This window comes from Pseudophryne corroboree, chromosome 1 (genome assembly GCF_028390025.1).
Source record: "Pseudophryne corroboree isolate aPseCor3 chromosome 1, aPseCor3.hap2, whole genome shotgun sequence".
Taxonomy (NCBI): domain Eukaryota; kingdom Metazoa; phylum Chordata; class Amphibia; order Anura; family Myobatrachidae; genus Pseudophryne; species Pseudophryne corroboree.
This window is the reverse complement of record NC_086444.1, coordinates 758,914,440-759,444,344: the sequence shown is the minus strand read 5'-3', so window position 1 is coordinate 759,444,344 and position 529,905 is coordinate 758,914,440. Positions and strand designations below refer to the sequence as shown.

The 529,905-nt window shown below is 44.7% G+C and overlaps 1 protein-coding gene and 1 long non-coding RNA gene across 2 annotated transcripts; one reads left to right on the top strand and one right to left on the bottom strand.

The window, feature by feature from the left end:
* The first annotated feature begins 44,761 nt into the window (after nucleotides 1-44,761).
* Nucleotides 44,762-214,534, top strand: LOC134909909 (uncharacterized). Its single transcript, XR_010176063.1, has 3 exons — nucleotides 44,762-44,829; nucleotides 123,100-123,226; nucleotides 214,448-214,534. It is a non-coding gene; the product is annotated as an uncharacterized LOC134909909 (long non-coding RNA).
* On the bottom strand, nucleotides 213,903-364,042 carry MMRN1 (multimerin 1). The gene is made up of 8 exons (XM_063917280.1): nucleotides 363,314-364,042; nucleotides 248,560-248,679; nucleotides 244,855-244,961; nucleotides 236,648-236,749; nucleotides 230,396-230,572; nucleotides 226,149-228,104; nucleotides 224,972-225,118; nucleotides 213,903-215,197 (listed from the first exon to the last, which is right to left on the bottom strand). Exons 1-8 carry the CDS (start codon nucleotides 363,796-363,798, stop codon nucleotides 214,776-214,778), a joined length of 3,516 nt encoding a protein of 1,171 aa, XP_063773350.1. The 5' UTR covers nucleotides 363,799-364,042; the 3' UTR covers nucleotides 213,903-214,775.
* Nucleotides 364,043-529,905: the final 165,863 nt, after the last annotated feature.

Genomic DNA, 529,905 nt, shown 5'->3' with positions numbered 1-529,905 from the left:
TTATTGCTATGATAAAAATGTTTCCATCCAGTTGAAACTAATCCATGGGTGCAAGATGATAAAGGATGGCCTAATTCAGGTCATTATACTTTTAATAATCAGTGTGATAACCAGGGTCTGATTAAGGGTTCCACCCTAGGCTAATACAGAAGTGCCACCCCCCAATTTTTTCGCTCATATTCAGCTAAAAATCTGTAATTATGTGTTAAAATTTACCTACAGATTCAATTACTGTTTGCTGATACAAATTGTATTTTTTTTTATTCTATAGAAACATAGACTAATGATAATATGAAATGATACATTAAATATAGTCGTCAACTCACCGTGTACATCAACAGTTTACATCAAGCTCCTTTTTCTTGCTTTAGAAGCTGCAAACTTTTCTATTATATCATCAAATTTCAAGTTCTGCCGGAAGGCACTTTCAGTGATTAACAGTACAAGAGCTGTGAGTGTGTCTTGATGTAAAGTTGACCGCAAGTAGTTTTTTACCCTTTTTAAAGCTGAAAAAAAAATTTGATGCTAAAGTTAGTGACTGCCATACTTAAAAAGAGGCACAGTACTATTTCAACGTTTGGAATACATTGATTCTGCAGTACCGTTTTTTAACAATCTCAAGAGTCTTGAGACCTCTGATTTATTTTTAACAGTTTCTTCCTTGTCGCTTTTATGACCTTTCACAAAAGAGGCTAAATCGACACACTCTTCAGGAAATGCCTTCCCCCATGATAATATTGTTCCAGATAGTCCCGAGCATATGATCCCAGATCCTCCCCCCCCCCCCCCCAACTCCCATAATTTGATGTACCAGACAGCTCACACTTTCCTAGAAATAATACAACAATATTGTCCAGCTCCCTTTTCCCTCCTTCAATAATATGCACCAGACCAGACAGCCCCCACCCTGGGTCCCCATAATAGTAAAGTGCTACCTAACGGACTGGAGTCAGGACTGTGACACAGCCACCCTCAGATAGTCTCAGGACACACACACCAGGTCCGACAGGCAGTCAGCCTATTGGTTGATGAGGCACCGCGCTCTGCTGCTGCAAATGGCACCCTTATGGCCCTCTCAGCGTCCTGGAGTGGAATGCCTACTGCGCATGTCAGATTCTCTGTCATCACGCAGCAGCATAAGCAGGACAGAGTGAGGAGAGGCCAGACGCAGAAGACACTGCAGGCCAGGCAGTGCACAGCAGCGATGATGACTGAATTAATCAGTCATCTCTGCACTGCAGACTGTCTGCAATAGTGAGTGGGTGAGTGGCACAGACAATTATGGTGCAGCCTTAGGTACAGCTGCACTGCCGCAGGATCGCACTGTAAAGAAAAAAAAAGAAAAAACAGAAACCTAAATTATCTATTGTGCCGGCTCTGCACTCCCCCAGCGCTCCATGCTGCAGCCTAATCAGCCTATTGGTTTATCAGGCCCTGGTGATAACCAGATGTTATCACCCTATGTTACAGGAAGCACAAAGTTCAGAGATAAGAGAGAAGGAAATAGATCCTGGCATCATTGAACTTTGAAATTAATAAGCCTCATTTGATAAACAGGGAATTCCTTTCTTTCAAATACTGAGGCCCTTTAGTAGTAATTGTTTGTTGCTTCCATGAGTACTGGGTCCCAGGAGTTGAGAGACAGATGAGAAGGCACTGGCTGAAGGGAATCTGTAAAGCTGCCTCAGATACTACCAGCATACTGAGGATCAAGGAGAGAGTAAATATCATCACAACCTGACAAACACAGAGTACTTGGCAGCCATAGAAGAGGTACTGTAGGCAGAGGTGTAGCTAGGCGCCATGGTGCCCGGAGCAAGGGTATGTTTTGGTGCCTCCTCTCCTATATTGAATTGGAGGCCTAGCCAACATGTGGTGGCATGTTACATTTGAAAAGATACAATCTAAAAAAAACTAAATTGGTGACTGGGCCGGTTCTAGACCTTGTAGAGTGAAAGATTCCTTTCAGTGCCCCATGTTGAAAATAGGATCATTGCGTGCCGAAGGCTTGCAACAACAATATAGGGGCATAGCTGTATGGATGGTGTAATGGTTAGCAATATTGCATCCCAGCACTGAGGTCATGAGTTCGATTCCCACCATGGTGGGAATCGAATCCCCATACTTGCATTGGTTTCCTTTGGGTACTCCAGTTTCTACCCACACACAGCTCCCATGGGGCAGGGACTGATGTGAATGGTGAAATATTCTTGGTAAAGTGCTGCGGAAAGTGTGTGTGCTATGTAAATAACTGATGGCATCACTTGGTAGGTGCATGGCCACAGAATAGTACCAATTCACATTACACCACACAGTAGTGTCTGTTATTCACATTACACCACACAGTAGTGTCCGTTATACATGTTACACTATGGTTGAGCCCCTTATACACATTATATCATGGTAGAGCTGCTATGGAAGTAGCTGTATTCAACTATTTACTTGTTTAATTCAAATAAATTAAAAACACTATACTGTATATGCCCCAACTGACCTGACCTCACAATCCCCCAATTCCTCAATGAAAATAAAGCCCCAAATGTGGCCCCCCCACTGACAGAATAACCCCCCTCATCTCTGAATAAAAATAATGTCCCAAATCTGACCCTCCCAGATCTGATAATCTCTCAATGCCTCAATTAAAACAATGCCCCAAATGTGACCCTCCCACAGACCTGAAACCCCCAAAACTCTCAATGAACATAATGTACCAAAATTGCCCCCCCCCCCCAATGCCTTACTGAAAATAATACACTAGAACTGCCATCCTAGACCTGTTAATCTCACTATTCTTTAATGTAAAGAAGAATTGCCTGAGGGGCAGAGAGAGCTGTGCTGCAACAGCCTGAGGGGCACAGAGAAGTGCTGCAGCAGCCTGAGGGGCAGAGAGAGCTGTGCCGCAACAGCCTGAGGGGCAGAGAGAGCTGTGCCGCAGAAGCCTGAGGAGCAGAGGAAGCTGTGCCACAGCAGCCTGAGGGGCAGAGAGAGCTGTGCTGCAGCAGCCTGAGTGGCAGAGAGAGCTGTGCCGCAGCAACCTGAGGGGCAGAGAGAAGTGCTGCAGCAGCCTGAGAGGCAGAGAGAGGTGCTGCTGCAGCCTGAGAGACAGAGTGAGGTGCTGCAGCTTCTAAAGCAGAGAGAGATGCTGCAGCAGCAGCTGGGACAGGGAGAGGCACTGCAGTAGCTGGGGGCAGAAAGAGGTTCTGCAGAAAAAGCTGCGGCAGGGAGAGGTGCTGCAGCATCAATGTAGAGAGAAGTGCTTGGGGCAGAGGGAGGTGCTGCAGAAGCCAGGGCAGAAAGAGGTGCTGCAGCAGCTAGTTCAGAGAGAGCTGCTGCAGCATCTGAAGTAGAGACATGTACTGCAGCTTCCAGGAAAGAGAGAGGTGCTGTAGCAACGGTAGTAGAGATGGCGATTGGTGGGCTGCCATCGATGGTTGCCATCAATGGCACCATCGGTGATAACCATCAATGGCACTTGAACCATCTATGGCGAACCATCAATGGTTTGCACCACTCAATGGCCATCACTGAAAGGCGCTGGCCAGGCCTCGGACCAATAAAAAAAATGTGGGTGTGGCTTAGCGGGTACAGGGGTGGGGCTATGCTCCGTGTCCCGGTACCTTGAAATAAAATATTCATTTAGGCTGTGCGATCGATGGATATAAACCATCTGGTTCTCTCCCATCGATGGCAAAAACATTCAATATTGGCCATAAACCATCAATGATTTGGAATCATCGATGGTCGATGGCCATCCCTAAGTGGGGGCAGAAAGTGGTGTAGCAGGACAGAGGTAACGTGTTTGCAACAACATCTGCCACATGTTGAGGAGGAGGAGGAGGAAGAAAGCAGCCAGCAAGCAGAGGAATTAGAGACATCTGGTGATACTTGGAGTACTGATGTAGGGAGGCAGGTTAGGCAAGAGATCATCAATCGCTATTTCTAAGGTAAGCTTGGTTTGCTTATTTCATTTGTTGTGTAATCATAAATAGATGTTTTGCCTTCTTTCCCAAAAAACATTACTCAGAATGTGTCACAACTGAGGGCCTGAGTTGACGGGAGGCAACCTCAGTTGTAGGGGCTGAGATGTAACGGAACCTGGGAGGTTGTATCAGACCCCTAGACATGTAAGTAACATGTAGAATAACTGCCCGAAGGCGTGACCACGACAACCAGGATAAAAGTCAATGATGTTTATTATGACAAACTCCGTAACACAGCAGAAAATAAGAAAACATAAAAGTCAGCAGGGCAATAATACAGTTCCTGGGTACTACAGGGTGGCAAGGGCCACAGGCACTGGTAGTGTGAGACAGTTCTAATAATCTTCTAGTTGGAAAGTCCTTACCAGGCCTGACTGTAGCAATGGAGAGAACCCAGGATCGTACCAGCTGGTGTTCCAGGAAAGGCTGGGCTGCTGAAGGTAAAACGGCTGCTGTGGATACTGGCTGGAACCAGACTGTTGTTGGTACGGAGTGGATACTGGCTGGAACCAGTTAAATAATAAACGAACTTGAGAGCGATGAAATAATAATACCGGTGGAGAGTGGTAAACTGCAGAAAGGACACCGGCCCTTTAAGGGAAGCTGTACACTGCTGGAAGCTGGGCTGGAAGCAGGTGATTGACTTGAGAGCGATGAAATAATAATACCGGTGGAGAGTGGTAAACTGCAGAAAGGACACCGGCCCTTTAAGAGAAGTTGTACACTGCTGGAAGCTCGGCTGGAAGCAGGTGATTGCTGTAGCTGGAAACAGGTGAGTCCAGAATGGATCGGAGAGTCAGGCTACACCGCAGATGGAATGCTGGTGCGGGTCTCTATAGCAGAAGTCTGGAGACAGGAGCTGGAACCTGGAAGACAACCACAGGAGAGAGACAAACTGGAACTAGGTTAGACAACCAAAGCACTGACGCCTTCCTTGTTCAGGCACAGCTTACTTATACCTGCAGCAAGGAAGGGGTTGGCTAGGCAATTATGCAAATCAACAATACAGACAGCAGATTGGTGGAAATGATCAGATGACAAAAACCAAGATGGCTGCGCCCATGCAGACACTTGGAGGGAAGTTTGGTTTGTAATCCATGTGAGAATTGAAACAGTAATGGCGACGCCGGCCACAGGAGACAGGAGACGCCAGACTGACAAGCGCACATTTAACCACGCGGGCACAGCGGAGGCCGCGGCTGATGAAATCACCACTCTGACATTCTGCATGTGGAAACTCAGAAACAGCGGGATCCGGTCCTGGAATGCTGAGCCAGCCTTAGGAGGCATCTGAAGGGTAAGTAATGGCGTCCAGATACCCGGATCGTGACAGCACCCCCCCCTTTAGGAGTGGCCCCAGGACACTTCTTAGGCTTTAAAGGAAACTTTGCGTGGAAATTTCGGACCAAGGCAGGAGCATGGACGTCTGAGGCATTGGTCCAAGAGCGTTCTTCAGGACCATAGCCCTTCCAGTCAATGAGGTATTGTAACTGACCGTAGCGGAAACGTGAGTCCAAAATCTTGGCCACCTCGTACTCGACTCCCCGTTGAGTCTGAACTTTGGGAGCTGGAGGAAGTGCGGAATGAAACCGATTCAGGATCAGCGGTTTCAACAAAGAAACATGAAATGTCCTGGGTATTTTCAAGAAGGATGGTAACTGTAACCTGTAGGCAACAGGATTGATGACTTGTTCAATCTTGAAGGGTCCGATGTAGCGAGGTGCAAATTTCATGCTGGGAACTCTCAACCTCAAATTCTTCGTGGACAACCACACACGATCACCCACCTTGAGAGCAGGAACCGCTCTACGCTTCCTATCGGCAAACTTTTTATACCTGAATGAGGCTTTAAGCAGGGCTGCGCGGACGTTCTTCCAGTTATTTGAAAACTGACGCAAGGTGACATCCACTGCTGGAACAGAAGTTGCGGGAAGCGGTTGGAATTCTGGGACTTTAGGGTGGAATCCCTAATTAATGAAGAATGGTGTAGAAGAAGATGAGGAATGGTATTGATTGTTGTGGCTGAACTCGGCCCAAGGAAGGAGTTGAACCCAGTCATCTTGAGAGGAAGACACATATATACGGAGGAAGGCCTCCAAGTCCTGATTCACCCTCTCGGTTTGACCATTGGTCTGAGGATGGTAAGCCGTGGAAAACTTTAACTTGACTTGGAGGGCTTGACACAAACTTCGCCAAAATTTGGCTACAAATTGTACTCCACGATCCGAGATGATCTCTTCAGGAAGACCGTGAAGTCGGAAGATCTCTTGTATAAACACTTGAGCCAACTTGGAAGCTGACGGAAGACCGGTGAGAGGGATGAAATGTGCCATCTTGGTGAACCGGTCAACTACCACCCAGATGGTATTAAACTTGTTGCAGATAGGTAGATCGGAAACAAAGTCCATCGACAAATGGGTCCATGGTCGACGGGGAACAGATAATGGAACCAGTTGCCCCGCAGGCGACTGGCGGGAGACTTTGTGTTGGGCACACTTTGGGCAGGAGGCAATAAATTCCATAACGTCCTTTTTCAGAGTTGGCCACCAGTAGGACCTAGAAATAAATTCAAGGGTTTTCTGAATGCCTGTATGTCCAGCAAAACGGGAAGCATGGGCCCAATGCATGAGCTTCTTCCTTAGAACTGGCTTAACAAAACTTTTCCCTGGTGGAGGCGTAGAGTCCATCCCTACCGTGGAGAATGCCAACGGATTAATAATAGGATGCTTGTCTGCAGACTCGGACTCATTTTCTTGCTCCCATGAGCGGGAAAGGGCATCGGCCTTACGATTCTGAGAACCCGGACAGAACTGGAGTTTAAAGTCAAATCTGGAAAAGAAAAGTGCCCATCTGGCCTGACGAGGGTTGAGACATTGTGCGCCTTTGAGATATAAAAGATTTTTGTGGTCGGTAAGTATGGTGATTGAGTGGGAAGCTCCCTCCAACAGGTATCTCCACTCCTCCAGAGCGAGCTTGATGGCTAGCAACTCCTGATCGCCAATGGCATAGTTGCGCTCAGCTGGGGAGAACTTCCGGGAGAAGAAACTGCAAGGATGTAGATGTCCATCTTTGGCCTTCTGGGATAACACTGCTCCTACTCCAACGGAGGAGGCATCTACCTCTAAGATAAAAGGAGAGTCGGTGTCAGGCTGTTTCAGAACTGGTGCAGAGATGAACCGTTGCTTCAGAAGGTGAAAGGCCTGTGTAGCTTCCTCGGACCACTTGGACGGATTAGCACCTTTCTTGGTTAATGCAGTGATAGGCGCCACAATGGTGGAAAAGTCTCGTATAAATTTTCTATAATAATTGGCGAACCCTAAGAACCTCTGGACCCCTTTGAGGCTTAAGGGTATAGGCCAATTCTGGATTGCTTGGAGTTTCTCAGGATCCATCTCTAGTCCGGAACCGGACACAATGTAACCTAGAAACGGAATGGTTTTAACTTCAAACACACACTTCTCCAATTTACAATAGAGGTGATTGACACGGAGACGGGAAAGAACCTCTTTTACCCAGAAACGATGATCTTCGAGATTATTAGCAAAGATGAGGATGTCGTCTAGATAAACCACGACATGGCGGTACAAGATGTCCCTGAAGATCTCATTCACGAAGTGCTGGAAGACTGCTGGAGCGTTGCTCAATCCGAAGGGCATGACGAGGTACTCATAATGTCCGTCACGGGTGTTAAAGGCGGTCTTCCACTCGTCACCCTCACGGATTCGGATGAGATTGTAGGCACCCCTCAAGTCCAGCTTTGTGAAAATGGTTGCACCACTAACTCTATCAAAGAGCTCAGTAATCAGGGGTAAAGGGTATCGGTTCTTGACGGTAATGTCGTTCAGACCCCTGTAGTCGATGCACGGACGCAGACCACCGTCTTTCTTCTTAACGAAGAAGAAGCCTGCGCCGGCTGGAGAAGAAGATGGTCGGATGAAACCCTTCGCCAGGTTCTCTTTGATGTACTCTTCCATGGAGTGTGTCTCGGGCAGAGACAACGGATAAGTTCGGCCTCGCGGTGGAACCTTCCCTGGAATGAGGTCGATTGGGCAGTCCCATTCTCTATGAGGAGGAAGGATATCAGCAGAGGCTTTACTGAACACATCCGTGAAGTCTTGATATGGAGGAGGCGGAACATCAGTTGACCTGGGGAAGGAAGAACAAACAGGAAGAACTTTGGCTAAACAAGTCCCAGCACAGGAGGGACCCCATGCCAGTATTTGCGTAGTCGTCCAGTCAATTGATGGGTTGTGGAGACGGAGCCATGGAAGGCCTAAAACCACTGGATGTGTGGCTCTTGGAATCACTAAAAAAGAAATATACTCAGAATGAAGAACTCCCACTCTCAGACGAACTGGAAGAGTCCTTAAGGAAATGACTGCGTCAAAAATCTTGCTGCCATCCACGGCAGTCAAAGAGATGGACGAGGACAGTCTCTCGGTGGGTAGGGACCACCGTTTAACATAAGCTTCGGTTATGAAATTCCCAGCTGCTCCGGAATCAAGGAGGGCAATGACGTTCCTGTAACGTTGAGCAATTTGGAGCGACACTGGGAGGTTACAGTCATGAGGAGATGGAGAGGAGATCATCACTCCTAGCCGGCCCTCTCCTTGGCGAACTAGGATCTGGAGTCCCGGACGTTTGGGACAGGCATTGATAGTGTGCGACGGAGCTGCACAGTAGAGACAGAGAGACTCAGAGAGACGTTTTCGGCGCTCAGCAGGAGATAGACGGGAACGACTAATTTGCATAGGCTCATCCTTGGATGGAGATGGTTGACGAGAAGGAGGAGCAGAAGATTTAGGAGTAGATGATCTTCCTCGCTCGGTTGCTCTCTCTCTAAAACGTAGATCAACCTTCGTGCAAAGAGAAATTAGCTCATCCAACTTAGAGGGCAAGTCTCTGGTAGCTAACTCATCCTTGATGCGTTCTGATAAGCCATGCCAGAATGCAGCATACAGGGCCTCGTCGTTCCATGCCAGTTCGGATGCCAGGATTTTAAACTGTATAAGATACTGTCCCACGGTACGTGTTCCCTGGCGTAAACGAAGAATCTCAGATGAAGCAGATGTTATCCGGCCTGGCTCGTCGAAGATGCGCCTGAATGTAGCTACAAAGTCAGTATAGGAGGATAGCAGGGGATCAGACTTCTCCCATAAAGGTGATGCCCAGTCAAGGGCTGAGCCACTGAGAAGGGAGATGATATAGGCAATTTTGGTACGGTCACTGAAGAAATTGCCAGGTAGAAGCTCAAAGTGGATTTCACATTGATTGAGAAATCCCCTGCAGAACCTTGGAGATCCATCAAATTTTGCTGGCGTTGGAAGATGAAGATGTGGACTGGAAATGGGTAAGGTGGGTGGGGTTACAGCTGGTGTCACTGTAGTGGACGCACCGGACGTGCCAGGTCCACGGAGGGTCGTTTGAATCCCATCCAGCCGTGTGGAGAGATCCTGGAGACAGCGGATGATGTGGCCCTGTGCAGCCTCCTGATGTTCAAGTCGGGCTGCCAGTTCTTGCATCGGCCTGGCCGCTTGATCCTGGTCTCCGGCTGGATTCATTAGGTCAGTGCTTACTGTCACAACTGAGGGCCTGAGTTGACGGGAGGCAACCTCAGTTGTAGGGGCTGAGATGTAACGGAACCTGGGAGGTTGTATCAGACCCCTAGACATGTAAGTAACATGTAGAATAACTGCCCGAAGGCGTGACCACGACAACCAGGATAAAAGTCAATGATGTTTATTATGACAAACTCCGTAACACAGCAGAAAATAAGAAAACATAAAAGTCAGCAGGGCAATAATACAGTTCCTGGGTACTACAGGGTGGCAAGGGCCACAGGCACTGGTAGTGTGAGACAGTTCTAATAATCTTCTAGTTGGAAAGTCCTTACCAGGCCTGACTGTAGCAATGGAGAGAACCCAGGATCGTACCAGCTGGTGTTCCAGGAAAGGCTGGGCTGCTGAAGGTAAAACGGCTGCTGTGGATACTGGCTGGAACCAGACTGTTGTTGGTACGGAGTGGATACTGGCTGGAACCAGTTAAATAATAAACGAACTTGAGAGCGATGAAATAATAATACCGGTGGAGAGTGGTAAACTGCAGAAAGGACACCGGCCCTTTAAGGGAAGCTGTACACTGCTGGAAGCTGGGCTGGAAGCAGGTGATTGACTTGAGAGCGATGAAATAATAATACCGGTGGAGAGTGGTAAACTGCAGAAAGGACACCGGCCCTTTAAGAGAAGTTGTACACTGCTGGAAGCTCGGCTGGAAGCAGGTGATTGCTGTAGCTGGAAACAGGTGAGTCCAGAATGGATCGGAGAGTCAGGCTACACCGCAGATGGAATGCTGGTGCGGGTCTCTATAGCAGAAGTCTGGAGACAGGAGCTGGAACCTGGAAGACAACCACAGGAGAGAGACAAACTGGAACTAGGTTAGACAACCAAAGCACTGACGCCTTCCTTGTTCAGGCACAGCTTACTTATACCTGCAGCAAGGAAGGGGTTGGCTAGGCAATTATGCAAATCAACAATACAGACAGCAGATTGGTGGAAATGATCAGATGACAAAAACCAAGATGGCTGCGCCCATGCAGACACTTGGAGGGAAGTTTGGTTTGTAATCCATGTGAGAATTGAAACAGTAATGGCGACGCCGGCCACAGGAGACAGGAGACGCCAGACTGACAAGCGCACATTTAACCACGCGGGCACAGCGGAGGCCGCGGCTGATGAAATCACCACTCTGACATTCTGCATGTGGAAACTCAGAAACAGCGGGATCCGGTCCTGGAATGCTGAGCCAGCCTTAGGAGGCATCTGAAGGGTAAGTAATGGCGTCCAGATACCCGGATCGTGACAGCATGTGTCTGTCTCCTTGACACATACAAACATACCCTCGCTATATGAAAAACAAATGTCGCATGTGTATTGTGTGTATTTTTATTCTCAAAACAACAGATTATGAGTGGCATGCATTAAGTCTGGATAAGTGAACGTAAACTTGCAGTGCTAATTTCTTACAAGCCCACATCATCCATTTAGTATTTCACTTTATCATTGTGTGTAACGTCCTAATGCACAGGTTCACAAACTCGGCCCTAAGGACCACACACAGTGCATATTTTTCACGTAACCCAGTAGAAGCACAGGTGTATGAATTACTCACAGACATATGTTAAAAGGTTCACTGGTGGAGCTAATTATGTCACTTGTGATTCTGTGAGGAGACCTGCAAAACATGCACTGTGTGGGTTCCTGAGGGCCGAGTTTGAGAACCTGTGTTCCCAAAAAACACTCCTCAACATATAATATGTTAGCCTTGAGGAATACATATGTCCCTATGTGTGATGCACCATCATATTTAAGACACACAAATTTACTGTAATCAGGAATAATTTATTTCCTAATGTTTGATGCTGTAAACTTGATGATGTGTAAGTAAATACACAGTTTGGCACATATATACATTATTATACACATTTTTAGTTTTTTGTTGTAAAAGTACATATTTGTTTGTTTCAGCATCATGTGTAAAAACATTCTTACTAATTTTTAACACACACAAACATGTCCCAACAATACTGACATTCATTTGGACAATGTTTTTCAAACAAAACAAAGCCAACATATTACAAGCTTTTTAAGCAACTCAATTGTGTTCTTCTTGTAATGTTGTATAGATAAGAAAGCTAAGATATGTATCAATAACATTGTAATTTGGATTGTCTGCAGGAAAAGAGAATGATTGGAATCTAGAAAGAGTAATGATTAGAAAAAAATCAAGTGGTCAGTTTACTTCCTGCTAAAGACATTCTGCCTGGCTGGCAAATATTGTATCTGCAGGAAAAGAGAATGATTGGAATCTAGAAAGAGTAATGATTAGAAAAAAATCAAGTGGTCAGTTTACTTCCTGCTAAAGACATTCTGCCTGGCTGGCAATTATTGTATCTGCAGGAAAAGAGAATGATTGGAATCTAGAAAGAGTAATGATTAGAAAAAAATCAAGTGGTCAGTTTACTTCCTGCTAACATGTATGTGTGGCTCCATCAAAATTTCCCTCCTCCAATATAAAAAAAAAATGGTAATGAATAAATGTGCGTACAAATTTTATGTTTTTGTTTGTACCACTTATAATTAATGATTTTGAAAAAAAGTGTCAAGGAGCTAAGTGTTATATTTTTTTAGCCAAAAAAAACACTTGCTAACTATTTTGAGTTACTTATCACAAATGTCTAACTTGTTTTTTTTCACGTTTTTTTGGGTGGCTGCTTGTCCTGCCCTTTGCCTTTAGCACTGTCATGTTGTCATGCTCTGGTGGAGCGTCTTGGTGGTGATGAGACTGGCGTGATATTTGGAGTAGTCGTACCAGAACTGCTGCATGTTTGCTGTTGGTGCATGCATCTGAGTGTTTCATTCAGGTTAGTGAGGGTGGCATTGAGTTCACGTGTAGCAGCATTTTGATTGTCTACTATTCGGAATAAACTTTCATTAATCTTTTGATTGTTTTGAAAAATGCTCATATAACTTTGCTGTTGTCTGTGCTGTTGTTCCATTATGCGCTATAAGTTGCCCATGACCTGTGTAATGTCTGTACGCATGAGTTCCATGGTATTGCCTATTCTGGTTGTTTGTTCATTTTGTCTACTCAGATTTCTTGATATTCTTCTGAGGTGAGATGGTAGGCTTGCAAACATTTGTGTCTGCTTACGCAGGCAATCTTCATTAGTGGCCTGCTGTCTAGCCCAAATAGTCCAAAACACCTGATCAGGGCCTTGTGTTCCTGGTGTTGTTGGGCTGTGTTGTGGTGGTGGTGGTGGTGTGCTTTGCTGTGGTGGTGTACTCACAGGTGCTGGGGGGCTCATTCCTTGCATTAATGGCTGCATTTCTAAGATGTTTGTCTCCTCCATGTCACTGTGTTGGTGTTGTTGCGGAGGGATGCTGTTCCCAGGACTCGAAGCTGAAATGTTAAACAAATCTCCGTTAGCTATCCATATGTTTGTGAAATGAAAACAAAACACTACACATGGAACACGTGCCATTCACTGTTGCTTTCAACTATTCTGCCTAGCAACATCATCACTCATAGCTTAAATACATACATATGCCTGTTTGAGGCAAATGTGTCTGGTTACTTAATTGTGAAAGCAAATACTTTAGTTTTATTGTAGCTCACACATACTCCACCATAAAAACACATTGGAATACATAATGTGTTACCTTTTAGCTTTGTTCAAACAAACATAGTAATGTTTTTATATGTATTTGGCAATGTTACCTCAAGCACACATGTTAAATTTGGAAAAACAACCTTACTTTTTGCAAACAAACCAACATGCTTTTTTGTTGCAGCATCTTACACACAATGTCATACTGTATGACTCAAGTGGACATACATATCTTTACTGGATGTGGACAAGACCATTTAGCTTGGATTCCATTTCAGCTTTTACTTACTGCGGTAAGTATTTTAGTTTTTGATGTGTTTTGACTTAATGCGGTTATGAATGATTTTGATTATGTTCTGACATTTTACACATTTTTTTCAGTTTGATACTCACAATCAAGATGAGGGGAGTGTGGATGACGTCTTGGAGGTGTGTCCAAAATTTGGAGTGGGGGTACAGAACATATGGACGATAATCTTCGTGGCGGGGTAGCCTGCTGTGTTTGTGCCGGGACATACGACCTTGCTTTCTTTTCGGCCACAGGTTTTTTGTGGTGATGTCTTACAGAAGTGCCACTTCTGCTGCTCCATACTTCTTTTGATGGACCTTTTAATGAAAGTGCAATTTTGTTATGGCCATTCCTTTACAAGCATACCCTATACTACAATGGACACTTTACCTGCTTCCGCAGCGTCATCATCATCAGATGTGATAGGAGTTACTGGCCGACGAGTAGTACTGCTTTTTTTAAGCACTGTATAAAATAAATTTAAATAAAAAATTCATGCTATTGTGTATACATCCACCCATTATGCTTATAAACATTTATTCTTTTAGAAATGCTTGGTTTTTATTTAAAACAAACATAAGGACCAGAAATATTTAAAAAAATAAAAACATTGACCAAAACACATATGCACTAAGGCAACATCAACACAGGAAAACATGTACAGGACACTGACATAGGCCACAAGTTCAAGAAAAAAACAAAACACACACAACTTCATTTTGTATTGAAAGGAAAAATATTACAGATGCAATATATAAATTGCTCTGTGATGTGGCACTCCAAAGACACATTACCACTATATGAGCAAAAACAAAATGCAGCAATTTATATAAAAATTACACTGCAGTGTGGTGTCACGGTACAAATACAAGCAAAAATAAATAAAAAATAAATATTTAAAATAAAATAATTAACATTATCTAAAGATGACATTACACATGTAAGTGGTTTCCAAACCACTTTCCAGTACTCCAGCCTCTAACATGACAACCACTGTTTTTAAAACATTGCACATGGATCACTTAAATATAAAACATAGTCACAATTTTTTTTTTAAAAACTCCCAAAAGGAAAACATTATTGCAGGACAATTCAGAGACACACCAAGTCCAAACTACACATGCAAAATATCTGTCTGAAAAACACATGACATACAATAAAGTAAGATGTTACATTGGCTTTTGTATAAAACATTAACCAAAACAATGTATTTGCTGACACACACTTGAAGATGGGAGTAATATGCAACGTCACATGACACACATTTAAAAAACCCCCCCAAAAAAAACCAATAGAATGTAAATGCAAATACACATGCTCACCATTCTTCCTGGGCCTATCTGAATCCCGGACATGGGTTGCAGAGACAACTTCTGGAGGGATTACACTCCGCATGGGCTCCTCATACTCCAGATAACTTGCAATATAGGGCTGCCCACCACCGGTTTTCCAAGCCGACTTGGCCTCCTTGGCCATTTTGGACTTGACACGTCGCTTTATGTCATAGTACCATTTGCGGCACGTGTCCTCCGTCCGCTTGACCACCCCCTCACTATTGACAGCAGCAACAACTTTCGCCCACAACACCGTCTTCCTCCGTGTTGGCACCTTGGCGGACTCAGGGCCAAATAGCTGCCTCTGATACTTCATAAGCTCACGCACCAATGCCACATTTTCAGCAAAACTAAACTTTACATTCCGCCCAGTCTTATTAGTGGTGCGTGGCTGCGGAGCACTCTGACTGTCACTATCACTTGAGGCTGCTGCAGTAACCTCACCCACCTCCTCCACCTCACTAACCTCACTAACACTCACCTCCTCCACCTGACCAACCTCCTCCCCCTCACTCACACCCTCCACCTCTGAGTCACACATAATTGTGTGTCTAAACAGTTAACACAGGAAAAAAAAAGACAAACAACACACTCCTCCACTACCACTACACAACTCAAACACACACACACACACACACACACACACACACACACACACACACACACTGACAAGGGACTATAAAGAAAAATAACTTGGACTAAAAATGAGACAAAACCACAAAATACAAGACAACAACAATGACAAGACGACTTCCAAACACAATACCACACTCAGAAATCGCTACTAACACTCCTCACCAAACCACAAATTCACCTACCTCCACAGCACAACCTCCCTCCTCCTCACCACTAACTAAACCCACGAGGTGCGGACGGTTTGGGGAGTATTTATATGGTTGCGCACAGACACTCCTACCATCTGAAACACAACCAATCACGGACGGGGATGAAAATCGAAACTGAAAGTGAAAATGCGGCCGCGGAAAAAAAAACCCTGCCGCGTTTAACTTAGGGAAAAAAACAGCAAATACAACAAAAACACGTACGCAAACGACAATGACGGCCGAAAATGTGCCAAAAAAAACACGACTGCCATCGACATCGGAAAACACGACAACCATAAAGTCGACTGCTTCGTAACTTTGCGTATATGGATTCAAAAAGTTGCATGAAAATGCACCCGATACAAAACGAGTTTAAACACTACACAATCCGACTCAAACACGAATATTAGTAAATATTGCCCCATGTTGCGTAAGCTGAGAGCCACAAATACTGACCCTACATGTAAGAAAAAAAGTCATTATGGGGCCAAGTACAGAGTTGAACACATATTTGTGGACAGATCTTGCGTTGTGCATGCTCCATAGTCGAGTGCATGCATCTACAGGTGACTCCAAATGGCATATCTACGTGCATCTGTATGGTTATACTGTAACTGGGTTGCAACAGAGCATTTGCATGTATTAAAAGTTCAGTGTGGAGGTGTCAAGTGCATGAAGATGGACCTACAGTATAGTGATGGGGAACCTTTGGCACTCCAGCTGTTGTTGAACTACACATCCCATCATGCCCTGCTACGGTTTTGCTATTTGGCCATGCTAAAACTGTAGCAGGGCATGCTGGGATGTGTAGTTTGTGACTCCAGATGTTGTTAAACTACATATCCCTGCATGCCCTGCTACAGTTTTAGCATGGCCAAACAGTAAAACTGTAGCAGGGCATGCTGGGATGTGTAGTTTAACAACAGCTGGAGTGCCAAAGGTTCCCCGTCACTGGTATAGACTACAGAGTTGTGTATGCAGATACATTTTTTCAGATATATCTCTTGCACCTGGGATAGGGCTATTATTAGTTTGGACAGATGATGGTTACATCTATGAAACCAAGCATTCAGATAGGAGCAGTGCAGTTGCATAGACGCATAAAACTGAACGTAAAGAAGAATATCTATTTTTAATTCCATGAACACAATGTAACTATAAATGCAGCTGACTTGCATGAAACACTGCAACAGCCCCTATAAGAGTGCATACAAAGAGAGCTGCATGTTTGACTGAAGGACTTGCCAGTTGCCACTATTACAAAGCTGCCAGAATGATCAAAACAGTTTTACCTTTAATGGGGAAAGTTGCCAGGTTACTAGAGAAAGCTATCAAGAAGGGAATCTGTCATTGTCACATATTACGTTTCCAATGATCCAGTACAAGTTCCCTGAGTTACCAAGTGAATCCAAGTACTTTCTAGAGGTCCAGGGTACCTGGGGGTAAGAGCTTAGACTGTGGAAGAATCAGGGCCGGCTCTTCCACTAGGCAGCTTTAGGCAATTGCCTAGGGGCGACAGGACCTGAGGGGGCGGCCTGCTGAGGCTGCCTGGAAAAGGCGGTGGACACCTTGTTGTCACACCGGTAACAGCCGCCGCAACCCTCCCAGGACCCTATCTTACAATAACCACGGCCGCCAAGTGATCCCATATTGCAATCACCAGCTACGGCTCCACCCGGCACAGGCCGTAACTTTGACAGTTGCTGGAGTCCTAGCCGGGGGTGAAGTGCGGCGCTGCCCTTCATTCCAGGCTCCTTCCCAGGCTACTCAGTCCCAACTCTGCATTGCGGCCCGCAGGTGAGGTGGCTGCAGAGTGCACTGTCTGCATTTGATAACTAAAGCAGAGGAGAGCAGCAGCCTGGGGTGGGGGTGGGGGGTAAATGAGCTGCAGGCATGCACACAAATGGGGGGAGGGTGAGCAACAGCTTGCACACTGACAGCGAGGAGAGGGGATAGAACTGCAGCCGTTTAACAGTGTGTGTGTGTGTGTGTGTGGGGGGGGAGCAGCAGGCACACAGACAGCGAGGGGGAGGGGTACAACTGCAGCCATTTAACAGTGTGTTTGTGTGGGGGTGGGGGGGAAGCAGCAGGCCCTCAGACAGGGAGAGGGGGGATAGAACTGTAGCCATTTAACAGAGTGTGTGTGTGTGTGGGGGGAGAATCAGCAGGCACCCACACAGACATGGGAGGTGGGGCGAAGAGAGCAGCCATGCAACTGAATGGGGGTGGGGAACAGCAGCAGTATGCACATTGGATGAGGGGGGGAGGGGGAAATAGAGCAGCTGCCATGCAACAAACTTGTGGGGTGGTTAGGGGGGAAGGGGTAGTAGGAAGAAGTTTTGCCTAGGGTGCCGAGCAACCTTGCACCGGCCCTGGGAAGAATACCTATTGACTTATTTTTTGAGTGAATACAGAGTACAGTACTTTGGAGGTGTAAATGGCTGGCTTGTGGTATGTTAGATGGACTAGACTTAGGTCGACAATGTCTAGGTCGACCACTATTGGTCGACAGCAAGTAGATCGACATGGTTTCTAGGTCGACAGGAACTCTAGGTCGACATGTACTAGGTCAACATGAAAAAAGGTCGACATGAGTTTTTTTATATTTTTGGTGTCGTTTTCTTCGTAGAGTGACCGGGAACCCAAATTAGTACACCGTGTCCCCATGCGTTACCGTTTCCAATTGTAGTCCACGTGGATTGTAAAATATGAAAAAGTTAAAAAAATTTAAAAAAGTTTAGAAAAACTCATGTCGACCTTGTGTCCCTGTCAACCTAAAAACCATGTCGACCTACTTACTGTCGACCAATAGTGGTCGACCTAGACATTGTCGATCTAAGTCTTGTCGAACTAGAGACTGGATCCCAAATGGCTGCATGCAAGGGGCCCCAAATGGAGCAGTTTTCCCAGCAATGCCCTAGAGCAGTGGTTCCCAAACCGTGTGCCGTGGCTCCCTGGGGTGCCTCGGGACACTAGCAGGGGTGCCCTGGGTTGGTGGTCCAGGACCAATTCAAATTATCCATGGTCAATATAATAGGCAAAACCAGTGCTTGTGGCTGCCAGTCATAAAATATGTGGCCAAACAGAAGCAAACCTTGTCCCTCACCACACAACTGACCCTACAAATGACATATAAACGCAATCTACTTAATGTAATATTTCTTTTTAAATTTCTCAATAAGGAATTTTTGGCCTAGGGGTGCCGTGAAAAAAATTCTGATATTCTGGGGTGCCGTGATTCAAAAAAGTTTGGAAAGCACTGGCCTAGAGACTAGGAAGTGTACAGTAGCAGAACACTGCTTACAAAAAATGACAGGTGATGCCCTCACGCTGTGACTGTGAGCTCATGTCACTTACGCATGATAGACTGAGAGCTGCACCACAGGGAAACAGTATTTCTAGTGCAAATTATGAAACCTCTCACTGGGTGGTGTCTCTACCTGGTTTAAATGGCAGAACTCTGTAGGTGAGAAGTCTTTCTTCACAGTTTAAACCAGACAGAGAAACTAAATAAGGAAAATGTAGTAATACTTCAAGACATAAACAGAAATATTAGATGAAAATATGTTTAGTTGATCCAATAAATTGTGAATATTTCAGTAGTTTTCCATTGTCCAGACATGCTTTGCTAGTCACATTCAAGGATATTTGTAGCAGAGGATTTCTGGAAATGGTGAGGGTCAAGGTATTCAAAGCAAATGTTGCTTGCTTGTGATACTCTGCTCTGGAGCATCTAGAACATAAAGTGAAAGTTTCATTAAAATATTTAGCCTAAATATCCATTATGAATGTGTAAATGGTTAACTTGCATTTTTAAAGTGATTTGTTTTTTTTTGGCATTTATAGTTTTGGATTTAGCATGTAAGCATATTCAAAAACCTGCATTTCACTGTTTGTGCACCGGACATTTTTCGGGTTTTGTGTTTTGGTTTTGGATTTGGTTCCGTGGCCGTGTTTTGGATTCGGACGCGTTTTGGCAAAACCTCCCTGAAATTTTTTTGTCGGATTCAGGTGTTGTTTTTTTTTCAAAAAACCCTCAAAAACGGCTTAAATCATAGAATTTGGGGGTCATTTTGATCCCATAGTATTATTAACCTCAATAACCATAATTTCCACTCATTTCCAGTCTATTCTGAACACATCACACCTCACAATATTATTTTTAGTCCTAAAATTTGTACCGAGGTCGCTGGATAACTAAGCTAAGTGACCCAAGTTGCCGGCACAAACACCTGGCCCATCTAGGAGTGGCACTGCAGCGTCAGACAGGATGGCACTTAAAAAAATTAACCCCAAACATCACATGATGCAGAGATAAAAAAAAAAGGGGTGCAAGATGGAATTGTCCTTGGGCCCTCCCACCCACCCTTATGTTGTGTAAACAGGACATGCACACTTTAACAAACCCATCATTTCAGTGACAGAGTCTTCCACACGACTGTGGCTGAAATGACTGGTTGGTTTGGGCCCCCACCAAAAAAGAAGCAATCAATCTCTCCTTGCACAAACTGGCTCTACAGAGGCAAGATGTCCACCTCCTCCTCCTCATCCGATTCCTCACCCCTTTCACTGTGTACATCCCCCTCCTCACAGATTATTAATTCGTCCCCACTGGAATCCACCATCTCAGGTCCCTGTGTACTTTCTGGAGGCAATTGCTGGTGAATGTCTCGATGGAGGAATTGATTATAATTAATTTTGATGAACATCATCTTCTCCACATTTTCTGGAAGTAACCTCGTACGCCGATTGCTGACAAGGTGACCGGCTGCACTAAACACTCTTTTGGAATACACACTGGAGGGGGGGCAACTTAGGTAAAATAAAGCCAGTTTGTGCAAGGGCCTCCAAATTGCCTCTCTTTCCTGCCAGTATACGTACGGACTGTCTGACGTGCCTACTTGGATGCGGTCACTCATATAATCCTCCACCATTCTTTCAATGGTGACAGAATCATATGCAGTGACAGTAGACAACATGTCAGTAATCGTTGGCAGGTCCTTCAGTCCGGACCAGATGTCAGCACTTGCTCCCGACTGCCCTGCATCACCGCCAGCGGGTGGGCTCGGAATTCTTAGCCTTTTCCTCGCTGCCCCAGTTGCGGGAGAATGTGAAGGAGGAGCTGTTGACGGGTCACGTTTGGCTTGACTTGACAAGTGTCTCACCAGCAGGTCTTTGCACCTCTGCACACTTGTGTCTGCCGGAAAGAGAGATACAATGTAGGCTTTAAACCTAGGATCGAGCAAGGTGGCCAAAATGTAGTGCTCTGATTTCAACAGATTGACCACCCGTGAATCCTGGTTAAGCAAATTAAGGGCTCCATCCACAAGTCCAACATGCCTAGCGGAATCGCTCCATTTTAGCTCCTCCTTCAATCTCTCCAGCTTCTTCTGCAAAAGCCTGATGAGGGGAATGACCTGACTCAGGCTGGCAGTGTCTGAACTGACTTCACGTGTGGCATGTTCAAAGGGTTGCAGAAACTTGCACAATGTTGAAATCATTCTCCACTGCGCTTGAGTCTGGTGCATTCCCCCTCCTTTGCCTATATTGTAGGCAGATGTATAGGCTTGAATGGCCTTTTGCTGCTCCTCCATCCTCTGAAGCATATAGAGGGTTGAATTCCACCTCGTTACCACCTCTTGCTTCTGATGATGGCGGGGCAGGTTCAGGAGTGTTTGCTGGTGCTCCAGTCTTCGGCACGCGGTGGCTGAATGCCGAAAGTGGCCTGCAATTCTTTGGGCCACCGACAGCATCTCTTGCACGCCCCTGTCGTTTTTTTTTTAAATTCTGCTCCACCAAATTCAATGTATGTGCAAAACATGGGACGTGCTGGAATTTGCCAACATGTAATGCACGCACAATATTGGTGGCGTTATCCGATGTCACAAATCCCCAGGAGAGTCCAATTGGGGTAAGCCATTCTGCGATGATGTTCCTCAGTTTCCGTAAGAGGTTGTCAGCTGTGTGCCTATTCTGGAAAGCGGTGATACAAAGCGTAGCCTGCCTAGGAACGAGTTGGCATTTGCGAGATGCTGCTACTGGTGCTGCCCCTGCTGTTCTTGCTGCGGGAGGCAATACATCTACCCAGTGGGCTGTCACAGTCATATAGTCCTGAGTCTGCCCTGCTCCACTTGTCCACATGTCCGTGGTTAAGTGGACATTGGGTACAACTGCATTTTTTAGGACACTGGTGACTCTTTTTCTGATGTCTGTGTACATTCTCGGTATCGCCTGCCTAGAGAAATGGAACCTACATGGTGTTTGGTACCGGGGACACAGTACCTCAAGCAATTCTCTAATTCCCTGTGAATTAACGGTGGATACCGGACACACGTTTAAAACCACAGCAGCTGCCAAGACCTGAGTTATCCGCTTTGCAGCAGGATGACTGCTGTGATATTTCATCTTCCTCGCAAAGGACTGTTGGACAGTCAATTGCTTACTGGAAGTAGTACAAGTGGTCTTCCGACTTCCCCTCTGGGATGACGATCGACTCCCAGCAGCAATAACAGCAGCGCCAGCAGCAGTAGGCGTTACACTCAAGGATCCATCGGAGGAATCCCAGTTAGGAGAGGACTCATCAGACTTGCCAGTGACATGGCCTGCAGGACTATTGGCGTTCCTGTCTAAGGAGGAAATTGACACTGAGGGAGTTGGTGGTGTGGTTTGCAGGAGCTTGGGTACAAGAGGAAGGGATTTAGTTGTCAGTGGACTGCTTCCGCTGTCACCCAAAGTTTTTAAACTTGTCAATGACTTCTGATGAATGCGCTCCAGGTATAAGGGAGGATGTTCCTAGGTGGTTAACGTCCTTACCCCTACTTAATACAGCTTGACAAAGGCAACACATGACTTGAAACCTGTTGTCCGCATTTCTGTTAAAATAATTCCACACCGAAGAGGTGATTTTTTTTGTATTTTGACCAGGCATGTTGATGGCCATATTCGTCCCACGGACAACAGGTGTCTCCCCGGGTGCCTGACTTAAACAAACCACCTCACCATCAGAATCCTCCTTGTCAATTTCCTACTCAGCGCCAGCAACACCCATATCCTCATCCTGGTGTACTTCAACAGTGACATCTTCAATTTGACTATCAGGAACTGGACTGTGGGTGCTCCTTCCAGCACTTGCAGGGGGTGTGCAAATGGTGGAAGGCGCCACCTCTTCCCATCCAGTGTTGGGAAGGTCAGGCATCGCAACCGACACAATTGGACTCTCCTTGGGGATTTGTGATTCAGAAGAACGTACAGTTCTTTGCTGTGCTTTTGCCAGCTTAAGTCTTTTCATTTTTCTAGCGGGAGGATGAGTGCTTCCATCCTCATGTGAAGCTGACTCACTAGTCATGAGGAACATAGGAGAGGGCCTCAGCTCCGTGTCGTAAATGGCATATTGGCAAGTTTACGCTTCTCATCAGATGCTTTTAATTTAGATTTTTGGGTCATTTTACTGAACTTTTGTTTTTTTGATTTTACATGCTCTCTACTATGACATTGGGCATCGGCCTTGGCAGACGATGTTGATTTCATTTCATCGTCTCGGCCATGACTAGTGGCAGCACCTTCAGCACGAGGTGTAAGTGGATCTTGTTCTTTCCCTATTTTACATTTTTGTTCTCCATTTTTTAATGTGTGGAATTATATGCCAGTAATATATCAATAGCAATCGCCTACTGTACTGTACTATATATGTATACTGTTGGTCACCAAAATGCTGCACTGTAATACTAGAAGCTATAGAAAAGTATATATATTATTGTATATATCAGTACAGAGCGGTGTAACTGTGACCCATGTGTCCTGACAGGCAGTATAGAAGCTATAGAAAAGTATATAGATTATTGTATATATCAGTACAGAGCAGTGTAACTGTGACACATGTGTCCTGACAAGCAGTATAGAAGCTATAGAAAATAAGAAAAGTATATATATTACTGTATATCAGTACAGAGCGGTGTAACTGTGACCCATGTGTCCTGACAAGCAGTATAGACGTTATAGAATAGTATATATATTATTGTATATATCAGTACAGAGCAGTATAACTGTGACACATGTGTCCTGACAAGCAGTATAGCAGCTATAGAAAATAAGAAAAGTATATATATAATTGTATATATCAGTACAGAGCAGTGTAACTGTGACCCATGTGTCCTGACAAGCAGTATAGAAGCTATATAAAAATATATATATTATTGTATATATCAGTACAGAGCGGTGTAACTATGACCAATGTGTCCTGACAAGCAGTATAGAAGCTATAGAAAAGTATATATATTATTGTATATATCAGTACAGAGCAGTGTAACTGTGACACGTGTGTCCTAACAAGCAGTATAGAAGCTATAGAAAATAAGAAAAGTATATATATTATTATATATATCAGTACAGAGCGGTGTAACTGTGACCCATGTGTCCTGACAAGCAGTATAGAAGCTATAGAAAAGTATATATATATTACTGTATATTAGTACAGAGCGGTGTAACTGTGACACATGTGTCCTGACAAGCAGTATAGAAGCTATAGAAAAGTATATATATTATTGTATATATCAGTACAGAGCGGTGTAACTGTGACTCATGTGTGTCCTGACAAGCAGTATAGAAGCTATAGAAAAGTATATATATTATTGTATATATCAGTACAGAGCGGTGTAACTGTGACACATGTGTCCTGACAAGCAGTATAGAAGCTATAGAAAAGTATATATATTATTGTATATATCATGTTGCAAAATGATACAGCGCCACTTGTGGGGTATGATCTCAGTAATAAAAAGTTGCTAAATTCCTAAAAACACACAAAACCTTGTTAGAGGTGTCTGCCACCCCTTAAGATTGCAATACTGGTCCAGTGCTGCCGAAGGAGTATATAGTGGGGGGATAAGGGTACCGGCGACTAGTGTTGTGTGAAAGTACAAATACTAATACTAAAATTTATAATTTATAAGCCAAAAAATATAAAATTGAACAAACAGTTTTAATAGCAAATGTAAAATAGGATAAAACATAATTTTTTTTCCAAATAATAATAAAAATTCAAGGTCAGGTAAAAAGGTAAGGACTTAACTTGAAAATAGGCAAGGGGGTCACTGCAGGGAACCCAACGCGTTTCGTCACACCAGACTTCTTCAAGGGGAAATAAGAAAAGTATATATATAATTGTATATATCAGTACAGAGCGGTGTAACTGTGACCCATGTGTCCTGACAAGCAGTATAGAAGCTATAGAAAAGTATATATATTATTGTATATATCAGTACAGAGCGGTGTAACTGTGACCATGTGTCCTGACAAGCAGTATAGAAGCTATAGAAAAGTATATATTATATACTGGTGGTCCCCAGTCCCCACAATGCAGCACACTGATCAGATATTTGCAGCACACTGAGCACAGATATGGAGCGTTTTCAGGCAGAGAACGTAGATATTTTCAGCACACTGAGCACAGATTATTTGCAGCACACTGAGCACAGATATTTTCAGCACACTGAGCACAGATTACGGAGCTTTTCAGGGAGAGAACGCAGCCACGTCCTCTCCGTTCAATCTCCAAAGCATGAGTGAAAATGGCGGCGACGCGCGGCCCCTTATATAGAATACGAATCTCACGAGAATCCGACAGTGGGATGATGACGTTCGGGCGCGTTCTGGTTAACCGAGCAAGGCGGGAAGATCCGAGGCTGCCTCGGAACCGTATAAAATAGGTGAATTTCGGGGGGGTTCTGATCTTGGAGAACCGAACCCGCTCATCTCTACTTTCACTTTGCATCATCTGATACTTATTATAGTGCAGATATCTAAAGCTGGGTGCACACAATATGATATGTCGTCAGTTCTGGCGAATTGAATCGACATATCGGTACATTGTTTAGTGTGTACCTGCTATGTTGCTAACGATGCCTGCTCCTGCATGTCCTGACTGCTGCTGCAGGCTGCCTTAGCTGCTGCCTGTCACAGTGTATTACAGGCAACGGTGCTGGCACCATGAATAGTGGCTCCCACTTCCCCCATCTCTGGCCCTCTGTCTGCTGCTGTCAGCTGACTCAGCCGCTGCCTGTCACATTATATGACAGGCAGCGGCACCAGCAGCATGAACAGGCCATCTCTGCCTGTCACAGACGCATGACCCCCCGCAGCCACCCCCTGACATCTCTTTACTTCATTACTCCTCCCTGCTGCCCTGTCAAGCTGGTTGACAGACGGGCAGCAGCAACCCCCACCCCCTCCTCCCTCTTATCTGAAGACACTGCAGTCTTCAGCTCTGACCCCCCTTTCTCCCCTCCCATCTTCTTCTTCTGTCCCCTCACAGGAGTGAAGAGTAATGGCGTCCAGCAGAAGAGGAGCCTACACAGAGAGAGGAGGGCTATCAAGAAAAGGAGTGGAAAAGACAGAAGAAGCACACTGCTACATAAAAAAGGTAAGTTTTTTTTATTGCAAATGTTTATACAGTAGCTGTTTAATAAGGGAATATTTAAAACAATTTTGGTTATAGAAAATAGTAAGGGGTGGGGTGAGGTGAAGTTGGGTACAGATGTAACCACCCACGTTGTGGTTATATCTAGGTGCATTTGCGCCTCATTTGCCGCGACCACATGCGCCTCTTGGATTTAGATGTTCACTCGCCCCAATCACAGTGAATGGGGCAGCAAAAGATGCAGTCCGGGTTGGCTAGCGTGGCTACATCTGTATATGTGTAGATTTAATTTAAAATATGAATTATGATATTATATTAATTATGATTAATGCAATCCTTAATTATAATATAAACATATGATTTTGTCCACTGTAGGTATTGTCGCACGGTGAGGACCTTCTCTGGCTGTCCGATTGGAGTGAAGTGAGGTAAGCTTAAATTTTTTAATGCTGTTTCCACTGCCTGTCACCCACTGCCTCTCCGCAGCGTCACCCTCTGCCTGTCATCTTCCGCTGCCTCTCCCCGGTCATCACCCTCTCCCCATCACCTCTCTTCTGTCACCTGCTGACTTTCACCCTCTCCCTGTCACCATTTCCCTGTCACCCACTGACTCTTATCCTCTCGCTGTCACCCACTAACTCTTACCCTCTCCCTGTCACCCACTGACTCTCCCCCTCTCCCCGTCACCTCCTGACTGACACCATCTCTCCGTCACCCTCTACCTGTCAACCCACTGACTCTTACCATCTCCCTGTCACCTCTCTCTCCTGTCACCATTTCCCTGTCACCCACTGATTCATACCCTCTCCCTGTCACCCACTGACTTTCACCATCTCCCCATCATCTCTCTCTCCTATCACCCAATGACTCTCACCCTCTCCCCGTCACCTCTCTCTCCTGTATCCCACTGACTGTCACCATGTCCCCATCACCTTTCGATCCTGTCACCCTTTCCCTGTCACTCCCTGACTCTTACCCTCTCACTGTCACCCACTGACTCTCACCATCTCCCTGTCACCTCTTGCACCTGTCACCCTTTCCATTACGCACTGACTTTCACCATCTCCCTGTCACCTTTCTCTCCTGTCACCCACTGACTCTGACTCTCTCCGTCACCCACTGACTCTCACACTCTCCCCGTCACCTCTTACTCCTGTCACCCTTTTTCTGTCACCCACTGACTCATACCCTCTCACTGTCACCTACTGACTCCCACCATCTCCCTGTCACCTCTCGCTCCAGTCACCCTTTCGGTTACCCACTGACTTTCACCATCTCCCCATCACACTCTACCTGTCATTCACTGACTCTCATCATCTCCCCATCACCTCTCTTCTGTCACCCTTTTCCTGTCACCCACTTACTCTCACTATCGCCCCATCACCTCACTTCTGTAACCCTCTCCCTGTCACCCGCTGACTCTCACCCTTTACCAGCCACCCTCTCCCTGTCACCCACTGACTCTCACCATCTCCCCGTCACCTCTAACTCTTGTCCCCCTTTTCCTTTTACCCACTGAGTGTTACTATCTCCCCATCACCTCACTCCTGTCACCCTTTTCCTGTCACCCACTGACTCTTACCCTCTCACTGTCACCCACTGACTCTCCCCATCTCCCCATCACCTCTCGCTCCTGTTATCCTTTCCGTCACACACTGACTCTCACCATTCCCCATCACCTCTCTCTCCTGTCACCCACTGACTCTCACCATCTCCCCGTCACACTCTACCTGCCAGCTGACTGTGTATGCATGACCTGAGGTCACACATACACCTGAGGTCACTCAGTGTGGGGGCAGTGGAAGGATCCACTTTCTTCCCTATAAAAAAACCACAGACCTCCTTTCCATAGGAAGGAGCAGGGCTACAGGAACCATCGCCATCTGAAGATGAAGTTGGTTCTTGCAAGCAAACTCCAAAAACTTTCAGTATGATGAATACTAGGCGGTCATATCAGGTCCCATAATGAATGGGCCAATTACATAAAACATGTGAAAAATAGCATTTCAGCATGTGTAACTGGCTTATTATTGGTGATGAATAGGCTCCTTTATGACTTTTTTTTTTATATGTGATATGTTTGTAGAAATTGTCAGGAACATACTGTATCTCCATTTTACAGTATCATGACCATATGTCCATAATAGGAAACTAAAATAATGTTCAAACATTTTCCTTTAGTTGAGCCACTTAAAAATTCATGTTAAATCTATACATTGCTATACAAATGAATCAGATTAAGCAGAATTTTGCTTGAATTACTTAAATAATTGTGTTTTTATTTCCAGTTTCTGCAATTTTTACACTGATTACTGAGAAGTCACACAGCTGTATAGCACAGTACTTGGCTCCATATGGTTATTAGCATTCTTTTATTTCATCTGGGATGCTTGCTAAAGGGATTTGATGTGGTTTTTCTCTGTCTAGATTTTTTTTAATAGTTTGTGTTCCAATTTACATAATTCTTTGTGCTTTTGAATTTAATTGTATACTTACCAGTGATGAATCTACGCAGTGTAAATGTGGTGTAGGGAAAATGAGAGACCGTTTATATCATGAGAAATCAAACTTCAGATTACACCTTGGAACCAAACAAGAGGATTGCTCCTAGTTCTCAAATTAAATAGGACTTTTAATGCAGTGCTGTGACACAACAGACAGTATATTATAGCAAGTGGTAAGAGAAATGATCTGCTGCAATCCATAGCACCAGATTTTCTGCAGTGCAGTCAGACAAATGAAACTTGGTATCTCATTGGCTGCTGTGGGTCATTGCTCTTGGCTCCATTTTTTTTACATTGTTTCTCTTTTAGGTACATGTATTGAAAATGATCTCTGATTTCTGCGAGTTTGTTTAGATGCTCAGTAGAAACCTAATAAATCTAGGCCTTTTGCATATACCTGTGAATACACAAGTTACATACAAATAAAAATGACTCCATCTGATACGGTCATGGTGGAGGATTCTTTTCATAACACCATACAAGTAGGCATGTCACAGAGTCCCTTTGTCTACTGGAAAGAAAAAAACAATTTAGATGCCCTTGTACAAACTGGCTTTGCATTACTTATGCTGCCCACCCTCCAGTATGTACTCAGGCAGGAAACTTGTGAGCGAATGGTATAGGAAGCTACTGCCTCGAAATGTGTGAAAGATTATGTTCATCAAAATGAATACAAATTCCACAAGGAAGACCTTTACTGGCAATTACGTCAAAGTACAGAAACTTCTGTTGATTCCAGCGGGGATGAATTGATATTGGTATTTACAGTGTATTACTATAATAAGCAGGAGTCAATGTTTCTTTCAATAAAACATTAATGCAAAAAAACTGGTTTAAACCCAAAAAATCCAGTTTAAACAAACTTTTTGAAATGTTTTTTTTTCAACCCTACTGCAGACTAACCTATCCTTAACATGAACATGGACTGTTCACATTATGACAACATTGACATACTGTAATGATTGCATACCACTGAACTAGAAGTTTGTTTTAATAAACTAACATCCTAAGCTTTTTTGTATAAGTCATTGGGGGTAATCCAGAGGGGTGGTATTCATGTGACTGGCGGTCGGGAGGCCGACGGTCACATGACCTCCATCAACATCCCGCCCCCTCACTATCCCGACGGTCGGCATGCCGACCAACAGGGACTATTTCCACTTGAGAGTGTCCACGACACCCATAGAGTGGGAATAGAACCCATGGCAACCGCAGGTCACCACCGAGCCTGCAGCGTGGCGAGTGCACAGTGAGCCTGCAAGGGGCTTGCTTCACTCGCCCCTCCCCTGCCAGGATCCTGCCGTTGATATGTTGCCGGGATCCCGGCATCAGTATGCTGACCGGTAGTCTCCTGACCGCCGGTCAGCCATACTACACCCATTCAGAGTTGATTGCAGCAGCAAATGTGTTAGCAGTTGGGCAAAACCATGTGCACTGCAGGGGAGGCAGATATAACATGTGTAGAGAGAGTAAGATTTGAGTGGGTTATATTGTTTCTGTGCATGGTAAATACTGGCTGCTTTATTTTTACACTGCAATTTAGATTTCAGTTTGAACACACCCCACCCAAATCTAACTCTCTCTACACATGTTATATCTGCCTCCCCTGCACTGCACATGGTTTTGCCCAAATGCTAACAAATTTGCTGCTGCGATGAACTCTAAATTAGGCCCATTGTCCATATCTTTTGCTGTTTACATGAATTATGAATGTTGTATTATAGGGGTCCTTTTAATTTGTTTCCTATGGATGCCTCTCCGTAACTGTATGCATTTTGAGTAAATTGTTCACATAATTAAATGTAAAACTTGGTCATTTGTTTGAATTTAATGTGTACATTCTAAGGTTATAAAAAAAAGTTGCATTTCTTGTGTATATTACAAAATGTTCAACCAAAGCACTCAGTTTTGTTTTGTGAGGTAACGTGTTAGCTGTAGTAGCTGATGCACTGCTTACTGCAAGCTAGAAGTTTTTTTTACAAAGGTCAAATAGTCAATTGAGGCTTTCACTTTGTACTGTTTTCCAGTGACTACTTACAATATTAGCCAAAATTTTAGTTATAGCCTGTATAGGTGTCCTTACTTTTCTGAAATAATAAAGTCAACCTTATAAATACTTGCCTCCTCTCACGCAATGGCTGAGACTGAGAGGCTCCCAGTGGCACTCCCGGCATCCCAGAAAAGTGAGCAAGATTCTGGCTGCTGCCGCTAGTTAACCACTCGCTTACCCAGTGAAGTGGCTGGCTCCAGGAGCTGATGATTCGATTTCAGCTGAATCTCATCATCATAGTCATGCCTCCTGCTGTACAATGCAGGTAATCTCTTACCATCTCTTATGCCTTGCCCTGCCCCCTATGATTTGACACGCTGCCATGTTTCCCTTCCCCCCTCTGTGCCAACCTAGCTGCCCTCGCCCAGAGGCAATACCGGAACTGGGGCACTTCTTCCAAGTTGGGGAGTTGCCCACAGAGATTTCATTGGCCCTGATTATACAGTATATCTTTCACATTCACAAAATTTGTATTGTCAGTTGCTCTGTGCCTGGCAAAGCCATCTAGAGTTGACTTTCTGAAGTGGATGTAAGAGGTGTTGAATCATGGCTGCATACTTCTTCCCATTAAAATATATTCAAACACTTTGCTCACCATTACATTACAGCAACACACGTCTGAAACACCAGAGACTGGAATGCATTACATATAGCTATCAGCCAACTGCTAGGCCCCATTACATACATCATTAAACATACAATTTGCAAAGTATAAGAATCGTTATTCCAAAATGAAACAAGATTACCCAAAACTATGTGGAAGACTCACTCCATTTCATCTGCTTTTTTATGTGAATACTTGCTATAAACTTGTGTGAAACAACATGTAACATACATTTAAATAGCAATTTAATATAGATTATTTGTTTAACTTGTTTGGCCTAGAATAATTACAAAAGAATCATGGCTCTTTTAGAAACTAGGGGGGTAATTCCAAGTTGATCGCAGCAGGAATTTTGTTAGCAGTTGGGCAAAACCATGGGGGTAATTCTGAGTTGATCGCAGCAGGATTTTTGTTAGCAGTTGGGCAAAACCATGTGCACTGCAGGGGAGGCAGATATAACATGTGCAGAGAGAGTTAGATTTGGGTGTGGTGAGTTCAATCTGCAATCTAAATTGCAGTGTAAAAGTAAAGCAGCCAGTATTTACCCTGCACAGAAACAAAATAACCCACCTAAATCTAACTCTCTCTGCAAATGTTATATCTGTCCCCCCCTTCAGTGCACATGGTTTTGCCCAACTGCTAAACAATTTCCTGCTGCGATCAACTTGGAATTACCCCCAATGTGCACTGCAGGGGAGGCAGATATAACATGTGCAGAAAGAGTTAGATTTGGGTGGGTTATATTGTTTCTGTGCAGGGTAAATACTGGCTGCTTTATTTTTACACTGCAAATTAGATTGCAGATTGAACACACCACACCCAAATCTAACTCTCTCTGCACATGTTAAATCTGCCTCCCCTGCAGTGAACATGGGCCCTCATTCCGAGTTGTTCGCTCGCAAGCTGCTTTTAGCAGCTTTGCACACGCTAAGCCGCCGCCTACTGGGAATGAATCTTAGCATAGTAAAATTGCGAACGAAAGATTCTCAAAATTGCGATCACACACCTCTTAGCAGTTTCTGAGTAGCTTCAAACTTACTCGGCATCTGCGATCAGTTCAGTGCTTGTCGTTCCTGGTTTGACGTCACAAACACACCCAGCCGTTCGCCCAGACACTCCTCCGTTTCTTCAGCCACTCCCGCGTTTTCCCCAGAAATGGTAGCGTTTTTTCGCACACACCCATAAAACGGCCTGTTTCCGCCCAGAAACACCCACTTCCTGTCAATCACATTACGATCACCAGAACGAAGAAAAAACCGTGAGTAAAATTCCTAACTGCATAGCAAATTTACTTGGCGCAGTCACACTGCGGACATTGCGCATGCGCATTCGCGACTAATCGTTCCGTTGCGAAAAAAAAATAACAACGAGAGAACAACTCGGAATGACCCCCATGGTTTTTCCCAACTGCTAACAAAATTCCTGCTGCGATCAACTTGGAATTACCCCCTAGGTGAGCAGTTTTAAAAACATGACTTTGGATAGGAAGTTAGTGCCTATTAAATATGTTTTCACGCTGGTGATGTATCTATAATTGTGAAGGCCTCTGATTCAGGGGTGACTGTACCCAGGGGTAGTGCCAGATAAAAGTTTAAACAGGCCTGGAGCTGAAATGTATGAAGGGCCTATTGCGTTCTACTGCAGGGGGTGTTAGTAGGGATGTGAGGAGTGTGACCACTGCTGTAGCAATGTGGTCTGTACAGGGGCTGTGGCCTGTGTCAGGCATTTTGGCCAGCGCCATAGATGGCATAGCGTAAACATTCCTAATTGGCCTTGGTGATTAGGTATGTGTAAGAAAACTGAGGCACCAATAGCATGTTCCTCTCTCTCTCATGGCATGTGCATGTAAAATTTAGCGAGCACAATGTGGGCCCCAGCTCCCACTGTGCACAGTGTGCATGTTAGGTGTGACGTGCACACGTGTATGTAGTGATGGGAGAGAAGAAGACTGGGAGGAATAAGTATAAGGGAGTGAGCTGCTGAAGGCATGGATGGCTGAAGTCCATGTATTTACAGTACCAGTGTACCATAAAACCCTGAACCAGGAAAAATGGGAATCGCCAGCTGTGGTGGAACTACATGTCCCAGCTTACAAGTCTGGCATGAAATGCTGGGACATTAGAGTCACACGACAGTTGACATACAGAACATGAGCAGTCTGATAGTGTAACTACAGGGAGGTACCATAGACAATGGATAATACATGAACCCAGCAGCACATACCTACTGGCTGTAGGGCTGCAATCAGAAATTGTGATACCCAGGATTGACAAAATGGGCAGCCCCCCCCCCCCCTGAAAAAAAATTATTAAATATATACACAACTAGCCCCCACAGTAATTCCCCTGATACCATATTACGCCCCCATAGTTATGCCCTGTCACAATATTATGTCCCACACAGTAATGCCCCTGACACCATATTATGCCCCATTGTCAGGGGTTCTGCTCATTGTCAGGGGAATGGCCACGACCGCGAGTCTGCTGTTCCGGCGGGTGTCGCCCACCCCTTTCAACCTTTTGAAAATGTCTCTCTCAAAATGGCCACCACTTCCTCTAGCATTTATAATAATTGTCTCCTCTGAGGTAGCAGCCATTTTGGAAGGGACATTTTCAATACTATGGGGTTTATTTACTAAGCTTTGGATGGAGATAAAGTTGCTGGAGATAAAGTACCAGCCAATCGGCTCCTAACTGTAATTTTTCAAAACACAGCCTGTGGCATGGCAGTTAGGAGTTGATTGGCTGGTACTTTATCGCCAGTGACTTTATCTCCATCCAAGGCTTAGTAAATAGCCCTGTAAGAGCGGGAGCCCTCTCAGTAGCGAGTAGCGTCGGCGGTTGGCAGCGGGTGGTGGGCAGCATGCGTCCCGGGCCCTCCACTCTATGTCAAAGCGGCCGGACCCAGGATAGATGTGCCCCCAGCACCCCTCGATGGCGGTCCTGACTAACTGTACCGAGTCTTTACCAGCCAAGTGATATTCATGGCTCCACAGTGTCTGAGTCTGCCAGGTATCGTCAGTTCCACTACCACCACCAACAATAGTGCTTGTTCATTCTCAGGCATGGCAGACATTGAGAAGCTTCCAAACATCACAAGCCCTGCCCCCTGTCAGTCAGCCAGCAGGTTGTAGCCAAGTGGCAGAAGCGGCCATGCAGTGGTGAAACTCAGGTGCGACGGAAGAGCTGAGGTACAAGGCAGGGCAGTGAGCGCTTGTGAAGCTTTCCACTGCACCATCTTTTATATTATGACCGGAGCAAGGACTTACGTATAAATATAGAATGTGAAGGGCAGATATGAACAACTTGGTCTATCTATTCTGCCCATGTACATTCACACACACTTATATACTACAGTTAATTTCTGTGGGGAGCCAATTAACCTACCAGTATATAAAACAACCTATAGATAGTGGGGTGGGCTCAGCCCCTACACCAGAACAACCTATAGATAGTGGGGTGAGCTCAGCACCCAGCCACCAGAGCAACAAAATCATCATTAAATATTCCCTTCATCCACCACACTGAGTGCCAACCAGCACCTACTGGAACTAACTGTAAATGTGGAATAGCAACAGAACTTAGAAGAGTGCTATGAGAACAGCTGCAGACACTATTAGATTGATTGGGATGGATACAGAATAACGACAGCTACTACTGTGGGGCATCACTGTAAGGCTACACACAGGCTGTAACCATCTCACATTATGCCCGTGCCGTGCAGCCAGAAACTCTAGCTAATCCCCCACAGCAGCCCATAGCGCTCAGGTAAAAGGGATAATATGGTCACTCTAGCTCAGTCCTGCATGACACTGATGGATCAGACACCAATCCCAACACATTCAGCATGACAGGATCTACGGGAGTCTGTGAATCGCGTACAACTCTCCTCTTACACCGTGCGCGCAGCGGGACAGGATCCTGGCATCTCAACTCACCTTGCTCACCACTACCGCCAATCACTGCTGGGGATGAGAGACTTCCTGGTACATCACCAGCAGTGACTTGACCCCAAGGCAAGCAGGGAGATGTGTGATGTCAGCCCAGCTCGATGGGGACCATGGGTGGCCGCTACAGACTTTGGCAGGGAGGTTTTTTTCCCAGCCTCTGTCGGATACAGAAGGATGTGGGCCTATTTTCATGTAGGGCCGGGAGCTGCAGCTCCATCCGCCCCAATGTTAATCCGGTCCTGAACACATAGCAATAATCTCGTAGTAATGGACGTTGCGAAGAGATACGTACGATTTACTTGCAGACAGGATGTCATCCGCCAGAATGCCGGCAGCGGGGTGAGCCCTAGAAAGCTCTCTGCGCTCGCCACAGATTATATTCTCCCTCTATGGGTGTCGTGGACACCCACAGTGGGAGAATAGACTGTGTCACCGGTATTCCGGCGGCGGCATTTCACCACATGTCGGTATTGTGACCGCCGGGATCCTGACTAGCGTTTTTTTTAACCGATTCCAGTCATGAATGCATTTTGTGACACCATTTATATTTACTAATTTTATAGAATTAGGATCATACAATATTATGATTATTATTAAAATTTTAATGTCTTAGACTAGAATAGAAAAAAGTAAATTGCCAAGTCTTGAATCCCCCAGTGATGGGTCCATTCTGCTTTCGATTGCCAAATGTGCTTTTCCATCTGGCTAGTCTATTTTAAGAAAGAAAGTAAAAACAAACAACCCAAGTAAGCACAAAAATAGCATATTGGGAAACCAACTTCCTTCTGCTGTAGTCCTTCTAGAATCTCTTTAATATTCTGTACTCTCATGAATATTATTGCACTTTAGTTCTGTTATAGAGGATTTGAAGTGTTTTTGTTTTTAATAATGATCTGACCTTTTTTTTATATAATGACAAACAAAGCACATGATATGTAATAACAAAATAGTGATGTGCACCGTAAATTTTTCGGGTTTTGTGTTTTGGTTTTGGGTTCGGTTCCGCGGCCGTGTTTTGGATTCGGACGCGTTTTGGCAAAACCTCACCGAAATTTTTTTGTAGGATTCGGGTGTGTTTTGGATTCGGGTGTTTTTTTCAAAAAACCCTATAAAACAGCTTAAATCATAGAATTTGGGGGTCATTTTGATCCCATAGTATTATTAACCTCAATAACCATAATTTCCACTCATTTCCAGTCTATTCTGAACACCTCACACCTCACAATATTATTTTTAGTCCTAAAATTTGCACCGAGGTTGCTGGATGGCTAAGCTAAGCGACACAAGTGGCCGACACAAACACCTGGCCCATCTAGGAGTGGCACTGCAGTGTCAGGCAGGATGGCACTTCAATAAAATAGTCCCCAAACAGCACATGATGCAAAGAAAAAAAGAGGCGCAATGAGGTAGCTGTGTGACTAAGCTAAGCGACCCAAGTGGCCGACACAAACACCTGGCCCATCTAGGAGTGGCACTGCAGTGTCAGACAGGATGGCACTTGAAAAAAATACTCCCAAACAGCACATGACGCAAAGAAAAAAAGAGGTGCACCAAGGTCGCTGTGTGACTAAGCTAAGTGACACAAGTGGCCGACACAAACACCGGGCCCATCTAGGAGTGGCACTGCAGTGTCACGCAGGATGGCCCTTCAAAAAAATACTCCCCAAACAGCACATGATGCAAAGAAAAAAAGAGGCGCAATGAGGTAGCTGTGTGACTAAGCTAAGCGACCCTAGTGGCCGACACAAACACCTGGCCCATCTAGGAGTGGCACTGCAGTGTCACGCAGGATGGCCCTTCAATAAAATACTCCCCAAACAGCACATGACGCAAAGAAAAAAAGAGGTGCACCAAGGTCGCTGTGTGACTAAGCTAAGTGACACAAGTGGCCGACACAAACACCTGGCCCATCTAGGAGTGGCACTGCAGTGTCACGCAGGATGGCCCTTCAATAAAATACTCCCCAAACAGCACATGACGCAAAGAAAAAAAGAGGCGCAATGAGGTAGCTGTGTGACTAAGATAAGCGACCCAAGTGGCTGACACAAACACCTGGCCCATCTAGGAGTGGCACTGCAGTGTCAGACAGGATGGCACTTCAAAAAAATTGTCCCCAAACAGCACATGATGCAAAGAAAAATGAAAGAAAAAAGAGGTGCAAGATGGAATTGTCCTTGGGCCCTCCCACCCACCCTTATGTTGTATAAACAGGACATGCACACTTTAACGAACCCATCATTTCAGCGACAGGGTCTGCCACACGACTGTGACTGAAATGACTGGTTGGTTTGGGCCCCCACCAAAAAAGAAGCAATCAATATCTCCTTGCACAAACTGGCTCTACAGAGGCAAGATGTCCACCTCATCATCATCCTCCGATTCATCACCCCTTTCACTGTGTACATCCCCCTCCTCACAGATTATTAATTCCTCCCCACTGAAATCCACCATCTCAGGTCCCCGTGCACTTTCTGGAGGCAATTGCTGCTGGTGAATGTCTCCACGGAGGAATTGATTATAATTCATTTTAATGAACATCATCTTCTCCACATTTTCTGGAAGTAACCTCGTACGTCGATTGCTGACAAGGTGAGCGGCGGCACTAAACACTCTTTCGGAGTACACACTGGAGGGAGGGCAACTTAGGTAGAATAAAGCCAGTTTCTGCAAGGGCCTCCAAATTGCCTCTTTTTCCTGCCAGTATACGTACGGACTGTCTGACGTGCCTACTTGGATGCGGTCACTCATAATCCTCCACCATTCTTTCAATGGTGAGAGAATCATATGCAGTGACAGTAGATGACATGTCAGTAATCGTTGGCAGGTCCTTCAGTCCGGACCAGATGTCAGCACTCGCTCCAGACTGCCCTGCATCACAGCCAGCGGGTGGGCTCGGAATTCTTAGCCTTTTCCTCGCACCCCCAGTTGCGGGAAAATGTGAAGGAGGAGATGTTGACGGGTCACGTTCCGCTTGACTTCACAATTTTCTCCCCAGCAGGTCTTTGAACCCCTGCAGACTTGTGTCTGCCGGAAAGAGAGATACAACGTAGGTTTTAAATCTAGGATCGAGCAAGGTGGCCAAAATGTAGTGCTCTGATTTCAACAGATTGACCACCCGTGAATCCTGGTTAAGCGAATGAAGGGCTCCATCCACAAGTCCCACATGCCTAGCGGAATCGCTCTGTTTTAGCTCCTCCTTCAATGTCTCCAGCTTCTTCTGCAAAAGCCTGATGAGGGGAATGACCTGACTCAACACACACCACAACGTTGAAATCATTCTCCACTGCGCTTGAGACAGGTGCATTCCACCTCCTTTGCCTATATCGTGGCCAGATGTATAGGCTTGAATGGCCTTTTGCTGCTCCTCCATCCTCTGAAGCATATAGAGGGTTGAATTCCACCTCGTTACCACCTCCTGCTTCAGATGATGGCAGGGTAGGTTCAGGTGTGTTTGGTGGTGCTCCAGTCTTCTGTACGCGGTGCCTGAACGCCGAAAGTGGCCCGCAATTCTTCGGGCCACCGACAGCATCTCTTGCACGCCCCTGTCGTTTTTTAAATAATTCTGCACCACCAAATTCAAGATATGTGCAAAACATGGGACGTGCTGGAATTTGCCCAGATGTAATGCATGCAAAATATTGCTGGCGTTGTCCGATGTCACAAATCCCCAGGAGAGTCCAATTGGGGTAAGCCATTCTGCGATGATCTTCCTCAGTTGCCGTAAGAGGTTTTCAGCTGTGTGCGTATTCTGGAAAGCGGTGATACAAAGCGTAGCCTGCCTAGGAACGATTTGGCGTTTGCGAGATGCTGCTACTGGTGCCGCCGCTGCTGTTCTTGCAGCGGGAGGCAATACATCTACCCAGTAGTCTGTCACAGTCATATAGTCCTGAGTCTGCCCTGCTCCACTTGTCCACATGTCCGTGGTTAAGTGGACATTGGGTACAACTGCATTTTTTAGGACACTGGTGACTCTTTTTCTGAGGTCTGTGTACATTTTCGGTATCGCCTGCCTAGAGTAATGGAACCTAGATGGTATTTGGTACCGGGGACACAGTACCTCAATCAAGTCTATAGTTGGCTCTGAAGTAACGATGGATACCGGAACCACGTTTCTCACCGCCCAGGCTGCCAAGGCCTCAGTTATCCGCTTTGCAGCAGGATGACTGCTGTGATATTTCATCTTCCTCGCAAAGGACTGTTGGACAGTCAATTGCTTACTGGAAGTAGTACAAGTGGTCTTCCGACTTCCCCTCTGGGATGCCGATCGACTCCCAGCAGCAACAACAGCAGCGCCAGCAGCAGTAGGCGTTACACTCAAGGATGCATCGGAGGAATCCCAGGCAGGAGAGGACTCGTCAGACTTGCCAGTGACATGGCCTGCAGGACTATTGGCTTTCCTGGGTAAGGAGGAAATTGACACTGAGGGAGTTGGTGGTGTGGTTTGCGGGAGCTTGGTTACAAGAGGAAGGGATTTAGTGGTCAGTGGACTGCTTCCGCTGTCGCCCAAAGTTTTTGAACTTGTCACTGACTTATGATGAATGCGCTGCAGGTGACGTATAAGTGAGGATGTTCCGAGGTGGTTAACGTCCTTACCCCTACTTGTTACAGCTTGACAAAGGCAACACACGGCTTGACACCTGTTGTCCGCATTTGTGTTGAAATAATTCCACACCGAAGAGCTGATTTTTTTTGTATTTTGACCAGGCATGTCAATGGCCATATTCGTCCCACGGACAACAGGCGTCTCCCCGGGTGCCTGACTTAAACAAACCACCTCACCATCAGAATCCTCCTTGTCAATTTCCTCCCCAGCGCCAGCAACACCCATATCCTCATCCTGGTGTACTTCAACACTGACATCTTCAATTTGACTATCAGGAACTGGACTGCGGGTGCTCCTTCCAGCACTTTCAGGGGGCGTGCAAATGGTGGAAGGCGCAAGCTCTTCCCGTCCAGTGTTGGGAAGGTCAGGCATCGCAACCGACACAATTGGACTCTCCTTGGGGATTTGTGATTTCGAAGAACGCACAGTTCTTTGCTGTGCTTTTGCCAGCTTAAGTCTTTTCTTTTTTCTAGCAAGAGGATGAGTGCTTCCATCCTCATGTGAAGCTGAACCACTAGCCATGAACATAGGCCAGGGCCTCAGCCGTTCCTTGCCACTCCGTGTCGTAAATGGCATATTGGCAAGTTTACGCTTCTCCTCAGACGCTTTTAATTTTGATTTTTGGGTCATTTTACTGATCTTTTGTGTTTTGGATTTTACATGCTCTGTACTATAACATTGGGCATCGGCCTTGGCAGACGACGTTGATGGCATTTCATCGTCTCGGCCATGACTAGTGGCAGCAGCTTCAGCACGAGGTGGAAGTGGATCTTGATCTTTCCCTATTTTTTTAACCTCCACATTTTTGTTCTCCATATTTTAAAGCGCACAACTAAAAGGCACCACAGGTATACAATGTAGATGGATGGATAGTATACTTTATGGACGACGAGTGACGACACAGAGGTAGGTACAGCAGTGGCCTACCGTACTGCTATATACAGTATAATGGACCTGGTGGACACTGTCAGCAGACTGCGTTTATAGTATAAAGAAAAAAAGACACCACAGATATACAATGTAGATGGATGGATAGTATACTTATGGACGACGAGTGACGACACAGAGGCAGGTACAGCAGTGGCCTACCGTACTGCTATATACAGTATAATGGACCTGGTGGATACTGTCAGCAGACTGCGTTTATAGTATTAAAAAAAAAGACACCACAGGTATACAATGTAGATGGATGGATAGTATACTTATGGACGACGAGTGACGACACAGAGGTAGGTACAGCAGTGGCCTACCGTACTGCTATATACAGTATAATGGACCTGGTGGACACTGTCAGCAGACTGCGTTTATAGTTAAATAAAAAAAAGACACCACAGGTATACAATGTAGATGGATGGATAGTATACTTATGGATGACGAGTGACGACACAGAGGTAGGTACAGCAGTGGCCTACCGTACTGCTATATACAGTATAATGGACCTGGTGGACACTGTCAGCAGACTGCGTTTATAGTATAAAAAAAAAAGACACCACAGGAGTGTTTTTCAGGCAGACAAACGTATACTGGTGGTCACTGTCAGCAAAACTGTGCACTGTTCTCCTGCTATAGCTGCTCCCCAGTCCCCACAATTAAGCAGTGTGAGCACTCAGCACAGATATATCATGCAGCACACTGAGCACAGATATGGTATGGAGCGTTTTTTTCAGGCAGAGAACGGATAAAAAACTGGTGGTCACTATTAGCAAAACTCTGCACTGTACTCCTCCTAACAGCTGCTCCCCAATCCTACCCACAATAAGCTAAGCAATCAGATCAACTGTGTAGTATATAACTATATAAACGGAGAGGACGCCAGCCACGTCCTCTCCCTATCAATCTCAATGCACGAGTGAAAATGGCGGCGACGCGCGGCTGCTTATATAGAATCCGAATCTCGCGAGAATCCGACAGCGGGATGATGACGTTCGGGCGCGCTCGGGTTAACCGAGCCATACTGGAGAATCCGAGTATGGCTCGGACCCGTCTAAAAAGGATGAAGTTCGGGGGGGTTCGGTTTCTCGGAAACCGAACCCGCTCATCACTATAACAAAATACTGTATAATAGACCTCAGGTGACAAAGTGTATCACAAACGATAAAATAAAATGCAGTTATGTGCACATGTAAATTAATTCTGCCCAAACAAAAGAATTAGTGGGGCAAAGGGTCTGATATCGCAGCTTGTGTGACCTGGTAAAACAAACCCAAAGCCTGATAGTGGTCCTGAGAATTCCACAGGATCATTACCATGATAAATTAGTCAGAAGATTAAAGTGATGGCCACATAAGATCAACTTCCAACTGCAATAACTAATACCCCTTTCACACTGCCAATGCCGGATCCCACCCGGGAACTGGAAACGGGTCCTTCCCGGGTGGGATCCGGCATTGGCAGCTGCTGCAGGCTTCCCCGACCCGGCAATATGCCAGGCAGGTTGCCATAGCAGCGGGGGAGAGGGGGGGGCGGAGCCGGCGGTGGGGGCGGAGGCAGCGCTGGGAGATGAGATCATCTCCGCGCCGCCTCTCCCTGCTGTAGTAAATGGGTCCCGGCACGCTTCGACCCGGGAGCCCATTTACGCAGCCACTGACCCGGTATTCAACCCGGGTATAACACTGCTTTATTCCCGGGTTGAATTGCACCCGGGAGCCCATTTACGCAGCCACTGACCCGGTATTCAACCCGGGTATAACACTGCTTTATTCCCGGGTTGAATTGCCGGGTCAGGCGACCCGTGATTTCGGCTGTGCCCCATTCACACTGCACGCCGACCCGTGTCAACCCGGCAATATGCAGTCGATACAGTGTTACTTGTGCGGTGTGAAAGGGGCAATACTGAACTGTCTTCTCCAATTGGAGGGCGGACCTAAAATACCCTTTTCAGACAGGAATCCCGGCAATTACCCGGCATTTCAGTGCCGGGACGTTTTACCAGTCTCTGCCTGACATCTCCCAGGGTCAAGAATTTCTACCCGGTAGTTTACGGATCAAAACGGGTATTTCATCTGTGTGAAAGGGTCAACCCCAATCGAAATTCCAGGGTAAATTCCTTTGTCGAAGTCCCGGGAATTTCAATCTGGTTTGACCCCTTCACACAGAAAAAGGACCTGTGTTTTTCGGCAAATTACCGGGTAGAACTTCTTCACCCAGGAATTTCATTTTCTGTGTGAAAGGGGTATAAGTTAGCAGACAGCACAGACAGGTGACTGATGCCAAGAAAGGAATAGTGCGCTTGATTGCTTAATTAAATTACTATTTGGAGCGAGCTGGTCTTTTAATAGGGTCTGCACCTATTACAATTGCAATTAAAACAGAAAACAGATAAAAGCTTTTACATCCGACAAACAGTAAGATAGTCAATATCCCATTACAAACAAAAATATGTGCATTGTGTATGTGTAATACTGTAAATATTTTATTTGTAATGGGATATTGAACTTCTCTCTTACTCTATGTCAGATGTAATGCTTTTATCTGGTTTATGTGTTATAGTCGACTAATACATTGTATAACTTGTACCACAACTAGGGATTTTTCATTTAATCCCAGCCAGGCAGCAATTGTACTCCAGCAAAGGAACATTGGGGCAGATGTATTAACCTGGAGAAGGCATAAGGAAGTGATAAACCAGTGATATGTGCAAGGTGATAAAGGCACCAGCCAATCAGCTCCAATATGTAAATTAACAGGATCTGATTGGCTGGTGCCTTTATCACCTTGCACATATCACTGGTTTATCACTTCCTTATGCCTTCTCCAGGTTAATACATCTGCCCCAATATCTGTTTAACAATTTCCTACAAAGCATCACAGATGATCTCTGTGTTCCAAGCAGCTGTCTCTAGTCTCAGAGATCAGAAAACACTTAAAGCCTGTTATTTCTTAATCTCATTAGCAGAACAATACACCCATGCTTCTGGCATGTTACCTGCATGGCTACAGATGTATTCACCATTAAATCCTAAAAATGTATATTTCACGTGTCACGATTTTTATGACTAATCTGCTGTTCCCAATATATTGTACCTGCCAAGGTGATCATTATACCTTGAACATACTTCCCAATATAAGCCTCTCCAGGAGAAACAAAATGCTCTGCTTTTGGACATTTCTGTTAAGCTAGGTACACACTATACAGTTATTGGGCCGATTTGCCAATAATTGGAAGAACGACCAAAGTTATTGTATAGTTTGTACGAGCAATCGTGTCGGCGTTTCACCAATAATTCGGGAAAATCTTGCCCCCACACACAATCTATTTTCCGGTCTATTGTCCCAAATCAAAAATATCTGCCACAATCTCAAGATATTGAGCAGTGTGTGCATTCTCAATAATCTGCCCATATTTTTTATGTGTTCCTATCACTACATCATCATAGCTCCCAACATGACCCTCTCCAGGAGGGACAGAATGCTCTGCTCCTGGACTTCCCTATTAATTTATGATTGCCATCACCTGTGCTGAAACACCTTTCTTATCCATTACCTGTTCAAAACAGGTGCCGGCAATCATAAATTAAGAAAAAAGTCCAGAAGCAGAGCATTGTGTCCCTCCTGGAGAGGGTCATGTTGGGAGGTATGCATCATCCTACTTCATACTTGCCTACCTGACCCTCTCCACTAGGGAGAAAATGCTCTGTTCCTGGACGTTCCTGGTAATGTATGATTGCCATCACCTGTGGTGAGCTAGTTAATTGATAAGAAAGGTGTTTCACCACAGGTGATGGCAATTATACATTACCAGGAAAGTCCAGGAACAGAGCATTTTCTCCCTCATGGAGAGGGTCAGGTAGGCAAGTATGTCCTACTTGTGGGCAGACATATGCAAATGCAGTGTGATGTGGCAGAAAATTGGTAATTTCTAAAAATAAATCTTTTAGTGTGTAGCTCAGATATTGGTGCCTACAATTTCCTGAAAAATTGTCTGATTGTAGGGCCGACCAAAAAAAATCTGACAGTGTGTACCTAGCTTAAAATTTATGATTGCCGGAACCTGTGTTGAACAGTTAATGGATAAGAAAGGTGTTTCAGCACAGGTGATGGCAATCATACACATTGAAAGGGAAGTCCAAGAGCAGAGCATTCTGTCCCTCCTGGGGAGGGTCATATTGGGAGGTATGCCTTGTACACAGCGCTCTTCTGCAACACACGTACAGTAGTAGTCAATTTATTTTTACAACCCACATAACGGCAATAAATTTAACAAAGTTTCTTGTTAGCACTTTGGGCTTCAGTACCACTAATAAAAAAAAAGTATATTAATAAACAAATGTAATTATTTAAAAATAAGATTACATCTTTTTTTTCTAAAAAAAAATGCATTATTCTAAGAATTTTTTAATATTATTTTGATCTGTTACAGCCATTTAAAGTTGGAAGAAATGAAAAATAACAAATATATTAATACTGATTCATCACATTTCTAAGCAGAATGTCATTGCAGTATTGGACTGCAACTGTGTATAGCTGTATAGGACAAGGAATACTGCTGCCCACAGTATATAACTATATATACATAGGGCAGTTGTTAAGAGGTTAACATCAACTGCTTTATACAGCATAGTAATGCAACAACGATTATTGTGAAAGTAAATAGTTATTTTGCAGCTTTGTCCCACGGAAGGCTGTTTGTTATATTTGTGCCTTTGTTCCTTATTGAAAGACTCTAGTATTGAATTGAGAATTAGAAGGCAATAATGTTTCACAATGATTTTAGTTCTTGCTTTGTATACTACAAACCACGTGATTCCTTCTGTAATTGTGTACAGCTGGTAAACAAGTCTCACATAATACTCCTTCACCATGGCTTGTGATTATGACTACTTAACTCCTACAACCTTGAAAGACATTCAGCTTGAATTCTGCATGATCTGTAATTACAACCCCTAAGGTTTTTATGAGCTTTTCTGCTGGTGACATGTGGCCAAATGCAAATCAGGCCCTGCAGATGTTAATTGCAAAACTCAACACCATTATGTTCTTTGACCTTGTCAAAACTCAGATTTTTTTCATAATAGACTTCAAGATGAGAAGCAGTAGTTTCTGTAATCTTGTTGACGTGTTAAATTTCTTCACTGACAAAATTAGTGATACATAAAGACCATTGTTAGTAATTATGAATTGACATTAAATGGAAGATGTCACATTTAAGCATTCTTTTCTGTTAATATCCTTACCCTAGTCTACATCCCTGTCCCTATTCCTACATCTCCTTTCCACACACCTCCTTTGGCAGCAAGCTTTCCCTGCTGCACTTGCAGTAACTGGATCTATGCTTCCCAGTGTTGGCTTTCATCTACTGACACTGAGAACAAAGAAGAGCAGGATTCTAAAGAGAATGAAAGCTATGTACAAATATCATTCCGAGCATAAAATACAGTGTAACAGTAGTCACAAATTCCAATATACAAAACATAATGGGGGTGGCATTCATGTGACCGGCGTTCGGGAGACCGATGGTCACATGACCTCCGACAACATCCCGCCCCCTCACTATCCCGACGGTCGGCATGCCTACCAACAGGGACTATTTCCACTCGTGGGTGTCCACCAACGAGCCCGCAGCGCGGTGAGCTTCACTCGCCCCTCCCCGCCGGGATCCCGGCATGATATGCTGCTGGGATCCCGGCGTCACTATGCTGACCGGCGGACTTCTAACCGCCAGTCAGCCATACCACACCCCATATAATGGTCTCCTTCTATCTTTCATACTAAAGTAACCTGGATTAATAATAATAATAATAATTCATTTAAAATCAATGAATTTAGATATATATCAATGCATTGTGCACCCCTTGTAGAGGAGGTGGTGCTGATAGTTGTGCTGATGGATAGTGTGTGTTGAGTGCATGTGATACGGTTTACCACACTATCCCTATAAACCGCGACACGCATGAATTACACATGTTCTATGGCTGATTAATAGCAGTTGAAAGGCAGGTTTGAATTAAGCCAACCACAGAATCTGTGCAATTCATGAGTGTCCAGGTTTAAAGGGATAGTATGGTAAGCCTGCCTATGGGGAGGACTGAGTGTTTGTAGCTAAGCAAGCGTGTGTATTATATCCATAAACAAAGCTAAACATATATAACATCATATACAGCTAGGCTGAAGCTTAGATGATATAGTAAATATCTAGCTTGCAGGCAGGGACGCAGTGAATGCATGGTGGTATGGAACAACTGAGCAGTTTGCTGAATGACCCTTATGATAGTGACAAATTTTTCTAAACATGTCACCAGTATAATCAAAGTGAAGTGTGAATAAGTACTCTTGGTTAGTTGATTAAAGAAACTAGAATCATGAAAGCTTCCACTCATGGGTAGAGTGTATTAGTTTTGTTTTTCACTTTTGTGGCATAAATTAGATCCTGACAAAGGGAAAAGTGAGACAGGTTTGCTTGGTCTTGTGGTTAATTGCTTTTATCAGTTGACACATGGAATATTCGTTAATGCTACTGCCACAGTTGGGGTAATTCTGAGTTGATCGCAGCAGCAAGTTTGTTAGCAATTGGGCAAAACCAGGGGGGTCATTCCGAGTTGTTCGCTCGTTGCCGATTTTCGCTATATTGCGATTAGTCGCTTACCGCGCATGCGTTTACTTATTTTACACAAAAGTTAGGTATTTTACTCACGGCATAACGAGGATTTTTCATCGTTCTGGTCATAGGCGGATCCAGGGGGGGGGGCACTCGGGCCCGTGCCCCCACTGTCATTTCTGACGACTTCTCTTTTTTTTCAAAAGGAGAACAGCAGCAGTACTACTGCTATTTCCGTCAGTCAGATTTAATAAAAGAGCCGGCAGGCACTAGGACCCACTGCAGCTCTAACAGCCCGTCCGTGTGGTAACCAATGGGAAGGCTGGATCTGCAGCTCCAGCCTCCCCCTGCTCACACCGCAACCTACCTCCCCCACTGCCAGCCGACCAGAGTCCAGCCCAGGCGCGTGGTTCAAATGCCAGCATCGAGTAAGACTGTTACTTATGACTGTGCAGAAGGCTTCATCAGCCCTCACTGCTCCGCCCAATAATCCCAGCGCCTCCTCCTCCACTTCCTTTACCACCATGCTAGGTGCAGTCAAACTCAGCCTCAGCTTTGAGAAGGCGGCCTGCAGTGGCGGATCCAGGGGGGGGGGGCACCTAGGCACGTGCCCCCCTTGTCATTTAGGATCACTATAGCTGCAAGGGCTGTGGGGCCGCAGGTTGCATGAACGTACCCCGGGTCCCCTGCCACACCACAGATCGGATCTCTCTTCAGATCTGATCTGCGGTGCTGCGCTCCCCGGCTCCCGTCCACACTACTGCTCAGGGAGCCGGCTAGGCACACATTGTACAGATGGGGTGCAGGTGAGCTTTGGGCATCTCTGGCTGTGGTGCCACCACTGTGCCCTCATTATCCTTCACTGCCAATAGCATGAAGCACACCTGCAATGTCACTCAGATAGCAGCAGCTAGGAATAAGTGGGAAAGCAGAGGAACGCTATGGTGTACACGCCGGCAGGCGGCTCAGCAGGGCTACACTAGCAGCGCGTTACGTCCGTCTCTCCCCGCAGCAGCGAGATCAGTAGGCGGTCACTGTGGAGACAGGACACTGCTGGGCAGCGCTATAGTTACCGGCATCACACCCGTCAGCTCCCTGTGCCGGGCACGCCCCGGAGCCTGCGAGAGGAAAGCAGCGGACCCTGCTGTTACTGCTGCCGGGACGGCCGGACTCAGCTTCCCCGCCTCCGGGGATTGTTCCTGGTGTTATCACCGCCCCCTGCTCTGTGCTGCACACGCGGTCACTCCCCGCTCACATCCTCCCAGTCTGTGGCTGCTGCACACGGGGAGCCGGGGTGACTGCTTGCCCCATGCCGGCCACTGGAGTCCGGGGCATGACAGGAGGCTGCGGCAATGGCCAATGTCAGGGTAGCTCTGCGGGTGCGACCGCTCTGCAAACGGTGAGTGCCGGGAACAGGAGGACCAGCAGTACATGTACATGCCACTTACCTACATGATACATGCCACTACTGCCCTACATGCCACATGCCACTTACTACTGCCCTACATGCCACTTACTACTGCCCTACATGCCACTTACCTACATGCTACATGCCACTTACTACTGCCCTACATGCCACTTACCTACATGCTACTTACTACTGCCCTACATGCCACTTACCTACATGCTACATGCCACTACTGCCCTACATGCCACGTGCCACTTACTACTGCCCTACATGCCACTTACTACTGCCCTACATGCCACTTACCTACATGCTACATGCCACTTACTACTGCCATACATGCCGTTTACCATTTACCTACATGCCACTTACCACATCCCTACATGCCACTTATCGCTATACCTGCCAACTTTTTGCAACATATCTACATGACACTTACCACTTCCCTAAAGGGTACATGACGCCACACTTGCATACTAAATAATATTTATCACATACTTACTGTACATGCTACATGACACTTACCACATCCCTAAAGGGTACATGAGCGGGGCCTTATCACATACCCACATCAATGGTAGTGCATATACTAATTTGTATCCGCTGTTCTTCTATCAGGACACCTACAGTACAGTAGGTTTTGTGGCACTACATTGCATTTACAAAGGAGCAGAAGTGTATACAGGTAGAGGGGAGGAGTTGGGCACATTTGACTACAGTGAAGGTGTTTTTAGATGCACATATTGTGGGTCCCTTTTTATTAGAAATTTGCTCAGACTGGATCTTTGGTAATATGGGGAGAAATGTCACAGGGGGAGGGGGGGTCTTCTGTGCTTGGGGAAGATGCTCTATCTGGGGGTAGGGGGGGGGGGGTCTTCTGTCCTTTGAGGTATATAATGGTGTTGGAGAAGCTGTGATGTGATATAGTGCATTGAAGTGGGGGAGTGATGTTAGGTAGGCATTGATGGGCGGTTAGGGGTGCTATGCCCAGTCCTGGTTACAGACTCTCACCCTGTCACCCACAACATCTGCCCCACAGACACTCACCCCGTCCCCCACCAGAACAGTCCCCGCACACTCACCCCGTCCCCCACACCTGTCCCTGTCCCCCACCACACCTTTACCTGTCCCCCACCAAACCTGTCATTGCACACTCACCCTGTCACCCACCAGACCTGTACTCCATACCCCCAGCGTGATGAAACAAGGTTGTGGCTTGTGAGTACGGAATTCCCTGTGAGGCCACACCCACCATCCCAGGAGTTCGCACAAAGACCAACCCCCCCCCCATGCCCGCCCGCCTGCCTTTCCCTATCGTGGCCCCCCCCCCCTGTCATTTTGTTCTGGATCCGCCCCTGGCAACCTGTGATTGTGACAGGACTGTCCTGCAGATGTCTTATGCTGCTTGTTGGAGATCCAGCTGGCTGCGTCTGCTACTCAAAGATGGGCAGTTCGTGTCCTGCTGTCTGAGTCTCAGTGCAGTGCCCAAAACAAGGTATGCTGCACCTGCCACCACCAAATAAAAACTATAATAATTATATTGTGCTGGGGTCCCTTCCAGGCTCCCATACCTAATGGAACAGGTGACCAACATTTCAAGGCCCAATCAGCCTTTTCATCAGGGTGAAACATTGGCAATAAACCAGGATGCGCTCCTACAGCCAATCATTACCTGATGGCGTATTCTGTCAGGCCACGCCCCGTGTGATACCACACCCCTTATTTGGGAGCACGCGTGCCTTAGGTGCATGTAAATATAACTATTAACGTTCCCCTATCATGGTGCCCCCCCTTTCATTTTCTTCTGGATCCACCCCTGGTTCTGGTGATCGTACTGTGATTGACATGCCATTTTCTGGGCGTGTGCGAAAAAACGCTGGCGTATCTGGGAAAACGTGGGAGTGTCTGGGCGAACGCTGGGTGTGTTTGTGTACGTTCAAACCAGGAACGAAACTGACTGAACTGATCGCAATGGCTGAGTAAGTCTGGAGCTACTCAGAAACTGCTAAGAAATTTCTATTCGCAATTCTGCTAATCTTTCGTTCGCAATTCTGCTAAGCTAAGATACACTCCCAGAGGGCGGCGGCCTAGCGTGTGCAATGCTGCTAAAATCTGCTAGCGAGCGAACAACTCGGAATGAGGGCCCATGTGCACTGCAGGGGGGGGGGGGCAGATATAACATGTGCAGAGAGAGTTAGATTTGGGTGGGTTATTTTGTTTCTGTGCAGGGTAAATACTGGCTGCTTTATTTTTACACTGCAATTTAGATTTTAGTTTCAACACACCACACTCAAATCTAACTCTCTCTGCACATGTTATATCTGCCCCTCCTGCAGTGCACATGGTTTTGCCCAACTGCTGACAAATTTGCTGCTGCGATCAACTCAGAATTACCCCCACTGTCTCTTAATAAAAGAAAGTGAGTGCAGCACTTGCTATGAGGACTATTAGGACAAGTACACACTTAGCTCTTATTTGGTATTTGGTAATAATTTGCCTTATATATCTGTGCCCTTTATTTTAATAATATCTGTTACAAGGACCATACAGAGCTGGCCCAGGCACTTTTGGGGGTAGGTGGCCTAACGGCAGGCAAAGTAAGTTAACTCTTCCGATAGTCGCCCGCTTATCGATGTGACAGGTAGCACCAGATTTTTATGGTGTTACCCTATAGAAGGCTATAAACTTCTTACAGCATCCCACCACTGCATCCCGCTGCCCTACTCACTCCTGTCCTCTCACCTGTGTGCTGGCAGCCTCCCGTCGCGGTCCTGGATCCCAACTCCTCCTCCCCCAGCAACACAGCCAGCTGTCCTTCCGGCTGCAGGGAGGAGGAAGAGTCTGGGACTGTCTGCAGATGTCACCTCCAGGGGCTAGGAGGTGACGTAGACCCACGCACACCCTTTCACCCTGTACAGAAATCTTCACAAGGGGCCTCACTTATCACATTGCAACATTAATTGCATATGTACCAGCTAATAGATTGCACTGATAGGTGAAATTCTGTTCCTGCGATAAGTGATAAAGAAACCAGCCTTATAGCTGCACCTTAATAAGTTGGCCCATTAGTTGCCATACAAACAGTATAGCACCACCTCTCATACTTTTCTCTGATGGTTACTCTGTTAATAATGTAAATATTAGGATTTTAATACCTACCGGTAAATCCTTTTCTCTTAGTCCGTAGAGGATGCTGGGGATGCTTCAAGAACCATGGGGTATAGACGGGATCCGCAGGAGACATGGGCACTTTGAGACTTTAAAAGAGGTGTGAACTGGCTCCTCCCTCTATGCCCCTCCTCCAGACTCCAGTTATAGGAACTGTGCCCAGGGAGACGGACATTTCAAGGAAAGAATTTATTGTTAAACTATGGTGAGCATTTTACCAGCTCACACCACCAGTATGCCGCAGAACGTGGCATTCAATATAGTGTTCACTCTAGGCTGTTTTAGCAGGGCGCCGCGCCCTGCCCGTTTTTTAACAGCAAAACCCGCCCTGCCCCTTTTGCGGCGCCCTGCTAGAACAGCCGCCCGCTCCCTGCCCTCCCGGCGTGTATAGATGCCGTGCGGATGCGCGCGGCATCCATTCACGCATTGGGAGAGGGCTGGGGGGGAGCCCAGCACCGACGGAGGTGCTGGGCACGCCCCCAACAGTGACGTCGCCGGCCACAGACGCTCTCTATAGTAGCGTCTGTGGGCCGCACCGCCCCCTAAAATGACGTAGGCGTGGCCACGCCCCCTAATTTGCGTGACCGCGCCCCCATTTTGGCCGCGCGCCGCGCGCGCGCACATGTGCCCCCGGAGTCCGGCGCCCTGCCCCTTTTCACTCCTAGAGTGAACACTACAATAGAACACCAGCCGACGGCATGAAGAATATGCAGCAATACGCTGACATAAAACGTAACACAATCTATGTGTGTAAACACAACCAGTAACACCATAACGCATGTTCTGGCCTGAATAATGTCAGCAAACAGGCCGACTTAACCACAACACACCATGTGTGTAAACATACCCAATGACTGCAGATACAGTACGCACTGGGACGGGCGCCCAGCATCCTCTACAGACTAAGAGAAAAGGATTTACCGGTAGGCATTAAAATCCTATTTTCTTATACATCCTAGAGGATGCTGGGGATGCTTCAAGAACCATTGGGTTTATACCAAAGCTCTAGAACGGGCGGGTGAGTGTGGATGACTCTGCAGCACCGATTGACCAAACAAGAGGTCCTCAACAGCCAGGGTATCAAACTTATAAAACTTTGCACAGGTGTTTGAACCCGGCCAAGTAGCTACTCGGCAGAGTTGTAATGCCGGGCAGCCGCTCAGGATGAGCCCACCTTTCTGGTGGAATGGGCCTTCACCGATTTTGGCAACGGCAAACCTGCCATAAAATGAGCCTGCTGAATCGTATTACAGATCCAGCGTGCAATAGTCTGCTTGGAAGCAGGAGCCCCAATCTTGTTGGGAGCCCACAGGACAAACAGAGGCTCTGTTTTCCTAATCTGAGCCGTTCTGGCGACATAGATTTTCAAAGCTCTGACCACATCGAGAGACTTCGATTCCACCCAGGCTTCAGTAGCCACTGGCACCACAACAGGATGGGTTACGTGAAACGATGAAACCACTTTTGGCAGAAAATGCTGACGAGTTCTCAACTCCGCTCTATCTGCATGGAAGATTGAATAGGGGCTTTTGTGAGACAAGGCCGCCAATTCAGACACCCGCCTTGCGGATGCCAAGGCCAACAGCATGACCACTTTCCAAGTAAGGAATTTCAACTCAACCTTATGTAAAGGTTCGAACCAATGAGAATTGCAGGAACTGCAACACCACATTAAGATCCCATGGTGCCACCGGGGTCACAGAAAGGGAAGTTGGATGTGCAGCACGCCCTTCACGAAGGTCTGAACTTCTGGTAGGGAGGCCAATTCTTTCTGAAAGAAAATAGATAAGGCCGAAATTTGTACTTTAATGGAGCCTAACTTTAGGCCCGCATCCACACCTGCTTGCAAAAAATGGAGCAAACGCCCCAGCTGAAATTCTTCCATAGGAGCCTTCTTGGATTCACATCAAGACACATACTTCCTCCAAATACGGTGGTAAAGCGTCGCCGTTACTTCTTTCCTAGCCTGAAGCAGTGTAGGAATGACTTCACTGGGAATACCCTTTCGGGCTAGGATATGGCGTTCAACCGCCATGCCATCAAACGCAGCCGCGGTAAGTCTTGATACATGCACGGTCCTTGCTGTAACAGGTCCTCTCGTAGAGGAAGAGGCCAAGGATCTTCTATGAATAATTCTTGAAGATCTGGATACCAAGCCCTCCTTGGCTAGACTGGAACAATGAGGATCGCCTGAACCTTTATTCTTCTAATGACCTTTATCATCTTCGGAAAGAGTGGAAGTGGAGGGAACACATAAACCGACTGAAACACCCACGGTGTCACGAGGGCGTCCACCGCTATTGCTTGAGGGTCCCTCGACCTGGAACAATATCCCTGAAGGTTCTTGTTGAGGTGAGACGCCATCATGTCTATTTGAGGAATTCCCCAAAGACTTGTCATTTCTGTGAAAACCTCTTGATGAAGACCCCACTCTCCTGGATGGAGATCGTGTCTGCTGAGGAAGTCTGTTTCCCAGTTGTCTACACCCGGAATGAAGACCGCTAACCGAACGTTTACATGCCTTTCCGCCCAGCGGAAAACCTTTGTGGATTCTGCCATTGCCGCTTTGCTCTTCGTTCCACCCTAGCGGTTTACTTATGCGACTGCTGTTAAGTTGTCCGACTGAATTAAGGCGGGCAGATCGCGAAGAAGATGTTCCGTTGTAAATAGCTCTTGATTCCAGAATGCTTATTGCAGACAAGCTTCCCGGCTTGACCTTTGTTCCCTGGAAATTCTTCCCCTAGAAAGACTGCTCCCCAGCCTTGGAGACTAGTATCCATGGACACCAGGATCTAATCCTGGATCCCGAACCTTCGTCCCTCTAGGAGGTGAGAACTGTGAAGCCACCACAGGAGAGATATCCTGGTCCTGGAAAATTGGATTATTTTCCGGTGCATGTGCAGGTGAGACCCGGACCACATGTCCAACTGGTCCCGCTAAAACCACTCTGGCATTTAACCTGCTCCCCGAATGGCTTCGTAGGCCGCAACCATCTTCTTTATCAACGGATCGTATTGATGGGTTTACACTGTTGCAAATCTGATCCGACTCTGGATCCTCAGATCTCTTTCCACTGGAAAAAACAAACTCTCAACAGTTCTGTATCTAACCTTATTCCCAACTCCGACATCTGCGTCGTTGGGATCAACAGTGATTCTGGCAAGTTCAGGAGCCAACCACTGTGTTGAAGAACTGTCAGAGAGAAACAACGACTTGCACCACTTGTTTCTTGACCTCGCCGTAGTCAACTACAAAATTATAATGGCTTTTACTATCGAAGGAAAACCATCATACTGCCATCACTCCGGTGAACTAGCAATGACAATCCTGAATAGCAAACGCAGGTAAGCCTAACGCGGAAGAAACCGCACTTAAAAACTCTTTCTCCTTTAGCAGATTGGAGATCCCTGCCCTGAGAGATTCCATCTTGTAGTTCAACTTCTTAAGTAGAAATTTTTGGAATTGTTCTGACCGAGCTGTCCAAGCTCAGAAGCACGATAAAGCTTGAATAACAGCTTTTTTTTTTTGTGTGACAGGGACAGCAGGCTAATGTCCTGATCCTGACCCAACTCTTGTATGACGTCATATACTACCTCCCCGTCCAGAGCAGAATCGGTAAGATCTATTTGAAAAATCAGTGAGGGGAATTATCTGGACACTCCAGTATGTTCCCCTTGGGACTCTATTCTTAACTCACTGGTCCATGTCCATTCCAGGACTGACTGAAGAATATTAGACGTGGTCCCACCGGTGTGGGCTCCCGCAAGATAGACCCAGCGTCATGCAATGGATGTGGTAGAAACAGAGAGATGATTTCTGCTTCTGCGAACTTGAAAAGGCTGCTGACCTTTTACCTTTTCACCTTCCTCTACCTGCAAAGAAGGGGAAAAACTGTATCCATCCGGTCGAAATGACTGCATCCTACAAAAATGCGTCACCAACCGTTGTGAGGGAACATAGCTCAAGAAGGTAGTCTTACCAGTGGCATCTGCCGAGATCAACATAACAAAGCCATCCCCAAACCAGGTTTCACCTTCATAGGGAAGATACTACAGTACTTCTCAGAGTCACCCTCAGCATTCCACCCTCAGCATTCCAATGCCCTCCTAGCCGAGACCGCCATGGAATTGGCCCGCGAACCCAAGAGTCCCATACCTCTTGTAGTCGCACGGCAGCATGCTGCAATGTTTTAGATATGACCCAACTTAAGGAGTATCCCCATCTCTCCCCAGGGTAATTATATCGGATGACAAGGTAACCGACCATTTCTGAATACAAGCACTACCCCATGCGCATGTAATGCAAATATAATCAAAGCATATGATTAAAATATCACTTAGCTTCCTGTATACGATCCTTTGTGACAGGGCCCCGTGCAGACCAGGGGTTGACTCTCACTTTATTCTATCCATGGCGGGAAAAGAATAAACACTCGGACTCCTCGTGTGGATTCAAAACCATCTCGTCACGGCTGACCTAGACTTTTTCAACAGAGCGACCAGCACACGAGAAGGAATAACTTTACTTCAGCATTCATTATAAATTTTAATATGAATATACACATTTAAATACACATATACACACACACATATATATCTATCTATATATATATATATATATATAAAATTTTATTTTTTTGTCAAGAACAGCAGGGTCTCTAGTGATGTTAATACGTTCTTAATGTGTATGAAACATGTACTGAATGCCGATGTTGAGGATCTAATCAGGAAACATCATGGTCGACATAAGAAATAGTATTCGTGTCGATATCAGGGAGTAGTAACTGGGCCAAATAAAATTTTTGCGACCCCGAGGGGTCTGAGGGAGATATATTATTAATATTACTACCTCCACAAAATTACTACGTCTGTGTTCGAGCCACAGATCTATGCAATCGTACCATACATATATATATATATACATACAGGTATAGCTTTCTGAAATGCATCACATTAGCATGTCAATATTTTTACCCAGTCAGATTAGTTGCTGCCGACAGGGTCACCCACACACATCTGTGTCTCCCCTATAGTTTTCTCATTGGAAAAGCATACATCTACTGACATTATTTACATGAACCAAGTACCCTCAGGAGTCGGCAGTGGCGACAGAGACATTCCTATAGCCGTTTGTGGCAGAGCCCTCAGCCTCAGACATGCCGACTGTAAGGAATAGACCCAGTACTTTCTGTCAGGGAAACATAGCAGACGTTTACCAGCTCTATTTACACCATACTCATTATACATTGTGCTTTATTTCTAACATATATTGCACTAAACAACTGTGCCCCCCCCGTTTTTCACTGTGATCTGCTCAGTAGTTCTGTTTGGCAGGGCCAGCGTTTTTGAGAAGAAAATGGCGCTGATTAGAGCTGTGAGGGCTAAGCCATGCCCCCTTAATGGCGCGCTTCAGCCCTGCTATTTTCTAGATATTTATACTGGCGGGGGTCTGTATTAAGTGCCCAGGCACTTATTATTTCTCTTGCCAGTCTATCTCTGAGGTATACATGCTGCCCAGGGCGCCCCCCCTGCGCCCTGCACCCTTGTAGTACCGCTTGTGTGTGGGAGCAATGGCGCGCAGCGCGGCCGCTGCGCGGTACCTCAGAGCCACGAAGTCTTCTGCCGTCACTGAAGTCTTCTGTTCTTCATTTACTCACCTGGCTTCTTTCTTCTAGCTCTGCAAGGGGGTTGACGGCACGGCTCCGGAAACGAGCAGCTAGGCGCACCAAGTGATCGGACCCTCTGGAGCTAATGGTGTCCAGTAGCCTAAGAAGCAGAGCCTTTGAACTCAGAGAAGTAGGTCTGCTTCTCTCCCCTCAGTCCCACGATGCAGGGAGACTGTTGCCAGCAGTGCTCCCTGAAAATAATAAACCTAACGTAAAGTCTTTTCCAAGAAACTCAGTAGAGCTCCTCAGTGTGTGACCAGTCTCTCTGGGCACAGAATCTAACTGGAGTCTGGAGGAGGGGCATAGAGGGAGGAGCGAGTTCACACCCATTTAAAGTCTTATAGTGTGCCCATGTCTCCAGCGGATCCCGTCTATACCCCACGGTTCTTGAAGCATCCCCAGCATCCTCTAGGACGTATGAGAAAAGCAAATTTTGCTTTTCATGAAACCATGGACCCAAGTGTTACATTTATTTGTAAGGATAATCTTAGTATAAAAAAATAAAATAAAATTCCAATGACATTTTGTGATCTTTTAATATATGTATATCATTTATTACAGGCATGTTGTTAGTATTTTATTCATTTAATGACATGTAATTATTTAGTCACATTGGGTTTCTCATTTTAATGAAAAATTAATATTTTTTTATTACAGAAATTTTGTAAATAATTCAGCTGTCCGGTGGTTAATTTCTTTATCGGCAGTTGTGAAATTGATTTCAATTTTAAATATTTTATCATTGTGCTATAGCAGTCACACATACTAACTCCACAGCTATGTCCTTTCTGTGACCCTAAATTTCACCACAGTGTGTTAAGTCGATTATCAGTCTGTAATCCAGTGCTACGATTGTTTACAACTGTCGTCTTATTCTATTTCTGAATAGTAAAGCTTCTTCAGTAATGAGAGGAAGACCTCAATGTATCATATGAAATTAGTATATATTTAAAGGTATAATACAATATGTATATACCTTCCACCATTATTATTGTTTAATATCTGTCTTCTGTTTTCTTCTATATCATTAGTTTTTATATCACAATTTATTTCTGTCAATGTTTTATATTCTATCAATCTATTTAATTTCACTTTCGTCTGACATGGACCCAACAACTGCCCACAGATCACTCCCACATAAACTCCTGACTAATCAGCCCCACCACATGCAGCAATGTCAACAAGGAGGTTGCCATGACAATCACTTTGTGTGTGTGCCCCTGTTTCAGCTGGAAGTGCACGCAGTCTAGGCTGAGCTTTGTGACATATACAATACATATCACATAATGGGGGTTATTCAGAGATGGACGCTATTTACAGATTTTTGTCTGTCTGCACATGCGCAGAGGTCGCATTGCGCGTGCTCAACCCTTCACATTGCAATTGCATCCCGGAAGGATGCGATCGCATTGTTATTGACAGGTGGCAGGCTCTTGGGGGCGGCAACGTGGCATTGCTGGGGGTTGGTGCAGGAAACGCAGGTGTGTCAGGCCCGTTTTCAGGGCGGCTGGATGACGTCGCCTACATTTCCTGCAACGGGAAACATGGCGTCGGGCCCCCTGCACATGCAGCTTGGCTGCGTATGCAGGGGGTCTTTCTCTATTGCATGCTTTGTATGATGTATCGCTGGGTGGCGCTACACATGCTGGGCCACCTTGCCCTGTACTGGACAGCCCCCAGCATGTGATTTTATCAGTAACAGTTTTTGCTATTTTAGCAAAACTGCTACTGACTCTGTATAACCACCAATATGCACAACTGAATTTCCAAAGACTGCATATCTGAATGTATATTTCCACAATAAGAGAACAAGTGCCCACATCACACTCACCCAGAGCTGGCGGAACCATCTCAGCAAAGGGATTTAAAGCAGGTAGGCGCCAAGGCTGGAAAGGCGCTCTCCCTGCTCTGCTTCCCTGCTGCTGTGCGCTGCTGCTGCCGGCTTCCACTGTGCCTCTCATCTTCTAGCCCTGTCCCGCCGCTGATGTGATCTCCTGTGCCGCCGGGGGGGGGGCAGGACGGAACGGACGGATACAGACTAAAAGCTGGCTGCAGGAGAAGAGAGCGAGCTGCAGTTACTGCTGACTGCAGTACTGCCAGGAGCCACTAGATGCCCCCATCTCCACTGAGTCATCTCACCTGCCAGGACCCTGATCATCAGAGAGACTGCCCGGGACCCTACAGAGGAATTAAGTGAGTTTTCTTTCTATGTGTTTTCGATTATCTATCTGTCTGTCTCTATCATCGACCTCTCGATCTATCGATCTATCTATCTATCTATCTATCTATCTATCTATCTATCTATCTATCTATCTATAGATAAGAGAGCGCATACATTTGAAACACTTTTATTACACAATAAAAAATGTTTTCCCTTACAAAAGATAAAATTTACCCATTGGTCAATCACATGTATACATATTAGTACTGGAGGCTATAGAAACACTTCAGTTCATTAGTATCTGATATACAGTATTGCTCCAATGTAGTTGATAAATTCATTTATATATAAGCATATCAGTCCGTAGCTGAGGATACCTTCGTTAAATACAAAGACTTGTGAGCACAGGGACATACCTTCTAATGAAACTGTTAGAAAGAAACACGTTAAGGACTTTCTGTACTGTGATTGGAAAACACCTGCTTGCTCCGTTGCTGTTTCCTATGCTCCCCTTCTGTAGACGGCTAATTCAGCTTTGACTGTAATAAGGAGAGATCATACGGTATGTTGCTACAGCCGGTCTCCGCTTTCCATCTGCAAACAGCACAGACTATTCTGCCCGTGGGGGTGTAGTATTGTATGCCGGCGGCCGGGCTCCCGGCGACCAGCATACCGGCGCTGGAAGCCCGACCGCCGGCATACCGACAGCGTGGCGAGTGCAAATGAGCCCCTTGCGGCTACGCGCGCCACGCTATTTATTCTCCCTCCAGGGGTGTCATGGACCCCCAAGAGGGAGATAAAGTGTCGGTATGCCGGCTGTCGGAATTCCGGCACTGGTATACTGTGCGCCGGGATCCCGACAGCCGGCAAACTGAAGACCACCTGGCCGTGGAGAGGTGAAGCTAAGCTGTACTGCGCTACAGCAGGCCTCCGCTCTCAACCTGATACTGCAATCCCTACTGTAGCAGCGGACGGGAGAAGCTAAGCCGCTCATTAGCAAAGTGGGTCCCCGGTGAATACATTTCTCAGGCTTTGCCACTGTACAATAAACACCGGATGCAGGGACCTCACTGCCGCTATACACAGCATTTACCTCCGGACCCAGCCACCACGATTTCCATACAGGCGGTTTGCCCATACCTTCAGCCCCTGCACGGATAGAGATCCAGGGCTTCTAACAGCTGGACATTACCAATACCGGCCACCTAGGCTGAGTGAAGGTATAGGGAGATTGAGAACAATACAGGGAAAGGGCAGCGGATGGTAAGAGCGAAACAGCTACGGACTGATATGCTTATATATAAATGAATTTATCAACTACATTGGAGCAATATATCAGATACTAATGAACTGAAGTGTTTCTATAGCCTCCAGTACTAATATGTATTAGAGATGAGCGGGTTCGGTTTCTCTGAATCCGAACCCGCCAGAACTTCATGTTTTTTTTCACGGGTCCGAGCGACTCGGATCTTCCCGCCTTGCTCGGTTAACCCGAGCGCGCCCGAATGTCATCATGACGCTGTCGGATTCTCGCGAGGCTCGGATTCTATCGCGAGACTCGGATTCTATATAAGGAGCCGCGCGTCGCCGCCATTTTCACACGTGCATTGAGATTGATAGGGAGAGGACGTGGCTGGCGTCCTCTCCGTTTAGAATAGATTAGAGAGACACTTGATTTACTAATTTTGGGGAGCATTAGGAGTACTCAGTACAGTGCAGAGTTTTGCTGATAGTGACCAGTGACCACCAGTTTTATTTATAATCCGTTCTCTGCCTGAAAAAAGCGATACACAGCACACAGTGACTCAGTCACATACCATATCTGTGTGCACTGCTCAGGCTCAGGCCAGTGTGCTGCATCATCTATTATCTATATATAATATTATATATATCTGTCTGACTGCTCAGCTCACACAGCTTATAATTGTGGGGGAGACTGGGGAGCACTACTGCAGTGCCAGTTATAGGTTATAGCAGGAGCCAGGAGTACATAATATATTATATAGTGAGTGACCACCAGACACACAGTGCAGTTTATTTAATATATCCGTTCTCTGCCTGAAAAAAGCGATACACACAGTGACTCAGTCAGTCACATACCATATCTGTGTGCACTGCTCAGGCTCAGGCCAGTGTGCTGCATCATCTATATATATTATATATCTGTCTGACTGCTCAGCTCACACAGCTTATAATTGTGGGGGAGACTGGGGAGCACTACTGCAGTGCCAGTTATAGGTTATAGCAGGAGCCAGGAGTACATAATATTATATTAAAATTAAACAGTGCACACTTTTGCTGCAGGAGTGCCACTGCCAGTGTGACTAGTGACCAGTGACCTGACCACCAGTATATATAATATTAGTAGTATACTATCTCTTTATCAACCAGTCTATATTAGCAGCAGACACAGTACAGTGCGGTAGTTCACGGCTGTGGCTACCTCTGTGTCGGCACTCGGCAGCCCGTCCATAATTGTATATACCACCTAACCGTGGTTTTTTTTTCTTTCTTTATACATACATACTAGTTACGAGTATACTATCTCTTTATCAACCAGTCTATATATTAGCAGCAGACACAGTACAGTGCGGTAGTTCACGGCTGTGGCTACCTCTGTGTCGGCACTCGGCAGCCCGTCCATAATTGTATATACCACCTAACCGTGGTTTTTTTTTCTTTCTTTATACATACATACTAGTTACGAGTATACTATCTCTTTATCAACCAGTCTATATATTAGCAGCAGACACAGTACAGTGCGGTAGTTCACGGCTGTGGCTACCTCTGTGTCGGCACTCGGCAGCCCGTCCATAATTGTATATACCACCTAACCGTGGTTTTTTTTTCTTTCTTTATACATACATACTAGTTACGAGTATACTATCTCTTTATCAACCAGTCTATATATTAGCAGCAGACACAGTACAGTGCGGTAGTTCACGGCTGTGGCTACCTCTGTGTCGGCACTCGGCAGCCCGTCCATAATTGTATATACCACCTAACCGTGGTTTTTTTTTCTTTCTTTATACATACATACTAGTTACGAGTATACTATCTCTTTATCAACCAGTCTATATATTAGCAGCAGACACAGTACAGTGCGGTAGTTCACGGCTGTGGCTACCTCTGTGTCGGCACTCGGCAGCCCGTCCATAATTGTATATACCACCTAACCGTGGTTTTTTTTTCTTTCTTTATACATACATACTAGTTACGAGTATACTATCTCTTTATCAACCAGTCTATATTAGCAGCAGACACAGTACAGTGCGGTAGTTCACGGCTGTGGCTACCTCTGTGTCGGCACTCGGCAGCCCGTCCATAATTGTATATACCACCTAACCGTGGTTTTTTTTTCTTTCTTTATACATACATACTAGTTACGAGTATACTATCTCTTTATCAACCAGTCTATATATTAGCAGCAGACACAGTACAGTGCGGTAGTTCACGGCTGTGGCTACCTCTGTGTCGGCACTCGGCAGCCCGTCCATAATTGTATATACCACCTAACCGTGGTTTTTTTTTCTTTCTTTATACATACATACTAGTTACGAGTATACTATCTCTTTATCAACCAGTCTATATTAGCAGCAGACACAGTACAGTGCGGTAGTTCACGGCTGTGGCTACCTCTGTGTCGGCACTCGGCAGCCCGTCCATAATTGTATATACCACCTAACCGTGGTTTTTTTTTCTTTCTTTATACATACATACTAGTTACGAGTATACTATCTCTTTATCAACCAGTCTATATATTAGCAGCAGACACAGTACAGTGCGGTAGTTCACGGCTGTGGCTACCTCTGTGTCGGCACTCGGCAGCCCGTCCATAATTGTATATACCACCTAACCGTGGTTTTTTTTTCTTTCTTTATACATACATACTAGTTACGAGTATACTATCTCTTTATCAACCAGTCTATATATTAGCAGCAGACACAGTACAGTGCGGTAGTTCACGGCTGTGGCTACCTCTGTGTCGGCACTCGGCAGCCCGTCCATAATTGTATATACCACCTAACCGTGGTTTTTTTTTCTTTCTTTATACATACATACTAGTTACGAGTATACTATCTCTTTATCAACCAGTCTATATTAGCAGCAGACACAGTACAGTGCGGTAGTTCACGGCTGTGGCTACCTCTGTGTCGGCACTCGGCAGCCCGTCCATAATTGTATATACCACCTAACCGTGGTTTTTTTTTCTTTCTTTATACATACATACATACTAGTTACGAGTATACTATCTCTTTATCAACCAGTCTATATATTAGCAGCAGACACAGTACAGTGCGGTAGTTCACGGCTGTGGCTACCTCTGTGTCGGCACTCGGCAGCCCGTCCATAATTGTATATACCACCTAACCGTGGTTTTTTTTTCTTTCTTTATACATACATACTAGTTACGAGTATACTATCTCTTTATCAACCAGTCTATATATTAGCAGCAGACACAGTACAGTGCGGTAGTTCACGGCTGTGGCTACCTCTGTGTCGGCACTCGGCAGCCCGTCCATAATTGTATACTAGTATCCAATCCATCCATCTCCATTGTTTACCTGAGGTGCCTTTTAGTTGTGCCTATTAAAATATGGAGATCAAAAATGTTGAGGTTCCAAAATTAGGGAAAGATCAAGATCCACTTCCACCTCGTGCTGAAGCTGCTGCCACTAGTCATGGCCGAGACGATGAAATGCCAGCAACGTCGTCTGCCAAGGCCGATGCCCAATGTCATAGTACAGAGCATGTCAAATCCAAAACACCAAATATCAGTAAAAAAAGGACTCCAAAACCTAAAATAAAATTGTCGGAGGAGAAGCGTAAACTTGCCAATATGCCATTTACCACACGGAGTGGCAAGGAACGGCTGAGGCCCTGGCCTATGTTCATGGCTAGTGGTTCAGCTTCACATGAGGATGGAAGCACTCAGCCTCTCGCTAGAAAAATGAAAAGACTCAAGCTGGCAAAAGCAGCACAGCAAAGAACTGTGCATTCTTCGAAATCCCAAATCCACAAGGAGAGTCCAATTGTGTCGGTTGCGATGCCTGACCTTCCCAACACTGGACGTGAAGAGCATGCGCCTTCCACCATTTGCACGCCCCCTGCAAGTGCTGGAAGGAGCACCCGCAGTCCAGTTCCTGATAGTCAGATTGAAGATGTCAGTGTTGAAGTACACCAGGATGAGGAGGATATGGGTGTTGCTGGCGCTGGGGAGGAAATTGACCAGGAGGATTCTGATGGTGAGGTGGTTTGTTTAAGTCAGGCACCCGGGGAGACACCTGTTGTCCGTGGGAGGAATATGGCCGTTGACATGCCAGGTGAAAATACCAAAAAAATCAGCTCTTCGGTGTGGAGGTATTTCACCAGAAATGCGGACAACAGGTGTCAAGCCGTGTGTTCCCTTTGTCAAGCTGTAATAAGTAGGGGTAAGGACGTTAACCACCTCGGAACATCCTCCCTTATACGTCACCTGCAGCGCATTCATAATAAGTCAGTGACAAGTTCAAAAACTTTGGGTGACAGCGGAAGCAGTCCACTGACCAGTAAATCCCTTCCTCTTGTAACCAAGCTCACGCAAACCACCCCACCAACTCCCTCAGTGTCAATTTCCTCCTTCCCCAGGAATGCCAATAGTCCTGCAGGCCATGTCACTGGCAATTCTGACGAGTCCTCTCCTGCCTGGGATTCCTCCGATGCATCCTTGCGTGTAACGCCTACTGCTGCTGGCGCTGCTGTTGTTGCCGCTGGGAGTCGATGGTCATCCCAGAGGGGAAGTCGTAAGCCCACTTGTACTACTTCCAGTAAGCAATTGACTGTTCAACAGTCCTTTGCGAGGAAGATGAAATATCACAGCAGTCATCCTACTGCAAAGCGGATAACTGAGTCCTTGACAACTATGTTGGTGTTAGACGTGCGTCCGGTATCCGCCGTTAGTTCACAGGGAACTAGACAATTTATTGAGGCAGTGTGCCCCCGTTACCAAATACCATCTAGGTTCCACTTCTCTAGGCAGGCGATACCGAGAATGTACACGGACGTCAGAAAAAGACTCACCAGTGTCCTAAAAAATGCAGTTGTACCCAATGTCCACTTAACCACGGACATGTGGACAAGTGGAGCAGGGCAGGGTCAGGACTATATGACTGTGACAGCCCACTGGGTAGATGTATGGACTCCCGCCGCAAGAACAGCAGCGGCGGCACCAGTAGCAGCATCTCGCAAACGCCAACTCTTTCCTAGGCAGGCTACGCTTTGTATCACCGCTTTCCAGAATACGCACACAGCTGAAAACCTCTTACGGCAACTGAGGAAGATCATCGCGGAATGGCTTACCCCAATTGGACTCTCCTGTGGATTTGTGGCATCGGACAACGCCAGCAATATTGTGTGTGCATTAAATATGGGCAAATTCCAGCACGTCCCATGTTTTGCACATACCTTGAATTTGGTGGTGCAGAATTTTTTAAAAAACGACAGGGGCGTGCAAGAGATGCTGTCGGTGGCCAGAAAAATTGCGGGACACTTTCGGCGTACAGGCACCACGTACAGAAGACTGGAGCACCACCAAAAACTACTGAACCTGCCCTGCCATCATCTGAAGCAAGAAGTGGTAACGAGGTGGAATTCAACCCTCTATATGCTTCAGAGGTTGGAGGAGCAGCAAAAGGCCATTCAAGCCTATACAATTGAGCACGATATAGTAGGTGGAATGCACCTGTCTCAAGTGCAGTGGAGAATGATTTCAACGTTGTGCAAGGTTCTGATGCCCTTTGAACTTGCCACACGTGAAGTCAGTTCAGACACTGCCAGCCTGAGTCAGGTCATTCCCCTCATCAGGCTTTTGCAGAAGAAGCTGGAGGCATTGAAGAAGGAGCTAAAAGGGAGCGATTCCGCTAGGCATGTGGGACTTGTGGATGCAGCCCTTAATTCGCTTAACAAGGATTCACGGGTGGTCAATCTGTTGAAATCAGAGCACTACATTTTGGCCACCGTGCTCGATCCTAGATTTAAAGCCTACCTTGGATCTCTCTTTCCGGCAGACACAGGTCTGCTGGGGTTGAAAGACCTGCTGGTGACAAAATTGTCAAGTCAAGCGGAACGCGACCTGTCAACATCTCCTCCTTCACATTCTCCCGCAACTGGGGGTGCGAGGAAAAGGCTCAGAATTCCGAGCCCACCCGCTGGCGGTGATGCAGGGCAGTCTGGAGCGACTGCTGATGCTGACATCTGGTCCGGACTGAAGGACCTGACAACGATTACGGACATGTCGTCTACTGTCACTGCATATGATTCTCTCAACATTGATAGAATGGTGGAGGATTATATGAGTGACCGCATCCAAGTAGGCACGTCACACAGTCCGTACTTATACTGGCAGGAAAAAGAGGCAATTTGGAGGCCCTTGCACAAACTGGCTTTATTCTACCTAAGTTGCCCTCCCACAAGTGTGTACTCCGAAAGAGTGTTTAGTGCCGCCGCTCACCTTGTCAGCAATCGGCGTACGAGGTTACATCCAGAAAATGTGGAGAAGATGATGTTCATTAAAATGAATTATAATCAATTCCTCCGCGGAGACATTGACCAGCAGCAATTGCCTCCACAAAGTACACAGGGAGCTGAGATGGTGGATTCCAGTGGGGACGAATTGATAATCTGTGAGGAGGGGGATGTACACGGTGATATATCGGAGGGTGAAGATGAGGTGGACATCTTGCCTCTGTAGAGCCAGTTTGTGCAAGGAGAGATTAATTGCTTCTTTTTTGGGGGAGGTCCAAACCAACCCGTCATATCAGTCACAGTCGTGTGGCAGACCCTGTCACTGAAATGATGGGTTGGTTAAAGTGTGCATGTCCTGTTTTGTTTATACAACATAAGGGTGGGTGGGAGGGCCCAAGGACAATTCCATCTTGCACCTCTTTTTTTCTTTTCTTTTTCTTTGCATCATGTGCTGATTGGGGAGGGTTTTTTGGAAGGGACATCCTGCGTGACACTGCAGTGCCACTCCTAGATGGGCCCGGTGTTTGTGTCGGCCACTAGGGTCGCTAATCTTACTCACACAGTCAGCTACCTCATTGCGCCTCTTTTTTTCTTTGCGTCATGTGCTGTTTGGGGAGGGTTTTTTGGAAGGGACATCCTGCGTGACACTGCAGTGCCACTCCTAGATGGGCCCGGTGTTTGTGTCGGCCACTAGGGTCGCTAATCTTACTCACACAGCTACCTCATTGCGCCTCTTTTTTTCTTTGCGTCATGTGCTGTTTGGGGAGGGTTTTTTGGAAGGGACATCCTGCGTGACACTGCAGTGCCACTCCTAGATGGGCCCGGTGTTTGTGTCGGGCACTAGGGTCGCTAATCTTACTCACACAGCTACCTCATTGCGCCTCTTTTTTTCTTTGCGTCATGTGCTGTTTGGGGAGGGTTTTTTGGAAGGGCCATCCTGCGTGACACTGCAGTGCCACTCCTAGATGGGCCCGGTGTTTGTGTCGGCCACTAGGGTCGCTAATCTTACTCACACAGCTACCTCATTGCGCCTCTTTTTTTCTTTGCGTCATGTGCTGTTTGGGGAGGGTTTTTTGGAAGGGACATCCAGCGTGACACTGCAGTGCCACTCCTAGATGGGCCCGGTGTTTGTGTCGGCCACTAGGGTCGCTTATCTTACTCACACAGCGACCTCGGTGCAAATTTTAGGACTAAAAATAATATTGTGAGGTGTGAGGTATTCAGAATAGACTGAAAATGAGTGTAAATTATGGTTTTTGAGGTTAATAATACTTTGGGATCAAAATGACCCCCAAATTCTATGATTTAAGCTGTTTTTTAGTGTTTTTTGAAAAAAACACCCGAATCCAAAACACACCCGAATCCGACAAAAAAAATTCGGTGAGGTTTTGCCAAAACGCGTTCGAACCCAAAACACGGCTGCGGAACCGAACCCAAAACCAAAACACAAAACCCGAAAAATTTCAGGCGCTCATCTCTAATATGTATACATGTGAATGACCAATGGGTAAAATGTATCTTTTATAAGGCAATTTTTTTATTTTATTGTGTAATAAATGTGTTTAAAATGTATGCGCTCTCTTATCTATACATACTGGTGAAATCTATATAGTGTAACTTCAGGCTATAAAGTGGGAGCAGCAAATGATAATTTAACTGTCGGCTGACCAGCTCATTTAGCCAGGTTATATTGTTTTATTTTGGTATAAATTTTAATTTCTTTTGCGCCTGAAACTCTGTGCATTCTGTGCGTCTGTGTGTGTCCAATTTTAATCTATCTATCTATCTATCTATCTATCTATCTGTCTGTCTGTCTGTCTGTCTGTCTGTCTGTCTGTCTGTCTGTCTGTCACATCTGTCTCCTCTATCTCATTTATCTAACTATCTTCCATCTGTATCTGTCCATAGACTCTATACAAATCTATCTCTACATATGTGGGAGTGGATTTCCATTTTATATATATATATATATATATATATAATAGCAATGTAGCTTGGCACTCCGGACTCACAAAGTTCAAATTAGGGGTGCCATCCTAATAAATTTCATAGTTACCAATGTCTTTACTTGAAAGAACGAGGCGGCACTCCCATATACTTCCAGAAAACGTGATATATTCAATGAAAACAGCATCACAATTTGTCAACGTTTCAAAGCCCGCAGGCTTTTTCGTCAGGACGTGAACAGTGTATAGGAAGAAGCATAATACTGCTCGTGACCACATCTTACCTTTATATGCTGAGTACAGCTCCGTGATCAGACGCCCGCCGCTCCGTCCGGCCGCTTCCGCCCAGCTGCAGGTGCAACAGGATATCCGTTCTGGCATAGCTCAAGTCAGTCGGTCTCCATGGACACCAGCAAACTTGCCGCGTCACTTCCGGTTACCATGGAAACGGCGACGCTCACGCTCTCCGAAGCTGCACACCGTTCCAGTGCACAAAAGCTTCTATAATATGTAAACACATAAGCAAATACATAAACATATGTGAAATACGTGATAAACATAGTGCATTATCTATCTACAGTATATATCTATATCAAACCAAACAGTCCCGGCACTCACGCTGCCTTGGCAGGCTGTCTTGCTCTTGTGCCATCCACTGGGGACAAGCACAGACATACACGTGCTGTTCCAGTAACCGGTATCGGTTCTGTGTGTCTGTGTGTGTCCAATTTTAATCTGTCTGTCTGTCTGTCTATCTATCTGTCTGTCTGTCTGTCTCATCTATCTCATTTATCTAATTATCTTCCATCTGTATCTGTCTATAGACTCTATACCAATCTATCTCTATATATGTGTGAGTGGATTTCCATTATATATATATAATATATATATATATATATATATGTTGAAATGGTAGAAGTATGGCGCCACAGGTCTAGGTGAGTAGGCCGAGTATAAAGTTTAAAAAATAACCAGAGGTGTAGACACTCCTTTAGGGGCAATAGGCGTCAGCTGACCCCAGATAAAAAGGCAGGGATAAGCTGCCTATTAAAAAAATGTAAGAGGGGGGGTAGGGGTACTAGCGACTATCAATGTCTACACTTAAAGGATATGTATATGAAGGACGATTGCATACGTATTTATAAAAACGAATTTGATATTTGTTATATAGCAGATAATTTGTAAAAATTATTTTTATGAATAAAAAAAGGGGGGTTATATAAAAGGGTGGATTCAATCAATTTAAGACATAAATTATAGCTGACTAGCATATAAAATCACAGCTGGAACTATAAAAACATAAAAGTGCTTGAGATAAGAGAAAGGTGCTTATCTTAAAAATGGAAGGTCACTGGAGGTACACCCAACGCGTTTCATCTGTCTGACTTCATCAAGGGGTAAAGGACTACTGAGCAGTGATTCTATTTATAGCCAAGGTAATTAGCAGGCTAGCTATGACATCACTTCCTTCTGCATGATATTACAGTTGTATAAGACATAGTAAAACTCAATTACAAACAAGTGTCAGGGGTGGAAGATGCATTACTAGTTTCACAGGTCTTGGTCTGACGTAAAAACGAGTAGAAGAACTTGCAATAAAGGTAAAATAAGTCCGGGGACGCATTTAGCGTCATTTACGCCCCGCTTCCTGTGTCCGCGTGTGCACACCGTGCATGCGCACTGTGCCCCGCTTTCGGGATTAGCATCCATGTTCTGGCGCGATGATGCCGCACTTGACACTTTACGTATTTGTATAACTACAGTCAAAGTACTTAGCACGTTGTAGTATGTCAATATGCCTGTCATTTCAATAAACCCAGATTGCTGTGTGATCAAGTCATTTGTCCACGAGATACAGTCACACCACACTGGCGGACGCTCAATCTCGCCCGATCTTGGAAGCTAAGCAGTGTAGGGCCCAACCAGTACCAAGTGGGACACCACTTGGGAAGATTGGGTACTGTACAATGTGGGATACGGCAGACTTATGGCATGTCTGCGATGTACAATATTGACACACGGATAGGTTAACTGTCCACCGTCTATCTCTTTTTTAAATTAAAGATCCAATTACATACACTGCATAGATACACTATTTCTCTATCGTCCTAGTGGATGCTGGGGTTCCTGAAAGGACCATGGGGAATAGCGGCTCCGCAGGAGACAGGGCACAAAAAGTAAAGCTTTAGGATCAGGTGGTGTGCACTGGCTCCTCCCCCTATGACCCTCCTCCAAGCCAGTTAGATTTTGTGCCCGGCCGAGAAGGGTGCAATCTAGGTGGCTCTCCTAAAGAGCTGCTTAGGAAAGTTTAGCTTAGGTTTTTTATTTTACAGTGAGTCCTGCTGGCAACAGGATCACTGCAACGAGGGACTTAGGGGAGAAGAAGTGAACTCACCTGCGTGCAGGATGGATTGGCTTCTTGGCTACTGGACATCAGCTCCAGAGGGACGATCACAGGTACAGCCTGGATGGTCACCGGAGCCTTGCCGCCGGCCCCCTTGCAGATGCTGAAGTAAGAAGAGGTCCAGAATCGGCGGCAGAAGACTCCTCAGTCTTCTAAAGGTAGCGCACAGCACTGCAGCTGTGCGCCATTTTCCTCTCAGCACACTTCACACGGCAGTCACTGAGGGTGCAGGGCGCTGGGAGGGGGGCGCCCTGGGAGGCAAATGAATACCTATTTTGGCTAAAAATACCTCACATATAGCCTCCGGAGGCTATATGGAGATATTTAACCCCTGCCAGAATCCGTTAAGAGCGGGAGACGAGGCCGCCGAAAAAGGGGCGGGGCCTATCTCCTCAGCACACAGCGCCATTTTCCCTCACAGAAAGGCTGGAGGGAAGGCTCCCAGGCTCTCCCCTGCACTGCACTACAGAAACAGGGTTAAAACAGAGAGGGGGGGCACTAATTTGGCGATATGCTTATATATATATTAAGATGCTATAAGGGAAAACACTTATATAAGGTTGTCCCTATATAATTATAGCGTTTTTGGTGTGTGCTGGCAAACTCTCCCTCTGTCTCTCCAAAGGGCTAGTGGGTCCTGTCCTCTATCAGAGCATTCCCTGTGTGTGTGCTGTGTGTCGGTACGTGTGTGTCGACAGGTAGGAGGACGATGTTGGTGAGGAGGCGGAGCAATTGCCTGTAATGGTGATGTCACTCTCTAGGGAGTCGACACCGGAATGGATGGCTTATTTAGGAAATTACGTGATAATGTCAACACGCTGCAAGGTCGGTTGACGACATGAGACGGCCGACAAACAATTAGTACGGTCCAGACGTCTCAAAAACACCGTCAAGGGTTTTAAAACGCCCGTTTACTTTAGTCGGTCGACACAGACACAGACAGGGACACTGAATCCAGTGTCGACGGTGAATAAACAAACGTATTCCTTATTAGGGCCACACGTTAAAGGCAATGAAGGAGGTGTTACGTATTTCTGATACTACAAGTACCACAAAAGAGGGTATTATGTGGGATGTGAAAAAACTACCATAGTTTTTCCTGAATCAGATAAATTAAATAAAGTGTGTGATGATGCGTGGGTTCCCCCCGATAGAAAATTATGGGCGGTATACCCTTTCCCGCCAGAAGTTAGGGCGCGTTGGGAAACACCCCTTAAGGTGGATAAGGCGCTCACACGCTTATCAAAACAAGTGGCGGTACCGTCTATAGATAGGGCCGTCCTCAAGGACCAGCTGACAAGGCTGGAAAATATAATAAAAAGTATATACACACATACTGGTGTTATACTGCGGCCAGCGATCGCCTCAGCCTGGATGTGCAGAGCTAGGGTGGCTTGGTCGGATTCCCTGACTAAAAATATTGATACCCTTGACAGGGACAGTATTTTATTGACTATAGAGCATTTCTATATATGCGAGATGCACAGAGGGATATTTGCACTCTGGCATCATGAATAAACGCGATGTCCATAACTGCCAGAAGATGTTATGGACACGACAGTGGTCAGGTGATGCAGATTCCAAACGGCACAGTATGGCCGTATAAAGGAAGAGGACTTGTTTGGGGTCGGTCCATCGGACCTGGTGGTCACGGCAACTGCTGGAAAATCCACCGTTTTTTACCCTAAGTCACATCTCTGCAGAAAAAGACACCGTCTTTTCAGCCTCAGTCCTCTCGTCCCTATAAGATCATATCTGCCCAGGGATAGAGGAAAGGGAAGAAGACTGCAACAGGCAGCCTATTCCCAGGAACAGAAGCGTTCCACCGCGTCTGACAAGTTCTCAGCATGGCGCTGAGACCGTACAGGACCCCTGGATCCTACAAGTAGTATCCCGGGGGTACAGATGGGAATGTCGAGACGTTTCCCCTTCGCAGGCTCCTGAAGTCTGCTTTACCAAGTCTCCCTCCGACAAGGAGGTAGTATGGGAAAAAATTCACAAGCTGTGTTCCCAGCAGGTGACAATTAAATTACCCCTCCTACTACAGAAAAGGGGTATTATTCCACACTATATTGTGGTACTGAAGCCAGAAGGCTAGGTGAGACTTATTCTAAAAAATTTTTTTTGAACACTTACAAAGGTTCAAATTAAGATGAAGTCACTCAGAGCAGTGATAACGAACCAAGGGGACTATATAGTGTCCCGGGACATCAGGGATGCTTACCTCTATGTCCCAAATTTGCCCTTCTCACTAAGGGTACCTCAGGTTCGTGGTGCAGAACTGTCACTATCAGTTTCAGACGCTGCCGTTTGGATTGTCCACGGCACCCCGGGGTCTTTACCAAGGTAATGGCCGAATTGATGATTCTTCTTCGAAGAATAGGCGTCTTAATTATCCCTTACTTGGACGATCTCCTGATAGGGGCATAGTCCAGGGAACAGTTGGAGGTCGGAGTAGCACTATCTCGGATATTGCTACAATCAGCACGGGTGGATTCTAAATATTCCAAAATCGCAGCTGATCCCGACGACACGTCTGCTGTGCCTAGGGATGATTCTGGACACAGTCCAGAAAAAGGTGTTTCTCCCGGAAGAGAAAGCCAGGGAGTTATCCGAGCAAGTCAGGAACCTCCTAAAAACAGTGCATCATTGCACAAGGGTCCTGGTAAAAATGGTGGCTTCCTACGAAGCAATTCCATTCGGCAGATTTCACGTAAGAACTTTTCAGTGGGATCTGCTGGACAAATGGTCCGGATCGCATCTTCAGATGCATCAGCGGATAACCCAATATCCAAGGACAAGGGTGTCTCTCCTGTGGTGGTTATAGAGTGCTCATCTTCTAGAGGGCCGCAGATTCGGCATTCAGGATTGGATGCTGGTAACCACGGAGCCCAGCCTGAGAGGCTGGGGAGCAGTCACACAAGGGAAAAATTTCCAGGGAGTGTGATCAAGTATGGAGACTTTTCTCCACATAAATATACTGGAGCTAAGGGTAAATTTATAATGCTCTAAGCTTAGCAAGACCTCTGCTTCAAGGTCAGCCGGTATTGATCCAGTGGGAAAAACATCACGGCAGTCGCCCACGTAAACAGACAGGGCGACACAAGAAGCAGGAGGGCAATGGCAGAAACTGCAAGGACTTTTCGCTGGGCGGAAAATCATGTGATAACACTGTCAGCAGTTTTTCATCCCGGGAATGGAAACTGGGAAGCAGACTTCCTCAGCACGACCTCCACCCGGGAGAGTGGAAACTTCATTGAGAAGTTTTTTCCACATGATTGTAAACCGTTGGGAAATACCAAAGGTGGACATGATGGCGTCCCGTCTGAACAAAAAACGGGACAGGTATTGCGCCAGGTCAAGGGACCCTCAGGCAATAGATGTGGACGTTCTGGTAACACCGTGGGTGTACCAGTCGGTGTATGTGTTCCCTCCTCTGCTTCTCATACCTAAGGTGCTGAGAATTATAAGACGTAGAGGAGTAAGAACTATACTCATGGCTCCGGATTGGCCAAGAAGGACTTGGTACCCGGAACTTCAAGAGATGCTTACAGAGGTCTTATGGCCTCTGCCGCTAAGAAGGGACTTGCTTCAGCAAGTACCATGTCTGTTCCAAGACTTACCGCAGCTGCGTTTGTCGGCATGGCGATGGAAAGCCGGATCCTAAGGGAAAAAAGGCATTCCGGAAGAGGTCATTCCTACCCTGGTCAAAGCCAGAAAGGAGGTGACCGCACAACATTATCACCACGTGTGGCGAAAATTTGTTGCGTGGTGTGAGGCCAGGAAGGCCCCACAAAGAAATTTCAACTCGGTCGTTTCCTGCATTTCCTGCAAACAGGAGTGTCTATGGGCCTCAAATTGGGGTCCATTAAGGTTCAAATTCGGCCCTGTAAATTTTCTTCCAGAAAGAATTGGCTTCAGTTCCTGAAGTCCAGAAGTTTGTCAAGGGAGTATTGCATATACAAACCCCTTTTTTGTGCCTCCAGTGGCACTGTGGGATCTCAACGTAGTTCTGGGATTTCTCAAATCACATTGGTTTAAAACTAGAGATGAGCGCCGGAAATTTTTCGGGTTTTGTGTTTTGGTTTTGGGTTCGGTTCCGCGGCCGTGTTTTGGGTTCGACCGCGTTTTGGCAAAACCTCACCGAATTTTTTTTGTCGGATTCGGGTGTGTTTTGGATTCGGGTGTTTTTTTAAAAAAACCCTAAAAAACAGCTTAAATCATAGAATTTGGGGGTAATTTTGATCCCAAAGTATTATTAACCTCAAAAAACATAATTTACACTCATTTTCAGCCTATTCTGAACACATCACACCTCACAATATTATTTTTAGTCCTAAAATTTGCACCGAGGTCGCTGTGTGAGTAAGATAAGCGACCCTAGTGGCCGACACAAACACCGGGCCCATCTAGGAGTGGCACTGCAGTGTCACGCAGGATGGCCCTTCCAAAAAACCCTCCCCAAACAGCACATGACGCAAAGAAAAAAAGAGGCGCAATGAGGTAGCTGACTGTGTGAGTAAGATTAGCGACCCTAGTGGCCGACACAAACACCGGGCACATCTAGGAGTGGCACTGCAGTGTCACGCAGGATGTCCCTTCCAAAAAACCCTCCCCAAACAGCACATGACGCAAAGAAAAAAAGAGGCGCAATGAGGTAGCTGTGTGAGTAAGATTAGCGACCCTAGTGGCCGACACAAACACCGGGCCCATCTAGGAGTGGCACTGCAGTGTCACGCAGGATGTCCCTTCCAAAAAACCCTCCCCAATCAGCACATGATGCAAAGAAAAAGAAAAGAAAAAAGAGGTGCAAGATGGAATTATCCTTGGGCCCTCCCACCCACCCTTATGTTGTATAAACAAAACAGGACATGCACACTTTAACCAACCCATCATTTCAGTGACAGGGTCTGCCACACGACTGTGACTGATATGACGGGTTGGTTTGGACCCCCCCCAAAAAAGAAGCAATTAATCTCTCCTTGCACAAACTGGCTCTACAGAGGCAAGATGTCCACCTCATCTTCACCCTCCGATATATCACCGTGTACATCCCCCTCCTCACAGATTATCAATTCGTCCCCACTGGAATCCACCATCTCAGCTCCCTGTGTACTTTGTGGAGGCAATTGCTGCTGGTCAATGTCTCCGCGGAGGAATTGATTATAATTCATTTTAATGAACATCATCTTCTCCACATTTTCTGGATGTAACCTCGTACGCCGATTGCTGACAAGGTGAGCGGCGGCACTAAACACTCTTTCGGAGTACACACTTGTGGGAGGGCAACTTAGGTAGAATAAAGCCAGTTTGTGCAAGGGCCTCCAAATTGCCTCTTTTTCCTGCCAGTATAAGTACGGACTGTGTGACGTGCCTACTTGGATGCGGTCACTCATATAATCCTCCACCATTCTATCAATGTTGAGAGAATCATATGCAGTGACAGTAGACGACATGTCCGTAATCGTTGTCAGGTCCTTCAGTCCGGACCAGATGTCAGCATCAGCAGTCGCTCCAGACTGCCCTGCATCACCGCCAGCGGGTGGGCTCGGAATTCTGAGCCTTTTCCTCGCACCCCCAGTTGCGGGAGAATGTGAAGGAGGAGATGTTGACAGGTCGCGTTCCGCTTGACTTGACAATTTTGTCACCAGCAGGTCTTTCAACCCCAGCAGACCTGTGTCTGCCGGAAAGAGAGATCCAAGGTAGGCTTTAAATCTAGGATCGAGCACGGTGGCCAAAATGTAGTGCTCTGATTTCAACAGATTGACCACCCGTGAATCCTTGTTAAGCGAATTAAGGGCTGCATCCACAAGTCCCACATGCCTAGCGGAATCGCTCCGTGTTAGCTCCTTCTTCAATGCCTCCAGCTTCTTCTGCAAAAGCCTGATGAGGGGAATGACCTGACTCAGGCTGGCAGTGTCTGAACTGACTTCACGTGTGGCAAGTTCAAAGGGCATCAGAACCTTGCACAACGTTGAAATCATTCTCCACTGCACTTGAGACAGGTGCATTCCATCTCCTATATCGTGCTCAATTGTATAGGCTTGAATGGCCTTTTGCTGCTCCTCCAACCTCTGAAGCATATAGAGGGTTGAATTCCACCTCGTTACCACTTCTTGCTTCAGATGATGGCAGGGCAGGTTCAGTAGTTTTTGGTGGTGCTCCAGTCTTCTGTACGTGGTGCCTGTACGCCGAAAGTGTCCCGCAATTTTTCTGGCCACCGACAGCATCTCTTGCACGCCCCTGTCGTTTTTTTAAAAATTCTGCACCACCAAATTCAAGGTATGTGCAAAACATGGGACGTGCTGGAATTTGCCCATATTTAATGCACACACAATATTGCTGGCGTTGTCCGATGCCACAAATCCACAGGAGAGTCCAATTGGGGTAAGCCATTCCGCGATGATCTTCCTCAGTTGCCGTAAGAGGTTTTCAGCTGTGTGCGTATTCTGGAAAGCGGTGATACAAAGCGTAGCCTGCCTAGGAAAGAGTTGGCGTTTGCGAGATGCTGCTACTGGTGCCGCCGCTGCTGTTCTTGCGGCGGGAGTCCATACATCTACCCAGTGGGCTGTCACAGTCATATAGTCCTGACCCTGCCCTGCTCCACTTGTCCACATGTCCGTGGTTAAGTGGACATTGGGTACAACTGCATTTTTTAGGAGACTGGTGAGTCTTTTTCTGACGTCCGTGTACATTCTCGGTATCGCCTGCCTAGAGAAGTGGAACCTAGATGGTATTTGGTAACGGGGGCACACTGCCTCAATAAATTGTCTAGTTCCCTGTGAACTAACGGCGGATACCGGACGCACGTCTAACACCAACATAGTTGTCAAGGACTCAGTTATCCGCTTTGCAGTAGGATGACTGCTGTGATATTTCATCTTCCTCGCAAAGGACTGTTGAACAGTCAATTGCTTACTGGAAGTAGTACAAGTGGGCTTACGACTTCCCCTCTGGGATGACCATCGACTCCCAGCGGCAACAACAGCAGCGCCAGCAGCAGTAGGCGTTACACGCAAGGATGCATCGGAGGAATCCCAGGCAGGAAAGGACTCGTCAGACTTGCCAGTGACATGGCCTGCAGGACTATTGGCATTCCTGGGGAAGGAGGAAATTGACACTGAGGGAGTTGGTGGGGTGGTTTGCGTGAGCTTGGTTACAAGAGGAAGGGATTTACTGGTCAGTGGACTGCTTCCGCTGTCACCCAAAGTTTTTGAACTTGTCACTGACTTATTATGAATGCGCTGCAGGTGACGTATAAGGGAGGATGTTCCGAGGTGGTTAACGTCCTTACCCCTACTTATTACAGCTTGACAAAGGGAACACACGGCTTGACACCTGTTGTCCGCATTTCTGGTGAAATACCTCCACACCGAAGAGCTGATTTTTTTGGTATTTTCACCTGGCATGTCAACGGCCATATTCCTCCCACGGACAACAGGTGTCTCCCCGGGTGCCTGACTTAAACAAACCACCTCACCATCAGAATCCTCCTGGTCAATTTCCTCCCCAGCGCCAGCAACACCCATATCCTCCTCATCCTGGTGTACTTCAACACTGACATCTTCAATCTGACTATCAGGAACTGGACTGCGGGTGCTCCTTCCAGCACTTGCAGGGGGCATGCAAATAGTGGAAGGCGCATGCTCTTCACGTCCAGTGTTGGGAAGGTCAGGCATCGCAAACGACACAATTGGACTCTCCTTGTGGATTTGGGATTTCAAAGAACGCACAGTTCTTTGCGGTGCTTTTGCCAGCTTGAGTCTTTTCAGTTTTCTAGCGAGAGGCTGAGTGCTTCCATCCTCATGTGAAGCTGAACCACTAGCCATGAACATAGGCCAGGGCCTCAGCCGTTCCTTGCCACTCCGTGTGGTAAATGGCATATTGGCAAGTTTACGCTTCTCCTCCGACAATTTTATTTTAGGTTTTGGAGTCCTTTTTTTTCTGATATTTGGTGTTTTGGATTTGACATGCTCTGTACTATGACATTGGGCATCGGCCTTGGCAGACGACGTTGCTGGCATTTCATCGTCTCGGCCATGACTAGTGGCAGCAGCTTCAGCACGAGGTGGAAGTGGATCTTGATCTTTCCCTAATTTTGGAACCTCAACTTTTTTGTTCTCCATATTTTATAGGCAGAACTAAAAGGCACCTCAGGTAAACAATGGAGATGGATGGATTGGATACTAGTATACAATTATGGACGGACTGCCACGGTTAGGTGGTATAAAAAAACCACGGTTAGGTGGTATATATTATAATAATAATACAATTATGGATGGACGGACTGCCTGCCGACTGCCGACACAGAGGTAGCCACAGCCGTGAACTACCGCACTGTACACTGGTTGATAAAGAGATAGTAGTATACTCGTAACAACTAGTATGACACTATGACGACGGTATAAAGAATGCAAAAAAAACCACAGTTAGGTGGTATATATTATAATAATAATACAATTATGGATGGACGGACTGCCTGCCGACTGCCGACACAGAGGTAGCCACAGCCGTGAACTACCGCACTGTACACTGGTTGATAAAGAGATAGTAGTATACTCGTAACAATTAGGATGACACTATGACGGTATAAAGAATGAAAAAAAAACCACGGTTAGGTGGTAGGTATATAATAATAAATAATACAATTCTGGTCGGACGGACTGCCTGCCGTGTGCCGACACAGAGGTAGCCACAGCCGTGAACTACCGCACTGTACACTGGTTGATAAAGAGATAGTAGTATACTCGTAACAATTAGGATGACACTATGACGGTATAAAGAATGAAAAAAAAACCACGGTTAGGTGGTAGGTATATAATAATAAATAATACAATTCTGGTCGGACGGACTGCCTGCCGTGTGCCGACACAGAGGTAGCCACAGCCGTGAACTACCGCACTGTACACTGGTTGATAAAGAGATAGTAGTATACTCGTAACAATTAGGATGACACTATGACGGTATAAAGAATGAAAAAAAAACCACGGTTAGGTGGTAGGTATATAATAATAAATAATACAATTCTGGTCGGACGGACTGCCTGCCGTGTGCCGACACAGAGGTAGCCACAGCCGTGAACTACCGCACTGTACACTGGTTGATAAAGAGATAGTAGTATACTCGTAACAATTAGGATGACACTATGACGGTATAAAGAATGAAAAAAAAACCACGGTTAGGTGGTAGGTATATAATAATAAATAATACAATTCTGGTCGGACGGACTGCCTGCCGTGTGCCGACACAGAGGTAGCCACAGCCGTGAACTACCGCACTGTACACTGGTTGATAAAGAGATAGTAGTATACTCGTAACAATTAGGATGACACTATGACGGTATAAAGAATGAAAAAAAAACCACGGTTAGGTGGTAGGTATATAATAATAAATAATACAATTCTGGTCGGACGGACTGCCTGCCGTGTGCCGACACAGAGGTAGCCACAGCCGTGAACTACCGCACTGTACACTGGTTGATAAAGAGATAGTAGTATACTCGTAACAATTAGGATGACACTATGACGGTATAAAGAATGAAAAAAAAACCACGGTTAGGTGGTAGGTATATAATAATAAATAATACAATTCTGGTCGGACGGACTGCCTGCCGTGTGCCGACACAGAGGTAGCCACAGCCGTGAACTACCGCACTGTACTGTGTCTGCTGCTAATATAGACTGGTTGATATTTAAAGAGATATTAGTAGTATACAACAATACTATACTGGTGGTCAGGCACTGGTCACCACTCCTGCAGCAAAAGTGTGCACTGTTAATTAATATAATTGTACTCCTGGCTCCTGCTAACAACCTGCAGTGCTCCCCAGTCTCCCCCACAATTAATTATAAGCTTTTAATTTATACATTGATGACTGTGCAGCACACTGGGCTGAGCTGAGTGCACACAGACTGAGTCACACTGTGTGACTGACTGTGCTGTGTATCGTTTTTTTTTTCAGGCAGAGAACGGATATAGCAGAGAGAAGTGAACGGATATATTATATTAAATAAAAGTTAACTAGCAACTGCACTGGTCACTGACTGTGGTAAACTAACTCTGTCTGCGACTCTGCACAATCTCTCTCTATCTAATCTATCTATCTCTATTCTAATGGAGAGGACGCCAGACACGTCCTCTCCCTATCAATCTCAATGCACGAGTGAAAATGGCGGCGACGCGCGGCTCCTTATATAGAATCCGAGTCTCGCGATAGAATCCGAGCCTCGCGAGAATCCGACAGCGTCATGATGACGTTCGGGCGCGCTCGGGTTAACCGAGCAAGGCGGGAAGATCCGAGTCGCTCGGACCCGTGGAAAAAAAAGTGACGTTCGTGCGGGTTCGGATTCAAAGAAACCGAACCCGCTCATCTCTATTTAAAACCAGTCAAATATGTGGATTTGCAGCATCTCACATAAAAAGTGACCATGCTCTTGGCCCTGGCCTGGACCAGGCGAGTGTCAAATTGGTGGTTTTTTCTCAAAAAAGCCCATATCTGTTTGTCCATTCGGACAGGGCAGAGCTGCGGACTCGTCCCCAGTTCTCTCCCTAAGGTGGTGTCAGTGTTTCACCTGAACCAGCTTATTGTGGTGCCTTGCACCTACTAGGGACTTGGAGGACTCCAAGTTGCTAGAAGTTGTCAGGGCCCTGAAAATATATTCCAGGACAGCTGGAGTCAGAAAATCTGACTCGCTGTTTATACTGTATGCACCCAACAAGTTGGGTGCGCCTGCTTCTAAGCAGTCGATTGCTCGTTGGATTTGTAACACAATTCAACTTGCACATTCTGAGGCAGGCCTGCCACAGTCTAAATCGGTTAAGGCCCATTCCACAAGGAAGGTGGGCTCATCTTGGGCGGCTGCCCGAGAGGTCTCGGCATTACAACTCTGCCGAGCAGCTACGTGGTCAGGGGAGAACACGTTTGTAAAATTCTACAAATTTGATATCCTGGCAAAAGAGGACCTGGAGTTCTCTCATTCGGTGCTGCAGAGTCATCCGCACTCTCCCGCCCGTTTGGGAGCTTTGGTATAATCCCCATGGTCCTTTCAGGAACCCCAGCATCCACTAGGACGATAGAGAAAATAAGAATTTACTTACCGATAATTCTATTTCTCGGAGTCCGTAGTGGATGCTGGGCGCCCATCCCAAGTGCGGATTATCTGCAATACTTGTACATAGTTACAAAAATCGGGTTATTATTGTTGTGAGCCATCTTTTCAGAGGCTCCGCTGTTATCATACTGTTAACTGGGTTTAGATCACAAGTTGTACGGTGTGATTGGTGTGGCTGGTATGAGTCTTACCCGGGATTCAAAATTCCTCCCTTATTGTGTACGCTCGTCCGGGCACAGTACCTAACTGGCTTGGAGGAGGGTCATAGGGGGAGGAGCCAGTGCACACCACCTGATCCTAAAGCTTTACTTTTTGTGCCCTGTCTCCTGCGGAGCCGCTATTCCCCATGGTCCTTTCAGGAACCCCAGCATCCACTACGGACTCCGAGAAATAGAATTATCGGTAAGTAAATTCTTATTATTACTGTTTTTATAGTTCCAGCTGTGATTTTATATGCTAGTCAGCTATAATTTATGTCTTAAATTGATTGAATCCACCCTTTTATATAACCCCCCCTTTTTTATTCATAAAAATAATTTTTAAAAATGATCTGCTTTATAATAAATATCATAGTCGTTTTTATAAATACGTATCCAATCGTTCTTCATATACATATCCTTTAAGTGTAAACATTGATAGTCGCTAGTACCCCTACCACCCCTCTTACATATATATATATAAAAATGTCATTATCCGGCACTCCGGATGAAATGAAGGTGAATGCCGGGGTGCCCTCCCACTGTTTGAATATAGAAAAGATTCCTTCCAGGGTCCTGAATAAGGCCTTATGGAAGAAAACACAGGCGGCACTCCACGGTCTTATGAAGAAAAAACTGTATTTAGGTGGTTACATCATTGTGCAAATACGACGTTTCAAGACCATTACGGTCTTTTCATCAGGTTGTGCAGCATGAAATATAAAGCAACAAAAAACTAAACAGTGATTATGTGTGCTTACCTTTGTTAAATACCGTGTGTGTGTCAGCGTGCGGTCTCGCTCGGCGTCCCAGGCCGTCGGCTTCCGGGTGCGTCAGCTGGTCGCTCCATTCATGACATCATGGTTGCTTGGCAACCCAATCAAGCCTCGGGTCCCGTGGCGCCAGGGAGTCCTGGATGTAAACAAAAAAGTGTGCTTTAAAGATCAAATGTGTTTTTTGACGATCAAGTGCTAAAATGTGACCTAGGCACTTGAATAAAAACGTGAATAAATGAATTAAAAACAAATGGTGAGTAGATAAAGACAACCTTTCTGTCAAACTGACAGGTGGCAACACCCCCTTTCTCCTAGGCTCCACCCCCTTTAATATTAAATGATAGTGTTTGATATCGCTTTAATATAAAATTTAATATAAAATTTTATATTAAATTTATAGTGTTCGATATTAAACCGTATTAAAAGATAATGACTTTGAAAAGAGTGTCACGCAACACCAGTCGCAGAATGTCACGCAACGCAGCACGTCAAATCAAGCGGATGAAAGATGCATATTACACAGTGTTAAAACCAGGTAGTTTTAGCGGCATTGATAAATATTATGGGTCGGTTAAAAATAAATTTAAAAGATCCGACGTAAGAAAGTGGTTACAAGAACAAGACGCCTACACGCTGCACAAGCCAGCAAGAAAAAACTATAAAAGGAACATGATTTGTGTATCGGGTATAAACCAACAGTGGCAATGCGATTTGGTCTCGCTGATAGACCTGTCAAAATACAACGATGGCGTTAAATACATATTAACAATCATCGATATATTCAGTAAGAGGGTGTGGGGTGAAAGTCTGACCGCTAAGAATGCAGCTACGGTCGCTAATGCTTTTGAAAAAATATTACAGCACGGTGATGTGCCGATGAAGCTACAAACCGATAATGGTAAAGAGTTTCTAAACAAAAACCTAAAAAAGGTGTTAGAAAAATACGGTATAAAGCATTTCACGACCAATAACGATGTGAAAGCGGCTGTTATAGAGCGCTTCAATAGGACTTTAAAAACACGCATGTGGCGCTATTTCACGGCAAAGAATACCTACAGATATATAGACGTTTTACAAGACTTCATACGCAGCTATAATAACACATACCATAGAACGATTAAGTGCGCTCCAAACGATGTGAATGACTCTAACGCATTGAGTGTCTTCAAAACGACCTACGGTGATTACTTTAGAAGTAAGAAAGCCCCCGTTTGTTTAGGAATCGGTGACCACGTCCGTATTTCTAAATATAAGGACATATTTCAGAAAGGTTACGAACAGAGCTTTTCTGAGGAGATTTTTGTTGTACATAGTGTGAACACTAAAGGGCTTAAACCGCTTTATAAGTTGGCACATCTGTACGGTGAAGTTATAACAGGTAGTTTTTATACCGAAGAGCTTCAAAGCATACCAAAAAACTATAACAGAGTTTACAAAGTGGAAAAGATTTTAAAAAATAAGACGGTCAGAGGCCGTAAATACGCGTTAGTCAAGTGGCGCGGGTACCCCGCAAAATTTAACAGTTGGGTCGCAGCATCGGTGATAAAAGACATATAAAGCTCATCAGTATCTAAACAAGACGAGCGATGGATGACAAGGCGTTCTACATAACCTTACCCAGCAACGCATCGGCTGTTACTTTCCCGCAAAATAAGATTTCTAACTATACGACAAAGTTGGCTAAACCGATAGACTTAAATGGCGAATGGGAAGTAGCACTTACTGAGATACAATACCCGCATACGTGGAATACATTGGATTTACAAGATTGTAGACTGCAATTATCATGGGAGGGAACGGCGGACCAGCCGGTGGCGAGAGTCGCGAGTTTGTGCATTAAACACGGTTTTTATGAAACAATCGAAGCGTTACTGAACGTAATCAACGCTGAAATTGTACAACTGAAACTGGACGTTGGATTAAGACTAACGTATGATCCATTTGTACGCGTTGTAACATGCGACAGTAAACTGTTGTATCAAATCCACGCCGGTTCTAAGCTGACATGGATACTGGGTTTACAGCCTAAAACTAATATTTCTAAACCATGCGCCGACATCAAAGGCGGCCAATATACGATGTACGTGTACACAGACATTATCGAGCACCAACGGGTCGGGGATAGTTATGTACCGCTACTTCGCACTGTTGAAATGAAGGGTTATAACAATGAGGTTGTCACAATACGATACGAGAAACCCGATTACGTACCATTGTGCAAAACACATTTTGACACGATAGCCATAGAGATAAAGAACGACCAAAACGGAACATGGCATTTAAGTTTGGGAAAGCGATCGTGAAGCTACACTACACTTCAGACGCCGCAAAACTGAATTTTATTAACTAAGCAGAATGGTCGCTGTTAAAAATTATGGCGATCCGGGCCTCTATGCGCAATATTATAAATTTCAAGCCGGTAATGGATTACCAGGTTTTCACGGCAGCGCATACATGTACGGCTGCGGTTTAGGCGGTATTTTTCGAAGTCTTTTCAGAAAAGCTATTCCTCTTTTCCGGAGAGGTTTAGAGTTCGCTAAACCGCATATGAAGACAGCTGTTCGTAATATAGCGAAAGATGTTATCGGGCAAGCCACAACGGCCGTGGTGAATAAGATACACGAGGCGAACCAAGCAAGGCAAGACGGTTCAGGACTAATATATACAAGAAAAGGCGTGTCTAAAAGAAAACGGAAGCGTATGATAACGCTTCCACCTTGGGACATACCCTTTTTAAATAAAAAACAGAGACGACGCAACTCAAAGAAGAAGAGAAAGCCGAAGAGCGCCGTTGGTGATATTTTTTAAACATGTCTTTCATACATCACGAATCCGTTGAATGTGCAAAAACAGAGCTGGATCTTTTTGACGTGCCCCCAACACAAACTAGCATAGAGAAAAGTCTATACGTCGAAGTTCAACCTTTAGCGGCGTTCTCCGACACAGCTCCGCTTGAATTTTATATAGCAGCCAGCGGTGAACACTACTACGATCTGAACAACACGCTGTTGTACGTGACATGCAAGATAGTACGAACCGACAACACGCCGATACCGCAAGGTGCGCGGGTCGCACTTATTAATCACCCAATAGCGACTTTATTCAACCAAGTGGATGTAACTTTGGGCGACAGGCTCATATCACAATCCAACAATCTTTACGCATACCGCGCGTACATTGAGACTATATTGAATTATAGCTCGGATGCATTGTCAACAAAACACACAACAGGATTATTTTACAAAGATGCGGATGGTGAATTTAACAACACGGCGCTGGACGGGCCGAATACGGGTTTCAAAAAATGAGCAGGAGCAACAGCGCAGAGTCGCACTGTTGAACTGCTAGGACCGCTTCACTGCGACCTTTTCCATCAACATAAACTAATTTTAAACGCCGTTGATCTGAAGATTAAACTAACCAGAAACAAAGACGCATTCTGCTTAATATCGTTAAAATACAGATCACAGCTGCATCCCTGTTCGTGAAAAGAGTTCAGGTCTCACCGGCCATGCGGATTGGGCACGCGCAGGCCCTGTTAAACGGTAACGCGAAATACGCGATTGACCGCGTTGGGATGAAAATATACAGCGTATCAACAGGCAGTAGAGTATTTAATCTAGAAAATTTATTTTTAGGACAAGTGCCGAAAACAGTTATAGCCGGTTTTGTGGATAACGAATCATTTTCAGGAATCCATAACCGGAACCCCCTTTGCTTTGAACATAAAAATGTAAGTTTTGCGTCCCTTTATCTGGATGGAACGCCGCACCCCGCCAAGCCATTTCAACCCGACTTTGAACGCGGTAATGCTGTAAGAGAGTATATGTCACTCATACAGATCACAAATAAGCAGAAATCTGACAATGGTATACTGATTGACCGCGAAGAGTACCTCAGGGGCTACACGCTATTTGCTTTTGACCTTTCACCAGAACAGGAGTGTGGAGAACACCTTTCCCTGATAAGAACAGGCAATCTACGTGCCGAATTCCGCTTTGCAGAAGCGTTGGACCAGACAGTCAATGTGATAATATACGCTCTATTTGATAACATCATCGAGATTAATCAAAGGCGCGATGTGCTGTACGATTATCTATAAATGAAATTAACACTACGCTGCTGAAAAAATGAACACATTACAGATAAACTGTATTCTGTACGCCGTGCAAAGCACAAGGCATATTTTTAAAGGAACGTATCCGTGCGATATGTTACCGGTCAGTAAACTGTCGCAATATCCCTGCGCGTTTGTAATCAATACGCATAGCAGCGGGCAGCCGGGTGAGCACTGGTTGGCCGCTTATTTTAACGAACAGCGTGAATGTTACTTTTTTGATTCTTACGGGTTAGCCCCTGACAGCCCCATATTCCCAAAAGCAATAATACATTTTTTAAACTTGAATTCAAAAAGTGTTTATCACCAAAATAAGCAGTTGCAAAATTTTAACAACACCGTTTGCGGTCAATATTGCATATACTTTATATTTTACATGTGTAAAAAATACAAATATGTGGATGTACTGGCCCGTTTTAGTGATGACACAAAACGTAATGATTGTTTTGTTTCAAATTTTGTAAGACGACTCCCAAGAAGCCATTGTCTGAGTCATTATGCATATAGATATATACAGAATTGTGTAACTTGTAACCAACGCTGTGCGTGAAGCGTTTTATGTACAACGCATCATATCTATGATGTTTTTCTAATAAACAACGTTGTTTATTAAACTTTATATCGCGTGCTTGAAATTTCTTCCGTTTACAGCAATAGAAACAAAGAACAAAACGTTGTTTTATAAAGCATAAGCATATTTTATTGAGATATATATATATATATATATATATATATATATATATATATATAACACGGTAAAGAAGCATTTAAAACATTACATAAAATATTATTGACATAAGTTAAACATTGTGGCGCAAAATACCAACACAAAATACAGTGTATAAAAATATTATAAATTAGTTATATGTTATAGTTTCAGCCACTGTGAATCCTGAAATAGATTTACAGATCTTTTCCTAGGCAGTAAGTAACCGTGCGGTGTTGTTAAACCTGGGGGACTTAAAACATTTATTCGACCTTTGTTAAGGGTTTGTAACGACATGGGCGATGTCACAGCGCCATCAGAGTCATCCTGCTTCTCAGCTTTTAAGCGTTCTAAACACATTCTATTTGCCGCATTGGCTATAACGGTTGAGGGAATATTTAATTCAGACATTGCCCGCATAAATTCAGGCCACCCGTTCGGTATATTACGGATCGACACACCGTTACTTTGCGTGATGCTTCTTATTAAATCTAACATGTTGGAACCAGGCACAGTGACGCCTTTGTACAGAAACTCCCCTTTACTGTTCCAGTCTGTGATGTGTTTAGAGCGTGTCATTTTACTCAATAGTATTTCACAGTTTTTCTTATACCGGTCATTAACACCGCTCAAAAGCTCATGATAAACAGCATCGGGTGCAATAGGTTGTGTCGTATTATTTGATTCATCGACAGATTTTGCAACGGGTGATAAAAGAGCTAAAGTTGACATTTCACTATCAGCCTGTTTACTCAACACCAGGTATCTCTGCAACAACATTGTATATCGCTTTGCTTTTTCATATTCTGATAAATCATTATTCTGTAGTATTTTCACGATCTCTACATCTAGACCATGCGTTGCTGTTTTACGTATGTCGTCGCTGTTCGGTTTATTATGTAAACGGTCTATCTGATTCTGAGGTAGCAGATACATTTTCTCAGCGTACTCCATCAGCGATTAGACAATAGTCCTGTAATTAGCGGTATAGCAAAACCAAGCAGCGAACCGATAAAACCACCCGACTGTTTAACCAACCTCTTCTTTTTTCCAATGGCACATTTCTTATTACAAAGTGATTTTATAAGCGCTCGCTTCTTTTTAAGGTAGTTCAACTGTCGTTGAGACAGCGGTATTTTACCTTTAAGCGTGTTGAGCGCTATCTCACAAATAGCCGTGACTAAATCGTTTGAAGCGTTGGATAAAATAGCATTTCTTTGGATTGGCATTGCTTTAATTAACGTTTTTAAAAGCACCCAATTACGTCTTATCCGCCCCGACATGTTCACCGTTGTTAGAATGACAACAAATGACTAAAGGTTGTACGGTTATAGCTTTATAGAACCACGCTTCTTAATGACAAAAGCGACAGGCGTGTCTGGTGGGAATAAGCCGCTTCGTAAACGATAATCGTCAAGAACGTTGTTTCTTAAATCAACCAGTAAATAACCATAAGGGGCAGCCGTCGCGGATTCATAGGATTCGAGAAAAAAACGATGTTTCGATGGGTACATTTGTCTAGCCAGAATGCCCACCTGCATTTTATCCCTGGGGTTTTTGAACAGGACCATATATTTTGTGTTTAAATGTATAGTTCTGCTCTTTTTACCTTGACAAAATATGTTTTGGACAAGGTACAGGATACTGAGATTACGATGGTGTACATACTTTGTGAAAGCTTTCTCAACCTCAGAATTATTACTTGCTGCATCCATCAAATCATCAATCACTGTTAAATTAATCTTATCAGGGGGAAAAAGTTGATCATCGCTAAAAGACTCTGGTAAGCCCTCTATAAAACGCGTACCGGGGTAATCACACAGAAGTTGGTCGTATATAGGTTGCCAACAGGTGTAAAACCAAACAACATTATCAGGTACATGAGTCATATGTGTTGCAGCGTGTTGCAACAGCGTTTTCACAAAATAACTTTTACCCGAATTGGACGGCCCCGCTAAAATACATGAGAAAGGGTGCTGAAATCTGGTGTCCATCTTAATAGCCGAACGGCAGTGTTGTGAAGTTGTCCGTAAGAGACCGTTTAGTATAAACACACCTTTGCGTCTTCTGCAAAGTACGCGTCTCTATCTGCCAGCACTTTTTCACGCGTACTATACCGGGTTGACGGATCACAATCTTTTTCTGGTCATCGCCTTCGGGATTTAAAGGATAATCTAAGACCAGTTCTTTCAGGCTGTCAAAGTTAACGTGCTGCGCATTATCAACATTGAGCGTTATACCTTTAACTTTTAAACAGGTCTTTCCGTTGTTTAGTCGATAGCCGTATGACTTGGGACCGGCTGAGACAAATTCTGTTATATGGGTGCCTGTGGGTAGTTCGCTGGTCAACTCGCCTAAATAATCACCCAATGGCGGGCACCAGTCACCGGGTCTACTGACAAAAATTACAGAATCTGTGTCGTGATAAAGACATCTATCTTGTAATCTATACAGTAGTTTGTACAGTTCAACACGTGCATAAGCCGTTGTAAAGATGGCTATAGTTACATTTGAAATTGCGCCCCTGGTGTAATGATCTTTGGCATACTTCCAATTTACCATAACTGTATCATCGTCAACAAAGTCCAAAGCGGACACGTCATAGTACGGTAAGAACGCGTATTCAAAAAGTTTGTCGGGATCGGTCACTAGACACGTATTGGGCATGTTGCTACGTTGACCAAATTTACCCCATAAGGAATTTAAAAACAATTTTGAAATTTGTCTTTTAGCGGGATTGATTTCTATGTGATCGGGTCATAAAGACACGCTTTCATTTTTTTGATAGGCGTCTATATACTCTTGGCGTTTCTCGGCGTCTGTACACCATTCGGGATAACCAGAGGCCTCTTGTTTATCCCTGAGGTGCGTTTTAATGTAGCCTGAAAACAATTTGTCAGAGCTCTCATCAAAATGCCACACCTCATAGATTTTACACACCATGTACCCCATTTCTACAGCCAAGTTTAGTTCCACGGTACACCATGTACCGATGAGTGCACGTTTTTCTGAATCATGAACGCACAGCTCAGTCTGTCCAGACTCAGCGCATGTGCGACATAATGGAAACATTAACTTGCCTCCCATTTTAACCGGCAGAACCGGAAAGAATAGGCCACGAGGCGGGTAAACTTTAACCCTGGCAAAACCGAAATACTTTGTGACATCACCAAAGTCCTTATAAATAATACGTGGGTGCTGTATAGGATACGTTTTGGTTTTGTTAACATATGGGTACAGGCTGGTGAAATCAAAATAGTGAATTTTTTCATCACAGCCTGTTTTGTGATACAGCTTTATGGCGTTTGTGCGCCCGCCATAAAGAGCATCACGCGGCTCCAAGGGTTCGGGTAATTCTTTACCCTTCAGAAAAGCCTGTAGATCCGCATCAGAATCTAGCATAGACTTCCATTCACAACCCCAGATTTCACGTATCTGAAATCCACAACGTTTAAGGTAGTGCAACTTTACCTGCGTCTTGTGGTGTAATTGACCGTAGGTCATTTTAGTCAGTTTGTTTTTATCATCGGCGTTGTAACAAGCTCCACAGCCGTGATAAAAACAACCTTGGAATTCAAATGCAGTGGGTGTTCCGTTAATCACGGCGTAACCATCCAGGCTGTATTTACCAACTTTCTTCTCACCCCCTTGTAAAGCGTGTCTTATACTCACACCTTCTTTGTGCTCTATGTACATTAACCACTGTATGGCTGGCGTTGAGTAACGCTTCTGAGTCTTGTGATAGTTATCACCCGGTACAAGGGCCAGTGTCTTTTCCTGTAAAAGTTTACAACGGTACATGCCCATGCATACGGAAGCCAACGTGACTAATTGAAAAGCCTCGATGTGACGTTTAACCACAACCTTTTTTTTTTTCTTTGTTATTAGAAATTCCTGTTCTGTCATGGCTATAACAGCCGATCTGAAACCATCACAAGCTTTTTGTAATATTTTCACATCTTCTTTACAATATCGTACGAGCTCTTTTTGAAAGTTAAACGGTTTGTGTACATGCTGTTTATACCAGGCTGTAAACTCAGATAATTCATCAGGCATCATGTATTGTGGACCAAAATACTCTATTGACGGCATAGCGCCTATGTAATTTTGGTTATCAGCTGTGTTAAAAAAATGTGGGAAATAACCTTTGGTACCGTCAAACCCCATCGCCTTTGGTAACTTGCTAAGCCGCATGGGTAAAAAATTTAAAGAGTCGATAAATCTTATCTTCAAATCTTTTACCATGATGCACATTATGTTGCCGCCTCTAGATAATAATTCCATCTTTAATTTCTCCTTAGTCAGCTGGCGCAGCACAAAATACGCATCATAGCGACCTGCATTATGGGCTATGAATGTGTAATGCTCAAATTTTGGTTTCATGAACGTCTTTACAAAGTCTTCGATACACGCAACACCCTTAAACTCCCAGTCTTTCTCCCCCGTTAATGTTAAAGCGTAACAGTAGTTTGGTATGTGCACACCCGTCTCCTGCATACACTCAAAATCATAAAAGATGTATTTCTTTGTGGGGTCTTCCGGCTTGATGGTTTGTATATAGCACAAATGGTTCGAAAACCCATCAACGAACACCTTACAAATGGGACACTTTAGGCCTCGGCAGTTATGATCTGTTCGCCTGTAGAGACAACACTTGTCACAATATACATGTTCAAGACAGGATATTTAGTGATCAAGAGCTAAAGCTTTGTGTAGCTCTAAACACTTGTTTGATCGACAAAATACCCTACACACCGAACACCTTAACGCAGTCACACCGTCGTCAATACAATCCGGCCTGTGACAAGCCTTACAAAAGAAAAGACAATCGTGATTATTTCTATGATGGTAAGCGCTATGACAACGAATGCAATAATACCGGGCACCAAGAAACGCTTTGATATCGAGTATCCCATAAAAGTGACAATCGTGATATAGCACAAACAGCGTGTCTTTGTAACGGCTGTCCGTACAGTAGTATTTCCAATCCCCTTGATTGTAATAGAGGAGATTGATCGAAACATTTAAATAATTTTCAAAAATTGCAACATCGCTAAAGCTGACCGCTTTATCAAGCGGCAGATTCAAAGCTTTATGTAGTTGGATCGCTCTCTCCTGTATTACATGATCATTGGCATTGTTACCTTTATCCAGAAGTTTACAGACGCTAGTGGACAAACACAGGTTATTACCTATGCGTCTGAAGTCATAGAGATATCTCTTTCTTTTATTTATTATTAAACTTTGGGGCAGGTGGTGTAAACTTCTACCAGTCAAACCACGTCCTGATCTGTTACTAAAAATACTGATCACAAATCTTAAGCCTGTGGATAATAAGAATTCAGCGTTACTTTGAAGCGCGTTTGTAATCTGGTTCAAAAAACTGGCAGCGTCTAATGTTTCTTGCGGCTTACGATGCGAATAGATGGCGTTGTGTAACCCACCCCCCTCCAATCTAAGCTGAACGCGGTCGGCAGGATCCACACCCGCAAGGACGCCATTGAGCATGGCCTGTATAGCAGTATGAACGGCTCGAACTCCCTCTACAAATGATGTAACCCTGTCCAAATTAACAAACCGATAGTGATTGTGGTACTCAACGGCTCTGAAATGCGGTCGTTGTCGTTCATAACTGTTAATTGCCTCTAAGTATACATGTTGCCGACCTTCGTCATTACCGGGTGACTTAACACCGACTGCATCAACATATATGGGGCTTGCAATGCGCTCAATATTGTCAGTCTGTGATTCGTCAATCGGTAATGCTTGGGGTGGCGATTGATCTATATCTACATACATCGCACTCTGCTTCCCGCCTACCACATGTTCCCTGTGCCGCTTGCGCTTTCTCAATCTGGTTAATGTTGTTACAGCCTGTTTCACCTTTGCACGTCGGAATAACTGTGAGAGCTTGTATGTTAAACAAGGTTTAATTCGTGGTTTTTTTTTTACAGGCATTTAAATTTAAAACACGTTTCAAACCATTGCCTAACATGCCTAGTCACGGCTCAGTTTCATTTATTTCTGCAAAATGATGTATGTTGGCTTTAATAAATTCAGTTGTCTTAACTGACCGATCTATGTATTTTGACATGACATTCATATACGTCTCAACAACTTCTTTAAAATGTCTTGTTTACATTTACTACCGTGGCTCACACCTTTAATGTGTTTTAACAAATATCCGGCTTTTACGCCCATGTTCTCAACATCTTCCCGTATCTTACCCAACAACGCGTAAAATTGTATTTCAGCGTCTTGGCCTAATTGTTCTGAATTTTGACATTCATCAACTATATCGGGCGCTATCCCTCGCGCCGGTGCACAAGCATCAGCCGATGCGTGTACCATGGCTGTCGTTGTAAAAATATTGGGCATTGATGTTACACAATCAACCGTTGTAGTATTACCAGGTATTCCTGCAACGGCTGATAATACTTCATCAGAACTATTCTGCGGATCTTGTGTCGTTGACTCTACACAGTTTGTAATAAGCTCTTGCCCATTTATGTCATCAATATCTGATATCACAGGATTATCAGCTATGTGTCTTGTTTCTGTTTCAGAGCAATCCTGTGTATCGGGAATAGTGATGACATCGGATTGCGACAATTGCTTAACATTACTTCTTGAGTCAACATTTGATAACAAACCAATGCCTGCTATGTGCCTTGTTTCTGTTTCAGAACAAACCTGTGTATCTGGAATTGTGATTACAGCTGATTGCGGCAATTGCTTAACATTACTTCTTGAGAGACGCGATGCCCTCTTAACATTTACAGTCTTTGTATTACCAGCGACATCCCGGTCTGCAGTGTTAAACGCTGTGTGTTTTGATGTTACAGCAACATCGTTACTTACGCTTGATACAGTTTGTAACACGATCCTTCTCCGTTGCGGCTTATCATTTTCGGAATAGGACAATTTTCTTTTAAGATCTGTAAATGCTGAATTATGACTTCTCTCATTCGTTCTTGGTCGAGTCGGCCTTCGTTTGTTCGGGTTGATACAACCGTTATGCACCACCATAACCGATGACCTAGCAACATCCTTTAGGCTGTTATGTACAATCGACGGCGTTACGAATTGATGGTTCTCCGTTTCAGCGGTGGTTGTGCGTTTTGATATTTTCCTGCTTGTACTAGGCCTGTGTATTTGCGCGACTGTATCACGGCCTGTTGGTATCGTAGGATCATATCGCCTTGCTACAGCGTCATCTGTAATACATATATTATAAAATAAATATAAACGCCGATGCACGTAAATCAGCATTTAAATCACAGCATAACAATATACCATATAACAGTGTTTGATTACACACCTGCTGCTGCGAATTGATTGTTCTCCGTTTCAGCGGCGGTTGTGCGTTTTGATGTTTTCCCGCTTGTACTAGGCCTGTGTATTTGCGCGACTGTATCACGGCCTGTTGGTATCGTAGGATCATATCGCCTTGCTACAGCGTCATCTGTAATACATATATTATAAAATAAATATAAACGCCGGTGCACGTAAATCAGCATTTAAATCACAGCATAACAATATACCATATAACAGTGCTTGATTACACACCTGCTTTATATTCGAATGTTTTAGCCCGACCCCCTGTCGCGTGGGGGAAAAACGGTCGCTCATCAACAACATTGCTGGTCTGTATAGCGGCGTTGTGACAATATTCAGGTTTGTTCAATATGTCCCGTAGAATACCGTCAGCCGTCGCATCATCCATTTTTGTGGAATCTTTAGCAGTTGAAAAAATGAAAAAAAAAAATATTACATACGGTATAAAATTAGAATAACATGAAAAAGAGATGTATTATTGAGAATATAAAGTGTGTACAGTTGACAACAAATCAGCACAATTGTACAAGGTTTATTTTTAATTCTTTAGCTGTGGAAAAATAAATAAATAAATAAATAAAAATAATAATAATAAATAAATAAATAAATAAAAAATAAATAAAAATATCATGTTACTCACAGGCTGGAGCCAATTCCAAAATATAAGTAAAATCGGGTATAACGCTGATATCTAAGCCAAATGGGCTATCACCAACCGAATCGAAATTCTCTATTAAATTGGGAGAAATAAATAGGGATAAATAAAAATGAGAAAATAATAATTATTTAATAATTACTATTTAATAATTACTTATCAATGTATCCAGACTGTTGTACGTTCATACTATTTAAACTTTAAAAAATAAGTAAAAATGAACAAATTGTAGACCTTGACTATAATTTCATACTATTTAAACTTTAAATATAAATAAAAACGTGTCAATGGTATTTCTCTGATGTCCTAGTGGATGCTGGGGACTCCGAAAGGACCATAGGGAACAGCGGCTCCGCAGGAGACTGGGCACAAAAGTAAAAGCTTTAGGACTACCTGGTGTGCACTGGCTCCTCCCCCTATGACCCTCCTCCAAGCCTCAGTTAGATTTTTGTGCCCGAACGAGAAGGGTGCTCACTAGGTGGCTCTCCTGAGCTGCTTAGTAAAAAAGTTTAAGTATAGGTTTTTTATTTTCAGTGAATCCTGCTGGCAACAGGTTCACTGCACCGAGGGACTAAGGGGAGAAGAAGCGAACTCACCTGCGTGCAGAGTGGATTGGGCTTCTTAGGCTACTGGACATTAGCTCCAGAGGGACGATCACAGGCCCAGCCATGGATGGGTCCCAGAGCCGCGCCGCCGGCCCCCTTACAGAGCCAGAAGACTGAAGAGGTCCGGAAAATCGGCGGCAGAAGACGTCCTGTCTTCAATAAGGTAGCGCACAGCACCGCAGCTGTGCGCCATTGCTCTCAGCACACTTCACACTCCGGTCACTGAGGGTGCAGGGCGCTGGGGGGGGGCGCCCTGAGACGCAATAAAAACACCTTATATGGCAAAAAATACATCACATATAGCTCCTGGGCTATATGGATGCATTTAACCCCTGCCAATTTTTCCTTAAAAAAGCGGGAGAAAGGCCGCCGAGAAGGGGGCGGAGCCTATCTCCTCAGCACACTGGCGCCATTTTTCCTCACAGCTCCGTTGGAGGGAAGCTCCCTGACTCTCCCCTGCAGTCATGCACTACAGAAACAGGGTAAAACAAGAGAGGGGGGCACTAATTTGGCAGATAAATCTATACAGCAGCTATATAAGGGAAAAACACTTATATAAGGTTATCCCTGTATATATATAGCGCTCTGGTGTGTGCTGGCAAACTCTCCCTCTGTCTCCCCAAAGGGCTAGTGGAGTCCTGTCCTCTATCAGAGCATTCCCTGTGTGTGTGCTGTGTGTCAGTACGTTGTGTCGACATGTATGAGGAGGAAAATGGTATGGAGGTGGAGCAATTGCCTGTAATAGTGATGTCACCCCCTAGGGAGTCGACACCTGACTGGATGGTCTTATGGAAGGAATTACGTGATAGTGTCAGCACTTTACAAAAGACTGTTGACGACATGAGACAGCCGGCAAATCAGTTATTACCTGTACAGGCGTCTCAAACACCGTCAGGGGCTCTAAAGCGCCCGTTACCTCAGATGGTCGACACAGACCCAGACACGGACACTGACTCCAGTGTCGACGGTAAGGAAACAAACGTATTTTCCAGTAGGGCCACACGTTACATGATTACGGCAATGAAGGCGGTTTTGAACATTTCTGATACTACAAGTACCAAAAAAAAGGGTATTATGTGGGGTGTGAAAAAACTACCCGTAGTTTTTCCTGAATCAGATGAATTAAATGAGGTGTGTGATGAAGCGTGGGTTTCCCCCGATAAAAAACTGCTAATTTCTAAAAAATTATTGGCATTATACCCTTTCCCGCCAGAGGTTAGGGCGCGTTGGGAAACACCCCCTAGGGTAGATAAGGCGCTCACACGCTTATCAAAACAAGTGGCGTTACCGTCTCCTGATACGGCCGCCCTCAAGGAACCAGCTGATAGGAAGCTGGAAAATATCCTAAAAAGTATATACACACATACTGGTATTATACTGCGACCAGCAATCGCCTCAGCCTGGATGTGCAGTGCTGGGGTGGCTTGGTCGGATTCCCTGACTGAAAATATTGATACCCTGGACAGGGACAGTATATTATTGACTATAGAGAATTTAAAGGATGCATTTCTATATATGCGAGATGCACAGAGGGATATTTGCACTCTGGCATCAAGAGTAAGTGCGCTGTCCATTTCTGCCAGAAGAGGGTTATGGACGCGACAGTGGTCAGGTGATGCAGATTCCAAACGGCATATGGAAGTATTGCCGTATAAAGGGGAGGAGTTATTTGGGGTCGGTCTATCGGACCTGGTGGCCACGGCAACGGCGGGGAAATCCACCTTTTTACCCCAGGTCACCTCTCAGCAGAAAAAGACACCGTCTTTTCAGGCTCAGTCCTTTCGTCCCCATAAGGGCAAGCGGGCAAAAGGCCACTCATATCTGCCCCGGGGCAGAGGAAGGGGAAAAAGACTGCAGCAGGCAGCCTCTTCCCAGGAACAGAAGCCCTCCCCCGCTTCTGCTAAGTCCTCAGCATGACGCTGGGGCCTTACAAGCGGACTCAGGCACGGTGGGGGCCCGTCTCAAGAATTTCAGCGCGCAGTGGGCTCACTCGCAAGTGGACCCCTGGATCCTGCAGGTAGTATCTCAGGGGTACAAATTGGAATTCGAGACGTCTCCCCCTTGCCGGTTCCTGAAGTCTGCTTTACCAACGTCTCCCTCCGACAGGGAGGCAGTATTGGAAGCCATTCACAAGCTGTATTCCCAGCAGGTGATAATCAAGGTACCCCTCCTACAACAGGGAAAGGGGTATTATTCCACGCTGTTTGTGGTACCGAAGCCGGACGGCTCGGTGAGACCTATTTTAAATCTGAAATCCTTGAACACTTACATACAAAGGTTCAAATTCAAGATGGAGTCATTTAGAGCAGTGATAGCGAACCTGGAAGAAGGGGACTATATGGTGTCTCTGGACATCAAGGATGCTTACCTCCATGTCCCAATTTGCCCTTCTCACCAAGGGTACCTCAGGTTTGTGGTACAGAACTGTCACTATCAGTTTCAGACGCTGCCGTTTGGATTGTCCACGGCACCCCGGGTCTTTACCAAGGTAATGGCCGAAATGATGATTCTTCTTCGAAGAAAAGGCGTCTTAATTATCCCTTACTTGGACGATCTCCTGATAAGGGCAAGGTCCAGAGAACAGTTAGAGGTCGGAGTAGCACTATCTCAAGTAGTACTACGACAGCACGGGTGGATTCTAAATATTCCAAAATCGCAGCTGATTCCGACGACACGTCTGCTGTTCCTAGGGATGATTCTGGACACAATCCAGAAAAAGGTGTTTCTCCCGGAGGAGAAAGCCAGGGAGTTATCCGACCTAGTCAGGAACCTCCTAAAACCAGGCCAAGTGTCAGTGCATCAATGCACAAGGGTCCTGGGAAAAATGGTGGCTTCTTACGAAGCGATTCCATTAGGCAGATTCCACGCAAGAACTTTTCAGTGGGATCTGCTGGACAAATGGTCCGGATCGCATCTTCAAATGCATCAGCGGATAACCCTGTCTCCAAGGACAAGGGTGTCTCTCCTGTGGTGGTTACAGAGTGCTCATCTTCTAGAGGGCCGCAGATTCGGCATTCAGGACTGGGTCCTGGTGACCACGGATGCCAGCCTGAGAGGCTGGGGAGCAGTCACACAGGGAAGAAATTTCCAGGGCTTGTGGTCAAGCATGGAAACGTCACTTCACATAAATATCCTGGAACTAAGGGACATTTACAATGCCCTAAGTCAGGCAAGGCCTCTGCTTCAGGGTCAGCCGGTGTTGATCCAGTCGGACAACATCACGGCAGTCGCCCACATAAACAGACAGGGCGGCACAAGAAGCAGGAGGGCAATGACGGAAGTTGCAAGGATTCTTCGCTGGGCGGAAAATCATGTGATAGCACTGTCAGCAGTGTTCATTCCGGGAGTGGACAACTGGGAAGCAGACTTCCTCAGCAGACACGACCTTCACCCGGGGGAGTGGGGACTTCACCCAGAAGTCTTCCACATGATTGTGAACCATTGGGAAAAACCAAAGGTGGACATGATGGCGTCCCGCCTCAACAAAAAACTGGACAGATATTGCGCCAGGTCAAGGGACCCTCAGGCAATAGCTGTGGACGCTCTGGTAACACCGTGGGTGTACCAGTCAGTGTATGTGTTCCCTCCTCTGCCTCTCATACCCAAGGTACTGAGAATCATAAGAAGGAGAGGAGTAAGGACTATACTCGTGGCTCCGGATTGGCCAAGAAGGACTTGGTACCCGGAACTTCAAGAGATGCTCACGGAAGACCCGTGGCCTCTACCTCTAAGAAAGGACCTGCTCCAGCAGGGACCCTGTCTGTTCCAAGACTTACCGCGGCTGCGTTTGACGGCATGGCGGTTGAACGCCGGATCCTGAAGGAAAAAGGCATTCCGGATGAAGTCATCCCTAAACTGATCAAAGCCAGGAAGGATGTAACTGTGCAACATTATCACCGTATTTGGCGTAAATATGTTGCGTGGTGTGAGGCCAGGAAGGACCCTACAGAGGAATTTCAACTGGGTCGTTTCCTGCATTTCCTGCAAACAGGACTGTCTATGGGCCTAAAATTAGGGTCCATTAAGGTTCAAATTTCGGCCCTGTTGATATTCTTCCAAAAAGAACTAGCTTCAGTTCCTGAAGTTCAGACATTTGTCAAGGGGGTACTGCATATACAGCCTCCTTTTGTGCCTCCAGTGGCACCTTGGGATCTCAATGTAGTTTTGGGGTTCCTAAAATCACATTGGTTTGAACCACTCACCACTGTGGACTTAAAATATCTCACATGGAAAGTGGTAATGCTGTTAGCCCTGGCTTCAGCCAGGCGTGTCTCAGAATTGGCGGCTTTATCCTATAAAAGCCCTTACCTAATTTTTCATACGGACAGGGCAGAATTGAGGACTCGTCCTCAATTTCTCCCTAAGGTGGTTTCAGCGTTTCACTTAAACCAGCCTATTGTGGTACCTGCGGCTACTAGGGACTTGGAGGATTCCAAGTTGCTGGACGTAGTCAGGGCCCTGAAAATATATGTTTCCAGGACGGCTGGAGTCAGAAAATCTGACTCGCTGTTTATCCTGTATGCACCCAACAAGCTGGGTGCTCCTGCTTCTAAGCAGACTATTGCTCGTTGGATTTGTAGTACAATTCAGCTTGCACATTCTGTGGCAGGCCTGCCACAGCCAAAATCTGTAAAAGCCCATTCCACACGGAAAGTGGGCTCATCTTGGGCGGCTGCCCGAGGGGTCTCGGCTTTACAACTTTGCCGAGCAGCTACTTGGTCAGGGGCAAACACGTTTGCTAAATTCTACAAATTTGATACCCTGGCTGAGGAGGACCTGGAGTTCTCTCATTCGGTGCTGCAGAGTCATCCGCACTCTCCCGCCCGTTTGGGAGCTTTGGTATAATCCCCATGGTCCTTTTGGAGTCCCCAGCATCCACTAGGACGTCAGAGAAAATAAGAATTTACTTACCGATAATTCTATTTCTCATAGTCCGTAGTGGATGCTGGGCGCCCATCCCAAGTGCGGATTGTCTGCAATACTTGTACATAGTTATTGTTACAAAAATCGGGTTATTGCTGTAGTGAGCCATCTTTTCTAGAGGCTCCTCTGTTATCATGCTGTTAACTGGGTTCAGATCACAAGTTGTACGGTGTGATTGGTGTGGCTGGTATGAGTCTTACCCGGGATTCAAAATCCTTCCTTATTGTGTACGCTCGTCCGGGCACAGTATCCTAACTGAGGCTTGGAGGAGGGTCATAGGGGGAGGAGCCAGTGCACACCAGGTAGTCCTAAAGCTTTTACTTTTGTGCCCAGTCTCCTGCGGAGCCGCTATTCCCCATGGTCCTTTCGGAGTCCTCAGCATCCACTACGGACTATGAGAAATAGAATTATCGGTAAGTAAATTCTTATTTTACAGACATAGCTTACCATGGGTCGTTTGATAACTTGGCAAATCATCATCATCAGAACCGGATCTACACATGAAATCATCTTTGCTGTTGATGTTCTGCATTGTCTGTCTCTGAACCAATAATGAAAATGAGATACGATTAATATCTGTCAAACGATTTACATGAAATACTGTGTCGGTGCATTCCCAAAATGAACCACTAGATATCACTATTACCACATATTTAAACAACCTACAGGCAGTCACATTAATTAAAAACCAAAAGAAATGCCTGGTGCTCGTATGATCAACTAGCCTGCGCGTTTTATCATACACAAAATGTATTAATTTAATCAATACTAAGCGGCTCCCAATGGTACTTACTAACAATACTAAGCGGCTCCCAATGGTACTTACTAAATACCAATTGTAGATTAAAGTGCAAAAATGGAATATGAAATGTTAGGAAGCGCTTCCTAACATTTTATACAACTTGTTTACACTTTACTCACATTAATTCACAGCTATATTTGTAAAATAAAAAATATGCAATTTGTATAAACATGAGATTAGTCAAACGATTTACATGAAATACTGTGTCGGTGCATTCCCAAAATGATTACCACATATTTAAACAGCCTTCAGTGTGTGACAATTATACTTATTTCACAGCCATATTTGTAAAATAAAAAAAATATAACATGCTAGATCCATAATGATAATAATAATAAATAATAATAATAATAATAATAATAATAATAATAATAATAATAACAACACTTACCATAATGTCTTCACGTGTGTATAGCGATGCAAGTTCGTTTGAAATTCCTTCTCAGTGCTCTGTCCCACTTCAGTGCTGTGTCCTATTCTTATAGCCATGGATGTGAGCCATATGGCCCCCACCAACCTGTGGTATGCCGTCCCACATTTCCAAGATGCTGGGGCGGGGTTTTTAAACATATAATCTTTGGTTTATACATTAGTAAATGTAATAATTCTTTTCAGTTACAATAAAGATATAATCTGTTAGCGGTACCTTACACGTCATACTCAACGCTTCAAAAACATACCAAATACTTATATATACATATATATATACAGAAAAAACAATTCCTGAGTGCTCTAAAGTTCTTGTATAGATTGAATGGCTGTCCTTCCAAATGGGTATATCTTATACTGTAGAAGATGAGGTTTTCTGGATTCCTACAGCGGATAACCAATCACCAAAAAATAAAATAAAATAAAAAGTCACCCAAACAAACAATTAGAATAAAATTATTTAATAACAAAAATAATTCATAAAAACCCCATAAAATTATTTAATAACAAAATTAATTCATAAAAAGCATTATACAGAAGTACTTATGAACTAATGTACATGAAAACAAATTATTTTATGATTCCATAAATATCCACTGGCTTACTGATTTGTAGCTAAAATTACTTTCAGGCTGTGTGTATAATGTGTACATGTAACATAAATGCAATAACAAAATCATAAAAAGCCCATAAAATTATTTAATAACAAAATTAATTCATAAAAAGCATTATACAGAAGTTCTTATGAACTAATGTACATGAATACAAATTATTTTATGATTCCATAAATATCCACTGGCTTACTGATTTGTAGCTAAAATTACTTTCAGGCTGTGTGTATAATGTGTACATGTAACATAAATGCATTCTGTGCTTAGATTTAGGACTCATCACCATGATATCTCATTATGATATCTAATTAATCCAAAATACGGAAAAATCCGATTTGAGTCAACACATAAACCTGTAGGTGGCGCTAATGTTCTTCTACAGAGATAACAAGCTGCTTTTTTTAAAATGTGCTGTCATCATTTATCACTCATGGCCATTAAAATCAATATGTTTTTAAATTAGTGCCATGTGTGATGCTTCCGTACATCTAAGAAAATGGACATGGTCATATTGTAGTCCGTAGATCTGTGGATTTTTAAAATGTGCTGTCATCATTTATCACTCATGGCCATTAAAATCAATATGTTTTTAAATTAGTGCCATGTGTGATGCTTCCGTACATCTAAGAAAATGGACATGGTCCTATTGTAGTCCGTAGATCTGTGGATTTTTAAAATGTGCTGTCATCATTTATCACTCATGGCCATTAAAATCAATATGTTTTTAAATTAGTGCCATGTGTGATGCTTCCGTGCATCTAAGAATATGGACATGGTCATTAGTCGTTATGCTTTTTTAAAGCTGTACTGTGTGTACCAAGCGTGACTTTTAAATTGTTGGAATGTGTGACCTATAACATGTGAACTATAACAAAGTCATGTTTGAAAGTGTACAGACTAATCAAAATAGTGAATTTTTTCATCACAAGCTGGTTTGTGATACAGATTTATTGCGCATTCTGCGGCTGATGTTACGTTACAATCTTTTCAAAGTCATTATCTTTTAATACGGTTTAATATCGAACACTATAAATTTAATATAAAATTTTATATTAAAGCGATATAAAACACTATCATTTAATATTAAAGGGGGTGGAGCCTAGGAGAAAGGGGTGTTACCACCTGTCAGTTTGACAGAAAGGTTGTCTTTATCTACTATGGTGATTTAAAAACAACTGTAGTAAACTCTATCCATTATAGTTGATTGTCAATGCTAATTGTTACATATAGTATAACTTTAAGTTGCAGATTATACAAAATAATCTATATGTTACTAAATAGCTAAAGTGTAATGTAGAAACATTAAACTATAATTATATGATAAGCAATTCTATCACGATAAAAAGGTGTTCCAGGCGATTTTTGGATTTTGGATTTTTTTGTTAGGAGCATTGGCCCCTAATGGTTCGAACGAAAAATTCAAGCCCTGGTAATAATGCTGAAATAAAGAGGTGGCACTCGGAGACTGATAATGAAGCATTATATATATATATATATATATATATATACAATTGTTCCCAATGTTTTACCCAAGGGGGTTAGACAAGAGGAGACCAGCACACCACCAAATGAAAAAATATGAAAACATTTAATGAGTAAATAGCATTATCAGGCCTTTTGAAAAAAGATTCTTAGTACTCATCATAAGTCACTGAGCAGTATTCATAGTACAGAACAGCCATCCCAACGGCCCGTTTCGGTTGTCACACCTTCATCATGGGGTCAGCTACAACATAATGTTCAAACAGAGGTCCTTATAAAGCTACACCATTAGAGTGAATCAAGTACACCTGCTTCTCCCAATCACCAGTGATTCAAAAAACCTTCCAAAGGTATGTGAGCAGACCAGAGTGGAACCACAGAAGCAGGACAAAGTCACCAAAACCACTAACGCTGGTTCCGTCATGCCGGAAGTGACAACACACGACCGCGTTTGTCAACATCCGCCAGTAGGCGGAACCCGAGCGCCGGGATACGTTTCCAAGGCACTACCAAAGGTGCCGCTGTGCCGGAAGTGATGTCGCGTCATCGCGAGAATCAACATCCGCCAGGCCGTGAACCAGCCTCAGATCTCGGGCAATGTCACTGCCTATGGGCTCAAACACACAGCTCGTCACATACAGTAATATAATCAAAAAACCAAAATAAGTCATACAACACGAAAAAATAAATAATAATAAAAAATAAGTAAGAAACAGCAATCATAATAAGGCAGCCTGAATGTCGACACTATTCAAACAAAAAACAAAAAACAAAGGGTCTCATTGTATGACAGAGATCAACCCTAGGTCAAAAAGAACATAATAAACAAACATGCAAAACCGTTTATGTTGGAGAGTGTCGACATAGAGGCATGTCAACAATACAAAATAATTTATGCAAAAAACAAAAAAAATATCAATAGTGACACTGTCATGGACAGTCCCAAATGAGGAAAATTAGACATAAAGTATGTTAACTTAGTCAATCTACTGAAAAACAGTAATAACAGTAGAAGAGCTCAAATAAATGAAGTCAAAATTAGTTCTTCATTCAAACCACTGGGGGCAGTTGAATTTAGCTTGTAGATCCATTCACATTCACGTTGTAGAAGTATGCGATGTCTATCACCTCCCCTACGTAGTGGTGGGATATGGTCTATTGGCATACATCTAAAGTCCGCCATAGTATGGCCACTAGTAACAAAGTGCCTGGCTACTGGTGGTGTGCTGGAATCTAAAGCATTAAAGGCCTTCTTGATTGAACTCCTGTGCATGGATATACGTTCTTTTAGCATACGGATAGTTTTACCCACATAAAGTTTGTTGCAAGGACAAAGAATAATGTATACCACATAGCGTGAATCACACGTCAATCGATGTCTTAAAGTATAGCTACTGTTGGTAATTGGATGTGTAAAGGTTTTTCCTAATAGGAGGAATCTGCAATTGGCACAGCCCGCACACTTGTAGGCTCCTTTTTGCAGGGAAAGCCAATGCGTATTAGTGTGTATACCTGGACTAATATCCGAAAAAGTAATACGTTCCTTTAAGTTGCGACTTCTCTTATAGCTGAAGAGAGGTAGATTCTTGCAACTTGGTCCAAGGATCGGGTCAGCTTGCAGTATGTGCCAGTGCTTGGTAATAGTCTTCCTAATTAACCCAGAGGAAATGCAATATGTAGTGGGAAAAACCAATCTAAGAGAAGTAGCATCGACACGTTGTGTAAGTAAAAGGTCTTCCTGTTTTAGTAGCAAACATCGATCAATTGCTTCTTCAACTTCATCTTTATTGTATCCCCGCTGGATAAAGTTATCACCCATTTTTTGTAGGGCTATTGGAAGTTTGGAAGGATCTGATGTCGTTCTGACAACTCTAACGAGTTGTGAGTATGGAAGTCCTTTTTTCAAGGGCCGTGGGTGGAAGCTGTCTGACAAAAGTAATGTGTTTTTGTCCGTGGGTTTCTTAAAAAGTTCAGTATGGAAGGTATTGTTGTCAATAGATACCAAAACGTCCAGAAATTCAATACTGGCGGCACTACTCCTACATGTAAAGGTGATGTTATCGACTTTATGGTTTAATTGCTCCACAAACAATTCTAAATCTACTGATGTCCCTGACCAAACAAAAAACAAATCATCAATATATCGAAAATAACAGCTAATAAATCTGGAAAAAAGTGGATCTGATATAATGTACGTGGTTTCAAAATCATACATAAAAATGTTAGCATATGAGGGTGCCATGTTTGAACCCATGGCGGTTCCTTGAAGCTGTAAAAAAAAATGCATTATTAAACAAAAAATAATTTTTGTGTAAGATAATCTCCATAAGCAAAATCAAATAATCAACAGGTGGACCTTTGTAACTAGAGTTGGACATCACTACGCGGCGTACCGCATTGATGCCTGCAGTATGTGTAATATTTGTATATAGGCTAGTTACATCTAAGGAGACCAAAAGACAGTTATCTGGTGGAGCCCCAAACTGTTTCAATTTCAACAAAAAATCTGTAGTATCTTTTAGATGGTAAGGATTTTGTAGTACCACGGGTTGCAGAAAGTAGTCGCAATATTGCGAAAGAGTTTGACACAGAGAGCCACGTGCCGAAATTATAGGTCTGCCGGGTGGCAAACTAAGAGACTTATGTATCTTCGGCAAAATATACAGAAGAGGGATTCTGGGAAAATCCTGTATCAAAAAGTTTTTTGTATGTTCATCTATCCACCCATTAGTAAAACCAAGTTCAATGATGGAATCAATTTCTCTTTTATAAAGACCAGTGGGATCAAAGGATAGTTTTTTGTAACAGCTTTGAATAGAGAGTTGCCTGTCCACCTCCCTGATGTAATCATCCCTGTTAAGGATAACAATACCACCGCCTTTATCGGCGGGACGTATTATGATTTGTTGGTTATTTTTTAGGGCCTGTATCGCTTTAATTTCATTGGCGTGTAAATTTTGAAAATATTTCTTTTTACGTCTGATCTTGGGTATTGTGTCCCTTTTTACTAGACGTATGAAGGTTTCTATAGCAGAATTATTACTTGGTGGATCAAATGTACTTTTTGCTGAAAAAGGTAAATGTCTAGCAATAGTAGTGGTGTTTCCTTGTCTAGAAAAAAAATCTTTTAATCTAAGTTGTCTATGAAATCTATATAATTCAGTCTCCCATTGGAAGTCTGTTTGTTGAAAAGTCTGGACAAAAGTTAGTCCTTTAGATAGCACCGTGTATTCCGGCTCACTAAGAGTATAATCTGAAAGATTAAAGACAACTATTTCTTCAGTGTTTTTGGTAATCTGTCTGGGCTTCTTCTTATGTTTGACCCCCCCTCGTCTGCAGGGTCTCTTTCTGTATGGTTTTTGTTGCGAGTGAGTGTCTGCTCCCTTAAAAAAGACTTTTTAGAAGAGGAGGACTGATCTGAGTCACTTTGTGATGTATGTGACTCTATGTCTGTAAATGTCCGATTCTGTCTATATCTATTTGATTGCGCACCTCTCCAAACCCTTCTGGTACTTTGATTCAAAAGCCAGTGATAGACTAGTGAATCTTTATAGTCATCCTTGACTTTTCTATATTTGATTTTTTTAAAAGCTATTAGTTCATTTTTGAACTTTAATACATTGTCATTCAGTTTGGTGAACCAATCAGTATTACTGTCCTTTTTCAATGTATCAGATCCACTTTCCTCACAAGCACTAATGTCCAATTTAAGACTATCCATTTCTGTGTTCACTTGTTGTATGACTAATATCATAAGATCAAAACTGCATTGGTTTAAGATCAGGCACCACTGTCGGCAAAATTCTTTATTGTTGCGACCAATAGTAGGCTGGTTTTTGATGCGGAAGCCACGTGGAATCAATTTGTCTTTATGATATTGTGAAAGTGTCAAACCGTGGAGTTCTAATTCCACAAGACGTTTGTTTAATTTAAGCAGATCAGAATAAATATCATTAGGGCTATCCGCATCAAAAGCCAGTTGGTCTGTGTCTTTGAAAAGAATTTTAGATATATCCTTTTCTAGGAAACGCTTAGTGCCGGTGAGGTCGCCAAAATCTGAATCCATGGCAGCTTATGAATGGACAAAGTAGTGTATCAACCACTAAAAAATTTAAAGACAAAAAAAGCTACTAGCTAAACAGAAAATAAATGTTTGTGGTGCAATTCACAAAACCAAATCATATGGTAAAAAATAAAGTCCAGAAATGAAGCGCACACACTTAAATAGAAATAGAAGGGTGCCGTGTCGATTCTTAATAATACAATTGTTCCCAATGTTTTACCCAAGGGGGTTAGACAAGAGGAGACCAGCACACCACCAAATGAAAAAATATGAAAACATTTAATGAGTAAATAGCATTATCAGGCCTTTTGAAAAAAGATTCTTAGTACTCATCATAAGTCACTGAGCAGTATTCATAGTACAGAACAGCCATCCCAACGGCCCGTTTCGGTTGTCACACCTTCATCATGGGGTCAGCTACAACATAATGTTCAAACAGAGGTCCTTATAAAGCTACACCATTAGAGTGAATCAAGTACACCTGCTTCTCCCAATCACCAGTGATTCAAAAAACCTTCCAAAGGTATGTGAGCAGACCAGAGTGGAACCACAGAAGCAGGACAAAGTCACCAAAACCACTAACGCTGGTTCCGTGGTTCCACTCTGGTTCCACTCTGGTCTGCTCACATACCTTTGGAAGGTTTTTTGAATCACTGGTGATTGGGAGAAGCAGGTGTACTTGATTCACTCTAATGGTGTAGCTTTATAAGGACCTCTGTTTGAACATTATGTTGTAGCTGACCCCATGATGAAGGTGTGACAACCGAAACGGGCCGTTGGGATGGCTGTTCTGTACTATGAATACTGCTCAGTGACTTATGATGAGTACTAAGAATCTTTTTTCAAAAGGCCTGATAATGCTATTTACTCATTAAATGTTTTCATATTTTTTCATTTGGTGGTGTGCTGGTCTCCTCTTGTATAACCCCCTTGGGTAAAACATTGGGAACAATTGTATTATTAAGAATCGACACGGCACCCTTCTATTTCTATTTAAGTGTGTGCGCTTCATTTCTGGACTTTATTTTTTACCATATGATTTGGTTTTGTGAATTGCACCACAAACATTTATTTTCTGTTTAGCTAGTAGCTTTTTTTGTCTTTAAATTTTTTAGTGGTTGATACACTACTTTGTCCATTCATAAGCTGCCATGGATTCAGATTTTGGCGACCTCACCGGCACTAAGCGTTTCCTAGAAAAGGATATATCTAAAATTCTTTTCAAAGACACAGACCAACTGGCTTTTGATGCGGATAGCCCTAATGATATTTATTCTGATCTGCTTAAATTAAACAAACGTCTTGTGGAATTAGAACTCCACGGTTTGACACTTTCACAATATCATAAAGACAAATTGATTCCACGTGGCTTCCGCATCAAAAACCAGCCTACTATTGGTCGCAACAATAAAGAATTTTGCCGACAGTGGTGCCTGATCTTAAACCAATGCAGTTTTGATCTTATGATATTAGTCATACAACAAGTGAACACAGAAATGGATAGTCTTAAATTGGACATTAGTGCTTGTGAGGAAAGTGGATCTGATACATTGAAAAAGGACAGTAATACTGATTGGTTCACCAAACTGAATGACAATGTATTAAAGTTCAAAAATGAACTAATAGCTTTTAAAAAAATCAAATAGATATAGACAGAATCTGACATTTACAGACATAGAGTCACATACATCACAAAGTGACTCAGATCAGTCCTCCTCTTCTAAAAAGTCTTTTTTAAGGGAGCAGACACTCACTCGCAACAAAAACCATACAGAAAGAGACCCTGCAGACGAGGGGGGGTCAAACATAAGAAGGGGCCCAGACAGATTACCAAAAACACTGAAGAAATAGTTGTCTTTAATCTTTCAGATTATACTCTTAGTGAGCCGGAATACACGGTGCTATCTAAAGGACTAACTTTTGTCCAGACTTTTCAACAAACAGACTTCCAATGGGAGACTGAATTATATAGATTTCATAGACAACTTAGATTAAAAGATTTTTTTTCTAGACAAGGAAACACCACTACTATTGCTAGACATTTACCTTTTTCAGCAAAAAGTACATTTGATCCACCAAGTAATAATTCTGCTATAGAAACCTTCATACGTCTAGTAAAAAGGGACACAATACCCAAGATCAGACGTAAAAAGAAATATTTTCAAAATTTACACGCCAATGAAATTAAAGCGATACAGGCCCTAAAAAATAACCAACAAATCATAATACGTCCCGCCGATAAAGGCGGTGGTATTGTTATCCTTAACAGGGATGATTACATCAGGGAGGTGGACAGGCAACTCTCTATTCAAAGCTGTTACAAAAAACTATCCTTTGATCCCACTGGTCTTTATAAAAGAGAAATTGATTCCATCATTGAACTTGGTTTTACTAATGGGTGGATAGATGAACATACAAAAAACTTTTTGATACAGGATTTTCCCAGAATCCCTCTTCTGTATATTTTGCCGAAGATACATAAGTCTCTTAGTTTGCCACCCGGCAGACCTATAATTTCGGCACGTGGCTCTCTGTGTCAAACTCTTTCGCAATATTGCGACTACTTTCTGCAACCCGTGGTACTACAAAATTCTTACCATCTAAAAGATACTACAGATTTTTTGTTGAAATTGAAACAGTTTGGGGCTCCACCAGATAACTGTCTTTTGGTCTCCTTAGATGTAACTAGCCTATATACAAATATTACACATACTGCAGGCATCAATGCGGTACGCCGCGTAGTGATGTCCAACTCTAGTTACAAAGGTCCACCTGTTGATTATTTGATTTTGCTTATGGAGATTATCTTACACAAAAATTATTTTTTGTTTAATAATGCATTTTTTTTTACAGCTTCAAGGAACCGCCATGGGTTCAAACATGGCACCCTCATATGCTAACATTTTTATGTATGATTTTGAAACCACGTACATTATATCAGATCCACTTTTTTCCAGATTTATTAGCTGTTATTTTCGATATATTGATGATTTGTTTTTTGTTTGGTCAGGGACATCAGTAGATTTAGAATTGTTTGTGGAGCAATTAAACCATAAAGTCGATAACATCACCTTTACATGTAGGAGTAGTGCCGCCAGTATTGAATTTCTGGACGTTTTGGTATCTATTGACAACAATACCTTCCATACTGAACTTTTTAAGAAACCCACGGACAAAAACACATTACTTTTGTCAGACAGCTTCCACCCACGGCCCTTGAAAAAAGGACTTCCATACTCACAACTCGTTAGAGTTGTCAGAACGACATCAGATCCTTCCAAACTTCCAATAGCCCTACAAAAAATGGGTGATAACTTTATCCAGCGGGGATACAATAAAGATGAAGTTGAAGAAGCAATTGATCGATGTTTGCTACTAAAACAGGAAGACCTTTTACTTACACAACGTGTCGATGCTACTTCTCTTAGATTGGTTTTTCCCACTACATATTGCATTTCCTCTGGGTTAATTAGGAAGACTATTACCAAGCACTGGCACATACTGCAAGCTGACCCGATCCTTGGACCAAGTTGCAAGAATCTACCTCTCTTCAGCTATAAGAGAAGTCGCAACTTAAAGGAACGTATTACTTTTTCGGATATTAGTCCAGGTATACACACTAATACGCATTGGCTTTCCCTGCAAAAAGGAGCCTACAAGTGTGCGGGCTGTGCCAATTGCAGATTCCTCCTATTAGGAAAAACCTTTACACATCCAATTACCAACAGTAGCTATACTTTAAGACATCGATTGACGTGTGATTCACGCTATGTGGTATACATTATTCTTTGTCCTTGCAACAAACTTTATGTGGGTAAAACTATCCGTATGCTAAAAGAACGTATATCCATGCACAGGAGTTCAATCAAGAAGGCCTTTAATGCTTTAGATTCCAGCACACCACCAGTAGCCAGGCACTTTGTTACTAGTGGCCATACTATGGCGGACTTTAGATGTATGCCAATAGACCATATCCCACCACTACGTAGGGGAGGTGATAGACATCGCATACTTCTACAACGTGAATGTGAATGGATCTACAAGCTAAATTCAACTGCCCCCAGTGGTTTGAATGAAGAACTAATTTTGACTCCATTTATTTGAGCTCTTCTACTGTTATTACTGTTTTTCAGTAGATTGACTAAGTTAACATACTTTATGTCTAATTTTCCTCATTTAGGACTGTCCATGACAGTGTCACTATTGATATTTTTTTTGTTTTTTGCATAAATTATTTTGTATTGTTGACATGCCTCTATGTCGACACTCTCCAACATAAACGGTTTTGCATGTTTGTTTATTATGTTCTTTTTGACCTAGGGTTGTTCTCTGTCATACAATGAGACCCTTTGTTTTTAGTTTTTTGTTTGAATAGTGTCGACATTCAGGCTGCCTTATTATGATTGCTGTTTCTTACTTATTTTTTATTATTATTTATTTTTTCGTGTTGTATGACTTATTTTGGTTTTTTGATTATATTACTGTATGTGACGAGCTGTGTGTTTGAGCCCATAGGCAGTGACATTGCCCGAGATCTGAGGCTGGTTCACGGCCTGGCGGATGTTGATTCTCGCGATGACGCGACATCACTTCCGGCACAGCGGCACCTTTGGTAGTGCCTTGGAAACGTATCCCGGCGCTCGGGTTCCGCCTACTGGCGGATGTTGACAAACGCGGTCGTGTGTTGTCACTTCCGGCATGACGGAACCAGCGTTAGTGGTTTTGGTGACTTTGTCCTGCTTCTGTGGTTCCACTCTGGTCTGCTCACATACCTTTGGAAGGTTTTTTGAATCACTGGTGATTGGGAGAAGCAGGTGTACTTGATTCACTCTAATGGTGTAGCTTTATAAGGACCTCTGTTTGAACATTATGTTGTAGCTGACCCCATGATGAAGGTGTGACAACCGAAACGGGCCGTTGGGATGGCTGTTCTGTACTATGAATACTGCTCAGTGACTTATGATGAGTACTAAGAATCTTTTTTCAAAAGGCCTGATAATGCTATTTACTCATTAAATGTTTTCATATTTTTTCATTTGGTGGTGTGCTGGTCTCCTCTTGTCTAACCCCCTTGGGTAAAACATTGGGAACAATTGTATTATTAAGAATCGACACGGCACCCTTCTATTTCTATTTAAGTGTGTGCGCTTCATTTCTGGACTTTATATATATATATATATATGTTCCCCACGGACCGGCACTCCCTCCTCCGCTTGCTGGAATAGCTCCGGTGCCCTCCAGGAAGATCCACATAAACAGTAAACAAGAGGCGGCACTCGGAGGGTTTAAGGTGCAAATAGTATATTCAGCAAATAAACCAACGTTTCGGGGTCAGATGTACCCCGTTATTCACCTTGACAAAGGGGTGCATCTGACCCCGAAACGTTGGTTTATTTGCTGAATATACTATTTGCACCTTAAAGCCTCCGAGTGCCGCCTCTTGTTTACTGTTTATATATATATATATATATATATACAGGTTGAGTATCCCATATCCAAATATTCCGAAATACGGAATATTCCGAAATACGGACTTTTTTGAGTGAGATAGTGAAACCTTTGTTTTCTGATCGCGCAATGTACACAAACTTTGTTAATACACAAAGTGATTAAAAATATTGTATTAAATGACCTTCAGGCTGTGTGTATAAGGTGTATATGAAACATAAATGAATTGTGTGAATGTAGACACACTTTGTTTAATGCACAAAGTTATAAAAAATTATTGGCTAAAATTACCCTCAGGCTGTGTGTATAAGGTGTATATGAAACATAAATGCATTCTGTGCTTAGATTTAGGTCCCATCACCATGATATCTCATTATGGTATGCAATTATTCCAAAATACGGAAAAATCCCATATCCAAAATACCTCTGGTCCCAAGCATTTTGGATAAGGGATACTCAACCTGTATATATATATATATATATATATATATATATATATATAATATGAACTAGACAGATAATTGTGAGTGGGCACCCACTGTTGTTGGAAATTAATGCCACGGTGCCTTCCTTATGGATAATGTAGTCATGCAATGGTTCCCTGGGATGGGACCGACATGTTGCCATAAGAAAAACGCCCTGCTCGGTGTTGAATTTTCGGCGCACAATGCCTTCTTTTGTATCATAATACACAAAAAAAAATATTTTATCAAGTCCGCTGAGTGCTGCCTGGTTTCTTCTACAAGGATATGCCAGTCCCATTATAGGGAACCATCGCATGACTACATCTCATATATATGCTTTCTGTGTAATTGTGCATGTTCTTATATATATATAAAATAAGATTTTACACTTACCGGTAAATCTATTTCTCGTAGTCCGTAGAGGATGCTGGGACTCCGTAAGGACCATGGGGAATAGACGGGCTCCGCAGGATACATGGGCACTTTAAGAAAGACTTTAGACTCTGGGTGTGCACTGGCTCCTCCCTCTATGCCCCTCCTCCAGACCTCAGTTAGAGAAACTGTGCCCAGAGGAGATGGACAGTACGAGGAAAGGATTTTTGTTAATCCAAGGGCAAAATTCATACCAGCCACACCAATCACACCGTATAACTTGTGATAAACTACCCAGTTAACAGTATGAACAAACAACATAGTCTCGGTCCAAACCGATGAACTATAATATAACCCTTATGTAAGCAATAACTATATACAAGTCTTGCAGAAGAAGTCCGCACTTGGGACGGGCGCCCAGCATCCTCTACGGACTACGAGAAATAGATTTACCGGTAAGTGTAAAATCTTATTTTCGCTAACGTCCTAGAGGATGCTGGGACTCCGTAAGGACCAGGGGGATTATACCAAAGCTCCCAAACGGGCGGGAGAAAGCGGATGACTCTGCAGCACCGATTGAGCAAACAGAAGGTACTCCTCAGCTAGGGTATCAAACTTATAGAACCTTGCAAAGGTGTTTGATCCCGACCAAGTAGCTGCTCGGCACAACTGTAATGCCGAGACCCCTCGGGCAGCCGCCCAAGAAGAGCCCAGCTTCCTAGTGGAATGGGCCTTAACCGATTTTGGCAATGGCAATCCTGCCAAAGAATGTGCTTGCTGAATCGTGTTACAGATCCAGCGAGCAATAGTCTGCTTTGAAGCAGGTGCGCCAACCTTATGGGCTGCATACAGGATAAACAGCGCCTCTGTCTTCCTGACCCTAGCTGTTCTGGCCACATAAATCTTCAAAGCCCTGACAACATCAAGTGACTCGGAATCCTCCAAGTCTCGCGTAGCCACAGGCACGACAATAGGTTGGTTCATATGAAAAGATGAGACCACTTTAGGCAGGAATTGAGGACAAGTTCTCAATTCTGCCCTATCCACGTGAAAAACCAGATAGGGACTTTTATATGACAAAGCCGCTAATTCTGAAACCCGCCTTGCAGAAGCTAAGGCCAACAACATGACCACCTTCCAAGTGAGATATTTCAACTCCACTGTTTTGAGTGGTTCAAACCAAGGTGACTTGAGGAAACTTAATACCACGTTAAGATCCCAAGGCGCCACCGGAGGTATAAAAGGAGGCTGAATGTGCAGCATTCCCTTCACAAATGTCTGTACTTCAGGAAGAGAAGCCAATTCTTTTTGAAAGAAAATGGACAAGGCCGAAATTTGAACCTCTATGGATCCTAATTTTAGGCCCAAATTCACTCCTGTTTGAAGGAAGTGAAGTAAACGGCCCAAATGGAACTCCTCCGTAGGAGCAGTCCTGGCCTCACAACAAGAAACTTATTTTCGCCATATGCGGTGATAATGTTTCGATGTCACGTCCTTCCTAGCCTTAATCAGGGTAGGAATGACCTCCTCCGGAATACCTTTTTCCGCTAGGATCCGGCGTTCAACCGCCATGCCGTCAAACGCAGCCGCGGTAAGTCTGGGAACAGACAGGGCCCCTGTTGCAGCAGGTCCTGCCTTAGAGGAAGAGGCCACGGATCTTCTGTGAGCAACTCTTGCAGATGCGGATACCAAGTCCTTCGTGGCCAATCTGGAACAATGAGGATTGTTCTCACTCTTCTTTGCCTTATTATTCTCAACACCTTGGGTATGAGAGGCAAAGGAGGGAACAAATAGACCGATTTGAACACCCATGGTGTCACCAGAGCGTCTACAGCTACAGCCTGAGGGTCTCTTGACCTGGCGCAATATCGCTTTAGCTTTTTGTTGAGACGGGACGCCATCATGTCTATCTGAGGCAGTCCCCACCGACCCGCGATCTGTGCGAAGACTTCATGATGAAGTCCCCACTCTCCCGGATGCAGGTCATGTCTGCTGAGGAAGTCCGCTTCCCAGTTGTCCACCCCCGGGATGAACACTGCCGACAGTGCGCTTACATGATTCTCCGCCCAGCGAAGAATCCTGGTTGCTTCTGCCATGGCCACTCTGCTCCTTGTGCCGCCTTGGCGGTTTACATGAGCCACTGCTGTGACATTGTCCAACTGAATCAGAACCGGTTTGTCCCGAAGTAATGCCTCCGCTTGACGTAGGCCGTTGTATATGGCCCTCAACTCCAGGACGTTGATGTGGAGACAAGTCTCTAGAGTTGACCAGAGACCTTGGAAATTTCTTCCCAGTGTGACTGCTCCCCAACCTCGGAGGCTTGCGTCCGTGGTCACCAGGATCCAGTCCTGAATGCCGAACCTGCGGCCTTCCAGGAGGTGAGCACTGTGCAGCCACCACAGGAGAGATATCCTGGCTCTGGGAGACAGGGTGATCCTTTGATGCATTTGTAAATGAGACCCGGACCATTTGTCCAGTAGGTCCCATTGAAAAGTCCTCGCATGGAACCTGCCGAAGGGGATGGCCTCGTACGATGCCACCATCTTCCCCAGGACACGTGTGCAGTGAAGCACTGAAACCTTTTTTGGCTTTAATAGGTTCCTGACCAGAGCTATGAACTCCAGAGCCTTTTCCATCGGAAGAAAAACCCTTTTCTGTTCTGTGTCCAGAATCAGGCCCAAAAAGGTCACACGCGTTGTAGGAACCAGCTGGGACTTCGGAATATTGAGAATCCAGCCGTGCTGTTGCAACGTCCTCACAGACAGTGACACGCTGTCCAGTAACTTCTCTCGAGATCTCGCCTTTATGAGGAGATCGTCCAAGTATGGGATAATTGTGACACCCTGCTTGCGCAGGAGCACCATCATTTCCGCCATTACCTTGGTGAAAATTCTCAGGGCCATGGAAAGCCCAAACGGCAACGTCTGAAATTGCTAATAACAGTCCTGTACCGCAAATCTCAGGAACGCCTGGTGAGGAAGAAAAATCGGAACATGAAGGTAAGCATCCTTTATGTCCAGGGAAACCATCCAACCCCCCCCCCTCTAGGCTGGCGATGACCGCTCTGAGCGATTCCATCTTGAACTTGAACTTTTTCAAGTACAGGTTCAGGGATTTCAGATTCAAAATGGGTCTGACCGAACCGTCCGGTTTTGGAACCACAAACAGGGTTGAGTAATACCCCTTTCCTTGCTGGAGAAGAGGAACCTTGACTATCACCTGTTGCAGATAAAATTTTTGAATTGCAGTTAACACTAACTCCCTTTCTGACGGAGAAGCTGGCAGAGCCGATTTGAAAAACCGGCGAGGAGGCATCACTTCGAATTCCAGCCTGTATCCCTGAGAAACAATCTCTATTGCCCAGGGATCCACCTGTGAGTGAACCCAGACGTGGCTGAAAAATCGAAGACGTGCCCCCACTTGAGCTGACCCCACCAGGGAAGCCCCAGCGTCATGCGGTGGATTTTGCAGACGTAGGGGGGGGGGGGGGAACTTCTGCTCCTGGGAACTAGCTGTGTGCAGCTTTTTTCCCTTGCCTTTACCTCTGGCAAGAAAGGACGATCCCCGTACCTTTTTGCTTTTATTTGAACGAAAGGACTGCATTTGGTAATGAGGTGTCTTCTTAGTATGTTGTGGGGGAACATAAGGTAAAAAATGCGATTTACCAGCCGTAGCAGTAGAGACAAGGTCCGAGAGGCCTTCTCCAAACAACTCCTCCCCCTTGTAAGGCAACGACTCCATATGCCGCTTTGAGTCGGCATCCCCCGTCCACTGTCGGGTCCACAAGAGTCGCCTAGCAGAAATAGACATAGCATTTATTCTGGAGCTTAGTAAACAAATGTCTCTTTGAGCATCCCTCATATATAACGCAGCATCCTTGATATGCTCTAAGGTCATTAGAATGGTATCCTTATCTAGGGTCTCAATCTCCGTAGACAAGGAATCTGTCCATGCTGCGACAGCACTACAAACCCAGGCCGATGCCATAGCCGGCCTAACAATAGTACCAGAATGTGTGTAAATGTACTTCATGGTAACTTCCTGCTTACGATCCGCAGGATCCTTGAGGGTAGCAGTATCCTGGGAAGGCAGTGCCACCTTCTTGGATAAGCGTGTCAACGCCTTGTCTACTTTAGGCGAAGATTCCTATCGTATCCTGTCCTTTTGTGGGAAGGGATACGCCATAAGAATCCTTTTGGGAACTTGTAGTCTCCTGTCTGGAGATTCCCAAGCCTTTTCGCACAATTCGCTTAGCTCAAATGAGGACGGAAAGGTGATCTCAGGCCTTTTCTCTTTATACATGTGTACCCTCGTGTCAGGGACAGGGGGGGTTCCTCAGTGATATGCAAAACCTCTTTAATAGCAAATGATCATGTAACGAATACCTTTAGCCACTTTTGGCTGTAATTTTGCATCCTCATAGTCGACACTGGAATCTGAATCCGTGTCGGTATCTGTGTCAGTGATCTGGGATAATGTGCGTTTCTGAGACCCAGAAGGTCCCGGTGCCACTGGGACAGGCATGGTCTGACTACCTGACTGATCCCTAGCCTCAGTCTTGTCTAATCTCTTATGCAATAAATTTACATTAGCATTCAAGACATTCCACATATCCATCTAGACCGGTGTCGGCGTTGCCGACGGCGACCTGACATTCATGCACTCCCCCTCCTCCTTAGGCGAGCCTTCATCGTCAAACATGTCGACACACGCGTACCGACACACTCCAAACACACAGGGAAACTCTTTTCTGAAGACAGGTTCCCCTTTAGGCCCTTTGGAGAGACAGAGAGAGAGTATGCCAGCACACACCCCAGCGCTATATGACCCCGGAGAAAAACACAGAATGTTTACCCAGTAGCGCTGCTGTAATGTATAATCGCCAATTATGTGCCCCCCCCTCTACTTTAAAACCCTCTTTCACCGTGTGTCAAGCAGGGGAGAGTCCGGGGAGCTTCCTCTCAGCGGTGCTGTGGAGAGAAAATGGCGCCGGTGAGTGCTGAGGGAGAAGCCTCGCCCCCTCGGCGGCGGGCTTCTGTCCCGCTCAAACTTTGTAAAACATGGTGGGGGCTCTTTTATATACATGTACAGTGCACACCTGTACATGTATATAGGTAATTTTGCCATAGGAGAGGTATTTATTGCTGCCCAGGGCGCCCCCCCCTGCGCCCTGCATCCTTACAGTGACCGGAGTGTGTGAGGTGTATGGGAGCAATGGCGTACAGCTGCAGTGCTGTGCGTTATCTCAGTGAAGCACCCGAAAGGCTTCTGCCGCCTCAGAGTCTTCTTTCTTCTTTTCTTCCGGCTCTGTGAGGAGAACGGCGGCGCGGCTCTGGGATGAACGCCCAGGACGAACCTGTGTTCCACTCCCTCTGGAGCTAATGGTGTCCAGTAGCCGAGAAGCAGAGCCTATCATTTAAGTAGGTCTGCTCCTCTCTCCTCAGTCCCTCGATGCAGGGAGTCTGTTGCCAGCAGTGCTCCCTGAAAATAAGAAAAAACCTAACAAATATGCTTTCTTAGCAGGAAACTCAGGAGAGCTCCCTGCAGTGCACCCATCTCTTCTGGGCACAGTCTAAAAACTGAGGTCTGGAGGAGGGGCATAGAGGGAGGAGCCAGTGCACACCCAGAGTCTAAAGTCTTTCTTAAAGTGCCCATGTCTCCTGCGGAGCCCGTCTATTCCCCATGGTCCTTACGGAGTCCCAGCATCCTCTAGGACGTTAGAGATATATATACACTGCTCAAAAAAATAAAGGGAACACTTAAACAACACAATGTAACTCCAAGTCAATCACACTTCTGTGAAATCAAACTGTCCACTTAGGAAGCACCACTGATTGACAATCAATTTCACTTGCTGTTGTGCAAATGGAATAGACAACAGGTGGAAATTATAGGCAATTAGCAAGACACCCCCAATAAAGGAGTTGTTCTGCAGGTGGTGACCACAGACCACTTCTCAGCTCCTATGCTTTCTGGCTCATGTTTTGGTCACTTTTGAAAGCTGGCGGTGCTTTCACTCTAGTGGTAGCATGAGACGGAGTCTACAACCCACACAAGTGGCTCAGGTAGTGCAGCTCATCCAGGATGGCACATCAATGCGAGCTGTGGCAAGAAGGTTTGCTGTGTCTGTCAGCGTAGTGTCCAGAGCATGGAGGCGCTACCAGGAGACAGGCCAGTACATCAGGAGACGTGGAGGAGGCCGTAGGAGGGCAACAACCCAGCAGCAGGACCGCTACCTCTGCCTTTGTGCAAGGAGGAACAGGAGAAGCACTGCCAGAGCCCTGCAAAATGACCTCTAGCAAGCCACAAATGTGCATGTGTCTACTCAAACGATCAGAAACAGACTCCATGAGGGTGGCATGAGGGCCCGACATCCACAGGTGGGGGTTGTGCTTACAGCCCAACACCGTGCAGGGCGTTTGGCATTTGCCAGAAAACACCAAGATTGGCAAATTCGCCACTGGCACCCTGTGCTCTTCACAGATGAAAGCAGGTTCTCACTGAGCACATGTGACAGACGTGACAGAGTCTGGAGATGCCAAGGAGAACGTTCTGCTGTCTGCAACATCCTCCAGCATGACCGGTTTGGCAGTTGGTCAGTAATGGTGTTGGTTGGCATTTCTTTGGGGGGGCCGCACAGCCCTCCATGTGCTCGCCAGAGGTAGCCTGACTGCCATTAGGTACCGAGATGAGATCCTCAGACCCCTTGTGAGATCATATGCTGGTGCGGTTGGCCCTGGGTACCTCCTAATGCAAGACAATGCTAGACCTCATGTGGCTGGAGTGTGTCAGCAGTTCCTGCAAGACTAAGGCATTGATGCTATGGACTGGCCCGCCCGTTCCACAGATCTGAATCCAGTTGAGCACATCTGGGACATCATGTCTCGCTCCATCCACCAGCGCCACGTTGCACCACAGACTATCCAGGAGTTGGCGGATGCTTTAATCCAGGTCTGGGAGGAGATCCCTCAGGAGACCATCCGCCACCTCATCAGGAGCAAGCCCAGGTGTTGTAGGGAGGTCATACAGGCACGTGGAGGCCACACACATTACTGAGCCTCATTTTTTTGACTTGTTTTAAGGACATTACATCAAAGTTGGATCAGCCTGTAGTGTGTTTTTGCACTTTAATTTTGAGTGTGACTCCAAATCCAGACCTCCATGGGTTAATAAATTTGATTTACATTGATAATTTTTGTGTGATTTTGTTGTCAGCACATTCAACTATGTAAAGAACAAAGTATTTAATAAGAACATTTCATTCATTCAGATCTAGGATGTGTTATTTTAGTGTTCCCTTTATTTTTTTGAGCAGTGTATATGTATATGTGTGTATGTATGTATATATATATTAGTGCTCAGAGTGGGACGGTATACAGCAGCCACTTCGAGCACTGGCAGGTCACCTATAGCGGGAAGATTTTCTGTGGGACCACTTGTCATCTGTAGCCCTATCCCCCTATGCATGTTACCCATCACAGCATTCTTGCATTACAGGCAGCCTACTGGCACAGCTATTAGGGCGGTCCATCTATATTGCGAGAAGAGGCTCCAAGCCCCTACCCAGCAGAAAGGGAGCTCCAGCACACATACCAGTGATGCCGCACACATCGGAGGCAGAAAGGTAAATTAAGTTAAGCACTGCACTCCCAGCTGCCACCTGCCACATTTGTTTTATTGTAGAGGGGATGGAGTGGAGACAATCGAGGTTGGCCGGGAGACAATCGGGGCTAGCCGGGGGGACAAGGCAAGGCAACTGAGGGGGTATTCAGTAGCAGTCGCTACTGAGATGTGATCGCATCTCCCCTATTCCCCCCGCAGTGCACACACACAAGTTATCTCAGTTATGCAAATGCCTCTGCCTGATTGACAGGCAGAGGCATTTGCGGGGTGGTATGGGGCAGCAACGTGGTGTTGCAGGGGAGGTGGCGCGCGTTTGATCGGGTGTCGGAAATGGAGCCGTGTTCGGGGCAGCTCTGCGTCTGCCTTTGCTGCCTGGCTGCAGAGGCAGGGGGGCATTAACAAATCAGCCCTGTTCTGGGCAGCACCCTGCATGCGATTTTATCATTAGCAATTTTGCAATTGGTTCTATTGTGTGGCATTGCACCACCCATTTGCGGCGTACGACTTTGGCGCGCACTGTCCCTTTATTGAGTATGGTAGGGAGGGCACAAATTTATAGTTTGCCAGGGGGCACCGAACACCCTTGCACCGGCCCTGCACTCACCCCGCCAATCTGCATTGTGCCAGAGCCTACCGCACCGTGGAGAGGAGGGGGCCCTCCTGGAGGATGCACACGGGCAACCTCCTCTGTTAAACTGCCCCTGTAAATCACACATCACCTTAGTAGTAGTTGGGACACTATGGTGCCTACAACAGCACAAAATTCTAATCTACTGTCAACGCTGGCAGGCTGAAGGCCAAGAAAACCTTTTAGTATATGTTGAAAAGCGACATGGACAGGGATTTTATCTGCCTTTTATTTTTGGCTCCCTTATCTCCACTTAGTACATGTACCCCAAACTGTTATAGTTATTAATAAAAGTACTAATTGTGAGGTTCTTACAAGCTTTTTCTTCTTTCTCTCCTAAAAAAACTGTTGGGATTAAAGCATGTATTATTGAGTTGAATACTTTCCATGGACTTACTGAAGTGTACAGCATATACTAAATATGTCCACCAAGCTCTAGTTTGTTCCTCAGCAGCACAATGCCATGGTGGAGAAGCGGAGCTTCTATAACACAGCAGACACACAGTTAATGTGCCGCTATAGCTCTTCATGCTTCGCCTCTTATCGAGGTGAAGCATACTTGCCTACTCTCCTGGAATGGCCGCGAGGCTCGTGAAAACCGAGTGGCGCTCCCGGCCTCCTGGAAGGCTGGATGCCACCACCCCTCCACACTGCCGCAAATTGGCATAGACAGGCTGACTAGGGGGTAATTCGGCATTTCACTAAAGGGCATGTTTGAGGAAGGGGGACCCAAAATCGGTGTCTTGTTTAGGGTCCCATGAGGTCTAAATCTGCCTCTGCCCAGAACATCACCATGTCTTACCTCCCGGCCAGGCCCACTGTGCATGCACAAGAGCTCACAAACCTCCAGAAGCAGCCACAGGTTAGCACACATATTGTTTGGTAATCCTGTCGATATGTGAAAAAAAAGTGCGCTTATTGTTTTTTTTAATAACAACTGATTGTTTGTATGGCAAAATCATTAGATGTTTACAGGTAACTTAGAGAAAAGTGATTTTTTTTCTCTACATACAGTAATCTGCTGTCATACATACCGAGGTTCCCTGGTTATAGTGCACTGTGCATTTGACACTTACTACATCTTCTGGTATCCGGTCTCTAGGTCGCTCTATGTCGACCACACTTGGGTCAACAGTAATTAGATCAACAACTATTGGTCAACAAGTATTAGGTCGACATGGGGTATATGTCGACATGGTCACTAGGTCAACATGGAAGAAGGTTGACATGAGTGTTTCACATTTTTTTTATTTTTTGAACTTTTTCATATTTTCGATCCACGTGGACTACAATTGGAAAGAGTAACCTGCCCAAAGCATGGCAAGCGACACGAGTCATGCGAGGGGACATGGTGCACTAATTGGGGTTCCCGGTCACTTTACGAAGAAAACGACACCAAAAATGTAAAAACACCCTCAAGGTTGACCTTTTCCATGGCCTTGTTCATGTCGACCTAATGACTGTGTCAACCCATTTCAGGTGTTGACCTAGTCACTGTCGACCAATAGTGGTCAACCGAATGGCTGTCGACCTAAGTGTGGTCAACCCTATGATCGACACCCCCTCTTCTTATATCTCCCCAGAAGTGTGCGACTTCTAATCACAGGAACAGGGTGATATCATAGAAATGCACACATTTACATTGAATAATTGAATAAGGCTAAAATGGATGGTGGCAAAGCTTGATCTTGGCTTGGTTGCAATAAAAAGTTTAGGGTCTCCTTGTGAATGTTGTGTAACAGTGAAATAATGTAACTTACTCCCAGTTGTCTCTGCCATTTGTTTAAATCTCATAGCCTGTTGGTGTCATACCACTAGGTTTCCTATGCATCTCTCTGTTTAGAAGCAAATGTCAATGATTCATCAGCCCAACGCTCTTTATACAGTTTGAACAATTCTCCGTGATGTTTGGAGGGGCAGGACATCAAATTGTAGTTTACAGTACACCTCTCTGTGGCGGTAATTCAGACTGGATCACTGCAGCGGCAGCGATCGCAGTCTGAGGCCCACTGAGGTGCTAACAACATCTCAGGGATGCGATCGCCTCTGACTGATTGACAGGCAGAAGCGCTCGCAGGGCGGGAGGGGGCGTGCGTTGGTGGGGCGCGGCCCGGACAATACAGGGAGCTACTCAGCGGGTGCAAAAGCATTGCCACTGTGCAATGCTGTTGTACTTGTGCGAGTGGGGGGTACGGCCTGTAAATACCAAATTGCTTTCTCACAAATATTTAAAATGCCCGCTCTAATATATATTGTAAACGCCTGCACCTCTTATTACCATGTGCCATGAATGTGCGCTATACATAGCAAAACACTGCATCCCATAAGAGAAAACTATACACCCACACATTATCTGAGTTCCAAAGCTCATTGATGTATATATTTGTTATTAAAAGGATATGCATTCAATATATTACAATGTACAGTATACCTATAGTTACATGGTTACAACTCATACAGTAAGCAATTAATACAGTTACATACAGTTACATACAGTTACATACAGTTATAGTTACAGCATACAATACCATTCCTTTCTCATATAAATTCGTCTCTCCATATCACTCTCTCTTTCTCTGTAAAATCATGCAGGAATTGGGCAGACAGCATCTCCATCATCGTCTGAGACAAAACAGCAACCGAGAACTGTGTCTCTGCAATGTGTTATCTATTTTTTGGGGGAGGGCACTTTCTCATTCATGATGAGTCACTGGTTTGTTCGTGTGCCGAACAGGTTCAGCCTTGGGGACGTCCAAAGGGCTGGCCTGAGTTTCCTGTCCATTACCTGTTTGGAATATCTATTGTTCTAATAAAAGTGATTTTAGGTTTCATACATTTAATCATAACTCCTTGTTGCAATGTCCTACAACTTAATAACAAGTATCAAATGAATCTACACATTAATCTGGTTGCTTTAATAGTAAATATGACAGGTGTATCTTGCTTCGTTCAAATAATACACATACATGACATTACTTCATTATATAATTTTAAATCATTATGATGTCTGGCGCTTGATATTATTATAATTATGTACTGTATGAAATAAGTGTTGAATCCATCTCTGTGGCATGTCCGTGTAAATGCGTGTGTTACCATATATTGCTGTGCTCGCTGCGCGTATTTGCAAGTATAGCGACTTATATGTGTGTAGAGTTTGTATGTTCTTTCTATGTAATATTTTTGACTTCGACAGGCCTAACATGTGGGGCGGACTAGCCCCGTGTCGTGCGTCCCCCCACATGTCAGAGTAAATGATCGTAGATGTGCTAAATTTAGCACATCTACGATCAACTCTGAAGTACCCCCTATGTACATGGTGGTGTTCATACATGTGGACAGGGCTGTAATCATTTACCCGGGGGCGGTGGTGGTGGTGGATGTTCATACATGTGGGCAGGGCTGTAACTATGTGCAGGGGGGTGTAGTGTACATACATGTGGGCACGGCTGTAACTATGTGCAGGGGGGCAGAGGCATATTTAGATTTCATGGGGCCCTAAGAAAGACACCGATTTTGGGCCCCCCTTCCTCAAACACTTTCCCCCAGTCAGTGTATGCCAAATCCCCCCCACCCCTCCCAGTCAGTCACTTTATGTTAAATCCACCCCAGTCAGCCAAATCGACATATCCAGTAGCCATTCCACACTACGGTGATCAAACTCACGGGCCATGCTTCGTGTGGTGCATACTACTAAAAGGGTTTACAATGCTCCACCCAAAGGGTGTGCCTGGCTTCACCGATAGGTATATCTATGGGTGTGTTCTACAGTGGCAGTCCATCAGGATTTGCACTAGCCCTACGCTATGTGCATTACTTCTTCCTCTGGCACCACCATTCACATATATAGATATTTTATATATATGAAAGTGACTGCTCCTGTTTCAGGACCTGACTTGATGTGTAACAATTTACAAAACAATATAGGATCTACATATTCTTAGGTCCTACATATTCTTTATTGAGTCCTTAATTCAGGACTGCCAAAACAGTGGCGTGACGCCCCCGTTTTCCAGTAGTGGCAAGGCCAAGGACTGCTTTGCGAGACTGTTTGGTCGCGATGGTCACAATGTTCATCTCGGACTGCAATGGCATAGATCGCAGGATTGCTGTTGCAAATGCAGGAAGGAGGTGCTACTCACCTGATCCTGCATTTGCTTTGCTAAGGATTGCAATTGAAATCCTTACTAAATGAGGGCCTTGGGGCCTAATTCACTCTGGATTGCAACTGCAAAGCTGTGGGCAGCAGCTTTACAATTGCAATCCTTAGCAATGCAAATACACGAGGAGCTGTATACCACCTACCGCCTACTTTTGCGATGCGATTGCATCTGAGATGACCATCGCTACCATAGGCCTAAGTGTACTCCCTGAGTATACTTGTGTAGTCGTATGTACGGTTACTTACTGGGGATGTATGTGGGTTGAAATGTTCCTCCTTTCTTTTCTTCTTGGGTGATGGGTTCACTTTGGAGCTTTTGGAGATAACCATCCTCCGTAGCACAGAGCAATCGGGATTACTGAAGGACTCAGTATTGGTTAGTGTAATATAGCCGATCAGATAAGAGCCACTTGGTAAAATAAACAACAGACCACAGGGGCTCATTTGCGCTCGCCACACTGTCGGTAAGCCGGCGCTTGGGCTCCCGACGCCGGTATGCTGGTCGCTGGGAGCCCGACCGCCGGCATACCATACCACACCCATCCTAATCACATCTGATTGTACAGCTAGGGGACTTATATTACAATGAATTGTTTACCCTGTTAAATAACACTCTTATTCCTGTTAATAATTACACACATTGAACACAGTATAACCAAATAAAATACATGTTTCCATTATAACAGAGAAATATAACTGTCCAATATAATAACACAATACAATATTGCCTAGCATATAATTAATAACATATCGGCAATTAGTGGAGTCCATGGGTAGGACCAGGGCTAGGAAAGTAACCGCGTATATTTTACGACTGTGCGACATGACGCGGCGGCTGTGTCGTTACAACTATGACACAGTCAATAGTCTATTTTCCCCTCCAGAATGTAATTAAGTCAGTATGAGAAGAGAGCGACAATCCTAGTTGAACCACAAGATGGCACGAGACGCCCACTGAGTCCCTTTAGACAGTAAGGCAATGTCCTTCTTATGATGAACAGGTAACTTTTGATTACTGTGAACTGTGACTTTAAACTATACTTCTCTGTTCTAGGTGCCAGTCACACTACCTGAATATCCTATGTGGCCCACAAAAACTGCCTTTTCTTCTTACACTCCTTCTCCTTCTCTCTCCATGAGGCAACTCCCTCCTCCTCTTCCTGCAGGTCTCTTCCTCCTGTATCATCTGATAGGAAGCATCAGCCAATCCCTGTCCTCTGCTCACATGTTCCTCTCATGCTCAGTCTCACTTGTTAATCCCCTGTGATCCAGATGAAGCAGGAGGCTGTATTACTTGCTTATGCTCCGGATGGAGCATCAAGTCCTATTAACCCCTTTCCAGTCTCTGGGGGTATTCCTGGGGGGTTACATCCCTCCGTACTGTAAAAATGCGTGTCCTCGCACAGGGTATACAGTGCTGTAAGAAAGTCTGTACCTAACTATGTCGCAGAAATGGTAAAGTCCCTTACATATAACATACTTGACCAATTAATATGCATGGAAAATAGGCAAACATGAAACATCAAATCTGATAACTTGTATGAGTACTTAACAATCAACAGAGGAGTGCAATAAGGAATCACCTTTATAAAGCATAATGGGCTGGCAGCAATCCCTGAGTGCTCCGAACTGAACACCTTAGTGGAGGAGACTCGGGTGATTCTGCCACTTCTAACGGCTGAGGTTCTGCCATTGGGAGTTCATTTTGCGAGGGAATAGGCACAGCTGAAATGGTTGGCCAACATATCTGTAACAGCAAGTCTATGGGATTGTCGGGGAGTCTGTGTGCAAGTAGAGGATTGTCTTCTGGGTTTGGGGCATCACCCTCGGAAGTCCCATCAGCTCCTTTATGATTTTGCAACTTGAGTAGATCTCTGTGGATTAGTTGTGACTGACTACCATCTTCTCTTGTGATCTGATATACCGCTACTTCAGACCAGGGTGCCGTGGTGATGATATATGGTTCAGGTTCCCACTTGGGGTCCAACTTGCTCCTTGGGCAATTATTTAGTTTGAAAACATGGCATCCTATGGGTAGTGAATCAGCATTGGCATTCTTGTTGTAATTTTGCTTTTGGCATTCTCGCACTGCATCCATGCGTTGATTGACAATTAGTGATGTGCACCGGAAATTTTTCGGGTTTTGGTTTTGGATTCGGTTCCGCGGCCGTGTTTTGGATTCGGACGCGTTTTGGCAAAACCTCCCTGAAATTTTTTTGTCGGATTCGGGTGTGTTTTGGATTTGGGTGTTTTTTTACAAAAACCCCTCAAAAACAGCTTAAATCATAGTATTTGGGGGTCATTTTGATCCCATAGTATTATTAACCTCAATAACCATAATTTCCACTAATTTTCAGTCTATTCTGAACACCTCACACCTCACAATATTATTTTTAGTCCTAAAATTTGCACCGAGGTCGCTGGATGGCTAAGCTAAGCGACACAAGTGGCCAAAACAAACACCTGGCCCATCTAGGAGTGGCACTGCAGTGTCAGGCAGGATGGCACTTCAAAAAAATAGTCCCCAAACAGCACATGATGCAATGAAAAAAAGAGGTGCACCAAGGTCGCTGTGTGACTAAGCTAAGCGACACAAGTGGCCGACACAAACACCTGGCCCATCTAGGAGTGGCACTGCAGTGTCAGACAGGATGGCACTTCAAAAAATAGTCCCCAAACAGCACATGATGCAAAGAAAAAAAGAGGCGCACCAAGGTCGCTGTGTGACTAAGCTGAGCGACACAAGTGGCTGACACAAACACCTGGCCCATCTAGGAGTGGCACTGCAGTGTCAGGCAGGATGGCACTTCAAAAAAATTGTCCCCAAACAGCACATGATGCAAAGAAAAAAAGAGGCGCACCAAGGTCGCTGTGTGACTAAGCTAAGCGACACAAGTGGCCGACACAAACACATGGCCCATCTAGGAGTGGCACTGCAGTGTCAGACAGGATGGCACTTAAAAAAAATAGTCCCCAAAGAGCACATGATGCAAAGAAAAAAAGAGGTGCAATGAGGTCGCTGTGTGACTAAGCTAAGCGACCCAAGTGGCCGACACAAACACCTGGCCCATCTAGGAGTGGCACTGCAGTTTTCTAGCGAGAGGATGAGTGCTTCCATCCTCATGTGAAGCTGAACCACTAGCCATGAACATAGGCCAAGGTCTCAGCCGTTCCTTGCCACTCCGTGTCGTAAATGGCATATTGGCAAGTTTACGCTTCTCATCAGACGCTTTTAATTTTTATTTTTGGGTCATTCGACTGAACTTTTGTGGCACTGCAGTGTCAGGCAGGATGGCACTTCAAAAAAATTGTCCCCAAACAGCACATGATGCAAAGAAAAATGAAAGAAAAAAGAGGTGCAAGATGGAATTGTCCTTGGGCCCTCCCACCCACCCTTATGTTGTATAAACAGGACATGCACACTTTAACCAACCCATCATTTCAGCGACAGGGTCTGCCACACGACTGTGACTGAAAATGACTGGTTGGTTTGGGCCCCCACCAAAAAAGTAGCAATCAATCTCTCCTTGCACAAACTGGCTCTACAGAGGCAAGATGTCCACCTCATCATCATCCTCCGATTCCTCACCCCTTTCACTGTGTACATCCCCCTCCTCACAGATTATTAATTCGTCCCCACTGGAATCCACCATCTCAGGTCCCTGTGTATTTTCTGGAGGCAATTGCTGGTGAATGTCTCCACGGAGGAATTGATTAAAATTCATTTTGATGAACATCATCTTCTCCACATTTTCTGGAAGTAACCTCGTACGCCGATTGCTGACAAGGTGAGCGGCTGCACTAAACTCTCTTTCGGAGTACACACTGGAGGGGGCATCTTAGGTAAAATAAAGCCAGTTTGTGCAAGGGCCTCCAAATTGCCTCTTTTTCCTGCCAGTATACGTACGGACTGTCTGACGTGCCTACTTGGATGCGGTCACTCATATAATCCTCCACCATTCTTTCAATGGTGAGAGAATCATATGCAGTGACAGTAGACGACATGTCAGTAATCGTTGGCAGGTCCTTCAGTCCGGACCAGATGTCAGCACTCGCTCCAGACTGCCCTGCATCACCGCCAGCGGGTGGGCTCGGAATTCTTAGGCTTTTCCTCGCACCCCCAGTTGCGGGAGAATGTGAAGGAGGAGCTGTTGATGGGTCATGTTCCGCTTGACTTGACAATTTTCTCACCAGCAGGTCTTTGAACCTCTGCAGACTTGTGTCTGCCGGAAAGAGAGATACAACGTAGGTTTTAAATCTAGGATCGAGCACGGTGGCCAAAATGTAGTGCTCTGATTTCAACAGATTGACCACCCGTGAATCCTGGTTAAGCGAATTAAGGGCTCCATCCACAAATCCCACATGCCTAGCGGAATCGCTCTGTTTTAGCTCCTCCTTCAATGTCTCCAGCTTCTTCTGCAAAAGCCTGATGAGGGGAATGACCTGACTCAGGCTGGCAGTGTCTGAACTGACTTCACGCGTGGCAAGTTCAAAGGGTTGCAGAACCTTGCACAACGTTGAAATCATTCTCCACTGCACTTGAGTCAGGTGCATTCCCCCTCCTTTGCCTATATCGTGGGCAGATGTTTAGGCTTGAATGGCCTTTTGCTGCTCCTCCATCCTCTGAAGCATATAGAGGGTTGAATTCTACCTCGTTACCACCTCTTGCTTCAGATGATGGCAGGGCAGGTTCAGGACTGTTTGCTGGTGCTCCAGTCTTCGGCACGCGGTGGCTGAATGCCGAAAGTGGCCCGCAATTCTTCGGGCCACCGACAGCATCTCTTGCACGCCGCTGTCGTTTTTTGAAATAATTCTGCACCACCAAATTCAATGTATGTGCAAAACATGGGACGTGCTGGAATTTGCCCAGATGTATTGCACGTACAATATTGCTGGCGTTGTCCGATGTCACAAATCCCCAGGAGAGTCCAATTGGGGTAAGCCATTCTGCGATGATGTTCCTCAGTTTCCGTAAGAGGTTGTCAGCTGTGTGCCTCTTATGGAAAGCGGTGATACAAAGCGTAGCCTGCCTAGGAACGAGTTGGCGTTTGTGAGATGCTGCTACTGGTGCCGCCGCTGCTGTTCTTGCTGCGGGAGGTAATACATCTACCCAGTGGGCTGTCACAGTCATATAGTCCTGAGTCTGCCCTGCTCCACTTGTCCACATGTCCGTGGTTAAGTGGACATTGGGTACAACTGCATTTTTTAGGACACTGGTGACTCTTTTTCTGAGGTCTGTGTACATTTTCGGTATCGCCTGCCTAGAGAAATGGAACCTAGATGGTATTTGGTACCGGGGACACAGTACCTCAATCAAGTCTCTAGTTGCCTGTGAATTAACGGTGGATACCGGAACCACATTTCTCGCCACCGAGGCTGATAAGACATGAGTTATCCGCTTTGCAGCAGGATGACTGCTGTGATATTTCATCTTCCTCGCAAAGGACTGTTGGACAGTCAATTGCTTACTGGAAGTAGTACAAGTGTCCTTCCACCTTCCCCTCTGGGATGCCGATCGACTCCCAGCAGCAACAACAGCAGCACCAGCAGCAGTAGGCGTTACACTCAAGGATGCATCGGAGGAATCCCAGGCAGGAGAGGACTCGTCAGACTTGCCAGTGACATGGCCTGCAGGACTATTGGCTTTCCTGTGTAAGGTGGAAATTGACACTGAGGGAGTTGGTGGTGTGGTTTGCAGGAGCTTGGTTACAAGAGGAAGGGATTTAGTGGTCAGTGGACTGCTTCCTCTGTCATCCAAAGTTTTTGAACTTGTCACTGACTTATGATGAATGCGCTGCAGGTGACGTATAAGGGAGGATGTTCCGAGGTGGTTAACGTCCTTACCCCTACTTATTACAGCTTGACAAAGGCAACACACGGCTTGACACCTGTTGTCCGCATTTGTGTTGAAATAATTCCACACCGAAGAGGTGATTTTTTTTGTATTTTGACCAGGCATGTCAATGGCCATATTCGTCCCACGGACAACAGGTGTCTCCCCGGGTGCCTGACTTAAACAAACCACCTCACCATCAGAATCCTCCTTGTCAATTTCCTCCCCAGCACCAGCAACACCCATATCCTCATCCTGGTGTACTTCAACAGTGACATCTTCAATTTGACTATCAGGAACAGGACTGCAGGTGCTCCTTCCAGCACTTGCAGGGGGCGTTCAAATGGTGGAAGGCGCAAGCTCTTCCCGTCCAGTGTTGGGAAGGTCAGGCATCGCAACCGACACAATTGGACTCTCCTTGGGGATTTGTGATTTCGAAGAACGCACAGTTCTTTGCTGTGCTTTTGCCAGCTTAAGTCTATTCATTTTTCTAGCGAGAGGATGAGTGCTTCCATCCTCATGTGAAGCTGAACCACTAGCCATGAACATAGGCCAGGGCCTCAGCCGTTCCTTGCCACTCCGTGTCGTAAATGGCATATTGGCAAGTTTACGCTTCTCATCAGACGCTTTCAATTTTGATTTTTGGGTCATTTTACTGAACTTTTGTTTTTTGGATTTTACATGCTCTCTACTATGACATTGGGCATCGGCCTTGGCAGACGACGTTGATGGCATTTCATCGTCTCGGCCATGACTAGTGGCAGCAGCTTCAGCACGAGGTGGAAGTGGATCTTGATCTTTCCCTATTTTAACCTCCACATTTTTGTTCTCCATTTTTTAATGTGTGGAATTATATGCCAGTATCAATAGCAATGGCCTACTACTATATATACTGCGCACAACTGAAATGCACCACAGGTATGGATGGATAGTATACTTGACGACACAGAGGTAGGTAGAGCAGTGGCCTTCCGTACCGTACTGCTATATATATTGGTGGTCACTGTCAGCAAAACTCTGCACTGTACTCCTCCTATATAATACAGCTGCTCCCCAGTCCCCACAATTAAGCAGTGTGAGCACAGATATATGCAGCACACTGAGCACAGATATGGAGTGTTTTTCAGGCAGACAACGTATACTGGTGGTCACTGGTCAGCAAAACTCTGCACTGTACTCCTCCTATATAATACAGCTGCTCCCCAGTCCCCACAATTAAGCAGTGTGAGCACAGATATATGCAGCACACTGAGCACAGATATGGAGTGTTTTTCAGGCAGACAACGTATACTGGTGGTCACTGGTCAGCAAAACTCTGCACTGTACTCCTATATAATACAGCTGCTCCCCAGTCCCCACAATTAAGCAGTGTGAGCACAGATATATGCAGCACACTGAGCACAGATATGGAGTGTTTTTCAGGCAGACAACGTATACTGGTAGTCACTGGTCAGCAAAACTCTGCACTGTACTCCTCCTATATAATACAGCTGCTCCCCAGTCCCCACAATTAAGCAGTGTGAGCACAGATATATGCAGCACACTGAGCACAGATTTGGAGTGTTTTTCAGGCAGACAACGTATACTGGTGGTCACTGGTCAGCAAAACTCTGCACTGTACTCCTCCTATATAATACAGCTGCTCCCCAGTCCCCACAATTAAGCAGTGTGAGCACAGATATATGCAGCACACTGAGCACAGATATGGAGTGTTTTTCAGGCAGACAACGTATACTGGTGGTCACTGGTCAGCAAAACTCTGCACTGTACTCCTCCTATATAATACAGCTGCTCCCCAGTCCCCACAATTAAGCAATAAGCACTGCAGTAGCACAAATATTATTAATAAACGGAGAGGACGCCAGCCACGTCCTCTCCCTAACATTTCCAATGCACGAGTGAAAATGGCGGCGACGTGCGACTGCTTATATAGAATCCGAATCTCGCGAGAATCCGACAGCGGGATGATGTTCGGGCGCGCTCGGATTAACCGAGCCATACGGGAGAATCCGAGTATGCCTCAGACCCGTGTAAAATGGGTGAAGTTCGGGGGGTTCGGTTTCCGAGGAACCGAACCCGCTCATCACTATTGACAATCTCTTTGGCTTCTTTCAATCTTGCATGATGCTCGCGCACCCAAGATGTTTCTGGACCCTGGGTATGTGGGTCATCCACAGAAATGTCAAATTGGAGGTTAGCCGGAAGTACCCCCTTTCGCCAAAATAGCAGATAATACGGAGAGTAGCCAGTCGACCAATGGCACTTGTTGTTATAGATGAAGATTAATTCTGCCAGCAGGGTAGGCCAGTCCAGAATCTTGACCTGCGGTATGGCTCGCAGCATATTAATTAGTCTTCTTCATGCATTCGTAGACTCCATTACTTTTTGGGTGGTAGGTGGTTGTTCGTAGTTTTTTACACCCATACTGGTCACATAATTCTCTGAAAAGTTGTGCTTCAAAAGATGGTCGTTGGTCTGTGAGCACGCTGAGCGGGTACCCGTAGGGCCGGACAAACGCCCGCCAAAAGACGTCAGCTGTGGTCTTTGCTGAAAGGTCCCGGATGGTTAATGCCACCGCAAATTTTGTATAGTGGTCAGTGATGGTGAGAGCGTATTTATACCCGGTGCAGCAAAATTCCAACTTTACATGGTCTATTGATACAATTTCTAGTGGTTGTGCACTAACAATTGGATGAAGGGGGGCTTTCTGCCCGGGCTTTGGTGGTTGTCGTGTTTCGCAATTCACACAAGCTTTGCACCATCTCTCCACATCCTGTCGTAGGTTGTGCCAATAGAAGCGTTTTCGGAGATTGATTCCAGTCTTTTGTCCACCAAAATGGCCAGATTGGTTGTGATAAGCTTCCAAGATCAGTTCGACCTTCTGTCGGGGCACTACAATCTGTTGTGTTGGAGAATGGGTTCTCGGATCAATACTACATCAGATAAGCAGGCTGTCATATAGGTCCAGTCGATCCTTCTGCCTCCACTGGAGCAGCTCTACTGGGGCTCTATCTCTTTCTGTTCTTGACAGTCCTAGGTGGGTATCCACGTAGCTGTTCATTCTTCATAGGTGAGGGCAATTGTCCTTCCACAGGATCCACTCACTTGTCTTTCCTGGCCTCAGGGTCTCTACGGTAGCTGTTACACTAGTATGGGGAAAGTGATTCAGAGAAGAATGCAAACCTCAGCGTTCCATTTCTCTTCTAAAAAAAAAGAAAATCGCCCATTTATTGATGGTGTCATAAGCCGTTTGACAGGAGAAAAGCAGTGAAAAGTAATTTCTTACTGCCTCCTCTCAATTCTTTCTGCCTCTTTCTACAGTATGTACAATTACCAGTCAGAGGTGCCTAGGCTACTCAGCTACAGCCCAGATGGGGAGAGATAACTGCATACACCGGAGGCTGAGAGATGTAATGTGCAGGAGTGTATCTGGGGGTCCAAGCGCCCCTGGCAAAGTAAAGGACTGGCACCCCCATCCATATTTGAAATATTGAAGGCACATGTGCCAAAAAAAGGGCATGGCCACTCAATAGAACCCCAATTCAAAATACACTACACAGAAGTGTTTCTTAGTCACATTACACAGCATGGTAATGTCTGTTATTCACATTATGCTACACAGTAATACCCCTTATGCACATTATGCCACACAGTAGTGCCCATATATATGGGAAGGTGTGTACGCTCCTGGGAAAGTGAGCATGTCCCCGCAATTTTATATTATGATATTAAACTATAAATATAAATCACACTCCCCTACACACGCACACACACAATTAGCAGCCTTACACACAATGCCCACAGTAGTGCTCCTTACAGATAATGTCCACAGTATAGTGCCAGATACACACAATGCCCCCAGTATAGTGCCAGATACATGTAATGTCCCCAGTATACTGTAGTGCCAAATGCACATAATGTCCCCAGCATAGTGCCAGATGTACATAATGACCTCAGTTGTGCAGTGTCACTATGCTTCCCACTATAGTGACAGATACACATACTGTATGCCCCCACAGTGCCAGATACACATATGCCTCAACAGTGCCAGACACACATATGCCCCCATAGTGCCAGACACACATATGTCTCCACAGTGCCAGATACACATATGCCCCCACAGTGCCAGATACACGTACTGCCCCCATAGTGCCAGACACATATATGCCCCCACAGTGCCAGACACACATATGCCCCTACAGTTCCAGATACACATATGCCCCATAGTGCGATACACATATACCCCCACAGTGCCAGATACACATATGTCCCCATAGTGCCAGATACACATATGCCCCACAGTGCCAGATACACATATGCCCCCACAGTGCCAGATACACATATGCCTCCACAGTGCCAGATACACATATACCCCACAGTGCCAGATACACATATGCCCCCATAGTGCCAGATACACATATGACCTCATAGTGACAAATATACAGATGCCCCAGCAGTGCCAGATATACATATGGCCCATAGTGCCAGATATACATATGACCCCATAGTACCAGATACACATATGCCTCCATAGTGCCATATACACATATGCCCTTATAGTGCCAGATACGCATACTGCCCTCACAGTCCCAGGTACATATATGCCCCCACAGTGTCAGGTACACATATGCCCCCATATTGATTTCAGTATTAGAGGCAGCACTTTTAGGTAGATTCTCTTATAAGAAGGAGCTACTCCCCTACCCTCGTGTAGTTCTTCACTGGCAGGGAAGCCAGTAACAATCACATCATGCAGCAGTGGTAGCCACTGTAATAGGTGCCAGGGTCCAGCACTACACTGGCAGGAACTCACTGCAACAAGGGCTGCTGGGAGGTGTAGTTTATGTAGAGTTTCTTGATTGTAGTGTGGTGCGGTGCTGGACCCCAGCGCCAATTACAGTGGCTGTCATTGTTGCATGCTGTGTTCGTTACTGGGCTTCTCTGCTGGTGAGGAAGTACACGGTGGTGGGGGGGATAGCTGCTGCCTCTAAAAGTGAATCTACCTACTGGCCAATAGGTAGATACGCCCCTGGTAATGTGTACCTGTCGGAGGGGTGCACACACAGCAGCACAATAGCCATGCACAGCAGCCTGCAGTGCAGACAGTGAGTGGCTGACCTTTGCACATTGCGGTCTCCTACTGATTCCATCCTGCTTGCAGAGCACGGTGCTATATGGAAGCTGGGAAAGGCATCTACCTTCCCCCACCTCCTCCCTGCTGCTAGTGGGCATCAGGGCCAGTCCTCATTGCTTGGCCAACAGCAGCTAGAACATATTGGAAGCAGAGTCATTGGGGAGTCAGTAATCTGAAGTGACCTGGGACATGCTGGGTGACTTCATTAACACATATGCTTTCTGGGAACCTCTCTGTTCCGGTCACACAGGGAGCATGCAGAGCTCTGCCATTCTCTCCCTGATTAGCCAGAATCCAAAAAAAGTGGTGGGGTGACGGGGGAGGAGGTGGGGAGACAGCAGTCTCTCTATGGCATCCAGAGAAGGTGAATGGATTTTGCACTCACCATACTACAGTACGGGCACGGAGCAGGAGTGCTGCCAATTATTTGGTGTGTGCTGTTACTATTGGATATATATATAGCAGCCTGAATTCTGGCTTTCATTGCCAAAAGGGCTGCTGGAGTGAAAGGACCAAGAGAGAGATCTGCTATAAGGTTAGTTGATATATTTATTGGGTTAAATTAAATTATGTTATATTCACAAAAATTATTGGGCAATTATTATTACACAGAATGAAATTAGAAAATTAACTATCACTTGTTTAAAGTTTTCTAACTGGAAAATGGAAAGTCATATTAAGGTGCTTTCCAACACTATGGGCCAGATGCATCATCGCTTGGAAAGTGATAAAATGGAGAGTGAAAAAGTACCAGCCAATCAGCTCCTAACTGGCATTTTTCAAACACAGCCTGTGGCATGGTAGTTAGGACCTGATTGGCTGGTACTTTTTCACTTTCCATTTTATCACTTTCCAAGTGATGATGCATCTAGCCCTATGTATTCCAATGGGGATTATTGGTGACATATGTAAATGTATGTGCACATGTATATGTGTATATACGAGTATGTATGAGTATACATGTGTGTATGTGTATATATATATATATATATATATATATATATATATATATATATATATATATAAATTTCCACAAAAAGAGCCGCAAAACACACTTCTAAATCAAAATGTATGTGCCAGGTCAGATAATTAATGTAGTACTGTCCAAAACCAGAAGATCCAACAGGACCCAAGCTCAGGATAGACCAGCACACTATTCAACCATATATGAAAAATATTTTAATCTCCATAAAGTGCAATATTCAATGCAAACATGCAGCACAAGAGATCTAGCAGCAAAATACATGAGGCAATAATATACTCAACATCCTGTTTCGTATGCCTTCGTCAGGGGAATAATAGATCCAGCATATTGCAAAAGCATTGCTCGTCCTGCAGTGCAAAAAGCTAAAGTGCCATGTGCCCAAAATGAATTACAAACCAAAACTTATTTATACCTAGTACAGTGATTACCTGATTGCCAACTGCTCCCGCCGGCCACACGTGTGGAGAAGACTAACATCACTCGGATGCGCCACTGTATGCCGCGCTCCAGAAATGACTTCAAAGGACTGGTGTGCCCGCACTTCCCTGCACATCAAGCGCCGGGCCGCGTCACCACACCACTCCCCCCTGGAGAGATCAACCTCACAGAGTCCTCCCATGACTGACACCGTCCCCCATGCGCATCAAATGACACACAGGAGGCGGCGCCCCTCATAGACAGGCTAGATTGTCCCGAAGCTGACGGGACCCGAGAGCCCGTCTCACAGTGGCCGAAAAGGAACAATAAATGGCGCACAGACATAAACAATACCAATACTTGCTAATAAATAAATAAATAGATAAATTCATATGTAAATAATACAGAATCCGAGCCAGTGATACCTCTATCTGAAAAAAGGCCCTGAAAATCGTTATATGCTAACCATTTAGCACATTGATATTTATACTAAGATCCTACTGTATTTAAATCAGAAACAGTGGCTCAGTTAACTGTAGTATCACTGACTAAGATATCTGCAAAAAATGTGCAAATATACAAACCAATGCTAATATATACAGAAGAATCAATCAAACATTATTATGCTCCGTCAGGTAATGGATCCAGACACAAACCAAAGGTCCACGCCCACATGTACATAGTCAAGACCAAAAAAAGACCGAAAAAGGAAAAAAAGAAAAAGTTTACAGAAATGGAGTAAAGGAGAATTCTTCATTGAGTCCTGTTGTTGGTTGCCACCTAATTTAAGCGGAGGTACATGATCAATGGGCATAAACTGTAGATATTTAATATTATGTCCATCTGACACAAAGTGTTTAGCGACTGCTTTCTTAATGGACGAACAATGTAGAGCTATACGTTCTTTCAGCATCCTCATAGTTTTCCCTACGTACAACTTGTTACAAGGACAGAAAAATCACATAAGTATTTCACATGTCATATGATGACATAGATGGTATGTTTTGCCATTAGTAGTAGGGTGAGAAAAGCTGCTACCTGTGTGCGTACGTTTGCAATTGACACAAGACCCACATTTTAAAGCTCCCTGTTTGAGTTGCAGCCAAACTCTTCTTTCGTGGGCTACAGGAACAATATCAGAATATATAATCTGATCTTCAGATTAGAGCTCCGTTTATAGCAAAACAGGGGCAGGCTTTCACAATATTTCCCCATAGTCGGGTCAAACTGTAAAATGTGCCAATACTTCGAGATTGCTTGTGTCGTCACATTTGAAGACACAGAATAGGTGCTGGAAAAAAACATTCGTCCAAGTTCATCAGTAACGGTCTTAGGTTCTAATGGCTGTTTGCTGTCAAGTTTTAAACATCTTGAAATTGCCACTTGTACTTCTTTTGGATCATATCCCATCTCTATAAATTTCTGGCCCATCTCAGTCAGGGCCTTTGGTAATGCTCTGCTGTCAGAGGTTATCCTGACAACCCGTACTAACTGTGAGAACGGCAGACCTCTTTTCAGAGGTTGTGGGTGGAAACTTGATGCCAACAGTAATGTGTTTTTATACGTCGGTTTTGTAAAAATCTCCATACAAAACAACCCGTTCTGTAATTTAACTGAAACATCCAAAAAATTAATGCTGGTCAGGTCATAAGTACATGTGAACTTGATTGACCCTGGCAAAAGATGTAATTGTTCAACAAATGCAAGAAGCTTAGATTCACCCCCAGTCCACAGCATGAAAAGGTCGTCAATAAAACGAACGTAAAATCTAATGTATGATGAGAATACTGGATCTGCCATGATATAGGTTTTCTCATACTGAAACATAAACAAGTTTGCGTACGATGGGGCTACATTGGACCCCATCACTGTCCCTTGTAATTGGAAATAAAACGAATTTTCAAACAAAAAATTATTTTTATGCAAAATGAAATCCAGCAAAAGAATCAAAAATTCACATGGTGGACCCCACATACTGTGGACTGGAGGCAATTGCCTCTCTTGTGGCCTCTATGCCCTCAACGTGATTAATACTAGTGTATAAACTGGTGACATCAAGAGTCACCAGAATACAATCATCAGGCAGTGGACCGATGGAATTCAACTTATTCAGGAAATCTGAAGTATCCTTAATAAAATAAGGTGTGGCTTGTACAACAGGCTGCAAATAAAAATCTACAAACTGTGATAATGTTTGAAATAAAGAACCCCTGGAAGAGATGATAGGTCACCCAGGGGGTTTACTCATGCATTTATGCACTTTCGGCAAAATGTAGATCAAAGGAGTGAGAGGAAATTCTTGTGTAAGAAAGCCCACTGTTTGTTCGCCTACCCAATTATTGGCAAGACCCAGTCCAATAATGGAATCAACCTCACGTTTGAAGTTGTCCGTTGGATTAAAACGAAGTTGTTTGTAACACTGGCTGTCTGCCAATTGTCTATTAATTTCACTGACATAGTCATTTCTATTCAATATTACCCCCCCCCCCCGCCCTTATCGGCGGGGCGTATGATGATATTAATATTGTCCCGTAGAGATTTAATAGCAAGTCTCTCAGGTCTGGTCGTATGGAAATTCCTAATCCTAGTGTTCTGGACACTAGGTAGGACCTCTTTTTTGACCAGGTGTATAAACACCTCGATCTCAGAATTAGAAGACGGTGGGTCAAAATTGCTGGGAACTTTAAAACGATTTGGTGCCCAACCCACGTCATTCTTTTTAGAAAAGAAGACTTTAAGTTTAAGTTGGCGAAAAAATTTATACAATTCAACTTCACAGTCAAACACGCTCTGCTTGTGAGTTTGTACAAATGTAAGCCCCTTAGAAAGTACAGCCATTTCTGCAGCTGACGGACAATAACTAAACAAATTAAAAATCGTTATTCCTGAGCTTGGGTCCTGTTGGATCTTCTGGTTTTGGACAGTACTATATATATATATATATATATATATATAGCAATAGAAATACAGGTGAGTGTGAATAAACTGAAATAAATGGTCACTGTTGACACATTACAAACACTCCCTTATTCTTATAGGGTGTCGGATAGCCCCTAAGTATTTGGCATAGGTAAGATGCCTTTAAAAAGTAGATAGGAATGGGGGGATAGGGGTATCAGCGACCAACAGTGTCTGAATAAATATAAATATCTATAAAGAAATGGCATAAAAATATACGTAATAATGGGATAAAAATGTTAACAATTAATTTATTTCCACATATAATAATAACATAAAAGGATACAAGTATAAAATGAGATGGACTAAAATAGAGGGAAGGGAATTGCAAGACACTGAATATTAATAGAGGGCTAAAACCATAGATTTAAAAAAAGAAATAAAAAAGAAATAAAAAATTAGAGATTCCTGCTTATCTTAGTATGGAGAGTCACCTGAGGTACAGCCAACGCGTTTCGTCTGTCTGACTTCATGAAGGGGTCCATCTAATTTTATAGCTGTATACTTTTATGTTATTGTTATATGTGGAAATAAATTAACAATAACATAAATTAAATAAATCAAATAAAATTACCCCCCCCCCCTTCCCTCTGTGCATAGGAGCTCAGTTTGTAAGTTGGTGCCGTGCAGTAAGCAGGCATACAACATGGGGGCTGGTCAGGCAGCCCTAAGAAAGCTATTTTCAATAGAAAAGAAGACTTCAAGGGCTGCAGCAGTGTTAGATGTCAGTCAGACATCCCCTGCTGCAGCTCCATCACTCCCCCAACGGCGCTGTATACTCCCACGCCCTGGTGGCCGGGTAACTACAGCGGAGGCTCCGGTGTTCTTCTATGTCAGTCACACACTCGCCGATGTCTCTTGGATCGTGTGACCGCATAGGGGTCTCTTTGGCCCGCTGTAATCGCGATCCGGCGCGACACTGTAAGGGGCAGCCGCTCCACTAGTCATCGGGACACTGGACACAGGTTGGTTTTCTCTCTAAAACCATTTATTTACAGCCCGCAGAGCCCGGTGGGGAAGCCAGCAAGGGGAGTAAGGCCTGACCTGTAGCCCCTCCCCCAGCCCTAGGGCGCCATTTAGGGAAATGTTACCGCCCTGGAGCAGCATATCTCTATCCCTCACTCCCTGTCAGCTGCCATTACACAGAGTTGCGCTGTTCTTGGGACTGCTTGGGCAAATCCTCTTCTGTAAAGCCGCCTGCACGTCAGCGCTGTTCATTTTACAGGACACTTAAGTATTCTACCTGTCATTGGACAGTGTGTTAGGGTCTCCTGCCCTGTGCTGCCACGTCGTCATGGCAACCGGGAGACAAGTGCTAGCGGAGTAACCTGAGCGCAGCTGATACTCCGGTTCGGGTCTTTTGCTGTGCAGTGGTTACAGGCTCTGTGCACGGCAGGGGATCCGGTGCTGGTTTTTGTGCTCAGTCTGTGAGGTCTGAGTGGGGCGTGGACAGCACCTGCTTTATAAGGCCTCTTCTCAGGTTAAGCAGATGCTGCTGAATCTTTGTTGGTTAGTCAGTTCCTGAAAGTTAGCCAGTACTGTGTAGCTTTGTATTTGTTGTTGCTTACTGCAAATAGGCCTGGGGATTTGGTACTACACTCTGCCAATCCTGACCTAGCAGTAAGACTGGAGTCAGTCGTTTAACTTGCTGGGGTTCTTTTACTACTCTGTGAACTTAGCAAGTTTGCGGCTGTATTCTAAGACTTGCCTGCCTAAATCCTGTCTCACTGTGCAAGGTGTCAGGTGTCAGTTTAGTGGCAGTAAGCTGAACCTGTGCACTGCAAGTGAGAATTAGGATTGTGGAGACTCTCCTTGTGTCTATCATTCCATCTCTGACCAAGGAGTTTACTGCCACACCCGTTGGTAACCCTTTAGGGTTTTGCTGTTGCCCTTAGCAACAGCATTTCGGGTTCTCTACGTATTAAAACACAACATCTTGCTTTTCCCATCTGAGCATTACTAATACTAGGGAGACACCCAGTTCCTTAGCCTCTGGGCTTCTCTGTTCACTTTGTGTGTATTTTGTTACCCTATCACCTTCTGTGTACGTAATGTCATATTCCCCAGTCTGTCTGTGAGTTCATTTGTTTTGCATACCTATCCGTTCAGACACCAGTACATTCCTGCAGGCACTGGTGTGCATAACAGTTCAAACACCAGTACATTCCTGCAGGCACTGGAGTGCATAACAGTTCTGACACCAGTACATTCCTGCAGGCACTGGTGTGCATAACATATTCAGCAGCCTAATACTCCTGTTGAAATTTTGTGGGAATATGGAGCATACCCCTCAAAATACGTTGCAACAGGTGGTCGATCAGGTGCAGGTCCTGACTCGACAATTTAATGATTTGTCCATTAAAATGCACACCTCCCAGGCCGCTGGCGGAGCTCCCGCAGTAGCAGCACCTTCAGGGGTTAAGGAGCCGAAAGTAAATCTCCCGGATCGTTTTTCTGGAGATCGCTCGCAGTTCTTTTGTTTCAAGGAGAGCTGCAAGCTATACTTCCGGCTTAGGCCTCAGTCTTCTGGGTCGGAGATTCAGCGGGTGGGCATAGTGATTTCCTTACTACAAGGAGACCCACAGGTCTGGGCATATGGGTTGCAGCCTGACTGTCCGTCGCTTAAAAGTGTTGATGCTTTTTTTACGGCACTGGGCATGTTGTATGATGACCCTGACAAGACGGCCTCAGCCGAGGCTCAGATTTCGATCCTTAAGCAAGGGCGAAGGCCAGTTGAGGTTTACTGTACGGAGTTTCGGAGGTTGGCCCATGATACCCAGTGGAATGACCCAGCCCTGAGACACCAGTACCGAAGAGGTCTTTCTAACCAGATAAAGGACCAACTGGTACAATATCCCTTGCCTGATAGCTTGGATCAGCTCATGCAGTTATCCATCCGGGTGGATAGACGGCTGAGAGAGCGTAGGCTTGAAAGGGAGACTGAGGTTTCCTTCTTTCCCAAGGGAACCTCAGACTCTGAGGAATTTTCCGAGGAGCCTATGCAGATTGGGGCTACCCGCCTCTCCTCGCGTGAGAAGACGCGGAGGAGACAGCAGGGGTTGTGTTTGTACTGTGGGAATAAAGGTCATGTGGTAGTATCATGCCCAGAAAAGCCGGAAAACTTCAGGGCCTGAGGGTGATGGGAAATATCCTGTCAGGCCAGAAGTCAGAATTTCCCAAGAAGACTTTTATCATTCCGGTGACCTTGAAGATCCTCGGTCAAACTGTCAAGACTGAGGCCTTTGTGGACACTCAGTGGGGCCGACGGGGTTTTTATGGACTGCCAATTCGCCCTGAAACACTCTGTTCCCTTAGTACCCTTGGCATCGGAAATTGAGATCTGTGGGTTAAATGGGGAACCATTATCCCAAGGTAAAATTACCTCTTGCACTAGCCAGATTTCTTTGTTTATTGGAGCCACACACTCTGAAAAATTGTCCTTTTATGTGACTGTCTGTACTTTTGCCCCATTGGTGTTGGGGTTACCCTGGTTAAGGGCCCACAATCCTCAATTTGACTGGGTCTCTGGGGAGATTCTTAGTTGGGGTACTGATTGTTTCAGGAGTTGCTTGAGCCTTCCAGTCAGGCTCTCGCAGCTAAGTTTGCCAGGATTGCCAGGGTGTTATGCAGATTTTGCGGACGTGTTCTCCAAAAAAGTTGCAGAGGTACTACCTCCCCATCGCCCCTATGACTGTGCCATTGATTTGTTGCCAAATGCTAAGCTTCCCAAGAGCAGGTTGTACTCCCTGTCACGTCCTCAGACTCAGGCTATGGCAGAGTACATTCAGGAGAACTTGGCTAAGGGATTTATCAGACCTTCACAGTCTCCAGTTGGGTCGGGGTTCTTCTTCGTGGGTAAAAAGGACGGTTCGTTGCGACCCTGCATCGACTTCAGGGAATTGAACCGTATCACGATTAAAAACTCATACCCACTGCCCCTCATTTCGGTCTTGTTTGACCAGCTTCGTACTGCCACCATTTTTTCTAAGATTGACCTACGCGGTGCGTACAATCTAATCCGAATAAGAGAGGGGGATGAATGGAAGACTGCCTTTAATACCCACTCAGGGCATTATGAATATTTGGTGATGCCTTTTGGGCTCTGTAATGCCCCGGCAGTCTTCCAGGATTTCATGAATGATGTGCTCAGGGAATATTTGGATAGATTCTTAGTTGTATACTTAGATGACATCCTAATCTTCTCCCATTCCCTGGAGGAACATCGGAAGCATGTACGCTTAGTCCTCCAGAAACTCAGAGACCACCGGCTTGGGGCGAAGCTGGAGAAGTGCGAATTTGAAGTTCAGCAAATCGCATTTCTAGGATATATTATCTCCCCAGAAGGTTTCCAAATGGAGGGTTCCAAGGTACAGGCCGTCCTGGATTGGGTGCAGCCCACTAGTTTGAAGGCGCTTCAGCGTTTCCTGGGCTTTGCGAATTTTTATAGACGATTTATCGCTGGATTTTCGTCTATAGTGGCGCCCTTGGTGGCACTCACTAAGAAAGGGGCGGATGTTGCTCACTGGTCTTGTGAGGCTAAAGCGGCTTTTGCCCGTCTCAAAAGGGCATTTGTATCGGCCAAGGTGCTGCGACACCCAGATCCAGAGCGTCCTTTTGTGGTGGAGGTGGATGCCTCTGAGATGGGAATTGGGGCAGTGCTTTCTCAGATGGGAGTGTCTGATAATCGCCTTCATCCCTGTGCTTACTTTTCCCGTAAATTTTCACCTGCCGAGATGAATTATGACGTGGGTAACCGGGAATTGTTGGCTATTAAGGATGCACTCGAGGAGTGGAGACACTGGCTTGAGGGGGCTAAGTTTGTGGTCTCAATTCTCACCGACCATAAGAATCTGGCATATTTAGAGTCAGCGAAGCGTCTCAATGCCAGGCAGGCACGATGGGCTTTGTTTTTTGCTCGCTTTAATTTTTTGATAACATATCGCCCTGGGTCAAAAAACATCAAGGCTGATGCGCTCTCGCAGAGTTTTGCTCCAATCCAGGAGACCACCGAGGAGCCGTTGCCCATTGTGTCCCCATCATGTATTAAAGTGGGCATTACCCAGGACCTCTTATCATTAGTCCTTAGAGCACAGGAGCAGGCTCCTCCAGACCTTCCGGTAGGTCTTTTGTTTGTGCCTCCTAGGTTAAGACAGCGAGTGTTCCTGGAATTCCATGCCAAGAAGTCGGCAGGTCACCCGGGTATTGCCAGAACTCGGGAGTTGCTATCTAGGGCGGTGTGGTGGCCCTCGGTGGCTAAGGATGTGGATCAGTGGGTTCGGGCATGTGACATCTGTGCCCGAAATAAGACTCCTAGAGGGGTTCCTGTTGGCCCATTACATCCACTCTCTATCCCATCTAAGCCATGGACCCACATTTCAATGGATTTTGTGGTGGACTTGCCCAAATCCTCGGGGATGACAGCCATCTGGGTTGTCGTTGACAGGTTTTCGAAGATAGCGCATTTCGTTCCACTGGTTGGGCTGCCATCGGCCAGACGCCTGTCTGAATTATTTATGCTGCATGTTGTGCGTCTCCATGGGTTGCCACTTGATGTGGTCTCTGACCGCGGATCCCAGTTTGTGGCCAAACTCTGGAGGGCATTTTGTTCCGATCTCCAGATTTCTGTCAGCTTGTCGTCAGGCTACCATCCGCAGTCTAATGGGCAGACTGAAAGGGTGAACCAGTCCTTGGAGCAGTTCCTCAGGTGTTATGTCTCCAAGTGTCAGACTGACTGGGTTGCTCATCTGTCCATGGCGGAGTTTGCCTATAACAACGCAGCTCACTCTGCTACAGGGATCTCTCCCTTCCTTTGTGTGTATGGGCATCATCCTAAGGCCAATTCTTTTGACCCCCTGGACTCCACGCCTGGTGGTTCCTCTGTGGTTTCGGTCCTTAGAGGTATTTGGCGGAAAGTGATGAAAGCCCTTGTGTCTGTGTCATTAGTGACCAAAAGGGTTTTTGATAAGCGGAAAAGACCCTGCAGCTTCAAATTAGGAGACTTCGTCTGGTTGTCTACCAAGAATTTGAAGTTGAGACAGCCATCTCATAAGTTAGGCCCCCGGTTCATCGGCCCTTATAAGATCACCAGGGTTATCAATCCGGTGGCATTTCAGTTAGATCTGCCCCGTTCTTTGGGTATCAATAAAACATTTCATTGTTCCCTTTTAAAACGGGCGATTAGTAATCCTTCTTCCAGTGGAAGACCTTCCCCTCTTCTGATACGTGGCCAGAGGGAGTTTGTTGTTGAAAGGATTCTTGACTCCAAGATGGTTCGGGGTCGGCTGTCATTTTTGGTGCACTGGAAGGGGTATGGCCCGGAGGAGCGGTCGTGGGTGCGCAGTTGTGATCTTCATGCCCCCAGACTGATACGTTCTTTCTTCTCGCTGTTCCCCGATAAACCCGGTGGTAGGGGTTCTTTGACCCCTCGTCAGAGGGGGGGTACTGTTAGGGTCTCCTGCCCTGTGCTGCCACGTCGTCATGGCAACCGGGAGACAAGTGCTAGCGGAGTAACCTGAGCGCAGCTGATACTCCGGTTCGGGTCTTTTGCTGTGCAGTGGTTACAGGCTCTGTGCACGGCAGGGGATCCGGTGCTGGTTTTTGTGCTCACAGTCTGTGAGGTCTGAGTGGGGCGTGGACAGCACCTGCTTTATAAGGCCTCTTCTCAGGTTAAGCAGATGCTGCTGAATCTTTGTTGGTTAGTCAGTTCCTGAAAGTTAGCCAGTACTGTGTAGCTTTGTATTTGTTGTTGCTTACTGCAAATAGGCCTGGGGATTTGGTACTACACTCTGCCAATCCAGACCTAGCAGTAAGACTGGAGTCAGTCGTTTAACTTGCTGGGGTTCTTTTACTACTCTGTGAACTTAGCAAGTTTGCGGCTGTATTCTAAGACTTGCCTGCCTAAATCCTGTCTCACTGTGCAAGGTGTCAGGTGTCAGTTTAGTGGCAGTAAGCTGAACCTGTGCACTGCAAGTGAGAATTAGGATTGTGGAGACTCTCCTTGTGTCTATCATTCCATCTCTGACCAAGGAGTTTACTGCCACACCCGTTGGTAACCCTTTAGGGTTTTGCTGTTGCCCTTAGCAACAGCATTTCGGGTTCTCTACGTATTAAAACACAACATCTTGCTTTTCCCATCTGAGCATTACTAATACTAGGGAGACACCCAGTTCCTTAGCCTCTGGGCTTCTCTGTTCACTTTGTGTGTATTTTGTTACCCTATCACCTTCTGTGTACGTTAAGTCATATTCCCCAGTCTGTCTGTGAGTTCATTTGTTTTGCATACCTATCCGTTCAAACACCAGTACATTCCTGCAGGCACTGGAGTGCATAACAGTTCTGACACCAGTACATTCCTGCAGGCACTGGTGTGCATAACACAGTGTTAGTTAAGAAAGAGTGCATATAGTCAGGGTTGTGTGGTACTATTACCCTGTGATATACATCCAGTTTAACTGTGTTTTGCTATATCTCCTGTTTATATATATATATATATATATATATATATAGCTATACTGAGTATTACTTTGTATTGCTAGTCCAGTGCAGTCTTATTGTGCTATATAACTTCTGCATTGTATATTGTGACTTTATGTGTGTGTACAAGTAGCTGCTGCGCGGTTGCCATTTTGTGTATTTCACTCAGCCTGCTACACCTTTATTCTGTAACCTGAGGGGGCTAATTGCGTCAGGTTTATTAACTAATATAGGTGTTTCACAAGATATACTTACTGTGTATTTTTCTATGTGATTTATAGTCACCATATATCTCTTGGATTCCCGGTTTGTGCTGATACATTACACTGGGAGTTCTTGCTAGATATAGTGCTGCTAATATTGTACCAGGTTGCCTGATATTGAGCTTATCATTATGTCAGCTACAAGGGGCAATGGAACTGGGGCTGATCCCACATTGTGTGGAGGTAACGCTGCAGACACTTTTGAGGAAAACATGGCAGCAGAGAGTTCAGGTTCAGGGGGTTTCTTACTCCCCAGTGGAGTTGTGGCTGCTGGGGTCCACAATGACTCACCATGGGCTACCTTCTCCACGTTATTAAATACGCTGGTAACTAAACTTACGCCCCCTATGGGACCTCCCATGCCAGTGCAGCAATTTATGGTCCCTACATTTAATCCGCCATGGGCAGATCAGATATCATCTCAGTTACAGCACTTGAACCAATCACTGTCTAAAAAGAAGTCTCACTCACGCCCTCCTAAGACTAAGACGTCTTCCAAATGGACCGCTACTTCCTCACAATCCACCACTGTTCCTGACACCTCCTCTGATGAGGATGGTGCATATACTGACTCCGTGGGGGACACTTACTCAGATGTTTCAGATGGGTAAGGATGGTCGCAGGTGGATGTCCCTGATTTGATTGAGGCTATCAGGCTGATTCTTCAAGTTTCCGATGAACCCGAGCCTGAGGTTGTTTCAAAAAATCCGGACAGATTTAAACGTAAGAAAGTGGTTAAACAAGTTTTACCTTATTCTCAACACCAGGCTGACATACGTCAGGAATCCTGGAAAATTCAGGAACAAAGTTCACACCGCATAAGAGACTGTTGGCTCGCTATCCTCTCTCTGCGGAGCTATGTAAAAATTGGGAAACTCCTCCATCTGTGGATTCTCAGGTGGCGAGGCAAGTGGTTTCCTCAGCTCTGCCAGTGACTACCGTCACCTCTGAAGGAACCGATGGATAGACGTGTGGAGGGTTGTTTAAAGGCGATTTACACCCTAACAGGGGCTGTGCATAGGTCAACCATTGCAGCAACATGGGCTGCTGAAGCTGTTGAAGCATGGGCTCAGGAGCTGGAGGCGGAGCTACCTTCTAATGCTTCTGATCATGTTAGACAATGTCTCTCATATATCGCCACAACTTCTCATTACCTTAAGGAGGCGGCTTCTGATGCCGGCGGCCATGGCTGCTACTACGTACATCTTGGCTCGGCGTATCCTTTGGTTGAAATCCTGGTCTGTGGACATGGATTCTAAGAAAACCCTGGAGGTGCTCCCTTTTAAGGGAGACATTCTTTTCGGAGAAGACCGCAATAAGATTGTGGCTGACTTGGCATCTGCTAAAACAGCTTGCCTACCAAGTACGGCACCTTCTGCGCACTCCAGGAAAGCAAAAGGTCAGGTGTACCCGAAACAAGCTCGTGCTTCCAAACCTGCCAAGCCCAGACCTAAGAGGGTCTGGGCTGCCTGTAAGCCTGCTTCAAAAACAGACAAGCCTGCCGCATGACTGGGCGGGCCTTCCTCTTGGGGATCCCAGGGTGGGGTGCCAACTTCTAGGGTTTGCCCAGGAATGGTTGAAGACCACTTCAGATGCCTGGGTGCGGGAAGTCGTCACTCGAGGTTACGCCGAATCCTTCAAGAATCATCCCCCTCATCGATTTTGCCTGACAGACGTCCCTTCAGATCTGGTGAAGGCAACAATGCTTCATTCGGTGGTACAGTCCCTCCTGGACACAGGAGTAGTAGTACAGGTGCCTCTAGCTCAGGGAGGCAAGGGGTATTATTCACCGCTGTTTCTAGTCCCGGAACCAAACGGATCCTCGCGGCCCATTCTCAATCTCAATTCCTTGAACAAGTATGTGAGGGTCTCCAAGTTTCATATGGAAACTCTACGCTCTTTTGTTCTGGCCTTGGAGCCTGGGGACTATATGGTCTCCCTGGACATACAGGATGCCTACCTGCATATTCCTATTGCAACGTCACATCAGTATCTGAGGTTTGCAGTGGGCAACCTTCATTACCAATTTCAGGTGTTACCTTTTGGTTTGACAACGGCTCAGCGAGTTTTCACCAAAGTAATGGCGGTAATGATGGCTGTACTCCGCAGTCAAGGGGTCAGGATCCTACTGTAACTGGACGGTTTGCTGATCCTGGTGAATTCCTCAGAAGCTCTCCTGCAACATCTGGATCTGACTATCCAGTTTCTGCAAGCCCACGGGTGGCTAGTCAACTGGAAGAAATCTTTCCTGGTCCCTGCTCGGAGCATGCTGCACCTGGGAGCGTTGTTGGACACTCACACCCAGAAGTTGTTCTTGTCTCAGGAGAAAATCCTGAAACTACAGGACAGGATTCGATGCTTCCTATCTCGTCTGCGTGTGTCGATTCATTCGGCGATGCAAGTGCTAGGTCTCATGGTGTTGGCTTTCGACATAGTGGAGTACGCTCAATTTTATTCTCGCCTTCTACAGAAGCTAATTCTTGCCAAATGGAACGGCCTGCCTCACCGGATCAGATCTCAAATGGTCTCCTTGTCTCCGGAGGTCCGACTGTCACTGAGCTGGTGGCTTCAGGACCAACGTTTAAGCAGCGGTCATCCTTTCTGGATCTCCAACTGATGACGGATGCCAGTCTGAGAGGTTGGGGTGCGGTGTTGGAGCAACACCCCCTTCAGGGTCGGTGGACCAAGGCAGAGTCTCTCCTCCCGATAAACATTCTGGAATTGCAGGCGGTGTTCAATGCACTGAACTTGGCCCAGCATTTGATACAGAACAGACCTGTTCAAGTACAATCGGACAACACCACCATGGTGGCTTACGTAAATCATCAAGGCGGCACTCGAAGCCGCATGGCAATGAGGGAAGTATCACAAATTCTTCAGTGGGCAGAACGCAATCTGACAGCCTATTCGGCAGTATTCATTCCGGGGGTCCTAAACTGGGAAGCGGGCTTTCTCAGTCATCAGGACATAGACGCTGGAGAATGGAGCCTCCATCCAGAGGTGTTTCAACTTCTCGTGGACAAGTGGGGCCTTCCAGATGTGGACCTGATGGCGTCCCGACACAATCACAAGGTTACGGTCTTCGGAGCAAGGACAAGGGTTCCACAAGCAGCGTTCGTGGACGCACTGGCAAGTCCATGGGACTTTCGGCAGCCGTACATGTTCCCTCCGGTGTCACTCCTGCCCAGGGTAATACGGAAGTTCAAGAAGGTAGGAGGAATCCTACTTCTGATCGCTCTGGCATGGCCCAGATGGCACTGGTTCTCCGATCTACAGGGCCTCTCGCTGGTTCATCCCTTTCTACTCCCACAATGACCAGACCTCCTCTTTCAGGGTCCTTGTGTTTACCAGGACTTGGCCCGCCTGGCTTTGACGGCGTGGCTCTTGAAGCTTCCGTCTTGAAGGCCAAGGGTTTTTCTGAGGCGGTCATTCAAACTATGTTGAAGGCCCGTAAGCCGGCTTCTGCTCGGATTTACTATAGGGTCTGGAATTCTTACTTTGCTTGGTGTGCGTCTCATAATCATGACGTTTTCAAGTTTAGTACGGCTAAACTTTTGGCCTTCCTACAGCAAGGCCTGGACTTAGGCCTTCGTCTGGCCACCCTCAAGGTTCACATTTCTGCCTTGTCGGTTTGGTTTCAGAGAAAGATTGCTACCCTACCTGATGTTCATACTTTCACTCGGGGTGTATTGCAGATTCAGCCTCCTTATGTACCGCCTGTGGCCCCTTGGGATTTGTCGGTAGTTCTATAGGCCTTGCAAGAGTATCTGTTTGAACCTCTTGAGTCTGTAGACTTTAAGTGGCTTTCCCTTAAGGTTTTGTTTTTGCTGGCCATTGCCTCAGCTAGAAGGGTCTCGGACTTGGGTGCCTTATCCTGTAAGTCCCCCTACCTGATTTTTTACCGTGAACGGGCGGTTCTTAGAATGCGCCCGGGTTATTTACCCAAGGTGGTATCTTCCTTCCACCTTATCCAGGAGATTGTGGTTCCAGCCTTTAATTCTCCTGAGTTGTCCTCCAAAGAGCATTCTTTGGATATGGTACGGGCTCTCCGTATCTATGCAAAGAGAACTGCCTCCATTAGGAAGTCTGATTCTCTCTTTGTACTGTTTGGATTTCACAAACGTGGCTGACCTGCTAACAAGCAGACCTTGGCCATATGGATTAGAATGGTGATTGCACATGCTTATGTACAGGCTGGTCCTCCAGCTCCTGCTACCATCAAAGCCCATTCTACTTGGTCGGTTGGACTTTCTTGGGCGGCCCGCCGTGGTGCGACCCTTGTACAATTGTGCATGGCGGCTCCGTTGACCTCAGGGAACATGTTCATAAGGTTCTATGCCTTCGATACTTCCGCCTCCCAGGATGCTTCCTTTGGATGCCGGGTTCTTGTGCCCACTACAGTTTGTCCCCTCCCATAAGGAACTGCTTTAGGACATCCCCGATGTTATTCCTTGTGTAGCCCCAGTGTACCCCGCAGCAGAATACGAGATTTATGGTAAGAACTTACCGTTGTTAAAGCTCCACAAGGCGCCCACCCTGACGCACTTAGCTTCTTTGGGTTGGTATGGCATTATCCGCTGACACCCTCTCCTGTAGTGAGTGTGTGGTGAGTGTGGCTACTAACGATTGTCGTCTCTGTTACCTGCTACTGCATTGGACTGGTTAACTAAACTGAGCTCCTGTGCATGGAGGCAGGGTTATAGAGGAGGTGGCACTGTGCATCTTGGGAACAGTCAAAGCTTTGAGCCTGTTGGTGCCTCGGATCAAGATCCTACTCTACACCCCCGATGTTATTCCTTGTGGAGCCTAGTGTACCTCGCAGAAAGATATTTAACAACGTTAAGTTCTTACCATAAATCTTGTTATGTACAGCTTTATTTATAGTTTATTTTATTTTATGTATAGTAGTCTTACTGGCTTACCTTGTTTTAACTTACTGTTTTAACTTACAGTGTTTTAGCAGATGCTTATACTATAAATGTTATTATGTGAACTTCCCAACCTTTTCTTGCCCAAGACATTGAATGAGTGTTTGTTTAATGAGCCTACCTTTAGTTATTGCATGCATTACTATTTGCAAAATTACACACAGAATGATTTGTGCATTAGTTGGCATTGACTCCAATGATTGCTTAATTAAGTCGAAGAGAACGGAAGAATTTACACACAGCAGGAGAGTCTGGATCAAATCAGGTAAAAAACAGAAGAAATTGCATTTTAAGTGCTTTATTATCATAGAAACTGCAGAGCTGTAATTACATTGTAATTAGATGTACAACATACTATATAGCAAATGAAGTAGATATATTGTACAGAGCAAACTCGGTATCCACTGTTTAATCTTTACTATGTTGTATACCAATTGAAAAGGAAAGAATCCATAATATCCAGGCTTCTTTAATAAATACAGTAGCGTATTAAATCATTACCAGTACTATATTGTAACTTGTCTTTGTTAGTGTGAATTCAGGGTGGACTAGTTTCACCTGCAGAGTTCTAGTAAGAATGTGGGTGCTCAGAACAAATGTTACCACCCAATGGGGGAGATCAGTGCCGGATTATCAAATAAACAGAGTAGGCAGCGACCTATGGGCCGTGCGCCTTTTAGGGGCCCCACGACAATGGATCACAATAATATTGATTTGATCTTGAAAGAAAATTACAATCAAGCTTTCTTAAATTGTTTCCAAAAGATAGAAAAAAAGAATAAACTCAAACATCGAGTTAGATTGAAGACTTTATAGAGAAAATTCTGTATTAATGTAATATTATTATTATTAATCAGGATTATTGGTTTATTCAGATAACAGAGATAGCTTGTAGTATATAGAAGATGTTCTGCAGCAGCAGGAACTCACAGTACACATGTGAAGCAGTACAGCGGTGACACAGCGACTTAACACACACAGGATGAGGTGTATGCCTTAGGGGACAAAGTTAAGTGCCTGTAAGGACAGGAATGATTATATTGATAAAATACCTGCAAATGTTATATCTGCCCCCCCTGCAGTGCACATGGTTTTGCCCAATTGCTAAAAAAAATCCTGCTGCGATCAACTTGGAATTACCCCCAATATTCTTATTTTTACACAAAAGGCTATCAGCCTCCGATCCGCCACCCTTGGATGGGGGGGACAGCCTCGGGCTTCACCCCTGGCCCTTGGGTGGCTGGAGGGGTGGGACCCCTTGATTTAAGGGGTTCCCACTCCTCCAGGGTACCCCGGCCAGGGGTGACTAGTTGGTTATTTAATGCCAGGGCCGCAGGGACCAATAAAAAAGTGTCCCCCGGCTGTGGCATTATATATCTGACTAGTGGAGCCCGGTGCTGGTGTTAAAAATACGGGGGACCCCTGCGTCTTTTGTTCCCTGTATTTTTTGCACCAGGACCAGGCGCAGAGCCCGGTGCTGGTTGTTAAAATATGGGAGAACCCCTGTCAATTTTTCCCCTGTATTTTTACAACCAGGACCGGCTCAAATAGCCCGAGGCTGGTTATGCTCAGGAGGGGGGACCCCACGCAATTTTTTTCAGAATTTTGAACACTTTAAACTAGTGATGAGCGAACCCCACCGAACTTCACCCATTTTACACGGTTCCAAGGCAGACTCGGATCCTCCCGCCTTGCTCGGTTAACCCGAGCGCGCCAGAACGTCATCATCCCGCTGTCGGATTCTTGCGAGATTCGTATTCTATATAAGGAGCCGCGCGTCGCCGCCATTTTCACTCGTGCATTGGAGATGATAGGGAGAGGACGTGCAGCGTTCTCTCAGTTGTGTTCAGTGTGCTGCAAATATCTGTGCTCAGTGTGCTTGCAAATATCTGTGCTCAGTGTGCTGAAAATATCTACGTTCTCTGCCTGAAAAATGCTCCATATCTGTGCTCAGTGTGCTGCAAATATCTGTGCTCAGTGTGCTTTATTGTGGGGACTGAGGAGCACCAGTATTATATAGTAGGAGGACAGTGCAGAGTTTTGCTGACCAGTGACCACCAGTATTATACGTTCTCTGCCTGAAAAATGCTCCATATCTGTGCTGCATTGTAGTATATAGTAGGAGGACAGTGCAGAATTTTGCTGTGACCACCAGTATATATATAGCAGTACGGTACAGTAGTCCACTGCTCTACCTCTGTGTCGGCAAGTATGCTATGCATCCATACCTGTGGTGCATTTTAGTTGTGCGCAGTATATATAGTAGGAGGACAGTGTATAATTTTGCTGACCACCAGTATATAATATATAGCAGTACGGTACAGTAGTCCACTGCTCTAACTACCTCTGTGTCATCAAGTATACTATACATCCATACCTGTGGTGCATTTAAGTTGTGCGCAGTATATATAGTAGGAGGACAGTGCATAATTTTGCTGACCACCAGTATATAATATATAGCAGTACGGTACAGTAGTCCACTGCTCTACCTACCTCTATGTCGTCAAGTATACTATCCATCCATACCTGTGGTGCATTTTAGTTGTGCGCAGTATATATAGTAGGAGGACAGTGCATAATTTTGCTGACCACCAGTATATAATATCTAGCAATACGGTACAGTAGGCCATTGCTATTGATATATTACTGGCATATAATTCCACACATTAAAAAATGGAGAACAAAAATGTGGAGGGTAAAACAGGGAAAGATCAAAATCCACTTCCACCTCGTGCTGAAGCTGCTGCCACTAGTCATGGCCGAGACGATGAAATGCCATCAACGTCGTCTGCCAAGGCCGATGCCCAATGTCATAGTAGAGAGCATGTAAAATCCAAAACACAAAAATTCAGTAAAATGACCCAAAAAGCAAAATTAAAAGCGTAATGATGAGAAGCGTAAACTTGCCAATATGCCATTTACGACACGGAGTGGCAAGGAACGGCTGAGGCCCTGGCTTATGTTCATGGCTAGTGGTTCAGATTCACATGAGGATGGAAGCACTCATCCTCTCGCTAGAAAAATGAAAAGACTTAAGCTGGCAAAAGCACAGCAAAGAACTGTGCGTTCTTCTAAATCACAAATCCCCAAGGAGAGTCCAATTGTGTCGGTTGCGATGCCTGACCTTCCCAACACTGCTCCTTCCAGCACTTGCACGCCCCCTGCAAGTGCTGGAAGGAGCACCCGCAGTCCAGTTCCTGATAGTCAAATTGAAGATGTCACTGTTGAAGTACACCAGGATGAGTATGTGGGTGTTGCTGGTGCTGAGGAGGAAATTTACAAGGAGGATTCTGATGGTGAGGTGGTTTGTTTAAGTTAGGCACCCGGTGAGACACCTGTTGTCCATGGGACGAATATGGCCATTGACATGCCTGGTCAAATTACAAAAAAAATCACCTCTTCTGTGTTGAATTCTTTTAACAGAAATGCGGACAACAGGTGTCAACCCGTGTGTTGCCTTTGTCAAGCTGTAATAAGTAGGGGTAAGGACGTTAACCACCTAGGAACATCCTCCCTTGTACGTCACCTGGAGCGCATTCATCAGAAGTCATTGACAAGTTCAAAAACTTTGGGTGACAGCGGAAGCAGTCCACTGACAACTAAATCCCTTCCTCTTGTAACCAAGCTCTTGCAAACCACACCACCAACTCCCTCAGTGTCAATTTCCTCCGTAGACAGGAAAGCCAATAGTCCTGCAGGCCATGTCACTGTCAAGTCTGACGAGTCCTCTCCTGCCTGGGATTCCTCCGATGCATCCTTGAGTGTAACGCCTACTGCTGCTGGCGCTGCTGTTGTTGCAGCTGGGAGTCGATCGTCATCCCAGAGTGGAAGTCGGAAGACCACTTGTACTACTTCCAGTAAGCAATTGACTGTCCAACAGTCCTTTGCGAGGAAGATGAAATATCACAGCAGTCATCCTGCTGCAAAGCAGATAACTCAGGCCTTGGCAGCCTGGGCGGTGTTAAACGTGTTTCCGGTATCCACCATTAATTCACAGGGAACTAGAGTATTGCTTGAGGTACTGTGTCCCCGGTACCAAATACCATCTAGGTTCCACTTCTCTAGGCAGGCGATACCGAGAATGTACACAGACGTCAGAAAAAGAATCACCAGTGTCCTAAAAAATGCAGTTGTACCCAATGTCCACTTAACCACGGACATGTGGACAAGTGGAGCCGGGCAGACTCAGGACTATATGACTGTGACAGCCCACTGGGTAGATGTATTGCCTCCCGCAGCAAGAACAACAGCGGCAGCACCAGTAGCAGCATCTCGCAAACGCCAACTCATTCCTAGGCAGGCTATGCTTTGTATCACCGCTTTTCAGAAGAGGCACACAGCTGACAACCTCTTACGGAAACTGAGGAACATCATCGCAGAATGGCTTACCCCAACTGGACTCTCCTGGGGATTTGTGACATCAGACAACGCCACCAATATTGTGCGTGCATTACATGTGGGTAAATTCCAACACGTCCCATGTTTTGCACATACATTGAATTTGGTGGTGCAGAATTATTTAAAAAAACGACAGGGGCGTGCAAGAGATGCTGTCGGTGGCCGAAGAATTGCGGGCCACTTTTGGCATTCAGCCACCGCGTGCTGAAGACTGGAGCAACAGCAAACACTCCTGAACCTGCCCTGCCATCATCTGAAGCAAGAGGTGGTAACGAGGTGGAATTCAACCCTCTATATGCTTCAGAGGATGGATGAGCAGCAAAAGGCCATTCAAGCATATACAGCTACCTATGATATTGGCAAAGGAGGGGGAATGCACTTGACTCAAGCGCAGTGGAGAATGATTTCAACGTTGTGCAAGGATCTGCAACCCTTTGAACTTGCCACACATGAAGTCAGTTCAGACACTGCCAGCCTGAGTCAGGTCATTCCCCTCATCAGGCTTTTGCAGAAGAGGCTGGAGGGATTGAAGGAGGAGCTAAAATGGAGTGATTCTGCTAGGCATGTAGGACTTGTGGATGGAGCCCTTAATTCACTTAACCAGGATTCACGGGTGGTCAATCTGTTGAAATCAGAGCACTACATTTTGGCCACCGTGCTCGATCCTAGGTTTAAAGCCTACGTTAGATCTCTCTTTCCGGCAGACACAAGTCTGCAGAGGTTCAAAGACCTGCTGGTGAGACACTTGTCAAGTCAAGCGGAACGTGACCCGTCAACAGCTCCTCCTTCACATTCTCCCGCAACTGGTGCTGCGTGGAAAAGGCTATGAATTCCGAGCCCATCCGCTGGCGGTGATGCAGGGCAGTCTGGAGCGAGTGCTGACATCTGGTCCGGACTGAAGGACCTGCCAACGATTACTGACATGTCGTCTACTGTCACTGCATATGATTCTGTCACCATTGAAAGAATGGTGGAGGATTATATGAGTGACCGCATCCAAGTAGGCACGTCATACAGTCCGTACGTATACTGGCAAGAAAAAGAGGCAATTTGGAGGCCCTTGCACAAACTGGCTTTATTCTACCTAAGTTGCCCCCCCCCTCTAGTGTATACTCCAAAAGAGTGTTTAGTGCAGCCGCTCACCTTGTCAGCAATCCGTGTACGAGGTTACTTCCAGAAAATGTGGAGAAGATGATGTTCATCAAAATGAATTATAATCAATTCCTCCGTGGAGACATTCATCAGCAATTGCCTCCAGAAAGTACACAGGGACCTGAGATGGTGGATTCCAGTGGGGACGAATTAATAATCTGTGAGGAGAGGGATGTACACAGTGAAAGGGGTGAGGAATCGGACGATGAGGAGGATGTGGACATCTTGCCTCTGTAGAGCCAGTTTGTGCAAGGAGAGATTGATTGCTTCTTTTTTGGTGGGGGCCCAAACCAACCAGTCATTTCAGTCACAGTCGTGTGGCAGATCCTGTCGCTGAAATGATGGGTTTGTTAAAGTGTGCATGTCCTGTTTATACAACATAAGGGTGGGTGGGAGGGCCCAAGGACAATTCCATCTTGCACCTCTTTTTTCTTTCATTTTTCTTTGCATCATGTGCTGTTTGGGGACTATTTTTTAAATCTGCCATCCTTTCTGACACTGCAGTGCCACTCCTAGATGGGCCAGGTGTTTGTGTCGGCCACTTGGGTCACTTAGCTTAGCCATCCAGCGACCTTGGTGCACCTTTTTTTTTCTTTGCATCATGTGCTGTTTGGGGACTATTTTTTGAAGTGCCATCCTGTCTGACATTGCTGTGCCACTCCTAGATGGGCCAGGTGTTTGTGTCGGCCACTTGGGTCGCTTAGCTTAGCCATCCAGCGACCTTGGTGCACCTCTTTTTTTCTTTGCATCATGTGCTGTTTGGGGACTATTTTTTTTTTTGAAGTGCCATCTTGTCTGACACTGCAGTGCCACTCCTAGATGGGCCAGGTGTTTGTGTCGGCCACTTGGGTCGCTTACCTTAGTCTTCCAACGACCTCGGTGCAAATTTTAGGACTAAAAATAATATTGTGAGGTGTGAGGTGTTCAGAATAGACTGGAAATGAGTGGAAATTATGGTTATTGAGGTTAATAATACTATGGGATCAAAATGACCCCCAAATTCTGTGATTTAAGCTGTTTTTGAGGGTTTTTTTTGTAAAAAAACACCAGAATCCAAAACACACCCAAATATGACAAAACATTTTCAGGGAGGTTTTGCCAAAATGCGTCCGAATCCAAAACACGGCCGCAGAACCGAATCCAAAACCAAAACACAAAACTCGAAAAACGTCCGGTGCACATCACTACTTTAAACACTTTTTTTAAGGTACACAATGAATCCCTGCACGGATCACACAGATCCGGCTGGGATTCATTGTGTTAAGTTCGGCAGTGTTTTACTAATCACTCCCGTAAAACACTGGCCGAAAATACGAATGACATCGACATCGGAAAACACGAAAATGCAGAATAAGACAGCATAGTAAATGAGGCGTAAAAAATTAAAAAAGTTGCAAATTCACACATTCTATGTCATTTGTGTTTAATCTCCCTCCAAATCCCGACAATTGCAAATCTTAGTAAATATACCCCTAGAAGGGAAACACTAGAGCAGGGAAGCTGCCTCTAGTGCTGGGAATGGAGACAGACAGCAGAGTGATCCACTGTCTAACAAGATCTTAGGATGAGAGACAGCTGGGTTTGGTGAAGAAGTGGGTCTTTAACAACTTAAAGTACATAAACCATAGACATCAGATTCACATTACAGTTTTCAAATCGTAGACTTTTGGTTGGTAAAATTAAAAACGTATTAGGATATGTTTGCTAGGGGGCCACAAATATTTTTACTGACTAGGGGCCCCCACAGGGTTTAATCTGGCACTGGGTTGAGATGTTTCAAAGCTTAGAGAGAGATAAAATACCAACCAAACAGCTTCTAACTGTCATTTTTCGAACCCAGCCTGTACAATGATAGGTAGAAGCTGACTGGCACTTTATTTCTCCCCAAGCTTTGATACATCTCCCTCTAAGATTTGTGAGGAGGCAGAATGTCAGCGATGGCATGAGTAATGTTTCATGTGCCTGTACAGAGTTTCTAAAATAACACCTAATCATCCAATCTACTAACACTTCAAATGTTTACAGTTTTATCATTAACTGCTTGGATTAGCCTAGTTTATATAATAAATCATGACAGTGAGGGGACATAATACCAGTGTGTTAATGACATACTCTATTCTTCTTAAGTGTTATTCATGTGTTTTGCCAGTTTTTATTGCATTGCTTGAGTGCACTCAGAAATGCAGTTTTGTGCAAAAGTTCAACTGAAATGTGACCTACCAAATGTCCTTCTGAGGGATAAAATAGTTCCACTCCTCCTGGAAAAAAAGCAACATTTCCTTAAATGACCCTACTCCAGCTCCTAATACCCCTCTCACACCGCTGCTTCCACCCAGAATATTGCCATTGGGCCTAATTCAGAGCTGATCGCAGCTACAACAGAAATCGCACCCTGAAGCCATTTCTGGAGTGCGCACATGCAGCGGGCACACTGCCCGTGCACACCCAGTGAGATGCAAAAGCATCTCACTGGGTGTCTGTCAATCAGGCACTGATGCGATCGCCTCTGCCTGATTTACAGGCAGAGGCGGTCGCAGGACGGGAGGGGGCATGCCACGGCGTTAGAACGCCGTTGGGAGGGCAAACATGCGTGTCCGGACCATTGCTGGGGTGGGCCATGGTGGCTGCGTAACATCACACACAGCCGCTGCGACCCAGAACATGGCCGGTAGCCGTCTGCCAGTGCAGCTAGTCTGCGCAGGCAGGGAGCTACTTGGCAGGCACAAAAGCATCGCCGCCATGCAATGATTTCGCACCTGTGCGGGGAGAGGGGGTAGGGTCTGACATGTGGGGCGGGCTACCCCTGTGCTGGGCGTCCCCCTATATGTCAGTGAATCTGATCGTACATGTGCTAATTTTAGCACATATATACGATCAGCTCTGAATCACCCCCATTGTACAGTAGCTTGGTATAAAAAATTGCCCGGATCCAGTGAGCAGGGTTGCTCCCGGGAAGGACCTGGGTTAAGGGGCAGTGGGGGTCATTCCGAGTTGATCGCTAGCAGCCGTTGTTCGCAGCGCAGCGATCAGGCTAAAAATCGGCATTTCTGCGCATGCGTATGGGCCGCAGTGCGCACGCGCAACGTACTTTCACACAAAACTATGCAGTTTCACACAAGGCCGACGCTTTTCTGTCACACTGCTGATCGGTGAGTGATTGACAGGAATGGGGCGTTTCTGGGAGGTAACTGACCGTTTTCCGGGAATGTGCTAAATAACGCAGGTGTGCCTGGGGAAACGGGGGAGTGGCTGGCCGAACGCAGGGCGTGTTTGTGACGTCAAAACAGGAACTAAACCGACTGAAGTGATCGAAAGGAAGTAGTAAGTCTGCAGCTACTCTGAAACTGCTTGAAAAAATTTCAGCACTATCTGCTAACCTTTCATTCGCACTTCTACTAAGCTAAGATACACTCCCACAGGGCGACGGCTTAGCGTTTGCACTGCTGCTAAAAGCAGCTAGTGAGCGAACAACTCGGAATGAGGGCCAGTGTGAACACATAACCCAGGTCATCTGACCCAGGTCCCATTTACAGCATAGGGAGAGATGACATTATCTCCAAGTGCTGGAATAATAGTTAACACTGCACCCATGTATAGTGTTACTGGTGCCGACCCAGGAATAACCTGTGTCAGAGCTGCGGTGTGAACAGGGCCGGCGCTACCACTAGGCAGCTTTAGGCAGCTGCCTATGGGCGGCGACCACTGGAGGGCGGCACCGCACAAGTGAATGAAAGAGAGAACGCCCCAGCTTAGCCAAACTCCTCCTATTCTGTAAGAGAGGAGGAGCAGCTCATGGACACCCACCAAGTCACAACCCTGCCGCCCCCCTCCCTCCCTCCCCCCCCCCCTCTGTGATAGCAGCACTCTGCATTATATACGTACCGCCGCGGTGCCGCCCCGCAGAGTGGAATGTTCAATCAGGCTGCTGTGCTGGGCGGCGCATGTGCTCCCGAGTGGTCCCACTCCACATTATCCTTACGAGCTGGCACTGGCGCTCCCCCCACAACTGTCTCCCGCGTCATGATGCCCGTTCCGGCGTACCCCCGGGCCCCACCCCCACTTTGGCTCAGTAAGCAGTTAACTGCTGAGCCGCTCCGCTGCCGCATCTAAAGACCCCCCCCCCGAGTTTGGGCTTACGGAGATGAGTCACCCGCTCAGACGCTCTCCCCCCCGCCTCCCCACGATCGGCTCCTGCAGCTGCAACTTGTCCGCGCTCCCCCTCTCCATGAGATCCCGCATCTGATAACCATACCTGCTGCCTCCTCCTCCTGCATCTTGTCACCTGCTCCCCCCAACGGCTATTCGGCTACCGCTGCCTCCCCCCCTCCTGTATCCCGTCACCTGCCCCCCCCCCCACGGCAATTGGGCTCCTGCTGCCTCCCCCCCCCCAGCAATTCGGCTCCCGCATGTTGCATCCCCCCCTCCTGCATCTTGTTACTAGATTAGATTCCCCACCACCCCCAATTGGGCTCCCACATGTTTCCCCCCCCCCCCCTCATCCTCCTTTATCTTGTTGCCAGTCCCCCCCCTCGATCAGTATCCCGCATGACAGGAGCACCCACATAATTTTTCCCTCTTCCCCCTGGTGCGTTTTATTTCCCAACATGTTACCCGATCCCCCTGTAGCTGGGCTTGGCTCCCGCGTCTAATTACCTGATCCCCCCCTACCCCCACGATTGGCCCCCCGCTTGTTTCCCACCCTCCCACCCACGATTGGGCTCCAGCAAGATTGTTACCCACTCCTCCCCACCCACGATTAGGCTCCTGCATGTTACCCGGGGCCGGCGCTACCATTAGGCAGCTGCCTATGAGTGCTGAGTGTACCCAAAAAAAAAGTGAGGCACCCGTGGCGCTCTCTGCTCATCCGGGTTGGAGCCACATGTCCGGCGTTGATCCCTCCTCCCTCTGCTGCATCACTCACACCCCCCTAAAGACAGGGGTGTGCCGTGAGTCGGGGGGGGGGGTGGACTTGCGGCATGCCTCCATTTACATGGTGATGGGCGGGGGTACGCGACAGGCACACAGGGAAAGCGGAGGCGTGGACTCGCGCACTCCTCCATTTCTATTGAGATGAGAGGGGAGGCTGGGGAGCAGCTAGACCAGAGAGCGGCCGCTCCTGATTGGCTGCCGGTCCACGGCAGATTTTAAATAGTAGCGTCACGGTCATCATAGGAGCCAGTGCCGCACCAAAGGCCGCCGACCACAGCCTCCTCCTACGTTGCACCACCGCTGCCCTCAGTCCTCCTCTGCCGCCCTCAGTCCTTCTCTGCACCTCCGCAACATCTCCAAAGACCCCAGCCTCCTCCGCCCCGTGCCGACCACAGCCTCCTCCGCCCCGCGCCGACCACAGCCTCCTCATGCACCGTAGCTGCTAAATAGGTAATCTTACCCTGCTGCCTTTCTCTCTCCCTAGTCCCTACTGTATGCTCGTGCTGTCCCTCTCTCTGTCCCTCTCCCTGTCCCTATGTCTCTGCTGTCACTTTCCCTGTCCCTCTGTCACTCTTCCTGTCCCTATGTCCCTGCTGTCACTTTCCCTGTCCCTCTGTCAATCTCCCTGTCCCTATGTCCGTGCTGTCGCTTTCCCTGTCCCTCTGTCACTCTTCCTGTCCCTATGTCCCTGCTGTCACTTTCCCTGTCCCTCTGTCACTCTCCCTGTCCCTATGTCCCTGCTGTCACTTTCCCTGTCCCTCTGTCAATCTCCCTGTCCCTATGTCCCTGCTGTCACTTTCCCTGTCCCTCTGTCAATCTCCCTGTCCCTATGTCCCTGCTGTCACTTTCCCTGTCACTCTCACTGTCCCTGCTGTCACTTTCTCTGTCCCTCTGTCAATCTCTCTGTCCCTATGTCCCTGCTGTCACTTTCCCTGTCACTCTCACTGTCCCTGCTGTCACTTTCCCTGTCTCTTAGTCACTCTCCCTGTCCTTGTGTCCCTGCTGTCACTTTCCCTGTCTCTCTGTCACTTTCCCTGTCCCTGCTGTCACTCTCCCTGAATTTTGTCTCATTGCATGTGGCATAATGTGAATTTCGGCTCATTCTGTGTGCTACAATGTGCATTTCGGCTCATACCGGGTGCTATAATGTGAATTTCGGCTCATACCGTGTGCTATAATGTGAATTTTGGGTCATACTATGTGCTATAATGTGAATTTCGGCTCATACTGTGTGCTATAATGTGAATTTTGTGTCATACTGTGTGCTATAATGTGAATTTTGGGTCATTCAGTGCGCTTTAATGTGAATTTCGGCTCTTCAGTGTGCTACAATATGAATTTTGGCTCATTCAGTGTGCTACAATGTGAATTTCGGCTCATACCGGGTGCTATAATGTGAATTTCGGTTCATACTGTGTGCTACAATGTGAATTTAGGCTCATTCAGTGTGCTACAATGTGAATTTCGACTCATATCGGGTGCTATAATGTGAATTTCAGCTCATTCAGTGTGCTACAATATGAATTTCGGCTCATACCGGGTGCTATAATGTGAATTTCAGCTCATTCAGTGTGCTACAATGTGAATTTCGGCTCATACCGGGTGCTATAATGTGAATTTCAGCTCATTCAGTGTGCTACAATGTGAATTTCGGCTCATACCGGGTGCTATAATGTGAATTTTGGTTCATACTGTGTGCTATAATGTGCATTTTGGGTCATTCAGTGTGCTATAATGTGAAAGGGGCACCAGTACTAGAGAGTATAAGGGGTCCTACTATTGTGGTGCAAAATGTGCATAAGGGGTAGTAAACTACACTGAAGACACACCCCTTTTGCGTGTCCATGCCCCCTTTTTCCAGAGCACACGCATCTCTTCGGCGCGTGCATAGTTACAGCCTTAACTTTTCCATACCCCCACCTCAAAATTTCCACTTCGACCACTGTATATATATATATATATATATATATATAATATTTATACACACACAGATGTGTCCTCCCTCATCTAACGTGCGAACAGGCCATGCGTGCATACTAGCTGCGACCACCATCAGGCGGTGGCTGTGGAACTTATTACATGCTGTGTCTGCACCAGTGGCGTGCGGTGAGGTCAGTGGCTGATGAGGCACTACAGCCATAATGTCCACTGAATCCTGCCGATGACCCCTAGCCAATGCCCGCTACTGCCTCTGAGCCGATGCCCGCTGCCACCGCCAATGGCTTACAAACTCGCCCACCATCAACTGACCCAGCCATCCACCACTAATTTGCATCTCAGTCCGATGCCGCCAATGCCCGCTGCCTGCCTGCTCATCATACTTGTGATATATTGTACATTTTTATAGAAAAAAACAACAATTAGTGTTTGGGACTGGGAAGGGAGTGGGAGGAGGACATGAATGAAATTTTGTTGTCCAGGGCTTCCATTAACTTAATGGAGAAGGGTCTGAATGGGTTAAAAAAATAAAAATAAAAAAATGCCTGAGGTCCTGAGGGCATGGTATGTGGAACGGCACACATTCACATACCATGCCCACTGCATCCTGGTCAAACGCATTCCACTCCACGTTTTCGGGGTACCGTGCCAGGACCTTTGACTTAAATGTGCGCCTCAGCGGCGTCTGCTCAAAGTTCTCTCCTTCAGCGTGAACAAACACATAAAAAACGGCAGCATATTAATAGGCAGAACTCATGAACCGACCTCATATAATAGAGAGGTATATTACCAGTTAGAGGCAGTTAGAGAGCAGCAGTCCCTCTTTTCTGAGCTGCAAAATGTGATTTTCAAAACCAAAGACCTAGCTTACTGCCGCAAAGGGTGGCATCATAATACAGCACCTGCGGCCGGATTGCATGGTGGAACCGGTCACTACACACTGGAAGATGATTAGCCTCAGTCAATCTCTCTGCTCCTGACACTGATAAGTGTCCTGTGCAGCTGTAGCTATACATGTATTAAAGTACACAGACAAATATGCAATGTAAGACTTTTTGCTTACAAGGATGATCAGAAAATCTGTCCGTGACCTCATACAGCTGGCGGAACATTCATGGCACAAGGGCACCTTTGTAGATTTCCTTTATTCTATATATTCAGCTGGTGTGTATGCTGCCAATAATAAAATGTTAGCTAAAACTAATTTAAAGTAGACTAATAGTGCCATAAGTCAGACTGTAGTCCCACAGTTCTAAGAATAAGGCAATCACATTCACAGCCCAGTATAAGATAAAACTGCTGCCTTACAGGGCACTACAAAGACAGCTAATAAAAGCACAAATTAGGGCAAATGTGCACACAGGAAAGTGCAGAAGACTGCGAAGGTCCTGCATCCGAAGACGCAGCGTGAAATCCTAGACAGCTGTTAAACCGAGAGCTCAGCGTCGGTGAGAAACCTAGAAAGCAGATGACAGGTCAGGTAGACGTCTCTCGTTAGCAGCAGACTGGCCGCGTACAGCTTGGGGGGGAGAGAGAGAGACGAACTAACCTGCTGGAGCCGGCGGAGGAGGTCGGGGGAGAGCCGCTGCTGGCTGTCAGGAGGACGGAGCCGGCGGGGGGAGAGCTGTCACCACTGCTGACTATGAGGTGAGCGGGAGCCGGCGGAGGAGGACGGGGGGAGAGCCGCACACACTGCAGGCCCACCGCTGCCTCCAACACCAATCATCGCCGGGACCCGGCGCCTCCAGCGCTGCGTGTTGGTGATTGGACAAGCGGATCCAGCCATGGATCCGCTGTCCAATCACAGGTGCCTCGCTGACATGGGGGTGGTGTCCCGGTCAGCGAGGCACTTGGATTAGTGCCGCTTTCCTGATCTGTTTTCATGGGCTTTTACAGCCCAGTGCTAGGCTCCGCCCCCCGCACTGTCCCCGTTCCCATTATCCACGGGAGGCACTGCTATCAGTGCCTCCCAAAGTAATTTAAAGCGGAAAAATTATTAGAATTCAATAAAGAAGATACTTATGACACAGAATATGTGTCATAAGTATCTTCTTTTTATTATTTTAATAATTAATCACAGGGGAGGCACTGCCTCCCCTGCCTCCCCTGACTGCACATCCCTGGTCTGCACTTTTTCACTTTAGGGGGCTCAATATCTTTATTTATTTATTTTTATTTGGGGGGGGGGGCCTTAAGGATTTGCCTAGGGCGCTGAGGCACCTTGCACCGGCCCTTGGTGTGAATGGGGTCTGTCCTGGGTCTGATTCAGATGGGAACCATGTTCTAAATCCCAGGTTGGATATGAGATTTTGGTGTGAAAGGGATATTATTAATGAGCGGAGGTGTTTGTATTTCAATGACTATTCCATTTTCCTGTAGTTTTTATATGTAAAGCTTTCTGGAAATACCAAAGCAAATTTTATATTTGTGAGGCAATTGAAACTTTTATTGCTAGCATCTTGGAACAATGGTAAGAAGGCAAAAATCAGGGGGGGGCGGAGTATTAAAAACCATAAAGGTGTCTGCTAAAGATCTAGGACCTGTGTTGTACACAAGCTAGCTGTAATTGCTTCTGCATTGCATCTATGACACTAGATGCCTTTATTTGCCAACAAACAGAGGGCCTGATTCAGAGATGAACACAAATGCATTCACAGCTGGGTATGTGTACAAAGCAGCTGTACAAAACTATAGTATGCACAGGGCCGGTTCTAGCCCTTGAGGCGCCCCGGGGCGAAAAATAGGGGCGTGGCTTCATACAGGGGCATGGTCAGTTACGCCCTCTGTAGAGTTGTGCCCCCATTTGTGCCCCCTGTACAGTAGCGCTGCTTACAAAATAAAAAAATGAATACTTACTATCCCTGCTCCTGATTCCCGACTGCTGCAGACCTCCGCCGGCGCAGCTCCACTCCTCGGATCTATGGGAGAGACATCATGACGTCTCTCCCATAGCACAGCATAGATAGACACTGGAGGTCAATTATGACCCCCATAGGCGTGCGCAGCACATTTTATTAGGGGGTGCACCGTCGGAGGGGTGTGTCTAGCACCACCTTTTGGGCGTGTCTAGCACCATCTATTGATGGTCATCGCAATATAAAATATCCACCCTTGTACCAATCCATTGTCATTGTCAGATGTTGTGGTGTGCACCAAACAAACACCCAGATGGCACTCACTGCAATTACACTGCTCCTCCTCAGCCTGGTCTGGCTCCCCCTCTCTTTCTCCTGCAAGCTGCAGCAGCTTACTTACTAGTCAGTCACTCACTGACACTGACAGTCGCAAACTAGTACTGCTGCTGCCGGAAAAACAAGTGACGTGTCAATGCTGCTGCCGACCACCTGCCAGTATTGAATTTGTCTTCCTAAGAGGAATGCTGGCTGCATGCTGCTCCTCATCGGTGGCTGGCATTGTCATAGCATAGAAGGAGAGAAGTGGGCATGTGGCGGGTGGCCGTGCGAGCAGCACGACGTAATCACATCACATCACACTGATTTTGTACATGAAGGTGGAGGCGGGAGTTTGAAAGCCGGTGGCAGTGGCACCCTTGATTAACCCAGGCGTCGGTTCAGTAATGCAGTCCTGACAGGGTGCAGCGCAGAGGGGACAGTAATCAGCCTGCTCAGCTGCATCAGGTATGTGAGATCGGGGAGCCGGACATTAGGGGGTGCCTGTGCGCACCAGGCACCCCCCCTGCGCACACCTATGATGACCCCTAGCGTCTGTGCCAGTCCCACAATGCTGTGTGATGCGCGATGACGTCATTGCGTACCGCACAGCAAAGGTCCTCTCCACGAAGGGAAACTAGATGGGTAGCGTCTAGTTCCCTTCACAGCGGAGGACACAGCGGGGGGTACTGCTAAACAGTAGCAGATCTTGCCATGGTGCGGCGCCTTCCGGATGGCGCCGGCGCCCTTCAGAAGGCGGCACCCCGGGCAAAAGTCCTGCTTGCCCGTGGCAAGATCCACTACGGAGTATGCAAGCAACAACGCCCTCTGGCAGCTCTGCAGATCTCAGTGGTGCAAAGATGCAGTGTTGCTCACTGATCAGTAGATTATTGGTCTCCTAAGTAGCCATTTCTCTAACGTCCTAAGTGGATGCTGGGACTCCGTAAGGACCATGGGGATTAGCGGCTCCGCAGGAGACTGGGCACAACTAAAGAAAGCTTTAGGACTACCTGGTGTGCACTGGCTCCTCCCACTAAGACCCTCCTCCAGACCTCAGTTAGATTTCTGTGCCCGGCTGAGCTGGATGCACACTAGGGGCTCTCCTGAGCACCTAGAAAGAAAGTATATTTAGGTTTTTTATTTTCAGTGAGATCTGCTGGCAACAGACTCACTGCAGCGAGGGACTAAGGGGAGAAGAAGCGAACCTACCCAACAGGTGGTAGTTTGGGCTTCTTAGGCTACTGGACACCATTAGCTCCAGAGGGATCGACCGCAGGACCCGACCTTGGTGTTCGGATCCCGGAGCCGCGCCGCCGTCCCCCTTACAGAGCCAGAAGCACGAAGAAGGTCCGGAAAATCGGCGGCAGAAGACTTCGGTCATCACCAAGGTAGCGCACAGCACTGCAGCTGTGCGCCATTGCTCCTCATGTACACCTCACACTTCGGTCACTGATGGGTGCAGGGCGCTGGGGGGGGGGCGCCCTGAGGGCAATAAATAACACCTTGGCTGGCAAAATGTACATCATATATAGTCCCAGAGGCTATATAGATGTAAAATTACCCCTGCCAGTATCACAGAAAAAGCGTGAGAAAGTCAGCCGAAAAGGGGGCGGGGCTTCTCCCTCAGCACACTGGCGCCATTTTCTCTTCACAGTGCAGCTGGAAGACAGCTCCCCAGGCTCTCCCCTGTAGTTTTCAGGCTCAAAGGGTTAAAAAGAGAGGGGGGGCACTAAATTTAGGCGCAATATATGTATACAAGCAGCTATTTGGGGAAAAATCACTCAGTTATAGTGTTAATCCCTGCATTATATAGCGCTCTGGTGTGTGCTGGCATACTCTCTCTCGGTCTCCCCAAAGGACTTTGTGGGGTCCTGTCCTCAGCCAGAGCATTCCCTGTGTGTGTGCGGTGTGTCGGTACGGCTGTGTCGACATGTTGGATGAGGAAGGTTACGTGGAGGCGGAGCAGAGGCCGATAAATGGGATGTCGCCCCCTGTGGGGCCGACACCAGAGTGGATGGATAGGTGGAAGGTATTAACCGACAGTGTCAACTCCTTACATAAAAGGCTGGATGACGTAACAGCTGTGGGACAGCCGGCTTCTCAGCCCGCGTCTGCCCAGGCGTCTCAAAGGCCATCAGGGGCTCAAAACAACGCCCGTTACCTCAGATGGCAGACACAGATGTCGACACGGAATCTGACTCCACTGTTGACGAGGTTGAGACATATACACAATCCACTAGGAACATCCGTTACATGATCTCGGCAATAAAAAATGTGTTACGCATTTTCTGACATAAACCCAAGTACCACATAAAAGGGGTTTTATTTTTGGGGAGAAAAAACAGCCACTGTTTTGTTCCCCCATCAGATGAATGAATGAAGTGTGTAAAGAAGCGTGGTTTCCCCCGATAAGAAACTGGTTATTTCTAAAAAGTTACTGATGGCTTACCCTTTCCCGCCAGAGGATAGGTCACGTTGGGAGATTTCCCTTATGGTGGATAAGGCGCTCACACGTTTGTCAAAAGGTGGCACTGCCGTCTTAGGATACGGCCACCTTGAAGGAACCTGCTGATAAAAAGCAGGAGGCGATCCTGAAGTCTGTATTTACACACTCAGGTTATATACTGAAACCTGCAATTGCCTCAGCATAAATAGTGCTGCTGCAGCGTGGTCTGACACCCTGTCAGATAATATTAATACGCTAAGACAGGGATAATAATATTTGCTAACATTGAGCATATTTAAGACGTTGTCTTATAAATAAAGGATGCACAGAGGGATATTTGCCGGCTGGCATCCAGAATTAATGCAATGTCCATTCTGCCAGGAGGGTAGTAGAAACAAGGCAGTGGACAGGTGATGCTGCATTTAAAAGGCACATGGAGATTCTGCCTTATAAGGGTGAGGAATTGTTTGGGGATGGTCTCTGGGACCTCGTATCCACAGCAACAGCTGGGAAGAAAAATTTTTACCTCAGGTTTCCTCACAAAAGCCTAAAGAAAGCACCGTATTTTCAGGTACAGTCCTTTCGGCTTCAGAAAAGCAAGCGGGTCAAAAGCGCTTCCTTTCTGCACAGAGACAAGGGAAGAAGTAAAAAGCTGCACCAGTCAGCCAGTTCCAGGATCAAATATCTTCCCTCGCTTCCTCTGAGTCCACCGCATGACGCTGGGGCTCCACAGGTGGAGACAGGGGGCGCGTCTCGGGAACTGCAGGGATCAGTGGGCTTGCCCACAGGTGGATCCCTAGGTTCTGCAAGTAGTATCACAGGGATACAGGCTGGAGTTCGAGACGACTCCCCCTCGCCGTTGCCTCACATCAGCCTTGCCTGCTGCCCTCGGAGAAAGGTAGTACTGGCGGCAATTCACAAGCTGTACTTCCAGCAGGTGAAATCAAGGTACCCCTCTTTCAACAAGGCCGGGGTTACTATTCCAAAATGTTGTGGTACCGAAACCAGACGGTTCGGTGAGACCCATTCTAAAATTGAAATCCTTGAACACTTATATACGAAGCTTCAAGTTCAAAATGGAATCGCTCAGGGCGATTATTGCAAGCCTGGAAAATTTCAGGGTATCACTGGACATCAAGGATACTTACCTGCATGTCCCTATTTACCCTCGTCACCAGGTGTACCTCAAAATTGTGGTACAGGATTGTCATTACCAATTCCAGACGTTGCCGTTGGTCTGTCCCCGGCACCGAGGGTATTTACCAAGGTAATGGCCGAAGTACTTATCCCGTACTTGGACGATCTCCTTATAAAGGCGAGGTCCAGGGAGCAGTTGTTCGTCGGAGTAGCACTATCTCGGGAAGTGCTACAACAGCACGGCTGGATTCTGAATATTCCAAAGTCACAGCTGGTTCCTACGACGCGTCTACTGTTCCTGGGTATGGTTCTGGACACAGAACAGGATAAAAAGGGTTTCTCCCGGAGGAGAAGTCCAAGGAGTTGGCGTCTCTAGACGGAGACCTCCTAATACAAATACAGGTATCGGTGCATCTATGCACGCGAGCCTTGGGAAAGATGGTAGCTTCTTACGAAGAATTTCCATTCGCCAAGTCCCATGCAAGGATCTTCCAGTGGGATCTGTTGGACAAGTGGTCCGGGTCGCATTCTCAGATGCATCGGCGGATAACCCTGTCTCCAAGGGCCAGGGTGTTGCTGTGGTGGTGACTGCACATCTTCTAGGGGGCCGCAGTTTCGGCATACAGGACTGGGTCGTGGTGACCACGGATGCCAGCCTTCGAGGCTGGGGGGCAGTCACACAGGAAGAAACTTCCAAGGCCTATGAAAAGTCAGGAGACTTCCCTACGCATAAATGTTCAGGAACTTTGGGCCATTTACAATGCCCTAAGTCAGGCTAGACCCCTGCTTCAACACCGGCCGGGGCTGATCCAGTCAGACAACATCACGGCGGTCGCTCATGTAAACCGACAGGGCGGCACAAGAAGCAGGATGGCGATGGCAGAAGCCACAAGGATTCTCCGATGGGCGGAAAATCATGGGTTAGCACTGTCAGCAGTGTTCATTCCCGGAGTGGACAACTGAGAACTTTCTCAGCAGACACGACCTCCACCCGAGAGAGTGGGGACTTCATCCAGAAGTCTTCCAAATGATTGTACACCGTGGGGAAAGGCTACAGGTGGACAGGATGGCGTCCCGCCTCAACAAAAAGCTACAAAGATATTGCGCCAGGTCAAGGGACCCTCAGGCGATAGCTGTAGACGCTCTGGTAACACCGTGGGTGTACCAGTCGGTGTATGTGTTCCCTCCTCTGCCTCTCATACACAGGGTAATGAGAATAATAAGAAGGAGAGGAGTAAGAACTATACTCATTGTTCCGGGTGGCCAAGAAGAGCTTGGTACCCAGAACTCCAAGAAATGATCTCAGAGGACCCATGGCCTCTGCCGCTCAGACAGGACCTGCTGCAGCAGGGGGCCTGTCTGTTCCAAGACGTACCGCGGCTGCGTTTGACGGCATGGCGGTTGAACGCCGGATCCTGAAGGAAAAGGGCATTCTGGAGGAAGTTATCCCTACGCTATTTAAAGCTAGGAAAGAAGTGAACGCAAACCATTATCACCGCATATGGCGGAAATATGTTGCGTGCTGTGAGGCCAGTAAGGCCCCAAAGGAGGAATTTCAGCTAGGTCGTTTTCTGCACTTCCTACAAGTCAGAGGTGACTATGGGCCTAAAATTCGGTTCCATTAAGGTTCAGATTTCGGCTCTATCGATTTTCTTCCAAAATAGAACTGGCTTCACTGCCTGAAGTTCAGACTTTTGTCAAGGGAGTGCTGCATAGTCAACCACCGTTTGTGCCTCCAGTGGCACCGTGGGATCTCAACGTTGTGTTGGATTTCCTGAAGTCGCATTGAGTTGAGCCACTTAAATCCGTGGAGCTACAATACCTCACGTGGAAAGTGGTCATGCTGTGGGCCGTGGCGTCGGCCAGGCGTGTATCAGAATTGGCGGCTTTGTCATACAAATGCCCTTATCTGTATTCTATATGGATAAGGCGGAATTGAGGACTCGTTCCCAATTCCTTCCTAAGGTGGTATCAGTTTTTCATGTGAACCAACCTATTGTGGTGCCTGCGGCTACTTGGGACTTGGAGGATTCCAAGTTTTCTGGATGTAGTCAGGGCCCTGAAAAGTATATGTTTCCAGGACGGCTGGAGTCAGGAAAACTGACTCGCTATTTATCCTGTATGCACCCAACAAGCTGGGTGCTCCTGCTTCTAAGCAGACTATTGCTCGCTGGATCTGTAGCACGATTCAACTTGCACATTCTGCGGCTGGAATGCCGCACCCTAAATCTGTAAAAGCCCATTCCACGAGGAAAGTGGGCTCTTCTTGGGCGGCTGCCCGAGGGGTCTCGGCTTTACAAATTTGCTGAGCTGTTACTTGGTCGGGTTAAAACACTCTTGCAAGAGTCTACAAGTTTGATACCGTGGCTGAGGAGGACCTAGAGTTTGCTCATTCAGTGCTGCAGAGTCATCCGCACTCTCCCGCCCGTTTGGGAGCTTTGGTATAATCCCCATGGTCCTTACGGAGTCCCAGCATCCACTTAGGACGTTAGAGAAAATAAGATTTTACTCACCGGTAAATCTATTTCTCGTAGTCCGTAGTGGATGCTGGGCGCCCATCCCAAGTGCGGATTGTCTGCAATACTTGTATATAGTTATTGCCTAACTAAAGGGTTATTGTTGAGCCATCTGTTGAGAGGCTCAGTTGTTATCATACTGTTAACTGGGTATAGTATCACGAGTTATACGGTGTGATTGGTGTGGCTGGTATGAGTCTTACCCGGGATTCAAAATCCTTCCTTATTGTGTCAGCTCTTCCGGGCACAGTATCCTAACTGAAGTCTGGAGGAGGGTCTTAGTGGGAGGAGCCAGTGCACACCAGGTAGTCCTAAAGCTTTCTTTAGTTGTGCCCAGTCTCCTGCGGAGCCGCTAATCCCCATGGTCCTTACGGAGTCCCAGCATCCACTACGGACTACGAGAAATAGATTTACCGGTGAGTAAAATCTTATTTTTGCTGCGCAGCACGGAGGTTAAATGCTCGAGTCTCTGTAATCAGGACCTTGAGCACGTCAAAGGCGCTGTGTGCCTGAAAAATGGGTGGAACTTTGGGTAAAGGGGGCAGAGCCTCACTGCACCACCATTCATGTCACTGTGGGGGAGTGCCTAGCAAGCTGCCCCCAGGCTCTCCCTGCACTGTGAATAGATGATGTGTGCATGCGCACAGCATCTATTCACCTGCTACTTACTCTGCTCTGCAATCCCAGGAAAATGGTACTGTCCTGCTGAACAGTTGGAGGATGAGTGTATGGGATTGCATGAAAGCTGAGACAGCCACCTAAATGGTCATGACAATCACTGTGCGAATAAATCCCCTATTCGCCGCCATCCTTGGACCATCATAGCACATCGCAGCCAGTAATTTCTCAACCTCAACAAAATCAGGTTTGCGTACGACTATAACCCAGGTCCAGTGTTGCCTGACCTTCTGCTGCTGGACCACTACTATCCGTATGCTTGGCTTCATACTTATCACTATTATCAGTGCCCTATCGCTGGTACACAAGATTTTGGCTGAGGAAAAAGGTGTATTTACGTGTACACTACACACAACATTAAATAGCTCACGTTTCTGTCAACACAATCTCAGTTAAAATTGCTTACATGAGAACACCCCATTGCTGCTCAGGTACTCCCTTTCAGTCACAAGTAGAAATGTGTTTTGCCTGTGTACAGCCTCGTAGTTACATATGCTTGGATCTGGCACATGCATATTGCAAAATCACATAAGATTGGGGAGGTCATTCCGAGTTGATCGTAGCTGTGCTAAATTTAGCACAGCTACGATCATATTCTCTGACATGCGAGGGGACGCCCAGCACAGGGCTAGAACGCCCTGCATCCCCCCAACGGTCTGGCCACGCCTGCGTTGGCCGGACCGCGCCTCCTAAACGGCGGCTTAACGCTGCCATCCAGCCCCCTCCCGCCCAGCAACCGCCTTTGTCTCAGAGGCGATCGCTAAGCAGCGACGACTGACATGCGCCGGCACACTGCGGCGCCGGCGCATGCGCGGAACCGACCTGATCGCTGCGCTGCAACAAACTGCAGCAAGTGATCGGGTCGGAATGATCCCCATGGACTGCAAATGGACATGCGTTTCAGCATCAGTCCTTTATTCCCAAAATTAGACCAACCACATTGTTTTACTCCAGAGTGTAATGAATTAGTTTTCCAGTTAACCCTAAAAGTTCTGCAAACCTAAGATTAGCTGAGTGCGGACTAAGAACAAGGCCATATAAAAGCCCCATTTTTTTGTGATTGGTTGTTTATGATAAAGCAGTTGCTAGGTGGTTTTTCCAAGGAACCATCGAAATTTTCCTTAGGTTGTTTCCCTTGTCCATCAGTATTTGTGGGTATAGGCTTCAGTGCACATAAAAGCTTGGGTCATGTGCTTCATAATTTCTCTTGCCATTTGGACAGCTAAGTAACACAGTTTCTGTGATTGCTGCATTTAGTGTGCATTTTGTTCCATTTTCCATCCCTTTTCTTTTTCTTCCATTGTATCTCTTTGTTTGTAATCCCCCTCTCACAGCCTCTGCTCCCCCACCCTATCCTTTCTCGTTGCTCTAACTGCCAGCCCCGCTGTTCCACATGCCCTGTCCTCGGAGGTCCGCTTACCCCCTTGCTTCTGCGGGCTGTCAGGAGACTCGGGTACGTCATTTGGCTCGGGTACGTCATTTGGCCTCGGAGGCCGGGACCCCCGCGACGTTAGGTGCCTCCCTCCCAGAGTCTCCCTCAGTCTGAGGGGCTACAGTCACAGGTGCTGATTCCTCCGAATGCCGTGCCACGTGGCGAGGGTCCCGACGTTCCCCATACGGGAGGCTCTGTGCTGGCGCCACAACCACATGTGAGCCTGGTGCCCAGTTTTGTGGTAGGTCTTTCTGGGGGGCGTCCTGCGGCTGATGTAGGGGATATTGTGGCTGTGGGGCCCCCCTAATCCACCCAATTACCCATTGGTGCATCTCCCTGTCATACGGCAGCAACAGGAGGTGATATTAGGCGCAACGTTGGGGTCTCTGGGGCCTGGGCCTGCGGTGGGGCCCCTCAGTGGGTGCATTAGCGTGCTTGCTGTTGTGGTCTCTGATATCTTTCAGATGGTTTCGGAGCAGAATTCCCTATCACCTTCCTTCCTGCTTCCAGGTCACCCCCCTTCTTGGCTTCCAGGGGCCTGGTGGCTTATCATACATTTGCAAACTGTATATAACTAAGACCTCTGGATTTATATTATATGTATATATATATATATATATATATATATATAGTCTTTCATGTCTTGGTACAGCTCGGTGTGCTGGGGGACACCAGGGGTTAATCCCCAATGTATTTCTACCTTTTCAGTTTTCTGCCTGCTATGCTGATTCTAAGTCGGCTGACTATCCTAATGTAGTGGGGTACTTGTTCTTAGTGCACGGGATAGGGTTGCCCAGCTGGGCTAGCCCCCCGGTGAGGTGCCGGGAAAAGTAAGCAGGTGGTCGCTGGTGTTACGGGCTCTCGCCCTGGGGCTGAGGGTAAGTGTTTGCTTATGATGACGGCACGTGCAGCAGGGGCGTAAAATGACGTTTACGCCACTCCTGCATGGCTTGCGGGGCGGTCACCCAGTTGAAGAATGCACTTCTGTCACGAGCGGAAAACCTTCCGCTCCTGCAGAGGCCAGTGGAGGTAACAAGTGAGGCCTCTTACCCGGTTAATGTAGGTGTGATTAGAACATGGCTTTGTTTTATACCCGACTGGGCTGATTCTCGGTTGTTGTTGTACGCTTTTAAATTTGTTCTTTTGCCTCCCCATTTCGAATTCCGTGCACGTGGTCGTACTTTGTAAATCAGCTCGCAATTTCCCTCAGGTGGTTGGCAGACATTTTAGGCGGTGATACGTCTGGGCATGTGCGGCCCTTTCGCCGCCCCCCCCCCCCCCCTCCTTTTCCCCCATTTTCTGGGTTTGTGTGTCTTCCCGGTTGGGGTGGTGCCCAGGAAGGTCCCAGGTAGGTTCCACCTTATACAACATTTGTCTCACCCACATGGGGGTTTCGGTTAATAATGCCATTCCGGATGCTTCCTGCAGGGTGCGTTATTAGTCTTTTGAAGAGGCCCTGCGTTTTGGTTCGGAATTGCGGTCGTAATTCCCTGCTGGCTAAAGCTGGATGTTGCGTCCGCTTTTCGCCTTCTCCCCTTGCACCTGTATTCTTTAAGGTTTCTGGGTTTTCAGTTGGGGAGGGATTTCTACGTAGATTGCTTGCCAAGGGCTGTTCGGTCTCCTGTGCCTGTTTTGTGAAATTCAGCACTTTTTTGCATTGGTGTGTGCAGACTGCTTCCGCGACCTCTTCTCCAACCGCCCCCGTGGTGGCTCACTACCTTGATGACTTTCTCTTTGTAGGCCCGGGCGGCTGCTCGGTTTGCGGTGACATCTTAGTTTCGGCTATGTCTTTGTTTTAGGTACTAGGTTCCCGTTGCTTCGGGTAAAACTGGGGACCTGGCGTGCTGCCTCAGTTGTTTGGGGATAGAGAGAGGTTCGGCTGCTGGCTACCGTCACCTTCCCACTGGCAAGGTCCAGTGGCGTCTAGGTATTATAACGGATTCGTAGGTTAGCGCAAGGGCGGCTCAAGCAGCTGCATACTAGCTGGGTTCTTTAAATTCTGTTTTTTAATTTCTTTCAACCTTGCGGTATTGTGGCCATTGCCACGCAGTCTCAACAGTTGTCTCCAGTTTTTCACTGATGCCGTGGGCAATTGCGGTTCGGCACCTTTTTTAACAATGAATGGTATGCTGCCCTCTTGCCAGCCTCTTGGTTTTCCCGTGGTTTCACCAAAAACCTCCTGTTGTTGGAATCGTTCCCAATCGTCGTTGCATCGGTATTGTGGGCTCTGCAGTTTTCGGATCGGAATATTGTTTTCTGGTGCGATTACATGGGGTGGTTCACGCTATTCATGATTAGCGTTCTTCCTCCCCCTAGGCCCTACACATGTTACGTCGTTTGGTTCTCAAATGTCTGCGACACAATGTACGTTTCCCGGTCTACACGTCCCTGGCATGGCCAATAGGGTGGCGGATAAATTGTCGCGCTTCAAATTTGCTATATTTTGTGTGTTGGTGCCTGGGCGTCGGTTGATGGTTTTTATCATGCCTGACTTGTGTCTGGCAGATGGCCGAGCTGGTCTAGCTGACTTGGCCGGGACAGTATTAGCTCCTTCCATGCTCAGGATGATGACTCGGGTTGGTGTGATTCAATAGCTTTCTTGAGTGAATATGGTCACTCCGGTAGGTCCCCTTAGGGACGTTTGATGGCCTTTGTCTGGGGCCGTTCTCGGGAGGGCAGTTCTAGGGCGGCCATGGCGTCTGCCCTTGCGGGCATTTTCTTTCACTCCAAACTACTACAGCAGGCGGACCCCACCAGGTCTTTCGTACTATCCAAGGCCCTTAATAGATGGGCAAAGGAGCACCCTGCGCCAGTAGATTCGCATAGGCCCATTGATTTGAAGCTATTGATGGTCCTGTTAGGTGTTCTACCCAGCGTGGCGGGGTTGCGCTGTTCAAGTTAGCTTTTGCGCTGGTTTTCTTTGGGGCGTTCCGGATCAGTGGGTTCGTGGCCAGTATCGAGTCGTCTTCGGACTCCGGCCTGCCCTTCAGTGATGTTTTATTGCAGTATGACCAGATGCTGTGCAACATTGCACATACTAGAGCGAATCTGGCTGGCCAGTGTCATGGGTTGTCCCTTAGAGCGCAGGCAAATAAGGCTTGTTGCCCATTGCACTTGGCGAGGGAGTGTTTCAAGTGCGGCCGTTAGGGGGTGGCCATTTTCTTTTGCGTGCCCTCAGGGGTCCTCTTCCCCAGTTTTCAGTTTTCCGCAGTGTTACGGCGATGTGTGGTTGCCATAGGTTGGCAGTGGGAGGACCATGGTACCCATTTATTGCTGATTGGGGCAGCTACACATGCTGTGGCGGCAGGTTCTTCAGCGGCAGCAATTCAGGTGCTGGGCCACTGGGAATCTGTCTTGTATGAGTCTTATGTACTTTTGGATAAGGTTTAGTTGCGCCTGTTGCGCGACCCCAAAAACTATGTTTATCTGTCAGTTTTTGAACGGATAGCATTCAGGAATTGAGGGTGTGAAGCAAATTTTTTAATTTTCCTCCGAGGGGGCCTAATTACAATTGGCGTATCAAAGCTCCATGGGAGGTTTTTTTAGCTTTCTCCTTCACTTGGGTTTTTTCTAGTACTGTTTATTGTGTTTTTATTTTTCTGTTTCAGTCAAAGATGTTAGGGATCTTTTCTTTTTCAGCTGCTAACGACACTCCGGAGCACGTGTAGCTTGTTGGCCACTCTTATAATTTTTGGGTGGCTTTGCATCCCATGGCAAGTAGGACGGCTGTAGTTTTTGGTCAAGGGGTGGTCGGTTGGTTTGGTGTTCGTGGTTTGCGATGGCGGTGATTTGCTCCGGCTTCTTTTCTACCAGGTACATATGTGGGGTCGCCCGATTGTATTGTCATGCCCCCAGGCAGTACTGCTTTGGGTCGTGTTAAAGGTTTCTACCTTATATTTACATCTAGACTTATTTAGTGGCTTTATGCAGTCATTGGCTGGAGTGAAATAGTACCTTGTGTTTTTCTCTGCTATTGTTAAGGCTTCAGGTTCATTGTTTGTTGCAGCTTTGGGCGTATTGGTAGTTAGGCATTCTTTCATTCCCTAGGCGGTAATGCCTTGGGTCATGTAAAAGGCATTAACCTCATATTTACTATCAAGGCAGATTTAGTGGTTTCTGCAGTCATTGGTCAGGGTGAAATAATGCCTCGTTTTCATTGTAGAGGTGCAGTGCGTTTCTCTGCTGTTTGTTAAGGCCCGTAAGACAGAAATTCTGCAGGTTTGTTGTTTGTTGCGGCTTTGGGCGGATTGATAGTGAGGCATCCTTTGCTGGTTCTCCGTGCTAGCAGTTTTGCAAGGATGAGCGTGTTCGGCTTACACCCGCGGGGGTCAGTGTTTTTTTCTTGATTGACTTTTTGGGTTTTGCATTAGCTTACAGGGTTGTTTTTCTGTTTTTTCTTGGGGTAGCGGTTGTGGTTTGGTAAACCTCTTTGTGGCGGGAAAGTCGCTACCAGCCAGCAGTCATTAAGGCCTAAGTGGTCATTGTGGGGCACCCTCTTTTGTAATGATGGTGAGTGTGTCCTTACCCTGCGGGTGGACAATCTGACGTTCCTCTGTGGTAGCATCCATATTTGCCAGAGGGAAGAGTGGTAAGTCCTGCACAATGCGGGTTAGGCATGTTAGAGGTGGTTGTTTGGTAGTCCCCTCCTCAGTTTTGGTGGTATAGTTAGATGACTGGAGCTGGCATTGGTAGCGACTTTCCTTTGCCATCCTCCAAAATAAAATCTAGTTTAAAGCTCAGGTCAGCTATCAATAAATACTGTCTGACCTTTTAAATCTAGCTATTGGTGTCCGTGTCTTTATTTGTAGTATTAAGCTAGCTTAAAGTTAAAGTATAAATTATCACAATAAAATTATGGGCGCCTTAGATTAGCTGAGGGCTGACTATGCACAAGGCCATATAAGAGCCCCATTTTTTGTGATTGGTTGTTTATGACAAAGCAGTTGCTAGTTGTAGGTGTAGGCTTCAGTGCATATAAAAGCTTGGGTTATGTGCTTCATACTTCCTCTTGCCAGTTGGACAGCCCCTCCCGCCCTCCCTCACGTTTTTTCTGTGATGTCCCTTTTTGTGTTCTGTTTTTTTTTTCTTTTGACAGCTATTAAAAGCCAGATAGGCGGGAAAGTCACTACCAGCCAGCAGTCATTAAGACCTAAGTGGTCAATGTGGGGCAACCTCTTTTGTAAAGACAGCGAGTGTGTCCTTACCCTACGGGTGGACAATAGGATGCTCCCCTGAGGGAGCATCCATATTTGCAAGAGGGAAGAGTGGTGAGTCCTGCACAATGCAGGTTAGGCATGTTGGAGGTGGTTTAAAAGAGAGTGGTGAAATCCTTAATGGCGCTTCACACGAACCGATTGCTGCCTTCTGAATCCAACAATGGACTTATCCCGGATAGTCCAAAAAGTAAAACAATGGAAATAGTGGTGGCGTGGACTAGATGGCGCTAACGTTCAAGCAGTGATGGTGAATATGAGAGTGCTAGGGAAAATACTTAGCTGGGTTGTCTCCAGACGAAAGATCAGGTACAATTTAGGTCCAGTTGCTGATGGAGAGCTCAGCCATATTAAGAAAAAAACAGAAAGAAAAAAAAAAATATATGTGGCGGTATCGTTTGCAAAATGTAAAAATGTTTTAACAAGGATTATTTCGTCAGTGAGGACTGGGGATTTTCACTAGGTGATATGAATAGTCAGAAAATAGATAGTCTTTTAAATCCCAACATTCAGAGACAGTATCCTCATATGAACACACCTGACTTACTCAAAGACAGGTGGTGACAGGTCCATAAAGGTATCTTTTTAGAGATGTAATGTGCTCTTTATCAATAGGTCGCCTTGAAAAAGAGTCTCCTGACTCGAAACGCGTTGGCTCTGAGGAGGCTTCTCTGCGGCGGACTTGTCCCTTTTTTTCTGGACTCTGAAGGAAGGTAGGACCTTGTCATAATTATACAATTATCTTCTTTTTTTGGAACCCCAAAGTTGGCCCCTTATGGTTCCAAGACGGTTCTTACTTCCATCAGAGCCGGACTCGTGCGCTGAGTTTAGCCGGTTTTATGTTATTTTATGCTGTATACCTGGAATAAAAATTTTTTTTTCACCTTCTTAATACCTTTGGAGCGAGGTTCTTTAAAGATACCACTATATGAGGACATCGACCGTTCCACATGTGAGTGTGAGGTACGCCTCTCCTACCATTATAAAATTGGTTACTGACTAGCGACTGATAGAGAACCGCATATTTTTTGAAAGATACCGTTATGGGCATCCAGACACTTGTCTTTATGTAAGTCAGGTGTGTTTATAAGAATCTCATGTTTGCATTTGTAACCTAGAAAGATACCTAGGTACGCCTATATATAGCTTCTAGGATATCTTACGTATCTTGAACATACTACATATTGTGTGTCTATGTTTCACATTCCATATATGATCGAGCACTCCATCATTGAACATTGAACTATCACGGCAATCTCTGCGGAATGACGTCATAGAAAGAAACCGCTATATGAGGATATCTACTGTCCTTCACGTGAGTGTTAGGTACGCTCACTTAAACCACCTATTGATAAAGAGCACATTACATCTCTAAAAAGATAAACAATTTGGAAGCTGCTCAATCATACCTGGAGATAATTATATATCAGGTGCTGGAAGGGGGAGGGGTCATAGACAGACAAACAAAGAGGAGGAAGGGGGGTGCAAATCCCCACCCCCAAATTCCCTTCCGCACACTGAAAATTACCTGTAACCATCCCTGAATCTATCTGGTAATAAAATTCAGAGAATTTGTCACAAATGTTTGCAAACACATGTTTAAGCTGCTGGCCACTTCACGGCTTCTCTGATACAGCAGTCCTAACTACTTAATAGCAGTGCCCACATTGGGCCATGTAATTTGTCACAGTACGCCTCATGATAAAGGTCAATACTAAAACATTTCCAGACAGAGAGCTAACTTACCAGGGAGCCACCCCCAGGATCTCCCATTGGCACTACAAGGAACAGCATGCCTTCCAAATGCTGCTCCCATTCAATGCCTCATGCTCACAAGCAGACAAACAATTTGGAAGCTGCTCAATCATACCTGGAGATAATTATATATCAGGTGCTGGAAGGGGGAGGGGTCATAGACAGACTGGTAAGTTAGCTCTCTGTCTGGAAATGTTTTAGTATTGACCTTTATCATGAGGCGTACTGTGACAAATTACATGGCCCAATGTGGGCACTGCTATTAAGTAGTTAGGACTGCTGTATCAGAGAAGCCGTGAAGTGGCCAGCAGCTTAAACATGTGTTTGCAAACATTTGTGACAAATTCTCTGAATTTTATTACCAGATAGATTCAGGGATGGTTACAGGTAATTTTCAGTGTGCGGAAGGGAATTTGGGGGTGGGGATTTGCACCCCCCTTCCTCCTCTTTGTTTGTCTGTCTATGACCCCTCCCCCTTCCAGCACCTGATATATAATTATCTCCAGGTATGATTGAGCAGCTTCCAAATTGTTTGTCTGCTTGTGAGCATGAGGCATTGAATGGGAGCAGCATTTGGAAGGCATGCTGTTCCTTGTAGTGCCAATGGGAGATCCTGGGGGTGGCTCCCTGGTAAGTTAGCTCTCTGTCTGGAAATGTTTTAGTATTGACCTTTATCATGAGGCGTACTGTGACAAATTACATGGCCCAATGTGGGCACTGCTATTAAGTAGTTAGGACTGCTGTATCAGAGAAGCCGTGAAGTGGCCAGCAGCTTAAACATGTGTTTGCAAACATTTGTGACAAATTCTCTGAATTTTATTACCAGATAGATTCAGGGATGGTTACAGGTAATTTTCAGTGTGCGGAAGGGAATTTGGGGGTGGGGATTTGCACCCCCCTTCCTCCTCTTTGTTTGTCTGTCTATGACCCCTCCCCCTTCCAGCACCTGATATATAATTATCTCCAGGTATGATTGAGCAGCTTCCAAATTGTTTGCCTGCTTGTGAGCATGAGGCATTGAATGGGAGCAGCATTTGGAAGGCATGCTGTTCCTTGTAGTGCCAATGGGAGATCCTGGGGGTGGCTCCCTGGTAAGTTAGCTCTCTGTCTGGAAATGTTTTAGTATTGACCTTTATCATGAGGCGTACTGTGACAAATTACATGGCCCAATGTGGGCACTGCTATTAAGTAGTTAGGACTGCTGTATCAGAGAAGCCGTGAAGTGGCCAGCAGCTTAAACATGTGTTTGCAAACATTTGTGACAAATTCTCTGAATTTTATTACCAGATAGATTCAGGGATGGTTACAGGTAATTTTCAGTGTGCGGAAGGGAATTTGGGGGTGGGGATTTGCACCCCCCTTCCTCCTCTTTGTTTGTCTGTCTATGACCCCTCCCCCTTCCAGCACCTGATATATAATTATCTCCAGGTATGATTGAGCAGCTTCCAAATTGTTTGTCTGCTTGTGAGCATGAGGCATTGAATGGGAGCAGCATTTGGAAGGCATGCTGTTCCTTGTAGTGCCAATGGGAGATCCTGGGGGTGGCTCCCTGGTAAGTTAGCTCTCTGTCTGGAAATGTTTTAGTATTGACCTTTATCATGAGGCGTACTGTGACAAATTACATGGCCCAATGTGGGCACTGCTATTAAGTAGTTAGGACTGCTGTATCAGAGAAGCCGTGAAGTGGCCAGCAGCTTAAACATGTGTTTGCAAACATTTGTGACAAATTCTCTGAATTTTATTACCAGATAGATTCAGGGATGGTTACAGGTAATTTTCAGTGTGCGGAAGGGAATTTGGGGGTGGGGATTTGCACCCCCCTTCCCATCTTTGTTTGTCTGTCTATGACCCCTCCCCCTTCCAGCACCTGATATATAATTATCTCCAGGTATGATTGAGCAGCTTCCAAATTGTTTGTCTGCTTGTGAGCATGAGGCATTGAATGGGAGCAGCATTTGGAAGGCATGCTGTTCCTTGTAGTGCCAATGGGAGACCCTGGGGGTGGCTCCCTGGTAAGTTAGCTCTCTGTCTGGAAATGTTTTAGTATTGACCTTTATCATGAGGCGTACTGTGACAAATTACATGGCCCAATGTGGGCACTGCTATTAAGTAGTTAGGACTGCTGTATCAGACAAGCCGTGAAGTGGCCAGCAGCTTAAACATGTGTTTGCAAACATTTGTGACAAATTCTCTGAATTTTATTACCAGATAGATTCAGGGATGGTTACAGGTAATTTTCAGTGTGCGGAAGGGAATTTGGGGGTGGGGATTTGCACCCCCCTTCCTCCTCTTTGTTTGTCTGTCTATGACCCCTCCCCCTTCCAGCACCTGATATATAATTATCTCCAGGTATGATTGAGCAGCTTCCAAATTGTTTGTCTGCTTGTGAGCATGAGGCATTGAATGGGAGCAGCATTTGGAAGGCATGCTGTTCCTTGTAGTGCCAATGGGAGATCCTGGGGGTGGCTCCCTGGTAAGTTAGCTCTCTGTCTGGAAATGTTTTAGTATTGACCTTTATCATGAGGCGTACTGTGACAAATTACATGGCCCAATGTGGGCACTGCTATTAAGTAGTTAGGACTGCTGTATCAGATAAGCCGTGAAGTGGCCAGCAGCTTAAACATGTGTTTGCAAACATTTGTGACAAATTCTCTGAATTTTATTACCAGATAGATTCAGGGATGGTTACAGGTAATTTTCAGTGTGCGGAAGGGAATTTGGGGGTGGGGATTTGCACCCCCCTTCCTCCTCTTTGTTTGTCTGTCTATGACCCCTCCCCCTTCCAGCACCTGATATATAATTATCTCCAGGTATGATTGAGCAGCTTCCAAATTGTTTGTCTGCTTGTGAGCATGAGGCATTGAATGGGAGCAGCATTTGGAAGGCATGCTGTTCCTTGTAGTGCCAATGGGAGATCCTGGGGGTGGCTCCCTGGTAAGTTAGCTCTCTGTCTGGAAATGTTTTAGTATTGACCTTTATCATGAGGCGTACTGTGACAAATTACATGGCCCAATGTGGGCACTGCTATTAAGTAGTTAGGACTGCTGTATCAGAGAAGCCGTGAAGTGGCCAGCAGCTTAAACATGTGTTTGCAAACATTTGTGACAAATTCTCTGAATTTTATTACCAGATAGATTCAGGGATGGTTACAGGTAATTTTCAGTGTGCGGAAGGGAATTTGGGGGTGGGGATTTGCACCCCCCTTCCTCCTCTTTGTTTGTATCTCTAAAAAGATACCTTTATGGACCTGTCACCACCTGTATTTGAGTAAGTCAGGTGTGTTCATATGAGGATACTGTCTCTGAATGTTGGGATTTAAAAGACTATCTATTTTCTGACTATTCATATCACCTAGTGAAAATCCCCAGTCCTCACTGACGAAATAATCCTTGTTAAAACATTTTTACATTTTGCAAACGATACCGCCACATATATATTTTTTTTTCTTTCTGTTTTTTTCTTAATATGGCTGAGCTCTCCATCAGCAACTGGACCTAAATTGTACCTGATCTTTCGTCTGGAGACAACCCAGCTAAGTATTTTCCCTAGCACTCTCATATTCACCATCACTGCTTGAACGTTAGCGCCATCTAGTCCACGCCACCACTATTTCCAATGTTGGAGGTGGTTGTTTGGTAGTCCCCTCCTCAGTTTTGGTGGTATTATTCAATGTTATACCACCTGATCACAGAGGTAGTGTGGCTAGTGAATTTGGCAAGCAGCTAGTGTTTGTAGGTGATCTCTCCTACTGAACGAATTACAGAAACAAAAGTAACACTGCGCTCAGCTCCTAATGTATGCTCTAAGCAATACCACTGTATAAGTTGCTGTCGAAGTAAAAAAAAATATTACATAAAGAGAACATACAAAGTACACACATTTAAGTCGCTATACTTGCAAATATGCGCAGCGAGCACAGCAATATATGGTAACACACGCATTTACACGGACATGCCACAGAGATGGATTCGACACTTATTTCATACAGTACATAATTATAATAATATCAAGCGCCAGACATCATGCTGATTTAAAATTATCTAATGAATTAATGTCATGAATGTGTATTATTTGAACAAAGCAAGATAGACCTGTCATATTTACTATTAAAACAACCAGCTTAATGTGTAGATTAATTTGAAACTTGTTATGAAGTTGTGGGACATTGCAGCGAATAGTTATGATTACATGTATAAAAGCTAAAATCACTTTTGTTAGAACAATGGATGTTACAGTGGACAGGAAACTCAGGCCAGACCTTTGGATGTCTTCAAGGCTGAACCTGATCAGCATATACAAAGAGAATAGTGACTCATCATGAACCCCTCCCCAGAAACTAGTTAACACATTTTGCTGGTCACACAGAAAAGTAGTTTTTGTTTTGGTCTGAGAGTGGCTGTAAGGTCTGAGACGATGATGGAGGTCTTGCATGATTTTACAGAGAGAGAGAGAGAGAGTCATATGGAGGGACAAATTTATATGAGAAAGATATGGTAATTGTATCGCTGGCATGTAACTGAAACTGTATGAAACTGTATGTAATTGTATGTTTTAACTGCTTACTGTGTGAGTGTAACCATGTAACTATACGTATACTGTACTTCGTAATATATATTGAATCCATATCCTTTTAATAGCAAATATATACTTCAATGAGCTTTGGAACTCAGATAATGTGTGGGTGTATTGTTTTCTCTTATGGGATGCAGTGTTTTGCGATGTTTAGCGCACATTCATGGGATATGGCAATAAGAGGTGCAGGCGTTTACAATATATATTAGAGCGGGCATTTTAAATATTTGTGAGAAATCAATTTGGCATTCTTAGATGGGGCTGGTCCGCGATATCACGTTCTTAATGATGCACTGTACATTACAAACACGGCTGTAATTGACCAGCTCCAATGGACGCATTGAGAAGCTGATGAAAATAACATCCACGTTAATGTATTGTTGTGTTATTAGTAAGACGCTGATATGAAATTCAAGGGACAATGCGTTTCTCATAATATTTAAGATGCTAAAATGTATTTTTATTGTTGCAAAACAAGGTTCAAATCAGTCATATTGTGTTTGATTCAGATTGGATTGTTTATCTGTTAAGTAGGGTTGAAAGTACATTTAAAAGTTGCTGCATAGCCTTGATATAGTTTTTATTTTGATCTCAGGCCTAAAATAACTTCTGGTGCTTGTATGATGTGTGATTTCTTTGTGACAAAGGAAGCCGCATGGTCTGTCCTCCATTTTGGACTAACCACATGGCATGTCCACCATTTTGTGTAACCCTCATGGATGTGGAAGGGGGAGGAGCAGCGGCCATTTTGGGAAGGTCCTTTTTCTAAATGGCTGGTTTTCACTGATCAGAATAATCAGCTTTCCTTGGTCACATCAAACACCATTTATGAGTTACCAATGCATTTATTTAACCCATGCCATAGTCAATTACAAATAGTTTCAGCTGGGCCTAGTGAGAGTTAATAGATGAATACTTAGTGTAAGAATTACACACAGATGTAAAAAAGTTTTTTTTTTCTTTTACCTCTAGGATTCAGTTAACTCTGCTTGCTAGTTTAGGATAGCCATTGAAATGTTAATTAACCTGTCCCACTACCCTCTTGAACAGGCATATGAACCTCTGTTGATATGCAAATTAGAAGCACTGAATGGGTAAATGCTATCCAATCTGAATCATATAATTTAAATTATTGATTATTGCTAGAGTCATTATAGATCTGTGTGAAATAGGATACATTTGTTGCTATACAGTTAAAACTAAAATAAATGTCTAAGGAAGTAAGTATAAAGACACAAACGCAGGTCTGCATAAAAGTTTATACAGAACAAGTTGTGTCTAGTGGGCAATAGTAATTAGTATTGTTCACATTTATAGAGCTGTGTGATTTATTGCGGACGCAGGGTTTTGTACACGTGTCTCGGACAAAGTACAGGACTGTGCACACAGCGTAAGAGACACGCATGGTCGCGTGTTTGCGCAAAGTGCGTAAGAATGCGGGCGCTAAGTACAAATTATACAATAGTGTCGTTTAGTTCAAAGGTGGGATAGTAGACATTTAATACAATAGCACATAACTATCAGATTTCAAAAGCAGGTTACTCTAAATTTAGTTTAAAAAACTGTATTGCCTCTGGGGTAAAGCTGCCTATCTGAATGAAAATAGTTTTCTGCACAGAAAAAACAAAGTGTATTTGTGTGAGTGAAAGCGGACAGAGTGGAACTGAACCCAGAAACTGAAGTGGTCTGAAGTGGTAACACCGGGTTAGTAGAGGCCCGGTGGCGTAGGGTTCGCTACCCTGCGTTATTAGGAACTGAAGTGGTCTGAAGTGGTATCCCATACAACTAAAGTGGTCTGGAGTGGTCTAGGCTAGGTGGTCTACAGCAATCGTAGGGCATATAGATAACTAGTAACTGTAGGCTGTGCTATTGCATCGCATGTCCGTGTGTTCTGCACAGCACAACGTGATACCATTGTGTCATATGCGCTGTGGGAGAGCATACGCAGATGTGATTGCATAGACAAAAGGGGTTTTTCTTTGACAACGTCGGGAAATCTCCGTGGTGGGCTTCACTGGAAAGGGTGAAGGATGGTTATCTAATTTCTCTGTTTTTCACCCTGCAAACAATTCCAGTTGAAAGATACCGAAAAGGAATTTTTCGCTGCCTCTCTCAGGAAAATATTCTAAACAGAACTTCCACCGAAATAAATTACGGTGTTGTAAGGTCTGATAGGGGCCCTAGGTTGGATACATTGCCTTCGCTATCGACAGTGTATGGTAGTACTGGCCAACGTGGGCGGTGAGCGGGTAGAAGCGCTCGGAGAACTTTCACCGTCGCCTTATATTGAGAATTTTGGTGTTTGTGGGAAAAGGCCCACAATTATGGGAGCCAGTTGCTCAAGTAAGGGACGTTTAACCAGGGTTCAGGTTGAAGAGCCGCGGCCCAGGGGATCAGCGAAGTTTAAAGGAAAAAGTATTATGTGTGAAAAATATGGTCCACACGCTGAAGACTTTTTGTCTGAATGGGAATGTATGACTGACAAAGATAGGGTACCATTCCCTAAGGTGAGCAGCTTTGAACCAGAGGTATTGCAGAACTTAAGGATAAGAATAATTCTGATAAAATCCCAAAAACAAAGGGTCAGACATACAAATTGTTTAAACCCGTGACAGCAAGAGGGGTTGGTGAGTTTGATCCTAAGGTATTGCAGGTGGTATGTCTAACCAAAGTCATATAAGACAAGAATGGAAATATAAGAACTGTTTGAACTTGTAGCAACAATAAATAAGTAGGAAGAAAAAAAAAAAAGAGAATGCAAGTACACCGCCTTATGTAGATGTGGAAGCAGTTACGGCCAGCATACAAACTATAGAAAATAATAAAAATATGAAAAATATGACTGTAACCTATATATGTACTAATGAATGTTGAAGTTTTATTTAGGAGGAGAAGGTGACCTGATCGTTTTCAGCCATTTCTCATGCACCCAGAGGAGTATCCAACCGGTAAAAGAAGAGCAGTTACCTGTGGGGGAAGTGGCTGAGACCAGTGGAACAGGTAAGTATGGTATCATTCGTGTACATATATAGTAAAAATAATAATAATAAATAAATAAAACTAAAAAAAAATCAAGAAAGTAACGTCCGGAATGGAGAAAAACCTGTCCGCACATTAGTATTTGCCAGTAGGAAAGCGGACAGAGACAAGGTAACCCCTGGGTATTTCTTTCAGTTACCACATAAGAAGTATTCATTCCTAGTAATGCCCCTAGTAAAGATGAGCTTGGAAATGTTTGTTGGAACATGTACAGACCCTTAGTACGGGATGAGAAGGATTGAATGAAATACTTCGCATGACCTAGAAGCTTGTTAAACTTTTTTTTTTGTTCTTGTCTCTTGCAGAAATAGAAAACTCTCCATCTGGATAAGATCACTGGTAAACACTACTTTGGCAAATGGGAGGTGGCTGTCTCTGTCAAATGGACGGGCTCAATAACGCATTGAGTGTCAGGGTGCAGACTTCTTTGCAAAGTTGGAAAGTGGTCATAGTAGCTAATCTTAGATAGTGTGCTATTGAACATCACAAGAATAGTGCTAGGCGCAGAGAACAACAGGTAGAGAGGTTGAGGATGGTAAGTATACTGGCACATACAGGAAAGACCCATCAGTCCAAACCCCAGATCCCAAATGGTCAATAATATGTTACACTTGTAGGAAGGAAGGGCATTTTGCCAGAGATTGTAGGAGTAGTAGGACACATAGTCAATATAGATCCCCTAGACAGAAAACACAAGCCACATTATTAAACACATAGACGGGACTAAGGGACATATAGTAAGGAATCATAAGCCATATAGAAAACACAGATTCGGTTAATGGGAAGAACAGAATAAATGCAACTTACTAATGTTACATTTCGCTGTTCTAGATGCATGTCCATCACAGGTAGAGAAAATTAACTCACAGATACCGGGTTCCCTATGAACTTAGGATGGACAGGACACTGGATTGATGGCTGGGATAGTCCCAGTAGAGATAAGACACACAGAAATTTTTTTAAGGAGTAGACCAAGTAGAGAATCACTTCCCCTTAGTGCCCAATCCAGTTGTCAAATTTTTATAAAATCTTCTCCACCTCTACAAACTCATCTGTCACCAACCTCTATTCTGTTTCTCTACAGTTTTCCTCTTCATCTTTTGCGTTCACACAGGGTGGTACAATGCATGGACCCAAGTACAGTTCAAACTCCACATGCCTAGGACCTTCAAAGTTCTGCCCAAACCCAGTATATCTCAACAGCACGATGACACCAGTATTACTGCAGTGTGCCTTGTCAAGCACAAAGGGTGGAGAATGGGAATACTGGTGAAGGGAAATGTTGTATAGACACTGATATGTCTGTTGGTGAATGGCAAACCTGACATTTTCTTTTTCATTTTTTTCTTCCTTCTCTCCTTTAGAGATGTTTCTTTTTTCTTTTTTCTTTTTTGAGTTATGCTCATGGTACTCTACATTGCAAACACACGATAGTTAAATTAAGAAACAAAAATTTGTGTTCCCTGCAGGAAGAGGCAGTCTGGAGGACAAAGGGGTATGGCCAGGAGTCCTCAGGACTGTGGGCAGGTGGACACGGTAAGCCAGTAGCCCCCAGAGCATACCTTCCAAGTCTAGCTGAGGTGGCACACGGTCTGACTCATCTAGGCAAAGAGGGTAGGTGCAGGCTGATGAGAGCCTACTGGTGTGCGCCAGGATTCTATTCTCATGCAGGTAAAGAGAGCAATGACCTGTCTTACTTGCTTGAAGAAGAATATTGGTAAAGCAATACCAACAGAGCCATCCCATATCCCTCCTGCAGACGGATCTTTTCAGGAAATACAAATTGACTTCGTACAGTTAACACCCTTTAAGAATTATTGTAATGTATTGGTGTGCACTGATGTTTTCTCAAACTTGGTAGAGGCATTTCCTGCCGCCACGGATGCTGCTGTGTTTACCGCAAAGAAAAATTCCGCAGAAATTTGTGTGTAGATAATAGTACCCCTAGAAGTAGGAGCAAAGCCTGAAATTGTACTATTGTGATCATAGATACTGCCACTAGTATTATGTAGCTTCGGAACCACTCCCAGATCTTCACTCAACGAATCACCCTCTTCGAAATTTGTTTTTATTTTGGTTTTGGTATTTGTGTCTTTTTGGTTGTTTTTGGAAGACAACCTCATGTCATGATTGATCCGCACAATGATCAGAAATACACCAATGAGGTGACAGTACAGTACCTTGTTGAGATGAGCCAGCATTTGAGAACTTGACAAAGAACTTGAAACTGCTGATTGCTGGTATGCCAAATGCTAACTGTATTGATTATGAACCAAGAGACTGTGTGATTGCCCTTACGCTCAGGTTGCCTAATAGACAGGTGGGAAGGACAATACCAAGATTTGTTGACAGCACTAAAGGTCGCTGAAAGAGAGACTTGGGTCCACTCGTCCCACTGCAAGAAGGTCGCTGATCCGGAGAGAACTCGTGACAAAGTAGTTTATTGCTCACATTCATCGAGTTTGTGAACTGTGTGTTCAAAGTGAACTGTGTGTTCCACGTGAACTGTGTGTTCAAAGAGCAAGGTGGAGAGCAAAGTGAACTGTGTGTTCCAAGTGAACTGTGTATTCAAAGTGCAAGGCAAAGAGATCGCAAAAGTATCACCAGAGACTCTGTTCCGTGAAGACTGAGAGGCGGCACTGTTGAGCGTACTAAAGGATTGCCGAAAGACCAGTCATTGTAATTGATTTGTTATGAACAAGAGTTGTTTTGTTCTATTTCTCTTTTCTCTCTTTCCCGCTGACAAACATTTTCTTTCAGGATATTCTATTTTTGCGAGGTTTTTTTTATGAGGAGTCGAGTGTGGGACTGGAACTGGTTCTGTAGGAAGGAGTGATTTCCTTATAGGATCCCAGGATTAGCCGATCAGTTTGTTAAAGTCAGAGAAAAATCAAAGGTCTAGTAGTTATGGAGTTCAGAGATAATCAGGAACAATCAGACAATGGCTATTCACACATTGCAGATAAAGAGCTCATTAATATATGTGGAAGAAAGGTTTATGAGTGGCTCTCCCCGAACTCCGAAGGTTTACGTTATTTAGGAAGGACACTACTTATAACCCTTGTTCAATAAATAAACAGACCTAGCATACGTTCCAGAAATGGAAACAGAGAAAATGATAGGAATATGTAGATCATGAAAATTTTATATTTCACTGTCACGATTTGTTTGTGTCTTCTTCATCTACCCAGCAGAACCTCAGTCGAATCCAAACATCAGTGTACAAAGACGTAGGTACATGTATGTGTGAAATGTTCGTCGCAAATCAGACATTATAGGCCAAAGCACTGTCCCAGCATACTCTATAGGTTGAATGTTGTCCCACACCCAACCAGTGGTCCCGTGACCGCCGAGTGCATATAGAGGATGTCTCCTCCTCCCTGTCTTCCCCAAATATAGTCAAGCGTCTGATTTGCGAAATGCATACATACTTGTGTCTAGGTCACCGATTATTGTATGAAATATTTTTTCTTATGTTAATAATTGATGGCAGTTATTGTTTACTGCCAAAGGGTGGACTGTCGAAGTCAAAAAAAATATTACATAAAGAGAACATACAAACTACACACATTTAAGTCACTATACTTGCAAATATGCGCAGCGAGCACAGCAATATATGGTAACACACGCATTTACACGGACATGCCACAGAGATGGATTCGACACTTATTTCATACAGTACATAATTATAATAATATCAAGCGCCAGACATCATGCTGATTTAAAATTATCTAATGAATTAATGTCATGAATGTGTATTTTTTGAACGAAGCAAGATAGACCTGTCATATTTACTATTAAAACAACCAGCTTAATGTGTAGATTAATTTGATACTTGTTATGAAGTTGTGGGATATTGCAGCGAATAGTTATGATTACATGTATAAAAGCTAAAATCACTTTTGTTAGAACAATGGGTGTTACAGTGGACAGGAAACTCAGGCCAGACCTTTGGATGTCTTCAAGGCTGAACCTGATCAGCATATACAAAGAGAATAGTGACTCATCATGAACCCCTCCCCTAGAAACTAGTTATCACATTTTGCTGGTCACATAGAAAAGTAGTTTTTGTTTTGGTCTGAGAGTCTGAGACGATGATGGAGGTCTTGTATGATTTTACAGAGAGAGAGAGAGAGAGTCATATGGAGGGACAAATTTATATGAGAAAGATATGGTAATTGTATCGCTGGCATGTAACTGAAACTGTATGAAACTGTATGTAATTGTATGTAATTGTATGTTTTAACTGCTTACTGTGTGAGTGTAACCATGTAACTATAGGTATACTGTACTTTGTAATATATATTGAATCCATATCCTTTTAATAGCAAATATATACTTCAATGAGCTTTGGAACTCAGATAATGTGTGGGTGTATTGTTTTCTCTTATGGGATGCAGTGTTTTGCGATGTTTAGCGCACATTCATGGGATATGGCAATAAGAGGTGCAGGTGTTTACAATATACATTAGAGCGGGCATTTTAAATATTTGTGAGAAATCAATTTGGCATTCTTAATGCGGTATATGTGTTTACTGACTCTTTTGAGATGACTGCACACAGTGTAACAGTCTGGATCAGGTGTTTTGTCTCAACAGTGAGTTAGATACTAAATGACAAGGTTTGTTTGTTATTGGGACACAATGCTTTTTGGTCAATTAATCAGTTTTACCGATACCCCTATATGAGATAATTTAGCGTGATTGGTGCCTCTATTGAGATGACTGCACACAATGTGACAGACTGAATGAGGTTTTCCTCTGACAATAAAATTATACTAAATAACAAATGGGTTTTATTAAGGAGACACAATGCTCCTGGCTAAATAATCTATTGATACACACAAATAGCTGTTGCACTGAATGAACTTGTTAAAACTATGGGGGTCATTCCGAGTTGATTGCTAGTTGAAATTGTTCGCTGTGCAGCGATGATGCCAAAAAAGGCACTTCTGCGCATGCGGCGCAGTGTGCACGCGCGACGTACTTTCACAACGGCCAATGTATTTTTACACAAGGTCTAGCGAACTTTTCAGTCGCAATGGCCACCGCAGAGTGATTGACATGAAGTGGGCATTTCTGGCTGTCAACTGACCGTTTTCAGGTAGTGTTTGCAAAAACACAGGAGTGCCAGGAAAAACGCAGGCGTGGCAGGGAGAACGCAGGATATGTTTGTAACGTCAAATCTGGAACTGAACAGTCTGAAGTGATCGCAAGCGCTGAGTAGTACTCTAAAACTGCACAACTTTTTTTTGTAGTTGCTCTGCGATCCTTTCGTTCACACTTCTGCTAAGCTAAAATACACTAAAACCTGATAGCAAGCGAACAACTCGGAATGACCCCCTATGTCCATATTGATTTGTCCCAAAACAGTGTATGGCAATCACTGAGGGGTAAAGTCTCTTAACCACCGGTGGAATTAATACACTGCTAATATGGATAATGCTAAAAAACTTTAAGTGAACAAGAATCCATATTTTATTGCTGACCGCAACAAGTCCAAATGAAAACTCTTCTATAATGTACGGTGGGGGATATATGTTCTAGAGGTGCGGCGTTCCGTTAAACACAGGTACATATACTTACCTTTCTTCCTTCACAATTTCCAAAACGTCTGCTGGTCACCACGTCCCTGTTTCTCCCCATTCCGGTCTCAGGTGAATGTTTTGGCGATGTGTGCAAGCCTGCACACCGATGCCTGGATCCGCTGGGACCACCTGCGGCTGCAGCACTTCCGGGTGCCAGCAACCTTGTGAGAGTGCACGGTCTCCGGCGCGCTGCAGCGCTGCTGGTCGCTCTACATCACTAGCCTCTGAAGGAGACTGGGGGTACGGTGCAGGAAAGGCTGTCAGCATCTCTCTGTAAGTCGTCTGTGTATCCGTGTATACTCTTTCCCCCAACGCGTTTCAGTCTTGATCGGCCTCTGGGAGTAATAATTAGATGACTGGAGCTGGCATTGGTAGCGCCTTTCTTTTGCCATCCCCCAACATAAAATCAAGTTTAAAGTTCAGGTCAGCTATCAATAAATACCGTCTGACCTTTTAAATCTAGCTATTGGTGTCCGCGTCTTTATTTGTAGTGTTAAGCTAGCTTAAAGTTAAAGTATAAGTTATCATAATAAAATTATGGGCGCCTTATCCAAAACCATGTAGAGTTCACCCTCTTGGATCACAAATCCACCTATTGCTAATAAAAGCCAGGGTCTTCTTAAAAGCATTATAGGCCCGCGGTCCCTTGCCATCTCTTCACATGCTTGCATACAGTGAATGGCTGTCAGCACTCTGATTGATGAATAGCTCCATTCACTGTCTGGATGCAAGCTGTGAGGCAGGTAAAAATGCTGTCCGGCCACTCTGTGTATAATGTACAATCAGAGCAGCTGGGTAGCATTCTCTGCTTATCTATCAAGAAGCTCCGGAGGTACCAGCAGTGACGCAGAGTAAGGGGGATGGGGGGTACTAATTACCTGCCTGTGCTTGTTGAAGGAGCTTGGGTCCACACCTTACCTGTCTCCCCTGCTGTGTGCTGGGCTTCAGTGAGTGCAGCAGTCTCCTCTGCCTACAAGGGAGGTTAGCAATTGCACTGGTCGTACCTTCCCCCCCAGAATCTGTGCCTGGCACCCACCTATGCTAACCATGTCCACACCTCCATGATTAGCCACACCCCCTGCTTTATCAGGGCCAAGCCAATCTCTCTACCTCCCTAGGCACCAGCCCAGGGAGCAGATGCTCTGTGGCCTGCCGTTCTCTGCTCGTGGGTATCTAGGATTGTGGGGCCCTGGGCAGCTTGTCCAGTGTGTCCACACATTAAGATGACCCTGATAAAAACCTAGTGCATTTTTGCCTCCTAATAAATGATCCTTCCTGTTGCAGTACTGTATTCATTTTGTTAAATGTGTAAGAAAAAACTCTGAAGTCCCCCTGCTTCCAGCATTGTCATCTACCAAAGAATTGAAATCTCTTTCAAACTACAGTAACTGTATTTTTTTTTTTTTTTGCAATAACAGTTTCACATTTACTTTGGTCTTTGTTAAGAATGTACAAAGCAATTTAACAGCAATCATTGGGTTTTGAGTTCTACTGAGATTTCATATATTACTACTTGATGGTTTTAGTTTTTTCAGCAAACACAATATCTTTGGAAAGGCTGCAAATAGCACCACCTACTGCCAGACCTGTAGAATAAACACTCAGTATGTAATATACTCAATAAGCAAAATCAATTATATAACAGAAAAATTAATTTATTACATACTTTCCTGAATATGTTCTACATATTTTTTACAGAAATCTGGAGAAATATAATAAGTTGTTGAACAATTATGTTTCTAAGCAAATTCTTAAAATGTAACAAAAGCTATAATGATTTAACACTTTGGTGTTTTATAAGAACCCTTACTATGAAAAATAGGTGAAAATGTACCGCACAATGTAAATAATAAGCAATGTCTCAAGCAATTATTTTAGCGTATGAAAGTGCAGGTAACTTCTAATATCCGCAACCATTTGCAGTAGGAAGTGTCTTATTTTTTTCCATTGAAATGTTTTTTTCTAGTAACCAATAAACTGATTACTCCAGAAGTCACTGATTACAAGTGATGACATCATCACCCAAGGTATTTATTGCCAGTTTTACAGCACGCAACACATTTATAATAGGTCAGTGGTACAAATGACACTACTACCTTGTAAGCATATACAGTGTATCTGGAAAGTATTCACAGCGCTTCACTTTTTAGACATTTTGATATGCTACAGCCTTATTCCAAAATGGAATAAATTTATTTTCCCCCTGAATATTCTACACACAATACCCCATAATAACAACGTTAAAAAAGTTATTTTGAGATTTTTGCAAATTTATTAAAAATAAACAAATAGGAAATCACATGTACATAAGTATTCACAGCCTTTGCCATGAAGCTCAAAATTGAGCTCAGCTGCATACTGTTTCCACTGATCATCCTTGATATGTTCCTACAGCTTAATTGGAGTCCACCTGTGGTAAATTCAGTTGATTGGACATGATTTGGAAAGGCACACACCTGTCTATATAAGGTCCCACACTTGACAGTGCATGTCTGAGCACAAACCAAGCATGAAGTCAAAGCAATTGTCTGTAGACCTCTGAGACAGGATTGTCTCGCAGCACAAATCTGGGGAAGGGTACAGAAAAATATCTGCTTCTTTGAAGGTCCCAGTGAGCACAGTGGCCTCCATCATCCGTATATGGAAGAGGTTCAGAACCACCAGGACTCTTCCTATAGCTAGCCGGCAATCTAAATTGAGCGATCAGGGGAGAAGGGCCCTAGTCAGGGAGGTGACCAAGAACCTGATGGTCACTCTGTCAGAGCTACAGCATTCCTCTGTGGAGAAAGGAGAACTTTCCAGAAGGACAACCATCTCTGCAGCAATCCACCAATCAGGCATGTATAATAGAGTGGCCAGATGGAAGCCACTCCTTAGTAAAAAGCACATGGCAGCCTGCCTGGAGTTTGCCAAAATGCACCTGAAGGACTCTCAGATCATGAGAAACAAATTTCTCTGGTCTGATGAGACAAAGATTGAACTCTTTGGCGTGAATGCCAGGCGCCATGTTTGGAGGAAACCAGGCACCGCACATCACGTATGGTGGTGGCAGCGTCATGCTGTGGGGATATTTTTCAGCTGCAGGAACTGGGCGACTAGTCAGGATAGAGGGAAAGATGAATGCAGCAATGTACAGCGACATCCTGGATGAAAACCTGCTCCAGAGCGCTCTTGACCTCAGACTGGGGCGATGGTTCATCTTTCAGCAGGACAACGACCCAAAGCACACAGCCAATATATCAAAGGAGTGGCTTCAGGACAACTCTGTGAATGTCCTTGAGTGGCCCAGCCAGAGCCCAGACTTGAAACCGATTGAACATCTTTGGAGAGATCTGAAAATGGCTGTGCACCGACGCTTCCCATCCAACCTGATGGAGCTTGAGAGGTGCTGCAAAGAGGAATGGGTGAAACTGCCCAAAGATAGGTGTGGCATCATATTCAAAAATAGTTGAGGCTGTAATTGCTGACAAAAGTGCATCAACAAAGTATTGAGCAAAGGTTGTGAATACTTATGTACATGTGATTCCTTAGATTTTTATTTTTAATAAATTTGCAAGACTCTCAAAAAAACTTTTTTCACATTGTTATTATGGGGTATTGTGTGTAGAATATTATGAGGGAAAAATGAATTTATTCCAGTTTGGAACAAGGCTGTAACATAACAAAATGTGGAAAAAGTGAAGCACTGTGAATATTTTCCAGATGCACTGTACTTCGCAGAGTTTCAACACCAGTGTGTTCTAAAATGAGTCATATCTTCAATGTACTTTTGTATATTGTGTTAACAGGACTTAATTATAGAATTTGTGCAAGAATACACTTACACACTAGGGTTAATTTTTTTGGGGAGCCAATTAACCTACCAGTATATTTTTGGATTCCGGAAAGAAACCGGAGCACCCGGAGGAAACCCACGCAAGTACGGGGAGAATATACAAACTCCGCACAGTTAGGTCCATGGTGGGAATCGATTCCATGACCATAGTGCTGTGAGGCAGTAATGCAAAGCATTACACCATTCATTGAGCGTTGGCTATGAATGCAAGTTGCAGCTTTTTTTCCCTCAACTTGCTCTCTTTTTAAGTGCACAGGTATCTGAACATTTAATGCACATCTTTTGCCCTGGAAACTCGGCTGCTGCACCAAGGGGTCCAGGATCCAATATAGGTGTTGGAGAGGGTATGTAAATGCTGCCAAATATAAGGTGCAGTCAATATATCGGGTGTCGGGATCCCGGCATTGAGGAGACTGACTTTGGAATCCTGACAACCGGTGAAATACCGGCGCCCGGAATCCTGAGAAACACTGGGTTTTCCCACTGGTTGGTGGATCCACGTCACTAACCGAGTGGGAATAGAACCTGTGGCTCAAGGGGATCCCGTCTGCCAGGATATCATATGTATTCTGCCAAATACAGTATATATGTGTCAACACAATGCATCCCAAAATAGTGAACTAACAGGTTCAAATGCTCCTGTTTGGAGGGGGATGTACTCAACCCCTAAAACACAACCAATTATGCAAATATAATATCATGTCTGTGGCTGCAATCTAATAGAATGATTACAGTGTAAGATAAGCTGAAGGCTGCATAAGCCTGAGGCCATATAAGCGATCAACTTTTTGTGATTGGTTGTTAAATGACTAAGCAGTTGCTAGGCAGATCAGTTTTCCCGGTTGGTTTTTTCCTATTGGTTTAAGGGGTTGTGTATCAGGATGAAGAGGAGGGTCTTAGGTTAGTATATAGGGGGTGGCCATCTTGCTAGACTCCCTCTTGCCTTTCAGTTTATGCCCCAGGAAGGATAAGTACTATTGCTTATTTTCACTGCCTGTAAATTGTTTTTGTTTTGTTTTTTTTTTATTTCATTTGCCTTCTCTAGGGCATTATACAGTGCTGTGCCCCCTCTCTGCGTGTCATTGTATACTTTTGCAGATTCTCCCCCCTCTGCCATGCCTCGTCCAAAACGTGCAGCTCCCCCCCCCCGGCGCCTCGTGGATGCGGGGAGCGCCTTCCGCTCCCGCTCCCCGAGCGTTGCACCACAGAGAGGACTTCCCCCTGTTTCAGACAGGCGGCGGGGACGGGCAGTTACAGCCCGCTCCCCTGCCGCACGGAGACGGGCGGCCAGCGGCCGCTCGTCACGTGGTGCCGATGCGCGCGGCTCGGCCGGGCCGCGCGTCCCGGCGCTCGCAGCGGGACGGGCCTCTCCTCTCCCTCCTGCCTCGGGCGTCTGCAGCACTTCCCCTCCGGCGGCCGGCGGCCGCTCTGCACGTGGCACGGGTGCGCGCGGTCTGGCTGGGCCGCGCTCCCCGGCGTCTCCCGCGGGCGAAACGACTTCCCTCCCTCCTTCCATAAGTGCCTCCGGCCCTCCTCCTCCATCCCCGCGGTCGGCTCTCGGCGGCGTCCTGGGGGCACAAGCTGTGCCGGACGGCCGCGGCAGAGCTGCGGGGGGCGAGGGGGGGGTCAATATGCAGCTGGGGGATATGAGCCCAGGGCAGCGGGTAGCGGCTCCCGCTGTCCCCGGGACAATACAGGGCCCCATACTACCCCCCTCCAGCGGGGGGTTTAGCACACCGCACCTCAATTTAAATAATATTGGGCCATTTGGGCCTAGCGTCGCCGGGGCGGGGGACGTGGCAGCGGCGGCCGCCAAACCCGCCCCGGCGGCAGTCACATGGCAGGGTTTTCCCCCGGCCTCGGTGGCCTGCTCGGGCTCCTCCTGGGTGTCAGACGCCCCGACGCCATTAACGGCGCCCCCGCTCGTCGTTTTCAAACCCCTCTCCACGCCCTTCCCGGTCCTTTTCAGTTTGGGTCCACACAGACATCCGTCTCGGCGGCTTATATGACGCCCGGCGGGGCGCTTTCGGTAGCAGCGCAGCAAGGCTTCGCGGGGAGCCAGTCCTTCCCCGGGGGTTTTGCGTGGCCTCCGGCTCCAGCATTCCCCTTAGCCGCCAGCATGCCTTCCATGGGCTTCATGACGGTGTCCGGCACACAGTTTTCCCCGCACGGGGCCAGCGCGGGCGCCGGCGTGCAGTCCACGTGGTCGGTCGGTGGCCCCCGAGTCGCGGTGCCCTTGCCGGCCTTTGCGGGCCTGCAGTCAGGGCAAGCACCGGGCGGTGGGTATCAGGTGGCACAGAGTTGGCCCCCTCTCGCGGCGCCCCCTCAGTTCCTTCCGGCGTCATACGGATGGGAGGGGGCGGGCGGCTGCCCGCCGCATACGGCGTGGCGGCCGTCTTACCCCGCGAGTTTCGGTGCAGTGAGCGGGTCAGCCTTTACGCAGTCGATCGGGTACACCTCGGCGGGGGCCCCCTCCCTGCAGCTGCCGGGCGGCCATCCGCCACGGAACGGGGGGACGGGCTCTCCGCCTCCGCATTTGCGGACAAGTGTTAATGATGTTCTGGTTCCCCCGGTGCCGGTTGTCCCCTCTTTTTCTCCCTTGCAGGTTCCGTCTAATTCAGGGGCTACGCCCGTCACGAGGCGAAGGTCACGGACAAGCGCGACTGCGAACGTGGAGGTACGGCCATCAGCGGAGGCGGGTGCAGCGGACGACGCGGTTCCGGGTCCTTCAAACTCCGGTGAGCTAAATATTCCTTTACACGTTTCAACTTGTAGTTCCTCGTCTTCTAGCAGCGTATCATCCGGCTCTCCGCGGCGCCCGCGTAAATTAGCTAGGCTCATCGCGCGGCGAATGGCCAAGGAGGCGCACAAGGTGGCCGCTCCTGCGCAGGTGGTCCCCTCCGACCCTCCCCGTTACGGCGAGATGGTACATTGCGCCAACACGGCAGTGACAAGAGGGGTTCGTAAGCGCATGCGGGAAAAAATACGTAAGGGGAAGTATGTAGACATATTCACCCTTACAGAGGAAATGCGGCAGGGTTTTGACGCGGCCAAGAAACCGGGTGGTATTGGGGAAAATGCGTTTCGCAATTTTCACCAGTGGCTGCGTGGGTTTTTGGTGTTCATGGCTTGCTACACGGAATCGCGTCCCGCGGAGTATGCCAACTTGGTGAAATATTTGTTTTTAGTACACGATATGTACTTAAAATCCAAGGGTTCCGTGTGGCGGGATTACGACGAGAAGTTTCGTCGCAATCAGGATGGCAACCCCACCCTGCCCGCGGGTTTTAAGGATGTTGAGGTGTGGTTGGAGGTCACGCAGCAGGTCAAACCCACCCCGGACGTCACGGCCAAGAAGCCCGGGGCGGCCGGGGCGGTGGCTTCTCGATTGACGGGAAAAGGCAAGTGCTTTGCCTACAACGACGGCAAATGCGGCAAAGGAACGGGCTGTCGTTTTCGCCACTCATGCAGGTTGTGCGGAGCCAGTCACCCGGCCAAGGAATGCACCGCGGCGACAGGCGGTAAGCCTGCCGCTTCAACGAGGCCGGTGGAATTGGCAAGTAAGGCCTTCTCCCCGATTATAGTTCCCGAGTTGCAGCGCTGGCTTACCTTGTACCCCGATGAGTCGGCGGCATCGTTTCTCTTGCAGGGCTTTCAGCACGGTTTTCGTTTGCCAATCCCGGATTCGGTGTATGTGGTTGCACGCCAGAATTTGAGATCGGCTCGGGAATTCCCGCAGGAAGTCCGGCGGAAGGTTGACGGGGAGATTGGGCTGGGGCGCATGGCTGGGCCCTACGCCCTTTCCCCGTTGCCCTCCTTGTGCATTTCCCCAGTAGGGGTAGTGCCCAAGAAGGCCATAGGTAAGTTTCGTTTGATACAGCACTTGTCGCACCCGCCGGGGCTGTCGGTCAACGACGCTATCCCGGAAGCCCAATGCAGAGTTCGATATCAGTCGTTTGACGACGCGCTGCGATTAGTGCGGGATTGTGGTCCGGGGAGTCTGTTGGCAAAATTGGACGTGGAGTCGGCCTTTCGGCTACTCCCGCTACACCCAGATTCCCTGCGGTTTCTGGGTTTCAAAATAGGGGGCGAATTCTACGTCGATCGGTGTCTCCCCATGGGTTGCTCTGTCTCCTGCGCCTACTTTGAGTGCTTTAGCACGTTTTTGCACTGGTGCGTCCAGACCGCCTCCGGGCAGATGGGGGTGGCTCACTACCTGGATGACTTTCTTTTTGTAGGCCCCGGAGACAGTTCGGTCTGTGGGGACATTCTCTCGGTGGCCAGGTCGTTATTCTGCGCTTTAGGGGTACCGGTTGCGCAGGATAAGTGCGAGGGTCCTTGCACTTGTCTTAGCTATTTAGGTATCGAGATTGACACGGTAGGGGGGTGCTGTCGCTTGCCCGAGGATAAGGTGCGGAAACTATTGGGTTTGATTACAGACTGTTTAGGAAAACGCAGGGTTCGGCTTAAACAGGTGCAGTCCTTGCTTGGTTCTCTCAATTTTGCGTGTCGGATTATCCCCATGGGTAGGATTTTCTGTCGCAAACTTGAGCGGGCCACCGCGGGGACGGTTCGACAGAATCACTCCTTTCCCGCGAGATCAAGGATGATTTGCGGATTTGGGTCTCGTTCCTGGTGTCCTTCAACAGGGAAGTGTTGTGGCCCGCTCCTTGTTGTTCCAGTAAGCAGCTGCAGTTGTTCACGGATGCTTCAGGCAGTCGAGGTTTCGGCGCGTTCATCGCTGGCTCATGGTGCGCTGCGGCCTGGCCGGCATCTTGGGTAACGCGTGGGTTTACCAAGAACCTGCTTCTGCTGGAATTGTTCCCGATCTTAGTGGCGCTTGAGTTATGGGCCGGACGGTTCGCAAATAGGGACATTTTGTTTCTTTGCGACAACTTAGGGGTAGTGCATGCGATTAATAACCAGCGTTCCTCATCTCCGCAGGCGCTGCGATTGCTAAGGCATTTAGTGTTGGTTTGTTTGCAGCGCAATATTAATTTTAGGGCTCGCCACGTACCTGGAGTTGACAATGGAATTGCGGATGCATTGTCCCGGTTCCAGTTTGACAAATTCAGGACGTTGGTTCCGGGAGCGGAGGCAGAGGGGTTACAGTGCCCACCTTCTGTCTGGCAGATGGTCGAAGCGGTCTAACGGCGTTGGCCAGGTGTGCACTGGCTCCCTCTACGCTACGAGCGTATGATGCTGCATGGCGGGATTGGTCAGCCTTTCAGAGTAGGTACGGGGTAGCAGGTGAGTCCTCGGCCGACGCCCTGTTGACCTTTGTTTGGGAGCATTACCAAAACGGTAGGTCAAAAGCGGCCATGGCTACTGCCCTTGCGGGCATCGCCTTTCACTCGCGACTCCACGGGACAACGGACCCCACGGGGTCGTTTGTCCTTTCCAGAGCGCTGAAAGGTTGGGCTAGGTTGCACCCGGCGCCTGCGGATTCACGTAGGCCTATAACGTTGCAGCTGCTAGCGGAATTGCTGCGTGTGCTACCTCGGATTGCGTCCTCGGAATTTGAGGTGGCATTGTTTAGTAGCGCGTATGCCCTGGCCTTTTTCGGGGCTTTTCGGGTGAGCGAGCTAGTGGCGAGCAGCAAGGCGTCCCGGGAATCGGGTCTGCTCTACGAGAATGTGCGCTTGCAGGAGGGCCTGTTGCTCTGTAGGATTGTGCGGTCCAAGACAGATCAAACAGGTCGGGGTCGCTGGTTGTCCTTGGAGGCTCAGGGAGGTATGGGCGTTTGCCCGCTGCGGTTGACGCAAGAGTATGTGCGGTTAAGACCTCCGGGGGGCAACCAGTTGCTGGTGCACGCGCAGTTGGACCCTCTGACAAAGTTTCAGTTCTCATCGGTGTTCAAGAAATGTTTGACGGCGTTGGGCTTGCAGGAGGCGGACTTCGGTACTCATTCCTTTCGGATTGGGGCGGCTACCCATGCGGCGGCCGCTGGTTCATCACCAGCGGCTATTCGGGAGTTGGGTCGCTGGAAGTCGGCCTCCTATAAGTCCTATGTCCGTATAGATAAGTTATAAGTGCGCCTGTTGCGCTAACCCAAAAACGTGTTTACTCGTCGGTTTTTGAACGCTTACCGTTCAGGAATCGAGGGTGTGAAGCGAATTTTTAAAATTTTTCCTCCGAGGGGGCCTAATTTCAATTGGCTGTTCTACCAAGGTCCACGGGAGGTTTTTTGAGTTTTCTCCTTCACTTGGGTTTTATTGGTTACGTTGTGTTTAAGTTACAGATTATGTGCATAATCTGACATTAGGATATTTTCTTTTACAGCTGTCAGCAATTTTGGAGACCACATATGGATGGTTGGTCATTCATATGTTTTTTGGGCGGAGAAACATCCCATGGCATCTAGGGCGACTGAGATTTTTGGGTCCCGGCAATTTAGATGGTTAGGTGTTAGGGGCATGTTATGGGGTGATTTGTTGCGCGTCCTTTTTTCTAGGGAGCGCCGCTGGGGTCGCCCCAGTTGTATTATCATTCATCTGGGTGGTAATGATCTGGGCCGAGTTAAAGGCATAGACTTGATTTTGTCTATAAAGGCGGATGTGGTGGCGATACGTTGTCACTGGCCTGGGGTATGCATTGTCTGGTCGGAAATGGTGCCCCGTTTCCATTGGCGTGGTGCGGTGCGTTTCTCGGCGCTGGAGAAAGCACGCAAAAAGGTGAACTCGACGGTGTCTCTGTTTGTCAAGGCCATAGGCGGAGTGGCAATTAAGCATCCTCTGCTGGTGCTGCGGAACAGGCAGTTCTATAGAGACGATGGGGTTCACCTTTCTCCGGAAGGAGTGCAGTTTTTTCTGGAAGATATTTTCGGTCTTTTTCGTTAGAGCTAGTTAGTTTCTGGTTGGTTAAGGTTCTGTTTGCGGATGGCGGTGGCGGTTTGGAAAACCTTGGTGGCGGGAAATCGCTGCCAACCAGCTGTCACACAGGCATAAGTGGTCATTGTGGGGCTCCCTCTTTAAATGGACGGCAGGTGTGTCCTTTTCTTGCGGTTGGACATTTAGACGTTCCCCTGCGGGAACCGAACGTTTGCCAGAGAAAGAGGGGTAAGGCCAGCACAATGCGGGTTATGCGGGAAGGAGGCGGGGTATGTGTACTCCCCTCCTTGGTTTGGTGGTTTGTCATCTAGGTGACGGGTGCTGGTGTTTGGCAGCGGTTTTCTGTTTGCCATCCTCCAAACTAAAGTTAATATATATTCAATTCAATTCTAATTCGGCCTCAATTATTAGTTTAAAGAGTTGGTCAGCGATTAATAAACATCGTCTGACCTTTAACTCCAGCTACTGTGTCCGTGTCTTTATTTCAGTGTGTGGTGTGGTTTTATTTAGTGATAAGCTAGCTTAAGTAAAAGGTTTATGTAATCACAATAAAGTTATGAGCGGCTTAGATAAGCTGAAGGCTGCATAAGCCTGAGGCCATATAAGCGATCAACTTTTTGTGATTGGTTGTTAAATGACTAAGCAGTTGCTAGGCAGATCAGTTTTCCCGGTTGGTTTTTTCCTATTGGTTTAAGGGGTTGTGCATCAGGATGAAGAGGAGGGTCTTAGGTTAGTATATAGGGGGTGGCCATCTTGCTAGACTCCCTCTTGCCTTTCAGTTTATGCCCGCCCGCCCTCCCAGAATGCGTCTACGTTTTTTGTTCTTGCTGTGGGCTATTGAAAGCCAGATTGGCGGGAAATCGCTGCCAACCAGCTGTCACACAGGCATAAGTGGTCATTGTGGGGCTCCCTCTTTAAATGGACGGCAGGTGTGTCCTTTTCTTGCGGTTGGACATTTAGACGTTCCCCTGCGGGAACCGAACGTTTGCCAGAGAAAGAGGGGTAAGGCCAGCACAATGCGGGTTATGCGGGAAGGAGGCGGGGTATGTGTACTCCCCTCCTTGGTTTGGTGGTTTGTCATCTAGGTGACGGGTGCTGGTGTTTGGCAGCGGTTTTCTGTTTGCCATCCTCCAAACTAAAGTTAATATATATTCAATTAAATTCTAATTCGGCCTCAATTATTAGTTTAAAGAGTTGGTCAGCGATTAATAAACATCGTCTGACCTTTAACTCCAGCTACTGTGTCCGTGTCTTTATTTCAGTGTGTGGTGTGGTTTTATTTAGTGATAAGCTAGCTTAAGTAAAAGGTTTATGTAATCACAATAAAGTTATGAGCGGCTTATGAACTTTCAATTGTAAAAAAATAAAGCAAGAAACCTACTCAGTTTGGGAAGGGGAAGACTGCTGATATCTTCATTAGTAAGGATTTGAAAAAAGGTTAAAAAACATTTTTGTGTCTTCTTTGATATGAACTTCCAACCATTTACTGCAAAGTGTATGAATTGTGGGCCTAATTCAGTATGGATTGTTAATCGTTGCAGTTGTCTGCAAGTAGAAAGGTGCATCACAGATCGCAATGCGCTCGCAGATGCATATGCATGGTGCTCCAGCCTATCAGCTACCAACTGTCATTTGACACATGACAGTTAGGAGCCTAACACATGACAATTAGGAGCTGATTGGCTGGAACACCATTTATCATACACAACATGTTTTATCACTCACAACTCCCCAATGGAAGTATAATAATAAATTATCATTATAAACTCTGTGCTATCAATGGTTAACCCTATGCAGTTGCCTTAGACAGCTAAAAGACTGAATGAGTGATAAAATGTGTTTTTAATGTCTTTGTAGTACAGGTTGAATATGTAGTTATTATATTATAATAATTCACCTCACTTTCCTAGTGTTATGCACATTTCTCCAAGCTAATTGCAATTATTTAAAACCGTACATACAGCAGCGGATCTTGCCACGGGCAAGCAGGACTTCTGCCCGGGGCGCCGCCTTCTGGATGGCACCGGCGCCATCCGGAGGGTGCCGCACCATGGCAAGATCCGCTGCTGCTGTGCCGTGTGCCCCCCGCTGCCGCTGCCCCCTGCCGTGAAGGGAACTTGACACGTAGCGTCTAGTTTCCCTTCGTGGAGAGGACCTTTACTGTGCGGTGTGCGATGACGTCATCGCGCACCGCACATCATTTCATCGGCGCTACTACTGTACAGGGGGCATAACTGACCACGTCCCCTGTATGAAGCCATGCCCCTATTGCCTGCCCGGGGCGCTCAAAACCCTTGAGCCGGCCCTGCGTACATAGACAAAATCTCAAGCACAGATAGTGAAAATCTGTACTATCTGTGCTATCTGGGCTCTGGGGGAGTTCAAGGGAAATCTCATAGTCAAAATCGAACATAGCAAGGATCTCACCGTGTGTACACACCTTTAGGTCCCATTGCCATGATATCTCATTATGGTATGCAATTATTCCAAACTACGGAAAAATCTGATATCCAAAATAGTTCTGGTCCCAAGCATTTTGGATAAGGGATACTCAACCTGTATCACCAAACCCAGTCGTTTACATACTTATCTGATTGTTGCATGCCCAAGACCTGTTTTGTGTGTGTGTGCAGAGTAATACCACTTTTACACCAAAAACCCAGGTCTGACCCAGGCTTCAGGACATGGTGACAACCCAGGTCAAACCCAGGTCAGACCCTGTTTACACTGCATCTTGGAAAGAGGTTATTCCCAGGTCAGCACTGTTTACACTGAACCTGGGTCTGCCCTTCATGTCACTCACAGACCCTCCCCCGAGGCGGACCTCTGCATACACAACCAATCAGCAGCTTTTAAGCATAACCTGAGTTGGATAACGCTGGTAGTGATGTTTACAGTGCACTGTTACCTGGGTCCAACCTTAGTAGCTACTAGGGTCAAATTCCCAGATCACTTGACCTGGGTTATTTTTTAAGGACCCTTTTACACCATGCTGTCACCCGGGTAGACCCGGCAATCACCTAGGTTATTGCGGCAGAGTAAAAGGGGTATAAGCTATGGATGACCGATGCTCGCAATGATGATCTGAAAAAGCAGCACTCAGATCACAGATGCTACATTTGCATTTCATTTGTATGGTATTGCATAGCCATAGGAAATCGAGTTGCACCTCTGCCACCTGGAAAGGGTGGAGGGGAAGAGGTGGGGAGCTAAACTTTAGTCTGTCAATTTTAACTCTGGCTTCTACAGAACAGGAGAACTGCAAACTGTTGACAAGAAGTATTATTTTACTTATTTTGCTACATTAAGAACACACATACTTTATTATGACATTATGACACTGCACAGGAATAAGGTAGACCACAGGTTCTCAAACTCTGTCCTCAGGACCCCACACGGTTCATGTTTTGCAGGTCACCTGTAGATTTTTAAAATGTGACAGTTGGCGATACACAGTGCACCTGCTGGGTGACATGGAAAACGTGAACCGTGTGGGGTCCGAGGACCGAGTTTGAGAACCACTGCTGTAGACAATTAGCTGGAATGTCTCAGAGACAAACATAAAAACATAAATAAATCACCAATTTAAATCCCATAGCAAAAATGGCAGAAAATCTGTGTGGCATTTACCCCCTGGGCACTGAATATGTAGTTATTATATTATAATAATTCACCTCACTTTCCTAGTGTTATACACAATTCTCCACGCTAATTGCAATTATTTAAAACCATAGCAATAAAAGTTATTTTTTAATATACTATTTCAATTACTGCAGCATTCATAAGTAATCTCTCCTTTTTCTTTTTGTCTCAGGCGTATACCCTCTTCTGGTCTCATAGGGGCACGGAACATATGAACTGATTTATGACTCAGAGGACCTGCTGTTTGTCTATGTCAGAGAGGACTTTCCTTCATACGATCCCTCTGAGGAACTGAGATGTTCTGTTTCTCCTACTCTGTGCTGTTATACATAAAATTGAGGGTGCACAGTGGAATGTTTTGCGCTGGAGCCCTAAAAGTTCCATCGTAATCACAGTATACATATATACATTTATAATGCATACAATGAAGATGTCAAAATCATTTTGATTTTAGCATTTTAAGCAAAAAGATTAACTGTGTAGATGTTAGAAAATAAACCTTATGTGCGGTACAATAAGTAGCCACTAAAAGTTGTGACAGGTGGGTACTGTGCTGGAATGGTGCCTGCTGTTAATCTGAGCCAGACTTCTTGCCCATAGTTTAACTCTAACAAGGCATCGCCAGTCACCATCCTATCACTGTACATGCTGCTGTTAATATTTTCAGACTGAAATGCAAATTTATCAACTCCATCAACCACAAAATAGCCAGAGATTCGATGACTATATGATTCTATAGTAAATTTAAAGATATACACTCCAAGATACGGCACATGAAACTTTCCAGTGGAGGGTGCATATGAAGAGCCATAATTTACATATAGATTGTTGAATCTTATTGGTCCAGGACTTGTCATCCCATATGTGTGAGAGACTGAAAAAGCCACCATTGGTGCATAGCGGTAAGATCCCTTGGAGAAATCTGTATAAATAAACACATAAGAAATGAATCAGTTATACTGTATGGTATATGTTACTTAGAGCAGGTCTATAACCACACTTTCTGCACAGTACCACTTCCCACTCCATGTAGCTGTCTGAGGCAGTGATCACCTTGCCTCATGGTGATAACACGCAGAGGATGTTTGCTGCTGCCAAGGAGATCACAGGCAGCACTTCTTAGGACATGAGAATTGCAGAGGGTGGGATGTACTAAGCGGAAAATGCGGTAAACCTTCTAATGCACTATCCCCCAGCCGCCAGGTCAGCACCGCGAAGGGGCTCGCCAACTTTTGCTGGCGATACCCCATAGAAGCCTATGGGCTTCTTTCCACAGCGCTGTATGAGGGATCGGATCCCTCCAAGCATGCCCCACGACCGCCCCCCGTCACCCTGCACATATGCAGAATGACACAGGTGGCTGAAACCCAAAAGTCAGGGTGATGCCGGGGATTGTGAAGGACAGCTTTTATCGGAAGAGCTGTCCTTCACAATGCTAAGCACATATGTAAGTACATATGCACTTAGCATAGAGACGATGGGCGGCAATGTCACATAGTACATCCCACCCAGAGATTGCACAGTGCATTCAGACAATTTAACCGCATACCACATTAATTTGTCACTCAGGGGCAGATGTATTAAGCCTGGAGAAGTGATAAAGCCGTGATAAGTGGAAGGTGATAACGCACCAGGCAATGAGCTTCTAACTATAAATTCACATATTGGAGCTAACTGGCTGGTGCGTTATCACCTTGCACTTATCACTGCTTTATTATTGCTTTATCACTTCTCTAGGCTTAATACATCTGCCACTGTATGTGGTGAGTAGCATGGTTTTTAGTAGCTGGAATGTGGACATTAGGCACCACATTCACACTGGTTGCTCCACCGGGGGCCAATCTAGATTCTTGGTCTGCAGTAGATCTAACACACAGCTAACTGGATATGTCAGCGCTTCATTCATTGCTTGACAGAGGGGAAGGGACTATATAATAATTTCAAAAGCAGGCAGCATACAAAGGATGAATACCCTGGGTGTGATAACTAGTGGTGCTGGAAATCCAGGGAAGGATTGCTGTCATTGGGAAAAAGAAGAGAGATAATGAAATGGAGTGATAAATAATGTGTGGGTGGCTGAAGAAGAGGTGTGGTGAGGAGGCTGGTGGATATACAGTGTGCCCACAAGCACACACTTGCCTGTGTCAATTACTCTGCCTATAAACGTCACCCAGTCCTAGTGATGGGTAGCAGTTGATTACCGATGGACACAATACCGACAGTCATAATCCTGATAGCCATTGATCGACAGTCAAAATACCAACATTCATTACGCCGGCATGTTCAAAATGACTACATAGACAGAATACCAACATTTGAAATGCCGACATGTCAAAATGCCTACATGCCTTTAAAAGTAATTTTTGCCCCAAAACAGACTTTACCATTGCTGTGGACCTGGAAGGGGAACATAATAGTGTGCCGAGCGCAGTGAGGCACCGTGCTCGAGGGGGGGCGCGGAACACTTAGACAGTGTCCATGTCGACCTAAATCGACATTGACACAAAAAAAACGGAAAAGCTGTCGGTATTTTGAACATGTCGGCATAATGAATGTATTTTGACCGTGTGGGTATTTTGATTGTAGGCCAATGGCTGTCGGGTTGGTAAATCATTCTGAACCTCTAGTGATGATTCATTGAACAACAGGTTAATATGAGGTTGCCCAGTCCCCTGTACCTACTCCAGATACTACTATTTGACCTGGTATACAATATATGGGGTATGCCTTATACTACATTTCCCAGGTGAGGTACTATAATACACTATTAAAAACGTGGGTCCGTAATTGGTGCCTGTGACACAAAATATTAATCCTGGAGGCAATTCTTTACCTAGACTGACATTTTAAATTACATGAAATGTGTCAGTATTTATAAACGACTTCTGCTATGTAATGTGACCATTGAAAATGTTAGGCTAGATTTATCAGTAGCAAATTTAAACAGTACTGTTCATTGAATGACCTTTGTTATATTGAACTGAATTCAGTGTATTAAATAATTGTAGTGTCATCCAAGTTGTTCCTATACTGTAGGCTTAGATTTACTGAGACTATTTGTTCAGCAAACTGATGTGTGACCTTGGAAAGCTATCTCAACTTCCTGTTTTATAGGCGCCACAAATTGAGATTATAAATTCAAAAACCTTTCTCTGAAAAGCACTGAGCAGAATTGTCAGTCTGTGAAAGAATAGATGCAATCATAATGCCATCTATTGATGCCGGTTTAGTAGTCAGGGCACATCATCAGTACATAGTGAGAAAAATCATTTTGTTATTTCAATCCTCCAGCATCTTTATTTACATTTTTTACTGAATTTCAGATAGGGGTGTGCCTAATAATCAGTTTACTACTGTAGCTTAATCTGGGAAAACAAAATTGGTATAAAGGGATACATACAGTACTATGTGCCAGCGGACGGGATCCCGACTGCATGATCCCGACAGCGGGATCCCATCACCCTCTGTCAGGATTCCAGCATCGGTGTTGTGACCCCCAGGATCCCGACTGCCCTAGCAGCCAATGAACAGATTTCATTATACTCCCTTCGGGCTTTGGGATTGGTGGGCAGCAAGTAAAAATTATCCTGCTGTCTGGTAGAGGCAGAGTGGAGGCTCTTAGTGGCTCATGGATGGACAGGAGGGGATGTGGAGGTGGATACATGTACCAGGGCTCTTGCCCCTCTCTTGGCACCTCTGCTTGCATGTGCTGCACTATTGATATCAATTGCAACTATGCACAGTGCTTGCTCCCTTCATAGCGTCTATCTGTACCCGGCGATCACCATGTCACACACTTTGGGGGAATCTTTGAAAAATGTTGCTCAAGTAATAGCAAAGATACTGTACTAGCCACTGCAGCCAATCATATTCTACAGCTTGTGTAGTACGATATTTTCCAGTATAGTGTTGAAAATGAAAGCAATTACTGATTTGTCTGGTCAGGGTCACCTTTTACGCACCTTGAAAACAGCAATTTCACTAAAATAATTTACTAGATGGATTGGATGCCCTTCTTACAAGATGCAGCATCTATCAACCATTGCTTTTTTTGGGGGGTGGGGGAGAGGAGGGAGAGGGGGGGGGGGGGGGGGGGTTAACAGTGCTAGGGTAATTGATCCAGGAAATCTATCTGATCTATGTAGTGTCAGGAATGATGAATCTACAAAATGAAAAGCTTGAACTGGATTGGCTGGTATGATCAATCTTTTCTACAGAATAATCCGTCTTTCTGCTGCGGGGTACACTGGGCTCCACAAGGATAGACATTGGGGTGTAGAGTAGGATCTTGATCTGAGGCACCAACAGGCTCAAAGCTTTGACTGTTCCCAGAATGCACAGCGCCGCCTCCTCTATAACCCCGCCTCCCTGCACAGGAGCTAAATTTTGTAGTTGGTGCTGCAGTAAGCAGGCACATAACAGAGGGGCTGCTCCAGGCAGCCCTAAAAGAGCTTTTTTTTGAAGAAAAAAGTGAAGACTACAAGGGCAGCAGCGGTGGTAAATGTCAGAAGACATTCACTGCTGCAGCTCCAGCTCTCCCCAACGGCGCTGTACACTCCCGAGCCCTGGTTGCCGGGTAACTACAGCAGGAGGCTCCGGTTTTCTACATGACGGGGGCTCTCCGGGATCGCGTGGCCGCGCTTTGGGAGGTGGTGAGTGGGTCCCGCTTGCGGGACCCGGTCTTTATCGCGATACGGCGCGGTCAGTGGGAGGCGGGCCGCGCTCGCTGGCAATGGACACTGTGGCAGTACAGGCACTCCCACTAGATTACCAGGGCATGGGTGCAGGTCAGGTTTTCTCTCTAAACCATTTTCAATAGCCCACAGTACCCGGTGGTTTTGCCAGCAGGGGGATAAGGCTTAGACCTGAAGCCCCTCCCCCAGCCCCAGGGCGCCATTTCCCGCAATTGTTCCCGCCCTGGAGCTGCATATCTGTCTCTCGCTCACTCCCTGTCAGTGTCTGGGCGCCATTATCTCTCAGCTTCACTGTTCCTGGGACTGCTTGGGCAAATCCTCCTGTGTAAAGCCGCCTGATTGTCAGTGCTGTGACTTTACATGACACTTAAGTATTCTACCTGCCTTTTTAGATAGTGCTAGTTAAGAAAGAGTGCATTTAGTCAGGGTTTTCTAGTACAATTACCCTGTGATATACATCCAGTTCTTACTGTGCAGTGTTATATCTATTGACTATATAGCTATATATATAAGCTAGTCCAGTGCAGTATTATTGTTAGTAATAACCTCTGCATTGTACAAACTGTGACTATCTGTGTGTGCTCTAGATAGCTGAGTGGTGTCCATTTCGTGTCTTTCACTCAACTTGCTATCCCTATATTCTATAACCTGAGGGGGCTTGGTGCGTCAGGTTTTATATTGATATCGGATTATCACAAAGATATACTTTAATACGTATTTTTCTCTGTGATTTAGTCACCATATCTCTCCTTTATCTCTGTTAGTGCTGACTACACTGCGCAGGGGTTTGGGTAAGGGGTATTGTGCTGCTGCCAATTGTACTGTGTTACCTGATACTGCAAGTTATATCATGTCTGCTTCTGAGGGTAACGGTTCTGGGGCTGAACCCACTGGCGGTGTTGCTGAAGCCACAGATCCCTATGAGGAGAATATAGCAGCTGTGGGATCTGGTTCTGGGGGCTCCTTGCCCCCCAGTGGGACTGTGGCAACGGAGGTACATAATGACCCACCGTGGGCCGCTTTTTCCATGCTTCTACATACGCTAGTTAATAAACTAACACCCCCTATGGGACCCCCATGCCGGTACAACCGTATGTGGTCCCTGCAGCTAACCCGCCGTGGATGATTTATCTGCTCAATTGAAGAAGTTGACCATCGCTCGCCTAAGCCCAAGGGGTCCTCTAAGCGAGCGCTTGTCTCCTCACAATCCACTGCTGTCACTGACACCTTGTCTGATGAAGACGGCACTTACACTGACCCCACAGGTTCTGACTCAGATACTGCTGATGGGGAGGGTAGTTCACATGTGGATGTTCCTTATCTTTTGAAGGCTATTAAGTTAATTCTACAGATTACGGATGATCCCGAGCCATCCGTCCCTCCTAAGAAATTAGATAGGTTCAAGCGTCAGAAGGTGGTTAAACAAGTTTTACCTCACTCTGATCACCTAGTGGATATACGTCAGGAACCCTGGGAAAACCCGGGTAAAAAGTTTGTACCTCAAAAGAAGATGCTGGCTCACTATCCCCTCGCACCAGAGCGGTCTAAGAATTGGGAAACGACTCCTCCAGTACACTCAGATGTGGCTAGGATGGTGGTTTCCTCAGCTCTACCTGTCACTACCATCACGTCTCTAAAAGAGCCTACGGATAAACATGTGGAGGGTTGTCTGAAAGCGATTTACACCCTCGCGGGTGCTGCACAAAGGCCCACTATTGCAGCTACATGGGCTGCAGAGGCTATTGAAGCATGGGCCTTGGAGTTGGAAGCTGAAATCTATTCTGACCATGCTAGACAATGCTTGTCATATATTGTCACAGCTTCTCGCTATATTAAAGAGGCGGCTTCTGATGCCGGTATCCTGGCAGCCAAGGCCTCTACTACGTCAGTCCTGGCTCGCCGGATATTGTGGCTGAGATCCTGGTCTGTGGATCTGGACTCTAGAAAAACCCTGGAGGTACTCCCTTTCAAGAGAGATATTCTGTTTGGGGAGGACTTAAATAAGATAGTGGCTGACTTGGCTACTGCCAAAACTGCTTGTCTGCCAAGTACCGCTCCTTCTGTGTCGAAGGCTAAAGGTACTTCCTTTCGCCCCTTTCGTCCTTCAGGTAAAGGAAAAGGTCAGGCGTACAACAAGCAGGCCCGCACTTCCAAACCTGGTAAGCCAAAGCCAAAAAGAGCATGGGCGGCCCGTCAGACAGCTTCCAAGGCCGATAAGCCTGCCGCATGACGGGGCGGGCCTCCCCCTGGGGGATCCCAGGGTGGGGGGCCGGCTTCAAGGGTATACCCAGGAATGGTTGAAGACCACTTCAGATGCCTGGGTACGGGAAGTCGTCACTCGAGGTTACGCCATAGCCTTCAAAAACCGACCCCCTCATCGATTTTGCCAGACAGACGTCCCGTTGGCCCAGACAAAGGCAAACACTCTGCATTCGGTGGTACAGACCCCTCTGAATACAGGAGTTGTAGTACAGGTGCCTCTTGCGCAGAAGGGCCGGGGGTACTATTCTCCGATGTTTCTAGTCCTGAAACCGAATGGGTCCTCCCGGCCCATACTCAACCTCAAGGCATTGAACAGGTTTGTGAAGGTTTCGCTCTATAGTTCTGGCCTTGAAACCTGGGGACTACATGGTCTCTCTGGATATACAGGATGCTTACCTGCATATTCCTATAGCAGCGTCACATCAGCAATACCTGAGGTTTGCTATTGGCAACCTCCATTACCAGTTTCGGGCATTGCCTTTTGGTTTAACAACGGCTCCGCGAGTCTTCACCAAAGTCATGGCGGTGATTACGGTGGTACTCCGCCGTCAAGGGGTCAGGATACTGCCGTATCTGGATGACTTGTTAATCCTGGCAAATTCCCCAGAACTTCTCCTACGTCATCTAGATATGACGGTCCAGTTTCTACAAGCCCACGGGTGGCTCATCAACTGGAAGAAATCCTCCCTGATCCCTGCTCAGAGCATGGTGCATCTGGGAGTGCTATTGGACACTCACAACCAGAGGTTGTTCTTGTGTCAGGAGAAAGTCCTGAAGCTACAGGACAGGATTCCTTGCTTCCTTTCTCGTCCGCAAGTGTCGATACATTTGGCGATGCAGGTGCTGGGCCTCATGGTATCAGCATTCAACATGGTGGAGTATGCTCAATTCCATTCTCGCCCCCTCCAGAGGCTGATTGATTCTAGCCAAGTGGGACGGCCTGCCTCACCAGATCAGGTCTCAAATGATCTCATTGACTCTGGAGGTCCGTCTGTCGCTGCTCTGGTGGCTCCAGGACCAACAATTGTGCAGGGGCCGTCCCTTCTGGATATCCAACTGGGTCCTGTTGACGACAGATGCCAGTCTAAGAGGTTGGGGCGCGGTGCTGGAGCAACACTCCCTTCAGGGTCGGTGGACCAAGGAGGAGTCCCTCCTCTCAATCAACATTCTGGAATTGCGGGCAGTCTTCAATTCATTGAACCTAGCCCAGCATTTAATTCAGAACCGTCCAGTTCAAGTGCAGTCGGACAACGCCACCACAGTGGCTTACATAAATCATCAAGGCGGCACTCGAAGCCGTCTGGCAATGAAGGAAGTCTCACGGATTCTACATTGGGCGGAACGCCATCTACTGGCCAAATCGGCAATCTTCATTCCGGGAGTCCTGAATTGGGAAGTGGACTTTCTCAGTCATCAGGACGTGCATGCCGGCGAGTGGGGCCTCCATCCAGAAGTGTTTCAACTCCTAGTGGAAAAGTGGGGTCTTCCAGACGTAGATCTGATGGCATCTCGACACAATCACAAGGTTCCGGTCTTCGGAGCAAGGACAAGGGATCCTCAAGCAGCATTCGTGGATGCGCTGGCGGTGCCGTGGAGGTTTCGGCTGCCATACGTGTTCCCTCCGGTGTCACTCCTGCCCAGGGTAATTCGGAAGTTCAAGCAAGAAAAAGGAATTCTGCTTCTCATAGCTCCAGCGTGGCCCAGACGTCACTGGTTCTCAGACCTGCAAGGCCTATCATCAGAGCGTCCAATTCTACTTCCACAATGCACAGACCTCCTCGTTCAGGGCCCCTGTGTCTACCAGGACCTAGCCCGGCTATCTTTGACGACGTGGCTCTTGAAGCTTCCGTCTTAAGGGCTAAAGGGTTTTCTAAGGCGGTCATTCAAACTATGTTGCAGGCCCGGAAACCGGCTTCGGCTCGGATTTACTATAGGGTCTGGCATTCTTACTTTGTTTGGTGTGCATCTAACGATTATGACGCTTCCAAGTTTAGTATAGCCAAGTTGTTGGCTTTTCTTCAGCAGGGCCTGGACTTAGGCCTACGTCTGGCCTCCCTCAAGGTTCATATTTCTGCCTTGTCGGTGTGGTTTCAGAGAAAAATTGCGACCTTACCTGATGTGCATACCTTTACTCAGGGTGTGTTGCGTATCCAACCTCCCTATGTCCCGCCTGTGGCTCCTTGGGACTTGTCGGTGGTTTTGGAGGCGTTACAAGAGTCTCCGTTTGAACCTCTTAGTTCAGCTGATCTTAAGTGGCTTTCCCTTAAGGTGGTGTTTCTGCTGGCTATTGCTTCAGCTAGAAGAGTGTCGGGTTTGGGTGCCTTGTCCTGTAGTTCCCAATATCTGATATTTCACCGTGACCGGGTGGTTCTTAGGACTCGTCCCGGATTTTTACCTAAGGTGGTTTCCTCGTTCCACCTTAACCAGGAGATTGTGGTTCCGGCACTTGTTTTTCCTGATCTGTCTCCCAAAGAGAAGTCTTTGGATGTGGTACGGGCTCTCCGTATCTATGTGAAGAGTACTGTTTGGATTTCACAAACGGGGCTGGCCTGCTCACAAGCAGACTTTGACCAGATGTATTAGAATGGTGATTGCACATGCTTATGTGAGGGCTGGTCTGTCGGCTCCTGCTCACATTACGGCCCATTCTACTCGGTCTGTTGGACCTTCTTGGGCGGCCCGCCATGGTGCGACCCTTGAACAATTGTGCAAGGCGACTATGTGGTCCTCAGTGAACACGTTCATAAGGTTCTATGCCTTCGATACTGCCGCTTCCCAGGATGCTTCCTTTGGACGCCGGGTTCTTGTGCCCGCTACAGTGCGTCCCCTCCCATAAGGAACTGCTTTAGGACATCCCCAATGTCTATCCTTGTGGAGCCCAGTGTTCCCCGCAGCAGAAAACGAGGTTTATGGTAAGAACTTACCTTTGTTAAATCTCTTTCTGCGAGGTACACTGGGCTCCACAAGGCGCCCACCCTGACGCACTTAGCTTCTTTGGGTTGGTATGGCATTAGCCGCTGACACTTCTCCTGTCGTGAGAGTGTGGTGTATGTGGCTACTAACCGTTGTCGTCTCTTTTCCTGCTACTGCATTGGGCTTGTTAACTAAAAACTGAGCTCCTGTGCAGGGAGGCGGGGTTATAGAGGAGGCGGCACTGTGCATTCTGGGAACAGTCAAAGCTTTGAGCCTGTTGGTGCCTCGGATCAAGATCCTACTCTGCACCCCAATGTATATCCTTGTGGAGCCCAGTGTACTTCGCAGAAAAGAGATTTAACAAAGGTAAGTTCTTACCATAAATCTCGTTTTCAGTTATAACGAATGTCTAATACTATATTTCCAGGCCTCTGTTATCACTTCATATCCATACCTCCCAACTGTCCTGATTCTGGTGAGACAGTCCCATTTTTCAGGGACTGTCCCACTGTCACACAGCATCTATTCACAGGGAAAGAGGGACAGGGGGCATGGCCAGCAGCTCACAGAGCTCTGGCCATGGCCCCACAGTGATGAAAACTGGGGCGTGGCTGACAATTGCAGCACTTCCTGCGAGGCCACACCTCTATGCACGATGCCACACCCCTAATTTTGGGCACCCCCATGTCCCTCTTCAGGATCCTTTAAAGTTGTGATGTATGCATAACCCTGTCTAGGGCAAACAGTTACACCACCAGTTCCTTATTACCATATTTACAGTACTGTACTGTATATAATTCAAAATTTTCAGCTCCAAAAATACTTGCCCAGAGACTGGCTATTTTCATCCGACATCTTTAGGCTACAATTCACTCCCGCAAATGGATGACGGCATGCACACACAAAGCCCTTCATATCATTAATACATGTTCCACCATTAAAACAGGGAGAGCTTCTGCAACTAGAATATTCATCTGTTGAGGAAGATACAAAAATAATTGTCTTTATATAACTTATGAAACGTGATCATTTGTGCCCTGTTCAATAAAAAAAAAAAAAAAAAAACTATAATTTTCTTATGGGCGATATTTAATAAAACATAATTATCTCATAAAAGCTGGACAATGTGATATTTATACTCTCTGGAAATGGAGATAAACATCTCCTCTCCAGTGGCAGTTGCAGCACAGTCCACAATTCAAATGGGGGAACCACACCAACTGCCACCCCAAACACTGCCAGACATTGCTGTTCAGGACTCACTGGCAGTTGGTGTGGCTCCCCTGTTTGAATTTTGGACTATGCTGCAAAGGTCACTGGAGAGGAGATATTTATCTCCATCTCCAGAGAACATAGATATCACATTCTCCAGCTTTTATGAGATAATTATGTTTTATTAAATATCCCCCTTTATCTCTTTCCACTTTATCAGTCTCCAGGCTTTGTACATCTACTCCTGTATGGGATTGTTATTACTTGTTCTCTAAAGTGGTCCATAGTCAATTAATAGGGAGTTATAGGCAAACTAATGTATTTAGGGCCTTATTCAAAGATGGATGCTATGCTGATATCTTGTGGCAGTTGGCCTATGTGTTTGTACTGCACATGTGCTGTGACCAGAGGTAGGGCTGCAGTGCAGTCCATAATTCAAATAGTGGAGCCACACCAACTGTCATTGAGTCAGAGTCTGCACTGTTTGGCAGCGTTTGGAATGGCAATTGGTGTGGCTCCCCATCTGAATTTCAGACTGTGAAGCAGCCCCACAACCTGTGCCGCCAATGTGCGCTACTGTCTGCAATGGGAGTCATTGTGTGGATTTGGCAACTGCGTCCTTGTATGCAGTGGTTCTGTCCCTGACATCTTGCATCTACCTCTGATTCAGGCCCTTCATTCTAAAGATGATCAAGTGATGCACTGGACCAATCAGAGCCATCCATGTCTTGCCATTGTCTATGATCATAAATCTTAATTATTTATATGACCTTTAAATAGAAACATCCTCACCTTCATGCACAATGTCTGTATTTCTCTGACTACGGCCAATAGCAGTCGCAGTAGGATTAGCGGAGACCTTTTTGGGTGCAGCAGTTTTCTTCACAAGAGGCTTCATTTGTTTCTGAAGTTTGGCAATGTTATTTGTTGCTTCAGATAGAGATTTATCTATGTAGGAAGTTACATTGGACATAATTGTTGCCACTTTAATTTCCACTAGTGAAGTAATTAGCTCCTCAAAACCCCTTTGTAAGCTTGTAATGTTTGGTTGAATTGCTTTAATTAATTGTGGTACACTTTCATTGACTTTTTTAACAGTGATAAAAACAGTTTGACACAAGACTTTTGCATCATTAGCGGTTTTGTTCAGTTGTGGTATGCTTGTTGAAAATCGTACTGATTTAAACTCAAGTGCTTTAATTCTGGAATATACTTCCTGTTGGAGCTTTTCTTTTGGAACAGCTTCTTCCTTTCTTGAACTGAGAGCAGTGGTTTGATTAGCCAGCAACACATTTACCTGGGATTCTAAACTTTGCACATGAGATAGGCAGTTCTTTGCACTCATCTCAGAAAGTTGCAGTTTTTCCTCCATCTGGGTCATGTTTAGCTGATATTGCTCTAGCTTGGACTGCATATCATTTACTCTTTGTGAAAGATTAAGAAAATTTGAAAACAAGTCTATGTTTGGAACTTCAGCATAATCTACACTATGTTCAGCATCCTGTTTTCTTCTGGGTCCATGGGCCAAGGTCTGCAATGTCTTGTTCAGCAGTGGAATAGCCAACATTACACTCTCCAGCTTCTCAGTTGTAGCATTATTGTAAAGCTGAACTACATTTTCCATGTCAGACATGGTTGATTTTGTCACAAAATTATCGTGAATAGAATCAACAGCATTGTTTAATATATCCATGGTGTTATTGAGACCATCTTCAACTTCTAGAAAACACTCATTAATGCGTCTTTCAAACATCTGTTCATTATCTTCTGCTTCACTGTGAAGTGCCTCCTGGCCTTTAGTAAGTTCCTGAACTTTAGTACCTAAGCGATTGAGATATTCTGTGATATTCTTAATCTGGTCAGTAACTTCTCCTATATCATTTCTATGCTCATATTCGGTCGTCATGCTAAATGGAGCCCCCTTTTCTATCAGAGGTTGCAGTATTTCCATGTCATAACACAAGTCACTTATTTGCTCATTCATCTTCTCAATCTTATCATCAAGAGGGAGGACAACATCACACACAGTTTTGTTTAAGACAAACATGTTCTCATTAGTTCCCTTTAATTGCTTCTGAAAATCATTCTTGCAGGATGAAAATCTGTCTTCACAAGCTTTCTCAATCGATTGTTTCTGAAGATCCAGTGTTATTGTAAGGTTATTGATTTTGCTGTCTTGTGAATTGATGTCATCATACAGCTGAAGCATCATGATATTCTGTTTTTTGAATCTACCTTGCAGAACAAGAATATATTCAGTTAGGTTATCATCCATGAGATTATTTGGTGCTGAAATTATTTGTTGCTCATTATGTTCTTCTGTCAACAACTGGCCATGAATCTCCTTTATTTTACTCAGTGTACTATTTAGAGACTCAAAATAGTCTCTGTTTCTGGATTTTTCATGCTCTAACTCCTTTTCTAGAGCTGTATGTTTTTCTTCCATCTTATTAAAAGAGGTAGTGCAAACAAAAGCTGTTTTTTTCAGATGCTCCACTCGGTTTTTCAGCTCTAATACATCATCCATTGTTGCCTTACTCTCTTCTTCTAGAACACACTTTTCATGGGTAGAAGTTATTGTGTCATTTAAAATTTTGACAAATTCCTTAGTTCTTTCCACTTCAAGAGACATTTCAGATATACTTTTATAGAGCTGTGCAACAGTTTCTTTCGTGGATGTCTGGAGTACAGTGAACTGATCCTTAACAATATCTTTGATTAGTTCTGTAATACTTTTAGTCTTCAGATCTAAAAGAAAAAAAAATCTGTTGTAAAATATACTATACTGTTTAAAAAGAAAATGAAACTTTGAAAGTATTTTAAAATGTGTTTTCCTGTCCTTTGTAGACATTATTTGGCAGACTATAAACTTATTCTCGGAATACAGATAAATTAGAGACGTTCAATTTATTAATGACTGATAAATTGCTTCATATATTATATACAGGTTGAGTATCCCTTATCCAAAATGCTTGGGACCAGAGGTATTTTGGATATGGGATTTTTCCGTATTTTGGAATAATTGCATACCATAATGAGATATCATGGTGATGGGACCTAAATCTATGCACAGAATGCATTTATGTTTCATATACACCTTATACACACAGCCTGAAGGTCATTTTAGCCCATATTTTTTATAACTTTGTGCATTAAACAAAGTGTGTCTACATTCACACAATTCATTTATGTTTCCTATACACCTTATACACACAGCCTGAAGGACATTTAATACAATATTTTTAATAACTTTGTGTATTAAACAAAGTTTGTGTACATTGAGCCATCAAAAAACAAAGGTTTCACTATCTCACTCTCAGTCAAAAAAGTCCGTATTTCGGAATATTCCGTATTTCGGAATATTTGGATATGGGATACTCAACCTGTATTAAGAACAACAGTAACTGAAATGTTTATTACATCATTATGTATACAATGATAAATTGAACTATAAAGTTATCAAAAGAAATTGAATTAATTTTAAACATGAAAGCAAAACTAAAAGTAAACAAAAATTAACAGTCTAACTAAAAATAGCAATTTTAAATAGAATATACTTCTGCTTATATAATATGTGCTTTAAAATAACAAAGGCATACCTTTTTTGCATACTACAGGGGCAGACAACATGTGGCATTCCTGCTGGTGTCGAACAACATATTCCAGCATGCCCTGCCACATACGCTGTGAGAGCATATTAAAACTGGTGGAAGGAAATGCTATGATATGTATGGTCCACAGCAGCTGGAGTGCAAGGCATTGCCTACCCCTGATATAATATGTTGCAAATTACACAATTGTACTGTTACTACCAATAAGATATTGTTGTATTTAAATCTGATTTACAGCATTTAGCGAGTCTTAATTTCATTGGTTGAATAGCTCAGCTTGCAATATGTTATTAACTCTAAAAATTGATACTGGTAAAGATATACAAATGACTTTAGTTGCATTTATATTCATGATTGATCAGGTGAAAGGTATAATTCTATCAGTTACGACAAAAGCAAAAATAGATCAATCTGAAATGACTAAACACTAGGATGTACTAACAGCAACTAAAACTGTGCCTATTGCTATCCATTTATTGTTTTTTTGGTTGGACCATTTCATTTAAAACTAAGGAGTACATCACTGATGGAAACTTTGGTATATTTAAAATCCATTTTTACTCATTGAGATGTATAAGTTGTATTATGAGCCACAGGAAGAAGGTGTGTATATAGGGAGGAAAAAGCATCACAATAACCACAACAGTCAAAACATTGTAACGTCTAGAATGCTACATATTTATGTTTATGGGCCGGAATCAGAGGCGGATGGTAATCATACAGCCAGTGTGTCTTTATACGCAATGGCTGTGTGATATAATGCAAAAGCAGCGGGAATAAAAAGCGAGTTGCTTTCGAGAGTGATCAGTGTGAAACTGCCTTGAGTTCAGGATCTTTATGAGAGTAGAGCATTAAAGAGAGCTAGAGGTATCTTAGCTGATCCTAGTTGTCTGAGATATATGGTTTTTGAGAGTTTACTATCTAGTAAATGTTTTAGAAGTGTGCATACATACACTAAGCAGTGGTTTAACAGTTTGTATACTGAAATGCACTGATCTGAATATGATGGAAATGTTTATTTGCTTGTTTTCATGTGCCAGAGTGTTTCCTTCGATTTTCGTTAGCAATTAATTGTGTAAAATTCACCCACTGCAGGTTTCTATGATCCTTGCTGCGTCTGAAGGTGCAGCATTGGATCACTGTTGGATCTCCTTCGGACAGACAGCAGCCATCTGAGTCATCTTAAGGTGACTCAGAATGACTGCCAGAACTCCGCTGTATAGCCCAGTAAGTCCAATTTGGTGGCTGAGACACCCCCGTTTTGTCAAATGCTCCCCATTGTCGCTCTTGTTCTACCACCAACAGACGTAGCCTGTCAATCAAGCTGCAATGTCCATCAATGTATAGCCAACCTCTGAATCAGCCCCGAAATAACTCTCACTTAACTGTAGTTGCATTTAGACTTGGGTTTTTGTCGAGTATGTTTACCTTTTAGGAAGGACTGCAGATTTTTCCCTTTGTCCGCATCATTGATTTTACCTTCCAGAGAATATAATGTTCTGTGTACATCGTGGAGGCTTGATGAGATGTTTTCCACATTCCGATTCAGAAGATTTAGCTTAATCTCTTGGTTATAAATCTGTTCAGTCAGTTTTTGCTGCAATCCTTCATATCATGTATAACAACGATAACAAAATACATTAGTATAAGGTGATACATCAAGTAACTCTGAGAATTGTTGACAACAATTATCTGGCTTATCTTTGTCTCTTTATCAGTGTTCGAAGACATTTACTCAAGTCTCTGAAGATGTGTGATTGATGGTGGGATTGAAGCAAGTAAGATATTTAAGAAAGTTTCTCCTCAGTTATAGTTAAAAAAAATGCTGATAAAACCTTTAAAAAGAAGAGAGCACTGGCAGTAAAATATGTGACATTATTGTAAAACACCAAATTTTAAGACAGAGATGGGGCATTTCAGATTACAGGTTAGTGTAATAATCACAGGAGTGTAAATAAATAGCGCCATGGTTAAATGTTTAAGGGGCCCATCCAAGGAGTGCAACAAGGGCAAAGACTCAGCTCTCCCCCCCCACCTTAAACACATTAGTTCCTAAAGATTAATGAGTGCCTCCAGTTAGAGCCTTAACTAGAGTTTTAGGCGACCTGTGTAAGAAAGAAAATTGTTACTGGATTTTTCCATTAGGAATATAAGGCACGTGGCCTGAATCACAGAGAAAAGCCCATGCTATGATACCCCTTCCCACATTATATATATTTTACACACATTCATAGAGCACTACAAGAAAATGGATTTAAATACCCAGGAAGCTCCCCCTGCTCAAGAGTGTATGCCACCATGCCCCCACAACCCCAGTGACCCAGTGTAAGTATTCTCCCGCAAAACCACATTACATTACCATGTCTTCATCCCCCAGACCCAGTGAGTGTCTGTATGTGTGTGTAAAGGCCCCACTGTGTCTGTCACCAGGGGCGGATTGGCATGCCGGGACGTCAGACCAGATTCTTTTTGGCTGGTCCGGTTGCCCCCTCAGTGGCCTGCCGTCACCCCCTTGTCGGCCGGCTACCGCGATCGGAACTCTTCTCTGATCGTGGCAGCATTTACTGAAATGTAGATGAAAAATGTCCATCGGCGGAGCTGCAGCGCATGTGCAGCCGCAGCAGCCCTACCAGCCCCCCTTTGCAGGACAGCGATGTCAGTCACAACTGATGGCTCCGCTCTTGAGTCTGCCTCCAGCCCCATGTCCGCCTCCTGTCCCCAGCCAGAGCAGCCAAGGCAGACCCAGGAGCCAGCTGCCGCCAATTCTGACTGTGATAGTCAGTGAGTAAAAGTCCCAAAGATATACTGTAGTAGTGTGTGTGCCTGATATATAGTATATAGTAGTAGTCCTAAGGAGTGCCAAAGGAAACTTTCGCCCTGGGCGCCACAAGGTCTAGAACCGGCCCTGGTTGTATACATGTATAGATAGATATATATATATATATATATATATATAAGTGCTCTGCTGCAGTTATAAATATATATATATATATATATATATATATATATATGTGTGTGTATGTATAAGTGTATAACGTGCTCTACCTAGCGCATAGGGTATAATGTGCTCTACCTGGTACAATGTGTATAACTTGATCTGCCTGGTGCAATATGTATAATGTGTTTTACCTGGTGCAATGTGTATAATGTGCTCTACCTGGTGCAATGTGTATAACATGCTCTGCCTGGTGCAATGTGTGTAATGTGCTCTGCCTGGTGCAATGTGTGTAGACGTGCTCTCTGGCGCAATATGTATAACATGCTCTACCTGGCACAGTGTGTGTATAGGAAGTTCTACCTGGTGCAATCTGTATAAGCGGCACTACTGTGTGGTGTAATGTGAATTAGCACTACTATGTGGCCACGCCCCTTCCCCATGAAGCCATGCCCCTAAAATTTTGCTTTCCATTCATACCTGTGATCAGCCCCCCACTCCCCCCCATCCCATTAGAGCTGCTTCCATTAATTTCCTTTACTGGTTTTCAATCCCAATCTGCCCCTGAATAAAGGACAGTGTGACTGAATAACTAGAACTCTCAAGTTAAGTTCATAAATGTTGTATGGATATTAGCAATGGAACGGGTGGGGAACGCAGATAGGGCGGTCAGGAGATGCTGGACTTCAAAAACGAGGGGAAGCTACAACTGAAATTAAAACAGATAATTGACAAGTGCCACCAGCAGCGCCCCCTACCCTGCAGTGCTGTGTGTAGTGGCACACTCCATACATACCTAGTTACAGCCCTGCCCCCAGTGGCCAAATAATCATTTACTTCTTTTTGTAATTGGCTTTAAAAAAGCAAAGTTTTTGCACATAGCATCTCTATGGAAAAACTCAAATCAAGTGTAGGTTTTAGAATGAATTAGGTTTTACAAATGTTATTTAGGTTTACTACTAAAACCCAGTATAATTTATTTATTCACACATACTTTCAAAGAATTTTATTTATATTTATTTACTTTGCAAAGTAAAAGTCCTGTGTATCGTTCCTTTGGTTACATTACCAAAAAAAATGTCTCTATCTTCCTAAAGGCTAAAAATCGTGACATCGAAAAGGGGGCCTTCTGGCCTGCAGTGAACAGCGGATGCATCATAGGAGGTGAGTCCGCTGTCCCCCAGTTTCTAGGCAATCATCCCGCTTCAAGCTGACTAATTAGCCCTATCACAGAAACTACAACATGTAAAGTCTTATCACGTTATTTGATATAGATATATATATACACTGCTCAAAAACATAAAGGGAACACTAAAATAACACATCCTAGATCTGAATGAATGAAATATTCTTATTAAATACTTTGTTCTTTACATAGTTGAATGTGCTGACAACAAAATCACACAAAAATTATCAATGGAAATCAAATTTATTAACCCACGGAGGTCTGGATTTGGAGTCACCTTCAAAATTATAGTGGAAAAACACACTACAGGCTGATCCAACTTTGATGTAATGTCCTTAAAACAAGTCAAAATGAGGCTCAGTAGTGTCTGTGGCCTCCACGTGCCTGTATGACCTCCCTACAACCCACACAAGTGGCTCAGGCAGTGCAGCTCATCCAGGATGGCACATCAATGCGAGCTGTGGCAAGAAGGTTTGCTGTGTCTGTCAGCGTAGTGTCCAGAGCATGGAGGCGCTACCAGGAGACAGGCCAGTACATCAGGAGATGTGGAGGAGGCCATAGGAGGGCTACAACCCAGCAGCAGGCCCGCTACCTCCGCCCTTGTGCAAGGAGGAACAGGAGGAGCACTGCCAGAGCCCTGCAAAATGACCTCCAGCAAGCCACAATTGTGCATGTGTCTACTCAAACGATCAGAAACAGATTCCATGAGGGTGGTATGAGGGCCCGACGCCCACAAGTGGGGGTTGTGCTTACAGCCCAACACCGTGCAGGACATTTGGCATTTGCCAGAGAACACCAAGATTGGCAAATTCGCCACTGGTGCCCTGTGCTCTTCACAGATGAAAGCAGGTTCTCACTGAGCACATGTGACAGACGTGACAGAGTCTGGAGATGCCAAGGAGAACGTTCTGCTGCCTGCAACATCCTCCAGCATGACCGGTTTGGCAGTGGGTCAGTAATGGTGTGGAGTGGCATTTCTTTGGGGGGCCGCACAGCCCTCCATGTGCTCACCAGAGGTAGCCTGACTGCCATTAGGTACCGAGATGAGATCCTCAAACCCCTTGTGAGACCATATGCTGGTGCAATTGGCCCTGGGTTCCTCCTAATGCAAGACAATGCTAGACCTCATGTGGCTGGAGTGTGTCAGCAGTTCCTGCAAGATGAAGGCATTGATGCTATGGACTGGCCCGCCCGTTCCCCAGAACTGAATCCAATTGAGCACATCTGGGACATCATGTCTCGCTCCATCCACCAATGCCACGTTGCACCACAGACTGTCCAGGAGTTGGCGGATGCTTTAGTCAAGGTCTGGGAGGAGATCCCTCAGGAGACCATCCGCCACCTCATCAGGAGCATGCCCAGGCATTGTAGGGAGGTCATACAGGCACGAGGAGGCCACAGACACTACTGAGCCTCATTTTGACTTGTTTTAAGGACATTACATCAAAGTTGGATCAGCCTGTAGTGTGTTTTTCCAGTTTAATTTTGAGTGAGACTCCAAATCCAGACCTCCATGGGTTAATAAATTTGATTTCCATTGATAATTTTTTGTGTGATTTTGTTGTCAGCACATTTAACTATGTAAAGAACAAAGTATTTAATAAGAATATTTCATTCATTCAGATCTAGGATGTGTTATTTTAGTGTTCCCTTTATTTTTTTGAGCAGTGTATATATCCATTGAATAAAATTTAAGGAATTTTGGTTAGCATAGTTAGGACAGCCAAAGTATGATTTAAGTTACCTGATTACCACTTGTAGGGCCTGTCTGTAATTATCAGTGAACACATACCTATACAATCACTGTGTCTGTATGTATATGTGAAGTGACGCAATGGCAAGCTTACTGCCTCAGCAATGGCTAGCTTACTGCCTCACAGAGCAGAGATCTTAAGTTTGATTCCCACCCTATCTGTGAGGCTTGTGTGTTCTCTCAATGTTTGTATGGGTTTTATCTACAGTACGTACTCCAGTTTTCTCCCACAATCCAAAAACATACTGACAGGGTGATAAGCTTCTAACAAAATGTTTTACCATAGTGCATAAGCGTGTGTGTACATGTGGCAAGGTCGGAATATAGATGATAAACTCAACTGGGGCTGGGATTTATGTAAATGATACTGCAGAATCTGTGTTTACTTTATAACTAGGAGCTTTCTGTTTACATTTGAAATGGCTCTGAATGACCTCCAACCCATCAGTTACATGTGGAATGGCTCTGCATTACCTATAACCCATAATTTACATGTGGAATGGCTCTGCATTACCTATAACCCGTCATATACATTGGAAATGGCTTTGCATTACCTCTGGCCCATCAGTTACATGTGGAATGGCTCTGCATTACCTATAACCCATCATATACATTGGAAATGGCACTGCATTACCTCCAACCCATCAGTTACATGTGGAATGGCTCTGCATTACCTATAACCCATCATATACATTGGAAATGCCTCTGCATTACCTCTGGCCCATCAGTTACATGTGGAATGGCTCTACATTACCTCTAACCCATCAGTTACATATGGAATGGCTCTGCATTACCTCTGGCCCATCAATTACATGTGGAATGGCTCTGCATTACCTATAACCCATCATATACATTGGAAATGGCTCTGCATTACCTCTGGCCCATCAGTTACATGTGGAATGGCTCTGCATTATCTCTAGCCTATCAGTTGAATATGGAATGGCTCTGCGTTACCTATAACCCATGATATACATTGGAAATGGCTCTGCATTACCTCTAGCCCATCAGTTACACGTGGAATGGCTCTGCATTACCTCTAGCCCATCATTTACATGTGGAATGGCACTGCATTAACTATAACCCATCACATACATTGGAAATGGCTCTGCATTACCTCTAGCCCATCAGTCACTTGTGGAATGGCTCTGCATTACCTCTAGCCCATCATATACATTGGAAATGGCTCTGCATTACCTGCAGCACATCAGCTACTTAGAAAAATGGCTCTGCATTACCTATAACCCATCATATACATTTGAAATGGCTCTGTATTACCTCTAGCCCATCAGTCAAAAGTGAAATGGCACTACATTACCTCCAACCCATCAGTCACTTGTGGAATGGCTCTGCATTACCTCTAGCCCATCATATACATTGGAAATGGCTCTGCATTACCTGCAGTACATCAGCTACTTATAAAAATGGCTCTGCATAACCTATAACCGATCATATACATTTGAAATGGCTCTGCATTACCTTCAACCCATCAGTTACATGTGGAATGGCTCTGCATTACCTCCAACCTATTAGTTACATGTGGAATAGCTCTGCATTACCTCCAACCCATCAGTTACATGTGGAATGGATCTGCATTACCTATAACCCATCATACACATTGGAAGTGGCTCTGCATTACATCTACAAAATTGGCAGGAGCACCACCAAACCTAGCACTGTTTAGTATTAACAGCAACAGTCAAAACTTTGGCTTTCATTACATTTATTCACCAGTATTGTTCTATCCTGGCTCGTGCGGATCCAAATTTCCCCGTTTCACGTCATTAATAAGGTGACACAATGACTAACCTTCATCAAACGTTGGTGTTTTCTTCTCTCCGGAATCCACTGTATTACCAGCAACATTGCTCTCAGCTTGGCTTCCGTGTATTTGTACCTGAACCTTTTGAGCTAAAAAAATAAAAAAAAATAATGGTACCACTATTCCATTACTCTTTGTTTATTTGCAAGTACTGAATATTTGTAGTCAGAACTTTTTAAAGGAAAAATGTGAATAATAACAATAAAAAGCAATGAACAGTGAGTCGCAAAAGTTATGTTTGTTACCTACAATAATTAGTTCATATGCCACTGCTGTTTGCTGATAACCAGTGGTAGCTGCAGACCTGTGAGGCAGCGCCGACTACCTAGTGCAGGATGAGGGAGGGGGGGGGGGGGGGGCGCTAAGCACATAAACATACATGTGAAGATGCATGTAATATATGACTAATATCAGCTGAACAATAATGTCTACTAGCAATATTGAAAAAAAAATAGTAAGGCAGACCTGTGCTAGAGCATTGTGTTTGCTGCCTGTGCTCCAATGTTCCTGGTTTCATCTATCTAGTTACTTGTATCCTGTATCCAGGGGTGTATCTAGGGATCTGAGCACCCCTGGCAAAGTAAGGGACTGGCGGCCCCCCATACTTGAAATAGGGAATGTGCGCGTGCCAAAAAAAAATATCCCCAATTCAAATGACACCACACAGTAGTGCCCCATATACATACTGTATTGCACCACACAATAACGTCCATTATTCATGTTACACCACACAGTAGTAACCCTTATATTCATTATGCCATACACTTGAGCCCCTTATTAACATGTTAATTAACATTAACTGTAGAACCTGAAAGATCCACCAAGGTGTGCACGTTAAACATGTGTAATGACAGAAAAATAATATTGGCAGCCCTAAATTTATATGTATGAAATAAAATGTATGTAGCATCACTAACCATTCCGCCACTGATAAGGTACAATCTATTGCACCAATGCATCACTCCAGAATATTCCTATTACCACACTGATGACGTATCACCACAGGATCGACAGACAGTTGAACAGTTCTATGGGTCAGAGGAACCTGCTATAGAGACTTTTACATGCTAGTCTTTGTAAACATTTTGTCAAAGATAAGTGCCTAAAAAGCGGCAGTTTGAAGAGGAAACATGAAGAAGATACTCCTAATCGTAGTGTAGAAACTGAAGAGGTTCCTGACAGTAGTATGCTATTTTGTTAAGATGGCAGAAATGGTTTGGCGTGGTGTGAAATATGACCAGATAGGGGATACACAACAACATCTGTACCTTGTATTGGAGGGGTCTTGTGCTAAAACAAAGTGAGAGCCACTGCACTACGCAAGCAGGCAGCAGCGGCAGCCAGTGTTATTTGCGCTGGTGTCCGGCAGCTCTGCACAGTACCACAATAAACTGCATAAACTACAGCTCCCATCAGCCCTTGCTGCTGTGAGCTCTGGCAGCAAGGGCTGATGGGAGTTGTAGTTTATGTAGCGTTTCTTTATTGTAGTGCTGCATGGAGCTGATGGACACCAGCGCCGATGCATGCCAGACAGCCGACGGCTGTCTCAGCCCTGTGATTGCCTCTGCCTTATTGACAGGCAGAGGCGGTCGCTGGGCAGGAGGGGGCGGGCCGGCCAGGTGCGTTTGGCCGCCATTTAGAGGGCGCGGTCCGGGCAACGCAGGCATGCCCGGACCGTTGGGAGGGCGGGCCCCGGCAGCTGCGTGATGTCACACGCTGCCACTGCGACCTTCAAAGCGACGGGTAGCTCTCTGCCAGCGTGCAGGAGCTGCGCTGACTGGGAGCTGCTCTTCCAGTATAAAGGCATTGCCGCCGTGCGATGCTTTTGTACTTGTGCGACGGGGCAGGGCCTGACATGTGGGGCGGACTAGCCCTGTGCTGGGCGTCCCCCTGCATGTCAGGAAAGCTGATCGTAGGTGTGCTAAATTTAGCACATCTACGATCAGGTCTGAATTAGCCCCCATCTTCAGGTATCACAAATAATATCTGTGTATGCCTATATACTGTTCTGTCTTATATGCAGATGATGGCTATATCAGTGTGTCTTGGTAACACATTTGTGAGATACCAGAGCTTACTGTCTACAAACCCCTATTATTTAAACTGTCTGAATTTTCTGCTACTAGAGGTTACCTTTATTAACAGTATATATCCGATTCTCACATTCACCACCTAACTCTGAGGGACTCTTACTGGGTGGTACCCATTTGACTCCCCTGCGCTGGTTACTTACCAACAGGGGTATCAGTGCTGGCCGCCCCACAGCAGTAGATCCTTCCCCTGCTCTATACTCTCTCACCTCTGGCTCTCATCCTCACGTTCACTGTCCTTTAGGACATACGGGAGGACAGTAGAAGTGGAGGTGAATATGAGTCTTTGCCTCCTCCATACATAAATATATCTACATTAATCCTAAAACACACCACCAGTGATTAGTTAAATTTGCCGTATGCTCCACAACACTTGGACAAATTGTAATACTTAATTAACAGTGTATAGGCATACACAGGTAATATTTGTGATACCTGAAGATTGTTTCTAATTTTTGCCTATATGTATTTATATTGATTTACTATTGTCCTAAGTCTATATTTTCGCCTACAATTACTAGCACTACTTTGATGTTATGTTAAAAAATGTAGCCATATGCAATAAATGATTAACAGGACAAATTTATTCCCCAAAAAATGGAAATCACTGTTTACATAGGCTGACATTTGTATATATTTTGTCTATGAATACACATCCACATGTGCTACTTACTGTGTGTGCCTTACTAAACATAGCACACTTATCTGTACTGCTGTATGTTCACCAATCTTTGGACCGATAATTATTTCTTAGACACAGCCCTTTGGCTACTTGAAATGACTGATTGGGATTCCATTTTCTCTGTCTAATTATTGTTTAATGTTTGTGTTGTCTATGAACTCAAAATGGCACACCTAAATCCCCTTTTTTAATGCATATCAATAAAATATAATATTTTTAATAAATTATAAATAAAGAGTGCCCCTAAAAAAGAGTCTTCTTTTCTGTCCTCTATTACCACTGTAATATTCTGACTCGTGGGAGCACCACCAACTAAGAAGTGATCTCATGGGATTCCTACCTGGATAAATTCTGTTAAATGTTGGTACATATACGTCATAATATACCTGTTTGATCTCTTTGAGTTCATTCCTTTTTTTTGTAATATTATTAGAGAGGCTTGAAATATTTGAGCAAATTGGAAATTGTATGGCTTCAAACTCTTTCATAGTTTGTCATTGACTTGGGGCCATCTCAAGAGATCAGACTTAATCATGGAATGCAATTGATGGATATCAAATGTGATATTACTGTACCAAACAAGAAACAGGGTTGAGACTTTATAAACCAGCCCAAAGCTACAATACAGTACTTGAACAGGATATACCCATGGATTAATTTTTCAGTGTTATAGAGTGTTTTAACACTGTTTTAATCATCCCCAGTTGCTCACACCAACTATCTAAAGGACTAATTTCATCAATTTATCGATTTTCTACAATCCTACAATCAACCCCCTAAAGAAACTCATGAGTTGGCCTGGGAACATGACACTGGGGTGGTTCTTACTCCTAATGAATGGCCTCAAATTATGCTAGCAATATCGAAATGCTCAATATCAGTACGTATTAAAGAAAATGCTTATAAGCTCTATACTCGCTGGTATTTAGTCCCGACCCAACTCCGTGTTATTTACTCTAACGCTTCGGATCTCTGCTGGCGACAATGTGGCCAGAGGGGGTCTTTATTACACATTTTGTGGACATGCCCTAGCATAAACCAATATTGGAAGGAAATACACAAATTAATTAAAAACTTCACCAATTTTGACATGCCCTCTTCTCCTTTTTACTCTCTGTTAGCTAGACCGATCCCCAACCTTTCACGACCCACACACAAATTGATTAACCACATACTTAATACCGCTAAATGTCAAATTGCAGCACAGTGGAAATCTGCCGCCCCTCCTCCCTTCCCTGCTACCATTAGTGCCATCTGGTCAACATATAGACTGAAGCGAATCTCCTCATTTATTCATGATACCCCGACTCAATTTGTTTGCGTCTGGTCACCTTGGACCGTCTACAATGAAGCCGAACCTCCCTTGACAACCATTTGATCTCACCTTATAGATTACTGAACTACTCTAATGTAGCGCTTACACCTCGACTGGCTACCCCTCCTTTCTGTCTTACCTCTATCTCTTCGACTCTATAACTGCCGACTCTCGTCTCCCCGTTCCCCCCTTCATCCCCTCTTTCTCTTTCTTTCCCTCTTTAAAGTCTTTCTACTCTTTTGTTTCTCTCTTTACACAATCCTTTAAATTCTGTATGCTTTCTCTTTTAATCTGTTATACACTGTTCGGATTGTTAACCAGTGTACTCTTCTTCAAATAGATGAAATGTTATATTCTATTTCAATATTTTGACATGTTACACCTTTACTGATTTTTGTGGATATCTATTGCCCATTAACTTCAGTATACAATTGCCAACAATGTTTTGCTCAAGGTTCTGCGATATTTATGCTGTTTATTCCATTTGGTGTAACCATTTTCTGCCTTACCTAATAAAATATTCTATAAAAATAAAATAAAAATCATCCCCAGTTGCTGTAATTGATTTCATAGCATAAAATAACTAAAATGATTCTGTAGTTTCTTTTGTGTCTTGACAAACACAGGGCAGAGCTAAATGCTTGATACTGTGGGCTGGATGTAATAGGACATGCGGGATGCCGGCCAAACTCAAATGTTTCCTTAGAAGGGTAGTGATTTACAAAGCAAATCCATGCCTGTAAATGATTGCCCCTTTAAAAACAAAATGTCCGCATTTGGCTGGCAACCCGCACATGCGGCGAGCTTGGACGCTATTACATCTGGCCCTGTATCTCTGTTAAGTTACTACCGGGAAGTCCTAACTTGGTGAACATATTTGAAAAGATGACTATCTAGTTACAAAAAAGATTTTTGCTATATTTAAAAGTTTACGTTAACTTGCCTTTGCTCTGAATTATTTTGCTGCCATGAGATTTAAACATGTTATATATAATTCATACCATACAATTAATTTTATTTTGTCAGGCTAGTAAACCATACAAACTCATATTGTCTACTAAACTGGTTTTCCTTTTAAAATGACACATGTACTAAATCCTCTTCATTCCCAATAATAATACACTGTTGTACTTTGTGATACCGCTGCTGATAACCTATGTTGCTTGGATCTTTCCATAGCAGCAGAGATTAAACACAGCAGCTTTCCAGCTTTCCATTGGAGGTGCTGAATCGGATCTATAGTGCTATGGATAGAGCTGAGCAACTCCCAGGTGAGGGACTATCACCTTTAATTAAATACTATAACTAGCTCAGTTACAGTTCAGGAAAACAAAGACTGTCCAACTTAACAGAACAGCAATCCCTTCAATTAATTGCTACTTAACATTTTTCCTCTTGTAGTAATTGAAGCATTTTTTCATCTTATGACAAGAGTATTACTGTAATTGTAACATAATAAATCATAGTTTCAGAAACAGGTTATGGCAGTCTTTTCATTGTGTGTTCCCTAAGGGTATCCACCGGTTTTACTATGGACAATTAAAGTTAGAACGCTATTGATATATTACCTTGAAATCCTTCTGCTCACCTTTGATTAAAACAGTGGAACAGAATTTATAAATGCTAAATGGCCATATTTCTTTCTACAATTGAATGGCACAAATGACTGCACACTATATAGAAAAGACTGGACATTTAATACAGTGTTTTATGGTGTAAGCCAGGCATGTCAAACTCAAAATCCCAACTGGGCCGAATAATCAAGGTCTAAGTCTTGTGTGGGCTGCAAGAAAATAAAAAAGTCTTATATGCAATTATTATATATCATGTAGCCTTCGTTCCCTGCAGGATGTGCCCCCTTTATTCCATCACTAATAATATATATCACACATTATAACACATTATCCCCCCTCTCTGTATGTAATTTCCCTGCCTGCTGCATCAGTCCCCTAATAGGTGATATCAGAATAAATATCCTGCACCACAGTCTGATATTTGTAAGCAAACTGTGAAAACCAGCGTATGAACATAAAATACTGTAGCAAAAGATTCAGTAAGCCCACTCAGAATTCAGCCTCCACTCCTGTAGCAGACATGAGCACAGTGGGGCAACCTCACAGTAGGCGAGCCGTTCCAGCCCTATTTAACACCTGCCAATGTTCCGCAAAAGTACCTCTGCCCGCGGCCCACAAAAGGATGAGTTAGGGGCCGCATGCGGCCTGGGCCGCTCTTTTGACATGCCTGGTGTAAGCACATGTCGACCTAGAGTCCCTGTCGACCTAGAATCATGTCGACCTACTTACTGTTGACCAATAGTGGTCGACCTGAACACTGTCGACCTATGTCTAATTTACCTAACATACCACACCCCTATGAAATAATGCACTAATACCTGAAAAATAAAGGTAAAGTGTGTTTTAAATTAAATGCTAACAATGCAAACACATGAATTATATCTTAGCTTTATCTACACCTAGCACCGTTTATTTCTTCAATGCCAACTCCTGACATTGAATCGCCATACTATAAATTTAGCTTGTGAATGGGCTTTGCACGTTAAATACCATTACATTAAAGCCAGACAAACTACAATGGTTAAGTAAATCCTAAAAGCGTGAAACACATACTGTATTTTAGTAATTGCTAAAACAAAAGCTTAATGTGAAAAGAGATTTGAAGGGTATTCATTTTTACTTGTTTGTTCAGAAATAACGGATGCAGTCAAGTTGCCGGCATTCAGCATCCCCGCGGTCGGAATGCCGACGCCAACATCTCGAAACTGCTCAGGATGCCAACGCTAGCATCCCGACATGGATAGCAACCAATTGAGACGGTGCCGCAATTTTCCACTGGTAAGCAATGAGAAAGGGGGTGGGGGGTAAGTTAGGTTTAGGCTGCGGGGAGGGGGGTTAGGGTTGTCCTGCGGGGTTCAGAGGGTTAGGCAGCAGGGAGGGGGGGATAGGGTTAGGCACCCCTGGGGAGGGTTAGGCTGGGGGGATGTAGGGTTAGGCTGCAAGGAGGGTGGGTAGGGTTAGGCACCATTGGGGAGGGTTCGGGTTAGGCTGCGGGAAAGGTAGGTTAGGGGAGGAAGGATCAGGGTTGGGTTGGCTTTTACACACCTGTTAGGAATTTAATCTCCAGGATGCCGCTGTCAGTATTTTGACAACCGGCTTCCCGGGAGCCAGAATATCGTATGTATTCCGAAATAACAATATAAGAGATACATTTTCTTCAAAATGCATTCTAATTCTATTACAGATGTGTCCTCATACATCATTGCTGCAGTCGCGTCAAACATCCCCGCTTAAAAATCTTCTAGCACCGGGCATCTTTAAAAAAAAAAAAAAAGACTGAGGGGTCTATTTACTAAGCCTTGGATGGAGATAAAGTACTAGCCAGTGAGGTCCTAACTGTCATTTTTCAAACATAGCCAGTGACATGGTAGTAAGGAGCTGATTGGCTGGTACTTTATCTCTGTCCACTTTCTCTCCATCCAAGGCTTAGTAAATAGACCCCTGAGTCTCTTAATCTGTATACAAAGCCCTACAATGTAGCAGCCGCAGCTATTTTCCAATACAAGTCCCATTTTGCTCCGTATACAGACTCAGGGGTCCATTTACTAAGCCTTGGATGGAGATCAGCTCCTACCTGCCATGTCACAGGGTGTGTTTAAAAAATGACAGTTAGGAGCGGGTTGGCTGGTACATTATCTCTGTCCTTTTTATCTCCATCCAAGGCTTAGTAAAAAGACCCCTAGGTCATACACAATATCTTTTTTTATTAACAGTTTCTTATATAGTGCAGCATATTCCGTTGTGCTTTACAATTAGAACAGTAATGGAATAAAACTGGGTAAAAACAGACAGACATAGAGGTAGGAAGGCCCTGCTCGCAAGCTTACAATCTTTCCAAGTGTCATAATTTATATCAAATTAATCAGCACAGTCTTCAGCAGTAAAGACATCCAGTAAAGTTAGCAGAGTTGTACGGGACCTGACGGCTCACTCACTTTAGGCATCTTGTGATTTAAGATGCCTGACATGAGGCTAGATATAAAGTATGAGGACACATCAGTATATTACAATAAGTATATGGAGAAAAACAGACCTGTGGTTTTACATTGTTCTCCACTGTATCCTGGGCAACATTTCCATTCCAAAGACGTCACTATTTTATGCTTCATTCTGTAAACCGGCTGTGAGATCACTCGACTCCTGAATGATTTAAAAGATATACTATTGGTGGGGGTAACAACAGTAACATTATCATTTCTTGTTATTTATGCATAATCAAAAACAACAATTAGGATATACATACTATATAGTAGCTGTGTACAAACAGCAGGCACATAGCGCTCAGTAATATACTAGAGCTAGCGTACATGTGTGCATTCTTAGCCTTCTGTTTAGAACTGGTTGCTATGTTTGAAGCTGGGTTGAGCAGATGAGAAAAGTGGTTCCTGATTAGCTTCAACTCCATTAGTTTAAAAAGACACTATTGGAACCAATTTTGGTCTATATTTGCTCTAAAATTATAGTGAAGGATATGTTTGCACTACTGTCACAATAATGTAGATTAATAAAAGAATGGGCGGCACTCCATGGACTCCAACGATCATTCGGATCCTGATGAAAGGTTCTAATTAAAGGCACCTAAAAAAGTTGAATGAATAAGCTGATGTAGCTGTCTCCATTATTTATTGTTCATAGTATTCCACATTACAGTGCCCCACTTCATATTATGTAACATTATAATGCCCTCCAGTTCATTTTATACCACATAACAATGAGCAGGTCCAGGTGCATTCCAAAAGTTTGTAAAGGCCCCTATATGTATCACTCAATGGTGAAAAATGTATATAACACATGTAACTTTAACAGGGAAGGTGGGCCCCTCTCAGTTCTGGGCCCCATAGGAGCTGCACCCCCTTCATCTATGGTAGCTACGCCTTTGCCAATAAGTGTGGCACTTAATCCCCAAACTTTACAATGCTCCAAGGAACAGGACCTCTAGAAAATAAACACAAAATAAAGTGTAGCACATTCACAAAATGATAAAGTAGAGTTCAGTAATTCATGAATTCTATATTCATACCAGAATTATATCATTCTGCGCTTATCTGGTAAACCATCCAGATGTTATATCCTTGTCAAATTCTGGCCTGTGATCACCACTGGATTGTTTACTAGATGAGCACAAAATAATAACTTTCTGGTATGTGTTATTTGTTTCTATTTTTGTTAAGTTGGGATATGAGTGCTTCCCATTGTAAGTTGATATTACAATAAATAATGGCAAACTGCTCTAATGAAGCTAGTAACATTGGAAAAATCCCTTTGTTTTTCTTGTCTAAGTTGATATTACTAAAGATATTTGACCTGGACTTCTAGAGATACAAGGACATTTTCTCAGAAAAGTACATCTTATTTATTTTTAGTACACATAATTTCTTTGTTTATTATATGCAGCAATTATGTTTTATTTCATACATCTAAAATTAATTGGGGAAATTTTTTTGTATTGCCGATGACTAAGTCTAGTCATCAAGAAAATACAACATGTCCAGGATCCTTGATTCACTGAGTTTCATCCAAAAATTATCAGAATTGGCGAGTCAGAGATTTTTAACATACTGTATTTTGCCAATTCCGTGAGTCAGGCAATCTGGGAATTGCAGGGTAGATGTATGGCCCACAATATTCAAGCTAAGTTTGGTGCCCCATGTCTTTGAAAGCTACAATATATAATAGTTCTGTTTGAGATTATAACAGACTCAATGACAGCATAATATTAACTGAGAAAATATAAAACTACTACCTGAAATACCTGGCATTGCCTGGGTTTAAATTCTCCAGTTATTAAGTTATCAATGAGTTGAATGTAACTGTCAACATACTGTATTAAAAATAATTAGTAGCTTAGTAGCTCTTTCAATACACCCATGAGGTGGCTGTTTTTGTTTTTGGGGTGTTGCCAGTAGCCCTGATACCCAGTTATTCATCCAAATCCATCTATTGAAAGGCCCAGAACAAGCTCCCTGGGTCAAAGTTCTGCCCAGCATACACCAATGAGAGGTCCAACTGGAACCTCAAACACCAAATATGTCTCCTTACCAAATTGTGTAAGGTTATAAATACGGAGGGGGATGCTGAGTCTCTTCAGAACGACTTAACTAAACTGGAAGCATGGGCAGGAAAATGGAGAATGAGATTCAACACAGACAAGTATAAGGTAATGCACTGTGGGGGCAAGACCAAAAATTACACCTACATACTAAATGCGGTAATATTAGGGGATTCTGTACTGGAAAAAGACTTAGGGGTTCACATAGATAACAAATTAAGCAGCAGTACCCAAAGTAGGAGTGCAGCAAAGAAGGCTAATAAAATATTAGCATGCATAAAATGGGGAATTGATGCAAGGGATGAGAGTATTATACTCCCATTATATAAATCACTAGTGAGGCCACATCTTGAATACTGTGTGCAATATTGGGCACCATATTACAAAAAGGATATCCTGGAGCTAGAAAAGGTTCAGAGGCGGGCGACCAAACTTACCAAGGGCATGGAGACGCTGGAATACGAGGAAAGGCTTGCAAGGCTAGGCATGTTTACATTGGAAAAGAGGAGACTAAGAGGGGACATGATCAACATCTACAAATATATAAGGGGTCAATACACAGAGCTTGGGAGGGACCTGTTTTCTATAAGATCAGCACAGAGAACACGTGGTCACTCGCTTAGGTTAGAGGAGAGGAGTTTCCGCACATTGAGGCGAAAAAGTTTTTTTCACAGTAAGGACGATACGTGTTTGGAATTCCCTGCCTGAGAGAGTAGTAACTGCGGACTCAGTCAACACCTTTAAGAATGGGTTAGATAAATTCCTGTTGGACAAAGATATTCAGGGTTATGGTGCGTAGGCACGCATTATAGTTAATTTAACTAGTCCTAACATAAAAATAAATAGTCCTATAATAAGACTGCATAGGAGACCACAAATAGGTTGAACTCGATGGACAATTGTCTTTTTTCAACCTTAGTTACAATGTTACTATGTTACAGATGTAACATGTGCAGAGATAGTTAGATATTCTGAAATGTAAATTGCAGTGTAAAAATAAAGCTAACATTTGTGGGCTATACATGCAAAAGCAGGCAGTATTTACCTGCACAGAAGAAATATAAATGTATTATCACACCTTGCAAGGCAACATGGTTTGTTCCAGATACAAAGTTACTTGCTTTTTTTTTTTTTTTTTGCTTTACTTACAAACAAGAATCAGGCCCATTATATTATTCAATTGTAATGCTCCTTAATATATACATGTAAGAAAGCAGAAAATACTGTGATGCATTCATCCTCCTACATAAGTTAATACAAAAAGACGCACCGTGAATTGCCTTATTGTGTTTTGTATTAAGCACTAGACATATGACACTGAATTATTTGGTCATCACTTTAATATGTGCTATTTAACTGGAAAAACAGCTACCAGGGAGTTGATGTTTTCATTCATTTGTATCAGCTCCACTGTACTACTTCAGAAACTGTCCCCTTTATCCATGGCTGTAAAAAAATGTCTGCACGACTTGTGATTTAATGGTCCGTGACTTTACCTGTCCAAACCTATTATTCATATTAGGGACAAACATCCCTTCTGTTTACAGCACTGATCACATCTGGAGTCACCTTTTCCTGCTTACAAGGATGCGCGGTTTGTGCAGTAAGTGGAGAAAAGAAACATTTTATAAGCAGTTTGAAAAAGCATTAGGTGGTATTTTATAGACTCTATCCCCCAGCAGTACATACCTCATTGAACAGGCTCCAGTATTCCAGCCACATGGATTTGCTCCACTAGACACATATGTTTCCACATTATCCATTGCAACAGTCGGTAAGAGTCTTGTATGGACGTAGGCACACCAATTTCTGTGGCATAATGAATGTATATTTTAAAATAAGCATATATGAGCACACACATTTATGTATATGAGTATAACACTATCCCACTACACAAGTCTAGTAAGCATTACTACATAAACAGATTCTCCTTAATCAACATAAATTCAGGTGCAGGATTTAAGGATAGATATCTAATAAACACTTCAAATACCAACTTATCTTACACAAGGATACTCTTGTGAATTGAACTTTAAAACGGCTTTGAAATGTTTATCTTGTTGTTTGTATTTTAAATGTATGTGTGAGATCACAAGTGAAATTGTTATGAAAGGAAGACCCGATCTGCTGAACATGTAGGTAACTATCCAACAATAACAAGTAATAAGAACTCTGTTGTTGTGTAATAATTCTATTGCTGAAGGTGCACCCGTGAGAGTAGGTTTTTAAGATTCAAAAAGAAAGAAAAGTGCTCTCTTTTTGTGGGGCACTTCTCCTACTCAAGATATTGCTAAAACAAAGTAAAGTAGGATATAACAGATAATGGAAAAAATATATATGTAGATCAAACAAATATCCATCGTACACAATTAATAACCCTGCTTTATGTAAGGAGGTAGGGAGGATATTGGTAAGTTTAATCAAAAACAGTCTGAGAAATAAATTCTCAGGACGGTGATGTGATCTAAGTGTCACTAATATCCCTTTTACACCGCCAGCATCTAACACGAGTTATTGCACATGAGCGTGCAAAACCTGTGTTGCTGTGCAGTGTAAATTGGCCCAGTTGGAATAATCCAAGTCGAGTGACCCGGTATTCCAACTCGGGTAGCTTGCAAGATCGAACATGGGTTCAACACGGCAAGCTGTGCTGTGTAAACGGGAAGCCGGACACCCATTCACAGTATATGTACAGGCGGCGCTTGGAGATCATGTGATCTCCAAGCATGACCCCTGCTGCATCACTGGCAACATCACCAACCCGGCAATATTCTGGGTTGCAATCTGCGGTGCGAAAGCAGCCTGAGGCGGGTCACGCCTGGGAAGCACCCGTGCCAGGCTCCCGGGTGCGACCAGCCTCAGTGGGTATAAAAGAGGTATAAGTCACAGCAAAAATATCATAAGAATCATTTGTACAGTCATAAGGGCGAGCTTCCTAAGGTATGATAATGTGATCCGTTCATGCGGGCAGGGTTTTCACAATTTGCAAATGCTATTATAACACACCTACACAGTTACTGGATAAATTCCATTGTGACGAGATATAAATACAATATAGTCCAGTTGAGAGAATATTGTGCAATGCCAGTCAATGAGCTTATAAATGTCACCTTGGTGGGATCCTTATGTAAGGTCACAATACCCAATAATATAGGTGAATCCTGCCTCAGTATAGTTAAACAACAATTCAGAAAACACTCAGGATAGCAAGTTTGTAGACCAAACATACAATAAATGTATATATCCCAAATAGTAGTCTAGGTCTCACAGAAATGTAGTAGGATATTGCAAACCGAATAATGTTATGAAAGTGAGAACATAAAAACTCTATACAGAGGTAGAGTTTTAAAAAATGCAAAGAGTGATATATTGTACACTGGGATAACAAATAACACATGTGTTGGTTGTGGTCTCAAAGCGATGCAGTCAAAAATGAAAAAAACAAATTAGTGCCAAGGTAAGCACATAAAGACTCCACATAGGAGTCAGTTTCTATATGTGAAGAGGATGCATGCATTATAGTACAGTACACAGGTATACAGCAAGACAATAATGGATGTGTATTTCTAAGAATGTAATAAAATACTATAATTTACATAGAATATCTCCAATGTGAGCACATGCAACCTACACAGACTTAAATTCCTGAGTGAAAAAGAGAATTTTTTTATCTAGGAGAATACTGCCTCATAGTGCTCAGCATAGTTCAACAACAGTTTAGAAAACACTCAAGATAGCATGTTTTATAGACCAAACATACAATAGATGTAAATGCCCCAAGTGGTAGTATATGTCTCACAGAAATAAGGTCAGCATCTTTAATAAAATAGAATAAAATAACAAACTTCATATTTACATAAATAATATTATACAGGTATGTTTATTTCTGTCTTCTTAGCCTGTTAGCTTAATTTAAGATTTTTCATTGTTTCTGAATGTTTGTTCTGATTTGGTTATATCCTGAATATTGAAATCTTGATCTTCGCAATCTATCTATATATATAAATGTGAAAGCACTCACTCACTCACTCACTCACTCACTCACTCACTCACTCACTCATCACTAATTCTCTTACTTCCCGATGTTAGGAAGATGAAAGGTATGCTTCAGGTGGGAAATAGGAAAACTACGTAATTCAATTTTTTAAGAAACCTTCCCTAAGGGGATGAAAATGGGTTTGACATAATGATGCGTAACTCCCAAACGGACAATCGAAACAACATTTGGACTGTACCTCCAGTGTGTAGAACTTAATAAACTACAGAAATGGTCCTATCACTTTTTACCGTATCTGCAAGAACCATGGATTAATATTTACCTACATCCTACCTAATTTGGCTCCCAGTGCGAACACAAAAAAATGTCCAGTCCCCCCCGCAGTCATGGGGGGTGGAAATGCGCACGTCGAAGGTGCGCACATCCCAGGAAGAGGTGCAAGGTTTAGCAGCAAATGGGCATGGCCTTGTTGCAATGGGCGTGGTCTTCTAAGAAGATGCTACCTTATACTAGAGATGTGCGGCGGACACTTTTCGGGTTTTGTGTTTTGGTGCAACGAGGTAGCTGGATGACCAAGCTAAGCGACACAAGTGGGTGGCACTAACACCTGGCCCATCTAGGAGTGGCACTGCAGTGGCAGACAGAATGGCAGTTTTAAAAAATAGGCCCCAAACAGCACATCATGCAAAGAAGAAAAAGAGGTGCAATGAGGTAGCTGTACGACTAAGCTAAGCAACAAAAGCGTGCGGCACAAACAACATGGGACGTGCTGGAATTTGCTTAGATGTAATACATGCACAATATTGGTGGCACAGGAGAGTGTACCCCTAAACCACACACACACACACACACACACACACACACACACACACAGCAACGCCTGTAAAATTAATTTGGATAATAATTACCCTTTTATTTGGAGCTATTATAATAATATGCAGCACAGGCGAGCGTACCCCTACACCACACAGGGCAAACCCTGTAAAAATTATTTGGATAATAATATAAGTAATGTATACTGTATAACCCTTTTATTTGGAGTAAATAATATACAGCACAGGACACCACCACTGGGCTTATGGCAGCACAAGACATCACCACTGGACTGATGCAGCACAAGACAGCACCACTGGACTGGTCTTATACGACAATACCCCTGGACTTATACGGCAATACCCCTGGAGTTGTACAGCAGTGTCAGACAGGGTGGCGCTTTAAAAAACTAGTCCCCAAACAGCACATGATGCAAAGAAGAAAAAGAGGTGCAAGACGGAATTGTCCTTAGGCCCTCCCACCCACCCTTATGTTGTATAAACAGGACATGCACACTTTAACAAACCAATCATTTCAGCGACAGGGTCTGCCACACGACTGTTGCTGAAATGACTGGTTTGTTTGGGCCCCCACCAAAAAAGAAGCAATCAATCTCTCCTTGCACAAACTGGCTCTACAGAGGCAAGATGTTGACCTCATCCTCTGATTCCTCACCCCTTTCAGTGTGTACATACTCCTCCTATTAATATTAGTATTAATTCGTCCCCACTGGATTCCACCATCACAGGTCCCTGTGTACTTTCTGGAGGCAATTGCTGGTAACAGTCTTCCCGGAGGAATTTATAATTAATTTTGATGAACATCATCTTCACATTTTGTGGAAGTAACCTCCTACACCGATCGCTGACAAGGTTACCGGCTGCACTAAACACTCTTTTGAAGTACACACTGGAGGGGGGGGGGGCAACTTAGGTAAAATAAAGCCAGTTTGTGCAAGGGCATCCAAATTGCCTCTTTTTCCTGCCAGTATACATACAGTGTATCTGACATGCCTACTTGAATACTGTCACTCATATAATCCTCCACCATTCTTTCAATGGTGACAGAATCATATGCAGTAACAGTAGACATGTCAGTGATCGTTGGCAGGTCCTTCAGTCTGGACCAGATGTCAGCACTCACTACTGACTGCCCTGCATCACCGCCAGTGGGTGGGCTAGGAAATCTTATCCTTTTCCTCGCAGCCCCAGTTGCAGGAGAAAATGAAGAATGAGCTGTTGACGGGTCACGGTCCGCTTGAGTAGACAATTTTCTCACCAGCAGGTCTTTGAACCTCTGCAGACTTGTGTCTGCCAGAAAGAGAGATACAACGTAGGCTTTAAACCTAGGATCGAGCATGGTGGCCAAAATGTAGTGCTCTGATTTCAACAGATGGACCACCCTTGAATTCTGGCAAAGCAAATGAAGGGCTCCATCCACAAGTCCCACATACTTTGCGGAATCGCTCCATCTTAGCTCCTCCTTCAATTTCTCCAGCTGCTTTTGCAAAAGCCTGATGACGGGAATGACCTGTCTCAAGCTGGCAGTGTCTGAACTGACTTCACGTGTGGCAAGTTTGATGGGTTGAAGAACCTTGCACAAGATGGAAATCATTCTCCACTGCACTTGAGTCAGGTGCATTCCCCCTCCTTTGCCTATATCGTAGGTGGATGTATAAGCTTTAATGGCCTTTTGCTGCTCCTCCATCCTCTGAAGCATATAGAGTGTTGAATAAAACCTCGTTACCTCCTCTTGCTTCAGGTGATGGCAGGGCAGGTTCAGGAGTGTTTGCTGGCCCTTCAGTCTTCGGAGTGCGGTGGCTGAATGATGAAAATGGTCCACAATTTTTTGGGCCCCCGACAGCATCTCCTGCACGCCCCTGTCATTTTAAAAAAAATTCTACACCACCAAATGAATTGTATGTGCAAAGCACGGGACGTGCTGGAATTTGCCTAGATGTAATGCATGCACAATATTGGTGGCGTTGTCCGATATCACAAATCCCCAGGAGAGTCTAATTGGGGTAAGCCATTGTGCGATGATGTCCCTCAGTTTCCGTAAGAGGTTGTCAGTGGTGTGCCTCTTATAGAAAGCAGTGATACATAGCGTAGCCTGCCTAGGAACGAGTTGGCATTTGCAAAATGCTGCTACTGGTGCCGTTGCTGTTGTTGCTGCGGGAGGCAATACATCTACCCAGTGGGCTGTCACAGTCATATAGTCCTTAGTCTGCCCTGTTCCATTTGCCCACATGTCCGTGGTTAAGTGGACAGTGGGTACAACTGCATTTTTTAGAACACTGAGGACACTATCTGACGTCTCTGTACATTCTTGGTATCGCCTGCCTAATGAAGTAGAACCTAGATGGGATTTGGTACTTGGGGTACACTACCTCCATCAATTCTCTAAGTCCCACTGAACTAATGGCGGATATCGGATGCATATCTAACACCAACATAGCTGTCAAGGCCTCAGTTATCCGCTTTGCAACAGGATGACTGCTGTCATATTTCATCTTCCTCACAAAGGACTATGGGACAGTCAATTGCTTATTGGAAGTAGTACAAGTGGTCTTTTGACTTCCCCTCTGGGATGACGATCGATTCCCAGCAGCAACAACAGCAGCAGCGGCAGCAACAGCAGCAGTAGGCGTACCACTCAAGGATCCTCCGGAGGAATCCCGGTTATGAGAGGACTCTTCAGTCTTGCAGGACTACTGACGTTCCTGACTGAGGAAGAAGTTGACGTTGAGGGAGTTGGTGGTGTGGCTTGCAGGAGCTTGGGTACAAGAGGAAGAAGGGATTTAGGTGTCAGTGGACTGCTTACGCTCTTACCCAAAGTTTCACAACTTGAAACTGATTTCTGATTAATGCACTGCAGGTGACATATATGGGAGGATGTTCCTAGGTGGTTAACGTCCTTACCCCTACCTATTACAGATTGACAGAGGCAACACACGGCTTGACACCTGTTGTCCGGATTTGTAGAGAAATAATTCCACACCGAAGAGGTGGCTTTTTCGGTATTTTGCCCAGGAATCACAATGGGTTTATTCATCCCACGGACAGCAGGTGTCTCCCCCAGTGCTTAATTTAAACAAACCACATCACCATCAGAATCCTCATCGTCAACTTCCTCCTCAGCGCCAGCAACACCCATATCCTCATCCTGGTGTACTTCAACAGTGACATCTTCAATTTGAATATCAGAAACTGGACTGTGGGTGCTACTTCCAGCACTTGCAGAGGGCGTGCAAATGGTGGAAGGAGCCACCTCTTCCTGTCCAGTGTTGGGAAGGTCAGGCATCGCAACCGCCGACACACTTGGACTCTCCTTGGGGATTTGTGATACCATCTTAGAACGCACAGTTCTTTGTTGTGCTTTTGCCAGCTTAACTCGTATCATTTTTCTAGCGGGAGGATGAGGGTTCTATCGTCATATGAAGCTAAACCACTAGTCATGAGCATAGGCCAGGGCCTTAGCCATTCCTTGCCACTCTGTGTCATAAATGGCATATTGGCAAGTGTATGTTTCTCCTCAGACCATTTCAATTTATGTATTTATTTTTTTAACTGAACTTTGGCTTTTTGGATTTTTCATGCCCTCTACTATCACATTGGGCATCGGCCTTGGCAGAAGTCGTTGATGGCATTTTTATCATCTATGACATGACTAGTGGCAGCAGCTTCAGCACTAGGAAGAAGTGGTTTTTGATCTCTCCCTATTTTATCCTTCAAATTTTTGTTCTCCATTATTTTTGTGGAGTTATATAACAATATGCGGTACAGGAGAGCGTACCTCTACACCACACAGGGCACACCCTGTGAAAATTATTTGGATTAAATATTAATTACCCCTTTATTTGTAGTAAATAATATACAGCACAGGACAGCACCACTGAACTTATATGGCAGCACCACTGGACTGGACTAATACGGCAGTACCACTAGAATTATATGGCAGTATCACTTGAATTATACGGCAGTATCACTGGAATTATACGGCAGTACCACTGGATTTATATGGCAGTATCACTGGACTGGATTTATACGGCAGTATCACTGGATTTATATGCCAGTACCACTAGAATTATACAGCAGTATTACTGGAATTATATGGCAGTATCACTGGAATTATATAGAAGTACCATGGACTGGATTTATATGGCAGAATCACTGGATTTATACGCCAGTACCACTAGAATTATACGGCAGTATCACTGGAATTATACAGCAGTAGCACTGGAACTATACAGCAGTACTGCTGCACTGGAATTATACGGCAGTATCACTGGAATTATACGGCAGTATCACTGGAATTATACAGCAGTACCACTGGACTGGATTTATACGGCAGTATCACTGGACTTATACGCCAGTACCACTGGAATTATATGGCAGTATCACTGAAATTATATGGCAGTACCACTGGACATATGCAGAAGTATCACTGGACTGGATTTATACACCAGTACCACTGGATTTATACGGCAGTACCACTGGACATATACGGCAGTATCACTGGATTTATACGGCAGTACCACTAAACATATGCGCCAGTATCACTGGACTGGATTTATATGCCAATAGCACTGGATTTATACGGCAGTACCACTGGAGATATACGGCAGTATCGCTCGATTTATACGGCAGTACTGCTGGACATATACGGCAGTATCACTGGACATATACGGCAGTACCACTGGACATGTGCAGCAGCACAGGGACACCACCACTGGACTGATGCAGGATAACACAGCACCACTGCAATGGACTGGACTTACAGTATATAGCAGCACTGGAGATATAACAGCAGAGGACACAACCACTGTGACTGGACTGATGCAGCACAATACACCACCACTGAACTGATGCAGCACAACACAGCACCACTGGACTGGACTTATACAGCAGCACTGGACATATGGCAGCAGAGGATACCACCACTGTGACTGGACTGATGCAGCACAAGACACCACCACTGGACTGATGCAGCACAACACAGCACCACTGGACTGAACTTATACAGCAGCACTGGACATATAACAGCAGAGGACACCACCACTGTGACTGGACTGATGCAGCACAAGACACTACCACTGAACTGATGCAGGACACTGAGGACGGACACACGACCTCTCGCTACACTCTCCAATGCCGTAGTGAAAATGGCGGCGATGCGCGGCTCCTTATATGGAATCCAAACGCCGCGAAAAACCGACAGCGGGATGATGATGTTTTGCCTTGTTTTGGTTTCCGAGTCTGGCGGGAAAACTCGAACCTGACTCTGATCCGGGCTCTGGTAGTGAAGTTCGAGGGTATCCGGTTCTCAGGGAACTGAACCCGCTCATCTCTAATTTTTGTACAGAAATACAACTATGGAAATCTGAGGTTTGCAACTTACAAATGGATGATGGATGCTGGCCCATATTTTAGGATTGGCTGGGACCCATTGAGGTGTGCAGGCTGCACTGAAGAAATCTGTATGGTATCGACCCACTGCACAAGGGTCTGCAGGCACTATATTATCTGGGCCTGGTTGTGCTCTTTCTTTTACATTCTGGCAAAGAACTGCTCCAGTAGTTATTTTGGTAACAGATTACCAGCAGCATCCATATTTGGCCAGAGTATTCTGTTGCAACTCACAGATGGATGATGGACGCTGACCCATACTTTAGGATTGGCTGAGACCTAGAGCCGCTGTATGGAGTCTGATGTGCTGGTTGTTGTCACCAAAGACACCCCTGCTGCGGCAGAGCTGCTTTGAAACCTGAACAGCAGTGCCATTGGACCTGGTAAGTGAATGTCGGGCTCCGGCGTTCTGTGACACTGTTTTTTTTATTGTGTATACATTTGTTGTACTTAGAAACCTAGTTTAATCTCTTACATTTAATATTTTTGTAAACAAATACTGACCAGATTTATTTTTAGTAAACGGTGCAACTCTTATTCCTAATCAATAACATCTCTAATGAAATTATTGGTATTACCACTACAAAATGCCATAATATTGCATTATTGTCTAATGCTAAGAATTGTTTGGCCTTTCCAATGTGTATCTGCCTGTTCTATTGTCCCACTACACTCTACACACATTACATTTTTAGGTACTGTTCTTTCAGCACGTGCGTGTGTCATATTTACTGAGGCATGTCAATTAATTGTAATAGTTACCACCACTAGTAGTAGCCATTATAAGCCATGGAAAGATAATATTACAAAAAGATAACTATAGAAAATTAAAGGAAATTGCTCTACAGATGCCACTATTTTCAGATAATGTGCTTATATTATTGAATAACAGGGCAGTCCCAAGCTCACTGCAATTTACTCAGAAGTTAAGAAATTGGATCAAGAGACAAACAATCGAATAAACAGAATTTTGATGGATCTTTCTCATTTACTGTAGTGTCAAATATAATTGTTACTCTTATAAAATCAAGAGGGATAGTAAGAACAACTTTCTGTTACTACATTTAGACCAAGTAGTAAAACCTGGCATCTCAGATAATCTTTCTGTCCCATTTTTAACGTCCTAGCATTCTCAAAAAATATTCTAGGTATTTATATTTTATATCTTCTAAAAAAATGTGAACAATAAATCTAATACAGGTTGAGTATCTCTTATCCAAAATGCTTGGGACCAGAAGTATTTTGGATATCGGATTTTTCTGTATTTTCGAATAATTGCATACCATAATGAGATATCATGGTGATGGGACCTAAGTCTAAGTACAGAATACATTTATGTTTCATATACACCTTATACACACAGCCTGAAGTTATTTTAGCCAATATTTTTAATAACTTTGTGCATTAAACAAAGTTTGTGTTTATACACACAATTCATTTATGTTTCATATATACCTAATACACACAGCCTAAAGGTCATGTAATACAATATTTTTTATAACTTTGTATATTAAATCAGGTTGGTGTAAATTAAGCCATCAGAAAACAAAGGTTTCATTATCTCAGTCTCACTCAAAAAAGTCCGTATTTTGGAATATTCCGTATTTCGGAATATTTGGATAAGGGATACTCAACCTGTAATACCATATAACCTTACAATTGAGAACAATTTGACGAGCACATAATTTCAGAATTATTTAGATTTTCACATGTACTGTCAGTATACTGTATACTGCAGAGCAACGGACTCCAGAATTGAAATCAGATGTGACTATATTGGATGTACTGAATTACACCACACACACATGAGATTCATATTTCTTGATCAGGGGAGGAATATTTAAAAAAAAGTATATACTGTATGCATTATACTTTGAACACTCCCTTACATTATAGTGATCCACAGCAGTTAACTATCATAGGTATTGTACAGATTATAAAAACTGCAATAGGGCAATATTATGAGAGAAGCTTTCTGCATTTTTTTATATAATATTTTTATTAAAGAAGGCCTCAATGATACTACTGACCTCGATTCTTATTATTCCATAGAATTTCTCTTTGGAATAGGATTATGTTTACTATGTTTGAGAATAAAATTTTCATTATTACTTCCCCTTTAATATTGTTGATAATTATAATTTCATGTGATTGATAACTTGTATTATGTGAAAGGAAAGGCTGTGTAGTGGCCACAGAGCCGGCCTTAGGCATAGGCAAACTAGGCAAATGCCTAGGGCATTTGGTATGCTTAGGGGCACCAGCAGCTTCTGCTGATTAAAATGATATGCGGCATGCCTATATTCTTTGTGTGACTACGGCTGTATCTGCATACGAAATGCTACGTTGCGTGTATTCCTGGAAGTCCTGTAATGTAGCATTTCGTATATGCAGATACAGCCGCAGTCGCACACAGAATATAGACATGCAGCATATCATTTCAATCAGCAGAAGCTGCTTGTGCATCCTAGCCACATAGTAATGCAAATAAGATGCATTTTCATAAACAAAAGGCGCCCAACGTTAGCAGAGCTGCCGGCTGACTCATGCAGGCATTTCCTGCAGAACTAGTGGCAGTGTTAGGGGGCACCAGCCAAAATCTTGCCTAGGGCATCATATTGGTCAGGGTCGGCTCTGAGTGGCCAGAATCATAATATAGCTGTATAAAACAACAACATTATTTTAAACTGTACAGTATCTCTTTTAGATACGTTTCATATGAATACACATAAATGAGACATTGTTCTTTTTGATAGGTGTATGTTTCTTAATTATGGTAATGCTGTATATGTTATACCTACTAAAATGTATTTGATTTTTTTTATATTATAAAAGAGTAATATAGTGATTTTTATACTGGCTACATTAATTATTAAAACATTGGTTCATTTTAATTTAAATACATTACATTGCCACATAATGCTTTTATTTTAATTATTTATTTAAATTATTTGGGATTTAAATATTATCCCACAAATAACTTTTCATATTTGCCTCTGAGGAAACTACAAAATTATGTGGAGAAATGCGTTAGTAAATCAGAACATAGCTGATTCTCTTGGCAACTCAGTAGACAGGATCTACATTTAGTACAGTTGTGTCCTCATATACTATTGCTGCAGTGGCGCCAAACAGCTTCTCTCGACGCACCAGATCCCTTGCGATTATACTAGTGGCTAGCATATTTTTCACATCTTTTTCTCCTGAGTTTGAATCTGTAAAGAAGTGCTATGATGCAGCAGCTACAGCATTTTTCCATGCTAACTTCTGTTGGGTTTAGTATACAGACTCAGTCGCACACACACACACACACACACACACACACACACACACACACACACACACACACATATCAAATTATTCAGCACAGCCTCCTGTTGCATCATAGTTACATTTCTCTACCACAGGAGAGCTGAAGTGATTGCTAATGTGATTTCTTTACTTCCTGGTTTGGAGCCCGGCCGGCAGATGTAGATCCCTCTCCCGGTAATTTTTTGTGATCTGTAACCCAAAGACTACAATGTCTAACACCTTCTAACACTAGCTCGTATTTTAGAACTTAGTAATTTACAGCACTTTAGCAGCCCACATGGAAATCTGTGGGTTCTGCTTTTGTTACTTAAAATAGGGGATCATACATACACCTGGGTGGTACTTAATATTTGCAGGTTATTCAAAAAATATTCTTTGATAAATATTCCTTAACATTTTTGCATTATTTGATAGGGTAACTAACTGACAAAGGTTTTCTATAAGCAAAACTGATTGAGGACAAAGTAGTAAGGCCCAACATGTTGTAAAATTACTAATTCTGGGAAATTTTCAAATTATACTGTACAGTATGATTAGTTTAGAACTTTAAAAATTAAATAAAAAACAGCTAAAATTGTAAGTTTACTGTTTAAATTAGTATCTTAGCACAGACCAGAGCTTTACCGTTTTATAAAGCAAAAATCTATCATTGTTTTATATTGAGATGTCCGGGTTTGGATTAACTCAAATCTCAAAACTGCATTTTATTGGCTCTCGGATGTCACGTGTTTTGGATAGCCAATAAGAAAAATCCGGATAAATCCGAACTTGCGTTAATTTTGGTGTTAAGAACCGAATAAATCCTACCCCACTCTAATTTTTTATTTACTTGCTAGTTCTTAATAGTATTTCAAACTCTTTTAAAAGGACAACATTACAAAGTTATAAAATTGGACAATAAATAAATGCATTATACTTTTTCAGACTATCATAAACCTGTGGAGTAGGTAAAAAAAAATTGAGCAAATCAATGTAACTCTTTTCTGACACCTGAAAGAGAAAAATTAAAAACAATTTAGCTTAAAAGAAATCTAAATCTAACTTTGAAAGTAATTTTCTTCATGTGGATGATTTCTAATAGGAAGATACCCCAAGGCTTTGTAAAATTAATTCCATTAAAACTGTTAAATTATTCAGGAGGGCATCATCAAATATACGGGTATAATGATTTCATTCTAATTCAGTATTCTGTCTTATCTCTTGGTAGACAGTATCATTACATTCATTATTAACAAATCATGTTACTGGTACATTCAAGATTATTGGGAATCCAGACAGTTCATTGTCTTTATTGCACCTGCCACCTGTCACATAAAACTAAATTATCAGTGATCAAGATCATGCGGCAGAACACATTTAAAAAAAAAAAAATGTTAAAACAGAAGTTAATTGGCAACTTCTATGTCTTTTATGTCCCTTATGACTACATTTGGAAATGTATAGTTCAATGAAAAAATCTCTGCTTGGAATCCTAATTGAGCAATGTTTGAAAGCGCTGTATTTGGAATTGACTACTAAGCATACACTAGAATCAGATTTTGTCATTTCAAAATCTTAAATCTGCTGCAAGTGAAAAAAGTGAAACTTAAATAATACCCCTTTCAGACTTACAGAGCCATGTAGCACCCGGGAATTTGTACATGGGTGCTTCCGGGTGTGACCCGGCTTGAGACCCCTTTCAGACTTGCGGCCTGACCTGGCATATTGCTGTGTTGGTGGCCTCACCACCGACGATACAGAATGCGCCGCTTGGAGAAGATTATCTCCAAGCACCGCCTCTTCTTGTCCTGAAAATGGGTGCTGGGTCGCCTTGACCAGATTTACCAGTTCACTCTGCATGCATCCTGGGCCGATTCTGGCTTCAACCCAGGTCGCGACCTGGGCTTAAATGTCTGGACGCTCGACCAGGGATATTCCTTTAGGACCCTTCAAGACTAAGCAAAATCCTGGGACATTTTTGCTAGTCTGAAAGGGGTATTAATTGTATTCCTATAGTGGTCCTCCAATACAAGTATAATTCCTCTTTAATAACATTTCTGCATTCCTTATTAGAACTGTTTTAAATATGTGCATTAATTTGTTGAATATAATTTGATATAACCGGTATAGGTTATCTAAATAAAGGCTTTAAATGATTTAAGCCAAGGGAGTAGCTAGCATAGGTGCAGGCAGTGCAGCTGCTATGAGGCCCAGAGCTGAGAGAGGCCCACCTTCCCTGTCAAAGTTACATGTGTTATATATAGTGATGTGCACCGGAAATTTTTCGGGTTTTGTGTTTTGGTTTTGGATTCGGTTCTGCTGCAGTGTTTTGGATTCTGACGCGTTTTGGCAAAACCTCCCTGAAAATTTTTTGTCGGATTCGGGTGTGTTTTGGATTCGTTTTTTTTTTTTTTTTTACAAAAAACCCTCAAAAACAGCTTAAATCATAGAATTTGGGGGTCATTTTGATCCCATAGTATTATTAACCTCAATAACCATAATTTCCACTCATTTCCAGTCTATTCTGAACACCTCACACCTCACAATATTATTTTTAGTCCTAAAATTTGCACCAAGGTTGCTGGATGACTAAGCTAAGTGACCCAAGTGGCCGACACAAACACCTAGCCCATCTAGGAGTGGCACTGCAGTGTCAGACAGGATGGCCGATTTAAAAAATAGTCCCCAAATAGCACATGATGCAAAGAAAAAAAGAGGTGCACCAAGGTCGCTGGATGGCTAAGCTAAGCGACCCAAGTGGCCGACACAAACACCTGGCCCATCTAGGAGTGGCACTGCAGTGTCAGACAGGATGGCCGATTTAAAAAATAGTCCCCAAACAGCACATGATGCAAAGAAAAAAAGAGGTGCACCAAGGTCGCTGGATGGCTAAGCTAAGCGACCCAAGTGACCGACACAAACACCTGGCCCATCTAGGAGTGGCACTGCAGTGTTGGACAGGATGGCACTTCAAAAAATTGTCCCCAAACAGCACATGATGCAAAGAAAAAAAGAGGTGCACCAAGGTCGCTGGATGACTAAGCTAAGCGACCCAAGTGGCTGACACAAACACCTGGCCCATCTAGGAGTGGCACTGCAGTGTCAGACAGGATGGCCGATTTACAAAATAGCCCCCAAACAGCACATGATGCAAAGAAAAAAAGAGGTGCACCAAGGTCGCTGGATGACTAAGCTAGGCGACCCAAGTGGCCGACACAAACACCTGGCCCACCTAGGAGTGGCACTGCAGTTTTCTAGCGAGAGGATGAGTGCTTCCATCCTCATGTGAATCTGAACCACTAGCCATGAGCATAGGCCAGGGCCTCAGCCGTTCCTTGCCACTCCGTGTCGTAAATGGCATATTGGCAAGTTTACGCTTCTCATCAGATGCTTTTAATATTGATTTTTGGGTCATTTTACTGAACTTTTGTAGTATACTTGACGACACAGAGGTAGAGCAATGGACTACTGTAACGTACTGCTATATATTATATTCTGGTGGTCAGCAAAATTCAGCCCTGTCCTCCTACTATATATACTGCACACAACTAAAATGCACCACAGGTATGGTTGGATAGTATACTTGACGACACAGAGGTAGGTAGAGCAGTGGACTTCTGTACCGCACTGCTATATATTATATACTGGTGGTCAGCAAAATTCTGCACTGTCCTCCTACTATATATACTGCGCACAACTAAAATGCACCACAGGTATGGATGGATAGTATACTTGATGACACAGAGGTAGGTAGAGCAGTGGCCTACTGTACCGTACTGCTATATATTATATACTGGTGGTCAGCAAAATTCTGCACTGTCCTCCTACTATATATACTGCGCACAACTAAAATGCACCACAGGTATGGATGGATAGTATACTTGACGACACAGAGGTAGGTAGAGCAGTGGACTACTGTACTGTACTGCTATATAATACTGGTGATCACTGGTCAGCAAAATTCTGCACTGTCCTCCTACTATATACTACAATGCAGCACAGATATGGAGCGTTTTTCAGGCAGAGAACGTAGATATTTTCAGCACACTGAGCACAGATATTTGCAAGCACACTGAGCACCGATATTTGCAGCACACTGAGCACAGATATTTGCAGCACACTGAACACAGAAACTGAGAGAACGCAGCCACGTCCTCTCGCTATCATCTCCAAAGCACGAGTGAAAATGGCGGCGCATGGCTCCTTATATAGAATACGAATCTCGCGAGAATCCGACAGCGGGATGATGACGTTCGGGCACGCTCGGGTTAACCGAGCAAGGCGGGAGGATCCGAGTCTGCCTCGGAACAGTGTAAAATGGGTGAAGTTCGGGGGGGTTCGGATTCCGAGGAACCGAACTCGCTCATCACTAGTTATATACATTTTTCGCCATTGGGTGGTACGTAGGGGTCCTTTCAAACTTTTTCCTTGGGCCTGCACTATATCTAGGTATGCCCCTGGACCTGCTCATTGTAGTGTGGTATAAGATGAACTGGAGGGCATTTTAATGTTATATAATATGAACCGGGGCACTGTAATGATGCACAATATGAACGATTTGCACTATATATCATAATGTGAATTGGGGGTACTGTGCGGCATAATGTGTACTGGCAGCTCTGAAATGTGACATAGTGTGAACTTAAGCACTTCTGTACCTGTACTACAATTCATAAAAGAAACTAGGGCACTACTATGGGGCATAACATTAAATAAGGCTCTACTATGGTACAGAAAATGAACTAGGGCACTATTATATGGCAAACAAATTAACAACTGCTGCAGAGAATTGTCTCTGTAGAAGCATTGGGATGGTGGCCCCTTCAAAATGTTGCTATGGGGCCCACAAAGTTCTGGCTACGCCCCTGGTTTAAGCAGGAATAATCAAGATCCAGAAAATTTAAAATTGTGCTTTCAAAACTCCTTTAGTTATGACAACTGTGATTTATATGTTCTAAAATTAAGTTTAGTTGAATTAATTGGTCACTGTTTCAGAAGAATTTAAATCTCTCTTAATGCATTTATATACCATAGTATAATTTGTAGCAAACACTTCAAGGTAGTATGTTTCTGATTTCAGAAGAGAGATTTGTAAAGACATTATGTTTTCAAAAGTAGAGGAATCCTCAACATCAGAGATCCCCAACAATTTTCCTGCCAACTGAGAGGAATACCCACTGGACTGAATCTGGGTGGAAATTAAATGCTTTAAAGATTTTTTTAATAGAAGCATGCTCGAAAACCCTCTATAATGAGGAAGAAATACATGCTAGACCCATGCACAGATTTTTCCAGACACTGGGCTAATTCAGGTTGGATCGCAAAACGTGATCCAATCGGAATCTTTGCGTTCGCCTGGCGGGCTCCTGCGCTGGCAGGGACCTGTGCGGTGGGGGGGGGGGGGGGGGGTAGGCCCTGACATGTAGGGTGGACTAGCCCTGTGTTGGGCGCCCCCCCGCATGTCTGTGATACTGATCCTAGATGTGCTAAATTTAGCACATCTGTGATCAGATCTGAATTAGGCCCAGAGTCTGGGGTTCTTTTGTTGCATCCCAAGTCAACAACTATGACTTTTCTTCACTATAATTAACTGAAATATATTACTATACTTTAGATCAGTGATTTTCAAACTTTTTTTACTCGTGGCACACCGGACAATGGGGGTCATTCCGAGTTGTTTGCTTGTTATTTTTTTCTCGCAACGGAGCGATTAGTTGCTAATGCGCATGCGCAATGTCCGCAGTACGACTGCGCCAAGTAAATTTGCTATGCAGTTAGGTATTTTACTCACGGCATTACGAGGTTTTTTCTTCGTTTTGGTGATCGTAATGTGATTGACAGGAAGTGGGTGTTTCTGGGCGGAAACTGGCCGTTTTATGGGAGTGTGTGAAAAAACGCTACCGTTTCTGGGAAAAACGCGGGAGTGGCTGGAGAAACGGAGGAGTGTCTGGGCGAACGCTGGGTGTGTTTGTGACGTCAAACCAGGAACGACAAGCACTGAACTGATCGCACTGGAAGAGTAAGTCTCGAGCTACTCAGAAACTGCACAGAGAAGTCTTTTCGCAATATTGCGAATCTGTCGTTCGCAATTTTGATAAGCTAAGATTCACTCCCAGTAGGCGGCAGCTTAGCGTGTGCAAAGCTGCTAAAAGCAGCTTGCGAGCGAACAACTCGGAATGACCCCCAATATTTTAAAATTGCCAAGGCGCACCATCGGTTCCCCACAGAAAAAAAACAAAAAACACACATTGGCCCTCACAGTTAAAAGAACAACACACATACATTGGCCTACACAGAAAAAACAATCACATTGCTCCCCACATAAATCATGTTGCTCCCTACATAAATCAATCACATTGCTCCCCACATAAATCCTATTGCTCCCCACATGAATTATTCACGTTATTCCTCCCATAAATCCATAAATCCTTATTCTCCCCACATAAATCCTATTGTTCCCCACAGGAGAAATAAAATAACAAATATTAGCCTCTACCGGTCAGCGGTCCTCCACCCTGTCTCTCAGTGGCGGGGGTTGTTCATAGTGGAGTGCTGCGAATACTGAGCAGCGGGCAGTCGGGCAGGTGTGGATGTGGATGGGCAAAGAAAGCTGTGTATGCAGGCAGGAACTGGAAGATGTGTATGCAGGCGGGTGGGTTGGCTGGGTGGTGAGACGCAGCGTCCGTGACCTATGATATCACACCACCGCGTCTTCAAGGCATAGGTCACGGTCGGAACACGACTGATCCTCTAAGAAGAGCCCAAGCCAACAGTTCACTCTGAAGGTGCAGGAAGTTGCTCTGGCTCCGTGGCACACCTTGCAACTGGTCACGGCACACTAGTGTGCCACAGCACACTGGTTGAAAAAGCCTGCTTTAGATTTTGCACTACTGCAGAACCTCACCTCTGTTATGTGCACCAAGATTGCTCCTCACCTCTGTTACGTGTGCTGCTGGCCACTAGAGGCCGCCACATGGACCAAATAATTATTTTGTGTGCTTGAAGCTGACACAGCGCAAAGTGAAACTAATACTGCAGGGAGATGTTACAGCCTTTTACCTTGCTGCTACTGCTAATATTTATAATACGGATCTGTTTCACACTTTCTGCATACGGAGACAGGAATTCGACTACAAGTAGCAGCAGTAGCCAGGAAACAGATGTAAAAACCACCAGTCGGTCTCGCAGCGCTCAGAGCAAAGGCATCGAGGACACGTGTGGCCACTTACTGGTGGGAGGAGGAAGGTGAATCAGTCTGGCAGAAAGAGGTGAGACCCCGTGTCGGGTGAGCAGTGCGGTGACTGGGACGAGGGGGGTTCGGTGCTGGGGCTGCAGATGATGGGGATGAGGAGGCTGATAAATAGATTAGTTGCTTTATATACATACCTTCCTACTGTCCCAATTTTCGTGGGACAGTCCAGCGCCGATCACAGCCACACCACGCCCTCATTCAGAAGCCGCTATCCTGTTTCCCTGCCACTACCCCCGCAGCGCTCCCGCCTTGGAAACGGAGCGTTGCTGCCCCCCTCCCACCCCACGAACACCTCTGCTTGTCACTCAGAGGTGATTGCAGCCCTGAGATGCTGATAGCATCTCACTGGGCTCTCAGGGTGAGCAAGAGCATTACGGCCTCTGTGCGTGTGCACTCCACAAAGTAATTCAGACTGCGATCACTGCCGCTGCAGCGATGCAGTCTGAATTACCTCCTATAATGCTTCCTCCTTCATCTTTGACAATTGGTATACCATGGGTTATTTACTAAGTGGTGGTTTGCAAAAGCCACTGCTCCCCTTTGTGTTTAAGTCTGAAATAAAAAAAGTAAAATTATTTTAATAGCAAAATATGGGATGTATATATTTTTCTCATGGTATTATAAAATTTGCTTGTCTTTGATTGTAATCAACAGAACAATGAAACTCAAAGATCATTGGGGGGGTCATTCCGAGTTGTTCGCTCGGTAAATTTCTTCGCATCGCAGCGATTTTCCGCTTAGTGCGCATGCGCAATGTTCGCACTGCGACTGCGCCAAGTAAATTTGCTATGAAGTTAGGAATTTTACTCATGGCTTTTTCATCGTTCAGGCGATCGTAATGTGATTGACAGGAAGTGGGTGTTTCTGGGCGGAAACTGGCCGTTTTATTGGTGTGTGTGAAAAAACGCTACCGTTTCTGGGAAAAACACGGGAGTGGCTGGAGAAACGGAGGAGTGTCTGGGCGAACGCTGGGTGTGTTTGTGACGTCAAACCAGGAACGACAAGCACTGAACTGATCGCAGATGCCGAGTAAGTCTGGAGCTACTCAGAAACTGCACAGAGAGGTGTAATCGCAATATTGCGAATACGTCGTTCGCAATTTTAAGATGCTAAGATTCACTCCCAGTAGGCGGCGGCTTAGCGTGAGTAAATCTGCTAAAAACAGCTTGCGAGCGAACAACTCGGAATGACCACCATTATTCAATCTGTGGAATCATATAAGTTCCTGAGAAAACCATGGTTCCTCTCATTCATAAGTATTATGGGGGTGATTCCGAGTTGATCGCTAGCTGCCTTTGTTCGCAGCGCAGCGATCAGGCTAAAAATCAGCATTTCTGCGCATGCGTATTAGAGATGAGCGGGTTCGGTTTCTCTGAATCCGAACCCGCACGAACTTCATGTTTTTTTTCACGGGTCCGAGCGACTCGGATCTTCCCGCCTTGCTCGGTTAACCCGAGCGCGCCCGAACGTCATCATGACGCTGTCGGATTCTCGCGAGGCTCGGATTCTATCGCGAGACTCGGATTCTATATAAGGAGCCGCGCGTCGCCGCCATTTTCACACGTGCATTGAGATTGATAGGGAGAGGACGTGGCTGGCGTCCTCTCCATTTAGATTAGGAGAGAGAGAGAGAGATTGACCTGAGGCTGATACTGTAGAAGAGAGTGCAGAGTTTAGTGACTGACCACAGTGACCACCAGCAGTGCAGTTGTTTTATTTAATATATCCGTTCTCTGCCTGAAAAAAACGGTACACACAGTGACTCAGTCACATACCATATCTGTGTGCACTGCTCAGCCCAGTGTGCTGCATGCCTGCATCATCTATGTATATATTATATATCTGACTGTGCTCAGCTCACACAGCTTATAATTGTGGGGGAGACTGGGGAGCACTGCAGTGCCAGTTATAGGTTATAGCAGGAGCCAGGAGTACAAGACAGTCACATACCATATCTGTGTGCACTGCTCAGCCCAGTGTGCTGCATCATCTATGTATATATTATATATCTGACTGTGCTCAGCTCACACAGCTTATAATTGTGGGGGAGACTGGGGAGCACTGCAGTGCCAGTTATAGGTTATAGCAGGAGCCAGGAGTACATATTATATTAAAATTAAACAGTGCACACTTTTGCTGCAGGAGTGCCACTGCCAGTGTGACTGACCAGTGACCTGACCACACTGACCACCAGTATAGTTAGTAGTATACTATATTGTGATTGCCTGAAAAAGTTAAACACTCGTCGTGTGACTTCACTTGTGTGGTGTTTTTTTTTTTATTCTATAAAAAACTCATTCTGCTGACAGACAGTGTCCAGCAGGTCCGTCATTATATAATATATATACCTGTCCGGCTGCAGTAGTGATATATATATATTTTTTATATCATTATTTATCATCCAGTCGCAGCAGACACAGTACGGTAGTTCACGGCTGTAGCTACCTCTGTGTCGGCACTCGGCAGTCCATCCATAATTGTATACCACCTACCCGTGGTTTTTTTTTCTTTCTTCTTTATACATACATACTACTACATCTCTTTATCAACCAGTCTATATTAGCAGCAGACACAGTACAGTACGGTAGTTCACGGCTGTGGCTACCTCTGTGTCGGCACTCGGCAGTCCGTCCATAATTGTATACCACCTAACCGTGGTTTTTTTTTCTTTCTTCTTTATACATACATACTACGACATCTCTTTATCAACCAGTCTATATTAGCAGCAGACACAGTACAGTACGGTAGTTCACGGCTGTGGCTACCTCTGTGTCGGCACTCGGCAGTCCGTCCATAATTGTATACCACCTAACCGTGGTTTTTTTTTCTTTCTTCTTCATACATACATACTACGACATCTCTTTATCAACCAGTCTATATTAGCAGCAGACACAGTACAGTACGGTAGTTCACGGCTGTGGCTACCTCTGTGTCGGCACTCGGCAGTCCATAATTGTATACCACCTAACCGTGGTTTTTTTTTCTTTCTTCTTTATACATACATACTACGACATCTCTTTATCAACCAGTCTATATTAGCAGCAGACACAGTACAGTACGGTAGTTCACGGCTGTGGCTACCTCTGTGTCGGCACTCGGCAGTCCGTCCATAATTGTATACCACCTAACCGTGGTTTTTTTTTCTTTCTTCTTCATACATACATACTACGACATCTCTTTATCAACCAGTCTATATTAGCAGCAGACACAGTACAGTACGGTAGTTCACGGCTGTGGCTACCTCTGTGTCGGCACTCGGCAGTCCATCCATAATTGTATACCACCTACCCGTGGTTTTTTTTTCTTTCTTCTTTATACATACATACTACTACATCTCTTTATCAACCAGTCTATATTAGCAGCAGACACAGTACGGTAGTTCACGGCTGTAGCTACCTCTGTGTCGGCACTCGGCAGTCCGTCCATAATTGTATACCACCTACCCGTGGTTTTTTTTTCTTTCTTCTTCATACATACATACTACGACATCTCTTTATCAACCAGTCTATATTAGCAGCAGACACAGTACAGTACGGTAGTTCACGGCTGTGGCTACCTCTGTGTCGGCACTCGGCAGTCCGTCCATAATTGTATACCACCTAACCGTGGTTTTTTTTTCTTTCTTCTTCATACATACATACTACGACATCTCTTTATCAACCAGTCTATATTAGCAGCAGACACAGTACGGTAGTTCACGGCTGTAGCTACCTCTGTGTCGGCACTCGGCAGTCCGTCCATAATTGTATACTAGTATCCATCCATCTCCATTGTTTACCTGAGGTGCCTTTTAGTTGTGCCTATTAAAATATGGAGAACAAAAATGTTGAGGTTCCAAAATTAGGGAAAGATCAAGATCCACTTCCACCTCGTGCTGAAGCTGCTGCCACTAGTCATGGCCGAGATGATGAAATGCCAGCAACGTCGTCTGCCAAGGCCGATGCCCAATGTCATAGTACAGAGCATGTCAAATCCAAAACACCAAATATCAGTAAAAAAAGGACTCCAAAACCTAAAATAAAATTGTCGGAGGAGAAGCGTAAACTTGCCAATATGCCATTTACCACACGGAGTGGCAAGGAACGGCTGAGGCCCTGGCCTATGTTCATGGCTAGTGGTTCAGCTTCACATGAGGATGGAGGCACTCAGCCTCTCGCTAGAAAAATGAAAAGACTCAAGCTGGCAAAAGCAGTAGCACCGCAAAGAACTGTGCGTTCTTCGAAATCCCAAATCCACAAGGAGAGTCCAATTGTGTCGGTTGCGATGCCTGACCTTCCCAACACTGGACGTGAAGAGCATGCGCCTTCCACCATTTGCACGCCCCCTGCAAGTGCTGGAAGGAGCACCCGCAGTCCAGTTCCTGATAGTCAGATTGAAGATGTCAGTGTTGAAGTACACCAGGATGAGGAGGATATGGGTGTTGCTGGCGCTGGGGAGGAAATTGACCAGGAGGATTCTGATGGTGAGGTGGTTTGTTTAAGTCAGGCACCCGGGGAGACACCTGTTGTCCGTGGGAGGAATATGGCCGTTGACATGCCTGGTGAAAATACCAAAAAAATCAGCTCTTCGGTGTGGAACTATTTCAACAGAAATGCGGACAACAGGTGTCAAGCCGTGTGTTCCCTTTGTCAAGCTGTAATAAGTAGGGGTAAGGACGTTAACCACCTCGGAACATCCTCCCTTATACGTCACCTGCAGCGCATTCATAATAAGTCAGTGACAAGTTCAAAAACTTTGGGTGACAGCGGAAGCAGTCCACTGACCAGTAAATCCCTTCCTCTTGTAACCAAGCTCACGCAAACCACCCCACCAACTCCCTCAGTGTCAATTTCCTCCTTCCCCAGGAATGCCAATAGTCCTGCAGGCAATGTCACTGGCAATTCTGACGAGTCCTCTCCTGCCTGGGATTCCTCCGATGCATCCTTGCGTGTAACGCCTACTGCTGCTGGCGCTGCTGTTGTTGCTGCTGGGAGTCGATGGTCATCCCAGAGGGGAATTCGTAAGCCCACTTGTACTACTTCCAGTAAGCAATTGACTGTTCAACAGTCCTTTGCGAGGAAGATGAAATATCACAGCAGTCATCCTGCTGCAAAGCGGATAACTGAGGCCTTGACAACTATGTTGGTGTTAGACGTGCGTCCGGTATCCGCCGTTAGTTCACAGGGAACTAGACAATTTATTGAGGCAGTGTGCCCCCGTTACCAAATACCATCTAGGTTCCACTTCTCTAGGCAGGCGATACCGAGAATGTACACGGACGTCAGAAAAAGACTCACCAGTGTCCTAAAAAATGCAGTTGTACCCAATGTCCACTTAACCACGGACATGTGGACAAGTGGAGCAGGGCAGGGTCAGGACTATATGACTGTGACAGCCCACTGGGTAGATGTATGGACTCCCGCCGCAAGAACAGCAGCGGCGGCACCAGTAGCAGCATCTCGCAAACGCCAACTCTTTCCTAGGCAGGCTACGCTTTGTATCACCGGTTTCCAGAATACGCACACAGCTGAAAACCTCTTACGGCAACTGAGGAAGATCATCGCGGAATGGCTTACCCCAATTGGACTCTCCTGTGGATTTGTGGCATCGGACAACGCCAGCAATATTGTGTGTGCATTAAATATGGGCAAATTCCAGCACGTCCCATGTTTTGCACATACCTTGAATTTGGTGGTGCAGAATTATTTAAAAAACGACAGGGGCGTGCAAGAGATGCTGTCGGTGGCCAGAAAAATTGCGGGACACTTTCGGCGTACAGGCACCACGTACAGAAGACTGGAGCACCACCAAAAACTACTGAACCTGCCCTGCCATCATCTGAAGCAAGAAGTGGTAACGAGGTGGAATTCAACCCTCTATATGCTTCAGAGGTTGGAGGAGCAGCAAAAGGCCATTCAAGCCTATACAATTGAGCACGATATAGGAGGTGGAATGCACCTGTCTCAAGCGCAGTGGAGAATGATTTCAACGTTGTGCAAGGTTCTGATGCCCTTTGAACTTGCCACACGTGAAGTCAGTTCAGACACTGCCAGCCTGAGTCAGGTCATTCCCCTCATCAGGCTTTTGCAGAAGAAGCTGGAGACATTGAAGGAGGAGCTAACACGGAGCGATTCCGCTAGGCATGTGGGACTTGTGGATGGAGCCCTTAATTCGCTTAACAAGGATTCACGGGTGGTCAATCTGTTGAAATCAGAGCACTACATTTTGGCCACCGTGCTCGATCCTAGATTTAAAGCCTACCTTGGATCTCTCTTTCCGGCAGACACAAGTCTGCTGGGGTTGAAAGACCTGCTGGTGAGAAAATTGTCAAGTCAAGCGGAACGCGACCTGTCAACATCTCCTCCTTCACATTCTCCCGCAACTGGGGGTGCGAGGAAAAGGCTCAGAATTCCGAGCCCACCCGCTGGCGGTGATGCAGGGCAGTCTGGAGCGACTGCTGATGCTGACATCTGGTCCGGACTGAAGGACCTGACAACGATTACAGACATGTCGTCTACTGTCACTGCATATGATTCTCTCACCATTGAAAGAATGGTGGAGGATTATATGAGTGACCGCATCCAAGTAGGCACGTCACACAGTCCATACTTATACTGGCAGGAAAAAGAGGCAATTTGGAGGCCATTGCACAAACTGGCTTTATTCTACCTAAGTTGCCCTCCCACAAGTGTGTACTCCGAAAGAGTGTTTAGTGCCGCCGCTCACCTTGTCAGCAATCGGCGTACGAGGTTACATCCAGAAAATGTGGAGAAGATGATGTTCATTAAAATGAATCATAATCAATTCCTCCGCGGAGACATTGACCAGCAGCAATTGCCTCCACAAAGTACACAGGGAGCTGAGATGGTGGATTCCAGTGGGGACGAATTGATAATCTGTGAGGAGGGGGATGTACACGGTGATATATCGGAGGGTGATGATGAGGTGGACATCTTGCCTCTGTAGAGCCAGTTTGTGCAAGGAGAGATTAATTGCTTCTTTTTTGGGGGGGGTCCAAACCAACCCGTCATATCAGTCACAGTCGTGTGGCAGACCCTGTCACTGAAATGATGGGTTGGTTAAAGTGTGCATGTCCTGTTTTGTTTATACAACATAAGGGTGGGTGGGAGGGCCCAAGGACAATTCCATCTTGCACCTCTTTTTTCTTTTATTTTTCTTTGCGTCATGTGCTGTTTGGGGAGGGTTTTTTGGAAGGGACATCCTGCGTGACACTGCAGTGCCACTCCAAAATGGGCCCGGTGTTTGTGTCGGCCACTAGGGTCGCTAATCTTACTCACACAGTCAGCTACCTCATTGCGCCTCTTTTTTTCTTTGCGTCATGTGCTGATTGGGGAGGGTTTTTTGGAAGGGACATCCTGCGTGACACTGCAGTGCCACTCCTAAATGGGCCCGGTGTTTGTGTCGGCCACTAGGGTCGCTAATCTTACTCACACAGTCAGCTACCCCATTGCGCCTCTTTTTTTCTTTGCGTCATGTGCTGATTGGGGAGGGTTTTTTGGAAGGGACATCCTGCGTGACACTGCAGTGCCACTCCTAAATGGGCCCGGTGTTTGTGTCGGCCACTAGGGTCGCTAATCTTACTCACACAGTCAGCTACCTCATTGCGCCTCTTTTTTTCTTTGCGTCATGTGCTGATTGGGGAGGGTTTTTTGGAAGGGACATCCTGCGTGACACTGCAGTGCCACTCCTAAATGGGCCCGGTGTTTGTGTCGGCCACTAGGGTCGCTAATCTTACTCACACAGTCAGCTACCTCATTGCGCCTCTTTTTTTCTTTGCGTCATGTGCTGATTGGGGAGGGTTTTTTGGAAGGGACATCCTGCGTGACACTGCAGTGCCACTCCTAAATGGGCCCGGTGTTTGTGTCGGCCACTAGGGTCGCTAATCTTACTCACACAGTCAGCTACCTCATTGCGCCTCTGTTTTTCTTTGCGTCATGTGCTGATTGGGGAGGGTTTTTTGGAAGGGACATCCTGCGTGACACTGCAGTGCCACTCCTAAATGGGCCCGGTGTTTGTGTCGGCCACTAGGGTCGCTAATCTTACTCACACAGTCAGCTACCTCATTGCGCCTCTTTTTTTCTTTGCGTCATGTGCTGATTGGGGAGGGTTTTTTGGAAGGGACATCCTGCGTGACACTGCAGTGCCACTCCTAAATGGGCCCGGTGTTTGTGTCGGCCACTAGGGTCGCTTATCTTACTCACACAGTCAGCTACCTCATTGCGCCTCTTTTTTTCTTTGCGTCATGTGCTGATTGGGGAGGGTTTTTTGGAAGGGACATCCTGCGTGACACTGCAGTGCCACTCCTAGATGGGCCAGGTGTTTGTGTCGGCCACTAGTGTCGCTTAGCTTAGTCATCCAGCGACCTTGGTGCAAATTTTAGGACTAAAAATAATATTGTGAGGTGTGAGGTATTCAGAATAGACTGAAAATGAGTGGAAATTATGGTTTTTGAGGTTAATAATAATATGGGATCAAAATGACCCCCAAATTCTATGATTTAAGCTGTTTTTTAGTGTTTTTTTAAAAAAACACCCGAATCCAAAACACACCCGAACCTGACAAAAAAAATTCGGTGAGGTTTTGCCAAAACGCGGTCGAACCCAAAACACGGCCGCGGAACCGAACCCAAAACCAAAACACAAAACCCGAAAAATTTCAGGCGCTCATCTCTAATGCGTATGCACCGCAATGTGCAGGTGCGTTGTACGGGTACAATAAGCATCGTGGGTTTGCACAGAATCTAACGAAGATTCCAGTCGCACGGCCGAACGCAGGAAGATTGACATGAAGTGGGCGTTTCTGGATGTCAACTGACCGATTTCAGAGAATGCTTCGAAACACGCAGGCGTTTCTGGAAAAATGCAGGCGTGGCTGGGCAAACGCTGGGCGGGTGTGTGATGTCAAAAGCCGTCCCTCCGTCGTTAGAATCAACGCACACGAAGAGTAACTACAGGGCTGGTCTTGTTTTGCACAAAATTATTTTGCAGGCGCTCTGCTGCACAAACGTTCGCACTTCTGCAAAGCGAAAATACACTCCCCAGTGGGCGGCGACAATGCGTTTGCACGGCTGCTAAAAGTAGTCAACGAGCGATCAACTCGCAATGACCCCCTATGTTTTAGCAGAAATCATTTAGATACAGTACATGCAAAGGCTGGTTAATACCATTACTGTTAACTTATATCAGTAAATATAGTTGGTTCATTGTTTTTTGAGATTCATTGACATACTTAAATGATCAGGGGTTTGACTTGTAATTTCATTGCGCGTATATGTAATGGCGCTTGTGTTTGGTACCCGTGCGGGATGCCAGCCAAACTGTTTTTTAAAAGGGGCAATCATTTACAAGGCAAAACCATGCCTTGTAAGTGATTGCCCCTTTAAAAAAAACCTGAGTTAGGCTGGCATCCCACACGGCCGCCGAACTCGGGCATCATTACATCCGACCCCATGCGTTAGTACGTCTTCCTAATTCCATTTCCAAAATAAAATGTGAACGTTCTAAGGGGTAAATTCAATTAAAGTCGGATCCATTCCGACATGTATTTGTCGGAATGGATCCGACAACCCCTATTCAATCCCATCTAAAATTAAACTTTTTTGAGTCAAATTCAGATGGGACCCAGAGGAGGAGAGGGGGGCGAGCCGCAGGAGGACAGCCAGCGGCAGCCAGAGGAGATCAGCTCTACGGAGCAGCGCTGCAGCTGGATGTCACTCAGCCGCCCAACCTCACGGCAGCTTCCACCAGGCTCCAGCAGCGTGCTGGAGCCAGGTGGAAGCTGCCGTGAGGTCGGGCGGGTGAGTGACATCCAGCTGCAGCGCTACTTTAGTGCTGATCTCCCTGTATGCCCACCGGCTGTCCCCCCGTCTCCCTGCAGCTCCCCCCCCCCCTCGCCTCCTCCGGGTCCACATCTCAGTCCAACATCATTTTGATGTCGGACTGAGATGGTCGAAAAGGGGGCCAAAACCTGTCGGATTTGGCCCCGTTTTCGACATTAACACGTGGATCAGCAGCTATTCCGCCGATCCACGTGCTTTTCGACAAGTCAAATTTATCGACTTGTCGAAAAATTTGGCAAATTATTGAATATATCGAATCAGGATTCGACCAAAAAAAGTCGAAAACTGACGTCTTTTCGACAGACTGCAGTTTTCGACTTCAATTGAATATACCCCTAAGTGTCTATAGTTCTATGGAAACCTCATTCATTCAAATACTCTAAAAATGCTAGGAGTCAGTCTGATCTTGGTTAGTATTGGAGGAAAGTTACAACAGAATAGGATGTACAGTTTGGTACGGAGTATAGGATACTTAGATCCACCTATATATGCAGGGGCGTAGCCAGAACTTTGTGGGCCCCATAGCAACATTTTGAAGGGGCACCCATCCCAATGCTTCTAGAGAGACAATTCTCTGCAGCAGTTATTAATTTTATGCCCTATAATAGTGCCCTAGTTCATTTTCTGAACCATAGTAGAGCCTTATTTAATGTTATGCCCCATAGCAGTGCCCTAGTTTCTTTTATGAATTGTAGTACAGGTAGTGCATAAGTTCACACTATGTCACATTTCAGAGCTGCCAGTACACATTATGCCACACAGTACCCCCAATTCACATTATGATATATAGTGCTCCTCGTTCATATTGTGCCTCATTACAGTGCCCCGGTTCATATTATATAACATTAAAATGCCGTCCAGTTCATCTTATACCACACTACAATGAGCAGGTCCAGGGGCATACCTAAATATACTGTATTGCAGGCCCCAAGGAAAAAGTTTGAAAGGACCCCTACGTACATGAATTGTAGTACAGGTAGTGCATAAGTTCACACTATGTCACATTTCAGAGCTGCCAGTACACATTATGCCACACAGTACCCCTAATTCACATTATGATATATAGTGCTCCTCGTTCATATTGTGCCTCATTACAGTGCCCCGGTTCATATTATATAACATTAAAATGCCGTCCAGTTCATCTTATACCACACTACAATGAGCAGGTCCAGGGGCATACCTAAATATACTGTATTGCAGGCCCCAAGGAAAAAGTTTGAAAGGACCCCTACGTACCACCCAATGGCCAAAAATGTATGTAACACATGTAACTTTGACAGGGAAGGTGGGCCCCTCTCAGCTCTGGGCCCCATAGCAGCTGCACTGCCTGTACCTATGGTAGCTACACCCTTGTATATATGACAATTAACATCCCAGTCAGTGTCATATATGTTTTTTTCATTTTGGTCACCAGAGATATACAATAATGTCCCAGGATATAACTCTTCATGCCACGGAATAGTACTACTCAATCTCATTATCTTTTTATTTCCATTCTCGCCTTACTGTCACTCAGTACATTAACAAAGGAGAAAGGAAATCTGTGACCCAAGGCGGAAACACAGCACCATGAGGAAGCATAGTAACTACAAACACTCATTACAAAAGATAAATTCTTCACTGAATGACTGAGGGGAGTCGGACTGGGGAAAGTAACTGGAGCAAGATGAAATACTGCCACATATTATACAGTTTGGAATTCTTATTTACACTAGCTTCTTTTTTGCCTAGAAGACGATCTGGCTAGAAGAATGAATGGCATACTAAGTTACCTTGTTATAACAAAGGGCCTATTTCAGATCTGATCGCAGCAGCACATTTGTTAGCTAATGGGCAAAACCATGTGCACTGCAGGTGGGGGGGGGGGCATATACAACATGTGCAGAGAGAGTAGATTTGGGTGTGGTGTGTTCAAACAGAAATCTAAATTGCAGTGTAAAAATAAAGCAGCCAGTATTTACCCTGCACAGAAACAATATAATCCACCCAAATCTAACTTTCTCTGCACGTTATATCTGCCACACCTGCAGTGCACATGGTTTTGCTCATTAGTTAACAAATTTGCTGCTGCGATCAGGTCTGAATTACCCACATTCCTAGTAATTGGTGCAATATATTAAGCAGCCTAAAGGGAGGAGTCACCATCGGGAACTTCACCAATTTTCAATTATGACATATGAATACAAACAAAAGGTGGGACTCAAAAATCAGGTGCTGTACAAGAAATAACGTAAAATCATACATCCCTTACAGCAGAATTCAAAGGATGTTGTGTCCTCAATCCAATAATCTTTCTTTTTCATACACTCCTGAACATGATGTTTTGTGGCATGAAACAAAAGAACAAGGGTGTATATATAACAACTGGATATTCAATGGTTAGTACAAAGTCCAATTACACCTTTTGTGTTCAGTCAAAAGAACCTCTTGTTAAAGGTATAACTGACACTTGTTATGATGGTATCAGTTGTATAAAGGTATCTTTGCCACCCATATGGTATAATTAGGAGAAAAATAGAGAAAGAAAATCGTACCCAAACTCACAAGATAGGCAGGAAAGAGTCAAGCATATCAAGGTTTCTTTAAAGTCTTCCAACGGACTGATTGTGCAAAAGGAGTGTACCCTACTCACTATGTTCATGGATGTTTTGAAGCATAACCCAGATATGCTTCAAAACATCCAAGCACATAATGAGTAAGGTATGCATTGCTCACTTCGCTCGCCATTCTTCGGCAAGATGCCATGGTTCATTCATCACAGGTTCCTGTTTATCACAGGTTACCATTTTGAATTGTAGTCCACGTGGATGGTAAAATATGAAAAAATCCTAAAAATTAAAATTAAAAAAAGCATGTCAACCATTTGAACCTATCAAACTTTTGCCATGTCGGCCATATGCATGTCAACCATTTGGTGTCGACATATTGCTTGATAACCTTTTAACTGTTGACCTATCATTTGGATACCATTTTCTTTGAGTGTTGCATGAACTCAGATCCCATGTCGAGGACGATTGTCATCCTCCTGGCGTCGGATTCTCACGCGACTCGGATTCTATATAAGGTGCTGCAGCCGGGACTCTGAGCCATTTCACACTAAACCATGCAGCTATTTGCTGCGCTGTACTCTGCTGTATTATCTGTGCTGTGTCCACAAGTGGCTGTGCTCTATAATGACTATATATAGGGGAACACTGCACGCTGCTACATGCTGCACTATACTCTCCTGTATTGGCTGTGCTGTATCCAGACTCACAAGTGGCTGTGCTCTATAATGACTATATATAGGGGAACACTGCACGCTGCTACATGCTGCACTATACTCTCCTGTATTGGCTGTGCTGTATCCAGACTCACAAGTGGCTGTGCTCAGAGCCGACCATAGGCATAGGCAAACTAGGCAATTGCCTAGGGCATTTGATATGACTAGGGGCATCAGCAGCTTCTGCTGATTAAAATGATATGCGGCATGCCTATATTCTGTAGCATTTCATATGCAGATACAGCCACAGTCTCACAGAGTATATAGGCATGCTGCATATAATTTTAATCAGCAGAAGCTGCTTGTGTATCCTAGCCACATAGCAATGCAAATAAGATGCATTTTCATTAAAAAAAGGTGCCAGATGTTATCATTGAGGCAATATTTATGAGGACACATCTGTATCCAAGCAGAGGCAGAGGTCACAATGTTAGTAGCAGTGTGAGTGATGTGTGTATGTGAGTGGGTTGGTTGTGCAGTAGTGTTCAGAATATGTGTAAGGAGCATTATGTGTGTGATGTAAAAATGCATTAATAATGTGCAACATATGTGTAGGGGGCACTATGTGTGTCATTATGTGTATACGGGCATTAATGATGTGCGGCATATGTGTAACAGGGAACTACTGTATGTGTCATTATGTGTATAGGGACACTAATAATGTGCAGCAAATGTGTAGGGGGCACTATGTGTGTCATTATGTGTATAAGGGCATTACTAAGGTGCGGCTTATGTGTAAGGGGCACTATGCGTGTCATTTTGTGTATAAGGGCATTACTAATGTGCGGCATATTTGTAAGGGACATTATGTGTAAAAGGGCATTAATAAAGGTCGTCATAATGTGTAAGGCGCATTATGTCTATAAGGACATTAAAAATGTGTCTCATATGTGTAAGGGGCATTACTGTGTGGCATTATGTGTATAAGGTGCTCTACTATGTGGCGTTGCGTATAGAAAGGGCACTACTGTGTTTTCTAATGTGAATAAAGAGCAATAGGGTGTGACGTAATGTGAATAAGGGGCACTACTGTGAAGAGTAACGTTTATAAGGTAAAGTGATATACTGTGGGATGTAATATGAATTATGAACACTATCGCATGATCAAATGTGAATGAAGTTGCAGTACTGTGTGGCGTAATTGGAATTGGGGTTACTATTGTGTGGCCATGCCGCTTGCCAGCAAAAACACACCCCTTTTTTGGGCTGTGCACCAAATGTGCAAACTGTTCCTATTTAAAATATTGGGGGTACAAACACCAAAATAAGGACTGCTATGGGTGAGGGGTGATGGTGCTGGGAAAGAGGTGCAAGGTCAGAGGTGGAAACAGCAGTGGTGCTAGGGGCACCAGCCAAAATCTTGCCTAGGGCATCATATTGGTTAGGGCCGGCTCTGGCTGTGCTCTATAAAGTGACTGTGTATGGGGACACGTTACATGCTGCTGTATGCTGCTACATACTCTGTTTTATTGGCTGTGCTGTGTCCAGACTCACAAGTAGCTCTGCTCTGTATAGTGACAGTGTATAGGGAGCACGTTATTGTATGCTGTACTGTAGTCTTCTGTAAATTATACTGTTTGGTGCACTTTACTCTAGTGTACTTTGTTCGTGTGCATGCTCACCTGACAACTTCTTTTATCAAATATAATTGCAAAATATTTTGTCTTTCTTCAAGGTATCACAGTGTTTTTAATTTTCGTTAGTTATTATATTTGTTTTGTATTTATTACTGGTTATTGATGTCCCGGAAATGCTTATGATTTGAATGAACTTTTGTAAAAGTATTTCTGCATTATTATTAAATAAGCCTATATCATGTAAAATAATAAGCAAAGTAAAATACTTAACTGATGCTTTAGCGTTGTCCACTAGATGGCAGTGTTTTACTACATTTATCAACCTATAATCACACACACTGCTCAAGGCTGCTCCTTACTTATCAGCTCAAGTAAAAATACAATTTACGTTTAATCAGAAAATTATTGGCTGATAAGATCATGATTGCATTGTACCAGGCACAATAGTTAGGTCCACATAACAGCAAATGCATTTATAGTTCAATTTCTTTCACATTAAAGAGGCAGTAACAAACTCTCCTTTCTCTAAAAGTTGTCTTAATGCTTTATGGGTGATTTTGCTTTGACACACGGGAGGGATATTCAATTGTTTGAAAAGTCAGTTGGGTGTCTGTCTTTTCCTATCTAATAGACAGGAAAAAACAGACACCCAACTAACTTTTCAAACAATTGAATTCCCCCCACTGACTTTACTTTTCTTTTATTCTTATGAGCACCAAGGAGCACTCAGAGGAGTTGATAATTAGACATCGGTACGCTCTGACTGTTCCCTGCAGTGTTCAGTGATCCAAAGCTGCTCAGGGTACATTGCGTTCTACTTAAAACTAGTGATGAGCACCGGAAATTTTTCGGGTTTTGTGTTTTGGTTTTGGGTTCGGTTCCGCGGCAGTGTTTTGGGTTCGAACGCGTTTTGGCAAAACCTCACCGAATTTTTTTTGTCGGATTCGGGTGTGTTTTGGATTCGTTTTTTTTTTCTTTCAAAAAACCCTAAAAAACTGCTTAAATCATAGAATTTGGGGGTCATTTTGATCCCAAAGTATTATTAACCTCAATAACCATTATTTCCACTCATTTTCAGTCTATTCTGAACACCTCACACCTCACAATATTATTTTTAGTCCTAAAATTTGCACCGAGGTCGCTGGATGACTAAGCTCAGCGACCCAAGTGGCCGACACAAACACCTGGCCCATCTAGGAGTGGCACTGCAGTGTCACGCAGGATGGCCCTTCCAAAAAACACTCCCCAAACAGCACATGACGCAAAGAAAAAAAGAGGCGCAATGAGGTAGCTGTGTGAGTAAGATAAGCGACCCAAGTGGCCGACACAAACACCTGGCCCATCTAGGAGTGGCACTGCAGTGTCACGCAGGATGTCCCTTCCAAAAAACACCCCCCAAACAGCACATGACGCAAAGAAAAATGAAAGAAAAAAGAGGTGCAAGATGGAATTGTCCTTGGGCCCTCCCACCCACCCTTATGTTGTATAAACAGGACATGCACACTTTAACCAACCAATCATTTCAGTGACAGGGTCTGCCACACGACTGTGACTGAAATGACGGGTTGGTTTGGACCCCCACCAAAAAAGAAGCAATTAATCTCTCCTTGCACAAACTGGCTCTACAGAGGCAAGATGTCCACCTCATCATCATCCTCCGATATATCACCGTGTACATCCCCCTCCTCACAGATTATCAATTCGTCCCCACTGGAATCCACCATCTCAGCTCCCTGTGTACTTTGTGGAGGCAATTGCTGCTGGTCAATGTCTCCACGGAGGAATTGATTATAATTCATTTTAATGAACATCATCTTCTCCACATTTTCTGGATGTAACCTCGTACGCCGATTGCTGACAAGGTGAGCGGCGGCACTAAACACTCTTTCGGAGTACACACTTGTGGGAGGGCAACTTAGGTAGAATAAAGCCAGTTTGTGCAAGGGCCTCCAAATTGCCTTTTTTCCTGCCAGTATAAGTACGGACTGTCTGACGTGCCTACTTGGATGCGGTCACTCATATAATCCTCCACCATTCTTTCAATGGGGAGAGAATCATATGCAGTGACAGTAGACGACATGTCCGTAATCGTTGTCAGGTCCTTCGGTCCGGACCAGATGTCAGCATCAGCAGTCGCTCCAGACTGCCCTGCATCACCGCCAGCGGGTGGGCTCGGAATTCTGAGCCTTTTCCTCGCACCCCCAGTTGCGAGAGAATGTGAAGGAGGAGATGTTGACAGGTCGCGTTCCGCTTGACTTGACAATTTTGTCACCAGCAGTTCTTTGAACCCCAGCAGACTTGTGTCTGCCGGAAAGAGAGATCCAAGGTAGGTTTTAAATCTAGGATCGAGCACGGTGGCCAAAATGTAGTGCTCTGATTTCAACAGATTGACCACCCGTGAATCCTTGTTAAGCGAATTAAGGGCTCCATCCACAAGTCCCACATGCCTAGCGGAATCGCTCTGTGTTAGCTCCTCCTTCAATGTCTCCAGCTTCTTCTGCAAAAGCCTGATGAGGGGAATGACCTGACTCAGGCTGGCAGTGTCTGAACTGACTTCACGTGTGGCAAGTTCAAAAGGTTGCAGAACCTTGCACAACGTTGAAATCATTCTCCACTGCGCTTGAGACAGGTGCATTCCACCTCCTATATCGTGCTCAGTTGTATAGGCTTGAATGGCCTTTTGCTGCTCCTCCAACCTCTGAAGCATATAGAGGGTTGAATTCCACCTCGTTACCACTTCTTGCTTCAGATGATGGCAGGGCAGGTTCAGTCTTCTGTACGTGGTGCCTGTACGCCGAAAGTGTCCCGCAATTCTTCTGGCCACCGACAGCATCTCTTGCACGCCCCTCTCGTTTTTTAAATAATTCTGCACCACCAAATTCAAGGTATGTGCAAAACATGGGACGTGCTGGAATTTGCCCAGATTTAATGCACACACAATATTGCTGGCGTTGTCCGATGCCACAAATCCACAGGAGAGTCCAATTGGGGTAAGCCATTCTGCGATGATCTTCCTCAGTTGCCGTAAGAGGTTTTTAGCTGTGTGCGTATTCTGGAAAGCGGTGATACAAAGCGTAGCCTGCCTAGGAAAGAGTTGGCGTTTGCGAGATGCTGCTACTGGTGCCGCCGCTGCTGTTCTTGCGGCGGGAGTCCATACATCTACCCAGTGGGCTGTCACAGTCATATAGTCCTGAGCCTGCCCTGCTCCACTTGTCCACATGTCCGTGGTTAAGTGGACATTGGGTACAACTGCATTTTTTAGGACACTGGTGAGTCTTTTTCTGAGGTCTGTGTACATTTTCGGTATCGCCTGCCTAGAGAAATGGAACCTAGATGGTATTTGGTACCGGGGACACAGTACCTCCAACAAGTCTCTAGTTGGCTCTGCAGTAATGATGGATACCGGAACCACGTTTCTCACCGCCCAGGATGCCAAGGCCTCAGTTATCCGCTTTGCAGCAGGATGACTGCTGTGATATTTCATCTTCCTCGCAAAGGACTGTTGGACAGTCAATTGCTTGGTGGAAGTAGTAAAAGTGGTCTTACGAGTACGACTTCCCCTCTGGGATGACCATCGACTCCCAGCAGCAACAACAGCAGCGACAGCAGCAGTAGGCGTTACACGCAAGGATGCATCGGAGGAATCCCAGGCAGGAGAGGACTCATCAGAATTGCCAGTGACATGGCCTGCAGGACTATTGGCATTCCTGGGGAAGGAGGAAATTGACACTGAGGGAGTTGGTGGGGTGGTTTGCGTGAGCTTGGTTACAAGAGGAAGGGATTTACTGGTCAGTGGACTGCTTCCGCTGTCGCCCAAAGTTTTTGAACTTGTCACTGACTTATGATGAATGCGCTGCAGGTGACGTATAAGGGAGGATGTTCCGAGGTGGTTAACGTCCTTACCCCTACTTATTACAGCTTGACAAAGGCAACACACGGCTTGACAAATGTTGTCCGCATTTCTGTTGAAATACTTCCACACCGAAGAGCTGATTTTTTTGGTATTTTCACCAGGCATGTCAATGGCCCTATTCCTCCCACGGACAACAGGTGTCTCCCCGGGTGCCTGACTTAAACAAACCACCTCACCATCAGAATCCTCCTGGTCAATTTCCTCCCCAGCGCCAGCAACACCCATATCCTCCTCATCCTGGTGTACTTCAACACTGACATCTTCAATCTGACTATCAGGAACTGGACTGCGGGTGCTCCTTCCAGCACTTGCAGGGGGCGTGCAAATGGTGGAAGGTGCATGCTCTTCACGTCCAGTGTTGGGAAGGTCAGGCATCGCAAACGACACAATTGGACTCTCCTTGTGGATTTGTGATTTCGAAGAACGCACAGTTCTTTGCTGTGCTTTTGCCAGCTTGAGTCTTTTCATTTTTCTAGCGAGAGGCTGAGTGCTTCCATCCTCATGTGAAGCTGAACCACTAGCCATGAACATAGGCCAGGGCCTCAGCCGTTCCTTGCCACTCCGTGTGGTAAATGGCATATTGGCAAGTTTACGCTTCTCCTCCGACAATTTTATTTTAGATTTTTGAGTCCTTTTTTTACTGATATTTGGTGTTTTGGATTTTACATGCTCTGTACTATGACATTGGGCATCGGCCTTGGCAGACGACGTTGCTGGCATTTCATCGTCTCGGCCATGACTAGTGGCAGCAGCTTCAGCACGAGGTGGAAGTCGATCTTGATCTTTCCCTATTTTTGGAACCTCAACATTTTTGTTCTCCATATTTTAATAGGCACAACTAAAAGGCACCTCAGGTAAACAATATAGATGGATGGATACTAGTATACTTATGGATGGACGAGCGACTGCCGACACAGAGGTAGCTACAGCCGTGGACTACCGTACTGCGTCTGCTGCTAATATAGACTGGATGATAATGATATAAAAAATATATATATATCACTACTGCAGCCGGACAGGTATATATTATATAATGACGGACCTGCTGGACACTGTCAGCACTGCAGACTCCTAAAGTAAGCTACTAGTTCAAGAAGATAGAAAAAAAAAAAACACCACAGGTAGGTGGTATACAATTATGGATGGACGAGCGACTGCCGACACAGAGGTAGCTACAGCCGTGGACTACCGTACTGCGTCTGCTGCTAATATAGACTGGATGATAATGATATAAAATATATATATATATCACTACTGCAGCCGGACAGGTATATATTATATAATGACGGACCTGCTGGACACTGTCAGCACTGCAGACTCCTAAAGTAAGCTACTAGTATCAAGAAGATAGAAAAAAAAAACACCACAGGTAGGTGGTATACAATTATGGATGGACGAGCGACTGCCGACACAGAGGTAGCTACAGCCGTGGACTACCGTACTGCGTCTGCTGCTAATATAGACTGGATGATAATGATATAAAAAATATATATATATCACTACTGCAGCCGGACAGGTATATATTATATAATGACGGACCTGCTGGACACTGTCAGCACTGCAGACTCCTAAAGTAAGCTACTAGTATCAAGAAGATAGAAAAAAAAAAAACACCACAGGTAGGTGGTATACAATTATGGATGGACGAGCGACTGCCGACACAGAGGTAGCTACAGCCGTGGACTACCGTACTGCGTCTGCTGCTAATATAGACTGGATGATAATGATATAAAAAAAATATATATATCACTACTGCAGCCGGACAGGTATATATTATATAATGACGGACCTGCTGGACACTGTCAGCAGCACTGCAGACTCCTAAAGTAAGCTACTAGTAGTATCAAGAAGATAGAAAAAAAAAACACCACAGGTAGGTGGTATACAATTATGGATGGACGAGCGACTGCCGACACAGAGGTAGCTACAGCCGTGGACTACCGTACTGCATCTGCTGCTAATATAGACTGGATGATAATGATATAAAAAATATATATATATCACTACTGCAGCCGGACAGGTATATATTATAATGACGGACCTGCTGGACACTGTCAGCACTGCAGACTCCTAAAGTAAGCTACTAGTATCAAGAAGATAGAAAAAAAAAACACCACAGGTAGGTGGTATACAATTATGGATGGACGAGCGACTGCCGACACAGAGGTAGCTACAGCCGTGGACTACCGTACTGCGTCTGCTGCTAATATAGACTGGATGATAATGATATAAAAAATATATATATATATCACTACTGCAGCCGGACAGGTATATATTATATAATTAATGACGGACCTGCTGGACACTGTCAGCAGAATGCGTTTATAGAATAAAAACACCACACGACGAGTGTTTAACTTTTTCAGGCAGACAATCACAATATACTGGTGGTCAGACAGTGGTCACTGGTCAGTCACACTGGCAGTGGCACTCTGGCAGCAAAAGTGTGCACTGTTAAATAATATGTACTCCTGCTACTGCTCCCCAGTCTCCCCCACAATTAAGCTGTGTGAGCACTGAGCACTCAGCACAGTCAGATATACATAGATGATGCAGCACACTGAGGCTGAGCACAGATATGGTATACTGTTACTGTGTCACTGTGTATCGTTTTTTTTCAGGCAGAGAACGGATTATATTAAATAATAATATAATAAAACTGCACTGGTGGTCACTGGTCAGTCACTAGTAAACTCTGCACTCTCTGAGTACTCCTAAGCTCCAGTAAATCAAGTGTCTCACTCTCACTCTCTCTCTTCTAATCTAAATGGAGAGGACGCCAGCCACGTCCTCTCCCTATGAATCTCAATGCACGTGTGAAAATGGCGGCGACGCGCGGCTCCTTATATAGAATCCGAGTCTCGCGATAGAATACGAGCCTCGCGAGAATCCGACAGCGGGATGATGACGTTCGGGCGCGCTCGGGTTAGCCGAGCAAGGCGGGAAGATCTGAGTCTGCCTCGGATCCGTGTAAAAAGGCTGAAGTTCAGGGGGGTTCGGATTCCGAGGAACCGAACCCGCTCATCACTACTTAAAACTCCACCTCCCGAATACAGGTTGCAAGGCATTCTGGGGTGCACATACCACACGTGATGTTACTGGTCACAGAGACCACTGACATCTCAGTTCGGCGGCAGGGCACTGAAGAGAAAAGAATTTCCTCTTGACCGGCTGGGCTAATCTATATGGGATGCGACTGCTGCAGGGAAAGCTCACCTGCCCGTGGACACATCCCATGACTTGGGCGCCCTTTCAGGCTATCGCACTCCTGGACGGCTTCCTTGTCAGCCTGTTCCTTGAGCCACCACTGATTGGAAGGAGGTATGGTCAATGGAAATTTGAGGAAATATTACTTCATAAGTAGACCAAATTAAACATCCTTAGCATAGGCATAAGGATAGCCTTCCAAAAGACTAAGGGGGACTAAGCAGTGATAAAAGTGGAGAAGTGAGCCAGTGGAGAAGTTGCCCATGGCAACCAATCAGCTGCTCTGTATATGTTTATAGTATGCAAATTATAAATGTTGCGTCAGTGCTGATTGGTTGCCATGGGTAACTTCTCCACTGGCTCGCTTCTCCACTTTTATCACTGCTTAGTAGATGTCCCCTTATTGGCAGTATTCTATTAGCTGTGGTGAGTTACCGCAGCTAAAGGATTCCCCTGGGGATATCCTATTAGCCCTGTAATACAGAAGTTATTGGAGATTATTCTTTGCGTGCCTCAGGCACGTGTAGCATAATCCCCGATAACCAGCCTCAATTGACCCGCTATTAGACGGAAACACATAGGTCCGCAATGTTATCACAGGTCTTATGTGTTATCGGCCAATAACAGGTGATTTACTGCATGGTAAAAACAGGGCTGGAATTGGATAGCCCGATAGCATTATCGGGCTAAAAAGCCCGGTATTACCATGTGATAAATCACTGCACCTAACAGGATACCCTCCTAAGTGGCCCATTTATCAATGATCACATTTGAAATGCGATCTGGGCACGATATAAGTGCACCTGGCACAGGCAGGGACTTCCAAAGGATCCTGTCTCTGCGGTGTGCTGAGTGCAGTGCTGTGGCTTCTACACGGAAGGTTCCTGGGGTACCCTACCAGAACTATAGCCCTGATCTGTAGCCCATAAGCTACAACAAGCTACCGCTATCTTCAGATGGCGGTAGCTGCAGGGGCCAATATCGTGAATGATTTGCATTCTGGATATTGGTAAATCTAAAAACATCGCATCACCCATAGAAAGCTATGGGGTTGCGGCTGGCAGTGGAAATGGAGGGATCACAGTAGGTATCGGAGATAACTGCTGTGGGCCCTCCTACATACATTCAGGAGATAATTAATATTTGCTGATAACCCAAGAAAAAACAGTGTTTTCGGTGAAATAGCTGCAAATATTGTTTAATAAATGGGCCCCTAAGGATCAAATCGGGTTAAGGAAGCCATAAAAATAGTAGTGATGAGAGGGTTCGGTTCCTCGGAAACCGAACCCCCCCGAACTTCACCCATTTTACACGGGTCCGAGGCATAGTCGGATTCTCCCGTATGGCTCGGTTAACCCGAGCACGCCCGAGCGTCATGATCCCGCTGTCGGATTCTCGCGAGATTCGGATTCTATATAAGGAGCCGCGCGTCGCCGCCATTTTCACTCGTGCATTGGAAATGTTAGGGAGAGGACGTGGCTGGCTTCCTCTCCGTTTATTAATGTTGCTGCAAATATTTGTGCTTATTGCTTAATTGTGGGGACTGGGGAGCAGCTGTATTATATAGGAGGAGTACAGTGCAGAGTTTTGCTGATCAGTGACCACCAGTTTCATCCGTTCTCTGCCTGAAAAATGCTCCATATCTGTGCTCAGTGTGCTGCATATATCTGTGCTCACACTGCTTTATTGTGGGGACTGGGGACCAGCAGTATTATATAGGAGGAGTACAGTGCAGAGTTTTGCTGACCAGTGACCACCAGTATTATACGTTGTCTGCCTGAAAAATGCTCCATATCTGTGCTCAGTGTGCTGCATATATCTGTGCTCACACTGCTTTATTGTGGGGACTGGGGACCAGCAGTATTATATAGGAGGAGTACAGTGCAGAGTTTTGCTGACCAGTGACCACCAGTATTATACGTTGGAAGGGAGGTTTGTTCTGAACTGTTTGCCCGTGTGGCGCAATGCAGCCCGTCCACTACAAATGCCAAAGTAAAAATCACCAATTTTACAAGAGCAATATACAATGTGAGATATGGGGTGGTATCTGTCTATGTACAGGGCGCATAAAGAATATTTATAACGTGGAATACATCCCTTTTGTTAATGAGAAGATGGTATATCCTTCGTGTGACAACTTGATGGTTTCTCTGATCTCTTCTTCCTCCTCTCGTAGAGTCATATAGTGATCCCAATGATCATATAAAACAGAAGTAAAAACAAAAATGTGTAGAACAGTTTTTCACCAATTAGTTATTTCCACAAGTTTAGGAAATAAAAGGGCGTACCCCACTCACACAGAGACAAGTGAGTGGAAACCCATAAAGGTATCTTTCAACCAGGCAAATTTCTTTAGAATGTTTGAAGACTAAATTTCAGGAGCGTACCCAAAACTCACAATAGTGAAATGATGAGAAATCACATAAAGGTATCTTTTTAAAATCTTTTGATCTGTCAGATGCGTACCCCAACTTACACAGTTTTCAGTTGGAACATATACATAAAGGTATCTTTTAAGTTTTCCACCACCAAGGAAAATGCGTACCACAACTCACTGGATATGGAGGTATTCAACTCCTATCATGGTATCTTTATCCTCGGTCTCAGGAAATTATATCACACAGGATACACGAAGAAAACAGGGAAGAATTCCTCTTTGTTTAGTTAAAACGGAGGGTTTATTTCCCAAATGCATTAAAAAGTCAAAAACATTTCTTCTTATGAACAGATGTCGAAATACACATGGCAAAAATAAAAAAATAAAAATTCAGAAATGAATCCAAATCTGGTCGTCCCAGGCTACTCACAGTACTGTTTGTTCAACGCGTTTCGGTCTTTAACAGGACCTTTATCAAGAACTGTCTGTACTGTGGGGAGTCTGGATATTTATACTACAAACATCCAATCAGTGGGCAGCAGGAAATCGCATCATTAATTGATTATATAATTCCATTACTTTAAAACATCAACAAAATATATAGATATTCAAACAGAATAAACCTTCACTGTATTAAACACCATTCCAAATAAATTGTGTGAATTATGAGACCCCAAAAGGCTTTATTCGGGCCATAATCACATAAACCGGTAAGAATTATGGGAAATGTAGGAAATAGGGCTAAGCTCCATACCCATATAAGGAGTTCCGCCGGACATTGTGAATCCCATGGCTGAGAAAGAATTTACCAATATTGTAAAACCATGACTGATAAACATAATAAAACAGAAAACTTTTAGGTGTCTAAACTAAATGTTTAGTATTGCAGGTATTAAAGTCTACTTTCCGTCCGCGATCGGATGATGCCGCTGAGACTTGTGGGGGATGTAGTTTCTTTGCGGGACTCTTATGCCCTCATAAGGAGATCCGCCGGAAGCCGAATGGCGGTGGTTTAGTTATGTCCTCCGTTGTATCCTCACATTAGTTCCGTGTCTATACAGTGACCGGAAGTGACGTCACGCATGGTCGGATCGTTCTCAGGGGAATCATGGGATACGTAGTTCGGTGGCATAGTTATACGGACTTCATTGTAGTTAACTAATAAAGTATATAAATAGGTGTTAATGCTCATAATACACAGATAGATGATATTCTTGAACAATCACAGGCATTATTTTTAAAAACCGAATGCAAATAAAAAGATGTCATTTTTTTACAGAAACCATTTCAATTCAAAATCACAGTTTAAACCGTGGGGATTCAAGGTTCCATAAGTGAAAATGTATTGCATCTCTGATTTTGCAAGTTGTGAAGCTAGATCTTTACTGCGTATATTTCCTTGGACATGTTTAATCCCATAAAACCCTATTGCATCCATAATAGAGCAATTATGTTTGGACTGAAAATGAGCAGAAAGCGAATGGGTAGATAATCCCTTTTTTATGTTTCTAACGTGCTCACCGAGACGGACTTTTAATGCCCTACTGGTGCGCCCTATATAGAATAAATTGCAGCTGCACTTGATGGCGTAAATAACATTTTTACTGTCGCACGTTATAAAATCTTTAATGACATGATTTTTACCATTTATTTCAATGTTCTCAATTTTATTCTTTCCTTCACTTTTGATGGATCTGCACCCAATGCAACTTCCACATCTATAAAAGCCTTTCGAGGCTATCCTGGATGTGGTTTTAATGGACGGCAACAAGCTGGAAACTAACTTATTTTTTAAGTTTGGGGCTTTTCTGTAGATGTGGGTGGGTTTAAAGGGAACCAAGGGTCCAATAACCGGATCCTTCTTCACTAGATCCCAGTGTTTCCTTAGAATATTTTCTATTTCCCTATGCTGTTGGTTAAATTCCGTAATAAAAGCCCATTCATATACATTGCTCTTACTCTTCTTGTTTCTTCCCATGCCTAGCAGATCACTACGATCGGTGATTTTAGCTTCCATTAAAGCTCTTTCAACCTTATTCTTATTATATCCACATGCAGTGAATTTCTCACTCATTTCCTTTGCCTGGGACTCAAGGACATTGAGTTCCGTGCAATTTCTCTTTACCCTTTTTAGTTGGCTCATTGGGATTGAGTCAAGCCAGTTGTTATGGTGGCAACTGCTGGTTGATATATATGATCCAGAATCAGTAGGTTTTGAATAGGTTTTTGTGTGTAATTTACCCTCCTTCACATAGACTGTTATATCTAGAAAATTTACGGTCTCTGTACTTTTTTCAAAAGTCAAGACAATATTCTTGTCATTTGTGTTTAATGAGGCACAGAAAGTGTCAAGCATAGCGACATCCCCCCTCCAGAGGAAAAATATGTCGTCTATGTAGCGGACATAGGACACCAGATTCGCTCCATATGGATTGTTAGTCCAGATGGTATTAAGTTCCCATAGCCCTAGGAACAGATTGGCATAACTAGGAGCGAATCTGGTGCCCATGGCCGTTCCTGTTTTTTGAATAAAAAACTGATCCTGAAAAAGAAAAAAATTGTTATTGAGAATAAATCTTATGCCTTCTATCAGCATCTCCTTGAGGTCATTATTATAGTCTGATCCCTCCAGGAAATGAGTAATCGCCTCTACACCATCATCATGATTGATGATGGTGTAGAGAGAGCCCACATCCGCAGTTACCAGGATGTCTCCTTCCTCCCACTTTATAAATTCCAAAAGTATGAGGAAATCCTTGGTATCCTTTAGGTGGGATTTGTTCTGGATTACCAGGGGCTGTAAAAGGTAATCAATGAATCTAGATAGATTTGAGGACAGAGATTGTACGCCCGATATTATCGGTCGTCCGGGAGGATTTATGGTGCTTTTATGCACCTTGGGCAGTACATATATGACTGGCACTACAGGTTCGTCAATCAAAATAAACTTTGCCTCTTTAGGGCTAATGGTACCCATTTTTTCATATTTATCAATGTAATTTTTCAGTTTAGATAGAATGGTGCTGGAAAGGTCAGATCTTAATATTTTATATGTCCCTACATCGTTAAGCTGTCGTAAAACTTCTTTTTCATAGTTAACCAAATCCATCAGTACCACCCCCCCCTTCCTTTATCGGAGGGTTTTATCACTACTTCCTTAAGTTTTTTTAAATCCTGTAGGGCCTTTCTTTCTTTAAAAGTAAAGTTTTGGTTTTTTTTTGGTTTTGTCTGGAGTTTTTCCAGATCGCCGAGAACCATAGCACCAAAGCTCTCAATGAAAGGACCTTGGACATGTTTAGGATAGAATACTGATCTAGGTTTAAAGGGGGTGGCCGTTGGCATGTTCAACTCCATATTTTTTTCTTGATTAACAAAAAATTTCTTAATTGTAAGCTTTCTAAGATACCGTTGTACATCTAAATAGATTTCAAAAGCATTTATTGAATTAGTCGGGGCATATTTTAGTCCCTTCTGTAAAACTGATGTTTCACTATCGGATATGTCTATGTGAAGGAGGGTAAATTACACACAAAAACCTATTCAAAACCTACTGATTCTGGATCATATATATCAACCAGCAGTTGCCACCATAACAACTGGCTTGACTCAATCCCAATGAGCCAACTAAAAAGGGTAAAGAGAAATTGCACGGAACTCAATGTCTTTGAGTCCCAGGCAAAGGAAATGAGTGAGAAATTCACTGCATGTGGATATAATAAGAATAAGGTTGAAAGAGCTTTAATGGAAACTAAAATCACCGATCGTAGTGATCTGCTAGGCATGGGAAGAAACAAGAAGAGTAAGAGCAATGTATATGAATGGGCTTTTATTACGGAATTTAACCAATAGCATAGGGAAATAGAAAATATTCTAAGGAAACACTGGGATCTAGTGAAGAAGGATCCGGTTATTGGACCCTTGGTTCCCTTTAAACCCACCCACATCTACAGAAAAGCCCCAAACTTAAAAAATAAGTTAGTTTCCAGCTTGTTGCCGTCCATTAAAACCACATCCAGGATAGCCTCGAAAGGCTTTTATAGATGTGGAAGTTGCATTGGGTGCAGATCCATCAAAAGTGAAGGAAAGAATAAAATTGAGAACATTGAAATAAATGGTAAAAATCATGTCATTAAAGATTTTATAACGTGCGACAGTAAAAATGTTATTTACGCCATCAAGTGCAGCTGCAATTTATTCTATATAGGGCGCACCAGTAGGGCATTAAAAGTCCGTCTCGGTGAGCACGTTAGAAACATAAAAAAGGGATTATCTACCCATTCGCTTTCTGCTCATTTTCAGTCCAAACATAATTGCTCTATTATGGATGCAATAGGGTTTTATGGGATTAAACATGTCCAAGGAAATATACGCAGTAAAGATCTAGCTTCACAACTTGCAAAATCAGAGATGCAATACATTTTCACTTATGGAACCTTGAATCCCCACGGTTTAAACTGTGATTTTGAATTGAAATGGTTTCTGTAAAAAAATGACATCTTTTTATTTGCATTCGGTTTTTAAAAATAATGCCTGTGATTGTTCAAGAATATCATCTATCTGTGTATTATGAGCATTAACACCTATTTATATACTTTATTAGTTAACTACAATGAAGTCCGTATAACTATGCCACCGAACTACGTATCCCATGATTCCCCTGAGAACGATCCGACCATGCGTGACGTCACTTCCGGTCACTGTATAGACACGGAACTAATGTGAGGATACAACGGAGGACATAACTAAACCACCGCCATTCGGCTTCCGGCGGATCTCCTTATGAGGGCATAAGAGTCCCGCAAAGAAACTACATCCCCCACAAGTCTCAGCGGCATCATCCGATCGCGGACGGAAAGTAGACTTTAATACCTGCAATACTAAACATTTAGTTTAGACACCTAAAAGTTTTCTGTTTTATTATGTTTATCAGTCATGGTTTTACAATATTGGTAAATTCTTTCTCAGCCATGGGATTCACAATGTCCGGCGGAACTCCTTATATGGGTATGGAGCTTAGCCCTATTTCCTACATTTCCCATAATTCTTACCGGTTTATGTGATTATGGCCCGAATAAAGCCTTTTGGGGTCTCATAATTCACACAATTTATTTGGAATGGTGTTTAATACATTGAAGGTTTATTCTGTTTGAATATCTATATATTTTGTTGATGTTTTAAAGTAATGGAATTATATAATCAATTAATGATGCGATTTCCTGCTGCCCACTGATTGGATGTTTGTAGTATAAATATCCAGACTCCCCACAGTACAGACAGTTCTTGATAAAGGTCCTGTTAAAGACCGAAACGCGTTGAACAAACAGTACTGTGAGTAGCCTGGGACGACCAGATTTGGATTCATTTCTGAATTTTTATTTTTTTATTTTTGCCATGTGTATTTCGACATCTGTTCATAAGAAGAAATGTTTTTGACTTTTTAATGCATTTGGGAAATAAACCCTCCGTTTTAACTAAACAAAGAGGAATTCTTCCCTGTTTTCTTCGTGTATCCTGTGTGATATAATTTCCTGAGACCGAGGATAAAGATACCATGATAGGAGTTGAATACCTCCATATCCAGTGAGTTGTGGTACGCATTTTCCTTGGTGGTGGAAAACTTAAAAGATACCTTTATGTATATGTTCCAACTGAAAACTGTGTAAGTTGGGGTACGCATCTGACAGATCAAAAGATTTTAAAAAGATACCTTTATGTGATTTCTCATCATTTCACTATTGTGAGTTTTGGGTACGCTCCTGAAATTTAGTCTTCAAACATTCTAAAGAAATTTGCCTGGTTGAAAGATACCTTTATGGGTTTCCACTCACTTGTCTCTGTGTGATTGGGGTACGCCCTTTTATTTCCTAAACTTGTGGAAATAACTAATTGGTGAAAAACTGTTCTACACATTTTTGTTTTTACTTCTGTTTTATATGATCATTGGGATCACTATATGACTCTACGAGAGGAGGAAGAAGAGATCAGAGAAACCATCAAGTATTATACGTTGTCTGCCTGAAAAACGCTCCATATCTGTGCTCAGTGTGCTACATATATCTGTGCTCACACTGCTTTATTGTGGGGACTGGGGACCAGCAGTATTATATAGGAGGAGTACAGTGCAGAGTTTTGCTGACAGTGACCACCAGTATATATAGCAGTACGGTACGGAAGGCCACTGCTCTACCTACCTCTGTGTCGTCAAGTATACTATCCATCTAGATTCTATACCTGTGGTGCATTTTAGTTTTGCAGTTTGCTGACAGTGACCACCAGTATATATAGCAGTACGGTACGGAAGGCCACTGCTCTACCTACCTCTGTGTCATCAAGTATACTATCCATCTAGATTCTATACCTGTGGTGCATTTTAGTTTTGTCGTTTGCTGACAGTGACCACCAGTATATATAGCAGTACGGTACGGAAGGCCACTGCTCTACCTACCTCTGTGTCGTCAAGTATACTATCCATCTAGATTCTATACCTGGGGTGCATTTTAGTTTTGCAGTTTGCTGACAGTGACCACCAGTATATATAGCAGTACGGTACGGAAGGCCACTGCTCTACCTACCTCTGTGTCGTCAAGTATACTATCCATCCATACCTGTGGTGCATTTCAGTTGTGCGCAGTATATATAGTAGTAGGCCATTGCTATTGATACTGGCATATAATTTCACACATTAAAAAATGGAGAACAAAAATGTGGAGGTTAAAATAGGGAAAGATCAAGATCCACTTCCACCTCGTGCTGAAGCTGCTGCCACTAGTCATGGCCGAGACGATGAAATGCCATCAACGTCGTCTGCCAAGGCCGATGCCCAATGTTATAGTAGAGAGCATGTAAAATCCAAAAAACAAAAGTTCAGTCAAATGACCCAAAAATCAAAATTAAAAGCGTCTGATGAGAAGCGTAAACTTGCCAATATGCCATTTACGACACGGAGTGGCAAGGAACGGCTGAGACCTTGGCCTATGTTCATGGCTAGTGGTTCAGCTTCACATGAGGATGGAAGCACTCATCCTCTCGCTAGAAAACTGCAGTGCCACTCCTAGATGGGCCAGGTGTTCGTGTCGGCCACTTGGGTCGCTTAGCTTAGTCACACAGCTACCTCATTGCACCTCTTTATTTCTTTGCATCATGTGCTGTTTGGGGACTATTTTTTAAATCTGCCATCCTGTCTGACACTGCAGTGCCACTCCTAGATGGGCCAGGTGTTTGTGTCGGCCACTTGGGTCGCTTAGCTTAGTCACACAGCTACCTCATTGCACCACTTTTTTTCTTTGCATCATGTGCTATTTGGGGACTATTTTTTTGAAGTGCCATCCTGTCTGACACTGCAGTGCCACTCCTAGATGGGCCAGGTGTTTGTGTCGGCCACTTGTGTCGCTTAGCTTAGTCACACAGCGACCCTGTTGCGCCTCTTTTTTTCTTTGCATCATGTGCTGTTTGGGGACAATTTTTTTGAAGTGCCATCCTGTCTGACACTGCAGTGCCACTCCTAGATGGGCCAGGTGTTTGTGTCGGCCACTTGTGTCGCTTAGCTTAGTCACACAGCGACCTTGGTGCGTCTCTTTTTTTCTTTGCATCATGTCCTGTTTGGGGACTATTTTTTTGAAGTGCAATCCTGTCTGACACTGCAGTGCCACTCCTAGATGGGCCAGGTGTTTGTGTTGGCCACTTGTCTCGCTTAGCTTAGTCACACAGCGACCTTGGTGCGTCTCTTTTTTTCTTTGCATCATGTGCTGTTTGGGGACTATTTTTTTTAAGTGCCATCCTGTCTGACACTGCAGTGCCACTCCTAGATGGGCCAGGTGTTTGTGTCGGCCACTTGTGTCGCTTAGCTTAGTCACACAGCGACATTGGTGCGCCTCATTTTTTATTTGCATCATGTGCTGTTTGGGGACTATTTTTTTGAAGTGCCATCCTGTCTGACACTGCAGTGCCACTCCTAGATGGGCCAGGTGTTTGTGTTGGCCACTTGTGTCGCTTAGCTTAGTCACACAGCGACCTTGGTGCGTCTCTTTTTTTCTTTGCATCATGTGCTGTTTGGGGACTATTTTTTTTAAGTGCCATCCTGTCTGACACTGCAGTGCCACTCCTAGATGGGCCAGGTGTTTGTGTCGGCCACTTGTGTCGCTTAGCTTAGCCATCCAGCGACCTCGGTGCAAATTTTAGGACTAAAAATAATATTGTGAGGTGTGAGGTGTTCAGCATAGACTGAAAATGAGTGTAAATTATGGTTATTGAGGTTAATAATACTATGGGATCAAAATGACCCCCAAATTCTATGATTTAAGCTGTTTTTGAGGGTTTTTTGTAAAAAAACACCCGAATCCAAAACACACCCGAATCCGACAAAAAATTTTCAGGGAGGTTTTGGCAAAACGCGTCCGAATCCAAAACACGGCCGCGGAACCGAATCCAAAACCAAAACACAAAACCCGAAAAATTTCCGGTGCACATCTCTAAAAAATAGGGCAGACTAGATGGGCCCAAGTGGTTCTTTCTTATCTGCCTCAAATTTAGTGTTTCTATGTTTGTTTCTATGACAAGCACAGTACACTAGGTCAGTAACTAAATGCATATCACTTTATAAAAAAAATTACTTGAACAGGTCAGTTACAATCAACTAAGGAGCACCATAAAATGTATGCTTTTTGTAACTTATTTGAAGCTTCAAATTCCACAGCTCCTATAACCTTCCAACTCCTAAAAGTATTAGCAGACTGCAGTTTGATAACCTTTTTTGTGACCAGCAGTATTTTGTAAATTTACTGTAAATTACATTTTATACAGCATATTACACCACCAAAATGAGATTTCATTAAACAGATAGTGTTTGGTAACACAACATGAGAACACACAGTTTTGCAATACCTAGAATGTAAGACAACTTCCTGTTTCCACAGAAATGCTCTTGCATGCAGCTTATATGGGATGGAATGACACATAAAGGAACCACGGCCCTGGTATTGGGATCTTACATCAGTTACTGCAGTGTTTGTTTTATACATATCCAGGGCCGGACCTAGACCTTGCGGCCCCCCGGGTGAAAATATAGGGGCATGGCTTCATGGAGAAGGGGCGTGGTCAGTTATGACCCCTGTAGCTGTGCCCACAGTAGTATTGCCCCCAGTACTGTGTCCCCAGTACTGTGCTCCCTGTAGAATTGCCCCCAGTACTATGCTCCCTGTAGAATTGCCCCCAGTACTGTGGCCCCTGTAGAATTGCTCCCAGTACTGTGCCCCCTGTAGAGTAGAAAATAAAAAAAATAATACTTGCAATCCCCGTTCCTGCTTCCCAACCGCTTCTGCCCTCCGTCTCCGGCCTCCGGCGCCGCTCCTCGGATCTACGGGAGAGACGTCATGACGTCTCTCCTATAGCACCGCGTAGACACTAGAAGTCAATTGTGACCTCTAGCGTCTATGTGCCGCTCCCACAATGCAGTGCGGTGCGCTATGACTTCATCACGCACCACACAGCACCGTACAGCACCGCACAACACTGGCACCAGTAGCGGATCTTGCCACAGCTGCAGCGCCCTCCGGACGGTGGCAGTGTCCTCAAAAAGGTTGCGCCCCGGGCAAAAATCCTGCTTGCCCGTAGCAAGATCCGCTACTGCACATATCTATATACATAGAAAGACATATGAGATTTTTAGCTAAGCTGTAACAAGTTATTATACTATCATGCTAAACAGATACTATTAAGACAGAATAATATAACGCACTCACATGGGGAATCCTAGTAACAAGTATTGTAGAATTGTACCACTAGATACTCATGATGGTGGCAACAGATTATATATTGTTTTTATTGTTTCATTTTACTATTACAATTTGTTGGATGTTTAAGTATTTTTGAATTCGTTAAATAAACGCAATCTGCATCTGCATAGCTGCAGATATAATGAGGGGGTGATTGCAGCTTGAGCGGGTTCTGGACAAAAGGAAGTTTCTTCAAGTCCGGGCCTAAGATAAGATGGCTGGGATGAGAGGATGAGAGGAGGAAACTTTGTAAAGGCGTTTGTGTGGAGATGTGCCCTGTATTGTAGGGCACATCGAGACTGCAGCAAATGGGTGCAGGGTATCTGCGTCCCCTGTAGAGTACAGCGGTGGCCGGCGCTGGGGCAGTGTGTCTATCCCCAGCGCCTGTCAGTAAGCGGCGGGTGTCCGGTGCAGGGACCAGGCGTTTCCCTGCACCGGACTGGCAGCGGCGACGGAAGCGGCGCTTTAAATTTGGCACCAATTTGGAGGCCAATGAGAAGCGACACCCACAGCATTTCAAATATGGCGCCGTCCGTGAGCCAATCACGGCTCACTGGGCGACGGCCAATAGGAAACGGGCGCGGTGAGCCAATTGGTGCTCGCCGCATCATAGGCCCCGTCCCTGGCCAGTGACGTCAGGCACCGCCGGGACCCAGAAGAGGAGAGAGGCCGCGTGGAAGAGCGGAGAAGAGCCGGGTGGCGCTGAGCAGAAGAGGACGCTGCGGGACGGGCCAGCGGCAGAAGAATAAAGAGGAGTGTCGGAGAGGTCACCAGGGGTGTAAAGGAAAAGAACTCCCCCCCTGGTGCCTCTCCCACCGGGTCAGGTAGGCCCTTCTAAGGTGCCCCTGCTACAACCACCCCTCCCTAGACCACCAGGGATCGGGCACTAGGCCCGCAGGGGACAGTCAGGCCACAGGCCAGTGGCGCAGCAGGTGGGCACTAGGCCCGTGGGGTAATATCAGGCATTAAGCCTGTGGCCATATTAGAGAGCATTAGGCCCTAGTTCAGTTGTGGACACTAGGGATATAAGGCGACCCTGGGCATTAGGCCCAGGTCACCCAACGGGCCCCAAGTTAGGCGGGCGCTAGGCCCGAGGGTAAAGTTAGGCCTCTGGCCTGTGTGCATTTAGGGGGAGGGGCAGTTAGCCCAAGTAAGTATATGGGAGGTGGGTAGGCCGTACGGTGCCCACCCCCCAGTAATCTAAGGGAGATAGGAACTTAAAGGGACAGCAGCGTTGTAGATACTTGTACTGTACTGTGTTATCGAGTTGTTGTTCCCTTGCAGAACCAAGTTTGCTTATAGTTTGTTTCGTTTTGTTGCACCACACACACAGTTAGTTTGAGGGCTCTGCTGTTGAAGTTAGTTTAGTGGTGTTACATCAGGATAGAGTTAGGTTCTGCACGGCTGTTGTTTGGTTGCCTCCTTACAGGGACCTGTAAGTGAAGAGGAAGATCGCAGTGCAAGATTGGCAACGGTGAGTTACATTTGTGTCCGTCTGTCCCTTTTGTCTGTCTGTCCCCCGAGTGCCAGATTAGGGGTTTGCTCACGGACGTGAGAACCTCCTATATCACACTACGCGCGAGAGTGCGAGTGTGTGAGAATTGGGTGGCTGAGGCTTTGTGCCGATGATGATTTTCACCTAACCAGTGAAAGTCGCCGCCACCCTGGGAGTATCCTCTTTCCCTTGGGAAAAGAGTTGATACTCCTTCATTTATCTCCTTTCCTCCCCAGTTCGGCTGTCGTCTGCTTCTGGAAGGGGATCGTCCGGGTCCAACTGAAGGTTCCAGGTCCATTGAAGATTCCGTGACCTGAAGGTGAGAGAGTGGTAAGTAGTGAATCTACACCTGCACGGCAGCAGGAACTACACCGCACCGCCGCCACTCTTACATTTGAATGTATACATTGTGGTCAATCATATCACTACTAGATGAAGGGCATAAGAAACAGTTTAAGAGTATCACTATATTATAGGCTGCACTTTTCAAATGGCCTCTGTAGCTAACATTGCCTTATCAAAGGCAAAAGACATCTTGTGGAACATGCTGCTGTCCGCAGGCAAAGGTGATACTAGCACATGTAAGGAGTGGGGGGTCCTGGGTAACTAATAACTCCCTCTAAATGTATCACTGAGATAAATCAATTATATCATCAAGTTAATAGAGCAGATAAGTGGCACGAGCAATGGTCTTGAGCTGGAAAAGTTAGAGACAGTGCTTGCTAAAGGGAAGTTCAGGGAACAATTGCTGTATAATCTGTTCCACGTGGAATGATGTGCCCCAATGACATAGTGGTGTTCAGCTAACTACAACACTTCAACCATTGCTTGGTACTGCTGAATCTTTTGGATAGGGCGGAACTTTGAGCACAGCATTATTCCTAAAACAGATAACACAGCCACAGTCTCTGCTACCGACACCTTCCTGTTAATTATTATCATGGCACACAAGAGGATGATGCATTGACTCACAGCTTAAAATCCAACTTTCCTTAATGATTGCAAAACACTAGATAACAGTTTGGGGGAACCTGTTTGTACAGTTCCATACCGAGATGGCTTACGGTCATTAGGTCGACAAGACTTAGGTCGACAGTCATTAGGTCGACCACTATTGGTCGAAATACACTAGGTCGATATGGTCATTAGGTTGACATGGTCATTAGGTCGACATGAACAAGGTCAACATGGAAAAAGGGCTACATGAGTTTTTCACATTTTTTTTTACGATCCACGTGGACTACAATTGGGAACGGTAACCTGTGCTAAGCGCAGCGGTAGCGGAGCGAGGCACCTTGCCGACGCATGGCGAGCGAAGCGAGCCATGCGTGTGGACACGGTGCACTAACTGGGGTTCCCAGTTACTTTACGAAGAAAACAACACCAAAAAAAGTTTAAAAAAATCATGTTGACCTTTTTCCATGTCGACCTTGTTCATGTTGACCTAGTGCATGTCGACCAATAGTGGTCGACCTAATGTCTGTCACCTAAATCTTGTCGACCTAATGACCCATACCCACTGAGATGTGTGTCACATTTTAATTATAAGCAAGCAGATTTTTAATCCATCCTCTTGCATGCCATTGGAGTTGATGCTAAGTTGGTCACTGTTATTGCTGGAGCTCTGATAGCAAGTCAGCTATACTTCTATTTGTTATCAGACATCAGAGCTGTCCTTTTTACATGTGCCTATGGTTTATGTTTTAAACATAAAACATAAAAATGAAATCCATTTGTAGCCTACCTACAGTAGCCGACCCCTGGTCCTCAGTACAGAATTAGAAACATTATTCACAGATGGAAATGTCTTAAGGAAGTATTCAATTACCTATGATAGTTCCGCGGGTGCAAAAAAAACTGTTGGGTTTTTTTTGCTGTTTTTTTATTACCCTATCCAATTAAGTCCTGCGAAAAACACCAATTTTTTGCGCGAAAATACATAGGTCCTGTGTAAATTACAGTGCTAATTGGATACCACCCATTATCTTTACTTGCAAATCTATGTGCTTTCGATGCACAAATTAGTCATTATACTGTACTTTTCCACTTTTGTGCATGTGTAAATGATTGTATATAGTAAGAATGTTATTTGCAAACCTCTATTAAAAAAACCTATGCAAAATTAAATTCTACTGCAATAGAGACAAAAGTTTTCCTGTGGACAACAAGGATTTCATCAATAACCAGGATTGAAACATTACACAAAATCACCTAGGGAAACATTTATCATACTCAATTTTGCTGGAAACCATGAACTACTGTATAACAAATATGCAAAAATAGAAGAACTCTGTAAGGGAGCAAAAACTTTTTCATGCCACTGTACTCTCTGAACACACTAATGTATAATTCAATAGCAAAATGCAGGATAAACACCAATGGCAACTAGTGTACGTGTTTTATTATGGCAACACACTAACAACAAATGAAACCAGCGTGATGGTATCCTGGGTTTAAAACAAAATGATTTTTCATTACCCAAGGAAATAAAAACAACACTATGTTCTTCTTCTCATAGTAATGTTGCTTGGTAACTAAATTATCTAAATCTCTGTGAGGATGTTACTTTTGCCTTCAGTGCAGCTAACAGTGCCCTAAGCCAGAGGAGGTCCTGTTATGAGGCAGCTTCAGGCAGCAGCAGTGCGAGGCAGCAAACTTTTATTCTAGATGGCACAGGAATACTTTAACAAGTTATTTATTTTCCTGCTGCTACTTAAACGCATTTATATTTTCTGTTGACACATTTCATTTTACATGTGTTCCAGGCCTCCCTCTGTATGACATCCTTTGTCCCAGTATGACCACTGGTAAAATAATGGCTACATTATAATGTTCTGTGATATATTGAGACAGAAGAAATATCTGCAAAGGAAAAATAAAACAATGGAACAAATCTCCAGCCCTCCCCCCCACACACACACACTCCCTCCCTCCCAAAATGAATTTGTTAGCGAAAATGGATATTTGATCACACTCCCAAAGCAAGTGAAAACAGTATGCTCTTCATGAAAGCTCAAATTAGGCCAAGATTGGGCTATCCTATTATTGATCTTATTAATCTTATTATAGTTGTAAAGGTCAATGCCTTCATTATATATATATATATATATATATATACATATATATTTTTATTATTATTATTATTATAAACTGCAACAGTCTAGCTTGTCTGTTTATTAATAAATGTGTTGCCCCCATTTCACCAGGGGAGAGGAGGATGCAGCTTGGCAGGTCCCCCATTGCTGGATATAGACTGTATAATGCCATCTCAAGCTTTCTGCTGTTTGATAAATTGTTCATACACACCACAGTCCACATTTAATGCTACGGGGCACTATAAACTGTGAAAATTAAGGGATCTCTGCAGCATTCTCAAATAGAGGGAAGCCTTGATAACCACTATTCACTACTTTATTCTAGTGCAGGAGGCAAGTGGGTAAAGATTACTCAATTAAGAGATGGCGTTATGTTTTAAACTAAAAATAATAGAAATAAAGGTTTTCTCTTCTCCGTAAATTATGGAAAGGTTTTGCCTGCTATTGTGAGTAATAGTGGCTCCAGCTTAATTACCATCGCTAAGAAAAGTTGTAGGAATATGTTAAACTAAATCTTGGGGTTTCTTCAGCTTACATTTTTATAAATACACTCTGTATCAGTGGCAAATGCAGAATTTGCAGGAGGAAGGGGTTTCCAGAGAGGGATGGGGCCAATTATGTGGAGTGCATCTGCTAGGTAACTTGGAAAACGCGAACCAGTTTGGGTCCTGAAGAACGAGTTTGAGAACCACTGCACTCTGTAATTGGATTTAAAAACTTTGTAATTGGATTTAAAAAAAGAATGGATGAATTTCTGAATGAAAAAGCTATCCAAGGTTATAATACTTAAAATATCAACGTAGTTAATCCGGGGGTAACATGAGTTATAGTAGCTATCTAGTCATAAAACATTATTCAGCAAGTATGTAGAATTATCACAACTTAAAACAGGTTGAACACGATGGGCAATTTGCCTCTATTCAACCTCAAATGTTATGTTACTATGTTACTATGTTTAACGGACTTGGTACCTCAATCACCTCAATCCCCTCTCCCCATGCTTAGCTCCTCAACTCTGCTTAGCTCCTCAAATTTGCTAATATTTATTGTGTACACTGGAGGCGGGCATCCTAAGCCTCTAGGCACCATTGCAATGATATCTCCTGCAGCCACTATTGTTATGCCTCTGAGTGCAGCTCAAGAAGCTTTCCTTCCCTTAGCCTGTAATGCTATAACATATTTCTCTTACATCCTAGAGGAAACTGGGGTTCCATTTAGTACCATGGGGTATAGATGGGTCCACTAGGAGCCATGGGCACTATAAGAATTTCATAGTGTGGGCTGGCTCCTCCCTCTATGCCCCTACTACCAGACTCAATTTAGAAAATGTGCCCAGAGTAGCTGGTCACGCTTATGGAAGCTCTTGAAGAGTTTTCTGCATTTATTTTATCAGTTTGTTATTTTCAGGCAGGATTGGATGGCACCAGCCTGCCTGCTTCGTGGGACTTAGGGGGATGATGGCCCAACCTCTTGAAGAGTTAATGGTCCCGTTCCCAGCAGACAGGACACTAGCTCCTAAGGAAACTATTTGCAAGCCCCACCACGGCAAGCATACATTCCCGCAGCACGCCACCACCCCTAAGAGCCAGAAGAGTGAAGTGGTGAGTACTAAGCCAGCATCCCGGTTAGCATGTCGCCGGCCATTATGGTGGCATGAGGGTAAGGAGATGCTCGGCTTCTAACCGGGGCGGACTGCATCTCCAGACTCAGTACACAGTGCAGACGCACCGCTTCTGAGGGGGCGAACTGAGTCTCAGTACCCACACTGGCAAACACAGACTTAAAATGGATCTGACTCCATTCTAAGCACTAAATTACCTCAGCCAGTATAAAAAAAATGGGTAGTCCACTCCATGGAGTGGGCGGGTCTTCACTATGAGTGGATCCAGCAGCTCACCAGCACCATTTTCCCTCTGCAGTGGACACAGACGCTGACTGACAGGGATGCACAGCTCCTCCAGAGTGACTACAGATTACCTCAGTGGTACCAGGGGGTCATAGCAGGGGGGGAGCGACTATTAGTGTACTAAATCCCCAATCTGGGTACTTAGTCTGCGGCCCGGCTAAGCTTGGCATTAGCGATAAGGGCGCTGTGTGCTGGCTCCAAATATATCTCTGTGTCTCCCTGGCAGGGCTCATTGTGGGTTCATTGTGCTTTTAACCTTTTCCTGTGTGTGTGTGCTGTCACATTACAATATGTCAGGCAAAGAGTGTGTTTCATGTACGGCAGAGTGTTAATAATAATAATATAATAATAATTATTTTATTTATATAGCGCTCTTTCTCCAATAGGACTCAAGGCGCTTAACAGATACATAGCATCAGAGGCTGAACTACCGCCAGTGCAACCAGTGCGTTGCACTGGGGCCCGCCACTGTCCAGGGGCCCTAAGCATGTATTGAGTCAAACTGACTCAGTACATGCCGCTGTGTGCTGCGGGCAACCGCTGCCCGCAGCACACAGCCGCCCGCAGGACACAGGAGAGGAGCGCAGCGGTCACGGGGGGAAGGAGGAGGAGGGAGGTTGAGGAGGGAGCCGCAGCAGCGCTTTGTTACTGGTTGAGGCGCTGCTGCTGCTGTCCCTCTGCTTCACTATAGGCTGTCTTCCGCCGCTGTGAAGCGCATCCGAGCCATTCACAGCGGCGGAGAACAGCCTGTAGTGAAGCAGAGGGACAGCAGCAGCATCAACTCCACCAATAACACAGCGCTGCTGCGGCTCCCTCCTCCACCTCCCTCCTCCTCCTTCTCTCCTGCCTGGGATCTCTGCCAGAAGCTGCACCGAGGAGCCTGAGCCAACGGAGAGGGTAAGTATAATTCTTTCTTTCTTTCTTTCTTTCTTTCTTTCTTTCTTTCTTTCTTTCTTTCTTTCTTTCTTTCTTTCTTTCTTTCTCTTTCTCTTTCTTTCTTTATGTGCAAAAAGGGGGACTGTCTGCCGTAATGTGTAAAAAAGGGGGAATCTGCCTGCCGTGATGTGTAAAAAGGGGACGCTGTCTGCCGCAATTTGTAAAAAGGGGGGAATCTGCCTGATGTAATGTGTAAAAAGGGGGAATCTGCCTGCCGTGATGTGTAAAAAGGGGGAATCTGCCTACCGCAATGTGTAAAAAGGGGGAATCTGCCTGACGTGATGTGTAAAAAGGGGGAATCTGCCTGCCGTGATGTGTAAAAAGGGGACGCTGTCTGCCGTAATGTGTAAAAAGGGGGACGCTGTCTGCCGTAATGTGTAACAAGGGCACGCTGTCTGCCGTAATGTGTAAAAAGGGGACGCTGTCTGCCGTTATGTGTAAAAAGGGCACGCTGTCTGCCGTTATGTGTAAAAAGTGTACGCTGTCTGCCGCTGTGTGTAACAAGGGCACACTGTCTGCCGTTATGTGTAAAAAGGGGATGCTGTCTACCGTTATGTGTAAAAAGGGGACGCTGTCTGCCGCTATGTGTAAAAAGGGCATGCTGTCTGCCGTTATGTGTAAAAAGGGGACGCTGTCTGCCGTAATGAGTAAAAAGAGGAATCTGTCCACCATAAGGTGTAAATGGTCTCTACCTGGTGTAGTGGTGCTACTGTGTGGCGTAATTTGAATAATGGAGACTACTGTGCACCGTTATATGAATTGGTATTATTTTGTGGCCACACCCCTTCCCACGAAGCCACGCCCCTATGTATTTTAGCGCGTGCCTACGCTGCACACTGCCCCTGTTTTGCATGCAGGGGTGGGGCTCCGATGCCGTTTCTTGCACACAGTGCTAAAATGTCTAGTTACGGCACTGTTGCTAGGTATCCATTTCTCAGGCTCTGAGCAGGTCCCCCTCACCAGATCCTTTCCAGGGGTGAGGGGGTGGACTTGGATGGCGGGGGGGTCCCAAAGCATTTTGTCGCACCTGGGCCCACCGCTCGCTAGTTCCGCCACTGCATAGCATAATATAGTACAGAAAATAATGAAGTACATTTTCATAAAATACAGACGCATGAAGATACTAAAAGGAACATTATGGAAATGCTTGAGTAAACAGGAAAGTCTTGAGTCTTCTTTTGAAGGATTCTATAGTTGGGGCCTCTCGCACTGTGGGGGGAAGTGAGTTCCATAGAGTCGGAGCCGCATGACTAAAAGCTCGAACCCCAGATGAATTACGGGAGATTCTAGGTACTGCTAAAAGTCCTTCATCTACAGATCGCAGTAATCGAGAGGGGCAGTATGGGGTCAGAAGCTGTTTCAGGTACCTTGGGCCCTGGTCATGTAATGCTTTGAAACTCAGTAAGCCAATCTTGAAGATGATTCGCCATCTTACAGGCAGACAGTGAAGGGAGTAGAGGTTGGGTGTTATGTGGCTAGAATGGGGCTGGTTGGTTAACAGCCTGGCAGCTGTATTTTGCACCAGTTGTAAGCGTTGCAATTCTTTTGCTGGGAGACAAAGGCAGAGGGCATTACAGTAGTCTAATCGAGATGATACAAATGCATGTATGACTTTTGGCAGATCATCTGAGGGAATTAAGTGCTTGATTCTGGCTATGTTCCTCAGGTGAAAGAATGAGGATTTGATTGTGGCTGATATCTGATGTTTAAGTGTTAAGCCACCATCCAGGACAACGCCAAGATTCCGCACACGATCACTGGTCTGTAATTCTGAATCCCCGAGTGTAAATCCAGAGTGTTCCTCTTCCCCAGGGGGCTCACTACAGTGCACTCAGTGTAGTGCACCTTTCCAGGCTAGCGAGGCTGAACCAGCATGGCTGGATTCCATTAAAGGAATGATTTCCAATATTTCTACTAAATTGTCCCGCAATGAGAAAGACACGCAATACTTAAGACAGTCTATGGATGAGTTTATGAGCAGAGACTCAGTCCCCAAACCAGCGTCTCAGATCCCTACCATTTGTCCGCAAAAACGCACTTTGGCCCATATCCTGCAGTCTGACACTGATGATGAAGGGTCAGACAAGGAGGTGGGGGTGGTGGACTCGGGGGGAAGGGGGTGCTGCTGCTCTGTCACAGGGAATAGAGGCTCTTATAGAAGCTATCAGATATGTTCTGCAAATTCCTGATTAGGTGACAGAGTAGTGTGAGGAGTCTTATTTTAATATATAGAAAATAAATCCTCAGTCACTTTTCCTGTATCAGAGGAACTGAATACCCTGATTGAAGAACCGTGGGTTAATCCTGATAGGGAATTTCAAATCCCTAAGAGGTTACTCTCATCCTTTCCTTTTCCTCCTGAGGATAGGAAAAATTGGGAAACTAGTGGATGCATTGTCTAGGGGGAGATTGTTTTACTCCTGCAACATATACAGTACAGGACTCTGCAAACTTTATGGTAGAAGCCATAAAAGAAATAGGCTTGCTTAATGCACCCACCACTGCTATGGCAGTGTCAGCACGCAGGGGCTTATGGTTATGCCAGTGGACTGCTGATGCGGACTCCAGGAAAGACGTGGAAGGCCTACCATTTACAGGAGAGGACTTATTTGGAGACGAATTGGATAAATGGATCTCCAAAGCTACTGCGGGTAAGTCTACATATCTTCCTTCCACAGCTCCCCCAGCCAGGAAGGCCTACTCAGTTTCCAAATTGCAGTCCTTTCAGACAGCCAAGTTTAAGGGCAAAACCAGATGTTCTTCTACAGCCACCAGAGGAGCTAGAGGTAAGCCACGCAATCCAAAACTGCTGGTTCTCAGGAACAGAGTTCAAGCTCTGCTTCCTCAAAGCCTTCAGCATGACAGTGGACTGCTGGGCCTGGAAGACTGGCGGGTGGGAGCTCGGCTACAATTCTTCAGTCACATCTGGACAAGTTCGTGCCAGGATCCCTGGGTCATAAATCTTATTTCCCAGGGCTACAGACTGGAGTTCCGGGAGCTTCCACCTCACAGATTCTTCAAATCAGGCGTACCAGTTTCGCAAGAGGCAATCATAAATTTACAGGATGCCATTCAAAAGCTGGTACAGACTCAGGTCATTTTGCCAGTTCCACCGCATCTGCAAAACAAGGGGTATTATTCCAACTTGTTTCTAGTACCGAAACCAAACGGTTCGGTAAGATGGATTTTGAACCTCAAGTCATTGAACCCGTACTTACGAGTATTCAAATTAGATATGGAGTCTCTGAGAACAGTGATCTCAGGTCTGGAGGAGGGGGAATTCCTAGCGTCTGTTGATATCAAGGATGCATAACTTCACATCCCGATCTGGCCACCTCACCAGGATAATCTACAGTTTGCACTGCAGGACTGTCACTATCAGTTCCAGGCCCTGCCATTTGGTCTCTCCACGGCACCGAGGGTGTTCACCAAAGTGATGGCAGAGATGATGCTTCTCCAAAAACAGGGAGTGAACATAATTTTGTACCTGGATGATCTTCTGTTAAAGGCGCCATCCAAGGAGAGGTTGTTGGACAGCATTACCCTCTCAACCCAGCTAATCCAGGATCACGGGTGGATTCTGAAACTTCCAAAATCTCACCTATAGCCAACACGCAGGCATCCATTCCTGGGAATGATACTGAACACAGAGTCGCAGAAAGTGGTCCCTCCGTTGGAAAAGGCATTGGTAATCCAGTCAATGGTTCGGGATGTCCTGAAGCCAACCCGGATATTGGTGTATCTGTGCATTCGCCTTCTGGGGAAAATGGTAGCCTCTTACGAGGTGCTTCAGTAAAGAAGGTTTCATGCAAGGCTCTTCCAGCTCGATCTGTTGGACAAATGGTCCGGATTGCATCTTCACATGCACCAGAGTATCCGTCTGTCGCCAAGAGCCAGGGTTTCTCTTCTATGGTGGCTTCAGACTTCTCACCTAATTGAGGGTCGACGGTTCGGGATTCGGAATTAGATTTTGCTAACCACAAGACTCAGAGGTTGGGGAGCAGTCACCCAGGGGGTGCAGTTTCAGAGAAGATGGTCAAGTCAGGAGGTCGTCCTGCCAATCAACATCCTGGAACTAAGGGCTATATACAATGCCCTTCTGCAAGCCTCTTATCTTCTTCAGAATCAGGCCATTCAGGTCCAGTCGGACAATGTGACGGCGGTAATGTACGTAAACCGACAGGGCGGAATGAAAAGCAGAGCAGAAATGTCAGAGGTGACAAGAATTCTCTGGGCAGAAAAACACACCGTGGCGTTGTCAGCGGTCTTCATTCCGGGAATAGACAACTGGGAAGCAGACTTACTCAGCAGACACGGACCTGCACCCGGGGGAGTGAAGCGTTCTCCTGGAGGTGTTCAGGTGCTTGACATGTTGGTGGGGATATCCACAAATCAACATGATGGCCTCTTGTCTCAACAAGAAGCTAAAGCGGTATTGTTCCAGGTTGAGAGACCCACAGGCAATAGTGGTAGATGCCTTGACAACTCCATGAGTCTATCAGGTGGTGTACGTGTTTCCTACACTTCCTATGATCCCAAGATTTCTCAAAAGAATAAAAAGGGAAAAGGTTTAAGCAATACTCATTGCTCTGGACTGGTCAAGGAGGGCCTGGTATGAGGGACATTCTGGAGATGCTCCTCGAAGATCCATGGCCTCTACCTCTTCATGAGGATCTTCTGCAACAGGGCCCATTCGTCTATCAAGACTTACCGTGGCTACGTTTAATGGCATGGGAGTTGAACAGCTGATTCTAGCCAGAAGAGGGATTCCGGACAATGTCATCCCGACTATGATCCAAGCCAGAAAGGGGGTAACGTCTAAACATTACCACCGTATTTGGAAGAAATACGTCTCTTGGTGTGAGAGCAGAAAATATTCTGCAGTGGAATTTTATCTGGTACGTTTCCTGCTTTTTCTGCAATCAGGTGTGGATGTGGGCCTACGTCTGGGCTCCATAAAAGTCCAGATTTTGGCCTTGTCCATTTTCTTTCAGAAACAATTGGCTTCTCTCACTGAGGTCCAGACGTTCTTGAAAAGTGTTCTGCACATCCAACCTCCCTTTGAGCCTCCCACGGAACCTTGTGATCTCAATTTGGTGCTGTAGTTCCTCCAATCGGGACTGGTTTGAACCGTTACAGGAGGTAGACGTAAAATATCTTACACGGAAGACGTCACGCTGTTGGCCTTGGCTTCAGCAAGACGTGTGTCGGAGCTGGGGGCTTTGTCTTACAAGAGCCCCTATTTAATTTTTCATGAAGACAGAGCTGAACTCAGAGCTCGTCAGCAATTTCTTCCAAAGGTGGTGTCTGCGTTTCACTTCAACCAAACCATTGTGGTTCCGGTTGTTACCGACACCTCTGCTACTTCACAGTCTTTAGATGTTGTGAGGGCTTTGAAGGTGTATGTGAAGCGAACAGCTCGTCACAGAAAATCGGAATTGTTTGCCCTTTATGATCCCAATAAGATTGGGTGTCCTGCTTCAAAGCAGTCCATTGTGCGCTGCATCAGGCTCACTATCCTGCATGCTTATTCCACGGCAGGATTGCCAGTCCCAAAATCTGTACAGGCCCACTCTACTAGGTTGGTGGGTTCTTCCTGGGCAGCTGCCTGGGGTGTCTCGGCTTTACAGCTCTGCCGAGCGGCTACTTGGTTCTAACACGTTTGCTAAGTTCTACAAGTTCGATACTTTGGCCTCTGAGGACCTTCAGTTTGGTCAATCCGTTCTGCAGGAACCTCAGCACTCTCCCACCTGGTTTGGGAGCTTTGGTACATCCCCATGGTACTAAATGTATTCCCAGTATCCTCTAGGACGTAAGAGAAAATAGGATTTTAATTACCTACCGGTAAATCCTTTTCTCGTAGTCCGTAGAGGATACTGGGCGCCCGCCCAGTGCTTCGTATTTCCTGCACTGTTACTTGGTTAAGTATTGTTGTTTGGTTCAGCTGTTGCTGTTCCTGTTTTCAAGTTTGGTTAGCATGGCTTTCCTCTTGTTTATGTGTGATGGTTCAGAATCTCACCACTATCCTTTATATCCTTCTCTCAAAGTATTTCTGTCTCCTTGGGCACAGTTTCCTAGACTGAGTCTGGTAGGAGGAGCATAGAGGGAGGAGCCAGCACACACTATCAAATTCTTAAAGTGCCTATGGCTCCTAGTGGACCCGTCTATACCCCATGGTACTAAATGGATTCCCAGTATCCTCTACAGACTACGAGAAAAGGATTTACCGGTAGGTAATTAAAATACTATTTTAAGACATTCTATATACACAAAATACACAAAAACTGGGTATTCACATGAACCTAACATAATATGCACACAGCTAGCACTCTTCAAATGTTCCTTTTTTGTAATGAAAGTGTCCCTTAACAACAAACACTAATGTGCAGAACACAAATTTAATGCAGACTCTGCAAATTATGTGAATACTGGTAATCCTGGTCCTCTTACATCTTTGCTCCATGCGCTACAAATCACATTACATTACTAATAACGCATGAGTGCTGTGTAACTCGGTAGCGCCTAGCTTATTTTTTGTGCTTTTTTCCATAAAAAATGGTGAGTGTGCAGGTGTTGTGACTTAGTGGGCCTGCTGCACCTAGTTTTCTATCTTTGCCCCCTGCTGAAAAAAGCAATCATCAGGTCTGTGAGGTTACAAATCTGAAATGTTAAATGTTTGGGAAAAACAGTAATAGTTGCCATTTAAAATTCTTTCTAATATTACTTTAAGTGTATCTCCCAGTATTTACTGTTAGTGCGAGGATCAGGTGAGGAGCATGGTCCAACCACAAAGCAAGCGTGAGTGCACTATGGAGGGAATGTGTACACACTGATGAGTGAGAGCCAGGGCCGGTGCAAGGGTGTTCGGCGTTTCCCTGCAAACAATAAATTTGTGCCCTCCCATACTTTACAAAGGAACGGCGTACGTCAAAAAAGGGGTGTGGTCTCACAATGAAGGGTGATGGCTACACAATAGTACCCCGTTTTAAAATTACGCCACACAGTAGCACAATTTTATTCACATTACACCGCAAGTAGTAGTGCTGCTTATACACATAACGATCCCAGTAGTGGTGCCGCTTACACATAAGGCCCCAGTAGTAGCAACGCTTGCACGTAACTCCCCAGTAGTAGCACCGCTTACACGTAACGCCCCCAGGAGTAGCGCTGCTTACACGTAATGCCCCCAGTAGTAGCGCCACTTACACGTAACCACCCCCAGTAGTAGCAGCGCTTACACGTAATGCCCCAGTAGTAGCACCACTTACATGTAATGCCTCATTAGTAACATCGCTTACACATAACGCCCCCAGTAGTATTGCCGCTTAAACGTAACACCCCAGTAGTAGCACTGCTTACACGTAAGGCCCTAGTAGTAGCAACGCTTACATTAAAACCCCTTGTAGTAGTGCACCTTACACATAACACCCCCCAGTAGTAGCGCCGCTTACACGTAACACCCCAGTAGTGGCGCCGTTTACACATATTGCCCCATTAGTGGTGCCACTTACACGTAACTCCCCAGTAGTAGCGCCGCTTACACATAATGCCCCCAGGAGTAGCGCTACTTACACGTAACACCCCCAGTAGTAGCGCCGCTTACACGTAATGCCCCATTAGTAGCATCGCTTACATATAACGCCACCCGTAGTAGCACCGCTTACACGTAACGCCCCAGTAGTAGCAATGCTTACACATAAGGCCCTAGTAGTAGCACCACTTACACTTAACCCCCTAGCAGTAGTGCCGCTTACACATAACGCTCCAAGTAGTAGCGCCTCTTACACATAACAACCCCAGTAGTAGCACTGCTTACACATAATGCCCCAGTAGTAGCGCCGCTTACACACAACAGCCCAGTAGTAGCACCGCTTACACGTAATAACCCCAGTAGTAGTGTTGCTTACACGTAACGACCCCAGTAGTGGAGCTGTTTACATGTAACAATCCCAGTAGTGGTGCCGCTTACACATAACGCCCCAGTAGTGGCGCCGCTTACATGTAATGACATCAGTAGTAGTACCGCTTACATGTAGTAGCGCCGCTTACATGTAACAACCCCATCAGTATCGCCACTAACACGTAATGCGCCAGTAGTAGCATGTTTACAGATAACACCCACAGAAATGCAGTTTACTCACATTTTGCCCACCCGCCCGCACACATAAAGTGATAGTATATAAATGAATCTTATTAGACATGAGGACACAGCATACGGTATAAGGGACTGAATAGAGCTTCTCCGCATGCACAGCAGCAGCAGCTTTTCCAACCAAGTTTGATCTGTGTGTGGATCTGAGCGCTCAATCAGCACATCTAATCAGAGAGACAAGAGAGGAGCTGCAGGCAATAAGAGACAGGCGTCTTAACATGATGTGGGAGAATGTATGCATAGAAAGCTCAGTTATGTCTACTATGGGTTTTTCTATGTATGTATATTTTTATGTGATTTTTAACCTTTTCCTTACCACTTATGTTACAGAAAAGTAGTTTAGTACTCTATTTCATACTGGAGTCCAGTGTTTCCCAAACTTGGTCCGCAGGAAAACCAGGCAGTGCGTGTTTTACAGACCTCTCATCACAGTCTGTTCAGCCTACCAGATAGAGGTGGGGTCAGTCTGAGTTGATCGCTCGCTATCAGTTTTAGCAGCCGTGCAAACGCTATGCCGCCGCCCACTGGGGAGTGTATTTTAGCTTAGCAGAAGTGCAAACGCATGTGCAGCCGAGCTCTGCAAAAAAAGTTTGTGCAATTTCAGAGTAGTTCTGAACCTACTCAGCGCTTGCGATCACTTCAGCCTATTCGTGTCCAGATTTGATGTCATACACCCGCCCAGCGAACGCCCAGCCACGCCTGTGTTTTTTCAGACATGCCTGCGTTTTTACAAACACTCCTTGAGAATGGTCAGTTGACACCCAGATACGCCCCTTTCCTGTCAATCTTCTTGCGGCCATCAGTGCGAAGGAAAACTTCGCTAGAACCTGAGCACAACCACAAAGAGCTTTGTACCCGTACGTCGCGCGTGCGCATTGTGGGCCATACGCATGCGCATAAATGCTGTTTTTTCACCTGATCGCTGCACTGTGAAAATCGGCAGCGAGCGATCAACTCGGAATGACCCCCAGGGTTCACAAGCATCTGAAGATGTATTTAGCCACCACAGGTAAATTCCCAAAAGCTAAGCTTCTTGGAACTTGTTAAATACCCATCCCCATAAAAAAATATTTCTGATATCTCTTGCTACTTAGGATTACTCATTTTTTGTGAATCTTAGTTCTGCGTTAAACATACAGAAACAGCCATTTGCACCTATTTTAAGGTTTTCAATTAGCTTGATAACGAGACCCCTTAGCAATATATATGACTAGTAATGAAAAGTTCTTGTGATTTAAAAAAATAGGGAAATAACTGGAAGTGCAATGATTTACACCTACTTTACTTCATCTAACTCAGGTATCATTATTGAGTGACAAAAGCAGCTGTCTCTATAAGTAGAACACGTCACTGATGGTATAAATATATGTACTGTAATAGTTTGTTTGCAGAGAACTTTAATGCAGGGGCCTGATGAACTCAGTCCTGCTAGAAGACACTTGTAATAAAATGGATGGATTCTTTTATCACAAGCATCTCCTGCTTCTTAGGGAAGGCTGGCAAGCCAGACATTATCTTATCCTCACTGGAGAAGACTGCTATATCAGTAGGCAGCATGTGATTTATGAATTTTAGATGCACTGACTGGGAGAATAGAAAAACAAAGGCACTTGAAGCAACTAACTACCAATTTATCCTCACAGGGAAACATGATTAATTCCCTGAATCAATCAGAACAACAGCACCATTCTGCATAAGAAAGGCATAAAAAATATTTTGAAATCTTTCTGCAATTGCAACACCCCTCTGCAGTGTGTTTCCCAGGCTAAATATTGAGCCTCCACAGTACTTGAAACATGCTTTTCTATAATGTTTCAATGAGAAAAAACCCTTTCTGTTAGGGATGTGCGCCAACATAAATCTCGGGTTTTGGGTTCTTGTTTTGGATCTCTATCTCCTTCGTGTTTTGGATCTGTATTTGTTATGCCAAAACCTCTCTTGCGTGTTTTGGATCTGTATTTGTTTTGCCAAAACCTCTCTTGCGAGTTTTAGATCTATATTTGTTTTGGATCTGTATTATTTTTTTTGTTAATCATAAAAACAGCTAAAATCACAAAATTTGGGGGTGTTTTTGTTCCTGCAGTATTATTAACCTCAATAACATTAATTTCCACTAATTTCCAGTCAATTTTGACCACTTCACAGTTTACAATCTTGTTTTCATCCAGTTTAGGCCAAACGATTGCACCGAGGTAGCTGGATGACTAACCCTAGTGACAGCAGTGGGCGGCACAAACATATGGCACTTAAACTTCCAACATGGCACATCTAGGAAACAGAATGTCACTGCAGTGGCAGATAATGTGGAGTTTAATAAACCACTGTATACAAATGTTTGTCGTCACAGTCAGCAATGCCCCAAACAGCACATAATGCAAAGAAAACATGTGCAAGGTGGAATTGTCCTTGGGCCCTCCAACCCACCCTTATGTAGTATATATTAGAGATGAGCGCCTGAAATTTTTCGGGTTTTGTGTTTTGGTTTTGGGTTCGGTTCCGCGGCCGTGTTTTGGGTTCGAACGCGTTTTGGCAAAACCTCACCGAATTATTTTTGTCGGATTCGGGTGTGTTTTGGATTCGGGTGTTTTTTTCCAAAAACACTAAAAAACAGCTTAAATCATAGAATTTGGGGGTCATTTTGATCCCAAAGTATTATTAACCTCAAAAACCATAATTTACACTCATTTTCAGTCTATTCTGAATACCTCACACCTCACAATATTATTTTTAGTCCTAAAATTTGCACCGAGGTCGCTGTGTGAGTAAGATAAGCGACCCTAGTGGCCGACACAAACACCGGGCCCATCTAGGAGTGGCACTGCAGTGTCACGCAGGATGGCCCTTCCAAAAAACCCTCCCCAAACAGCACATGACGCAAAGAAAAAAAGAGGCGCAATGAGGTAGCTGTGTGAGTAAGATTAGCGACCCTAGTGGCCGACACAAACACCGGGCCCATCTAGGAGTGGCACTGCAGTGTCACGCAGGATGGCCCTTCCAAAAAACCCTCCCCAAACAGCACATGACGCAAAGAAAAAAAGAGGCGCAATGAGGTAGCTGACTGTGTGAGTAAGATTAGCGACCCTAGTGGCCGACACAAACACCGGGCACATCTAGGAGTGGCACTGCAGTGTCACGCAGGATGTCCCTTCCAAAAAACCCTCCCCAAACAGCACATGACGCAAAGAAAAAAAGAGGCGCAATGAGGTAGCTGTGTGAGTAAGATTAGCGACCCTAGTGGCCGACACAAACACCGGGCCCATCTAGGAGTGGCACTGCAGTGTCACGCAGGATGTCCCTTCCAAAAAACCCTCCCCAATCAGCACATGATGCAAAGAAAAAGAAAAGAAAAAAGAGGTGCAAGATGGAATTATCCTTGGGCCCTCCCACCCACCCTTATGTTGTATAAACAAAACAGGACATGCACACTTTAACCAACCCATCATTTCAGTGACAGGGTCTGCCACACGACTGTGACTGATATGACGGGTTGGTTTGGACCCCCCCCAAAAAAGAAGCAATTAATCTCTCCTTGCACAAACTGGCTCTACAGAGGCAAGATGTCCACCTCATCTTCACCCTCCGATATATCACCGTGTACATCCCCCTCCTCACAGATTATCAATTCGTCCCCACTGGAATCCACCATCTCAGCTCCCTGTGTACTTTGTGGAGGCAATTGCTGCTGGTCAATGTCTCCGCGGAGGAATTGATTATAATTCATTTTAATGAACATCATCTTCTCCACATTTTCTGGATGTAACCTCGTACGCCGATTGCTGACAAGGTGAGCGGCGGCACTAAACACTCTTTCGGAGTACACACTTGTGGGAGGGCAACTTAGGTAGAATAAAGCCAGTTTGTGCAAGGGCCTCCAAATTGCCTCTTTTTCCTGCCAGTATAAGTACGGACTGTGTGACGTGCCTACTTGGATGCGGTCACTCATATAATCCTCCACCATTCTATCAATGTTGAGAGAATCATATGCAGTGACAGTAGACGACATGTCCGTAATCGTTGTCAGGTCCTTCAGTCCGGACCAGATGTCAGCATCAGCAGTCGCTCCAGACTGCCCTGCATCACCGCCAGCGGGTGGGCTCGGAATTCTGAGCCTTTTCCTCGCACCCCCAGTTGCGGGAGAATGTGAAGGAGGAGATGTTGACAGGTCGCGTTCCGCTTGACTTGACAATTTTGTCACCAGCAGGTCTTTCAACCCCAGCAGACCTGTGTCTGCCGGAAAGAGAGATCCAAGGTAGGCTTTAAATCTAGGATCGAGCACGGTGGCCAAAATGTAGTGCTCTGATTTCAACAGATTGACCACCCGTGAATCCTTGTTAAGCGAATTAAGGGCTGCATCCACAAGTCCCACATGCCTAGCGGAATCGCTCCGTGTTAGCTCCTCCTTCAATGCCTCCAGCTTCTTCTGCAAAAGCCTGATGAGGGGAATGACCTGACTCAGGCTGGCAGTGTCTGAACTGACTTCACGTGTGGCAAGTTCAAAGGGCATCAGAACCTTGCACAACGTTGAAATCATTCTCCACTGCACTTGAGACAGGTGCATTCCACCTACTATATCGTGCTCAATTGTATAGGCTTGAATGGCCTTTTGCTGCTCCTCCAACCTCTGAAGCATATAGAGGGTTGAATTCCACCTCGTTACCACTTCTTGCTTCAGATGATGGCAGGGCAGGTTCAGTAGTTTTTGGTGGTGCTCCAGTTTTCTGTACGTGGTGCCTGTACGCCGAAAGTGTCCCGCAATTCTTCTGGCCACCGACAGCATCTCTTGCACGCCCCTGTCGTTTTTTAAAAAATTCTGCACCACCAAATTCAAGGTATGTGCAAAACATGGGACGTGCTGGAATTGGCCCAGATTTAATGCACACACAATATTGCTGGCGTTGTCCGATGCCACAAATCCACAGGAGAGTCCAATTGGGGTAAGCCATTCCGCGATGATCTTCCTCAGTTGCCGTAAGAGGTTTTCAGCTGTGTGCGTATTCTGGAAAGCGGTGATACAAAGCGTAGCCTGCCTAGGAAAGAGTTGGCGTTTGCGAGATGCTGCTACTGGTGCCGCCGCTGCTGTTCTTGCGGCGGGAGTCCATACATCTACCCAGTGGGCTGTCACAGTCATATAGTCCTGACCCTGCCCTGCTCCACTTGTCCACATGTCCGTGGTTAAGTGGACATTGGGTACAGCTGCATTTTTTAGGACACTGGTGACTCTTTTTCTGAGGTCTGTGTACATTTTCGGTATCGCCTGCCTAGAGAAATGGAACCTAGATGGTATTTGGTACCGGGGACACAGTACCTCCAACAAGTCTCTAGTTGGCTCTGCAGTAATGATGGATACCGGAACCACGTTTCTCACCACCCAGGATGCCAAGGCCTCAGTTATCCGCTTTGCAGTAGGATGACTGCTGTGATATTTCATCTTCCTCGCAAAGGACTGTTGAACAGTCAATTGCTTACTGGAAGTAGTACAAGTGGGCTTACGACTTCCCCTCTGGGATGACCATCGACTCCCAGCGGCAACAACAGCAGCGCCAGCAGCAGTAGGCGTTACACGCAAGGATGCATCGGAGGAATCCCAGGCAGGAGAGGACTCGTCAGACTTGCCAGTGACATGGCCTGCAGGACTATTGGCATTCCTGGGGAAGGAGGAAATTGACACTGAGGGAGTTGGTGGGGTGGTTTGCGTGAGCTTGGTTACAAGAGGAAGGGATTTACTGGTCAGTGGACTGCTTCCGCTGTCACCCAAAGTTTTTGAACTTGTCACTGACTTATTATGAATGCGCTGCAGGTGACGTATAAGGGAGGATGTTCCGAGGTGGTTAACGTCCTTACCCCTACTTATTACAGCTTGACAAAGGGAACACACGGCTTGACACCTGTTGTCCGCATTTCTGGTGAAATACCTCCACACCGAAGAGCTGATTTTTTTGGTATTTTCACCTGGCATGTCAACGGCCATATTCCTCCCACGGACAACAGGTGTCTCCCCGGGTGCCTGACTTAAACAAACCACCTCACCATCAGAATCCTTCTGGTCAATTTCCTCCCCAGCGCCAGCAACACCCATATCCTCCTCATCCTGGTGTACTTCAACACTGACATCTTCAATCTGACTATCAGGAACTGGACTGCGGGTGCTCCTTCCAGCACTTGCAGGGGGCATGCAAATAGTGGAAGGCGCATGCTCTTCACGTCCAGTGTTGGGAAGGTCAGGCATCGCAAACGACACAATTGGACTCTCCTTGTGGATTTGGGATTTCAAAGAACGCACAGTTCTTTGCGGTGCTTTTGCCAGCTTGAGTCTTTTCAGTTTTCTAGCGAGAGGCTGAGTGCTTCCATCCTCATGTGAAGCTGAACCACTAGCCATGAACATAGGCCAGGGCCTCAGCCGTTCCTTGCCACTCCGTGTGGTAAATGGCATATTGGCAAGTTTACGCTTCTCCTCCGACAATTTTATTTTAGGTTTTGGAGTCCTTTTTTTTCTGATATTTGGTGTTTTGGATTTGACATGCTCTGTACTATGACATTGGGCATCGGCCTTGGCAGACGACGTTGCTGGCATTTCATCGTCTCGGCCATGACTAGTGGCAGCAGCTTCAGCACGAGGTGGAAGTGGATCTTGATCTTTCCCTAATTTTGGAACCTCAACTTTTTTGTTCTCCATATTTTATAGGCAGAACTAAAAGGCACCTCAGGTAAACAATGGAGATGGATGGATTGGATACTAGTATACAATTATGGACGGACTGCCACGGTTAGGTGGTATAAAAAAACCACGGTTAGGTGGTATATATTGTAATACAATTATGGATGGACGGACTGCCTGCCGAGTGCCGACACAGAGGTAGCCACAGCCGTGAACTACCGCACTGTACACTGGTTGATAAAGAGATAGTAGTATACTCGTAACAACTAGTATGACTGACTATGACGGTATAAAGAATGAAAAAAAAACCACGGTTAGGTGGTATATATTGTAATACAATTATGGATGGACGGACTGCCTGCCGAGTTCCGACACAGAGGTAGCCACAGCCGTGAACTACCGCACTGTACACTGGTTGATAAAGAGATAGTAGTATACTCGTAACAACTAGTATGACTGACTATGACGGTATAAAGAATGAAAAAAAAACCACGGTTAGGTGGTATATATTATAATACAATTATGGATGGACGGACTGCCTGCCTACTGCCGACACAGAGGTAGCCACAGCCGTGAACTACCGCACTGTACACTGGTTGATAAAGAGATAGTAGTATACTCGTAACAACTAGTATGACTGACTATGACGGTATAAAGAATGAAAAAAAAACCACGGTTAGGTGGTATATATTATAATACAATTATGGATGGACGGACTGCCTGCCGACTGCCGACACAGAGGTAGCCACAGCCGTGAACTACCGCACTGTACACTGGTTGATAAAGAGATAGTAGTATACTCGTAACAACTAGTATGACACTATGACGGTATAAAGAATGAAAAAAAAACCACGGTTAGGTGGTATATATTATAATACAATTATGGATGGACGGACTGCCTGCCGACTGCCGACACAGAGGTAGCCACAGCCGTGAACTACCGCACTGTACACTGGTTGATAAAGAGATAGTAGTATACTCGTAACAACTAGTATGACACTATGACGGTATAAAGAATGAAAAAAAAACCACGGTTAGGTGGTATATATTATAATAATACAATTATGGATGGACGGACTGCCTGCCGACTGCCGACACAGAGGTAGCCACAGCCGTGAACTACCGCACTGTACACTGGTTGATAAAGAGATAGTAGTATACTCGTAACAACTAGTATGACTATGACGACGGTATAAAGAGAGAAAAAAAAATACCACGGTTAGGTGGTATATAATTATACAATTATGGATGGACGGACTGCCTGCCGAGTGCCGACTGCCGACACAGAGGTAGCCACAGCCGTGAACTACCGCACTGTACTGTGTCTGCTGCTAATATAGACTGGTTGATAAAGAGATAGTATACAACAATATACTACTATACTGGTGGTCAGGCACTGGTCACCACTAGTCACACTGGCAGTGGCACTCCTGCAGCAAAAGTGTGCACTGTTTAATTTTAAATTAATATAATATTATGTACTCCTGGCTCCTGCTATAACAACCTGCAGTGCTCCCCAGTCTCCCCCACAATTATTATAAGCTTTTATACATTGATGTGCAGCACACTGGGCTGAGCTGAGTGCACACAGACTGAGTCACACTGTGTGACTGCTGTGTATCGTTTTTTTCAGGCAGAGAACGGATATAGCAGAGAACGGATATATTAAATAAAAGTTAACTTAACAACAACTGCACTGGTCACTGTGGTAAACTCTGTCTGCACAATCTCTCTCTCTCTCTCTCTCTCTTCTAATCTATTCTAATGGAGAGGACGCCAGCCACGTCCTCTCCCTATCAATCTCAATGCACGTGTGAAAATGGCGGCGACGCGCGGCTCCTTATATAGAATCCGAGTCTCGCGAGAATCCGACAGCGTCATGATGACGTTCGGGCGCGCTCGGGTTAACCGAGCAAGGCGGGAAGATCCGAGTCGCTCGGACCCGTGAAAAAAAAAGTGAAGTTCGTGCGGGTTCGGATTCAAAGAAACCGAACCCGCTCATCTCTAGTATATATTAAACAGGACATGCACAGTTTAACAAACCAATCATATCAGTGACAGGGGCTGCCACTTGTGGCTGAAATTATTGGTTTGTTTGGGCCCCCACAAAATAATTTTTTAGAAGAACTACCTCCGATAAGTAATGACTCTGAGGATGTTGATGATGAGGGGTTAATTACATTATAATCTTGTACAATAAATTTCATGTCTTCACCACAAATGACGTAACATGGAGGCAGGGCCGGCTCTACCATTAGGCAGCTTTAGGCAGCTGCCTAGGGGCGCCAGCCACTGGAGGGCACCACTGAATTCATCTAGCAAAAAACTGAAGGATGTCTCAGTATGTGGGTTAGTAATTAACTTACAGATGGGGGAATGGAGCACAATAAGGAGCATACAAATATATGTCTGTGCGTATATATGTATGTATACAGCAGTAACATGCTGTGAGGTGAGGCAGAGCCTTTTCTGTCATACTAACGTTTGTGCCAGAGTTTTTACCGTTTAAAATATATGAAAAATACAAAGAATTTATCTTCTTTGCATTATTCTAATCATTTTTATAGCCAAAACTCTAGAGTAAAAAGTCCATCTTTTCCGCACATCTTTGCTGAAAACTCACCAAATGACCAGGAGTTTATACTGATGCACCTGTGTATAACGCCCAGATGTACCATTTGGCTCATATATTGAGTGTAATCTGGCTCTGGTACTAGCCAGTGCCTCCTCAGCCATTTACCTCACCACACGTCACTGGTATACAGTTACACATACAATTAAAGGAATGTAGATGGCATCCCAGTGGATGAGATGTTGGCATTCAGAATACTGGCGCCAGAATCCCGACAGCCAGCATCCTGAATGTTAGTATGCGTTAAAAGGTTAGGGTTAGGCTGCAGGGAGGGATAGTTAGGGTAAGGGTAAGTAATTTGAAGGGTTTATATATTTCATTCAAAATGTCGGTATTATGATGGTCGGGATGCTGCTGTCGTTATTCTGACCAGCGTCACCTCGTACCCAACCCCAATATCCCCAGCAGACCCCAAAAACAGTATTATACAGCATATAAAGAAAAGACGGCACTCAAGGACTTTTAAAATAAAAGTATATTGTGAGCAAAGTCACAAAATTTTGTGATTTGCTTACAATATACTTTATCACTGTAAAGGTGCTTCAGTGTTGTCCCTTTTCTTTGTACATGTATACATTCACCCCACCCCACCTAGTGGCCACCTACATCTCCCCTCTGGGAGATGTATGTGTGTGTGTAGGGGGGGGGGTGAGGGTAGGGGGCGCTAGGCTGAAGCTTTGCCTAGAGTGCAGAGAGACCTTGCACCGGCCCTGCATGGAGGAGTTGCCTAGATGCTAATGTTCCAACCTCTACTAACTTTGGCCTCACATATTGAGAAGATGCTTTCACAAACATTGGCAGGATTGAGGTAAAAATAATCCCACAACCATGATGTGGCTTTTTTGGTCCTATGCCCAGGCATCGCAATGGCTTTTTTTCATGGTCAACAACTGCAGCCACTGATGACTGACTTAAACAAACAACATCATCAACATCCTCAGTGCCATGTAGTAGTACACACATATCCCCTCATCCTGTTCTACTTCCACACAAAAATCTTTAATTTCTATTATGTCCTCCTCATCATCACCATCTTTAATTGTACTGCTCCCCACATGTGCAGATGGTTCAGAAATGGTGGAAGGAGGAGAAAGAGGCTTCTCTATGAGGACAGTGTGAGAAATGTCAGACTCACACATAGCTGACGTAAACACCCCTAAATGTTCATCAAGAATGTCTGATGGTACTGATTCTGAATGTACAATTTGTCTTACTGCTTCTGTAGCTAACTTTCATTTTAGATATTTTTTTCTTTACCACTGAAAAATTAAATGATTTTACATGCCCTGCACCACTAGTAGTATGTGCTTCCTGCTTTCTCAATTGTTCGTCCTCCACATATATCCACAAACACGAATGAAGTGGGGTACAGCACACACCACAATTTCTACAAAAAAGTGTATCACCTTCAGTTTTGCTTAATACAAGTATGAGTCAGAAATAGTAGTCAAACACTGCGGTTTAATTTCTCCAACAGTGTTGCACAATACATGTATGTGTAGGAAATAAAATATATTACTGTAGTACCACCTTCACCCACAGTGTCACACAATACGTGTGTGTGTCAGAAATAGTGATCGAACACTGTGGATGACCTTCACCAACAGTGTTGCACAATATGTGTATCAGTAGGAAATAATATACTGTAGTCTGACTGGCAGTGTCACAGCACTTTTGAAAATAAAATAAAAATTGTATAGTACAGTGGGGTACAGCACAAAAAACTTTTTTTATAATTATATTTTTAGGCATTTTGTTTTTAGCTTTTATTATTTTAATTTTAAAATGGATGCAGAGCCCCTGGATGGATGCGCAGAACACCCCTTTTTCAGATACAGCAGACAGAGCATGGCTATTTTAGATACAGCAGACAGAACACCCCTTTTTCAGATACAGCAGACAGAGCACCCCTTTCAGGTCCAATAGACAGACCACCCCACCTGGACTGATACAACAGAGCATCCCTTTCAGATACAGCAGACAGAGCACCCCTTTTTCAGATACAGCAGACAGAGCACCCCTTTTAGATACAGCTGACAGAGCACCCCGCCTGGACAGATACAGCTGACAGAGCACCCCGCCTGGACTGATACAGCAGAGGACCCCTTTAAGATACAGCAGATAGAGCACCCCTTTTTCAGATACAACAGACAGAGCACCCTTTTTTCAGATACAGCAGACAGAACACCCCTTTCAGATACAGCTGACAGATTACACTGCCTGGACTGATACAGCAGAGCACCCCATTCAAATACAGCAGACAGAGCACCCCGCCTGGACAGATACAGCAGAGCGCCCCTTTAAGATACAGAAGACAGAGCACCCCTTTTTCAGATACAGCAGACAGAGCACCCTCCCCACGCCAGACAACACAGTGCTGAGACGGACACGTCCGTCCAGTACACTCTCCACAGCTGGAGTAAAGATGGTGCCGATCACCGGGGACCTTTATAGAATCCAAAACCCGTGAGAATCTGATAGTGGGATGATGACGTGCGGCCTTGATGTGGGATCTGAGTAAGGCAGGAAGTCCGGAGCCGGTGTCGGATTGCAAAGAACGGGTGGGTTCGGTTCTCGGAGAACCAGATCTGCTCATTTCTACTTTCTATATGCTTTGGAGAATGACAGAAGTTGTCCCTCAATATACTCTTTGCATGTAAATATGATGCTAGTGACAATAATGAAAGATCCACTTCCAGATCTACTTGGGCCACTTAGCTATGGCACTATGGCATCTACAATTAGCGTTTAAGTCTTAGAGGAACTGAATCTATAAATTCACAGCCAGCAGCAAGTCTTGCTTGCCTATAGCAAAAAGTACCTACAAAATTAAGACATGCACAATTGGGACAAAGCCCTACCCCTATCCAATTATGCCACACCCAGTTCCTTTCAAAACGCATACTTTGGAGGTGAACCCATACTCCTTTCATACACTCATCCTTTTCAAGATCCACTATTCTTTACTATTCCACCAATATCGAGGCAGTTGGGAAGTATATTATTGCACAGCACCGGTTATACTGCTTGTGCTGGTAATTATTGTGATGGTATGAGCAGGGCCATCCTACCTCTATGTCTGTCTGTTATTATTCAGTTTTGTTCTATTACTGTTATACCAATTGTAAAGTGCAGCGGAATATGCTGTGCTATATAAGAAATTGTTAATAAATAAGCACATATGAGACCTTATTCAGGTTTATTAGCAAACCAAAAATGTTAGCAATAGGCAAAATCATGTGCACTGCAGGTGGGGCAGATGTAACGTGCAGAGAGAGTTAGATTTGGGTGGGGTGTGTTCAAACTGAAATCTAAATTGCAATGTAAAAATAAAGTAGCCAATATTTACTATGCACAGAAACAAAATAACCCACCCAAATCTAAATCTATCTGCACGTTACATCTGCCACACCTGCAATGCACCATGGTTTTGCCCAATTGCTAACTTTTTTGGGTTTGCTAACAAACCTGAATAACCCCCATAGTGTACCTTTTTTACTAACTTTTCTCAAGTTATGGAGAAATATAGTACAGTATGCTGTGCAAGACAGCTCCATGACGTGAAGAATATTCCTCTTTTTTGATCTGCATGTGTGGGTTGAATACCCTGTATCCCTGTATGATGATTTTTTTTTTTCCATACAATTGCTAGTATGCTTCATTTTTTTTTAATGTTCTTCTTGTATATTGTTTACATGGACTTAGGGTCTAATTCACACCTGATCGCTACACTCGCTAGGGTTTTTTTTTGCAGTGCTGCGAGCAGATAGTCGCCGCCCATAAGGGAGTGTATTTTTGCTTTGCAAGTGTGCGGTCGCATATGCAGTCGGGCGGTACAAAGAATATTTGTGCAGTTTTTGAGTTGCCCAGAACTTACTTAGCCCTTGCGATCACTTCAGTCTGTCTGTACTCGGAATTGACGTCAGACACGCGCCCTGCAAACGCTGTGTTTTCCCAACCACTCCCAGAAAATGGTCAGTTGCCACCCACAAACGTCTTCTTCCTGTTAATCTCATTGCGATCGGCTGTGCGAATGAATTCTTCGTAAAACCCATCGCACTGCAACGATCTGCTTTGTACCTGTGCGACATGCCTGCGCATTGCGGTGCATACACATGCGCAGTTCTGACCTGATCTCAGCGCAGCGAAAAAACCTAGCGTGCAATCAGGTCTGAATGACCTCCTTAGTGAGACTGGGATTGTCCTACATTATCTGTGTACTGGAATATTTTTTTTTTAAATAAAATGAGATCCAACAATAAAACAGTTTCTAAAGTACAGTAGCAGTGTGAAAGCAAATAGCTTGTTAACTGTTCCTGTGAAGACCGAAATCCAAGTTTACATCAGCTCATTTCTGCTTCCTGGAGCTGCCTCATTAAAGGACCTCCTCTAGCTCTTAGCAATAACAGCTGTGTTGAATGTAAAAGAAACATCCTCACAGAGGATCATTTAATTTAGCTACCGAGGGAAATTGCTAGATACAATAGAAAGAAGAATTTAGTGTAGTTTTTAATTCCTTGGGTAATGTAATATCATCTTACGTAAAACCCAGGATGCCACTGAATTATCTCATTTGTTGTTAATGTGCTGCAATAATAAACACTGTAATAAAGTCATCGCTATTGATGCTTTTTATTCTGAAGGGATTCCAATAATTTTTTTATTTACTTATGTTTATTTTTCACAATATGCAAATGCATTTATTAAATAATAATAATAGATGCAATGTATTCTGTGGACCTCATTAACGATAAACACTGGATGTACCCTTACGTTTGCAGGAAACATAAAATCTGAAAGGCATCTTGATCAGAAGCATGAATATAATATGAACAGTCACAACTCCTGACAGTTTACCACTACCCATTTACTAAATGGAACTTTTCTGATTTTTTCAATTTGTAAAATTTGTAAAGTCAAATTGTTTGAAGTTACCTTTAGATATTTTTCAAATAATTCACAATCTCGAGCAAAGCTTAGAACCAGTGGCGAAACTACCGCCAGTGCAAGCAGTGCCTTGTACTGGGGCCCGCCACTGTCCAGGGGCCCAAATCCAGTGCGGCATGTAATGAGTCTAACTGACATTACATGCCGCTGTCCGCCGCCGGCCGAGGAGAGGAGCACTGCGCCACGGGGGGAAGGAGGAGGAGGGAGGTGGAGGAGGGAGCCGCAGCAACGCACTGTAATTGGTGGAGGCGCTGCTGCTGTCCCTCACCTTCACCATAGGATGCCCTCCGCCGCTGTGAATGCTGGGAAGTGCATCCCAGCATTCACAGCGGCGGAGGACAGCCTATGGTGAAGCAGAGGGACAGCAGCAGCAGCGCCTCCACCAATTACACTGTGCTGCTGCGGCTCCCTCCTCCACCTCCTTCTCCCCTGCCGGGGATCATCATCTGCCACAATGTGTAAAAAGGGGAACGGGCTGCCTTAATGTGTAAAAAGGGGGACGCTGTCTGCCGTAATGTGTAAAAAGGGGGACTGGCTGCCTTAATGTGTAAAAAGGGGGACGCTGTCTGCCATAATGTGTAAATAGGGGGACGCTGTCTGCCTAAATGTGTAAATAACAGGACGCTGTCTGTCATTATGTGTAAAAAGGGGACGCTGTCTGCTGTAATGTGTAAAAAGGGGATGCTGTCTGCCGTAATGTGTAAAAAGGGGGACTGGCTGCCTTAATGTGTAAATAGGGGGACGGTGTCTGCTGTAATGTGTAAAAAGGGGGACTCTGTCTGCCTTAATGTGTAAATAGGGGGATGCTGTCTGCCATTATGTGTAAAAAGGGGACGCTGTCTGCCGTAATGTGTAAAAGGGGACGCTGTCTGCCGTAATGTGTAAAAAGGGGACGCTGTCTGCCGTAATGTGTAAAAGGTGGACTCTGCCGTAATGTGTAAAAAGGGGATGCTGTCTGTCATAATTTGTAAAAAAGGGGATGCTGTCTGCCATTATGTGTAAAAAAGGGGACGCTGTCTGCCGTTATGTGTAAAAAGGGGACGCTGTCTGCCGTAAGGTGTAAAAAAGGGGACGCTGTCTGCCGTAATGTGTAAAAAAAATGGGGACTGTCTGCTGTAATGTGTAAAAAGGGGGACGCTGTCTGCCGTAATGTGTAAAAAGGGACGCTGTCTGCCGTAATGTGTAAAAAGGGGAAACTGCCTGCCGTAATGTGTAAAAAAAGGAGGACTGTCTGCTGTAATGTGTAAAAAAGGGATGCTGTCTGCCATAATGTGTAAAAAGGGGACGCTGTCTGCCATTATGTGTACGAAAGGGGACGCTGTCTGCCGTAATGTGTAAAAAAGGGAGAATCTGTCCACTGTAATGTGTAAAAGGGGCTCTACCTGATGTAGTGGTGCTACTGTGCAGAGTAATTTGAATAATGGAGACTACTGTGCACCGTTATATGAATTGATATTATTTTGTGGCCACACCCCTGTTTTACATAGAGGGGGGGGCTCTGTTGCAGTTTCTTGCACACAGCGCTAAAATGTCTAGTTACGGCACTGTTGCTAGGTATCCATTTCCCTGGCCCCGAGCAGGTCACCCTCACCAGATCCTCTCCAAGGGTGAGGGGGTGGAATTGGATGGCATGGGGGGGCCCAAAGCATTTTGTCACACCTGGGCCCATCGCTCGCTAGTTCCGCCACTGCTTAGAACGGTGGAGGAGTTGAAGGTTAGAGGAGGATGAGGACAATCAGGTAGCCAGCTGAGTCACGGTTAGAAGGAAGTAAAAGAGGGGGAGGCAGGACATCTCTGAATTACCAAACCCCAACAAATTCACCCGATTGGTCAAAGATTTGGTGGATGGCAGTGAGGAAATGACGGAGCTGGATGAGACTGTTCCCTCTAGCAACCAGAGGAGTGGTCCCTCCGGCACAAATGGGATAATAGGAAGTGAGGTACCTAGTCAGATTGTGGTAGTAGGGGATTCTATTATCAGGAAGACAGACAGGGCAGTCTGCTACCGGGACCGTGATCACTTGTGTCTATCAGGTGTTCGTATACACCACATTGTGGACCGGGTAGAAAGATTGTTGGGAGGGGCCGGGAATGACCCGGCGGTCTTGGTGCACGTTGGTACAAACAACTAAGTTAGTGGTAGGTGGGATGTCCTTAAGAAAGATTATAGGGATCTACTGTAGGCCAGAAACTTAAGGCAAGGACATCTAGGGTAATATTCTCTAAATATTACCTGTGCCACGCGCTAGTCCAGGGAGCCAAAGGGAGATTAGGGAGGTAAATGTGTGTCTTAGAGACTGGTTTAGGAAAGAGGGATTTGTGTTCTTGGAACTCTGGGCGGACTTTTCAGTCAGGCGCCATCTTTTGTAGTGATGGATTGCACATGCATGAGGAGGGGGCAGCAATGCTGGGGGGTAGGATGGTTAGAAGGTTGGAAGGACATTTTAAACTTGTTGCCTCGGGGGAGGGATTAGAAAGCATTAGTGGGACTACTAGAGAGAGAAGAAAGGACGAATCTATAAAGTATAATGGAGGTGGAGAGGGGGGGAAGGGGATTAATAGTCAGCGATGGTAAAGCAAGGAAACTCAAGTTCCTAAGGAAACATTATCTACAACATAATTTACAAATCAGGGAATTATTAAACTTAAATGTTTGCAAGAAGCCTAGCAAGTAAAATGGGGGAATTAGAAACAATTGCACTTAATGATCATTATGATATTATAGGCATTACAGAGACATGGTGAGACAATTCTCACGACTGGGCAACAAACTTGAAGAGGTAGACTCTCTTCGGGAGAGATAGGACTAATAAAAGGGGAGGGGGTGTTTGTCTTTATATTAAGCCATTCTTAAAACTGTATTTAAGGGAGGTTATTTACGAGGGGACTGGAGTCATTATGGGTTGAGATTCCGAGTGGGGGTAAAGATACAAAAAAGTTTTTAATAGGGACATGCTACAAACCACCAGATATTAGTGTGCCTGATGAATTACAACTCTTGCAGCAAATCAAAAAAGCTGCAAAGAATGGGGGAGGTCATTATCATTGGGGACTTTAATTACCCAGACATAAATTGGAGCACCTAAACAGTACAGTAAATACAGCTAGGGGTAACAGATTCTTAAACATGCTAAAAGATCATTACTTGTCCCAGGTAATAGAGGAACCCACTGCACTTAGGACTATACTGGACCTCGTACTAACTAATAAGGTGGAGATGATATCAAATATTACAGTAGGGGAGACCTTGGGAAATAGCGATCATAGTATGATCACATTTGATATCAGCTTTCAAAAATAACACTATAAGGGTCTAACTAAGACTTTTAACTTTAGAAAAGCTAATTTCAACATGCTGAAACAAGCAATGAAGGACATCAATTGGGAAATTATATTTCAAGGTAAGAATACAGCTGAAATGTGGGATGTTTTTACAACTTTGCTCAACAAGTACACTCATTTGTTCATTTTCAAGGTCAGCAAAAACAGGAGTAGTAAATTCAAATCAATGTTGCTTAATAAGAAGATCAAGGAACTAACGGATAAAAAGAGGTATGTTTTCAAAGCATTTAAGTCTGACGGGAAGGCGGAATCATACCAGTACTACAAGGAGTGTAACAAAAGAAAATGATAAACAAGTTGCCAAGGAGAGTAAAACAAACTGGAAAAGTTCTATTAAGTATATAAATGGTAAAAGGTTAAAAAAGGAGAATATTGGACCATTAAAGGGTGAGTTGGATGTCTTGATTATTGATGATATGGAAAAAGCAGATTTATTGAATAAATTCTTTTCATCAGTATTCACAAGAGATGACAGGTTGGCGGGAGTAGTGCACAACATATGCTATGATAATGATCTATTGCTAAGTACTTGGTTAAATGATGAAGTAGTCCGGGAGAGACTAAATAAAATTAAGATACAGATGGGTCCTCTGTTATCTTGGCTGACTGAGGCGTTAGTCACGATCAGGCAAACGCAGCGTGCCTGGGGGCAAGGAGGCACGCCTAGTCGAAGGGAGGCGCACAGAGCGTTTGGCGTTACCTTTGAGTGTAATACCTAAGATCATCCACTAGATGTCACTTTTTAAAATCACCAATGCGCATGCGTGTGGTCTCCATTAAAATACAATATTGAACTGCAGCGTAAGAACTACTTTACTGGTGCGTCTCATTAGGCTACATTATGCTACAGTATGTCATACAGTCTATAACAGTATATACAGTACAGATGCAAATAGTACAGCATAGACAGATGCAAACCATCAAGTTACAGATACAGTATGGTCTATTGATGTTAGGGATACAGTATGTGAGCGTCCAAAACCCATAGTATTAAGTATAATGGGGAGACATAAAAGCTCCTGCCTAAGTTCCTGGATGCCAAATCACTGTGTGTATAGTTTATACAGATGCAAATGAATGTGTTAAAACACTTGTGTATGCAGATGCAACTAATGTGTGAAATGAATAATGTAGCTTATTGACTTTACAGTATGTACAGTGCATGAAATGAGCGTTCCGAGTCCCCTAACGGCATAAATGAACACCAATAGGAAGGAATCGCTCTTTGCAGTACTTTTACACATGAACTTGTGAATCTTCCATGCAGTGTTGTGGGCTAGCGATGAAGGCTCCCGTCTGCCACACTGAGTCCTGGGTTCGATTCCCAAAGTGCCAATTTTTTTTTCTTTGTTCCCATGACTTTCACTTTATTATTATAATTTTTTTCGGTGTAATCCATTGTAAAACAATCAAAGGAAGGGTGCACACAGGTTTCACACAAATCGGAGTAAATCTGCAGGAGCGACTCATTCGCTATCTAAAATACACAGTGGTAATGAGCACCTATAGCAGTGGTTTCCAAACTTTTTTGAATCACGGCGCCCTAGAATATCAGAATTTTTTTCACGGCACCCCATGGCCAAAAATTTTGTGTTGATAAATTTAGAAAGAAATATCACATTAAGTAGATAGCATTTATATGTCATCCTTAGGGTCAGTTGTGTGGTGAGGGACAAGATTTGCTTCTGTTTGGCCACATATTTTATGTCTGGCAGCCACCAGCACTGGTTTTGCCTATTATATTGACCATGAATAATTTGAATTGGTCCTGGACCACCAACCCAGGGCACCCCTGCAAGTGTCCCGAGGCACCCCGGGGAGCCACGGCACACAGTTTGGGAACCTCTGACCTATAGACATATCAGTAAATATAAATTAGTGTATTCTGACGCAAATAACTTCGAGCAACACAGTACTGTAGATCATCGGCGTTAGAGAATTTGTGTTGTGAGAATCTGTGTTGTACATTACAAGCTGTTTGTGCTAGTTAGTACACTAATAGAACATACTGTACAGAGATACTAAGGACGGCGATTTGGCATCCAGGAACTTAGGGAGAAGATTTTATCTCTCTCCATTGTAATCTTTCTAAGTATAGCAGAGAGATAAACGCTCCCCCTAAGTTCCTGGATGCCAAATCACTGTCCTTAGTATCTCTGTACAGTATGTTCTACTAGTGTACTAATTAGCACGAACAGCTTGTAACGTACAGCGGCAAGTTTAATCTTTCTATGTATAATGGAGAGAGTTAAAAGCTCCTCCCTAAGTTCCTGGGTGCCAAATCACCGTCCTTAGTATTTCTGTACAGTATTTCTTATTAGAGTACTAATTAGCATGAACAGCTAGTTAGTACCCTAATAGAACATACTGCACAGAGATACTAAGGATGGTGATTTGGCATCCCACTAAGTTCCTGGATGCCAAATCACCGTCCTTGGTATCTCTGTACAGTATGCTCTATTGGTGTACTAATTAGCATGAACAGCTTGTAACGTACAGCGGCAAGTTTAATCTTTCTATGTATAATGGAGAGAGATAAAAGCTCCTCCCTAAGTTCCTGGATGCCAAATCACCATCCTTAGTATCTCTGTACACTATTTTCTATTAGAGTACTAATTAGCATGAACAGCTAATTAGTACCCTAATAGAATATACTGTACAGAGATTTTAAGGATGGTGATTTGGCATCCATGAACTTAGGGAGGAGCTGTTATCTCTCTCTGTTATACATAGAAAGAGTGATCTTGCCGCTGTACGTTACACACTGTTTGTGCTAATTAATATACTAATAGAATATACTGTACAGAGATACCAAGGACGGTGATTTAGCATCCAGGAACTTAGGGAGGAGCGTTTATCTCTCTCTATTGTAATCTTTCTAAGTATAATGGAGAGAGATAAAAGCTATTAGTACACTAATAGAACATACGGGCCCTCATTCCGAGTCGTTCGCTCGGTAATTTTCATTGCATCGCAGTGAAATTCCGCTTAGTACGCATGCGCAATATTCGCACTGCGACTGCGCCAAGTAATTTAACAATGAAGATAGTATTTTTACTCACGGCTTTTTCTTCGCTCCGGCGATCGTAGTGTGATTGACAGGAAATGGGTGTTACTGGGCGGAAACACGGCGTTTTATGGGCGTGTGGATAAAAACGCTACCGTTTCCGGAAAAAACGCAGGAGTGGCCGGAGAAACGGGGGAGTGTCTGAGCGAACGCTGGGTGTGTTTGTGACGTCAAACCAGGAACGACAAGCACTGAACTGATCGCAGATGCTGAGTAAGTCTGAAGCTACTCTGAAACTGCTAAGTAGTTTGTAATCGCAATATTGCGAATACATCGGTCGCAATTTTAAGAAGCTAAGATTCACTCCCAGTAGGCGGCGGCTTAGCGTGTGTAACTCTGCTAAAATCGCCTTGCGAGCGATCAACTCGGAATGAGGGCCACTGTACAGAGATACTAAGGATGGTGATTTGGCATCCAGAAACTTAGGGGGAGCTTTTATATCTCTCTGTTATACATAGAAAGATTAATCTTGCCACTGTACGTTACAAGCTGTTCGTGCTAATTAGTACACTAGTAGAACATACTGTACAGAGACACTAAGGAGAATGATTTGGCATCCAGGAACTTAGGGGAAGCTTTTATCTCCTGATTTTGTAGAGACAGTCCCGTTTTTTATGGTCTGTCCCTCTGTCCCACCCGCGGGTCGCAGTGTCCTGCGGGTGGGGGGGCAGTTGGGAGAGCAGCGGTGAATAGATGCTGTGCGCTTGCGCACAGCATCCATTCACAGCAGAGAGGGACAGGGTGCATGACCGGCAGCTCTCTGAGAGCTGTTCATGCCCCCATAATGATGAAAACGGGGCATGGCTTTCGATCGCGGCCCTTGTCGCGAGGCCACGCCCCCTTTTCGATAGGCTACACTCTTCTTCAGCTACAAAGTTGGGAGGTATGATGTTCCCCACTTCCAGGAGTTGAAGTGTTGCAGAAGGAGAAGATGCTCTAATGCAATATGTGGCCCAGACTAAAAATACAGGGCGCAATGGTGTTCCCCCTTCTCTGCACCCCTACTGGCACCCCCGACCCATGGAGCTCGAGACAATGCTTCCATTGCCTTCAGGAGGTATGCCACTGTCCCCACTATTTAAAAATGATAGTTTAAGCTTATTCCTTGCAACAGTTGTGAGCCTCACTGCATATGGACCTGGTGTCAGTAATGCCCTCCTTGGTACAAGAGATGACAGAAGACATTGAGGAAATTGGCAAACAAATTAACGATAAGAAGAATAAAATGTAAAAGTTTCCACACATATGGGCAGATGCAGAGATGATTACAAGTTGTATGTAATTAGACCTACATTGCTTTCTTTGATAAAAAAAATAGGATTTTAATTACCTACAGGTAAATCCTTTTCTCGTAGACCGTAGAGGATACTGGGATCCATTTAGTACCATGGGGTATAGACGGGTCCACTAAAAGCCATGGGCACTTTAAGAATATTATAGTGTGGGCTGGCTCCTCCCTCTATGCCCCTCCTACCAGACTCAGTTTAGAAAATGTGTCCGGAGGAGCCTGTCACACTGATGGAAGCTCCTGAAGAGTTTTCTGCATTTATTTTATCTGTTTGGTATTTTCTAGGAAACTGTGCCCGAGGAGACGGACATACTTTGAGAGAAGGATAGATAAGGATAGTGGTGAGATTCCGAACCAGCACACACAACAAGAGGAAAGCCAGGCTAACCAAACTTGAAACAGGAAAAGCAACGGCTGAACCAACATTACTTAACCAAGAAACAGTGCAGGAAGAACGAAGCACCAGGCAGGCGCCCAGTAATCACTACGGACTACGAGAAAAGGATTTACGGGTAGGTAATTAAAATCCTATTTACTCTTACATCCTAGAGGATACTGGGGTCCATTTAGTACCATGGGGATGTACCAAAGCTACCAAACCAGGTGGGAGAGTGCTGAGGTTCCTGCAGAACTGATTGACCAAACTGAAGGTCCTCAGAGGCCAAAGTACCGAACTTGTAGAATTTAGCAAACGTGTTCGAACCTGACCAAGTAATCGCTCGGCAGAGCTGTAAAGCCGAGATACCCCGGGCAGCCGCCCAGGAAGAACCCACCAACCTAGTAGAGTGGGCCTGTACAGATTTTGGACACAGTAAACCTGCCATGGAATAAGCATTCTGAATAGTAAGCCTGATACAGCATGCAATGGACTGCTTTAAAGCAGAACACCCAATTTTATTAAGATCATAAAGAACAAACAGCGAGTCAGATTTTCTGTGACGAGCTGTTCATTTTACATACACCTTCAAAGCCCTCAAAACATCCAAAGACTTTGAAGTAGCAGAGGTGTCGGTGACAACTGGAACCACAATAGGTTGGTTGATATGAAATGCGGACACCACTTTAGGAAGAAATTGCTGACGAGTTCTGAGTTCAGCTCTGTCCTCATGGAAAATTAAATAGGGACTTTTGTGAGACAAAGCCCCCAGCTCAGACACACGTCCTGCTGTAGCCAAGGCCAACAGTGTGACAGTCTTCCACGTAAGATATTTTACATCCACCTCCTGTAACAGTTCAAACCAGTCCGATTGGAGGAACTGCAGCAACACATTGAGATCCCAAGGTGCCTTGGGAGGCACAAAGGGAGGTTGGATGTGCAGAACACCCTTCAAGAACGTCTGGACCTCAGGGAGAGAAGCCAATTGTTTCTGAAAGAAAATGGACAAGGCCAAAATCTGGACTTTTACGGAGCCCAGATGCAGGCCAACATCCACGCCTGCCTGCAGAAAAAGTAGGAAACGTCTAGTGATGAGCGGAAAACCGAATCCGCTCATCACTAGAAACGTCCCAGATGAAATTCCACCGCAGAATAATTTCTGTTCTCACACCAAGAGACGTATTTCTTCCAAATACGATGGTAATGTTTAGACGTTACCCCCTTCCTGGCTTGGATCATAGTCGGGATAAGCTTGTGAGGGATACCTCTCCTGACTAGAATCAGCCGTTCAACTCCCATGCCATCAAACGTAGCCGTGGTAAGTCCTGAAAGACAAATGGGCCCTGTTGTAGAAGATCCTCACAAAGAGGTAGATGCCACTGATCTTCGAGAAGCAGCTCCAGAAGGTCCGCGTACCAGGCCCTACTTGGACAGTGCGGAGCAATGTATATTGCTTGAACCCTTTCCCCTTTTATTCTTTTTAGAATTCTTTGGATCAGAGGAAGTGGAGGAAACACGTACACCATCTGTTAGACCCATGGAGTCGTCAAGGCGTCCACCGCCACTGCCTGTGGGTCTCTCGACTTGGAACAATACCGCTTGAGCTCCTTGTTGAGACAAGAGGCCATCATGTCGATTTGTGGATATCCCCATCGACTTGTCAAGCACCTGAACTCTTCCGGGTGAAGGCTCCACTCCCCCGGATGCAGGTCGTGTCTGCTGAGGAAGTCTGCTTCCCAGTTGTCTACTCCCGGAATGAAGACCACTGACAATGTCACAGTGTTTCTTTCTGCCCAGAGGAGAATTGTTGACACCTCTGACATTGCGGTTCTGCTTTTTGTTCCACCCTGTTGGTTTATGTACGTCACATTGTCCGACTGGACCTGAATGGCACGATCTTGAAGAAGATGTGAGGACTGCAGGAGGGGGTTGTATATGGCCCTGAGTTCCAGAATGTTGGTTGGAAGGACGAATTCTTGACTTGACCATCTTCCTTGAAACTGCACCCCCTGAGAGACTGCTCCCCAACTTCTGAGGCTTGCGTCTGTGTTTAACAGAATCTAGTTCTGAATTCCGAATCTCCAACCCTCGACAAGGTGAGAAATCTGTAGCCACCACAGAAGGGAGATCCTGGCTCTTGGTGACAGACGGATCCTCTGGTGCATATGAAGATGCCATCCGGACCATTTGTCCAACAGATCGAGCTGGAAGGGTCATGCGTGAAACCTTTCATATTGAAGAGCCTCGTAAGAGGCTACTATTTTCCCCAGAAGGCGAATGCACAGATGCACCAACACCCGGGTTGGCTTCAGGACATCCCGAACCATCGACTGGATTACCAATGCCTTCTCCAATGGAATTCCTTCTCCCAGGAATGGGAGCCTCCTTGTTGGCTCTAGGTGAGACTTTGGATGGTTCAGAATCCACCCGTGATTCTGGAGGAGTTTAGTTGAGAGACCAATGCTGTCCAGCAACCTTTCCCTGGACGGTGCTTTTATCAGTAGATCGTCCAGGTACGGAATTATGTTCACTCCCAGCTTGTGGAGCAGAAACATCATCTCAGGGCCCGGAACTGGTAGTGACAGTCCTGCAATGCAAACCGTAGATAAGCCTGATGAGGTGGTCATATCGGAATGTGAAGGTATGCATCCTTGATATTCAGAGACACTAGGAATTCCCCCTCCTCCAGACCTGAGATTACTGCTCTCAGAGACTCCATCTTGAATTTGAACACTCGTAAGTACGGGTTCAAAGACTTAAGGTTCATAATCGGTCTTACCGAACCGTCCGGTTTCGGTACTACGAACAAGTTGGAGTAGTACCCCTTGTTGAGCAGATGAGGTGGAACTGGAATGCTGTAAAGTAATACATGCCTCTTGTGAAACTGGCAAGCCTGATTTGAAGAATCTGTGAGGTGGGATCTTTTGGAACGCCAGTCTGTAGCCCTGAGAAATAAGATCTATAACCCAGGGATCCTGGCATGAATGTGACCAGAGCTGACTGAAGAATTGTAGGCGGGCTCCCACCTGACAACCTTCCAGGCATAGTGGTCCACCGTCATGCTGTAGTCTTTGATTAAGCAAAGCCTGAGCTCTGTTCCTGAGCACCTGAAGTTGCTGGTTTGCGTGGTTTACCTCTTGCACCACTGGAGGATGTAGAATCACCTCTGGATTTGCCTTTGAACGTCGCCATCCAAAAGGACTGTAACGCAGAAGCTGAATAAGCTGGGGGGGCTGCGTAAGAAAGATACGTAGACTTACCCACAGTAGCTGTGGAGATCCATTTGTCTAGTTCATCTCCAAACAAGGCCTCTCCTGTGAATGGTAGACCTTCCATGCCTTTCCTGGAGTTCACGTCAGCAGACCACTGGTGTAGCCACCAGCCCCTGCATGCCGACACTGCCATAGCGGTGGTGCGTGCATTAAGCAAACCTATCTCTTTTATGGCTTCCATCATAAAGGTCGTAGAGTCCTGTATATGCTGCAGGAGTAAAACAACATCCCCCCTAGACAAGGAATCTAACCCCTCAATTAGGTTACCTGGCCATTTTGCAATGGATTTTGTGATCCACGCACATGCAATAGTGGGTCTTTGGGCCACCCCAGCAGCTGTGTACAATGATTTGAGTGTAGTCTCAATTTTACGATCAGCCATGACTTTTAGGGAGGCTGCACCAGGAACAGGCAATACAATTTTTCGTGACAGCCTAGAGACTGATACATCCACTATCGGTGGATTTTCCAATTTTTTCCTATCCTCCAGAGGAAAGGTAAAAGATGAGAGTAAGGGATCTGAAATTTCTTATCAGGATTAACCCACGGTTCTTCAAACAGGGTATTCAATTCCTTTGACACAGGAAAAGTGACTGAGGACTTCTTTTTTTTACATTAAAATAAGATTCCTCACACTCCTCTGAAACCTTATCAGGAATATGCAGAACATCTCTGATAGCCTCTATAAGAACCTCTATTCCCTGTGACAGACAAATGGGAGGAGATTGAGACGCTGTTCTGGGGACTGAGTCTCTGTTCATAAAGTCATCCACAGTCTTTTTAAGTATTGCATCTCTTTCTCAATGCGGGTCAATTTTGTAGAAAGAGTGGAGATCATTCCTTTAAGAGAATTAACCCACTCTGTTTCAGCCCCGCTATTCTGTGAACCCTGAGTACCCAGTAGTGAGCCCCCTGGTGAAGAGGAACACTATGCTGTACAAGAAACACACTCTTTGGGGTATATTTACTAACATTCGTAATTCTCCCGATTTGGTGGGAGAATAATCACGAATTACATCGAAAGTGTAAAACTGCAACTTTTTGAATTTATTACGACTAATTTACTAAGCTGCCGTATTCTGCATTTTCGGGTTTTCCGATGTCGATGTCATTCGTGTTTTTTTTTAGTTTTTTACGGCAGTGATTAGCAAAACACTGCCGACTTTTTCTAAATGAATCTCGGCCGGATCTGTGTGATCCGTGCTGGGGTTAATTTTTTTTTTTTTAAATAAGCACTGTAAAACTGTAAAAAAAAATGGCGTGGGGTCCCCCCTCCTAAGCATAACCAGCCTCGGGCTCTTTGAGCCGATCCTGGTTGCAGAAATATGGGAAAAAAATGACAGGGGTTCCCCCATATTTAAGCAACCAGCATCGGGCTCTGCGCCTGGTCCTGGTTCCAAAAATACGGGGGACAAAAAGCATAGGGGTCCCCCGTATTTTTAAAACCAGCACCGGGCTCCACTAGCTGGACAGATAATGCCACAGCCGGGGGTCACTTTTATACAGTGCCCTGCGGCCGTGGCATCAAATATCCAACTAGTCACCCCTGGCCGGGGTACCCTGGGGGAGTGGGGACCCCTTCAATCAAGGGGTCCCCCCCCCAGCCACCCAAGGGCCAGGGGTGAAGCCCGAGGCTGTCCCCCCCATCCAATGGTCTGCGGATGGGGGGCTGATAGCCTTTTTGTAAAAGTGATTGATATTGTTTTTAGTAGCAGTACTACAAGGCCCAGCAAGCCTCCCCCGCATGCTGGTACTTGGAGAACCACAAGTACCAGCATGCGGCGGAAAAACGGGCCCGCTGGTACCTGTAGTACTACTACTAAAAAAATACCCAAAAAAAGACAATACACACACACCTTGAAAGTAAAGTTTTATTACATGCATCCACACAAACATACATACATACTTACCTTATGTTCACACGAGGGTCGGTCCTCTTCTCCAGTAGAATCCATGGGGTACCTGTTGAATAAATTATACTCACCAGATCCAGGGTACCAGGCTCCTCGGATAATCCTTTTGTAATCCACGTACTTGATTAAAAAAATAAAACGGAGACCCGAGCCACGCACTGAAAGGGGACCCATGTTTTCACATGGGCCCCCTTTCCCCGAATGCCAGAAACCCACTCTGACTGATGTCTAAGTGGGTTTCTTCAGCGAATCAGGGAGCGCCACATTGTAGCACCCTCCTGATCGGCTGTGTGCTCCTGTACTGTCTGACAGGCGGCACACGGCAGTGTTACAATGTAGCGCCTATGCGCTCCATTGTAACCAATGGTGGGAACTTTCTGCTCAGCGGTTGACCGAAAGTGACCTCACCGCTGACCTGAAAGTTCCCACCATTGGTTACAATGGAGCGCATAGGCGCTACATTGTAACACTGCCGTGTGCCGCCTGTCAGACAGTACAGGAGCACACAGCCGATCAGGAGGGTGCTACAACGTGGCGCTCCCTGATTGGCTGAAGAAACCCACTTAGACATCAGTCAGAGTGGGTTTCTGGCATTCGGGGAAAGGGGGCCCATGTGAAAACATGGGTCCCCTTTCAGTGCGTGGCTCGGGTCTCCGTTTTATTTTTTTAATCAAGTACGTGGATTACAAAAGGATTATCCGAGGAGCCTGGTACCCTGGATCTGGTGAGTATAATTTATTCAACAGGTACCCCATGGATTCTACTGGACAAGAGGACCGACCCTCGTGTGAACATAAGGTAAGTATGTATGTATGTTTGTGTGGATGGATGTAATAAAACTTTACTTTCAAGGTGTGTGTGTATTGTCTTTTTTGGGGTATTTTTTTAGTAGTAGTACTACAGGTACCAGCGGGCCCGTTTTTCCGCCGCATGCTGGTACTTGTGGTTCTCCAAGTACCAGCTTGCGGGGGAGGCTTGCTGGGCCTTGTAGTACTGCTACTAAAAACAATATCAAACACTTTTCACAAAGGCTATCAGCTCCCCATCCGCAGCCCATTGGATGGGGGGGACAGCCTCGGGCTTCACCCCTGGCCCTTGGATGGCTGGGGGGGGGACACCCCTTGATTGAAGGGGTCCCCACTCCCCCAGGGTACCCCGGCCAGGGGTGACTAGTTGGATATTTGATGCCACGGCCGCAGGGCACTGTATAAAAGTGACCCCCGGCTGTGGCATTATCTGTCCAGCTAGTGGAGCCCGGTGCTGGTTTTAAAAATACGGGGGACCCCTACGCTTTTTGTCCCCCGTATTTTTGGAACCAGGACCAGGCGCAGAGCCCGATGCTGGTTGCTTAAATATGGGGGAACCCCTGTCATTTTTTCCCCAATATTTCTGCAACCGGGATCGGCTCAAAGAGCCCGAGGCTGGTTATGCTTAGGAGGGGGGACCCCACGCAATTTTTTTTCAATAAATTAACACTTTCACACCCCTTCCCACTGATATACATGCACGGATCTCATGGATCCGTGCATGCCTATCCAAACACGGCTCAAAAAAGCAGGTCTGTGTTTTTTTAGCACTTTTTTACGATTTGTATTTTTTCACGGCAGTGTTTGTTTTTTTTTTTGCTTTGCACTTCTTAGTAAATTACCGAGATTCATACTTAAACAGCCGCGTTTTGACCGATGGTGTATTCATTCGTATTTTTTTTGTTGGACTTTAAAAAAAATACGAATGCCCTCATCACTGCCGAGATTTGAGTTTAGTAAATTCCCGAGATGACACTTTGAAGAAAAAACGGCATCTCGGACAAAATCGGGACCTTAGTAAATATACCCCTTTGTCTGACATAATGTAAATGTGACAACACACACACACACACACACACACACACACACACACACACACACACACACACACACACAGGTTAAGCACAAGTAATGCACAAAGAGCCCTTCAGGGAGACACAGAGTTGTTTGGAGCCAGCCCCCATCGCGCCCTTGCCGCTAATGCCAAGCTTAGCCGGGTCGCAGACTAAGTACCCTGATAGGGGACTTAGTACACTAATAGTCACTCCCCATCTGCTATGATTCCCTGGTACCGCTGAGGTAATTTTGAGTCACACCGTAGGAGCTGCGCATACCTGTCAGCGTCTGTGTCTACTGCAGAGGGAAAATGGCGCTGGTGAGCTGTTGGATCCTCTCATAATTAAGCCCCTCCCCTTCAATGGCGCGCGGTCTTCCCGCTTTTTTATACTGGCTTAGGTAATTTGTATGCTTAAAATGGAGCAGAACTGTTTTAAGGCTGTGTTTGCCAGTTTAGGTACTGTGTACAGTAAACTGAGACGCAGTCGTGTACTGTGCCTGGAGACACATTCTGCCACATTTAGAAGCCATGCGTCTCTGTACCCTCATGCCACCATAATGGCCGGTGCCCGGCTAACTGGGAAGTCGACTCATAACTCACCAATCTTTATTCTTCTGGCTCTGTCAGGGGTGGCAGCATGCTGCGGGAATGTACGCTCACCGTGGTGGGGCTTGCAAATTGTTCCCTCAGGAGCTCAGTGACCTGTCAGCGGGGAACGGGACCATTAACCCTTCAAGAGGTTTGGCCATTCCCCCCCTCCCTTTCCAAGTCCCAAGAAGCAGGCAGGCTGGTGCCAACCAGCCCTGCCTGAAAATAACAAACAGAGAAAATAAATGCAGGAAACTCTCCAGGAACTTCCTTCAATGTGACCGGCTCCTCCGGGCACATTTTCTAAACTGAGTCTGGTAGGAGGGGCATAGAGGGAGAAGCCAGCCCACACTATCAAATTTGTAAAGTGCCCATGGCTCCTAGTGGACCTGTCTATACCCCATGGTACTAAATGGACCCCAGTATCCTCTAGGACAGTGATGGCTAACCTTGACACTCCAGCTGTTGTTGAACTACACATCCCAGCATGCCCTGCATCAGTTTTGCTGTTTGGCCATGCTAAAACCGATGCAGGGAATGCTGGGACGTGTAGTTCAACAACAGCTGGAGTGTCAAAGTTAGCCATCACTGCTCTAGGATGTAAGAGAAAATGTGAATATTTGCCCTTATGCAGAATTTCTGTATATGCAGAGGAGTTGGAGGGACAATGTTTCTGTGTCCCTGCACTATTCCTGGGCCATGGGCCGGGTAAACTTTGGCACCATGACAGAGTTTACTGTGCATGCACAGATCTCTGGGGAAATTAGACCAAAACCATTTTCCCAGAGATTGCTGCGGAGCTGTCAGAGAGGTGAGTATAGTTTATTGGTGCTGAGTGCGCAGTGAGGTCTCCACTGGACTCAGGGGTCCGTGTGCACCACACATCCTGCACCCATTGCATATGCCTATGGTTGTACGTAACTATGCGATTACACCTCTCCTGTCCATATGCTTGGTTTCATAGCCGTCATCATTATCAGTGTGCACTTGTATCAGCCGTACCCTTGGTGCAAGACATCCTTTGAAAAGGTGAGGTGTATATTTACAAGCACACAACTCTGTGTAACTCACAATTCCTTTGATGCACCCTCGACACAACATTGGTAAACGTGTGAACGTCCTGCTACTACAGATATACACCACTTCAGCACCACCATATGTGCACTTGGCTATGGAGATGATAGGGATATTCCTGCATTGTACTGTAAAATATCATAGTTGCTGTTTTTTTGTCCTTTTTATTTCTCAATTAAAGTTAACTTGAAATATTAATAAAATACTGTGCTATAGAGGGTTTAATATATTGATTTATTATATTGATTATGAACAAACAACAATCAAGTCAAACCTATGCGATACCCCATACAAGTGGGACTACAGATGGTGCAATATGGGTGTGAGCTGGGGTGCAGTATGGGTGTGAGCTGGAGTCCCCTCTGTAGTGGAGCACCCTCTCACTTCTTCCATTAGCAGAAATTGTTGGCTCGGTTTCCACCCTGACAGAGAGGCAAGAGTTCCCCATCCAAATGAAGACAATGCAAGGCAAGTACTGTATTTATATTTTTTTTATTAGTAATGACTCTAGAGGTGTGTTGGAATCATTAATTTTGCTTAAAGGGGTGCTCAAAGTGGTTCCTTGGATTCAAACTATAATACAGTAAAAATAGAAGTAGTGCCTAAAGATCTGCAATACGATACTCAGAACACAACAGCATATGAGTAGTTTGTTATAGTCTATATGAAACAGAAATACTGGATTAAAAAATGCAATATTACATTTGAATTAAGTAACTAAGGGGTACATTTACTAAGCAGTTATAAGAGTGGAGAGGTGAGCCAGTGGAGAAGTTGCCCATGGCAACCAATCAGCACTGAAGTAACATCTATAATTTGCATACTATAAAATGATACAGAGCTGCTGATTGGTTGATGGGGAAATTTCTCCACTGGCTCACTTCTCTGTTCTTATCACTGCTTAGTAAATGTATCCCTAAAGCTTTACACTAATATAACCTGGCTGACTATACCACAAATTTGGAGCAACTGGATATTCACTAACAAATACAATTTCACAATGATACTTCAATTCTATACTAGCAAGAATTTGCAGACTATTTTGTAATAGAAATATTTCCTACCTAAAGTCCTATGTATACCGCTGTTCAAACCCCATTCTGCAATAAAGAAAGGTCCATCTAACCTTGATAAAATGCCCCGGACACTCTGTAAGTTATGGACACTCAATCTCATTCTCTGTCTGAGTGTTCTGGATTGTGGCAATCTGGGCTGTTGTTGGGTTTCTGAACACTTGTTGTTTAACTGTATGTTGCAGCACTGTTATAAAAGTTAATAGCAGCAGTGTCTAACACACCTGCTAATTATCATAAATGGGTGTGTTATGTCATCTTTAGATGGCTCTGCCCAATAGAAGTCTATAGGCTCCTATTTACATTTCTCCTGCTTGAGCGGGATCCAATTAGATCCCTCAAAGCACCCCCCCCCCCATATCCAGAATTCCACTCACAAAAAAGTACAGCTTTGTCCTTAGCTAAAATCTTCATGCATTCAACATTAATAAACGTTGATATGCATGCTATGAGTGGCAGGATGCATCGTATTCAAAATGATATGCGCCATGCATTGTGTCCCAAATGTGTGATCTGAAGAACAATGAAGTTACCCCTTTGGATGGTAGGTATGGCATACAATGGAACACTGCAACTGGCTGTGTTTTAATTGCAACTTGACTGAATTTTCCTGTAGCCTGATCTCTCTGTCTCCGTTGCTCTGTATGGATGGGCACTCTCCTCCTTCCTGTCTTGACCAGGTCTCTCTTTAACATTTACTTCTCTAGCACTCTCTCCTGAGACAGTGTGTGAAATAAATAATGAGAACGTCTGAGAGAGAGCGTGAGAGAGGGAGTGAGAGTGTAAGATAGAGAGTAAAGGGGAGGAAGAGTGTTTGATAGTGTGAGGGAGAGTGTGGGGGAGAGAGTGAGAGTGAGTACATGTCAGTGAGAGTAAGTGTGGGAGAAAGTGAGGTAGAGTGTGGGGGAGAGAGTGAGAGGGAGAGTATGGAAGAGTGAGGGAGAGAGAAAGAAAGAGATAGGGGGAGAGTGAGGGTGAGTACATGAGAGAGTCTGAGAAAAAGAGTCTGAGAGAGAGTTTGAGAGTAAGAGAGTGTGGGAGAGAGTGTGAGGGAGAGGATGAATGAGAGAGTGAGGAAGAGCAAAAGGTAGAGAGGGAGTTAGAGAGTGTGGGAGAGAGTGAAGGGGAGAGACAGAGAGGATGGAGAGAGGGGGTGAGAGAAATTTAAAGCGAGAGATAGAGAGTGAGGGAGAGTAAAGGGCCCCATACACTAGGACGATAATGCCCGATTTCATCCGATTTCGGGCATTCGGCCCGATATATCGGATGAAATCGGGCATTTTGGAGGCGTTTCCGATCCGATCCGATGCGCGTTCCTGTGAGCCTCAGATCGGATCCTCCAGATTCAATATGCTGCACATTCAATCTGGTCCAACCCCGCAGGCAAGGCTGGGGTCGCCCAGAATTGCCCAAGATACATCATATGCAAAAGGATAGCATACGATGTATCTTGGGCAATCCTGCCCCCGGAAGGCTGCTGGGGGTGATCGCCCGCGACATGCCAGATGGACATGTCACGGCAGTGTATGGGGCCCTTAAGAGAGAGTGAGGGAGAGTGAAAGAGTTTGAGAGGGAGAGTGTGAGAGAATGTGAAATTGGGAGTGAGGGAGAGAGAGAGAGAAAGAGAGAGAGAGTGCGGGGGTAGATATCTATATGGAGTTGTGGGTCTCAGGCAGCGCTCACCCAGAGGAAAAAGTTGCGGGTAGGCTGATCAAGGTGTTGATCACAATATGGGCACTACTTGTCCTGCACCACCACAGACACCGGTCCATTTCACAGCCGGCATCAGGCCCCCTCCTCTGGCCTGACAAAGTGCACGGGAGCCACTGCACCCAGCACAGCAACATGGAGAGCTGTTGGAATCTATGAAGGGCAGGTAGGGGCACTAAGCAGTCCAAAAGCAGGCAACGCGCAGTCCTTTCTGAGGAGGTGGCCGGCAGTCAATTAGGTTACCCTCTGTAATGCAGCAGCAGCAATCAGCACTAGGGGTTCCCGCAGCTGCCATTATTTGCCATTGTACCACTCAGCAGCCAGGACCTCGCCTGGCCCACTTAACATATACCCGCTCCACCCCCCTCTTGGCGCCTGTGGTCAGAGACATCCTTCATTTATCTCCAGAGCAGCATCAGCGGGCCCCCCCCTTCAGCTCCTGGTGCCCTTAAGCAACTGCCTAAAGCTGCCAAATGGAAGCGCCGGCTCTGCCTGTAGGTTACCTTGGGCTCCCTATCACACCTCAGCTGCATGCTGCTGGTTCCAGAGGCCTCAATGTCATGTCTCCAGCTGATGGCTCACTCCTTGCCTTGGGCTCCCTGTCACACCTCAGCTGCATGCTGCTGGTTCCAGAGGCCTCAATGTCATGTCTCCAGCTGATGGCTCACTCCTCCTGTTGTGAGCTTTCTCCTGCATATAAACATGCGCTACACATATGCCTGCATCTCTGCACTACCACAGAGCAACCTGAGGAGCGCAGTCTTAGATGGGTGCTGCTCCCCATGCCTTTAAGAGCCACAGCTGCATTGGGAGGGACAAAGTTTAAGTGATAATTCGTGACTACAAGGTGTCACACTTGCAACGCAAACTTCCCCCCTTGGTGCCACTTATTTACCAATTTCATGTCTAGTTGGTTACGTCTATATATTTGTGTCTATGATCATGTGATGCCTCCTTGTTATATACTATAAACTGGCCTTGCATACACCCAATAAAGTATTGGGTGGAGATGGGAATATTCCATCTAGTGGTATAACTACCACCACTGCATAGGATGTGGCCACGGCGGGGCTTGTAGGGAAAGAGGGCCAAGGATGCCAAGTTCAGCAATGCATTATAATTGGCTCCTTTTTTTCTGTGCTTAACTGACTGTTGTGATTCAATAGATACTTTTTTGATGCACTGAAGCTGATCCTGAACATTTTTCAGTAGACCCACATTGAAGAAGTCAGTAAGAGTTTCACATTCATGAGCAAAAGTTGCTCATACGTCATAGAACCATACTTTCAAACTTCAGAGTGTCAGGCATCTGGACAGGGTTTTGGTTAAGTTTTGATGAAGGTGTAGCCTTACAGACATGGAGGTGTAGCCACATCCCCAAGGGCCTAATTGACATTTTTTGATGCATTACATCCTTCTCTCCACACCAATCACCCATTCCTTGCTGCTCACATTAGTGGCATATGCACGTGGTAGTACAGGTTCACCACTACTCCGCTACACACAGCAGCTGTGAACATGGCATATCTCCACACTTTCTGACCAGTGGGACAAATCTGACAAATCAGGAAAGCTGGGAGTTGTGCGTAGAGCTCAGGTTACTTTATAAACTAGCAGCTCAGACATCGTTATTCGTTGTCTTCTTTTATGCAGCACTAGACGCACATGCTGATAGCTCAATGCAAATCTCTTGTGTTAAGGCAATCAGCAAATTCAGTGCATGTGTAGTGAAGCTCCATCCCAGCACGAGGCAGAGAAGGTGAACTTTAATTCACAGGATGGTGGTAGAACAGAGCATTCCCAGCAGAGCCCATTTATGTCTTCAATGACTGTCAGCGGCAAACTACTGCTATGTATCTCCTTAGAGCTTTGTCACCATAGAAACAGAATGAACTATCATTGTAGTAGAACAATAAAATTCACATGCTAGCACTGGGATACAGTAAATCCACAAATACACAGCAAGTGATCAGCAGGATTTACCAATATATTTTGTAAAACAAATATCAATACAGGTTGAGTATCCCTTATCCAAAATGCTTGGGACCAGGGGTATTTTGGATATCGGATTTTTCCGTATTTTGGAATAATTGCATACTATAATGAGATATCATGGGGATGGGACCTAAATCTAAGCACAGAATGCATTTATGTTTCATATACACCTTATACATACAGCCTGAAGGTCATTTTAGCCAATATTTTTTGTAACTTTGTGCATTGAACAAAGTGTATCTACATTCACACAATTCATTTATGTTTCATATACACCTTATACACACAGCCTGAAGGTCATTTAATACAATATTTTTAATAACTCTGTGTATTAAACAAAGTTTGTGTACATTGAGCCATCAAAAAACAAAGGTTTCACTCTCTCACTCAAAAAAGTCAGTATTTCGGAATATTCCGTATTTCGGAATATTTGGATATGGGATACTCAACCTGTATTGCAATTGCTACAATATTTGGTTGTTTGGTGAGTAGCAGTCACAGTTTATGCTTACAAGCAATTATTTATTTACTTGTTTAATATTTTTTGTGCTGTTGACTTGTATAAATTTAAATAATACATAAAACATACAGTAGCTTATTATATCGCTTGCTTTACAAGAAAAACATCAATGGCATCTACAGTATTGAGCAAATCTATAGCAAGTTACATTTACTCCTTATAGGCTAACGCAGGGCAGAAGTGCACCCAGTCATCATACAGTACTTCATGATGTAGGTATATAATTGTTCTCTGTTGCAAATGGTAGTCTGCTAACCATAATATTAATAATGGTTGTTTAACTTCATAGCAATCATATTGGTATCAAATGCAGCAATAATTACAATATCTGCTATGAAGTACTGTGCCAGATGTGATGAAAGGATAAAAAGAGACCAGATACACACAGAAAGAAAGGAAGGCATAATGTCATCCAATGAAGATACAAAGACACACAATCTCAGAGTACATAGATAATTGTTTTCATTTTTTACAATTGTTTTTTGTCCAGTAGGGGCCGATGACTATACCATGGCTACTACAGTATTTGTTTCTCAATCCCATATAGCACTAGCATACTGTACTTCTCAATATACATTTTAATACTAAATATAAGACAGAATGACAAGGAAAGGATGGCTAGAGGAAGAGGTGAAAGTTATACTCTAATTGTACTTGCACATTGTTAGTTACTAGAAGCTCTAGACACCTTTCACTACTGTACATTCATTTACACAGTTGGCATAAAACAACAATATGCATATTCATGGTATACAATTAGGAAAAATTTGTTTGAACTGTAAAATATTGAAAAATGTAGAAAAAGTCAATTTACAGTATCTTGGTGAATTGGTAACATGTTTGCCATTGCCAGGGAAGGTGAACCCCATAGAATAATGGGTTTGATTGTTTTGCGTTGGTCAGCATTAATGTACCGATCATTTAAAAAAAAAAAATTTTTGGGGATATTTTGGGGATTTATTTTCCATTTAAACTATGTTTATTTAAGAAAAAATATATATTTAATAAAGTGGCAAGTTAGGGTTTTAATTGAGTCTTTTATTTGATTAAAATTGATTTAAAAGTTTTCACCCAAAGCCCCTACACCACATGGTGTCAGGAAAATCATGCACAGGTCAGCAATACGTCAAGCTCTAGAGGGTAAACCAAATAATCAGCCGGTAGCTCATCACTTTAAGAGCGCTAGATATAATTTGGCTATGCTCAAATATAAAATGATTGACTGGATTGCTCCCCGTATTAGAGAAGGTGACAGAGCAAGGGCACTGCTAAGAAAGGAATCTTGGTGGATTCAGACCCTGCATTCTCTGGGTTTAACTTTAAACGAGCAACTATCTTTTAATTGTTTGCTATAGGTATACAAACTACGTTTAGAGCCTTTCAACTATTGTACTAACAGACTCTCTCAGTAAGAAGTTGTAACATTGTATGCTATGTAACTATATTGTTAACCAGTAACAGTATCCGTTGTATGTTACACAAATTTTTGTTTGTGTTTATAGTTGTCATGGTGATGGGCACTGGACGCCAGCAACCCCTGGTGCATTGTAGGAATGCCGATGCATTCGCGCTGTTTGATGATGTCACTGCAATCCCGGGCGGGAGATTGACGTGGAATCAGACACTTGGGTGTTTTTCTATAAATGGCATGTATTATGGTTTTCTCACCTGTATCCTGACAAAATGACATAAAGGTCATGAAATGTTAATAGGATTGTCCTTCTTTATTGTGATTGAATGTTACCAGAGTGCCACCTGCCTTACTGCTAATACATGTTGATTATGAGGAGAGGCACCTGGCCAAGTTATTAAGAGTTTGGGAGTGGCGGTACCATATATATATATATATATATATATCTATCAAACTAACAACCGGCACTCTCACTTCAATTTCATCCTGCCGCGGTGCACATTAATACAGTGTATGCAATCCTCCAGGCTATGGCACTCAGCGGACTCCTTCATGAAATAAAATCCCAACAGCAATTTGCAACGTTTCGGCTTTAATTAGCCGTTGCTTGAAAACGGCTAATTAAAGCCGAAACGTTGCAAATTGCTGTTGGAGTTTTATTTCATGAAGGAGTCCGCTGAGTGCCATAGCCTGGAGGATTGCATATATATATATATATATATATATATATATATATATATGCACCGACAGCACCTCCAACCACACCTGAATCAGGCTCAGTCTGCAGAGCTACACTAAGCGGGTAATTCAAATCTGATCGCTGGGCAGCGATTTTTGCAGTCCTGCGAACAGATTGTCGCCTACAGGGGGAGTGTATTTTCGCTGTGCAAGTGTGCGATCCTATGTGTTGCAGAGCTGCACAAACTTTTGTGCAGTCTCTGCGCAGCCCAGGACTTACTCTTCCAATGCTATCAAAACAGGCTTTTCGGGACAGTATCTGATGTCAGACACCCTCCCTGGAAGCACTTGAGCCCGCCTGCGTTTTCCCAAACACGCCATGAAAATGGTCAGTTGCCACCCACAAATGGCCTCTTCCTGTCAATCTCCTTGCGAATACCCATGCGAATAGATCCTTTGCACGATCCTGTCAACGGGCATCGATGCCCGTTGCAGCTGTGCGACGCGCCGGTGCAGTGCAGTGCATACGCATGCGCAGTTCGGATCTGATTGCCCGCTGTGCGAAAACACATAGCAGCGATCAGATTTTAATCACCCCCTAAGTTAGAAGTATCTACAAATATAAAAATCTTCACTGCTTTCAAATATAGAACAAAATTTGTTTCTTGTACAGGTTGAGTCTCCCTTATCCAAAATGCTTGGGACCAGAGGTATTTTGGATATCGGATTTTTCCGTATTTTGGAATAATTGCATACCATAATGAGATATCATGGTGATGGGACCCAAGTCTAAGCACGGAATGCATTTATGTTACATATACACCTTATACACACAGCCTGAAGGTCATTTTAGCCAATATTTTTTGTAATTTTGTGCTTTGAACAAAGTGTATCTACATTCACACAATTCATTTATGTTTCATATACACCTTATACACAGAGCCTGAAGGTCATTTAATACAATATTTTTTATAACTTTGTGTATTAAACAAAGTTTGTGTACATTGAGCCATCAAAAAACAACGGTTTCACTATCTCACTCTCACTCAAAAAAGTCCGTATTTCGGAATATTCCGTATTTCGGAATATTTGGATATGGGATACTCAACCTGTATATTATATCCCTGAATTTAATATGGAATACATTATATCCCAATCAGATCATGCCTGGCCAGCTCTGCAAATTCTCCAGGTGAAATATACTGTAATGTATTCCATCCTGCTACACTTGGGTGCTTGGGTGGAATCCATAGAAAGAGGTCTAACACTGAAACAGATAAGGGCGTACTGTTACACAGTATTCAACATTTTTTACATTCACGTAGTGGATCTACAATATTCTGCTACTGTTTTCCTGCTAATGCTGGTATATTCAGAATGCAGCCCAGACACACAGCATTCACACAGTTTATTGCTATCATCTGGCTATTTATCTGCGCTATACACCTATTCTCATTTAGTACAGTATATTCTGATGTTCATCACTTTAATCGCATTTAATACGTTACTGGAAAAAGCACACACTCTTCCAAATATCACGGTGTAGTGGTTCCTGCTAAGTCTTACTAAAAATAAACGAATGAACTTAAAGGTTGGAAAATTCCCTTGGGTGTCCTCCAATATGCCCATGTAGTTCTCTAAGCGGTGTGTGTACACCTGACATGAGCGCTTACGTCTCACTTCTAAGAATAAACAACTTTCTATTTTTGTTGATTGGATCCTTTTGGACTAATGCCTAGAGGTTACAGTCATAAGCGATTAGGGGCTTGTTATAGAGGTAAAAGAGCACCTTTCTATAAAAAGCGTTTTAAGTCAAGGTGCATTTGAGGTCATGTCCATAGTGTATGTTCATCTACAAGCATTTTACACGAGCAAAAGGCAGGAACCCATCCACTATTATTTTTGTCTCAATTTACTTTTATTACAGTGTGTCAGGGAGGAATACAGTAGGTGTGGGGCTGAATTTGTTGACTCTGCATGAAGAATATATACTGTAGGGCTCCCGTAATTTTATAAAGAAAATAGTGGCACCCATGTAACCTAAAGGTTCCTCACATCATAAAATATAGGCTATATTTCCTTTTAGTTCCAAATACAGTAAAAGCAGGTATGGAAAGTGATTCCAGTTAATTTGATTTTTCTGGAGTTTAAATTATAGTAAATAAGTATTGTTAGTTAAACATTCTGATTGGGAAAATGGTGATTGGAGAAAATGTCAAGGCACAGTCATAGGTTTTAGAGATTTGTCTCTGAAAAAGTCCCTGGTCTTCAATATTTACTGTCTGAAAAAATATTACAGTATACAGTAGTATTGTTATTGTATTGTACTTTATAGCCTATTCTTAGGTTTCATAACATGAGCATCATTAACAATGCCAATAAATTACCTTATAATCAAGCTCAAAATCCTCATGATGGAAATTAATGTCATTCATTCGGGATGCAGTCAAGATCCCGCCCAGTGGGGAGGGGCGTTAAGTTTAGGCTGCATGGGGAGGGTTAGGGTTAGTCTGCGGTCCAGGAGGCTTATTGTGTCGGAAGGGGGGTGGGTTAGAGTTAGGCCCCCCCCCTTAGAGGGTTAGGGTTAGGCTGCGGGCCAGGAGGGTTAGGTTTAGGCAGCGGGGATGGGGGGTTAAAGGGTAGGGGAGAGGGTATAGCACCCCTTACCCACCCCTGTCGGCTTCTTCGCTATCGGGATCCCAGCGTCAGTATTTCAAATGTCGGGATCCCAGCTGCCGGCTTATCATACTGATCCCATTCATTCTACTTGGACCTGACATATCCATCTGACATGTGCTCTCATGCTTAGGACTAAAGTATTTTTAAGGCTGTACTAGCACCTGTAACATTTTCTAAGTGATGTGATGATTCTCTTATTTAGAGCCCAGGAGCCTATAACACACATCTGTTTTTCCACATATAGTATCTCTGGCTGTTCTATATTAGAAACCCAGCAAATTAGTGTTATTTGCTACTTTAATATTGCAAAAAGAGTCTGAGCAGTGAGCACCAGTCAATTGTGTACCTCATATCTCTCTCATTTTGGGGGCTGTGAGATGACCTGAGATGATCTCTGAAAAAAAGGGTTGTAGAAACTACTGCGGCATCAGCTGGAGGGAGTAGCGCATCAGTAAACACCTTGTAGAAGGTAACAGTACAGCTTTAAATGATGGAAACCCCTATAAATGGCTCTTAATAGCAGGAGAATGGATTGAAGCACACCCCTCAACATTTGAAAACACAAAACTGATATAAATGAAGACCTCTTAAATTGACTATCCCAAACTGTGATGACTGGGATAAGGGATGTTCCTCCCAGGTGAAAACTTTGTGGCACAGTTAGTTCTAGGGGTGACAAAAATAGGGTCCTCACCTCACCCAGAAGAACCAAAATATACATGTCCTTACACTGACTTTGGTCAGCAACCCCTCTGCAGTAGTAAGTAGACAGGAGACTACTTCATTCCTCTTTGTAGTCACTAAAATGCTATGTCTGACTTCTTAAAGTTGAGTTACATGCTCCACAGACCATGTTGTTTACCTGTTACACAGTCCATGTGGACTTGCGTATGTAGGTACCACCAGTGCTTGAAGTGGTCCTGGATAGGTGATGAAACTCATTTTCCTCTACATCTACCCCCCATCTCCCCCTTACCCCACATTAGTGGAGCCAGGGTCAGTGCTAGTGTTTTCGGCACCTTCCTACAAACTATAAATTAGTGCCCTACTTCCCATAGTTTATAAAGGGACATTGATCTCACAGAGAAGCAGCGTGGTCACATAATAGTACCCCCATTTCTTTTTACACCACACAGTAGTACAATCTTTTTCACATTACACTGCATGTAGTGCCCCTGATTTATATTACACCACATAGTAATGACACTTATTCAGGTTGTGTCACTTAGTAGTGCTCTTTATTCACATTTGCACAACACAATGGTACCATTCATGTTTGTTATGCCACACAGTAGTGCCCTTTATATACAATGCCCACAGAAGTGCCCCTTATACACAATTTCCACAGTAGTAGTGCCTCTTACACATAATGACCACAGTAGTGCCCCTTATACACATATCTGCCTCTGTCACTCTCTGCCTGTGTCCCTCTGCCAGCTACATGCCTTGTATCCCTTCAGCAGCTTCCCCACTGCTCTTGTCCCTCCAGCCACCTCTCATCTTGTCTTCAAGATGCAAAGAGCCTGCTCCTCTTCATGGCACCGCTCTTTACTTCACCAGCGGTGACAGCATGACCTCACATACACCGTGCCGGAAAAGGAAACCACTGGGACCTGAGGAGGGGATGAATGCCAACAGACCAACAGACACAGAGTGTGTGAGTGCCAGGAGGAATGTGCAACTAGGACCTGAGGAAGGGGGAGGTGGCTGTAGCTCATCAGTAACACTAGCGCCACCTGCATCATCTATTGATGTAGTTGATAAGGCAGGTTTTTCTGTTGGAATTACTATGCAGGGCAATGGAAGTGGTGGAACTAGTTCCCCCTACCATTACAGGTGGTGGAACTCAGTTCCACCTCGGTCCCCCTCACTTTAACCCCTGGGTACCACTATGTATGCCTTTAAAGAAAAGATGACCAACTACAGCTTCTCAATTAGATTTGTTATAATGGGATGCAATCAATTTGCCGGTTGTCGGGATCCCAGCGGTTAAGGATACCAACGCCGGAATCCCGACAACCGGAATCCTGGCGCATAGGGCTATTCCCACTAATGGGTGTCCACGACAACCCATAGAGTGAGAATAGAACCTGTGGCAAGCACAGCGAGCCACTGAGCCCACAAGGAGGCTCTTAACGCTCGTCCTGCTGCAGGCATTCTCGTGGGCGGTATGCCGCTGTTGGGATCTTAACAGCCAGCATCCCGCTCGCCGGTAAATAGTATGTAACCCATTTTAACAAGGTATAGATACTATACCCCAACCATACAGAGGAGTCGACAGAGAGAAATGCTTTTGCAAAAGGCCAGGTGAATACTTGAGCTAAGCAAGGCCAGCTCTGTAGGACTAAATATAATCAGTTTAAATATTGACTGTAAAATTAATGTGCTACGTGGATATTTGCATACTGTTATGCTAATTGTTGATTCACATGCATGGTCTATTTTTTTTATTATATAGCAATGAAGCTACATTATAATGAAGGGCAGTAAGTAGACCTATTATCATTGTGAATGAATGATCATGATTGAGATCCCTGAGGAGAATGAAACATTAAATCAATATATGTATGTCATAACAGATTAAACGGTTATTTCCTTTCTACAAGTCTGGTGAATGCCTCTCTTATACTACATAAATATGGCTTGTACAACTGGGGCTGGAGCTTGTGCATATATGGGATCAGTACCACCCGCTACTGCCACTACAAAACCGTGAGTGCAAGGTACCGTGAGTCCAAGATTTTCCTCTTCCATATTTATCCTTTCTCTCTCACAGTGAGAACCATTAGGGCACGCATCCAGGTTTACACTGCGTGCATATTGAGGAGATGGGACAGACCTTACACATTTATTATGTCGATATTTACGCCTTAACTTAGGTTCTTAGGGCCCGATTCATTACCAATTGCAAATGTGCACGCAGTGAGCAATTATCGTCAGAATGTGCATGCGCTGTGAACGCATTGCGCGTGCATGAAGGGCAAAATGCGACCGTCTTGCGTATGCTGCCAAATTGTAAAGTGAAGGCATTTTGTTTGACAGGAAGTGACCCTTTGTGGTTGGTAACATGGCATTTGTGGGGCGTGGTTGGGAAAACGCATGTGTTTCGGGGCGTGTATCTGACGTCATCTGCGAACGCTGCATTCAAAAACATGGCACCCAGTGCGACTGCATTCTCATTGATTTGAGTATGCTGGGGTCAGCTGCAAATGGCGAAGGTGTCTTTTTTTTGTGTATGCATTCCTGAATCAACTAATGCATACGCAGATTTGCGACTGTATCGGTGTGCGTCTTTTATACTTTCTGGGCGGCTCTTCACATGCGAATTTTAGCAAGAGCAGATTTGTGAACATCGCTATCTCAGCCTCAACAGCGATCCGTACTTAATCAGTTCCTTAGATAGTAGCAGCATAGAATCCAACATAATGTATCTAAGCATTACCTTTTATGCATTTGATTGTATAGTTAAGTAATAATGGGGGAATTCACAGTTACAGACTGTGACAGTGGGGCATTTTCATCATGAAAAAATTGTGTTAATTTATTGTTTTCAATTCTTCCCCTCTCATTTCACAACTATTGATCGCTGCAGCCGTGGCCCACTTTCCCCCTTCCCCCGTTGGAACAAACCATACAGAAGCCGGGCCCCCTAAACCCCCCACCCCCCTTTGTGTATATGGCAGCTTGTGCAGAGATTCAGGGTCTATTTGCCATCTCTGGAGAACAGTTTCACGTTCAAACTCCGAAAAAAACTTTTTCTGAGTTTGATGAATGTCACAATTTCTACATCCCCTGGGGAGTGTAGAAATTGTGACATTTTAAGGATGATAAATATAACCCATAGCGCTTTGCGTAATGGTTAAAGAAAATGTCAAATTTGGAAAATGTATTTTAAAGCAAACAGTAAAACTGTCACATGATATTATTTCTCTTGTGCATAAACTTTGAAGCTGTTGAGTTATTTCAGGGTGTCCAAGGCTGTTTCCAAAACCACATCTGTGCAAATACATAAGTTCAGCAGCCCATATGAACGAACAGCAGAAGCACGCAGGTACTGGCACATTGATCTTGCTGCCTGCAGCTTTTGGGAACACGGCATAAGACATTTCTCTCAAGGTTGTTATTTGAATGAGAGTTACAGTAAATGTTATTTTTAGATATGTTTGCAATCTGTCCCAGTAATTATTATTATTATTATTATTATTATTATTTGTTTTTCGTTAGCACCTCTGTTCTGCAGAACTCTAAACAAGTGTATTTCATACACCGTCAGTGATATTGTTGCAATTGGAATTTAGGCACTGTCAAGAGTATTGACAAGTAAATAAAACATAAAAGATCTTCTACACTGCCACTCAGAGCACAGATCAAGAATAAAGCATGATACTGCAAATCAGATATTGTATCATTGCTGTGGCAAATCACAAACATCTGTTGCGGCGTTCCATTATGTGATACAGGAACCAACCATAAGCCATCACCAATTCAGGTACAATGTGATTTGCATGGCAACCAAAGTGTCTTTAAAATATACACAGTAAACACGACGTCATCCTGCCAACCACAATTTACTTTAGAATGTTTAGAAAGAGGGCTGATACTCATATAAACTCTGTTACTGTCAAAATGACAACTTCCTCTTTATACGTATACTTCTGAGAAACAGACAGCATACTGAGATTCCAATTTACATAAAACATAAAGGAAGTGTCTGTGATTAGCCTTTTTTGCAACAAACAATTGCAATGTACTACTATATGTTTATTATATGGAATATGTGTGCCTTATTTTTTATTTACTGTGTCTACGTTAAAAGAAAAGATAAACAAGCCTTACAGTGTACTGTATAATCCTAAAATTTTGCAAAAGATCTACATCTTAGCAAAGAATGTCATTTAGGATTGTACTAAATAAAGATTGTTCTTGATTATAGATGAGCAATTTCTAATTAAATCTTGTAGCCTGAAAACAATCATATTAGTGTTACCTTTCTGCCATATACTGTAGGTATATGTGACTGTGCAACATTAAAGTCTTGTACAAGAAATATAACAGAAAATAATTAGCTTACTTTCCACGAGCTGTTTCAAAGCTGGGCTTCTGGTTGTTCTTATTGTAGTTCTGTCTGGGAGAACGGTTCGGTCCCTGCTGAACATCCGCCGTTTGTGCTGGTGCTGATCTTGTTGTTCCGATTCGTTCATTGCTGGACTTGCTAGTGTCTTCCTTTACAGCCACTGTGGGTGATGGCGATTTTGTTGGCATTCTTATAATTTTTGAAAAGATTCTGAACTCTTTCCTTCTTGCAGTTGGTAACACAAGAGAAGCTGTCGTTGGACTCTGTTGGGTTGTGATTTCGTCTCCAAACTGAGTCGTTTGTATAGTGTCACTGCTTTGGGTTGTCGTACTGGGTATATCAGCACTAATCTCAGAAAGAAGTTTCTTTACATTTTCATCCACTGGTTCTACCCATTGTACCTCAGTAACATCTATTGAATCTCCTCTTGTGCTGCAACCATCAATATATAGAAGCATTGCTGCTAGCATGAAGAACTTCATCCTTGGAGTTAAGCAAATATCTTTGTATGTTGCTTTAGATCTGTTATGCACATGTTACTCATAGCAGCTTGTTTTCACCCTGAGACTGCTGTAGATTTGCATGCCAGTTATCATTAAGGATAAAAAGGAAACAGGTTGCAACCTGCCAGTTACAGATGAGGAAACACAATTTCCTGTTAGCTCTAATATCCTCTGGACCCTTCACCCCTCTGAATGATGCTGTATAGAAGTCCAGAGGAAAGATGACATGGGAAGGGAAACAGTGCACTGACAGAAGAGAAAGTGGAACATCACTGGATTACACACGAAAAGTTGTCACAACAATAAAACGTAAATAGAATCACTCCCTAGAGATCATCTGGGGCTTCAGCAAAGTGTATGGGTGACATTGTGCTCTAGGTGTTGTGTAGTTAAGTAGTGACATCTCAGGTTTGAGGTAAGCAGAAATATTTAAGCAATGTATGAATAAATGGGCACCAGGCATTTTGAATACTTTTTACATTTTCAACGTAACTGTGTGGCATAGGTCGCAAGTGTGTGCAGGCAGCCAGGGGGTCATTGTTATGTTACCTAACCATATTTCACAATATCCACAGGACACTTCTGGGAATAAGATCTGAGGCTGCTTGTTATGCAGTACAGCTGGGTTACTTCAATGACATCTGAATAGAGAGTTCATTAAATATTACCAGTGACTTTTTTGTACATAATAGGTGCAATCGTTAAGAAAATGCCACAAAAAGCAATATCTTATATTGTTTGCAAAGTGTTAGGAGGGGAGTTTCTAAGTCAATATGTCCTCTGTATGTAATGCAGACAGGGTCAGACTGACCCACAGGGGTGGGGGCCCACCCCCCACTGCTTGAGGGCCCACCTCCTCTTCTAGGCATCAGGTTCTAGACTGTGCACTAATTATACATTCTACAAATGTTACTGTACATTATACTGCATAGGACTATGGTGTCTTTTCTACAGTGCATTCCTCTTATTCATTTGATAAATTTTCGTGTATGCACTAGCAGTTTTTAATATATATATTTGTCAATGGGCTGAAAAAATGCACTCTCTAATGGCTGTCCAAGCCTCTGTAGTGACTGGCCACACCCACTCTGGAGACGGCCTAAGCATGGGCTTCTATCACTGCATTCTGCCAGTGTGCCCTTCATGCCCCAGTCTGACATTGAATGCAGACAGGGGGGAGATTTATCAAAGCTTGGAGAGAGATAAAGGGCCTAATTCAGACCTGATCACTAGCAAGAGATTTTTGCACTGCTACGATCAGGTAGTCGCCGCCTACAGGAGGAGGGTATTTTAGCTGTGCAAGTGTGCGAACGCATGTGTATTAAAGCTGTACATTTTTATTTGGTGCAGTCTCTGCGCAGCCCAGGACTTACTCAGCCGTTGTGATCACATCAGCCTGTCCGGTACCGGAATTGACATCAGGAACCCTCCCTGCTAACGCATGGACACACCTGCGTTTTTCCAGACACTCCCTGAAAACGGTCAGTTGACACCCACAAACGCCTTCTACCCGTCAATCTCCTTGCGATCGCCCGTGCGAACGGATCCATCGCACAAACCCATCACTGAGCGGCGATCCACTTTGTACCCGTGAGACACGCCTGTGCATTGCGGTGCATACGCATGTGCAGTTTTTGCCTGATCACCCGCTTTGCGAAAACGCACAGCAGCAATCAGATAATGAATTACTCTCAAAGTACTAACAAATCAACTTCTGTCATTTACAGTCTGTGTTTCAAAAATGCCAGTAAGGAGCTGATTGATTAGTACTTTATCTCTCTCCACTTTAACTGTCTCCATGCTTTGATACATCTCCCCCACAAACAATTTGCTGACTGCTTCGTTTTATGGAGGTTAAAGTGTCACTGTACTGGAAAAACTTTGCTCATCTCTAAGGGAGACCGCAAACACCACTGCTTACCAAGAGCAAGATTACTTGTTGAAACTCTGTTGAAATGAGTAGGCTATGGTCTATTGAATCTCACTCACCACCAGCTAATCATATTGTGAACTGTCTTTATATTTCTTAGCTGCTGGACAAACGGGGTAACCGCCCCTTCCCCTCCTAATTGCAATTGCACTGCAATTAGTGCGCGGTCACAGAAATTAGGGAAGCCTCCTGCGGCAGGAGGCCCACCTCCATCTTTTTGATTGGAGTAGCAGTTGGAAATAATAGAATTAGGCCGAGGGCCCCAGACAATATTTAGCACAGAGGTCAGAAAAGGGGAGTATGGAGCATGGGGAAAACCAGGCAGTTTTTTGTCCCACACACTCAGGATATCCGTAACTGCCATGGGAAGTAAGTGGTGTTTTGGGCGGAGCTTGCAGTGAGACCAGAGTAGGTCTGGCAGAGGAAAGCCAAAGACAAGTACACCTTCCAGATCTACCCAGGGCTTCAGATCAAGGAGAGCCAGACCACCCAGGTGTTTGAAGTGAGACATACAACCAAAGATAAGACGGGGAGACATAAACTTCCAAATATACAGTGCTTGAAAGTTTGTGAATTTACTATATTTCTGCCGAAATTTGGCTTAAAACTACCTCAGATTTTCACACAAGTACTAATAGTAGATAAAGAGCCAAATCCAACAAATTAATTTTACCCTATTCCTCTGTACAAACCAGCTTCAACTCAGTTATGTTGGTGGGTTTCCTCCCATGCCTGCAGTACCTGCTTCAGGTCTTCCATAACATTTCGATTGGATTAAGGTCAGGAATATTAAATTTATTCTTCTTTAACCTTTCTTTGGTTGAATGACTTGTGTGCTTTGGGTCATTGTCTTGTATCATGACCCATGTTCTCTTGAGATGCAGCTCATGGACAGATGTTGTGACATTTTCCTTTAGCATATTCTGGTATAATTCAGTATTCATTGTCCCATCAATGATGACAAGTCATCCTGAATGAGATGCAGCAAAACAAGCCCAAACCATGATACCACCACCACCACCACTGTGTTTCATAGATGGTATGAGATTTTTATGCTGTAATGCAGTGTTCTACTTTCTTCAAACATAACGCTTCTCATTTAATCCAAAAAGCTCTATTTTGGACTCCAAAACATTGCTCCAACATTGTCCAGGTGATCTTTAGCAAACTGCAGACGGGCAGCAATGTTCTTTTTGGGCAAAACCATGTGTACTGCAGGGTGGGCAGATATAACATGTGCAGAGAGAGTTAGATTTGGGTGGGATGTGTTCAAACTGAAATCTAAATTGCAGTGTAAAAATAAAGCAGCCAGTATTTACCCTGCACAAAAACAAAATAACACACCCAAATCTAACTCTCTCTGCACATATTATATCTGTCACACCTGCAGTGCACATGGTTTTGCCCAACTGCTAACAAATTTGCACCTGCGATCAACTCTGAATTACCCCCTATGATAGATTCCTGTTGTAAAAAAAATCCCATAGATTGAAAATACCTGACTCTAATTTCATCTTCAAAATATCTTATAAGCCTAAATGTTCACATACTTTTGCCACTCACAGATATTTGATATTGGATAATTTTTCTCAATAAAAAAATGAGCATGTCTATTTTTTTGTCTCATTTGTTTGATTTGGTTCTCTTTATCTCCTTTTAGGACTTGTGTGAAATTCTGAGGCAGATTTAGGCCAAATTGCAGCAGAGATAAAGAAAATTCTGAAGATTTCACAAACCTTCAAGCACCACTGTAGGAGAGCATCAACCACTTCATGGAATCCAGGAGTTTACAAGAGATTGCATATGGGATAGCTTGAAACAGGTACATCAGTTTGGGTAATAGCAGCATGTTAAACTTTACCATGTGGCCTAACTATGAGCCCTTGTAATTCATCCAGGCAGCACCCAAAGTATTCAACTGGGCCATTAAAGTTACAAAATAAACATCAAAAACCCAAGTACTACAGGGAGGGATGTGAAATCCCAGATAGGTCATGGAAAGCTCCTTACAAATGAATGGGAAGCACCTCTGTTTTAGTGGTGTTGAGTTTGTAGTAAGAAGCTGCACTATACCCCTCCAGGTTAGACTGCAGAGCAGTCAGTGAGGTCTCGGGATTTGAGACAAATAAAAAGACATTGTCTGCAAAGAGATATAGCTTGTGAGGGGTATCTTGTATTAAAAGACCCTGGAAGTCAGGTACTAAATTAAGTGTTTGAGCCAAGGGTTCTAAAGCCAATACGAAAATTAGGGGGAACAGATGACAGCCCTGTCTGGTGCCATTAGAAATTGGGAAATGGACGGAAAGAAAGACGTTACTAAAGAAACGTACCAATAGTCCATTGTAAAGGGTGAAGATTGAATTTAAAAATTACACCCTGCCGCATAGACCCCCAATACAACCTATCTAATGCCTTTTCGGGCTCAACTTACCATATATTTTTAACGTCAAAGTTCAGAAGTGCGATAGGTCTGTTATTCCTGCAGTCAGTGGAGTCCTTTCACAGTTTAATTATAGTAGTAATTTGGGCTTTGACCATGTCTGCTGGGAATGCACCTGTTTTGGAGGCCTCATTATAAAGGGGCTAATTTAGACCTGATCGTAGATGTGCTAAATTTAGCACATCTACGATCAGTCACACAGACATGCGGGGGGATGCCCAGCACAGGGCTAGTCTGACCTGCATGTCAGTCCCTGTCCCATCGCACAAGTACAAAAGCATCGCACATTGGCGATGCTTTTGTACCTCAGGAGTAGCTCCCAGCCAGCGCAGCTCCTGCACGCTGGCAGGGAGCTACTCGTCGCTGCCCGGGTCGCAGCGGTTACGTATGACTTCACGCAGCCATGGAAGCAAGCCCCCCCCAATGGTCCGGCCATGCTTGCGTTGCCCAGACCGCGTCCCCTAAATGGCGGCTAAACGCCCCCGGCCCGCCCCCTCATGCCCAGTGACTGCCTTTGCCTGTCAATCAGGCAGAGGCGATCACAGGGCTACGACAGCCATCGGCTGTCTGCCATGCGCTGGCGCACTGCAGCGCCAGTGCATGCACAGTTCAGACCTGATCGCTGCTGTGTGAAAATGCACAGCACCGATCAGGTCTGAATAAGCTCTAAAGTTGCAACTGAAAGCAAAATAAAATGAGTAGATATAACCGGGGCCTTCCCTTTTGGTAGCTATTTAATCACTAACTGTATCTCCTCCAACAACGAGGGGGCATTAAGGGATGCCAGGTAATTACCTTCCAAGGATGGGAGGTGGGGAGTCTCCAGAAAAGAGGCTATAGAGCACACAGACTGTTGGAGATTAGAAGGGTCATCCTTCAAATTTTGCAATTCAGAGTAGTATGCAGAAAACAGGTTGGCGATACCCAAGTGGTTGATTCTTTTTAGTGCCTGAGAAAGTGGTAAAGTATTTGATTCTATTGCAGGCTTGTTGATCTCAAAGCTTATGAGCCAGGAGGTGAGAGCCTTTATTATCCGCCATAGAAATTTTTTTGTCAAAGGTGTGCTTTAGCTGAATGCATAAAGAGCTTCTGGAGATGTGTTTGTTCCTCCTGGAGTTGTTTCCTTAGTTGGGTGGATATGATTTTAAAGCTCCAACACCCTCAGAGTTGGCTTTAAATCTGCCTGGGTTTTAGCTGAGCATGCTTTCATTTGGGCTTCTTTCTGAATAGAGGTGCCTCTAAATACTGACTTCAGGACACACCAGTAAGTCAAGATACAAGTTTCTGAAGTGGAATTAGATTGGCTATATAAAGAAAGGGAATCGGCGAGGGCCTGTAGTGTCTCAGAGTTAGTCAACTGCTATTCAGGAAGCTGCCAAGGATGGGCCGAAAGGGTGTGGCATTCTGTATCCCAGGACCATAGAACAGGGGCATGATCAGACCAAGTAACAGGCAATAGCTGAACTCGCATAGTACGCTGGAGTACCCATTTCTCTAGTACGATCAAATCTATCCTAGAGCAACTATTATGATCCTGGGAGAAGAAAGTATAATCCCTTTTGTCAGGTAAATGGATACGCCATGCATTGTATAAGTCATATTCTGCAAATATTTTTTTAAAGGCAAGGGTAAGGCCTACAGTATTTTACATGAGAGGGGAGTGTGATCCTGGGAGAAGGTCCTATCCACTTTATGATCGAGGACTAGGTTGAAATCTCCTATCAGGATAAACTTCCCTGTTGGACTTTGTGGATTTAATCAAAGCTCTTATACAGGAACGGAACCTGTCAAGAATTTGGAGCATATATGGAGACTATAGTGAACAATGAGTCTTTAATGGTGCTGGTTAGGATAAATAACCAGCACCAGTAAAAACCACTACTTCAGTGAGCTTAGCTGAGCCAGTTGCTATATGTGTGACTGCACTGGCTCAGTGGCTTCACTGTGATTGGCAGTGACTTCCCTTTGAAAGTCCTACCTGCCAGTCACCCACAGGACCGACAGTCCCATTGAGAGGTGTTTCCATCCTCAGGGACTGCCAGACCGGACTGAGATTAGCAGAGAGTTAGCTTCCTGTTGGAAGCCACTCCCTGCCTGATTGTCAGTCCAATCTGGCTTGAATGGGCTGCATCTGATGTAGTCCATAGAAGCTGGGGGTTTGCACATGTACACTCAAGCTGCCGCTTGTGCACACGCGCCCATCCTGACACCTGCCTGATCTATTGTGCAGGTGTCGGGGACCAGACTGACCGGGGCTGGTTCCCGGCTCTCCGGCATGGGTAGTGGCAGTCTCCCTACCCAAAAAATATAGGAGCCGCCACTGGAATCTACCATGTTTGTCTTCCACCTTCCTATTCAAAACAAATGTGGGGTCAGCATGAAAGAGAATAGCAACCCCATTCTGTTTGAAAGACACATTTGCCATATAGCAGGTGGGATACTGGTAGTCTCTAAGTATAGAGGGTGCTAGAGAAGAGAAATACATCTCTTGGAGTGCAACAATGTTCACTTTGTGTTCATAAAAAGTGCAAAAAGCTAAGTGACATTTATGATGAGAATTAAGCCCCTTTACAGTACATTAAAATTGAGAACTTTAACCATGTGGGAATAGGAGGGAAGAGGCAAGTTAAGCTGCTAGATGTAAAACAATCTTTTGTATAGTGCATGGAGGTTATTGAGGTGAATCTGTCTCATGGGAAAAAATAGAGGGAAGGCCAAAAACTAGGAAAAAAAGGGAAAAGGGGAAATGACAAAAATCTCAACTAGTGCCACAATAGTTGCCGATGGGACAAAAACTAGTTAACGTGTGAAGGTGGAATACGACTACCCACACCTACATGACCATACTAAGAAAACAAACACATAATTGATAAGAATCCTAACAGTAATAACAATAAGTGCCTATCTATTGTAACCGGACACTATAGGCTATTGTAAGGCTAAATGTGGAAAAACCTAAGGGTTCCAGTGGAGTGACCAGACTGATTGTAGCAGAACAAAACAGACATACAATTCAAACCAATATTTCAAAAGTAATAATAATATACAGGAAAAGTATACTTGTGGCTAACCAACACTGATCTCTAAAGGGGTAGCCTCTAAATAATAAAGAAGCCAGAGTCCAGCACCAAGGCTGAAGCTACATTTAATATTCACAGAGTTGTAGTATAGTCAGGAATAACCGGTAAAAGAGGAAAGCTTACTAAAGCAGTAAAATGTCTATTGGAAGACAAAAAGAAGCAATTCAGCAGGAAAATTACTGGATCAGCCCACTGAAGTCCAATCCAATTGAAGTGGGATTGTCAATGGAGTGGGAGCAATAGTAATTGAAATCTGCCATTCGCCTCCAGAAAACAAATAATGTTGGTGGAACCATCTTTGCGAATGAGAAGCTTGACTGGGAAACCCAGCGAAGTGCAGCAGTGATGGGTTGGAAGGACTATATTTTATTCATGGTGTAAAGTGATAGGTCCGGGAAGAGTTGGAGATCACAAAGGACTTTCTGCCAATCTAGCTGCTTTAAGGATATCCTCCTTGATGTAAAGAAATGCACCCTATGAAGTGGGTCTAAGGAAGCATTGCAGGGGCAGCATAAGAATTCAGATACCAGTGGATCCGATCAATCAATAAGTATCGGTTATCTGAGGAAGGAAGTAGCTTTTGAAAAGAGTGTCAAAGTATAATCAAGAAGGGTATATTTGGATACAGAGATGCCGGAGTGCCCCGGATCTTGATATTGTTTCTTCTGTGCCTGTCTTCCAGATTGGCCAACTTGTCTTTAACTGCTGGACGGAGTTGTGCGAAGTGAGGAGTGTGTTGTGGGAGTCCACCAGCTCCTGCATAGTGTTCTCCAAGTGGTTGGTGGGGTCCTCAAGCCAGACACATCCCTGATGAGTTAACAAACTGAGGATTAGAAGTCTTCTGTGAGGTCAGGACAGAAAGCCTGCAGTATCTGATGCAATGTGCGAATAGTGAGTGGGCTGTCTGCGGGGTAATCTGTACCTGGGGTCAGAGGACCAGGATGATCAGATACTGGGGGTAATATTGGGCATTTACCTGACACTAGAGGCCACTGAATCAGGGGTATTATGGGTGGTAAACCGGATTCCAGAATCAAATTGACCAACTTATATCTCTTAGGTGGCATGATGAGCGACATGGAGATAGGAATAAAGCAGCAGATAGATAAGCTACTGGGTGGGTTATGGTAAGATCTCAGGTAGGCATAAAAATATTACAGAGGTCTCATGGGTGTTGATGTAGGGATAACTTAGGTATCATTCAGAGCTGGATTAATTGTTCGGGTGGCTCGGGGTACTTACGATAGGGGGGTCCTAAGATCTAAGATTAAAATCATTATGTCTTCAATCACTACAAAGTATAATATATAAGAGATAAGATAAGAATAATTTATTGTCACCAGTGCATGAAACATGTATAGCAAAATTACATACAGTTCACTTATATCATATAAAAATACACCAATAAATGAAATTAGCAAAGCTGAGAATTCAAGCTAACAATCACAGAGGGGAGGAAACTATTCCTCAGCCTACTGGTTCGACATCCCAGACACCTATAACGTCTCTCTGATGGCAAAAGGGAAAAGAACACATTACATGGGTGGCTACTATCTCCAATCATCTTATTTGCCTTAGACAGACTCATTGCAGCGAATACATCCACCAACCTAGGCAAGGATTGGCCAATGGTCCTCTCTGCAGATTTAATCACTCTATCCAAGGCAACAAGATCAGAACACTTGGCATTACCATACCACACCATGATTGCATAGGTCAACAAGCTCTCAATCACTCAGCGGTAAAAAGTAACAAGAGTCAGTATCTGCAAACCTGCTGCTTGGAGTTTCTGCAAAAAGTAAAGGCGTTGCTGGGCCCTTCTAACCACTGACGTGATATGCAGAGACCATGATAAATCATCTGTAAATTTAATCCCTAGAAATTTCACCTCACTAACCCTATCCACCTCCTCACCATTTAATATCAGCAGCCGAATGCTGGATCTCTTAGATTTCCTGACGTCTATCACCACCTCCTTGGTTTCTTACTATTTAGCAGAAGGTTATTTTTTACCCCCCACTCTGCAAGTCTTCTCACTTCCTCCCTATAACTATCCTGATCTCCTCTAGTTATCAGGATCACTAATGTGGTGTCATCCCCAAACTTTATTATAGAGGCTGTTTCCTAATTGGACTTACAAATGGAGGTATACAAAGAATATAAAAATGGGCTTAGGACACAACCCTGAGGAACTCCTACATTTAATACCAATTACGAAGATAAGTCAGATCCCAATCTGACTAACTGCGGACAATCCGACAAGAAATCCAACAGTCAATTATATAGGGCCACATCATATCCAATCTCTAAAAGCTTGTTGATTGACACCGCTGGCACCACCATGTTGAAAGCGGAGATATAATCCAGAAGTAACAGTATAACATAAGAGTCTCTATTTTCAAGGTGACAAAGCACCCTATGAAGGACCGTAAGAGCTACTTCTTCAGTTGATCTGTTCAACCTATAGGCAAACTGATTAGGTTCAGTTGATCTGTTCGACCTATAGGCAAACTGATTAGGTTACACCAGTGGTTCTCAAACTCGGTCCTCAGGACTCCACACAGTGCATGTTTTGCAGGTAACCCAGGAAGTGCACAGGTGTATTAATTACTCACTGACACATTTTAAAAGGTCCACGGGTGGAGCTAATTATTTCATTTGTGATTCTGTGAGGAGACCTGCAAAACATGCACTGTGTGGGGTCCTGAGGACCGAGTTTGAGAACCTGTGGGTTACACCCTTTAGATGATTCAAAACAACGCTCTAAAAACAGTTGATAATCAATGATGTGAGACCGATCGGCCTATAGTCGTTCAAGGGACAATATATTGACTCAGTGAAAAATGTAAAATCTTAGTATAGATACCTGCAAGTTGCTCAGCACATGCCTGTAAGACTCTGCCCCGAATACAATCCGGGCCAGAAGCCTTCCTGGTATTTGTTCTGCTGAAACAATTCCTGACTTCAGCTACAGTCAGAGTCAGAGAGATGGATGGAAACTAGAAGGATTAACAGTAGGAGTTTCTACCTCTGCAAAACTTGCCTAAAAATGATTTAGCTCATCAGCTGAAGGACCACCTGACTTACTATAAGAAGTTGAACCTTTATAATCGGTAATGCACTTAATTTATCTCCACATCGACCTGGCGTCACCGGATTCCTTAAAATGATTTTCAATCCTATTCGAATAAGCTTCCGTAGCAAGACAAATACCTTTCTTTAAATTAGAATGGGCAATCGTATAAGTTCAATTATCCTTTGCTCTAAACGCCCTATCCCTAGCTCTCAACAGAGAGTGAACCTCGCCATTCATCCAAGGTCTATCATTTGAAAAAATGCAACTACCTTCCTCTTAGTAACACTTTCTATGCAGCAATTGATATACCGTGGCACCATTGAGGCCAGTAGATCAATGTTAACACATGAATCCCCTGTAGCCTCCTCAATGAACTCATCCCAATCGGTGCATTCAAAACGGCCCTGCAGACTTAATAAGGCTCCCTCTGGCCAAGTATTAACTTCCCTGATAAGTGATCTATTCTTCCTTATTACCGTCAAATATTTGAGAATTAACAAAAGTGATGAATGATCGGACTGTGGACACAAAAGACACCTGTAAGCATGTTTGACTTCAGTATAAACATGGTTGAGAATATTAGCCCAACGAGTTGGTACCAGTACATTTTGCACAAATATAGGGAACACAGATTTTAAATTTGCCTGATTAAAGTCTCCAGCAACAATGAAGGCACAGTCCAGGTGTAGAGTCAGTTGTTTAAAAAAAGAAATAAGCAAGATGTCTAATGCCAAGGCGATATTCGCTTGTGGGGAATAGAAACTGCGGCTACAAAAACCACCAAAAATTCCCGAGGCAAATAAAATGGACTACACCGTATAAGCATAAATTCCAGATCAGCAGAACAATAGGTCTCAATTAGGTCCGCATTCGAGCACCATTTATCATGGATATATATGCAAAGACCACCGCCTTTTTTCTTTCCAGACTCCAAAGTCCTGTCGACTCTAAACAAGGTCCTATCAAGCAACTCAAAGGGACAGTCTGGATCACTCTCCCTTAGCCAAGGCTCAGTAAATATCAATAAGGAGAAGTTAGCTAATGTCCAGTTACAGGCAATTTTCAGCCTAATCTCATCAAGCTTATTAGTGAGAGATCTCACATTTGCTAAAAATATGCTGGGAAAAGGAGAATTAAATGGCCGATACCTCAGTCTTGCCTGCAGTCCAGCTCTCTTTCCCCTTTTCTGCTTCCTCAGCCTGCGAGGGTGCCGGCTCAACTGCAAATATTGCTGCCAGCTCTGCCTCACCTCCCAGTGCCTGGTCCCCTCCACGGCTACTGTGTTCTCCCTTCCGCCAGCTGCGGTGATGGTGCCGCCAGCAGCCACAGGAGGTGCGCCCGCCGACGCAACCCCAGCACATCCGCAGCTGGGATCCCAGTCCCACGGAATGTCGCTGCCCAGGTGACCCGAGCGTCATTAGCCAGGGACGCGGCACCAGACAGAGCAGGTGCATCGCCAGTGGCTCTGCTTCCCGCAGAGGCCCCCACACTCAGTGACAGGAGATCTTGATGGGGATTCCAGACCCTACCCACGGCAGATGGATCAGCGGCCAAGAGCGGCATCAGCAGCACCAGACTCAGCAGGATCTCAGGTAACGATCCATGCCCCCTCCGAGACACAAGCACTGCAGCCACTGCGTGTCTACGCACCGCCATCTTGCTCTACAGTATAGTAACCTCCTTGATAACTATGTGTGTCTATATACTATATTTATATATATATATATATATATATAATTACATAGCAAAGGTAACCTGTGGAGTAGCAGGATACAGACACGGCACTGCAGGCTTTGTCAAACAAGATCACTGTTTACTTCAACGCTTTGGGGAGATCGCCCCCCGTCTTCAGGAACATATAAACATATATTTACATACATACATATAAATATATATATACTTTACAAATGGAGCCTTGCTCATGTAGCCTTCTCTGCTGCGCTTAGGTGCACCAAGACTTATTACCACAAGCAGGACTTTTGCCCGGGGCGCCGCCTTCCGGAGGGCGCCGCACCATGGCAAGATCCGCCACTATGCAGTGTGCCCCCCCGCTGTGCCCCCCCCCCCCCCGCTGTGAGAAGGGAACCAGACGCTACGCGTCTAGTTTCCCTTCGTGGTGCTGGTCTTCCCCCCTCCCCCCCCCCACCCGCTGTGCAGGGAATCAGACGCTAAGCGTCTAGTTTCCCTTCATGGAGAGGACCTTTGCTGTGCGGTGCGCAGTGACGTCATTGCGCACCGCACAGTATTGTGGCACAGACGCTAGGGGTCATTATTGACCTCTAGTGCCTATGCTGTGCTATGGGAGAGACGTCATGACTGACGTCTCTCCCATAGATCCGAGGAGCAGAGCGGCGCCGGCGGAGGTCTGCAGGTCTGGAATCAGGAGCGGGGTATAGTAAGTATACTTTGTTTCTCTAACGTCCTAGTGGATGCTGGGGACTCCGTCAGGACCATGGGGGATAGCGGCTCCGCAGGAGACAGGGCACATCTAAAGAAAGCTTTTAGGATCACATGGTGTGTACTGGCTCCTCCCCCTATGACCCTCCTCCAAGCCTCAGTTAGGTTTTTGTGCCCGTCCGAGCAGGGTGCAATCTAGGTGGCTCTCCTAAAGAGCTGCTTAGAAAAAGTTTTTTTAGGTTTTAAATCTCAGTGAGTCCTGCTGGCAACAGGCTCACTGCATCGAGGGACTTAGGGGAGAGATTTTCAACTCACCTGCGTGCAGGATGGATTGGAGTCTTAGGCTACTGGACATAGCTTCAGAGGGAGTCGGAACACAGGTCATCCTGGGGTTCGTCCCGGAGCCGCGCCGCCGACCCCCCTTACAGATGCTGAAGATCGGAGGTCCGGAAACAGGCGGCAGAAGACTCTTCAGTCTTCATGAAGGTAGCGCACAGCACGGCAGCTGTGCGCCATTGTTGCTACACACTTCTCACTGACCAGTCACGGAGGGTGCAGGGCGCTGCTGGGGGCGCCCTGGGCAGCAATATTAAATACCTTTAGTGGCAAAGAATACATCACATATAGCCATTAAGGCTATATGTATGTATTTAACCCAGGCCAGATTTCTCAAAACCCGGTAGAAAAGCCCGCCGAAAAGGGGGCGGAGCTTATTCTCCTCAGCACTCAGCGCCATTTTCCTGCTCAGCTCCGCTGTGAGGAAGGCTCCCAGGACTCTCCCCTGCACTGCACTACAGAAACAGGGTAACAAAGAGAAGGGGGGCATAAATTGGCGATATTTATATATTAAAAGCGCTTATAACAAAAACAACACCTTTTAGGGTTGTTTATATACATTTATAGCGCTTTTGGTGTGTGCTGGCAAACTCTCCCTCTGTCTCCCCAAAGGGCTAAGGGGGTCCTGTCTTCGATTAGAGCATTCCCTGTGTGGCTGCTGTGTGTCGGTACGTGTGTGTCGACATGTATGAGGACGATGTTGGTGTGGAGGCAGAGCAGTTGCCGGTAATGGTGATGTCACCCCCTAGGGAGTCGACACCGGAATGGATGGCTTTAGTTATGGAATTACGTGATAATGTTAGTACATTACAAAAGTCAGTAGACGAAATGAGACGGCCGGAAAACCAGTCAGTACCGGCTCAGGCGTCTCAGACACCGTCAGGGGCTGTAAAACGTCCCTTACCTCAGTCAGTCGACACGGGTACCGACACAGATGAATCTAGTGTCGATGGTGAAGAAACAAACGTATTTTCCAACAGGGCCACACGTTATATGATCACGGCAATGAAGGAGGCTTTGCAGATCTCTGATACTGCTGGTACCTCAAAAAGGGGTATTATGTGGGGGGTGAAAAAACTACCTGTAGCTTTTCCAGAATCAGAGGAATTGAATGACGTGTGTGATGAAGCGTGGGTTAACCCAGATAGAAAACTGCTAATTTCTAAGAAGTTATTGGCATTATACCCTTTCCCACCAGAGGTTAGGACGCGCTGGGAAACACCCCCTAGGGTGGATAAGGCGCTCACACGTTTATCAAAGCAAGTGGCGTTGCCGTCTCCTGATACGGCCGCCCTCAAGGATCCAGCGGATAGGAGGCTGGAAACTACCCTGAAAAGTATATACACTCATACTGGTGTTATACTCCGACCGGCAATAGCCTCAGCCTGGATGTGCAGTGCTGGGGTAGTGTGGTTGGATTCCCTGACTGAAAATATTGATACCCTGGATAGGGACAGTATTTTATTGACTCTAGAGCAATTAAAGGATGCGTTTCTTTATATGCGAGATGCTCAGAGGGATATTTGTACTCTAGCATCAAGAGTAAGTGCGATGTCCATATCTGCCAGAAGAAGTTTATGGACGCGACAGTGGTCAGGTGATGCGGATTCCAAAAGGCATATGGAAGTATTGCCATATAAAGGAGAGGAATTATTTGGGGTCGGTCTATCGGATCTGGTGGCCACGGTAACTGCCGGCAAATCCACTTTTTTACCTCAGACCCCCTCCCAACAGAAAAAGACACCGTCTTTTCAGCCGCAGTCCTTTCGCTCCTATAAAAACAAGCGAGCAAAAGGACAGTCTTATCTGCCGCGAGGCAGAGGAAAGGGTAAGAGAGGGCAGCAAGCAGCCCCTGCCCAGGACCAGAAGCCTGCCCCAGGTTCTACAAAGCCATCAGCATGACGCTGGGGCTTTACAAGCGGACTCAGGAGCGGTGGGGGGTCGACTAAAGATTTTCAGCAATCAGTGGGCTCGCTCACAGGTGGACCCGTGGATCCTGCAGATAGTATCTCAGGGTTACATGTTGGAGTTCGAAAGGTCTCCCCCTCGCCGGTTCCTAAAGTCTGCTTTACCAACGTCTCCCTCAGAAAGAACGACGGTATTGGAAGCCATTCACAAGCTGTATTCTCAGCAGGTGATAGTCAAGGTACCCCTCCTACAACAGGGAAAGGGGTATTATTCCACACTATTTGTGGTACCGAAGCCGGACGGTTCGGTAAGACCTATTCTAAATCTGAAATCCTTGAACCTGTACATACAGAAATTCAAGTTCAAGATGGAGTCACTCAGAGCAGTGATAGCGAATCTGGAAGAAGGGGACTTCATGGTGTCCCTGGACATAAAAGATGCTTATCTGCATGTCCCAATTTACCCCTCACACCAAGGGTATCTCAGGTTCGTGATACAAGACTGTCATTATCAGTTTCAAACGCTGCCGTTTGGTTTGTCCACGGCCCCTCGGGTCTTTACCAAGGTAATGACCGAAATGATGGTTCTTCTACGAAGAAAAGGCGTATTAATTATCCCTTACTTGGACGATCTCCTGATAAGGGCAAAGTCCAGAGAACAGCTGGAAGTCGGTGTAGCACTAACCCAAGTAGTGCTTCAGCAACACGGGTGGATTCTGAATCTTCCAAAATCTCAATTGACCCCGACAACACGTCTGCTGTTCCTGGGAATGATTCTGGACACGGTTCAGAAAAAGGTGTTTCTCCCGGAGGAGAAAGCAAGGGAGTTATCCGAACTGGTCAGGAACCTCCTAAAACCAGGAACTGTGTCAGTACATCAATGCACAAGAGTCCTGGGAAAAATGGTGGCTTCTTACGAAGCAATTCCATTCGGCAGATTCCATGCACGAACATTTCAGTGGGATCTGCTGGACAAATGGTCCGGATCGCATCTGCACATGCATCAGCGGATAACACTGTCACCAAGAACAAGGTTGTCTCTCCTGTGGTGGTTGCAGAGTGCCCATCTGTTAGAGGGCCGCAGGTTCGGCATACAGGACTGGGTCCTGGTGACTACGGATGCCAGCCTACGGGGCTGGGGAGCAGTCACACAGGGAAGAAACTTCCAGGGTGTATGGTCAGACCTGGAGATGTCTCTTCACATAAATATACTGGAGCTAAGAGCGATATACAATGCTCTAAGCTTGGCAAAACCGCTGCTTCAGGGTCAGCCGGTGTTGATCCAGTCGGACAACATCACGGCAGTCGCCCACGTAAACAGACAAGGCGGCACGAGAAGCAGAAGAGCAATAACAGAAGCTGCAAGGATTCTTCGCTGGGCGGAAAATCATGTCATAGCACTGTCAGCAGTGTTCATCCCGGGAGTGGACAACTGGGAAGCAGACTTCCTCAGCAGACACGACCTTCACCCGGGAGAGTGGGGACTTCATCCGGAAGTTTTCCACATGATTGTGAACCGTTGGGAAAAACCAAAGGTGGATATGATGGCGTCTCGCCTCAACAAAAAACTGGACAGATATTGCGCCAGGTCAAGAGACCCTCAGGCAATAGCTGTGGACGCTCTGGTAACACCATGGGTGTACCAGTCAGTGTATGTGTTTCCTCCTCTGCCTCTCATACCAAAGGTACTGAGAATTATTCGGAAAAGGGGAGTAAGAACAATACTAGTGGCTCCGGATTGGCCAAGAAGAACTTGGTATCCGGAACTTCAAGAGATGCTCACGGAGGATCCGTGGCCTCTACCTCTAAGAAGGGATCTGCTTCAGCAGGGACCTTGTATGTTCCAAGACTTACCGCGACTGCGTTTGACGGCATGGCGTTTGAACGCCGGATTCTAAAAGAAAAGGGCATTCCAGAGGAAGTTATTCCTACCTTGATTAAGGCTAGGAAGGAAGTGACCGCACAACATTATCACCGCATTTGGAGAAAATATGTTGCGTGGTGTGAAGCCAAGAAGGCCCCAACGGAAGAATTTCAATTGGGTCGATTCTTACATTTCCTGCAGGCAGGATTGTCTATGGGCCTCAAATTGGGGTCTATTAAAGTTCAAATTTCGGCCTTATCAATCTTCTTCCAGAAGGAATTGGCTTCAGTGCCTGAAGTACAAACTTTTGTCAAGGGTGTACTACATATACAGCCCCCGATTGTGCCCCCAGTGGCACCGTGGGATCTAAACGTAGTTTTGGATTTTCTCAAATCTCATTGGTTTGAGCCTCTCAAATCTGTAGATTTGAAGTATCTTACATGGAAAGTAACCATGCTACTGGCCCTGGCTTCAGCCAGGAGAGTTTCAGAGTTGGCGGCTTTATCGTACAAAAGCCCATATCTGATTTTCCATTCGGACAGGGCAGAACTGCGGACACGTCCTCATTTTCTCCCTAAGGTGGTTTCGGCTTTTCACTTGAACCAGCCTATTGTGGTGCCTGCGGCTACTAGCGACTTGGAGGACTCCAAGTTACTGGACGTTGTCAGAGCATTAAAAATATATATTTCAAGGACAGCTGGAGTCAGAAAATCTGACTCGTTGTTTATATTGTATGCACCCAACAAGATAGGTGCTCCTGCGTCTAAGCAGACGATTGCGCGTTGGATCTGTAGCACAATCCAACTTGCACATTCTGTGGCAGGCCTGCCACAGCCTAAATCTGTAAAGGCCCACTCCACAAGGAAGGTGGGCTCATCTTGGGCGGCTGCCCGAGGGGTCTCGGCATTACAACTTTGCCGAGCAGCTACGTGGTCAGGGGAGAACACGTTTGTAAAATTTTACAAATTTGATACTCTGGCTAAGGAGGACCTGGAGTTCTCTCATTCGGTGCTGCAGAGTCATCCGCACTCTCCCGCCCGTTTGGGAGCTTTGGTATAATCCCCATGGTCCTGACGGAGTCCCCAGCATCCACTAGGACGTTAGAGAAAATAAGAATTTACTTACCGATAATTCTATTTCTCATAGTCCGTAGTGGATGCTGGGCGCCCATCCCAAGTGCGGATTGTCTGCAATACTTGTACATAGTTATTGTTACAAAAATCGGGTTATTATTATTGTTGTGAGCCATCTTTTCAGAGGCTACTTCGTTTGTTATCATACTGTTAACTGGGTTCAGATCACAAGTTGTACAGTGTGATTGGTGTGGCTGGTATGAGTCTTACCCGGGATTCAAGATCCTTCCTTATTGTGTACGCTCGTCCGGGCACAGTACCTAACTGAGGCTTGGAGGAGGGTCATAGGGGGAGGAGCCAGTACACACCATGTGATCCTAAAAGCTTTCTTTAGATGTGCCCTGTCTCCTGCGGAGCCGCTATCCCCCATGGTCCTGACGGAGTCCCCAGCATCCACTACGGACTATGAGAAATAGAATTATCGGTAAGTAAATTCTTTTTTTTTTTATTTCCTTTCAGCGGCGCTACAAATGGGGGCGTGACTGACCACGCCCCATATTAAGCCACACCCCTATATTTTGCCCGGGGCGCCACAAGGGCAAGAACCGGCCCTGACCATAAACCTGTCATCTATTGTTCTCAGCTGTAATACAATACAGAGAGAACAATACAGCAGGGGATTAAGTCCGACTGCCCTGGCTCAGTTAATCCTTTTAAAGGGATAGGTGAGGAGTGCTCCATCTGTATATATATTAGTGATGAGCGGATTCGGTTTTATATATATATATATATATATATATATATGTCCCATAAAGAAGGCGGCACTCAGAGACTTTGTAAATAACAAAAGATTCTTTAGTGAACAAACTGCATGGTTACATCAACGTTTCGGGGCATGTAGCCCCTTCATCCCCCGAAACGTTGATGTAACCATGCAGTTTGTTCACTAAAGAATCTTTTGTTATTTACAAAGTCTCTGAGTGCCGCCTTCTTTATGGGACATGGATGGAGGTGAAACCTCATAGGATGGCACCTGAGCCAGAAAGCCCTTCCGAGTGCCGGCCACTATATGGATATTTATATATATATATATATAGAAAAAGCGGATAAGATCAGAGCGACCACCGGTGGTAAAAAAGTATAAAACTAGAGATATATATTTAAAAGCACAGGCGGGATTTATTCAAAACAAACGTAATCAGTTAAAAAAAAAATTTTTTTTTTTGACACACATGTCAATATATAAAAAAAGGGGGTTATTTTTTCCAACAAAGTTTTCTGTTTAAAAGTGAACAGTAAAACATATATTCAGAGAAAAAGGCATAAAAAGGACATAAAAAAACATAAATGAGTGCTAAAAACGGGCCCTCATGGTAATAATAAAGGTATTGTGCAAAGTATAGATATATCTAAAATCAATTAGAACAAGAGAAGTAATGAATAGAATGAGTAGCTTATCTTTGGATTTTCAGTAATAGCAGGAATCACCCAACGCGTTTCGTCTTGTTTGACTTCATCAAGGGGTTTAGATATATCTATACTTTGCACAATACCTTTATTATTACCATGAGGGCCCGTTTTTAGCACTCATTTATGTTTTTTTATGTCCTTTTTATGCCTTTTTCTCTGAATATATGTTTTACTGTTCACTTTTAAACAGAAAACTTTGTTGGAAAAAATAACCCCCTTTTTTTATATATTGACATGTGTGTCAAAAAAAATTTTTTTTTTAACTGATTACGTTTGTTTTGAATAAATCCCGCCTGTGCTTTTAAATATATATCTCTAGTTTTATACTTTTTTACCACCGGTGGTCGCTCTGATCTTATCCGCTTTTTCTAAATTTCTTTTATCCTACACACGTACAAGTGTAGGTTTTATTTGAGATTGAGCAGACACCCCATAAAGAAAGGGGAGTGGTATCATAGAGAAATAACATTCCACAGGGGAGTATAATAGACATACTGTGAAAAACTATATCTACAAATTTTTCTGGCGCTGTCAGTTCACCCCATACACATATATATATATATATATATATATCGTACCTTGCTGCTCCGGCACTCCCCGTATCCACTAGGGAAAATAACTTGCTCCGGTGCCTTCCTCCATGGAGGGTTGTAAGTTGGCCCACCAATAATACTGGATCACAAAATGAAGCGGCACTCAGAGTCTGTGAAAAATCTTGTAATGGTGAAAAAACAATCAACGTTTCGGGGACCAGTTCCCCTTCTTCAGGATAAATGTGAACATGCCATAACACACATATAAATACTAAACAGAAGTACTTACCCCCCACACTTCACCCTATCACCTGGCATCTCCTCTGGTCCCGCCGTCGTCCTCGCCGCCCATCGCCGCGACCGGAAGTGACGTTTGCCGCAACCGGAAGTGACGTTGCGGGAGTGTGACGCGTTGCCAAGGAGATGCTACCAATACATAATAAACCACACGTGTATACCACACAACATGATACTGTGCAAAATCGAGACTGGTTACAAATTAGTGCAAATCTTTCATAAAGTGCTATAGTCACATATAAAAACAGCATAGTTTTTGGTGTGGTGAGCTAGTCAATTGATAAGAAAGGTGTTTCACCACAGGTGATGGCAATCATACATTGCCAGGAGAGTCCAGGAACAGAGCATTTTCTCCCTCATGGAGAGGGTCAGGTAGGCAAGTATGGTCTACGGAGGTCAGAGGGGGCAGCAGAGGTGTCCAGCATCAGCAGCATGTGTCATGCAGATGGAGCTTCAAACTCGAGGCTGCAGCACGTCAGTCGCACAGAGCCTCTCTGAAGCCTGGTCAGCAAGGCAGGTGGACGGGAGCTTAGTAGGCCAGAGGTTCTAAAATGGGGTCCTCAAGGCACCCCAACAGTCCAGGTTTTAGGTAAACCCATGGCTCAGCACAGATGGTTAATTCAAATTCAATGAGGTGCTAATTAACTCACCTGTGGCCAAGCATGGATATACCTAAAATCTGGCCTGCTGGGGTGACTTGAGGACCGCATTTGAGAACCTCTGTAGTAGGCAAACACTGGTCGGTTGAATCAGAAAGACATGGCCCTGCAATATTTCTTATATTTAATGACCTGCCTTTTACATAATAATACAGTATATATCAATTGTACAAAGAATATTTACCCACAACCTAGAAAAACAAGTAATGTTACAAATTCAAAGTTAACATAGTCTGAGCAGGAAAAAAAGGAGTTTGCCTTTGTTTCATTTCTACCAATGCTGAGCTACGTATTCTGAAAAATGTTGAAGAAGAGTATATTCATTTATTCATTGCCATAAAGTGTTTTTCCTTTTCATATAGAAAATAGCTTTAATGATGAATCTTCATACTTTCAGATATTCGACAACAAATTATGGATGTCTTCAAAGCTCAACTTATTTAAACTGTTTTTCACTTCTTTATTGTTTCTATTTCCCTGCAGGACCTGAGGTAAAACTGTTAAAACGATTATGTTTACTGAATAGTATATATTGCTCTTAAGCAATGAATTTACTTATTTTTTCCTCATAATGCAGAAAATCCCAGAAGTCATTTCTGAAAATGTTATTAACACATTGTATATTGAAGTTGGTACAATTCCATACTGTACCTCCTAACATTCTGTAAGGACAGGTGGGGAATTTTACATGTGCCGGAGTGCGCATGTCCGGAAAAGGTTGTGTCGTCTTGCTATAGAACCTAATTCAAGTTTGATTCCAAAACAACATTTTCCTCTAATGAGCAAAACCATGGCCCTCATTCCGAGTTGTTCGCTCGGTATTTTTCATCGCATCGCAGTGAAAATCCGCTTAGTACGCATGCGCAATGTTCGCACTGCGACTGCGCCAAGTAACTTTACTATGAAGAAAGTATTTTTACTCACGGCTTTTTCTTCGCTCCGGCGATCGTAATGTGATTGACAGGAAATGGGTGTTACTGGGCGGATACACGGCGTTTCAGGGGCGTGTGGCTGAAGACGCTACCGTTTCCGGAAAAAACGCAGGAGTGGCCGGGGAAACGGTGGGAGTGCCTGGGCGAACGCTGGGTGTGTTTGTGACGTCAACCAGGAACGACAAGCACTGAAATGATCGCACAGGCAGAGTAAGTCTGGAGCTACTCTGAAACTGCTAACTCGTTTGTAATCGCAATATTGCGCGTACGTCGGTCGCAATTTTAAGAAGCTAAGATTCACTCCCAGTAGGCGGCGGCTTAGCGTGTGTAACTCTGCTACATTCGCCTTGCGAGCGAACAACTCGGAATGAGGGCCCATGTGCGCTGCAGGTGGGGCAGATGTAACATGTGCAGAGAGAGTCAGAAATCTAAAATGCGGTGTAAAAATAAATCAGTCAGTATTTACCATGCACAGAAACAAAATAACGCATCCAAATCTAACTCTCTCTGTACATGTTTCATCTGCCCCACCTGCAGTGCACATGGTTTTGCCCATTAGAGGAAAATGTTATTTTGCAAAAAAATTTGAATTAGGCCCATAGTGCACATGGTCTTGCAGCATGGCGCATGGCCTTGTGGTGAAATTCTGCACCTGTTTCCCCACACCCCTATTTTTATTACACAGTTCTTTGTGAGCTGCTGGGCTGCACCAGTCCTTCTCTCAACTTATTATATGCCATGATCATGCGCACACCATCTATTCACCACTTCTTCTTTTAAGCAGATCAGGCCTCCCAAACAACCTTTCCCCAACTACGGGACACTGAGGCTGCAGGTAGAACAGTGCCTGAAAAGCGGGACTGTCCAGACAAAATTTGGAATGTTGTGAGGTTTGCAAAACTAATTACATAATACAAAAATCAGCTGCAAAAGATTTAGGGCCCGATTTATCACCATCCACATCTGAGGATGCAGATGTGAGGTGATAAAATTGACCCAGTCTGCAATGTGATTATTGATTACATTGCATGGATGTATCAATAACTACATGCAGGGACAGAGCTCGCGAGAAAGCTCTGTCCCTGTGATGTCACTCCACAGCACTATTGGGGTATCTTACTATGAAAAATACCCTGTGTGTGCACTGTGCATGCACTGCCGCTGCCCCGCTTGTGACTACACTTTAATAAATATGCCCCTTATCCTTTGTCGACACTGCACATTAAGGGCCTAATTCAGGTTGGATCGCATTTTCTGATTGACAGGCACAGGCGGGGGGGGGGAATGCTCAATTTCAAGGGAGGGGATGGATCGTTGCGGGGGCGGAGGCGGACAAACAATGCGGCGTGTACAGGGGCATGGCGGGGGCATGATCATGGTGGTTGCCTGATGTCACATGCAGCCGCCATAATTGAAAACATGGCGGTGTGCGTCTTGCGGGTGCAGCTAAGCTACACCTGCAGGAAGGATCCTCTATTTCTGCTGACAAGCAGAAATTGCGATGCGTTTGCAATTTCTGCTTGTTGAAGGGAGGGGGAGGTGGTCAGCATGCTGGGCGGCCTTGCCCTGCGATGGGCGGCCCCCAGCATGCTAGAAAAAGGATTGCAAATTCTGCTAATTCGCAGAGTTTGCAATCCTTACTGAATTAGGCCGTAAGTCCACAAATTTCTGTGAGGGATCCGAAGGAAATTCTCAATAAGTTCCTATGAGGACTTGAAAAAAGTACATGGTATATGCCGAAATATATACTATATAATAAAATGAATCTGAAAAATAATTCTTGAGTGTTGTCAAAGTCTGGTGAGTGCCCTCTTCCTAAAGCCTCTTGTGGTATGATGTGGCAACCTAAGCAAGCTTGAGCCAATACAAACACCAAGAGAGTGCTTACAATGTAGTAAGTCTTAAATCATCTTAAATTGAACATCTTATGTGTGTACATTAAACTTTCTTGTAAATTTTTTTATCTGGCTTACATTTAACTTGTACCTGTTCCATGTTGATCTTCACTGGAAGCTCCTCGGACTCCAATATTGGATCTGTATGTATTAGACAACTAGTCTCCTATATTCTCCTAAAATTTCCAAGCATTGGTTTAACTCCTGCAAGTAGAGCCTTGTACTAAAGAAACCCAACAAAAAGGCCATTCATTGGGTAGTATAATTAACTTTTTATTAACCCCTTTCTAAAACCAGATTAAACACAAGCATAGTGGAACACTTGTACCTGACGACGGGGTTAGACCCCGAAACTCTGTTTGACTAATAAAATATGGATTTTTCAACTTATTGAAGCCTGTGGAGTGCCGCTGAATTTTGTATCTATATGAGGCCATTGTCTTGACCTAAGGAAGGCCCCCGCAGCAAGTACACACAGTACCCCTTGAGGTGTGTCGGACAAACATCAGTCCAGCACTCTCCGCTACTGATAACACTGATAATGCTGCTCTGGTGCCTTCCCACTGTGTTAGCTGCCCATACCTATATCCACCATGAAAAAACACGACACTCAGGAGACTTCAAATTTAGTGCAAAATGCAGTGTTTAATATCAGCGTTTCGGGTCACCCCGTCATCAGGACAAGTGCAAACAACACAATAAATACCTATTTAGAGGCCTCCCCCAGCTGCCATCTGCGTGCCATTGCCCGGTTTCCTATGCTGACACTTCCGGACCGGCTCCCTGCTAAATGCTTATTTAAGTGAGGAAGTAGTCCATGACCGATTAAAAAAAAAAGAAGATTAATAAGTCACCTGGTCCCGACAGAATTCACCCAAGGGTTTGTTATGGAGCTACTCTCCGAACTAGCAAGACCCCTATAATTGATTTTCAATGACTCACTTACATCAGGCATGGTTCCCAAAGACTGGCATATAGCGGAAGTAGTGCCGATATTTAAAAAGGGAAGTAAATCTGAACCGGGTAATTATAGACTAGTAAGTCTTACATCTATAGTGGGGAAAGTACTGGAAGGTATTTTAAGGGATAGAATACTGGAGTTCCTTGAAGTCAGTAAGGTTATTAATAGGAACCAACATGGATTTGGAGAAGGATAGATCATGTCAAACTAACTTAATAGGCTTTTATGAAACAGTTAGTGCGAACCTAGATCAGGGTAAAAAGGTGGATGTAATCTTTTTAGACATTGCTAAAGCGTTTGATACATTACCTCACATGAGACTTATCTATAAATTAAGAGAACTGGGGCTAGGAAGCACAATATGCACTTGGGTTAGAAATTGGTTGGATAATGGGGAGCAGTGAGTGGTGGTAAATGGGACTTTTTCGAAATAGACTGAAGCACTAAATTGTGTGATACAAAGGTCTGTACTTGGACCACTCTTGTTCAACATTTTCATAAATGATCTAGAAGTAGGTCTAGAGAGCATGGTGTCAATTTTTGCAGACGATACCAAACTGTGTAAGGTTATAAATTCAGAGGGGGATGCTGAGTCTCTTCAGAACAGCTTATTTAAACTGGAAGCATGGGCAGCAAAATGGAGAATGAGGTTCAATACAGATAAATGTAAGGTAATGCACTTTGGTAGCAAGAACATAAATACTACCTACATACTAAATGGGGAAAAACTAGGGTATTCTGTAATGGAAAAATATTTAGGTGTTCACATAGATGACAAACGTAGCAGTAGTACCCAAAGAAGGAATGCAGCAAATAAGGCAAACAAGGTATTAGCATGCATAAAGCGTGGAATTAATGCAAGGTGTGTTATACTCCCATTACATGAGGCCACATTTCGAATACTGTGCACAACTATGGGCACCATACTACAAAAAAGATATCCTGGAACTAGAAAAGGTTCAGAGACAGGCGACAGAATTGATTAAGGGGATGGAGACGCTTGAATATGAGGAAAGGCTTGCTAGGCATGTTTACACTGGAAAAAAGGAGATTAAGACGGGACATGATTAACATTTACAAATATATAAGGGGACAATACACAGAGCTAGTGGGGGATTTGTTTTTGGTAAGATCCTCACAAAGGACACCCGCTTAGGTTAGAAGGGAGGAGATTTCGCACACAGAGACGGAAAGGTTTCTTCACAGTAAGGACAATACGTATTTGGAATTCCCTGCCTAAGAGATTCGTAATGGTGGACTCGGTCATTGCTTTTAAAAATGGGCTATATAATTTCCTAATGGATAAGGATATATAGGGCTATGGTAAGTAAATCATGCACTATAGTAATAATAATAATAATAATAATTAAAAAAAAAAAAAAAAGAGTAATAGACAGCGGCTAAACATTCATCACAGATTAAATTAGTCCTAAAAATATTACAGTGTAGGAGATCACTAACAGGTTTAACTTCAAGGACAAATTGTCTTTTTTCAACCTCAGAAACTACTGTATGTTACTATCCATTTTTCTGCTTTAAAAAAATGTTGTATCCCTGCTGTTTTATTCGAGATATCAGTTTTTACCACTAAGTCCATGATGTGGGCATTACTTGAATAACTCAGCATTAATCTAGTATTTTTAAACATCTTGAGCTGGGGGTATAGACGGGATCCCCAGGAGACATGGGCACTACAAGACTTTGAAAGGGGTGTGAACTGGCTCCTCCCTCTATGCCCCTCCTCCAGACTCCTGTTTAGAATTTGTGCCCAGGCAGACTGGATGCACAACTGAGGAGCTCTACTGAGTTTCTCTGAAAAGACTTTATGTTAGGTTTTTTATTTTCAGGGAGGCTGCTGGCAACGGTCTCCCTGCATCGTGGGGCTTAGGGGTGAGAAGTCAGACCTACTTCTAGGGAGTTTAAAGGCTCTGCTTCTTGGCTACAGGACATTATTAGCTCCTGAGGGTTTGGAACACTAGGTACGCCTAGCGGTTCACTCCCAGAGCCCGCCGTCACCGCCCTTGTAGAGCCAGAAGTCAGAAGACAGGTGAGTAGAAGAAGATAGAAGACTTCAGTGATGGCTTCTTAGGTACCGCACAGCGATCGCGCCATGCTCCCATACACAGCGGCACTGCAGGGTGCAGGGCGCGAGGGGGGGGGGGCGCCCTGGGCAGCATTAGAAACCTCTTTTCAGGCTGGCAGAGGGAAATTGAAGTGCCTTGGCACTAAATTCATACCCCCGCCAGCATTATTTGTTTTAAAAAAAGAGCGGGCTGAAGCGCGCCATGAAGGGGGCGGGGCTTAGCCCTCACAGCTCTCATCAGCGCCATTTTCTCTCCAGAGCTGCAGAGACGCTTGTCCTCCCTCACCACTGCTATATACAAGTAGCAGGGTGCAAAACGGGGGGGGGGGGGGGGGGGGCACAGCAAATTTGGTGCTAAATTAAGTGATTATAAAGCGCTGCAGGGTCTGAGGCATTATATATTGAGGTTTCAGAACCGGGACAGGCGCTGGGGTTGTGGGCTGGCAAACTCCCTCTGTGTTTCTCGGACAGGCTTTACTGTGGGTCTGTCCCCCTTTTGGCCCAGTGTGTCTGTGGGTGTCGGTACAGGTGTGTCGGCATGTCTGAGGAGGAGTGCTCTTCCCAGGAGGAGACTGTGTTGGAGGCAGAAACGGCTGTGGGAGTGACCCTGTCGGCACCGCCGACTCCTGACTGGGTAAATGTGTTGAATGCTTTGAATGCTAATGTGGCTCTTATTAATAAGAGATTAGATTAATCTGAGTCTCAGAACCAGGTATGGAAAAAATCTGCGGAGGATGTGTTATCACAGGTCCAGACCCCCTCGAAGTCACATAAACATTTGTTTGCTCAGTAAGCAGACACAGATACTGACACGGACACTGACTCCAGTGTCGACTATAGTGATACCAGATTAGACCCAAAATTGGCAAAGAGCCTTCAGTACATGATTGTGGCAATAAAAGACGTGTTGCATATCACCGAGGACCCTGCTGTTCCTGAAACTAGGGTCTGTATGTATAAGGGAAAGAAACCTGAGGTAACGTTTACTCCCTCTCATGAACTGAATGCCCTTTTTGAAAAAATGTGGGAAAATCCTGACAGAAAGTTTCTGATACCCAAAAGGATTCAAATGGCTTATCCGTTCCCCTCTGGTCACCTCCCATTGTAGACAAGGCACTGTCACGGTTATCTAAAAAGGTGGCTTTACCGTCTCCTGACATGGCAGCCCATAAGGATCCTGTGGATCGTAGACAGGAAAATACGCTAAAATCCATTTACGTCACCACAGGTACACTACTCAGACCAGCTATTGCATCTGCGTGGGTGAGTACTAGTGCTATCGAAAAGTGGGCAGATAACTTGTCATCTGATATAGATACCCTGGATAGGCATACCATCCTTTTAACGCTAGGTTATATCAGGGACGCTGCAGCCTACCTAAAGGAAGCGGCGAGAGATATTGGCCTCTTGGGATCAAGGGCAAATGCCATGGTAGTCTCAGCTAGGAGAGCATTGTGGATTCATCAATGGAATGCTGATGCTGACTCTAAGAAAGCTATGGAGTCTCTACTGTATAAAGGTGGTGTATTGTTTGGTGAAGGTCTCGTTGAGTTGGTATCTACGGCTACCGCTGGTAAGTCGTAATTTTTGCCTTATGTTCCTCTACAACAAAAGAAAGCTCACCACTTGCAGATGCAGTCCTTTCGGCCAAATAAATACAAAAAAGGCCGAGGTTATTCCTTCCTTGCTAATAGAGGAAGAGGAAAAGGTAAAAGATCTCCGGCCGCGGCAGGTTTTCAGGAGCAGAAGTCCTCCCCGGCCTCTGCCAAATCCACAGCATGACGCTGGGGTTCCTCTGCGAGAGTCCGCACCGGTGGGGGCACGTCTCAAGCTTTTAAGTCATTTCTGGGCTTGTTCGGCCCTAGACCCGTGGATTCTAGAAATAGTGTCCCAGGGTACAAACTGGAGTTTCAAGATGTACCCCCTCAACGTTTTTTCAAATCAGCCTTACCAGCTTCTCTTCCGAACAGGGAGGTAGTATGCGATGCAATACAAAAGTTGTGTCGGAATCAAGTCATTGTCAGGGTTCCCCCGGCACAACAGGGAGAAGGCTTTTATTCAAGCCTGTTTGTGGTCCCGAAGCCGGACGGCTCGGTCAGACCAGTTCTGAACCTAAAATCCCTCAATCTTTACCTAAGAAAATTAAAATTCAAGATGGAATCTCTCCGAGCAGTGATCTCCAGTCTCGAGGAAGGGGATTTCATGGTGTCGGTCGACATAAAGGATGCCTACTTACACATCCCCATATATCCTCCGCATCTGGCTTACCTGCGGTTTGCTACTCAGGATTGTCATTACCAATTACAGACGCTGCCGTTTGGTCTATCCACGGCTCTGAGGATTTTCACCAAGGTAATGGCGGAAATTATGGTTCTCCTTCGCAGGCAAGGAGTCACAATTATCCCTTACCTGGACGATCTCCTGATAAAGGCGAGATCCAAAGACAAGCTGGAGCAGGACATTGCGCTCTCCCTGACAGTTCTGCAACAACATGGTTGGCTCCTAAACCTGCCGAAGTCACAGATGAATCCGACGAAGCGGCTGTTGTATTTGGGAATGATTCCGGACACGGAATTACAGAGAGTTTTTCGTCCAGAAGAGAATGCTCTGGAAATTCAGAGTTTGGTCAAACAATTTCTGAAACCAGCGAGAGTATCAATTCATCAATGCACTTGGTTGCTGGGGAAGATGGTGGCGGCCTACGAGGCCATTCAATTTGGCAGATTCCATGCCAGGGTGTTTCAGTGGGACCTGTTGGACAAGTGGTCCGGATCCCATCTGCACATACACCGGAAAATAATCCTATCCTCCAAGAACAGAATCTCACTCCTGTGGTGGCTGCACAGCTCTCACCTCCTAGAGGGACGCAGGTTCGCGATCCAGGACTGGATCCTAGTAACCATGGATGCGAGTCTCCGAGGCTTGGGAGCAGTCACACAGGGTGAAACCTTCCAGGGAAAATGGTCAAGCCAGGAAGTTTGTCTACACATAAACGTTCTGGAGTTAAGGGCCATTTACAACAGCCTTCTTCAAGCGGAACGTCTTCTTCACAACCGGCCCGCCCTAATACAATCGGACAATATAACAGCAGTAGTGCAAAAAAACCGCCAGGGCGGAACAAAGAGCAGGGCGGCAATGGCAGAGGCCACAAAAGTTCTCAGCTGGGCGGAAAGACATACAAGTGCTCTGTTAGCGATCTTCATTCCAGGAGTGGACAACTGGCAAGCAGACTTCCTCAGCAGACACGATCTCCATCCAGGAGAGTGGGGTCTTCATCAAGAGGTTTTCACAGAAGTTAACAGTCTTTGGGGAATTCCTCAAATAGACATGATGGCGTCTCACCTCAACAAGAAAGTTCAGAGATATTGTTCCAGGTCGAGGGACCCTCAAGCAATAGCGGTGGATGCGCTGGTAACACCATGGGTGTTTCATAGTAACATAGTATCTAAGGTTGAAAATAGACAATTGTCCATCGGGTTCAACCTATTTGTGGTCTCCTATGCACGATTATTTTGTATAAAATTTTGACTGAAGTTGCTGACTGCCGTTCCGATTAACCCCTCTTTTTTATAATAACCATAGTGCGTGACTGTGCCCCGTAACCCTGGATATCCTTATCCATTAGGAATTTATCTAACCCATTCTTAAAGGTGTTGACTGAGTTGGCCATTACAACTTCCTCAGGCAGGGAATTCCAAACACGTATTATTCTGTCAAAGTCGAAACATATCATGATGCATATCCCTTGTACTAACCCCTCATGCACATGCACGCTGCTCGTGCACCTGGTCCCCCGTGCGTACACATACCCGCAAGTTGCGTAAGAGACGCTCCAGTGACTCTTGCGCATGATATGTGTATTTACGGCGGAGTTTGTGAGCGTGTAGCGTGCGACTCGAACGTAGCATATTTAACCCAAATAGTGCATTTTGTAGATAATATTCCCCTAGACCTTGTCAGCGAGTATGATTAGTTTAAACAGTTCCTGGACAGAGAGATTCCTCTTTGCATGATAGGAAGGGTCAGATAAAGGTTGAAAGGTGGTGTCTAGTATCCAGCTGTAGGGTATTTTATTCCGGTGTTAGTTAGGAAAGAATTGCTCGCTCCTGCGTATAGTTATGTACAGAAGTAGATTATGAACACTAACTGTATTTGCTGTAAATTACACATGCAGCGGGAATCCTGAGGATACCTCCCACCAGAGCAGTTGGGGAAAGACACAGCTCACCTGTTCAAATCCACCTATGACCTTTGCTGTAATGTAGAGACACATCCCTGTGTCCAATGAACAATGTGATTACAGGGACCATTGTATTGTGAATGTATGTTGTGTATATAAAGACCACTGTTGCCTGGCCAGCCTCAAGACTCTGAAGGCTTTCTACCTGAATAGCTGAGGACTGGATCCAGGTCACGCTTGCGAATGCACACGTATGTATATTCTCTGTAGCCATCATTATTCTCTGTTATTCTGTTTAGATTTCCTTGTTAGCTTGTAGTGTATAACATGTATCTGTTTTCCCCTTTTTCTCTGAATAATCCACTGCGGTGTTAGAGCCCTGTGGTTTTTAGCAAAACCTGGTGTTGTGTTTTCACTTTCCTGCAAAGGGCTTTCTTAGCGTTTTAATCGCTTTAACAGCATACACATTGTTAAGGTTTTTAGGCGTTACATCATTACAATATTTGACTACTAAGGTTTAGAGTATAAGCATACTCTTACATTGTTTTATTAACAAGGTTTACTGCATATCATTCAGTGAGCGTACGTGCCGCTCGTGCGGCGCGCCCACGGTTTAGCGTCTGCTACGCTAAGTGCGTACCCATACGTTACTCAGTGCGCAAATAGCGTACTTAGTCCGTAGTGTGTGTAATAAGTCTAGCGGCTCCACAGTAATAGTGTATAGCTTTATGTTTTAAGATAATAATTGACATTATCAGTCCTTACCGTAAAAAAGCCTTTACGCCGTATTGTGTGGAATCTCCTCTCATCTAACCTGAGCGAGTGTCCACGAGTTCTCTGTGTTGATCTAACCAAAAACAAGTCCTGCGCAAGATCTGTATATTGTCCCCTTATATATTTGTAAATGTTGATCATGTCCCCTCTTAATCTCCTCTTTTCCAGTGTAAACATGCCTAGTCTTGCAAGCCTTTCCTCGTATTCCAGCGTCTCCATACCCTTAATTAGTTTGGTCGCCCGCCTTTGAACCTTTTCTAGCTCCAGGATATCCTTTTTGTAGTAAGGTACCCAGAATTGTACAAAGTATTCAAGGTGTGGCCTCACAAGTGATTTATATAACGGGAGTATAATACTCTCGTCCCTAGCATCAATTCCCCGTTTTATGCATGCTAATATCTTATTAGCCTTCTTTGCTGCAGTCCTACTTTGGGTACTACTGCTTAGTTTGCTATCTAAGAGGACACCTAAGTCCTTTTCCAGTACAGAATCCCCTAATTTTACCCCATTTAGTAGGTAGCTGTTATTTTTGTTCTTGTTACCACAGTGCATTACCTTACACTTGTCTGTATTGAAGTGCATTCTCCATTTCGCTGCCCAAGCTTCTAATTTAACTAAGTCATTCTGAAGCGACTCAGCATCCCCCTCTGCATTTATAACTTTACACAATTTGGTATCATCTGCAAAAATTGACACCATGCTCTCTAGACCTTCTGTTAGGTCGTTAATGAAAATATTGAACAATAGCGGTCCTAATACTGAGCCTTGCGGCACACCACTTAGCACTTCAGTCCAAGTTGAAAGAGATCCATTAACCACAATGCGCTGCTCCCTATTATCTAACCAGTTTTTGACCCAAGTGCATATTGTCCTTCCTAGCCCTGATTCTTGTAGCTTGTAGATAAGTCTCATGTGTGGTACAGTATCGAACGCTTTGGCAAAATCTAAAAAGATTACATCCACCTCTTTACCCTGATCTAGGTTTGCGCTTACTGTTTCATAAAAGCCAAGTAAGTTGGTTTGACAGGATCTGTCCTTTATAAACCCATGTTGATTCCTTTTAATGACCTTATTCAAGGAACTTTTGAATACTATCTCTTAGAATACCTTCCAATACTTTCCACACTATAGATGTAAGACTAACTGGTCTATAATTACCTGGTTCAGCTTTACTTGCCTTTTTGAATATAGGCACTACTTCCGCTATACGTCAGTCTTTGGGAACCATACCTGATATTACTGAATCCTTAAAGATCAAAAATAGCGGTTTTGCAAGTTCAGAATGAAGCTCCATTAGAACCCTTGGGTGAATACCATCGGGACTTGGTGACTTATTAATCTTTAAATGTTTTAATCACAGACTACTTCCTCGCTTAAATAAGTGCCTATCAGTGGGATATTCTCATTATTGAGATTATATGTTAGTCCCTGAATTGGGTCCTCTCTAGTGAATACTGTTGAAAAAAACTAATTTAGTGTGTCCGCTATGTCATTATCATTTTTGCTTAAGACTACCAACTTGTCTTTTAAAGGGCCTATACTCTCCTTCTTTAATCTCTTGCTATTAATGTATTTAAAGAATTTTTTGGGATTCGCTTTGCTTTCCTTTGCTACTAGTTTTTCAGTTTCTACTTTAGCCGCTCTTATTTCCTTTTTGGATATTTTGTTACATTCCTTATAGTGCTGAAATGACTCTGCTTCCCCGTCATATTTGTATTTTTTAAATGCTCGCCTTTTTTTGCCCATAAATTCCTTAATCTTTTTGTTAAGCCACATCAGTTTATGATTTTTATTCCTTTTTTTGCTGCTCGTAGGAATAAATTTGAGTGTATTTTTAGCTAGCAGGAATTTTAGTACCTTCCATTTCTCCGTAGTATTTTTTCCTAAAAACAAACCTTCCCATTCAATATCCCTGAAAAATACCCTCATCTTTACAAAATTTGCTTTGCTAAAGTTTAGAGTCCTAGTTGAGCCAGTATAGGGCTGTTTATGGAAACTGATATTGAATGTGACCATATTGTGGTCGCTGTTTCCTATGGGTTCCCCTACTATAATACCTGATACCAAATCCCCATTGTTTGTTAATACCAGGTCTAAGATTGCATTGTACCTAGTTGGTTCCTCAATTAGTTGAACTAAGTAGTTATCATTAAGTGTGTTTAAAAACATATTGCCCCTAGCAGTATCACATGAATCGTTTTTCCAGTTTATCTCTGGATAGTTAAAATCTCCCATCACTACTATGTCTCCTACTCCTGCTGCTCTTTCAATTTGCTTTAGTAAAAATTCCTCATCAGATACGTTGATACCAGGCGGCCTATAGCATACACCCAATACTAACTTTTTTATTCCTTTTTCCCCGCATGCAATTTCTACCCATAATGTCTCGACAGTGTCTACAGTCCCCTCCTGAATATCTTCCCGTATATCAAGTTTTAAAAACGGCTTTACGTAAAGACACACCCCTCCACCCTTTTTATTTAGTCTGTCTCTCCTAAACCGTGTATAGCCCTCTAGATTGACTGTCCAATCATGAGATTCGTCCCACCAAGTTTCAGTAATGCCTATAATATCATACTGTTTGCTTGCTGCAAGTATTTCTAGTTCACCCTTTTTACCAGTAATACTTCTGGCGTTTACATACATACAACTAAGATAAGTATTTTCCCTTGCGTTAGGGACATCTTTCACCTTATGTAGCAATGATGACCTGTAATCGTCTTTGGTTAGTGCTTTGGTAAAATCTCTTTTAGTACCCATGTTAGTAACCTTACCGCCTGCACTTACCCTCCACCCAACTTCTCCCCCATTTCGTTTACTACCGCCATCCCCACTATTCTCACTGCATGACCAGTAGTTTCTAGCTAAACCCTCCCCCCAGGCTCCTAGTTTAAAATCTCCTCCAACCTTCTAACCATCCTTCCCCCAGCACCGCTGCCCCCTCCTCAGTCAGGTGCAATCCGTCACGACAAAAGAGATGGCGCCTGACTGAGAAGTCCGCCCAGTGTTCCAGGAACACAAACCCCTCCTTCCTGCACCAATCCCTAAGCCACACATTTACCTCCCTAATCTCCCTCTGCCTCCCTGGACTAGTGCGTGGCACGGGTAATAATTCAGAGAATATTACCTTAGATGTCCTTGCCTTCAGTTTCTTTCCTAAGTCCCTATAGTCTTTCTTAAGGACATCCCACCTTCCGCTAACTTTGTCATTGGTGCCAACGTGCACCAAGACGGCCGGGTCTTTCCCAGCCCCTCCCAACAATCTATCTACCCGGTCCACGATGTGCCGTACCCGAGCACCCGGGAGACAACAGACTGTATGGCGATCACGGTCCCGGTAGCAGATTACCCTATCTGCCTTCCTGATGATAGAATCCCCTACCACCACAATCTGACTAGGTACCTCACTATCTTTTATCCCAACCGCGCCAGAGGGACCGCTCCTCTGGATGCTAGAGGGAGCAGTCTCCTCTGGCACCATCATTTCTTCACTAACATCCTCCGATTCCTCGTCCAGTCGGGTAAATTTGTTCGGGTTTGATAGTTCGGAGATGTCGAGCCTCCCCCTCTTTTTCTTCCTTCTAACTGTGACCCAGCTGGCTACCTGATCATCATCCTCTTCTACCAGTGACCCCTCCCGCAACTCCTCCACCGTTCTGTCTAAACTTTGCTCGAGATTGTCGGTGTACGTGTTTCCTCCGCTGCCACTCATTCCAAAGGTGCTAAAGATCATAAGAAAAACAAAGGTTCAGGTGATCCTCATTGTTCCGGACTGGCCAAGGAGGGCTTGGTATCCAGATCTTCAGGAATTACTCATAAGAGATCCCTGGCCTCTTCCTCTACAAGAGGATCTGTTACAGCAGGGGCTGTGCGTGTACCATGACTTACCGCGGCTACGTTTGACGGCTTGGCGGTTGAACGCCGGATCCTAGCCTGAAAGGGTATTCCCAGTGAAGTTATTCCCACACTTCTTCAGGCTAGAAAAGGAGTAAAGTCTAAACATTATCACCGTATTTGAAGAAAATATGTGTCTTGGTGTGAATCCAAGAAGGCTCCTATTGTGGTACCAGTGGCTACTGACGCCTTTGAGGAGTCAAAATCTCTCGATGTTGTCAGGGCCTTGAAGATTTATGTTGCCAGAATGGCTCCACATAGGAAAACGGAAGCTCTGTTTATCCTGTATGCTGCCAACAAGATTGGAACGTCTGCTTCAAAGCAGACTATTGCGCGCTGGATCTGCAATACGATTCAGCATGCTCATTCTATGGCTGGATTGCTGTTACCGAAATCAGTGAAGGCCCACTCTACTAGGAAAGTGGGCTCATCCTGGGCGGCTGCCCACGGAGTCTCGGCATTACAACTCTGCCAAGCAGCTACTTGGTCGGGTTCAAACACTTTTGCAAAATTTTACAAGTTTGATACCTTGGCTGATGAAGACCTCATGTTTGGTCAATCGGTGCTGAAGAGTCATCCGCACTCTCCTGCCCGTTCTAGAGCTTTGGTATAAACCCCATGGTTCTTGAAGTGTCCCCAGCATCCTCTAGGACGTATAAGAAAATAGGATTTTAATACCTACCGGTAAATCCTTTTCTCTTAGTCTGTAGCGGATGCTGGGCGCCCATCCCAGTGCGGACTCTATCTGCAGTTATTAGTAATGTTTACACATGGGTTGTGTTACGTTATGGTCAGCCTGTTGCTGATGTTGTTCATGCCGTTGACTGGTTTTCTGTTAAATGCCATGTTGTACGGCGTGTTTGAGGTGTGAGCTGGTTTATGTCCCACCTTAGTTAACAATAAATCCTTTCCTCGAAATGTCCGTCTCCCTGGGCACAGTTCCTATAACTGGTTGTTAAGCGCCACTTGGTTTTTTTTGGTACTTTCCTATAACTGGAGTCTGGAGGAGGGGCATAGAGGGAGGAGCCAGTTCACACCCCTTTCAAAGTCTTAAAGTGCCCATGTCTCCTGCGGATCCCCTCTATACCCCATGGTTCTTGAAGCATCCCCAGCATCCTCTACGGACTAAGAGAAAAGGATTTACCGGTAGGTATTATTTAAAATCCTATTTTTTTTCAAACATTGGAACATAATGACCATCACAAACATAGCAAATTTTATTTCTAAACGGCAACCAGGTACACACTGGGGGGCTGAGTCTGGACGACTTATATTTCCTCAGTGGCTGCTTATCTGTGCCACTGCTGTGTGGGGGATTCCTGCTGTGCTGACTGATCAGCAGTGATCGGAAACACGGTAGACACTGGGAAGAGTGCAAGGAAGCAGAGGGGTCAGTAGGTCTCTCTGTGATTGGTGGCTGCTAGAAGTTTATCTTGCGGCAGCCGCTCACTCTGCATTTCTGACTGTTCGCATTGTTTGTGACCAGTTCAGAAAAAAGTCATCTTTATCTTCACCTTTAGAAATGATATTTAATTATTCCTTCAAAATAATTCTTCTCACAGCTCCCATCATCTTACAGCACAGCTCCCTTCACTTCGCAGCATAGCACTCCTCTCCCATTACAGCACTGCACCCCTCTCCCATCACAGCATAGCACTCCTCTCCCTCCACACCACAGCTCCCCTCACAGGGCAGCATCCCTCACCTCACAACACAGCACAGCTCCCTTCACCTCACAGATTCCTTGGTGGCATTAGAAATGGTGCTGGTCACCCCTCATTGACCAGCAGTCCGCGAGCTGCAGCTAGCTCTGGACTAGTGCCAAATTTAAACAGACGCCGCAGCTGCTTGTTGACCAATGCTGGGAGCAGTCACACTGTCACTGTTCCTGGACCTGCTGCAAAAGTGAAGTGCTGGTATGATATACCATTTCATGCTGGCACACTGCGAGCGCTGATATCTGTATTTTTTTTTTTAGCATAATGCAGTAAATCAGCAATGAGTATTTGATGAGTAATGATGTGCGGTGAGCTAAATGGCTCAGAAGGCACTGGCTAGTTCCAGAGCCAGATTTACATACAATATATGAGCCAAAGGGTTCATGTGGACATTATGTAAAGGTGCAGTAGTATAAACTCCTGGAAATTTGGTGAGTTTTGATCAGAGATGTGCGGAAAAGATGGGCAGGGGAGGCACTGCTTCACCTGCCGTAGAATTATTACTCCAGAGTTTTAATTATAAAAATGATTAGAATGATACAAAGAAGATATTTCTAACATTCTTTGTATTTTTCATATACTTCATACAGTCAAAACTCTGGTGCAAATGCTAGTATGAAAGACCTCAACCCACCGTACTTCACTGGGATCCACCCACCTCTCGAGTCGCTACTGCTAAAGACTTAACACTTTGACTAATTTTTTTTCTTTTTGGATACTTCACTTGATTTGTATTTGGATTTTTCATTTTCTTGAACACTGCATTTGAGTTTTTGAATGTTAAATGGGACAGGGTGACTCACACCTTTGTCCTCTTCATAGGAGGTGGCGCCAACCTGTCTCGGACCCTCTCCTATATCATGTATGACACCCAGCCAATGGCTAGGGAGATACGTGAGCTAATCGTGAGGCAATGGTGGACAACTGGGAGGAATCCTCCATCATGTCCCACAACAACGAGAGGGGGAGAGGGGGACACAACTACACCAGCTCAGCTGAGTACCTCCTTAATATGTCCCAACCCTTTACTTATGGTGGTTCATGTGAACTGGTAGCACCTGGGCAACTGGTTGAGTTCGTCTTTGAAGTCTACCGCAATGGTGAGCTCTATGAGAGTTTTGGTGGTGAACGTTCCCCAGTAAGGAGGCTATGGAAACAGTAAAGGTGAAACCAGGCACATCAGCTTGTTTAAAATACAGTAAAATATATTTTGCTCATGTGATACCCTAGGCTGGAATGATAAATTAATTTTGATCTAATCAACTGACTATGTTACCATCAACAATAATCAGTTTTGCACTGTAACACTAGTTGACTATCTTAGCCTAACAAGCAACTTTTCTTTTACCAATTACTTGTGTATAGTGTCTGGATCTTCTGAAGCTAATTCAATAAATTCAGGCCAAATTACAATGTATATAGTAACAAAAAGCAGTAATTAAATTCAGCTTTATGTACCCTCAATCTGAATTAATTTCCATCTGTTCTTTGCTGCTATCATAGTCAATGCAAGAGAAAAACATAGAAAGGGGTATGTGACATTATAACTGGCAGCTAATATCTTCTTTCATATTCCTTTCAGAAAAGTGCATGCAGATAGTAGGCATATGAATATTAACAAAATCCATCACAAAAACTTTCATGTTACTAATGTAGTTACTGTGAGAACAATTATCTTGCTTTTTTTTTAAAGCAAAACCCAACAAGCATTTGTTATTGCACTCTCTTCTCAGAAACATGTCTTTTTATAATTAACATATGGTAGAAAAGAAACAGTCACGGGTCAAAAATAAGTCACAAAATGACAAAGAATAAATGTAATAATGTCAGATACATACTTACAGAAAATGCACATTTCCCCGTTTTGATATTAATCACATTGGACTTAATAGAAGACTGCATCATTAACCTGCTCATTATTGCTAACCTCCAGTTTTGCTGCAAAGCCAGGACCCAGTAAAAACTGGGGAAATGAAACAGGGGATCAAAGAGACATGGCTCTTAATTCTCAGTCAGTGTGCTGGGGTTTTTTAAACAATGAATGTTTAACAATGTTTCAGGTTTGTTTTTCTATAAGATATATATGGGATGTAGTATTTGGGGCTTTTCTTTTTTTTTGCAATTAAGAAGCTTTAGGTACGCATGAAATGGCATGCTGCATTATTACAGAAACCAGAAAAGATCATTAAGCTTTAGAGAGGAAAGGAGAAATTGCGCCAAGTAATTGTCTCCAGCACTTCTTCTCTGAAACATATTCATATTGTAGTTTCTTTATTACCTAACTTTAAAGCAGAATGATACAGTCATGATTAAATACAATATTAATGTTTTGTTCATAATAGAATAATCATATGTTCTATTCACAGTACAATATACATTAGTTCTATTAGGATCTTAAAACGAGTATAAGGTCCCACAGGAAAACAGAAACTTTATTTTAGTTTCTCATAGAACTTTGTCGCTTTATTTAACGGTACAGTATGTGCTCCCAAAAGGTCAGCTACCACATACTGTATTAGATCTCATAACATTTTGTGCTTACAGAGGAAATCTTTGGAAGAAAATCTTGTGTAGGTGTGAGACACATGGGACATAGGGGACATAGTTAGAACCGTGTTAAGGGCCCAGTGTAAGTGGGTAACCCGGGTTATCTGATCCAGGACCCATTTACAGCAATGGAAGAACCCATAACTCCCAACTGCAGACACCAGTGTTGCCCAGGGGATAAGGTGAATGGATGCTGCACTCATGAGTGCGGCGTCCATTCACCGCACAAACAGAGGCTGGGGGCAGGCCAGCAGCAGCTATTAGAGTGCTGTTCTTGTCACAAGCGTGACTTGGATGCCCAAGACAGTCCCAAACAGAGGATTTCCTGGCACTTGGAGATGATGTCATCAATGATTCCATTGCTGTGATGACCACAATTCATTTGACGCAACAGCAGATATGGTACACCTGTTTAAATTATTCTAAAAATACAATATATGAGAGTTACTATCACCAATCACCTTGCTGTTGGATTATAATGAATTACTTCAATGTGAGAACTATAATATGAGTGCCTTCAAACTTTTTTGTTGTTGTTGTTGTTGTAAATTCTAGATGACCTGTCACCTGGGATAATATGACAACATTGTAACATGTCAACATTTCAGCAGTGTTTACATGAAGAATTCTGCATGGTCAATGGGGGATATACAATTAGCCGTTGTAATTTACTGTGGCTAATTGGTTCTTTGAGGGCTATCCAATTAGACCCGATGTGGGGCGCTCCTCAGACATGTGAAGCATAATCCATGATAAGTTCCCCCTAGACCCACGATAAGTATCGCTAAAATACATAGGTCTGCAGCTTTTTTTTTCATAGGAGCTTATTGGATAGGGCGATAAAAAAATGCTAAAAACACCAATTTTTCACACCCGCCGCACTATCGCGGGTAATTGGATACCCCCCATGTCTGTATTATAACTATGTTGACATTCTCATGTCGACATGGTGAATGTAGACATTATGGGGTAAATTTACTAAGGTGGGAGTTTTTTTTAGAACTGGGGATTTTGCCCATAGCACCCAATCAGAGTCTACCTATAATCTTCTAGAAGCAACTAGATAAATGTTAAGTAGAATCTGAAAACTCCCACCTTAGTAAATTTACACCTATGACTTGACATATCATACCACACCAATTTAAATGACCATGATTCATAGAATGAAACCATACTCTTGATAATGTCAATTATTACCTTTAAACATAAAGCTATATACTATTACGGACCACGTATGCTATTTGCGCACTGAGTCCCGTAGGGGTACGTACTTAGCGTATCAGACGCTAGGCCGTGGGCGTGACGCACGAGCGACACGTACGCTCACGGACTCACGCTTCGTACCAAGCACGCTATAGGCGTACCGAGTACCGTACTGCTGCACTATCAGCGTAGCAGACGCTGCGCCGTGAGAATGAAACACGAGCGGTGCAGACGCTCACAGAATGATATACAGTAAACCTTGTTAACTAAACACAGTAAGAATATGCTTATACTCTAAACCTTAATAATCAAATACTGTAACGATGTAACGCTTAAAACCTTTAACAATGTGTATGCTGTTTGAGCGATTAAGACACTAAGAGAGCCTTTTGCAGGAAAGTGAAAACACAACACCGGGTTTGGTTAAAAACCACAGCAGCTCTAACACTGCCGTGGATTATTCAGAGAAAAAGGGAAAAACAGTACAAATTATACACTACAAGCTAACACAGAAATCTAACAGAATAACAGAGAATAAAATGAACAATGGCGAACAATGGCTACAGAGAATATACATACGTGGGGAATCTTTCGCAAGCGCGACCTGGAGTCCAGTCCTCAGCTGTTCAGGTAGAAAGCCTTCAGAGACATCCGGCTGGCCAGGCAACAGTGGTCTTTATATACACAACATACATTCACAATACAATGGTCCCTGTAATCTCATTGTTCATTGGACACAGAGATGTGTCTCTACATTACAGCAAAGGTCATAGGTGGATTTGAACAAGTGGGCTGTGTCTTTCCCCAACTGCTCTGGTGGGAGGTATCCTCAGGATTCCCGCCGCATGTGTAATTTACAGCAAATACAGTTAATGTTCATAATCTACTTCTGTACATAACTATACGCAGGAGCGAGCGATCCTTTCCTAACTAACATCGGAATGTTACCCTTAAAATACCATACAGCTGGATACTAGACACCACCTTTCAACCTTTATCTGACCCTTCCTATCATGCAAAGAGGAATCCCTCTGTCCAGGAACAGTTTAAACTAATCATACTTGCTGACATGGTCTAGGGGAATATTAACTACAAAATGCACTATATGGGTTAAATATGCTACGATCGAGTCGCACGCTACATGCTCACAAACTCCGCCGTAAATACACATCTTATGCGCACGAGACGCTGGTGCGTCCCTTACGCAACCTGCGGGGATGTGTACGCACGGGGTACTCAGTGCACGAGCAGCGCGCGTGTGCATGAGGGGTTAGTACAAGGCATATGCATCATGATATTTTTCGACTTTGACAGTCCACCCTTTGGCAGTCAACAATAACTGCCACTATCTAAACAATTAAGCAGAAAAATATATAATACCGTGAAATACCTATAAATGATTGGGTGTAGGGAGGAGAAGGTGGGAAATGTATGACCTAGTGGGATAGTAAAAGCATGTATGTATGAGATTTATGTCTGAGGGGTCATGTATCATCGTGCCGTACATGTTCTAAATAAGCTTTGAGGTATTGCAAAGTATACATTAAATCCTTCTTATCCCGTATTAAGGGTCTGTAAGTGGGCTAACAAACTCTACCGAGCTCTTTTCGGCTTTTAGTTCCAACAAATGGGGTGCACATTAGTTGATGATACATGGAGGGGGAAAACATGTGAGTGCTAATACATGTACCTATATCACCTGTCGACTATGTGTGTCACTACCTGAAGATCGTAGAGATGAAGATAAGAAACGTGTTATAAATACATTAATATAGTAATGTGTGTGATTGTCCTTGGGCGTCTGTTGAAGTCTTGTCTGGATTGCTGTATCTTTGCTGTAAGTGGTAAGCAACGTTTTTCAAGTGTCCATAGAAAGTTAAAGTCTCTAAAGTGTCTCGCAAAGTCTGTGAAAAAGTTCATCAAAGGTCTGTAGAACTGTGCATTAAAGGTCTGTAGAAGTGTGCATCAAAATCTTCTTCCGAGTGGATGTCTTTTTACCTTGGAGAAAAACAAAGGAGAAACGGGTGAAAGAAACGGACCGTGGAATCATGTCTTATCACAACATTGTCTCGATTGATAGGTCATAAATTAAACCAGTTGTTGTAACAATGCCCTCGCTCCTCAAACTCATCAGTTTGGTACTGCGCTTGCAATGCATTAAAATCCGAACACATCTAAATATCAAACCAATCATTATGACAACTCCCAGGATACACAAGAGAAATTTCCCTACATTCACAATAACATTTTGAGCCCATTCTCCTAAACCTGAGAACCAATTGCGTGGGTTCAACCATGAAACCCAGCCGGTCAGTTCATTACTCACAGCAGTAAGGGTAAGGTTGTGTCTCCTTCGGAACTCCCATTTCAATTGCAAGATATCGTCCATCTTTTGATCTATGACCTCGGTTGGGTCATCCGTGCTGTTTGTGATATATGTACAGCACTTCACACCATACTGAGTTGCTAGGGTGACACAATACCCGCCTGTCACAGCTGTGATGTAATTGAGAACCATCCTGTGCTGGATCAGTTCCGTTTTGTAAGCTTGCAATTCCCTCCCAGTATACCTGAAGGTGTCATCATACATCTCGGTGATATTGTCTATCAGGTTCGCTGGCGCAGTTATATACCTAAAATTTATAACTCCTCTGGTGGTACGGGTGATATCTAGTGCGAGTAGGAATTGAATCCCGGTGGATTCGTGGATCAAATCAGAGGCTGCGTGCTCTGTCCTATCTATAAGGTGTCTCTTAACAATGTGTTCGTAGTGAGTGTGAGTGTAAAGAGCTTGAGCATTGTGGTGAACGTCTTTCATCCTATCATGGGTAATGGTCATTACTTCTGGCAACACTCTTCCAATGTAACACAATCCCTCTGAGTTTGGGGCAAGCCACTTATACGCCTTCCTCCCACATATGAAATATGCATCATCGGGGAGGACATATGGGACAGAATATGACATCACCATATTACAAACCTTCCAGGTGAAAAATCCTATCCCTAACTCTCTCATTTGTTCAGTACACGTATCAGGCTGTATGCTATGCACACAGTGTCCTGGTGATACTTCTCCAACCCGCATGGTCCTACTTCCTAGAGTATACCTATACTGAAAATATCTCCCACTGTTGGCTATTTGGCGTATAAGCTCTGAGTCTACGGGCATTCTATCGGCTCTGTGTGAAAATGCCATGGTTTGGTTGTTCCATGTCACTTCCCAATTTCCCGGCTTTCGGGGATTAGAAATGTTAAAACATATTAAGGACCTATCCACATGATATTGGTGGAGCTTCAAACTAGGAGGCCTAGAAATATTAAATTTCTTGTCCACCGGTCTCCCACCCCTTAATTCAAGTACCTCATCTATCGTTAAAGCGTATGGCACTAGTCCTGACTTTCTATGACCTTGAGGTACTTGTGAGCACACCCAGCATTCCGTTTGGTTTAAAACCTTACCCACTAATGAGTGATAATCACTCAATGGATGACGGTCCATGTTGATATTAAAGCTGGACTGACATATCTGGATGCACCCGTCCTCAACTATGTTTTCACAATTCCTACAGATACAATTCTCTTCAGCTAACAATCCTTCACAATGTCTCCTAGTGTCATGACTATCAGATCGTTTTCTGGGGTCTGGGACTCCAGGTCGACAACAAAAAGGTTGACACACCTTAGGTCGACACCAATTGGTCGACACACCTTAGGTCGACATGGACAAAAGGTCGACAGGAACAAGGTCGACATGAAAAAAGGTCGACATGAGTTTTTTATGTTTTTTGTGTGTCGTTTTCTTCGTAGAGTGACCGGGAACCCCAATTAGTGCACCGCTTCGCTCACCATGCTTCGGGCATGGTGCCTTCGCTCTGCTTCGCTCGGCACAGATTACCGTTCCAATCGTAGTCCACGTGGATCGTTAAATTTGAAAAAGTTCCAAAAAATAAATAAATTGTGAAAAACTCATGTCGACCTTTTTCCATGTCGAACTTGTCCATGTCGACACTTTGTCCATGTCGGCCTAAGGTGTGTTGACCAATTGGCGTCGACATAAGGTGTGTCGACCTTTTTGTTGTCGACCTGGAGTCCGGATACCCGTTTTCTGATACTCGCCTTTGCTCGGTGATTGTGTTGCTCTTGGAATTCTACGAATCCATCCTTGTCATCAGAACCCATTCCAGATCCTTTCTCGACATCTCTGGTACTCTCACCGAAATAGACTGTTCTGGTCAACAACAGGGTCAACAGGAAAACACGGAATGCAGTCTCTTGGGGCAAGTCCATCTTGCAGGAGGAGAAAGAAAGAGTGGTAATGGGAGGTAAAGAAAATAATAGAAGGGAAAGAAAATTGTTACGATAACCGCCTCTAGTCTTTTTGTTCTTCTTGCTCAGATGCCGTCTCAACAGTGCTGTCTCTGTCTTCCCAAAACGAACACTCCAGTGATACAATATTCTTTCCGAATCAGCGACCTTTCTGTAAGGAGCATAAATCTTGCATTACCATTTGTTTAACTGTTGTGTGACATACCATCCCTAGAACATGAAAAAACAAAAAGAGAGAGAATAATAGAAAAAGAGAAAAATTGTCAGATTTCCGTTCACCATCAGGCTGTCACACCAACATGTCTATCGGTATCTCTGCACAGTCTCCCCCACCAGTATTTCCACTCTCCACCCTCTGTGCATGGCCAGGCACAATGATGCTGGTAAGATATACTGGGGTTGGGCAGACCTCTGAAAAGACCAAGTAGACATGTGACGTTTGAGCTGTAGTTCTGCTGGTGAACATCAGAGATGAAGAGGAAACATTTAAAGATAAATCACAGAGTTTACCTGGCCGCCCCTGTGTCTACGAGGAATGACCTACCAATTACATCAACTGTGACCTCAGGTTTACTACCTAGGCTAACAATCAACTTCACTGGCTGCAAATTACAGGTGTGGCCCAAAATTCTTCCTATATGATCCCTGATTACAATTACGTGCGTCATACAGTGTGTCATGTTCAGGTCTAGGGGGTCGATATACCTTATGTGGGTCTCTAAATCTGGAACTCCATGCATAATGTCCTTCCCTCTGGCAGTTATAACATTTTACCACATACGACTTATCAACAGGGGTCTGGGGTTTAGGCTGATGTGGCTTCATTGTCAGGACTTTTATACTTATTGTCATCAGCTTACCCCCCTGTGACTCCCTGTGTTTCCTGATGTTCCGATCGTGCTTAACAGCGGACTCTCTTAATGCAGCCACCGAGATACCTCTCCAGTTAGGTTGAGTGGTCTGTACCCTTGTTCTCAACACTTCTTTTAAACCTTCCATTAATACGGACACCACTACCTCTCTATGATGTACACTTTCCTCAATGTCCGCGATCCCAGTGTATCTAGCCATTTCCTGCAGTGCTTGATGGAAATAGTCAGAAGCAGTTTCACCTTCTTTTTGTCTAATGGAGAAAATTTTGTTCCACTTGAGAATAGTTGGGAAATATACTCCTAATTGCAGATTGATTTGTCGTACATTCTCCTGAGTGTGTTCCTCAGTGAGAGGTACTTCTGCGTCTAATTTACAATCAGTAATGAATTTCACAGGGTCAATGTTGGAGGGTAGACATACTCGTAGCACTGTTCGCCAATTTTTGTTTGTGGGTTCGGTGGCATTGCCTAGTTCTTTAATAAACCTTTGACATGCGGCTAAATCTCTCCTGGGATCGGGAAATTCAGACATAATTGTTCTCAATTCTGCCCGGGACCAGGGACAATGCATAGCAATGTCTCTGACGGGAGTGACTCCCTGAGCGTCAGTCCTCCCATTGGGGACTGTGATCACCCTGACAGGATTTAGTTCAATTACACCATCTTGTGTTGACTCTACAATGTGAGGTGCAATTGTCTGTGCATAATGTACAATACCGTACTTACCTGTGGACACGACCTCACCTGACCCTCCGTTAGGGGGCTTTACTACTGCCCTTACCGATTGGGCCGTGCCCACCTGGGTGTCTTGTATGGTGGCTGCTGGAGAAAGTGCCGACATCGTGCTGGGCTCACTGTCTTGCTTGTGATCCTGAGGGAAGTTTAACATGGGGTGCAACTTGCACGGGTTAGAATTTATACATTTATCAGTTTTACTCCTATCGTCATTAATACATTTATTACGTTTACTCTTATTGTCATTAATACATTTATTACGTTTACTCTTATTGTCATTAATACATTTATTAAGTGCACTTTTATCGTATACCAGTATGCCATTCTCTGTAGCCATTTACTCTCCTGTTATGTATGGTGGTGGTGGTGGTGCTGTTGCTATCAGTTTCCTGCTAGGGTTGGAACCAGCTGTGTAAGCTAATTCCCTCTGTATATCACTCTCTCGTTGCCATAAATGTAAACAGTTTGTGTGTCTGATCCTCTGTTTTGGGGATTTTATGAGACAGATCCTAAACCTTAGATTATGCAACACCTCTGAGTCAAAACTACCTATCCCAGGAAATGGTGCTTTATCCCCCACAGTCATTCGTGTCCATTCATCACAAAAGGTCTCAGTGTGGGGACCATACTTCCCCCACATTACTAACCGGCAGACCCCCGGGGTCTGAAAATCTCTGCCTTAACCCTGGCTGAGAAACGTCCCTGTGTTGTGCACTTGGCTTCCGTTGTGGACCTTTTTAACACAGAAAAACTTCCTAAAATGCACCAAACACAGTAGTCCACGGTGGAAGTTCTCAAAGCTCTTCCACCAGCTTCTTCTGCTCCGAGTATCCCCGGTCCGCCTTCTAGCAGACTCGTGTAGCCGTTGCAGGCCCTACCTCTAGAGATTTTCCTGAGAGACCAGCGAAAATTCCCTAAACTTTTACTTTACACAAATCACGTTTGCATGTGCTCCCTACAACACGTATGAGGACAAGATTTACGCACGAATATGCAACCTCATATCACGTTGCGTCACGTGTTACACATACAACTGTGCGGTCCAATCGTACCACTTATAGACACTTGTTATCTATAAATGGTAGGATCATTGGAGTCTCCCTACTGTGCTCCACAACAGCCGGAGCGTAATACCATGAAAACTTTATCACACTCCATCGCACGTGTACACCTGGACCGTGCTCGCACGTTTTCACCTAGACCGTGCTTCACCAAGACCACCAAGGCCACCAAGCGGGGTTCAATACACTCATACATTTTTTCAGTCCACACTATCATTCTATAGTTTTCTGATCAGAAAAATAATTTCCTGTTAACTGATAGCTTTCCCCCGAGGTAATACAGAAAAAAAAAGTTTTTTTTAAACTAAATATTGGATACTGATCAATTTGTGCTATTATCGCGTGGCTATCGTCTCGCCTAAACTGAAACAATGCTATTGTGCGATTTGTATTTAGTGGGCGTATCTGTACGCACGTTGCGTAAAATATGCCACGTGTGTAGGCCTTTGCGTTGCATACGCAGTCCCGCACGCTGTCCGGGACACGTGTACAAAGGCCAGATACGTCCGCAGTAATACAAATAACACGCTTCTATAAATGTAAACGATATTCAACTATAATCGCTTACCCACACCACACAGTATCTCCTGTATAAACCTTTATAACTGGGCCAGGCTGCGTGTGTGTTTTACATGTACTCCCTTAAATATTACTCTATATTTTTAACTAAATAGCAACAAATTTTTCAGCACGGGTCAAAATGTATCTAATAATCAATGCTAATGGCAACAAGCGAATAGATATGCAGAGTACTCAAATAAAATACAGGTGTGTGCATGTGTTGCGTGTTGTGTTAAGTATGTTGCGTGCGCAGTTGGCACCAAACAGAAATTTAACAGATTTAAAAAAACAATAGCTTTACGTTCTTACCTTTCGGATTCGGATCCCACCAGCATCCCTACAAACCATGCGGAGCAGACGCTTATCTAATCAGCATCAATGTATCCCCGACCACAAAAAGGGTAACAGGGGATACTACCTTCCCGCCCTTTGCTGATAGATAAAAGTCTGCCTTGTCCTGCTAGGCTGCGAATATGAGAACCGAACGAGGTCCCCAATTGATAATGTCAATCATTACCTTTAAACATAAAGCTATATACTATTACGGACCACGTACGCTATTTGCGCACTGAGTCCCGTAGGGGTACGTACTTAGCGTATCAGACGCTCACGGACTCACGCTTCGTACCAAGCACGCTATAGGCGTACCGAGTACCGTACTGCTGCGCTATCAGCGTAGCAGACGCTGCGCCGTGAGAATGAAACACGAGCAGTGCAGACGCTCACAGAATGATATACAGTAAACCTTGTTAACTAAACACAGTAAGAATATGCTTATACTCTAAACCTTAATAATCAAATACTGTAACGATGTAACGCTTAAAACCTTTAACAATGTGTATGCTGTTTGAGCGATTAAGACGCTAAGAGAGCCCTTTGCAGGAAAGTGAAAACACAACACCGGGTTTGGTTAAAAACCACAGCAGCTCTAACACTGCCGTGGATTATTCAGAGAAAAAGGGAAAAACAGTACAAATTATACACTACAAGCTAACACAGAAATCTAACAGAATAACAGAAAATAAAATGAACAATGGCTACAGAGAATATACATACGTGGGGAATCTTTCGCAAACGCGACCTGGAGTCCAGTCCTCAGCTGTTAAGGTAAAAAGCCTTCAGAGACATCTGGCTGGCCAGGCAACAGTGGTCTTTATATACACAACATACATTCACAATACAATGGTCCTTGTAATCTCATTGTTCATTGGACACATAACTGCAAAGGTCATAGGTGGATTTGAACAGGTGGGCTGTGTCTTTCCCCAACTGCTCTGGTGGGAGGTATCCTCAGGATTCCCGCCGCATGTGTAATTTACAGCAAATACCAGTAATGTTCAAAATCTACTTCTGTACATAACTATACGCAGGAGCGAGCGATCCTTTCCTAACTAACATCGGAATGTTACCCTTATAATACCCTACAGCTGGATACTAGACACCACCTTTCAACCTTTATCTGACCCTTCCTATCATGCAAAGAGGAATCCCTCTGTCCAGGAACAGTTTAAACTAATCATACTCGCTGACATGGTCTAGGGGAATATTAACTACAAAATGCACTATATGGGTTAAATATGCTACGATCGAGTCGCACGCTACATGCTCACAAACTCCGCCGTAAATACACATCTTATGCGCACGAGACGCTGGTGCGTCCCTTACGCAACCTGCGGGGATGTGTACGCACGGGGGACTCAGTGCACGAGCAGCGCGCGTGTGCATGAGGGGTTAGTACAAGGCATATGCATCATGATATTTTTCGACTTTGACACTCTATAGGATCAAAACGAGTTCTTGCAATAAGTAAGGATGGAACATAATAAAAGATTTTCTGTAACCAGGCAGTCCTAAGGAAAGTGCTTTCATTGGAACTCAGACCTCAGCCACAGAGTTACAAGGAAACAGCTTTGCTTTGTTGTTTTGATTGCAAAGGTTTTACAATAGATGCTTATCCCAAAATGCATTGTCTGTAATAGACTGTCATGTTTAAAATTAGGTTCTGAATTACATATTTCTGCAGTGGGGTACACTGGGGTTCCACAGGGATAACATCGGGGTGTAGAGTTGGATCTTGATCCGAGGCACCAACAGGCTAAAAGCTTTGACTGTTCCCAGGATGCATAGCGCCGCCTCCTCTATAACCCCGCCTCCGTGCAAAGGAGCTCAGTTTGTAAGTTGGTGCCTGCAGTGCAGGCAGCTAACAGGGCCCTGAAAAGAGCTTTTATGAAGATAGAATACTTCAAGGGCCGTCGCATAGGCACTTAAAAGTGGTATATGTCATTATGACATATCATGCTGCGGCTCCCTCACCTCCCCCGGCGGCGCTGTATAATTCTGTGCCCTGGTTGCCGGGTACTTACAGCGGAGGGCTCCGGTTCTTCACCTGGGGCACACACATCTGCCGCGGCTCTCTGGGATCACATGGCCACATCAAGGGAGGAGGTAAGAGGGTCCCCCATACGGGACCCGCTCGAAATCGCCATCCGGCGCGGTCTTTAGGAGATGGACCGCACGAGCAGGTGTGGACACTGTGGCCGTACAGGGACCGCACTATACCACCAGGACAAGGGCACAGGTCGGATTACCTCATAATCCATTTTACTAAGGCCCACATTACCTGGTGGTGAAGTCCAGCAAGGGGATAAGGCTCTGACCTGTAGCCCCTCCCCCAACCCCAGCCGCCATTTACTGCTAATGTTTCTGCCCTGGAGCTGCTTCTCTCTGCCTCCCTCACTCCCTTTCAGCATTGGGCGCCATTACACACATGCTGAGCTGCAGTGGCGGAACTAGCGAGCGGTGGGCTCAGGTGCGACAAAATGCTTTGGGCCCCCCCCCTCTCTCATCCCATCCAAGTCCACCCCCTCACCCCTGGAGAGGATCTGGTGAGGGGGACCTGCTCAGGGCCAGAGAGAAATGGATACCTAGCAACAGTGCCATAACTAGACATTTTAGCACCGTGTGCAAGAAACAGCATTGGAGCCCCAGCCCTACATTCTTAACAGGGGCAGTGCGCGCCGTAGGCACGCGCAAAAATACATAGGGGCGTGGCTTAATGGGGAAGGGGTGTGGCCACAAAATAATACCAATTCATAAAACGGTGCACAGTAGTCTCCTTATTCAAATTACACCGCACAGTAGCACCACTACACCAGGTAGAGACCCTTTTACACCTTACGGCGGACAGATTCCCCTTTTTACACATTACGGCAGACAGCGTCCCCCTTTTTACACATAACGGCAGACAGCATCCCCCTTTTTACACATAACGGCAGACAGCGTCCCCTTTTTACACATAACGGCAGACAGCGTGCCCTTGTTTCACATAACGGCAGACAGCGTGCCTTTTTACACATAACGGCAGACAGCGTGCCTTTTTACACATTACGGCAGACAGCGTCCCCCTTTTTACACATAACGGCAGACAGCGTCCCCTTTTTACACATAACGGCAGACAGCGTGCCCTTGTTACACATAACGGCAGACAGCGTGCCTTTTTACACATAACGGCAGACAGCGTGCCTTTTTACACATTACGGCAGACAGCGTCCCCCTTTTTACACATAACGGCAGACAGCGTCCCCTTTTTTACACATAATGGCAGACAACGTCCCCTTTTTACACATAACGGCAGACAGCGTGCCCTTGATACACATTACGGCAGACAGCGTGCCTTTTTACACATTATGGCAGACAGTCCCCCCCCCCCCAGCCACAACATGCGCCCCCTGCAAATAATTGATCGTATATTGAGGTGTCATGAAATAACCAACGTTTCAGGGCCCATGTGACAAGCTCTAGGACAAATAGGCAGATTTGAGCATAATGAACATCTGTGCACATGTGCATATTCTGGGTGTATAACCAGGGCCGGTTCTAGACCCTTTGGCGCCCCGAGTGGTAAATGGGGGCGTGGCTTCATACAGGGGGCGTGGTCAGTTACGCCCCCTGTACAGTGGAGTAGCGCCGCTGAAAGAAAAAAAAATACTTACTATCCCCGCTCCCGACCGCTGCAGATCTCCGCCAGCGCCGCTCCTTTCCTCGGATGACAGACACTAGAGGTCAATTATGACCCCTAGCGTCTGTCAGTCCCACAATGCTGTGCGGTGCGCGATGACGTAATCGCGCACCGCACAGCAAAAGTCCTCTACACTAAGGGAAACTAGACGCGTAGCGTCCAGTTTCCCTTCACAGCGGGGGACAGCGGGACCAGCGAGGGACACAGCGGCCAGCGGGGGACACAGAGTAGTGGATCTTGCCATGGTGCGGCGCTCCCCGGATGGCGCCGGCACCCTCCGGAAGGCGGCACCCTGGGCAAAAGTCTTGCTTGCCCATGGCAAGATCCGCTACTGTGTACAACTGAACTATACCATAATGCACAGACCTGTTTTACACCCCCCCCCACACACACACACACACACACACACACAAGTGTACACTGCTGCTTTGATGGGTTAATTCACCTGATTTTATGGCTATTGGCAGGATCCTGCCTGGAATGATGACATCACCTCCCCACAGGCCCGTGAGTGGGCGGAGCCTCGTGCCGCGAATGGGCGGAGCTACGATCGTGACCCGCGATCAGAAAAAAAACTTTTAAGTTAATCAGGGTGGTTTCTGGGTACGTGTGCGTCAGTGAGAGGGACAGCAGCAGCAGCGCTGGCCCTCAACCTATAACACAGCGCTGCTGCGGCTCCCTCCTCCACCTCCCTCCTCCTCCTTCCCCCCGTGTCCGCTGCCTGCGCTGCTCTCCTCTCCTGTCCGGGCGGCTGTGTGCTGCGGGCAGCAGTTGCCCGCAGCACACAGCGGCATGTAATGAGTCAGTTTGACTCATTACATGCTTTGGGCCCCTGGACAGTGGCGGGCCCCAGTGCAACGCACTGGTTGCACTGGCGGTAGTTCCGCCTCTGCTGAGCTGACTTTGGGACTGCTGGGCAATGTCACCTCTGTAAAGCCGCCTGCATCATCAGTGCTGTGCTATTACAGGACACTTAAGTATTCTACATGTCTTTAGACAGTGTTAGTTAAGAACAAGTGCATACATTCAGGGTTATTTAGTACAAGTACTCTGTGATATACATCCAGTTTTTACTGTGCATTGTTATATCTATGTATACATAAGCTTTACTTTGTAGTGCAGTTACTTAGTATTGCTAGTCCAGTGCAGTTTACTTTTATTGCTATTTGTGATCATTTCTGCATTGTACATGTGACTGTGTGTGTGTGCCAATAGCTGCTGTGTGATTTCCATTCCGTGTAATTCACATATACTGCTATCCCTATATTCTGTACCCCGAAGGGGGCTAAATGCTTCAGGGTTTTCATATAATATAGTGTTTCACAGGATATACTCCTCTGGTATTTCTCTCTGTGTTTTACAGTCACCATATACCTCTTAAATCCTCCATGTGTGCTCTGCTTGCAGTCACACTATACAGGGGGATTTTTGTAAGGTACTTTGTCTGCTTATATTGTACTATTTTGCCCTACGGTTACGCTTTCATATCATGTCAGCTACAAAGGGTGATAATTCTATGGCTAATCCTGCATCCTGCAGTGCTAATGCATACCTCCCAACTGTCCCGATTTTCGCGGGACAGTCCCGTTTTTTGGGGACTGTCCCGCTGTCCCACCCGCGGGCCGCAGTGTCCCGCGGTGGGGGGGGCAGTTGGGAGGCTCTGTCTCTCGCTGCCCTGCTTAGCAGAGCAGCGGTGAATAGACGCTGTGCGCATGTGCACAGCGTATATTCATTGGAGACAGAGGGAGACGGGGCATGCCAGCAGCTCACAGAGCGCTGGGCATGCCCCTTCAGTGACGAAAATGGGGGCGTGGCTCGCGATCGCGGGTCCTCCCGCTAAGCCACGCCCCCTTTCGTAGGCCACGCCCCTTTTCGGGAGTGCGCGCGGCTTCGCCGCGCGGGTGTCCCTCTTTCAAGAAGGCAAAAGTTGGGAGGTATGCTAATGCCATAGATGTCTCTGAGGAAAATATTGCAGCTGAGGGTTAAGGTACTGGGGGTTTTATACCCCTTAGTCAGTCCACAGCAACGGGGGCAAATCATGACCCCCCATGGGCTACAGTTTCTAATTTACTGACTGCCATTACAGCCACATATTTTCCCTGCTGTTAATCCGCCATGGGCAGATACTCTGTCCTCTCAGTTACAGCAATTAAATCAGTCTTTGGCCAAGCAAATTCCTAACCCTCACCCACCTAAGACCAAGTGGTCGTCAAAACAGGCCATAACTTCCTCACAATCCACTCATGTTTCAGATACTTCATCTGATGAAGATGGCGCATATACTGACCCCTCAGACATTGGTGCAGATGCTTCTGATAGGGAGTCTACTACATAGGTGGATGTTCCTGACCTTTTGGAGGCAATCACGCTGATTCTTCAAATTGATGATGATGAAGAACCCCCAGCTACCTCTAAGAAACCAGATAAGTTTAAGCGTCAGAAGGTTACTAAATTAGTTTTACCTCATTCTGACCACTTAGTTGACATACATCAGGAGTCCTGGGAATATCCAGGAAATAAATTCTCCCTATCTAAGAAGATGCTAGCTCATTATCCTCATGCTGCAGAGTTAAGTAAAAAATGTGAAACACCGCCGCCGGTGGACTCACAAGTCACGCGTCTGGTGGTGTCATCTGCTCTGCCTGTCACTACCGTCACCTCTTTGAAGGAACCGATGGATAAACGAGTGGAAGGTTGCTTGAAATCAATTTACACTCTTTCAGGAGCTGTGCATATGCCTACTGTACTATTGCGGCCTCTTGGGCTGCTAAAGCCATAGAGGACTGGGTTCAGGAAGTTGAAGCGGAACCACAGTCTAATTTTCCTGATAATGCTAGACAGTGTCTTTCATACATTATTAAAGCCTCTCATTATATACAGGAGGCAGCATCTGATGCAAGTATCCTGGCGGCCAAAGCGTCTACTACGTCTATTCTGGCCCACCAGATCCTCTGGTTGCGGTCCTGGTCTATAGATCTGGACTCTAAAAAGACCTTGGAGGTGATCCCTTTTAAGGGAAACATTCTTTTTGGGGAAGACCTCAATTAGATTGTTGCTGACTTAGCATCTGCTAAGACTGCATGTCTACCTAGTACTACTCCTTCAGCTCCGAAGGCTAAGAGTACTTCCTTTTCGTTCCTTTCGACATCCAGGTAAAGCAAAGGGTCAGGCGTACCCAAAACAGGCTCGCACTTCTAAATCCACTAAGCCCAAACCTAAGGTGTAGTCCCAGGGAGCCTCCTGTCGCTGCGTAGCGCTTAGGTCTTGTCAGTCAAAAGAACTCTATTGCCAATCTCAGGTTTCAATGGAGGCCTAGAACTGACTAGATGCGACACTCCATATATATGAATTTGTCTATATGTAAAGCTCCCTGTATGTATGTCTCTATATGTAACCCCCCTCCCTATGTACAGTATATGTGTTTCTCTATATGTGGACCTCCTTGTCTATTTGTATATCTTTGTGTGACCCTCCCTGTATATGTGTTTATTTATCTGACCCATGTCTTAGGTAAGGGGAATATGTTAACACTGCACACTGGTCCAGAGGGCCCCACGCACTGCACACCCTGCACCCATTTAAATATGCTCACCTCTCTGCCGGCCTGCTGCTGACTGCATAGCGGCAAATCTTACTGGGAAAATGACTGCTGCAGCTATTTTCAGGTGATTCACACATGCGCAGTCAAGATGTCCCTGGGAACGCGGCACGGGCGCCAATATTCGCGGAGACCTGCACATAATCAGTACACTCTGGCACAATGCCAGAGTCTCCTGTTAGACAGGGGGCCCAATCGGAGACAGCAAACGGGCTCCCTCTGCTCTTAAAGTGCCTCTGTGTGCAGTTTGTGAAAGCGCCTCCAGTCTGTGCACTTTGTGCGTAGCCCATACAGTGGCATCGAGAGAGGAGGCGAGAGGGTGCAATTTACCTGGGCCCAGGTCTGATAGAGGGACCCAGTGGGGGCCAGGTCCACGCCTCCTTTGATTAGACCATGCCCCACTTAAAAGTACTGGAGCCCAGCCATGCTCTCTACTGCCCTGCTGGGAGGCATACCATGCTCCTGTGAGTGGGTGCTTCTGATGTGCTAGACACTCCCCCAAAGAGGGTGCTAGACACTCCCCCTCAGCATGCTGTTGTCACGCCCCCTCCAGTGGGGGCAGGGGGCCCCAGGAAATTGTTGTACCGGGGCCCAGGATTTTTCTTGGCAGCCCTGAGCCCAGGACTACAGTGCAATACAAACAGGCTGATTGAGGCCACACCCGCCCTGAAAACGCTTGAGAACGCCTTGGTTTTTCCTGACACTCCCAGAAAACAGGCAGTTACCACCCACAAATGTCCGCTTCCTGTCAATCACCTTGTGTACGCCCAGCGATCTAAATTTTTGCACCATTCTGTCGCTGTTTGGGCTCGCGCGTACGCATTGTGGTGCATTCCCATGCGCAGTCATACGATAATCATCTGCTGTGCAATTTCGCACAACAGAGCTCAGGTCTGAATTAGGCCCATATGCTACAAATGATCAACAATTATCCTTTATATTGTTTAAAAAGTATGTAAAGTATCTTTGACCAGTTAGTTTATTTTGTAAGCAAACCATAGCACTAAGCCCATAACAATCTAATTACACTAGTATAATTTGGATTATAACAGGTAAATACAGTTTTCAGCTCCTTCCTGAAATTCTCTAAATTGTTCTCTTATGCTTGAGAAACCACATTACCCACTTGACCTTTACAAAGTCACACTTTGTTTTTTGGGGGAATTGATCAAAGTTGCCTCTTCAAACCTCCATTTTTCAGAATCCTACTTCCATCTGTTTTAAAATCTTTTTTTGTTATTATGTCGTTTTTTCTTTAATAATGTTTATTTTTTTATTGGTAATCTATCATTTGTATCTTCTCCACAATGTTTCTACCACTAATAAAACATTCAGGACATAAAATGTAGGTCAAGCATATTTGCTAGTGCAGTGGTTCCCAAACTTTTTTGAATCACGGCACCCTAAAGTTTCTTCCTGAGAAATTCAGGCCAAAAGTTTCTTCCTGAGAAATTCAGAAAAACATAATAAATTAAGTAAATTGTCTTTATATGTCATCCTTAGTTATGTGGTGAGGGACAGGATTCCCTTCTGTTTGTCCACATATTTTATGATTGGAAGCCACAAGCACTGGTTTTGCCTATTACATTGACCATAAATAATTTGAATTAGTTCTGGACCAGCAACCCAGGGCACCACTGCAAGTACCCCAAGGCACCCCAGGATGCCATAGCACACAGTTTGGAAACCCCTGTGCTAGTGCACTGCCTGTTACAAGCAAGTGTTATTTTAATATCCTTCAGTGGAAGCTGTAATTGGCGGACTTTTAACCACTTAACTGATAATTTTTCATTCAAAACCGTTCATAACGTTGTTTTTTATTTTTTATTTTATTCAATATAGTTTAAAAAGTTTTTTTTTAAATATTTAAATATTATATTATAAACATCTACAGAACAGATCTCCTCATCAAAAACTGGGGGACACATTGGGGCAGCACGGTCGCATGTGATCTGACCATGCCAGTTAAGTGGTGAAGCCACCTCTGCAATGTTTAAAGCTTGAAGTTTTCTGTCTATTAAATGAACAGCCTCTGTGTCAAATGTTATTGATGAAGAAAATGGACTGATTAGACGGAATTCGTCAAGCTATGGCCAGTACCCATTTATGAGATATTGAAATGGTTTTGTATATTTAGAATTAATTTGGTTTATTCAAAACTCTTATAAATCAGACTGATTTTAAACTGATTTTGTTGCTCAATTAATGGTGCTGGATCAATGCCTCCTTGGTATAGGTAAACAAAATATTGATGGTATTCTCATTTTGAATACATTCAGAACTCTGTATTTATTTTCATATTATTTTTATGTATCTGTTGTATATTATTTAAAAAAATATATGTTTTGGCTTTTTTTACCTAGCAATTGTTAATTTTAGGTTTTGCAAAGCATATGCCTCTACTCCGAGCAATTTTATGTCTCCATAAAATTAATTGGTTTAAGTCTTAGTAGGACCAAATAAAAGGCTGCAACATCTGTTTCATAATTTATTTAGTATGCTTGATGTTTTCTTTGTGTTGATATTTGTAGTGATTATTTTTAGTGCTTACTAAATTGTGTACATTTTTCACTTGTGTTTGTTAGTTGTATGTTGATTATATTATGTTGTTTTATTTATACATAATCATATTAGTGTGATATAGTTTTAACATTCCTGGGATATTAATGATTTTCATTTAATTGCATTACATTTGTCATTGCAATAAAATTGTGTGTTAGAGGGAAAATGTGTTAAGATACTGTAGTAAAATAAGCATATGATAGTTAATTTACATGACATTTTTTAACATTAAATAAAAATACGTGATTTTAATGGTTGGTCTTTTGAAGGCATTATTTTTAGGTACGGTATCTTGATAACTAAAATCAGTCTTTATTAAAACACCCACCATTACAAAGGCTATGAACAGAATAACGATTGTTATCCTACTGTATAATTTTTAACCCTCAATAGAATATGTGTTATTTATTTCATATAATATTTTGGCCAAATAATAAAAAAGTAATTTACACAGCGAATGCTTTTTTTTTTTTTTTTATCTTATTTAAGCATCAATGTTGGAACAGTAAACGGCAGCTAATTCATCTGCTGCAGGTCTCAAGTTTCTTAGATTGTACAAAGGTGCTGATACATTGGAGGTGGTGATGGTGATGGTGGGTGGGGGGTATCTGCGGGATACAAAGTAAAGTCCAAGCATGCCTGGGGGCCTGGCATAGAGGAAATATGGTGTTGCTGTGGCACATCTACAGAGGGGGGACAGAAATTCTTGGCTTGTGCATGCCCCCAAATACTGTACATGGCTATGTTCCCTTGTACCAGGCTGCAGGAAGAATGGTTAGGGTTAGGCACTAGGAAAAGGATTAGGGTTGGGCTGCAGGCAGGACGGTTAGGGTTAAGCACTAAGGTGGAGGGTTTGGGTTAGGCAACAAGCAGGAATTTTAGTATTACACACTAGGGTTAGGGTTAGGCTGCGGGCAGGAAGGTTAGGGTAAGGCACTAGGGGGAGGGTTAAGGTTAGGCTGCATGTAAAAAGTTAGGGTTAGGCACTAGGGGGAGGTTTAGGGTTAAGGGTATGGATAAGGATTAGAGATACTGTAGGGCAGAAATATTTATCAGTACACCGGAGGATCACAGCTTTCAATATGTATAAATGAGTAATACACCTATCCTTTTCTCTTAGCATAATTTGGTGATATGTGAGCAACAGCCATTCCCAGTCAGATCAGCCACATAGATGACCCAGTCAATTGATTGGTTATGTTTGCAGCAAGCTAGCTTTTCTCTAAAAGAAAGACAATACACAACCTGGTTTGTCCTACTAAACAATGCTGCTTTAAATTTGACTGCTAACTTGACAAAATATCTGAGGTTTCATAATCTTGTACCCTCTCACATCTGTCCCATAGACTTAATTGTCTGTAAACTCAGTAAATTTAAAAAATATATATTATTATCCTTTTTATGGCACCACAAGCGGTCTGCAGCACCTTATACAGTACATTAACAGAGATAATATGAACAGAACAAGTAAAAAGTGACTTACGTTACAAAACATTGCAGAACATGGACAAGATTTATAATAACTATGCAGCAGCAGTTAGAATAACCAAATAAGCAACAGTGTAGTTTGGTGCTGTTGTTGGCAATGGGAAGGTGATGATGGTTTAATTGATGCCCATGAGGTAAGAAGACCCTGCTTATAAGAGTTTGCAATCTAAAGGGGAGTGGGAGACAGACAGGAGTGACACAGAGAGGAGAGACAGTGAGAAAAGAGTGGTGGGTTAGGATGAGTGCTGGAAAACTTTAATAAAGAAGTGGTCTTTAGGGCCTGTTTGAAATTTTTAAGAAAACTAGACAATCTGACAAGTGGTAGGAAGCTGTACAGACATAAATCTACAGACGTAAATCTTGGAAACAGAGTGAGGGGAAGTAATCATTTGGGACAATAGGTTAATTTGTGGAGTTAAGTGGGCAGGCAGGAGTGTGAAGGGAGATAAGGTCAGAGATATAAATAGAAAAGTAAAGGATATGGGCTGTGTGAGTGAGTGTGAGGAGATTGTATTGGGTTCTGTAAGGGAAGGGGAGCCAGTAATGGGTTTGTAGGAGAGAGAAGACGTATGTCATTTTTGGGAGAGGAAAATGAGCCAGAGAATAACATGGAGGACAGATTACAATGGAAAGACGTGTGAGACAGGGGGGCAAGATAAGATGAGGTTACAATCATCCAGTCTAGAGATGTCCATCAGGTGGATGAGGGTTTTAGTTTCCTTATTGTGAGAAAAAGTTAAATCTGGAGATATTTCTGAGATCAAAAATGCAGGACTGAGAAAGGTACTGAATATAAGGTTTGAAGGAGAGGGAGGCGTCAAGGATAAATTCCAGGCAGCAGAGAGTTAAAAATGTCAAAGAGATCATGGGGGTTGTAAGACTGGGAGGAGATGAGGGTCTTGAAATAAGACAGCTTAGAGAGGCAATGGGAAGCACTGTAGGTCGAGAGCAAAATATTTAAATGGAAGAAGTCTGCACTGGAGCGCAATTTCCTACACTGTTGCGCAGTGATTCATAAACAATTTTGCAAGTATCTGGTGCATTTGAGGCATAGATCTGCGTGGGTGAGTAGTGACTGCAGAAGCAACAGAGTCAAGGGCAGAAGTAAGTGTTACAAGCCACTGGGCGGCTTGTATATTTGGCGAGTCTCAGTTGGTGCTTAGTAACAGGGACACTGCGTCTTCCGACCACAAGGGCTCGCAGTCCCCGCTGGTTACTGGGCAACCAGGATGCCGGCAAGCTACTGTGTTCCTAATTGCCTAGCGAATTTGGAAGCATATGCTGCAGGCAGCGATTCCGCTGCAGTGTGTTTCTCATTAGTGCAAGCTCTCAGTTTCTGTGTCCCTGGTTGTTCTCCCTTTTTATAAAGTAGCCAGCCCTCCTGACCTGTGCCGGTTATAGATATTATATCCTGTGTGTAAGTTGCTGGTCCCAGTCCCAAGTTCCTGTGGATACTCTGTCTGGTTACTACTTGCTGGTCTGTGGTTCCAGCATCCTGTCTGTCCTGCCTGTCTGCTGGATTACTTCACCTGAACCTGTGTCCAGTTAGCAGTACTTACCATCATCACTGTGGTGTGTATACTATCCTGCAGTGCAGCTGCACCAACTGCACTGCACCTCTTATATTGCCTAGAGATGAGCGGGTTCGGTTTCTCTGAATCCGAACCCGCCAGAACTTCATGTTTTTTTTCACGGGTCCGAGCGACTCGGATCTTCCCGCCTTGCTCGGTTAACCCGAGCGCGCCCGAACGTCATCATGACGCTGTCGGATTCTCGCGAGGCTCGGATTCTATCGCGAGACTCGGATTCTATATAAGGAGCCGCGCGTCGCCGCCATTTTCACACGTGCATTGAGATTGATAGGGAGAGGACGTGGCTGGCGTCCTCTCCGTTTAGAATTAGAATAGATTAGAGAGACACTTGATTTACTAATTTTGGGGAGCATTAGGAGTACTCAGTAGTGTACAGTGCAGAGTTTTGCTGATAGTGACCAGTGACCACCACTTTTATTTATAATCCGTTCTCTGCCTGAAAAAAGCGATACACAGCACACAGTGACTCAGTCACATACCATATCTGTGTGCACTGCTCAGGCTCAGGCCAGTGTGCTGCATCATCTATTATCTATATATAATATTATATATATCTGTCTGACTGCTCAGCTCACACAGCTTATAATTGTGGGGGAGACTGGGGAGCACTACTGCAGTGCCAGTTATAGGTTATAGCAGGAGCCAGGAGTACATAATATAATCCGTTCTCTGCCTGAAAAAAGCGATACACAGCACACAGTGACTCAGTCACATACCATATCTGTGTGCACTGCTCAGGCTCAGGCCAGTGTGCTGCATCATCTATTATCTATATATAATATTATATATATCTGTCTGACTGCTCAGCTCACACAGCTTATAATTGTGGGGGAGACTGGGGAGCACTACTGCAGTGCCAGTTATAGGTTATAGCAGGAGCCAGGAGTACATAATATATTATATAGTGAGTGACCACCAGACACACAGTGCAGTTTATTTAATATATCCGTTCTCTGCCTGAAAAAAGCGATACACACAGTGACTCAGTCAGTCACATACCATATCTGTGTGCACTGCTCAGGCTCAGGCCAGTGTGCTGCATCATCTATATATATTATATATCTGTCTGACTGCTCAGCTCACACAGCTTATAATTGTGGGGGAGACTGGGGAGCACTACTGCAGTGCCAGTTATAGGTTATAGCAGGAGCCAGGAGTACATAATATTATATTAAAATTAAACAGTGCACACTTTTGCTGCAGGAGTGCCACTGCCAGTGTGACTAGTGACCAGTGACCTGACCACCAGTATATAATATTAGTAGTATACTATCTCTTTATCAACCAGTCTATATTAGCAGCAGACACAGTACAGTGCGGTAGTTCACGGCTGTGGCTACCTCTGTGTCGGCACTCGGCAGCCCGTCCATAATTGTATATACCACCTAACCGTGGTTTTTTTTTCTTTCTTTATACATACATACTAGTTACGAGTATACTATCTCTTTATCAACCAGTCTATATATTAGCAGCAGACACAGTACAGTGCGGTAGTTCACGGCTGTGGCTACCTCTGTGTCGGCACTCGGCAGCCCGTCCATAATTGTATATACCACCTAACCGTGGTTTTTCTTTCTTTATACATACATACTAGTTACGAGTATACTATCTCTTTATCAACCAGTCTATATATTAGCAGCAGACACAGTACAGTGCGGTAGTTCACGGCTGTGGCTACCTCTGTGTCGGCACTCGGCAGCCCGTCCATAATTGTATATACCACCTAACCGTGGTTTTTTTTTTCTTTCTTTATACATACATACTAGTTACGAGTATACTATCTCTTTATCAACCAGTCTATATTAGCAGCAGACACAGTACAGTGCGGTAGTTCACGGCTGTGGCTACCTCTGTGTCGGCACTCGGCAGCCCGTCCATAATTGTATATACCACCTAACCGTGGTTTTTTTTTCTTTCTTTATACATACATACTAGTTACGAGTATACTATCTCTTTATCAACCAGTCTATATATTAGCAGCAGACACAGTACAGTGCGGTAGTTCACGGCTGTGGCTACCTCTGTGTCGGCACTCGGCAGCCCGTCCATAATTGTATATACCACCTAACCGTGGTTTTTTTTTCTTTCTTTATACATACATACTAGTTACGAGTATACTATCTCTTTATCAACCAGTCTATATATTAGCAGCAGACACAGTACAGTGCGGTAGTTCACGGCTGTGGCTACCTCTGTGTCGGCACTCGGCAGCCCGTCCATAATTGTATATACCACCTAACCGTGGTTTTTTTTTCTTTCTTTATACATACATACTAGTTACGAGTATACTATCTCTTTATCAACCAGTCTATATATTAGCAGCAGACACAGTACAGTGCGGTAGTTCACGGCTGTGGCTACCTCTGTGTCGGCACTCGGCAGCCCGTCCATAATTGTATATACCACCTAACCGTGTTTTTTTTTTCTTTCTTTATACATACATACTAGTTACGAGTATACTATCTCTTTATCAACCAGTCTATATATTAGCAGCAGACACAGTACAGTGCGGTAGTTCACGGCTGTGGCTACCTCTGTGTCGGCACTCGGCAGCCCGTCCATAATTGTATACTAGTATCCAATCCATCCATCTCCATTGTTTACCTGAGGTGCCTTTTAGTTGTGCCTATTAAAATATGGAGAACAAAAATGTTGAGGTTCCAAAATTAGGGAAAGATCAAGATCCACTTCCACCTCGTGCTGAAGCTGCTGCCACTAGTCATGGCCGAGACGATGAAATGCCAGCAACGTCGTCTGCCAAGGCCGATGCCCAATGTCATAGTACAGAGCATGTCAAATCCAAAACACCAAATATCAGTAAAAAAAGGACTCCAAAACCTAAAATAAAATTGTCGGAGGAGAAGCGTAAACTTGCCAATATGCCATTTACCACACGGAGTGGCAAGGAACGGCTGAGGCCCTGGCCTATGTTCATGGCTAGTGGTTCAGCTTCACATGAGGATGGAAGCACTCAGCCTCTCGCTAGAAAAATGAAAAGACTCAAGCTGGCAAAAGCAGCACAGCAAAGAACTGTGCATTCTTCGAAATCCCAAATCCACAAGGAGAGTCCAATTGTGTCGGTTGCGATGCCTGACCTTCCCAACACTGGACGTGAAGAGCATGCGCCTTCCACCATTTGCACGCCCCCTGCAAGTGCTGGAAGGAGCACCCGCAGTCCAGTTCCTGATAGTCAGATTGAAGATGTCAGTGTTGAAGTACACCAGGATGAGGAGGATATGGGTGTTGCTGGCGCTGGGGAGGAAATTGACCAGGAGGATTCTGATGGTGAGGTGGTTTGTTTAAGTCAGGCACCCGGGGAGACACCTGTTGTCCGTGGGAGGAATATGGCCGTTGACATGCCAGGTGAAAATACCAAAAAAATCAGCTCTTCGGTCAGTTCGGTGTGGAGGTATTTCACCAGAAATGCGGACAACAGGTGTCAAGCCGTGTGTTCCCTTTGTCAAGCTGTAATAAGTAGGGGTAAGGACGTTAACCACCTCGGAACATCCTCCCTTATACGTCACCTGCAGCGCATTCATAATAAGTCAGTGACAAGTTCAAAAACTTTGGGTGACAGCGGAAGCAGTCCACTGACCAGTAAATCCCTTCCTCTTGTAACCAAGCTCACGCAAACCACCCCACCAACTCCCTCAGTGTCAATTTCCTCCTTCCCCAGGAATGCCAATAGTCCTGCAGGCCATGTCACTGGCAATTCTGACGAGTCCTCTCCTGCCTGGGATTCCTCCGATGCATCCTTGCGTGTAACGCCTACTGCTGCTGGCGCTGCTGTTGTTGCCGCTGGGAGTCGATGGTCATCCCAGAGGGGAAGTCGTAAGCCCACTTGTACTACTTCCAGTAAGCAATTGACTGTTCAACAGTCCTTTGCGAGGAAGATGAAATATCACAGCAGTCATCCTACTGCAAAGCGGATAACTGAGGCCTTGGCATCCTGGGTGGTGAAAAACGTGGTTCCGGTATCCATCATTACTGCAGAGCCAACTAGAGACTTGTTGGAGGTACTGTGTCCCCGGTACCAAATACCATCTAGGTTCCATTTCTCTAGGCAGGCGATACCGAAAATGTACACAGACCTCAGAAAAAGAGTCACCAGTGTCCTAAAAAATGCAGCTGTACCCAATGTCCACTTAACCACGGACATGTGGACAAGTGGAGCAGGGCAGGGTCAGGACTATATGACTGTGACAGCCCACTGGGTAGATGTATGGACTCCCGCCGCAAGAACAGCAGCGGCGGCACCAGTAGCAGCATCTCGCAAACGCCAACTCTTTCCTAGGCAGGCTACGCTTTGTATCACCGCTTTCCAGAATACGCACACAGCTGAAAACCTCTTACGGCAACTGAGGAAGATCATCGCGGAATGGCTTACCCCAATTGGACTCTCCTGTGGATTTGTGGCATCGGACAACGCCAGCAATATTGTGTGTGCATTAAATCTGGGCCAATTCCAGCACGTCCCATGTTTTGCACATACCTTGAATTTGGTGGTGCAGAATTTTTTAAAAAACGACAGGGGCGTGCAAGAGATGCTGTCGGTGGCCAGAAGAATTGCGGGACACTTTCGGCGTACAGGCACCACGTACAGAAAACTGGAGCACCACCAAAAACTACTGAACCTGCCCTGCCATCATCTGAAGCAAGAAGTGGTAACGAGGTGGAATTCAACCCTCTATATGCTTCAGAGGTTGGAGGAGCAGCAAAAGGCCATTCAAGCCTATACAATTGAGCACGATATAGTAGGTGGAATGCACCTGTCTCAAGTGCAGTGGAGAATGATTTCAACGTTGTGCAAGGTTCTGATGCCCTTTGAACTTGCCACACGTGAAGTCAGTTCAGACACTGCCAGCCTGAGTCAGGTCATTCCCCTCATCAGGCTTTTGCAGAAGAAGCTGGAGGCATTGAAGGAGGAGCTAACACGGAGCGATTCCGCTAGGCATGTGGGACTTGTGGATGCAGCCCTTAATTCGCTTAACAAGGATTCACGGGTGGTCAATCTGTTGAAATCAGAGCACTACATTTTGGCCACCGTGCTCGATCCTAGATTTAAAGCCTACCTTGGATCTCTCTTTCCGGCAGACACAGGTCTGCTGGGGTTGAAAGACCTGCTGGTGACAAAATTGTCAAGTCAAGCGGAACGCGACCTGTCAACATCTCCTCCTTCACATTCTCCCGCAACTGGGGGTGCGAGGAAAAGGCTCAGAATTCCGAGCCCACCCGCTGGCGGTGATGCAGGGCAGTCTGGAGCGACTGCTGATGCTGACATCTGGTCCGGACTGAAGGACCTGACAACGATTACGGACATGTCGTCTACTGTCACTGCATATGATTCTCTCAACATTGATAGAATGGTGGAGGATTATATGAGTGACCGCATCCAAGTAGGCACGTCACACAGTCCGTACTTATACTGGCAGGAAAAAGAGGCAATTTGGAGGCCCTTGCACAAACTGGCTTTATTCTACCTAAGTTGCCCTCCCACAAGTGTGTACTCCGAAAGAGTGTTTAGTGCCGCCGCTCACCTTGTCAGCAATCGGCGTACGAGGTTACATCCAGAAAATGTGGAGAAGATGATGTTCATTAAAATGAATTATAATCAATTCCTCCGCGGAGACATTGACCAGCAGCAATTGCCTCCACAAAGTACACAGGGAGCTGAGATGGTGGATTCCAGTGGGGACGAATTGATAATCTGTGAGGAGGGGGATGTACACGGTGATATATCGGAGGGTGAAGATGAGGTGGACATCTTGCCTCTGTAGAGCCAGTTTGTGCAAGGAGAGATTAATTGCTTCTTTTTTGGGGGGGGTCCAAACCAACCCGTCATATCAGTCACAGTCGTGTGGCAGACCCTGTCACTGAAATGATGGGTTGGTTAAAGTGTGCATGTCCTGTTTTGTTTATACAACATAAGGGTGGGTGGGAGGGCCCAAGGACAATTCCATCTTGCACCTCTTTTTTCTTTTCTTTTTCTTTGCATCATGTGCTGATTGGGGAGGGTTTTTTGGAAGGGACATCCTGCGTGACACTGCAGTGCCACTCCTAGATGGGCCCGGTGTTTGTGTCGGCCACTAGGGTCGCTAATCTTACTCACACAGTCAGCTACCTCATTGCGCCTCTTTTTTTCTTTGCGTCATGTGCTGTTTGGGGAGGGTTTTTTGGAAGGGACATCCTGCGTGACACTGCAGTGCCACTCCTAGATGGGCCCGGTGTTTGTGTCGGCCACTAGGGTCGCTAATCTTACTCACACAGCTACCTCATTGCGCCTCTTTTTTTCTTTGCGTCATGTGCTGTTTGGGGAGGGTTTTTTGGAAGGGACATCCTGCGTGACACTGCAGTGCCACTCCTAGATGGGCCCGGTGTTTGTGTCGGCCACTAGGGTCGCTAATCTTACTCACACAGCTACCTCATTGCGCCTCTTTTTTTCTTTGCGTCATGTGCTGTTTGGGGAGGGTTTTTTGGAAGGGACATCCTGCGTGACACTGCAGTGCCACTCCTAGATGGGCCCGGTGTTTGTGTCGGCCACTAGGGTCGCTAATCTTACTCACACAGTCAGCTACCTCATTGCGCCTCTTTTTTTCTTTGCGTCATGTGCTGTTTGGGGAGGGTTTTTTGGAAGGGCCATCCTGCGTGACACTGCAGTGCCACTCCTAGATGGGCCCGGTGTTTGTGTCGGCCACTAGGGTCGCTAATCTTACTCACACAGCTACCTCATTGCGCCTCTTTTTTTCTTTGCGTCATGTGCTGTTTGGGGAGGGTTTTTTGGAAGGGCCATCCTGCGTGACACTGCAGTGCCACTCCTAGATGGGCCCGGTGTTTGGGTCGGCCACTAGGGTCGCTAATCTTACTCACACAGCTACCTCATTGCGCCTCTTTTTTCTTTGCGTCATGTGCTGTTTGGGGAGGGTTTTTTGGAAGGGACATCCTGCGTGACACTGCAGTGCCACTCCTAGATGGGCCCGGTGTTTGTGTCGGCCACTAGGGTCGCTTATCTTACTCACACAGCGACCTCGGTGCAAATTTTAGGACTAAAAATAATATTGTGAGGTGTGAGGTATTCAGAATAGACTGAAAATGAGTGTAAATTATGGTTTTTGAGGTTAATAATACTTTGGGATCAAAATGACCCCCAAATTCTATGATTTAAGCTGTTTTTTAGTGTTTTTGGAAAAAAACACCCGAATCCAAAACACACCCGAATCCGACAAAAAAAATTTGGTGAGGTTTTGCCAAAACGCGGTCGAACCCAAAACACGGCCGCGGAACCGAACCCAAAACCAAAACACAAAACCCGAAAAATTTCAGGCGCTCATCTCTAATATTGCCTATGGTGTAACTCTCATTAAACTGATATCTAGTCCAGAATCTGCCAGTTAACACACTCCTCTTCAATAATCTGTTTTTGGTCATTTATTAGTCCAGCCAATACCTCGTGGTCTCCAGTCAATTGAGTAAACCCCTGTTGTTGAGGTTGTAAATCTGGTGTGTACATCAAACACTAAAGTAACAACAGGAGGCTGTTATAGGCGGAAGACCCTCTTACACAATTGTCTGGAATTCCATAACAGTAAGGGAGATGTTGTATGAAGAAACACCTTGGTCAGGGCAAGTAAGAGAGACGATAGGGGCAAGAAATAAATCGAGCTGTAATGATAAAGACATAGTGTCAATAGCATCAAGGTTGCCCTTGAAGATGGCAGTCTTGGGTGATGGAGGTGAAGAAGGTGTGAGGGATAAATGTTACAATTCACCTGCCTATAATGTCTGGCAGGTGAATTGCAAAACAAGATTATAATCTGGAGAAGTAGCTGCAGGTAGACAATCTGACAGGGAAGTAGTTAACCACAATAATTACAGAATACTCAATGTGTTCAACTCTGGAAGAGGAAGTAGCTAAAATCAAAGTAGTGATGTGCAGACCTTGAATGTGAAGTTATACCAATGAATTGAAGGGAGTTCAGTAGTGCAACACAAAACAGGTGACTACAGAAAAGGCAGGGTTCATTTCAGGTCAGCATATCAGGATAGCAAATGGAAGGATTAGCGTACAATTATCCACAATAGCAAAACTTGTAGAAATGGCAGGTAATCCACAAATGTAGACTTGTAGTAATGGCAGGTTTTCTTAGAATCCACACAGTATGAAGTTGATTAGCTTTCAGAGAAATTAACTACAGAAAGTCCAGCACAGCATATTCATGTTAGTTTGTTGAAATATCAGAAACACACTGAATCGGCAACAGTTCAAGTTGGTAATCAGCAGAATAAAATCAGTGAGGCTTATACTTGTAAAGGCCAATAGTATAAAAATATATACTGATGCAGGGTAGCTTCTTGCATAAGCAGGAGATAACAAAATAGATGATGATTCACTAAGTAGCAAAGATACATATGTCTTGTGGTTGCTAATTGGCATTAGTGGATATACTGCGCAGTTTAGTTGATACAAGAACAAAGTTTATAAGAATGTAGAAACTGGAAACAGGAACAACTAAGGTAGTCCAGAGCTGGAGACAGAGCTAAGATACACAAAGACTGACCAGGCAGCAGTCCTTAGGTATAACTTGAGACATGGCACAGGAAAAGTTCAGCTGTACTTAAGTAAGGTAATCCTTTAGAGCACAGTCAGGTAGAGAACGGAGCTGCAGAAGTACAGGGACCATCAAACAAGGCTTTCAGCATGGATCAAAGCTAAGACTCAGGAAACAGGCAATCCAGGTAGTTCAGTTCGGAAGTAATGTTCTCCAGACAAGGTAACAAAAGGAATTTAAGTAATATAACTAGCACGTTTGTGTAGAGCTGGTTGCTTCTTATCAGGAGCACAGACCAATAGCTACACTGACCCCTTGATGATAGATTGCAGTTGGCATGCTGCACGCATATACTGCAGCTGAGATGCAAATAGAACAACACTGTTCTGATAGCAGCACACAGGTACTGCAAACCAGACACAGAACAGCAGCACCTCTGGTAGAACAGAGGTACTTCCGGCCAGACATAAATGGCAGAAATGTAACAGTAAGTTAAAAGAAACAAGTTGATGGTCAGTGAGAAGGGAAGTGGTAAATCAGATATAGCCCAATGGTGGGTGAAGATCAGATCAAGTGAGTGTCCACTCACATGGGAGGGTGAGGAGGTTCATTCAGAGAGAATGCAAACGATGATGTGTGGATAAGGGTTAGAGGTAGAAGAGACAGTAGGGACATCAATAGGAATATTGGGAACACCTAAGATGAGGGAGGAAAGGTCTGAATAAAGGCAGTGGAAGAGCCAGGGAGCAAAATTGTCAAGGAATTTGGAGATACAGTAGGACCCGGGGAGGCGATAGATGACAGTTGCTTGCAGGAGAACAGGTTAGAAGAGGCATGATCCTCAAAAGAAGAGAATGAAAGTGATGGTTCTGAGTTTTCCTTATACATAATGTAGGAACTACTGTACATATATAGAGTTTTTTAACATGTACATTAGTTTTAACCATGTCAATTCATTTTACATACAGTATATTGAAAAAGTTTTGAACACAAATGATTTAAATTGGTTTTGCACCTAATATATGTGGATAAGTTAAACTTCAAGTTTAAACTACAGTATAGGCAACATATATTTTTAGAAGTATCTAAACCTGAATTCACATAAATATGTTCAACAAGAAGAAGCATTAGCAGACACAGCTGCTAATTCTGCCAGTGGTGGCTTCTGCTCTACAACCCCTAGAGATACTCAGGCAGCAGTTAAAAAAGGCAAACAATTACAGAAGGAAAAAAAGACAAAGAAATGTCCTTTTATTTCAATAACTATTTCGAAATTGTCTATAAGGATAAGCCAGCATACTGCATTTCAGCTGTCTAAGTGAATTGAGGGTAAGAGTCATGTTTTGCAAGCCGTCTTCTGGATCTGCTCTGGGGAATGAAATAGGTTAGCATGCTATCATGCTTGACCAGAATATGTGTTTATGATTCAAATGTCTTTCTCCGTATTTTTAGCTTCATTTCTAAATAGACAGACTGTGCAATCTGGCTGTTTGCCTGGGACATGAAGTGTCTGCATTTTTTCATACTTATTCTAGGAGTGTGTGCAGAGTGAATTGAGTGCATCCAAAATTCTAACTCTGGATAATTTGTTAATACATACCGTAAGTATTGCAGAGTTTAAACTCTATGTTAATGGTGATAGGAGAACTGATTTACTTACAAAGTTGCCTTATTCTCGCAAAACTCTACACAAAGGGGGTAATTCAGAGTTGATCGCAGCTTAAATTTTTTTAGCAGTTGGGCAAAACCATGTGCACTGTAGGTGTGTCAGATATAATATGTGCAGAGAGAGTTAGATTTGGGTGGGTTATTTTGTTTCTGTGCAGAGTAAATAGTGACTGCTTTATTTTTACACTGCAATTTAGATTTCAGTTTGAACACACCCACCCAAATCTAACTCTCTCTGCCCATGTTATATCTGCCCCCCCTGCAGTGCACATGGGCCCTCATTCCGAGTTGATCGGTCGCAAGGCGAATTTAGCAGAGTTACACACGCTAAGCCGCCGCCTACTGGGAGTGAATCTTAGCTTCTTAAAATTGCGACCGATGTATTCGCAATATTGCGATTACTAACTACTTAGCAGTTTCAGAGTAGCTCCAGACTTACTCTGCCTGTGCGATCAGTTCAGTGCTTGTCGTTCCTGGTTGACGTCACAAACACACCCAGCGTTCGCCCAGGCACTCCCACCGTTTCTCCGGCCACTCCTGCGTTTTTTCCGGAAACGGTAGCGTTTTCAGCCACACGCCCCTGAAACGCCGTGTTTCCGCCCAGTAACACCCATTTCCTGTCAATCACATTACGATCGCCGGAGCGATGAAAAAGCCGTGAGTAAAAATACTTTCTTCATAGTAAAGTTACTTGGCGCAGTCGCAGTGCGAACATTGCGCATGCGTACTAAGCGGATTTTCATTGCGATGCGATGAAAAATACCGAGCGAACAACTCGGAATGAGGGCCATGGTTTTGCCCAACTGCTAACAAATTTGCTGCTGCGATCAACTCTGAATTAGGCCCAAAATAAGTTATCAGAAACATAATCTATAACAGTCACTGTTCCCATAGAACAAATCATGTTCATCTGTGCTTGGTTATCTTATGACTTCAACTATAAGTGATAACTTATAAAGTGTTTTTTAACAAGATGGAATTCTAGTAAAGAAAACAGACAGCAGGTACCGTACCGTGGAACTTGGAAGTGAAGTCAGGTAAAGCGCCAAAGGAATTCAGCAGACACTGTAGATAATTGGTATTCGGAAGACAGCAAAGCCACACACATAACAGCTGACAGTCTAGTTGTATGCAGGTAACAGTGGCAGGTACCCAAACAGTTATACCATGTATAGCAATGTTCAATGGTACAGTATACTGTATGGTAAATAATGCAGAATTTTGTTAGTCAGTAACAGTCGTAATAAAATTTAAGAGACTAGCGGGAGGTCGTTCTAGGAAGCATGTAATGTTGAGTAGAGAGTGCAAGCATAAGGTCAGTCCAAGAGGCAAATAGCTGGTATAGTCAAAGTCACAGAAAATAGGTGTGAACATATGGCATACTAAGCAAGGTCATTGTCACAGAAGTAGTAACATGGAAACATTATAATGGCAATGCATGTCTGTAATAGGCATCTAGTTAAGGAAGCACACGCAAAAATAAACAAGCCAATGGCATCTAGGGACTGAATTGGCTGCATGATAGCAGGGGAGTGGCTACACACGGGAAGCACTCTCTGCTATCACAGAACGGACTGGCAGTCCTAGTGGGGGAGAAAACTCCTCCCCCTCAGACTGCCTGTCCATCATGTAATGAGCAGGGAGTGTTTCCAATGGGAATCCCACGCCACTGCTAGGTAATCCCTGTAGCTGCCACTGCTAAATACATCAAAATTAAAATGAAACACATCAAATGCCCCTGCATCAACTTCCAAGGGCAAGATCTCATAAAATAAGATCTGCTCAACTCAATCATAATTTATGTGAATTGCATTTTTAAGTGGTTCAGTTGTACTTTCATTGAATGTGCTTCTGGCTCTTAGGGGTCTGTTTACTAAGCATTGGAGATTTAACATAGCAGTTAGGAGCTGATTGGCTGATACTTCATCTCTCTCCACTTTACAGTATCTTTCTCCAAGGCTTAGTTAATAAACCTCTGTGTCCATTATCTTTTGTATTGTACATGTTAAAACCCACTCAAAGGAATCCCAAATGTTTTAGTCTTCCCCTTCACTCTGGAAAGGAAGGTGCAAATGTAAGAAATGTTTGATACCCCAGTTCACTGGATTGCTCACTTTTCATAAAGGTCTCCTAAATAAGTGCCTCATTGGGCTCGATTCAATACAAATCAAGTTGAATAGTGCCGGAAATTAGTTCCTGGGGCAATTCAGTACAGTGCAATGGTAAGTCAGAGAATGCCTGTTCTCCCATACTAAACAGGGTGTTTTGTTAGGAGAACCATCATTCTCCGACTTACAGTACGTGCCCGGCGCGATGCTGTTTCCTCCGCACTAAGAGCAGAAATCAGAATTGTGCTGGCACTTTTGTCGGATTTCTGCTCCCACCTCTCCGGAGTGGACTTTGTTTAGTCCACACCACAGAAGCCACCGCTATGGTATGGAATCCATGATACAGCAATTGGTTGTGAATTGACTTTGGTGTACTTAGCATCTGCGGCAAAAGTCCTACCTACCCTTTTGGGACTTCAGGGGTTTCTGTCTCACCGAGGCTGGTTGCTGTTTTCTGCCATTGGAGTTGTTGTTATATGCTTATATCTATATACAAATTGTAAGTGCTCATCTGTTTATTAAATTCTGCTTTTAGTTTTAAAAGGAAATCTGCACTATTTTTGTGTGTTCTCTGTATCCCCCCTCCCCCCATACCCGTATTGCTATAAGTGCATAAGGGAGGAAAGACACCTCTCTTCATAGATACATCAGAGAGGAGGTTGCTCCATCTCCGGAAGGAAGGATAAGAGAACAAATCTACCTACTTCCAATTTAGGACTACATCCTAAGGATATTTTACCGGTGATTACCTTTTTTTGCATGTGTATGTTAAATCTTACATTTGGTGTTGTGTTATTTAGGGGAGTGCTATACCTACTGTGCAATATTTTTTTCCCATATATTTCTTTTATGTACTGTTATTCTGAGTATTTTTTGGATGTGTACTCTTTTGCAGTGTTTTTAGCTGCACACTATTTTTCATTGCGCACCCTTTCCAAGATCTTATCATATTGCTTTTTTCGAACCTGACAATGAAAATACACACTGTAGTGCTGCTTGTGAACACACAGCCACTTTAGATGGACACAGCACAGCCAATTTAACCAGCAAAGTACAGTACAGCACACAGCAGCGTGCACCTTGTATGCAGTGACTATACATGCTCAGCCAATTTACAGCAGAATACAGTGCAGCATACAGCAGGGTGCCCCTTGTATATACTGACTCTACACACAACTCAGCCAAATTACAGCAGAGTACAGCACTGCACAGCACACAGCAGCGTGCCTGAACAGAGTGAAATGTCACCAAGTCCTGGCCACAGCGCACTTATATAGAAACCAAAATCAGCGACAATCCAATGACTGGAGGGTGTCATTTTGCCTCAATGTGGAACCTGAGTCTAGTGGGAAATCCCAAGCCATGGCTAGGGACTCAAATCCCAGAAGTTTGGAGCGGTTTGGATTCCAGGTAATCCAATCCACTCATCTCTAGCCAGGGGCGGCCTGTCCCTTAAAACCACCACTGCCCGGCTTCTTATATAAAAAGGACATTTTCAGTGACCATAGGTATTCTCAGATGTCCAACTGCTAGTTTATGCCTATGGTTTATATTTGACTGTCCATATAATGTATATTCAACACACAATGGAAAGAAGATAATGGAGAAAAAGAACTTACAAGAAAATGACTGGAGGAAATATCATTAAGTCAATATTAAATATACCTTAAGTAAAGGTTAAACGCAACACTGTATATATATATATCTGCTTAAAAAGCAACAAAACCCCAAATAGCATAGCAAAGCATGATTTCAGGTACAGGTTGAGTATCCCTTATCCAAAATGCTTGGGACCAGAGGAATTTTGGATATCGGATTTTTCTGTATTTTGGAATAATTGCATACCATAACGAGATATTATGGTGATGGGACCTAAATCTAAGCACAGAATGCATTTATGTTTCATATACACCTTATACACACAGCCTGAAGGTCATTTTAGCCAATATTTTTTATAACTTTGTGCATTAAACAAAGTGTGTGTACATTCACAGAATTCATTTATGTGTCATATACACCTTATACACACAGTCTGAAGTTCATTTAATACAATATTTTTAATAACTTTGAGTATTAAACAAAGTTTGTGTACACTGAGCCATCAAAAAACAAAGGTTTCACTATCTCAGTCTCACTCAAAAAAGTCCGTATTTCGGAATATTCCGTATTTCGGGATATTTGGATATGGGATACTCAACCTGTATTAATATTATGACGTTTATGGTTAATTTACTGAATTTTAATTCACCACTGTATAAAGTCAATTTAATTTTTAGGAGATAAGTAGAATGCCCGCGGCTTTGCTCGCATGGAGGTCTGTTATTGCTCAACAGAACTAATTTAACAAAGACAGTAGTGCCATCAGATATTGTGATGTATATTTTATATTGTACACATTGATCACAAAATTTCATTATAAGCAATATTTCCAGTTTTTCCATCAGGGATTAACACAAAAAGATGCTTTGGGCTACTAAATTGAGAGCAAGACAAGTAAAGCTGCACCAGAGACTCTATGATATATATACTAACTGGCATCATGCGTAACCATAGCATGTAGTATTTGTCTTTGTGTGCCATCCACTGGATTGACGTGTAAACTGAAACATGATGAGTCAAGATAACCTGCCTGATTAATGATTGAGAATTGATAGTCAGTTTTTCATGCAAAATAGATCTTGTAAACCTATATACAGTATACACAAGCTACAATAAATTAGTTAAAACAGGGTGCATGAGAAAATGTGATCACAAAAAGATTTAACATAATTCATCTACTAAACAAAAAGCACTAATTCACGGCACTCACCATTCCACTGTTTTAACTTATTTATTATAGCTTGTGTCAGTTATTTTCCTAGGTTCTGTACAACATGTGTGTTGATAACTGCCTCACATTTAAAAGCAAAGTTGCTTGTGCTTTAGAGCAGGTAGCATACCTCCTGTTTAACACTAATGTGATAGCTATTTATATGGTAATTATTTTGAGCAATACAGTAGGACCTGCAGAAAAGTGTAGTCCCTTGCTGGGGACTGCAGGCTTAAATACATTGATCAATACATGAACTAATACTCCACTATTTATTATTGTTAATATAGTCAGTACAGACCCTGTGTGATTTATATATATATATTCAGCGGCGGATTGGGCCACCAGGACATCGGATCAGATACTGGATGGTTGGTCTCATACACCCCTCCACGGGCCGACCGGCACTGGATGCCAACTCAGGCTGCTGCACTTCCAGGATCCACGTTCACCCAGCAGCAAAGTGAGTGATCTAACTAGATTGTGCCTGCATGCAGGCCAATCTAGTAGGCCAATCTAGTACCGGCGATAGTGCAGAGCAGGGCCGCGCATCGATATCTCGCTATCTCTATGGGGCATACACAAGGAGCGATGTGTGCTTCATTTCTAAGCAATCTAGTCAGATTGCTAAGAATTTAAGCACACATCGCTATGTGTGTACCCCCCGTTAGAATCAGAGGATGATTTTAAGCACTTTATGTGAACTTGCAAAACCGCTATTTTTGATCTTTAAGGATTCAGTAATATCAGGTATGGTTCCCAAAGACTGGCGTATAGCGGAAGTAGTGCCTATATTCAAAAAGGGAAGTAAAGCTGAACCAGGTAATTATAGACCAGTTAATCTTACATCTATAGTAGAGAAAGTATTGGAAGGAATTCTAAGAGATAGTATTCAGAAGTTCCTTGAAGTCAATAAGGTCATTAAAAGGAATCAACATGGGTTTATGAAGGACAGATCCTGTCAAACCAACTTACTTGGCTTTTATGAAACAGTAAGCGCAAACCTAGATCAGGATAAAGAGGTGGATGTAATCTTTTTAGATTTTGCCAAAGCATTTGACACTGTACCACACATGAGACTTATCTACAAGCTACAAGAATCAGGGCTATGAAGCACAATATGCACTTGGGTCAAAAACTGGTTAGATAATAGGGAGCAGCGCCTTGTGGTTAATGGATCTTTTTCAACTTGGACTGAAGTGCTAAGTGGTGTGCCGCAAGGCTCAGTATTAGGACCGCTATTGTTCAATATTTTCATTAACGACCTAACAGAAGGTCTAGAGAGCATGGTGTCAATTTTTGCAGATGATACCAAATTGTGTAAAGTTAAAAATGCAGAGGGGGATGCTGAGTCGCTTCAGAATGACTTAGTTAAATTAGAAGCTTGGGCAGCGAAATGGAGAATGCGCTTCAATACAGACAAGTGTAAGGTAATGCACTGTGGTAACAAGAGCAAAAATAACATCTACCTACTAAATGGGGTAAAATTAGGGGATTCTGTACTGGAAAAGGACTTAGGTGTCCTCATAGATAGCAAACTAAGCAGTAGTACCCAAAGTAGGACTGCAACAAAGAAGGCTAATAAGATATTAGCATGCATAAAACGGGGAATTGATGCTAGGAACGAGAGTATTATACTCCTGTTATATAAATCACTTGTGAGGCCACACCTTGAATACTGTGTACAATTCTGGGCACCTTACTACAAAAAGGATATCCTGGAGCTAGAAAAGGTTCAAAGGCGGGCGACCAAACTAATTAAGGGAATGGAGACGCTGGAATACGAGGAAAGGCTTGCAAGACTAGGCATGTTTACACTGGAAAAGAGGAGATTAAGAGGGGACATGATCAACATTTACAAACATATAAGGGGACAATATACAGATCTTGCGCAGGACCTGTTTTTGGTTAGATCAACACAAAGAACTCGTGGACACTCGCTCAGGTTAGAGGAGAGGAGATCCGCACAATACGGTGTAAAGGCTTTTTTACGGTAAGGACGATACGTGTTTGGAATTCCCTGCCTGAGAGAGTTGTAATGGCCGACTCAGTCAACACCTTTAAGAATGGGTTAGATAAATTCCTAATGGATAAGGATATCCAGGGTTACGGGGCATAGTCACGCACTATGGTTATTATAAAAAGAGGGGTAAAACGTAACGGCAGTCATCAACTTCAGCCAAAATTTTATACAAAATAATCGTGCATAGGAGACCACAAATAGGTTGAACTCGATGGACAATTGTCTTTTTTCAACCTTAGATACTATGTTACTATGTTACTATGTATTGTCTCCTAATCGTACCTGCAGCCCATGGACTTATTTTTACAGGAAACATGCATGGACCTGCATGTCAGTATGACCTTTATTAGGAAAAAAAACATTATCTAATGATACTTCTTTTAAAATACAGGTTGAGTATCCCTTATCCAAAATTCAAAATCACACATTTTGGGGTCCCCTGCTAAGATAATGACATATATATTATGCATATATATAGATATATTATATAGATATATAATATATATTTGTGTCATTATCTCAGTAGGGGAACCAAAAATGTGTGATTTTGAATTTTGGATAAGGGATACTCAACCTGTATTACATTTTATAGTATTCATTCTCCTCAGCTATGGATTGTCAGATTATTTCTATAAGCTTAGAGCGCAACAGGTTTTATGCACTATAACAAACTTAACTGCAGCCAAGAAAATGATGAGTCTGTTGATTCAGCTCACCTCTGCATACTGCTTATCCAATTTTGTTTAGGTATGTGTATAAAGGAAGTTTATGGTCACTGCATCAGTAGCCACATAAATACAGACAGGGTCACCATCAGGACAGTAAAGGGGATACAAAAGTAAGGTCCCCTCACTGACAAGGGGACCTACTGGTGTTGATGGTCCTGGCTGCGCACTCTAATTTCTTTTTATTTATCACTGATATTTTTGCCAATATTAGAGTTTTTTTCTACTAATTTTCTCTTATACCACTTTTCCACTAGCTCCTTAAAACACGGTTTAAATGCGCGGGGGCGCGCATTTACCCGTGTTTTTTCCTAGTGGAAAAGGGTCCCCCTGTAAATTCCCGGATCAAGTGATCCGGGAATCCTACCCGGGTACCTAGCCGGGTTGAACTCGTGTTCAACCCGGTAAGCTGTCTAGTGTGAACGGGAGCCGTGTCGAGGAGACACGGCTCCCGTTCACAGTGTATGGGAGGGTGGTGCTGGGAGACCATGTAATCTCCCAGCGCCGCCCCTGCCGCATCACTAGCAGCGTCACCAACCCGGCAATATGCCGGGTTGGTGAGCGCTGTAGGAATAGGGGGCTGCGACCCGTGCTACAGTGGAAAAGGGGTATTAGTGAAATTTATCTCAGAGGTGACCACATATTTATTTTAATTGTACTGTAATAAAAGTTAAGTTTCAATTACTTCAACTATTTTCGTAGACTATATTTTAGAGTCCCCCTAAAAAGAGAGTTTAGTTTTCCTCTATGGTAGTATATTGAAATGTATCATTTAATAAAGGATATTGTTACTGAATAACAACGAGCTCTCAAGTTAAGGGCATAAATGTGGTATAAAGAGGATTTGTGTCCAAATTTGTCATGCCTCTTCCCTGCGAGGGCATGCGCCTTATATCCACATTGGAAAAAAGAGGGGGAAGGGGGGAGCCAATTTTCTCTCTGGCTCAGGGCACCAAAAAGTATACTTACGGCTCTGTTCAAAACTACTATTTTTGTTGTTATACTGGGCTATTTACTCTAAAGGTGTTTACACATGGTGAGATTTCTCCTTTCGATTTTGTCTATATAGTCAATATCGCAAGGAACATTAGTGGAAATCGCAAGGTGTTAGGCAGCTTGCGATACCGATGCGATCCCAATGCGCACTCCCACGGGGTCGGTATTGCAAGGCTAGATAGACCGTGCAGGCAAGGCAATCATGACTATATAGTAGTGATGAGCGCCGGAAATTTTTCGGGTTTTGTGTTTTGGTTTTGGGTTCGGTTCCGCGGCCGTGTTTTGGGTTCGACCGCGTTTTGGCAAAACCTCACCGGGTTTTTTTTGTCGGATTCGGGTGTGTTTTGGATTCGGGTGTTTTTTTCAAAAAACACTAAAAAACAGCTTAAATCATAGAATTTGGGGGTAATTTTAATCCCAAAGTATTATTAACCTCAAAAAACATAATTTCCACTCATTTTCAGCCTATTCTGAACACCTCACACCTCACAATATTATTTTTAGTCCTAAAATTTGCACCGAGGTCGCTGTGTGAGTAAGATAAGCGACCCTAGTGGCCGACACAAACACCGTGCCCATCTAGGAGTGGCACTGCAGTGTCACGCAGGATGTCCCTTCCAAAAAACCCTCCCCAAACAGCACATGACGCAAAGAAAAAAAGAGGCACAATGAGGTAGCTGACTGTGTGTGTGAGAAAGATAAGCGACCCTAGTGGCCGACACAAACACCGTGCCCATCTAGGAGTGGCACTGCAGTGTCACGCAGGATGTCCCTTCCAAAAAACCCTCCCCAAACAGCACATGACGCAAAGAAAAAAAGAGGCGCAATGAGGTAGCTGACTGTGTGAGAAAGATAAGCGACCCTAGTGGCCGACACAAACACCGGGCCCATCTAGGAGTGGCACTGCAGTGTCACGCAGGATGTCCCTTCCAAAAAACCCTCCCCAAACAGCACATGACGCAAAGAAAAAAAGAGGCACAATGAGGTAGCTGACTGTGTGTGTGAGAAAGATAAGCGACCCTAGTGGCCGACACAAACACCGTGCCCATCTAGGAGTGGCACTGCAGTGTCACGCAGGATGTCCCTTCCAAAAAACCCTCCCCAAACAGCACATGACGCAAAGAAAAAAAGAGGCGCAATGAGGTAGCTGACTGTGTGTGTGAGAAAGATAAGCGACCCTAGTGGCCGACACAAACACCGGGCCCATCTAGGAGTGGCACTGCAGTGTCACGCAGGATGTCCCTTCCAAAAAACCCTCCCCAAACAGCACATGACGCAAAGAAAAAAAGAGGCGCAATGAGGTAGCTGACTGTGTGAGAAAGATAAGCGACCCTAGTGGCCGACACAAACACCGGGCCCATCTAGGAGTGGCACTGCAGTGTCACGCAGGATGTCCCTTCCAAAAAACCCTCCCCAAACAGCACATGACGCAAAGAAAAAAAGAGGCGCAATGAGGTAGCTGTGTGAGTAAGATTAGCGACCCTAGTGGCCGACACAAACACCGTGCCCATCTAGGAGTGGCACTGCAGTGTCACGCAGGATGTCCCTTCCAAAAAACCCTCCCCAAACAGCACATGACGCAAAGAAAAAAAGAGGCGCAATGAGGTAGCTGACTGTGTGTGTGAGAAAGATAAGCGACCCTAGTGGCCGACACAAACACCGGGCCCATCTAGGAGTGGCACTGCAGTGTCACGCAGGATGTCCCTTCCAAAAAACCCTCCCCAAACAGCACATGACGCAAAGAAAAAAAGAGGCGCAATGAGGTAGCTGTGTGAGTAAGATTAGCGACCCTAGTGGCCGACACAAACACCGGGCCCATCTAGGAGTGGCACTGCAGTGTCACGCAGGATGTCCCTTCCAAAAAACCCTCCCCAAACAGCACATGACGCAAAGAAAAAAAGAGGCACAATGAGGTAGCTGACTGTGTGTGTGAGAAAGATAAGCGACCCTAGTGGCCGACACAAACACCGTGCCCATCTAGGAGTGGCACTGCAGTGTCACGCAGGATGTCCCTTCCAAAAAACCCTCCCCAAACAGCACATGACGCAAAGAAAAATAAAAGAAAAAAGAGGTGCAAGATGGAATTGTCCTTGGGCCCTTCCCACCCACCCTTATGTTGTAACTATAAACAAAACAGGACATGCACACTTTAACCAACCCATCATTTCAGTGACAGGGTCTGCCACACGACTGTGACTGAAATGACGGGTTGGTTTGGACCCCCACCCAAAAAGAAGCAATTAATCTCTCCTTGCACAAACTGGCTCTACAGAGGCAAGATGTCCACCTCATCATCATCCTCCGATATATCACCGTGTACATCCCCCTCCTCACAGATTATCAATTCGTCCCCACTGGAATCCACCATGTCAGCTCCCTGTGTACTTTGTGGAGGCAATTGCTGCTGGTCAATGTCTCCGCGGAGGAATTGATTATAATTCATTTTAATGAACATCATCTTCTCCACATTTTCTGGATGTAACCTCGTACGCCGATTGCTGACAAGGTGAGCGGCGGCACTAAACACTCTTTCGGAGTACACACTTGTGGGAGGGCAACTTAGGTAGAATAAAGCCAGTTTGTGCAAGGGCCTCCAAATTGCCTCTTTTTCCTGCCAGTATAAGTACGGACTGTGTGACGTGCCTACTTGGATGCGGTCACTCATATAATCCTCCACCATTCTATCAATGGTGATAGAATCATATGCAGTGACAGTAGACGACATGTCCGTAATGGTTGTCAGGTCCTTCAGTCCGGACCAGATGTCAGCATCAGCAGTCGCTCCAGACTGCCCTGCATCACCGCCAGCGGGTGGGCTCGGAATTCTGAGCCTTTTCCTCGCACCCCCAGTTGCGGGAGAATGTGAAGGAGGAGATGTTGACAGGTCGCGTTCCGCTTGACTTGACAATTTTCTCACCAGCAGGTCTTTGAAACCCAGCAGACTTGTGTGCGCCGGAAAGAGAGATCCAAGGTAGGTTTTAAATCTAGGATCGAGCACGGTGGCCAAAATGTAGTGCTCTGATTTCAACAGATTGACCACCCGTGAATCCTTGTTAAGCGAATTAAGGGCTCCATCCACAAGTCCCACATGCCTAGCGGAATCGCTCTGTCTTAGCTCCTCCTTCAATGTCTCCAGCTTCTTCTGCAAAAGCCTGATGAGGGGAATGACCTGACTCAGGCTGGCAGTGTCTGAACTGACTTCACGTGTGGCAAGTTCAAAGGGCATCAGAACTTTGCACAACGTTGAAATCATTCTCCACTGCGCTTGAGACAGGTGCATTCCACCTCCTATATCGTGGTCAGTTGTATAGGCTTGAATGGCCTTTTGCTGCTCCTCCAACCTCTGAAGCATATAGAGGGTTGAATTCCACCTCGTTACCACCTCCTGCTTCAGATGATGGCAGGGCAGGTTCAGGCGTTTTTGGTGGTGCTCCAGTCTTCTGTACGTGCTGCCTGTACGCCGAAAGTGTCCCGCAATTTTTCTGGCCACCGCCAGCATCTCTTGCACGCCCCTGTCGTTTTTTAAAAAATTCTGCACCACCAAATTCAAGGTATGTGCAAAACATGGGACGTGCTGGAATTTGCCCAGATGTAATGCACGCACAATATTGCTGGCGTTGTCCGATGCCACAAATCCACAGGAGAGTCCAATTGGGGTAAGCCATTCCGCGATGATCTTCCTCAGTTGCCGTAAGAGGTTTTCAGCTGTGTGCGTATTCTGGAAACCGGTGATACAAAGCGTAGCCTGCCTAGGAACGAGTTGGCGTTTGCGAGATGCTGCTACTGGTGCCGCCGCTGCTGTTCTTGCGGCGGGAGTCCATACATCTACCCAGTGGGCTGTCACAGTCATATAGTCCTGACCCTGCCCTGCTCCACTTGTCCACATGTCCGTGGTTAAGTGGACATTGGGTACAGCTGCATTTTTTAGGACACTGGTGACTCTTTTTCTGAGGTCTGTGTACATTTTCGGTATCGCAACCCTAGAGAAATGGAACCTAGATGGTATTTGGTACCGGGGACACAGTACCTCCAACAAGTCTCTAGTTGGCTCTGCAGTAATGATGGATACCGGAACCACGTTTCTCACCACCCAGGATGTCAAGGCCTCAGTTATCCGCTTTGCAGTAGGATGACTGCTGTGATATTTAATCTTCCTCGCAAATGACTGTTGGACAGTCAATTGCTTGGTGGAAGTAGTAAAAGTGGTCTTACGACTTCCCCTCTGGGATGACCATCGACTCCCAGCAGCAACAACAGCAGCGCCAGCAGCAGTAGGCGTTACACGCAAGGATGCATCGGAGGAATCCCAGGCAGGAGAGGACTCGTCAGAATTGCCAGTGACATGGCCTGCAGGACTATTGGCATTCCTGGGGAAGGAGGAAATTGACACTGAGGGAGTTGGTGGGGTGGTTTGCGTGAGCTTGGTTACAAGAGGAAGGGATTTACTGGTCAGTGGAGTGCTTCCGCTGTCACCCAAAGTTTTTGAACTTGTCACTGACTTATTATGAATGCGCTGCAGGTGACGTATAAGGGAGGATGTTCCGAGGTGGTTAACGTCCTTACCCCTACTTATTACAGCTTGACAAAGGGAGCACACGGCTTGACACCTGTTGTCCGCATTTCTGGTGAAATACCTCCACACCGAAGAGCTGATTTTTTTGGTATTTTCTCCTGGCATGTCAACGGCCATATTCCTCCCACGGACAACAGGTGTCTCCCCGGGTGCCTGACTTAAACAAACCACCTCACCATCAGAATCCTCCTGGTCAATTTCCTCCCCAGCGCCAGCAACACCCATATCCTCCGCATCCTGGTGGACTTCAACACTGACATCTTCAATCTCACTATCAGGAACTGGACTGCGGGTGCTCCTTCCAGCACTTGCAGGGGGCGTGCAAATGGTGGAAGGCGCATGCTCTTCACATCCAGTGTTGGGAAGGTCAGGCATCGCAACCGACACAATTGGACTCTCCTTGTGGATTTGGGATTTCGAAGAACGCACAGTTCTTTGCTGTGCTTTTGCCAGCTTGAGTCGTTTCATTTTTCTAGCGAGAGGCTGAGTGCTTCCATCCTCATGTGAAGCTGAACCACTAGCCATGAACATAGGCCAGGGCCTCAGCCGTTCCTTGCCACTCCGTGTGGTAAATGGCATATTGGCAAGTTTACGCTTCTCCTCCGACAATTTTATTTTAGGTTTTGGAGTCTTTTTTTTTCTGATATTTGGTGTTTTGGATTTGACATGCTCTGTACTATGACATTGGGCATCGGCCTTGGCAGACGACGTTGCTGGCATTTCATCGTCTCGGCCATGACTAGTGGCAGCAGCTTCAGCACGAGGTGGAAGTGGATCTTGATCTTTCCCTAATTTTGGAACCTCAACTTTTTTGTTCTCCATATTTTATAGGCAGAACTAAAAGGCACCTCAGGTAAACAATGGAGATGGATGGATTGGATACTAGTATACTATATATACAATTATGGACGGACTGCCACGGTTAGGTGGTATAAAAAAACCACGGTATAAAAAAACCACGGCATAAAAAAACCACGGTATAAAAAAACCACGGTATAAAAACCACGGTATAAAAAAACCACGGTATAAAAAAACCACGGTATAAAAAAACCACGGTATAAAAAAACCGCACTGTACACTGGTTGATAAAGAGATAGTAGTATACTCGTAACAATTAGGATGACACTATGACGGTATAAAGAATGAAAAAAAAACCACGGTTAGGTGGTAGGTATATAATAATAAATAATACAATTCTGGTCGGACGGACTGCCTGCCGTGTGCCGACACAGAGGTAGCCACAGCCGTGAACTACCGCACTGTACACTGGTTGATAAAGAGATAGTAGTATACTCGTAACAATTAGGATGACACTATGACGGTATAAAGAATGAAAAAAAAACCACGGTTAGGTGGTAGGTATATAATAATAAATAATACAATTCTGGTCGGACGGACTGCCTGCCGTGTGCCGACACAGAGGTAGCCACAGCCGTGAACTACCGCACTGTACACTGGTTGATAAAGAGATAGTAGTATACTCGTAACAATTAGGATGACACTATGACGGTATAAAGAATGAAAAAAAAACCACGGTTAGGTGGTAGGTATATAATAATAAATAATACAATTCTGGTCGGACGGACTGCCTGCCGTGTGCCGACACAGAGGTAGCCACAGCCGTGAACTACCGCACTGTACACTGGTTGATAAAGAGATAGTAGTATACTCGTAACAATTAGGATGACACTATGACGGTATAAAGAATGAAAAAAAAACCACGGTTAGGTGGTAGGTATATAATAATAAATAATACAATTCTGGTCGGACGGACTGCCTGCCGTGTGCCGACACAGAGGTAGCCACAGCCGTGAACTACCGCACTGTACACTGGTTGATAAAGAGATAGTAGTATACTCGTAACAATTAGGATGACACTATGACGGTATAAAGAATGAAAAAAAAACCACGGTTAGGTGGTAGGTATATAATAATAAATAATACAATTCTGGTCGGACGGACTGCCTGCCGTGTGCCGACACAGAGGTAGCCACAGCCGTGAACTACCGCACTGTACACTGGTTGATAAAGAGATAGTAGTATACTCGTAACAATTAGGATGACACTATGACGGTATAAAGAATGAAAAAAAAACCACGGTTAGGTGGTAGGTATATAATAATAAATAATACAATTCTGGTCGGACGGACTGCCTGCCGTGTGCCGACACAGAGGTAGCCACAGCCGTGAACTACCGCACTGTACACTGGTTGATAAAGAGATAGTAGTATACTCGTAACAATTAGGATGACACTATGACGGTATAAAGAATGAAAAAAAACCACGGTTAGGTGGTAGGTATATAATAATAAATAATACAATTCTGGTCGGACGGACTGCCTGCCGTGTGCCGACACAGAGGTAGCCACAGCCGTGAACTACCGCACTGTACACTGGTTGATAAAGAGATAGTAGTATACTCGTAACAATTAGGATGACACTATGACGGTATAAAGAATGAAAAAAAAACCACGGTTAGGTGGTAGGTATATAATAATAAATAATACAATTCTGGTCGGACGGACTGCCTGCCGTGTGCCGACACAGAGGTAGCCACAGCCGTGAACTACCGCACTGTACACTGGTTGATAAAGAGATAGTAGTATACTCGTAACAATTAGGATGACACTATGACGGTATAAAGAATGAAAAAAAAACCACGGTTAGGTGGTAGGTATATAATAATAAATAATACAATTCTGGTCGGACGGACTGCCTGCCGTGTGCCGACACAGAGGTAGCCACAGCCGTGAACTACCGCACTGTACACTGGTTGATAAAGAGATAGTAGTATACTCGTAACAATTAGGATGACACTATGACGGTATAAAGAATGAAAAAAAAACCACGGTTAGGTGGTAGGTATATAATAATAAATAATACAATTCTGGTCGGACGGACTGCCTGCCGTGTGCCGACACAGAGGTAGCCACAGCCGTGAACTACCGCACTGTACACTGGTTGATAAAGAGATAGTAGTATACTCGTAACAATTAGGATGACACTATGACGGTATAAAGAATGAAAAAAAAACCACGGTTAGGTGGTAGGTATATAATAATAAATAATACAATTCTGGTCGGACGGACTGCCTGCCGTGTGCCGACACAGAGGTAGCCACAGCCGTGAACTACCGCACTGTACACTGGTTGATAAAGAGATAGTAGTATACTCGTAACAATTAGGATGACACTATGACGGTATAAAGAATGAAAAAAAAACCACGGTTAGGTGGTAGGTATATAATAATAAATAATACAATTCTGGTCGGACGGACTGCCTGCCGTGTGCCGACACAGAGGTAGCCACAGCCGTGAACTACCGCACTGTACTGTGTCTGCTGCTAATATAGACTGGTTGATATTTAAAGAGATATTAGTAGTATACAACAATACTATACTGGTGGTCAGGCACTGGTCACCACTCCTGCAGCAAAAGTGTGCACTGTTAATTAATATAATTGTACTCCTGGCTCCTGCTAACAACCTGCAGTGCTCCCCAGTCTCCCCCACAATTAATTATAAGCTTTTAATTTATACATTGATGACTGTGCAGCACACTGGGCTGAGCTGAGTGCACACAGACTGAGTCACACTGTGTGACTGACTGTGCTGTGTATCGGTTTTTTTTTCAGGCAGAGAACGGATATAGCAGAGAGAAGTGAACGGATATATTATATTAAATAAAAGTTAACTAGCAACTGCACTGGTCACTGACTGTGGTAAACTAACTCTGTCTGCGACTCTGCACAATCTCTCTCTATCTAATCTATCTATCTCTATTCTAATGGAGAGGACGCCAGACACGTCCTCTCCCTATCAATCTCAATGCACGAGTGAAAATGGCGGCGACGCGCGGCTCCTTATATAGAATCCGAGTCTCGCGAGAATCCGACAGCGTCATGATGACGTTCGGGCGCGCTCGGGTTAACCGAGCAAGGCGGGAAGATCCGAGTCGCTCGGACCCGTGGAAAAAAATGTGAAGTTCGTGCGGGTTCGGATTCAAAGAAACCGAACCCGCTCATCTCTACTATATAGTGCACTATCTAGTAAAAAGTATAGTCAAAATTGGCACTTAGTCAAAATCGAAAGTACAGATAGTCAAAATCTGTACTATCTGTGCTATCTGGGCTCTGGGGGAGTTCAAGGGAAATCGCATAGTCAACATCGGACATAGCAAGGATCTCACCGTGTGTACTCACCTTAACTGTATAATTAGACAGCTAAACAAGATCTTGTACCTTCTCCATTCCAGTATATTAAAAATAATTATACAAATGATGGAGTATTTCAATGGAGAACATCATCTATTTTATTGGTATAATAACTACAGCTCTAGCTGTCATATCATGCCGCTCTTCATATATTTTTTTGTGATGCAATATGAAAAGGTATGTATGTAAGCTGCAAGCAAAGCAATACTGTCTTCTCTCTCTTTGAAGCTTTTCTTATGGAATAAAAAATAAAAATAAAATAAAATCAATTTTGAAATGGTTATACAGAGAAGAGTTAGCAGCATGTAGCCCAGTGGGCAATTCTCATTAACAGGGCTGAGTCAGGTAAGAATCACGGTAACTAAAATAACTTGCTGATAAATGTCTGGTAAAACACACTGTAAGCTAGAAATATACTGTACTTTACTGAATTTGTTTCACATCATTCCCATCAAAATACAATTTATATGAAAACAAATATATTTTTATGTGTGCTGAATGCTTTTTTTGAACCCATAGAGGCCATGGTTTTCTGCTATAAAGTACTTGCAATAGAATCATTTTTAAAAACAATATTTTTTTTATTTTAATATTAAATTCAAAATTGATACAAAAGTACATAGTAGATAATAACAAAGTGCCTTAAAAAGGCTGACATTACAGGCATATAAAATATATAGTACAGAAAATATTAGCAATAAAAGGAAAATAAAAACAATCAAGAACTCAGTAGAAAATAAAAACCCTGGCAGCCTAAAAACAGGGAAACTACTGGGTATATATTATTTGCAGCAACAAAATAAAAAGCTTAAAAACATCAGGAAAAGAACAAAAGAGATCACTACCAGAGTCCATGGAGAGGGGGAGTGAAAGAGGTACCAGGGGGACCATATATTATGAAAGTTAGTCATCAAGGCATTTTGTAAAGCAATAGAATCATTTTTATTTTGCATTTAATAAGCAGTCACCAGCGTTGGATTGTGAACCTGAAAAATATACTGAATGTGGCCTCATGTTGTAAGCATATTTAAATTGTTAATAGGTTTGCTCAAATAGACAGGGCCATCTAAACAGCAATGTAGGCCCCTGGACACAGCAATGCACTGAAACCCCAACCCATCCTCCAGCGGTAGGGGTGGGGGGTGCTATCAGCGGCAGCTTTGATGTCCCGCGGGCGGTAGGGGTGTTCTATCTTCCACTCAGCATGTAGGACCAGGAGCAGTAATTTCGGCTAATTATTCCTTTACTGCACAGATAGGGCGGGAGGGAGAATACTAAACTGTAGAAGGGGACATTGGGCTAAATGAAGGGGCCCTGATACATGACTTCCAGGGTGGTAGGGGGTGTTTAATATGTAGGGGAGGGGCGGATACTGGAGTGGGCTTAATATTCATCATTTTTTGGTGAGAGGGCAGCTTGCTTGACAGCAGATATCTCAAATTCCTGGAAATATATTTCTTAGCTTTGAATGGGATAAAAACTAGAGAGCCCCACCCTTCAAGAGGTATTGAGCACTTAAGGATCAGAGTTCAGGAGCCAGAGCAATCCACCAACGAATATATAAAAAACTGCATATTAGGCGTGTGTAGCTGGAGCAGAGACCAGCTGCTTGAAGCCTGATATCTCTGGTTCTGGGTACTGTAGAGACAAGCTCCTAGTGTCCATCAAAAGGGGAGAGTGCCAGCTTTTGGATTATACCCTCAGAAAAACTCTAAATCAGACAGAACCCGAGATATCTGGCTAATTTTATTAGGGGGTGCACCACAGAAGGGGCGTGTCTAGCACCACCTTTTGGGCTGTCTAGAACCACCTTTTGGGCATGTCTAGCAACACCTTTTGGGCGTATCTAGCACCATCTTTTGGGCGTGTCTGCGACCACCTTTTGGTGGCATAACCCTCAGTCCTAACTGCCGCTGCTCCTTATTGCTGCTTACACTTCCCCAACCTATCCCTGACCCAGTGGCGGAACTAGAGAGTGGTGGGACTAGTGCTTTACCATTCCCCTCTCCTCACCCCTCCCACGGTGGCATCTTAATTCCTTTCGTTGAGAGGACCTTTCCCATAATGCACTGAATCAACGTCACCAATAATTTGGAATAGTAACCTGTGGCAAGTGAAGCAGAGTGAGATACTGGACCCGAAGCGTGGCAATCCAAGCGAGCCTGCAAGGGTACAATGCAGCATGAATTAAACAAAATGCCCTACCATAAACGGAGATTCGAGAAAACGTTAACATGCTGTAAGGGTAGAAGAGAAATTCTGCCCTCACCTGATGTCACATCCAGCTCCTTTCCACAAAGGGAAAATAGACTCAACCTTCTACCCCACACACACCCAACCCCTTTGCACCAACCAGCACCTACATCCCGATTTTGAGTGGGCCACTCTGAAAAGAATGGGAGATTTACAGTAGGGGGATGAACATTTGAGCTTTAATCTAACACCAGTAAAGTTTAAAATTTACACATGTGCCATCAGAGCCACATCTGCCTCTTTCTATGTCATCAGACCCCTCCTCCGCAGGACACCAGCATTTGTCACACATCTCCCCATGTGAACCAGCTACTGACAGTAGTGCCCATTATTCACATTATGCAACACAGTATGAACCAACATTCACATTAGGCCACACGGTATGAGCCGAAATTCACATTAGGCCACACAGTATGAGCCGAAAATTTACATTATGCCACACAGTATGAGCTAAATTTACATTATGCCACACACAATACCCTCAGCAGTGCCAGATACATGTAATACCCTCAGCAGTGCCAGATACACGTAATGCCCTCAGCAGTGCCAAATACATGTAATACCCAACAGCAGAGCCAAATACACGTAATACCCCCAGCAGTGCCAGATACACGTAATACCCCCATTAGTGCCAGATACACATAATACCCCCAGTAGTGCCAGATACACATAATACCCCCAGCAGTGCCAGATATATGTAATACCTCCAGCATTGCCAGGTATACGTAATACCCCCAGCAGTGCCAGATATACATAATACCCCAGCATAAAGTACAAGCCAAATTCACATTAAGCCACACAGTATACCCCCAGCAGTGCCAGATACACGTAATGCCCCCAGCAGTGCCAGATACACATAATGCCCCCAGTAGTGCCAGATACACATAATGCCCCCAATAGTGCTCCCTGCTGGGCTTCTGGCTGCCACCGCCACCACTGCTGGCTTGGCACTGCTGCTTCTGTTTGACAGGAGGGAGGGGTGGAGAGCGCCTCACTTAGGTGAAGCTAGGGCTGATGGTAAGGTGTTCGCCCCCCCCCCCCCCCCCCCGCGCAAACTACAAATATGTGCCCTAACCCCCATGTTGTCTAAAGGAACAATGTGCACAGAAGGCGCGCGGCACAAAAAAGTTGTGTGGTATCACAAGAAAGGTGTGGCATAGCTAAACATTAGTACCCCCAATTCAAATTACGCAATGTAATGTTGCTTACTAACATTGCGACACACAGTAGTGCCCCATATTCACATTATGCTACACAGAAGTGCTTATACACAATGCCCATGCTAGCAGTGTCCCTTATAAACAATACCCACGGTAGCAGTGCTGCTAATACACATAATGCCCACAGTATCAAGTGGACGCTTATACACATAATGTGCACAGTATAAGTGCTGCTTATACACATAATAAATGCCCTCCCATACAAACATGCAGAGTTCCCCCCACACAAACACGCAGTGTCCCCCCATGAAGCATATCTGCCCTCATGTTCCCCACAACTCCACCCACAGCGTATCTGCCCTCATGTTCCCACCCATACAGCATATCTTCCCTCATGTGTATCCCTTGGAAGAAGCAGGGACACATGGAAACCTGAAATAAGCAGAATCTATAGGAGGACAGCCTCAGCAGACCACAGCACCACTGCTGGAAAGGACCCACATGGACATCCAGAGATGGAGGACAGCAGACCAGCACATCACCCGACCCAGGCAGAGAAGGGAGCAGCTGCACCGAACACAGGAGCTGAAGCACTGAATCAAAGATGCTGGCCACCATTGAAGATCACGCCTGGAGCAAAGAGGCAGACCTGCAGAACCCAGGAGGAGATCCACCAGCCCATGCATGTTGGTCAGCAGCAGCAGAGGACCACAGCAGCAACAGGAGAGACCGAGGAGCCATACCGCCCCAGGCACCGGGGACCAGAGCCAGGAGAAGCACTGCCTGTACAGAGGAGTCCCGCAGCCAGTAAAGGTGGGCCATCAGCAGCACTGGCGTATCTATAATGGGTGCAGTGTGTGCGGGGCACACAGACACTTAGGTCCAGAGGGGGCCCACACCGCACACACTGCACCCATTTCTTCTATACTTACCTTTCCAGCTTCCATCGGTGACTGTGTGTGGGCCCCCTCCTCTTCTGTAGCCATCACCGCCGCTGCTAGCGCACTGAGCACTAGAGACTCTGGCACAGTGCCAAAGTCTACAGCGCATGCGCAGGACTCTGGAAAAATGGCGCGGCGGCCATTTTTCGGAGTCCTGCGCATGCGCTGTAGACTCTGGCACTGTGCTAGAGTCTCAGCGCTGAGAGCGCTAGCAGCGACGGTGACGGCTACAGGAGAAGAGGGGGCCCACACACGGAGTCTGCACACGGGTCCCCTTCCCTCTAGAAACGACGCTGATCAGCAGGATGTGAGGGGGATGAAATCGATAGACTCGCTCGAGGGAGGGCCGGATATTAGGGGGTGCCTGTGCTCACCAGGCACCCCCTGTGCGCACGCCAATGCATGTATCCCTGCAAAGGGGGTTTGGACTTCGCTGATCTGGTAACTCATTTTAATGAGAAAGGGAGGATCAAGAATGGGGTCTAGTTTTTAATGGGCCTGATTCCAATATTGATGATATTACACAGCCCTAGGGAAGCTGCTGTGTAATACTGTACAACAAATATGCTAATGTTGCAGAAGTCGCCTGTAGGAAATAGACGCCCCCTGCCAGCATCTGCAATCCAAGAACTGATCTCCATCTGGCATACAATGCATACAAACCCAGATCAGGCCTGATATAAGAAAACCATTAGGAATGATAATTTATCATTTATTTTACCACTATAAAGAGGTCACTATTTTGTCGAAACTGTTGGTGCACTGTAAATGTAGCAGATTGTTTGCTTTAAGGTATTAATAAATGCCAAGTCAGTAATATCCTTATTTGTTTTTACCTATAGAGAGAGACTTTAAAAACTAGGCAAACTATACAAAAATCTTATTTATTTATTTATGATTTGGTTTAGTTTGCGGCCTAGCTTTGTTTGTACTGTACAGTTCCTCTCATTGGGCGTGATAATGGTTAGACCAGAGGTTCCCAAATGCCCTCCTCAAGGAACCCAAATAGTCCAGCTTTTAAGTATGTCCATGGTTAGCCACAGGTAACTTAATTAATACCCCTTGGGTACCTTAAGGACCGCGTTTGGGAACCTCTGAGATAGACGCAAATTGGACACGTGCTCCTGCTTTGCATGTATGAAAAAAATGTATCATTAATCACCCATATGAAGAGTTGTATACATCTTGTGGTGTGCTCACACTCTATCCATATGTTTGGTTTGCTACAGATCATTATCATCACTGCCCATCAGCTTACACTTGTTGCAAAAGATGCACCTGGAAACTGATGTATCTAAGCTTGCAACCAACTCTGTGGCCAGCAGCATGCCCTCCCTGAACTTTACCGATGTAAGATTGCCTAGTACAGCTCCGTTACACCCCTTCAGTCATAAGTGGAGATACACTTGAGATGCATATGACTCTGCATCAATCGTACTTGCCTATGCTTTTTTTTATGCCCCTTTTTCTATTGCCGCGCAGTTGTAGAAAGGCTGTGCCGCTTGCTTGCATTTGCCCACCAGACTAGATGTTGCCAGCCAGCCAGCCCCTCTTCAGGACATGATGCCTCCTGTAGTGCACCAGCAAACAAAATGCTGAAAATTAACTTTTAACATCTTAGTAACCCAACACCCTCCAGCAAGATGTGTTTGTGAGGAACTCTAGTACTTTCAGAACTGGGCTGTTTTTTCCAGTTTTTTTTTTTAGTTTAATTAAACTATTTTTTTTATTGAAGAATATGCAACAAAACAAATTACACAAACAGTAAATACATTGCATACATAGCTGAGAGGAAAAACAAATGAGATACAGTAGCAATGTGACTTATGACTCAGACATCTAGGGGGGAATGTAATAGGGTGTGAGAATCAGAAAGTGAGAGATTTTGGGAGAATTCTCCTGTTTTTTTTAAAAGTGGCAATCATGAAAATGGTAAAGCCAGGTTGATTTTGCCATGTAAATGATTCGACTTAAAAAAAAACCAAAATCTCTCCCTTTCTGATTCTCACACCCTGTTATTCCGCCAGTATTATTTCTTTTCTATTTTTTACAATGAAACATTAGGGGGTAAATTTACTAAGGTGGGAGATTTTTAGAACTGGTGATGTTGCCCATAGCAACCAATCAGATTATATCTATTATCTGCTAGAAGCAGCTAGATAAATGGTAAGTAGAATCTGATTGCTTGCCATGGGCAACATCACCAGTTCTAAAAAATCTCCCACCTTAGCAAATTTACCCCTAGGTATCATTATCAAAATCATGATTTTATCTTTGTTTTGTGTCTATGTCTACAACTAAGCATCAGGCCCATAGTAGCTTAATAATCCATTTGGGATTTCCACTCAATATAACGGTGTACTGTAACATCATATAATGCATTGACAATAATGAAGATAATATTATAACAGAGCTAAAACCTGCTGGTCCAATCTTCCTGTGTTTTGCCTAATTGTCAAACTGAAATACCTGCATGGGGCTCAGCAATTCTGTATGTCACGTGGGATTTCTTGGTATTAAATCTGTGATTAGATTGTATCTTGTATTACAGCTCATCCTGACTCTGCCAGACAGGATACATTCTCAAAGGAACATCATCTATATTATATTTGTAATATTTTTACAGCAAGCTAGAAAGTGAAAATTGAGCTCCTATTCGCTGGAGCATGGAAGAAATGTTCAGATTTTCAACATATGAATGTCAACATGGACAGATTGTAAACAGTTTACATGTTGATTTTAGAGATGTGCGGATCTCTAAATCAACATGTAAAATGTTTACATGTTGATCCTCACTCGTGTTTTGTATCTGGATTGGTTTTGCCAATACCACCCTTTCGGGGTTTGGTTTCGGATCTGGGTGATTTTTGAAAAAAAACACAAAAACAGCTACAATCACAGAATTTGGGGGTAATTTTGATCCTACAGTATTATTAACCTCTATAACATTAATTTTCATTAATTTCCAGACTATTCTGAACACCTCACACCTCACAATATTGTTTTTAGGACAAAAGGTTGCACCGAGGTAGCTGGATGACTTTGCTAAGCGACAAAAGTGTGCGGCACAAACACCTGGTCCACCTAAGAGTAGCACTGCAGTTGCAGACAGGAAGGCACTTAAAAAAAACTAGGCCCCAAACAGCACATCTTGGAAAGAAGAAAAAGAGGTGCAATGAGGTAGCTGGATGGCTAAGCTAAGCGACACAAGTGTGCGGCACAAACACCTGGCCCATCTAGGAGTGGCACGCAGTGGCTGAATGTCGAAAGTGGCCCACAATTTTTCAGGCCACCGACAGCATCTCCTGCACGCCCCTGTCATTTTTCAAAAAATTCTGCACCACCAAATTAATTGTACTGTATGTGCAAAAAATGGGACGTGCTGGAATTTGCCCAGATGTAATACAAGCACAATATTGGTGGACTTATACGGCAGTACCCCTGAACTTATACGGCTGCACCACTGGACTGGAATTATAAAGCAGTACCGCTGGACCTATACGGCAGTACCCCTGAACTTATACGGAAGTACCCCTGAACTTATACGGCTGCACCACTGGACTGGACTTATACAGCAGTACCCCATGACTAATACGGCAGTACCCCTGAACTTATATGGCAGTACCACTGAACTTATACGGCTGCACCACTGGGCTGGACTTATACGGCAGTACCACTGAACTTATACGGCAGTACCACTGGACTTATACAGCATTACCCCTGGACTTATACGGCAGCAGCACTGGACTTATGGCAGCACAGGACACCACCACTGTGACTGGACTGATGCAGCACAAGACACCACCACTGGACTGATACAGCATAAGACAGCACTGGAATGACACATAAGAGTAGGTCGCCACTCCACGTGCCACACCACTTTCCCACACAGGCACTGAGGAGACACGTCCTTTCGCTACACTCTCCAGGACTGGAGTGAAAATGGTGGCAACACGTGGCTCCTTATATGGAATCCAAAACCTGCAAGAATCCGACAGCGGGATGATGATGTTTTGCCTCGTTCTGGTTTCCAAGTCTGACTGGGGGGGTACGGTTCTCAGGGAACCGAACCCGCTCATCCCTAGTTAATTTCGACTTTGTCAATGCTGACAGATAGAATGGCGACTGCCGACAGTAGGATTTTACTGCAGTTGAGGACTAGCCTAAGGGTAAGAGCTAGATGTAGAATTAAAAATGAAACACAATGTTGACATGCCAACTATTGACATTCACTATGTCAACATTATGTCAGTGTCGGCATTGTAAATGTCATCTTTTGAGTTACCTCATTTTGAACATGTTGAATGTTGAAATTCAGACCATGTTGACAATCTGGTGTTGATATTCTGAATGTTGATTTGGGTGTGTACACAAAACATACAGTATAATGATATTATTATTATTATTATTATTAATAATAATAATAATAATAATAATAATAGTAATAATCATCATCATCATCATCATTCTTGACGGGGAATTTATCAAGTGGCAGTTGTTGAAAACAATGCAAAACAGTCAGAAATTCACTACAAAACAAGAAAGCTTGCTGCAATAATTGACATTAAAAAAGAGGTGACTGTGACAGGCGAAATAGCTCAATACATAACTATCTTGCCTGTCAGTCTGTAAGAAAAAAAAGAGGAAATGTCGCCACTATATTTGTTTTACCATATATTTTAATGGGATCAGTACGAAATCCCGCTGGACGGGATCCCGGCAGTCGGAATACCGACACCGGGATCCCGACTGGCACAATCCCGACAGGGGGGCGAGTGCCACGCTGCGGGCTAGGTGCCTCACTACGCTCGGCACACTCATTTATTCTCCCTCTATGGGTGTCGTGGACACCCACAGAGGGAGAATATGTCTGGATTGTGCCGGTCGGGATCCCGGTGTCGTTATTTCAACCGCCGGGATTCCGGCCGGCGGGATCTTGACCGCATCCAATTTTAATAAATAAAATCTTTGGTCCCCGTTGTTATTTTAGTAAACCAGATCTGTTAGACTACCCCATAGTTACTTTTTGTATTTCATCTGCATATCTTAATCCAATGTAGTAGGTTAAAAAAACAAAGAGAGAATAATGGGAGAATGCGCCTATTTGGTTGCCCATCTCTTAAGTAGGTAGGTTTCCTGATGGTTAACTTTATTTGCATTGGGAAGCTCTGGGCATCATTATGCTTTGCTTATACTGGATGTTGTATATGAGGATTGATATTATAAAGTTATCATGTAGTTGTTTTTTTCAACCCTGGTACCCACCTGTCAGGAATATCACAAAGGGGTATTTCTAGGTGTGAGGGTATGAATGTATGTACCAATGCTAGGTAGCATAGCCCAATCAAAAAGTGTGGGTTGAATTGTTTAAAGATTTTTCCTGGGGCGAACAGGTTCATGCAATGTATCAGGCAATTAGTATTTATTTACTATGTGACTTTGGTTACAAAATTTTGGTTACATTTAGGGGATTATTCGGAGATGAATGCAGATCATTGCATATGATAAAGCCTAATATTTATCTTACTTAAAACCCTCTAAAAGGTGAAAGAACACAGTACGCTATTGGCGTATGGTATACCGTAAGGGTACGCACGTTGCGTAACAATCGCTTAGCCGTAGTTGAGACGCTCGAGCGTCACGTTCGCTTACGGCCAAGAGATCACAGGCAGGCACGCTATAGGCTGCCGACTAACGTAATGATACGCTATTAGCGTAGCGGACGCTCGGGACCACGAAGAGATCACCAGCGGCGCAGACGCTCACAATGTTAAACCTTTATAACTATACCATAAACAATGTACTTATACTGTAAACCCTTGTGCAGTGATAAGGTGAAAATGCAACACAGTGTAAGGTGGTTTACACTAAAGCTGTTTGAGCGATAGAGACGCTCCTATTACCCACTGCAATATAATGAACACACACACAATACCGGTCTAAGGGTCTAACGCCTTTTAAGGAAATGAATGAACGTTCAAAAGGAATAAAACAATACAAGTCATACACTACCAATATAACATAGACTACCTAACCAGATAACTACACATGAAATACAATAGCAGTACAATAACAATATAAGAGAAACGAGAGAGAAAAAGGAGAAGAGAGAGAGAGAGAGAGATATATGGCTCACAATAACAAGAAAGACAATATGATTGCGGAGAAAACTTACGCACAAAGGGAAACAATCGCATGCGCCTCTGGATATCCAGCTCCCGATTATCAGCAATGAGAACCGTTGAAGAGAATAGAGAGCTGGCCCAGATCGGCTTGTCCTTTTATACCCTACACATAATACAGTACAATGGTCCCTATATTCTTATTGTTCATTGGACACAGGAATTCGTCTTCGCATTATAACAAAAGGTCATAGGTTGATTCATACAGGTGGGCTGTGACTATTTCCAACTGCTCAGGTGGGTGGGAAACTAGGTTTCCCGCCGCATGGATAATAAAGTGCAAATAATAGTAAATGTCCATAAACTTCTTATGTCCATAACTATTCGCACGAGCGAGTAATCCGCTTCAAACCAACACCGGAATATTGCTAATTAAATACTCTTCCGATGGATACTAAACACCACTGTATAACCCTTGTCTGACCCTTCGTATCAAACAAAGAGGGATCTCTTTGTCTATGAACATGCTACATTAACTAAACTTTCAGATTCTATCAAAGGGACCATAATCTACAAAATACATTATATGGTGAAAATATGTAACGATTCAGTCGCACGCTAGGCGCACATAAACTCTACCGTAAATGCGCATACCGTGCGCCTGCGGGTGCACATAACAGCGAGTATGCGCACGCACGGGAGAGCGTACGCATGCGCAGCGGGGACACATATGAGGTGCAAATATGGCAGTGTGCATCATGATATTTTTCTGACTTTGACAGTCCACCCTTTGGCAGTCACCAATAACTGCCACTTTCTAAAACATTTCAAAACGAGAAAAATATATGTCATGTATAATACATTTCTATGATTGGGTAGGGGAGGAGAGGAGAAGGTAGGAAAAGGGTATGACCTAGTGAGATAGCAGAAGCATGTGTGTATGAATCCATGTTTTGGGGGGTCATGTATCATCGTGCCGTACGTGTCTTAAATCAAGCTTCGAGGTATTGCGAAGTATACATTTGAATTCCTTCTTATCCCGTGGTACGGGTCTGTGGATGGGCTGTCAAACTTTACCGAGCTCTCTTCGGCTTTTGATTGCAACAAAATGGGGGAGCACATTTTAGTTGATGATACATGAATGGGGGAATATGTGAATGCTGATATCTGTGCCGGTACTGCCTATCGACTATGTGTGTCATTACCTGAAGGTTGTAGAGATGAAGATAAGAAACAATTATGGTAAATGCAGTGGTATTCTATGTGAGGTTAATATGCATTTGTTGATTGAAGTCTTGTCTGGTGTCTGTTGACCTGTTGACTGCAGTCTTCTTTGGGCTTTTGTCAAAAGTGCGAGCAAAAGCTTTGTCAATGTCCATAGACTTACAAAAAGTGTTGGGCTAGCGTAAATGTTAACGTTACTAGGGATAAGGGGGTCTATGGCATAGTTCATCAATTGCCTGTGTACAAGGTTGTCAAAACTTCTTCTTTAGTCCATCTGTTGTCTGTATACCGGGTCATCAAATTCCTCTTCCATGCGGGTCTTTTTACCTTGGAGAAAAAACGAGAAACAGGTGAAAGAAACGGACCGTGGAATCACATTTTCATCACAACATTGTCTCTATCGTTGGGTCATAAATCACATCAGTCGTTGTTATTACAGTATCTTCGCTCCTTAAACTCATCACTCGGGCGCTACGTTTACACTTTGTTAAAGCCTGAACGCATCTAAATATCAAGCCAATCGATATGACAACACCCAGGATACATAGAAGAAACTTCCCTACATCCATTATGACTCCTTGAGCCCATTCTCCTAAACCAGTGAACCAATTTCGCGGGTTCAACCATGACACCCAACTGGTCAGCTCATTACCCACAGCAGCAAGGGTGAGATTGTGTCTCCTGCGGAATTCCCACTTTAATTGGAGAATGTCGTCCATCTTTTGGTCTATGACCTCGACCGGGTCCTCGGTGCTATTCGTAATATAAGTGCAGCATTTTATTCCATACTGAGTTGCCAGGGTGACACAATATCCGCCCGTCACAGCTGTGAGATAATTGAGAATCATCCTATGCTGAACCAGTTCTGTTTTATAAGCTTGGAGCTCCCTTCCAGTATACCTGAATGTGTCGTCATACATTTCAGTGATATTGTCTAATAAATTTGCAAGCGCAGATATATATTTATAATTTATCACTCCTCTGGCGGTACGAGTGATATCTAACGTGATTAGGAATTGAATCCCGGTGGATTCACTGATCAGGTCAGAGGCCGGATGCTCTGTTCTCTCTATCAGGTGCCGTTTAACGATGTGCTCGTAATGAGTGTGAGTATAAGGAGCTTGGGCACTGCGGTGAATATCTTTCATTTTGGTATGCGATACAGTCATTACCTCAGGCAGTACTTTTCCAATATAACACAACCCTTCTGAGTTTGGGGCAAGCCACTTATACGCCTTCCTCCCGCATATGAAATATGCATCATCGGGGAGAACATATGGGACGGAGTAGGACATAACCATATTACACATTTTCCATATGAAATTTCCTAACCCTAATTCTCCCATCTGTCTAGTACACGTATCTGTTTGTATGATATGTGCACAGTATCCTGGTGATACCTCTCCAACTCTCATGGTCCTACTTCCTAGGGTATACCTATATCGGAAAAATTTTCCACTACCGGCTATGTGGCGTATAAGTTCTGTATCTGTTGGCATTCTATCGGCTCTGTATGAAAAGGTCATGGTTTGGTTATTCCATGACACTTCCCAATTTCCCGGTTTTCGGGGATTGGAAATGTTAAAACATACTAGGGATCTATCCACATGATATTGGTGGAGCTTCAAACTAGGAGGACTGGAGATATTAAACCTCCTGTCCACCGGTCTCCCACCACTTAGCTCAAGTACCTCCCCTATAGTTAACGGGAAGGGTACTAATCCTGATTTGCTATGGCCTTGAGGTACTTGAGAGCATACCCAACAATCTGTCTGATTTAACACTTTACCCACTAAGGAGTGATAGTCACTCAATGGATGCCGGTCAATGTGGATATTAAAACTGGATTGGCATTTCTTGATACACCCATCCTCAACTACACTGTCACAGAGCCTACAGATACAGTTCTCTTCAGCTAACAATCCTTCACAATTTCTTCTATTGTCAATGCTACCAGATCGTTTTCTGATACTCGCCTTTACTCGGAGATTATGTTGTTCTTGGAAATCTACGCCTCCATCTCTGTCATCAGAACCCATTCCAGAACCTCTCTCGACCTCCATGGTACTCTCGCCGGAACAGACTGCTCTGGTCAACATCATGGTCAACAGAAAAATCCGGATCACAGTCTCTTGGGGCAAGTCCATCTTATAGGAGGAAATGGAGAAGAATGAGAAGGGGGAAAGAAATAATTGAGGGAGATGGGATGGGAAGTGGAGAAAAACAATAAAAGGGAACAGGGGATCGACAACTGCCTCCGTTCTTTATCACGGGACCTCTCTGGATCAGCAACCTTCTTACAATGAGACGAATGAACCCAAGTCTCTCTCTCGGCAACCTTCAACGCTGTCGTGCTAATCAATAAGACTTGGTATGGTCCTTCCCATCTGTCAATAAGGCAACCTGAGCGTAGAAAATTCTGTATCATTACATAATCCCCAGGTTCATTGTCATGACAATTACTATCTGGCAAATCAGGAATCACTAACTTCAGATTGTCATTTTGATTCCTTAGCTGTTTACTCATGTTAACCAGGTATTTTACAGTCACTTCATTGTTACACTTCAAATCATCCTGAGGGTTAATCATAACATGCGGTTGTCGACCAAACAAGATTTCAAAGGGGGACAGATTAAGAGGGGACCTGGGAGTGGTTCTGATGCTGTGTAGTACAATGGGTAAATCTTCTGGCCATGTCAATCCTGTGTCTGCCATAACTTTGCTCAATTTATTTTTAATAGTGCTGTTCACTCTTTCCACCTTTGCACTCGCCTGGGGGCGGTATGGAGTGTGCAGCTTACTATCAATTCCCATCAACTTACACATTCCTTGAAAGACATCACCTGTAAAATGGGTACCCCTATCACTTTCAATTATTCTAGGGATACCATATCTGCACACAAATTCCTGCACAATTTTCTTAGCAGTAAACATAGCGGTATTTGTGGCCGCAGGAAATGCTTCGACCCAATTTGAGAATACATCTATACAAACAAGTACATATTTCAAATTTCGACAAGGGGGTAATTGTATAAAGTCAATCTGTATTACCTGAAAAGGGCCGCCTGTAGGTGGGATATGAGATGGTTCTGTTGGTATTGCCTTTCCGATATTCTTCCTCAAACAGGTAAGGCATGACATTGCTCTCTTACCTGCATGAGATGAAAATCCTGGGGCGCACCAATATGCTCTTACCAACTTACACATTCCCTCCTTGCCCAGATGAGTCAGCCCGTGTGCTGCCTCAGCTAAACATGGAAGATATGCTCTGGGGGCCACTGGTTTACCCTGTCCATCTGTCCAGAGTCCTGAGGACTCCTGGCCATATCCTTTTGCCTTCCAGACTGCCTTTTCCTGTGTGGAACACAAATTTTGAATTTCACACAACTTCTGTGTGTTGATGGTATTAAATACCATCAGTTGTGTGGTGTCTGTCTGTCTGAGGGTACCAGCTGCTAACTTAGCAGCTTTGTCTGCTCGGCTGTTACCAAGTGATACTGGGTCCTGGCTATATGTGTGTGCTTTACACTTGATAACAGCCACTCTGTCGGGTTCCTGTATCGCTGTTAGAAGCCTTTTGATGTGAGCTGCATGCGCTATCGGTGTACCAGCTGCCGTCATGAAATTTCTGAGGCGCCATAGGGCTCCGAAATCATGGACTACCCCGAAGGCGTATCTAGAATCGGTGTAGATATTGGCTGACTTTCCCTTAGCCAATTCACATGCTCTGGTTAGGGCAACCAGTTCAGCAACCTGGGCTGAGTGAGGTGGTCCTAGCGGTTCTGCTTCTATGGTGCCTTGATCATCTACGACTGCGTATCCAGTACACAAGTCTCCCGAGTCTGACTGTCTGTGACAACTACCGTCAGTGTAGAAAGTAAGATCTACATCTTCCAGTGGGTTGTCACTGATGTCAGGCCTTGCCGTGAAATTTTGGGTCAAATATTCCATACAATCATGTGTGTCCTCCTTTGTATTAAATCCTCCTTCCCCATCACTCTCATCCTCCACCCTTTGTGCCTGTCCAGGCACACCTGGGAGATATGTTGCAGGATTTAATGCACTGCATCTCCTTATGGTGATGTTTACGGGGGCCATTAGTGCCAATTCCCATCTTGTAAACCGCGCTGATGAGACGTGCCTGGTTTGGGCATAATTTAGCAAGGCTGACACTGCATGTGGTGTATGAATTGTGAGGTTGTGACCTAGCACTACATCTTCGCTTTTTGTTACTAGCAATGCTATCGCAGCAACGCTTCGCAAGCATGTGGGGAGGGATCGCGCTACCGTATCTAGCTGAGCGCTGTAGTATGCTACCGGCCTGCTGGCATCACCGTGCTTCTGGGTTAGGACGCCTGCCGCGCAACCAGCACTTTCTGTTCCGTACAGCTCAAAGGGTTTCCCATAGTCTGGCATACCTAATGCTGGCGCCTGCGTTAGGCACTGTTTAAGTCTCTCAAATGCCATCTCGGATTCGTCTGTATGCGAAATCCGATCAGGTTTGTTTGATGAGACCATATCCTGCAAAGGTAATGCTAGAATGGAAAAACCTGGGATCCAGTTACGGCAATACCCACACATTCCTAAAAACGTTCTGATCTGTTGCTGGGTTTGTGGCAGAGTCATGTCTCTAATTGCTTGGATTCTATCAGCGGTCAGGTGTCTCAGTCCTTGTGTTAGACAGTGTCCCAGATATTTTACTTTAGGCTGGCATAATTGTAGTTTGTCTTTGGAAACCTTGTGTCCTGTGTCTGAAAGATGAAACAGGAGCTGTTTCGTATCCTTCAGGGACGCTTCCAGTGAATCTGAACACAGTAGTAAATCGTCTACGTACTGTATCAATATTGATCCACTCTCTGGTTGGAAAGACTGTAAACAATCATGCAAAGCCTGGGAAAATATACTTGGACTGTCTATGAAACCTTGCGGTAATCGAGTCCATGTGTATTGGACTCCTCTGTATGTAAATGCAAACAAATATTGGCTGTCAGGATGCAGAGGTACCGAGAAGAAAGCGGAGCAGAGGTCAATAACAGTGAAAAATTTCGCAGTGGGAGGGATCTGCATAAGGATGACAGCTGGATTTGGCACTACGGGGAACTGACTCTCAACTATTTTGTTAATCCCCCTTAGATCCTGCACTAGCCTGTAACCCCTCCCCCCACTCTTTTTCACAGGGAAGATGGGACTATTGGCAGTGCTGGATGTTCTTACCAGGATGCCCTGTTGTAGCAAGCGCTCTATTACTGGGTAAACTCCTAACTCCACCTCTGGCTTCAGAGGGTATTGTGGGATTTTTGGAGCTATCCTACCATCTTTTACTTGCACAACTACTGGAGCTACGTTTGCCATTAATCCAGTGTCTTGTCCATCTTTAGTCCACAGTGACTCTGGTATTTGGGATGTCATTTCTTCTACCTGGGATGGATTCCTATTTAACATAACAGTATGGGACATTAATTTTGATGGGGAGTCTAACATGTCTCGCACTTCCTGAGCGTGATTCTCAGGTATGTCTAAGAATACACCTTCAGGAGTACAATAAATGACACACCCCATTTTACACAATAAATCTCTTCCCAGGAGATTAGTCGGTGCCGATGCAGCCAGCAAAAAGGAATGCTTGGTGTGCAAAGGACCTACTGTAACCTCGGCTGGTTTGCTAACAGGGTAGTGCTGGACTACTCCCGTTACTCCCATGGCTGGAATTGTCTTACCAGTGGTTCTCATGCCCACTGTCGAATTTATCACTGATTTGGCCGCCCCCGTATCTACAAGAAAGTTTAATGATTTACCAGCTACATCAATTGCAATTTCGGGTTCACTTCCAAGACTTGCAATCAATTTTACTGGCTGCAGATTACAGGTGTGGCCACACCCCTATTGGGTATGGTGACCTCCCTGAATCCCGCTGGCAGCAACTACTTGAGAGGGGGTTAACTGGGCACTACCAGAGGCTTGCCAGTCTCTGTTTGGGGGATATCTTTTTGTTTCCCCTGCATGTGGCTCATAACTCCGTTTCTGCGGACCCTGATCCCAATTTTCGTGTGTCATGTCGTTGTCTAGGGGGTTGATATGATTTTTGTGAATTTTTCGCTCTACAGTCTCGTGCCATGTGTCCCTGTCTATGACAAAAATAACAAGTTACCACATTTGACTTACCCACAGGGTTTGGTGATTTATACAAAGGTTGCCTTGTGGTCAGGGCCTGTATACTTACGGACATTAACTTATCACCTTGTAATTCCCTGTGTCTGGTGATATTCCGATCATGATCAACAGCTGCCTCTCTCAAAGTAGCCACCGACAGACCTCGCCAACATGGTTGCGTGGTCTGTACCCTTGTCTTTAATGCTTCTTTTAAACCATCCATTAGCACAGATACTGCTACTTCTCTATGATTTATGTTTGTTTTAATGTCTTCTATGCCTGTGTATTTAGCCATTTCTAGTAATGCCCTGTGAAAATATTCTGAAGCTGTCTCTGACTCTTTTTGTTTAATGGAGAAAATTTTGTTCCATTTAACTACAGCTGGAAAATACTCTTTTAATTGTAAATGTATTCTTTTTACATTGTCTTGGTTGTACACATCCGTAAGGGGTACATCCTGATCCAATCCACAGTCAGCTAAAAATTGAGCTGAGTCGACATTGGAGGGTAAACATGCCCTCAGCAATATCTGCCAGTCTTTGTTATTGGGCTCTACAGTGTTCCCTAGGTCTCTGATGTATTTCTGACTAGCAACTAGATCTTTTCTAGGATCAGGGAATTCAGACACTATGGTTCTTAATTCCATTCGGGAAAACGGGCTGTACATGGCAATGTTCCTGACAGGAGTGATTCCTGTAGTGTCAGTTTTCCCATTTGGCACTGCTATTACCCGAACGGGATTAAGTCTACTAACATCCTTCTGAATAGATTCTACAGCTTGTGGTGAAATGGTTTCAGCATAGTGTATGGTGCCGTACTTACCCGTTGATACGACCTCACCTGTCCCTCCGCTAGGGGCCTTTGATACTAATCTTACGGGTTGGGCCGTGCCCACTGCTGTTTCTGATATGGTGGCTGCTAGAGAGAGCGCCGATATTGTTGTCGATTCGTCCTCTTGATCACACTCCTGGGGAAAGTTTAGAACAGGGTACAACTTGCACGGGTTAATATTTGCATTAGTTAACTTATTAACATTATCCTTAACATTTATACAGTTACTAAGTGCTTGTTTATTACACCCTAGTGCGTCATTCTCCGCAACCAACTTATCTCCCGTTATGTAAGGTGGCGGTGGTGCCGTAGCTATCAGTTTCCTGATAGGGTTAGATCCCGCCGCCTGAGCCAGTCCTCTCTGTATTTCACCCTCCTGTTGCCATAACTGTAAATAATCATAATGTTTGATCCGTCTCTTTGTTGATTTTATGAGACATATCCTTCTCCTTAGATTTAGTAACACATCTGGGCTAAAGCTGCCTACTCTTGGGAATTTCTCCCCGTCATGTACAGTCATTCTTTCCCATTCATCACATAAAACCTCTGTGTGTGAACCGTATTTTTCACACATTACATACCTTGCCGACCCGATTGGTCAGTTTACTGAATCAACCCGAACCGAGGTTGATCGCCCCCTACCCGAACAACTGGCCCCCATAACTTGCAGGTGTTGCTTTCACTACCTCTGACTTTAATCAGGGTCTTTAGCGAACCCTTACAAAAACCAAAATGTTCAAGGTAGGTCGACGGTGAAGTTTACCGAGTACCCCACTCACTCGCCCACGCCGACCAATACGCCCACACACTGCTTTAGCGCTGGCGTACTCGACCTAGGGCCCCTATGAACCTTTGTTTACTGGAACATGCGAGTGTGATCCGCAGAGCATTAACCCTTTCCAGTAACTGTTGGTTGTTGGATAATTCCTGAGTGACCAGCGAACTTCCCTTAAAAAAAATAAAAAATTACACAAATCACGTTAGAATGTACAAATAGCGTTTATGACCCCTTTCGTACGCAAATGGTACTGGGTCAAATTACTAACTAATGCACACAATTACGTGCGGTACAATCGTTCAGCACATAAGCAACTAATCTTATCCCCTTGCTGCTGCCACCATTTTTTTAATCAGATCGGCTGCGTGACATCTAGGCCAGCCACTATGCAAGACGCCCAGCCCCCCAATGCCACAACAACGCCCCTCCGACGGCCGCCACTGCCAATCACACTGCGGCCGCATCCTTCGTGGATGTGGCTGCAATGTATAAGGTCACGCATGCGCACTGCAACCAGTGCGTGTGAGCATACAACCTTAATGCAGCCGCTGTGTACAGACACGTGGCTGTGTTCGGGTCTGAATTAGGCCCTTAGTGCCTGATTCATAATTGTATGCTATGCCATTTTTCTCTAAATTGGACGATTATCGGTAAACTGCACATGCGTCACTGCCAAAATGTGCACACATAGCGATTGATTTGCGATTACGCTTGCAGTGAGGATTCATATACAAGTGGTTGACAGGAAGTGCGCATTTTGTTAGAGGCAACGGGAATGGCGGCCAAAACGCAGGCATGTTGAGAGTGTTTTCGAGGCGTGTATCAGCTGCCGACTGTGATCCTGTGCTAAGGAAACACGTCTCTGGCCATTCTGAGTGACCATACACTCACTCAGGAAGTTGATGTGTCCTGTATCTGTGCAGTAGCGGATCTTGCTATGGGCACACGGGAGGGCGCCGCCGCTATGGCAAGATCCGCTACTGTTGGTCAGTGCCCCCCGGTACTGTGCAGTGCTGTGAAGGAAACTAGACGCTACCCGTCTAGTTTCCCTTCGTGGAGAGGACCTTTGCTGTGCGGTGCGCGATGACGTCATCGCGCACCACACAGCATTGTGGGACTGGCACATATACACTAGGGGTCATAATTGACCTCTAGTGTCTATGCTGTGCTATGGGAGAGACGTCATGACGTCTCTCCCATAGATCCGAGGAGCGGCGCCGGCGGAGGTCAGCAGCGGAGGTCAGCAGCGGTCGGGAATCAGGAGCGGGGATAGTAAGTATTAATTAATTTTAAAAAAATTTATTTATTTTTTTTGTAAGCGGCGCTACTCAACTGGGGGCACAAACGGGGGCACAACTCTACAGGGGGCACAAATGGGGGCACAACTCTACAGGGGGAATAACTGACCACGCCGCTGTATGAAGCCACGCCCCTATTTTCCCCCAGGGCGCCACAAGGGCTAAAACCGGCCCTGTATCTGTGTCGATGCTGCAAATGTGTACACACTTGTGGACCACTGGGAAAGCTCCATGGGCACCTGTATACAAATCCTAGCAGCTGCTCAATTAGCATATTTTCAAACATACTCTGAGCCATAAATCGCACCTGTGGCAGCATTAGCGCACTACTAGGAATCAGGCCCATGGTTTCTTCAATCCCTTCTACATCCACTGCAATGAATAATCTACAGAAGCAACTGTTGAATTTCTAGTGTGAGCTACTGTACTGTAATAAGTGTGCAAAGCACTGCTGGATTCATGGATTGCTAAGGGCTAGTGCATGCTTTAAACATTTTGTAATAGCAATTTAATATAATTATACCAAGTACATAAAAATGTCCACATGCCATTTATTCTCACACAACTGGATGAATAATAGTATATATTGTTTGACCAGGGACTCTACAGGACATACAGTATCTGGCCAAAGAAGCTTTCTTAGGATTGGATGTGAATGTCATGTGATTGGATCACTTCTAATCCTCTTGTGAAATCAAAATTTGAATTTAATCAATTGGCATCATTTATTCCATATAGAGGCCGATTTATCACCATCCACATCTGATGATGCGGATTTGGTGTGATGATATCGGCCAAACTCGCACTGCGATAATTGAGTACATTGCATGGCTGTATCAATTATCGCGTGCAGGGACAGAGCTTGCGAGAAAGCTCTATCGCTGTGATGCCTCTCCGCTGCATCATCATGGTATTTCTAGTAAAAAATACCCCAATGTCCTGCTGCGCATGCGCCGGCATCCCTCTTTACCGCCACCGGGATCCTCCTGTGTCAAGACTGGCCCTGCAACACAAAAAGCACCCCCCTGCTACTCCCCCCCCGGACTTATGCTTACCGGTCCCAGGGGCCGATGTGACTTTTATTAATAACAAGACTACAATAGAATGTACAGTATGAAGAACCAACACTCACTGAATGAAGAGAAACACATACAACGTAAAAATATCCCTGTTCCCTTATGCTCTTTTCCTCTCTTCCTTTTAATTTGTCTACAAATTGTAATACAAATTGTTTTTCTGTTACTTGCTACATGTTTATATATTTCTATTATTGCATTATTCCAACCCATGTGTGGGTGTTTTTACTGTTTTTCACTCGTGCTGTTTCTATTGGTTCCCTTATAAAAAAGAATTGCAAAAAACCCCATAGGAATTGGCATCTATTTTCTAAGTTAGAAAGGCGGCTGGTTGTGGTGAGGGAATGTGATAAACAAAGAACAGAAGGTTTAGCATGGCAATACAGGTTGAGTATCCCATATCCAAATATTCTGAAATACGGAATATTCCGAAATACGGACTTTTTGGAGTGAGAGTGAGATAGTGAAACCTTTGTTTTTTGATGGCTCAATGTACACAAACTTTGTTTAATACACAAAGTTATTAAAATATTGTATTAAATGACCTTCAGGCTGTGTGTATAAGGTGTATATGAAACATAAATGAATTGTGTGAATGTAGACACACTTTGTTTAATGCACAAAGTTATAAAAAAATATTGGCTAAAATTACCTTCAGGCTGTGTGTATAAGGTGTATATGTAACATAAATGCATTCTGTGCTTAGATTTAGGTCCCATCACCATGATATCTCATTATGGTATGCAATTATTCCAAAATACGGAAAAATCCCATATCCAAAATACCTCTAGTCCCAAGCATTTTGGATAAGGGAGACTCAACCTGTATGTGAAAAAGCAGACAAACAGGGAAGGGAAATGTAGGGGTGGGATTTGCAACCCCCCCCCCTTCTCTGTCTGTTTGTCTGTGACCCCTCCCCCTTTCCAGCACCTGATACATAATTATTTCCAGGAATGACCGAGCAACTGCCAATGTTTGTCTGCTTGTGTGCGAGAGGCATTGAATGGTAGCAGTATTTGGAAGGCATGCTGTTCCTTGTAGTGCCAATGGGAGATCCTCTGGGTGGCTCCTGGGTAAGTTAGCTCTCTGTCTGGATGTGTTTTAGTAATAGCCTTTATCATGAGGCCTACTGTGACAAATTACATGGCCCTATGTGGGCACTGCTATCATATAGTGTTAGGGCTGCTGACATCGGAGAAGCCTTGAAAGTGGCTCAGCGGCTTAAACATGTGTTTGCAAACATGTGTAAACTAATTCTCTGAATTTCTATTACCAGATAGGTTCAGGTATGGTTACAGGTAATTTTTAGTGTGCTGAAGGGAAATGTAGGGGTGGTATTTGCAACCCCTTCCCCCTCTTTGTCTGTTAATATGTGAAAAAGGCAAAGCATAATATAAATAACATTTAACACAATTAGTGGAAAAGAGCTGATACATTAAACCAACTTATATTATAAATGATGGAACCCAAAATAGTAAGAGTTCTAGTGGCTTGCCCTTATTTGCCCTATGGATGTGCAGAATAAAACTTGCAATACAATATATTTTAATCAACATGGTCACATCCTCTAATCTTAGCATGCATATGTGTTTTTGTTGTGTTTGTGGAAGCAGGCAAAGAAGAAACTTTTTTTCACGACTCGATTTCTTGTAAAGTGTTGTGCACCATGGGCTGTAATTAAGTGTCAGTACTGCAGCCCAAGTCATAAGGCATTGGGCTGCGGCGTGGGCATCTAGAGGTGTTGGATTAAGGGAACCTGGTGAAGAGAGTGTTGAAGGGCCTGAAGAGGATCCGCTGCAGCCGGGCTCACAGGTGATTGCCCTCTCTAAAGAGAAGGTCTGGGAGAGCAATCTCCATCTACCAAAAATGATGATTTGGATGACCATTGAAGGACAAAACAGTCATTTTGCTGTGGGAGATATGGTTCCAGAAGAAGATGTGAGACTGGAGGAGATGGCCCACAAGGAAGTGCTGCAAGTTGTGACAGATACCCGGGAATGCCCCAGAATAATTTACTGTTGGGTGGTGGATAGCTCCAGCCCCAAAAGACAGTGAAGGTGCCCCAGAAGGGCTAGAAGATGGAGAGTGCTGATCTCTAGGAAGACCATTCCTCCCTTGTGGCCCACGCTGGGTGTTCCTAATAAGTTACCACTTTCACAGTTGATCCACAAGCCGAGGTACAAAGAGGAGCTCTGAAGGAAGGATGTTGGAATATAGGGCCTAATTCAGATCTGATCATAGATGTGCTAAATTTAGCACATCTATGATCGGATTCACAGACATGCAGGGGGACACCCAAAACAGGGCTAGTCCACCCCGCATGTCTGGCTCTGCCCCCCCTGCAAGGGTACAAATCATTGCATGGCAGCGATGCTATTTTACCTGACGAGTATCTCCCTGCCAGCGCAGCTCCTGGGTGCTGGCAGGCTGCTACTCATCGCTTCCCGGGTTCAGGCGCCGCGGCCCACCCACACCCCCCAAAGGTCCGGACATGCCTCTATTGTCCGGACCATGCCTCGCCAATGGCGTTCTAACACCATTGGCATGCCCCCTCCCGCACTGCGACTGCCTCTGCCTGTCAATCTGATAGCATCTCATGGGGCTCCTGGGGTGCACACGCACAGTGTGGCCTGTGCACGTACGCACTCCACAAAGTAATTCAGACTGCGATCGCTGCCACTGCAGCGATGCAGTCTGAATTACCCCCAAAATTTTACCCTATGATTCCCTGACTCATGGACAATGAAAAAGCACTTGTAGTGACTACAAAGCAACAAAGGGGATGGGAAACGTGGAAAGGTGTCCTGCTCGGAACATGGTGGTAGCTGGCACTGGGATTTAGTGTTAGACTTTATCAGCAGAAATGCAGGAGTGGCGTGAAGAAGAGATGTGTCCCAAGTGGGACACATCAGCAGGCATCACTGGGACAGTATATCTGCTCCCAGTGCTGGTGAAAATGTGTCGATTATATGCATTTGGCCATTAAGCAGCAGCATTTTGAATTTGGCACTGGCCGGCTCGTGGACTGGAAGCCAATCAGTAGTGGCTATGGCTAGCCAATAGGGGCTAACTGGCGCATAGCTCCATCCACTTGCAGCTTTTTAAATTAGATGACGCGGAACTAGAGAGCTAAGTCTGGCAGGAAAGATGGAAGAGAGAAGAGCTCCTGAAGAAAAGAAGAAAGAAGAGTCGCCCAAGGTAGACATCATGGTGGCAAACTTCAAAGGAGGGGCACCGACATCAAGAAGAAGAAAAAAGAGGCAGTGCCGCTGTTTAAGTGGTAAAAGACAGAAGATGAAGAAAGGAGCAAGTGCTGTAGAGTTCTAAATTAATCTCCTCTCTGCAGCCTCTCTGGACCTTGGGTCACTGGCATTATTTCGACTATACAGTGCATCCAGAAAGTATTCACAGAGCTTCACTTTTTCCACATTTTGTTATGTTACAGCCTTATTCCAAACTGGAATAAATTAATCTTTTCCCTCAAAATTCTACACACAGTACCCCATAATGAAAATGTGAAAAAAAAGTTTTTGGGAGATTTTTGCAAATTTATGAAAAATAAAAAACTAAGAAATCACATGTAAATAAGTATTCACAGCCTTTGCTCAATACTTTGTTGAATCACCTTTGGCAGCAATTACAGCCTCATGTCTTTTTGAATATGATGCCTCAAGCTTGGCACACCTATCTTTGGACAGTTTCGTCCATTCCTCTTTGCAGCACCTCTCAAGATCCATCAGGTTGGATGGGAAGCATCGGTGCACAGCCAAGTCTGGGTTCTGGCTGGGCCACTCAAGGAAATTCACAGAGTTGTCCTGAAGCCACTCCTTTGATATCTTGGCTGTGTGCTTAGGGTCATTGTCCTGCTGAAAGACGAACCGTCGCCCCAGTCTGAGGTCAAGAGCGATTTGGAGCAGGTTTTTATCCTGGATGTCTCTGTACATTGCTGTATTCATCTTTCCCTCTATCCTGACTAGCCTCCCAGTTCCTACCACTGAAAAACATCCCCACAGCATGATGCTGCCACCACCATGCTTCACTGTAGGGATGGTATTGGCCTGGTGATGAGCCATGCCAGTTTCCTCCAAACATGACGCCTGGCATTCAGGCCAAAGAGTTCAATCTTTTTTAATCAGACCATAGAATTTTGTTTCTCATGGTCTGAGAGTCCTTAAAGTGCATTTTGGCAAACTCCAGGTGGGCTGCCATGTGCTTTTTTTAGGGAGTGGCTTCCGTCTGGTCACTCTACCATACAGGCCTGATTGGTGGATTGCTGCAGAGATGGTTGTCCTTCTGGAAGGTTCTCCTTTCTCCACAGAGGAATGCTGTAGCTCTGAGAGAGTGACCATTGGGTTCTTGATCACCTCCCTGACTAAGGCCTTTCTCCGCCGATCGCTCAGTTTAGACATCCGGCCAGCTCTCGGAAGAGTCCTGGTGGTTCTGAACTTCTTCCATTTACGGATGATGGAGGCCACTGTGCTCACTGGGACCTTCAAAGCAGCAGATATTTTTCTTTACCCTTCCCCAGATTTGTGCCTCAAGACAATCCTGTCTCGGAGGTCTACAGATAATTCCTTTGACTTCATGCTTGGTTTGTGCTCAGGCATCCACTGTCAAGTGTGGGACCTTATATAGGTGTTATGAGCCACGGCTGTGGCTCATTCCTGTTTTGCATGTCAGTTAGGTATTTTATGTTTATAAGTTGTTTCGCAGGCCAGGATTTCCCGTTGCTCTGTTTAAGAGTACTCTTGGTTGCTGCCGCTGGTGAGTCTGTGTAATTGCAGCTTGTTCCCATGTGTTCAGCCTCACCTGGCTGCTAATTGTATCTTGTCAGTTTGGAGTCATGCAACAGGGCAGCTGCATGAGATTATTAATTAGGCCTCTCTGTTATATGCTGGCTCAGTGCTATTCACAGATGCTGGTGATATTTCTAGGTTTCCAGTCTGTTTGAGTTCTGAGCTTGGTTCCTGCTAGTTCCTGAGCTCCTGTATAGCAGTGTCAGTTGAGCTGCTTCCTGTGTCGATTCCTGTGTCAGTCCCTGTGTTGATTCCTGTGTCTGATCCCGTGTCCTGCCGTTAGGCGTTCCTGTCCTGAGGTCCAGTGGCTTTGCCTGTGCCTGGTCAAGTTTCTGGCTTCTTGGTGTCCACCAGTCTGTCGTTTGGGATTCTGCCTGTCATCCAGTTCTGAGAGTCTGTGTCAGCAGTATTGGGAGTTCCTGTCTGTTTGCCAGTATTCGTACCGGTTCCGTGAGTAGCGGCTCTGCCGCGTCCGTCGGCCTAGGCCGCTGTATTCCATTATTATTTCTGTCACTGGTGTTTTGCAGAGGGTTCTGCTTATGCTGTCACCGCCGGTACACAAAAGTATTGTGTCGGCGTGTGGTCAGCATTTCCTTTGTTGTTCTTTTCCTTTGGCGGCAAGCCGCACATACATTTAGTTTTAGGCTAGTTAGTAGCCCCTGGCTTTGGTTGTTTCAGTAAGAGGGCCCCTTGTTATCACCCTGTCTCAGTACACTCTTTGTCTCTCATTAAGACCTGAGGGGGCATCGAAGTTGGGCAGACGTAATCCGCCCTTCAAACGTGGCTGCCATGGGCTCAAGCAACCATAGTCTCGCAAGAGTGTACTGACAGCACGGGCGAGACAACGGAGATAGGGCGCCAGGGGCTATTCCCTTTCCATTCCCCTTTCCCAGCATTACGTCCTGGTGCTCTGGACTCACTTCATAACATCTCCCTTGTTCTGAGCACCAGGAACCTAACATTATCACCAGCCATACCACAAAAAAGAAATAAAACTTTTTTTTCTTTTTTGGCCCAGTCCAGTGTCTAGTCTAGAATCCAGTCCTGTCTAGAATTCAGTGTGCAGAATCCAATCCGGTGTTTAGAATCCAGTCTTGTCTAGAATTCAGTGTGCAGAATCCAGTCCGGTGTTTAGAATCCAGTCCCGTGTTTAGAATCCAGTCCGGTGTTTAGAATCCAGTCCGGTGTTTAAAAACAAAACAAAAAAACAGTCTTGTTTTGTTTAGCAAAAATTTAGTCTTGCCTTGTCTAGTCTTGCCTTGTCTAGTCTTGCCTTGTCTTGTCTAGTTTTAAATCCTCCTATGTCTACTATGCAAGCCCTGCAGGCATCTCTCTCAGCCCTGAACTCTGCTTTCAGTGCTCATCTTGCCAGAAGTCGTTGAGAGTACATCTATCTCTAAAGAGACTCTTGTTCACAGTATGGTGACAAGAGAATCCTCTGGTTTAATTGAAGAGAAAAGGTTTAAAAGTTTTCTGCGGCCCAGGCTCTCAGAAGAGGAGCGTCTGCGTCGCAGAAACTTAAACTTATGCCTATATTGTGGGGGTTTAGGCCACTATCTGCAGACCTGTGAGTTGCGCAAGCCAAAGTGTGGTGACGAGTCTTGCCCTCTGGCCAAGTTGAGTCAGGATACAAGACCTACTCCTGTCTCTACTGTGGCAGAGGTACTTGTCACACAACCCACACTAAAAAGCTCTCTGTCCTATAGTTGGGGTCCTTGGGCAAGGGAGCCCCATTATAGATTCAGGAATCAAAAGAGAATGTTTCTTACCTCTCTTGAGGTTCCTGTTGAAGCAGGGTTGCAAGCCCCTGGAGTGGTGCCCGTTGCCCAGGGTCCTGGAGTGGTGCCCGTTGCCCAGGGTCCTGGAGAGGTGCCTGATGCTCAGGATCTTGGTGCGGTACCCGATGCCCAGAGTGCTGGAGCGGTACCTGATGCTGTAGCTTATAGAGGGACATCAAATATTATAGCTCAGGTTTCCATACCAAAAGGGGTCTCAGAAGCTGTTACCCCAGGTAGGGACTTGAAAAGCGCAACCCCAGAAAGGGTATCTAAAACCATAGTTCTAGAAGGGAACTCGAGAAGCAAAACCCCAGAAGGGATCTTTGAAGCGGTACCCAATGCCCAGAGTGCTGGAGCAGTACCCGATGCCCAGAGTGCTGGAGCGGTACCCGATGCCCAGAGTGCTGGAACGGTACCCGATGCCCAGAGCGCTGGAGCGGTACCTGATGCTATAGCTTATAGAGGGACATCAAATATTATAGCTCAGGTTTCCATACCAAAAGGGGTCTCAGAAGCTGTTACCCCAGGTAGGGACTTGAAAAGCGCAACCCCAGAAAGGGTATCTAAAACCATAGTTCTAGAAGGGAACTCGAGAAGCAAAACCCCAGAAGGGATCTTTGAAGTAATATCCCCAAGTGGGGTCTCTAGAGACGCAGCCTCAAAGAAGGGTCTAGAGGTCGCTTCCCCAGGAAAGAACTTAAGAGGCATAGCATTTGTGGAGGTTCTGAAGGTTATAGCTTCAGCAAAAGTCCCGGAAGTCATAGTCCCGGGAGGAGTTTCGATAATTATCGACTCAGAGAGGGAGGCCAATGGCTCAGTCCCAGTGAGGGAAGCCGATGGCTCGGTCCCAGTGAGGGAGGCCGATGGCTCGGTCCAAGTAAGGGAGGCCGACGGCCCGGTCCCAGTAAAAGAATCCGTGGTGCTGACCTCAGCGGGGTTCCCGAAGGCCACTGCCCCAGCGGGTTTCCCGAAGGCCACTGCCCCGGGTGGGGTTCAGGAAGTCACTGCCCCAGGTGGGGTTCAGAAAGTCACTGCCCCAGGTGGGGTTCAGAAAGTCACTGCCCCGGGTGGGGTTCAGAAAGTCACTGCCCCAGGTGGGGTTCAGAAAGTCATTGCCCCAGGTGGGGTTCAGAAAGTCACTGCCCCGGGTGGGGTTCAGAAAGTCACTGCCGCGGGTGGGGTTCAGAAAGTCACTGCCCCCGGGTGGGGTTCAGAAAGTCACTGCCCCAGGTGGGGTTCAGAAAGTCTCAGCCTCGAGTAAGGTCAATAGTGACCAGGTCCTAGCTAAGCACTCTAGTCAGTCAGATGGGAAGGAAGCAGATACTGACTCTGTTGATATCTCAACATCTATAATCTTTGATGGGGACTTAGTCCAATTTCTGGCGCTTTACAAACACTATTACACCATTTTGTTGTCTAGACCATTTCTGGGCATCACTTCAGAGAACATTGTGCTCTATCTGATTTATTCCTTTAGAGGAGAGCCTTTTGAGTGGGCAACCAGTCTAATGAAAGCTGAAGATCCCATTCTTCAGGATCCCCCGGCATTCAGTGATGCAGTTATTAAGAGATATGGTTCCAAAGAAATTGGTTCAGGTTCCTCTAGGTCACCCGTCTTATATGCTGAGAGTCCACTGTATACTGTAAACTCGGCACAAAAATCTCAGCCCATTGCTTTGGCTACCGGATGTGCTTTTCTGTCTTCTCCCTACAGGAAATCTTCTAAAGTTTTGGTACCTAGGGGAATGGAACCAATCTATGGTCTGTTTTCAGATTCCGAAACTGATGAGGTTTCTTACATGCCGGGGCACTCTGGTAGGAGACGGAAGAAGCATCTGATTGCTCGACCTTTATGTTTTGAAGAATTTTTTGAGCCAGAGATTTCTTCCTTTCCTGGTGTCGCCAAGCAAGCACAGGGTAAAAAGAAAAATAAATATTGCTGACTCTTGCATTGTGGTGTATAAAAAAAAAAAAAAGATTTTTTTTCCCTTATCTTGTGTCCAGTGGCCACCGTCAGGGGGAGGGCACTGTTACAAGCTGTGGTTGCAGCTTGTTTCTGTTTTCGTGTCTGTTAGACCAGTGTGTCAGGTTTTTTTTTGTATCCCTTGTTTTTGATAGTCTGTATTTTGGGGTCCTTTGACCCCTCCTCAAGGGGGGGGGGTACTGTTATGAGCCACGGCTGTGGCTCATTCCTGTTTTGCATGTCAGATAGGTATTTTATGTTTATAAGTTGTTTTGCAGGCCAGGATTTCCCGTTGCTCTGTTTAAGAGTACTCTTGGTTGCTGCCGCTGGTGAGTCTGTGTAATTGCAGCTTGTTCCCATGTGTTCAGCCTCACCTGGCTGCTAATTGCATCTTGTCAGTTTGGAGTCATGCAACAGGGCAGCTGCATGAGATTATTAATTAGGCCTCTCTGTTATATGCTGGCTCAGTGCTATTCACAGATGATGGTGATATTTCTAGGTTTCCAGTCTGCTTGAGTTCTGAGCTTGGTTCCTGCTAGTTCCTGAGCTCCTGTATAGCAGTGTCAGTTGAGCTGCTTCCTGTGTCGATTCCTGTGTCAGTCCCTGTGTCGATTCCTGTGTCTGATCCCGTGTCCTGCCGTTGGGCGTTCCTGTCCTGAGGTCCAGTGGCTTTGCCTGTGCCTGGTCAAGTTTCTGGCTTCTTGGTGTCCACCGGTCTGTCGTTTGGGATTCTGCCTGTCATCCAGTTCTGAGAGTCTGTGTCAGCAGTATTGGGAGTTCCTGTCCGTTTGCCAGTATTCGTACCGGTTCCGTGAGTAGCGGCTCTGCCGCGTCCGTCGGCCTAGGCCGCTGTATTCCATTATTATTTCTGTCACTGGTGTTTTGCAGAGGGTTCTGCTTATGCTGTCACCGCCGGTACACAAAAGTATTGTGTCGGCGTGTGGTCAGCATTTCCTTTGTTGTTCTTTTCCTTTGGCGGCAAGCCGCACATACATTTAGTTTTAGGCTAGTTAGTAGCCCGTGGCTTTGGTTGTTTCAGTAAGAGGGCCCCTTGTTATCACCCTGTCTCGGTACACTCTTTGTCTCTCATTAAGACCTGAGGGGGCATCGAAGTTGGGCAGACGTAATCCGCCCTTCAAACGCGGCTGCCATGGGCTCAAGCAACCATAGTCTCGCAAGAGTGTACTGACAGCACGGGCGAGACAACTGAGATAGGGCGCCAGGGGCTATTCCCTTTCTATTCCCCTTTCCCAGCATTACGTCCTGGTGCTCTGGACTCACTTCATAACATCTCCCTTGTTCTGAGCACCAGGAACCTAACAATAGGCAGGTGTCTGCTTTTCCAAATCATGTCCTATCAACTGAATTTACCCCAGGTGTACTCCAATTAAGCTGTAGGAACATCTCAACGATGATCAGTGGAAACAGGACGCACCTGAGCTCAATTTTGAGCTTCATAGCAAAGGCTGTGAATACTTATGTACATGTGATTTCTTAGTTTTTATTTTTAATAAATTAGGAAAAAACTAAAAAAAAAACCTTTTTTCACGTTGTCATTATGGGGTATTGTGTTTAGAATTTTGAGGGAAAAAAATTAATTTATTCCATTTTGGAATAAGGCTGTAACATAACAAAATGTGGAAAAAGTGAAGCGTTGTGAATTCTTTCCAGATGCACTGTATATAGAGCACTAGCATTGTCAGACACTAAGCCCTTGGTAATAGTCATACCGCAGGCCTGTGGCAGGTTGGTCTTCAGTATGCCGAATGTCGGGATCCCGGCGCACATTATACCGGCGCCGGAATCCCGACACCCTGCATACCGACAGCTATTCTCCCTCGTGGGGGTCCACGACCCCCCTGGAGGGAGAATAAAATAGTGTGGCACGCGTAGCGCGCCACCGTGCCCGCAAGGGGCTCCTTAGTGCTCGCCGCGCTGTCGGCATGCCAGCGGTCGGGCTCACGGCGCCGGTATGCTGGTCGCCGGGAGCCCGAGCGCTGGCATACCCTACTACACCCCTGTGGCAGTGTTATGCATGTTTTAGGCTTCTTAGTGACCCTGAGCATTTGGCCCAGGTCACTCTATTCTAAGTTAGACCTGAGCCCCCTCGTGAGTGATCTGGCCCAGGTCACATAAGATGCAATTAGGCGGACCCAAGGACTGAGCCCCAAGATGAAAGTGACTCTGGGCATTAGGCCCAGGTCACTACATATGATTAGGCAGGTTATCACTGAGCCCTGGGCCAAAATAATATTTAAAGTAAGAATTTATATATAATATTTTGTATTTTAATTTTAAAAGAATGAAATTCTGTCCGTTTCAGTTCATCGTGCAAGAAGAACAAAAAATTTATATTAAACCTAATTTATATTTCTTTTGTGGGGCCTAAAAAAACCAAATACTGTCAGTAATAAGAAAAAAAATCGATGTCCTATGTCACGGCAGAAGTGTCTGGTGGTTTGTAAGTTAGAATGACTTGTCCTTTTTTAGATCAAAGATGTGGGGGGGGGGGGGGGGGGGGGGGCAAGGACAAATCCAGTCCATATTTGTCATTTTAAAAGCTTGCTTGTTGGAACCTGGAGGTAATGTATAAAGTTTTCAAAATGACCATTGTCTGTGCAGTTATGGATTCACAGAAGTGTGACTGAGTTTTGCAATTATTATATTAAACTAGCTGTTCTACCCGTTCTTTGCACAGGAGATTCTGCTTTTCATGGTTGTAAATATAAATGAGTGTTAAAATTTGGTAAATCTTTAGAGATGTTAATTTGAGATGTCTTAATGTAAGTAAATATTAATCCATGGTTCTTGGTGTTACCCGTGGAACACCCGATGCAGATATGGTAAAGAATGACAGGACCATTTTTGTAGTTTATTAAACTCTACATATCGGGAAGGAAGAGAGTTAGTGATGAGTCAATGAGTGAGTTAATGAGTGAGAGCTTATAGATAGATAGATAGATAGATAGATAGATAGATAGATAGATAGATAGATAGATAGATAGATAGATAGAAAAATAAAAATAAAGGCTACATGATTGTGCTGACTCCATAAGGGGCCCCAAGGGTATTGGTGCTCCAGGTGCTGACAGCCAAGGCTCTATTGAAAGTTGGACAAGCAGCATGGAGCCTACATTTTTAAGAAAAGAGGTGGGAGGGGGGTTGGACTGCACGGGTATCTTTTCAATAGCATCATGCCCATGATGAAGTCCTGGAAAGCAGGCAGGTGAATAGAAAACAGCCAAAAAATTGGAAGGATGCTGCTGACGCCAGTTGCCCTGGATTATGAATTCTAAAAGTGAATGTCTCTCAGCCCTTGCACATTCATAATCACGGATGCACACCAGGGAAGGGTTGTGTAGCGGCATTTGCATAAAGTGGCAGACAGGCGGTTCCGTCTGTATTCACCTCTAAATCAGGCTCAATAAGTCATAAGCAGAAAAAAATTATGCTGAGAAAGATTTGCCAGAATCTCTAGAAAGGGAGACTACAAGAGCACAGAAGTTTAGTATGAGGGCAGTGGAATGTGTATGTTTGTGTATGATACTGTAAATGTTAAACATCTTTCAAACTGCCGCAAAAACCTGGTTTATTGCTGGGTTAACCCAGGTCCAGTGACCTGGGAATTCAACCCAGGTAGTTACCGGGCAGTGTGAATGAGTAAGCCTGGTCATCTGACCCGGGTCCCGCATCATCTTCAAGCGCATTCCAGATGCTTGGAGATGATGTCACCTCCAAGCGCCCCACAGAGAGAAGCCCTGACAATATCTCTGGTCCAGCCAGTGGTGTGAATGAGTTTCAAGCTGTTGTAACTAGAGATGAGAGGGTTTGGTTCTCCGAGAACTGAACCCCCCTGAACTCCACGTGGTTAACACGGGTCCGAGGCAGGCTCGGTTGTTCCCGCCTGACTCGGAAAACCTGAACGAGGGAAAATGTCATCATCCCGCTGTCGTATTCTCACGAGATTCGGATTCCATATAAATAGTCGCGTGTCGCCGCCATTTTCACTCGTGCATTGTAGAGAGAGCGGAGAGGACGTGGCTACGTTCTCTCAGTGGAAATCTCAATATCAGTGCTCAGTATCAGTGCTTACTTATTGCTGCTCAGTAATACTAGTAGTGTGTCTCTCTTGTGCTGTATCTTGCTGCTCAGTGTCAGTTCAACTTCTCAGTAGTATCCTCATCAGTGCTCAGTATCACTGCTCATTGTCTTGTGCTGCAGTGTGGTGCTCAGTATACTACAGTAGATTACTAATAGTTCAGTGTCTTGTGCTGCATCTTGCTGTTCAGTGTCAGTTCTCAGTATTATCCTCATCAGTGCTCAGTATCACTGCTCATTGTCTTGTGCTGCAGTGTGGTGCTCAGTATACTACAGTACATTACTAATAGTCCAGTGTCTTGTGCTGCATCCAGCTGCTCAGTGTCAGTTCTCAGTATTATCCTCATCAGTGCTCAGTATCACTGCTCATTGTCTTGTGCTGCAGTGTGGTGCTCAGTATACTACAGTACATTACTAATAGTCCAGTGTCTTGTGCTGCATCTTGCTGCTCAGTGTCAGTTCTCAGTATTATCCTCATCAGTGCTCAGTATCACTGCTCATTGTCTTGTGCTGCAGTGTGGTGCTCAGTATACTACAGTGCATTACTAATAGTCCAGTGTCTTGTGCTGCATCTTGCTACTCAGTGTCAGTTCTCAGTATTATCCTCCTCAGTGATCAGTATCACTGCTCATTGGCTTGTGCTGTAGTGTGGTGCTCAGTATACTACAGTACATTACTAATAGTCCAGTGTCTTGTGCTGCATCTTGCTGCTCAGTGTCAGTTCTTCTCAGTATTATCCTCATCAGTGCTCAGTATCACTGCTCATTGTCTTGTGCTGCATTGTGGTGCTCAGTATACTACAGTACATTACTAATAGTCCAGTGCTGCATCTTGCTGCTGTAGGGTCAGGGCCGGTTCCGGGGCTTCTGGCGCCCCGGGCGGCATTAGGGGGCGTGGCTTCATACAGGGGGCGTGGTCAGTTACGCCCCCTGTACTGTTGTGGGATGTGCGGTGCGCGATGACGTCATCGCGCACCGCACAGCAAAGGTCCTCTCCACGAAGGTAAACTAGACGCTCAGCGTCTAGTTCCCTTCGTGGAGAGGACCTTTGCTGTGCGGTGCGCGATGACGTCAACGCGCACCGCACATCATTACAGTGAAGGTCCTCTCCAGGAAGGGAAACTAGACGCGTAGCGTCTAGTTTCCCTTCAGAGCGGACAGCGGCAGCGGGGGGCACCACAGTAGCAGCGGATCTTGCCATGGTGCGGCGCCCTCCGGAAGGCGGCGCCCCAGGCAAAAGTCCTGCTTGCCCGTGGCAAGATCCGCTACTGTGTAGGGTGCTGTGGTAGTGTCCTGTCACTGTGCATAGGTCATCAGCATTCCAGTCACAGTGGTATCTGGTATCTAATTCCAGACATTACCGCCGTCTAATTCCAGATATATTACTGGCATATAATTCCACACATTAAAAAATGGAGAACAAAAATGTGGAGGGTAAAATAGGGAAAGATCAAGATCCACTTCCACCTAGTGCTGAAGCTGCTGTCACTAGTCATGGCAGAGACAATTCAATGCCATCAACGTCGTCTGCCAAGGCCGATGCCCAATGTCATAGTAGAGAGCATGTAAAATCCAAAAAGCAAAAGTTCAGTAAATTGACCCAAAAATCTAAATTAAAATCATCTGAGGAGAAGTGTAAACTTGCCAATATGCCATTTACAACACGGAGTGGCAAGGAACGGCTAGTGGTTCAGCTTCACATGAGGATGGAAGCACTCATCCTCCCGCTATAAAAATGAAAAGAGTTAAGCTGACAAAAGCACAGCAAAGAATTGTGCGTATTAAATCCCAAATCCCCAAGGAGAGTACAAATGTGTAGGCAGGTACGATACCTGACCTTCCCAACACTGGACGGGAAGAGGTGGCTCCTTCCACCATTTGCACGCCCCCTGCAAGTGCTGGAAGGAGCACCCACAGCCCAGTTCCTGATATTCAAATTGAAGATGTCACTGTTGAAGTACACCAGGATGAGGATATGGGTGTTGCTGGCGCTGGGGAGGAAATTGACGAGGAGGATTCTGATGGTGAGGTGGTTTGTTTAAGTCAGGCACCCAGGGAGACACCTGTTGTCCGTGGGATTAATAAGGCCATTGACATGCCTGGTCAAAATACAAAAAAAAAATCACCTCTTCGGTGTGGAATTATTTCAACAAAAATGCAGACAACTGGTGTCAGGCTTTGTGTTGCCTTTGTCAAGCTGTAATAAGTAGGGGTAAGGACGTTAACCACCTAGGAACATCCTCCCTTATACGTCACCTGGTGCGCATTCATCAGAAGTCATTGACAAGTTCAAAAACTTTGGGTGACAGCGGAAGCAGTCCACTGACAACTAAATCCCTTCTGCCTTTTGTACCCAAGCTCCTGCAAACCACACCACCAACTTCCTCAATGTCAATTTCCTCCTTAGACAGGAATGCCAATAGTCCTGCAGGCCATGTCACTGGCAAGTCTGACGAGTCCTCTCCTAACTGGGATTCCTCCGATGGATCCTTGAGTGGAACGCCTACTGCTGCTGCTGGTGCTACTGTAGTTGCTGCTGGGAGTCGATCGTCATCCCAGAGGGGAAGTCGGAAGACCACTTGTACTACTTCCAGTAAGCAATTGACTGTCCAACAGTCCTTTGCGGGGAAGATGAAATATCACAGCAGTCATCCTGTTGCAAAGCGGATAACTCAGGCCTTGACAACTATGTTGGTGTTAGACGTGCGTCTGGTATCCACCGTTAGTTCACAGGGACTTAGAGAATTGCTTGAGGTAGTGTGTCCCTGGTACCAAACCCCATCTAGGTTCCACTTCTCTAGGCAGGCGATACCGAAAATGTACACAGACGTCAGAAAAAGAGTCACCAGTGTCCTAAAAAATGCAGTTGTACCCACTGTCTACTTAACCACGGACATGTGGACAAGTGGAGCAGGGCAGACTAAGGACTATATGACTGTGACAGCCCACTGGGTAGATGTATTGCCTCCCGCAGCAAGAACAGCAGCGGTGGCACCAGTAGCAGCATCTCGCAAACGCCAACTCGTTCCTAGACAGGCTACGCTTTGTATCACCGCTTTCCATAAGAGGCACACAGCTGACAACCTCTTACGGAAACTGAGGAACATCAACGCAGATTGGCTTACTACAATTGGACTCTCCTGGGGATTTGTGATATCGGACAATGCCACCAATATTGTGCGTGCAAATTCCAGCGGGTGGTATTCATGTTACCGGCGGTCGGGTGACCAACGGTTACATGACCTCCACCGACATCCCGCCCCCTCACTATCCCGATGGTCGGCAAGCCGACCACCAGGAACTATTTCCACTTGTGGGTGTCCACGACACCCATAGAGTGGGAATAGAACCCGTGGCGACCGCAGGTCGCCACCGAGCCCGCAAGGGGCTTGCTGCACTCGCCCCTCCCCGCCGGGATCCCGGCGTCGGTATGCTGCCGGCATCCCGGCGTCAGTATGCTGACCGGCGGTTTCCTGACCGCCGGTCAGACATACTACACCCAATTCCAGCACGTCCCATGTTTTGCACATACAATTAATTTGGTGGTGCATAATTTTTTTTAAAACGACAGGGGCGTGCAGGAGATGCTGTCGGTGGCCCGAAGAATTGCGGGCCACTTTTGGAATTCAGCCACCGCGTGCCAAAGACTGGATTGCTAGCAAACACTCATGAACATGCCCTGCCATCAGCTGAAACAACAGGTGGTAACGAGGTGGAATTCAACCCTCTATATGCTTCAGAGGATGGAGGAGCAGCAAAAGGCCATTCAAGCCTATACATCTGCCTACGATATAGGCAAAGGATTGGGAATGCACCTGACTCAAGCGCAGTGGAGAATGATTTCCATGTTGTGCAAGGTTCTCCAACCCTTTGAACTTGCCACACGTGAAGTCAGTTCAGACACTGCCAGCCTAAGTCAGGTCATTCCCCTCATCAGGCTTTTGCAGAAGCAGCTGGAGACATTGAAGGAGGAGCTAAAATGGAGCGATTCCGCTAGGCATGTGGGACTTGTGGATGGAGCCCTTCATTCGCTTAACCAGGATTCATGGGTGGTCAATCTGTTGAAATCAGAGCACTACATTTTGGACACCGTGCTCGATCCTATGTTTAAAGCCTACGTTGTATCTCTCTTTCCGGCAGACACAAGTCTGCAGAGGTTCAAAGACCTGCTGGTGACAGTTGTCAAGTCAAGTGTAACGTGACCCGCCAACAGCTCCTCCTTCATTTTCTACCGCCACTGGAGCTGCCAGGAAAAGTATAATATTTCCAAAACCACCCGCTGGTGGTGATGCAGGGCAGTCAGGAGCTAGTGCTGACATCTGGTGCGGACTGAAGGACATGCCAACGATTACTGACATGTCGTCTACTGTCACTGCATATGATTCTGTCACCATTGAAAGAATGGTGGAGGATTATATGAGTGACAGCATCACTGTAGGCATGTCAGACAGTCCGTACGTATACTGGCAGGAAAAAGAGGCAATTTGGAGGCCCTTGTACAAACCGGCTTTAGTTTACCTAAGTTGTCCCCCCTCCAGTGTGTACTCCGAAAGAGTGTTTAGTGCAGCCGGTCTCCTTGTCAGCGATCGGCGTAGGAGGTTACTTCCAGAAAATGTGGAGAAGATTATGTTCATCAAAATTAATTATAATAAATTCCTCCGTGGAGACATTTACCAGCATTTGCCTCCAGAAAGTACACAGGGACCTGTGACGGTGGATTCCAGTGGGGACGAATTAATACTCTGTGAGGAGGAGGATGTACACAGTGAAAGGGGTGAGGAATCGGGTGATGAGGATGAGGTGGACATCTTGCCTCCGTTGAGCCAGTTTGTGCAAGGAGAGATTGATTGCTTCTTTTTTGGTGGGGGCCTAAACCAACCAGTCATTTCAGCCACAGTCGTGTGGCAGACCCTGTCGCTGAAATGATGGGTTTGTTAAAGTTTGCATGTCCTGTTTATACAACATAAGAGTGGGAGGGCCCAAGGACAATTTGATCTTGCACCTCTTTTTTTTAAATCTTTGCATCATGTGCTGTTTGGGGCCAATTTTTTTAAGTGCCATCCTGTCTGACACTGCAGTGCCACTCCTAGATGGGCCAGGTGTTTGTGCCGCCCACTTGGGTCGCTTAGCTTAGTCATCCAGTGACCTCGGTGCAAATTTTAGGACTAAAAATAATATTGTGAGGTGTGAGGTGTTCAGAATAGACTGGAAATGAGTGGAAATTATGGTTATTGAGCTTAATAATACTATAGGATCAAAATTACCCCCAAATTCTATGATTCAAGCTGTTTTTGAGGGTTTTTTGAAAGAAAAAAAACACCCGAATCCAAAACGCATCCGAATCCAAAAAAAAGTTTCAGGGAGGTTTTGCCAAAACGCGTCCGAATCCAAAACACGACCGCGGAACCGAATCCAAAACTAGAACACAAAACCCGAAAAATGCCCGCTGCACATCTCTAGTTGTGACGCAGCTTGAAACTAGGGGTATGCACCGGGCCATTTTTCGGATTTTATGTTTTGGTTTTGGACCTGGATCTCCTTCGTGTTTTGGATCTTGATTGGTTTTGCCAAAACCACCCTTGCGGGTTTTGGTTTAGGTTTTAGATCTGTATTTTTTTCGAAAAAATCATCAAAACAGCTAAAATAATAGGATTTGGGGATGTTTTTGTTCCTACAGTATTATTAACCTCAGTAACATTAATTTCCACTAATTTCCAGTCTATTCTGAACACCTCACAGCTCACAATATTGTTTTTTGGGCAAAAGGTTGCACCGAGGTAGCTGGATGACTAAGCTAAGCAACAGTAGTGAGCAGCACAAATACGTGGCACATCTAGGAGTGGCACTGCAGTGGCAGACAGGATTGCAGTTTTATAAACAATCCACAAAAAATGCTCCAAAGAGCACATAACGCAAAATTTCCTTGGGCCCTCACACTTACCCTTATGTTGTATATATTAAACAGGACATGCACAGTTTAACAAACCAATCATTTCAGTGACAGGGTCTGTCACTTGTGGCTGAAATTATTAGTTTCTTTGGACCCCCACAAAACAAGCTGGCAATGGGCAGTGCACAAACTGGCTTTATTACTTTAAAAAGGCATGATGTGTACATCAATGTGTACATCCTCTTCTTCACAGACTATAAATTTTTCCCCACTGGAATCCACCATCACAGGTCCCTCTGTACTTTTTGGAGGTAATCGCTGGTAAAGGTCTTCAATGTGGAATTTGTAATTCATTTTGATGAACATCATCTTTTACACATTTTGGGGAAGTAACCTTCATACAGATCACTGACAAGGTTCCCGTCTGCACTAGAAACTCTTTCTGAGTACACACTGGAGGATGGGCAACTTAAGTAAAACAAAGCCAGTGTGTGCAATGGCCTCCAAATTGCCTCTTTTTCCTGCCAGTATCGAAATGGACTGTCTGACATGCCTATTTGGATGCTATCACTGAAATAATCAGCAACCATTCTTAGAATAGTGACCACATACATATGCTTCATATGGTACAGCAACAGTGTTGCACAAATATTTTTTTTGCTCTGGATCACACACAGAGGATATATCATATATAGCAGTAGTGTACGGCAGCCACAGTACTAGTAGTCACTGAGTGATGCACCAATAGAAATATATTTTTTGCTCTGGATCACACACAGAGGATATATCATATATAGCAGCAGTGTACGGCAGCCACAGTACTGATGCACCAATAGAAATATATTTTTTGCTCTTGATCACACACAGAGGATATATCATATATAGCAGTAGTGTACGGCAGCCACAGTTCTAGTAGTCATCTAGTGACACACCAATAGAAATATATTTTTTGCTCTGGATCACACACAGATATATAGCAGTATTGTACGGCAGTACTAGTAGTCCCTGAGTGACGCATCAATAGAAATATATTTTTTTGCTTTGGATCACACACAGAGGATATATGGCAGTAGTGTATGGCAGCCGTAGTACTAGTAGTCATCACTGAGTGACGCACCAATAGAAATATATTTTTTTTGCTTTGGATCACACACAGAGGATATATAGCAGTAGTGTAAGGCAGCTGCAGTACTAGTAGTCACTAAGTGACATATCAAAAGAAATATATTTTTTGCTTTGGATCACACACAGATATATAGCAGTAGTGTGCAGCAGCTGCAGTACTAGTAGTCAAAGTGATGCATCAATAGAAATATATTTTTTGCTTTATATCACACACAGATATATAGCAGTAATGTACGGCAGTACTAGTAGCCGTCACTGAGTGACACACCAATAGAAATATATTTTTTGCTTTGGATCACACACAGCTATATAGCAGTAGTATATGGCAGTACTAGTAGTCGGAGTGAGGCACCAATAGAAATAATTTTGTTGCTCAGGATCACACACAGATATATAGCAGTAGTTTACGGCCATACTAATTGTCATCACTGAGTGATGAACCAATAGAAATACATGTTTTACTCTGGATCACACACAGATATACAGCAGTTGTGTACGGCAGTACTAGTAGATGTCACTGAGTGATGCACCAACAGAAATATATTTTTTGCTTTGGATTACACAGAGATCTATAGCAATAGTGTACGGCAGTACTAGTAATCATCACTGAGTGACACACCAAAAGAAATATTTTTTTTGCTCTGGATCACACACACAGATATAGAGCAGTAGTGTACAGCAGTACTAGTAATTGTCACTGAGTGATGCACCAATAGAAAAATATTTTTTTGCTCTGGATCACACACAGAGGATATATCATATATAGCAGCAGTGTACGGCAGCCACAGTACTAGTAGTCACTGAGTGATGCACCAATAGAAATATATTTTTTGCTCTGGATCACACACAGAGGATATATCATATATAGCAGTAGTGTACGGCAGCCACAGTTCTAGTAGTCATCTAGTGACACACCAATAGAAATATATTTTTTGCTCTGGATCACACACAGATATATAGCAGTATTGTACGGCAGTACTAGTAGTCACTGAGTGACGCATCAATAGAAATATATTTTTTTGCTTTGGATCACACACAAAGGATATATAGCAGTAGTGTATGGCAGCCGTAGTACTAGTAGTCATCACTGAGTGACGCACCAATAGAAATATATATTTTTTGCTTTGGATCACACACAGAGGATATATAGCAGTAGTGTACGGCAGCTGCAGTACTAGTAGTCACTGAGTGACATATCAAAAGAAATATTTTTTTTTCTTTGGACCACACACAGATATATAGCAGTAGTGTGCAGCAGCTGCAGTACTAGTAGTCAGAGTGATGCATCAATAGAAATATATTTTTTGCTTTATATAACACACAGATATATAGCAGTAATGTACGGCAGTACTAGTAGCCGTCACTGAGTGACACACCAATAGTAATATATTTTTTGCTTTGGATCACACACAGCTATATAGCAGTAGTGTATGGCAGTACTAGTAGTCGGAGTGATGCACCAATAGAAATAATTTTGTTGCTTAGGATCACACACAGATATATAGCAGTAGTGTACGGCCATACTAATTGTGATCACTGAGTGATGCACCAATAGAAATACATTTTTTACTCTGGATCACACACAGATCTACAGCAGTTGTGTACGGCAGTACTAGTAGTTGTCACTGAGTGATGCACCAATATAAATATATATTTTTTGCTTTGGATTACACAGAGATCTATAGCAATAGTGTACGGCAGTACTAGTAATCATCACTGAGTGACGCACCAATAGAAATATTTTTTTTGCTCTGGATCACACACAGATATATAGCAGTAGTGTACGGCAGTACTAGTAATTGTCACTGAGTGATGCACCAATAGAAATATATTTTTTGCTCTGGATCACACACAGAGGATATATCATATATAGCAGCAGTGTACGGCAGCCACAGTACTAGTAGTCACTGAGTGATGCACCAATAGAAATATATTTTTTGCTCTGGATCACACACAGAGGATATATCATATATAGCAGTAGTGTACGGCAGCCACAGTTCTAGTAGTCATCTAGTGACACACCAATAGAAATATATTTTTTGCTCTGGATCACACACAGATATATAGCAGTATTGTGCGACAGTACTAGTAGTCACTGAGTGACGCATCAATAGAAATATTTTTTTTTGCTTTGGATCACACACAGAGGATATATAGCAGTAGTGTATGGCAGCCGTAGTACTAGTAGTCATCACTGAGTGACGCACCAATAGAAATATATATTTTTTGCTTTGGATCACACACAGAGGATATATAGCAGTAGTGTACGGCAGCTGCAGTACTAGTAGTCACTGAGTGACGTATCAATAGAAATATATTTTTTGCTTTGGACCACACACAGATATAGAGCAGTAGTGTACAGCAGCTGCAGTACTAGTAGTCAGAGTGATGCACCAATAGAAATATATTTTTTGCTTTATATCACACACAGATATATAGCAGTAATGTACGGCAGTACTAGTAGCCGTCACTGAGTGACACACCAATAGAAATATATTTTTTGCTTTGGATCACACACAGCTATATAGCAGTAGTGTATGGCAGTATTAGTAGTCGGAGTGACGCACCAATAGAAATAATTTTGTTGCTCAGGATCACACACAGATATATAGCAGTAGTGTACGGCTATACTAATTGTCATCACTGAGTGACGCACCAATAGAAATAAATTTTTTACTCTGGATCACACACAGATATACAGCAGTTATGTACGGCAGTACTAGTAATTGTCACTGAGTGATACACCAATAGAAATATATGTTTTGCTTTGGATCACACACAGATATATAGCAGGCGTGTATTGCAGTACTAGTAGTCGTCACTGAGTGACACACCAATAGAAATATATTTTTTGCTTTGGATCACACACAGATATATAGCGGTAGTGTATGGCAGCCGCAGTACTAGTAGTCAGAGTGACACACCAATCCAAATATTTTTTTTTGCTTTGGATGACAGACAGATATATAGCAGTAGTGTACAACAGTACACAGCCCCTTATAGACAGGGAACACCTGGTTCGATACACAGCCACAGTATGCTACTATGCATGCCTACAGCACACCTACACAAGCACCCAACTCAACTTTCCTGCAAAACAACCCCTCTGCTCTCTCCTGCCCCCTTCTGCTCTCTCCTGCCCCCCTTTGCACTCTCCTGCTCCCCTTCCCTAACAGTACAGAAGCAACATGTCCTTACTGTGCACTCTCCAAGTCCGGAGTGAAGATTGCGCCGATCACCTGAACTATATATAGAATCCAAAACCCGCAAGATCCGACAGTGGGAAGATGACGTTTTGCCTCATTTTCGGATATGAGTCAGGCGCGCAAAACCGAGCATAGCTAGGATCCGGGCTTGGATCTCCAAGTTCGGGTGGGTTCAGTTCTCAGGGAATCGAACGTGCTGATCCCTACTTAAAATACATGTGAAAGGTTATAATTAATGAAGGGAGACATTGGGGGAAGCTCAGAGTCTGCCTGCTGGCTTCCCTAGTGTAACCTATATTTTATTAAAGATGTTCTGTACATTTTAAGCTTATTTGCTCTACAGAAAGGTTTTCTAGAGTTTTCAAAATATGCATGATGAAAGTCTAAATATGAAATATGCAGCTAATCCCCTTACCAATGCAAAATGTCAAGGAGTAGTTTTATCTATTTAACATGATGTACAGACACACCAATACACTTATAACATGATATACAAGATCACTGCTGCGCCTTAACACCATTTAACCATGTTATGATTCAAAACGATGATATCTTTAAAGTACCCCAAAACATAGCCTGTTAGATAACACAAATACACCGCTAGCTAAGGTTATATAATTACTTTGCTTGTAGCATCTCTAGTAATTGTTTGGGAAACCACAACACATCCTACTCGATCTGTATTCATCTCCTTCGGAATTATACTGATCAGCTGTAACATAACGTGGCAGTTAACATCACTTAATGAGCCTGCACCAATGGCTTTCATGAGACTTAATTGTATGTGTCCTTTTTAGATAACATTATTCTATGTTAGCAGGAATGCTGCTTTATTTCTCTCACATCCTTGGCGCTTTGGATTAAATACATGTTTCCAAGCTGTCTGTCCTATTTTCTCATGCTTTTTGTACTTAGGACAGAATTGGTTTATCAGTGGCAGCAAAAGCTAGAAATTAACCCACTGTAGAGAGCAGATTAGGGAGCTTCATTAGCATTTAATTGATCTGTGTTTTCTTCAAATTCAAGCAGAGTAAATGAAACAACTGTCTGTAGATTTATATAACACAGGAGGTGGGTGTTCATCTGTTTCCAGAGTTGCTCGAATAATATTATACAATATTAGTGAGATGGAGACAAACTGTGACAATTTGGACAAGTATTTTTTATTTTAATTGGCAGGAAAACATAATGAAGGGTTTTTTCTATACACAGCGTTCACATCTGCCATTATCATCCTCATTCTACTTCTTATTATTATTACATCTATAACACTTTTATTATTTGTAAATTGTAATCAAATAAAATAACCTTGATTCCCAGATAGTAATTTGTAGCACAGTCTGAGAAATATATTCATGCACAGCAACTCATGGTCTAATGAACCCTAAATTGTAATCTTGAAAATAAAACTCCCCAAAAAAGGGATTTCAATAAAGTACTATTGTCTTTGGAAAAATATTGTACAAAATAGTAAAAGCATATGTACAGTACTCATACAGGTTGAGTCAACCATATCCGAAAATTCGATATCCGAAATATATTGCGAAATCCAAATTTTGTTTTAGCACAACTGAGATAGTGACAACTTTCCCCTCTGATGGGTCAATGTACACAAACCTTCAGCCGGATTTTGATTTGTACTTTATTGCACAGCTGCAGGAATGCACAATACTGTGCAGTACTGTACACATAAAATGCAAATGCAGCCGGAGGCATTTGCAGAAGATAAACGCCTCCTGCATGCACCTGCGATCCTAGGTGATCATTCCGAGTTGTTCGCTCGCTAGCAGTTTTTAGCAGCCGTGCAAACGCTATGCTGCCTCCCACTGGGTGTGTATTTTAGCTTAGCAGAAATGCGAACGAAAGGATCGCAGAGCGGCTACAAAGTTTTTTTGTGCAGTTTCTGAGTAGCTCTAAATCTACTCAGCGCTTGCGATCACTTCAGACTATTCAGTTCCTGTTTTGACGTCACAAACACGCCCTGCGTTCACCCAGCCACGCCTGCGTTTTTCCTGGCACGCCTGCGTTTTTACGAACACTCCCTGAAAACGGTCAGTTGACACCCAGAAACGCCCACTGCATGTCAATCACTCTGTGGTCAGCAGTGCGACTGAAAAGCTTCGCTAGACCCTGTGTAAAACTACATCGGCCGTTGTAATAGTATGTCGCGCATGCGCATTGCGCCGCATATGTATGTGCAGAAGTGCCATTTTTTTGACTCATCGCTGCACAGCGAACGAATGCAGCTAGCGATCAACTCGGAATGACCACCCTAGTGCAGCATCTGAAGATGCAGCATCAGATCATTATGGCCACCTCAGGCTGGCCAACGGAACTATGCAGACCCTGGGCCTGGCACCCCTACAAAACAGGGGTGACACACACCCAATTTGTTAAACAGATCTGTTTGCTGTCCCTACTCCATCCCGCAAATGCCAAAGCATGTAAAATCAAATCAAGATATCTCATTCTGGTATGCAAATATTCTAAAATATGGTGAAATCCAAAATACATCTGCATATTGGGTATGGGAGACTCAACCTGTATTTGTTTATTGTCATTAGGGGACAAGAAACAAAGATAAACTAGTGGGAAATGTCACTTGTCCTCCAAACAATATTGATTGTGGGCCAAAGTAAAGGCAACCTGCACCATCTGCAGAGAACTATATTTAATTTACAAACCCTATCAACAACAGTTCTTAATCAAGATTTTTGGAGATAAAGTGGTTTCTGTGATACTTTCTGCCCTCCAACTTTCTCAATACCTATTATATATTATCTCATCCTGAGAATTTGCCTAACTCATCTTATTTTTTCATATATACATAAAGGCATCACATATGGCTCAATAATCCATTCTGCTATTACCCTATTCTTATCATGTAATAGGTCTCCAGATGTTTTTTCCTAATCATGCATATTCTCTTTTTCAAATACATTCTAAGGACTCCTGACTCGAGAAAAAGGACCATTATCCAATTAGTTGTTATAGGAACATCACTTTGCATAAACTCGTTCTCAAATGGATTATGTGATGACCGATCTCTGAGAAAATGGCGCTAATTAATCACGATAGAACCCTGATTTCATCACATCCTTCTAGTTGAAACAAAAACAAAGCTACTTCCTGTTATTGTAACCAACTTCTGGTGGGCGGGATCTGACTTCCGGATTAAGGATGACTTCACTTCCAGATCTGTCAATGGGAATCGGTGCCCAGCAGTCTCCTTAACAAGGGGAAGGACTCTAGAGCCTCATAAATGACAATGGCACAAAGAACACAATTACATGGGGGATACCAGCCTTGATAAAGAGACCAGGGAGTCTCAAAATGGCTGCCTCATCTGGTACACTTGTGGATGGGATCAAAAATACATGGACCTGGTGGTTTTTTTGGAATCCTACTCTGAACTTTAGGACTCTAAAATCACCCTAATTTTGTGTCATCTCTTCTAGGGGTAGACTATTCCACCCTGGGTAATCCTACACTGTGCGCCCAAGATGGCTGCCACACCTGGTACCTTGTGAGGGTGGGATACACAACCCTTGGAAGTTATTACCCAAAATGCCTACACCAATCATGCTTTATGCTTTCTGTGTGCTTAAGGTTTACTTTTGTGTCTAATGGAAAAAGATACCAGATGCGCTGTCAAAGCTGCCAGTAAGGGATTGTCAATCCCAAATATAGAAATCACAATAAAAACAAAAAACTGGCGCTGTGTTGTGTCTCCAATAATATAGACGGATGGATAAATTAAAAATGATTTATTAACATTAATATATATTGACTTTTAAAAATTATGAATAAACATGTATAAATACTGAGAAGTAAAAATTAATAAATAACTGCTCTCCTTCTAATCCACAATAGGATCCTGGACAGTTAATGGCAATTGCTCCCAATAGGTACCGAATAGAAACAGCTGGTATTACCCGTGATGTACGGTGATGTCCACAGAGGGAAATAATCAGCAAGCAAGCTGTATAGGTGCAGTCCACTGGGTGTTTTCCAACTGATGCTGTATTACAATCGGTCCAAGAAATAAGTGCAATCCCGGGAGTCTGATTTAAAAGTCCATATCTGGATCCTTTGTGCAGGTGGAGAAGGGCAACGGCAGTTCAATGGTCTTTACGCGTTTCTCTAGGCACGACCACCTAGCTTCATCAGAAGTACTGCTCAGTGTTCATTATGGATCTGTTTATACTCCCTTAATACTCTAACAACAATCAGTTGTGTGGAAGTTAATTAAATTATCCATCCAAAAAATCAATAAAAACATTTTAATAACATTAACTTAAGAAAGACATGAAGGCAATCAGACATTAATGTTTTATATAATAAATAGATGTTTTATCACCAGATGATGAAAATAAACCTGGGGTCAGAGGTCATTTTTGGTCACATGACCGGAGTAACACTTACTCACTGGAATTCACAGCTGTGCATTGGGTGTGCTGCCCCCGTCCCTCCAGCGCTACAGGGTGGGCGCCGGCTAAGACAGAAGTCAGCGCTAGTAATGCGGTCCATGAGCCGCCCGTCCATATGCACGCTGACAATGGAAGCCGGTCTGCTGCACAACGGGGGACGTGGAACGCACCCAGAAGCTTGTGGAACACTGTCACGTGACGCAGAAGTGTCACGTGACTGGCGCACACCATGCACAGCCAATGAAAGACCTCCCAAGTTAAATAATACAAGTGATTCTTCTATCCCCATAGTGCTAGACAGCACGGATGATATTCTATTAACTACCTTGGAAGATCTGTGGAAAGAAAATAATATGGAAGCACAAGACCTTCTAAATACAAAGAGAATCTATGATGTCAAAAATTCAGATCAATTAAAGAAAAGATCTGAATTTTTTCCCATTAGTTCCAAGAGCAGTAGTATTGAGGCCTTTTATCGGATTACCCTAGAGGACATTAAGGAATTGTGCAGTAAATACTATGGGGGCAAACAATCTTCCAATGTAAGTAAACAAGAAAGAAAAGCCCTCAAAACCTTAACAGATGATTCATCAATTATCATTAAAGAAGCGGATAAGGGGGGGTTGGTTATATTAAATCGTGCAGACTATATATCCGAATCACATAGACAATTACAAGATACCCAGTATTACTGCATGTTTAAAGGAGACTCCACTAGGGGGTTCCAAAAAGATATTAAAGGACCTACTGGATGGGGCCCTATCCTCGGGGGTCATATCCAGGGAAACTTATAATTTTCTTTTTTCACCACATCCCACCATCCCAGTTTTTTACTATCTTCCCAAAAGTCACAAATCCCTCACGACATCTCCCAGGAGACCCATTATTTCTGGTATTAATTCCTTGACATCTAATCTTTCTTTTTATGTGGATTATCACCTTCAGTCTCGGGTGTCCTTGCTGAGGTCCCACATCAAGGACACTACCCATTTTTTAAATCTTATAGAATCCATCAAATGGAAGGAAACTTATGCCTTCCTTACACTGGATGTGTCCGCCTTATATACCCACATTCCCCATGATTTGAGATGTGACACAATGAAGAGGCGGTTGATTCATTATGGTGACCTCAGCGAGGCACAGAGATTTTATCACGGATTCTGTTTCCTTTATTCTTTCTTACAATTATTTTTTGTTTTTGGGCACCTTTTATCTTCAGGTAATGGGGACGGCCATGGGGACCAGGTTTGGGCCCAGTTACGCTAATCTCTACATGGGGTAGTTTGAAGCAACCCACGTGTGGAGGCCATTACATCGATGATCTTTTTGTTATTTGGGATGGGGATCTTTCTTCTGCCACAGCTTTCACCCAGGCACTTAATTCCAATAATTATAATCTGACCTTTACGTCCACTTTTCATACCACACAAATTAATTTTCTTCCACATATAGCAAAGAAGCAAATACGAATTCATATTTACATTATACTAGTTTACATTTTAAACCTTGGAAACAAAACATTCCTAAGGGCCAATTTGTACGGCTACGACGGAATTGTTCACAGTTTGATAGATTTTCTGAACAGGCAGATATACTTATGGGGTCCTTTAAGGACTGTGGGTATCCTGAACATATTTTTCAGAAGGCCCTAATTGAAGTATCTGCTATGGACAGAAGGACTTTATTGCAATACAAATCTAGGAAACAAAACATTATGAAAAATGAGGATAGAAGCTCTTCATTTGTATGCAAATATAACAGCTGCGCCTGGCAAATTAAGAATATAATAACTAGGAATTACAAGATCCTAAAACAGGATTGGAACCTAGGGGATATATTGCCATCTACACCCCAAATAATATATAGAAAAAAACAAATCTCTGAAAACTATGTTAGCACCTAATTTGGTGCTTTGGTGATTGTTGTTAGAGTATTAAGGGGGTATAAATAGATCCATAATGAACACTGATCAGTACTTCTGATGAAGCTAGGTGGTCGTGCCTAGAGAAACGCGTAAAGACCATTGAACTGCCGTTGCCCTTCTCCACCTGTACAAAGGATCCAGATATGGACTTTTAAATCAGACTCCCGGGATTGCACTTATTTCTTGGACCGATTGTAATACAGTATCAGTTGGAAAACACCCAGTGGACTGCACCTATACAGCTTGCTTGCTGATTATTTCCCTCTGTGGACATCACCATACATCACAGGTAATACCAGCTGTTTCTATTCGGTACCTATTGGGAGCAATTGCCATTAACTGTCCGGGATCCTATTGTGGATTAGGAGAGCAGTTATTTATTAATTTTTACTTCTCAGTATTTATACATGTTTATTCATGTTTTTTAAAAATCAATTTATATTAATGTTAATAAATATTTTTAATTTATCCATCCGTCTATATTATTGGAGATACAACACAGCGCCAGTTTTTTGTTTTTACTTTTGTGTCTGTGTGGCTGATCTATTGCTGTATTACTCAAATCTTCTGTATTATGTGCATTATTTTTTATGTCTGTAAAGCGCCTTGAGTCTTGTTGGAGAAAGAGCGCTATATAAATAAAATTATTATTATTATTAAAATGCATTGGCGTTATTTACCTGTGCCGCATGGACTTCCAGATGGACTGATGGTGACGATTACCATTCCAGGATACAAGCTCAGTAGCTTATGCAGAGTATATCCAGGATACTCTGCATTTAAGCAAACACCACCTGTGGCAACTCTTTATCAGATTTGCAGGACTTATTACCATCTTGACACATATTAACATCACCGTTATAAGTGCCTTGTATGCTGCTTATCAGTAGCAGGCCGCTCAGCCTTACTATTTGGACTGCAAAAAGGTTTTGGGGGAGTCTTATGGGGCGCTTCAAAATAGTATGGTGGCAAAGATTACCCTACCAAAAGCGGGAGCAAAGTGGTAAGATGGTAGAAGTACTTAGTGAGCACAAGAATTTCGAGTTTGTCGTCCTGGCTGAACATTCCAATCCGCAGTAGCAACACTCGATATATAAAAAATGACAAAGATGGAGAAGAATGTGTGGTATTGTTTCAAGAAAAAATTGACTGTATAGAATTTTTCTATGTTAAAATGGTTCTTCTGACACCTATCTGTACCAGTGGGTGATGGTTTTACTCCCGTTGGTGAACCAATTATATGGAATAAATGGTGTTGTCAAATGTATTTCAAATCAACACACCTAACTTACATAGAAATAGGTGTGTTGACACATATCAAGGTATCTTTAACAGCAACAACCATTCAGAAGGAGAGTGTTATAATATAACACACCTGACTTACAAAGATGTAGGTGTAATCTTGCCCATAAAGGTATCTTTACATACGTGTGCAGATAGATGCGTACCACACACTCACAATGGAAATGGCATGGTTCCTCACGTAACGGTTTCTTTAGTATGATCCAGATTTCAGTGACAATATATATAAGATTATGAAAGTATTTATTAATATACAATAAAATGTCAATAAATATTAAAAGTTGCAAAAGTGTTATTCAACGGAGGTACCTTCTGGGGAAGTAATGATCAGTGGTGCAATATCAAAGAGCGGATGCCAATAGATCCACTTCTGAACTTCAATTGTAACCATAAAAATGGCAAAAAAATAATCACAAGGTCCTACATTCTTCCAGAGTCTGGCACTGGATCAAACTGTGTAACACCTCCTGGCCCAAAGCATTTCGAGTACAAAACTCTTTTTCAAGGCATAGGGTAAGTGGGTTGCCAATCCTGGTATTTATAGGTAAAAGAGCTGGTGATCATGACATCACTTGCTGTAAGCATTCACGTGACCGCCATCTTATTCAATAAGAAGTTATATAGGTCCAATAAAGGTAATAGTACTCTTTGAAAGAATGGTGTGCTTAGAGGGTGATTCTAACTAATAACAACATCCCACTGGCTCAAAATCCATGGGTGACATGACCAGAAGTTGCCCCGGTACTGTAGGGATTATGGGAGATGTAGATCATGTTAAAAGTCCTCTGGCGCCATGACCGGAAGTTGTCGTGGCATCAGGGAATTGTGGTACTCATAGTTCATATGGAGAGATGTGTAACTGGCCGTAAGGATCTGTTAGTTGCTGCCGAAAGTGGTCAAAAGTCCCGCTTGTGGTCATGGGAGATGTAATTCTTCCTTAGCGCGATGTTATATCACAGAAGTAAAGATTATTTTTAGCTGGAGATTGTCACAGTATCGGCTAAGAATTATGGGAAATGTTTCTCTTATCTATGAACAAAGATGTCAGGATGTTAGTCTTGGTACCAAATGCGTGTGCAGAACATTTTATTAGGGGGTGCACCATCGGAGGGGTGTGTTTAGCACCACCTTCTGGGTGTGTCTAGCACTGCCTATTGGGCATGCCTAACACCACCTATTATTGTCACTCAATGCAATATAAATCACATCCCACAAGGGGCAGGGCAACTGCAAATGGTGACATGTCAAAATGACACACCACCTGTTTCTCATCACACTGGGAGCATTCCTTTCAATTCTATATGCAACTTACCTATATGGTGGCTTCTCACAACGAGGAAACCTCTGAAGAAATGTCCTCCCTGGGCATCACTATTCATGTAGGAAATCACATGGTCCAGAAGATGTCTGTTTATGTAGGAATATAACCAGGATCATCATCATGCAACAGAGGTTCAACCAGACTTGTGTCACCTCCTGCCCCCTGTGTCTCTCAGCCATACCATCATCTCCTCTCTGTGTCACAACCTTATCTCCCAGCTGTATCTCTCAGCCACACCATCTCCTCCCCTGCCCCTGCATCGTCTCTCATCCCCACCATCATACCCTCCCTGCTTTTTCTCTCAACCACACCATCATCTTCGTCTGCATCTCCCTGCCACGCATCTCTTATAATCCACCTCACTTTATGTCTCCCAGTCTCCCCCAATTACTCTGTGCCTCTCAGTTCCCCCTTCATTCTGTGCCTCTCAGCCTCCCATCCAGCCTTCATTTTGTGCTTTCAGCCTCCCACCTTTCACTCTGTCTCTCAGCCTGCACCCCCTTCCTTCATTCTGAATCTTTCAGGCTCACACCCTTCACTCCATAGTCTTTCTGCCTGCCCACTTCACTCTGTGTCTTTCAGCCTCCACTTCCCTTCATTCTGTGTCTAGTGCCACTTGCAGAAAATGCCCACAGTAGTAGTGCCCCTTACAAAATGCCTACAGCATTTGTGGCCCTTACACAATGCCCATAGTAGTGCCCCTTACTCAATGCCCACTGTAGTTGTGCCCATTACACAATGCCCACACAGTAGTTGTGCCCATTATACAATGCCCACAGTAGTTGTGCCCATTACACAATGCCCACAATGTAGTTGTGCCCCTTACCCAATGCCCACTGTAGTCGTGCCACCTATACAATGTCCACACAGTAGTTGCACCTCCTACACAATGTCCACGTAGTAGTTGCGCCCATTACACAATGCCCACACAGTAGTTGTACCCCTTACACAATGCCCACACAGTAGTTGTGCCCCTTACACAATGCCCATAGTTGTGCACATTACACAATTTGTCCTCCTCCTCCTAAGAGGAACGCTGCGGCATTGGCACACATGGCGAGAGAGAGCACGGTCGGGTGAACGAGAAACAGCAAGGTTGGGTAGGCAAGAGAGAGCGCTGTCGGGCAGCTGTGCGGAGTGATATCATCCAGAGGTGGAGACGGGAGGAGGTTTCTTTGTCGGTGCACACAGGCCAATGCGGCCAATAAAATAATTAATGCACAGTTGCACACTACACAAAACGGTCCTGACTGGGCGATGGGGACAGGAATGGTGGCAATCACTGTAGCTGCACACTGCTGCAAGTGTGGCATGTGTAAGGGGGTGCCGGACATTAGGCACCCCCCATGCTAGAAGTAGGCAACCACTGGCTTTCCAGATACTGTTGAACTACAAGTACCAGCATGCCCTAGCACAGCACTCTGGCATTTGTAACTCCACCAAAACTGGATAGTCTATAGTGGCCTACAAAGTGCACCCTGGGGCTGCCACATCCAGTTGTTGTCTGCCTGTCTCAGGCACGTCCAGGGTGCATGCCTCAAGCGCTGGAAGTTACTGCAGTGTGTCCCAGCCCATAGCTGCAATGAGGAGCTGATGGCACTGATGATTGCCTGGTCCCTTTCCCCTCTCCCAATGCTCACCAAATCTCCTCCCCAGGCAGCTGCAGGGCTCCCGCCGCCTGTCCCCAGCGTACTTCTCTCTCCTACGCTCCTTGTATGTCATGTGAGTGGCTGCGCTGCTGGACGGAGCATGGAGGCTGGAGCTGACTCATGAGCTCCGTCTCCGCAAATGCCGATGGTGCAGCTGGGCCAGCCAGCCCTGCTACGGTAGAAGCCGGCCTGGCGACATGCGGCAGAAGGGAGCATGTGAGCGGCCAAACGGAATCTCGCATGGTATCCGCCCCTGGTTACAACGACAATCCCCCCCCCCTTCCCGGTCATACTCACCTACTCAGGGATCAGTGATAATGCTCCTGGAGTGTTGCCAGTCATCGGGGCTCCCTGCTGCCAGAAACTATAGGAATTTGCACCTATTTTCTGAATTAGAAAGGGAGCTGATTGTGGTGAGGGAATGTGATAAACAAAGGACCGAAGGTTTAGCATGGCAATATGTATAAAAAGGCGAAGCATAATATAAACAGCAATTAACACAAAACAGGATTTTAATACCTACCGGTAAATACTTTTCTCCTAGTCCGTAGAGGATGCTGGGGTTCACTTCAGTCGCATGGGGTATAGACGGTTCTGCAGGAGCCATGGGCACTTTAAGACTTTTTCAGAGTGTGAACTGGCTCCTCCCTCTATGCCCCTCCTCCAGACCTCAGTGAAGGTGCCCCAGAAGGGCTAGAAGATGGAGATTTCTGATCTTTTGGAAGACAATTCCTATCTTGTGGCCCACAGTGGGTGGTCCTAATAAGTCAACACTCCAACAGTGGACACATGCTTGCTGGAGAGACCCTAGGATACCTTGACCAATGGACAATGGAGATCATAAAGGCCTGTATAGTGACTACAAGGCTAAAAAGGGATGAGGAATGTGAAAAGGTTTCCTGCTTGAAACATGGTGCAGCTGGTGCTGAAATTTAGTGTTGGATCCCAGCAGCAGAAATGCAGGAGTGGCGTGAAGTAGAGATGTGTACCCAGTGGGACACATCAGCAGCCATCACTCGGACAGTATGTCTGCTCCCTGTGCTGATCAAGAAGCGGCGGATGTATGCTTTTGGCCATTAAGCAGCAGCATTTTGAATTTGTCACTGGCCAATTAGGGCTCCAGGACCAAAATCCAATTAGTAGTGGCCATGGCTAGCCAATCAGTGGCTCACCGCAGCATACTGTAATTCCACCCATTTTCAGCTTCTTAAACCAGATGCTGCAGAGCTAGAGAGCCCAGTGTGGCAGGGAAAATGGAAGTGAGAAGATCTCCTTAAGAAAAGCAGAAAGAAGAGTCGACCAAGGCAAGGCAGAGGTCCCAGTGGCAGGCTTCAGATGAGTGTCACCAGCTGCAAGAAAAAAAAAGAGGCAGTGCCGCTGGGTCAGCAGTAAAAGAAAGAGATGAGGACCAGAGAATGCTGCAAGTGCTGCCAGGCACCCCCCTTGTCACGACATCTTTCACCCCGCATTAGGGATAGGTGATCAATGCTCCTGGAGGGCCAGTCATCAGGGCTCCTTGCTGCAGTGACCCCCAGTGCTCTAAAGTGAACTGCCGCTTTGCAGCATCACTTTACTGCATTGGGGTCATAGGAGTGGTAGGGAGCTGTGATGACCGTCAGTCCACACCAGAGCACCAATCACCAATCCCTGGGTATTAGGGCTGGTTATAGACCTTGTTGCGCCCAGAGCTAACATTTTCTTTGGCTACCCCCCCCCCCCCCCCCCCATTTAAAAAGGGACAGTGGGGATAATTCTGAGTTAATTGCAGCAGCAAGTTTGTTAGCAATTGGGCAAAACCATGTCCACTGCAGTGGGGGGGGGGAGGCAGATATAACATTTGCAAAGAGCGTTAGATTTGGGTGGGTTATTTTGTTTCTGTGCAGGGTAAATACTGGCTGCTTTATTTTTACACTGCAATCTAGAGTTTGAACACACCCCACCCAAATCTAACTCTCTCTGTACATGTTATATCTGCTCCTCCTGCAGTGCACATGTTTTTGCCCAACTGCTAACAAAATTGCTGCTGCGATCAACTCGGAATGACCACCAGTGTGCAAAAAATAGGGGCATGGCTACATGGGGAAGTGCTGTGGCCACAGAATAGTACCAACAGTCACATTATACCACACAGTAGTATCCCTTACACACATTATGCCATGTTAGAGCCCCTTACACACGTTGCGCTAATTAGCCCCTTATGCACATTGTGCCAGGTAGAGCCTCTTATATACATTGCGCCAGGTAGCCACTTATTCACATTGCACCAGGTACAGCTTCTTATACACATTGTGCCAGGTAACCCCTTATACACATTGCACCAGGTAGAGCTTCTTATACACATTCTGATAGTTAGACCCTTATACACATTGCACAAGGTAGAGCCTCTTATAAACATTGCACCAGGTAGAGCCTTTTATACACATTAGGCCAGGAAGACCCTTATACACGTTGCACCAGGTAGAGCTTCTTATACAGATTGCACCAAATAGAGCATTTTATACACTTTGCACCAGGTAGAGACTCTTATACACATTGCACCAGGTAGAGCTCCTTATACACATTGCACCTGGTAGAGCTCCTTATACACACTGCACCAGGTAGAGCATCTCTCTCTTTCTCCATCTCTCTCTCTCTCTCTGTATATATATATATATATGTATACTGTCCCTATAGAGAGAGTCTCTCTGTGTGGTGGGGGTCGCTGTATGGCCCATTTTCAAAGATTCTACCCCACCATCCTGTTATCCACCATTTCGGCCTCGAGGTTCTTGCAAGGGCAACAAGGCCCTTTGTACCTTGTTGGATGTTGCCCTATTGTTGCTGGTTATGAAGTGGCTCCCATAACAATTCAAGCTTCAGGGCCCCAAAAATGTAGGTCCACCACTGACTCCCACCCCTACCAATGCATAGTTGCCCATCATTTTCTCTTTACCTCCCCTAATTCCTAACCCTGAATAGTCACAGAGATGCCTTGTACTGAACTTCATCATGGAACTTCTAAATTTTAGGCATAATTACACTACAGCATACTGCAACTCTGGATTTGGATGGACCAGTTCTAATGGGGATCTGGGGACTGCAGTTATAATAGCAAGTGGCACCTCTGTTCTTCAGAAGTTGGCATATTAAGCCCCATGGTGCTGCTTGAAAAAGTTGAACTTTTGGTAGTTACTTATGTAGTTATCCTTATTTGTTTACTCAAATTAGCCTGCTAATTAGCTTCTTTATGGCATGAACCCAACAAAGTCTGAAAATGAAGCACAAGGATAATATCCCAGATAATCACTATTAAAATACTATGTTCCATCTCATCACAAAGCTTGAGTGGATTGAGATCTTGTTCTACATCAATATTTATTGTATCGCTAAAATATACCTAACTCATTACACTGCCTCTTGCATTATTGACTCCTGCAAGCATATATCCATAAATTGTAGATTTTGCCAATTGTTGGTCCTTCTAACATCTTGAAAAAGCAGGAGATTATATTCTCAGATCACAATCCCAAAAATTTAGTACATTGATCAAGATTATATATTTGCTTCTAAGCACATCGGCTTACTTGTGTCTAACAAATCATATTATGGGGTAAATTTACTAAGGTCCCGATTTTGACCGAGATGCCGTTTTTTCATCAAAGTGTCATCTCGGTAATTTACTAAACTCAAATCACGGCAGTGATGAGGGCATTCGTAATATTTGGAAGTCCTAGGAAAAAATCACGAATGAATACACCATCGGTCAAAACGCGGCTGTTTAAGTATGAATCTCGGTCATTTACTAAGAAGTGCAAAGCCAAAAAAAACAAAACACTGCCGTGAAAAATTACAACTCGTAAAAAAGTGCTTTAAAAAAACAGACCTGCTTTTTTTATCCGTGATTGGATAGGCATGCACGGATCCATGAGATCCGTGCATGTATATCAGTGGGAAGGGGTGGGAAAGTGATTATTTTCTCAAAAAAAATTGCGTGGGGTCCCCCCTCCTAAGCATAACCAGCCTCGGGCTCTTTGAGCCGATCCTGGTTGCAGAAATATGGGGAAAAATTGACAGGGGTTCCCCCATATTTAAGCAACCAGCATCGGGCTCTGCGCCTGGTCCTGGTTCCAAAAATATGGGGGACAAAAAGAGTAGGGGTCCCCCGTATTTTTAAAACCAGCACCGGGCTCCACTAGCTGGACAGATAATGCCACAGCCGGGGGTCACTTTTATATAGTGCCCTGCGGCCGTGGCATCAAATATCCAACTAGTCACCCCTGGCCGGGGTACCCTGGGGGAGTGGGGACCCCTTCAATCAAGGGGTCCCCCCCCCAGCCACCCAAGGGCCAGGGGTGAAGCCCGAGGCTGTCCCCCCCATCCAATTGGCTGCGGATGGGGGGCTGATAGCCTTTTTTGAAAATGAAAAGATATTGTTTTTAGTAGCAGTACTACAAGGCCCAGCAAGCCTCCCCCACATGCTGGTACTTGGAGAACCACAAGTACCAGCATGCGGCGGAAAAACGGTCCCGCTGGTACCTGTAGTACTATTACTAAAAAAATACCCAAAAAAAGACAAGACACACACACCGTGAAAGTAAAGATTTATTACATACATGCACACAAACATACATACATACTTACCTTATGTTCACACGCAGGTCGGTCCTCTTCTCCAGTAGAATCCAAGGGGTACCTGTTGAATAAATTCTACTCACCAGATCCAGGGTCCCAGGGTCCTCGGGGCAACCATTTGTAATCCAGGTACTTGAATAAAATAACAAAACGGATACCCGAGCCACGAACTGAAAGGGGCCCCATGTTTTCACATGGGACTCCTTTCCCCGATAGCCAGAAACCCACTCTGACTTCTGTCTAAGTGGGTTTCTTCAGCCAATCAGGGAGCGTTGACCTAAAGTGACGTCACCGCTGAGCAGAAAGTTCCCACCATTGGTTACAATGGAGCGCATAGGCGCTACATTGTAACACTGCCGTGTGCCGCCTGTCACTCAGTACAGGAGCACACAGCCGATCAGGAGAGTGCTACAACGTGGCGCTCCCTGATTGGCTGAAGAAACCCACTTAGACAGAAGTCAGAGTGGGTTTCTGGCATTCGGGGAAAGGAGTCCCATGTGAAAAACATGGGGCCCCTTTCAGTTCGTGGCTCGGGTATCCGTTTTGTTATTTTATTCAAGTACCTGGATTACAAATGGTTGCCCCGAGGACCCTGGGACCCTGGATCTGGTGAGTAGAATTTATTCAACAGGTACCCCTTGGATTCTACTGGAGAAGAGGACCGACCTGCGTGTGAACATAAGGTAAGTATGTATGTATGTTTGTGTGCATGTATGTAATAAATCTTTACTTTCACGGTGTGTGTGTCTTGTCTTTTTTTGGGTATTTTTTTAGTAATAGTACTACAGGTACCAGCGGGACCGTTTTTCCGCCGCATGCTGGTACTTGTGGTTCTCCAAGTACCAGCATGCGGGGGAGGCTTGCTGGGCCTTGTAGTACTGCTACTAAAAACAATTACTTTTCATTTTCAAAAAAGGCTATCAGCCCCCCATCCGCAGCCAATTGGATGGGGGGGACAGCCTCGGGCTTCACCCCTGGCCCTTGGCTGGCTGGGGGGGGGACCCCTTGATTGAAGGGGTCCCCACTCCCCCAGGGTACCCCGGCCAGGGGTGACTAGTTGGATTTTTGATGCCACGGCCGCAGGGCACTATATAAAAGTGACCCCCGGCTGTGGCATTATCTGTCCAGCTAGTGGAGCCCGGTGCTGGTTTTAAAAATACGGGGGACCCCTACTCTTTTTGTCCCCCGTATTTTTGGAACCAGGACCAGGCGCAGAGCCCGATGCTGGTTGCTTAAATATGGGGGAACCCCTGTCAATTTTTTTCCCATATTTCTGCAACCAGGATTGGCTCAAAGAGCCCGAGGCTGGTTATGCTTAGGAGGGGGGACCCCACGCAAATTTTTATTTTATTTTACACTGTTTAATTTAAAAAAAAAAAAAAATGAACCCCAGCACGGATCACACAGATCCGGCCGAGATTCATTTTTAAAAAGTCGGCAGTGTTTTGCTAATCACTGCCGTAAAAAAAAAAACACGAATGACATCGACATCGGAACAAAAGAAAAACCCGAATACGACAGCTTAGTAAATTAGTCGTAATAAATTCAAAAAGTTGCAGGTTTACACTTTCGATGTCATTCGTGATTGAACTTTGACCTGAAACGGGAAAATACGAATCTTAGTAAATTTATCCCTATGTGAGGCATTCTGATGGCATGTGGGGGAATGTAGGGAGATCTGATGGACACGTGGGGTATTTTGGCCATTCACAATTTCTTTTACCCCAAGTCTAACAGGTCCCTCCTCAATTTGAACACTAAACACATTATGATGTAAGAACTGTGCTGACAGTTTACTGTATATGAATATTTTTATGTGTGATGAGACCAGATGAGCATGTGAGAAGACGTTGGGAGGCCAGTGGGGCATGCAAGTGGCATATAAGGAGGTCTGATGACATGTAGAGATGATTACAGTTTCTTGTACACTTTGTATGTGTGTATGGCTGGGGGGAGGGGTGGTGGTGATTGTCTTTGCTCCAGGTGAATGAGAGCTACAGTAGCTTTGCAATCGGTGAGGTTGATGACAGGGTTTTATGACAAACCAATATCTTCACTTCATATCATGGAAACTTTGAAATATTCTGTACATAATCAGTGCTGCAATATTTCTTTCCATTTGGGATGAACTTGCATTTTATTTTTAGCGGCACTTTATGTAATTGTTTTTTGCCGAACATTATCTTGAACTTGATCATTCTAGAAACAGACATCAAGTATGATTATATTATATCTTTTAAAATATTTAACATGGATAAAAACAAAACTGGAAAATAATGATCTAATGCTAAGGATAATTGAGAAATAACTTATTGTGGTATTGATGTGTGCCATGTATGTCATGACTGTAATGAGGCATACAATTAGCTCACCTTGATGCTTGTACTTATCAATCAGTCTCCCATGGCCTTATTTGATCACCTTATCTTCTGGGATGCTCAAATCCTGCCGTTTCATAATACAAATTATACAATTAGTCGCACTTGGAATGCAGACTGCATGTACATGTACAGTATATATTGCTGCATAGATCTGACAATTGTGCCTCTTGCACTTGGAGAGGAGGATCCATAAAAAACAAAACAGAAAACCTATATGTACTGTAGTTCACAATCCATTTCAACAAAATAATGGGAGAGGGATTCCCTGGGCCATCCTAGTGGATTTGCACTCCCTCAATACAACAGCAATGGCTTAGGTGTAGGCACTGCTACAGAGGAACATTTCTGATACTGCTTAGCCATGTGATGGCTCATCAAGTATAATTTTAGTTGAGCCCCCGTTACACCTGTTATATGTGCCCCTGCATAATATCATTTAAACAATTAATCACACTTGGAATGCAGACAGCTTGTGCATGTACATATTCCTGCATGTATCTGACACTTGTGGCCTCTTGCACTTGGGGGGTAATTCCAAGTTGATCGCAGCAGGAAATTGTTTAGCAATTGGGCAAAACCATGTGCACTGCAGGGGGGGCAGATATAACATCTGCAGAGAGAGTTAGATTTGGCTGGGCTATTTTGTTTCTGTGCAGGGTAAATACTGGCTGCTTTATTTTTACACTGCAATTTAGATTGCAGATTGAACTCACCCCACCCAAATCTAACTCTCTCTGTACATGTTATATCTGCCTCCCCTGCAGTGCACATGGTTTTGCCCAACTGCTAACAAAGTTCCTGCTGCGATCAACTCAGAATTACCCCCTTGGCGAGGAGGATCAGGGGCAGTGACACACAAGTGTAGTACAGTAACAATGTACAGTAGAGATACAAGCTGAGCACTCTTTTATCTGCATCTTATTTTGAGTTACATGTATCTTTGAAGCAAACATAAATTCTACACCTACACAAGACAGGTGCAGTTGATTGACAATTATTTATTTTGAACACATTTATGGTAGATTTTGCTGCAGAATGATTCTTTGCTCAAACATCAAACAAGTAGCAAAACTTTACTATAACCAAAATATGTAAAATTTCTTAACACAGTAGATTAACAAGTAGATTGAAGAGATAACACTATGACAACAAGGGGAGTCAACACAGTGACAGCTTAAGATACAACACTACATAGCTACAATACTGTCCCTACAGTTAGGCATCTAAAGTCATTTTTAGTCTGTATTTGTTGTTATACGTCAACATTTTTTCACGACAGTTGAGGTAAAGTCCACTAAACCTACTTTACTCAATGCCTTTTGAAGTCATTCTCCTGGTAGAAGTTTTGTAATGATGTGTGCAATACTCTTCTATTGGTCAGTATCAGTTCTTGGAAATCTCATAAGACATGATTATTTATTTATGCATTCAGTGTGCTTGGTTCTCCAGTTAACTCATTCTGTCTGTACAAGTACATATTTTTTTTTTGTTTTAAAAGATCTGTGTCAGTTCTGCCCCCAGCTGTCCCAGACATTGCACCCCTTGACTTCTAGGTGTGAGTAAGCAGCATGATCAAAGGTACATCCCCTGTAGAGATAAAATGCTGTACAGAAAGTAACATTTCACCTGTGATAGGATTCTGGCGTAAGCATAGTGAGGTCAGCAAACATAGCTGAGTACCTGCAGAATTGCCTTACCTACCCCCGGTAGCACTGTTCCTGAACCCACATTGGAAACCCCTTTAGCTGCATACTGAAGACTGCGTATCCCGGAGTAAGGCATTCATGGCAGTACCTACCGCGAGGGTTGAAACAGCAGAAGCTGTCCTTGTGATTACTGAAGACTCGCGGGTCACAACCGCTCCAGACTATACCGGAAAAGAATCAATATCCCAGGAACATATGGATCTCCATCTGGGACTTATCAACACTACAGTAAGTAGCCAGTTGAACCAAATTAACTTTTAACTGGACACTGGAGCATAAGACATTGACTTTATAAGCACTTATTTGCCGCCCAATCTGTCTTGTATGTATGTATATTTGTTTTAGTTGTAGTTTATACAAATGTAGCACAAGTGAGCCGACAGATCCTGTGCAACTCTGTTATTGTTGGCTGTCCCTTTTTGCCAAAATAGGAATCTTAGTCATAACACTATGCACCTAGGAAACGCCAGGAGACTGTGATGATTAATTTGATATTCAACACTTGTATATATGTGTGTATATATGTGTGTGAGTCTGTATATGGAGCACAACGGAACTTGTATTGGAAAATAGCTGCATCGTTGCACTTTGTATACAGATTCAGAGACTCAGTCGCACACAGATATACAAGTGTCATATAGCAAATGAATTAACACTGTTGTCTTCTGGTGGATTCTAGTCACATCAGATTACGACTAAGAAACACTTTTGGCAAAAAAAGCATCGTCATAAGCAGAGTCTCAAACTCGTCACAACTTGGTGTGTTGAGAGGGGCTGTTTAGTGCGCCTGCAAAAATGATGTATGAGGACACATCTGTATACTTATGCTACATTGTAATCCCCATTGTTTTTTTATAATAAACATTGTGTGATGGATTAACCAAATAAATGCAATTCACATCCACTACAACACCAAGTGAGTTTAAAACCATTTCTGTTGTTCAGTCAACACACACACATACACACACACACACACACACATACACACACACACACACACACACACACACACACACACACACACACACAAACATGAGGTGAGCACAGAGTTTTATTATCTTTTATAAGAAAACCACCCCTGCAAGGATATATGACTAATGATATCCCCTATTAAGCCAGCATAATTTCAAGGAAAAAAGCTTTAGGCATGCCAGTTTTATATATGTCTATGATCATTACTTCTAATAGATACAAGAATAAAACCAGTCATTGAGATTACATCAGAAATCATAGAATTTCAGAGGACAAAAAAAGTCTGTCAGATTAAACTCAGAGACAGAGACCTTAAAGCTATTATTACTGTTACAATATGAAAAACCTTTAAGGGTACTCTATACAGCCTGGTGATGCTGATTGTGGCAAAATCAAAGTCAATACCCTTTTAAACAACATTTTATAACATGACAGCTCTGGCTATTCAACTAATTGTAGTCTAAGACATTAAGAAGCCAGTGTTAGTCAAGTTACTATATTATAATAGGATTTTAATACCTACCGCTAAATCCTTTTCTCCTAGTCCGTAGAGGATGCTGGGGTCCACTTCAGTACCATGGGGTATAGACGGTTCCGCAGGAGCCATGGACACTTTACGACTTTTCAAGGGTGTGAACTGGCTCCTCCCTCTATGCCCCTCCTCCACACCTCAGTTATAGGAGCTGTGCCCAGGGAGACGGACATTTCGAGGAAAGGATTTACTTTTATACTAATGGTGAGATTCATACCAGCTCACACCTCAACTATGCCGCACAACATGGCATTCAACATGACACACGCCAACAGGCATGAACCATTTACAGCCACATGCTGAAAACAAATGGAACACAACTTGTGTAACTATAAAGAACAAACTGCAGGTAAAGTACGCACTGGGTCGGGTGCCCAGCATCCTCTACGGACTAGGAGAAAAGGATTTAACGGTAGGTATCAAAATCCTATTTTCTCATACGTCCTAGAGGATGCTGGGGTCCACTTCAGTACCATGGGGTTATACCAAAGCTCCAGTACGGGCGGGAGAGTGCGGATGACCGTGCAGCACCGATTGACTAAACTTGAGGTCCTCATCGGCCAAAGTGTCAAACTTATAAAATTTAGCAAATGTGTTTGACCCTGACCAAGTATCTGCTCGGCAAAGTTGTAATGTTGAGACCCCCCGGGCAGCCGCCCAGGATGAGCCCACCTTCCTAGTGGAATGGGCCTTCACCGACTTCGGCAACGGCAATCCTGCCATAGTATGAGCTTTCTGAATCTTACTTCTGATCCAACGTGCAATAGTCTGCTTGGAAGCAGGACACCCAATCTTGTTGGGAACATACAAGAAAAACAAAGGCTCTGTTTTCCAAATTCGAGCTGTTCTAGCGACATAAATCTTCAAAGCTCTAACCACATCTAGATACTTTGACTCAGTGAACGTGTCAGTAACCACTGGCACCACAATAGGTTGGTTTATGTGGAAAGAAGAAACCACCTTTGGAAGAAATTGTTGACAAGTTCTTAACTCTGCCCTATCTTCATGGAAGATCAGGTAAGGGCTCTTGTGAGACAAGGCCCCCCAACTCAGACACCCACCTTGCGGATGCCAAGGCCAAAAGCATCACCACTTTCCAAGTGATAAACTTCAATTCTATCTCCTGCAGAGGTTCAAACCAATCTGATTGAAGGATCTGCAACACCACATTATGGTCCCATGGTGCCACTGGAGGCACAAATGGAGGCTGGATGTGCAGAACCCCTTTCACGAACGTCTAAACTTCTGGAAAGGAGGACAATTGTTTTTGAAAGAAAACTGATAAGGCCGAAATCTGGACCTTGATTGACCCCAATCTAAGGCCCGCATCCACACCAGCCTGCAGAAAATGGAGAAAACGTCCCAACTCAAACTCTTCCGTAGGAGCCTTCTTGGATTCACACAAATACACATATTTTCTCCAAATACGGTGGTAATGTTTAGACGTTACTCCTTTCCTGAATAAGAGTGGGGATGACTTCCTTGGGAATACCCTTTTGGGCTAGGATCCGGCGCTCAACAGCCATGCCATCAAACGTAGCCACGGTAAGTCTTGATACACACATGGCCCCTTCTGTAGTAGGTCCTCTCGAGGAGGAAGAGGCCGAGGATCTTCTATGAGCAACTCCTGAAGATCTGGATACCAAGCCCTCCTTGGCCAGTCTGGGGTAATGAAGATTGCTCGAACTCTTGTTCTTCTTATTATTTTGAGAACTTTTGGAATCAGTGGAAGTGGAGGGAAAACATATACTGACCGAAACACCCACTGGGTCACCAGTGCATCCACTGCTGTTGCTTGAGGGTCTCTCGACCTGGAACAATATCTCTGAAGCTTCTTGTTTAGATGAGATGCCATCATGTCTACTTGAGGAACTCCCCAAAGACTTGTCACCTCTGCGAAGACTTCTTGGTGGAGGCCCCACTCTCCTGGATGGAGGTTGTGTCTGCTGAGGAAGTCTGCTTCCCAGTTGTCCACTCCCGGAATGAAAATTGCTGACAGAGCTCTTACATGTCTTTCTACCCAGAGGAGAATCCTTGTCACCTCTGCCATTGCCGCTCTGCTTTTCATTCTGCCTTGCCTGTTTATGTACGCGACTGCTGTTACATTGTCCGACTGGATCTGCACGGGATGATCTTGAAGAAGATGTACCACTTGTAGAAGGCCGTTGTAAATGGCTCTCAATTCCAGAACGTTTATGTGAAGGCAGGCTTCCTGACTTGACCATTTTCCTTGGAAGCTTTTCCCCTGTGTGACAGCTCCCTAGCCTCGGAGACTTGCATCCGTGGTTATTAGGACCCAGTCGTTAATCCCAAACCTGCGTCCCTCTAGTATGTGAGAACTGTGTAGCCACTACAGGAGCGAAATCCTGGCTTTGGGGGACAGGATTATTCCAGTGCATGTGTAGGTGGAATCCGGACCACTTGTCCAAAAGGTCCCACTGGAATACTCTGGCATGAAATCGGCCAAACTGTATGGCCTCGTAGGCCGCTACCATTTTCCCCAACAACCGAATGCATTGATGGATCGACACGCTTGTTGGTTTCAATATTTGTTTGACCATTTTCTGGATTTCCAGAGCCTTTTCTATTGGAAGAAATACTCTCCATACTTCTGTGTCCAGAATCATCCCTAAAAAGGACAATCTTGTCGTCGGTTCCAACTGCGACTTTGGAAAATTCATGATCCAACCGTGTTGTTGGAGTATTGACAGGGAGAGTGCGATGTTCTGCACCATCTGTTCCCTGGATCTCACTTTTATCAAGAGATCGTCTAGATAAGGAATTATATTGACTTCTTTTTGACGAAGGAGGACCATCATCTCTGCCATCACCTTGGTGAATACCCTCGGTGCCGTGGAGAGTCCGAACGGCAACGTCTGGAACTGGTAATGGCAATACTGTACTGCGAATCTCAGATAAGCTTGGTGAGGAGGATAAATGGGAACATGCAAGTAAGCATCCTTTATGTCTACTGACACCATGAAGTCCCCCTCCTCCAGACTGGAAATCACTACCCCCAGGGATTCCATCTTGAACTTGAACCTTTTCAGGTAGAGATTCAGATTTTTCAGGTTTAAAATCGGTCTGACCGAGCCGTCCGGCTTCGGAACTACGAAGAGGCTTGAATAAAAACCTCCTCCTTGCTGTGACAAGGGTACCAGGACAATGACCTGATCCTGACATAATTTTTGAATTGCCGTTGTTACTGCCTCTCTTTCTGGAAGAGAAGCTGGCAAGGTCGATTTGAAAAAATCGGCATGGGGGACGTCTTGAAACTCTAGTTTGTACCCATGGGACACTATTTGTAAGACCCATGGATCCAGGCCAGATTGAATCCAGATTTAACTGAAAAGTTTCAGACGTGCTCCCACCCGAACGGACTCCCGCAAGGGAGCCCCAGCGTCATGCTGCAGATTTGGCAGAAGCAGGGGTGGACTTCTGCTTCTGCGATCCGGGAGATGCTGCAGATTTCTTTCCTTTTCCCCTTTCTCTACCTGCAAAAAAGGAGGAACCTTTGGCCTTTTTGTATTTGTTGGGCCAAAAGGACTGCATGTGAGAGTGATGTGTCTTTTTTCGCCGGTGTAGGAGTGTAAGACAAGAATGTCGACTTACCTGCAGTAGCCGCCGAGACTAACGCATCCAGCCCATCACCAAACAAGGCCTCACCTTTATACGGGAGAGCCTCCATATTTCTTTTGGAATCTGCATCAGCAATCCACTGGCGAATCCACAATGCCCTCCGAGCCGATACTGTCACGGTAGCGGTTCTTGATCCCAAGAGACCAATATATTTCATGGTTTCTAGTACGTACGCAGCAGCATCTTTGATATGACCTAACATTAGGAGTATCTCGTCTCCATCTACTGTGTCAATGTCTAATGACAAGTTGTCTGACCACTTCTCAATAGCACTACTCACCCACGCACAGACAATGGTAGGCATGAGTAGTGTCCCATTGGCCACATCAATAGATCACCTCATTCACTTGCGCCTGTGGGCTCCTTAAGTGAAGCCATTCCAGGCACAGGGAGAAACACCTTTTCTCTTTTATGACAGGGCCCTGTCTAAAATGTGGGGTGACTCCCACCTTTTGGAAAAAGGTAAGCTGTCTGAATTCCTTTTGGGAATCTGAAATTTCTTTTCAGGTTAAATCAGACTCCCTCCTGTTCAACTCCTGAGGTGGAGGGAAAATTACATTACTTCTTTACTAAAGTAAACCCTCTCCTTGTGGTAAAAGAGGGGGCTTCGTAACTTCTAACACCACCTTTATAGCTAAAACATGGTTTGAATACTTTTTTGCTAACATAGGACCTATTTCCCTGGAATCACTAGTGTCGACACAGGAATCAGAGTCCGTGTCGGTATCAGTTTGTACTACTTGTGCAAATTTGTATGTGACCCAGAGGGGTCCCTGTGGATGAAAGGCAGAACTATTAAAATTCACATCTTCAACAGATTATTTTCAGTTTTCTGTATGAGATTCAGTCCAACCTCTTACTGATATGATTCACACTATCATGTAACCTTTCACCCAGTCAGGCTCTTGGTGTCATATTACACCTCTGTGTCTCTAACATGTCTCCCACAGAGTAAGAGTTCCCTTCCACAGACCTGTCACACACGTGCACAACCACACCACAGACACTCCAGGACTTATAGGGGACAGACCCATAGTAAAATCTGTCAGAGGGACACAGATAGGATTTGCCAGTTCACAACCCAGCGTCAGTAACAATATGTCTGTGAACACAAAATGCCCACTGACATGCAGCGCTTTTATAATGTTAATCACACAATTATATAGCACCAAATTCACTGTGCCCCCCCTGTTTTGCACCCTGATACTTGTTCAGCAGTGGAGAAGGGCCAGTGTTCTTCTCAGCAGCCTGGAAGGAGAGAAAATGATGCTGAGCAGTGTGCTGGCTGACTGAGGAGGAAGCTCCACTCTTCAATGGCGTGTTTCTCCTCAGCTTTTATGAGGTAATTTTTTATACTGGCGGGGGTGGGACTGTGCCTCAGCAACTTATGCCCCTTATTTATGCCAGTTTCCATAGGTTTCATGCTGCCCAGGGCGCCCCCTCCCGCGCGCCCTGCACCCTGCAGTGCCTGTGTATGTGTGGGCAACATGGCGTGCTGCGCTCCCGCCAACCGCGCGTTACCTTTAGCTGTCACTTTCTTGATTGAAGATCTGTCTTCTAACACTCACCTGTCTTCTGACTTCTGGCTCTGTGAGGGGGGTGACGGCGTGCTGTGGGAGTGAGCATCTAGGCACGGCTAGCATTCAGTTCCCTTCAGGAGCTAATGGTGTCCTGTCAGCCAGAAGCAGAGCCATGAAACTCTTTAGGAAGTTGGTTCCTACTTCTGCCCCCTCAGTCCCACGAAGCAGGGAGACTGTTGCCAGCAGTTCTCCCTGAAAATAAAAAACCTAACATAAGTCTTTTCAGAGAAACTCAGTACAGCTCCTCTGGAGTGCATCCAGTCTGCCTGGGCACATTTCTAAAACTGAGGTCTGGAGGAGGGGCATAGAGGGAGGAGCCAGTTAACACCATTTAAAAGTCTTAAAGTGCCCATGGCTCCTGTGGAACCGTCTATACCCCATGGTACTGAAGTGGACCCCAGCATCCTCTAGGACGTATGAGAAATATGTATTTTTTTTTGGGAAGCAGTACAAAGAGCCTGAGTTCCTATTCTAAACACTGGCCTGGCCATATATTATAAGACACTATGACTATCTTGTTTTCACTTATTTAATATTTGTGTAGCGGCCCCGTTACCAAGTTACATCGATAATTATTTAGTGTTACTAACATTAATGAGTTTAAATTATTTCTGAGAATAGTGTGAATGAGAGTATGACTGTACGGAAATAAGGAGTCTCCCTATAATAGAAAAATATTAAATACATTATTCTAATAGTTAGGAAGAGTAGGGAAAAAAAGGTAATAGATATGTTTAAATTAATAGGAGATTAGAAACAGTAGTATTAATTGAAGGTGGCTTTAGACAAACAATAGATATTGAGTCTTATTCAGATCTGGACAGAGTCACTGACTTCGCATGCAGCGGCCGCATTCAGAGGGTCTGCGCACATACAGAAGCTATAGTGCGTGGGCATGACCCATCACCGTGCGATCACATCCCAGAAGGATGCGATCGCATGGTGATTGACAGGCTACGGGCATCCTGGGGCAGCGACATGGCATTGGGGGGATTGAACTGTGATCACATCGTGGGGCGGCACCGCACATTGTGGGTGGCCTTGCCCTGTGCTTGGCAGCCCCCAGCATGTGAGAAGTGGTATCCGTTCACATGGTCGACCATGTTATGGTCGACAGCAGTGGCGGATTTAGGGGGGGGGCACTCGGGCCCGTGCCCCCCCTGTCATTTGGGAACACACCCCCCCCCGTGCCGCCGCCGCCGCATACGGAGATGACGGGCGCCCGCTGAGATTGTGTTACCAGCGGGCGCCCGTCTCACTGCACAGCGGCAGCCGGAGGCAGGAGCTCAGTACTGAGCTCCGGCTTCCGGCGCTGTCACTGTGCGCTATGGGAGAGACGTCAGTCATGACGTCTCTCTGATAGTGCTGAGTGACTGAGGAGCGGACGCCAGGAGGAGGACTGCATCGGCGCGGGAACGGGGATCGGTAAGTATGTTTTTTATTTCCTTAATGCATCTACTGGGGGCTAACTATGGGGGACATTACTACTGGGGGCTAACTATGGGGGACATTACTACTGGGGGCTAACTATGGGGGACATTACTACTGGGGGCTAACTATGGGGGACATTACTACTGGGGCTAACTATGGGGGACATTACTACTGGGAGGCTAACTATGGGGGACATTACTACTGGGGGCTAACTATGGGGGACATTACTACTGGGGGGCATCAACAAGGGGCATTACTACTGGGGGTCAAACTACTGGGGGCATTATAACTGGGGCATCTACTGGGGGCATCACTACTGAGGGGTCATCTATTGGGGGCAGCTACTGGGGGCCATCTACTGGGGGCATTACTACAGGGGGGTCATCTATTGGGGCAAACTCGTAGGGGGGCATTACTACTGGGGGGTCATCTATTGGGGGCAGCTACTGGGGGACATTTTTCCTGGGGGGCATCTACTGGGGGCATTATTACTGGGGGGCATCTACTGGGGGCATTACTACTGGCGGGTCATCTATTGGGGGCAAACTCCTAAGGGGCATTACTACTGGGGGCAAACTACTGGAGGACATTATTATTAGGGGGCATCTACTGGGGGCAAACTGCTGGGGGACATTATTACTGGGGGGGCATCTACTGGGGGCCAACTACTGGGGGACTATTACTGGGGGCCAACTACAAAGGTGCTAACTACTGGCGGTGTAACTACAGGGGCATTACTACTGGCGGCTTAACTACAGGGGCATTACTACTTGGGGGCTAAACTAAAGGGGGGGTAAACTACTGGGGTCATGACTGCAGGGAAATTACCACTGGGGGCATAATGACTGGGGGCATTACTACAGGCAACATTACTACTGGGGGCAATACGGGCATTGCATAAGGGGCACCACTACTATGTGGTCTATATAAGGGGCACTACCAGTACAGTGAACATTGCATAACGAGCGCTACAACTGTGGGCATTGTATAAGAAGCGCCACCTCACGCAGCCGCACGCAAATGTACTTGCCCCTTCCATGGTGCCCCCCCTATCATTTTCTTCTGGATCCGCCCCTGGTCGACAGTCATTAGGTCGACCACTATTGGTCGACATTGACATGGTCGACATGGACACATGGTCGACATGTGAAAATGGTCGACACGTGAAAGGTCGACACATGAAAAAGTCCACATGATTTTTTTTTATTTTTTTTTTTTTGGGGAACTTTTCCATACTTTACGATCCACATGGACTACGATTGGAACGGTAATCTGTGCCGAGCGAAGCGGTAGCGGAGCGTAGGCACCATGCCCGAAGCATGGCGAGCGAAGCGAGCCATGCGAGGGGATGCGGTGCACTAATTGGGGTTCCCAGTCACTTTACGAAAAAAACGACACCAAAAAAAGTTTAAAAAACTCATGTTGACCTTTTCATGTGTCGACCTTTCATGTGTCGACCATTTTCATGTGTCGACCATGTATCCATGTCGACCATGTCAATGTCGACCAATAGTGGTCGACCTAATGACTGTCGACCATAACATGGTCGACCATTCATACCGGAACCGTGAGAAGTATGGTCGCAGATTTTTATGCAATAGCAACATCTGTGACCATCTCTGATTAACCCCCATTATCCATTATTATTGATTTATGATATGTAAGTGAATTGTAAACTGTTACTATTTCTTGTTACACTTGGTTAATAAATAATTTCCTTTGTGAAGTTAGTGTCTGTCTTTTGCATCTTCAAACTCAAATCCTCAATGGTCTCATATCTTAAGATGCCATCTTCTCCTCTCATATTGAATACAAGTGTAATGTTTCTGAGGTTTTATAATCCAGGATTAGAGTTTGCAGTGTTCCAGTATCACCCCCTCTCTGCTTAAAACAAATCAGAAGATTGTACGCATACTGTAAATGACTAGATGTCAGTATGTCTGTCTGTTGTTTTGTACATGGGGTCTACTTTGCTTGATGAGCTCATTTATTTAGATTTTCTAAGATCTCACAGCCTACTCAATACCTTGAATTCTAGGGCAGGCCTTTTTGGAGATCTTTAATCCAGGTGGTTGTTCCATGAACATCCTGGATCTTCCTTTAGCTCATCATGAAAGAAGGCTGTTTCACATGTATTTAATTATTTATTGTAATTATTATTATTGTTGTTAATATTTATTTATAAGGCACCTCAAAGATCTGTAAAAAGGATAACACTGGGCAAACTTAACTCTCTTTGGCTGGCACTATCAGAAAAGTTTGATGTGCTTGACTACTGGAGCCAATAATAATTCTCTGCACATCTTTGTGAATATGCCTTGTCTACTAGCCTGTTTTTTTGTACTGTGCCCTCTGTATTGCACTTCATTTTGACTGCTGATTTGCAACCTATGACATTTCTCCTTACCGGAAGTTCTGTGACTATGATAAGGATGGAATCCATCCAACCATTCTAAGCGAAGGTACCTGTACATAAATAAGGGGAACATTTACTAATCAGTGATAAGAGCAGAGAAGTGAACCAGTGGAGAAGTTGCCCATGGCAACCAATCAGCACTTAAGTAACATCTATAATTTGCGTACTATAAAATTATACAGAGCTGCTGATTGGTTGATGGGGCAACTTCTCCACTGGCTCACTTCTCAGCTCTTATCACTGCTTAGTAAATGTCCCCCTAAGTCATCTACATTTTAATAAACAAAATCATAGCCCCTGCAGAATTCACGGTAGTTAAAATATTCAATATATAAGCGGCATTTTTATGGACATTTTATATCACTTTGAATAATGCAGAATTTAATCTAAAACATTTAATATTCCTAAACATAAATATTGTTGGGGCAATCAGGTGATTTGGCTCATGTATAGAAAGGAACAGAATGTATGCAATGAAGGAGAAAACCAATAGGTGATTTGTAGATGACAGAATAAGAAATGCATTTGTGTAAACAATCTGTGTAAAGGAACTTGTTTGAATATTCATCTGGTGGTTTCCATATAGAATGTTTTTCAGCATTAAGAAAGTAAAAGGGAATGATTAAAAAAGTAATTTAATAAAGTGATAGTTGCCTGTTATCATGTAAGATAAAAAAATAGAATAGTTGATGCATGCATACTTGCTAACTCACACTTTCAGGTAAAAAAGTGTCTATTTCTTATTTATTATTGGCCTGATTCTGAGGTGCACGCACTAGCATTTCCAGATGCGATTTCAGATGCAGTGTACTTGTGAAAATATACTAATGAATCAGATGCCATCTTGTGCACAGAGACACTCGCCTCCGGCAGCTCACATCCACTGCTGATGTACAAATCACGGAACATCGGTCGCACATCGGACGTACCATGGAACTTCTGAGAAACCCTATGCTGTACAGAAAAAAGAGAAGATGCAGGTGCACACCATAAATACTAAGAACACTGCTAATCAGAACAATTATAATAAACTCTGCAATTTCACATGGAGTAAAATTGAGGTACTTAACATAATTTTGGCCAAAAATTAGAGCCCACCTACTGCGATCAGGTGACCTAACATGCCTAAGGTTTAAGTCCAGAGCGTAGGACCCCCCCCAGGCCAGTATAACCCAACTGCCCCAAGGCGTCAGACTAGTATGAAGTGGCAGTTTATATGTAAGTGTTACATTAATAAGAAGTAGCAACTCCCTCCCCAGCCCCTCCTCCCCATAAACCCTATGCTGTCTTAGCTAATACATTGGGGCCTCTCCAACTGTGTATGGATTCACAGTGATACGCCTGTGTTTTTTTAACAACCCATTGTTATCCCTAACGCTTTCTACTTGCTACTTAATTATAATAACTAAATCCTCTGTGTGCGCCATTGCTGATACATCGCCAGACATGCACATTATGGCTCTGAAGCATGCGCAGTAGAAAACACTGCATCCGCAATTGACATTGCATCTGCCTTTGAATCACATGCAAAGTATGGTACACAGTAATAACTTGCTTACGTTGCTGTCTGAGTCATGAAATAGATTTGTTGGAAAGTAATTAAAACTGGTCATCACTTATGTTTCATTTACATTGAATTAAATCCTTCCATATACTATAGCAGCATAAACTACAATTGCTTGTTAATAACAGGGGATGTGTTATGTATACTACAATATGTTTATAATGTGGCATTGGAGGTTGTTATAAAATGAAACCACTAATTGCCTTAAAGTGATGC

Coding starts and splice junctions, on each gene's coding strand:
- MMRN1 (XM_063917280.1), bottom strand. CDS start 363,798: ATGAAGTTCTTCATGCTAGCAGCAATGCTTCTATATATTGATGGTTGC. Junction 248,680..363,313: donor TTTGAAACAGCTCGTGGAAA/GTAAGCTAATTA, acceptor ATTATGCCACAG/AAATTGGTGTGCCTACGTCC. Junction 225,119..226,148: donor TACAGACATTGTGCATGAAG/GTGAGGATGTTT, acceptor CTTCCTCAACAG/ATGAATATTCTAGTTGCAGA.